Source organism: Topomyia yanbarensis, chromosome 1 (assembly GCF_030247195.1).
Source record: "Topomyia yanbarensis strain Yona2022 chromosome 1, ASM3024719v1, whole genome shotgun sequence".
Classification (NCBI taxonomy): Eukaryota; Metazoa; Arthropoda; class Insecta; order Diptera; family Culicidae; genus Topomyia; species Topomyia yanbarensis.
Genome location: NC_080670.1, coordinates 40,697,071 through 41,179,635, shown reverse-complemented (window position 1 = coordinate 41,179,635; position 482,565 = coordinate 40,697,071). Strand labels below are relative to the sequence as shown.

General features: G+C 37.7%; 5 protein-coding genes, 2 long non-coding RNA genes and 1 pseudogene across 11 annotated transcripts; 3 read left to right on the top strand and 5 right to left on the bottom strand.

Annotated features, from left to right (window-relative positions):
- Positions 1–9,398: 9,398 nt before the first annotated feature.
- On the top strand, positions 9,399–12,808 carry LOC131677445 (DNA polymerase iota). The gene is made up of 3 exons (XM_058957278.1): positions 9,399–9,494; positions 9,557–10,020; positions 10,387–12,808. Exon 3 carries the CDS (start codon positions 10,462–10,464, stop codon positions 12,433–12,435), a length of 1,974 nt encoding a protein of 657 aa, XP_058813261.1. The 5' UTR covers positions 9,399–9,494; positions 9,557–10,020; positions 10,387–10,461; the 3' UTR covers positions 12,436–12,808.
- Positions 12,809–13,950: 1,142 nt separating this feature from the next.
- On the top strand, positions 13,951–14,877 carry LOC131677446 (UPF0547 protein C16orf87 homolog). The gene is made up of 3 exons (XM_058957279.1): positions 13,951–14,347; positions 14,406–14,563; positions 14,652–14,877. Exons 1-3 carry the CDS (start codon positions 14,027–14,029, stop codon positions 14,737–14,739), a joined length of 567 nt encoding a protein of 188 aa, XP_058813262.1. The 5' UTR covers positions 13,951–14,026; the 3' UTR covers positions 14,740–14,877.
- A 956-nt stretch (positions 14,878–15,833) lies between these two features.
- LOC131677444 (uncharacterized) lies at positions 15,834–29,987 on the bottom strand. Of its 2 annotated transcripts, none has more exons than XR_009303351.1 (4): positions 29,663–29,987; positions 29,411–29,595; positions 16,618–17,472; positions 15,834–16,562 (listed from the first exon to the last, which is right to left on the bottom strand). It is a non-coding gene; the product is annotated as an uncharacterized LOC131677444 (long non-coding RNA). The 2 variants fall into 2 exon arrangements; XR_009303350.1 differs by having other exon boundaries at positions 29,411–29,580.
- A 97,656-nt stretch (positions 29,988–127,643) lies between these two features.
- On the bottom strand, positions 127,644–129,925 carry LOC131695041 (uncharacterized; annotated as a pseudogene).
- A 20,080-nt stretch (positions 129,926–150,005) lies between these two features.
- Positions 150,006–438,098, bottom strand: LOC131677443 (allatostatin-A receptor-like). Of its 2 annotated transcripts, XM_058957276.1 has the most exons (6): positions 436,831–438,098; positions 309,426–309,695; positions 277,275–277,433; positions 243,252–243,708; positions 211,573–211,895; positions 150,006–150,297 (listed from the first exon to the last, which is right to left on the bottom strand). In XM_058957276.1, exons 1-4 carry the CDS (start codon positions 437,401–437,403, stop codon positions 243,601–243,603), a joined length of 1,110 nt encoding a protein of 369 aa, XP_058813259.1. In that variant the 5' UTR covers positions 437,404–438,098; the 3' UTR covers positions 150,006–150,297; positions 211,573–211,895; positions 243,252–243,600. The 2 variants fall into 2 exon arrangements, with proteins under 2 accessions (XP_058813259.1, XP_058813258.1); XM_058957275.1 differs by lacking the exon at positions 150,006–150,297 and having other exon boundaries at positions 204,593–211,895.
- LOC131695024 (uncharacterized protein K02A2.6-like) lies at positions 219,979–221,052 on the top strand. The gene has a single exon (XM_058983561.1). It carries the CDS (start codon positions 219,979–219,981, stop codon positions 221,050–221,052), a length of 1,074 nt encoding a protein of 357 aa, XP_058839544.1.
- A 3,602-nt stretch (positions 438,099–441,700) lies between the features above and the next one.
- Positions 441,701–465,465, bottom strand: LOC131677441 (2,3-bisphosphoglycerate-dependent phosphoglycerate mutase-like). 3 transcript variants are annotated; one of them, XM_058957274.1, is made up of 4 exons: positions 464,999–465,465; positions 445,441–445,664; positions 442,592–443,089; positions 441,701–442,351 (listed from the first exon to the last, which is right to left on the bottom strand). In XM_058957274.1, exons 2-4 carry the CDS (start codon positions 445,541–445,543, stop codon positions 442,200–442,202), a joined length of 753 nt encoding a protein of 250 aa, XP_058813257.1. In that variant the 5' UTR covers positions 445,544–445,664; positions 464,999–465,465; the 3' UTR covers positions 441,701–442,199. The 3 variants fall into 3 exon arrangements, with proteins under 3 accessions (XP_058813257.1, XP_058813255.1, XP_058813256.1); XM_058957272.1 differs by having other exon boundaries at positions 441,701–442,360; positions 464,999–465,464; XM_058957273.1 differs by lacking the exon at positions 464,999–465,465 and adding an exon at positions 445,736–445,884 and having other exon boundaries at positions 441,701–442,360.
- A 1,301-nt stretch (positions 465,466–466,766) lies between these two features.
- Positions 466,767–467,525, bottom strand: LOC131676299 (uncharacterized). Its single transcript, XR_009303113.1, has 3 exons — positions 467,394–467,525; positions 467,192–467,327; positions 466,767–467,019 (listed from the first exon to the last, which is right to left on the bottom strand). It is a non-coding gene; the product is annotated as an uncharacterized LOC131676299 (long non-coding RNA).
- Positions 467,526–482,565: the final 15,040 nt, after the last annotated feature.

Below are 482,565 nucleotides of genomic sequence, written 5' to 3'. Positions count from 1 at the left end.
TTTCATGTTTTCGTTTTGATGCTTTTTAGTTGGACAATGGTCCAACTAGCGGAGGTTCAACTAAAAAGCTATATACCTTCGATGGTGTCTTTGTTTTGATATTGTTTGTTTGTTAAAAATTCGCGTCAAATAAATATAATCCTGCGATAAAACATGTATTCATTTTTTTTTCTGGCAGGGCATCATTTGTCGTGAAATTTGATATGTCAAATGCTTCTGATAGTGTCAAATCAAGACTGTAAACATATTTCTTTATTTTAAATTTAAATTTTATTTTCACGTTACTTGAGTTGTAAAAAAACATTGTTGTAATTACGAAAATCAGCTTAAAAAAGATGTTTTTCTCATTTAATGACCCAATTCAAAATGCTCGATATACTTCAAATGCTTCAACCTATATGGGATACAGTGTTATGGTGGCGCTAGTGTTTCAACGGTTTTTCATTCAAACGTTTACACAAGGTTTTTATACACGCAGAAGAATCAGACCTTTTTGAAACAACAAAACGTTTTGTTGAATTTCAAACTTGACGAGTGACTGTTTCAAACTGAAATGGGCGTTTCTCGAAAGCATGTATTTGGTTTAGTTCAACAAATACCTAGACAAATACTTTTGGTTGCATTTTAAGTTACTGAAACAAAATAAGCTTGAGGGGACGGGCATAGTGTACTCGGTAAATCCAACCCGAAAATAGGCGAATGACCGTAATGTTAAAACCTCTAGAATATAACGAAAAAAAAAATAAATTTGTTAGAGCGAACTGTTAAAAACCAACAGAATCTTTGTTTGATTTCAACTAAATTTGAGTTGTTCCTCTCCCAAATAAATAAATACCATTCCAGATGTCTTTGGAACCATTTCCAAACCTTTCATATAATACTCACAATAGGGATCGTTAGGGGTGTGCGGGTTTGCTGGCTGAATTTGTGGTTTTTTTTTAATTTAAAAATCAGAAAGAAACAATACAGGTTTAAAAATGATATGAGTGTACTCGTAAGAACACCCGCTATCAGTACATATGAAAAACTGGCACAATTTCTCCAAATTAAAGATCCCTATAATGGGAATACTACTGATATATTCCATCATTATAATTCAACTATTATCCCGCATAAATCTGTGCTATATGCCAACCATTGTATCAAACGTCGAAAACCCATTTCCAATATGGTTCGTTCAACAAAAGATTAACCATTGCCTGGTATAATATCGAACATAACCAGTGTCGTTTTTCCATGCTCGACCATACAAACGTTAAGAGCAGTCACCATACCAAAATATGCGATTTTCCATATACATTTTGACAACATATCATTCAAGAACTATACAGATTATGGTGGCATGCACATTTTAGATCTAGCGATGTATAAAATATTGGCGCAGAAAAAATGTCTTCCCATTCACATTTCAATTCTATCGATTGATGAAATTTCTTGAGCGTTTATTCAAAACTTCATATCTGCAATGAGTTACTCTCTTTCTTTACTTTCTCTTCTGTTAATAATTCGGTCACTTTTACATTTATCCCTCAACTCTTTGCATAATATCCCGAATAGAAATGTACAGTAACAAAACCATGATTTTCACTATGACAGTACAGTAATTTTACAATAATTTACAGCAGTGATGTCCTAGAACACGTTCTAGAACACGTTCCTGTTCTCGTCAAGCACGCGTGCTGTTCTTTATACAAGCACGCAAGTGTGCCTGTTCTTGCAAGACCAGTGTGCCGCGTGCTTCAAGAACGTGTTCTCGTTAATGTTAGAAGAACGGGAGCTCTCCGAGAACACGAACACGAAGTTAGAAGAACACATACCTGTTCGTGTTCTGGCTTCTTCGTGTGCCGTGTGCTTCGTAGAATCGGCACGTGAGTCGGCTCTGAGCTGCGTGCCGATAGCATCGCGGTGCTGTACAATTTTTCGTTTTTCTTATTGCATCTCGGGCGGATGAGAAACGAGCAGCAGCAAGCACATTGATGATTCAATGTATTGACGGTGTGAGGCTATGCGAGGGTGCCGTGAAAATATTGATTCGAGAGCGTAGAAATAGCGGGGTTGGCAAAGCAGTACACATTTAGAGCTAATTAAAATTATAAAGCTCTTTTAGGCAATTGGGAAGTAATGCGGGCTGTGGAAATAATCAACGTTACAAGTAGTATATTTTGATTAACCAACTTGATTTCGCCTACCGCCGATCGTCTGTTCGTGTTTACGAATTGTAGGAAATAGTGAAACATTGTGTCAACTACAGCAATATGTAGAATCATTGTCAAGTCGTGCTTGCAAATATTTGAATTTGTTTTCCGATGAAAGGGATATGGAGGTATTTTCGGTGGAAAAATCGGGTTTTAAAACATAAGGAAGGATAATAAGATAAAAAAATCAGGATGCTTTATTAATTAATCTTTATCATTTTGAAAGAAGTACAAATCAAATATTTTCTTTTTAAGTGTGTATATCTATATTATTCATTTTCATAATGAAGCTCAACAGAATTGAATAACATATCATTTAACTTGACGAATAACACATTTTCCAAGTTTTTGTCCAATAGATTAAGTCGGCGATCGTTTAAAATTATACCCAAAGCACTGAATGCACGCTCCACAGATACTTGGGTTGCTGGAACAGATAGAGCCACTTGTGAAAGCGCATACAGCTCTGGTTCTTTTAGCCGCAACCCGTACCAGTAATCGAGTACGTTCTCATCCGTCGATAGACGTATCGATAGTTGCAGTTTTGACAACTTTTGTTCCATTGGCTCTTCCTTGTCAGTCACGTGCAGATGCTTAGCTTGTAACATTGCTTCCAGCTTCGATGTTCCTGGGGATTCTAATACTTTAGGCACTGTATTATTGAGTTTAAGTTGTTCAGATAATCTTAAAAGATGTTGAATTGCTGTTTTCTTATTTATCTCACTCATGAAGTCTGATAGAGCAAAATTTACCCTGGGGTCCATATAAATAGCAGCCAAGAAGGCAGAATTCGTAACTAATGATTCTTGCCTTTTCTCAATTGCCTGAATGAGACTTACGGACATGTTAGATTTGATTTCTTTCAATTCCAAAATAGTTGAAAGCATAATGATGAAAAAGTCTCCCATTGTTAAACTTGCTGACTGCAATTTCACTGTTGCTATGTAAATGGGATGAAATGACTTCGAAAAATCCCGAATAAATGCCCAAATATTTTCGTGAATTGCCACTTCGTTATTATCCTTCACAAGCTGTCCAATGAAATCTTCATTTTCTGCGAAATAATTCGTCATCGTAAATGCGGAATTCCACCTTGTTTCAACGTCTAAGGTTGGAATTTTACGATTTGCCAGTGCAAACTCCGCTCTAAATGATTTGCGTCGCAGTATCTTAGCTGTATTTCTTACAATGGCAAGCTTTTTCGACATTTTAAGACTTTTCATCGTGTCATAAACCGCTAGCTGAAGGGTATGTGCAGCACAGCGAATGCCGGTTAAAAATCCCTCTGTGACCAATGCGGTAGCCTGTTCCTCGTCATCATCTTGACCGATTGGCTGGATTTCAATATCAGATTCACATTCAAATTCAAAACATGACTTCTCGTCGTTGGTTTCGAATCCTTCTGCAGTTTCGTCGTCTTCCATTTCTACGTGCTGATCTTTTTGCAGAAGCTCTGCAGCTTTGATAAAGTTAGCGCCGTTATCTGTTGTTATCGCATATACCTATATTCACCACAAATAAATCAAAACATGATATAAGAGTTATGTCCTTACGGATTTAGAAAAAAACGAAATTAAGAAAATGATTCAATACTAACTTGATCAATTTCCAAATTAAATCGGTTTAATATAGCAATAACTTCTTTCTTAATATTTTCAGCTGTTTGAGAAACTTTAATGTCTATAAGGCCCAAGGTGCGAATTATAATCACTTTTCCATTGAGATACTGCGCGTTGATCCCCAATATATTTCTTCCCTTTCGTGTTGCTGAGTCCAACTTTAAACAAAACAATTTATTACTTAACTCCAGCGCAATTGCTTCCTGGAACACTATCGCTGTGTACTCCACTTTTAAAGCGATGTTTTTTCTGTTAATGTTAATTTTTCCGAGACCAGATTCAATAATTTTTAATATATCCGATAAGCCTGGTTTCTCAAACACATTGAAAGGAAGGCCTCCAGATGTGACTGCTTTTACACATGACTTGACATACAAGTTTTGATCAATTTTGACAAGTATCCTAGATTTAGCACGGTCAGTAGTGTCCGCCGCACGTTCCGGAGTTTCACTCTGAGACTCGCAAGAGAACAAATTGCAATACAGATCGTTGTGCACATGCTGAAGATGACGCTTCAAATTACTAGTTTTTTTTACGATTTCCTTGTTGCAATGTTGGCAAATTGCAGTTTTATCTCCTGCTTGAAACTGATTCTGGATGATCTGCGAGGATTCAGAAATGTCCTGCTTCCGTTTTTTATGCTGGGATGACATCTTAATGACTTGGGTACTATTCACTTTTATCCACTTGATAAATACTGGAGCATACACTTTTGTTAACTAACTTGAATTTTTAAAAGTGAGGCAATTTATAACATCTCAAGCTCAAGCGAACGCTCTTCCCCCTCTTCGTTATTTCCCAAAATTCGCAAGAACGATCCATCTCGAACTATATCTTCGGCAGTAGTGCACTTCGGATCTTATTAGAATTTGCGAAAACGCTTAAATTTCTGTAGAAAAAAGGAGCGGACATATATGTATATGTGTTCTTGTAAGAGTTCTCATTCCTGCTCGTTATTCTACTAACGTTTTGAAATAAATCGTTGCTGAAAAATATGAGCTTCGAAAATTGTGCAGAAAACCCCATTTTTTGGTTCTATTAGAGTGAGCATTCTCGTTAATTACTAAGGGTGGGCGAAACGCGATTCTGGTCTATGCGGTACGAAACGGAACGAATAACTCGTGCGATACGAAATTTCAATAGTAGATGTTCGCAACACGAAATTCTATTTTGATGAAAACATTTGCGAACTATTGCGAAATTTTCCAAAAACTTTTTAATATAAGGAAATTTAATTCTTTTTAATACTTTTGAATAGTAGAATGTGTCCAACTATGCAAAATGTTTGTAACTCATGCTAAGCGATCGGAGATTAAAAACATTTTTCAAAAATGTGTGACTGCATATTTGTAAAAATAGTCAGGAAAAGCCATATACATTATTAGAGCAATTATCTCTTTTCTAGTGAGCCCAAGGCTTACTCGGCCAAAGAAGCAATCTAGAAAAAGAAAATTACAATACATTTAGTTCTAGCGAATTCTGAACTGTTACATCTAAGTCTTTTTTGCTACGATTATAGAGGTTTTAACCTTAATCATTTGCCTCTTTTACAGGTTAGAAAAAGTTCTAACCCTATGTGCGGGGTTGGGACACGAACACAGGTGAATTGTGTTCAAGACCAACTACGCTAAGCCTTTTTGAGAGTCAATATTTATTTTTTTTTAAACGTATGCTCGTCAATCTAAATTTTATGATGAAACAAGTATTTGTTTTCAGGTAATAACTGTTAGATTATAAAAAATAAACTCGAAAAATCTACCTTTTCCGCACATCATAACTACAAATGCGCAAAATGAAGTTTCTTAGGATAAAAAGATTAGGTTTGAAGTGCATTTCGTGGAAGATTTCCACTGGAACTTCTATAACAGTTATAAGACTTAAAAAAACAGGAATCCCAGAAATTATTTCATCATATGTTATTCAAAGCTTTTCCGAAGACAGCAAATATGTATCATTCATTATACTAGTCAAGCCCCCTTATTAGGTCACTGAGCACAAAAACAAAATTATTTCGGAATATCCAATTTCATTCTTCCTTTGGTTTTTTGGTTAATATCTCGTGTGAAAATTGCCCGATCAATACAATCAATAAACTGTTCAAAGCACGTTCTCCAGCCAATAATATAAAATTACATGTAGGGTTACAAGCGAGCACAGTCGATATAAAAAAATTAAGAATGGTCGAAAATTATACTTGTTGCAGCTTAGTCGCTTGAAACCTAGATAAATTTATATTTGGTCTACCCAACGCTACACATTTTCGGAAAGAGTAGAACCTCACCTTTCGAACTGTATGTTTCATCGGTATTTTTTCGAAATATTGGCGAATAAATGCAAAAACTACCCAAAGCTTTTCAGAAAAATCTCAAAAACGCTTTTTTAAAAAAGAAAACGGGTATTGTTTTTGTGTTAAGCGACGCAAACTCGATTTTTCTTAGCTTAGCTTACTCCAAAATTTGTAAACTAGTGTTATTAAATTTGTAAATAAGTCAACCTGGTGCAGATATCTCAATTACCTTTGAATATGCCGTTAACGCTCAAGATGGACGACTTTTCTCTGTGATTTAATTGTATAAAATGAGTAAGCTGTAGTTTGAATTAATTTATCATTAGTGCAACATGCACATAACATATCAGATAAATCGTTGCTCCGATCAGCTATCGAAATCTGTCCAGTCATCGCAAGTCGGCTTTAAGAGTTGAGAATAACTCCCGATGCATCGGTGTGCCTTTCAGTAGATAAATCGTTATAATTTTTATGGAAAATCGATTTAACCAAGAAACAACTCTAAAATTAATTGAATTTTGATAAATTTCGAAAAGTTTCGCAAACTTTGCGAAACAGGCAAAAAAATTCGCAAAATTTCATCGAAATCTGCGAATTTAAACGAAATTTTTCTTAACGTTTCGTCTCGCAAAGTTTGCGAAAAATTTCATTTCGTTTCGTTCCGCCTACCCTTATTAATTACTGGGCCTACAATCGCGGAAATGCGTACATATAGAATGTTAGCAATATTAATACCTCATTTCTAAGAATCAGTACAATAACTAAAATTGGGCGAAAATTGCGAAATAACGGTGTTGAACAAAGATGGAAAATGCTGCTCTAACCAACGACTTGAAATGAAACTTAATTAATTAAAGTAGGATGAAAGTTGGCTTCTTACGCTTTCTAGTACATTCGAGATTCAAAGCTTTTTCGGATTAGTGATAAAAAAATCAAAATATTACAGTAAAATAGTTAACTGCGTATACATGCGAAATCACGAAATAAATCACTTAAGTATTATAATAGTGTTATTAGAACCACCGAAACATTGTATAAATATTATTAATTTTAGAAAAAAAAACACTGATTTGAACTTCAATAACGCTGGTAAAACGCAATTTTTGAATTAACCTAATTTGGTTGGGACAGAAAATGTAAGCCTAAAAAACAAACGGAACCAAGAATGAATTTTTCTTTTGGTTAATTTAAATACACAACTTGTAACGTTGATTATTCTCACAGTCGGCATTACTTCTCAATTGCCTAAAAGAGCTTTACAATTTTAATTAGCTCTAAATGTGTACTATTTTGCCAACCCCGAACAGGAGAATCATTCAATATTAACGGGTTAGTTTATTTCGAGGGACGAGGGACTTCTGCTCGACCACATTTCACGCCAGATTTATTATTCTGTTTTTATATGCTATTTCTACGCTCTCGAATCAATATTTTCACGGCACCCTCGCATAGCCTCACACCGTCAATACATTGAATCATCAATGTGCTTGCTGCTGCTCGTTTCTCATCCGCCCGAGATGCAATAAGAAAAACGAAAAATTGTACAGCACCGCGATGCTATCGGCACGCAGCTCAGAGCCGACTCACGTGCCGATTCTACGAAGCACACGGCACACGAAGAAGCCAGAACACGAACAGGTATGTGTTCTTCTAACTTCGTGTTCGTGTTCTCGGAGAGCTCCCGTTCTTCTAACATTAACGAGAACACGTTCTTGGAGCACGCGGCACACTGGTCTTGCAAGAACAGGCACACTTGCGTGCTTTTACAAATAACAGCACGCGTGCTTGCTAGGAATTCAGAGCAGGTACGGTGCGGCTCGCGTGGTGTTCTAGGACATCACTGATTTACAGTATGTTTTAGTGTTATGCTACAATACAAAAACAATAAACTTTAACGTTTTTACAGTAAATTTCAATGTAAAATGGACTTTTACAGTGAAAAAGGCGGGTGGTTATGTATCTTAACATTAAAAAAATCAATTTTTCTCCATGCATTTTTTCTCGAAAACAGTAAAATTTAATGTGAATGCACTGTATCATTTTTTTTCTGAACAGTGAAATTTATTGTTATATGAAATTTTATTGTAAATCTACTGTGAGAACTTGGCATCGAACAATGTTGAAACAGTAATAACTATAATATTCATTGTTTTATGATTGATTGTAGGGCAAATGCTATTGTAAAATTCTATCCGGGATGCTAATTAAAACCACCGTCTTTCGATCTGTACTGTAAAATAAGTGAAAAGTGTTATAGTGACGCCGTAAAAATCGAAAGAGAAAGTAAACAAAGAGAGTAACTCATTGCAGATATGACGTTTTGAAAAAACGCTCAAGATTTCATTTTGTTACATGCAATCTTCTGATGAGAGCTTGGTTGAGATTAACTGGACTGTCGCTTTATCCAACTGAGCTATCGCCGTAATATTGGAAGATGAGGATTTTTGAGCATGTTAAGCTACAGGTATTTGGAGCAGCGTAAACAGATATGCGAATAACAAAAACCACCAGAGCAATAGTCACCACTTGCGCAAAAGTACAAGGTAGTATACAAATCTCCAATATAGGATACACGGAAGGTATTGGAAATGGTAACTAAAATGAGTATGGTAGTATAATAGTTGAATTATAATGGTGGAATGTAGCAGTAGTATTCCCAATATGGTGAGTATTATATGAATAGTTAGGAAATGGTTCCGAAGATTTCTGGAATGGTATTTATTTATACGGGATACTACCATACTCATTTTCCAATACCTTCCGTGTATCCTGTATTTGAGATTTGTATACTACATTGCACTTTTACGCCGCAGGTTAATATTGCTCTGGTGGTCTTTGTTATACGAATATCTGTTTACGCTGCTCCAAAACTCTGTAGCTTAACATGATCAAAAATCCTCATCTTACAATATTACGGCGATAGCTCAATTGGATAAAGCGACAATCCACTTTAGTGTCAACGAAACACTCTACAAAAGATGGCGTGTAACAAAATAAATCTTCATCAGTCGATGAAATTGAAATGTGATGAAAGGAATGAATCTTTTTTTCTCCACCTAATATTTTATGTATCGCTAGATCTAAAATTGCACAGACTAGCGAAGTGTCAAAAATTGCAGCCATCAGATAAAGCGGAACGCAAATATTTAAATCTATCCAACTGGTTACTAATAAAATCTTAGTGTGTAGTACTCTACTGTAATTGCGTGCGGGACTCTCACCGGTTCTCACAATACATGGGCACTCACCTATACTAATGTACCGTAGAGCGAAAGAGAGGGAGTGTCCGCTGCTTCGCCATCTCAGTTGCAAAGTGAAGTGTGGAACAAAAAACGCAAGAAGCAACACGACGAATAGATTATGAGTTTGGTAGAAGTGCTGTTTTGCATTACGGTATTTTGTTGAGTTAAATTTCCGCTCGAATTGCGTGTTTTAATTATTGTAATCTATTTCAGAATATTTTGTAAGTAGCAATGGATGGTATGCCGTAAAAATTCGTAGTTTAGTAAAGTGTGGATCACCAAATTATCGTATCTGGAATAAAATTAGGTCGACGATTGCGAAGTGCAAAATTTTGGCTAATTTTTTTTCCAACCAAAATTCCGTTAAATTCGACGCCACCGGATACGGTCCTTATCAGAAACGGGGTCTGTCAGCTGAAAACAGTTGGAAATCGAATACCGGGAAAATTCTAGCCGAAAGGAGGGAAAGTGTTGGCTTTGACAACGACGACGGTGAGGAGCGAAAAAAAAACTTTCCCCAGAGAAGTAAAAAAAAGGAACGGGAAAGCGTGTTGCGTGAGCGGGTGCGAACCAGAGCACGAGAAAGAGTGCGAAATCGTAGGGCGAAGCGAGCTCAGTGGACACCATCAGGCGTCGGCTCTTCTGTTGTTCGGCGTAGTGTCAATTGAGACGAAAAGGTAAACAAAACAATGCCGCTTTTTACAGGATTTTTCATGTAAAACGAATATAATATATTATCGGTTATCACTCGGTAGTAGGTAGTAGTCATCAGTGCTAGACCTTGATTTTGACGTAATATTTACATACATTATTTACGGTAATTCCATGCTACCTTTTCAAACAAGTCTTGTTTTGCTGATTTTCTCCCAGTTTGTCACAATTTCAACCACAAGCAACTTGTTTATACTTTTGCACTGTTCAAGTGAACAATTATGATCGATTTTATTGTATTAAGGGTTGACCGAGGCGAAGAACTAATCCGATTAGTTAGCCAAATTATAAGTTCACCTAACGTTCATTTTTGTTCTATTGTTTCTTTCCAGAGCAAGTTTTTCACCAGGCTCGATTCGATTGCGTTGGATGGCCGGTATAGGGCGGCACTCCAATCTGGACACAAAATGGACGATTTGGAAGCACAAGGAGATTCGGAGGATCATTCGCGGGTAATAATCCACATCGATATGGATTATTTCTATGCCCAGGTTGAGGAAATACTCGATCCCAGCCTTAAGAATAAACCTTTTGGGGTAAAACAGCGGTTCAACATGGTCACTGCCAACTACATTGCGCGGGAGTATGGCGTGAAGAAATTGATGCTGATCAGCGAGGCGAAGAAACTCTGTCCCGAGCTAGTGCTGGTCAACGGAGAAGATTTGACCAAATATCGCCAGATGTCGGTGAAGATCAATGAAATAATGCACAAATTTACTTCCAATGTAGAGAAATTGGGATTAGATGAGAACTATTTGGACGTAACGAAGGAGATCAATCAACGGTTGGAGCAGGGACCGAGCATTGAGCAACTTCAAACTGTGGAAGGGTTGATACATCCGCCCGTCGAAGAGCCGGGGCTGTCGCATCGGGAGGCATTTCAAAGGGCATGCTCCTGTGGCTGTGATCGAAGGCTGATTTTGGCATCTCATATGGCGAAAGAGATTCGTGAATGCGTTTTCCGGGAGCTCGGTTTAAGGTGCTGTGCTGGAATCTCCCATAATAAGCTGCTAGCAAAATTAGTAGGCAGTGTTAATAAGCAGAACAAGCAGACTGTGCTACTGCCGAACTATGGGGCCAAGTTTGTGGCATCGTTAGGGCCAGTTAAATGTCTGACTGGAATAGGAGAAAAGACAGCGCAGCTTCTTGAGGATTGTAACATTAAATCGACTCGGGAGCTGCAGGAGGTATCCCTGGAAACGCTCAGCAAACGTCTTGGCCATGAGCAAGCTAGCAAGCTGAAGGACATGGCGTTCGGGAAGGATGACACCCCAGTTAAAACCACCGGAAAGCCAAAATCTGTTGGGTTGGAGGACTCCTGTCCGGCGATTTCTATTCGAGCGGATGCCGAAGATAAGTTTCGGCACTTGCTAGTTCGGTTAGTGAAAAATATTGCAGATGATGGTCGTATTCCGATAGCTATTAAGGTTACCGTCCGAAAGCATGACTCAGTGAAAAAGTCTAGCCACCGTGAGTGTAAGCAAGAAAAACTATTGCCTTCTAACTTTCGACACAAAGACGGAAAATTGGTGCTGGCGGAGGGTGCTCAGGAGAAAATTCTGGCCACTGTCATGAAGGTGTTCGAGCGTATGGTTGATCTGCGGCAACCATTCAACATTACCCTACTAGGATTATCGTTTTTCAAATTCCAAGAGCGCAAGGCCGGACCGAAATCGATTGCAAACTTCCTTATCAAGAAATCCGATATCGAGGTACAGTCAATTACGAATCTTAGCAACGAATCACTCACATTAAGTGACAGTTTCGTGTCCAATAAATCCTTTCCCATTGCTATGGACTGTGATCAAATGTCAAACACTGGTTTCTCAGATTCTGCCTCACTAGCATCTCTGTCCGGCTCGGAATCGGATGCCGAACCTTCTCCCAAGAAATGTCGCCGATTGGTAACGTTCCTCGCACGGAAAAAGAGCAGCCTTCTTGCAGCCAGCGAAGATGATCTGTCATCTCCCAGTAAACTCAGGGTCGCCGATCTTCGATTGAACTCGAGAGAGTACGAACAGGAGCCTTCCAGTTCATCGGACATTGCAACCAGCTCTAAATTTGGTGGATTTTTCAAAAATCACCTTTCCTCATCTACACCTGCTAAGCCGTCACCTTTATCAACTGTAAGCGTAAGCAACAGTAACATCAGCACCAGCAGCACCACCCAGCCTGCAACTGCTGGTAGCGAAACTAGTTTGCCTTCTAACGTCGATCCGGAAGTTTTCAACGCACTGCCAGCGGATGTCCAACAGGAGCTACTCCAGAATTGGCGTTTAGCTAGCCCTGCTCAATCCACCAGCTCATCAACGGCGGCAACGTCACCGACAGCCAGCAGTTCGAAAAACACGCTCCATCGATACTTTGTTAAGAACACTTAACGGCGGTGCTCTCTGTCTGCTCTTAAACTAGTTGTAGGATCAGTTTTATTTATCAAAAAATCACAAAAAGTTTTTGTTTTTTTTGTTGCTTTGTCCACTACGTTCGGCTGTAAATACTATTACGAGTATCACGCTAGCAGGTTTTCTGTTCTTTATTTTTTTCTAGTATTCTCCAAGGTTTAGCGATTCATATGAAAGAAAAAAGAGAAGTTCTTCTTAGCAAGGAACTGCTGAAAGACATTATCTTGTAGAAACTCAACCTGAAAATGGTTTAGATGTTCCAAACATAAATTTTATTAAGATACAAGAAAATCAATAAAAACGAAATTGTGGTTCGACCTGGATGGTAACCATCTAGGTGTTACATTTATTACGCATGAAAATTTTGATTTTCAAGGAGAAATCATGTAAATCGATGTCTTTGAAATACTGGGCTCTTTTAGTGCCGTTCTACGCATAAATGTCCCATGTATATAGGGAATCCCATAGAACATGGGACAATTAAGCTTATAATGGCAGTTTAGCAGTTATGTGTAATGGGTTTTGGAAAAGTGAGATAAAATCAACCATGATATCGCTACAACCAAACTGGTCAACTCGGTATCCATAGGCCATCTTTGTTAATTTCGTTCCGATCTCGATAAAAGGTACCCTCAAATCAGCATCAGCAAGCGTGTTGCTCCATTGCCCACCTCATGCAGCACATCTCAAAGAAGCCATCTCGTCCCAGTTATGTTTCGTCTATATTGCAATGATGCCATTATCAATTTACAAGTATCCTGCCTGTCTTTTACAAAGGACTTAAAAGCGATCGCATGTCACCACTGTTCAATATTATTAGGCAATCCATGAGACGTTTCTGATCAGCTGATTATTTCTTGTTTACTTATTCTGACGTTACTCCGAGGGGTGCGACGTCCGACAATATCGTTGATTCGATCCAACATCAAACGAATCGGACTAACAAAGTTGTTTGTCGGACGAGTTTTTCTGTTCGCAGGAGTAGACTTGTTGACAGAACCCACCGCTAAATTGTCAAACAAACGTCTAATGGATTGCCTAATATGAACTTCATACCGTACTACATCGATTCGGGACAACTTCGGGACAAACAGCGTTCGGATTGCCTCGTTTTTTATCATACATCTTTCGTGGCTCTGCGATCAACGCCAATGTGTGCCTTCTCTGTGTGTGCCTTTTGCTTCTACAAATAATCGCTGGTAATAAAGTATTGGTAAGTTCTAAAATTACTCACTATAATATTCAAACTTGGTGTTAATTTTTATTAGGTAATGAAATTCGTTATTGCCTATCTTCATCAAAATTAACTCTTGTGTTTAAAATCACACGCTTAGATTATTGAAATACAGGTGGTTGTGATCTAGTACAGCCATTCTCTGTAGGGTGTCGCTGCTGGTATCTAAAAATTTTGGTGGTAAGATTTTTCGCTGAGATTATTGATTCAGTGTAAGAATTTGTTTTGTAAACAAAACACAAACTTCAAAATATCAAAGAACGATAATAACAACATTACGCTTAAAAGATCCTGTCCAGTGTTTCATTAACTTCTGTACGTACCCAAAAGAGTGCAATGGTAAGAACTCGCATGATATCGAAAAATTGTCCCAGCTGCGATCAACAGATAGCGATTGCCTCCAAACGGTGCTCTTGTGGGTACGCTTTCAACGGAGGTCGCCAGGCCAACGCAGCATATATTCCCCCGGCTTCCGTTGGCCGACCGAAATCGAGCAAAAAAGGAAAATCATCCGGTGGTGAGTCGCGCAAAGCAGCAGCTGCTGCTGCACAGGCAGCATCCGCCCAGGTTCAGCGACGTCGAACCGGGCGGGTTCGTCGGGAGAAACCGAACTATTACGATTCGCTACAGTACGAAAAGAAGAAAAAGAAATCCAAGGTAGGTTTTAAGCGATTCGAATGTACTACTAGATATTAATACCTATTTTTTAATATAGAAACCGACGAGATCTTCTTTATTCAAGGGCAAAGAGGGAAAACAGGCACAGCTGATAGGAATATCTTCCAAAGAAACGCAAGTTTCGCGAGCCAACAGACATGCTCAGCGAAGAGCGAAAAAGGAGGAAATTGATGGTGGTGGGGACCTTTGTGCCAAGTAAGTGCTTAATTATAGAATGCCCAGCTTGCTGTAATTATCCAGTGAATGTGATCTAAAACACTCATTTATTTATTTTCCACTACAGGCTTTCATTGGAAAAGCAAGAAATAGCTCTACTCATATTATCCGAGATAAACCGAAAGATTGGTTCGGTCGTGTGGAAACAGCCTTGAAACAACTTTGCATGATTGATGAAACCAAACTTCGTTGAACGTGGCTTGCTAATTATCAGTGTACGTTAAGATAAAGGTCCTGTATGAAAATACCAAATGGATAAAAACAATAAACTGGCACAGTATGTGAATAAAATTGCCCATTAGGTATTGTCACATCCTGTTAGGGCCAGTAATACTGCTAGAAACTAGAAAAACTCTAGAAAGAGAACTGCGGAGACTCCATTTTGACTCGATTGGATTCGCGTTTAGCTGTCAAAAAAGGGATCCAATCAGCCCCCTGGCAACCCTATACTATCATATGGAGTTTGACAGCGACCGACATATATGGGGCGTTATAGCTATAAAGCCCCAAACAAAGAATTATGTTCGGCACTATGCTCGATATTCAAGCATTCCACACGACGTTTTGCATCTTGTGGGATGATTTAATATCATATCATTCAGAAAATCGACATTTTGTAACTAAATACAGCTTCTAATCATTCGGTTCAAAATCAATGTTTTGCCTTTCATGGCAGTGATCCTGGCTGTACAGAGACGTCGTCCTTGACATGGAGCTGGATCCAATCGAACATTGCCTATCCTTATAACATTGGACGTGTTGCCATACAATGCCGGGACATACGTTGCCAAAAATGCTGTTTTTCTCTCCGCAGTTCTCTTACTAGAGTTTTTCTACTAGAAACAGTAGCATCCGTATAAACTAGAAAAACTAGTAAGAGAACTGCGGAGAGAAAAACAGCATTTTTGGCAACGTATGTCCCGGCATTGTATGGCAACACGTCCAATGTTATAACCCAGTAAATTTTGTAGAGCTCAATCGGCCCGATTATCAGGCCGATGATCGGGCCGACTAAGCCCGATAACGGGCCGATCAGAGCAGTATATCGGGTTTATATCCTGCAATTTTGCACCATTTGTATAAACCGCGTCAACCTTCGAATATGCCAACCGCATCGACGTAATCGGACCGACGTGAGCCCGATGTAGAACTATAGAAAATCGGGCGACCGTCGTGCTCATTAATTTCGTTTTCTTCTTCTTATTTTAACGTTTGGTTTTTCTTTTTTCAAATAAAAGCAAAAACAGCAATATTTTTTTGCTTTAAAATTTTTATTAGCGCCAGGACGTTATATTTCTTGTTAAACAACGTTAGCTTTAGTGGCGGATATTCCATCAGAGGCGGTTGAAACTCCGGAACAATTCTCGTAATCTGTGGCAAAGGAGCGGAATCAATTCTACTTAATTTTGCCGGTTTGCTCGATTCAATCATGCTAAATGGAACCGTCGCATTCAATGTTGCCGGTGTCGAGAAAGACATCCACATTTAATCGTGCCGGTCGGGGCGCTACGCGTTCCACTTTCGGAGTGTTCATCACCAGGCTCGAGGCTTTACTACATAATTTCTTCGTCTGCAGCTGCTGATTCGCCGACCCTCGACACGGGGGCGAAGCCGTGTATGTAATTTCCCGAGCTTGCTTTGTACCAGCTTCGCCTGAATCAACCTCCGATAGTTCCTTACATGGTTTCTTAATCCAATCGGCATCCAGTTCTGTCGAAGGCGCAATCACACTATTTTCCGCATCAATCTCATCCTCGTGTCTATGTGTTCGGATCATCTTCAGATGAGGTTCCGCCGGAATGAGCAACGCTCCCTCCCGTTCCACCTTGTGTCAGCCTGAAACACGGACTCCACCACATATGAAATTGACCCGGCTTCGAGTACAGGCTAGTCATCGATTGACTCTTATTTAACGGCGATTGCGTTTTGTCGTGGTACTTTACCAATCGGTTAACCAATCCTCCTCTCCGTGTAAATCCTGCAAAATTAAACGAATTAGAACCTATAAAGGACGTGCAGACTTGCGAACTCACTTAGGATCACTCAATCGATCCACACTGGACCCGGACGTCATTCAGCTGCTTCTAAAATTTGTCCTGCTATTTTGCAACGGAGAGGTAGGCTTCTTTTCCCAACTCCAACCTGTCCTACCGGACTACCGTAAAGATTCCCCCGGATACCGCTGCTGTCCAGCTGTGTCGACTCTGCCATCGGACTACTCAGCTTTCTGCTCAAATTTCCACTGCTCAGTTCCCCTCGGGCACCGCCGCTGCCAGCGATCCCTCCACTAGCAAAGGCGAACGACGTGTATCGGCTGCCGTTGTGGTTCATTTCCTGCAAAGAAAAAAAAAGTTTGGTAATTGGAGGTCCAAGAATCAGAAATGTAAATACACCACACAAACTAAACACGAAATAATTATGCAACCATAAGATTATTAGTGGTTCAATTGGACCTCAAGCTCCGGAGTAACACTTGCATTTTTCGACCACTACCAATCGTCCTATAGCTCGGTGCTGGTCGTATCCTTCCGAGTTTTGTACAATTTCCATAATGCAAGGATATAAAAAGACGACGGTTTGTGCTATTCAAGGAAGTCAGATTGCCAGGTGATACAGACTATTACTATACTGAAAGTTTTTCTATCCGACAAAGTTTATCGTTACCATTAATTTGAAATATTTAGACGATCGCAAAACTTTGAAACTCGGGAAGCATTTGGACTCGAACGAGTTTGCATGACACTTGTTTCTGGGCAGGTTAATGTGTCTGGATTAGTGTCCAGGGTGGACTATCATGGAGATCAGGTGTAAACAATACTATCAAAAAAGTCCTGAATAAGTGTCACGAAAACAAATAAATTACCGAATGCCATGATCAAGTTCAACACCTGAAAAAAAACGAATCTGTGAATAAATTTGAATAGATTATACGAATAATACGGTGCACTGTTTTGGCTGTTTATCTAAGGGATCAGATTGGATTGACCTAAATTATCGGGGTCTGATGGGGTGGTAGTCTGAGGGGACTGGTGGAGAGGGATCTGAGGGGGTTTAACGAGTTGGGGTTAGGACATGGCGGTGCGATATGTGGGGGAGTAACCCTTCACCACACACTCCAGTTAAAATCCAGAGTACATTTTTCTCGAGAGTACTGGAGCAGCAGAGCTATAGTCTCGACAGGACTCCCAACAATACAATTGAAAACAAGACGGGAAATGTTACCCCCTAAACTGCTTAAGGCCAATTACAGTGGGCCGTGATTCTGAATGTGATATTCATTTTATGGTTCAGATATGTGCGAGCGTAGGGAGTTCGCGATTACGTGTATCATAGTGAAGGGTTTAGGCGTTTGTACATTAACGTTTTCGATCGCGTGTGAGTTTCTATGTCGCGTGTGCTAACGTGTATGTAACTTCGCGTGTATAAATTATATTTTATGACCGTGTGCCTTTCGCATATTCGCATGTGTTCTTGGATGATCGCGGACCGTGAATCAGATACGTAATTTTTGGTGTACGGCTCAGATGCAAGAAGAAAGTGAGTTTCCATATCACCAGAGTTCACTAGTGTCGCCATGGAACGTGTTGTCTAGTGGATATGAACTACCAAAAATAAAAGTCGCAAGGACAGAACATGCTTCGTAAAACCCGCTTCAAATGTATTAGAATGTAAAATTCTGATATAAACTTCAAGCATAAAAATCGAACTGAGGTTCTCCCCTGTAAGAGTCGGATTAAATAACCTTTAGTATAAAAACCGGAAAACTATAACCGATTCTTACAACGTAGTTTTTTAGCCGACTTTTTATCTTGAACGTCGCGATATACGGATACTCCTGCATACGAATTATTTAATTTTAACCGGTTTTTAAACTGGAGGTTCATCCTTGTCGAGTTTTGCGGTTGACAACTTTTTTGGCGTTTCTTATGCTGAAGGATCTCAGTCCGATTCCTACGCTTGAAGTTTATTTCTGATCTTTACATTCTAATAGCGGGTTTAATGAAACATTTTCTGTCCTTGTGAGTTTTATTTTCCGTTGTTCATATGGGCGTTATTTTTTGCATGTAACTAAATGTGTGAAGTTAAGGGACCCACGTAGACCGAAATTTGAGATTTTTTGAACCTAGCATCCCCCTCCCCCTAGTAGACTCAGTAGACTTTTGCCAACCCCCTCCTCCTCTAAAGGCTATGTAGACTTTTCGATATTTTTATTTGTGGAAAATATGAAAATAGCAAGAAGCACATTATAACGTTCAAATAAAAATTTAAATTAGTAACAATTTAAGGAAATATAAAATCAAAATATTTTTCTCCAAAATACAAGACTTGTATGTCGAATTTTATAAATTTCTTACAGTTTTGAGAAAGGTTTCCGTTTTAGTTTCACTATACTATAAGTTGGACTTATAAGAACACCGTGTAGTATGTAATTTAATACAAGTGTGAATTTAAAAGTGCTTTCAAATATTTGTATAGCGAAATACTTCTTTTCTAAGTAAGTCACACAAGAATGTTTCAAAAGATATATTGCTATAACTAATTAAAGTTTAGCTGAAATGCTACTTTTACCAACAGTGCGTGATTGCTAAGCTAGCAAGTACTTTTTGAGCATTAGTGGAGCGCAAAATGTGATAAACTTTAGATAACAATTTGAAATTGTACTGTCGATGTTAAGTATTATCTAGACTGAAATATTTAACTAAACATGCACGCAAAATTTCAATTTTCGTAGCAAATTTCAATATTTCTAAGAATGGGATAATCTGAATTGTCTTATTCGATTAAGGGGACGAAACTGTCCTAATCTTTCCGAAAATATTTATTTTTCTTATGTAATCAATAGTCATATCACCTAAGTAAGTATTATCGCTAAGTATTAAATCTTAACTCCGAATATTTATATAGTAGAATCGGATTGCACGGATTTGCGCCGGGTCAAAACGTAAAATTTAACGGGTGTTTCAAGATTTTGAAATTAGTGTAAACGATTGCAAAAGAAATTTCAAGCTGATTAACTCGAGTGAACGCTTTGTTGAAATAGTTTAACTACACAGCTTGAGTCACCAAAATTATTAAATTAAAAATTTAAAAAATCAGACCACCTATTGTCAAAAATCGGGCGTTTCTTGTTATCATGGTGGTTTTAATGCTTAACTTTGACCATTTTTGAACTTTGCTGGTTCATACGTTTAATGGTCCATGCGTGTCTGCTAGTGGTGTCTGAGATGATAATTCACGACTGGAGTTTACAGTCAAAACCTTCTACGGAGAGGAATTTTGGGAGATCGTCTTTAGAACTGTAATTTTGTGTTATTCCTAGATTTTTTTCATGAGATTAAAACTATATCTAAATATACGCAAGAAAGGTTGTTGCTTTGTCCAATTACATGGGTTTTGGGTTGAGTGGTTGCCTAAAGAGAAGTTACCTCAATAGTGTACTAGCTTCGAAGTGTCTGCATAAATGCATCTAGCTGAATCGACTAGTATGTTGAACACAATTCGCTTTAAATCCCATTAGTAATACGAAAATCACAAAAAAAATAAAGATCTACGCAGATTTTTGCAAATAGACCCCCCGTCTCCCCTCTCGTAGACAAACGTAGATTTTTGTCCACCCTATGAGTTCACGTTTATGAACGGCCGCTAAGTTGCTAGGACGGAGGATAAAGATTTCCGGACGAGACCGATTCATGCTCGCGCGAACACGGCCGTTTGTGTGTTCGCGTTTGTAACATCATAAATACTAACACGTTCATCTTATTACCGGGATATTCTCAAGTTTGCACGATCGCGAACGTAGATGTGCGTATATTATCGTGAAGGGCGTAAGCGTTCGTATGTTAATGTGTTTGTCGCATGTGCTCGCATGCATAAATTCTTTTTTTTTTTCGAGAGTTGTCCTATTGGAGCTGTAGAGCTAGACTCTCGTAAGGGCTCCCCGTCAAAATTACATGCTACAATTTGCAGACGAGACAGGCAATGTTACAGTTACAGTTTGTGGCGTGCGATCACATAGCAAATTGTGATTCAAACCGATACTCCGATGAAAGCAAAAAAGGTAAAAATTTCGCTAAAATGTCTCTCAAACAACTTAAATTTGCTGTTCTAGGTCACCGACGGCCAATTAAACTTTCGTTGACTACATTGACCACCATAGACGGTTCCGGAAGTGCCCGGGAAAAGCGGCCATCTTTCAAAATTTACGAACTCACACCAGTTTCCCGGAAATGATTAAGCCGATTTTCACAAACTTAGTCCCAAATGATAGCTATAATATCCCCATAGATGTCTATAAAATTTCGTACGGATCGCTTATATGGTTCCGGAAATATAGACTAAATCGTCCGGTCACATATGAAATTCCCATATAAGCCGGAACTCAAATTTTTTTTCAAAGGAATTCGTATTTTTGATGCCAAACATCTTTAAAATGCATGAAATCGACTTTTTGGGACGTTGCCGATTTCGCACCTTTTTTCAGTTCAATATTACCGTGGCTGTTGATGGTAAGTCTAGTTTACACTTGTATAACGATGGAGCTATTCCAACAGGGTTGCTATGATTAGGCAAATATGTGCCAAATCAATCAAGTCCGAAAAATTCTGAAAGTCTAAATTCCAAAGTTCTAACATCCTAATATTCTAGAATTCTAATATTGTACTATTCTTATACAGTGAAACCCGTTTTTATCAGCCCCTTGGTGAAATTTAGACTGGCAAAACGAGGACATTGACATGTGTTTCCAATCTGTATGTTACACATCCTTGATCTCACTTGAGTACTATTGCTCTACATTTTCATTATTTTCTCTACTCAGTAATCTCTAGCTAATTGAATGTTGTTCAAAAGTGAAAAAGGGAAAGGGGGTAAATATTAAACTTATTAAAAAAAGGGAAAAAAAATTCTGAAACCACAAAATTCTAAAATTCTAAAGAAATTAAGAACTAAAAACTAAAGTTCTAAAGTTGTAAAGTTCTAATATTCTGAAATTCTGAAATTCTAAAATTTGAAGATCTAAAAATTTAAAAATTCAAAAATTCTAAAATTTGAAAATTCTAAAATTCCAAATTTCTAAGATTCTAAAATTCTAAAATTCCAAAATTCCAAAATTCTAAGATTCTAAAATTCTAAAATTCTAAAATTCTAAAATTCTAAAATTCTAAAATTCTGAAATTCTAAAATTCTAAGATTCTAAGATTCTAAAATTCTAAAATTCTAAAATTCTAAAATTCTAAAATTCTAAAATTCTAAAATTCTAAAATTCTAAAATTCTAAAATTCTAAAATTCTAATATTCTAAAATTCTAAAATTCTGAGATTCTAAAATTCAAAAATTCTAAAGCTCTAAAATTCTAAAACTCTAAAATTCTGAAATTCTGAAATTCTGAAATTCTAAAATTCTGCAATTCTACAATTCTACAATTCTACAATTCTACAATTCTAAAATTCTAAAATTCTAAAATTCTAAAATTCTAAAATTCTAAAATTCTAAAATTCTAAAATTCTAAAATTCTAAAATTCTAAAATTCTAAAATTCTAAAATTCTAAAATTCTAAAATTCTAAAATTCTAAAATTCTAAAATTCTAAAATTCTAAAATTCTAAAATTCTAAAATTCTAAAATTCTAAAATTCTAAAATTCTAAAATTCTAAAATTCTAAAATTCTAAAATTCTAAAATTCTAAAATTCTAAAATTCTAAAATTCTAAAATTCTAAAATTCTAAAATTCTAAAATTCTAAAATTCTAAAATTCTAAAATTCTAAAATTCTAAAATTCTAAAATTCTAAAATTCTAAAATTCTAAAATTCTAAAATTCTAAAATTCTAAAATTCTAAAATTCTAAAATTCTAAAATTCTAAAATTCCAAAATTCTAAAATTCTAAAATTCTAAAATTCTAAAATTCTAAAATTCTAAAATTCTAAAATTCTAAAATTCTAAAATTCTAAAATTCTAAAATTCTAAAATTCTAAAATTCTAAAATTCTAAAATTCTAAAATTCTAAAATTCTAAAATTCTAAAATTCTAAAATTCTAAAATTCTAAAATTCTAAAATTCTAAAATTCTAAAATTCTAAAATTCTAAAATTCTAAAATTCTAAAATTCTAAAATTCTAAAATTCTAAAATTCTAAAATTCTAAAATTCTAAAATTCTAAAATTCTAAAATTCTAAAATTCTAAAATTCTAAAATTCTAAAATTCTAAAATTCTAAAATTCTAAAATTCTAAAATTCTAAAATTCTAAAATTCTAAAATTCTAAAATTCTAAAATTCTAAAATTCTAAAATTCTAAAATTCTAAAATTCTAAAATTCTAAAATTCTAAAATTCTAAAATTCTAAAATTCTAAAATTCTAAAATTCTAAAATTCTAAAATTCTAAAATTCTAAAATTCTAAAATTCTAAAATTCTAAAATTCTAAAATTCTAAAATTCTAAAATTCTAAAATTCTAAAATTCTAAAATTCTAAAATTCTAAAATTCTAAAATTCTAAAATTCTAAAATTCTAAAATTCTAAAATTCTAAAATTCTAAAATTCTAAAATTCTAAAATTCTAAAATTCTAAAATTCTAAAATTCTAAACTTCTAAACTTCTAAAATTCTAAAATTCTAAAATTCTAAAATTCTAAAATTCTAAAATTCTAAAATTCTAAAATTCTAAAATTCTAAAATTCTAAAATTCTAAAATTCTAAAATTCTAAAATTCTAAAATTCTAAAATTCTAAAATTCTAAAATTCTAAAATTCTAAAATTCTAAAATTCTAAAATTCTAAAATTCTAAAATTCTAAAATTCTAAAATTCTAAAATTCTAAAATTCTAAAATTCTAAAATTCTAAAATTCTAAAATTCTAAAATTCTAAAATTCTAAAATTCTAAAATTCTAAAATTCTAAAATTCTAAAATTCTAAAATTCTAAAATTCTAAAATTCTAAAATTCTAAAATTCTAAAATTCTAAAATTCTAAAATTCTAAAATTCTAAAATTCTAAAATTCTAAAATTCTAAAATTCTAAAATTCTAAAATTCTAAAATTCTAAAATTCTAAAATTCTAAAATTCTAAAATTCTAAAATTCTAAAATTCTAAAATTCTAAAATTCTAAAATTCTAAAATTCTAAAATTCTAAAATTCTAAAATTCTAAAATTCTAAAATTCTAAAATTCTAAAATTCTAAAATTCTAAAATTCTAAAATTCTAAAATTCTAAAATTCTAAAATTCTAAAATTCTAAAATTCTAAAATTCTAAAATTCTAAAATTCTAAAATTCTAAAATTCTAAAATTCTAAAATTCTAAAATTCTAAAATTCTAAAATTCTAAAATTCTAAAATTCTAAAATTCTAAAATTCTAAAATTCTAAAATTCTAAAATTCTAAAATTCTAAAATTCTAAAATTCTAAAATTCTAAAATTCTAAAATTCTAAAATTCTAAAATTCTAAAATTCTAAAATTCTAAAATTCTAAAATTCTAAAATTCTAAAATTCTAAAATTCTAAAATTCTAAAATTCTAAAATTCTAAAATTCTAAAATTCTAAAATTCTAAAATTCTAAAATTCTAAAATTCTAAAATTCTAAAATTCTAAAATTCTAAAATTCTAAAATTCTAAAATTCTAAAATTCTAAAATTCTAAAATTCTAAAATTCTAAAATTCTAAAATTCTAAAATTCTAAAGTTCTAAAATTCTAAAATTCTAAAATTCTAAAATTCTAAAATTCTAAAATTCTAAAATTCTAAAATTCTAAAATTCTAAAATTCTAAAATTCTAAAATTCTAAAATTCTAAAATTCTAAAATTCTAAAATTCTAAAATTCTAAAATTCTAAAATTCTAAAATTCTAAAATTCTAAAATTCTAAAATTCTAAAATTCTAAAATTCTAAAATTCTAAAATTCTAAAATTCTAAAATTCTAAAATTCTAAAATTCTAAAATTCTAAAATTCTAAAATTCTAAAATTCTAAAATTCTAAAATTCTAAGATTCTAAAATTCTGAAATTCTAAAATTCTAAGATACTAAGATTCTAAGATTCTAAAATTCCAAGATTCTAAAATTCTAAAATTCTAAAATTCTAAAATTCTAAAATTCTAAAATTCTAAAATTCTAAAATTCTAAAATTCTAAAATTCTAAAATTCTAAAATTCTAAAATTCTAAAATTCTAAAATTCTAAAATTCTAAAATTCTAAAATTCTAAAATTCTAAAATTCTAAAATTCTAAAATTCTAAAATTCTAAAATTCTAAAATTCTAAAATTCTAAAATTCTAAAATTCTAAAATTCTAAAATTCTAAAATTCTAAAATTCTAAAATTCTAAAATTCTAAAATTCTAAAATTCTAAAATTCTAAAATTCTAAAATTCTAAAATTCTAAAATTCTAAAATTCTAAAATTCTAAAATTCTAAAATTCTAAAATTCTAAAATTCTAAAATTCTAAAATTCTAAAATTCTAAAATTCTAAAATTCTAAAATTCTAAAATTCTAAAATTCTAAAATTCTAAAATTCTAAAATTCTAAAATTCTAAAATTCTAAAATTCTAAAATTCTAAAATTCTAAAATTCTAAAATTCTAAAATTCTAAAATTCTAAAATTCTAAAATTCTAAAATTCTAAAATTCTAAAATTCTAAAATTCTAAAATTCTAAAATTCTAAAATTCTAAAATTCTAAAATTCTAAAATTCTAAAATTCTAAAATTCTAAAATTCTAAAATTCTAAAATTCTAAAATTCTAAAATTCTAAAATTCTAAAATTCTAAAATTCTAAAATTCTAAAATTCTAAAATTCTAAAATTCTAAAATTCTAAAATTCTAAAATTCTAAAATTCTAAAATTCTAAAATTCTAAAATTCTAAAATTCTAAAATTCTAAAATTCTAAAATTCTAAAATTCTAAAATTCTAAAATTCTAAAATTCTAAAATTCTAAAATTCTAAAATTCTAAAATTCTAAAATTCTAAAATTCTAAAATTCTAAAATTCTAAAATTCTAAAATTCTAAAATTCTAAAATTCTAAAATTCTAAAATTCTAAAATTCTAAAATTCTAAAATTCTAAAATTCTAAAATTCTAAAATTCTAAAATTCTAAAATTCTAAAATTCTAAAATTCTAAAATTCTAAAATTCTAAAATTCTAAAATTCTAAAATTCTAAAATTCTAAAATTCTAAAATTCTAAAATTCTAAAATTCTAAAATTCTAAAATTCTAAAATTCTAAAATTCTAAAATTCTAAAATTCTAAAATTCTAAAATTCTAAAATTCTAAAATTCTAAGATTCTAAGATTCTAAGATTCTAAAATTCTAAAATTCTAAGATTCTAAAATTCTAAAATTCTAAAATTCTAAAATTCTAAAATTCTAAAATTCTAAAATTCTAAAATTCTAAAATTCTAAAATTCTAAAATTCTAAAATTCTAAAATTCTAAAATTCTAAAATTCTAAAATTCTAAAATTCTAAAATTCTAAAATTCTAAAATTCTAAAATTCTAAAATTCTAAAATTCTAAAATTCTAAAATTCTAAAATTCTAAAATTCTAAAATTCTAAAATTCTAAAATTCTAAAATTCTAAAGTTCTAAAATTCTAAAATTCTAAAATTCTAAAATTCTAAAATTCTAAAATTCTAAAATTCTAAAATTCTAAAATTCTAAAATTCTAAAATTCTAAAATTCTAAAATTCTAAAATTCTAAAATTCTAAAATTCTAAAATTCTAAAATTCTAAAATTCTAAAATTCTAAAATTCTAAAATTCTAAAATTCTAAAATTCTAAAATTCTAAAATTCTAAAATTCTAAAATTCTAAAATTCTAAAATTCTAAAATTCTAAAATTCTAAAATTCTAAAATTCTAAAATTCTAAAATTCTAAAATTCTAAAATTCTAAAATTCTAAAATTCTAAAATTCTAAAATTCTAAAATTCTAAAATTCTAAAATTCTAAAATTCTAAAATTCTAAAATTCTAAAATTCTAAAATTCTAAAATTCTAAAATTCTAAAATTCTAAAATTCTAAAATTCTAAAATTCTAAAATTCTAAAATTCTAAAATTCTAAAATTCTAAAATTCTAAAATTCTAAAGTTCTAAAATTCAAAGATTCTAAAATTCTAAAATTCTAAAATTCTAAAATTCTAAAATTCTAAAATTCTAAAATTCTAAAATTCTAAAATTCTAAAATTCTAAAATTCTAAAATTCTAAAATTCTAAAATTCTAAAATTCTAAAATTCTAAAATTCTAAAATTCTAAAATTCTAAAATTCTAAAATTCTAAAATTCTAAAATTCTAAAATTCTAAAATTCTAAAATTCTAAAATTCTAAAATTCTAAAATTCTAAAATTCTAAAATTCTAAAATTCTAAAATTCTAAAATTCTAAAATTCTAAAATTCTAAAATTCTAAAATTCTAGAATTCTAAAATTCTAAAATTCTGAAATTCTGAAATTCTAAAATTCTAAAATTCTAAAATTCTAAAATTCTAAAATTCTAAAATTCTAAAGTTCTAAAATTCTAAAATTCTAAAATTCTAAAATTCTAAAATTCTAAAATTCTAAAATTCTAAAATTCTAAAATTCTAAAATTCTAAAATTCTAAAATTCTAAAATTCTAAAATTCTAAAATTCTAAAATTCTAAAATTCTAAAATTCTAAAATTCTAAAATTCTAAAATTCTAAAATTCTAAAATTCTAAAATTCTAAAATTCTAAAATTCTAAAATTCTAAAATTCTAAAATTCTAAAATTCTAAAATTCTAAAATTCTAAAATTCTAAAATTCTAAGATTCTAAGATTCTAAAATTCTAAAATTCTAAAATTCTAAAATTCTAAAATTCTAAAATTCTAAAATTCTAAAATTCTAAAATTCTAAAATTCTAAAATTCTAAAATTCTAAAATTCTAAAATTCTAAAATTCTAAAATTCTAAAATTCTAAAATTCTAAAATTCTAAAATTCTAAAATTCTAAAATTCTAAAATTCTAAGATTCTAAAATTCTAAAATTCTGAAATTCTAAAATTCTAAGATACTAAGATTCTAAAATTCCAAGATTCTAAAATTCTAAAGTTCTAAAATTCAAGAATTCTAAAATTCTAATTGGACTGACGATTCACGTACCTTTTATAAATCCGTACGACTATCAGATGAAGGTTTCAGTTCTCTGATGTGGCGACCTACTGCGTGTTGCGCAGTAGCTAAGCAATATCAGAGAACTAAAACGCCCAAGAAAACACAAAGACCCCTTCAGAAAAAAAATTGTATGGAGACATTTTTTTTTAAATATTTGTATCGGCCTTATGTCGAGGGTTTTTTACTGTTCAGGTATTTAATCCATCCTTGAAAACACCAGTAACCTAAACCAAACGGAACAAAAAAGCAGCTAAAATAAAAATAATAAAATAAAGAAATGAAGGCTCTAGGATAATAGGACCGAAATGTTCGATAACATTTCGTTGCAGTTCGGAAATTATCAAAAAGGATAATTTTCAAACTTTGAATCAAGGAATCCAGTCTTCCGACAGCATGAAGTAACAAGTTACTTTACGCTTGTCCGGACATGCCGTAGACTCAGGTGATTCGCATTTCTAATGCCAAAAGACACTGACTCCTACGGTAGCAGACAAAAAGTTAAGTCGCCGGTGAGCTCTAAGCTTGCATATATGATCCTCTTCCACGCTTTTCTAAACTTTCTCCCTTCAACTCCTTGCTCTCCCTTGAGTACTATGGTTCTAAATATTGAAAAATATATTTCACCTTCCAGTCCCTTGCTAATTGAATGCCGTAACAACTGTTGTTCCTACTAACCTTGCTCGTATGGTTATTGTACTCTCGAAAGTAAGGCTTTTGGCGAAGCTAGTTTAATGCGACTATGCCGCATAGCCGAGGTGGCCTTGTTACTTGTCATCGGAATCACAAGCAAACCTGTGATCTACTCGTTTGCCCGGTATACTCAAACATAGGGGCTATCCTAAGGACAGCACGCGAAGGAAACGATGTGGCATAGCCACATTAGGCAGCGACAATATTTTATTTTTTTCAATGAGTACTATTCTATTGTTACTAAATAAGACATTGTTAATACCTAATGTGGCTACGCCACATCGATTGTTTCTTCGTGTTAAACTAGGGATACTCCCTATGCTTGAGTATACCGGCCAAACGAGTGGATCACAGGTTTGCTTGCGATTCTGATGACAAGTAAAAAGGCCACGTCGTCCGTCGGATCCTTCGCGCTTCGGATCCTTGGACTATGCGACAGAGCCGCATTAAGCAAGCTTCGCCAAAACTCTTACTTTTGGGAGCACAATAATAGGTAGGTACAACTTATTTTTAAACTTTTTAATGAATTATTAAAATTTTCGCTTCCCCCTCTTTTTTATGAATCTTCAACTACACTAGCATATTCACGAAAGAAAAACATGCTTTCCACTTACAAGGGAAGAAGTACCTAAAGTAAACAATTACCTACTAAATCTTCTAAACTAGACAATTACCGAAAATAAACATGCAAATACGGCAAATACAGATGCACTCAAATGCATATGTAGATTCACTTGCAGAACATAGATGCAGGTACATATTGCGCACATACAGATATGCAAAACAAATTACACAATTCGTTCTCGTTTCTCAGTTGAACGTTCTGGCCATGTATAAAAATACATAATACGTAAATCTTAAAACATATACTAATATAGATTCGATCTTCGGTGGCACTTGAATGTGTATAATCAGCAAGTTCCGATGGCTGTACATAACCTCGTAAAACAAGCAAGCAAGGGCAATTGCAGATCACGGTTTTGTGCATAGACAAGCCTTAAGCAAGATGAATGACAAATAATTATAGCTACTTAACTTTTTTCCCGCATGGTGTCCTGTGGAATATCCTCCGATGATACGTTCGTTAGCTTCTCGAAAAATGTGAATTTATCCCGCTGATACTTTTGTTTTGCCATCCAGCGGTCTGTTTATGTACGCTTTAATGTAGTAAGGCTTAACAATAGCAAATGCAACTCCGCCCCGAATCTATAAAGTTGAAAACTGATAAGAGACTTAACTTGCTTTGCGATGATTGGAAAAACACTTATGAAATTACAAAGACAATTACCTTCGCAGTCTCCATCGAAACAAAAACGTATATTGTTGGTTTTGTGCAATATTTTACCAACTACAATGAATTTTCACACGCTGAAAAACTATTTTCTTTAGTCTTAGTGAAAAACGAGCGTACTTGGTGAAAAACGAGAAAAAAGACAAACACCCGAAGACCTGACCGAACTGAATCATGAATGCTACTTTGTATTTTTTGTTTATAATGAGGTTATGTAGAAATGAAGCGCATATTCGAAAGATGCATGAACGAGATGGCAAAGAAGCTCATCGTGCTATCTTTTTCGTTCTAATGGAGTAGATAGAACCATCAAAATTTTCGAGACCGATTCGCACGACAACAATTGCACTGGGAAGGATAGGCAATAGGCTTGTTCCAGTACATGGAAGTTACTCCCTGTTGCTCCGGAGCAAAAAATTCTTGCTCCTTTTCACTCCGGTTTGCCACCAGAAGAAGAAAAAAGAGAAGAAGATAGTACAGGAACAATTTTCTCCCTGTTTGCTCCGGAGCACTTCCAGTTTCTCCTGGTACTGGAACAAACCTAATGTTCGATTGGATCCCTTTTTTGACAGCTAAACGCGTATCCAATCGAGTCAAAATGGAGTCTCCGCAGTTCTCTTTCTAGAGTTTTTCTAGTACAAACTCCTTTGTTGGCATTTCTATTTCAGATACCTCATGTGACTCCCCCTGGTGCTTTTAGAGTCGAACCGTACCCTGAGATATTTAAAAGTCAAAACCTGAGCAATAGTTTGATTCATAGAAGAAGCTAAAGTTGCCCTGTATCTCTTCCTTGAAAATACGACTAGTTTAAACGTTTTCTTGAAGAATTTGATATCCAGTTGATGAGCCTAAGCATGAAAATTATCCAAAGTGCATTGCAATCGACATTTTTGGGTTCTATAACAGAGACCTACTCACCAGTTTATCTGTTCGGGTCTAAGTTATCAGATACGGCCTTATATAGCGTTGTCAAATCTCGTGATATCGCGACGATATTAAACGATTTGTTTTTAGTTTCGCAGTAAGCTACGAAAGAACTGGTCGAATTGCGTAAAATTCCCGGTACAGAATGGTATTTTTTGTTTGTCGGTATTAGTTTTACTCTCAGGTTGATCACGTGGGTTTGAATCTAATAAGTTGCTGTTCATAAGAGATTCCATTCTAAACCTGCCGACATTATCCTGTCGGAAAACGAGCTGGGATTCTGACTAACTCCAGAAAGAATCCGGTTTCAAGGGGCACATTAGAATTACTAATTAGAAATGATTGTATTCCTGGAGCCGGATACTCGCTTGAGACAGCAACAATAAAAATTTAATGACTTAATAGTTGTGCTAATGACGATTCCGATGCAAGCCAACGTGAAATATTTCAACGGGCGCGCAGAATTTTTCACATTGAAATATTGCTAATTTAAACCAATATTTAAATTCCCTATCATTTAGCTCTCTTGCTGCTTTTGTTGTGCGCCGTATTTCTATATGAGAAATCAATAGCACTGATATTTTTCCGTTTAAATATGAATTGATATCGTCCGATGCAACATATCCTATAGACCGCGTGTATTTCAATGAAAGTTTTCCTTAGTAGCCCAACTACTAGGTTATCCTTCCCAGTAAATTTATTTTCTCCTTTCCTCGGATTAAACGTGTTAGTGCACCAGTTATAATCCTGCTGCTGCGAGTTTGTCTCGTAAATACTTTTTAAGTTGTTGATAGTTTATTTTCTCCTTCCATCGCACTCACCAGGGTGTCACAGTTTAGATGAGAAATAAGAAGGGTGGATGCACCATAAATTGCTCGAAACTGATTGAAATATTTCATTTTCCTTAAAGCTTTCGTATCATTACAGTTACTACATAAATTAGGTAATTCCAATCAAATTTAGTTTGAGACTTAGTGTCTTCAGCAAAGTTTTCAAGAATGTTATTGCAAATAGCTTGGTTGAAGATATGAATGCACCCCGTGTTTGTGCATTATAGGCCAAATTGCACTACGAATTCCCTTACTAACGGTTATAGGCGGCAACAAAGAATTTGGGAGAACACCTTGTAGATGACATTTACTATCCTAGTATGCAAAAGTGACTTCTACGTCACTTTGGTCAAATTTAACTTTTTCGTATTTTTAAGTTCACTACGAAAATTCACATCTTGCAGTGCAAACGACTTCAAATAAAAAATAACCTGTTGAAATGCGAAAAGCAAAGTGGCGAAAGCATGCTTTTAACCGCACCATGCAAGATTTGAAAATTGATTTCCTGAAAAATATGCTCGATGGCATTTACGTCACCTTTGCATACAAGGGGAGTTCAGTTATGTGATTAATCGGTAATTAGTTGCAAAAATCCCGCTTAACACCATTTTTATAGATGGGACATACCCCAAGCAACCAAAAGTTCGGATAAAACTTAAAAAGCGCACTTTAAAATTCACATAAAGTTCTTAACGAACTTTCAAGCTGCTTGAGCTTTAATGGAACTTGAAAGCTGCTTTAGCCGCTATTAGAACACAAAACGTACTGAAAAATTACTTAAAACTAGAAGCTTATGCAGCTACCTTATACGAACTTTTGGTTGCTTGAGACTACTCCCTACATCCTATACTTCGGTAAAATCTCCTCCTTCCAGATCTTCAAAAGCACCCAGTGGAGTGCTCTAGCCAATTCCTCTACTCTGCGTTTGAGTAGCTCACATAACAGTTGATCATTGCCAGCGGTTCAACCATCCTAGTTTTTCATGAATCTTAGGTAGATCCGGAATCTGTCGCCGACTGCGTGCGTCTCCAAGCTGATTCTTGTAACACTCTTGTCGTCTACTGCTTCGCTATTTAGGTGTTCGTCATAATATACTTATCAATCGTGAGAATTTCTGCACATTATTTATAAGGTGTACAGACTATCCTGTGCGATAACCGGTTTATACAATGCCCCGGCCTAACAGGATGTTTATGTCACCGATGACGAGTTTAACATTCCGCCATAGGCAGCTATCATAGACATGCTCCCGCTGCGCATAAAATGCATCTTTCTCGGCAGTGCACATTGATAATGCTCTAGTCGAAGAAATGGTCTTTGATCCACACTACACACATCCTTTCGCTGATCGCCTGCCACTTGATCACGCGTTGGCGCATTTTTACCAGCTCTTGTGCCGTCGCTCGATCCCCGCATTTCCACACCTTCTGCCCCGTCTATCAAAGCTCTTCCAATTTTACGGTTTCGAAGTTGCGAGTTTTCAGTTCATCATTTTCTGCTTGATTGTTAGTAAAGTGGTGTTTTTGGGTCACTCTTTGAACTTGACCTAACCTGTCTCGTAGTCGGCCACCCAACATAACTGACACCTGCGACAGGTATTTAGCTCTGCCTACGGTAGGGTTATAGCGCCCATGCCCGCTCACAGCATCCCATTTCGCTATTACTGCAGAACACGGTAGTACCCAGTCGATCGCGGCCTACAGATTAAATGTCATCAATAGACCCGCCAACATTTTTGAAAAATCTAAGATTTTCGTCAAAACCCCCTCCAAACCAAATTTCTGGCTACGCCACTACTGAAAATCAGCAATTGAAAGTGCCAAATTGACAGTGCAATTGCCGAATGCTCAGTATTCCGTGTTGAATTACATCAAATCCGGTAATTGCGCTGTCAATTTGACAATTTGAATTGCTGAATTTTCAGCAAAGCGAATCTACAAAACTGGTTCAATTCAAATTACCGATTTTTCGGCATCTTGGATTGCTGCAACTTTCAGCTGATGAAAATTCAGCAAAATTTTGCTGAAATCGACAACTGTGAATGTGTGAATAGTGTACGTCTATAGGTTGGGGTTCATAACCGTCAAATTTAATAATATTTAAACAACCCATCAAAGCATAACGAATATAAGTTCACTTTTGGCCCTCATTTCGAGTATACACAACTTTCTGCGAGGTGGTTTTATACCGGTTCTTAAAGAAAAATTCAAAAATATGCTACAGTATCCCTCTTTTGCAGAAAAAAGTCTGTTGCCATCTTGAAGGAAATTAATTTTCTTCCACATTACATTCAGTTTTTTATACAAATATGGTCAGTTTTCTTAAAAATGCAAAAATTACATAAACTTTTTAAAAAAATTCTACCATTTTGACAATTCATACGCAAAACATCTACCTCAAACATGCCTCTATATATATTTTCTTCGTAAATATGCCAATACAGTCACAGCCAGCGGCGATCCTAGGCCGTTCAGTGTCTGAATGAGTTCTGTGTGTTACCGTGAGAGGTATGACACACGCAAGCAAATTTGAGTACAGTCACTTCGTTGCACTTATGTACAGAAGCCGAAGGTTCGGCTGTTTCTGAGTGGCGATGTACATTAATGTGCTCAGAGGGTAAAGTCAGGTTCTTCGGGAATGTTACGAGTTCGAAATGTTTTGACCGCCTCAGATCAGAACTGTTTTGCTGTCTATAACCGTCATAACATTTTTCTTCCGACAGCTGAGAGTGAATGTATTGGTTTTGCCATAGGCAGTACACGAAGAGGAAGTGTGCCAAAAAAGAGTGGGAGAATGGTCAGCTATTAAATATTTATTATTTGTTGGGCATGCACAGTTCGATTGTTTAAGGGGGGTTGAAAAAAAAATCGATTAGTTTCTCAAAATTCCATTGACATTGAATAATGATCTGAAATCCACTAGCTGGTTGATATTCTTTCCCCTACAGGTCTAGAATTCGCATAACATCCGGTGAAGAAATTATACAGTGCGTTTCATATTTATAACGCCATAAACCTATCTCATGGTATATCCATTAAAAAAGTGCGAAAGCTAATTTACTTAAAGTAGTTTATTAACACTCAAAGAGTCTAATTGTACAGCGGGTAAAAAATTAATATACGATCCCTTTTAGAAGAAATTTCGAGAAAACATATTTATTTAGTTGTTTCATAAACATAACGCCACTAACAAAGTGAAAAGATTATCACATCAAACAAAAATTTCATTTGTCCAGCTGCTTGCCTCCCTTTTGGATTACTTCAAAGATGCGATTTTTCATACTTTCTACCAACGTTTGCAACATTTTTTTGTCAATAGAGTTCCAAGTCTCTAGAATTGCTGATTTAAGCTCGTCAACAGTCTCGAAGTGCCGATTATCTTTGTAGACACGTCGGACCATGATTCCCCGGAGGTTTTCAATTGGATTGAGGTCGGGGGAGCATGCTGGCCAATCCATAACCTCAATTTTATTACTTGAAAACCAAGCCATCGTCTCACGACCAACATGGACTCTGGCGTTATCTTGCTGAAACACCATCTTTTTCTGCCGGTTTCGTCGCAAATATGGAACAAGACTTTGCTGAAGGACATTTATATACTCTTGACTATTCATTCGACTTGTTGTGAACTGTAGCTCAAGACACCTTTGTGCCGAAAATGCTCCCCACACCATTACACTTCCACCACCAAAGTTCCGCTTTGAAAAATATTGCGGCTCCTTTCGAAGATCCCTCCAATATCCACGAAATCCATCTGGACCATCAAGATTCCACTTCTTCTCATCTGAAAATATTACCTAGAAGAATTTTGAAATGAATACACGATTATTATGTGGTATTGGAAATTGGTATTACCATTTTCCAATTGCGGTCCATATTCACACGAGCGAACTCAACTCGTGCATCTATATGACGCTTAAGTAGTTTTGGTGCCATCTTCTTTTTTTCAAATTTGATATTATCACTACGATTTAGGACCCTCCAAATGGTTGATTTTGATGCTTTTACACCGGTAGTGCTCTTTATATCATTCAAGCTCTTTGTAGAATTACTCGCTTCTCGCAAAATTCTTGATTGATCACGTTTGCTGATGATTCGTTTTCTACCAGATCGTTGCTTTGTACCGTATTTCGATGGATCTTTCAAAAATTTTTGAATAACTCGATGACTTCTTCCGAGTCGGCGTGAAATCTCCCGAATTCCAACATTTTCCTGACGAAAAGCAAGAATTCGACCTTTTTCAATGTCTGTAAGCTTTTTTCCACGAGGCATAGCTTTGCCATGGTGTGAATTGAAATGACCGAACGTATAGTAAGCAGAAAAGCTGCTTGCGCAGTTGAATAGGATTGTTGAGTGTAGTGGTGTGAAAGTGGCGTTATAATTATGCAATGACATTTTTCTGAACATCATTGCTCACATATACTAGCAAACATACACTTTAATTGAAAACACGGTAAAAACCTTCGGATATCGAAGTAACGCAAAGGGTTACAGAATGTCTATTCTAATTATCAAGATAGGTGACTTTTCTTTGTTTACGCAGTGGCGTTATATTTTTGAAACGCACTGTATCTAGTCGTGTGAATTTTCAGGAATGATTTAATTTTTCATCTATTTCACCGCTGTGTTATAACTTTTTCCAATTATTTTGCATAAATTTTGCTTAATGGTTTTTATTTATTTTTTCTATTATATGATTGCTCTGTTATTTAGCTTGAGATGCGAGTTAAATCAGTTGTACACATGGGGTGGTGAGTCAATTTTCACTATATTCTTATCTATCTTAGTTTCACTCATTAGCTCAAATGGGGTGCTCGTTCGAGCTATCGTTTCGCTTAAACGCAAGTATTCAAGTAAACAAGCCACTTTTGTTATTAATCTCTTTCTTGTGAATGAAGTAAAAAGATCAACACCAATCAGTAAGAATTCCATTAATGGATCAATTGATCGTTGATTGTTACGAAATATTTTTTTCGAGTAAGTTGGCTCAATTGGCTGGAATCATGTTATATGATAAGTTTTTTCTATTCAATTTCCTCAAACACACACACAAATCCTTTCTAATGCACTCTTGGAAAAACCTACCGCAAATTATGTATAGAATTTATAAATCAGCAAACAACTCACCAAAACAACAGTAGATGGTCATATCAAAAGCAACAAATTGAGAAATTCTTATATTCTATGAACATATTTTTTTTAATGTTATTTCAAATTACCGTCGTACCGATATACGATGATGACCGTAAATAATTGCAAAGGAAAAATCGTTAGGGCCAAATTCTATCAAATAGTCTATGGCTCGTTTAAACAGCAATATAATTAAATACTTTAAAAAAAGTAAATGGAAACTTTCAAAACCCATTCCAACAAACTTGACTTTTTTATGAACGTGATTTTCTAAAGATGCACATAAAAAAATCTCATTCAGTTCGCTCTACTACATCACAAAAGGAGTCTGTCATATTTCAATGTACAAAGCGAATCAGAACTATCTGCGCCGAATCAGGTAATCAAAGGATGTGCTGTTGAAGTCCGATGAATCTCCCGACGCCCTGCCAAAGAACACATAAACGTTTATTGTTTAAACACTACAATGAACACTATTAACCCTTGGCATTTTAAATAGAAACATTGTTGAGACAAAATAACATTTGTTAGATCTAACCACAGAGAAAAGACATATAAGCTAGAATAAACTTTACCGAAAAACCTGTGTGAACATTTAAATTAAAATACGTTGAAAATCACCATCGCATACAGGTTTGCGTGCGTGAGTCACCATTGTATCCAAGTTTGCATACATGTCCCGTATAGCGATTGCTGGCCGATCGAAGCGCCGACCAGTGGCAAGTTGCTACTTGCTGTTGTCATTTCAAAGCGACAGTTTAATTTCTTACACAAGTTGAAAACTTTATTTGTATGTCAGTTCTCAGTGATCTAACTGATCCCTTTGTTAAAAAAAACCAACAGAATCTTTGTTTGACTTCAACTAAATTTGAGTTGTTCTCTTTTTTGGTTAATTTCTTCGGTTAAACTTATCGTGTTTTTGTTGATTCAAACGACATATTTGTTGAAATTATTGAAAAACCGACAAATGAATTTGTTGGTAATTTCAAGCAACAATATGGATTAAATCAAACCAGAATCTTGTTTATCACTATATCATACAGGAAAATTGTTAATTAAAACCAAAGTTTGTTTATTCTTACTGATTTTTGTTCTGCCCGTAGCACTGTAAAAACTGGTTGAAAAGCTTACTCCTTCTGGTTTGACTTTGCATCTGTGGTTGCAAATGAGCTGTCAGAAATCTTAATATACGTACTGCACAGTGCACGGAAGGCTTATGTAGGACAACAAAACTTCATCTTTGCCTCTAGCCGTGTATGGCCTTGAGGTTGTTTATTCATTTAGTAAGATTAATGGCTGCGAAAGCATGTCCTGCCTAGTTTATCACACCCAAATCCTGCGTAGATTGAACTGTTCCATGGATTTAGAAACCATGGTGGCATCTGTCGACCGTTACTCAACTGGATGATTAATTACTTATTCATCAAACGAGAGACTGTAATCACACACTATCACACAAGGAACTATTCCTATTTTTGCATAGGTGGCTTGAAACCTGAAATCCGCTAATTGCGTTGCTGAAAACATGCATAGAAGGCGCTGCGTGCTAGGTGTGGAAGTGAACGTAAACTTAAAATCGGAAACTTAAAAATTACATCCGCACGAAACTGCACTACTGATTATCAATATTTGCTTAAATTGTACACGTTTAGCAGTATTCAAGGCCTAGTAAGTGTTTCATAATTCAAGGTTACCCATAATGATAGGGTACACATACAATGCAATTGAAGTTTTAATGTTATATCCCTAAAATAACCATGTGTCCGTCTTACCCACAGTTCCCCTATGCGTGTGTACTGTCAAATAGGTTGAAATAATTTTATTGCAATTTTTTCATGACCATATGAAGAACTGAAAGTGAAGTAGAATAAAATTAATTTTCCTCAAGTAGGTAGGTACAGTCGTGATTCGCTGGTTGGACTCTTTTTAACTGGACCGCTTTTTAGTTGGACCTCCGCTAGTTGGACCATTGTCCAACTAAAAAGCATCTGAATGTCAAATTTACTTTGACAATCAATCTGACAACTATTAGAGATGTGAATAGATGCATTTACACTCCCAACATCTCCTTTGGAGAGTTTTTGACATTTGTCAGTCGGTCCAACTATCGAATCAAATTCGTTAGTTGGACAAGGCTGTGGCCGAACCAGCGAATCACGAATGTAGCTAATAAGTTTCTGCTGAAAAAAAAATCACGAGTATATTATTAAACTTCATTTTCAGAAACTGTATAAAAGCGCGTTATTGTAAAGAGTTGTGTATCCTGGAAACGAGATCTATTTTTTGCCAAAAGTAAATCATTTGAATTTGCAAATGAAAAGCACCTAGCAATTGTAAGATATAGCAGAGCTAATGAATTAACACTCTCAATAAATATCAATCATTAAGGGGCTAAGATTTAGATCACTTTTCGAATGTTGAATACATGTTCATTTCATAAATGCATTTTATTTCAATTTTTGGCATCAACTTTGCATAAGATGGAGAATCGTTTTGCTTCTGGAGTTTCTTCATAGCCGCACTCAAAAGAATCAGGGGCTAGGTATTTATACAACTTCTTTATCCAATTATCCGAATGTCACACATGTTCTCAACATGTCTAGCCTACAACTATAATCATCTTTTTGAATAGTTTCTTATATCGTTTGCAAAGACCTACGCATATATTTATTATCCTGTACAACTCGTGCACGAGAGTGCGAACCACCAAGGAAAGCAATCTAAAGTACTTCAGAGTATTCAGTGAAATGAAATTTTAGATTCGAACGTCTTGCCTGATGGCTATGTGCATGAGCATTATTCGAGAAAAATAATCAACCATCTGTTATCGAAGCAGCAATATCGAAGTATAGACATAACATACAAGAATAAAACCTTTCCTGGTTCACCTAGCGGGACAATAAACCTATTTTTATTTTCACTTTACAATGTATCTGCATGGAGAATAATTTGTTTAGAAAGAACGCCTTTGGATATTTGTATCAATAGAAGTAGAATGTGGAAAAATACCGATTTTATTTCAAATGCCGTGGGCGACTCCGGATCGTTCAGTATGTTTAGCTTTCTGTACAAATGAATGTAGTGGATAGTTATGTCGAGATCCGAATAAGGGATCATCCATAAATGACGTAGCATTATATGGGGGAGGGGGGAGTTTTGTATTTTGTGATGATGTGTGACGACAGGGGGGTAGGGGGTCATGTCATGCTACGTAGCTTTTTGAAAGGGGAATAGAATAGAATTTTTAAAAAAAATTACGGTGACAAGGGGGGGCAGGGCTACCGTCAAGCTACGTAATTTCCAGGGGAGGTATTTAGAGGTTTGTAACGAAATGCTACGATGGGGAAGGGGGGTGTTAAAAATCACTCAAAAAATGCTACGTCATTTATGGATGATCCCTAAGTATAACTAAAAAACAAACTTCAGCCACAGACCTACCAGACATGACACTGAGAACAGTTCATTGAATTAAACGTGATTTCAAATTTAGATTCGCTTTGCACACTATCGCCGTCTCGTGGCGATTCTTTTGATTACATCATCTGCTTGACACATTTGTCCATTTAACATGACGGTGCATTGGTGTGCGTAAGTAGTTATGGGCAAAGAACCTAACAACAAACATCAATTAAATGGAAGAGTCAGCCTAGACCTTTAAAATTGTGCTCCCACCTTAATTTCTTTCTGAATTTCCGATCCAGCTCGATTTCCACCAATCTCGTTGGAGGAACATCAAATATTACGAAGACTGACGTTTTCTAACCGGTACCAAGTATATTTTCACACGCCTTCTTTGGAGCCGTGTGAAGCCGAGAATTCGGCATTTACCGACCTAGGACCTTAACCATAATTCAATTTAGAGTTCCTAGTAAGAGTAGGAAAAGTTGGTATAGCCAGTTTGCTTACAGCCTTCGTGAAAGCAGGTGTCAAAGTTGGCGTGGGGTACATTTGTACCCCAGTGTACGGTTGCCGTTAGCGTTTCGTCCTGCAGTGGAAATGTGACTCGTGACAATACCAGTTTAAATACTGGTTGTTTTACTGCGTAAGTAACAGATAGTATTATATAATCGTTTTTAATCTATCAATTAATTTAATTTAGTTTTGAGGTAGAAAATAATTGTTCTCATTTTTGCTGATTTTTATTGTTTTATTGTTTATTTTTTATAGTTTTTCAAAGCAATAGCTCGCAAGTACAAATTGCGCACAGTAACTGCTGTAACTGTAACGTTGCGTGTTACCAAGGTAATACTGGTCAGAAATATTTTTTTCATTTCAATTTCCACCCCATTTCGTGGTATTTTCTAAAACTTGATTTTTAAACTTTCACTCTTCCAAATAAGTGCACTATTTCAAAACTATCGAAATTATATTTTATATCGTTTCTAGAGCATTATTTCAACTTTTAGAATCATTTGGTTTTTTTTCCAAATCGGTTGAAAATTCGTAAAGTTGTAGTGATTTTTGTGAAATAGTCAAAACCGCGATTTTTTCACTTTTTTTTTGTTCAAACCAATTTAACCAATATCATTGATTTAATAAATTCCGTACTTTCACTTACACAGCTGTTTTCGCAATTAAAAAATGAAGAAAATGATTTATTTTTTCCTTTTTTATTTCGACTATGTTAGTCACATTTTGCCGGTTGACACGGTAAAGATAGATACGTCTACCTTTATCCAGGACACATGTTAGTGAATTCGGGTGATTCGTAGTTATTCTGCCTAAGCTCGACCCTCATTAACAGATGGCAAAAATTAAGTCCGTACGATATTAAGCCTGTTCTAATGGCCCTGCCACTTCTAGTTTTCCGATCTGTTTACTTCACATCCTTGCTCTCACTTGAGTACTATGGCTCTAAGTTTCATAACTTTCCCTACCCAGTAATTTCTTGCTAATTGAATGTCGTTAAAACGTAAAAAAGAAAATTATTTATTATACATTTCTTTTGTTTGCATTTTTACCTGCGAAAATTGCGATCAAACGCGTGGGGTACGTTTGTACCCCAGTGCAACGTTCTAGGGTGCACAGTAAAAAATGGATACGTCAAATCCAAATGATTTTGCACTTGAATCAGATCATCTTCCACCACTAGCAATTAAAGTGATTTGGTATTGATTTTCTAATGATTCATAACTAGTACCAAAGTGATCTGATCTTTAAGAAATATTCAATGGAAACAACCTTTAAATTGGAATATATAGGGTGATGAGCCTATTTTCGCCATGTTTCTATTATCACCCTACCCATTTGAAGCCGTTGTTTAGAGCAGTGTCTGCCATCTTTGTTCAACGCGTTGAGTCAAATGGTAGCGCAATAATAGGAGCACTTGATTCGAGTTTTCGTTACGCTCAAACTCGCGAATTTCACCGTTTTCGGCGCGTTTGTGTTATTATCTTGGTTCTTAACAAGGAAGCAATGCTGTTGATGCCAATTTGTACGCATTTCATTGACTGTAGGCCGAGTAATTAATGAACTAGTGAGGCACCCTGCTTAGTATGGTGAAAATAGACACTTTACCCTATCTGTTGAATTCGCACTACTGTATAAATCTATTGAATTTGAATGGTTCCGCTTTTGTTTTAAATGTCAAAGCGAAAGTACGCCAACATCTCTTACAAACAAGCAAAAAGTAGATAACTTGTGGCATTCCCAGAGTATTCTAGAGCGTAAGTATCATACAGGATTTGTTGTAGTTAAATCTTTTATGCAATTATTTATTTTCAGGCAAAGGAATCGAACGAAGCATATAGACAGATCGTATGAAAAACGTATAGGCTTTTAGCACAGAGAACAGACGTCCATCTTCAGCATTCAACTTGTGTAAAATCTCTAACGGTTTCGAAGGTAGTTGGGATATCCAAACCAGGTGCGCTACTGTCGTCATGTTTTTTTTTGTGGCTGAGTTCGACAGAATTGACAGCGGTTATTCCTCTACCCAGTCAAACTAGTCCGGAACCGATTCAGGCTTCCAGCATGAATTCCAGCTCAAATGCATCAACCGATAGAGTCGGAATCGGTTGTTTTCTTTGAGCAAGATTCCATACTGCATCCATTCAGGATTTCGAACCGGTTCCGGAATGGATTTGACGGATAGTTGGGATAGGTTGGTTGGGCGACGCTAGTGTTTATCGTATATTAATTCAAATGTTTACACACGTTTTTTAAATATTTTTGTTCGATCATGGATGTCTGTTCTCTGTGCTTATGTCCTATAATTGTTGATGAAAAAGTAGAAATTGTAGCGACGATATTTCATATCTAAAATGAATGTACACGCAGAAAGATTAAGCATATTTAAACCAAAAATATGTGTTATTGAATCCTATCATTTATTGTTTATTACTTCAAACAACAAACTTATTGGTCTGAAAATATTTTTTATTGCAACAACAATAAATTTTTGCTTTCAATAAAATTATTTTTAATTTCAGTAATTTTGTTTTAATTTCAATAAGTTGTTTATTAAAAAATGGAACAGTATTTTTTTTATTGAAACAATAAATTAATTTTATTGAATTCAATAAATAAATTTATTGTCTCCCGACCAATAATTTTATTTAATCCATATTTTTATTGAACCTGCAAATCTTCGCGTGTAGTTTAAATGCATGTTTACGGGACTTTTAGTTTTGAACTAGGGTCCTAGGTTTTGAACAGTGCTTACGTTGACTACTGTCATCAAACACACTATGTATCGACATTGTATTGCCACTCGGCCGGTTTTAGCCAATCGCATTTATTAACAATACTTTTCCTCTGCAAACGAAAGATAGAAATGTCGTTATAAAATCTTGATCCATTGTACAAGGCATTTCCTAGTGGCAGAACAGTTAGAATGTGGCTACTTCCGCGAAATTGCGTCTAAAAGTTTTCCCTGCATGTGGTGCGGAACCATACTGCTTATTGCATTTAGAAACTATATGGCATCGGTGCCACAAGCGGGATACATATTTTTCTATCGAATCTAATGCTAATCAAATACCAACAATGCAATAGCTAGAAACTGTTGAATTGGAACTGAACGAATTGAACTGCTTACAGAACAAAACGATTGAGTAGTAAAATATGTAGTCGAGATTCTCAGAAATATATTCTCAAAATTACATCGCCCTTTATGTCCAGTTGTTAAAATTGTGCCATTAAAAGGTGAAAATCGTTTTCTTTTATTACAAGCAGCTCTAGCTTCTTTATGTAATAACATATATGTCCAAATCATTTTAATATCGGTCTTACTTGAGCCACATGGGTTAGCATCTTTGACAGTTTACCAATCAAAACAATAGCGTACAAAGTGGTTGAATACAAGGTACGGCCCTACTAATTCAATTTCATAAAATAACTTTCATTTATCATTTTACGTACACAAACTATAAGAGCTCGACTTTAATATCAGCTGCGTTGAATGACCAAAAAACAGCATATGATTTTATGCCCAACCCTTTCATGCCACCACCTTGACGCCTATCCTGCTGCTTGGCTAACTGTCAAAGATACTAACCCATGTGGCTAAAAGTAATGTCAAGACACAAAGGTCAGTGCTATTGGTTTATTAATTAAAGAATCAATTTAAAGAATAAATAAATATTTTATGACTCAATTTTAGTCCAATTCGAACAGTGGCGTAGTAAGAAAATTTTTCGGGGGGGGATATGAAATTTTTTTTGTATATATATGAAAAAATGTTCAAAAACATTCTGAGCAGGAAAAAATGTTCAAAAACCAACAACTCAGGGAACAGGTTTGGGTAGTCAAGGTAGGAAAACTAGCTGTTGGTAGAGAATAAATGCTCTTCCCCTACGAGGACAATCTGGGCGGCAAACTTCAGACTGTCTAATTTACTGAGCCCTTCAGTTCCCTTGTGCCATTCAGTACCACTTCCTCGTTGATCTTCCGACTGGTTAGCGAACTACTCGGTCTAGTCCCCGACGATAGATCTAGCCTACACCGACGAAAAGTTCCCCGGCGAGAGAAGTTCGAGCCAACCAACCAGGTGCTACGGTCAGTTCGGCGATTCCGGTAGAGTGGGGCATCCGGTTTGCTGGTGGTGTATCGTCGCGGTCTACGCGCTCTCGTTCCCGGCGGTGAATCTGACTGTAAGCTAAAGGAGAGGTCCCAGACGAAAGAAGTTCTCCCGATACCGATTCTTATTTGGTTTCAGTACTACAACTTCTTGAGCCCTTTGGCTCCGTAACCGGTGCTATTTAGCACCGCAACTCCTTTAAGCCATTTAGTTCTCTTCTTGGGCCATTTAGCACTACTTCCTTGATGGTCCATTCAGTCCTCGACTTGTTCGCAAACAACTCGGTCTAGTCCCCGACGATGGACCTGGCCTACTCCGAGAGAGAATTCCCCGGCGAGAGAAGTTCTCCCGAGATCGAGCCAATCAGCTAGGTGCCGAGTTCAGTTCGGCGATTCTGGTGAAGCTGGGTATCCGGTGCACTGGTGCGCCGATGATCCGCGACTAGTGGTGTCTCATTGATGTCTAATCCGTCTAGTCCCCAGCGGTGAATCTAGCTTACGCTAACGGAAAGTTCCCTGGCGAAAAAAGTTTTCCAAATATCGATTCTGGGGAGCCGTGGTCGGTCTGGCGAATTCGCATGGAGCGTGACGTCCGGTTCGCTGGCGTTTCGACGACTCATACTCGCTGCTCTGTTGCGGTCTACTCGACTAGTCCTCGGCGGTGGATCTAGCTTATACCTGCGGAGAGTTCCCTGGCGGTGATTGCTCTCCCGAAATCGTTGTTCGATGTCTATTCCGCTGTAAGACGGTCATGCCATCATCGGTTCTCAACCTTTTTCGTACCACGGACCCCTTAGATATCACACTGGGTTGCTGCGGACCCCCACAGATAAACATCAATTTTGTATGCTATCAATATGTTATTTTCAATTTGTTAGGAAACAAGATTTGAAATTTCAATATGCACTCGGAAAATATATTTTTCTTCGCGGACTCCCAGCAATGACTTCGCGACCGCGGTTGAGAATCACTGATCTACATCATATCTCTGTTTACTGCGTTCCACGTCCCTACGTCGCTTGTAATTCTGTAGGCTACATTATCCGGGTTGATGTCCGGTCCTCCCGTTTTAAGTAGCTCCCTGCACGTCCCTTCAAACCTCGGACATTCAAAGACTCTGCTCGGACATTCAAAGACTTCAAACCTCGGACATTCAAAGACGCTCCAGGCACAGTGTTGACGTTGCGTACCCACACCGATGAATATACTCCTTAAGCAGCCGTGGCTCGGTAGAAGCTGTTTCAGGTTGAAGGTCATCTCTCCGTGCATTCTATTGACCCACGTCGACAGGTTTGGATGAGCCAGTAGGTCCATTTTCCTTTCTCCGTATTATCCCATTCCTGCTGCTACGTCATCATCGAATCGATTCTCATCATCTTCCTCACGTTTCTGACATTTCATTGATTGTAGCACTTGATATCCTCCGTCAGGGTAATGCAGATGGGGATCATCTCGGCATCACGGCATACTGCCTCCGGTACGCAATCGCAACTCGTACGACCAATAGTCGAGGCGTCCTGTTCAGCTTTTCACGGTTTCACTTGGTTTTCAGCGCCGCACCCCAAGCAGTATCGATGACTAAATACTAGATAAAGACCCGACATTTCGCATGTGTAATCAACGTGGTTGTTTAAGCTCAATCAGTTGTCGATTATCACTCCCAATTGCTTCAGTGCACGCTTCGATGCAATCACATGCCCTTTGATGGTGATCTGTATCCGCTGAACCCCTTTGCAGTTGCTGTCCAACAACAACGTCTTGTGGTGAGCTATTTGCAGCTTGACCCGTTCATCCAGCTCTCGATCGCATCTATTGTCTCCGTCACCGATACCTCCATTTCTTCAAGTGTCTCACCATTATTGACACATCGTCCACAAAACCAACGATTTTCACTTTCCTGGGCAGCCGCAGTGTTAAGACCCCACACTGATAGAACATATTCGTAAATCTCTCGGAATTAATTTCGTATAAACAACTTTCATAAAATATACGAATTTTTCGTACATATGATGAATCGTTCGTAGTTCTATCGAAACACTTTTGTTTTTTATTACGAGTTTTTCGTGAAAACCACGAAATGACTTTCGTTAGTTTATTACGAAACAGCTTCATTCAGCAAACGAGTCGTTCGCTGTTATATACGAATATCTTTATAATATTTACGAGCACCATTCGTCAAACCGTCCACGTCAAAAGAGCAATATGGAGCCATTGTTGCTATTCGTCAGATAATTGTTGTTGTCTGACTATTTAGTAGTCGTAGTCGTGTCCGCCGGTTGCAGGAAGATTTCCAGAACCTCTTTCGCTTCCAGTCTATTCAGAATCTGGAGCAGTACAGAATCAGTTGAGCCGTCGCGAACTGCTCATTGATTTTGTATGAATAATTTTGAGTTTTTCTCTGCCAGAGCGATATCGGTGTTGTCAAACATCGATCCTAAAAGATAAAATGCGACCAACAAATTCGTTTGTAATATACATAAACGTTTATTAAAATAAACGAAAATTTCGTTCATCAAGCGGCCATTTCTTCGTACCACAATAAAATCGATTTGGCAACATCGATTTTTTTAAATATAAAAACGATTTTGTCAAACATCGATCCCAAAAGAACAATAAGAGGCTAATAAATACGAAAACTTCTAAGATAAACGAAAAAATTTCGTGCGACCAACGAAATCGTTCGTAATATACACAAACGTTCATTAAAATAAAAAAAAAAACATTTCATTTCATTCACGAAAAATAATATCGTTATCAACGATATCATTCGTGCAGTGTACATTAAATGTGTAAAATTTACGAAAGCTTTCGCTCACCATACGGCCATTCTTGTTCATGAAATGAACGAAACTTACTATTTACAATGCACGAAAATACTTCGTTGCAGAAAACGACGAATGAATTCGTGCATTGCATGATTTATTATATTCACGAATTTATGTTATCAGTGCATCTTACATCCCATTCCAAAGTGTTTGACAGAGAATGGAGCCCTGAGTAACGCCCGCTGCGACTCGCATTGCCTTCTGCCCTTTTGTTCGTCTGGTACAGCAGTGCTCTACTCTGGAAGTAGCTCTTCAGGATCTGGCTCATTCTTTTATGCCACGCGGCGGCATTGGTCTATTCGAGGCTGGATGGCCCGGTGACTTCCCTGACTTTGGCAGCAACATCAGTTTCTGCACCTTCCTCATTTCGGGGATTACTATCGTCTAAAGACTTCAGCATGTCTGAACATGTCCGGATATGCCAGGATCACAGCTTTCAGCGCCGCTGTTGGTATTCCATCCGGACCAGGGTTTTTTTTTTGATTTTAGTCACATCGACGCGTCTTTGAGCTCGTCGTTAGTCACTTGCCACTCGACTGTGTTACCTCCTTCTTCTTCGCCATACGGTGTCGGTGACCAGGTAGTTGAATCGTGATTCGGGAAGAGACCCTCAACGATTATCTTTAGCTTACCCGGGCATATTTCAGCTGGTGTCGACGGACCCTCATCTTCGTCATGACGACTCAGTACGCATCCCCCAGGGACTGGCGTTTATTTCTCAGCACAGCTACTTATGGCAATTGGCTTGCTAAGCTTGATCTCCTGTTTTAAAGAGTCCCTACCTTCTAGATACGTCGCTTGCGCTCCTCTCTCACTCTCCGATCTTGCGCTCTGAGCCCGCCTTCTGGATCTACGACAAGCAGCGTATAGCATACTGAGTTACTCATTTAACCAGTAAGCTGCACGCCGTCTACTACATGGCCCTAGTTTTCGTGACATTGAAACGTCACAAGCCGTCACAATCCTTCTTGTTAGCCGTCAGCCGTATCAACGTATTTGATTCCGTTGTTCGCCGAAGTAACTCAACAAAGAGGTTTTCGTTAAAGGCTTTCGTCTTCGACTTTAGCTTGCCGCCCGTCCTTCTTCGTGCTGCAGCAGGGTTCCATTGACCGATGCGGTAGCGAATCGCCTGGTGGCCTCTATGGGGATACTTCCCTCACACTCTCCAGTCCATGTTCGCCGTCAGTCAAGGACTACAGAATGTGGCGAAATTTCTCTCGGTACCGATATCCGTTTCGTGAACCATTAAGCTCCTAGCTCCTCGCTTCGCCGTGATCTACTCGTTATAGTCCTCGGCGGTTGAGCTAGCCTCCACAACGTGCCGACAGGTAGGTGTCGAGTCTGCAGCCAATTTGCACCACAAGGAAATTTTTTTACAAGATAACTTTTGCAAATGAAACTTTGAGAATTTCATTTAAAATATTAGGCATATTTTTGTTTAACATATTCAATTTTTTCAAATTTCTCCAAAATATTTCGGGGGGGGGTTTCGTCCCCAAAACCCCCCCCCGCTACTACGCCACTGAATTCGAACGTAATCAAATAAATTTAACAAGTATCAGAAGGCTTATGCTAAATGGCTCTCGCTGAAGTATGGCCTCTTATAAGAATCCTTTTGAAGACGTCAGATAAGTCATTCAGGTACGACAGTGCAAACAATTAAATTACTAATCCGTTTACCACAGACACTTGCGAAATTTTCTATGCTCGGCATATCTTCTGTTAGCGTACCTCAACTTATCAACGTGCAAATTGGATCATCCAATTAAAATGAAACTGCTGAAGTCGGTGAATAAATTTTGTCGAAGCAAACGATGCTACATGCATTAGGTTTCGGCTTATACCGTCGATTGGTTTGGAACGTAGAATTACGTTTTCGCAGAGATAGCTCTGCCATCCTTCAAAATAACCTTTTCTTATAAAAAAATATTATGGTGGACCTGAATCAGATGGCCTGTGCTGTGCTAAAGATACACACTTTGTTGCTGTTAAGCAACCGAGTTATGATCGAACTCACCCGTATTGTTGCAATAGCAAATTGAGTAGATTCATGCTTTTTTTTAACATGTCACTATCTACATATGACCAAACCATGTATAACCGAAGGCAGCCGATACATACTAATGCCAACATCGTATATGAGGCGTCAGCAACAGGAGGAAACCCTGGCCCACGAGAGAATGGTTTACAGTCGAAAGATGAAGTTTTCTCAACCGCACCAGTAGGGTAATGTGTCTTTTTTATATTAGGGGTAATTTCTCGGCAAAGAATTGGGTCAATAAATGGCAGCCCCTTAAACTTCTGAACGATTTTTAATAAATTTTTTACAAAACTGTTTACACGTCCCTATTTGATAGTGTTGGCTTCCCTTAACACTGGATTTAGCCACATAGGTTTTTAAGTATGAACCCAGGGTCTGTGTAAAGTTGGTTTAATAGCTGGTGTATCCCTATTAATTCAATATCATTAAATGATTTTTATTCATTATTTTGTGTACATAAAAGTGAAAAAATTCGACTAGTTATCTTTAACCTCAACCACAGAAAACAGACATATAAGCTAGAACAAACTTTCCCGAAAAACCTGTGTAAACATTTAATTGAAAATACGTTGAAAATCACCATCGCAAACAGGTTCGCATGCATGAATCACCATTGTATTCAAGTTTGCACGCAACGCCCGTATAGCGTTTGCTAGCTGATCGTAGCGCCGGCTAGTGGCAAGTTGTTACTTGCTGGTGGCATTTCAAAACGACAGTTTTATTTCTTGCGCACAATGAAAACGTTACTTGTATGTCAGTTCTCATAGCTTCAACTACATCGAAAAAGAATACTGTTTCTGTTTACATCGTGATTCGCTGATTGAACACTTTTTAACTGTACCGTCTATCCAACTAAAAAGCATCTGAACGTCAAAATCAAATTGACTTTGACAATCTCTCTAACAATCTCTTATACTACTAATGTCTTCTTTGGAGAGTTTTTGACATTTGTCAGTCCAACCAACGAATCACGACTGTACTGCCTATGATCGCAAATCAGTCGCATAAAAATAGGAAATCCTACAGGAAACGGTACAAATATGCGATCATGGCCAGTGTATGCCATAATGATCCAATTGTGGTGAATTGCGCATGATTTAGGTCATTTAGCTTTGAGCTGTTTTTGGTCTTTCGCGATGCAGCTGACGTAAAAGTCGTTACGCAGTCAACCTTCCACTTTGACCCCTTTTCATTCTGTCGAACAGAGAAAACCCTACACGCAACCGTAAAATAACCTACAGAATAAGTTCATTTAACTTAATTTTAGGTACTTTTGAGCTGTGCATCGCTTTCGCACTTATTAGTGTTGTCAAAAACAAAACGAGAGATTCGACTCAGTCGAGGTCTTCCGTGCAGTAATGTACTTTTGAGTTGTTTGGGGTATACTCAAAATTAGGTAAATTCAACTTAAATTTAAGTAAATTAAACTCAAGGTTGAGTTATTATTTTTGCCGCAGTTAAATGGACACTACCTTCAACACGGTTTACCTAATTTTACATTCCTGCACTATACCACGATATTGAGTCAAAAGTACTGAATTTTAGGTAGTTTTTCGGTGGCGTGTAGTTATTCTCACAAACGAGCTCAAATGGCGTAAGTAGACAATAGGCTAAACACCCTATTTCTAATGCTACCCACTATCATATTGACTGCTGGGTCGGTTGGCATGGAAAACGTGATGTTCATTCCAAACATAAACTCGAATATTATTCAATACGATACAGCTACCGGTAAGGGCTTTGTTTCGTACACCATTGTTCGTGACCATGAATGGATTCTGCATTTGGATTCCTTTGGTCATATGGATATCTATAGATTTGTGTGGCAGAAACCATCTAATCAACAGGAAAAGCCAAACATCAATCTTGTATACATTTATTGCATTGAGTGTGAAGCACGATTGAGAATTCCGGTCGATATACATTGGAGATCCTTAATTGGGTCATTAAGCCATATGCTGCTTCCAATTTTTTTTTTTTTGATGCAGCTGACGTTTAAGATACGTAATCGAACTTTTTTTCACTTTTTTGTACACAAAGTTATAAATATTTTTTTACAATGCTGAATTGTCACGACCACACCTTCCATTGGACTACATTGCTCCCTATCCTTTTACTAAGATACTGTCCAAAATGCTAGCCCAGGTGGCTAAATTAACTGTCAAAGAAGATCGTGGAATCGTTAAACGAGAACGTTTTTGCATTTTTTGGTACATAATTGTGTAAAGAAGCGTAGATTTTTTCAAGTTTTAGTGAAAGCTCCCAAAGAATACCTGATAATACTCAGCGCAGGAACCCGGCAGTTGAAAACATCTTCAGGTAAGTCTCTTTAAAATTTCAAATAAAAATCTCCACTTTATTATTTATGAAAATCACTTTAACAATCATTTTCCCATTGAGTGATTTTTACCCAATGCCAAGTTCGTGCACAGAAACTCAAAAAAATGAGGAATGCTACTAGCTTTACAATAATAAATTAACATATATTGCAGCATATAATTAACGAAATGGGATATGTCTGTCAGATATTCAATTCACATTAATTCATAATTGAAAAATGCCGAAATGCTGATCGTGAGATAGGGAAAAAGTATCAATGACTGACAATTATTGTTCAACACTGTCAGATGAAAATGCTGCATAATTATACGTTCGCGTTTGCGGTAACCAGAATGAGAAATTCTGCATAATATGCGAAGCAGATCAAATTTCTTCCTCCTGTCTTCAATATAATTAATTTTTGGATGATGTGACATATTAACAACTTATCAATTTGAATCATTATCGCGAATCTGAAGCGCGAATATGTTCCCAGAATTATACACAAAAGCTATCATAATTACTAGAGTGAACACAGCGCTACTGTCATTCATTGATTGAACCACGTGGTATCGTGCTGAAAATAACTACTAGCGGCCATATTGAATACTTTACGCTGACGTCACAAATGAACTGAGTGTTCATTTTTAACAGTTCGCTTGTACTGTTTACATGGACTTAGAAAAATTCTTTACGATTTTCTTCGAGCGAATCTATTCGACCACCAATTTTTCTAAGTCCATGTAAACAATACAAGCGAACTGTCCATAAAAATGAAGTTAACTGTGCCAGTAAAGAACCTAATACGAATACATTCATTTCGTTTCGTATGTTTTGTTTACAAGAAATTTTTTACACTAACTTGCGTTACATGTTTAGAACGAGTCATTTATTCCACAATAATCGCGTTTCGCCGAATGGTTATCCGAATTTTACTGGGACAACTAGTAATCGTCCAGTCTCTTCTGGAAAACACGTACCATAAGCTTTCTATACTCATAGTTAGGCGGAGACAAAATCCTAAAAAAATGGCAGCTCTTATGTCAGAAATAAAATTCTGACTTCACATGTAAATGTTCAAACTTTATGGGTAGTATCAATGTCATTAGCCAGTTCTTTACAGTCTTTTAACTGGGCCACTTTAAAGTGATACCCCCGCTAATTGAAGCGTCTAAAAAGCATCCCAAAATGATTTAAAAATCCAGTAACATGACATATCTCCCGTTCAAACCGTTTGCCCCTGTTTATCTCGAAATACTTTATACAAGAAGGCGACAAAGCCAAAGCAAATTGGATTAAAGCTCCACTAAACTAATCTAACTAATGTTGAGACAAGCGCTTTCTGAGTTTCTAGTAAGACCAGCTTACGGCAAAATTAGTTCAAATAAACTCAAGTGATTGGAAGTGTTCCAAAGCAAATCTACTCTAAATCCTCTTTGCCCATCGCCACTGCGGTACAAAGAGATAGTGAAACCGAGTTTCAGCTGCATTAGGGATCATCCATAATATACGTAGTGTTAACCCGCTTTAAATATATTAGACGGCGAAAGCGGATGTAAACTAAAATCGTAAAAGTTCCACTGTCCTTAAAAAAAAACCTTTAGTATAAACAGTATAAATCTTTAATCCTGAATGTAACGATATACAGGACCCTTCTGCGACCCGAATTAGCCCGATATTGAAGTTTATCTCCGATTTTTGCATTCTAAAATATTTGAATCCGGGTTTTACGAAACATGTTCTGATTTTGTTACGTTTTTACAGTCGTTCATTCATGAAGATGAAATTGTTCGAAAATATAATACATGGCAAGGAATCTGCAGCTGCCGTCAGAACATCAAGGCTCCAATCATGGCTAGTTAATTCCATCACCAGCTACAATTATTCTTCAAACCAAATCAGAAATATGAGCAAGTTGAAATGGTACTAAGCAATCAGTGATGAACCATGTCCTCTTTGACAAATTTATTGTTGAAATTCTGTTCGAACTATCCTGGAACATTTTCACTATTACGGTTGAACACTTCTTTGCCCGGGAAGGCTACAAAATTTATGAATGCTCCCTCTCACGAGCTTTAAACAGACGCCTTATTTCTATATCATTCACTTTTACCAGCCATAGCTCAATTCCACCCTTTCACCTCTCCGCAACAATTTCAATGTGTGCTTGTCGACAAACAAGGAGCTAGCTGAAAGAAACTTTCCTTCCGGATCGACGAAAAAGTACTTTGCTTGAACGACGATGGGTTAGTACCCTACATTCTTGAACCTGTCTCTTCTCTCGAACAGTTTGACTTTTATGTTTCGTGGCAAGATAACTTCCGTAAGCAACACAGTTAGACCGGTGTTACCTCTATAGGATTGAGTAAGGTGACATTTATCTCTGGAAAGTCGTAAAGAAGACTTAATAAACATAGAAATAGAACGATTGTTCAGATTTAAATTCTGTATGTACTGCTGTAATTTGTGTGAAGTGCTGTAGTGTGACAGTTAAGTTCTTCCTTGCAGAAGCAGTCAGGTTAGTGAAAATGGAAGGAAACTTGAAAGTGTAGCACAAACTTGCTTTTAGATTTTGACATGTTGATGTCAGGATTGAATGAAATGTTGTGAGGAGAGTACCGCCCGCAAAATAGTGCTTCTTTGTTGACACTCGACGCAGCTACTATAGCACACAAGTGGGATGGCTGGAAGTAGTATGCCTGATCTCTCCGGAGAAAAAGTTTATCCCAAGCGAAATGAGGGTAAATTTATGCAAACACTCAAACACAGAAACGCTATATGCCATGAATAACAACTTTCTTTTGCTGCATGGTGTTCTTAAACGTTGAATGGTTTTATACCTGCAGTCTCAAATATGTAGTCAAGGGCTCAAGGGTAAAACATGTTGAAACATATGCACATATTATTATTCAACATTCTGATATCGGCAAACAACATTGAAAAGGTTTCAGAATTGCATGTTATTTGCATATTGGAGATCAGAAAAAATGCATTAAAAAATAGACGAATGATCTGTGGCTGTTATTTTAAAACTGAAAATTCTGCTTCTTCTTCATTAATTCGTCGAAAATTAAAAATCAAATTTTGAACAGAATCCGTTAAAACATTAACGCCACCATACCAGCATATCTCAGCTAGAATTACAATTTAATGGTAATATCTCAATACCCTTGCATTGGCGGTCAATTTCTACACAACTTTCGCGCTCGAGATAAACATCTGTTCTCTGTGATACAATAGAAACAATGATGTTCTGTTTCTGTCAAAAGTATCAAATTGCAGCAATTACTAAGAATAGAAAAAATCCGATCTGAATTAAATCGGAAATTAACTGACTAGACACATTGGTGCGAGACGTGACATTAAGGAGATATTTTTTGTTGCACTTTTTTCCAAATCATAGAAAAATTCAATCGTCTAAATTGGATGCATATTTTTCGTACATTGAATGGAAACTCACTTCGATGATTGCGTATCCGTTGCATGGTTACACGCTGAGCAGAACTTTTTCCACTGCTTTGAACTCGATCGATCGTTCGTTAGCGTACACAGCTTTGGAATGTGAATGTAACCAAGCTTCACTAAGGTGCATGCCCGTAGAGAGAAAATACTGTCACGAAGGGGGGTGTCGCAATATACGGTTTATCCCGCAAATTTTTCTCCACGCCGTTCAAAAAGTCTTCATGAAAATCAACCACCAGTATTCTAACAAAGGCCCGACTCCTAGTTTTTTTTCTTTTTCAAAGATGGCCAATTTTTATGGCGTTCTCTTTTGAACCTTAAACATTGTACTAACATATGTTGACACTATAGAACCTCAAGGCCTAACATTTGAATAGCATTTCTCTTGACATTTCCGAGGCTCAAAAATAGATGCATCCCTCCTTCGAAGCAATGAAAGTGGTTTTTATGATGAGTTGATACACGTTTTGCTAATTATATGCAGGCTCGTAGCGTGCAGATAGCCGGGTTGGCCCCAGCCAAGGGCGCTAATCTTTGGGGGCGCCGCCGTATTATAAAATAATTCAGGATAAGCGCCATTTCAGCCTGCTTCCAATCGTCGAAGACACCTGCCACCCGTGAAGAAAACGAGTTAATTAAACAGTTATCCAGCCGCGTACGCTGTGCTATATAAATCCACAACAAGGCACCATTATTTATATTTCGACATAAGAAATTGTATCAATCGCATTTCGACCTTGAAACCATTGCTTTAGGTTACAACATGAAGCACGATCCGTTTCCGGGAACTCCAGATACTGCTATTAAAAATCATGTCGTAATATGAAGAAGTTATCTATGCCAAAGAAAAATTTGAGACATTTATTCCCAGATATTCTCAAAAATGTTCGAGCGGTGATAATGCGGTTGATCTGCCTATTCTCAGACTACGCTGTGTACTAATGACAATCAGTCTCTCACGTATCAGTATTGTAAACAATCAGCACACTTTAAAATTCCCTGCGCGGTTTACTTGTGTTAGAGGAGAATATTGCATACAGTAACACCCAGGACTGTGTCATCCCTGTAGTCAGCATACGATGGACCTAGCCGCTTCTAGGGCCATGTCGCCCATGCTCTTGCATTGGGTTGATGCAATTTCAACAAAGGAAGATGTTGGCTAGGAAAAAATGGCCGTCTAGTAGAGACCTGGTAACACCTGATAAACTATCAACAGACGCTAAATAAGCCACAACGTCCTCCAACGCATTAGAAGATGTTACCAACACCAACAGGAGATGACAGGAACCAAGGTAGTAGGGGAGACTGAGGAGACTTGATCCCCGGGGAGACTTGATCCGATCATTGTAACTCAAAGGCGGATCAGAATACATTAATCGAATATACTAGAAAGTTGCGCAGCTTTATCTAAACATAAGTTTCTTTAACAAAAAAAAAATAAATTGGACATGTGTTACCGAATTTTTACCGATTCAAAGAAAAAAATCTCAGAAGAACTGAAGAAGATTTATTTTCTAAATTTTCAAACTTTTATACAATTGATCAAGTCACCCACTACATTTTATACTTTTGCATACAGAATTACAGGATAATGTCAATTATATGAATACGTTATGATTGAGCTGATTTTTTTGTTCAACTATACTTGTACTAAAGTTTGCTGAAATAGATGCTATGGGTTCACTTGATCCCTTCAAATTCGTGGAGATTTGATCCCCTTCGCCATGCTTCATACACACCACTGAAAATAACCAAATTCACACCAGAACAATTGAAGTCATTGTTGCTATAAAATAACAAAAAATACTGTCAAAAATGAACGCTTCATCGTATAGAAACTTAACTGTAATTGTTTACTACAGTATACGTAGAAGCCATGCATTCCACATTTGATGTTCCTCAACCATAATAACGACAGCTTTCAAATGATTGCACAGAGATTTGGGGAATTCGTAAAAAAAACTTGTGAGAGATGCGTAATATGTAGTAACAAAAATAGTAATATGTAATCACAACAATTTAATCAATACCACATTACATTTATAACATTGAATGGGGTTAGGTACCTATTTTTGTCCTATTACCACATTATTTCATTATTAATTTTATTATTTCAGCTTCTTCGCTTTGTTATTAGGAGCCATTTTTTATTTCGATTATAGAGGTTTTGGCCTTAAGGTCATTCGGCTCTTATTAAGAGCCAATGTAATAACAAAATTGTCGTGAGAATGGTGAAAATCTTCTGTTTGAGCGCAGCAAAAACTCTAATCGAGTACCCCAATTATCGCAACAGCATTTGAGCCAATGCGTTGAGCAAAGATGGCAGACGCTGCTCTAACTCTACATGCTCTTTTAAACACGTTTTCAAAAAATAATCAAGTGTCCCCAAATTAGGGATCGAGTCTCCACTAATCAAAGAATTTTCCAGTTTTTTGTTGTTTTCCAAAAATGCTCATAGCTCATGTCCAGTATAATATTTCCATGTAATTTTTTTTTGATTATCAGTCAACCCTAGAAACAATATAAAACTACAAAAAATACATAGTTTTTGTATCATTCCACGGAGTAGGATTGAAAAATAAAAAAGGGGATCAAGTCTCCTCAGTCTCCCCTAAATGAGCAGACTTATCACTCATCGCGGGAGGCTTGTGATGTCAAACAGTCATTTGAGTTTGTCCAAACAAACGAACGTCAAACACCATGCTCTCCCTTGTTTTGTGCTCGTTTCAAGCACACATTTTATGTAGAATCTCGAACGCAACACGTGCACAAGTTCACCTGTATAGTCAAGCTCCATGTACGTACATGGTCAAGGTTCAAGAAACTTTTTTTGAGCATGTGTAAGAATTGACGCTTGATAGTACGCATAGGAGAAATTATGTTCAGCTTTGCCATCGGTTTATCCATATCAAACCTATTCAAAACTCTAAAAGAAGGATATCAGTCGATTAATTAGATTATCACGATTCAAATTATGCAAAATAATTGGTGGAAAAATAATTAACCAAGCGGAATGGTGCTTTTCAAAAAGTGACTACCAAGCGTTCAATTCTTACACACGCTCAAAGAAAGTTTCTTGAGCATGAACATAGAGTCGTGGCACTAGTTGCCTCTTTCGCTCCACCCATCACTGCTAGCGTTGCTTAGTGCGTATCTTCCATTCGTGTACGTCAACGATGTAACTCACACTACTGTTTGGTTCGAGCATTGTACAACTGTACACCGTTCGCTTGGGTTCAATGTTTGAGGCGAATGTGTAGACCAAGGCACACCTAATATATTTTGCGGTTGCATTGCATATTGCATGCGTGCATGTGTAAGGGTGCGAGGCCTATGATGCCCACTGATTCCCACCTCTTCGTCACTTTATTGGTTGGCCTTTTATGCAACCGCTCTCAACCGCTTGCGATTATAACGTTCCTCGAGAGCTTTCAACAATTACTGAGGTCGCCAGAAATACACCGTTGGACTTCGGAACTTTTATTCAAACACTTTCACTATCAGCTAAACAATCAATGAAAACTTCGCACAGGCAAAATGGAACCCTCGTTCCCGCCGGACGAAGCACTAATTATTACTGGCTAATTAAATTCGTACCGATCCCGGGTTGTCAAGGTACTAACTTATGGCTAACTGTCTCAACGGATTGACTCAATATATCGCCCCGGTCTCTGCCGGGCGATCATCAACTCCGGACTGACTACTAAACGTTTGAACCGATCCCGACCGGGCGAACTGCTATCTACGAACTGCCCAATTAATTTTCGATATCAATGCCTTTTGTCATTTAGTCGTGTGGAGTTTTTCCTGAGAGAGTCTCAGACCAAAACTAAACATTTTACTTCGCTCGCGAGAGTAAGAGCCCCCGGTGAGTGAATCAGTAGTTCACTTATTATTTTTGACGCCATTTTGAAATCCAAGATGGCGACTTCCGGTTTAGCGAAATTCACTGTAACCCATGCGAAATGAGTATTTTCTGAATGGTCTTGACGTTCTTAGGTTGACGTTGACGATTGGTCTTAGGTGTCAGATATTCTATTCATGCCTGACGCAATTTTGAAATCCAAGATGTCGACTTCCTGTTTGATGAAATTCGATATAACCCAATCAATATGGGTACTTCGGAATGGTCTCGACCAGTAGGTGCCAAAATTTGAATTTTGACGCCATTATAAAATCTAAGATGGCGACTTCCGGCTTAAAGAAATTCTCTATAACTCAATCAATTTGGGTATTGTCGGAATAGTCTCGACGAGTAAGAGACAAAGGTCGATGTTTGACTTCATTTTAAAATTCTAGATGGCGACTTCTAGTTTACCGAAAATGAAAAATGAAAAATCTGGGCGATTATTCAAAATTTCCGCGAATATAAGAACTAATCATAAACAAGCGAAATGCAAAATATTTTTATGTGTTCTTTCAGAAGAGTGCGGTAAGATTGGAAGTGAGAGGATAAAGAGAATTTCTTTAAACCGGTAGTCGCCATCATGGATTTCAAAATGACGTCAAAAATCAATTTCTGGCATCTAGCCCGTATAAATAAATACCATTCCAGCAATCTTCGGAACCATTTCCTAACTATTCATATAATACTCACCATATTGGGAATACTACTGATACATTCCACCATTATAATTCAACTATTATACTACCATACTCATTTTAGTTACCATTCCCGCATAAATCAATACCATATGCAAACCATTGTATCAAACGTTGAAAAACCATTTTCAATATGGTTCGTTCAACAATAGATTAACCGTTGCCTGGTATAATATCGAACATAACCAGTGTCGTTTTTCCATGCTCGACCATACACAAACAACGGGTCGTTAATAACAGTCACCACCATACCAAAATATGCGATTTTCCATATACATTTTGACAACATACCATTCGAGAACTATACAGATTATGGTGGCATGCATATTTTAGATCTAGCGATGAATAAAATATTGGCGCAGAAAAATGTCTTCCCTTTCATATTTCAATTCTATCGATTGATGAAATTTCATTTTGTTACACGCAATCTTTTAATGAGAGCTTGGTTTGACCACAGATAACAGACGTTTAGGCTCGATTTGAATCGTGTGTAAATACCCACTACTGAAATTCCGAATAAATCAGACGTCTGAAACATGTTTGGCAAACGTTTGCAGATGGCGCAGTGATCACTACAATGCAGTTAGAGTGCAGCTGTCAAACACGTGTAGCAAACAGTTGCGCAGATGGCAATAGTGAAACACGGATTTTCAACGTATATCAATTTGAAAGTTTACACAGGTTTTTGAAGAAATTTTGTTCTAGCCTAAACGTCTGTTATCTGTGGTTTGACTAACTGGATTATCGCTTTTTCCAACTGAACTATAGCCGTAATATTGCAATCGAGGATTTTCGATCATGTTAAGCTACAGGTTTTTGGAGCAGCGTGAACAGATATGCGAATAACAAAGACCAGAGCAATATTAACCTCTAGCACAAAAGTACAATGTAGTATTCAAATCTCCAATATAGGATACACGGAAGGTATTGGAAATGGTAAATAAAATGAGTATGGTAGTATAATAGTTGAATTATAAGGGTGGAATGTATCAGTAGTATTCCCAATATGGTGAGTATTTTATGAATAGTTAGGAAATGGTTCCGAAGATTTCTGAAATGGCCTGTCAGTTCATACATTTTGACAGCAATTGGGGTTAGAAACTGACTTAGTTTCGCTTCAAACAAAAACCACATAAGACAAGAAGAGACAATCGGCTTCTTATTTTTCATTCGACATTCTTCTTTTGCACATTTTCATCCTGCCGAAATCTTCCGAACAGTGTTGCTATTTTTATTAATGTAAATGGATTTAATTTTAATTTGTTTTATTCCTTCAATATTTTGTATCTTAAATTTACTATATTGATGAAGGGCACCGTTTTTCCATGTCATAGATGTTTAGTAAGGTTTGATGAAGCCGTTTTCTGATTTTTTACTTTTTTTATTGTTGTCTTATTTTTGTTGAAGTTGATCACCCACGTATACGACAAATGTGTGGTAGATACTTTTTCTACTTTTCCGCATCGTATCTGTTCAATTTAATCACTGTCACGTAAACTCTTAACGATAATAATTTTTTGTCGAAGGTAATGACAATATTTTCTGATAAATATAGCAACACTTCCAAACATCGTTTCGCTATCCCTGCAGTAACATTGTGTACGGTGCAAAAAGTCAGAATCAACCAATCAGGAGCTGGAACATTCTGACGTAAAATTGGAACAACAAGGACCCCCTCTATTGTCATGTCTTGTATTATGTCAAACCAACTCCGAAAATACCCATAATCCTTCTCTTCCATCTTTCCGAAAATCTTCTAAGTCTTTTGCATTCAAAAGGACTTATTTTTTGTCAAAAAACCGTTGTAATTGCGAAATCTGCGCAAAAATAAAATTCCCAGAATTCTTCTTATTTGCATTTAAAAGAACTTAGAATTTTTTTCAGGAACAAGTTTTTTGTATGTGAGACATCCTCAAAAAAACTTCCAAAAATATAAAAGTCTTTTGCTGAGGGTTTTACGCGGATTTTCGAATTAACGCGGTGTTTTTTGCGCGGTACGTATCCCCCAAGTAAAAAAAACCTGGATGTATACTTTTGAAAGTTGACATAAAAACTTGTTCTATACACGAAAAATTGCTTACAACATGAATGTTCAGTATCGGTCCGGGTATTTCACCACACACAATCGAAATGTCAGCACATTTTTTCCAGATTGAGATTTCCATATAGAGTTAAAACATACTGACCTGATATTAGTTTGATTTTTGGTAGCAGTTTTCTGTCTTCTTCCTCGAGATAAACAAATAACATATAAGTTAAATCGGGTTCGATCGTCTACTACAAATGAAATAAAATGTCCTGATAAGCAAGAAGGTTTTGTTTAATATGAAACATTCGATGTTCATTGGATATACTTAAACCGTACGAAAAAAAATTTAAGGCAATGTTAATGCAAATATACTAAAAATGATATATTTCACATTAACTAGTGTAGTCCTACGTCTACAGTTCTTGCATCCCCGTAGGGCTGCCCTTTGTAGTTTTTCATTTCAAAGACAAACTATTACGGACTGACTGGTTTATGGCTCGAAATCAAAAACCGATTTAGAATCCTGGTCGGTGAAGCCAATGAAGGCATTATGCTATATTTCTCCCTAGGGAGAAAAAATTGGGTAAAAAGAAACACCAAAAATTTCTCACCTGGGCGAAAATTTTTGGTGAAACCAGTCTGTACGTGAAGGGCACAAATCCTAACTAAACATTTAATGAAGACATATTTTTATGAAATGCGAAGATATTGCCAAAAAAAACCTGATGTCCCTGCCGCGAAGCGATAAGTCAAAGCAATCAGCGATATATACTAATGTATAATCTTTTGGTTCAGTTTTCATCAATTTCTAAGGGTTCATAAGTGAGATATTGAAAAGAACAATTTGATGCGTATTAAGTGCAAGTTCATTTTCACCGAAATAATGTTTCACTATACCGATGCTACCTTCGCATGCCGCCATTTGAAACCAAGACTTCGAATGCTCAGCATTCTGAGCATTGCTTAAATCGAATCCACAATACAAATAATATAAAATTCTGCACTGATATTTTATGCATTTCAATCAACCAACTGTGCACTTATAATTCTTCGCGTTCCTACTCGTACTCATCTGTATAGGTGGAATTTGCGCTGGAAAATCCTTCATTCAAGATTCCAGTTTAATTGCATTATTTGGTAGCATTCCAATCATATACATACATTCATTGAAAACCACCGCTAGCAACAGGTTCTGCAGAAAGCTCTGACACAAAGCACTCTGATCCAATTCTCGGTCTCGCTGAACTGGTAAGTACACATCAGTGATAGTGCCACTGATGTGCTTCTTGATGCATACGACGGTGGCGGTAAAAGCTATAACCATGCATGCTGTGGTTGCTATAATGTGAGCAGCAGTTGCTTCGAAGTTTAGGGTTACCAACCGACCGTATTTGAAAGGACATGTTCTTAATGTCGACGATTTTGGGAAGCGTTCTTTATTTCACTTCATATATCCTTAACTTTAGTCTCAAACCACATTTTTAAAAAAATTTCAACTGGAATTCGATATCTACTTTAATTATTGGATTACAGGGATATCTTAGAACGATCGAATTTTAAGTCGGTGGTTTTAGATTCTAAATACTCGAAATACGTAAACTTGGATTATGGAGATTTGATTTTTGGCGAGCTCTAACGATGTTGGTCATTTGTAGGTATTTTCTCCTATAGAAGTCGAAGGATTGGAATAATCATTGAAGGGAACCAGAAGTTCGGTATTCAAAAGAATATTTTTAATTAACAACCAATGCACATTGTGCGATTATTACGGCTTCAATTTTAATTTATTCAACATATTAGACAGCTCTTAGAAGCCTGTGTTTCGTAATGGTAACACAAGAATACTGGAATAATTGATCATATTAGAATCTTCCAGAAGTTATGCTGCATTCAGATCAACAGGCTGAAGTGTATTCTACTTCACACCGGTTATGTCTCCAACATTACCCACCAATACTGTTTGTCAATAAAGTTGCTCATTGCAACTAACAGTTTGAAGGATGAGCATAATTTGTAAGAGAACTCACTATGAGGCTCGGCCAAAGTGGGTTATCTTCATTCGGCATTAGTACAGTATTATTTCATTCGAGATTTGGTAACCCTATCGAAGCTGCAGCGATCCTTGGCGTGCGTGCACTGAATCTACAATGAGTCTGAACCCCTGCGGTGATGGTTCACAGCATTACAATATTATTATCAATAATTTTAATAACAACCGTCGAAGTGAAATCTATTGGAAAATATGTGCAACAATTGACCTATTTTGGCGTATGAATGCAGCGGTACAATCTCAGCCAGATGAGGCATGCATTCGATATAATTGATGATCAATGAGGCGGTAAATTCGATTACACTTGATACTGTCTGTTGGCTCTGCTTGGGCGATCAGCTGTGTTTGATTGATTGGGAAGGCTTTGCGTAGGTGGTTTTGTTTTCTTCCGCGAGCAAGATGGCGGAGAAAGGGAAGGTTTCCAAGGAATCGAACGTCTGAATATTTGCCAATAAATGCAGTTTTTCAAATGCTACATTTACGACGCCCAACCACAGACAATCAGACATAATACTATGAGAGAATCTCTTTAAAAAAATGTATCCCTCATGCTAAGCATATATTAAAAAGATCGATCAAACTGTCAAAGAATTCTTTCTGAGTGTTATGTGTATTAGCCTGTGACCTAAACTTAATTATTATCTGAAACTTTCAACCGTGAAAGTACAAACATTTTCACTAATTTTAGTGTGTATTGTTACACTTATCTTCCGCTACAAATTTTTCGAAAACTTTCGGCTTTCTTTTTGCGGTGAGGCTAGCATTTTCGAAGAAAAAATAATTTTCCCCAATGCAAGATAGCCAACCAACAACGAGCAATCTTTGGAAAGGAGAAAACTTCCTCAGTATCAGCACTTAATGACATCGTAAACACGCCTCGCTCATCGTAGGAGTAATTAAGGATGCTGCACTAAAGTGATGTGGTTGAAGAAAATATGCCAAACTCTTCTTCGGGACCCCGATTCGGTGATGTAAGAAAAGATGACGCTAATCTCATACTTCAGTCGTCCTATATTGGAGACCTAACGACAACAGGATCGTTACACCAGCCCGGTACGCTATAAATCGGTTGGAAGAAGACGGTCAAGTGTCGCAATACAAAGTAGTACCAAGCTTATTCAAGACGTATATGGAATAAAACTCTTGCATCCAGTCAATCCCTCTGGTTCGATCCGCAGCAAATATTTAATCTGCTGGGATGAATGAATGGTTCGTTGGTGTGAGCTTCTCGCACCACCCACTTGGGGTGGGCGTAATTATAATGATGATTCGTGACCACGTCAATCCATGCGTGAAACTGGCTCGGAATCGGTTCAACTCTAGCTAGCTAGTGCCGTAGCGATCGGGGTGAAGGACAAAAAGTTGATTTGTGGAAATTTATTGCTTAAATTAAGCGTAGTTCATTCTCGCCGGGGGAAAAGTGTCTCCGGGTTGATTGACTGATGGTGTTGCCTGGGAGAACGGTTACAGTCTGTGGTGGGTGTATCGTGAATTGAATGCGAAAAAACGAGTTTTCCTTTAGTTTGCTGGTGCGATGTACATATGTAGGGAGTACGCTTTTACATTGTATGCTCCAGCCAATAATCATTACCGTGGCATAATTCCTGCAGTTTAAGGTCGATTGTTCTTTCTTTTGTAAGAATTTGTAAGAATTATCCGGATATATATATATATATATATATATATATATATATATATATATATATATATATATATATATATATATATATATATATATATATATATATATATATATATATATATATATATATATATATATATATATATATATATATATATATATATATATATATATATATATATATATATATATATATATATATATATATATATATATATATATATATATATATATATATATATATATATATGCGGAGATGACAAGGCGAATCTAACCATGTTCAGTTCATATAAAAAGCAACAAGTTTTTATTAAATATAACCATGGTAGTTTTATTTGGGTTTGCCATTTATCTTATTTCAAACCAAAAATTGACGATTTGGCGCCAATATGTAATTTATTTAAATTTGTTTACCTGTTATTTCCATTTACGGAGCTTTAATCACATGCGTTTCAACTGTATTTGACTACTATTCCCGGTGTTCATAACGAAATCGTTCTCGATCAAATGGAATGATAAAACACCTAACTTTCCATTTTAAATTGCAGTACATTTTCCAACGCACCCCTTGGGACATAATTTAAGCCCCGAATGGGACCGTGGCAGCGGAAGAGTCAGATAAAGTTTTAATGTGTATAGAGTAATGAGCCTTTTTTCACCCTGTTTCTGTAATAGCCGTACCCATTTGATGCCGTTGGTTAGAGCAGCGTGCGCTTTCTTTATTTTACGCATTGGTTCAAATGGTAGGATGATAATCGGGGAGCTATATTTCGAGCCTTCGTTGCGCTCAAATGTAAGTGTGTTACCATTTTCCGACCATGTTTGATATTATACTAATTCGTAGCAACGAAGCAAAGATATTAAAGCCAATTTATAGACATTTCATCGTTGGTAGGTCGAGTGTGATGAAATAGTGTGGTCGTCTAATCGTGCCAAAACAGTTTCAGTACCCTACCGTCAGTTTGCTACGGATATAGCATCCGCTTTGCATGAAACAAGCGCTGAAACTGACATTCCAGTGAGTGTTGGTAATGACCCTAAAGGAAGAAATTTAATTAGCTTGACTCGCTCGTGCGCTTTTTTCTGCCTGCCCCACTCATACACCCACACCACACACACACACCCAACATCCGATTGCACCAGAAGCAGTAGCACAAGCTTTGCCCCATCCGGGACGAAATGCACGATTGGATCGTTGTGGGTAGGGTAAGCATGCCAGCGGGACTTAGATTGTTTAATTGTTACTTGTAGAATCGGTTTTAGGCTGAGGTCATTAAATAGTTACTTTTGTACAGGTCACAAAAACAGCGTACCGGCAACAGGGGTCACTGGCAACACTTTTCAACTTCAAAGCGGTATAACAAAAAATGATGCAACTTTAAAATAATATTCAACGTCCCCAAGCGCCAATGGAACTAACTATAAAGAATATTAAATGATGCTTATTAAATCAAAATATCGTTTCTTACTATTAGAAGAAATGGCGGTTATCCGAAGACCGGATATCAAGAAGACTGAGAACTCTGTCCAGAATCTGAAGACTGTAACAGCAACGCCACTTGCGGGTAAAGGTAGACACTTGCCACAGTGATGCACACATCCATGTACACTTTTACATTAAGCTTTCTACACGCCACCGAATAACTACCTTAATTTTGACTCAATCTCGTGGTATCGTACAGGAAGGTAAAATTAGGTAAACCGTGTTGAAGGTAGTTTCCATTTGGCTACGGCAAAAATCATAACTTAACCTTGAGTTTAATTCACTTAAATTTAAGTTGAATTTGCCTAATTTTGAGTATACCCCAAACAACTCAAAAGTGCCTTACAGCACGGAAGACCTCGACTGAGTCGAATCTCTCGTTTTGTTTTTGACAACACTAATAAGTGAGAAAGCGACACACGACTCAAAAGTACCTAAATTTAAGTTAAAAGAACTTATTCTGTAGGTTGTTTTATTTTGGCGTGTAACTTCCTTCAATAGTGAATAGAGGCGATATAACCCCTGTCACTTCTGGTTTGTATGTGGGAAGGAAAGAGATATCAGTCTTCTTAATATGTAGTCTTCAGGTTATCGCAATTAATCTGATTGGATTTCCTTGAAACAGTGCTGCCAGGGAGTTTCAGTAAACGCCATAAATTAAGTTAAAATTAAAACATTTATTGAAAACTGATAAAGCCTATCATTTTAAATTGTCAGCGACGACTTTTACCGTGCAATTAGTCCATTATAAATGCTAGAAGAATTGTGTTGAGTATCGGAATACATAAATTAAGTGGTTTCTAATATTGCGCGAGAAACAAGTTCTCGTAACGGCAAGTTCCTAGCACTGTTCTGTATTTACGGAGCATTTTTATTTTGCAGTTGAAGGTTAAACTTTTAAAATGTGGTTTACAATAGTGCAAAGACTATTATTTGGTCAGTGTTAAGTCAGACCGGACTAAGTCGCAAAACATCAAAAAATGAGATAATGATACTACTGGATAAGGAATTTCTTCGGCAACATTCGACTTTTGCCAGATTTGAAATATGTAACAATAAGCAACAATTATGGCAAAAATATATTTTCAATTATAATGTAAAAAATGCTGCGATGCAAACTTTAAACTTGTTTTTCTCGAAATCAATAAATTGTCACTTAGTTTGGTCTGACTTAACACCGACCATTTAAAATGCTCAATCAACTAGCTGGCTTCATAAAACAAAATATAGTTGCATATTACCTCACACAGTTAGTAGTTAATATCGTTAATATGTTGACTTATTCAGAGATGTCTGATTTTTGCAAATAATCGATTATTCGTTAATCGAGTAATTTTCGATAGCTTTTTTAATTGATTCGATTCATCGCCCTAGATAATCAATTAATATCATTAATCGATTAGGTAGGAAATCTCAGTTTGTCCACCCAAAAAAGGTCGCTGTGTTCATTTTCAAATTTGGAGGGCACTTGTCATTTTTTGTTCTGAGATTTTCATATGTAACCTATATCTCAGTCACAGACAAACAGACGTAACAGCCCGAAGAAAATTATGAAAAAATCATCGCCCACGTTATACTAGCGACATCTGTTGAACACATTGCACGAAATGTGATTCTGGCAACCAGGGAAAATAATTTTTTTTTCAACCGATGTCTTGGCAACAATGCCCACACCGCTTGTCAACTGCAAGATAGTAGATGAAAGGTAGGAGCACTGTTGCAGTTGTTAAATTTGAAGCACAGAGAACAGACATATAAGATAGAACAAACTTTCCCGAAAAACCTGTGTAAACATTTAAATGAAAATACGTCGAAAGTCACCATCGCATACAGTCCCGTATAGCGATTGCTGGCCGATCGAAGCGCCGATCAGTGGCAAGTTGCTACTTGCTGTTGTCATTTCATAGCGACAGTTTAATTTCTTACACAAGTTCAAAACTTTACTTGTATGTCAGTTCTCAGTGTTTGAAGAGCGAAATAGAAAAATCGCCACGGGGCCACGTACTTCAATTTCCATAGCTTCATAATTACAATTGACAAATTTAACTGTTATGTGTCCAACAAAAAAAAACCTTTAACAGGCCAACGTGGGTACCCACAAACTGAAATTCTCATAACTTTGGCTTCCTTTATCCGATTTGGACACTTTTAGATTTTTTGGATTCACTTTTTGATTTGTGAAATTGAACCGGATGAATGGATCTGGTGCTTGGTAATCCAGATTTTCCGGGGTAATGTTCCTATACTAGGGTATGATTTGTAAATTTTAATATTGTCCTAGCAATATGAGTATCAAAACTCTTCAAATTGTCTCGAAAGTCAGTTATTTATTGTTACGGGACCCTATGGCAATTTAAAAAATGGAATTGGAATGGAATGGCCATTCACGGCCCCACGGGAACCTGCTCCGGAATGTCCGTTCCGGGGCCAAATCACCAAATGGTTCCAAAACCACGAGATACAGCCTACTGATGCAATTCCAAGAATTTTGATACCCATATTGCTAGTATTCCATTGAAGTTTACAAATAGTATCCCAGTACTGGAACCTGCTTCCGGAAATCTGGATTTCCGGGAACCGAATGAAGTAACCCGATTCATTTTTACCAAGTCCAAAATCGGATGAGTTCCTGAATCCAAAACACCTAAAAGCATCAAAATCGGTTGGAAATTACATTAGTTATTGGCATTTCAGTTTTGTGGATATCCGGGTACCCAGGTTGGCCTGTTAGTAGTAAAAAAATCAGGAGCCCCTTCTACCTCCCCCCCCCCTACTATATCAACAATATTATTAACCCAAAAGCTTGACTTAGTGAAGTTCTAGGATATCACAAAGTTTCAATTTCCAGCTATGGATAAAACATAGGAATTTCATTAATTGAAACCTAAAAGGGTACCCGGGTACCGCGTCGGATACATAACGGTTAAAGAATGCAGAGCTACGTCTGCAGTTTTAAAATCCAACTCAACCATTTATTGTTACGGGAAATTAGGCAACGCCAAAATTGTTTTCTTTTCGTGTGAAGAAATCAATTCTTAACGTTAATTGGTCGTATGATTGATTTTTATCTCTATTTACTTTTCTTTGCCGTAGCTCTTTTGGAATCCCGGAGACATCAGGAACTCTTTATTTTATTTTTCAAACTAGCATTTACTTTTACTATAAAAAACAAGGCTATGTAGCCTATTTCTAAAAAGTGACGCCACCTAAATATGTAGTTATTATCATTCATAATAATCCCACGACTTGAAGTTTTATCACTTGCGACTGATCATTAAATATATCTAGATTGAATATGGTCTCAGCGTATCTTTAGTTTCTATAGCTCCTGCACCCCGCCAACGTTGAAATTCTCCGTAAGTTCCGGTGACCGACAAATTCGATTCTATTGCATACATCCAGGTAGTTTCGTTACACCGAACCAGTTAAATTGGCGAGATCTTAAAATGTATCTGCTCACCGACCGACATCGTGCAGAAAGCTACACCCAAAACGGTGAGCTCAGATTTTCTGTTTTTGGGCTCACAATCTCATTCCCAAAAGCAATCCTTTTTGAACATTGAGCTGTTCGCGCACAATTCGGGATGAGCGCAACGCTCACGCAAAAAAAACGAGACACACACTCACACACAAGGAAACTTTGTTAGTATATAGTTTCGTATCTTCCTTCTACACCTTACATTCCCACCACCCAACCACCACAAGCAATCTCATCACCATTGCTGCTGCATTGCATTTTGTTTTGTTTCATTCTTTTCTTCGCTGCTATAAATAGCTCGTGACCTGAAACTTCTAGTAAAAAAAAATCTTATATCAGATTCAAGATTAGAACCGACAAACTTCTAATCGGTAAAAACACCTCTTTATTGCCCGTACGATGACGACACACTAGTGAAGTAGTATAATGGCGTATATAAAGCTTCACACTTATGATGAGTGAGATAATATCGTTTGCATCCCGCCGCCGCGTCGGTATTTCAGCATCGTCATTGACGCATTTTGGTTTGTACCATTTCCCCGCTGTTATTAATATTTTGTTTGTATGTATGTGTTGGGAACTAAGCCTTACTAGAAAAAAAGATTAACGGGTAGCATCAAGACTGGAAACGACAAACATCCACTCGCTAAAACGCCTGCTTTACACCTTATGCCATAACGACACATAATGAGCAGTCGTTCGAATAGGCTATATAAACTTCGCATCATTGCAGCAGTGATCACAAATGGGACAGTATGGAGACGATGGTATGTGTTATTCAAGTTATCCCTGCACTACATGAGCCAACAGTGTGTAGCTATGGGGTACGATATTGTATTCCACAAGTATGAGGTTGGTTGAACACTAATGCATCGTTTGGGAGCTTTTCGCTCACAGTTCGAGAGCGAAAAAAACAGAATCAAATTCCGCTCTCAACGATTCGTTTTGGGTGTACGGGATGATTTTGAAAGATTCTTGCCTTGGACACTTCGACAGGAATACATTTCACATTTCTGGACCTTTGTTGTCATTTTTCTTCGATAAAACAAACGAATATGAAGAAGAAAAACATAAACAAACAACGTAGTGGGCTTTTCTGTGGCCAGAGGTTTTGATTCGGTTCAGTCATAATTATTATTATCGATAGTTTCGAGATAAGTGTTCGAATCGGAAGATCCGTGGTGAAGTTCAGCCTTTTCTCTCTTTTCATAGTACGCAAAAGAATCAGGATGCTTGTTCGGATCTTTATGTTTATTTATTCTATGGGTCGCGCACGCCATGTTCAATTTGACGTGTATAAAACTAATACATTCAAAAGTGACGAATGCCCCTACCTTTCTTTTCCTTCATCTTGGATTTCGGGTACTTGCGGTAAGGAGGTGACGCATTATGGCTATGTGTCAAAATCGCTTCACAAGCGCTACGCTCGGTGAGGTGGCGCATTTTTCATAATTCAAATCGACCGTTTTTTTCTGTGGGCGATGAAAATTCATCTCGTGTTACGTCTGTTTGTCTGTGTTTCAGTATCAGTAAAGTAAGTATACATTTTGTATCATACATCCTGGGTTGTTGGTAGCGAAATAAGGCGCAGTGTCTCATTAGTATGTTTCGATCCGGATTTGTTAGAGTCAGTAGACACGTATCACTAGTCCCGTTATTGTGCCGTGTCACAATAAGAATTGGCTGCAAACTACGCTGAAATAGAAGGCCCTGTCCGCACTAAGTAGTATGGGGTATACTTTTTCACCACTATTATATGCGCAATAAAATTTTAACTGTCAGACTGTTTTCATCTAAGATGATCCTTTGTCTAAACACCAACGCAAACAGGAAACACACACACACACCCTGTATTGTTTTATCTGGATTAAGAGTTATTATACGAGTGTCGTCAAGAGCAGCGTCCAGTTTTATGACTTTTATAACGACGTGGTCTGATTCTGATGAGCGCTTGGTGCTTGCGGATTGTCATTTATGACTACTAAAAGCACGGTCGATGTTCATTCTATGCTGCCGTAAGCGCATCGATCACACTAGTTTACAAAACAAAAAACTTTTTGTTACTTCTGATGTCTAACTCTGATTTCCTATGAATGATAGCCCGCTGAACACAAAAATCATTGTTGAAAAAATGATTTGAAAGCGTTTTTGGGTTACAGAACATCATTTTTTAATGATGTTCGATGTTGTTCAAAAATTTGAGAAAATCTCAAATTCTGATTGACCTATTTGTATAAGTATAGTACTCAAGTACTGACATTCCAAATTGAAGAGTGTGCTTCAACATTCTGATGGACATTAAAGATTCACCCCGTTATTGAGATAATACAAATTCTATCAAATTGAACCATAAAACAAGAGGCGATGATTGCGTAGTTGGTAAGTCGATTGCCTTGTACGTAGCTCACCTGGGTTCCATATAGAGCCCGGCGCAAAGGTAACACTTGAGGAATACGTAAAATGGGACAGAAATTACGAGTGATATAAGAATTTTCTAAGACGAGTCAGGAAATAGAAACGAAAACACCTACAGCTTTCAGGTCTTAAGGCAAAACATCTTCTCCTTCTGTTTGTCCGGTAGGGTTCGTCGCGCCCCATCTTTCTACCATAGAGCTGTAGATGACGATCACAATCACCCGATGTCAAGGATATATGGTTGCCGTAATAGCTAGTTATTCCATCATTTGACGACCTTGTTTGTGACGGATTCGAGATGCCACTTTCACTGACACATGCCGAACATTAGCGGCGTGTATTTCTTGCACACAGCCATTCAATAAATATACTCAGCAGCATCCACACAGCCCCCATCACGTGTGATGGCACTTACACAAATCTCAAGTCCTCTCCCTTTCTATGTTGGCTTTTACTTGCTGAAGCCTCATAAAATTATCACTAAGGCTAATAGCATGGGCTAAGGCCAGGCGGAGGCCACGAAATAGGACAACCAGAATAGCAAGCTGAGGATGTACGCTTAGCTGCGTAAGTATGTATGTTTTTCTGGAAGTACATGTGTAACTATAATGTTTTTTGTTCTAATGCACTAGTAAGCTGCTTACACAAAAATTCACGGCACCGTTCACGGTTTGTTTTTCCATTAACGTATCTTAAAGAAGGACACGTATTCACTTTAACGCTTGTTACATATTTTGTTGTTTATCTCGAAAAGCTTTACGAAAATGTTTATGATGCCAGTTGGCGGGATGAAATCATAAGCCCTTAAATCGTTTATTTGTGTCATATCTCTGTTTTAGTTGGGAATAGTTAGGTGTACACACAACCGTGGTATTATCTACATAATGTGAGTGTGCAAACCTAATTCATTAATGACTACACAAATAATTATTGCATGGGAGTGGGCGTAGCGTATTGGTAAATCGATTGCCTTGTACGCAGCGCCCCTGGGTTCGAGTCCCGACCCCACACATAGGGTTAGAAATTTTTCCTAAGAGATTTTTCTAACCCGAAGAGGCGAATGACCTTAAGGTTAAAACCTCTATAATTGAAATAAAAAAAAAAAAAAAAAAAAAAAAAAAATTATTGCATTTAATAACTCTTAAATACCAAGTGACTATTAAGAAACTGAGTTGACTCCTGAAATCTAACATTTTCTCCTTTTATGACTTATTCGAAAAATAGATCAGCAGGCTAGAATTACTTTCCGCAACAATCGGTGGTTAACCCCGAATTGCCACGATCACAACGCGGATGCACCCGACGAAAACCAATTTTTTGGCAAATCAACAGCTTCACCGGAAGTCAGCAATATGACCCTTTATAGACCCCCAAAATATCTTAAGCTCAGACCCAGATATAGATTATTTATATAAGCTGCAAAAAATCCTGCGTTGTTCGTGCCATCCCATTTCCGGTTGAAATCTTCTTCCACTATCTTAATTATAAAGCACTTCTGTTACGTAGGAGGAAAAACTAGTAAATACCGGGATACCAACCGTAAGAATTTGAAGACGCTTTCGGAAGTAGAACGAATTTATAGTTTGCTGTTTTATCTGAGCTGGATTGCCTTAGCATCTAGTGATTCGCCGTCTCCCGGTAGGGAATTATAAGAAAGATTTGTTTGCTTTTGCTTATAATTGCACCGACCCTCGTTAGAAAGATTTGCAAAGGAACCGAAAGGAACGGTTTTCGCCAAGAGCGTAACTAACAGTAGTAATTAGGTTAGCAGTGAAGTAAAACCCACCTGACTGCATTGAAGAAGAAATAATTCTCCGGGATAAGCTGCATCCGTGGTGGATTAAATTCTAGTCTCAAGGACACACTTTGGCAAATTAAACAACAGATTGAAAAACTGAGTGCTTCGCAACAAAGCCCTGAGCAACGGATAATGATAACATTTTGTATAAAAATAAACGCACATGACCACAGATAACAGACGTTTACGGTCGTAGTCAAAAATATGTAAACACCTGTTTCCCGAGTAAATAAATAACACTATAGAAAGCTCATAAACTATTTATACAATTTACTCACAATATGGGAATAATACTGATATATGTATTGATGTATTAAAACAAACCTTTAAAATGTAACTTTTACTTAAACATTCAACTAGACCCAACAACAGCGCCAATGAAGCTTAACGCATACAACTCAGAGAAGGTGATCGAACGCTCGGAGGGTTGTCAGTCCCAGAAGGCCTTTTGTGGGAATTACAAAACTTTCACAGCAAAATAGATTGCTATCAAGTTGAGGAAAATAAATGAAACCGAGCTACTGGTTGTTGGTGGTCATCAATTTTCGCTCCGGCCAGCTATCGACCAGCTGGTCGTGAAAGGTTGATTTTACACCACCTTCCAAACAACGCACAAGGATCCCGGCGTCTCTAACGTTCGGTCGGATGTTTTCCATTATAGTTAATTGCCAAAGGCATTATTAAATTATTACCCGTAAAGGGGAATTGAATAAGATATGAGATGCGCTTGCTAGCGGTCAGGTGATTTTTGCACGCCTAGGCGCCAAACGTATTTTGTATGAGATAGGGTGATGAGCCTATTTGCGCCATGTTTCTATTATCACCCTACCCATTTGAAGCCGTTGGTTAGAGCAGTGTCTGCCATCTTTGTTCAACGCATTGAGTCAAATGGTAGCGCAACAATAGGGGCACTCGATTCGAGTTTTCATTGTGCTCAAACACGAGAATTTTACTGTTTTCAACGCATTTGTATTATTATATTGGTTCTTTACAACGAAGCAAAGCGGTTGATGTCAATTTTTACGCATTCCATTGATTGTAAGGCAAGAAATTACCGAACTAGTGAGGCACCTTGCTCAGTATGGTGAAAATAGGCTCATCACCCTATATAGCGTCGATCCGGCGCTACACCCAAAACAGACCCTGTAAGAATCGCTTACATTAATGCAATAAATACGAGCGAAAATATGCAAGCATTCTGGTAATGTGTACAAAATTGCAAGAAGCTTCCTTGCAATGCAATGCAAGAAACAGAAAAAAAGAATTTTGCCTATGTATTAGCGATGTATGTGTATTGGTAACCAATATCCGTTAGATAAAAAAGACAGCTAGCGTTGAAAAACGAGTCCCATACGGGCAGATCACTAACCAATATCTAATCTAATCCACCCAACCATGCTAAGGATGATTTCACAATTAATGAAAAAAGTAAAAACTGCATTGAGATTTGATCTCAAGTCCTTGCGCATCATATCACCGACTATAGGCACTGCTCTATCTATGCACATGCGGACAGAGCGTTAAGGCTCGTACAATCAGCATATCCGCAATTTGATGCTATCTCGTGTCTAATGAATAAGCCACAAAACTGCGTTTGATGATGTTGGTAACGAATGAATAAAAAGTAGACGGAAAATAAAAACTCGCTGTGCGTTTCTATAACACCCAGCATACACCCAAAACAAACCCGGTAAGAATCGCTTGCATTAATGCAATAAACGCGAGCAAAAATTGCAAGCGTTCTGGTAATGTGCGAAAATTGCAAGAAGCTTCTTTGCATGTAATGCACAAGAAACAGAAAAAACTAATTTTCGATGTATGTGTGTTAGTGACCAATGTGCGTTAGATAAAAAGACAGCTGGCGGCATTGAAAAACGAGCCCTGCATGGGTAGATCACTTATGCAATGCTGAATCCATCCAACTATGCTATCCGATAATTATGAGTGAATAAAAGTCGTATATAAACACTTGGACGATTTCACGATTAATGAAAAAAGCGAAAGATGCTCCTCCGATTTGAACTCACGTCCTTGCGCACCGCAGCACTGACTATAGACACTGTCCTATCCTTGCACATGTAAACGGAACGTTAAAACGCGTACAATCAGCACATCCGCAATTTGATGCTGCCTCGTGTGTAATGAATAAGCCACAAAACTGCGTACATAACAGTTTTTGCAACCGACCGAGACGGTTGTGCCTCCAGGTGGAAGGTTTTGTTCTCGAGAGAGTGACGGAGTGCGAGACGCTGTATGCGTTACTGTGGGAGAGAGAGAGAGAGAGAGAGAGAGAGAGAGACGAGTTTGTTAAGTGTGAGTCGACAGTTGATACGTCGGAGGCGTGGTCAACGGCATCCTCAACAAGTGGTGTTTTGACAGCAAACCGCGGGTAGACGAATTTGCCTACCGCGGTGGCAGAAATCGACAGTGATCGTGCCTGTACACACAGAAAAAAAATATAGTGTATTGGTGTCGTCGGGCTATTCTAATCAACGAGAGGGAAGCGTCACAGGTAGACCCATTTGCTCTATTTGTCTACCGCAGAAGTGGTACGACGAATAAGGAAAACAAGTGGCACCGAAAAGTGCCGCATCGACAGTGGGATTTTCGCAGCAAGCCACAGGTAGCCACATTTGTCTACCGAGGTGGTGGAAACGGAGAGAGCGCGCTTGTGGTGGTGATACCGACGAGCAGCTTAATCGGAGAGAGTTTTGAAGTGTTGCAGGTAGGACTATTTCTCTACTGAAGAAGCAACGCGACGAAGAAGGACAGCAAGTGTCACATTGTCAATCAACGGGCACCGAGTTTACAACGTAACACATGAGGTGTGTTCTACCGGTGTCTTCGTCACCTAATAGATAGTAGATAACAGGTATATTTTTCATTCCTTTTTGTGATAGTTTTTCTTACTAGGTAAAATGGATGAAGAGATGGGAGAACGAGTAACAGACCCTCCCCCTAAGCCTTATGCTGAAAATGTAAATCCGACTAGAATTAAAATTTACCCAGAGTCGTCAACGGGACCATGGATTGTATTTATTAGGCGTAAAGCAAAGGCGCTAAATATCATTCAAATTTCTAAAGATTTGACTTCGCGATTCTCGGATGTAAAAGAGATCGTAAAAGTTAATAAAGATAAAATACGCATTGTCGTTGGTAGTCTCAAACAAGCCAATGCAATTGCTTCTTGCGAGCTTTTTACGCGTGAATATAGAGCGTATATTCCTTCAAAGGAAATTGAAATTGATGGGGTCATCACAGAATCGAGTTTGACTGTTGATGAGTTAGTTAAGCATGGGGTTGGTCGTTTCAAAGACACCATACTTAAAGACGTAAAAATACTTGAATGCAAGCAATTGCATTCAGTATCACACGAAGGAGATAAAAAAGTTTATCGACTGTCTGACTCATTTCGAGTGACTTTCGCTGGGTCTGCGCTGCCCAACTATGTCATTATCGATAAGATTCGTCTCCCTGTTCGCCTTTTTATCCCTCGTGTAATGAATTGCCTTAATTGCAAACAGCTTGGCCACACAGCCACTTACTGTTCCAATAAGGCACGGTGTGGCAAATGTGGGGGTTCTCATCAAGAGGATACATGCAATGAAAATTCAGAAAAATGTTTAATGTGCGGAGAAAACTCACATGAGCTCCCTGCATGCCCCATTTATAAATTGCGTGAGGATAAAATTAAACGATCCTTGAAGGAGAGGTCTAAGCGCTCCTATGCAGAAATGTTGAAAAATGCTACCCCTAAACCCATCTTCTTAGAAAACACTTACGCATCTCTATTTTCGGAACAGTCTGACTCTGACGGAGCGTGCGAAGGTACATCATTTGTTTTACCCGGAAATTCCAGAAAAAGAAAACAGTCTTCTTTTCCCAAGCTGCCAAGAAAAGGCCTTAAAATTTCTCCACCAATAGATAAACTGCGCCCAAAACCGAAAAATTCCGATTCAAAACCGAAATCAATTCCGCCCGGTTTTGGGAACGTACAATCCAAACAGAACACCATTACTGGAAATAATAAAATCTCGACTTCCTCTGAGCCTCAGCCGGGGGTAGGATTATTGAAATTTTCTGAAATTGTTGATTGGATTTTTAAAGCATTCAATATTTCTGAACCACTAAAGAGTATACTTTCAGCTTTCCTCCGAACAATTAGAACATTTTTAGAGCAGCTGATTGCTCAATGGCCCATCCTTGCAGCGATTGTATCTTTCAATGGGTAATTCACCTCCTCCAATGAAAGATTCCATCACAGTTTTACAGTGGAATTGCAGAAGTATCATACCTAAAATTGATTCCTTAAAAATTTTACTGCATAATTTAAAATGCGATGTTTTTGCTCTATGTGAAACATGGCTTACCTCAAACATTAATTTCAACTTAAATGATTTCAACATTATTCGCCTAGACCGAGACACCCCGTATGGAGGAGTGCTTCTAGGAATTAAAAAGTGCTATTCTTTCTATAGAATTAACATCCCCTTGTTTGCGGGCATTGAGGCTGTAGCTGTCCAAACGAACATTAAAGGCAAAGACATGTCTATCGCTTCTATATATATACCTCCCAAAGTTCAAATTGGACAACGTCAAATTTTTGAGGTAGTGGAATCCATGGCTGCTCCGCGTCTGATACTGGGAGACTTCAACTCGCACGGTGTATTGTGGGGTTCCCTCTACAATGATAATCGATCCTCTTTGATATACAATGTTTGTGACGAATTTAATATGACAGTTTTAAATACTGGCGAAACAACACGCATCCCCATACCTCCTGCACGTCCAAGTGCATTAGATCTATCTCTGTGCTCGACATCACTTCGGTTAGATTGCACGTGGAAGGTTGTACCTGATCCTCACGGTAGCGATCATTTGCCAATCGTTGTTTCAATTAACAGTGAATTAGGCCTTACGAATTCAATCAATGTTCCTTATGACTTAACACGAAATATTGATTGGAAAACATACGAAACATTAATTTCCACTTCTCTTGCTTCGACAGAAGAGCTACCCCCTACCGAAGAATATGAATTCTTAGCGGGTTTAATTATTGAAGCAGCAGAACAAGCCCAAACGAAATGCAATCCTGGAATGACAATAAATAGACGACCCCCTAATCCTTGGTGGGACAAAGAGTGCTCTGATGCATATGAAGCTAAACAAGTTGCCTACAAAGAAATTATGAAACAGAAAGGGGGTATACGTGAGAACTTTGAAAATTATTTCATTTTGCAAAACAAATTTGACAGTATACGTCGTGCCAAAAAATCTAGTTATTGGAGACACTTCGTTAATGGCTTGTCAAGAGAAACATCAATGAGTACTCTTTGGAACACAGCCAGAAGAATGAGGAATCGAAACGTGACTAATGAAAGCGAAGATTTTTCGAATCGTTGGATATTTAATTTTGCCAAGAAAATTTGTCCCGATTCTGCTCCTGCGCAGAAAATCACTCGCGATGCTCCCACAAGTAACGATTTCATAGATTCGCCTTTGACAATGATGGAATTCTCAATTGCACTCCTCTCATGCAACAATAATGCTCCGGGACTAGACAGAATTAAATTCAACTTGGTGAAGAATCTGCCTGACCTAGCAAAAAGACGCTTGTTGAATTTATTCAATAAGCTTCTTGAGCAGAACATTGTCCCGCACGACTGGAGACAAGTGAGAGTTATCGCAATTCCAAAACCGGGAAAACCAGCCTCCGATCATAACTCGTATCGACCGATTGCAATGCTATCCTGCATCAGGAAATTGTTGGAAAAAATTATCCTACGACGTCTCGACAATTGGGTTGAGGCGAACGGCTTGCTATCAGATACCCAGTTTGGTTTTCGGAGGGGAAAGGGAACGAATGATTGTCTGGCGCTACTTTCGTCAGAAATCCAACTCGCTTACGCAAAAAAAGAACAAATGGCGTCTGTGTTCTTAGACATAAAAGGAGCATTCGACTCAGTCTCCATTGATGTTCTCTCGGAGAAGCTACATCAATGTGGTCTTTCACCGATATTAAATAATTATTTATACAATTTATTGTCAGAAAAGCACATGCATTTTTCATATGGCGATTTGGCGACACTCAGAATAAGTTACATGGGCCTCCCACAAGGCTCTTGTCTAAGCCTCCTTCTCTATAATTTTTACGTGAATGACATGGATAATTGTATTGTCAGCCCATGCACTTTAAGACAACTTGCAGATGATGGCGTGGTTTCTGTTACAGGACCAAAAGCTATAAATTTACAACAACCATTGCAAGATAGCTTGGATAATTTATCAATTTGGGCTTTAAAGCTGGGCATCGATTTCTCTACGGAGAAAACAGAGTTGGTCGTTTTCTCAAGGAAGCGTGATCCAGCTCAGCTTCAGCTTCAGTTGGTTGGTAGAACGATAGCCCAAGTCATGACCTTTAAATATCTCGGAATTTGGTTCGATTCTAAAGGTACATGGGGAGGCCACATTAGGTATCTGATAAAGAAGTGCCAACAAAGGATAAATTTTCTGCGAACAATAACTGGATCATGGTGGGGTTCTCATCCAAGTGACATGATAAGATTGTATCAAACAACAATACTTTCAGTAATGGAATATGGGTGCATCTGTTTCCGTTCAGCTGCGAACACTCACATTATTAAACTGGAACGGATACAGTATCGTTGTTTACGAATCGCCTTAGGTTGCATGCAGTCGACCCATACGATGAGTCTTGAAGTACTAGCGGGAGTTCTTCCTTTAAAAGACCGATTCTGGGATCTCTCCTCTCGTTTACTTATTCGATGTGAGGTTATGAACCCACTGGTAATTGAAAATTTTGAAAGACTTGTCGAGCTTCAACCCCAAACCAGATTCATGACAGTGTATTTCAATCACATGTCACAAGAAATAACGCCTGCTAGGTATGTTCCCACATACGTCAATATACTAGATATTCCTGAATCCACTTTATTCTTCGACACGTCCATGCAAGCAGAGATTCGTGGAATTCCGGATCATCTACGCTCGCGGGAGATCCCTAAAATATTCACAAGTAAATATCAACACATAGACTGCCTTAAAATGTTTTACACTGATGGGTCACGAATCAGTGAGGCCAGTGGTTTCGGTATTTTCAACAATAATTTTTCAATTTCTCTCAAACTTGCAGAACCCGCCTCTGTTTATATAGCGGAACTAGCAGCAGTTCACTATAGTTTTCAAATAATTAATACTTTACCCCCGAACCATTACTTTATCCTCACTGATAGTCTCAGCACAATTGCAGCTCTACGCTCAAAGAGGATTGATAACCACGATCCATTCTTTTTGGGGAAGATACGAGAATCTCTGAGTAACCTGACAAGAAAATGTTATAAATTTACCCTAGTGTGGCTCCCCGCCCATTGCTCTATTGCGGGCAATGAGAAAGCTGATAATTTAGCCAAGATTGGTGCACTAGATGGTGAAATATATGAAAGACCCATCGCTTACAATGAATTTTATAGCGCTTCTCGACAGAGGACACTTGCTAGTTGGCAAACATCTTGGGACAATGGAGATATGGGACGATGGCTACACTCAATTATCCCTAAAGTATCAACGAAGGCATGGTTCAAAGGATTGGATGTAAGTCGGGACTTCATCCGTGTGATGTCTAGGCTCATGTCCAATCATTATACTTTAGATGCGCATCTCCGTCGTATTGGGCTCGCTGAGGGTAATCTTTGTGCTTGTGGAGAAGGTTACCATGACATTGAGCATGTTGTTTGGTCCTGCACTGAATATCGTGAAGCCAGATCACAATTAGTAGATTCTTTACAAGTCCGAGGAAGACCAATCCATGTTCCTGTTAGAGACATCCTGGCGTATCGCGATCCTCTATACATGAAACTTATCTATCATTTTCTAAAAACAGCATCTGTCAAAATTTAATTAAATTCATCTCCTCATACTCTCATCCAAGGCTAATCATTCACCAATTAAAGTGTCCTAGAATATTTAGTTTTTAAATTTAGACAATAACAGAAAAAAAGTAAATAAATACACCCGAAAATACTAGATCATTATGAAATACAACAATGTAAGGAAAAAAGCAAACAATAAAGTGATTTCAGTGTTAGTTTTAGACAAAGTACTAGTATAGTTAAAATTAGTCTTAAGGATTTTTGTAACGTGCTATGTAAAAAAAAGAAACTGGCGTAAAAAGCTTTTGCAAATGCCGTGTCAAATAAACGTATGGAAAAAAAAACAAAACTGCGTTTCACGATGTTGGTGAGGAATGAATATAAAATAGACGGAAAATTAAAAATTCACCGTGCGTTGCTATACCAACCTGCATAGGCACGTGAATGTGGTGGTAATCCTTTGACAGTGTGTTGAAGAAATATGTAGGTATAGCGAGAGATGAAGTGATTTTATATGCTTGTAGTGATTGCAAGCGGCTTTCACTGCAAAATTGCCAGCGATGCTAACATTATTTACAAGTGATTGTCGCTTGTAACTATTGCAAGAGATTTTTGTTTTGGGTGTAGGGGTTGTTTTGTCACGAAATAATTTTGATACTGATGGAGAGAAAGAAAGGTGGAAACAATTGTCACTTTTAGGTGTAGGAGTTTTATACTTATACTGTAACATCTGGATGAGCATCCTGATTCTTTGGCGAGCGAAGAAAAGAAATAAAAGACCGAGCTTCATCTCAACTCCTCCAATTCGAACACTTAGACACTTTTTATCTCGAAACTACGGATAAAAATATAATTATGACCAAACCGAAACAAAACCTATGGCAACAGAAACGCCCACTACATAATTTGTCTACGTTTTTCTTCTTCATATGCTATCGGTTTTAACAATGAAAAATGATAACCGCACTCATACGTAGAAAAAATATGCCCACCTATACCTTGATTCGGTACCATTTCATTTTTGATAGGAGTGGAAAGGCTTATACCAGTCAGACCCATCCCGGAACCAGTTCGAATCGAATATTGGGAAGTTATTGATGGCCGTATATATTTTTTGCGTCATTCGACGTTTGCTAGTCGAATGAGAAGCTTGTTGATGCGCGGTCTGATGGTGCGGCAAGAAGACTAAATTAATTTTTTTTTAATTCGTTTATTTGACACGGCTCATAGGGGTAGCTTAACGGAGCCGTGGATCTTTTATACGTTTACAATACATGTAAAAATAAAAATACAAACAAGAATTACTTAATTGGATCTCGCGCGCGCAACTTTTTATTGCGAGCGGAGACCTTTTTTCGCGATGTTTGTTGGCAAACAGCGTCAGGGGGGTCATTTAATTCTCTCTTGTTTTCCACGTCCCGGTCGAAGTTGGCTTGGTGTCCGGGATCAGATGTTCTCCCTTGCTTCTTGCACTTATTGTTGATCAGTGTAAATCCGTCGTCATTGTTACTGCATTCGTTGCCGATGTTGCTTACAGTTGCTTTTGCGGTGCTGGATGATTCTTTTGCGGTTGTCATTATGATCTGAACAGCTGCCACAAATTTTGCCACCGTTTGTGGTTCAGGCATTGGTATTGAAAACTCTGTTTTAGGTTGGTTTGTCGTAGATGAGTTGGCAATCGGTTGAGATGCATTTTCCTCTGCATCTTCCGCGCATGGTTGTCCATGATGAGCTGTCTGATTACAATACTTGCACGTAGGAGTTTGCTCCTCATGGGTGCATAGCGTAGTTTGCATAATTGTAGTTCCGTGAGTTTTGAGTTTTATTGTCAAGTAGGAGGGTATAGGCCTTTCAACCCGCATCCTCACTATAAAAACGCCGTTAGGAGTACCCGGGAAGAAGTTTCTCCAAGTATCAGGTGTAACGGATTCTACTTCTCCGTATTGCGACATGCAGTTTGCAATTGGCTCAGGAGGGGTACGAGGTGATAGGTCATATAACCTTACATCTATATAATCATTCTCAATGTATACGGGAATCTTAAATCCAACGTTGTCACTTTCAACCACGTGTTTTAAGTTGTTCTTCAAAACGAAACGCTCGGCTTGTGCTAACGTGTTGAATGATATTAACACTACATTGCGAAGATGATGATACTGAAGGTACAAGACTTCCGCAAGCCTAAGTTGCATTTTTACCTTCAGAAGATATTGCACTTCACTAAAACTCGGTCGTTTTAAACAAAATTTAAAGTCAACGACCGCAGCGTTGGGTCGGAGTAGAGCTTTTTCGTCAACTTTACTCATGATGACAAGAATAATCCGATATTTCCTTTGTTCTCGAGACAATGCACACTAGATCGAGAGGCCTGTTGTTCACTTGGCTCGATTGTACGTCTGACTGCGGCAGAAGTAGAAAGTAGACTAAATTAATTATAGAATTTTCGTTTCGACTTCATCTTATCAGAATAAGACAATGTTTTTCACAAAATTATCCATTTTGTGAAAAATCAATAATTTGGAAAAGATTCGTAACATGTTGCATTATTAACAAGTAAAATGATTATTTAATGCCTGATTTCTGGTCATCAGAACAGGACACCGTTTGACACTGTGATTTTTAAAGGGGTACTGCCCATCTCATCCACAAGTCTGCCATGTCAACATATTCCGTACAATGGTGTGTGCCTCCTTAATATATTTAGTTCATTTTTCTTATATTTTGATTTATTTTATTCTCATTTTTTATTTATTCTATTCCTTTTATTCATTCACTTTAATGGAGCATTTTTCAAATTCATGTGCTTCATAATATAAATAATTTCATGGTTGTTGTTCTTCTATTAATTTTTCATTTTATTCGTTTTTATTCTTGTTATTTATTCAACTTATTTAATTTGTGTCGTTAGTATTTTCCGCTATGTTGTATTTATATTATTGATTCTACTTCTTTTATGAATTTGATTATTTTAAAATTTATGCAATTTCTGTTAAATATCAACATGCACATGTTGTCGTTATATTTTTTTTTTCAATTTTATCTAGTTTAATAAATTTTATTGATTTTCTGTATTTTACTGATTTTTTGAATTGTAGTTTTTGATGTTCTATAATTTATTAATTTTATTCGAGTTCTATTCGTGCAGGATTCAAAACTGTGTTCATCCCATTTACAGTTAAGTGCTTTGCATGAGTTCTGCAAACTAATGGTTGGCCAAAAAAAGCGATATGCATAAGAAATGACTCATCATCTAGTTCCACGAACAACATTTTTGCAATTGAGAGTTCACCTAGGATAAGGTTGGAGCAGACGACTAAACAAATCACATGACATGCGACCGGAGCAAATTGTTAGTTTATCCGCTTGCGGTACCCCCGGATGTACAAAAGTTCTATTACTAAGCTGTAGAGTACTTTCATATTCCCATGTTCGGGTTCATGAGCTCGTTAGCCCATCTCCAATCTGAAATGCACCGTACAGCAGTGGACTGTGTGGCACAATTTATGACTTTCATCTTTCCCACACTCTTTACATGACTGGCACATGAACTGGGCGAAAAAATCTGTGTTAAATCACCTAAAGGTATTATAATGCTATTCTCATACAGGTAAACTATAAGTTTTGAATTCGTTTAGTCAGTAACCGACATTAACTTGGAACCATTGAGATACCAAATCCAAGCAGTCCAAACAACTTCTATGGACACCTAAAGTAACAGATTGTCCCCTAGAGTTATTGCGGGTTGCAAATTTTTGCAGATATTTTCCAATTACCTCACGTAGAATGCTGCATATGTGCTATGTTGTTAAAATCAACCAATCAGGAGCTAGTTGTTAAAATCAACCAATCAGGAGCAGGAACATTCTCACATAAATTTGGAACCAAAACGACCCTCCTTATTGCCATGTCTTATCTTAGGTCAAGGCAGTGATTGCATAGCCTTTCCTATCGGGGAGAAAGTCTAAACATCAAAAATGTCCTCGCTCTTATATTTCTACTGCTTCTTCCGGCACCTACAACCAATAGGGTGATATCATGCGATTCGTTGAAGCTTGCCAACTACCTAACCCTCTACGTCAGTGTGGTTTTCTATGCAACTGGAAAGTAACCGCAACGTCAACCGCTAATCACTGTAGATAGCTATAAATCCTTCTGGGGTACGTGCTTTCATTTTCGAAATTTATCCAACAATAGGACATGAAATCACAAAAATAGCCGGTTCTAGATTTTCTGAAATTTTAGTTTCACCTTTTGGCTGCCTTTCAAGCTAGAGTCGCACAGAACCGATGACTGTTATAGTAGTCAGGCATCACTCACCTCGTGATGGATCTGAACAGGAAGCTTGTGCTTGAGTCATAAGATCGTCCTAGATGTAATTATGAGTTTCACTGCATCGGGATGAAACATTCCTGCTGCCTTCGGTTTTCGGAACATTCCAACTAGTTTTACACAACACATCTCATATATGTAATTTGTAATAATTCGCTTTGAACTTCTGCGGAAACATATGAATTCGTTTCGAAATGTAAACTCATTTACCGTTGGCGAGAGGGAAAACATAACCGATGAATCCATTCCGTGTGTACTCGTCGGTATAGTATGTCTCGTAAAAGTGCTCCGCAGATGACATGAAACGATGTATGGAAATAAAAAACGCCAGTGATATATTCCAGAACGAAATCATTCCATTCCGAACATGGTTCAAGAGTCTCCATCGGAAAAACTGAAGCACACTCCACGGACATAAGGTAATCAAAACAAGTATGAGATACTAAGCAATAATTTGTAGCCAGTGAAAGCAACTGGAGGAGTCTGTATACAGAGTGTTTGGTTCTTCGTGAGGAACCTTTTGAGCTAAGAGAAGAGTCAAGTAAAATGATTTTTTGAAGGTCAATAATGCATGAAAAATTGTAAAATTTTATTACACCAGCACCCAAAACAAAAATCTCTTGCAATAATTGCAAGTGACAATCACTTGCAAATAATGTTGGCATCGCTTGCAATTTTGCAGTTAATGCCGCTTTCAATTGTTGCAAGTATATAAAATCACTTCATCTCTCGCTATATGTCCATACGTTTCTTCAACACACTGTCAAAGGATTACCACCACATTCACGTGGTATAGCAAGGCAAGGCAAGCTTTCATTTTCCGTCTGCTTTTTATTCATTCCTCACCAACATCATAAAACGCAGTTTTGTGTTATTCATTACACACGAGATAACATCAAATTGCGGATGTGGTTATTGTATGAGTTTTAACGCTCTCTCAACATGTGGAAAGATAGAACAGTGCATATAGTCAGTGCTACGATGCGCAAGGACGCGTGAGTTCAAATTTACGTGCGTCCTTTACTTTTTTCATTAATCGTGAAATCATCCATGTGTTTATATACGACTTTTATCCACTCATAATTATATGATAGCATGGTTCGATGGATTAAGTGTTGGTTAGTGACCTTCCCGTGCTTTGGCTCGTTTTTCAATGCCAGCTGACTTTTTCTAACACATGCGTCACCAATACACATACATCGCTAATACATAGGCAAAATTCGTTTTTTCTGTTTCTTGCATTACATGCAAGGAAGCTTCTTGCAATTTTCGCACATTACCAGAACGCTTGCAATTTTCGCTCGTATTTATTGCATTAATGTAAGCGATTCTTACAGGGTCTGTTTTGGGTGTAAAAACAATCCGGTCGAATACAATCGCATACGTCAGTCGTCATATACACTCAGGTTTTTTTTACGCGGGGGATACGAGCCGCGTAAATGAAAACCGCGTAAATTTCAAAATCCGCGTGAATGAAAACCGCGTAAATTTCAAAATCCGCGTAAATTTCAAAAACCGCGTAAATGAAAACCGCGTAAATTTCAAAATCCGCGTAAATGAAAACCGCGTAAATTTCAAAATCCGCGTAAAAAAACCGCGTAAAAAATACCGCGCAAAAAAACCGCGTAAAAAAACTTGAGTGTAATCGGTTTTCCATCCCGTATTTGGTACAAATAATTATTATGACAACTTTCCTTAAGGGGGTTTTCTTCTCTCATGGTTTCAAAAAATCGACTGTTTTTTTCTTTATTCAATCTATATGTATCTAAGAATACGCCACAGAAAGGATTTGGTGAAAATCATATTCATTGGCCTATTTCTAGGAACCGAAAGGTACTCATATCCAGCCGTTTCTGAGATACTAAGCGCGGCGCACCACGATGGCGCTTGTCTATGGAAAAATCATTGTTTAAAGAATTCACCGGTCCATTCCTGACGGTTTATGTATATGTGAGCGTCGGTGAATGGTTTCTTGTTTTTTGCAGAGGTGGGAAAATACCGGTTGAGTACCGGTACGGTAAACCAAATTTTCACAAGTGTTTATGTTTCATTTACAATGTGTGCGGTCTTATCGCTGGTTGTGTTTATACGAGACACGAAAACCAAACCGAGTTTCGTTTACACAGCACCGCGGTTTGGTTTTGATTTTCGTTTACCGGTGCACGAGTATGGGAAGGAAACACGAGAATAACGAAACCAAATCTCGATTGTGTTGCGATTGTGTATTCGGGTTGATGTTTATCGGCTGTGCTAGTGCTGCTAGTATTTTTATTAAGAATTCTAAACAAATTTCTTTATTAATATAAGGTATCTTTTTGGTAATTGAAAAAATGTCTTCAGACATATTTCTGTTCAAATAAATTATGTTCGTGGTCATGAATGGCGTTCCTTAACTCAATATTGCGACATTTTCACAATGATTTATCATCAGGAAGTTTGCAATATGGGTATGTTTGGTATGGGAATCTGCCCAAAAATCGAAAGTAAAAGGAAATTTAATAGCCTCCGCTATTTTTGTACATATGATAGCAGATCAAAATTTAAGATGACGGTATATTCAAAATATTCTGTCATCTAGAATCACGCGACATGGACATTTTAAATATAAGAAATATGTGAACAGATCGCAAATTGATGCCTGCCGTAATTTAAAATCTGAAATGGCGAGCTATATTCAATACTACTGGTATTCAATAACGTTTTAATGGTAAAAAATATCATGAAACATGGGTATTTTTGATATCGAAAAGTTGTGTAGAGATTAGAAATTGTTATTCGTCGTCATTTTGCATCCCAATATGGTGTTATTTTCACGACGATTTAGCATTTAAAAGCATGCATATTTAAATAGGCATATATTTCCAAGGAAACAAAACTTGAATTGCGTCGTAAATTAGAAATTCAAAATGGCGGCCTATTCATGATGATTTAACAACTAGCATGGTTATATTATGGACCAATATCCACATTAATCATTGAAGGTCGTTTTACATGTTTTGTTGTAATGAGACGGACAACTTCGTGATTGGACACAATGTGAACAAATTTTTTTTATTCAGATTATTGCGCAACATTTTCTAAAAATTTAATTGTTCTGCAGTAGATTTACATACACACTTAATTTTTTCTGTCGAATCTCAGTTTTTTCGCATCTATTGCCGAAATCTCAACAGCTGAGATCTCAGTAAACCATGTTTTGACTGAGATCTCAGCAAAAGTGACGTTTCATAGCTGATACTCGGAAAATATTTCACCGAAAATCAGCTAACAAATCTCACTTTACTGAGATATCAGTTTCTAATTTTGCTGATTACACAGCTGTTGGGAAATTGCCGAACCGAATTGAGTGTGTACACACATCGACTGGTATCGCCGGAAATATTTATTCCTTAAAGAAACTTAGTTTTTAATGGCGGTCTATAAAACGAAACTGTTTTTGCTATTCGTTAGTTGGTTGCTGTTCTCAATGAATTAAGTATTTTTGTAATTGAATAATTTAGTGGTAGTTTTCTCTAAACTCGAATGTTCGCGACCAAACCTTCTAGATGTTTCAAAACGATGTACAGTAACAGCAAAAATAACAGAAATACGTATTACCAGCACTCAGTAAATAAGAACCTAATCGTGAGTTTCCCCCCACTTGCGTCTGAGTTGCTTACTATATGTAAATAACACACACATACACGCAATTGCCTCTGTGCAAGGATAGATGTATCAATACGATGCGCCATAGCAGTAATAATAAGGATATACAAAATGCGAGTGTGTGCTCGAGATTATTCGAGAATCGCCTAACCAGCGAAACCAGACGTGGATTAGATCTCATTGATACGACTATTGTCGATATAAATACAGGCCACTTTGAATGCATTGAGTGTTAATGTGAACTTTCAAGTGATTCAAGTCATGTTTAATTGATTTAATTAATTTTATTGATTTCATTAATTTAATTGATTTTGTTTTTGTTATTTTATTGACATCGCTGATTTCATTGTTTCCTTTAACTTCAATTTAAACAATTGTGGAACTTTTAACAACTGCTCAGAACCAGCCATTTCGATATTACCCCATTGACTCTCAACAACTAATTTAACTCAACTTAGTTGTCTATTCGGCAGCACTGCAGACGAATTTACTGCTTCTTCTTTCAACCGAAGCACCGTGTACAGAAAAAACCAGGCTCGGTTTTCTAAAGCCAAACCGAAACCGCTGCTGAGAATACATCAACACAAGTTGAAATTCATACACACATGTAAACGGTGCTGAGTGGCTCGGTTTGGTTTTATAAACTGAGAGTCGGTGGAGGTTTTTCTTTCGTTTACCGTGTGAACGAAATCCAAACCGAATACGATGTGCATCACTCGTTTACACGTGTTGAGATTTTGAAAACAATACCAGTGTATATACGTACCGGTTGGTTTTCTTACCCACCTCTGGTTTTTTGAAGTAGAAAACATACTTCTAACGTTTCAATATGGGGGTGCCGTTACAAAATTTCTGCTGAGATATTTTCCCAGTTTTCAAATGCGAATAACTTCAAATCCGAATAACTTGATCGAAATCGCTATATTTTTGCACTATCTGATCGGAAATAGGTGCACGTATATTGTATTTGATTCCGTAAAATGTGTAATCATAAATATCGAAAATAATGTATTTTGTGATAGTGGTGATCTGCGCTGATTGGTCCGTACAATTCAACTAAGCAGCGTGCATTCCTAGGTCTGTCTCTTTGCCATTCAATGAACTGCGACACACGTATAAAAGCGGCACATAAGAAAAAACCGTCAATTATTTGCTGACCCCGTAGCAGTTGTTCTCAGCCCCCTGTCAAGAATGGCGTCTCTGTACAGCCAGCATCACTGCCATGAAAATCAAAACAATAATTTTGGATCGAATCTTTGAAAGCTGTATTTGGTTACTAAGTGCTGATTTTCTGAATGATATGGTATCTAATCATCCCGCAAGATGCAAAACGTCGTGTGGAATGCTACAATATTGTGCATAGCGCCGAGCAAAATTCTTTGGTTGGGGCTTTATAGCTATTCAGCTTTTTGCTGGTGGCTGCGTTTTCAAATGCGCACTCTATTTTGACAAGTCGTCTGTACAGTGTCAACTTTGACAACTCGTCAGCAATGTCAATTTTGACAAGCGGTCTCATCAGCCTTGAGTTTCACGGCTATCATGTATCCTGGTTATTTATTTTCTTAATAAACGTTAAACGTAAAATTTAAAATTTGTTAGTTTATTTTCAGACGCCTTTTTCGATGATTTTAATTTCTTCGCGAATTTACTTATAAGCATATTCTCAGCTGTTTTAAAGTGTCGAGAGAATGATGCGATTTGAACCTCTGCTCCTACTTAAATTCATCACACATGAAATGACTAATAATAGCACATGAAACATGCTTTTAAACTACCCGGAACGGTCTATGTTTGTTCACACCTGATTTTGGATACAAATTTGTAGCAAAATTTAGCTCTAAAAATTGACAATTTTCAGCTACAGCTGCAGCTGCGTTTACCGAAGAAATCGGTTGCAATCCACCTGACTTATTAGTTTCGACTAGATTGAGTATCGCTGATTGGTTTTCCTCAATATAACAATCGGCCAATTACATTATAAGACTGATTAACTGCCGTATTGGTAGACCGATTTTTGTATGCCGATAGCGAATAGCAAATAGTTTTGAATAGCAAATGTTCTGTGTCCACATTTCGAGTTGAGTGCCGCTGTTGAATGGGACTACAGTTGGTGCGGATCCGTACCGAAATCAGTTTAGTTTTTTAACTGAAAAACATTTTTTTGACGTTCAATTTTAGTTGAGAGTAGAAGTGAACGCCTACCACGATCAAAAAAATGAATCTGAAGGACGTTTTGTCAAATTTGACAAGACTGATGATTTGTCAAAATTGACATTGGACGAACGGCTTGTCAACGTGGGGTGCGCATTTGGGGACGCAGCCACCAACAAAAAGCTGAATAACGCCCCATATATGTAGGTCGCTGTCAAACTCCATATGTTGGTATAGGGTTGCCAGGAGGCTGGTTGTTCTTGTTAGATTATGTCAGCTCGAAGCAATATATTCCATGACTACCGCCAAGCATCATTTCATTACAGAATTTCGTGTTCGCTGGCGATAGGGTGGTTGGGTGTGAGAGACCCTGCTCTCTTTACACTTTCAATTATGTGTGGCGTTCTCAAATAATTTCACCACTGCGCCGCTCCACACGCATACGAAAAACTCCCTAAAATCAGGGTTGTCACTATTTTTCAAAGAACATCTGTCAGTTCAACTAAAAATGTCTGGCAAAATCTGGCACATGACAGCAACCTTAAAGTCATCGAAATTTGGCATATATTTTAGTTTTCATAAAATGTGCATTAATCGATTTTAGTACAATTGTGGATACATTACCCAAATTTCCAAAATGTGTATGTAGCAGCTTCTAAAACTTAAAAATCTAATAGAATGAGAGATTTGTCTTTTTGTCTGGAAGCTGCCAAAACCTCTGTAGTTTGTCCAAAATTGATCTCTTTACCTGTTGCGGGAACTGAGCCATTCTGAATCAGGGTTGTTAATGCGATACATTTTTCACGATAATTTATCGGCGTTACTCGTTAACGATAATTTATCGTCATCGGAAACTCCGTTAACGATAATGTATCGTCGCCTTCATCGTCATCGTCGATAATTGTATCGTCGCTTTCATCGTCATCGTCGGTTCATCGGTTATCGCGATACATTTTGCGTTACTTTCCCGTTTATTGCAGTTGAAGTTGATGCGGTTAACTTTCAATTGTTTAGAAATAAATACCTATTGAAGGACATGTTGTTGGCAGTTGAAAATCAATAGTTTTGGACATTTTCTATGCACAGCGGGGTCTGACGATGCGTCAAAATGAAATTATTTCAACTTTTCGGGAAAATGTATTATGTTGAAGGGAAAGTTGTTGGCAATTGAAAATCAATAATTTTGTACATTTCAATACGCAGAAGGGTCCGACGATGTGTCAAAATTGAATTTTTTCAACTTTTCGAGTAAGTTGGTGCACAGAAGAGTCCCAGGTGCATAGTGTTTCCAAGCGGCAAAAAGGTGACCAAAATTGTTTTGACCATGAAGAAAAGCTATTGTGCAATTAGTAATTTTTAGCACGCAAAAACATATATTGAAAAAACTACTAAACCACTATTATTAGGCCATTCACAAATTACACTACACATTTAAATCGTGTGGTGATTAACAGATTTTATTATAATTTTAATTTAAACCAGAAGATTTCGGATTTTAAAAAGGAGAATATACATACATATTTCCAACGTTTGATTTCCTTTTCTAGTTTGGAAGCTTTTAGCCCCCTCCTCCGTTTCTTCTCTCCACTATGTAACAAGATGCTTCATGCTTCCTTCTTTTACCCTTAAATATGTAGTGTAATTTATGTACGGCGTCATAATAGTTTTATTCGTTTTTTGAATACAGTGAAGACCCGTTTTTATCAGCCCCTTGGCGAATTATAGGATGATAAAACGATGACATTGACAAAATCGGCACATATTTTTTCTGGTTCTGAAGAGACGAAGTCGAAACGCAAACACCTGGACCAACATTTTTTTTCTTTCTTTTTAATAAACCGGAGCGGTTAAAATATTTTTCTTTAGTTCCTCGACAAAGCCTCATAACCCGTTCTGATCATTTAGCAAAAAAGTCCCTTAAGGAGGTCTTACAGTACAGTATTATTATTTTTGTATATTTTGCATCTCTAAGATAAGAAAAATATGCTAAAGGAGGAATTTACTCGAATTTGACTTGAACGTAAGCTAGAGCCCACCAAACGATTTTGATAGTGTTTGTTTTACAGATTCGTATTGGTATTCGTCTGCGAAAATTTGCGGCTTCCGTACCAAAATATTGCTTTTTGGGCACTAAAACATTCGATAACTTCTAAGTTGTAAGAGATAGGGTAGGGTGGGGCAAATCCGACCGTTGGGTAAACCCGACTCCCCTCTGTTATCGAAAATAGGAAGCACTACGCGAACTAATATCAATGTTATCTTGTAGAGCATCGAAAATTATCATAATGGTGGTATGATAGCATTTTATTAGTCTACATTGAGATACTCAAACGACAAAAAGTGTGTTTTTAAAACTTTTGATTTGATTTTTGTGCATCATTGACTACAGGATAGTTTTATGCTATCACTATAACAATTAGAAATTGTTATAGTGATAGCATAAAAATTGTAAGTGGATTTAAATTCTTTGATTACAGCCCTACAAAGTGCAGAGATGAATTTAGGACTTTTTTTTCTTTTTTTTAATTGCATCGTAATGAAAAATGACGCGGTGGGGCAAAACCTCTAAATAGTGGGGTAAATCCGACCGCTTTTTTTCTAAGCAAATGTTTAATTATCAAATTGAAATATATTTTTATTGTTATTATTTAATATTTTTTTGCACAATGGTTCATAATTACAAACGAAAGACACAAAAATGTGATGAATATAGTGTTCGTCGAGCAATTGCTCCGATGTAAATGGGAACATCTTTACGTGCTACTGCTCGTGATTTTGACATTCCAAGATTGACATTAAATTCCATTTTCTTCATTTTACAATTCAATAACGTAACAATCATTTATTTATCATTGAAAAACCATAAAATTTGGGTAATACCTGTACTAAATCAACCAAAAACATAGGCGGTCGGGTTTACCCCACCATTTTTGAAAACAGCAAAAATGAACGTTTTCGTACAACGCTTGAATCTCAAAATTTTCCCAAGATATGAATGAAACGCTTTACTTGGAAAGTTGCTCAGAAGTCTAACCTGTAATTTGGTATATAAAACGACTTGATCCGATGTAAAATGAGCATTTTGCAGCCAAAACCATTTACTAGGTCGGATTTGCCCCACCTTACCCTACAAATAAACTTACATTACAAAAAATCTGTATTTTCTTATGCTGAACAACATCTTGGCACATTTTGAAATTCTACAAAATTACCAGGAAAAGTATTTTGAAAAAAGCAATTTTCAGGGGTATATCAAAGTAATCTCCACAAATGTAAATTAAAATCAATAGATAGACACATAGTCTCTTCAGCGAAGTTAATACTTAAGATATTCTCAACAACTTTGCCAAAGAAAGTTTTTTTAAATTTTCATAATCATAAGCAAAAACTTTCTTCTCAGCTTTAGAGGGATTAATCTCCCAAGTAATACTTTCTAAATGCAAAAAAAATATAAATAAACTTTGCTGAAGACACTATAACTAAAAATGTTTTTCGTGGTTCAAATAATTTCTTTCACCTTTTTGCCAATTTGGATCCTCGTGTGAATTGAAAATGTCCAAAACTATCGATTTTCAACTGCCAACAACCTGCCCTTCAATATAAAAAGTTCGCAAAAAGTTGAAAAAAATTCAATTTTGATGCACCAACGGTACATTGAAAATGCCCAAAACTATTGATTTTCACTTACCAATAACTTCTTCAATATAACAAACTTTCCTCAAAAGTTGAAAAAATCCATTTTGACACATCGTCGAACCCCCTGTGTATTGAAAATGTCCAAAACTATTGATTGTCAACTGCCAATAACTTTCCCTTCAATATAAAACTCCCGAAAAGTTGACAAAAAATCCATTTTGACACATCGTTGGACCCCCCCCCCCCCTCCTGTGCATAGAAAATGTCCAAAACTATTGATTTTCAACTGCCAACAACATGTCCTTCAATAGCTATTTATTTCTAAACAATTGAAAGTTAACCGCATCAACTTCAACCCCAATAAACGGGAAAGTAACGCAAAATGTATCGCGATAACCGATGAACCGACGATGACGATGAAAACGACGATACAATTATCGACGATGACGATGAAGGCGACGATAAATTATCGTTAACGGAGTTTCCGATGACGTTGACGGGTGGTTAACGTTATCGACGATGACGATTAATTATCGATTAACAACCCTGATTCTGATATCAGAGCTATTGGCTGTCGGTGAAGTAATATCGGAGATATCAGAGCTTTTAGCGATATTTTATACATGCGTTATTGGTTGGTACACATTGGACATACTAATTGATGGTGAAAGCTTTTAGCCAAATGATGGTTGACAGAAATATATAGAGCGGGAGGCGAATGCGTGATGGTTGCAGACGTTTACTTGCTATTACTTTTCAAATGAACCCTGATATGGATATGTTCATATCATTCCCGAAACATCATAGAATGTTTGACAAATCGCCCAAATATTTGATTTCCGGGGAAATGTTGGCTATTTTTTACTGAAGCATAAGATGGCATATTTTTTACCTGTATTGGAACATAAACATGTACATTGTACATGTTACTTTGTACAATGTACATACAAAGCGTGTATTTCATAAATTTTTTTTCCGAATTGAAATAAAATGCACAAATCGTTGACAACCATTGTTGTTTGCTTATTTTGGTTTCATTTGGTCTACAATTTAATGTATTGAAATAAGCGATGTGGCCAGAAATTTCGTATCCCCAGGGAATACTACCGTTTTTTGTTAGGGGACGTTCTACTCAGCACACACCTAGATCAACACATCTAGGTCATAACAGCCACGATTCAACTGCGAAGTGACAAGAATAAAACATATTAAATTGAATATTACGTTTGCCAACAAAAGCATATTTATGTCATTGGAGCTTTTTGAGCTATAAACAAAGTTTTTTTTGCTAACTTTGATGTATGTTTTTCTGATTCCCGAGCCGAAGGTAAGGTAGGGTAATGAGCCTATTTTTACCCTGATTCTTTTATCATCTTACCCATTTGAAGCTGATGGTTAGAGCAGCGTTAGTCCTCGTTGTTCAACGCATTGGCTCAAATGGTAGTGCGATTATTGAGGCATTCGAGTTGAGTTTTCATCGCGCTCAAACAGAAGTATTTCACCGTTCTTAGACTATTTTTGTTATGATGATGCTCGTTTATAGACATTCCAACGATTGTAAGACGTGTAATTAATGAAGTAGTGCGGAACTCTTCCTAGTAGGGTCAAAATAGGTATGTTTCCCGATATAAATGTTTTTATCGACATAAAAATATGCTCGCCCGCAATGTCATAAAGTATTGGAAGTGTATTGGAGTGTATTGGAAAAAGTAATAAAAATAATGTTCGACCAAACATTTGGAAATGATTCGAAGTTTTTTTTAATTGTTGTACGAAACAGAATTCAGCAAAGAGATGTTGATGATGAAAGATTAAAATGAATTAGAGAACAGTACACTCGCTCCGGAATTATTTTTATAAAAGATTTATGGCACTAATCAAAGGCAGGAATTTGATCGCCTTTTAATTTAGTATCCAGAACGAACAAAACGACCCTCCGGGTCCGACTGGTCCGAGACGATCCTGCAAAATGACGAGGAAATTATCTCATTACTCCGCCGGTGCCGCTTTGTGAAATTTATTTCGCCAATTCAGCGCGGACTTGGTACAGATTTGCATCAAAAGGAAACGCTCCCCCGGCTATATTTTCCAGTGGTGGAGAGGTGCCGGAGCTTCATTCGCTGTTACGAATAAACTGAAATTATTGTGACCATTGATCAAATTAAGCTTACCTCCCTTTGGGTTGGAGGTTCCCGTTATTGTATCACTGATTCGTGGATAATCCTGTTGTATTTGACGAGACGGATGATATTCCGTTCCCTTGCTAGCCATCCGTTTCCAGTATGACATTAATGCTGTTTTCGTTTTTAAAATCGAGTCGCCCTAGGTTCGCTCTAATGTTTACAGTTTCCATACAAAAGTGACAGCTCCGAGCGAACCTAGAGCAACTCTGATTTAAAAACGAAATCAGCATAAGAGATAACAATCGCGAGCTAATTTGATTGGCTCGCAAACGTGTGAAACTTATCTACTCCCCGCGCCAACTAGATTTCATTATTGGTACCAGTCAAATGATGAAAGCATTTGCTTACGTTGATGTTATAGGATAGTTATTCTATTTCAATTATTTTAGGATAAAAATTACATAGTTTTACAAAAAAATTGAAATACAGGTGATATCAAAAGACTAGTTTTTTCATTTGATACCAAAACATTCAGTCGACATTGATAGTTTGCTGAGAATTATCGTGACCCGGAATTATTTTGTCTTTTTGAGGTTAGGTTGGTTGATTTAAATACGGAAAATGTTCACCTAGAATTTAGATTTATCAGTGAATAACAACGTCTATCAACACCTGTACTCATTAATCCAGTTATTTTCGCCCACAATTGTGTTTGAATTTCATTCTAGTATAAACTGAAATCAAAAGAACGAATGTGATGTAACAAGAAACTTCCCTCTATATATTTTCCAGAGGTAGAAAACATATTTTCGTCATCAATCAGAAATCCCAACCGAAGAAATTGTGTGGTAGGATTTCTAATTATAGTACCTTACTAGATAACCTAGCTTCGCGATAGTGAATCTTGATAAAATACAGTGACTGAAAAAGTGTTCATATAAGATATATTCGTCAATACACCGAAGACCAGATTTTATCAGCCCCTTTGGTGTATCTTTGGTTGACAAAATAAGGGCAATGACACATTTATAGACCGAAGCTGCTAAAATATTCAACACTGGTCCGTATACATTGCCTCATAACCCTGGCTGGTTGACGAAATCGAGTCGAAAACCTGACAAAAGTAAGGGCTGATAAAAACGGGTTTTCACTGTATTAGTTTTACATTATGAATCCCACATTCGAAAACTTTTTATCACTTTAGAATCGGTACGCGTTCAGTAGGAAACATCCTAATAATCTAAATGTAGAATGCTAAATTGTTGAAGGTATTGAAATTTTATGACGCGTACTGTATATATTCTTTACCTCATACTTATCCAGTATGATGATTCACAAGGTCGAAAAAATGTTTGTTTCTTTTTTAACAATAATAGATAATTATTTAAGCATATCCCACAAATATTTAGAGAGACAATTTAAAGCATTTTGAAAGATGCAAAGCGCCTCACGTGTATGCGAGTAGTAACTTGAACATGGTAGGAGGAATGCCTCGGGTTCGTTCCTTCATTTTTTTTTTCTCCAATTCGTTTTCTTCCATTTTATCGTTGTTTCGATTGCTCTAATTGGAGGGGAAGATAACAAAAAAGCTATTGGACGAAATAATTAAGGATTCTCATCTCCGCAATTAAATTAGCTTATAATTGATTTAAAGTTACTGCTTGGGATATAATTTTTGGCTTAGTAAAGTCAATATTTTATCAATACAAGGCACAATGCGTACCAGAAAATTTCTGCTTATATATTTTATTAAAATGGGAGAAGTGGTTAGTAAATATTGATTTTATTGTTGACAGTCATTTAGTACATTTTGTCACCTTTTTGAAGAAGCTATCGAAAATTACGGATCCGTGCAATAATACAGAGATAGTTCATTCAAAAATAAGATAAATCGTTTGCTTGATAAGTTCTAAAATGTTTTATGTCTAGCTGGAAGTCGTGTTGTGTTTCTGCTTGTAGTTTCCACGTAAGCGCTGAAAGCTTGATGAAAACATAATAACACCAATTCTTGTTTTGCTAATGAGCTGATTTCAACAGAAAAATAAAAAAAATGGGTATTAGTTTTTTCTTAATTTGGATTCTCATACAAGAATTTTTGAAAATTATTTATGATTTTGATTCAAACGTATCAAAAAACAGTCAACTAACCAAGATATATACCATACTGAAATACATAAAGGTAAAGCCATCAACTAAGTTCTAGTTGGTTGGGCGTGCGTTTATTCACTAGAGCCAGTAAACAAACAACAGAAATTCAACTGGTTTCATTATCGATTTTAAATAGTTTATTGTTAAAAATATTTCAAAAATGATTTTGATTGACATTTTGTTTTAATTTCGTATGCTACCAAAGTATTGACGAAAATTATCGGAATCAATGTATTCCAGATTAAGCTGATTATATTGAAAAATTTTAATTACTAACGAGTTTTCTTATAATGCAATATGCTAACTTTTGCTTATATATTGGAATACCATACTAGATGTGCAATACGAATGAAGCTTTTTTTTGTAGTGCTTACTGACCAAATAGAACGACAATCAGTTACAAACCATCCCATGCCCATGCTTAAGAAGGTTCTCAAAAGTATTTTCCAAAGTTCTCTTAAAACTTTTATAGATAGGTTTTACTGATACTAGATTGCTTCTTAGCTTAAACACTGATTTTTCATCTTTCTGATTTTTCTTGTGTGTAACACGAAATATTGAGGTCAGGTGTTGGAGTATGATTTCGCCAAGAATTTTCACATTAATTTTATTATCGAGAATCTTAAAAATTCTACTCATCAAATTGCTGACCTCACGTTCGCGGCATATAAAATATATAAACTTCTAGTCCTAACTAAAACGATAAAACCGCATCCTGCTCGAATTAAAGTCACACTCACTCCCCCGCAATAGACAACCAAAGTTTCAAATCGGTTTTCGATCAAGCAGGAAACAAACACGTGTCGCAAAAAATCCACTCGCCACGTTGACCGGTCTCTATTTTTCCCTTGCATTCGGGTTCATCAGATTCGAAACAACTTGAACCGGTATATTTTTCTTTTGTCATCTGCCGGATCTCGTAACACAATAAAAAAAGCATTTACGGGAAACTGAAAGTTGGACAGGACAACCGATGCTGTTCACGGTCTATCTTTTCTCATTTCCGTTTTGGATGGCACGTGGTACCACTAGTCGCTCGGAGTAGCACTTTGGAGACTAAGCTCTTCAAGGTGTCGTAAACTTCGTCGTTTATGGACCTCAGCACATAAACGGAGGCAAACATGGAGATCGGTCGTAATTTCGATTCAAGTTTGCGTGATAATGGTTGCAGCAGCTGACTGAATGGTTTTTTTCTTCCCCCGAACGATTTACCACGAAACGCTACAGTCCAGGGTGGGAAAAAGAAAAGCGGCATTCGAGAACAGCAATTTGCGTTGAGTCGTAAGCGTTTGTTCTTGGACTCTCTGTCGATAGCATTTGAAGGAAAACAAAAACATTATCTCGCTATGCGCTCATAGAAAAAACTCAAAAAGCAGCTATACTTTTATGATCGCATGCTGGACGATATAGTTATACGTCAATTGCTGAAGTCACATTGCACATCAAACTAAATTGAAGTTGTAAATAGATAAGCTTCTTTAGGTAAATGTATATTTGAATAAAAGAACCCCGGCGTTCTTTTTTTTTTTTTTTTTTTTTTTTATTTCGATTATAGAGGTTTTAACCGTAAGGTCATTCGCCTCTTCGGGTTAGAAAAATCTCTTATGAAAAATTTCTAACCCTATGTGTGGGGTCGGGACTCGAACCCAGGTGCGCTGCGTACAAGGCAATCAATTTACCAACTACGCTACGACCACCCCCCCCCGGCGTTCTTGTTTTTCACATGCCTTTCGAAAGAATGTTATTTCAGAAGTCTAAATATTTTACATAGAACTGTATCTGTTTATTCTAAGTTAACTATTCAGACAAGAGTAAATACATACAAAATGTCTACAACAAAAAATGATATTCTTAGTCTCATCGCTTGCTCGAAGCCGATCCTGACTAAATACCTACCCACTACCTATCCGTGGTATTTATGGGAATGTTACTGAGTCGGGGCCTTCCGTTAAGAAAGTACATAAAACATCAACACCTCCTTTCTAATGTCCAAAGTTACAATAAAGTTGTTCGTGGCCCGCAATGGTAGCTCTCAGGCCAAGTTTTCACTTGCACTGATGATGAGATTGCTTGTAGTAATAAGGTGGGGGGGGGGGGGGGGGAGTTTAACGTGTAGAAGAAAGATTCGAAACCAAATACTAACAAAGTTTCTTTGTTTGTGAGTGTGTGTCACCGACTTTTTTCGTTAGTGCAACGCTCATCTCGAACTGTGCGTGAACAGCTGAATGTTCAAAAAGGATTTTTTTTGGGAGTGGGATTGTGAGCCCAAAAACAAAAAATCTGAGCGCGCCGTTTTGGGTATAGACAGAAGTCGGCCACTTCAGTTACGCCGTTCTTTGCATACCTTTAAATACGGTGAGTGATCAAACATGGCGAAAATAGGCTCATTACTCGTATTTTTCTTTTAAATTAATAAAACCACCCAGTCCCAGATCTACATTCTTGACTTTTTCCTCACTGCGTTCTGTCTTTCGAATCCGTCATTTTGAATTGTTGCCCTTCATTTTAAATACGCTATTTTGAATCCGCCTCCACCATTTTGAATTTTGCAAATCTGAGAAAGGATTAGTAATTAGTGACCCCGGAAACCCCCAGATCAACATCCCGTATAAATAAAAACCATTCCAGAAAGCTTCGATCATTTCCAAACTGTTCGTATGATACTCACCATATTGCCAATACTATTGATATATTCCATCATTACAGTTCAACTACACCCAAAACAAAAATCTCTTGCAATAATGGCAAGCAAGAATCACTTGCAAATAATGTTAGCATCGCCTGCAATTGTTGCAAGCATATAAAATCACTTCATCTCTCGCTATACGTACATACGTTTCTTCAAAACATTGTCAAAGGATTACCACCACATTCACGTGCCTATGCTGGTTAGTATAGCAACGCATGGTGAGTTTTTATTTCCGTCTACTTTTTATTCATTCCTCACCAACATCATCAAACGCAGTTTTGTGGTTTATTCATTACACACGAGACGGCATCAAATTGCGGATGTTACGATTGTACGAGTTTTAACATTCTATTCTTATGTGTAAGGGTAGAACAGTGCTTATAGTTAGCGTTTTAATGCGTAAGGGCCTGAGTTCAAATCTGGGTACGTGTTTTACTTTTTTCATTAATCGTGAAATTATCCAAGTGTTTATAGATGACTTATCCATTTGTAACTATCTGGTAGTATGGTTGGATGGATAAATTGTTGCTTAGTGATCTGTTTGTGCGGGGTTCATTTTTCAATGCCAACAGTTTTTTCTGTTTCTTGCGATTCTGAAACAATTTTTTTGGGTGAGACTGCACTGCAAAAACTGTTTGAGGCTACACTCAACAAATAAAGCACGTTATTTCTACGTGCAAACATACATAGTTTCCATCTACCTCACTTTTCACATAAATTATACCGGATGGCCCCGTAACATGTTGGTGGGTAATATACATGTAAAAGTTACGTATTTTTAACCTACTTGCCAACATAAACTCACGTCAAAAATATATGAAGCAGAATGTGACAAATACGTGAACCCTAACGTGGCAATAACGTGATACCCCCTTAGATTGTATTTTTATTACAACTGTCTCAATTTAAGTAATTTCAACAATTTTACGTAAGTATTGGCAAAAAACAGGCTGTACTAATTTCGTCCAATTTATTGATATGGTGGTGGTTTGGAAACAAATTAACTTAAATAGATATTTTTGCATTTAAAATTTATAATATTTATGTTGCTCCTGATGTACAAAACTCCACCAAATTAACACTAGCAACAGCTCTGAAATGCATTAAAACAGTAATTTCGACTATCATGCAAATAAATAAAAAGCCAAACCTATGATGAAAATTTCACAACATTGGAATTCACTTCACTTAAACCATTTTCACTACTACTTTTTTCATACAGCAAATTCATTTAACCTTGTTGTACAGGGTGTTAGATGTGGTTTATAGGAATCACGAACTGTGCACCGAAAGGTAAAATTTTTTCATTTACGTGAATAATCGCGTAAAATCGAAGTAATTTATTTTTTGAGTGTTAAGATATTTCGTAATGGAAGTAAACCACTCCTTTGGTGTGACTTTGCATCTGGCCACTACTACGACGATGAAAGGAAAACTGAAACGATTTTTGTTCTTATTGTCTACTAGCACCATCTGGGTGCTAGTTAGACGATGTATCTAAACTAGTACCCAAATTAGCACTAGTTAGACACAAAAAATCCAAACAGTTCACACGACATATGTGAACGCCTAAAGCCACATGTACCGAGTGATGTCCCGGGAAGAAAATATAGATCTGGTTTGCTGACGAGAAAGCGAAAGCGAACTCTTGTCTTTTGGTTGAAGAAACCAAACGCCTGGTAATATGAAATAAATTCCCAAAAGGGAAAATTGGACTAAACCGTTTTGCGCGTTAAGAGCACAAGACCTAATTTTAATTAAGTTTTGTTTTTTTTTGTGTTTAGAATTCATCTCGTCAGTAACCAGCACCATCTGGGTGCTAGTTAGACTAGTACCCAAATATCATTTTGAAAATTCTAATTTCATCGTGTTCCTCAGACACTTTTACATTAAAACACTACTAACCTTAATATAATTTTAGCCAATCCCGAGATACACAGTTTTGAAGGAAAAACCTCGTATTTTGCCATATAAAATATCTTTTCTGTTGGTAAATTTTGAGAAAATCATGAAAACCGGTCCTAATCTGCTAGATGCAAAACAAAAACATTGCTTTTCATCATTTTTCGTGTACTTCACGATAAATTATGTGTGTACTCAGTATACTAAAGTTAGATTTTCGTCGCTATGCGCTTGCGATTTTTAATGAGAAATTGGGGGTTTTCGCTTCAAAGCGGTTTATCCTATAATAGGCTCAAATTATATTGCGATTATAATTTTTTTTATGTAAAAATGTCTGAATAACACGATGGAATTAGGATTCTCAAAATTAAAATATCCCTAGTAACAGGTGAGGTTTTATGGTACTCTTGAATCTTCTCTTAAAATTTAAATTGCACTTGTAGTGTGTTATAAAACCTGAATTGTTACTTGGGATCGGTTTGGCGAAGAAATAGAACTTAAAATTTTTAAACTGGAAAAATCGCATACTTGGCACCACTGCCACTAAAAATTAATATTTATTGAGACTCCCTTGAATAATTTCCTTCAAAAAACAATTTGCGGTTTAATTTTAGAATAAGGGAGACTGGGGCTAGCTGGTGGTGTTTTCAGTTTTCATTGTTTACCGCTTTGAGTTGGGAAGATTTTGTAAAAAAAAGAACATGTTACATAAAAGTGTTGGCAACATCCCTGAATTTTATCAAAATGTTTGTGTCTTTGTCTTTTGAAGTAGAATACTTCTAACGTTTCAATATGGGGTCCCGTTTCAAAAATTTCAGTTGAGAAATTTTCCCAGGTTTGAAATGCGAATATCTTCCGTTCTAGTGGACGAAATCGCAATATTTTTGCACTATCTGATCGGAAATTTGTGCACGTATTTCGTATTAAATTTCGGAATTAGTGCGACTACTATAAATAAACCAAAACAAGGATTTTTAGAAAATCCTTCGGAAACAGCGAGGAAAATCCGCAATTTGCCAGCATATCCCACGCAGAGCCGTCAAAAAGGAGCATGTAAGCGTTTCATTACATACGGGAATGTTATATATACAGGTCACGCGAGCTTGTTTTGTATCAGTGGGTGCTCGCTTACCACACGAGCAACATGCTCGTCCGGACGGTACAATGAGCGGTATCATGTTTGCGTTCCCTACCAAGCGTCATCGCAAGGTTCTTCGTGATAAAATCCAGGGAATCACCAAATCCGCCATTCGGCGTCTGGCTCGTCGTGGTGGTGTAAAATGCATTTCCGATTAAATCTACGAATGCTGATGGTGTGCACGAAAATGTCATCCGAGATGCCGTGACCTATACTGAACACGCCAAGTGCAAAATCTTAATGAATGTCGTCTATACTCTGAAGCGGCAGGGACGCACATTGTATGGATTTGGAAGTTGAAAAGGTAGAACTCACTTGTATCATAAAAAAGGCCCTTTCAGGGCCACCAAACTCATTTCAAAGAATAAGTTTGCATTTTCTGTTTCATGGACTATTTCTCCCTGGAGAGCAATTTGGGTTAAACCCTAAATTATGATTTATTTCAGTACGCAAATTGCAAGTATGGTCGGAAACAAACTGGAGTGAAGTGGAAAACATTTTTACTAGGCGCATTCAAAAAAGGTTTCAATTCTCAAACATTTTACCAAGGTGCCATATTACATTACTCTCTTTACCCTGAGTGTTCGATAATCTCCGTATTGGAAACACAATTGCAATTTTGTTCTTTATCAAAAATATGTGGTCGACCAACGAAGGGGTGGAGCTTCGAAGAACACATTATGAGGACAACACAAAAAAGGACGAGCTTACATTGTGCTGTAGTCAGGTATAAAAACTAAGCATGCTGTTGCTCACGCTCAGTTCGTTTCCAGCATCGGCATGCAGCAGTTCGTTTGCAGCATCTCCCGCAAAATTCAAACTGCCGTCCGTTTGCTGCTGTCAGAAGAGTTGGTCAAGTATGCCGTCTCAGATGGCACCAAAACTGTTACCATATACACCAGCTCCAAGTAAATTTCGAACACTGCCCAAACAAAAGGCCCTTTTCAGGGCCATCAATTTATCGACAAAGAATGAAATTGAAGTTTTGTTATTACAAGCATCAGAAAGTGGCTTGTCAAGAGCGTTGGATGGTAAGTGAGCCACTTGTGAACAATACCGTCGCTTTGACGTAGAATGGCACGAAATCAAAAATTTGTGATTTATAGACAGTTTAGTGTAATGATTCAATTTACAAAAATCGAACGTTTTCCAACGTTTCGATATAGGTGCCCCGTTTCAAAATTTTCGGCCAGAATGCTGCCTGATTTTTCAAACGTGAAAATCTGCTGTTATATTGAATGAAAACCTTCGATTTTTGCGCTGATTGGAAATAGTTGTGACTAATTCTGTAGAATGTACAATTACTGAAAATAACGGATTTTGTGAAAGCAGTGGTTGGTGCGTACAATTCGATTCCAAGCGAGCCAGACTAGTTTTCGTTGGAAGGTCCACCTCTGACAATAGAAGTAAACTATTTTATTTTGAATTCAACTACAACTTCTTGAAAACAGCACAGCTAAAAAACTTTTGGGAAAAACGCGCAAGCCTAAATTTTCCACTATAATGGAAACTGCCTGTGCCCCCGCCGCACAGCATCATCAAGATTGATAGTAATTCAAGTCGGGAGGAAAGAGGTTGTAAGGCAATGGAAAACGAAAATTTCATTTATATCTTACTGGAATATAATTGGCTGGTCCTGAAAACAACTTGTTTGTTTGTGGTTTATTTTGGGTCACAATTTAGGCCCGCTCGATTTCTGATAGCTGTAAATTTTTCGCAGGGCGACAGTTTCTGTTCGGTAGCGATGAGGCTTCTTAACGCCAACCGTGACTGGGGCACTTTTACACGGCCTTCGTTGTCAACTGCTTGCGGGGAGCCTTTCCTCCGGTGGACTTACGAGCGGTTTGTTTGGTACAGGCCATGTAGCGAAAAATGCTGATCTGCTACTTCTCCGATGCTGGTAGTAGGACGACGGTCAAACGCTCGTTCTCGTGCCTTCATTCATAAAAGTTCAACAACATTTTCAAAGAATGTTGCAAATTGTCAACTTGATAATTCCAAACATACTCCAAATAAACTATGAATGTGCTAAAGTCGACAAAATCGCATAGAAATTGCTTATTCCAGAGGAGAATTTACCGGTCTAAAGTGTATTCTACTTCACTCCGGTTATGTCTCTGACATTACCCACCCATCTTTTTTATAGACAAAAATATGGGACGCTGAAAACCCGCCAACTTACCCCGACCACGGAATAAGTTAGCGGTACATATATTTACGCCAGAAGATAAGCAATGAAATGGAAATTCAGTTTTTTCTAGGATTCTTATGGAACGTACTGAATGTGTTAATAAAACTGTATATTAACCTACATTTACCATTATATGTTTCAATACCCCCGGTATTTTGACTTCGACGCATATTTTTTATTTAAAAGCATATTTTTGAAATTCTTCAGGCGATTGGCCGATGTAAATATCCCCTACATTGACAAGATACACAAGAACAAAATTTTCTTACTTTGGAGTGAATTCCAAAAATAGAAATATTCGATGACTATTTTTGCCAACTTGGCCCACGTGCGTCACCGCTAACTTACCTCAACCGCATATTTTATAAAAATCTTTTTAAAAATAACTTTAATTCATGGATAGATGTAATATCTATACGGATACTGAAAGCTTACCCCAACCGCCAACTAGCCCCGGGCTCCCCTAAATAGAACTAGAGACATAATCAAAAGAAAATCAAGGGTTTTACTAAAGAGACTAGAATTGCAAAGAGATGCCACCTTAATTCAGTGAAAACAATTCAACTAGCAACCAAGCTACAGGTCACAAGCAACACTGCAAATGTGCAAGCCTCACAAAACTTGTTTGTTGTTATTCCGTTTGTTTCTTTTAGCCAAAATAAAAATCTACTACGACTTCTGGTCTGCTGAGTTTCTCGACAAATTTCGCAACAGCAAAACTACACTAGAATAAGAACAATTGCATTTTTTCGTTTGAAAGCCGATCTATAACAAAAAGAGGAATGGTTGATGTCTTGTACGTATATTCCAGTCTTGTCAGTTTGCTAAAAGCAAAGGAGCTTTGCTTTGTTTTTCTGATTCAGACCAATATCGGAACGGCTTTCATTTTAAATGTTTTCATCATTTGATATTCATAACCCTTATGCTGAATTTCGTCCTCCCATCAATCCATACAATTTTCTCGTTAGCGTATCTAAACACGATGGTATTGTAATAAATTTGGTTTGAGCTTTCATCTTTAAAGTATTTAGTAATTTTAATGGATTGGATAACAATACTTCCTTAAAAACAACGCCACATAATGCTAAACATTTGAGATTGACAACTCTGTTGTTTGTTTGACAGTTAAAGTGGAATTCCAAACGAAACATGGCGTCTCTTTGTTATTCTAGTCTCTTTGGGTTTTACTCTTTTTGTCAAAACGGGGGTGATCCCATGGCCCGAGGGGTGTTTCAATTGGCACAAAAATTTGGATTTTGAAATATTGGCCTTAGACGAATAATGTACTTTTAAAGTGATATAGTAAAGGTTGTAGGTCTGGTCAAATACCACACAAAACCACGTTTGATGAATTTAATATACTCTGAAAATCTTGATTTATTGTAAAAGAACGATTTTTCGGAACTTTTGGCACTAAAATTTTTTTACGCTATCATTTTTCACCCGATTTTAATTTTAATTTTTATTAAAGCAAGGACTTCGCATAAAAAATGTTGAGCAATTTACATATTTTAATGAAAAAATAGCAAAATAATGGTTACTTTCATATTGTTGTCTCAAAACCGTATAGTACTTTTAACAAAAGAACATAATATAGCATACCGTTGGAAAGGTAATTTCTTTCTTCTTTTCAAAACACTCAAAAAATTTAAAATCTATTGAAAAATGACCGCGTAAAAAAATGTTTAGTGCCGAAAGCTTCGAAAAATCGTTTTTTTACTATAAATCAAGATTTTGAGGGTATACAACATTTTTCATACATTGTTTTGTGTTGCATTTGATGAGACCTGTAACCTATACTAGATCTCTTAAAAAGTACAAAACCACTGTAGCACCGTGTAATAGATCAATTAACAGATTTTATTTCGTGAGCATCAATACGACAACACTTTGTAAATATGGACTAATTCGCCAATTTCATTTCCAAACATCAGCAGGTATCACAACACATTAAAAATACAATTTGTTTTACCTTGCTAGTTGTCACTTTGTGCCATTGGTAATTTATTAATTAGTTCCTGGTATGTTGTGGCAAAAGGTTGACCATTCATGCAACGATTTAATTGCAAGCTGTGGTTATTGGTTATTTTGGAATTGTAACCGGTAAAGCGAAATCTTGAATAATAACTAATTAAAATCGCTTCGGCCTAGGCATGTGGAAACTCCGGTTAGCCAACTTATTATACACATTCCCAACTAAACATCAAATATTGCACGCCGCAGAGTAGTGCGGTTCATGAATAGTGATAATTGCTTCATACACTTTATGACGCGTTGCGTACGTATAGGATAATAGTGCTACATTACATCCTAGGTATTCGACGAGCTGCTGCATAATTTCTTTGATCACTTAGTCTGTAATCAATTGTTTACGCTTACATCGGTATCAATATTTTGACACGATTATAAGGGAGGATTCTAGGAACTGAAAAAATGTCACAATAGCTACCATGAGTAGAAGGGTTATGATGAAGTGGGGCATTAAATCAACAACAGAATTATTATTTTAGTAGAGTAGAGTGGGGTCAAGTATGTCAGTTTTTTTTGCGAGCTCGTGTGATGATATTTTTGCACTGAATTTGACAAAGAAACACTCATTGGAATGGTTATACATCTGGCAATGATTTTAATGATTTTATGCCTGGCTAAATATTTTTCATGCTAAACTCAATAAGGCGAAGGCACTTTTTTCGATGTTTTTAAAATCTGGAGGTACGATAGGTCACTATACTCGAGGTTAAATTAAAGAATGTACTTACCTATAAAATCAGCGGTTCAACTTTTATTTGAAGAGTGTGAATTGTGTTATTAATTTTTTAATTATCTGCAAATTAAAAAAATAATAACACAAATAGTAAATGCAATGCATTGACGTCATCCAGGTAATAAACTGAGGAAGTAGCTAATGCTGTAAAAAATCACCAAATTACGGAAGGATATGTTGAAAAAAATATATTGATACAGTGTCTGCGTCTGGTTTTTTACTTGTAACTGATTTCTGCGGTGTCCTCGTCGTCGCTATAGTGTCGAATTGAAGTTGTGTATTTCGGCTGACGTGGTTACTTAGCTGCGCGACGATCACGTTTGCGCTTTGGAACCTTTTTCTATTCCTTTTCTTTCTCTTTTTCGATCGTGTTTGTTTTGATGATCTACTTCAACCACACTTTAAATTATTATACTGTAACATTATTTTACTGTAACAGTTTGCCCCACAAGATAGCACAAAAGCGACGATTTGTCTTGAAAAAACTAGTGGCACCACTGGCTGCAATATAATTTAATTATGATTCGAGCAATGAGCTCAGGTCTATGAAAGTCACCTGCACACGTAACAGTTTTTGTGTATTCTGTCCTTCACTCCTCAACATGTGAATTTCTTGTAAAACACCTATACGGTTTCCATCGAACGTTACCCGCTACCCCACTCCTATTCATGTATCAAACACTTCAGATTGCATAGGGTTACCAGCACGTCCATGTCGTTTATTTTGATGATTTTCGAAAGCGTGCTTTATTTTACCTCAATTTTAGTCTCAATCCTAGACATATTTCAAAGTTTTACAGATCAGGCTTATTCTGATAGAAAGAAACTTTTCAATCATCGTTTGCTTTCAGCGCTTTCTGTCAATAAAGTTATATGCATACTCTTCGCGACTCACAGCATCCAAAAAATTAGAATTTGCTATTTGTGCAGCGTCCTGAGTCGGCCAGCCCAGATTTCATTATCTTCCACTTGCCCAATACTTTTCGATTCCTTGCGGATGATTTATTGTCACGGTACCACTGCAGCACCTTTCGGCTAAATCTAGTCAGAACTTCATTGGACCTTCTCCAGGTACTCTTGCTTATACAGTTTCGAGTACTCTTACCGAACACTCAGGTACTCTTGCTTATACAGTTTCGAGTAGATCATTTTCATGGGGATGAATAGCTTGACTTTGAGTCCGCAGCTGCCAATTCCTTGCTAGATGGAAATTTATGGAAGAAAACCAGTCTGCATAAACGGGTTTTCGGCGTAGCTGTGCGCAGGATCAATTTTATGTTCCCGTCTCCCATCTAACACAACCTTTTTATTAATCGTATTAAGACGAAACTTACAGCACTGAACACGTGTATTTTCCAAACAAATCCTTATTAAAACTTTCCAAATCCGTTGTTAACACTTTCCAAAGATGAGTACGAATTCTAAGTACAACAGGCGTTAACATTTAATTTGATATGTCTTTTATTTGCTCTCAGCCAATTTGGTAACCCTAGGTTACACATCTGCCTCGTTGGTCCATGAATAGATCGAAATCTCTAAGGTGATTCCACGCCTGACTGAGTGGCGCTTTGCGAACAAAATAACAAGATCATTCAAATTAGAAAATAAGAAATTGAATGTTTGAAAGCGAATCGAAATCAATTTCCCTCCTCCTTTCGCTAGTCGGCTGAGTGGGTTTGGGATTCGGTATGTACATATAAGGTAATGTTTCGAATTGATTCAGGTCTTCCCATTATAGACCAACCCCCCAAGCATCGGTTCTCGGAAAATTTGACAAAGGGATGGCAGGCGTGTTTTCTTTTTTGCTGTGGCTCAATACTTTCGATTTCCTCCCGCTGCTGTCGTTTCCGAACAAAATGCATTCGATTGAAAGAGGCAATCGGATAATCACGGAATTGCTCACTGTGTCTTGTTAGCCTTTTTTGGGCCAATTTAGCATGAAACGGCTTCGGTTCGGGTTCTTTTGTTGATGGGTCTATTGATGATATATCAGACATTCTGTTTGTTAGACCTTTGCGGAGGTGTAGTTTGTCATTCGGTTGAAATGAAACCGGAAAATTTCCTTGTTTGTAAACATGAGGCCATCAGCGGACAGTCTTCCTGTCTTATGTGGTGGAAAATCATGATCGAGGTGTAATTGAATCTCAGGGGTGATTCGATTTCGGTAGGACGAGAATTTTGGTGAATGTAGTTTGATAAGAGAGCGGGGAAGAAAACATGACACCTAGTAACTTTGGTAACCAATAGATAATATTAGATATCCAAGCGTGATGATTTCTGGTAAATGATTGCAATACAATTGCTGCTTTGCTTTTTGTTTGAAGACACTAAAACTCAGGGGTGACATAGCGTATCGCAAAACTAAAGCTTTATTGTATACTAATTTGTATGAATTTGCGCTTCGACTTCGTCTCATCAGAATCCGCAACTACATTGCTGACAGGGCTAGGTTTGCGCCGGATTGACACTAGCTCCAAAGACAGAAACAAAGAACTATTAGTATTTGTGAGTTCAGCTTATCAGCTTGATCAGAACTCCTTTTCCGGTAGAACATTACGCAGGACTAGGTGTCCGTTTAGAAACACAAATAGCGTTTTCGTTTTTGGAGCTAGATTCAATTTGGCACAAAATTATGTCACCAAGTTAGTGTCGGATTCTGATTAGACGAAGTCGAAACGCAACCTTCAAAACTGATTTAGTTATAGGTTTTATGACTTTAATTGAAAAATGTGGCTCAAAACAATTTTTTTTCCTTAGTGGTGAATAAATAGCTTCACCAAAAATTTACTCTACTGAAGAGAAATATTAAATGTGTATTTCATCTTAAGGTGTCGGTCTTTACATTTTTTCCTCTATCTGAATAAATGAATACAAAGCATAATGATATCCCCATTGTGAGAGTTCAGATCAGACATGTCTAACGGATTTGGTCGCCTTGTGACATTTTAAGCTAAATTATGCAAAATCTCGCAATTACCATCCGGCGTTTGACGTTCCAAATAAGAGCACTACTTCACCCACACCGTCATTAATCTCGCCGTTAGCGCATTTCAGAAATTCATGAACTCTTTAATCGAGAGGGCTTTCCATTATTTTGATCGCACGTTTCTTCCTCCCTTGAGCAAAGCTGTGATGACACACACAGCAAAAGAAATGTCGCTTTCCCCTCCGAATAGCAACGGAAGTTCGTCAGGTTGAGAACATAAAAAGTATCACTGCTGAGAACGTATTTCGGAAAACAATGAAACACCAGCCAGCAGGATTATATTGGACCATAAAATTGAACCGCGCTTCCCACTGCGGTCCTACAGCTGAAACAGTTTTATGACACCCCAGGCTTTGTGGTTGAACGCAGTAATGGCGTTCTGTGGGTAAGGATTGTTGTTGAAGAAATATCCGCGCGTACGCTTTCGATGACAGTTTCATATTTCAGCAGACATTGTTCTGGCGAATGCGAATGGGGATGACGAACGAATGGGGGGTAGGAATGAGGGATCGTACAGCCTCCTCGTGCATTATTGCGTTGCTCGCTAATTAAAATTCCATAAACAATATACATATAGAATATATTGTAGGATTCATTGGAAACGTTCTTTTCAAACTTTTTAAGGTTCAAGTTACCTTTTTTGAGCATGTGTTAGATTTGAACGCTGGGTAGTATGGGTAGGAAAAATTGTGTTCAGCTTTGCCACCAGATTATCCATTTAAACCTTTTAAAAACTCTAAAAGAAGAATATCAGCCGATCTATTAGATCACAACGATTCAAATCATACAAAATAGCTGCTGGAAAAACCATCGGTTTCGCTAAATGGTGCTTTTGAAAAAGTGGCTGTGATTTTTTGTCACACTACCACACCGTGCTGGGGTACGCAACACAACAGCGCAATGAAAAAATCACAGCCACTTTTTCAAAAGCACCATTTATCTAAGCCGATGGTTTTTCCAGCAGGTATTTTGCATGAATTAAATCGTGATGATCTAATAAATCGACTGATATTCTTCTTTTAGAATTTTGAAAAGGTTTAAATGGATAATCTGGTGGCAAAGTTGAACACAATTTTTCTTACGCACACTACCAAGCCTTGAGGTAACTTGAGCCTTAATACGAAGAATTTAAACGGCACGTTCGTTATTAAATCCAAAGAAACGTCGAAAAAATGTGCATTATTCGGATTTAATTTGTGCTCATTGGTTACGTTAACTGTAATTGTTAGTTAGACTGAAAAAAAATGTGTTTCTGAGGATGTAGGTTTCGTATGGTTTGTTTACAACCATGTTTTGACGCAAAATGACAATACATTCAACCATAAAAAAGTTATAATAAGCTTTATACAAGCTGATGGTTATAATGCGGGAGACTGTCCCGAAATAAGGATGAAATTTTGGAACGTCTGTTCGTTGCCGTGGTCTGCCACTAGGAAGCGAAGTACGCGAGTGCGACGGTAAAAATACCCGTCGAGATTGCCGGCTTATGATTCGGACATACGTGAATAGTGTGGTGTCGGTTCGTCGTAAAGGCCCTAGCCAAGCCCGGCTAATTAACAAGGAGCCGACCAACGACCGTTTCCTCTATGGAGGATCAGTCGAACGTGCCAAACTCGCCTCCAGAGTTAATCGCCAAGGAGAACGAAGCAGGGCGGACAAAGATTCCCCTGGGAAGATGACTACGATGACTTCCGGGATCGTTTACGGCGAGTAGACAATCCGGCGATTTATCACCACCGCCACTGGGGAGGTTTCAACAAAGGAACCAAGCTCATCTTCATAGCTAAAAAAACAAGATCCGCTGCCGGAGCAGCCAATGGGTACGCGGCCATTGTTGTCCCGGCCTACCGGATAGGATCGCAAGCCCTCCCTTTAAAGCAGACACTACACTAGTAGAAATATTGTCAATAAATCAATTATTGATCAATATATTGATCGTGTGAAGCCAGTTTGAAAATATTGATTCTGTAGAATTCGAATGGAATTGACGTATTGATGCTGTCTTGTCAATATTTTTATTGGCAATATTATAGTCTCGTGTAGGGTCCGCTTAACAGCAGTATTGGGATCAGACATCCGCAGCAGTGGACAGTCGGAGTGAAAAATACACGGTAAAAATTAAAAGCTTTTCATATTTGTATGCGAGAATTCGAAATTCCAGTAGAAGCATCTATACTCACAACGCCCTGCCAAGTACGGTCCGCCGGGCAAATAGGAACCCAAGTTAAACGCCAAATGTAAGTAGGGGTTTTTTCCATTAATTTGGTTATGATTTGCTCCTGGGACGGGACCTGCGGATTCGTGTTTTCTTATTCTTTCTTTTTGTTTGTTATATCTTACTTCTTCGATTCACACACACTAATACTTGGTGTAGTTCAAGAAATGACATGACTTTTTTAAAGAACAAACAAGAATTGAACTTTCAATTTTTTTTGTGAATCCATTATCATGGAGTGCAAGGTCAAAAATTGCGGTCGAGGTAAAGCGAAAAATCCGGAGATGACTTTTCACCATTTTCCGGTGAATCCCGATTTGTGAGAACAGTGGGAGAAGTTCACAAGAATTACCGATCTCGAAATTAATGAAAGCACTATCATCTCCACTATCATTATTGATCTAATGATTAATTTATTGAAATATTTGAAAAAAAAAAGTTAGCGTTTACTTAATTTCAAATAGAATACTCCCCATATTAATCACTCTGAGGACAGCCGGTTCAATCTGACATTTGCGTGCTGGATCAATTTGACACGCGTTTTTTTTCTTTCCGCAGGTCCCGTCCCAGGTTATATCTTACTTCTTCGATTCACACACACTAATACTTGGTGTAGTTCAAGAAATGACATGACTTTTTGCCTTTCTCATATAGAAAGGTTATGCAATCACTCTGAAAAACGTCAACCTAATCCCGGCCCGGAGGGCCGAGTGTCATATCCCATTCGACTCAGTTCGTCGAGATCGGAAAAAGTCTGTATGTGTGTGTGTATGTATGTATGTGTGTGTGTATGTGTGTGTGTATGTATGTGCGTATGTGTCAAATAATGTCACTCATTTTTCTCAGAGATGGTTGGACCGATTTGCCCAAACTTAGTCTCAAATGAAAGGTGCAACCTTCCCATCGGCTGCTATTGAATTTTGGATCGATCGAAATTCTGGTTCCGGAATTACGGGTTTCAGAGTGCGGCCACACAGAAACTTCTCATATAAACTATAGGAAAAATTAAAAATAGAATTATTATTTTTGATGCTAAATGTGTTCAAGGTGCATGAAACGTCGAGATTTGATGCAAACTCGAAAAAAAATTTGACGACGATTCACTTTTTTGGATTTTGGCACATTTTTGCCTTTCTCATATAGAAAGGTTATGCAATCATTCTGAAAAACGTCAACCTAATCCCGTCAACCTAAAATTTTTTTTTCGACTCGCATAAGGTTTCTGGATTTTAACAGGGGCGTAGTTGATGGTTTACGGAGAGGAGTTACACCCCCCCCCCCCTCTACTGTTCTCTCCCCTCCTTTAAAAATCTCCTTAAATCATCCCTCAGACCACCACCCCATCCAGCCCTCATACTCCTCCCTTTCAACCCATCTTTAAACCACCACTATATCACAAAGCATACCAATTTAAGCTGGAGAGTCGTTCGTTCATGGGACTTTCGTCCTCCTCACATACCCACCCCTGCATGACAAAATGAGTTAGCAAGCAGATAACATTGATCTAATGCTGATTAGGATAATGGAGTATGATATTTTTTTTGTTTCAAGTGTTTCACCGTCGACACGTAGCTCATCAAGTTCGTGGCTGGCATGCCATTGTGTATAAGTGCAAAGTGTACTAAGAATGTAATGGACATTTCCACAAGTATGTTGAACATAAAAAGCCTCCGTGCCATAGTTTAGAGAAATGAGAAAGGCACAATTGCACCGCTAGGTGGATTAAAACAGGTTTTTAAAGAAGTATTGAACTTTCAATTTTTTTTTTTGTGAATCCATTATCATGAAGTGCAAGGTCAAAAATTGCGGTCGTAGTAAAGCGAAAAATCCGGAGATGACTTTTCACCATTTTCCGCTGAATTCCGATTTGTGAGAACAGTGGGAGAAGTTCACAAGAATTGACGATCTCGAAATTAATGAAAGCACTATCATCTCCACTATCATTATTGATCTAATGATTAATTTATTGAAATATTTGAAAAAAAAAAGTTAGCGTTTACTTAATTTCAAATAAAATACTCCCCATATTAATCACTCTGAGGACAGCCGGTTCAATCTGACATTTACGTGCTGGACACGCGTTTTTCTTCTTTCCGCAGGTCCCGTCCCAGATTTGCTCGACAGACCCTATGTAACATAGAGCACTCTAGTTAGAGTGCGGCCATGACGTATCCAAACGAACATGAAATTTGACGGATTCACAATAGAAATACGTCAGCTTTCTTCTCGTTTGGCCACACTCTAACTAGAGTGCTCCAATTTAACAGGGCGGCCAAGATGCGTCTACCTAAATTTTTGCCGCGAACAGACGCTCGATTTTTTTTTCATTTTCGATTGTTCAATTGAATAAAACGTAAATTTATGTTTAGTGTCAACGAAGCTTTCATTATCATTAATCGATAGAATTGAAATGTGATAAGGGAATGTTTTTTGCTCCACCTAATGTTTTATGCATTGCTAGAGCTATAATCAAATATTTTAAATTAACAATATGGTCCACTCCTCTGTTTCATAACAGACATCATATTTGCGCCGCGGTGACACAAAATAACATTATAGTACACTACAACTTTTGTGGTATTCAAATGACAGATCTTCAGCCCACGGTGCAATAGTACAAGGTGAAAACATTAGAAAAAACCCACATGACGTCCTTCTTAAGATTGTTTTGTAGAAATAAAGAAAATAATAATGCTGAAACTACACACATTTGCCCCATACACTTGTAGCACCGACAAACTTGTAGAGTTTTTGTAAAAGCCAAACAAACTGTCAATAAGTGCTGCCAAATCGGTCATTGTATTGTACAACGTGAGATATAACTCTTCTTCAAAATATTGAAACAAGCTCCTTCACGAGCTTACGCAAAGTATACACGCAAAAATAAAACAACTCACAGAATAAGTTCTTTTAACTTAAATTTAGGTACTTCTGAGTTGTGCGTCGCTTTCGCACTTATTAGTGTTGTCAAAAACAAAACGAGAGATTCGACTCAATCGAGGTCTTCCGTGCAGTAAGGTACTTTTTAGTTGTTTGGGGTATACTCAAAATTAGGTAAATAAAAATAAAAATTTAAGTAAATTAAACTCAAGGTTGAGTTATGATTTTTGCCGTAGTTAAATGGAAACTACACGGTTTACCTAATTTTACCTTCCTGCATGATACCACGAGATTGAGTCAAAAGTACTCAATTTTAGGTAGTTTTTCTGTGGCGTGTACACGATTTATAGTTAGGCCTGAATTTTAGTGTATTTCATATTGTGTTGACTGGTTGCTATGATTACTTGTGCTTCGTCCGCAATTTTTTGTATAACATGTTATTAATGCAAAATATTGAAAGTTGGTTGAATTCATTTTTTGCACAAAGTTTAAGGAAAGTGGTGGGTAGACCAAACTGTGCAGTATCTGGTTGTTCCAGCTTCAGAAATGCCCCGTCATCTTTATCATTCTTCCGGATAAATGCTGTAAATAGATAATTTAAAGTAGAAAACCATTTATTATATAGGAACAAACTGGATCAACATTTTTGAAATACAGAGAAGTAGATTCCTTGGTAAAATTTTGCTGCAATCCTTCTCTCTGCAAAAATAGCGTTATTTGTTCTCTGCGTTTCCGGAATTCAGATTTTCTTAATCCACAAAATCAACCACAAGGGTATTGATTTCACGAATTTGCATTAAAAATTTTTAATCTTAGGTTATGTTCTCCAGAGATGGGTGAACAATCTCTTTTCCCGATCAGAAACACTTCCTGCACCCGAATGTGCAACCAATGCTGTTCATCTTATGGAAGATGAGATTAGCATCTGTTTCGAAAACAAATTTAACGTTGCATATGAAACGGAAGTGAATGAAAGTCCAATGGATCATTCGGTTCCATGTATTTAGAAGAAATCTCCTACAACCGTCAAGCATGACCACGATTATTGCGAAGATATCCAGAAAATCACTCTTGTTTTACTCCCAATTTGCCATGTAAACGGTTTGTTTTCTTCCCAATTCAAACGTCAAAACGGCACTCAGCTGGATAAGTCTATGCGTTTTGAAACCTTGCAGTTTTCAGTATCAGTTTGATTTCTCGCACTTTGAAAGTGCGGAGTCCAGGTTGGTGGGAAGTGCGCTATAATAACTGGAATTCTGTGCAGTTTTAAAAATCTGTGCAGCACATTGAAAATCTGTGTAACACAGAATCTGTGCACCTGGCATCCCTGGGATGGATTTCATTTTGACAGTTAATTTCAAAATACACGCTAAACGAAGGTAAGCTGAAAATGATAGATTAGAATGCTTTTTCGTCGAGAGATGGCGTACGTTTTGTGTCTTCTATGATTCGTAAGAGATTTGCAATAGTGGACTATAGAGTACTTGACAACCTGTAATTGTATAAGTGTGTTCAACAGTTTTCCCCCTGCCTGTCAGGTGGAGGAAAACAAATCGAAAATAACTTTTCGGTCGGATTATTTTCATGATGGAATCTGACCAACCGGTATTGTACGTCTCCAGAATAAGTTTTGCAGTGACAAAGAGCATTTCAACACCATTATAAATACTTTAGGAGAGTTAATTCAAATGTTTAAATTGGCTGACAGTTTTGTATATGACAGCTGGAGGAAAACAAACTCTCAATTAGTGTGTGTGTGTGTGTGTTTTTTAGCAAGGTTAAAAAAGCTTCAAAAGACTGGCCTGTAGTGTATTGGCACTGTGTGGGACTCACGACTCACGTTCGTGCCTAACCACTAAAAACATTTCTTACTTTTTACGCCCTTCTCCCCCACGGAACTACGTCATCGTATTACTTAGGGGGGATTCGTTGTGCTTCCGTCGTACCTAATTCTTCTGCTCTATCTCAGAGCCTCGCTTGGTTCATGAAGTGGCTCGACCTATGAGCTTTGATTTAACTCTCGATTCTTCTCTTGCTTGTTGTCTCCATCTATCCACGTCGCCGTTTAGCTCTCGTCCCCGTGAGCGGTTTAGGTGCTGATTCATTGAGCCATTTAGCTCGTGTTTCCGTGAGTCGTTCAGCTCCGACCTTATCACGATCTACTTGGATAGTCCCCAACGATGAACTCACACTCCTCCGACCGATAGTTCACCGACGGAGGAATTTTCCCGACACCGATACCCGCTTCCTTGAGCCATTTAGCTCCCAGCTTTATCGCGATGAACTCGGATATTATCCTACTCCGACTGAGAGTTCCCCGGCAACGGAATTTCTCTCTGTACCGGTGTTTGTCTCGTGAGCCAATTAGCTCCCCTTTCCGTCACGATTCTGTCGGGTAGTCCACGGCGACGAATCTACCCTACCGTGAATTCCCCGGCGGTAGATTGCTCCCGACCCGATGTGCCTTTCTGTAAGCCATTTAGCTCCCCGCTTCGTCGAGTCGGTCTAGTCCCCGGCGGTGGAGCTAGCCTACTCAACGGGCCAGTCAATAGGTGCTACGGTCCATCAAGCGATTCCGGGTGGAGCGTAGCTTCCGGTTCACTGGTTTAGTGTGTACCTGTGTGTGTGTGAAATAATTTGCATAGAACTCTATATTGTTATTTATAATATGTGAAGAGAAGCGAGTGGCTCCTTGGCGGTTAGCTTCCCGTTTGGGTGACCCTGCACCAGAACCTTTTGCAAATGCCCGGACCACAAAGTGGTGTGGAGTAGGGAATTGAAAAGGTGTGGACTAGGGAATTGAGAAGGTTTTGTCTATTACTTCTCGGCCAGACGAACTTCGACAAAACCCCTAGTCCCTGGTCAAGACACGGGGACCCATCTGGGGAGGGCTCTCAACGGCCTCTTTTGCACAGGCGAGCTCGACCGTGAGAGACGGAACTCTCAAGGTCGACTATAGTGACACCGATCAGGAATACAAGAATGCGACTCGAGCAAATTTAATCTTAACTTTATTACCTATAATGTGTGTGTATTGGCGGCCGGCCGGCGTTGACTGGATCTGCTGCTGGTAAGGATTTCCCGACCGTCGGGTATTTGGTGAATGAATACCACGTCAGTACCGTCAGTGTTCGACTAGTTGGGTGGATGGTCGACAAGGTGAGCATATGGTGTGCTTCGGCGAATGAATATAGGCTCGATGCTGCTAGATGCTGGATCGGATGATCACCACTATTCGGCGGATGAATTCGGTGGTGTATAACAAATTTTGTTCTGTGCGTTAGTCGTAAAATCATAGTGGAGAATTTTATCTTTTTTATAATTTACAACATTTAATATAATCGTAACTTTACATATAACAATTTTTAAAATATATTTATTTTATTATTTTAGTTCCCAATATCGTATAAATTATGTGTAACTAATTATAATCTGATAATTCTTGAGCGTATTTTCAAAACGTCATATCTGCAATAAGTTACTCTCTTTGTTTACTTTCTCTTCTGTTAATAATTCGGTCACTTTAACATTTATCCCTCAGCTCTTTGCATAATATGCTAGTTAAAGCCACCGTCTTTCGATCTGTACTGTAAAATAAGTGAAAAGTGTTATAATGACGCCGTAAAAATCGAAAGAGAAAGTAAACAAAGAGAGTAACTCATTGCAGATATAACGTTTTGAAAAAACGCTCAAAAATTATGCTTTTATGGCACTCATCTATCTGCGCTTATTTGCAGTGAACAGCAGTATGATCTGCACTGCTCTCTCTCTCTCTCTCTCTCTCTCTCTCTCTCTCTCTCTCTGACCACACCCAAACGGTAACAGTCCTTCCTCTTTGACGATGGAAGTAAACTAATTTCATTCGATGACCAGCCCATTTGGCTCGGAACGCAGGCTGAACCAAGTGCAAAATCGGGGGTCGTATGTGAGCGTGGCATCATTCGTGTGTTACAGTAGTACTGGCAACTGGACGCGGCATCAGTGTTGGGAAAATCATTATCAATGAAAGTTCATTCGCGAATCAATCTTTCCCAGAATATTTCCAAACAAAACACCAAACATCGCATCCGAGTGTATCATTCTTGAGACAAATATTCAATGGTTTTTAGCATCGAAGTTCATACGCAAACTTTTGCCCCATTGAAACTCTTGAAAGAATGTTCGCCCAAAGCAACTCGACCATACAATCAACGGGTTGTTGAGAAACGGGCACCATACCAGAATTTGCTTTTTTCCATATATATTTTGACAACATACCATTCAAGCACCATACAATTTCTGGATATTTTGGATCTAGCGATGCATAAAATCATTAGGTGGAGAAAAAAGTCTCTTTCCTTTCCCATTTTAATCCTATCGATTGATAAAGTTTTACTTTTTTACACGCCGGCTTCTGAAGAAAGTTACGTTGACACTAGGTATAGACTAATGCTTTGCTTTGTTTTTTGTATCATATTAATCTACAGGTTTTAGGAACCGTTGGAAATGCCTTGTTCATAGATCCATGGAAGATGTTTTCATAAGGCGAACTTTTTTTTATAGTTTCGCCGATATAAAAGTTCACAAGCGATCTTTTCTTTATCCGATATTTGCTTGAACCGAATAATGTTCCCAAACATCGGCACTTTTGAAGTTCACTGACGATTTTTTTCCTAGTGATGTTTTATACTAAACTGTTTATTAGTAAATCGGCGATGAAAAGATTCTTTTGTGAACATTGATATTTTGATTTTTTCCCAACACTGCGTACTGTACAATACTACAGAATATTATTGTTACTATTCTTGACAGAATACCGCAAAAAAATAATTTAGGCTGCATATAACACCAAATTAAGAGAGTTATGAACGTTCAACATCTCGCGCTACCCTGTGTGCAAATTTTCAGTTATATCGTTATATCGCACTCCGTGGAGTCAAACGACCTGCACCGTACGTTATGTCGGTAGATTTTAATATTCAGACAGGGCTGCTAGAGACCCTGTTGAGGGTATATCAAACACCATATCTGAAAAATATTCGTATTCAACACGGTGAAAATAAGAAAGTCACTTCAAAGATTTAATGTGAAAACTTTTACAAGGACTGCGACGTTTGATTTACAAAAAAACTAATTGCACACTAATTCTATTTTATTTTTAAACAGTAGCTATTTACTGATTTTTCAATTCTTTCGTTGATATACATCAGTGCGTTTGGAATCTTTCTTACAAAATTGTGATTTCCATTAAAATTGTCAATTAACTTAAAAAGCCGATTTATTGAATGTTTTCCCCATCTTTTGCGATAGAACTTATTATTCAACTCGCTGTAACAACACAGTGTCCGAAACTTGCTCGCCGCCGTACCTAAACAAATATGTGAAGAAGACCCAGACGAAAATTAGGAGAAACCCCAATGCTCCAGCAACACACACCTCCCTTATCAAATTCCCGGACCACCGCACCGTCAAGGAGACTGTCAGTTGTAGCATGCCTGGGAGATCCTTATATATATTGCAAGTAAAACAGCAGGCTTGTTTGCGGTACTAATTGATATTTTCCGCTCGACAGGTAGGCGGTATGTTTCCGTAAATTGTATGCCTTCATAAACATGATAAATTACAAGCTAAATGAAGTTAATTTTCTTCTCCCAGAGGAAAATTTTATCGCTTCAGGGTGGCAACGTGGATGATTGAGAAGCGTAAGATGGTGTGTTTTCGTCCGTCTCGAGGTGATGTGGGAATCGCCTTGTTTCTCCTCAATGCAGCGACTTTGCTGAAGATGCCTCAGAAATGGTATAAATAGCTGGTCATAAAATAAAATGAGCCTAATTGGCGTATGGCAGAAGTCAATCGATATGCTATGTTCATGTTTTTTTACGGTGGTAGCTCAATACTTATTTTTTTTATATCTGAAGATTTCCTAGTATTTAAGTTGTATTTTAGCAGCTAGAGCTCTCAGGATATGAATAGGATTGTGAAGAATGAAAATGTAAATAAATAATATATATAATAATTCTCCTAGGTTATTTATAATAGTCCAATTGCGTGTAAAATGTAGTCGAAGACAGTTTAAATTCATAGGTTTTATCTGTTTTCAATCATATTGCAAAATAACGAAGATATATGAAAATTTCATTTTTCGTGAACATAATCTGTCTGTGGTAGCACTGCTCCATCGGTATCCAATCAGACTAATTGTTATAATTTCAGTTCTAGAGCTGATACTTGTAGCTATTTGTGGGCAAATGAAAAATAATAGGCATATTTATTAGCATTGTTCTTCTTATTAGGCTTGGCTTGATCAAGTGTGCTTTCGCTTGTATATTACTATAAGTTACACACCAGTACTGGATGCGATAAGAAGAGAACAGAAAAAATCAAGAAGAAGGCAAAACATTTCATTATTAGCATGACTAAAAAATAGACATTCCCACTAGAAAAACTCTAAAAAGAGAACTGCGGAGAGAAAAACAGAATTTTTGGCAACGTAAGCCCCGACATTGTATGGCAACACGTCCAATGTTATAAGGCTATACAATGCTCGATTGGATTCGGTTTTGACAGCTAAACGTGAATCCAATCGATCCAAAATGGAGTTTTCGCAGTTTTCTTTCTAGAGTTTTTCTAATCCCAGCTAATTTAGACGGCATAAATGAATCTAGCATAACTCTTAAAAAATAAAATAACCCAAAGATTAAGTTCTTTAAATTTCCGTGTTTTTGAGTTTTGTGTCGCTTTCGCACTTATTAATTTGTCAAAATAAAACGAGAGATTCGACTCAGTCGAGATCTTCCGTGGAATAAGGTACTTTTGAGTTGTTTGACAATTAGGTACAATTAACTTAAATTTAAGTATATTTTACTTAAGGCTAGGGTTACCACCTCTGGCGAGGCTTTTCCCCGGAGTAAACGCTGAAACCAGACCAGAAATTTGAATCAAAGCGATCGCTCGACATTTTAGAACATTTAAAAGGATTTGTATTACCTATTTAGATAAACAGAAACAGGTTAATTTCTTTGAATCCCTTTGTAACTCCTCACGTTATCAATTTACCGCTGGTTGGAAATTTACCAAATGGCTCATATCTCGACAAACATATGATTTGGGCCCAAAACGAGGGGCAAGCACTAGCAGGTTTGACTGCGTCGTATAGAAAATACCATCGGATTTTGAATATAATTAAAATAAATTATGAAAGTATTTTAAAATACTTCTGTTGTACTTGATGTACTTAATGTAATATGTAGCCAGAATTCCGGTTCATTTTCGGCTGAGCTTAACTGGGATTGCATTGAGAAAGACTGCTGAGCGAAAGCTCTGCGGGAGTATATGTTTAAGTTGCGAGAACTATTTCGAGCAATGGGAATAAAACACGCGTTTTTTTGAAAAGGGCCAATAAGCATACTGTCAAAATTCACTTTGAGAGTAAATTCTGGACAAACCATTATTCGCCGATTATAAATTACAACAGCAGACGAAATCACGAAAGAGAAAACTTTTCTTTTTCATAAAATGTTAACATCCATTCTCGGCTAGCTACGATTTGTCCGGAATTTTCTTTCAAAGTGAATTTTGACAGCATGCTTATTGGCCGTTTATAAAAAACACGCGAGACCTTTGCCTTCATGAGCAAGTGTGTCTGTGTGTGAATGTTTTTTGGCAGAAGAGTCAGTAGGCATGCGACTAACTGAGTCAGACTAACTGAGTCAGACTAACTGAGTGAGTGTTATGAGCTGCGATGTCAGATCTACGAAAATCTCCGTAGATCTACGGACTTGAAGGTTTTCGTACGAAAATGCATTTTTTTCTACGAAAATACGGATTTAGCCCGGTGTACTTTTGAAGGAGGTTGCCAACAATAATCCACAGATATTTTTTCCTTTTGGGAAAACACCTTAATTGAACATAAGTCTTAAAATGGAGCATCTGCAAAAGCACGAAGATGCAGATCAGGGTTGCCATATCAAAATCTGTGTTCAATGTTAAAAAATCTGTGAAAATCTGTGAAACAATTCGAATTATCTGTCAAACAATCTGTGCATGGAATTTGCTATAGAAGAAATCGAATATCAGATATACAGTTTTTAAAATTAATTTAGTGAATGAGATATGCGTCCACTCGACATTACTAGTGATATGTAACTACTATTTTATATTAAAGCAAGAACATAGAAGCTCAGAAACCAAAAAGTAATGCAACAGTTTTTATACATTTTTGTGTTCATATTTATTTCTACCTGTGCTACACCGATTTCTCCTAACACTTATTGATTCCTACCCTTATCCTGCAATACAACGATTACCTGTTCGAATAGAAGTGGTGTGTGTACTCAATAACGATTTAATACATGAGGACTGAAAAATCAAATGGAAGTCGGACTAGAACGAAGCACACACGTTCGAAAAACCAGTCCATCGTAATACAGCATTACGCTGCATTAGCAGTTTTGTTTGCATTTACAATGTCAGTACTATACATATTTTTGCTGAATTTACTTTTTAAAGATTTTGTCAGTCTTATTTTAGTGGAACCACCTAGAGATCGAATAAACCATTTTGATTTCAGAATGCTATCTACCGATTCCATATTTAGTTTGTTTCTGACTTTAGTCTTATTTGCATTATATTCTGAGAAACAACGTTCCACAACAGCCGATGAATGGGGTATAATCAAAAAATTGGAAATAAAATGTCGCATAAGCGGAAAGGCAAGTGTTCCATCACCTTTTTTTAAGTTTAGTATCTTTTTCCAACATTCTACTACTGAATCAGTGTCCTTGATAGTTATATGTTTACAAAGTATTTTTATTTTAATTTCGCGGTACTCATATTCAAGCTCTTGATCGTTAGTGTTATCAATATCACAAAAATTACGGGAATACTTTAATACTGGACTTAAGCTTGATAATGCTTTTAAGTTTTTAGGATTGATACTTGAAGCCATTCTAAGTGACGGGTCATTCAAATTGAATCTTCGTTTGATTTGTTTAATAAGTTCAACGTAAAAATTTGCGCATATTTCAAAAAATATTTGCTTTTTTTCTTCGTCCAGGACGCCTGAAAGTTCTTGTGCAGCTACACCTACATATATTTTGCTCTGATCTTTTAGATGGTTAAAGAAATCTGTGTCTTCTGTACTGGTGAGCATTTTCATGTATTTGTCCTCGCAAATATTGCTTAACATTAGTATATAAAATGCATACATCTCTTCATATATCATCGTATATTCTGGTGATTCTGACTGAAACATTCGATTTAATCGGTTGATAAGTGGCAAAATATAGTTTAAAAAATGAAGTATTGGTTTAGTCATCGGGTCATTCAGATGCATTAGAATTCTTTGTGCAGTAGCGTTTTTGTCATAATTGTATTGAAAAGAGAAAAACACTTTTATCTCATCGTATCTATCCAAGTTCCGTTTTACAACAGCTTCTAGTGACAACCACCTTGTTGCGGACGGATGTAGCATCTTCAATGGCTTAAGGTCCACGATTTCTTGGATCATAGCGAGCTGAGCAGACCGCTAGGGCTATGCGCGAGATAGTTGTAAATATCCTTGAGTAAATGTTCAACATAGGATGGGATTTTGGAACACGCATAACTAGCACATAACGCTAGGGAATGACAAGTACATTTGATCACAATGAGATCTGGGCAATCTTTTTTCAAAAGCATCATGACAGAGTTCTCTGATCCCATCATAACCGATGCACCATCAGAGGAAAAACCTTTCAGTTTTCTTTTATAATCAATACCATCATTGATGAATTCATCTATAATTGCTCGATAGATGGTTTTGTGATCACCTGCCTTGATCTCGACGGCCTTGTAGAATACATCATTTACCTAAAAAGTTTAAAGACCGATTAGCCTTAAATAATTATAAAGTGAAAAAAATACCAAAAAAAATTTTCTTCTCACTCTCCATTAATCGTATGACCATGGCTAATGTTTTATTTGTAGTAATATCTGTGGATTCATCGATGATTAGGCTAAAGTTTTGGTTTTTCATTTTGGTTGCCAATTGCTCGTGCTGCTCTTGCGCTAGAACACCTTTCACAATCGCCGAAGATTTAGTTCTACCCAACTTAAGATTTGGACAAATTTTAGAATCAGGATCGATGGATTTTAGAACATCCACTAGTTTTTCGACCGCTGCAAAAGAAATGTTGCTCTCTACTGCCCACGCACAAATTTTAAGCTCCGCTTCAGTAATTCGCTCAGCAATGGTAGGGTTTGTCAGTTTATCGATTGGTTGGTCTTTTCAAATAACTACTTCACTGGCTGCTTGTATGTGACGCTTAGTTTGAATATGAGTGGAAAGATTAGACTTTCCACCTCGCGCTATGCTGAGTTTATCAAGACAAACCATACACCATGCATGAAACGGATCTTTTTCATAAGGTTCAAAGCATACGAACTTATCGGAATTAATCCATGACGATTTGAATTTTTGCATAAACGCTTCGTTTTTGTTCGCATTCAGATTCTGATCACCACTTAATGAGGTTACAGGTAAATCAGTTGCTGTACCGCGATCCAACATGCTTGTAACTGGTATGGAACTGTTATTTTCTGCCAATAATTCATCACCTGGAATCCCAATATATCAATTAGCCGTAATATGCAGATCTAAGAAACAAACCGATATTAGATTTTTTTTATGGTGGAAATCACTAACTGATTAATCAATAGTTTTACTTTGTTGATTTTGGACTGATTTTATACTATAATTCTAATAACACGGTACTATTCAAGATACTTAATATAGGTTGTAGAGTTTATCAAATGCAACACAAAACAATGTATAAAAAATGTTGTATACCTTCAAAATCTTGGTTCATAGCAAAAAACCAAAGGTAATCTAGCCACTACGAAATCTTATGGAACGTTCTATAAAAAAGTCAAACAATCTTTCATAAAAACGAAATCCTATCTTCCCCCTCCCCACAAGTTAACTAAACATATTGCTAAAAGTCGATCGAAGAAAATCAAATGTTTTAATATACCTTTTGCACTTTCTGATCCTTTTAACGTGCATTCTGTAAACGCTCTGAGTTTCCGAAGGTCCTTTGCATTCCCTTTCGAAAACATCAAGATTCTAGCCTCAATTATTGGGGAGATGTAAATACTTAATTTCAAAAATAATTGTTTTCAAATCAAACCTTCGAGATTTAAAAAAACTCTTGCCACTTCCAATCATTGACGATAGTATTCACAAAAGCTCCACTCGAGATTGAGCTTGTATGACAAGACCTGGCTGCTACTCCGTTATCGATCTGGACTAGCTGAAGTTGCACAGGGAATAAGATAATTATGCTTGGGAGTAGCGAAACATATTTCAATGTGCAACTTCTGGTAAACCTAAAGTGTTTATTGATCAATACATGCGACGGCCAGACCCGAACGTAGATCGCGGCAGGAAAGGGAAGGAATGGTAGTCCGATACTTGCTTTTGCTAGAGGCCATATATACTACTGCGCATTCCACAAGTATCACGGGAGGAGGATATTTGTTAGTAAGTATAGAAGTTGGATTCTACTTCTTCTTTACCGACGCCAGAGAGGTGACTCCACTCTATCTAGACTAGATATCCATCAACTCATGGACCGGAGACCAATGGCTTTACTTCCCTTACGACCTCGGCTGGAATTGAACCCAGGCCAGCTGGGATGAGTGGCGGTCACGCTTACCACCAGCCACCGGCGCCGTCGATAGTATTCACAAAAGCTCCACTTTCGAAAAAATGTCCATATCTTTTCAATGTGAGCGGTCAGATACCTGATGGCCTCAAACAAATTACCCACTCAAATGCCATCCCAAAACTACCTTTGTGTAAAATCAAAACTACTAAAGCTACCCCCTTACACCCATAGACATAACAATGCTAAATCGTTCAACCCCAGTAGAAGTCAGATCTCACGCTATAATAATAACTATAATAATCTTGTTACTAGTACACGTTGGACGGCAAATACGAATGATCAAGTACATACCATCCTCAATCTCACTTGCGCTTCTGATTTCGTTTGGACTATGTCCAAATGTTTGGAGTCCATCAAAGGATTCGTAGACAGGCCATCTGAAGCAGTTAATCCGATTGGCTCAGAACATTTACTATTGACATTCAGGTCACGGACTACAGCACACTTGCTGACATCATCTGCTGCCAGACATTCACCTAAAACAAAAGAAATAATCTATATATGAAATGGAAACTCTAAAATTTAAAACGAAAATCTTGTTTTGTATACCTAACGTAACGATTCACCAAACGAGCAAGTGACACAATCTGTTCGTCTGGTCAATCTCTAATTAATTCGTAACTTAAAAGAAATCTTAACCCAGCTTACCTATATCCACACTTTTTTCAGTGGTATAATTCCCTTTAATTTTAGTTGCCTCCGCATGACTATTCGGCTTGTTGGTGGCGGCACCATCCGCTGCCAGAAGTTTTTCTATTGAAGAATCAAAGCAAAGCTAAAACGTGTTGTGAGACACCTGTCTGTCAGGCCTGCAATTACAAAAAGGATGATGGGTTAATTTTTGTAGAGGAAGTGAATTTCTAAACGATATTCTTACAGGTAAATACAAATTATTTTGATATGGAATATAAAAGTGATGGTAAGAAATAACTTTTACTTTATTGCGCAATTTGGTAAAGTTATAGTTCATGAAGTTTTGAAGTATTGCAAAACCTACTTTGAAATATAAAAGGTTATGTTATTTTTGTCATATTGCGACCATGAACGTCCTACATTACGTCGGAGAATCCATCCATCCAATAAAGGAGGGATATGCGGTTTTCGCAGCTTTTCTTACTTGCAATAATATCCGCCGAAGTTAAATGAGCTGAACATATAATTTCGGCGCTTATCGGAGAAGTGCAAGAGCTGCTTTCATTTATGAAACACTGGATAGGGAATTTTGAAAAATTTCCGGATGTACCAAAATAGCTCAGGCACGCGTGAACAACACATTTTTTCTTTTCTGAAAAAATAACCAATGTCAGCGGTTATTAAAACAAAACATTATTTAAGTAACGTCAGATTTTTGCAGTTATATCTTTGATAGATTTCTATAACTTACCTAACGTTTTTCTTGCCGTTTTGGATTCCGTGTTGAAGATATTAGAGGTTTCGTAAATATTAAAAAAATTCACCGTTGTTTGACGGATGTCAAATTTCCCATCATCATTTTTACATACTTGCCATCTGTGAGTCAATCACGCTTTGATTCGCCAATAAGAAATTAAAAATAATCGTTGTTCCTCTGTTTCGCATATTAATAATAACTCTTACCTTTTTTCGAAGACTTTCCGGTGCAAAAATAACTTGCAATTGTTCTTTTGGACATGCTTTTATTTAAATTTTTAAACGGCGCTGAATAAATTTAGTGGAAGCTTTCGTACAACTGCGTAGTTTTACTCTGCTAGGAATTAGTTAACCTGTCCTGGGGATAAAACGGTTGGATGTTGTTTGCTCGAATCAAAACTCGTAGAATGTAAACAAAGTTCATTCTGTAGCGTCAAACTGGCGCCTAGGTGGCGAAATCGTTAGAGTTCAACGGAGAGCTAAAGCGTTGCCAGAAACATTTTTTTTTTCCAGATTATGTTTTAGGAAACTTCCGATAACCACCCAATACCTTTCAGGAACCTATGTTTAAGGTGCACCAGTACGATACTGTTTAGCCGAATAACAAAGGCCTGCAACCGACGCGGCGCAAAGCCACAGAGTATCAACCGGGCGAGGTATCCGCCGACCCGCCGCCGGAAGTAAGCAAATCTGTGATTCACTCGTTTGCCCGGCTTAACACGCGTAAAAAGCGATGTGGCGTAACCACATTGGGTGGTGTAAACAAAATAAAAATGGCAACGATAGCAAAATGTAAACACAAACGAACACTCCGGATAAACCTATTGTCAGTTGACATTTCGACGAGTTTGGATTCGAGCCAATAATAGGGACCCCCTTTTCCAGTGAGTGGCTGAGTGATCCCAGCCCAGTCCGCCGCCCAACAAAAACTTTACAGCGGGACGTATGTCTGTGACATATAGGTTCAATGTAAAATGATTCGACCAAACAAAGAACGGTCGCTGGGTGAGTTTTCCTTAGAGGTTTCGACATCTGATAATGAGGTACGCTAATTTAACCGTAGTGACAAGTAAAGTTTTACTGAACCAAATATAAACATGGAGAACATTCTGCAATGTTAAACAATTCAATTGGAAATTTTCTAACAATTGCAAACTCGAAAATCTGTGAAAATCTGTGTTTTTTAACAAAAATCTGTCATCTGTGTACACAGATTCTGTGATGAAAATCATGGAAAAAATCTGTGATTTTGCAGAAAAATCTGTGAATGTGGCAACCCTGATGCAGATCACACAATAAAATATCTTCATCATCACAACATCCCAGTTAAACTCAAACCGGTTCGGATTTCTGAATGGAGTCAGTATGGTTTCCAACTCAAATGCAACAACCGATTCCGACTCAATCGGTTTCAGAATCGGTTGTTGCATTAGAGCTGGAATCCATACTGATTCCATTCAGGATTCCGAATTGTTTGACCGGGATGATCTGAAAACTTTGCAACCCGATATCTGCACGGAAAAATAAAACAACCCAAAGAATAAGTTCTTTTAACTTACTTTTCAGTTATGCGTCGCCTTTGCATTCCGACTCGGTTTTGTCGGTTGCGTTGGAATTCCGACTCAAATTGCAAACTTTTATGATTTTAATACTACGTTCACACTGCGAGTTAAAACGTGTTTTAACGCTATCTTGATGACATTTTTCTTGTTGCTAACTATTATAACATGTTTTAACTCTGTAGTGTGAACATTGTATAAGGTAAGGAAAATCAAGCTTCCCCTAATAAATACCGTATGATTTAAGAGCATAACGACGTGTTTAGGGTATCATCCAAACGATATGTGTAATGGTTTCACTATATGGGGTAAAGTTCGAGTATAATTTTTGACTATTAGGGTCTCCTTTGAATAAAACTGTTTTACATTGATAATATTTGCGTTGGCATCCATCTACACATAATTATGTTATTTTTTCTGGTTGACGAAGGAAAGTAAATACTCATCATTAATGGTTCTTTGAAACGAATCGCAATATTTGTGCCACGCTGTCGCAGACTTCACAAAGAATAACACAATCGCTAAATGGCATCCACGCACGACATTAGCCATAAGAGGATTACAGATTCAGTGTGCAGTGGGAAGCAATGAAATGTGGTGATCACCCTTTTGCTAACGCTCTAGCAATTAGACGTGGGTGCATCGTTTGAGAATGTGTTTATTTCGCTTATAAATGGCTAATGATTCTATTCAGCCAGAAAGTATCAAGCAACAAGAGTTTGTATTTTGCTCCTACAATGACTACATGAAATTTTGACATGTGTGAGATATGACCGGTGGGAAAATGAAATTTTATCACAGAGAATCTAGACGTCCTTGATCGAACGAGTATATTAAGGGGGGTGGCGTAAGGGTTTCAGCGTGAAATAAAAACACATTTTTGGGATTTTTTTAGAACTTGTGAAGCGAATTGATCAAAACTTTTGTAAATTATAGTGTATCATATCAATAACATGCTGTAATTTTTCTATGCAAAAATATCACGCGTGTTTTTTTGAAGAGGGCCAAAAAGCATACTGTCAAAATTCACTTTGAGAGGAAATTCTGGCCAAACCATCAATCGCCGATTATTAGTTACAGCAGTAAACGAAAGAGAAAACTGTTCTCTTTTAAAAAATGCCAACGTCCACTCTTGGCGAGTTATAGTTTGTCCGGAATTTTCTCTCAAAGTGAAATTTGACGGTATGCTTATTGGCTGTTTACAAAAAAGCGAGATATCGACAAATACCTCGGTGACGAAGCTTGTTGTAGAACGTCCTTGAGAACGTCTCTGGAAAAAACATGATTTGCGGTGTTACCTGCCATTCAAGAAACTTAACCGATTTTTTTCTATTTTTGCATACACATTCCATGTTAAAAATACCTACCCCTACGTTGAGTTTTTGAGATAATTTTACGATTAAGGGGGTGTTTACTCATGAAAAGGCAGAATTTTTCGTGAAAAATAGAAATTTTTATTTAAAATGAGTAAAAAAAACCCTTAATTGAAAATTTAACTCGAAAACTCAACATGGGGTTAGGTATTTTTTACATATAATGTGTATGCAAAGTTTGAAAGAAATCGGTTAAGTAGTTTTTGAATGACCCCGCAAATCATGTTTTTTTTTCCAGAGACGTTCTACAAAAAGCTTCGTCACCGAGTCGTTTGTCGATATTTTTGCATAGAACAATTACAGCATGTCAGTGAAATGATACACTATAATGTACAAAAGTTTTGATCAATTCGCTTTACGCAAAGTTCAAAAAAAGTCGCATAAAAGTGTTTTTTACGCTGAAAGCCTTAGATTCAGAAAAGCTTCATTGACTCCAATGATGTTTGAAAAAGTTTTCTGTACGATACAATTGAACTTTCCACGAATGAATCCTCTTGAATTCATTCTACATGGAAATTTGATAAATAAATATCCATATTGCTTCAGCTCGAGGGCATTCTCGCAAGGTTCCGATTTTATTATGTTGAACCAGAACTTCGCTCGAAGCCTCCAAAGTAGATAAATACGTGCACATCAACAAACACAATCGAAAGCACTCCAATCAATAACGTGGAAAGCCTTTGAAGGGCCAGTCAATTTCACATTTTCACATTCGACTTTTCAGCATCCGCCAGTGCCAGCCGGTCAACGGGAAGTGTAAATAATCGTCAGATATCGAATTAAGCGAAAGGTGCCCTGGGCGGCGTGGTAAGACTTCAATAAAGCTTACTCAAGTAGGTATAAAACATCAGGTGTGTTTCCAGTAGCTGATTCTTGCTCCCAGTTCGTCGTTGTTGTGCTATCTTATGACAAGCACCATTTAGCACATTTCGAGAAAAACGATTTTTAAAGTTTGAGATTGAACATCTTCAAACTTATAAATGGTATAAACAATTCAAAGAAAACAATTGATGCTTCTATCTATTCTGTATTAATCTCTCAAATATTGGGAAGATCGTTTGACTATGTTGAGAGTTTTTACTATAAATCTAAGAGAAGAGAAGACAATCGCGTAGCCAATTTGATCCAGTCCTAACCTCAATATTGAACTAGCTTCTGATTGGTCGTTTTGCAAATCATGAGCGTTTATTATATTGTGGTTATCACTGGAAATTAGCAAAAATAGCGAAAAAACAAGATAGCGACAAGATCGCGACAAGATTGCGAAACCGCCATTTTTAAGGTTAATTTCAATTCCGCAAGGTTACAAAAATATAATTTTAATCGATTTTTATATGAAGTGTTCGAGCGACTTTTGCTCTTGAACCAAGGAAAAACTTAGGAGGATACAAAAGAATGGAGTTAGGCATCAAAAAGGCACACTAAACAATAAATTCAATGGGTACCAAAAAATAGTAACAAATAATTTTCGATTTTCGCTCAACAGGTAGTGAAGGGGTGAATAAATCCATGAACTGTCAATTCATGACCGTCCGATACCTGACCAGCAGGGCCTATATATTGCTAGATGTTTGTTTTAAACTGGGCAGATGGAGCTAACAGGGTATATTTTCAATTCTTTCGCTATTTTGAATTGATTTCGTCGCCTGCTAATCTTCGGTGAAAAGCACAATATTTACCATCGGGATGGAAAACAGTGCTGCTGAATCAATTCTGGCTACTTTTTATATACATCAACATTTCAGGCAAATTGAATAAAAGTCCTGAATGACGATATAGTTATTAAGAGCGACCCAATTAAATTTTTAAATGCAGTTTTTGCATTGTAAATTGTTGGTTGAGGTGCGATTTTCGAGGTACAATTATTTTCAGCAATTGCGAAAAGAATACAAAAGGGATCTGGCAATGATGAACGCTTGTTGTCTTTAGATTTACTGCAGGGCCTAGTCGCGAAAATTAAGAAGAGCAAGAAGCCTGTTGTCGTCTCTTCTCTTAGCTATAAATGTAAACAAAAGTTGCGCTCACACGTGTCATAGGTGTGTTATTGATGACAAAATTTGTATGGCGTGTCATAATAATGCATGAAAATTTTTCCATTGAAAAAAAATCATCAATTATTAACTATAGTATTCATATCTTCGGCTTCATTTGGTCTATAAACAATCGGTGAGATGCTTTTTGAAGGAAATGAGTCAGATAATCTAGAAAAAATAGTTATTTTTGGTTACAGTGTTGCCAAAATGCTATATTTCCAGTTTAAAACTTAAACTGTATTTTTCTCACAATTCGTGTATCTTTTATTTGAATAAGATTATGTCATTGTATTTTTCAGATGGTTTTACACATAAAAACATGTTATACGTCAAGATAACTTGAGCCAATCCCCAGACACAGTCATTTGAAGCAAAATATTAAAAATTTCTTAGCACGTTTCTCGCTATATTTCAGTAACGAAGCAGAATGTCAAAATTCTGAAAACGCCACTTTGTAGAGATTTTTTAGTCAAAAAATGTGGCATATCTAACTCAGTTTACCCCAAAGTGGCGTTTGTCATAAGATAGCACAACAGTGACGAGTTGCTTCGGAGCAAACATGAGCAAAAAAATCCGCTCCTGGTTATTCCAAAGCGCTACTGGAAGAAGATCGTCGAGAAGTAGGGTAACCAACCTAATTTGGACCCCTACATATTTTGGACCCTGTTAATGTATTTGCCTCCTACACTGCCAAGTTTCTCTGCGTTTGTTTGGTGAATACAGGAGAATCACTAGGGTGAATACAGGAGCTGTTTTCTTCCTGTTTACTCCGGAGTATGTACACACCAAAAAAATCTGAATTTTATCGTTGACGTAATTGCAAACATGACACAATTCAACAAACCGTAATTTACGATATGACGGAACATTACCGTGTTCCGTTTAATTTTACATGAAACGTATACTTTACATGCGCAATAACATAAAATTACACTTCCTACCGTTCAGAACAAACGATGCATGTGGAGTAAAATTACACAATTTACGAAATTAAACGTCATGTAAAATTAAAATCAAACGTAAAACTAAGTCATTTTTGATGCTCGTATATGTCAGGCTCAGGAGACGTAAATTTACAGTATTTTTTCTAGGTGTGTACTTTTAATTTATCCTGATACTAAACCAGAACTAATCTTTCTTGTTCTGTTCACTATTATCTGACACAATACTTTCCCAGAATGAAGTAAAGTAATTTAATGCCATTTCCATTTGTGATAGCGTACTAAAGGGTGTTACGATCAAAAATTGGTGAACATTAACTTGTTGATTTTCTGCCTTAAAAAAAACCTGCACATTCTTCATTTTAAAAGTATGTGTATTGCGCACTGTTTAATTTTGAAAATGTCATCAAAGCATAGAGAAAACCGGACGCTTCGCAGCTCTATTTTTTAAGTATCGACTATTTTAGTTAAGAATGTCTCGTAATATTACAGCAAAGAAGGTTCGAAAATTTCAACCAAAACCAAATAAAAATCAAAGGATTATCTCGTCATTGGTAAGTGCTTGCACCCCCTTTGTATGGCAAGAAAAGGGTCGTTTCATTAACGTCGTGACAAACCATCACAATCGATTAATTATAAAACAACAGTTCCCACGCCTGCTTCGTTAGTTATGCTACCCTCGAAACAGATTGAGTAATAAAGGTTCGGTCCGATTTCCGCTCAATTCATCAACCCACACTCAATCAAATAAAGCAAAACAACTCGCAGTTCAAAATTTTCTTGCCCGAAAAAAATGTTGATAAATCTATAAAAATTGAAAAGCGCCAGAAATGCATGCTCTCAATCAATCACAGCCATTTGTGCACTTGCCGCGCCCGGTTCCACGCGAATGAAAATTTATTTTTGTTTTGGTTTTCGCCCACCACTTCCATTTGGTCGAATTGGTCCATCAACGTCGGCAAGCAGCGAACGAAATATGTTTGCTCTCATACCATACGGACAGCTTCGGATGCTGACGATAGATGTGATAGAAAACCACTCAGGGGCCATGCATAAATGACGTAGCATTTTGGGGGGTAGGGAGGGAATACCAAATTTGTGACGAAGTGTGACGAGGGGGAGGGTAGGGTCAGAAGTTGTACGACGTAGCATTAAGTACCCATTGTTTAGAGAAAACAATTTAATGATCCTCCATTCCCAAGAAAAATCAATTTAAATGCAAACAAGTTATTTTTGATGCGGTTTTTCATGAGGTAAATTTTACGATTCGCGAAATTACAAGTTCGCAAAAATACGAAAAGATTTTGTATGCTGATTTAACTTGCTACATTAGTTAGCTAATGTTGCTGACTAGTAGACTTAGTTTGGAAGCTGAATTAAATTTTCACTTCGGATTCAACCAAACAAAATTTAGTAATTTAGATGAACGTATGGTTCTTAGAATCATTGGCAGCTGCACGATTATAGACTGAGAGAACTTGTCTTCATGCTCCCCTTGACATATAAAATTCAAAACAAAACTATCAACACTATATTTGTCATGAAATGGGCTCATTTTGCACGCAATTTGCTGTTATAATGAAAATGTTGATAAAAGTCGTCAAACATTTTGAAAGGACATGTATTAAGCTTCCGGCAGTCGCGCTGGTGCACTGAGTGCATGCTGCTCTGAAAAGCTAGCTAATCGCCTTTGGGAACCGGAGGCTGCTCGTTGAGTGGGCCATATGCGCGACTTCCGGAGGGTTAAAAATAAATGAAAAACATATGCAATTTTTTTCATCCCCAGGGCGCTTTGCATGGGACGAGGGGGAGGGGGTAGGTAAATGCTACGTTATTTACGAGGGGGAGGTTAGAATTTTGTGACCAAATGCTACGAAGGGGGAGGGAGGGGTCAAAAATCGCAGAAAAAAAGCTACGTCATTTGTGTACGGCCCCTCATAGAACGAGTGTGTTTGTATTTTGTTTTTAATGCTCCACTGATAAACCTCCCCGGGGGGGGCAACTGTTCTCTGTCTGGGAAGTTGAGTTGCGATGACAGAGAGAGCAGTCCTGCTAAACAAGTTTCGTGCGTTCATTTAACATCCAATTACTGTCGCACTAGCGGTTTAGTTGACGAGTTTTTGCAGTATATGAGCCCTTTGACATTTGCTTTTTTGGATTAAAACGCGACAGAAGTTTTTTTTTGCAGTAGTCATCCGTTTTGAAGTTTTGTAATATCCTGAGTTTACCATCGTGACCAATTTTAGTATGTAAAAGGATTGCTGTCATGAAACCGCCGTTGTTTTTCGTAATGTGTTTTTTCAATATATTTTAGTATTATGTACAGTTACTTAAATTGAACAGAAAACATCCGGCGAATAAGTTTCTATTACTCTTTGGTCTGATTAGTAGACTGGCACTAAAATTGACTTTCTTCAAAATTTTAATATGAATAGCGGACAACTTATTTTTCCAGCCTTTTATCTTCTTCCGTATATCTATTTTAACTAACTCACGTAAACTATTTCGCATTTCCAGGAGATTCTCATGAACAAACAGAGGGTGGTACAATGGGTAATCCACTCCCCCGTTTCTCAGCGAACTATTCAGAACAAATTTAAATCGATTTTAATCGCACCGTCGACTTAATCCTAGTGTACTAAATTAGAAATAGTTTTCCGCTTTATATAGCAGTACAATGGCTCGGAACAAGGCACTAATATCTATTAGTTCACGTACCTATGTCTATTTGACTTTAACATTGATGTTAATCAGCGCAGTAAATCGTTCTTATCCTTATTGGCGAAACCAATATGCGAACTGAAACTTGGCTTTATCAACATATACCTAATGTTCTTCATAGAGTTTCTATTATTCTAAAGTAGAGGTAAAATTGGCATCTTTACGCAGAAAATATATGTAGGGGCGCTACATGCTTGGGGTGGATGTTTTGCGAATAAACTGTCAGATCAGTAGAAAATCTTTAGAAGTTAACGTAATTTTTGCATTTTTAAGAAAATTGGCCTTAGTTGTATAAAAAATGAAAGCGAAGTTGAGGAAAACTAATTTCCTTCAAGATCGTAATAGATTTATTATGCAAAACAGGGATAATATAGCATATTTTTAAATTTTTCTTTTTGAACCGATATAAAACAACTTCTTACAAAGTTGTGTATGTTCAAAATGAGTGGTAATTCTTGCCAAAAGTGAATTTATACTGGTTATGCTTTGATTGGTTGTTTAAATATTCTTAACTCGGGCGGTTGTGAACCCTAACCTAGAAGCATAATATACACATTTTCGAAGATTTTTTATGTTTAACTTGAGTGTATCTACTAAAAACTATTGTCATTAACTTCCAAATTGTTTTTCTTCCTCTCTGAGTCCGTTATTTACTAAATTTGATGCGTATTTACGGAAAAACATTAAAAAATTACACCAAATTTCTTATCGTAAATATGAAAAACGCGCAAACATCCACCTTATCTTGTTTGTGCTATTAATCTGTAGATGTCGCAGCAGGTAATTGAGCCTTGCAGCAAAATGCCAATAGCATAAGGAGTTTAAACTTCAACAACTTTCAATATTTAGAGATAAATTTACTAGTGGGTGCATAACGCTGCAACACTACTGGCTCTCTTTGCGTACCTTTATATTTACCATGAACGCCTTTGGGTATTATGACACCAGTGCTATGCGCCCTCTAGCATTGCCATTGCAAACAAACCACTCGACGTCATCCCGATTTCCATTCAAACAATGAAATGTACGTTTATGTATATTCCAGTGCAGAAACATGTTCGTTTAGCAATTCAACTGCATTATTTTATCTTAATAGTGTGGCAGGACGGTGCTGCTGTATCGATCGACTAGTCCCGTTCAATGTCACCACCTGAAGAAACTGCAACAATCCTTTCAAAGAGAATCAAACATATGCTCGATTGCTAATTGGATATCCGATTCATGGTGCCCACCATCCGTCAGAAGCGAACGACAGAAGTCGGAACTCATTCATTTTCAATGAAGCAAATTCCTCGGAAACTTCCCAAAGATGTCTCATCCTGTCTTGAATGATACTGTGTTTGAAAGCATATGAGATGAAGCCAGTGTAGTGATGAAGTGGACTGACTGGACGATCGAAAATAAAACCCGTTGTAAGGGGGGTTATGTTGAAGTGCGGAAATAATGGAAAAAATGTAAAGGTATGTAGCCATATGTATATTGCATACTTGGTAAACTTCTTGCATAATACAATGTTTATTCTTCTGTAGAATCAGCTTGGGAACACGAAAAAATACTAATAGTAACTATCAAATTAATAACAATTCCCGCAAAACGCCGACGATTATACCAACAGATCCGTAGCAACCTGGAGGGAAAAACGGGTTTTTGCCCCACCAGGTGTTTTTCGCCACACCGCCATTCGTTCGTGAACAGATTAAAAGAAATTCTAGATAAACACGAGAAAAGGGCGTAACGCAAATGGGAGTCTCTCTTTGTTTACTTTCTCTTCCGTCAATACTAGGCCGCATTTACGCATTTCTTCCTTAACTCCTAGCATAATATGCTAGACGACATCAGAGTCTTTCGATGTTTATTAAAACAATGTTGGAAAGTTTTATTATGACGCCATAATGATCGAAAGAGAAAGTAAACACAGAGAGACTCTCATTGGCGTTGTTTATCGAGAATTGGTTCTTCGAAGAGAATGAGCGTGCGAGAGTTCTTTTTCAAAGAACGGTAGTTCTCAATTCTCTACAAAGCAAATGGAATGAACATCACCTAATTCGCATGAATGTATACCTTATGTCAACCGTTGTATCTAACCTTTCAAAACCATTTTCAATATGGTTCCTTAAACAATAGATTAAAAATTGCCTGGTATAATATCGAACATAACCAGGATAGTTTTTCCATACACGACCATACAAACAACGGGTCGTTAAGACCGATCACCGTACCAAAATACGCTGATTGCCATATACATTTGAACATACCGTTCAAAAATCATATAGATTATTGTGATATGCATATTTTAGATCTAGCTGTGCATAAAACATTAGCTGGAGTAAAAAAGTTTCATTTCAACTCTATCGATTGATGAAGTTTTATTTAGTTATACGTCTTCTGAAAGCAGCGTCGGCTGTAAGACGAGGATTTTTCATCATGTCAATCTATAGATTTAAGGCGAATGACCCTTGGGGTTAAAGCCCAAATAAACAAACAAACAAACAATCTACAGATTTTTACTACATACGGGGAACGTGCCATTTCAGCCAATATATTCTGATTCCTGAAGTCCATGTAAACAAACCCTCAGAGTTGTCAGAAAAGTACGATTATACATTTTGATGCAATGTTCTATATTAACCTCTGGCACAATATATCTAGAAAAAAATTTCAATAGGACGTAAGTAACATTGAGAGCCTCTCTTTGTTTACTTTCTCTTTCGTTTATTACGACGTCATTACAACACTTTGTATTAATTTTCCAGTACATATCGAAAGCCGACGGTTTTTACTACAATATTATGTAAAGAGTAGAGTAGTAAATTATGAAATGGCCGAGTAATGAACAGAAGAGAAAGACCCCAAAGAGAATCTCTCATTGTTACTTACGTCCTATTGAAAATTTTCTCTAGATATCTTCAATATAACTGAATTATAAGGATGGAATATATCAATATAGTATTCCCAATATAGTGAGTATTATATGAATAGTTTGGAAATGGTTCCGAAGCTTTCTGAAATGGCATTTATTTAGACGGAAAAGCCGTTTGTCAAATTCCTCGGGCGAATAAAAACGAACCGACCTGCCGTCCCACAAATTGGTGCTTGGTGCTCTCCCATAGGACTTAGGAGGATCTTTTCGCTTCGATGTTTTTCAAAAAGATCTTTTTTTTTCAAAAAGATCTACGTAACAAAATCGATTTATTTTTCTCAAAATGCCCATCACTAACTCATTTGGTATGGAACTGGGCGAAAAACGACACATAAGCACCGACGAACTGACGTGCCATATGGAGCAAAAATTGCGTCAGATATTGTCCTAATTGTTTAAATTAAAATACGACATTACACTAGCGGCATCTGTATAATGGCTCGCGTGGTAGTCTCGTGGATAACACAACTTCGCAAAAACCAAGGTATATCGACGTTGTACCAGGTATGCTAAAACGAACAAATTTTCTTTTAGCATGTTGAAGATCGTTTTTCCAGCTTTTTATTATCTTATGTTTGTATTATTTAACAAAACTGTCCGTTACAAGCAAAAAAGGAACTGAACACATGCATTTTCAATGAGTTCTGAATACTATTTTGATGCATATTACCACTACATACACAGATGAGGGAATTGCACACCTTCTGTAATATCAATATACTTCTCGAGAAGCCTGCCCAGATTCAAACATGGCGGAGCGATCTGTCCTAGTTTGACAGTAGTGATCGGTTCATTTCAAAACAATCGTTATTTTGTATGGGACACTTTTCGAACGCCACTGTTATATCGGTTCATCGGTGACATAAGGTTCAAAAAACCAAAGAAAATAAACACTTAGTACCCGTATAAATAAATACCATTCCAGAAATCTTCGGAACCATTCCCTAACTATTCATATAATACTCACCATATTGGGAATACTACTAGTACATTTCACTATTATAGTTCAACTATTATACTACCATACTCATTTAGTAACCATTTCCAACACCTTCCGTGTATCCTATATTGAAGATTCGTATACTCATTGTACTTTTGCGCCAGAGGTTATACTGATTTGGTGGCCTTTGTTATGCGAACATCTGTTTACGCTGCTCCAAAAATCTGTAGATTAGTATGATCAAAAATCCTTGCTTTACAATATTACGGCGATAGCTCAATTGGATAAAGCGTTAGTCCACTTAGCGTCAACGAAGCTCTCTTCAGAAGATAGCGTGATAAAACTTCATCAATCGATAGAATTGAAATATTGAAGGGGAAGAGATTTTTTTCTCCAGCTAATATTTTATCCATCGCTAGACCTCAAATATGCATGCCACCGTAATCTGTATGGTTCTTGAATGGTATGTTGTCAAAATGTATATAGAAAACAGCACATTTTGGTATGGTGAATGTTCTTAAAGACCCGTTGTTTGTAAGGTCGTACATGGAAAAACGACACTGGTTATGTTCGATATTATACTAGGTAATGGTTAATCTATAGTTGAACGAACCATATTGAAAATGGTTTTTCAACGTTTGATTCAATGGTTGGCATATGGTACAGATTGATGCTGGTAGTATACGTAGAAAAAAATGTGTTCAGCTTCGCCACCGGTTTATCCATACAAAACCTTTTCAAAACTCTAAAAGAAGAATATCAGTCGATTTATTAGAGCATCACGATTTAAATTATGCCAAATAGTTGGTGGAAAAATAATTGACCGATCGGAATGGTGCACTTGAACAAGTGGCTGTAGTAAGAGATTTTTCCACAACTATATTGAACATAACAAAGCTAATGGATCATTGTTTGAATAAATGAGAAAGGCACAATCGCAGCACTAGGCGGATTCAAACAGGTTTTTCCCTTTTGTTGTCATTGTTCCACAACTGTTTGAGCGGCACAATTCTGGATACAAAATTTGATTTTATGTGTCTGATCTTATGGGCAAAGAAAAAAACACAACCTAGTAGCCACAATTAGCACCAACAACAAATTAGAAAATACTATATATGATATGCCGAATGGGTGATCTAACATCGATGACGTCCTACGTGTGCAGCTTGGGTCTTTTGTTTCGTCTTACTTTACGAGCAAATCTGGAGTCCCTCAAGGCGGTAACATAGTACCCCTACTGTTTGTATTATTCTTCGACGATACTGCTTCGCCTCTTGGTGTAGGATGCAAACTAGTTTACATCGATGATTTGTAATTGTACCTCGTGAAAAGATTGAAGTAGGCTTTGAGCAAAGTTAGATGCAAATTCCTAATGTGTTGCGTTTTTTCACCGATTGAAAAATAATTCTTGATACTGCAAGTTTAGACTTTTTGTACTGAAGAAATAAGTTGTTCAAAACTGTGAAGCTTTCTTGTGCGAGTGTGCAAAATAGTGAAAATCAGTCAGTTTAGTGAAAACGTCAGCATCGGTATCGGTTTGTTGCTGATTTGCAGTCAGAATCGTCACCCGGCTCCTCACCTCACGTTCTTCGTCAACTACATCTCAAGTTTTTGACATTGAAAATGTCTTACTGCACTATCTGGGGCAGGGTGTCATTCTAAAATCTAAAATCAAACGATGTCACGTTTTTGCGTCACTATTTTGAACGCTAATAACTTTCTTATTTATGAACGGATTTCCGTCTGGTTATCACCAAACAATTCGGAATTAACTGAAATTATGTTTTATTGCTATAGTGTTTTTGTATTTCAATAGCACGCTATTGAAAAACAAGCAAAAATGAACAGATTTCGAAAACGTGAAAATTCCCATACATCAGTCAAACTATCCCCGGCAGCGCCGTCGATAGGGAGCAGCTTAGTGATTCAAACGAGCACGAAAAGTGCGTGACGAATGAAAAAATACTTTTAAAGTCACGTAAATAAAAATAAAGTAAAAAAAGTAAAAAGCTCGAAAAGTTATAAATAAATGTGCCGCGTGACTGTTTGAATCAGTTGTTGCTGTTTTGCCAGACAAGTAACATCGTGCCTATAGCGACTCGTACGACATATTGGAGCACCCAGCACACTACGCTTCTGGCTTCTATGAATGACGTCATCCTCGACTATTTAAAGAATTTCATTCCTTGAGCGACTTCATTCTCCCTTCGAACGTCGGGCCGTAAAGAACAGCAGCAGAGTTAAAAATAATCGAAGCTCTTTTTTGACGGCTGAAAATGAACCTGATGCGACTCGCGGTGAATAGAAAAAATATTCACTCAAATATCCATCCTTATTCATTCAGTTGAATATCGTACAATATTTTCATTTCACTAATTATCTAGGAAAAGGATTTCAAATGCCGGTAAAGCATATGAAACAACAATCATCATCGCTTAGATTGTGCCTCGGCCTACTTTGATGCATTTGATTCGTTACTGCACGGTCGCTTCGTGTAATAATCGGAGACGAATGAAAATCTGCATGGATGAATGGCCGGTTTGTTCGTTTGACGTTTTCAGCTGCGTCACTGAATATTGAAAATGAATGCGGCTGAATATGATCAATTTTCATTCAATGAATTTGAATATTTTTAACTCTGAACAGCAGTAGCAGTCATGCATGTTGACAATGCGCTGCGATGAGTGCTGCATTTGATCACTGCTACCGCTGGGGGTGATCCGATGTAAATAGCGCGCGGCTGGAAGAGTTGGCAAACCTCAGTTAAAGCTGAATAATTGTTCCATTCTGCATGTTATTATTGTTAAATTGAAAGTCCTTTTAAAGGTTATAACAATAAAGAACAAATTAGAATATTTCCAATCATTGACAGCGATAATCCAATTGCGCAGTTTATATTCGTTATTTGTAGCTTGCGCGTATATCGACAATCTGAAATTTGCAACAATCTGTCATTTGTTCCAATTAAATTTAAGCTACTTAAAGTACATTTCCAGGCTGAAATTGGTGAAAACCTGTGATTTATTAAATATAATCTTTCGGAAACATAATCCAAAATTCTGCAATGTTTCAGAAAATTGGAGGATGTGGCAACACTGCTAACTAGCGAAAGCCGTACTAAAAAGAATCCGCAAATATTTTTTTCGTTATTCTGCATGAAGGCAGTCCTTCTATCAACAATGCGAAAGTGATAAAAGCCGATGTCACGTTTCAAACTATCAGTATTTCAAATTATCTGCTGAAGGGGAAGGTTGTTTGTTTCTTTCCAATTTTAATTATTTATCCGATGTAAGTAGCGCGCGGCTGGAACAGACGGCAAACCGTAGTTGCGGCTGACTGATTGTTCCATTTCGCATGTTATTTTTTTGTAACAAAGATGAACAAATTTGAAAAATTCCTGACAATGACTGCGATAACCTAATTTCGCCGTTTATATTCGTTACGTTTTGTTTGTGCGTACATTGACAACCTGAAATTTACAACAATCAGTGATTTGTTTAATATTATCCTTCCGAAACAATACAAAAATCTGCAATATTATAGAAATTGGAGGATGTGAAAAATCCGCAAATATTTTTTTCGTTATTCTGCATGAAGGAAGTCCTTCCATCATCAGTGCGAAAGTGATAAAAGCCAATGTCACGTTTCAAGCTATCAGTATTTCATATTAGATGCTGAAGAGAAATGTTTTCATTTCGAAATATTTATCTGATGTAAGTAGCGTGCGGTTAGAAAAGATGGCAAACCTTTTTTGCAGCTGACTAATTGTTCCATTCTGCATGTTATTTTTGTTAAACCAAATGCCCTTAGTTAGTTTAGTACTTTTCATTCCATAGCACGCGTGTTTGTGCATCCCACAAATAGTCCTTTTCAGGATTCCATCAATGGACCCCACATATAGAACATTTCAGAGTTAATGTTAATTAAACCACCGAATATATAAAGATGCATATGTTAAACTTTCTTCGTTTACGAATAATTTGATTTATGACCAGTTATTTTTCTATCGTGCTTGCAAACATTTATTTGATAGAAGGTATTTAAAGGTAGATGTCACGCGGGTTTTTTGAGAAGGGCCAATAAGCATGCTGTCAAAATTCACTTTGGGAGAAAATTCCGGACAAACCGTAACTCGTCGTGAATGGATGTTAACATTTTATGAAAGAGAAAAGTTTTCTTTTTCGTCTGTTGCTGTATTTCATAATCGGCGATTAATGGTTTGTCCAGAATTTCCTCTTAAAGTGAATTTTGACAGTATGCTTATTGGCCCTTTTCAAAAAACACACGAGATGTAAGGTTTTGTTTGTGAGCATCATTAATTTATGTTCACATTTCGGGGATTTGAATAAAACTTTTTTAAAACTTGAATTTGTCAAACTACAGACTATCAATTTTAATTTAAAAATTCAACAATTATCTCTAGTGAAGAAAAGCATGCCTGTGTGGAGTTCTGAAACAGTCGATGACATTAAGATTTTAATTTGGCCACGGATAATATTGCTTGCTCATAAAACTGGCTGCATTTTTAATGTCATCGTGGTCGTGTCTTGTACACAACCCTTAAATTTTTCATTGCTGTGGTGACCCAACTAAGAGGTATGTTTGGAGAAAGTAGTCTGTCGGTGGTGTCATCACTTAAATAAGTCTGGTGAGATCAATCCGATTTATAATAATTATAATTATCCATTTTGTTGAATATATAAAATCACTCTAAACCTACATCCCATTTTCCTTCTCTACTAACAAAATCGAACATCCGTAGGTATTATGGAGATTGCGTGGGTTCCTTCTTCTTAAGTAGGTATTCAACTAACATTTCCTTCCCTTTTGCGATCGTAAGGACATGGCCAGGTGTGCAGTAAACTATACTATCATATAAAAAGATTTCACTGTATCAGCCACCCATGATGAGTGCGGTCGTTTTTGCTATGCTTTGCTATGCTATGCTATGATTTGTAATTGTACCTCGTAGTCCGATCTGTATACGACTGAAACTGGTTAATTATTTGTATTGCAAAATGCCAAGTTATAACTTTTCACCGCATGTTTAGTCCGATACGTTACGACTACCAAATCGATAAGTAAAGGCTTTAATTTCGAACGCAACTCGACCACTCGGCTTCATTTCCAGAAAGACGTTATATTTATTGTTCGCTGGTTCGCGTACTACTTGAAAATGCTCCGTTGATTTGGAGTGCTCATCAGCTTACATGGAGCTTACGGATTGAACGGGTGCAGAAAAGATTTGTCCGACTTTCACTACTTGATCTTCTCTGGCGAAATCCTCTCGACCTTCCACCATATTCTGCTCGATGTCGCCTGATCGGTCTTGACACACTGGAACAACACAGGAAGCATCAGTAAGTAGTATTTGTATAGCAAAGCTGCTAAACGCTGAAGTTAACTCCCAAAAATCATATCCCTTCTTTATTTTTATGCCTCGCAACGTTCTCTACGCTCATCTAGCTTACTAGAACCCAGATTCCACCGTAAGTTTGGATTTAACGAGCCGATAACAGCATGTATGCGAACTTTCTGCACGGTCGAGGATTTGTTCGAGTTTGGTGAATCGTCGCATTGCTATTCATTAAGACTTTTTTGGCGGACGAATTATTTTAATAAATAAATTAATTAATAAATGAGAAATGAAACAAATTTTCCTGCATGTGCGAGTTTCGCTGAAGATTTCTTAAATGTCCACTAAGTTTTTGTAAGGATAGACCACCGTTTGGCGATCTTAACTACGCTCTGAGCAAATAGTACATCTGCATTACCGATATTAGTTCGCCGATCAGAATGATGCGGTTTTTATACAGCGAACGATGCCGTGTGGTTGGAGAGCTGTTCGGCTGTACCACCCAGTAAAGTTCAGCCGGAAATGAACTGGAATCCTGGCTGGTTTCAGTTCGTACACCGGCTCCAGTGACACAACCGATTCTAGTTAGAATCGGTTGTGTCACTGGAGCCGGAATACGAACTGGAACCAGCCAGAATTCCAGTTCATTTCCGGCTGAGCTTTACTGGGCAACTTTAACACAGTACGTCAAGATAATATAAATTACGGGAGCGCACATTGGATTGTGACAGTTCAGATGCTGATATTTTTTCCCTGCATAACAGTGTGTTTTAAAAATAAAGCGAGGATGAAGCTATCAGTCCTTATACTGATTGATAAAATAAGCGTCAATTTCTTCGCCCATGCTTGACTTTTGAGACAGGTTTAACGCACCGGTAAAGCTGGTTTAGAAGTTAAGCGTGATGATATCGGGCTTAACTGGCGTAACCAAGAGATTTCATCGAAGCATCTAAAAATCATGTTTAATACACTGATTTTATTGAAAACTCCGCGACGAAAAAACGGCTATATTATAATTAATATCTTGAAAGGTATTCTACTTCACCTGGATCCAGGCATGTCCAAACACGCCACGGCACCGCGTGCTGCATTTTAACACCACAACCGAGTGTATTGAAATGAGCACCCCAAGCCAGTGCTCGATACGAAGCACCGATGCACGATAAACGAAGCACCTGTGTCGGTGGCGGTGTTACATTTTCGATCCGGTGCTTGGATGCTTCGGAAAACACTCGGGCCGGGTGCTTTGAAATTTCTGAAGCACCGGAGCCGAGCGCTTTCAACTTCGGATAACACCTCGGAAACTCTTTGACTTTGCACCCGTATCAAAGCGAGAATGTTTAAGTCCGCTAGCATATGCACAAAAAGAAAGAAAAAAAGATTTTTCGGTGCGACGGAATAAAAGAGAACAGAAAATATACTTCTATAATCACGGCCAGAGTTAAAAATATTCAAACTCATTGAATGAAAATTGATCATATTCAGCCACATTCATTTTCAATATTCAGTGACGCAGCTGAAAACGTCAAACGAACAAAACACCCATTCATCCATGCATATTTTCATTCATCTCCGATTATTACACGAAACGACCATGTAGCAACGAATCAAACACATCAAAGTAGGCCTTGACATAATGTAAGCGATGATGATTGTTGTTTCATATGCTTTACCGGCATTTGAAAACATTTTCCTTGATAATTAGTGAAATGAATATATTGTTCGATGTTCGACTGAATGAATAACATGGATATTTGAATGAATATTTTTTCTATTCACCGCGAGTCGCATCAGGTTCATTTTCAGCCGTCAAAATAAAGCTTCGATTATTTGTAACTCTGATCACGGCAGTTTGATTTTTAGTTAGATATGTAATTATAAAATATCCAAAGTCGATGCAAGTATAGATCGCGGATAGCGGATTTTTTTTTAATTTTGCGTCTTGGAAATACTAGTCAATGAAAATTCTATTTCTTTATCTTCTTGCAAATGTATATCTAATTGAAAGCAAAAGATAGGAACTTTGCCATCGATAAACATGTTTTTTATTTTTTTTATGATCCCAATCTATACGGATAACGCACATATGGTGCTTAGCTCAATTTGAATCTATTCCTATTGGCGCCATTTAATTGGTATTTCTATACAACTCAATCTTATTATGGCGTTAGAATTGGGCACATGTTTCGAATTTTCGATCAATCAATCACAAGTATTTCACAGCATTTGGATAATTTTTATTATACGAAACTTTGGTACCAATTTTTATATATTCTATCTATTGCTGGTCGTAATAATAAAGTATTGAGTCATTTCGTGTCGCTAACTCTATTACAATATTTAGCTAAAATAGTGATGAACTGCCTCATAGTGCTTTTTAGGCTGACAAAATGGAGACACTGAAAAAATCAGTTTATCCGGTGATGCTATTACCTGTAAGTCGATTATTCTGGGAAAGTGAATGGGTTACCAGGTTGTTTTGAAAAAATAATTAATTTCAATTAGAATGTCAAATTACAGTACTAGTTTTATCATTGCGGTAATAAAACGTATTTTCAGAGGAGCTAACCTCATATAAAATTGTGGCCCTTCGCTAAAACAAGGTCATGTATGATCATGTTTCTCAAATATTTTATATTCATTCCAAGCACCTCGGCCTGGTAAGTTAAAAGGGAGAGAGGCTTTGCTTTACTCTAAGGGACCATTCATAAATTACGTAACGCATTTAGGGGGGGAGGGGTACGACAAGTTGGGACATAGGGGGGAGGGGGTGTTAACTACATCGTTACGTAACATGTTTTCATCGAAGAAAAAAATTTTTTCTTGGAATTTGTTACGTAACAGGGGAGGGGGGGATGGAGAAATTTGTGACAATTTGTTACATAGGGGGAGGGGGGAGTCAATTTTGGGCAATTTTTGCGTTACGTAATTTATTAATGGTCCCTTAATGGAACTGGAATTGTTCATATCATTTGTAGCAAGTTACCTACTGCAGAGAACTTCAATTTTCAAAATTACTTGAAACACGTTATTGTATGTAAAGGCGTTAGGGCACAATCAAGGCGCGCCCATACGATTTATTTCCGCTTTATACGTCATTACCAGTGCCATTACAAAACTTTTAACACAGCACAATGCATTGAAATGAATTTTGGCCGGACTTCATTACTTTTCTGGCACATCCAACGGCGTCCGTGTGTTGACGTGCCGTTTGGTTCGCTGTACTTATAGACTTATAGAGAATTAATTTAGAAAAATTTACGTTATCATAAATATCGCTAGCTAGTGTCCTAGTCCTTATCAGTTCTTCGATAGTTATACTATATAAGCTATATTCATCATTCCGCATGTAAACTCAATAAAACAAAGACAAATTTAGTTGACAAGATGGTAAGTGATCACCCAAACCACATTCTGAAGACTAGATTTTTGTCTTGCTATATTCTGCATTTTTAATAATTGATCCGATACCTTGTCCTTTTTATATCTATTCTGCTTTAAGGTATACAAAAGCCAGCTTCAAATGGGTTTTTACAATTTGCTCGGCAAAATTTAATTTCTGCATGCATTTTAGATGCATAATTTTTTTTTGACTCTCTAAGGAGATGTCAATTCTTGCATAGTATAGTGGGTAAGTAGACTTACCAATCATAGAGAGTATAACTGTACTGGAAACAGTGATCGATGTAAGGATATGCGATGATGTTTGCTGATATGGTCGGGCATCTATCATCGACATAACTTTTTATAGTCCGTCGGAGATGGCAAACATGAGTTGGAAAGTTTGTGTAAACTAAAAGCATATTGACCACCAGACCATCCAGTACAATATTGGTCAATGAAGCTATGCTTTGTGTAAGCACTACGCACAGGAGGAGACTCCTCTCACTTGAACGTTGAGAAGTTAGCTAAAGCATGTAACACCACAACAACAACGAACAGCTCTTTAATTTACTTTACTTTTTTAGTAGTTGAAAAATTAATTGACTTACACCAGAAAATCGAATAACAGACAAATGATTTCCCGGATAACGCGACCTGTAATGCATTAAATACACCTTAAGTTTGTTTGAGAATTCATGCACAAATAGCTATACAAAACTGAAATATATCATGAACCCGTTAACAATATATTAAATAAATGAAAAGCAACTGAAAAGACAAATCACACCTTTGAATTTTTTAATATGTTTTCTCAATCAGTGACATATTCACTTTCCAGACTGATGGCTGGAAACATAATTTCTTTTTGAAATTATGACTAAAGCTGAATACTTTACAGGATACTTAACGACCTTGACTTATACTACATTTTCAGAAATCATATTTTTATTAATTTTATAATGACGGGACATTATTTTGAGCATTTCGAGACAAATAAAAAAAATACAACCGTCAAACTGGGAACTTGCAACACTTCTGACTTCCTCTGCTAATGTAAATTTGGCGGTAATAATAATTCTAACAATTTGGAGTCAAAAGTCTTAAAATTATGCAAAACATATGAAAGGCGTTGACCGAATAAAAATATTTAAAATCAACATTTTTTTCTATCACGCTTTCCAATTTGCTTTTCAATTTAATTTAGGCGCATATGTATTTCCATACCTGAATAAAATTTTCAAACTGAGCTATCTAGTACTAAGATTCGGAAAACTTTGACACTTTAGTCTTTCAATGATACTTTTAGTAATACAAATGTGGAGTTTACAATCCAATCGCTATTAATCGTTAAATAGATAGTCTCAATATTAAATTTTTTAGTTTTTAGAAGAGAATTTTCTCTTATTTTTAAAGCATACAAATGACCGGACTATATTTAAATTTCGAAGTGCAGAAAAATCTTTTTAATTTTGATACTGAATAAAGGTCAGTTATGGTCTTCAGACGTAATACTCGGCCTGAGGTTGTTTGATGTAAGAGTTGGCTAAGACGTACAATTCGACTCCAGTACCAATGCCATTTTTGAATCCATTCATTTATCCTATTATAATTCCTACTTGCATACCTACTTAATCCTTCCTTACTGTATAATGCATTGCAGATTCTTCACAAAGTACCAAGCTCGTTCATGCATATGAACGCACCAAATTGCTTTGAGCCACTTACCAAGCGACAGCAATAGCGCGGCGATAATCGCTACCGAAATATAAGCTGCCGTGTTTTACGAACTTAAAAACACTCGGTACGGTGCCAGCCGATGCCAGAAACACCTCGGTTGCGGTGCCTGCCGATGTGAGATGCACCTCGGTTACGGTGCCTACCGAAGTCAGAAACACTCGGGTCGGTGCTTTGCCGAAGCAACGAGCACGGTGGTTAAATATCATGCGCTGGCACCGACACCGGTGCCTTGGTATCGGCGACCGGTGTCTGCTGTTGAGCGCCGGTACGGCGTGCCAACTTCAATGCTCTTAGTGGCGTGTTTATTGGTAGAAGTGCCCACCGTGCAGCACCGTTCGGTGCTTTTGCCATGCCTGCCTGGATCAAGTCTCTGACATAGCTCACCAATACTTTTGAACTGTTTTCAAGTTTACTACAGTTCAAAAATGCAAAACTCTTATACTTACTAGCATAACATGATTTTTAATTTAGAATTTTATAACAAGAAACCAAACCATTTCTCGAAAGAAAGTCACCCATTTTGGAACGCACTTCTATTGAAACGTGAACAAAATGATTTCCATTCTCGATTATACAAACGGGAATGTATGCCAAGCCCCAAGAGTGCTCAAATATGCCGACTGAGAACAAATCCACCGTCGTACTGGTGCCTAAGTTAAGCAGCCTTTTTATCACTCATTGAACAAAACTGTAGAGTAGAGAACGATTCAAGGATTGGCATCAAACTTCATAGCTCATTTCCTCTTTTCCACTGATGATATCCAAGCGCTGTTCTGAGAATAATATGGCATAAATGGGAACAATGTAACAATTTCGACGATGTACTACTCCTTCGATCCAGTCCGCGTTAAGTAGTATGTAAGTATGGTAAAAGTGAGAACATTGGCGCCGTTTAATTAAATATTATATGACTTCATTCATGTCGGTAATGCGAAACAATCCGTCTTTATTCTATCTCATGAAAGGACCAGATTATTGCGTCTGCATGACTCAATGTGCCTTACTTATGTTCGTAAGGCACATTGAATCATGCGGGATTCCTAGTATAACTTGCTTTGCTTTCTCCCAACAGCATTAAAAATGTACGTTAAAATCGGAGCTTAATGAATTAGATGAAATTCCTGGTGAATACCGATGGCACATGTTGCATTCATTTCCTACTAAAACTCATTTTCAATTCTACAATAACATTATTCCACTCTAATGAGAAATCCAATTCGTACATATTGCATCTAGCAAACATTTCCTCTGCCGTATGTCCTTGTCCCAGGGTTTAAATCTGTTCCGCAAATGGTCGCTTTGGATTCTATTGTTTCCCTGGTGACGCTACGTTTCCGTGAAATTCATCATGTCATATTGCAGATAGACAAACTCGGAGTAAGAGAAAAACAGTATTTTTGGCAACGTAAGCCCCAACATTTCTAATTGGATTCCGCAACTTTTGTTATATAAATTGTGATAGGAATCATGTGGCGACTAATTAAATGCCTTTGGGGGTCGCTTTTTGCCCACTGTGCATTGCATGACAACATGTCCATTGTTATCAGGATAGATGGTTGCTCGGTTGGATCCGTTTTTGATAGCTGAAAATGAATTCAAACGGTCCAAAATGGAGTCTGCATTGTACTCTTTCTTTGAGTTTTACTAAAGACGCCGAATCTCGGGAATACAGACCCGACATCCTCGTTCTCGAAGGATTCGAAGAAATTTTTCTCGAATTTGACAGGTTTCGTGTTCAATTGGAAGGACACTGACAGATAAATGGTAAACAAACGATTGAGATGACGAAACTTTGTTCGAAGATTCAACGTCGGTAGGTTTTTCTAGTTGTAAGTTGTATCCCTGGAACCCAGCCCTGCTGTATGTACATATTTGCGTCGAGCAGCTTTCCCAATTCGATAAATGTCATTTGCAACTCCACTCCATTACACGCTCGAGCAAGGGAAGAGTCCCGATGTGCACCTGCGAGCAGTGAGTGTGGCAGTAAGACGATTACAAAGTGCATCCGCGAGCTGAAAAATGGAACATTTAGTTCCCATTCTAGTGAATGAAGCTATCCTTTGTTGGCTGTTCTGATTTCATCCAAAACTGAACGAAATGTAGCTGCCAGTTTGGTTCGTTTTTTCAATGGCAAATATCAAAGTTTATCACTTTAAAAATAGTTTCTTTAATGAGAAAATCAGCTTCACCTGCTATTTGCCAGGGTGTAATTAAACAAGCATGATATCTCATGTAAATAAAAAAAACAGACGGCTTTTTCGGATTAGTGTATGTACTACGGCAGCCGCACCAGCGTAGCCAGAGAAAAGCTGTGCGTAAAAGTTGCAGGAATGCTTTTGCAAGTTGAACAGAATTATTGTGCTTGCACTATTGCAGTGAGTTCGTTTTAAGCATGCGGCATCGAATTGCGGGTAATGAGATGAGTTTGATTACAAACTCGCACAGCGAGCAAGGTTCATCTGATGGGATGTCTTACCTTCCTTTGTGAGGTATGAGCAGCTGGGGGTAAACCGGACACCGTTGACTTTTCTTAGCAAATTAAACTTGAATCATATAATAGTTGCGCGTCATTATTTGCAAATTTCAAACGTAATCGTAGATATCAGAGATAATTTTACACAGTGTCCTACTGAGCATAATGTGGCTGCATGTTAATGGCTCAACTAGAAACTCGTCGATTGCAAACAAAGTTCATTCTTCTGTATCAAGGTCGCTTGCAACCCGGGCAACTTGACAGATAGTGTTTGTTTCATATATGTACCATGATATATGATGGTGGCGCTAGTATGCTTTCTCCATACTAGTACCACGAACAACGAAACGAAATAGTTTCAAGAGAAAAGCGTGTTTCGTTACGTGTGTTATGAACGCCGTCAATGCAGCTAGAACAACAAAAAGAAGAAGCGTATTCCATTATTATTAAAAAATTAGCTGGAAGCCGTTGTTTTTAGTAACCGACTCTCTTCCTTCCTAAAATTTGTTTGGTTTTCTTGTTGTGTGAAATGTGTAATCGGTAAATTATTGGTGTTTTTTCCTCGAGAAATATACATGAAAATCATTTTGGGCAACGAATGCAAATCACCAAGCCTAACAATTCGTGAACCTATGACATCTTATTTCAAATTAATTAAGAACTTCAAGAATTCTAGTATTTTGGTTGGTAATATAAACAAAATATGTCGGATTTTCTACACAGTAAGCAAAATTGGTTTTAGATACAATTTGCGCGCTTTTGCCAGATTTCTGGCAGCAAAGCGGTAGTGCCCGGTTTTAGCAAGAATGCAACAAGGATTCAGGAATGTTTATATTATACTAGCTAATACCCATCGCGCGTTGCTGCGACACTCTGCGAAATAGGAGGAAAACATAATTTGTTCCAAAACGCCATCTGGCGGGCAGATAATCTCCAACTAATAGCACACAAACACGCCCCATACCAAATACCTACTGTGTGCAAATTTTTACGGAAATCGGTTAAGCCGTTTGGGAGTCTATAAATCATATACATACAAACTTTTATATATATAGATAGATGTTCGACTCTTGTCAGAGTTTTGTTCGACTTTGGCAATAATTATGTCCGAAAGATTTTGTTATAGTTTTGGTATGGATCCCTTCAAAATTCTTCTTGCATTTTACTAGGCTCCAGCCTGACAGAAACCTAATGGAAAGGCTTCTACCGGAAGATTTTATGTCTGAGGAGATGTTGGTTCGATTTTCGGAAATCCCAATATAAGTGGAAGTGGCTCGCTTTTGAAAGCCATTTTCTTGTATTTCATTTATTTAGTAACATAACTATCTTATTGGAACGAATTCGACATAGTTTTGATTTTAGTCCTCCTTTTGTTCCAATCCAGTCGGCTCGACTGTGCATTAGAGCGGCACGAAAATGACATTTTTCAGCACAGCACTTTTTGAGTTCCTTTTGTGGTCCCAACTGCCTGTGCAAAGTTTGGGAACTGTCGGTTGCTTCCCGGGTTTGCGCACTGCGTTTAAAGTTTGTATGGGATTTTATATGGGGAAATCAATTATTTTGCATTTACGTTAATAAAGATCGCTATTTCATTCAATATGAAAAACCAGCTTTATAAAACGATAATTCAAACCTTGGTTAACAACTTTGTCAAAGACGGTAACTAGCAACGAGTTTAAAAAAAAGTTATAACGATTTTAAAACTTATGGTTCAATCCAAATGCAGAAATTAATTATTTCTTCCAACACTGTCAGTACACCACGACACCGATACTTTAAACTAGAATAAATGAAAATATATTCATATATTCGTTCAAAATGAATTGCTGAATAACATAGACGTAGTCAGAAAATGAAAACAAGAGGGGGTGTGGCTTGTGTACTCCCCAGTTCCCTGTTTAGATAGTTTAGTATAACATAAGGAGCACATCTTCAACGCAGGTTTAAACAGCCGAATTAAAAATTAATCTTACGTGTTTTGAGTGCTACTATTTAAGGGCTCTACTGTTATCTCAATTAAAATGGTAGCGGTTTATAAGTTTTACATATTTTTTTTCCTTGAAGTCTCGGAATTATTTCTTTTGGCGTTTTAGTTTGAGAATCTAGGAACGAAACCAGGATAGTTATTTCAAACAAGCGTTTTTTATGAAATTGAGTTAGGTTCACGCAAAACAGAGGTGATGTTGGCGAACCAGAAATATACTTCAGGTTAGATCCCAACGCGATTTCCAGACCTGAGTTAGTTTTTGCCACAAGCAAAAACAACACATAAATTTGTAGGTGTAAATTCTAAATATTGTAAATGTTATTTCCCACAACAAAGATTGTAGTATGATTCATATTTGGGTCTATCAAAATATTAAGAAAGGCGACATTTACAAGGACGTAATGATTCTTTGTCTTATACAAAACAATCTAAACAGGGACTGGGGAGACCCCCTTCTTCTTTTCATTTTCTGACTACGTCTATGATATTCAGCAATTCATTCTGAACATTTCATTCAAAGGTACCAAGTCTCAGCGATGAATATATTCTCATTTATTCAAGTTTTTAATGTCGATGTCGGTGGTGCACCGGAGGTGTTGGAAAAAGTAATCAATTTCTGCATTTGTATTTTACCATAAGTTTTAAAATCGTTATAACTATTTTTTGAAAACTCGTAACTAGTTACGGTCTTCGACAAAGCTATTAACCAAGGTTTGAACTATAGTTTGATAAAGCTGTCTTTTCATAATCAGTGAAATAGCGATCTTTATTAACGTAAATGCAAAATAATTAATTGCCCCATATAAAATCCCATACAAACTTTGAACGCAATGCACAAACCGGGGAAGCAACCAATCCCTACCAAATTTTGTACAGGCATTTGGGACCACAAAAGGAACTCAAAAAGTGCTGTGCCCGCTAGTTTAAAGCATTTTGAAGTTTTCCCATACAACTGCGAGCCACTCTACTGTGCATTTCTATCGCTGCAACTCATGATTCATTCTATCAACCCTTAACTCTCGCTCTCGTACACCATGTCGTTACTGCATTGGGTTTCGCAGAGAGAATAGTGTGTGAGATAGAGACAACTAGTGAAAATTAGTCAAAACGGCAACACTCCCTTAAGGGGGTCTTCTACTCCCATGGTCTCAAAAAATCGATTGTTTTTTCTTTGTTTGATATCAATCAATGTGTATTTGAGAATACGTCACAGAAAGGATTTGGTGAAAATCATATTGTTTGCCTTGTTTATGGGAACCGAATTTTACCCATCTCCGGCCATTTCTGAAATACTAAGCGCGGCGCACCACGATGACGCTTGTCTACGGAAAAATCATTGTTTAATAAATTCACCGGGGGGACGAGATTATCGTACGAAAGAAAGAATGCGTTGGACATATTGAGAAGCGTATGAGAACGAGACTACGAAAACTAAATAAAGAAAAGGTATCGGTGGGAAAGGAAAGGGAAAGTTGACGGACAAATCAATCGGCCAGCTAACAACATTTTATGGGCTGGCGATTCGGAGAAACTCAAATTCTATAGAACATATGCGAAATGCAATCTGGGATTTTTCGAACACTGCTCGTCATCGAACGAAAATCCCCAACACTCATAGTGTTCACCCGGCGAGGACAGTTGGTGCAAGTGGCGTCAGGTTGAAGTGAAAAGAACTTTAGAAACATTCGAACTTGTCAGGTTCTACGAAAGTCTATCATCTAATGATTTATTAGAAAGATGCTTATGAGCTCACACCCAAAACATCAATTAATGCACAAATTCTGGCAGGCAGGTGGTAAATGTTGTGACTTATTTGGCAGTAAGTGCCTTCAACCAAGGATTTTAATCGATCTTACAAGCTATGGAGGTGATGAGAATTACCTTGGGGACTGAAGCTGAAAGATGTGCTATGCGATTTGACAGTGAGCGTATAACTCGTTCTGAACGCAAAGTGGGTGTCGCGGTAAAACAGGCCCGAATTCAACAGGGAGAGCAAAGTGTGCAAAGCCAAGAACATTTTCGTGATTATAGCAGATTAACTAGTAAGGTACTACTATCGAGTTATATACCGTACTTTATCTTTCAACCTGAAAATAGGGTTTTTTAAACGGTCAAGTAAGACTTTTCAAAGAAGTACAGTAATGTTTCGATTATATCACGGTCGTTCTGTATTTTAGCGTGATATATTTGAAACGTGATATATTCAAAACAAAACAAAATATTACATTTAAGCATTAACCCATGTATTTCTATCATTAAAAAGTCATAAAAGTTAAAGATAATCAAAAAGAATTAATCATAGTAGGGTAATCAGCCTATTTTTGCCATGTTTCTGTTAACACACTACCTATTTGTGTGAGTTGGTTAGAGCAGCGTCTGCCATTTTTGTTCAACGCATTGGGTCAAATGGTATGGCATCAGCGGATAATTTTTTCCCACACAACTTCACTTTACGTATCCCGTACTTTTTCTTAAAATTTTTGATCTACTCAAAACTAAACTTGAAGAAATCTGGCACGTTAAAGTTTTTGGCAAATATCTTGGCTATTAAAATCCATGTATTCGAAGAGACTACGATTCATTCCTCGTTGTATCAACATTCATAAAAATAGTCACATCTCCAATTCTTGATGTTGTCCTTCCAAAAGAAACAGTATTCACATCAATTCAAGAGAAAATGCATATCTCGGCATACCTACCATATCTTGTGTATTTTATTTTTCTCATTATTTTGTTAGATTTTCCTACAATTAAGCGAATAAAAAAGAAGTCATTTTTTTATCCGGTACATCAGGCACCCGCTTTAGGACACGGCAAATGAGTTACGAAGAATTTAAAACGAAAATTGGAATCAGTCGAAAGATATTTCGGCAATCCTAGTGTAGTGATTACAACAACGTTTTTGGTAAAACATGATTTCGAGATTTTTCACGTTTAAAGTTTTACGCCATGCCCTCCGCCCACGTTAAGGAATAGGATGAAAAGTGCTATAACCTTGCTTTTACTGCTTAGACCTCTATAAAAAATTAAGATACTTTCTTAAGAATTTATACTTTAAGATAAAAGAATAAATAGTTCGACTTTGTGACCGACCTCATCATATATAAACCCTTAACGAAATAGTCCGTAACCCACTAATAGGCTCATTACCCTACATGTAAATAAGCAAGTTAATTGTAAAAAATATTAAAAGTGCCAGGACACAACATGTGGCTTGACTGGATCAAAATGTAGTGTGCCTTTTCTGTTTTTCAAAAAGCGTGATATAATCGAGACAAAACCGTGATATAATCGAGGGTGATATAAACGAGTATTGATATAAACGCATAGTGATATAATCGAAACATTACTGTACTGGTACGATTTCAATAATTTTTTCTCCAATTGTTCAGAAAACATACCGCTATGTTTGATCGAGAGGGATTTGCAAAATGTCATTTCGTTTCATTTTTATGGCCCCTACACTGATAATATAAATTCTTAAATATAATGAAATCGATCATAAAATGCACGAATTCATTCGTCGTTTTCTGCAACGAAGTATTTTCGTGCATTCTAAATAGTAGGTTTCGTTCATTTCATGAAGAAGAATGGCCGCTTGGCTAACGAAATCTTTCGTAAATTTTACACGTTTAATGTATACTGCACGAATGTTATCGTTGATAATAACATTATTTTTCGTGAATGAAACGAAATATTTTGTTCATTTTAATAGACGTGTGTGTATATTACATACGATTTCGTTGGTCGCACGAATTCATTTCGTTTAACTTAGAAAAGTGTTCGTATTTATTATCCTCTTATTGTTTTCAGTCGATCTTTTGGAATCGATGTTTGACAACATAGATTTTTTTTATTTAAAAAAAATCGATGCGGCCAAATCGATTTTATTGTACGAAGACATGGCCGCTTGATGAACGAAAGTTTTCGTAAATTTTACTTATTTAGTTTACATTGCACGAATGTAATCGTTGATAACGACATTATTTTTCGTGAACGAAACGAAATGTTTCGTGTATTTCAATAAATGTTTATGTATATGATGAACGATTTCGTTGGTCGCACGATTTCATTTCGTTCATCTTACGAAAGTTTTCGTATTCATTAACATATTATTTTTTCAATCGATATTTTAGGATCGATGTTTGACAACAACGATTTTCCAACTAACTAGAAGGATCGATCTGGCAAAATCGATTTTAATTCAACTTGCTCCCTTCTATTGATGACTAAAAAGATTGTGGTGTGAAGTAATGGCCGCTTGATGAACGAAAGTTTTCGTAAATATTACATATTCAGTGTACATTACATGAATGCTCTTGTTGAAAACGGCATTATTATTCGGGAATGAAACGAAATGATTCGTTTATTTTAATAAACGGTTGTGTAAATTACAAACGATTTCGTTGGTCGCACGAATTCATTTTGTACATATTAGAAAAGTTTTCGTATTATTAGTCTCTTATTGTTTTCAGTCGAACATTTGGGATCGATGTTTGACTACATCGATTTTTTTTATTTAAAAAAATCAATGTGGCCAAATCGATTTTACTGTGGTACGAAGAAATGGCCGCTTGATGAACGAAAATTTTGGTGAATTTTACTTATTTAGTTTACATTGCACGAATGTAATCGTTGATAACAACATTATTTTTCGTGAACGAAACGAAATGTTTCGTGTATTTCAATAATCGTTTATGTATATTACAAACGGTTTCGCTTGTCGCATTCGATCTTTTAGGATCAATGTTTGACAGCACCGATTTTTTATTAATTAAAAAGATCGATCTGGCAATTTCGATTCTATTTTAACTTGCTCATCATTATTAAGGACTAGAAAGATTGTGGTGTGAAGAAATGGACACTTGATGAACAAAAATTTTCTTAACTGTTACTTATCCAGTGTACATGGCACGAATGTTATCGTTGATAACGACATTATTTTTCGTGAATGAAATGAAATCATTCGTTTATTTCAATAAATGTTTGTGTATATTACGAACGACTTCGTTGGTCGCACGAATTCATTTCGTTCATCTTAGAAAACTGTTCGTATTTATTATCCTCTTATTGTTTTCAGTCGATCTTTTGGGATCGATGTTTGACAACGTAGATTTTTTTTGATTTAAAAAAATCGATGTGGCCAAATCGATTTAATTGTGGTACGAAGACATGGCCGCTTGATGAACGAAAGTTTTCGTAAATTTTACTTATTTAGTTTACATTGCACTAATGTAATCGTTGATAACGACATTATTTTTCGTGAATGAAACGAAATGTTTTGTTTATTTTAATAAACGTGTGTGTATATTACGAACAATCTCGTTGGTCGCACGAATTTATTTCGTTCATCTAAGAGAAGTTTTCGTATTTAATAGCATATTCTTTTACATTGCTCCGGCAGAGAAAAACTCAAAATTATTCATGAAAAACCATCGAGCGATGGCTCAGCTGAATCCGTACTTCTTCGTATTCTGGATCAACTAGAAGTGGAAGAGGTTTAGAAAATCTTCCTGAAACCGGCGGACACGGATACGGCTACTAAATAGTCAGACCGAGACCGTCGTGAACATCAACAATTATCTGGCGTATAGCAACAATGACTCCATATTGAAGCTCTGTTGACGTTGACGGTTCGACGAATGGTGCTCGTAAATATTATAAAGATACTCGTATATAGCAGCGAACAATTCGTTTGCCGAACGAAGCTGCTTCGTAATAAGCCAACGAAAGTCGTTTCGTGGGTTTCACAAAAAACTCGTAATAAAAAATAAATGTGTTTCAATAGAACTACGAACGATTCATAATATGTACGAAAAATTCGTATATTTTATGAAAATTATCTGTACGAAACTAATGCATAGCGATTTACGAATATATTCTATCAGTGTAATATGCCAAAATAACATAAATATTGGAAATTTTTACAAATCGTTACATAATTTTTACAAATTATAAAATAAAAGAAATCCCTCTCGTCTAAACATAGCCAACGTGACTATGATTATAAAAAATATGAGTTTTCTGATTACAGATTTCCCAATTTGCCACAACTTTACTTAAGCGGGACTCATACAGTTTCAACATCAATGTCATCAATGAAGTTTCAAAGTCACGAGAGATTTTTCTTTTCGTCTTCAAAAGCAAAATTGAAAAGTCAAAACATGTATCTTCAAAATAAAAAAAATGTTCCTAAATCCATTGAATACATACTTTACAATTTCTTCCCAAAAAAGTGCTCAATTTTAGGCCTCGCGAGTAAAAGACCCCCTTAACGAAGGGTGAGACAGAACATATTTAGTGGGCAAAATTTACAATTTCACAATAATTTTTTTTTTTTCGGATGCTCCATAGTAGCATCTCTGTTTGAGATAGGCTAGGATTTTTTTTTTAAATTTCGCGTTGCTTTCGGAAGGATGTTTCAAAATCGACGAACGAGAATCCTCCGTTGATCTATGATGGAAACTCGTGTTACAAGATTTTGAGACATTTTTTGAAGTTTTCTGTCGGTACCTAAAGGCAAAACACCCCACTGTCTGTAATATAAACTAAACATGATTCAGCTTCGCGCTATACTCTGTGATACTTCGTTTATATTTCGCGCAGTCTTCCCGGTACATAAAAAAACGTTGCAGCCAGTTTATACTTGGAAAAGCTATTTTCTTTTAAATACTACAGCGAAATGTTTAACCTCAGTAGAAAGACGAAAAAAGAACTCACGCTGTTGAGTGCTTAGTTGCTGAAAAATGCATTTACCCATAGGAAGGACGGTTGCTGGCTGCCTGGAGGCGAAACTAAAGACAGTAAATCACCGAACCTGCGGAATTTGTTTACATACTTTTATGATTTATTGCCTTTTGAGGTTAGCTTCAGCTCATCCAGTGAATATGTAGGTAGTTTACAAAATTATTCCGGTGAGTCTGAGTCTCCTGAGATGCACAGACAATGTTGGTATATGACGTTACAAAGACAGAACCGAAGCATGAATGAATGATTTATTCGGAGAAGATTGAAAACATCAATGGAATTGAATTTGTAGTTTGAGCATTTGTCAGCGCGCATGCTTTGAATCAAGATGTTTTCACGGAAATGGGAAGTTGTTTATTTTGTGTAGGTAGACTGCATAGAAAACGATTTATTGTTGTTGTTGTATACTAATAATAAGCATCCAAATTATTTCGCTTCATCCAACGCAAACATTGCAAACGTTTCCATGAATTAATTATTTTTAAATCGATATGCAAATTGATCCTAACAACGTCGGTCGCTAAGTGAAACAGTACCACTTCATCAAATTGAAGCTTTGGTGTTACTGCCATCTTTAAATCCTGACCTTGACTGAATGTTCAACCCCTTTTCACTTGGCAGTCCATTCGCTAGAGCTTGAGCAAACAATAACTTATCATATTAAATTGCAAATTATGATGGAATCAATTCTATCCCATCATTAAAGCATATATTCCAATGTTGTTCCGGAAAAACAGCCCCACAGGATGGTGTACTGATTGAGGAATCACAATTCAATTAGCATAGCCAAACAAATACCACGAAAAACAGAGAAGAGCTCGTGCAATTTTCCCTCATATTTCGTATTTAAATATACCCAGTGTTCCATTTGCCATTATCAAAAGTATGTACTTCATTTAGTTGATCAAACATCCGATAGCGATTGTTGAATGTTGAATCTGTTAGTATTGGTATCACTTTCGCAACGAAATGGATACAATCGGTGTTGTGTGCATGCGATTTTGCTTTCAGATGTTCATTATAAATTAGTAATCAGCAAAGAGAATAGGGAAAGAGACGAATAGTGTGAAGCCAAAAATACCTTATTGAGCAGACCAATCGTGCAATGTAAATAAACATTACTCATGCCTGAGTTGGAGGAGATAAGTATTGTAAATCTATCAAAAAAGAAATTTGAATTTTCGTCAGAATTTAGTGCAATCGTGATTGTAAGGTGCATTCTAGAGTCTATGTATGAGTAAAAACAAGCTTTAGAATTATTTCATCTCTTTATTTCAAAATGCACATCGTTTGATAAACAAATCCAACGATCGACAAAAGGTTTGTTTTCAAAATATAATAGGAGTCATTTAAAGTGCTGCCTTTGGAAACGGTTGCCAAATTCTAGTGTTGAAATCATCGTAAAGGGAGTGTTGCCGTTTTGACTGATTTTCACTCTGCGTCTCTTTCACTATTCTCTTTGGTAATCAGAATAAATTGGCTTGATTGGCATTGTTGGTTGGCGGTTCGTGGGTTGAGCTTTCATACCGCAAATTTACCAAACTTGTAGAAGTGCTGTCAAAACACCGCCACTATAGAGCTGCCATTTAAACAGATTTATCGGAATTGTACAGATTTTTAAGCACAAATCTCGACAAACATATGATTACGTCTTAAAAGCCAACTGTCAAAATTCTCTTTGAAAGTAAATTCCGGACTAACTGTTACTGGCTAAACACAGTTCACAGCAGTTAATGAAAGAGAAAACTTTTCTCTTTTGTTTACTACCAACATCTACGACTGGTGAATAACGGTTTGTCCGGAATTTACTTTCGACGAGAATTTTGACAGTTGGCTTTTAAGCCGTAATCATATGTTTGTCGAGAAATGCAGATCTGATACAGAATACAGATTTTCATAAGATTATACAGATTTTATAAAATCTAATCGTAAACCACTTCTTCTGTGATCATTCCTTCAACAGTTTGTGCAGCTACCATTTTAAAGCAAATCATTATCATGCAGGTAGTTATAATGATCTCATTTCGAAATAGTTTTTGATATTCTCATTTATGGTTTTATGCCGGAATATTATTTTTACACTAAAGTTTGAAATTCTTACTTTTCAAATTATAAAACTTCCCATTTACATTGAATACAGACGAATACAGATTTTTCATTGAGACACAATACAGATTTTTTAACAAAATCATATGGCAGCTCTTTTCCATTGATTTGCACTGCAATTCCAGTGCAGTTTTGGGGCAGCGATTTGAAACCGCAAATTTCACTTACACTAACAAAGCGAAACGTCAAAACTACTCCAAATGGCTGCTCGGAACATATCTAGCCACTAACTTATTATCTAAAGCTTAATTCGCAATACTTTCAACGAACAAACATTGGATGATGGTGGGTAGAAGAAGGCGCTTCAACCCAACAGTCTACATTAAAATCGTTTTTTTTGTAAGTGAACCACTACACAACAATATGAGCATTATGCTTAAACCATACATTGACTAGTAATTTTATTCAAAAATTAAGGATTCGCAACGATTCACCATCCGTGCTCATGAAATAGTTCACAAAATCCTAAACTATTGTTCTTAGATTCGCAAACTGGCTCTTGATCCACAGTACATTTTCCACGGGTAACCCGTCAGGGTACAATTTAACACTGGGTGGAAATACACCTATTTTTGACTATACACTCCGTAGAGTGGATTTGTTTACGTAAAATTATGCTCATCGCTGTTTTGTACCGTTCACATTAATTTTTTTTTAATTTTTATATAGTTTCGCGTTTGTGAACAGTTTTGTTTTTGCAGATAGGTGTAGTAATTTTTGTTGAAGATTTGTGTGTAAATAACGTAGGGCTCGGATAGGCCACCGCTCTGCTCTTGCTGCAATAAGTGTGCTGACTATGCTGCGCATCGGAATTACAGTTATGAGACCAGGGGATTGGAAGATTTGTTTTGGTCGTGAGGAAGGCGGCCATCGAGTAATAGGACAGATAGCGACAGACCACGGTGAAGAAAAGACGTCCTCGATACGCAATTTCGGGACATTTGACCGCCACAACAATTTAGTGAAGTGCGCGTGTGTGACGGAAAGGTACCCATCAAAAGTGCCGGTCCGTGGTGTGGGTGCTCGTTATTTTGTGGTGCTGGATCGCCATCGGGGGAAGCTAATCATCAAGGAGTTTCGCTTCCCCGGCTAACCGCAAAGGATCCAGATGCACCAATCCGCTCTCGCTGGGAAGGATAAGTCGAACGAGCCTTGCTCTTCTTCCCAGCTAATAGCCAAGGAAGGCGAAGCAAGGTGGATAGCGGCTTCCCTGGAAAGAATACTGTGGTGTCGTCGGGATTCTTTGTGGGGAGCAAAGAAACCGGTGATTCGTCACCACCGTCGTTAGGGAGGTTCCAATAAAAGAGCCTTGTTCACCTCTCTGGCTAATTGACAAGGACCGCTGCCGGAGCAGCCATCAGACCGACTAGGCCGTTGTTGTCCCGGCCGCAGTGTTGGGAAAATCATTATCAATAAAAATTCCTTCCAGGTTCATTCGCGAATCAATCTTTCCCAGAACATTTCCAAACAAAAATCTGTGAAACCAAAGATCGCATCCGAATGTATCATTCTTGAGACAAATATTCAATGATTCTTAGCATCGAAGTTCGCACGCGAACTTCTGCCTCAGTGAAACTCTTGAAAGAATGTTCGCCAAAAGCAACATCGACAGAGACATTCGGAAGTGAAAAACACTTTTAGTGATACTTTGCACATCACATCGAAAATATGATTGTATATGAAACACCATAAAAGTTTTTGGATATTTTAGATCTAGCGATACATACAATATTAGGTGGAAAAAGATATCTTCCCATTTCTTCTTTCCCATTTTAATTCTGCCGATTGATATATTTTTTTATTTTTTTACACGCCGGCAGCTTCTGAAGAAAGCTTCTTTGAGACTGTAGACTGACACTTTATCCCATTGAGCCAGCGCCGTAATATCGTAGGACGTTGTTTTTTTTTATATCATGTTAATCTAAGGTTTTTGGAACCTTTGGAAATCCCTCGGAAATCTCTTGTTCGAAGATCGTGCAAGATGTTTTCATAAGGTGAACTTTTTTCTATATTTTCGCCGATATAGAAGTTCGCAAGCGATCTTTTCTTCTTCGGATATTTTCTTCAACCGAACAATGTTCCCAAACATCGGCACTCTTGAAGTTTACTGACGCAGTGTAGTGTGCAGTGAAGGAGAGTAGGTGAAAATAAAAGTCGGTAAATTTATTAATTTATTTTGTTTGTTTACCTTTTTTGTTTGTATGCGAAAATCCGAAATTCCGGTAGAAGCACCTAGGCCGCCCTGAAAAGAAGGGTCCGCCGGGCAAACAAGAACCCGAGTAGTGGGCAAACCGCTACTTACAAATGATCTATCCTGCGGTTCTTGGGATATTTAGAAGACTTTCACGATTATTTTCAACAGCATGATCGTGAAAATTTCACCTGTACTATTTCACATAATTTGGAATATTATTAATAGAAGTTTGAATAGATTTAGGAAAACTATTAGACCATCTAACATCGTTATTCATACAGAATCTAGGGTAAGCTTCGGCATTCAGCCACAAATGAATTGCGTTGATTGTTTGTTATTTCTGCCAACGTTTTGACGACCCCAGATTTGGGTCTTCTTCAGGGCCTATTTAGTTAAATGACATTGATAGAAACAGTATATAAACATAGAAACACGAAAATCCTACTCAGTCGACAAAAATCAACAGAGTCACAGAACATTCGGTGTACTGGGACCGTGCGAAATCGAATAGGAAGGCAAACTACCATTTCTAGATCGTCTAGTCATACGAGCAGACGACAATACGCAGAAAACCGATTGGTACACTTGTAAAACTAGAAAAAGGGCTAGCTGACCCAAACACAAAAACCGAAGTAAAATGCAAGAGAAAAGGAAAGGGATATATTTGTGCAAACTTACTGCCCAATAGACGTGGCTTCCTCGATCTCCATTCCCGGACACAGGGATTCTCCCGCTTGGCCAGAACACACATCTGTAGCTTTCTCATTCCGGGACTCTTTCGCCTTGCACAATTTTCAGTTTCGTGCTTCTGCGTTCTACCCTTCTACCTTATCAACACCATTTAACTATCGGCTTTTTTAGTTGTAATATCCCGTGTATCACCAAATTATTAACAAAAATCATAATAAAAAAATCATAATAAAAATTAAATATGTCCTGGAAACAAGCAGAGTAATTCAACCAAACATTCGAATTTCAAGCCACATATTTTGAGTGAACTAGAACACAAATAGTTTCTTATAGTATCTTGAAACCGAGGTTCATTATTTATGAATTCAGATAACTGTTCTCGATTTTCGCAATTCGATTTTCTCCAGAATTCAGTAGTAGGATTGTCGCAAATTGGTAACTGATTTTCGATCATTTTTGCAAATTGTCTATTCGAAATCTTCATACACACGGAGAACCAAAATTCGGCTCAGATGCGAAAACCTTAGTTGATTTACTGAATTGAATTAGTTATTATTTAGGACAACTAAGCAAATTCTCAATTTGCTGATTTTGATTAGTTGTTCTCGATCTTCCTGAAAAGTGCTAAAATGCTAGTTGGAATTTCTGTTTTCTCTGCTGATTTGGCGAGAAAATGATGCTGTCACTTTTAGCGGAGACACATTCTCCATCTTCTCAACTAAATTTTGTGCTGAATTTAGTGCTATTTTCTGTTATTTCAACTAATATATACTCTAAATTCAAAACTTTTTTGCATTAAAATTATCTAGTTATTTAGTTGAATTCCTGAAAAAATATGCTAATTTTAGGGAGGTTGTTTTGTTCAATCTAGTTTTTTCATCGGTTGATTTCAAAAAATGTCAGTTTTGAATTTAAGCCTTCTGTTTTTAAATTTAAAATTTTTCGTAGTTAAATTTAGAATGTCAATTTTTTAAATTTACGACAGCTTTGGTTAAATTTAGCGTTTTTTCTACTGATTTAAAAAAATAAAATTCCTGCTTTTTAGACTTATATTTCGACATTAATTTGATTCAGTTGAAGTCCTTTAGAATACGATCAATATGGGTATTTTCAAAATGATTCTGACGAGGGTGTCGGAGGACAATGTTTAGCACCATTTTTAACTCCAAAATAGCGACTTCCGGTTTCACGAAATTTTCTTTAAGGGGGAGTAAAGATTTCAGCGTAAAAAAACACTTTTTTGCGATTTTTTTAGAACTTTGTGTGTAGCGAATTGATCAAAACTTTTGTACATTATAGTGTATTTTTTCATTAACATGCTGTAATTTTTCTAGGCAAAACTATCGACAAGCAACTCGGTGACGAAGCTTTTTGTCTCTGGAAAAAGACATGATTTGCGGTGTTACCTGCCATTCAAAAACTACTCAACCGATTTATTTCAAATTCATTCTATGTAAAAAGTATCTAACTCCTACATTGAGTTTTTGAGATAATTTTTCGATTAAAGGGGTGTTTACTAATAAAAAGGCGGAATTTTTCGCGAAACGAAAAAAAAAAAATAAATCAGTAAAAAACCCTTAATTGAAAATTTATCTTAAAAACTTTACGTAGAGGTTAGGTATTTTTTGAATAGAATGTTTATGCAAAGTTTGAAAGAGTTGAGTAGTTTTTGAATGGCAGGTAACACCGCAAATTATGTTTTTCCAGAGGCGTTCACAAAAAGCTTCGTCACCGAATCGTTATAACATCTTAAAGAAAAATTATAACATCTTATTGAAATAATACACTATAAAAGTATCAATCAATTCGTTTCACGCTAAGTTTTAAAAAAATCTCAAAAAAGTGCTGAAACCTTTGCAACCACCCCCCACCCCTTCAAACGTTGCGACGCGGAGGGACGTACACGTCCCACTTACTTCTCCTAAGTTTTTATTTGATTTCTAGCTGGTGTTGATATCTAAATACGATTTCTTCCTTTAATCAACTCTTATAGATGTAAGGAGTATAACTAGCACAAAAAATATGTGAATTTGTTAATTACTTATTAGTTATAAACAATTAAAACTCGAAAATCTCGTTTTTACAATAAATTCTGTCTGAACTAAAAGTCCTAGAGGCTCAAACATTTTTTTGAAAGTATCTCAAACATTGAACCACAGAGAACAGACATCCATGATCGAACAAAAATATTTAAAAAATGTGTGTAAACATTTGAATTAATATACTAAAAACACTAGCGCCGCCACACCAACCTATCCCAACTATCCGTCAAATCGATTCCGGAACCGGTTCGAAATCCTGGATGGATTCTGCATGCAATCTAGCTCAAAGAAAACAACCGATTCCGACTCTATCGGTTGACGCATTTGAGCTGGAATTCATGCTGGAAGTCCGAATCGGTTCCGGACTAGTTTGACTGGGTAGAGGAATAACCGCTGTCAATTCTGTCGCACTCAGCCACAAAAAATCATGACGACAGTAGCGCACCTGGTTTAGATATCCAAACTACCTTCGAAACCGTTAGAGATTTTACACAAGTTGAACGCTGAAGATGGACGTCTGTTCTCTGTGATTGAACTAAATAATATATTTTGTGCAGAATATTTCATTTCGCATAAAACTCGATTTACGAGAGTTTTTTGGGGTCACTGATTGCGATTCTGATGCCAGAATTCGAAAATTCAAAATGGCGCCTACAAGATGGCAACCATTTTTACGAAATTGGCAAATTTTGTTACCGTCAGTATAAAACTCGATTCACGGTTTTTTTGGGTCGCATAGTCGTTATACTGGATCCGCATTTTGAATTTAAAATTTTTGAGTTCAGAATCAGAATCAGTGACCCCTAAAACCTATATAAAGCTAAAAATAACAGTATTAAAAATGAAAAAAAAAACTCGCGTCGCAAAGGGTTAACCCAATCAAGATGAAAAACTTGCGTCGCAAAGGGTTAATCCAATCAAGATGAATATAATTCTGTAACTCATTCAGTATAGTTGTTTTCGAATAGGCTTGATGAATATTTGCGAGAATTTTTCCTTGGTTCCTAACCTTGGCTTATTACAATTTCTTGTTAGGAATATATTCCCGTAAATGGGATCTTAAAACGTAAACCACAAACTTTGACAAATATTCCTTATTTGAATCTGTCATAATTTCTGGATTAATCACATAAAACCCCCAACAACATCGACCTATAATACCTATTCGTCACCTCCATTTCGAAAAAAACTGTGATTAGATTATAGAATTTCACTTAACTTACACGCCGAAAAAAAGATTTGTAGGTTCAATAAAAAATGGATTAAATTCAATAATAAAATTATTTGTCGGGAGACAATAAATTTATTTATTTTAAATTCAATAAAATTTATTTATTGCTTAAAAAAATATTATTCCATTTTTTAATAAAAGTTTTATTGAAATTAAAACAAAATTACTGAAATTAAAAATGATTTTATTGAAAACAAAATTTTATTGTTGTTGCGATAAAAAAATATTTTCAGACCAATAAGTTTGTTATTTGAAGTAATAAACAATAAATGATAGGATTCAATAACACATATTTTTGGTTTAAATATGCTTAATTTTCTGCGTGTAAAGTTGCCAACTTGGATTTTGGAATGGCGTAAAACATCTGTCTCTGGAAACAACTCATCCGAACCATTCCTAGAATAACCTTAATGATTATGTTTTCCCTTGCTTCGTTAAACCAAAAGTCGCCATTTTTAATTTTGAAATGGCGCTAGACATCAACCATCGACACTCACTCGTCAGTCATTTTTAGGAATACTGATTGCGTTGCAAAAAAAATTGATTAACCGGGAGTCTTGGATTTCAAAATGGCGCTTAACATCCACCTCTGACACATCATACACGTAGGGAACTAAACGGACGTAAACATGCTAAATAAATATGCGATGATACTATAATTGTTTCACTGACATTAAGTCTTTTTTCTTGACAATACATACATTACCACAATTTCACTCCACCAGGTCAGAATATAAGAGAAAAATAAAAACTTACCACCATTTTCAACCAAAATACTATACTTTTCGTGGACAATTTCATGCAACATTAACTTCTCATTTTATCTGTGCACTACTTATTGACAATAATCCTTTTGAACTAAAACTAAACAACGTTAATTCACAAAATATTTCGTGCACAAATCTGCCACAACACCAATTACTAACAATTTATTTTTTTCGCTCAAGTGAATTTGACATGAGCAAAAACTGTTCTGTTTTAACAATGTTTCTGGTTATAAAATTCAGTAAAGGTTTTTGTTATTCGCCGTGCTGAATTTTCACAGCATATATACACAGCCCCGAAATAACAAAATAGCATTCTTTATCTATTTGGTTGAGAATGCTGTTTTCATTCCTAAATTCAACCGCTAGCAAAGTTAAAAATGCAAATTTTATTTTTAAGTTTTTGGTTTCGCTGGATTGTGTCCTGGATTTTATTTAACTAAAACCTTCTCTTAAAAACAAAAACTTAATTAGAAAAATAAAAGCTGAATTTTAACTAAATCGCTTGTTATTTTTAGAAATTTGTTGTTAAATTCAACTAATTTGAAAACAGAAATAGGATTTAGCACTAGAGCTGATTTCTATCTTTCCGTGCATGTTTCAACAGCCATCATTCCACTCAGACAAGATCATGCGTATTCCCATCGCACATGGGATGCCCAATGAATTAGTGTTACTCAAATAATCACTAAACAAACAAAAAAAATGTTCGCTCAGTGCATATATAAGCTGATATGTTTGGCATCACCCGAGGCATACGTGTTCCTTACAGTCCCATCAAATCGATGAACATTAAAAATTATATGCAACAAAAAATATGCAATTTGGTTAATAATTAAATGTAAATTATTGCTCATTGGCAATAAAATTACATCGAAAAATAAATTATTGGCTTAGCCAGGGCTGTTTTTGTTTTCAAAGATACCGTGTTGACTAATCGCCATATAAAAATAGATCATATAGGGACGCGGACGAAGATAGCTGACCACCGCAACATCGGGCAACACCATTGCATTGTCGAAAAAACTTGCCGTTGGATACCATTTGTGCAGTATGTTGATTTCGGAATGGACACACCTTTTGCTTCAATCGGTGGGATTGCATCCCATTACTGAACTGCACAGGAAGGAGTGTCTTCCTTTAATCAACTTGATTCGATGGTGCGCTAAGATTCGCGATTTGTTTCGCTTGATTTGAAAATGTGCGCCAATTTACCATCCGAATAGACATCGGAAATGGTGGACCGTTGGACGTTGGTTGGTTTCTGACTGTTATCGGCAGCAGATGCATTAGAACGGTGCAAATTTAGAGTTTTGAGGCACAGCGCGTCGAATTGGTAATGAGCTCCATGAAGCTTTTCCCAAATATGAACTCGTTAAATTACTTATGGCTTATTATTGTGTCAAAATTTGAAATGGACCGCTCTATAAAGGTACACAATCAGTGTCCTAAAAGTACTTAAGAAAGCTCATATTAATCAGTAGGCTCGCGGAGCGAACTACCATTCGAATAAGCGATGTTCAAAAACAAAGCCAGTTGTACCGGTCTAATAAATAGGCATACCGAACCGGTACCACAGAACTTAACGAATCGAACTAAAAACCAATACATTGTAGCCACGTTTGCCCTAAAGAGATTGCAATTGCAAAGAGACGCCATGCTTCGCTTGAAATTCCCATTCAGCAGTAAACTTTTTCAGGTTGAGTTTCCAAATCCAAACAGAACATGGCGCGCCTCTTTGTTATTCTAGTCTTTCTAGTTTGCACACTCTTTGTAGTTCGAAACGGCATGACCAGCGAGGTGGAAAACCGATCGAACAACAACAACGGTGCGAAAAAGGTTGAACAATGCATTGCAAAAGAGGACAGCTCAATCAAAACTTTCTGCCTGATAGGGAGACTGCGGCCGCCAATTTACCAGATCAGACATAAAACGCAGTGCAATGGTAGATTGGTAGCCCGTAGAAATAAATACCATTCCAGAAATCTTCGGAACCATTTCCAAACAATTCGTATAATGTTCACCATATTGGGAATACTACTGATATATTTCACCATTATAACCCTTAAATGCGCAATGTTGTTTTAAAACAATATTGCGAAAACCATCTCAAAATTATCATAGTAACGTATTAAAACTGTTAGACAATTTTCAGAAAATTGCTTTGCGCCTTTAAGGGATAGTTGAACTTAGTTACCATTTCCAATACCTTCCGTGTATTCTATATTGGAGATTTGTATACTACATTGTCCTTTGGCGCCAGAGGTTATTATTGCTCTGGTGGGCTTCGTTATTCGTATATCTGTGTACCCTGCGCCAAAAATCTGTAATTTAAGATGGTTAAAAATCCTCGTCTAACAGTATTACGGAGATAGCTCAATTGGATAAAGTGTCAGTTCACTTAGTGCCAACGAAGCATTCTTCAGAAGATGGCGAGGGCTGGATGTTTGTTGGCTCGAATCAAAACTTGTCGAAAGTAAACAAAGTTCATTTCATATCGTCAACCTGGCGCCCAGGTGGTGAAATCAACGGGGTGCTGGAGCGTTGCCAAAAAAATTTTATTTCCAGATTAAATTTTACTAAACTTCCCAGTTTAACTCAGCCGGAATGCTGGCTGGATCTAATTCGTATTCCGGCTCCGGTGACACAACCGATTCAAGTTAGAATGTTTAAGGGGTACCATTTCGATGCGGCTTAGCCGCATAACAGAGGCCCGGGCGAGGTGGCCACCGACCCGCCGTCGGAAGCAAGCGAACCTGTGATCCACTCGTTTGCCCGGCTTACTCAAACATAGGGGCTATCCCTAGTTTAAGTCCGACTGAGCGGTAGCGAAGTCGGACAGCACGCGCAAAAGCGATGTGGCGTAGCCACATTGGGTGCTGGACACAAAATAAAATTGGCAACGCTAGCAAAAGGTAAACACAAATGAACACTCCGGATGAAGCTATCGTCAATTGACATTTCGACGAGTTTTGATTCGAGCCAATAATATGGGCCCATATTGTATCCGTCGCTAGACCTAAAATATGCATGCCACCATAACCTGTATGGTTCTTGAATGGTATGTTGGAAAACAGCACATTTTGGTATGGTGTGGTGACTGTTCTTAACAACCCGTTGTTCGTATGGTCGAGTATGGAAAAACCATACTGGTTATGTTCGATATTATACTAGGTTAGGTAATGGCTAATCTATAGTTGAACCGAAACCATATTAAAAATGGTTTTGAAACGATTGATGCAATGGTTGGCGGCGGCGGACATATGGCACACATTTATGCGGGAGCTCGCATAAATCTGTACCATATGCCAACCATTGTATCACAAACGTCGAAACACCATTTTCAATATGGTTTGTTCAACAATAGATTACCCATTGCCTGGTATAATATCGAACATAACCAGTGTCGTTTTTCCATGCTCGACCATACACAAACAACGGGTCGTTAAGAATAGTCACCATACCAAAATATGCGATTTTCCATATACATTTTGACAACATACCATTCAAGAACTATACAGATTATGGTGGCATGCATATTTTAGATCTAGCGATGTATAAAATATTGGCGCAGAAAAAAATGTCTTCCCTTTGATATTTCAATTCTATCGATTGATTAAATTTCATTTTTTTAAACACAATCTTCTGATGAGGAGCTTGGTAGAGATTAACTGGACTGTCGGTTTATCCAACTGAGCTATCGCCGTAATATTGTAAAATGAGGATTTTTGATCATGTTAAGCTACAGATTTTTGGAGCAGCGTGAACAGATATGCGATTAACAAAGCCCACCAGAGCAATATTAACCTCTAGCACAAAAGTACAATGTAGTATACAAATCTCCAATATAGGTATTGGAAATGGTAACTAAAATGGGTATGGTAGCATAACAGTTCAATTATAATGGTGAAATATATCAGTAGTATTCCCAATATGGTGAGTATTATATGAATAGTTAGGAAATGGTTCCGAAGATTTCTGGAATGGTATTTATTTATACGGGAGGTGCTGGATTTGATTTCCGCTCTTACATTTCTCGTTAAAGAAAGATTATGCAATCATCACGAAGTTTCAGTGGTTACGTTCCGGATGGTTTGGATGCAGCTGAAGGTATAACTATACTTAGTCGAACTTTTTTGTACGTCGAATGATCAATGAAAATTATTTTATAAAATTAGATGAATTGAGACACGCCTTCCACTCATCCACCATGATTTTTATCATTTTTCTGGGTAACCATCAAAGAAACTAACCCATGTGACTAAAACCATTGTCAAGTAAGAACGCCAGAACGTCAGTGACAAACAGGAACGTAGACAATGAATAATATAATTATTATAAATCGTTTTGAAAGTTTAAGGATTAGGCGTAGGGGAAGCCGGGGCTATTCGGACCTACTTAAGCAAATCGCCCTTTTAGGTGGATAGATGTGAAAAACGATACCGGTCAAATATCCTAATTGTTAGTTTGAAACCTCAGCTACATTTTGGTGTCATAAAAGGTTCATTTGCACCACTCAATGGCAGCGCTAGCCAACGATTTACAAACCTCTACATTTTTTCATCCTTTTACAATGTAGGGGTAATTCGGACCTCTGTACGGGGCAATTCAGACCGTCATTTTTCTTTAATTTTTACATTTCTTACAAAAGAAATGTACAGGGTTCGCTCAAACTTTGAAAACCTTTTCCGAGGCCCGGAGGGCCGAGTCTCATATACCAATCGACTCAACTTGACAAATTGAGACAATGTCTGTATGTGTGTGTGTATGTGTGTATGTATGTATGTACAAAATGTCATGTAATTATCTCAGCAATGGCTGAACCGATCTTCATGAAACTAGTTTCAAATAAAATGCCTAACGTTGCCATTTGACACTATTATTTTTGATTTTCGATATGTTGTTTACTTTCTGAGATATGGGCGATTTTGTCAAAACGCAGCAGGTTTTTTGCAAATAACTTTTGAACAGTACAATATTGTCCCACAAGCCGCACATAAATAGAAAGCTTGTAAAAATACCTTTCTAACAAGCTATAGATAGTCAAAATCCGTGTACGAGCGGCGGAGATATTAAACATTTTGTATTTTTAGTCCTCGCTTGCCAATTTCCACTAACTAAAAATGAGATTGTTTCACACAGAGTGGTGTTTTAGGGGCAAAACTAAACCGATTTTGAATATCGGGGTATGAAAACACATCTACGTGATTCAAGGAATTCGATGTTGAGAACTATTTGTGAATTACCTTTACAATAAATTAACTATTTCTCAAAAATCTATGTATAAGTTCACTTCAAAGACAAAATAATGTGTTGATAAAGAAACAGTGAGTTCTAGTATTTATTCCTTGGATTAGGCATTGCGTTCAATCATGAGGTAAATGTTGGATGGTATATCAATACACAGATCAACAAATAATTCACCTAGTAGTGAGATAAAAGATTTCTCATATAATTATACTCGTGGCGTTACCGAAAGCAACTGTATGTTTGAATCCCAAAAATCTAGCGAAAATTTAGCTCTTTTCCGAGATTTAGGTTATACTGGTTATGGCGCAAAAATTACTACTCACATTAATTATGACAAGAATGAAAGAAATCAATATATCATAATATACCTATAAAAATAATGTCACTGCATTAACCATCATTTGCCATTCCTCACGCGCCCCCCGCCCCCCCCATCTCTCTCTCTCTCTCTCTCTCTCTCTCTCTCTCTCTCTCTCTCTCTTCTCTCTCTCTCTCTTTCTCTCTCTCTCTGTCTCTCTTCTATCGCATCTATCTAGCTATTTCTGTATCCATTTCTAAGTTGCGTGATAAGATCTTCTGCCAATCTGAAATATTGATTAATTGTAATTGCGAAGGTTTTAGAAAACAAAACTATTTTTTGTCTGCTGCTACATCAACTCAACTTTAATTCAGTTGTATTCAAAGCCTGTATCTACACTATAATTAAGAAAATTCATGGCATTAAACTATTCGTATCTCTATTGAATTTTGAATGAAACATATGCTCAAAGACTGAAAGCTGAACCCAAGCAACACTTGCAACATCTAATGGCCGCCGATTGTTGCATAACCATTAACTTTTGCTGGTGCGCTTTTTTGGTTGCTAAACCAGTTGAATAATGGTTGGTGTACATTTCTTTCAACGAATTAGTTGCAGAAACTGCTAGTCAACAAACGGTGTTGCTCGGGAAGCCAGCAGGATTGGACTTGCCATCAACGTTTCTAAGACAAAATACATGAGAGGAAGAGGTTCTAGAGACGACAATGTGAACCTCCCACTCGAGTTCGGATTGACGGTGACGAAATCGAGATGGTCGACTAATTCATCTATTTGGGCTCACTCGTAACCGACGACAGTGATAACAGCAGAGAAATTCAGAGACGGATCTTGGCGGAAATCGTGCCTACTTTGGACTCCGGAGGACGCTCCTGTCGAACAAAATTCGCCGCCGCACGAAGTTGATTATCTACAAGACGCTGATTAGATCGGTGGTCCTCTACGGCCACGAGTCCTGGACTATGCTCATGGAGTTTTCGAACGAAAAGTGTTGCGTACCATCTATGGTGGCGTGCAGATGGAAGACGGAACGTGGCGCAGGCAAATGAACCATGAGTTGTATCAGCTGCACATTCGTTGTATTGGTACGAACTTTCATGAAAAATAACGGATCAAAGACCAAAAATATCCACAAATTAGATCCAGGAAAAGAAGTCTCCCAAAGTACCCACTCTCGATGGTGGATGCAACTAGAATGTGTCTTCTAACTTTCCGTCGTTCATATCTGGATACACTGAGTAGTTTGAACCATTTCTTTTTCACAGTATTGGTCTGTATAGGACTTATTTATCCATATTTCCTGCACAAGAATTCCGAACGAAACAATATGATAGCTATAAGGATGAATGGAAAGAGACTGCATTGCAATCAACTGAATGCATGGCTTTTATGCTATCGACATAGCCTAAACATTTCACACTATTAACTTCAATGCAAATAAAAACTTTGAAATATCTATTTGTCTCATTCATGAATCGCATTCTCCCTCTGTCGTTCTCTGCTCAAGGGGTTTGAAAGCACATGTGACCTTGTCTCACTTTACTATATTCAATTGCGCGTTAAAATACTGGACCAGTAAATTCTATTATGTGCATAAATCTTTTTTTTCGGGAATATGTGACCAAAAAGTAAACTTCGAATTCCAAAGCAAATTGAACGTTCCAGGTTCCTGATAACTAATTAAGGTCCAACAATAAAGTAGAAATACTAGATAATCTTAAAACGACGCCGTCAAGTAAAGAAGCATGAAAACAAAAAGAATAAAACCAAAAAAAAGATGGAAGCCCTAGAAAGTTCATTGCATATTTATTAGCCTTTTTTCAGAAGATGGGATTTTCAAAAACATTTCAAAACTTTCTGATGCAATGGTCCTCAAATTCGTACAATCCGGTTTATTCATTTTGTTTTCAAAAATGTTTTTAGCTTCAAATATATGACCATTTCATTTTAATTAATTATTTCATTCAGCATCTTTTTATTCGTTTTGTTCATCTGCGTTCATTTTACTTATTTTATTCGTTTCATTCTTTGGATTCACTCAGATCAGTTTATTCTTTTTGTGCATTTTACTCATATCATTCATTTAACTTATTTTATTCATTGTTTTCATTGTATGCATTTTATTCTGCTCATTTTCTTCTTTTTATTCATTTTATCATTTCAGCTCATTTTGCTTATTTGATTCGTTTGTTTTATTTATGCATTTCATTTATTTTTTACTTTATTTATTTTGTTCATCCATTCTTTTTATTCATTTGATCCATTTCATTAATTTGATTCATTGTATTCACTGGATGAATTAAATCAATTTGATTCATTTAATTCATTTGATTCATTTGATTCATTTGATTCATTTGATTCATTTGATTAATTTGATTAATTTGATTAATTTGATTAATTTGATTTATTTGATTCATTTGATTCATTTGATTCATTTGATTCATTTGATTCATTTGATTCATTTGATTCATTTGATTCATTTGATTCATTTGATTCATTTGATTCATTTGATTCATTTGATTCATTTGATTCATTTGATTCATTTGATTCATTTGATTCATTTGATTCATTTGATTCATTTGATTCATTTGATTCATTTGATTCATTTGATTCATTTGATTCATTTGATTCATTTGATTCATTTGATTCATTTGATTCATTTGATTCATTTGATTCATTTGAATCATTTGATTCATTTGATTCATTTGATTCATTTGATTCATTTGATTCATTTGATTCACTTGATTCACTTGATTCATTTGATTCATTTGATTCATTTGATTCGTATCTTTAATTTTATGCATTTCATGTTGCTTTACAAAAACTTAATCTGGTATGTCGCAGCTGACGATTGGCGGCCCATGTATTTTCTTTGCTGAGGCGTGTGCAATGGTGTGCGCAGCCGCAACCCGCTGAACGCTGGTTGACGGAATAGGGGGTCCGAATAGCCCCGTACGTTCATATCGCACAAAAGTGGTGAGCGTCTCGAAAATATCTGTGTTTTCACCCAAACAGAAATTATTCCATAAAATAGGAGCCTCAAGCTTTCCAAAACACTTATCTTTTATTTTTTCACATTTATTTGCTAAAGCAACAAATAAAAGTGAACATCAATCACGGTTTTTCCATTATAATGATTTTTGTTTTGAGAATGGCAAAACAACGAAACACGTTGTATCTCCATTCTGCAAAGAACAAAGAATCAACTTCAACTCTCAAAATTAATATTTGAGGAATAGCGGTTCCACGAATATATACGATAGTCAGATAGTCTTGCTATTTTCTACTGTATCGATTTTGTTGGCTATTTTCGGCAAATTTGAGACTAAGAGAAACAAAAGCAATGAAATTGAAAGACGGATATGTATTCTAGAGCGAATCCCGGACCCGACCCGAACCCGAGAAATTCAAATTTCAAAACCCGGAACCCGACCCGAACCCGAGAGGTTTAAATTTACAATACCCGAACCCGAACCGAAACCCGTCGGGTTCGGGTCGGGTCCGGGTTTCGGGTCCAAAAATCCGAACCCGACCATCCCTAGTTCCAAGGTGCGCTTGATGGTGACGTGTTTGAAGTGGTCGAAGAATTCGTACACTTGTGACTTGCGACGACGATGTTTCCCGTGAGGTAAAAAGTGCGTATTGCAGCTGCCAACATGGTCTTTTACGGTCTACGTAACCAGCTTAGGTCCCGCAACTTGCAAACGTCAACAAAATTCGCCTTATACAAGATACGGACGTTGAAGGAGGCAGATAAGAGAGCATTCGCAGTCTGCGAGCATAAAGACAATACTCGACGGGATATGCGAAAATGGAGTATGGCGCAGACGCATGAATCATGAGTTGTACCAAGTGAACAAAGATAGGAAATCCCATAGAAAATGGGACAAATATGCGATCATGGGCAGTATAGTTCGCGTAGTTTTACATAACTGTTTTTGTCTGTGAATGGTAAAATTCTCCTAAGAAACAGGTTGTCATCACTTGTGAATGAATTAAAAATGCAGTTTAAAATGAAGCCATATTTATTTCAATTAGGTTAGTTTACACATTGACAACCATTCTCTCGAAGAGCAGTTTCTCTATCACTTTTGACGTTGAATGCCGATATCTGGTTCGAAACCGTTTCAAGTACGAACTTCGTAAACATCTTTGACGTGCGTTACAAGTTTGTTTTTACTGTGTTTTATTAACGAATTAAAAAACAGTCGTTTTTTTTATTTTAAATTTTATGTACAAAGTAGATATACAAAAACAACCGATCCGCTTACCAAAGGCATTCAATACTCACGTTACCTATTTTTCTTTTTGATCTTCGTGTATTTAAAACCTTCTGAATAGTGCATATCAAATTAGCGCGTACAATCGTCAGCGCTCTTTTTAATTGGTTTGACCTTATTCAGCCACTTTTTCTACCGTTTTACAAATTTTGCACTATCCTGATATTAATGATATATTTATAATCGTTCACGTGCAGTTATTACGGCAATAATAAAAAAAAAAGAGTGCAAGAGCGCCATCGCTCGTGTGAAACGTTAATTTCGTCGAACTGTTCAGGAACAGCGATGGCTCATTTGTCACTCCTGCGGTTTTCATTTCACCGGTTATTTAGTTTCGTATATCACTTGCCGAATCACGCACACCCTATAGCGGTCACGGTAATCGTGCTGATGTTGTAGAAGTGGTTTACTCGTTTTGAATTATGGATCGATTGAAGCGAAAACTTCTGGTTTTAAACTGTGTCTCTTCTACTCTTATGCTAAATGTGGGATTGGTAATATAATTGATTTTATTTTCTACGGAAAGTGCAAACATGATTCATGAATTTTTCAAACTTTCGCTGTTTTCGTAATAAATAATAAAAAATCGTACCGGTAAATGTGCTTAGAAAAATATATAACTATATAGTAATTTTTAAAAGGGAGATAACATTGTATTTGAGCAGGGTTTAATTGTTAAAAGTCTGTTGTTTAACTGTAAAACGTATTCGTTATTTAATTATGAGGAAGTTTTGTAAAGCAATATTTGCAAATAACGCGTGATTCCAGCTTGAATTAGCACAACGAAAAACAAAGCGGAAACACAACAGTTTCGTATTTATAAAAGTTAGACATGTGCAAAAAGCCATATTTTTATTTCGTGAAATATTCAAAGCGAATTTATGAATTGCCTCTAAATAAATCATAAACCTTCATTGCCTCTCCAGTGAGCACATGCTCCTTTATTTCGCCCCATTTGGAATACATTCAATTTTGAGTCATAAATTTTGCACCTAACCATTGATAACGTTCCATCTGCCTCGGAAACAGTAAACACCAAAAACCTATTTCAACCAACCAAAATCGAAGTCACTAAACGTGAGTCTAAGTTTAAAGGTTCCAACGGATCCGAATGGCCACATTTACAGTCAAACTTATGCTGCTGCTGCTGCTACTACTGCAGTCTAAAGTCATGCGTATTCCATAACTTTTACCCAGTGGACATTTAAGTGGTTTGGAATCCCACTCAACTATTGTTATGATAGCACTTGCGTTAAATTATTTACGACACGTGCCCTTAAAAATAAGCACCACCATACCATAAGCTGTGGAAGCACAGTTTCCAAAACACACACCCACACACACTGCTCATCCAAAAACAAATTTTATTCGCCATTTGCCACGGTAGGATGAGTTTTATACCGTAGTTGCGAAAAAAGGTGGAACAGGGTACAACGGAACATCTTCCTGGAAACAGTATAGATTAACCATTAGTTGTTAGTATCCAGCAGGGCAGGAAAATTTCGAAAAATGAATTGATTGCTGTTCGAAGCTTCACGAAGCACCTTCTCAAGCATACCACATGCAATCGATGAGTTTGACACAATCGCTGCGAACATTTAGGGGTAAAACTTATCTCTGCTCGGACGAAGCGAGCTTCGCATCTAGTTCGCTCTTTACAATGTTCGAAAAAGTTCACATTAACCTTAGAAGCACACATCGTCGAACACGAGGTAAGCTCTTGGCTCGTGGTTTTTGCGTTTTTGGAACATTTCCACAGAGTTTCGAAGCGATATTCGGTGAACACATATAAAGCGAATGCCTCGTTTATTTGAGAATCGCGAACATCGAAGTTTTATATCGCTTCAAGCATCAGCATCATGAGGCCACCGCGAACATGTTCGCTACGTGACTATCTGTCTTAAAATCATAAACTGTAAATCTTATTTTTAGTATAAATAAAATGGATTATTTTAAGATTATAATTTAGGATTTAGGGATTAGGTGCGTCGCATACCTTACCAATTTATGAGCCACGAGTTTGAATGAGCGTAGTGGTAGTGAAATTCAAATTCTTTTTTTCGGAATACAATTATGTTTACTAGCTACTTTGATTGCAAACTCGTCTTTTCTTCTTCGATCGGAATATATTTTCCCTGCCAAGGAGTTTAGGTGAAGGTGTATAAAGTATGTTTAAGGGGGTAAGGGTTTCTGCGTGAAAAAATGTTTTTTGGTGAAATGACTCTTTTGGATGAAATGATACATTATAATGTACAAAAGTTTTGATCAATTCGCTTCGCCCAAATTTCTAAAAAAAATCGCAAATAGTGTTTTTTAACGCTAAAACCATTACCCCTCTCTTAATAATCTCCCTATCTAAAACAAATTCTTCCTAAAAAGAACAATTTTCGGATGGAATCTCACTGCTGACGTCTGAGTTCAGTTAGACGGCCAACTTCAGTTATTTGCATCCACTGAGGGGTAGTTAGGCGTACATGACTCCTGTACATGTGTTTTGTGATAAATAATGAGAAGGATATTCCAACTTGTTTGTATTGTATTTGTTAACTAATTACTGATGGAGAAACGCAAAGAACTTACAAACAATGTTCTAGTGATTTTTTTTGTTGGAAATCCAAAAACAATTCAGAAAAGGACAAAATTTGGTTTATCTTCTCCATGATGTAATCTTCCCTTATTTGACTTTTACTAATAAAAAATAAAAGAAAGAAATCTTTAGGGCTCCCTGCATTTTTTTTTGAATCAGTTATAGCCGAAATGCTTTATGTAAGGGAAATCTCGGAAAATGAGAAGCGAAATAAATAACTCCAAGTAGAATGAAAGTCGTTCTAAACTCGAACTTTTTCGAATACTGTCTTTCCATTATTATTCGCTTTTTGTCGCATTCCATATTTTGATATATTATTTTGAAGACCCATATTTAAGATCAATACAATAGTAATTCTTCAAAAGGGTTAATGAGACTTTTGTAAACAAACTTATTTCGCTCATTTTTCCGCTACAGAGTTGAATTTTATGAAAAATACACATGAATCAACATCTTTGCCCTTGGTAGAATCGATTTCAAATGTTTTTTGTGTTGAAATGATAACAAATTAAGAGAAATCAGCAAAACAAAAGTTTGTTCACAAATCTTATTAGCCCTATTCAAATGTTGATATGGAATAATAAAATCAATCAAGATCAATTTCGATTTTTTTTTAAATTTTGCGGTGGTGTAATCCCTTAAGTGGTTGATTTAACGGCTTCTTTCAAAATTTATCGAACCTACTCCCATTCGTTCATTCGTTAGAGTAGTTTATGTTAAAGAGAGTGCACTAAATTAATAGGAACATTTAAATTTAGGAAGTTATGACCCTCGCTCCACAATGCAGTTTGCGACAGAATTGCTCAACTGAAAATTATTAAATGAAATGAATGAAAACAAACATTAGACTATAGGATTTTGTACGCATGCACTTCAGAGGTCCAAGGGTTACAATTTCTGTTCTAGTTCTCGGATCGCCAACACATTTTTTTCGATTTTTTTGCCCAGTTCTCAAGGGAAATCCAGTTTTTAACTTTTTGCATACATATTGCATTGAATGAAGAACTTAGATAATGTATTCATAAAGTATTAGTAATAATTCGATTGTCCGTTCATTTTAAAAGGCTATTTTCTAATACTTTACAACTGATTTAATTTCACTTTCAAAATTTCTCGAAATATCATGTTCTAAAAGTTCTCAACCGATCTAATATTCGAAAACAGTTATAAAAATGTCTCATCACACTGGTAGATGGATTCAAAGCGTTTTTTTAAATAAGTGCACGAAAAAACATGCGCCCTTCTAAAACATACTTCTGAATCAAAATGGTTTTACTGTTAGTCGAAAACAAGATTTACAAAACGACCAGAGCTGCAAAATATGAATCGGGAATGGTCGAGTTTATTGACATTCCCTATTTATTTCTAGGATTCATCATACACATCATGACGTTATTTATTTAACTGATAATCGATTTTTTCCTTTGAATGGATATCGATATCTTTATCCTCAAGAAACTGACATAACTGGATCCTCAAGAAACTGACATAGGAACATGACTAAGATAAGCGAGCCACTCAATACGTTGTGTACATTGTGTTTAACTTCATTTTCTAGCCCTAATTTATTTCATTTGAAAATTTATCCCCGCCCTGTCACGAAATCTTGATTTTATCCCTACTGGTAATATATCAGTAGGGTATCTTAAATAAACTTATTACGTCACTTTTCAGTTAACCCCAGCATCCATAAGCTACACATTGTCACAATTATTTTTCACCTATTCCACCCTTAATACAAGGCCTCTGTCTAGAATATACTTTTTTTTGCATAACTAGTAGGTAGGTATTTGAATAAAGAAAACTAATATCGTCCGGCGAACATGTTAGCGATGGCCCTCGCGATGCTAAATTGATATAATCCTTCGGTGTTCGCGATTCTGAAATACTTCGAGGTAATCTTTTTTCTGTGTTCGCGAACATCGCTTCGAAGCTCCGTGTAACTGTTTCAAAAATATCGATCACACGAACCAAGAGCTTAGCTCGTGTTCGTCGAAAACTACGCAAAAGCTTTTACATATCTTTCCGAACATCAATGAAATGAACAAGAAGCTTCATTTGTCCTCGCCGAAGAGCACGCAAAAGTATCGCCCAAATGTCCGCAATTACGATGGTAAGCGATTGTGATGCGAAGCTTGTGAATACGAACCAGTAACGCAAAGCTTCGCGCTTTGAAAGTATTCGAACATAGGTTCGGTTCGAATATTTCCTGCCCTGGTATCCAGTTACGTGCTCGGAAAAAATGAGGTTTAACTTTTATTATATTTTTGGAATTTCAGGAATATCATTTTAACTAGTAAAATAGTTTGTTAAATTCGTTTCTTCCACACGGTTCGATACATTAACTTAATGGGGCGTCCATGTCGTCAATGGTAATGCTGTCATTGTGCTCGTGATGAGATGTTTTTCCCAAGAGGGTGAATATTTTGACGTTTCTTTGAAAAATGAGTGAAGCTAACATAAGCTGGCTTTCTGGATCGGCTAGTTGTAGTTGCAGCGAACGCGCTTTAGCAACATTCACATCGCTACGAGCCAATGTTGTTAACTCGACCTGAAACTTATCGAATGCAAACAAACTTCATTTTGATGTGCTTAACTAGTACTCAGGTGATAAAAGCGTTCGGATTTTGTGGAGAAGAAGCGATGCAAGAGAAAGCGTAATTTCTCATATATTCCCAGTCAAAAAGGGCAAGTTGCTGGCTAGCGGAGGGCTATTTGCCAACTCGGATGCGCTGATTGCCCTAAAATTTGCCAGCAATTTGCTGGCAATTAGGGGGTTATTTTATATGCAACATTTGGGCGATTTGCCGCCGTCATTTTTTTGCCGCTCTACCCACCCTCAAATCGCCCCTAAATCGCCCAGGGAACGCACCATTTAATCGCCCTTAATTGCCTGATATGAAAATTAAAAATAATAATTATTTTCGGATTCACTATCTACTCACATAAATTTATCGGTACACTAGGTAATCACCACCAGACTATAGGAAGAATCGATGGTGAAATTCGTATTGCACACCAAAACTTACCACAATCTGACTTTCATTTAGACTCAGAGATCTTGTTCCACTATACTTACACACGATTCCACAATTTTCCACATTCGTTGGCTAAATTAAGTGCACTAAACAAACAAAATACAAGCGGGAACACGCCAATTGTTTAAAAAAAAACAATTTTAAACTTAAGCCAAACATGAACCGCCATGTTTGAAAAACGCAAAAAACAACCAAGTCCATTTCAGCCGCCAGAAAATTTGTCTAAGTATTGAAATTGCCTTTAAATCGCCTTCGCAAATTGCATTTGTTCCTAGGGGCAATTAGCACAGGCGAGTTGAGTCAAATGTCAAACTTTTTAAATCGCCTGACCATGCTCGTCCGCATTTTTTTGACAGGGATTGTTATTAATTACTTGTATTGAATCCAACTTTTAAGCAGTGTTATACAGTTCATGTGAACAGACCTTCAACATTGGAAACGTAGCTAGCGCTACTGGCATTTGGTGGCAGCTTCAGGCAACAAACAGTTTTCACGGGGCTGGTTTTTCCTTACTTCTTCGGTCACGATGGTCAATGGTCTTTCACAGTCGGTTTTTGTTCTCAGATTGTGATGGCTGTTGATTTGAATATATTGGACGTAGATTTTGCAGCTGGACGGACAAGTAAGTAAAGGGCAAAGCTTCGTCGGGCCACGTGACATCCGGCGGGTTGAAATAACTCGACCAAAAATTGAGCCACTGGATTTCCGTTTCCATGTCGTAGAGTTTGGTCTTATTAGTGAATCTAGAAAATCCAAAAGCACCAAAGTCGGCCAAAAGCATCAAATCATGTCGACCAGTTAAAGGTATTTTTTATTACTAATTATAAATGAATATAAATATAGGATTGCAGCCAACTATTTTTTTCAGACTACCACACGCAATCGTTTATACCTCAAAACCCCGCTCAGAGTATGGTTCACAAAATTGCCTAACGCGATTTACTGACGACAATATACGACGGTACTAAAGTGCGGCAAATGCCAACCCTACTCGATAGTGGATATAAAAAAAAACATACGGGTACCCCTCACTCGGATGGCCAATGGGAAAATATGAAGCATCCGCATATAGGGAGAATTGATACCCGTTTCAACTGAATGGCCGGGCCAGACGGAAAAAAAATCCTCGACTGCAACCAGTCAGCGAAAGGGCTTTTCAAACCTGAGAAATGATAGTGCAATTTAATGAAAAAATAATAAATACATCGACAAAACTGGCCTGGCGCCTAGCCCGTATCCATAGCGCTGATGGTAGTTTTCGGAATTGTTAATCCTATCCGGGCCTGTCGGTTTGATGGATTGATCGTCCTGAACGCGCTGCGTAAGATTTCGATCGATACGATATGATTGATTAGAAGTATGGACTCGGAGCGATGCGGACGATGGATGGTGGTAGCTGACTGCGGTTAGATAATTTTATGATTCTTTTTTTTTCGATTGGAATGTTTGGAAAAGAAAAGTAGATGCCGATATTTAAGCTAGGATCTTCGGGGCTTCGGTAATGAGCGTGGAAAACGGCGATGAAAAATAGCTACAACTTGACTAGAAATTCGAAAACTTTTACCCAATTTATTATCCAGCAGCGGGGCTCCGGGCGACTGGAATACTAATTTGTTTTACTTATTAAATTTGCATGTCGATAGCATTACATGGAGCTTTCAGTTGGTCGAAGAGGGTGTTCTATTGATTGTTATCATATGAAAATAACGCCAGTTTGATAATTATGACAAGCCACATCTAGTTTTGATAAACCAAATTTGAATGAAAATCATTCTAGCACCTCAGTTCGCAATACCATATTAGCCATTTCCTAATACGACACTTTTGAAGTACACTTCTCAACAAACATATGAAGATTACGGCGTAGAAGCCAACTGTTAAAATTCACTTTGAATAAAAATTCCGGAGAAACGGTACGTTAGTTTAGTTGAATATCCACTGCACAAAATGCAACATGCATATCAGTTGTGAGAAATCCGCGATAACTCTGCTTCACGATGTTGTTTACAACATTGAGAAAGCCTTCTCGCTCAAGCAATCTAGCTTGGGTGTATTCCTAGATATTGAGGGTGCTTTTGACAATGTGTCCTTCCAGTCTATTCTGGAAGCGACGCGCGGTCATGGGATACCTGCATGTATCTCGGGTTGGATAAACGCAATGCTTAGTAACCGCATACTTTGCTCGTCACTGCGACAGGCTGAGATACGGAAGTTGAGTATTTGCGGTTGTCCTCAGGGCGGCGTTCTGTCACCTTTGTTATGGAACTTAGTAGCTGACGGCTTGTTGAAGAAACTTAATGAGCTTGGATTTCCAACCTACGGGTTTGCTGACGATTACCAAATACTAATTACTGGATTTTGCATCGGAACAATCTTTGATTTAATGCAACAGGCATTAAGAGCTGTCGAACAGTGGTGTCGACAAGTTAAACTATCAGTTAACCCAAACAAAACTTCAATGGTTCTTTTCACGAAGAAGCGAATAACAACCGGGGTTCGTCCCTTGCAGTTCTTTGATTCTGAGCTACTGTGTGCAGATCAAGTCAAATACGTTGGAGTCATATTGGATTCCAAACTGAATTGGTCTGCTCACATTGAGTTCAGAGTCAAGAAAGCGTGCATGGCCTTCGGGCAGTGCAGACGAACTTTTGGAAAGACCTGGGGTCTCAAACCTAAATACATCTATTGGATTTACACGACAATTGTACGTCCAATACTGTCATACGGATGCCTTGTGTGGTGGCAGAGGGGAGAGATGGTGACAGTCCAGTCAAAGCTAAACTATCTGCAAAGAATGGCGCTCATGGCGTTGACTGGTGCGTTCACCACGACTCCGACTGCTGCTCTTGAGGCACTTCTAAATATCAAACCATTACACATACACCTCAAACAAGAAGCACTATCATGTGCATACAGACTGCAGGTTACTGGGCTTTGAAACAGTAATCATGTTGATCTTGCTACCAGTCATACACGATTGTGGTCACAAATGGTTACATGGGGTGAAGATATTCTTGCTCCCAGCGATATTACACTCACTTGTAGTTTTCCTTACAGCACATTCCATGTGAAGATTCCCTCTCGAGAGGAGTGGTTGTCTGGCTTTATGGAAAGACAACAACAAACGCAAGTGGTCTGTTATACTGACGGTTCTCTGATGGAGGGACGTGCTGGTGCTAGTGTCTACTGTCGTGAAATGAGATTGGAACAATGTCACTCACTAGGTAGATACTGTACTGTATTCCAAGCAGAAATCTTTGCGATTATGTGCGGGGTGCAATCGGCCCTTCAACTGAGTTTGTCCGGCAGAGTTATAAACTTCTGCTCCGATAGTCAGGCTGCAATCAAGGCCCTTAGCTCAGACAAATCTCGGTCCAAGCTAGTGATCGCGTGCCGAACCCAAATCGAAGAACTAAGCATTGTCAACACTATCTACCTTGTCTGGGTGCCCGGATATTGCGGTATTACTGGAAATGAATGGGCTGACGAATTGGCCAGGGCAGGTTCAGCGATTGACTTCGTTGGTCCTGAGCCCGCGCTGCCAATTTCGACAAGTTGGATAAGGGAAAAAATTCGGTCCCGGGCTTCGCACCGAGCACCGCAATTATAGGAGAAATCTACTAACGTGTCGCCAAACACAGGCGTTTCTAGAACAACCATGCCCAGTGGTTTCGAAAAATCTCTTACATTTTTCGAAGCTCCTCTGCGGCATGCTGACAAGGGGTTTAACCGGCCACTGCAAACTCAATTATCACAGGGCAACTATTCAGCGCGCTGAGTCTTTTTCATGTGATCTTTGTGAATCCGACTACGGAACCTCATATCATCTGATATACAACTGTCCAGCGGTAGCACAATTGCAATTTCGAGTCTTCAGCCGTCCTTATATAGACGAAACCATGTTTGGACGACTGAAACTCAGAGACATACTAAAGTTTCTTATCCAATGTGGTAAAGAGCTTTAGGCTTATTCGCAGGCAAGTTGAACTACTTGTGAGTTTAACTTACCTGTTTTTTATTTTTGTTTTGTGCTGTTATTTTTCCCACCCTTCCAATTCTACTTCCCCACACCTCCTTGTCCTTTCCTTCCGCTCAGGAAATGATGAAAACACACGGCAAGGCACAAATCCCCGACTATGTACGGGGAACGTGCCATTTGAGCCAATATATTCTGATTCCTGAACTCGCCAATCACAAATGTTGGTAGTCAGTGCTGGGAAAATCACCGAAAATCAAAAATCATCAGTGATAATTATCACTGCTGATCATGCAGTGCTATGATCACAACCATAAAAAATCGCTAGTGATTTTCTCTGAAGCGATAATGTGGTAGCAAAAAATCATTGCAACAAAATCACCGCCTGTGATCACGGCCTGATTATGATTTTTTTTTGATCAGGATTATGAAGTTGAGAAAATCAGGTATGATAGAAAAGATGCAAAATCAGGGTTGATGGTATTGTACATGATTATTGTAAGAAACTCCTTATGATGATGATTTAGCCAAATGATTTTGGGAGTGAGAGCGATCCAGCACACATGTAGGGATGCAAAATAATCCAAATGCTAACGATTTCAGCTTTTCGGGAATGTGTTTTATATTGAAGGACAAGTTGTTGGTAGTTGAACATCAATAGTTTTGAACATTTTCAATGCACAGGTGGGGTCCGCCGATGCGCCAAAATGGAATTTTTTTCAACTTTTCGGGAAAGTGTTTCATATTGAAGGACAAGTCGTTGGTAGTTGAAAATCAATAGTTTTGGACATTTTCAATGCACAGGGGGTCCGCCGATGCGCTAAAATTGAATTTTTTAACTTTTCGGGAAAGTGTTTTATATTGAAGGACAAGTTGTTGGTAGTTGAAAATCAATAGTTTTGGACATTTTTAATGCACAGGGGGTCCGCCGATGCGCTAAAATTGAATTTTTTCAACTTTTCGGGAAAGTGTTTTATATTGAAGGACAAGTTGTTGGTAGTTGAAAACAATAGTTTTGGACATTTTCAATGCACAGGGGGGTCCGCCGATGTGCCAAAATGGAATTTTTTTCAACTTTTCGGGAAAGTGTTTTATATTGAAGGACAAGTCGTTGGTAGTTGAAAATCAATAGTTTTTGACATTTTCAATGCACAGGGGGTCCGCCGATGCGCTAAAATTGATTTTTTTAACTTTTCGGGAAAGTGTTTTATATTGAAGGACAAGTTGTTGGTAGTTGAAAATCAATAGTTTTGGACATTTTTAATGCACAGGGGGGTCCGCCGATGTGCCAAAATGGAATTTTTTTAAACTTTTCGGGAAAGTGTTTCATATTGAAGGACAAGTCGTTGGTAGTTGAAAATCAATAGTTTTGACATTTTCAATGCAGGGGGGGTCCGCCGATGCGCCAAAAATTGAATTTTTTAACTTTTCGGGAAAGTGTTTTATATTGAAGGACAAGTTGTTGGTAGTTGAAAATCAATAGTTTTGAACATTTTCAATGCACAGGGGGGTCCGCCGATGTGCCAAAATGGAATTTTTTTCAACTTTTCGGGAAAGTGTTTCATCTTGAAGGACAAGTTGTTGGTAGTTGAAAATCAATAGTTTTGGACATTTTCAATGCACAGGGGGGTCCGCCGATGCATCAAAATGGATTTTTTTTCAACTTTTCGGGAAAGTGTTTTATATTGATGGACAAGTTGTTGGTAGTTGAAAATCAATACCTTTGGACAGTTTCAATGCACAGGGGGGTCCGCCGATGCATCAAAATTGAATTTTTTGGAAAATTGTTTTGTTTATTTCTTTCTTTTTTATAAATATGACAAAATCGTCAAAAGCTGACAAAATTGGGGATAAACAAAATCGGGGGCTGATAAAGGTCTTTTCTTTGTCTACAATAATTTAAGGCTAAAGATTGCGTTATCCATTTTTTTATTTTTCGAGCAATTCAAAATTGTTCAAGTTACTTAGAAAAATTAATAAAGTTAACACCCCATTTTATCAGTTCCCGATTTTGTCTACCCAGATTTTATCAGCTTTTTAACCCGTTTTTGTCAGCCTCATATTAACATATGTTTGATAAGCTCTAGCAGACGAACCAAGTCCAATTCGTGCAAATCCTTTCTTGAGCATATTTTCCGTGCCTTAGAGTTTTTTTTTAATTTTGTGCTGGAAGACCTCCTCAAGTGAAATTTATACAGAATCAGAAAAAGTTATAAGCCTATGTTTAGGGACTATAGAAGAATACATTAACAGCTTCGGTTTATAATAGTAAATTAAGTGTTTATTATAGTAAATTAAGAGTAAAAACGAAATTAAAGTTTGTTTTGCTATTGTTAGGATTATATTGATTTGTAGACAGAGCTGCGCTAAATAAATTTAAGTGTTGGATATGTTGTACATAAAAACGTATTGACTCCAAAAATACGTCTGTTGAACTTTTTTTTTCATAAGTAGTTCGTCGGGATAATGACGGATATCAATATTTTTGTAATTATCTTTGTTTTTGGAACGAGTTTGACGAGTGGGTTTTCAAATACCGTCATCGGTGATTACTTTACGCCAAAAATAGAACGTTTTGTACACTACACTTAAGAACTACGATCACGCAACTTCAAATTTGAAACTGTTCGATGTTTTACATATGGCACAAGTACCTCCAAAGTCATTGAAAAGAACTTTTGGAAAATCAAGATTGAACGTGAAATCTAAAGAGCTAAAATTGGCGTAAAGTCACCCCCACAAGCGGGCTATTTTACGTCAAAATTTTTTTTCACAAAATCATGTTAACTCCTTGATTTATTGTTATGGATTTATTCATGTGTGAAAGCAAATGAATGTAGTGCTCGTAAAAATAAAAGGATGTGTTCAAAAACTGCGTATCACGCATCCAATAACCTTGTTTTGGAGAGTCGATAAGTCCTACAATGAAAAAAAGCAAGCCGAGAAAAAAAGCTTTACATGATATACTTGATATTGATGATATTGAGCCTTAAGAATTAGACCACCTTGTTTTAGTATTTTTCTAAAAGTAGGGTAAGGTGGGGTAAATCCGACCTAGTAAATGGTTTTGGCTGTAAAATGCTCATTTTACATCGGATCAAGTCGTTTTATATACCAAATTAAAGGTTAGACTTCTGGGCAACTTTCTATATAAAGCATTTCATTCTGATCTTGAGAATATTTTGAGATACAAGCGTTTTACGAATATGTTCATTTTTGCTGTTTTCAAAAATGGTGGGGTAAACCCGACCCCCTTATGTTTTTGGTTGATTTAGTGCAGATATTACCCAAATTTTATGGTTTTCAATGATAAATCAATGAATGTTGTGTTATTGAATTGAAACATGAAGAAAATGGAGTTCAATGTCAATTTTGGAATTCTAAAATCACGAGCAGTAGCACGTAATGATATTCCCATTTGCATCAGAGCAATTGCTTGACGAATACTATAATCATCACGTTTTTGTGTCTTTCGTTTGTAATTATGAACCATTTTTCATAAAAATAATATAAAATAACGACAAAAATATATTTCAATATGATGAATAAACATTTTCTTAGCAAAAAAGCGGTCGGATTTACCCCACTATTTAGAGGTCGGATTTGCCCCACCGCGTCATTTTTCATTACGATGCAATTAAAAAAAGTTATGAAATAGGTTGAACCAAATTCATCTATGCACTTTGTAGGATTTTAATCAAAGAATTTAAATCCACTTACATTTTTTTTGCAATCACTTTAACAATCAGAAATATCCTGTAGGCAATAAAGCACAAAAGTCAAATCAAAAGTTGTAAAAACACGCTTTTTGTCGTTTGAGCATCTCAATGTAGTTTAATAAAATGCTGTCATGCCACCATTATGATTATTTTCGATGCTCTACACGACACCATTGATATTAGTTCGCGTAGTACTTCTGATTTTCGGTAACAGAGAGGGGTCGGGTTTACCCAACGGTCGGTTTCGCCCCATCTTACCCTACTCCCAAAAAGTTGAAATCATTCCCAATTAGATACTTCGACAGAGTCTCCTGTTAATTGAAAATGTCCAAAACTATTGTTTTTAACAGCCCTCAACTTGCCCTTTAATATAAAACACTCCCAAAAAGTTGAAAAAAATCCATTTTGATGCATCGGCGGACCCCCTGTGCATTGATAATGTCCAGAACTATTGATTTTCAACAGCCCTCAACTTGCCTTTCAATATAAAACACTTTCCCAAAAAGTTGAAATAATTCCATTTTGACACATCGGCGGACCCCCCTCTGCATTGAAAATGTCCAAAACTATTGATTTTCAACAGCCCTCAACTTGCCTTTCAATATAAAACACTTTCCCAAAAAGTTGAAAAAATTCCATTTTGACACATCGGCGGACCCCCCCTCTGCATTGAAAATGTCCAAAACTATTGATTTTCAACAGCCCTCAACTTGCCTTTCAATATAAAACACTTTCCCAAAAAGTTGAAAAAGATCCATTTTGACACATCGGCGGACTCCTCTGTGCATTGGAAATGTCCAAAACTATTGATTTTCAACAGCCCTCAACTTGCCTTTCAATATAAAACACTTTCCCAAAAAGTTGAAAAAGATCCATTTTGACACATCGGCGGACCCCCCTCTGCATTGAAAATGTCCAAAACTATTGATTTTCAACAGCCCTCAACTTGCCTTTCAATATAAAACACTTTCCCAAAAAGTTCAAAAAAATTCCATTTTGATGCATCGGCGGACCCCCCTGTGCATTGAAAATGTTCAAAACTATTGATTTTCAACAACCCTCAACCTGCCTTTCAATATAAAACACTTTCCCGAAAAGTTGAAAAAAAAATCCATTTTGATGCATCGGCGGACCCCCTGTGCATTGAAAATGTCCAAAACTATTGATTTTCAACTACCAACAACTTGTCCTTCAATATAAAACACTTTCCCGCAAAGTTGAAAAAAATCAATTTTAGCGCATCGGCGGATCCCCTGTGCATTGAAAATGTCCAAAACTATTGATTTTCAACAGCCCTCAACTTGCCTTTCAATATAAAACACTTTCCCAAAAAGTTGAAAAAAAATCCATTTTGACACATCGGCGGACCCCCCTCTGCATTGAAAATGTCCAAAACTATTGATTTTCAACAGCCCTCAACTTGCCTTTCAATATAAAACACTTTCCCAAAAAGTTGAAAAAAAATCCATTTTGACACATCGGCGGACTCCCCTGTGCATTGGAAATGTCCAAAACTATTGATTTTCAACAGCCCTCAACTTGCCTTTCAATATAAAACACTTTCCCAAAAAGTTGAAAAAATTCCATGTCGACACATCGGGGGACCCCCCCTCTGCATTGAAAATGTCCAAAACACTTTCCCAAAAAGTTCAAAAAAATTCCATTTTGATGCATCGGCGGACCTCCCTGTGCATTGAAAATGTTCAAAACTATTGATTTTCAACAACCCTCAACCTGCCTTTCAATATAAAACACTTTCCCAAAAAGTTGAAAAAAATTCCATTTTGACACATCGGCGGACCCCCCTCTGCATTGAAAATGTCCAAAACTATTGATTTTCAACAGCCCTCAACTTGCCTTTCAATATAAAACACTTTCCCAAAAAGTTGAAAAAAATTCCATTTTGACACATCGGCGGACCCCCCTCTGCATTGAAAATGTCCAAAACTATTGATTTTCAACAGCCCTCAACTTGCCTTTCAATATAAAACACTTTCCCAAAAAGTTGAAAAAAATTCCATTTTGATGCATCGGCGGACCCCCCTGTGCATTGAAAATGTTCAAAACTATTGGTTTTCAACAACCCTCAACCTGCCTTTCAATATAAAACACTTTACCAAAAAGTTGAAAAAAAAATCCATTTTGACACATCGGCGGACCCCCCCTGTGCATTGAAAATGTCCAAAACTATTGATTTTCAACAGCCCTCAACTTGACTTTCAATATAAAACACTTTCCCAAAAAATTGAAAATAATTCCATTTTGACACATCGGCGGACCCCCCTGTGCATTGAAAATGTCCAAAACTATTGATTTTCAACAGCCCTCAACTTGCCTTTCAATATAAAACACTCCCAAAAAGTTGAAAAAAAATTCAGCTTGGCTCATTGACACCCCTAACATATCCATAATGTTCGAAAATAGATAATGGTTATTGATCCAAGAATTAAATCAAATCGCAATCATGGCTGATAATGCTCACTTGTGATTTTTCCGAATTGCTCGCTGCAGATAGAATCATGCCGTGATCACCCTCTCAATTATCAAATTCAACCACAGATCAAAATCACCACTGATAGAGGGCAAGAAAAAATCGGTAGTGATTTTTGTGAGATGATCTTTTGATAGTTAAGAGAGTGATCACGGCATGATTCTATCAGCAGTGAGAATTTTCGAAAAAATCATAAGCGATAATTATCAGCCATGATTGCGGTTTGATTTTTTTTTGATTATGATTTTCCCAGCACTGTTGGTAGTAAACAAATGAGAAAAGTTTTCTCTTCCATGAGCAGAGTGTTCATTTTTGACAGTTCGTAAAAATTGCAAGCGACTTTAACTGCAAATTTGCAAGCGATGCTAACATTATTTGCAAGTAATTGACGCTTGCAATTATTGCAAGAGATTTTTGTTTTGGGTGTACTATACGGAGGCTATACGAAGATTTACAATTCCGTTCATATTTAAACAGACTTCCCAAATGAACATCGTACACAATATTCGCTCTGGTTCTGTGCTCATATTAAACTTCGTGAACGAACACGCTATTTCGTACCAAAACACTTGCACATGTTCACCTGCACAACCAAACCCAATGTACGTACTCGGTGTGTGTACACACAGTTTCGTGGCACCAGTTTTCTCTTTCTCACTCTTATCACCACTAGCGTTGACTCTTTTCGCCTTGTGCGAACCGTTCTCGCGTAAGTACTCGGTTTACGTACACGGATGTTTGAACTAGAGTTTGTACATCGTACGCTTGGGTTCGATGTTCGCGGCGAACCTGTGTACATCGACACGAAGTATTGGTTGAGGTTGAACGCAGGCACGAAATTCTGTACACAGGAACAAACTTGTCGACGATCATGGGAAGTCTGTATTTAAATTAACAACATCTATTCGGACATGGTCTTTATTTTCATTTCTGCTGGGAACATTACCTAAACAAATTTGAATGAATAGTCTATGAAAACAGTCTATGCAAACATCTGATGCTATTGGCTATTTGTCGCAAATTTCAACTTTTCTTCAAAATATAATCGTGGTATTATGGTGCTTATAAAAATACTTTTCATAAATGAAATTTCAAAACAATATTAAACTCTCTGATACGTGTTGCAGCTGCTGTGTATGATGCGAAGTATATCGTTTGCATAGGTTACATCAGCAAAAATTATAACTTTGCTGCTCATACAAAGCAGGAACCGCCTGGTTCAAACATATTGTGGTTCATCTGAACCGGTAACTACACCCAAAACGTTCCCGGTAAAAATCTCTTACATTAATGCAATAAATTCGAACGAAAATTGCAAGCGTTCTGGTAATGTGCAAAAATTGCAAGAAGTTTCTTTGCATGTAATGCAAGAAACAGAAAAAAACGAATTTTGCCTGTATGTGTATTGGTGCCCAATATGCGTGAGATAAAAAAAAGATAGCTGGCATTGAAAAACGAATCTTGTACGGACAGATCACTAACCAATATTTCATCCATCCAACCATGCCATCAGACAGTAATGAGTGGATAAAAGTCATATATAAACACGGATGATTTCACGATTAATGAAAAAAGTAAAGGACGCACCCAGACTCGAACTCTTACGCGCCGTAGCGGTGACTATAAGCATTGTTTTATCTTTGCACATGAGGACAAAGCGTTAACACTCGTACAATCCGCACATCCCCAATTTTATGCTGTCTCGTATGTAATGAATATGCCAAAAAACTGCGTGTGATGATGTTGGTGAGAAATGAATAAAAAGCAGGCAGTAAATAAAAACTCGCCGTGTATTGCTATAACACCCAGCATAGGTACGTGAATGTGGTAGCAATTCTTAGACAGTTGTGTTGAAGAAACGTGTTTTGGTATAGCAAGAGATGAACTGATTTTATGTGCTTGCAACAATTGCAAGCGGCTTTCACTGCAAAATTGCAAGCGATGCTAACATTATTTGCAAGTGATTGCCGCTTGCAATTATTGCAAAAGATTTTTGGTTTTGGGTGTATGCCGTCATACTTTTGGATTGCACAAATTTTTTTCCTAGTCCCATATCTTCAGTGTTAAGTCAGACCGGACATTGCACTGATTTCGAGAAAAATGAGTTCAAAGTTTGAACCACAGCATCCTTTGCATTATAATTCGAAAACAATTTTTGCCGCAATAAGTGCTTATTATAACATACTAAAATGTGGAAAAAATGGAAGGTAGCTGAAAAAACCCTTTATACATTGATATTTTGCGACCTAGTCCGGTCTGACTTAATACCGATTATATTTTACGACTTCCCATGAACATGAACAGGTTTGTACCTGTGTACAACATTTCGAGCACGCATTCAATCTCAAACATGCTTCGTGTCCAGAGATGCCAGATACTTTTTCAAATGCCTGCAAATAATAATTTTTAAAGTCTGGAAAGTACCAAAAAAGCCTAAAATAGATTAAGCTGCAATTTGAAACTAGTGTAACTAAAAGCCTTTATTTCCAAAAATCTGTAAATATCCGCAACCAAAGTAAAAAAAACTGTAAATATCTGCAGCCAAATTAAAAAATCTGCAAATATCTGCGTCATCGAGAAAATCTGCAGCTGAAATTGAAAGTCTGCGAATTTGCAGACATATCTGCAAATCTGGCATCTCTGTTCGTGTCGATGTACAGGTTCGCCTCGAACATCGAACTCAAGCGAACGATGTACAAACTCTAGTTCAAACATCCGTGTACGTACACCGGGTGCGTACACGAGAACGATTCGCACAATGCAAAAAGAGTCAACGTTTACGATGATGGGAGTGAGAAAGAGAAAACTGGTGTCACGAACCTATTTGTACGCACATCGTATACGTACATGAGGTTCGGTTGTGTAGACGAACATGTCAGGGGCGGATCCAGAAAAATATTTCGGATGGGATCCGAAAATTTGATTTTGAAATGTTCATTGTACAATACATAATAACTACTGTATCGATTTTGTTGGCTATTTTCGGCAAATTTGAGACTAAGAGAAACGAAAGTAATGAAATTGAAAGACGAGTAAGTATTCTATAGCGAATCAGTTATAAACTTAGAACGGAAAACTAGAACTAGGCAGGCTCATATGGGCATGATCGAAAGGAAATGTGAAGAATTATTTGCCTTCTGCAGAGTAGGAGTTGGGCGTTGCACCCAAGTCTACCGCATGGTCTATGGTAGAACATAACTCATCATCATCATGATGAGTTATGTTCTACCATAGACCATGCGGTAGACTTGGGTGCACCGCCCAACTCCTACTCTGCAGAAGGCAAAGAATTTTTCACATTTCCTTTCGATCATGCCCATATGAGCCTGCCTAGTTCTAGTTTTCCGTTCTAAGTTTATAACTGATTCGCTCTAGAATACCTACCCGTCTTTCAATTTCATTGCTTTCGTTTCTCTTAGTCTCAAATTTGCCGAAAATAGCCAACAAAATCGATACAGTAGAACCTTGCGGCAATTAAAACATAGTAACTAATAACATTATTTAATAAAATCATTTTCCCTGGTCGAATTTGATTTGAGAACAAATTTGAGTTTAGAACAAATAAAAATAGAAACTATTTTAAAATTTCTCAACAAGTTACACAATTTCGGGAGGTGTCCGGACCCCCAGAACCCTCCCGCTGGATCCGCCACTGGAACATGTGCACGTATTTTGGTACAAAATAGCGTGTTTGAGTTCATACACAAAGTGTGGGTTCAATATGAGCAACAGAGCGAAATTGTGTACGATGTTCATTTGGGAAGACTGTATTTTACTTAGATCTTATCAAGCAGACTGCAGCATAAGTAATTCCAAAAGCAGCGAAGAGCACTCCATGGGGCGCAAAAAAGATACTGAACTTTACTGTTCAGAAACACCAACTTGTCTTCTTCCCACTTACACTGGGAATTCCCAACCAGCCCAACTTATTTTTTTTCTCACGTGAGTGTTCTTGAATTTACACCATCTCATAAAGGCTTTCCTCGTCTTAGTAGGAATAGGAAATGATGCTGCGGCGGTTGCAATACTCTTCAAACTACATTTCGGAACCTCTAACATGTAGCCGTACTGAACCACGTATTGAGGAACATATTTGTATTTTCAAAAAACTAATTCACGCAAAAATGTATTGCGTTACACTCGAAGTTTCAAAAGGGTTACTGCAAGTGAAGTTTTTATGATTCCATTTCATAACTTGGAGATAAACTGATTCGTATTAACCATATTGACTAAAAGACCCGAGAATTGAACGATGTTCATGGTTTTAGGGGGTAAGTCATGATTTTAGAAAATTCTCTTCGTGTTGGCGTGATACTTTGTTTATGAATTCGCTCTTGGATTTTTCACGTTGAGTAGTGTGATTCATGTTCATGATTTCAGCTGCTTAGTCATGATGTTTGTAATTTTTATAAACATTATCGTAATATTTTAGTCTTCGACTTGCTATCGAATTTTTCGTTTTATGAGGAGTAACGTGACGTTATGGACTGAATTATACAAGCGTAACGGATCAGCAGTATCTTATGGTTTTGTCGTCAACTGATAATGCTTTGACCGCAGCCTGCGAAAAGTTTGTTTGAGTAAACGGTCATTTTTGATTCAAAATTTGGTAACGTTCACGCAAATTGCAAAGAAAACTGGAGTCATTAATTAGAGATTCAGGATCGAACGTCAACTCAGTTGACAGAAAATCATTTGAAAAAAAAACCTTTAAAATACTGACCTCATATTGTTTTTGACATTAAAAATGTCTTACTCCACTATCTGGGGCTAGGTGTCATTGTAAAATCTAAACTATCTCCCATGTAACGAACCTATGTAAGGTGTGAACGCTTATAACTCCGATATTAGGGGAACATGGGGAGACTTGACCAAGCGCAAAATTCTATTTTCGGCTATGGCGTCTCCTATTCGATTCTTAATTTTTTTTCAAAACTATTTTTATACTTGTTTCGATCCCTTAAGGTAATTTGGAAAGTTTGGAGTAAAAAATCCTTTCCTTGCAGAAAATATTACGTGATTAATAAATTTGCATTAAATTATGTAATTTTTTATCAAACTTTGTATGGACATATCTACTCGACTACTAATTACTATTAAAGGACTAATATACCCTCTTAATCCTTGTGAAGCAGTGAAATGATTTTACATAAACTGGAACATTGGAATAGTTATTACTAGAATTCACATGAAATTGAACGCAATAACTAATGTTGGGGAGACTTGACCAAGATTTTATGGGGAGACTTGACCAAGTGGCGATCAGCTGAAGAAAAATACAAAATTCCTAATATTTATTATGCTTTGGTACCTACTGTTAATGTTAATCACGCCATAAAAAAAACCCACCCCAAACATAAGTCTTTATATTTTAAAATTTGTAAGCAAAGTTAGCAATAGTGGGACTGATTTCGTGACGTGTGAACATGCAATGCAAGCAGTACAGTTAATCCTTAAAAAGAAATGCATTTAAAAAAATCAAAATTTATCAAATGCAACTCTTTTATATTTTTTACTGCTACCTAAGGATCTCGACAATAGGGAAAAAATAAGTACAGTATGTTTTATGTCATTATTTTTTGTTATGATTTTTCAAAATTCTCTTGGTCAAGTCTCCCCACGCCTTGGTCAAGTCTCCCCGCAATAGGGAGACTTGACCAGAAAAAACGATAACAGAAAAACTTTTGTAACTTTTCAAAAATTAAATTAAAAATTCTGCAAAAAATCATGAAGACGCGCAATAACTTTGCGCATTATATCTGAATGATTTTTGGGGGATTGAAGGCTTTTTTAGAGATTTATGCAGTTTTAGCTGAAAACCTGGTCAAGTCTCCCCATGTTCCCCTACTAGATGGATTTTAATCATTCATACACGAACCGATTCAGAGACACCTAACTTAAATATTGGTAATAATTTAATATCTCCCCAATAAAAGTAGACTTTTGGAAATTGGTAAAATTAAAAAGTTCACGAAAAACGGGAAATTTACCATTCGTGAAGCAGATTTTTCAGGCACAGCCGTCAATAGAGAGCAGCTTAGTGGCTCAATGAAACACGAAAAGTCATAAATAGAAGCAACGCATGTCCGTTTAAATCAGTTGTTGCTCTTATCCCACACGAGCAACGTCGTCTCCGGGCGATGCAATAAGCGCTATAGATTTTCGGCAACATTGGCATTTGCACACACTCGCACCTAAGTGACTAAACCATATACGGTTAGTTTATAAATAGAGGTGACGCGTACCCGTTTGAATCAGTTTTTGTTCTTATGTCGAACGGGTAAGATCATGGTTGCAGCGTTTGGGCACTACAATAAGCGGTAGACGCTCACGCTATGCATTTTCGGCAGTGGTGGCCGTGTGCGGATTTTTCGGGTACCAGCACGGTGTCACAGAATGATTTGCAAAGTGGGTGGGTGGGGTGGTTTGGATTTAATTCAATACGGTGTGTGCTGCTTAATGTGGTTTTTGTTTGAGGCGAAACTGAGTCAGTTCCTAACCCCAACTGCTGTCAAAATGTATGAACTGACAGCGGTTGGGGTTAGAACCTGACTCAGGTTCAAGCGAAATCGCCATAAGAGTGTTGCGTTTGAAAAAAATATCTAGTGAAAATTTTCAATAGGACGTAAGTAACATTGAGAGCCTCTCTTTGTTTACTTTCTCTTTCGTTTATTACGACGTCATTACAACACTTTGTACTAATTTTCCAGTACATATCGAAAGCTGACGGTTTTTACTAGAATATTATGCAAAGAGTAGAGTAGTAAATGTTGAAATGGCTGAGTAATGAACAGAGGAGAAAGACCCCAAAGAGAATCTCTCATTGTTACTTACGTCCTATTCTAAATTTTCTCTAGAATATTTATTTTTATGCATGCGTGTGCGTTGTAACTTGTTAATCCATGTTTACGCCGCTTTGTAGCTGCGTAGGGTAAAGAGCCTATTGGTTTTCATATGTTTCATATTTCGGTTATATGTTTTTTATCAGTATGGCATCTGACAACGTGCTTCTGTAGTTATTGCACTGTTCATCAGCGTAGTATTTTATATAGGAGAGTACACTCAGGTTTTTTTACGCGGATTTTGAAATTTACGCGGTTTTCATTTACGCGTTTTTTTTGAAATTTACGGTTTTCATTTACACGGCCTGTATCCCCTGCGTGAAAAAACCTGAGTGTAATTGCATCGGAAACAATCACATTCCCAGCAGAACTTTTTGTTTTCTAATTTCAAACACTTTTGTTTCGTACTGCACACAACGGAAAATTTTAAAACAGAACTTACCGTCCCAGCAACAGTTTAAGTGGGTGTTCTTTTTCGATTCAAATTCAAGCCATGTCTTAAGCGTTACTGGACTTAAAATTGTTTTCCCAGTTTATCCAGTCAGAGTATCTGTCCTACCCTATGTATTTAAAACACAGTTCTAATTGCGTTTTAAAGTATACAACAAATAGAACGGTTGCGTATACTAATTTAAATTTTAAAATAAATCTGTTTTAAATTATGAAACAAACCGCTGTACTGAAGATATAATTATGTCAGTCCTATTACCACATAAAACACCTATATAACATTAAACGCTGCAGAATTGGTTTAATAATACAATATTTACACTACAGAGTTATAATACTTTTTAATAATTAGCAACAAGAAAAATGTCACCAAGATAGCATAAAAACCCGTTTTAACCGGTAGTGCGAACGTTGCATAACAATGTAATTTATCAAATAATTTCATTTTTTCCACCACTAATCGATCAAGAAATACTTAACCTTAAGATTGTTTACTTAAGTTCATTAGTACATTATTGAAAATTTAAATGGAAAATGAAATTTCATATTACATGGAGAATCTGTATATTTCCGTTGGCGGGCGTGGGCTTCCAGTTCTCAATATGGAACTTTGCTTTTAAATATATTTTCTGGACAGACCAGCCTATTTTTACTAGATGGATCAGCCAAATAATGCCAATCACCTAGTGAGATACTTGATTAATTAATAGATTACCGTTAAAAGACCTTCAATAAATTATGTTTTAATGGGGGAGGGTATATAGCAAATTGTAACATATGAAAACAGGCGAGTGAGCAAGAACGTGAGTCGATATGTGTGATAGATAAAATTCATTTGCGCGCTCTTGAAAAAAGCTACATTTTTAATGTCACCGTGGTCGTGTACTGTACACAACCATTTAATTTTTTTTATTTACTACTCTGTCCTTTAAATTATATTCGATAAAATGTCAGTACCTTCCAGAGCTACCAATACGTTAAAACAAGCTTTTTATAAAGACTCATCAAAACTGCTTGAAAGTTTGAAAAACTCTGGGGCTCATTTTATCATGTTTGCTTTCACTATTTACAGATGGACTCGTCAACGAAATAAAATCTTAGCAGATGTTTTGCAACAAAATTTCTCTAAACAGTAACTTTTACTAGACTCTATGATAAATTCTTTTCTATCAGTTAATTTCCTCTATTTGAATTATGCTAGCACAAACATATTTTTTGATCAGTATAAGTGCATGCTAAATCAGCAGTTTCGACTGCATTTGAAATATAGAAAAATACCACTACATTAACCTACACAAGTTTAGTTAAGTTCCACTACAAATTACAATAGTCTATCTATCTACAAGAAGGGCGAAGAATATTACCCCTTTTTAAATTTCCACCCGAAAGGGAAAACTCTACTCATTTAAAAAAATGATGCATCTACTTCGATGTCAATTTTTCTTTCGCTTGATAGGTCCTTATCGTTTTTACGTTTTTTTTTGCCTGCAGCAGGTTTTTTCTTCTTCTTGCACTCGTTTTACTTGTAATGTTTCTGTTTAAAAGCGTTATAAATCTTCGCATAATAGGCGTATCACGCGAAATGGATCCTGGCGGTAGGGGCTGGGTGGAGGCGGTAGATGAAAAATGTGACTCGAGTCTTTCCTGTATATTTCCCTCTGACAGGGTTTTTGCACCATTTCAGGATGATCCACTGCATATTAATCAAGATTTAAAACAAGTTTGAGCTTACGAATAAAAACAAATGCAATCGTGAAAGCCATTTGTTGAGCACTTTCGTTAACCTTTCCATTCATTGGTCTAAAACAGAGCAACCGTATTTTATTCGTATCAGTCGAAAGGTGCGGAAAGTGTCGAAGATAAAGAAAGATTAATCGCTTTCCCTCTTCGTCCTAACCTGGTGCCGGGCCGCCGGAAGTGGACAGGGCTGGGGCGGGTTTTTTTCTTGTTCGATGTGATGTATTTGGTAAATTCAAAGACCCAGCAAAGAACGTTCGTTTGCCTTCTGAAGCACTTAACTCCAAAGAGCTCTTACATCGAGGGATGTCGTTAAAACAGAAAAGTCATCGATAATTCATGGAAGGCATTAAGATGGCTATTTTGAAAGTGAGTTGTGCAATTTCACAATTTGTAAAGTTAACCAATGGAACACGGCAAAAAGTTATATGGATTTGCTCTTCCAACTTTTTTGAACGTTGAAATGAACGTCAATTTTCACTATCTTTTCATTGCCATTTTTGGCATTTCACTACACCGGTGTAGTCATTAGTGCACTCGTTCAAACTTGGGTGTAACCTGGGATTTTTACACTACGTTGCAGTGTGAAAGCGTAAACGAAAACGCTATAGTAGTGGACTAACAATAGGTCACCATTTATGCATAAACAATTTTGAATGGAACTAGAATTACCGATGAAGAAGCAACGGTTGAAAACCTATCGCTAACCTAATTTAAATCATATTTTACTAGTTCTGTCGGATGTCGTTGCAATACAAAGAAGATAATCTAACGACCTGTCAAAATGAGTTTCAATCGAAACATCTTTATACCACCAAATCATTGGCAGCGTAACCAAACTTACAGCATTTTCATTGTTGACCTTCTACTACACCGGTATCGTCGATACTGCGCTCATTCAAACTTAGATGAATTCAGACTGGTTCAGATTGCCAAAATGCTGTTCCCCAACCGATCCGCATCTTTCGCTCCGAGGTTTCCTTAAACTACAAAAATTTCTCGGTAAAAACGACAAACACACATTGGAACACCCCTCGATGCTTCCAGGCTCTGTTCTCATTGCTCCAGTTTTGCTACCTGTCCACAATAGGTTGACCACACCAACGAGATTTTGGTAAATAGCTGTTTGCTCGAATCAAATACCTATTTCTTAATCCGTACGAACCGAACCGATTCAACTCATAACCTTACCAGTGTGATACTAAAATATCGTACCTAAGTAGGCCATCCTAGTGTGCATCCGGGAGGAGCTGCTTCATACCAAATTAACTGGGTTGAGTGCGTTTGTGTGTGTGTGTGTGTGTGTGCTTACTTCTGAAATTCGTTGCTCGGTAGAACGGTAAAGCAGCATGTGTCTTCGGTTTGGTTTGAAAGTTACCGCATGTTTGCCATCTAACGACCACTCCCGATAAGAAGGGAAATCAGTTGCACAACTGCCACAGGATAATTAGAGGTAATCCAGTGAGTTCCGTCGGGCGGTATGTGTCCGTTGTTTGCAGTAGATCCGATCCGGTTGAGTAGGCGAATAAGAGTTTTGCCTGCAGGGAAGAAATAAGCGGAGAGAACGAATTAGGATGGATTACCTTTATTCTCGGATGAGCAAATACGCTGTGAAGGGAAAAAAACAAAAGATGGGTGGGTAATGTCAGAGACATAACCGGAGTGAAGTAGAATACACTTTAGACCGGTAAATTCTGCTCTGGAATAAGCAATTTCTATGCGATTTTGTCGACTTTAGCACATTCATAGTTTATTTGGAGTATTTTTGGAATTATCAATTATCGTAAGTCCACCGGAGGAAAGGCTCCCCGCAAGCAGTTGGCAACAACCCCCTGGCAACCCTATACCATCATATGGAGTTTGACAGCGACCGACATATATGGGGCGTTATAGCTATAAAGCCCCAAACAAAGAATTATGTTCGGCACTATGCTCGATATTCAAGCATTCCACACGACGTTTTGCATCTTGTGGGATGATTTAATAATTTAATTTAATCGACATTTTGTAACTAAATACAGCTTCTAATCATTCGGTTCAAAATCAATGTTTTGCCTTTCATGGCAGTGATGCTGGCTGTACAGAGACGTCGTCCTTGACAGGGGGCTGGTTGGCAACGAAGGCCGTGTAAAAGTGCCCCAGTCACCGTTGGCGTTAAGAGCCTCATCGCTACCGAACAGAAACAGTCGCCCTGCGAAAAATTCACAGCTATCAGAAATCGAGCGGGCCTAAATTGTGACCCAAAATAAACCACAAACCAACAAGTTGTTTTCAGAACCAGCCAATTATAAAGTATTATTATTATAAATGAAATTTTCCATTGCCTTACAACCTCCCTCTCCCTTTCCTCCCGGCTTGAATAACTATCAATCTTGATGATGCTGTGCGGCGGGGGCACTAGTTTTTATTATGGTGGAAAATTTAGGTTTGCTCGTTTTTCCCAAAAGTTTTTTAGCTGTGCTGTTTTCAAAGAAGTTGTAGTTGAATTCAAAATAAAATAGTTTATTTCTATTGTCAGAGATGGACCTTCCAACGAAAACTAGTCTGGCTCGCTTGGAATCGAATTGTATGGACCAACCACTGCTTTCACAAAATCTGTTATTTTCAGTAATTGAACATTCTACATTTTTGTAAATTGAATCATTACACTAACCTGTCTACAAATCACACAAATAACTTTTTTATTTTGTGCCATTCTACTTGAAAGCGACGATATTGTTCACAAGTGGCTCACTTACCATCCAACGCTCTTGGCAAGCCACTTTCTGATGCTTGTAATAAAATTTCAATTCGATTCTTTGTCGATAAATTGATGGCCCTGAAAAGGGCCTTTTCTTTGGGCAGTGTTCGAAATTTGCTTGGTGCTGGTGTATATGGTAACAGTTTTGGTGCCATCGAAGACGGCGTGCTTGGCCAACTCTTCTGACAGCAGCACGCGGACTGCGGTTTGAATTTTGCGGGAGATGCTGCAAACGAACTGCTGTATGCTGATGCTGGAAACGAACTGATCGTGAGCAACAGCATGCTGAGTTTTTATACCTGACTACAGCACAATGTAAGCTCGTCCTTTTTTGTGTTGTCCTCAATATGTGTTCGTCGTAGCTCCACCCCTTTGTTGGTCGACGACATATTTTTGATAAAGAACAAAATTGAAATTGTGTTTCCACTACGGAGATTATCGAACACTCAGGGTAAAGAGAGTAATGTAATACGGCACCTTGGTAAAATGTTTGAGAATTGGAACCTTTTTTGAATGCGCCTAGTAAAAATGTTTTCCACTTCACTCCAGTTTGTTTCTGACCATATTTGCAATTTACGTACTGAAATAAATCATAATTTAGGGTTTATCCCAAATTGCTCTCCAGGGAGAAACAGTCCATGAAACAGAAAATGCAAACTTATTCTTTGAAATGGTTTTGGTGGCCATGAAAAGGGCCTTTTTTATAATGATACAAGTGAGTTCTACCTTTTCAACTTCCAAATCCATACAAAGTGCGTCCCTGCCGCTTCAGAGTATAGACGACATTCATTGCGGTTTTGCGCTTGGCGTGTTCAGTGTAGGTCAAGGCACCTCGGATGACATTTTTCTGCACACCATCAGCATTCGTAGATTAAATTGGAGATGCATTTTACACCACCACGACGAGCCAGACGCCGAATTTGGTGATTCCCTGGATTTTATCACGAAGAACCTTGCGATGACGCTTGGTACGGGAACGCAAATATGATACCGCTCATTGTACCGTCCGGACGAGCATGTTGCTCGTGTGGTAAGCGAGCACCCACTGATACAAAACAAGCTCGCGTGTCCTGTATATATAACATTCCCGTATGTAATGAAACGCTTACATGCTCCTTTTTGACGGCTCTGCGTGGGATATGCTGGCAAATTGCGAATTTTCCTCGCTGTTTCCGAAGGATTTTCTGAAAATCCTTGTTTTGGTTTATTTATAGTAGTCGCAGTAATTCCGAAATTTAATACGAAATACGTGCACAAATTTCCGATCAGATAGTGCAAAAATATTGCGATTTCGTCCAGTAGAACGGAAGATATTCGCATTTCAAACCTGGGAAAATTTCTCAACTGAAATTTTTGAAACGGGACCCCATATTGAAACGTTAGAAGTATTCTACTTCAAAAAGAATTTTAGATTGTGTTCCAAGACACAGTGGAAAGTGGTACGATTATCTAGCTTCAATTAGGGAGGTAGTCCGAAAAGATTTGAACCTGAAGAGTATTTAATTATGTAGGTGATTAGATCGCTCTTAGTAGCTTCCTGTTCCGGTTCTGCGTCTCCATTAACCGGCAGGTGGAAGCCGTTGTATAGAATTCGAGACAAGGCTAAAGCCGAATCTGTACATTGAGCAGAAACGAAAAGTATTGTTGATATTAAGAATAACTTTATAACTATAATTAGAATCAGAATCTGAAAATGCCTATAGCCCTTTACCACACTGCCCACTGAGACTAGCAACAATGGACGAGCAAGCACTCCTGGTGGGATTTGGGTTTGGGACCATGGTGTGACATCTCACCCGAATAAACCTTTATTTAAATATTCAAGGAAATTTGATGATTTTTTTGTCATGATAAAAACCGTTCCAGTGAATTTTAGATACTTGTCGCAATTGATAAAATGATTTATTCATATATTGTTTGGTTTGCTTTGAAGCAGGGTTGATTTTTGGAAATGTGCGGCATCTTTCCAGAAATGACCCTAACTTTTTGAATCCAGCAATTTCGGCATTCCACCTAGAAAAACTCTTGAAAGAGAACTGCGGAGACTCCCTTTTGGATCGATTGGATTCGCGTTTAGCTGTCAAAAAATGAATCCAATCGAACATTGCCTATCCTTATAACATTGGACGTGTTGCCATACAATGCCGCGGCATACGTTGCCAAAAATGCTGTTTTTCTCTCCGCAGTTCTCTTACTAGTTTTTCTAATTCAACCAACTGGATCTTCTAGAAGCACACATAATTCGAAGCGAATTGGCTTCTTCCATGTTGCTACTATGAGTGAGTTTGTTTTATCCATGATCGCGGTACTTGGAACTCGAATCGTTGGAAATGCCCGTGAAACCTGGTCGCAAAGCCTTTCTAATAGGTCCATGTTCAAGGAAGACATTTAAATGATATTTGATGAGGTATGTATGACCAAAACACGACAATTCGAACTCTTCCGGAAGAGTCAGTTTACCAACCCAGGCGCATACATTGTTAGAGCGAAGAGTTACATCTAACACATTATTCCTGTCAAATCGTGCAAATTTTGGGCGGTTTCATCTATCGCGTAAGTATTCCATCAATTCAGTGCCTCTGGAATTGATATCTGAGCTACCGCAAATTATGTGATGGGCATTTGCGTTACTGTAAACTATAAATAAAAGCCCATTTTGACCACACTATGATACACCCAAAACAAAAATTGCAAATAATGTTAGCATCGCTTGCAATTTTGCAGTGAAAGCCGCTTGCAATTGTTGCAAGCATATAAAATCACTTCATCTCTCGCTATACGTATATACGTTTCTTCAACACACTGTCAAAGAACTACCACCACATTCATATGCCTATAGACTTTTCTACGGCTCATATACGTACACGTCACATGACACAAACACTGCATCACTAGCTGGTGGAAAATAATAAACAAAGACGGCAAAAGCAAATGGGATTGTTTTCAACCAGGAAGCTGCAGAAGTGTTCGTGAGACCGGGCAACAAGAACTCAATGCTGGGTGTTTTAGCAACGCACATGTTTTTGTTTTCCGTCTACTTTTTATTCATTCCTCACCAACATCATGAAACGCAGTTGTGTGGCTTATTCATTACACACGAGATAGCATCAAATTGCGTATGTGCTGATTGTACAAGTTTTAACAATCCGTCTACATGTGCAAAGATAGAACAGTGCCTAAAGTCAGTGCTACGATGCGCAATGACGTAGGTTCATGTCTGGAGCGACTTTTACTTTTTTCCTTAATCGTGGAATCATCCAAGTGTTTATATACGAATTTTATTCACTTAAAATTGTTTGAAAGAATGGTTGGATGGACTAGGTATCTGTTAGTGATAGGCTCGTGCGGGGCTCATTTTTCTATGCCAGCTGTCTTTTTAATCTAACGCATATTGGTCACCAATACACATGCATCGCTAATACATAGGCAAAATTCGATTCTTCTGTTTCTTGTATTGCGTGCAAGGAAGCTTCTTGCAATTTTTGCATATTACCAGAACGGCCACGGGGGCTACTTTACGCCAAAATTAAAGAATGATGCTTGAGCTTCTAGTTCAAATTTAACGTTATATTTTGACAAAAACAAAACATAGTATTTGTTATGGAGATGCCCTTAAATTGTTAGCCAACCTAATATCAACAAACTACTTTACGACAACCGAGATGATTCCTCGCACTATCGATGAATGGAGAAATAAAATAACAATCCGAGAGCAAACACGCGTTTTCTTACAAGTCGCTTTGCTGCTGCGTTCCTCCTCCTAGTGTACAGTTACAACAGTTAAATTGGCGACGAGTGGTTTTGAACATTTAAAGTGATGGCTGAAGTAAACCCGCCAGCGGATGTTCCGGCTGCAATTGTTCCAGCTGCCGTGCCAACTTCATTTACAATCGATCCATTCGACCGACACAAAATGAAGTGGTCGAGATGGGTAGAGCGGCTGGAAGGTGCATTTGTTTTGTTTGGTGTACAGAATGAGGTTAGGTTATACATGTTGCTTCACTACATGGGAGGAGAAACATACGATATTATTAGCGACAAACTTGCACCGGAGAGACCTCAACAACAGACGTATGACGCAATTGTGCGTTTGTTGGAAGCTCATTTCAACCCAGAGCCGTTGGAAATTTTAGAGAATTTCCGCTTCAAGTGCCGCAAGCAAGCAGATGATCGTCCGGAGGAAACGATTGACGAGTATTTGATAGCATTGCGGAAACTTGCTATCACCTGTAATTTTGGAGATTTTCTCAGAACAGCTCTGCGGAATCAATTCGTGTTTGGGTTGAAGGACCGCGCAATACAATCCCGGTTGTTGGAGGTACGGAACCTGACGCTGGAGCGGGCTCGAGAGATTGCAGTTTCGATGGAGCTCTCGAACAAAGGTGGAAGAGAAATCCAGTCCAAACAAGGAAGATCGGAAGTGAATCTAGTTCAACACTCTCGAGTGAATAACGCGAATGCCCAGGTCCAGGGGCCACGTACGATTGCTAATAAAAAGAAACGCAAGAAACCTGATTCGGAAAACAAAGAGGAATGTTTTCGGTGTGGTAGTTCCGGGCACTACGCCAACAAGTGCTATCATGTTCGCACGGTGTGCAATTTTTGTAAACTTGCTGGTCATCTGGAAAAGGTGTGCATTAAGAAAAAGAAGAATGCCAAGCAAGATAAACAGAAGGCAAAATCTGAGGCAAATTTGTTGGAAGAGTCCGAAGCCGACCAACGTGAAGTTATTTCATTGGATGAAGTGTGTAAATTGGAGATTGCGGCCAAACCGTCATCGAAGTTCTGGCTGGATCTTCAAGTGAACGGTACTAAAATCCGATTTGAAGTGGATACTGGTGCTCCTGTTGCAATAATAAGCACATACGATAAGAAGATGAACTTTGCTGCGGATACTCTGCTGCCGTCGGATATGCAATTAGTAAGTTTCTGCGATACGAGGATCCAAATTGAAGGAATGCTGGAAGTGAAAGTTGTTCACGATGGAAAATCTTTGTTACTTCCCCTGTACGTATCAAACGTGAAGAAGCACCCGTTGCTGGGCCGTCAGTGGATGAAGGCGATGCGAGTTGACCTGAACAAGATTGCATATACTGATGTAAACAAAATTGATACTGTTACTAATTCACTGCAAACAATGCCTGCCGCTGTTAAGACGCTAGTTGAGAAGTATGCTACACTCTATGACAATTCAATTGGGAAAATAAAAGGATTATCTGCCAAGCTGTGCCTGAAGCCGAATACAAATCCTGTTTACATAAAATCCAGACCTGTTCCGTTTTCGTTGCGAGCAGTTGTCGAGAACGAGCTTGACAAATTAGTCAACAATGGTATCCTTGTGAAAGTCAACCATAGTGCATGGGCTACACCCATAGTTCCAGTGCCGAAGGCCAACAACAAAGTGCGACTTTGTGGGGATTACAAGGTTACGGTAAACCCGAATTTGGTGGTAGACGGTCACCCATTACCGACGATTGAGGAACTTTTTACTAATGTTGCTGGCGGTGAAAAGTTTACGAAGATCGACTTGACTCAAGCGTACTTACAGCTAGAGGTTGAGGAGGGTGATAGGGAGGTATTAACTCTCAATACACACAAGGGTCTTTACCAACCTACACGTTTGATGTATGGCATTGCGTCTGCACCTGCTATTTGGCAGAGACTAATGGAGCAAGTGCTGAATGGGATTCCTGGTGTTACCGTATTCCTAGACGACATTCGGATTACCGGTCCGAATGATCAAATACATCTGCAAAGGCTCGAAGAGGTTCTGAAGTGTCTTAGTTCGTACAACATGCGTATAAACCTAGAAAAATGTCACTTTTTTGCGAACGAGATTGAGTACTGCGGGTACATGATCAATAAGACAGGTATTCATAAGGTTAAGAGGAAGATTACAGCGATCCAGAATATGCCAGTTCCAGAAAACAAAGATCAAATTCGTTCATTTGTGGGGTTAGTGAACTACTACGGAAGGTTCTTTCCGAACCTCAGTTCGACTTTATATCCCCTTAATAGTCTACTGAAGAACGATGTGCGTTTTGTATGGTCAAAACAATGTGAAGAGGCGTTCAACAAAGTCAAGCAAGAGATGCAGTCCAATTCATTTCTGGTACACTACGATCCCACGCTGCCATTGGTACTTGCTACTGATGCTTCGCCATACGGAGTCGGTGCGGTACTGAGTCACGTTTACCCGGATGGCTCAGAAAGACCGATCCAGTACGCATCCCAAACACTCAACGCTACGCAACAAGCCTACAAGCAGGTAGATCGGGAAGCATACGGAATTATATTTGGAGTTCGCCGGTTCTACCAGTATCTGTTTGGAAGAAGATTTACATTGCTGACGGATAACGAGCCGTTGAAGCAGATTTTTTCGGACACGAAAGGTCTACCGAAAATGTCTGCTCTGAGGATGCAACATTACGTAACATTTTTGGCATCATTCAACTACAAGATACAGTTCAGACCAACGAACCAACACGGCAATGCGGACGCTTTCTCGCGTTTGCCATTGAAGGAGAAAACACCAGCGAACGTCATTGAAGAGACGGATTACATGGAGGTCAACATGATCGAAACGCTGCCGCTAACCGTGAATGAGCTCCCTAGGGCTACCGCTGCGGACAAGACTGTGAAGGTGCTGATGCAAGGCCTACAGAATGGAAAAATTGTTGATCCTAAAGAACGTTTCGGTGTGGAACAACATGAGTTCACAATTCAGAAAGGCTGTATCATGCGTGGAATACGAGTTTACATTCCTCCGAATTTGCGTGTAAAAGTCTTAGCCGAATTACATTCTACACATTTCGGTACTAGTTTTTACACTGGCTCGCGGATATGTTTGGTGGGAAAGGATTGATTTGCATATCGAAGAGATGGTGCGCAACTGCAGTTACTGTCAATCGACAAGGGCCGAACCTGCCAAAGTTCCTACGCATTGCTGGGAGTCACCGTCGAGGCCGTTTGACCGCATACATGTGGATTTTGCAGGGCCGTTTAAGAACACGTACTTTATCGTGCTTGTGGACGCCTACACGAAATGGCCTGAGGTGCGCATTCTTAACAACATCACCACTACAACCACAATTCAGGTCTGCAGAGAATATTTCGCAACGTACGGAATCCCTTCGGTTATGGTGAGTGATCATGGAGTACAATTTACTTCTGAAGAGTTCCAGAAATTCTTGAAGATGAACGGAGTTTATCATAAAATGGGGGCGCCATATCACCCATCAACCAACGGGCAAGCCGAACGATTTGTTCAGACGTTCAAGGCGAAGTTAAAGAGTCTGCAGTGCGACAGAAGTACGATGCATACCGAATTGTGCAACATACTTCTTGTTTATCGAAAGACCATACACCCTGCCACTGGTAAATCACCGTCCATGATGTTGTATAACCGACAAATTCGATCACGTCTAGATCTGATGGTCCCGGATAATGTTGCTGAAACAAAGGAAGTTGTCGGCAAAGTGCGTGACCTACTCAACGGAGCAAGAGTTGCAGCGAGAGATTACCTCGATAAGGAAAAGTGGAAGTTTGGTGTGGTTTCAGAGAAACTGGGAAAACTGCATTACTACATTCGTCTCGACGACGGCAGGACATGGAAGAGGCACATTGATCAGCTCAGAGAAGTTGGTCCAACTCTGCCGAACCGAAGAGATATACCAGTTGTTATCAAGGATGTACCTGCTGAAACTGTGCAAACAGATGATCTTGATCCAGAATTGACAGCAACGACCAGTGCGACGCAAAAAGTAGGAGCGACTACTACGATGGGTCCGAAGGAATCGCCATCAGAATCCGCTGGTGTAACAGAGAAACAAATCGACAAAGTAACCTCCGGTTCAAGGACTGCCAACACAAGTCATCCCAACCAGACAGACTATCGACAATCGCCAAGAAAATCGGGTCGAGTAATCCGACCGCCCAGTAGATTGAACCTTTAATGAAACTATTTTATATGTAATTTACTATCACTATACATTGTATTTGAATTTCATTTGCTAGGGGAGAAGAGTTGTTATGGAGATGCCCTTAAATTGTTAGCCAACCTAATATCAACAAACTACCTTACGACAACCGAGATGATTCCTCGCACTATCGATGAATGGAGAAATAAAATAACAATCCGAGAGCAAACACGCGTTTTCTTACAAGTCGCTTTGCTGCTGCGTTCCTCCTCCTAGTGTACAGTTACAACAGTATTATTCGCTGGTTCAACACAAATATAAAAAATGGAAAAAGGGTTAAAAAATGCCTGCAAATAATCGTAGTAGGCGAAGAAAACTGAAATATAAAATATACGCAAAAAGCATTGTAACTTAAATTCTCTTGGGAAAGTGTGATATACTAGTCAAATTATTAGATAAGATGATACAGATTACGTGAAATTAACCTGGCAATGTAAAACAATTATTTGTGTTTGTACTTTTTATCCATATTTTTGATTTTTTGGTAATTGGTGACCATATGTTCATTTTATCTAAAATTGGGGCTACTTTACGCCAAGCTTCACCTAAGTATATATTGCACAATCTGTATATTTGATCTAAAATTTACTCTTATTTTGGGATTTGATTCTAATTCAAAGCAGATTTTTATTAGCGTACAGGGTTGTTAATCGATAATTAATCGTCATCGTCGATAACGTTAACCACCCGTCAACGTCATCGGAAACTCCGTTAACGATAATTTATCGTCGCCTTCATCGTCATCGTCGATAATTGTATCGTCGTTTTCATCGTCATCGTCGGTTCATCGGTTATCGCGATACATTTTGCGTTACTTTCTCGTTTATTGGGGTTGAAATTGATGCGGTTAACTTTCAATTCATACTATGTTGCGTTTCGGCTTCGCCTCATCAGAAACCGACACTAACACATTGTCGGAATAGATTAGCGCCGGCTTGACGCAAATCCCTTAAAACTAAAACACACTATGTGTTTCAATCAAACGACTGATCAAACGTGATGTCCCGTTCGTTTCACCCTAGTGAGAAATTTTGGTTTTTACCAATTTTTCCTCCTTAGGGTGAAATATAGCATAGTGCTTTCGCATAGGCCTGCTAAGCCAAGACAAGTTTCGGCTTCACTTGTGTCTCATCGGCATAAACAGAACTTCTGCTCGAACGGGACATCACGTTTGATCAGTCGTTTGATTGAAACACATAGTGTGTTTTAGTTTTAAGGGATTTGCGTCAAGCCGGCGCTAATCTATTCCGACAATGTGTTAGTGTCGGTTTCTGATGAGGCGAAGCCGAAACGCAACATAGTATGAAATAAGGATTTGTGCCCTCCTGTACAAAGACTGGTTTTTACCAACAAATTTTCACCCTAGTGAGAAATTTTGGTTTTTACCAATTTTTCCTCCTTAGGGTGAAATATAGCATAGTAACTTTCAATTGTTTAGAAATAAATAACTATTGAAGGACATGTTGTTGGCAGTAGAAAATCAATATTTTTGGTCATTTTCTATGCACAGGGGGGGGGGGGGTCCGACGATGTGTCAAAATGGAATTTTTTGTCAACTTTTCGGGAGAGTTTTATATTGAAGGGAAAGTTATTGGCAGTTGACAATCAATAGTTTTGGATATTTTCAATACACAAGGGGCTCGACGATGTGTCAAAATGGATTTTTTCAACTTTTGAGGAAAGTTTGTTATATTGAAGAAGTTATTGGTAAGTGGAAATCAATAGTTTTGGACATTTTCAATGTACCGTCGGTGCATCAAAATAGATTTTTTTTCAACTTTTCGCGAACTTTTTATATTGAAGGGCAGGTTGTTGGCAGTTGAAAATCGATAGTTTTGGACATTTTCAATTCACACGAGGATCCAAATTGGCAAAAAGGTGAAAGAAAGTCTTTGAACCACAAAAAACATTTTTAGTTATAGTGTCTTCAGCAAAGTTTATTTATATTTTTTTTGCATTTAAAAAGTATTAGTTGGGTGATTAATCCCTCTAAAGCTGAGAAGAAAGTTTTTGCTTATGTTTATGAAAATTGAAAAAACTTTCAAAGTTGTTGAGAATATCTTAAGTATTAACTTCGCTGAAGAGACTATGTGTCTATCGATTTTAATTTACATTTGTGGAGATTTCTTTGATATACCCCTGAAAATTTCTTTTTTCAAAATACTTTTCCTGGTAAGTTTGTAGAATTTCAAAATGTGCTAAGATGTTGTTCAGCATAAGAAAATACAGAATTTTTGTAATGTAAGTTTATTTGTATCTCTTACAACTTAGAAGTTATCGAATGTTTTAGTGCCCAAAAAGCAATATTTTGGTACGGAAGCCGCAAATTTCCGCAGACGAATACTAATACGAATCTGTAAAACAAACACTATAAAATCGTTTGGTGGGCTCTAGCTTACGTTCAAGTCAAATTCGAGTAAATTCCTTCTTTAGCATATTTTTCTTATCTTAGAGATGCAAAATATACAAAAATAATAATACTGTACTGTAAGACCTCCTTAAGGGAATTTTTGGTTAAATGATCAAAACGGGTTATGAGGCTTTGTCGAGGAACTAAAGAAAAATATTTTAACCGCTCCGGTTTATTAAAAAGAAAGAAAAAAAATGTTAGTTCAGGTGTTTGCGTTTCGACTTCGTCTCTTCAGAACCAGAAAAAATATGGGCCGATTTTGTCAATGTCATCGTTTTATCCGCCTATTCGCCAAGGGGCTGATAAAAACGGGTCTTCACTGTATTCAAAAAACGAATAAAACTCTATTATGAGGCCGTACATAAATTACACTACATATTTAAGGGTAAAAGAAGGAAGCATCTTGTTACATAGTGAAAGAAACGGAGGAGGGGGCTAAAAGCTTCCTAACTAGAAAAGGAAATCAAATGTTGGAAATATGTATGTATATTCTGCTTTTTAAAATCCGAAATCTTCTGGTTTAAATTAAAATTATAATAAAATCTGTTAATCACCACACGACTTAAATGTGTAGTGTAATTTGTGAATGGTCTAATAATAGTGGTTTAGTAGTTCTTTCAATATATGTTTTTGCGTGCTAAAAATTACTAATTGCACAATAGCTCAAAATTTGTTTTCTTCATGGTCAAAACAATTTTGGTCACCTTTTTGCCGCTTGGAAACACTGTGCACCTGGGACTCTTCTGTGCACCAACTTACTCGAAAAGTTGAAAAAATTCAATTTTGACACATCATCGATCCCCTTCTGCGTATTGAAATGTCCAAAATTATTGATTTTCAATTGCCAACAACTTTCCCTGCAACATAATACATTTTCCCGAAAAGTTGAAATAATTTCATTTTGACGCATCGTCAGACCCCGCTGTGCATAGAAAATGTCCAAAACTATTGATTTTCAATTGCCAATAACATGTCCTTCAATAGGTATTTATTTCTAAACAATTGAAAGTTAACCGCATCAACTTCAACTGCAATAAACGGGAAAGTAACGCAAAATGTATCGCGATAACCGATGAACCGACGATGACGATGAAAGCGACGATACAATTATCGACGATGACGATGAAGGCGACGATACATTATCGTTAACGGAGTTTCCGATGACGATACATTATCGTTAACGAGTAACGCCGATAAATTATCGTGAAAAATGTATCGCATTAACAACCCTGTTAGCGTACTAGTTTGACTTTTGAAAAATAACAGAAATCTAGAAGTATTTAAACTATGTGTATTGAAGCAATTTGTCGTGGAATGACAGAATAAGCAGCGGGGAATAGTTCTGCAGTTTAGGCGAATGAACTTATGGTTAAAACCTTACTAAACAAAAAGGTCCTCAATATATTGGAAATGGATATCTCATTAAAGATAGATGAATTGACCTGGCCTTTAAATATAACAGTATACCATTCGCATTTCTGTTGGAAAAGCCTTTGCACTCCGGAATACAATTAAAACTACTTTTTGAAAAATACTAAAACAAGGTTGTATAATTCATGAGGTTCAATGAAAAAATATATTATGAAGAGCGTTTTTTCTCGGTTAGTTGTTTTTCATTGTAGGACTTATTGACTCTCCAAAAGCAAGGTTATTAGATGCGTGGTACGCAGTTCTTGAACATATCCTTTTTATGTTTACGAGTACGACATTCATTTGAATTCACACATAAATAACGATCATAATCTATAACAATAAATCAAAAAGTGACTAAATAAATCACTGACTTTGGAGGTACTTCTGCCATATGTAAAACATCAAACAGTTTCAAATTTGAAGTTGCGTGCTCGTAGTTCTTGAGTGTAATGTACAAAACGTTCTATTTTTGGCGTAAAGTAACCCCCGATGACGGTACAGTATGTTTTATGATATTAGTTTTTTTGTTTTGATGCTTCAAAATTCTCTTGGTCAAGTCTTCCCGTGGTGGGGAGACTTGACCAGAAAAACGATCACAGAAAAACTTTTAAAACTTTTGAAAAAGTAAATTAACAAATCTGCAAAAAATCATGAATAGGGTAAGGTGGGGCAAATGCGACCTAGTAAATGGTTTTGGCTGTAGAATGCCCATTTTACATCGGATCAAGTCGTTTTATACACCAAATTAAAGGTTCTGGGCAACTTTCTAGGTATAGCATTTTATTCGTATCCTGAGAAAATTTTGAAACACAAGCGTTATACGAAAAAGTTTATTTTTGCTGTTTTTAAAAATGGTGGGGTAAACCCGACCGCCTATGTTTTTGGTTGATTTAGTACAGATATTACCCAAATTTTATGATTTTTCAATGATAAATCAATGAATGTTATGTTATTGAATTGTAACATGAACAAAATGGAATTCAATGTCAATCTTGGAATGTCAAAATCACGAGCAGTAGCACGTAAAGATATTCCCAAGACTTTTTTCCTAACACATCCATTACGGCGGCTCGTGATTTAGAATATAATTGGTTGACGTTTTTAGTCATTTTGCATCGGAGAAATTGCTCGACGAATACAATATTCATCAAGTTTTTGTGTCTTTCGTTTATAATTATGAACCATCGTGCAAAAAACAATAAATAGTAACAATAAAAATATATTTCAATTTGATAAATAAACATTTTCTTAGCAAAAAAGTGGTCGGATTTACCCCACTATTTAGAGGTCGGATTTGCCCCACCACGTCATTTTTCATTACGAAGCATTTAAAAAATATGGAAAAAGTTCGACTAAATTCATCTATGCACTTTGTAGGACTTTAATTGAAGAATTTAAATCCACTTACATTTTTTATGTTACCACTTTAACAATCAGAAATATCCTGTAGTCAATAATACACAAAAATCAAACATTCATATTAGTTCGCGGAGTGCTTCCGATTTTCGATAACAGGGGGATCGGGTTTACCCAACGGTCGGATTTACTCCACCTTACCCTATGCTCAATTCTTTTGCACATTACATTTAAATGAGTTTTAAAAGATTGAAATTGTTTTAGAGATTTACGAGGGTCAACCTACGTAAATTTCTACCTGGCCAAGTCTCCCTACATTCCCCTATATGACAATTTTTCTCAAAAAACATTTTTCATAAATCGTATTTGCGGATCCTGTAGATAATTTTTTCGAAAACATTATTTGTTCTACAATAGTGCTTCACATATGTATATCTGGCTGGTTTTGACTGCGGATAGTGATCAAATCGATGATTGATATTGTAATCTGTATGTTGAAATCTCGACAAACATATGATTATGGCTTAAAAGCCAACTGTCTAAATTCTCTTTGAAAGGAAATTGCGAACAAACCGTTACTGACCAAGCACAGTTCATAGCAGTTAATGAAAAAGAAAACTTTTCTCTTTTGTTTACTACCAACATCTGTGATTGGCGAGTAACGGTTTGTCCGGAATTTTCTTTCAAAGAGAATTTTGTCAGTTGGCTTTTAAGCCGTAATCATATGTTTGTCGAGAAATATAATATTATAGTTTGTGTGGTAAAGATTGTTAAAAGAACCAATGCAGCATACCACTTGCAGTATATTTAGAATAGCTACCATGCACAGCAGTATCTCTTTTGATTCTTTATGAGAGTTGATGAGTTTCTGAATAATTTATAGCATACACTATTTGAATAGACCGAGCGTTATCATAGGTACATCTCTTCATACAATCTCCAACCTTCCCGTGAAACTCTCGCCCCAGTCAGGGCCGGCGTTACACTTTTAGCACGAGTGGGTAGTAAGCATAGGGTGAGGGTAATAGAATAGGGATTTGTCTCATTTTCGCAATACACACGCTTGCATTACATCACTTGCAGTGTGTTTGTGTAAATGAAGTTGTTGTGCATCGACATTTTCAAATGTGTGCCCGACATACATACGTGGCAGATTTCAAATTAATGAAAATATCCAAAATTTCGAGTGGGTCATTACCCACTCGGTTATTTTCGAATGGGTAGTACTACCCATACTATCCATGCAATTCGCCGGCTCTGGCCCCAGTGTCGAAAAATCGATCGTTTCATGAAAAGAAATGTGATAAATGGCAAACCTTCCTGGAGGCTAATTTATCTTCCCAACATAATGACTGTTATTTAGGTTACCACTGGAGCTTTCGGTTCTGGATCAAATGTCGTCACACCTTTACCCGTACCAGGCAGCCCCTATTCATTTCAACGAATTTGTTGTGCTTTGAACCGTTCTCAAGTTCAGCTCCGAAACCCTCAGTAGAACGTTCATAGAGAAAGTTCGTAACAGGGACAGGACACTTGAATCCCGAATCCTAGTCCGCACCAAACGTCCTATAGTCAGACGTCTCCATCATCATTAACATCATCGTCAATCAATATGAGTAATACAAAAGTTTTAATCTTCTTTTGCCGCCCTCGCGTTTACTTTTCCGCTCGTTCGGCTTTGCGTTTGTGTCACGTCGAGTAATTGGAAACCATGCCGAACTCCTTGGGGCTCAGCACAGCGGCACTACACTGGGTCATGATTGATAATAATTACGAACCCCTTCAAATTTTGCCTCGCAGCAGCGGAAGGTGGGAAAAGGGTCCACCTCATGGTTGCCATTGTTGCTGGTGAGAAGTAAAAATGCCTTGGGGGGAACGGATTGTGCGGTTACAATGGAACAGAGGAAAAGTGCTTTGTGCTGAAAATGCTATAGTTTATTGGCAACCGTTTCGATGGGAGTGATTCGACAGGAGCGATTCAATGGAAATCTGGGCAAGACTTTTTTTCCTAACACATCCATTACGGCGATTATGATACGCGATTTAGAATATAATTGGTTGACGTTTTCAGTCAGTCGATTGAATTTTTTAACAGTTATGTGTCCAACAAAAACACTTTTAACGGGCCAACGAGGGTTCCCGGGTACCCACAAATTGAAATGCTCATAACTATGGCTTCCTTTAACCGATTTGGACACTTTTAGATGTTTTGGATTCAGGAACTCGTCCACTTTTTGATTCTGTACAATAGAACCGGAATAATGGATCTGGCTTTTGGTAATCCGGATTTTCCGGAATAATGTTCCAGTACTGGGATATGATTTGTAAATTTTAATAATGTCCTAGCAATATGAGTATCAAAACTCTTCAAATTGTCTCGAAAATCTGATTTTTATTATTACGGGACCCTATGGCAATTTGAAAAATGGAATTAGAATGGAATGGCCACTCACGGTTCCACGGGAACCTGCTCCGGAATGTCCGTTCCGGGGTCAAATCACCAAATGGTTCCAAAACCACGAGATACAGCCTACTGATGCAATTCCAAGAATTTTGATACCCATATTGCTAGTATTACATTGAAGTTCGCAAATAGTACCCCAGCACCGGAACCTGCTTCCGGAAACCCGGATTCCCGGGAACCGAATGAAGTAACCCGATTCATTTTTACCAAATCTAAAAGTGGATGAGTTCCTGAATCCAAAACGACTAAAAGTAATCGGTTGGATATTACCTTAGTTATGGACATTTTAGTTTTGGGGGTACCCGGGTACCTACGTCGGCCTGTTACGTAGTAAAAAAATTCAGGAGCCCCTCCTCACTCCCACCCTTACTATATCAACAATATTATTAACCCAAAAGCTTGACTTAGTGAAGTTCTAAGATGTCACAAAGTTTCAATTTCCAGCTATGTACAAAACATAGGAATTTAATTAATTGAAACTTAAAAAGGTACCCGGGTACAGCGTCGGACACACAACGGTTAATTTAACCCTAGAACGTTGCATTAGGGTAAAAATGTACCCACGCCTTCTTTGGAGCCATGTAAAGACGAGAATTCGGTATTTTCCGACCTGGGACCCTAACCAAAATTCAATTTAGAGTTCCTAGTAAGAGTAGGAAAAGGTGGTATAGCCAGTTTACTTATAGCCTTCGTAGAAGCAGGTGTCAAAGTTGGCGTGGGGTACATTTGTACCCCAGTGTACGGTTGCCGTTAGTGTTTCGTACTGTCAGTGGAAATGTGATTCGTAACCAATACTAGTTTAAATACTGATTGTTTTACTACATAAGTAACAATTAGTATTATATAATCGTTTTTAATCATTTATTCAATTAATTTAAATCGATTTTAAAGCGGAACAGAAAATCGTTCTCATTTTTTCTGATTTTTATTGCTGTATTGTTTATTTTTTATAGTTTTTCAAAGCAATGACTCGCGAGTATTATTTGCGCACAATTACTGCTGTAACAGTAACATTGCGTGTTACCAATGTATTACTGGCCAGAAATATTTTTTTTTCATTTCAATTTCCACCCCATTTCGTGGTATTTGCCAAAACCCGATTTTTAACTTCACTCTTCCAAATAATTGCACTTTTTTAAAAATATCGAAATTCCATTTTATTGCGTTTCTAGACCATTCTTTCAACTTTTAAGAATCATTTGATTTATTTTTTTTTTTCAAATTGGTTGAAAATTCGCAAAGTTGTAGTAATGTTTATGAAAAAAGTCAAAACCGCGATTTATTCAGTTTTTATTTTGTTCAAACCAATTTATGTATAATTGATTCAATAAATTTCGTATTTTCACTTACACTGCTATTTTCGCAATTGAAAACGAAGAAAATGATGTATTATACATCTCCTTTGTATGCCTTAGTATCGCATGCGAAAATTGCGATCAAACGCGTGGGGTATATTTTGACCCCAGTCATGCAACGTTCTAAGGTGGAAAATGCAAGTGCAACGTTCTAGGGTTAAATTTCTTATCTCAGATTGCCTAGAATTTGTGTCACTGTATGTGCACATGTTAACACGTGCAGATGAATAGATTCCCTAATAAACATCGTATGATATAAGAGTCTAACGACCTATTCAGGGTATCATCCAAATAATATGTGGAATCGTTGCATCATATGGGTTAAAGTTCGTGTATAATTATTTTTTATTAGGGTTCTCTTCACGGAATTTAAATTCGTTTGGAAAATTCGTACCTTTTTGTTTTTCAATACAAAAAAAATCAGTCAGCTGATTTCTGAACGATACGCTTGTGTGCGTGTGTGGGTTATGCTGCAACATAACCCGAACATAACCGAACCTTTGTTGGGATTTTCGCATCGCTTCACCTTAAAGGAAGTTTTTAGAAAGTTCCCTCTTTCCTAAAAAAAACTCTTGAAAGAGAACTGCGGAATGAAAAAAAACAGGTCCAATGTTATTTGAGGTTTGTTCCAGTACCAGGAGAAACTGAAAGTACTCCGAATCAAACGAAACAAACAAGGAGAAAATCATTCCTGTATTGCGCATTTTGCACCTAACAAGACTCCTGCGCAAGGATGCAAAATGCCTACCTTTTCTGCGGCTGTAATTTTTCTGCCTACATTCTCATTTCTCTTTCGACGCTGCTGTCTTTCGCTATTGCAAGACGCCCAGCGCTGTGCGGCAGTCTGTAAGCAAAGCAGTAACATGACAAAAAATACTGCCCCCAGTACCAGACGCGCGGTACAGCTTCTCTTTCCTTATTTTACACTTTTTAATATTCTTAATCTAATCAATATTTTCAATCAAAAACGACGTCAATGAATGCTGTTCGTTTACGCCACGACCGGCATCATCGCTTTCGTATGCGGGCCTCTCTCTTTGACTACGCAGAGAAAAATGTACAAAGCGAGAGAACAAACATTACTACGCCACACTCTCACCGAGCAGTCGGAGTACAGCAGCAAAACAAAACTGTATTCTACTGCTCTACGGGAAAATGTACTCGGTTTGGCTACCGTTCTGGCAAAAACTGTATTGATGTGTCGCTGTAGCGGCCTGTACGGCTTGTGCAAATGTAAATATACTGAAAAAAATGTAGTTTACTGGTACCTTTGGCATCCCTGCTCCTGCGTGGAAAACATTTACACACACGGTAAAAAAACTTTACCCATTTTATGTATTCAAATTGCCCATTTTCGGAAGTTATTCGAGCTGTCAAAAAATGGGTATTTTTTTGTTTCTAACAATGAGTACTTTTTATCCATTTCACAACTACTCGATGAGGCAATCCCGCATAAATGTGTACCATATGCCAACCATTGCATCAATCGTTTCAAAACCATTTTCAATATGGTTCGTTCAACAATAGATTAACCATTACCTAATATAATATCGAACATAACCAGTGTCGTTTTTCCATACTCCACCATACGAACAACGGGTTGTTAAGAACAGTCACCATACCAAAATGTGCTGTTTTCCATATACATTTTAACAATAGCAAACAAAAGATAGCTCAATTGGATAAAGTGTCAGTTCACTTAGTGCCAACGAAGCATTCTTCAGAAGATGGCGAGAGCAAAATAATATTTCATTAATCGATAGAATTAAAATGTGAAGGGGAAGAGGTTTTTTTCTCCAGCTAATATTTTATCCATCGCTAGACCTAAAATATGCATGCCACCATAAACTGTATGGTTCTTGAATGGTATGATTCAAGAACCATACAGTTTATGGTGGCATGCATATTTTAGTAACGGAGTAACTTACGTGTATTGGAATAAACCTAAGAATAAGCAGTGTTCGATTGGATTCGTTTTTTTGACAGCTAAGCCCAAATCTAATCGATCCAAAATGGAGTCTCCTCAGCTCTCTTTCTAGAGTTTTTCCACTCAATGATATAATCAATGCAGGGGGAGTTCGATCATAGCAATTACCGACGGCGCTCGTAAATAGTTCGAAAATTTTAATTTTCTCGTCATGTCATTGTGTTTTTTTTTATATAATTCAAACATTCTGTGATTGATTTGGAAAAGTGGCAGCACTGGCGAATCGCCCGGACTACAGACACTTTATAAGCGGACCCTACACGAGACAGAAATATTGTCAATAAATATATTGACAAGACTGCTTCAATCCGTCAATCCCATTTAAATTCTACAGAATCATTATTTTCAAGATGACCTTACACCATCAATATATTGATCAATATATGATTTATTGTCAATATTTCTGTTCGTGTAGGGTCCACTATACACAGACTAGCGAAGTGTCAAAAATTGCAGCCAAACGGACTGTCAAAAAGTGCAGCCAAACGAGCATGATGGTTTTGAGCTAGGATAGGATCCGCCAGCTCTGTCCCCTGTTTTTGAACCAATTCTGAACCAGCTCGTGATTGGACGAAAGTGACATAGGCAAACCTTCGGCTTGGAAACTAAAAGTACTAAAGGGCTGCTTGGAAGTGTTGTCATATTGTGATATCAAACATAAAACGACGATTGTTAACTATGATGATTTTTTTGTTTTCTCGAGATACCGCTTTCTTTCTATAACATCCGTCTGTAATTATGAAGTGCAGGCATTATTTGGCAGACGAAATCAAACATATTATCCAGAACTGAAGTTCCCGAGAGATCCGGTAGCGCGGTTATCGTGGATTCTGTTCTGTGTGCGGAATAATGCGGAAATGCCTCTTTTCGAAATCAACAGGCTGTGTAGCGTAAGCATGAAAATATTTTGAACTTCATGTAAAAATTGTCTGTTCCAGTGCCGAGTAAATTGGAAGTACTGAGCAAACAGGGAGAAAGTTATCCCGGAAGTCGCTTCTTGTTCTTCCTTTGGTACTATCGATACAGTTGAATTTTACAGTTTTCAACTGAATCGATCATCGGTGTAAATAGGAGCGTGTATTTTCTACTGCTGTTTTCTCCGAAACGATCACATGTAGTACTGGAACAAACCTATACATTGCTCCAAAACAAAAATTAAACCTTGCAGAAAAGTAGTTTTAGAATATTTAAAATAAATCCGAACAGAGAAGATTATTCTTGTGACAGAGGTTGCTTGACTCAGAAAGCAACTTACAAAAATGAAGAGGCATGAAGATATTTTTCGTAATGTCCAACAACGAATATATATTATTTTGTTTTGCTGTATTCCGATGGAAAAAACGTTATGATCGTTTAAATGCGAATATAAAGACTAAATCTTTTATTTTTCCAGAAGCATGAAATTGGTACATAATATAGAATATTTTAATCAGAAAAAATATACGACCGAAACAAAACCAATATTTTGGCAACATTGGTCGAGTGGGGGTATGTCGTTTTCAACAGGGATTAGTAAAATATAAGAAGAAGCCAGCTGGCGGATCCTATCCTAGGTTTTGAGAGGGGAAGTGCAAGAGGAAGCCCACGCAAAGCTTGTGGAAGCTTCCGTGATGCCAGTTTACATCCATGGTTGCTAGTTTTACTGTTTTTCTCTCCGCTAGTCTGTTGTATAAAGTGTCTGTAGCCCGGACGTGTTGGAACCCAAATTATTGGCTCGAATCGAAACTCGTCGCAATGTCAATTGGGTCATTAAATGAGAAAAAAAAACTTTTTTTATTACATACATCGATTTTCTTCAGGAAGTTACATCGATAAAGCTGATTTTAGTGATTGCAACAATGTTTTTTCCAACTCAGGAAACGTGAAAATAATATTAAAATTTAAAATAAAGAAATATGTTGACAGTCTGGATTTGACACTATCAGAAGTATTTGACACATCGAATTTCACGACAAATGATGCCCTGTCAGAAAAAATTAATGATGTTTTCCCGGTTTTCCCGCAGGGTTATTTTTATTTGACATAAGCACCATCCAATGCATATAGTTTTTTTCGTTTTGGGTGTTGTCTTGACAGGCCAGATGTAAACAACCGCAGTTTTCCTATTTATGGTTAAAAAAACAAAATAATCAAAATTTTAAAAAACAAAAAAATTATTTTTACGGATTACAACGAAAATGTTATATTATGTATATTGGACCTAAAATTTATCGAATGAAACGAAAAACTATATATATATATATATATATATATATATATATATATATATATATATATATATATATATATATATATATATATATATATATATATATATATATATATATATATATATATATATATATATATATATATATATATATATATATATATATATATATATATATATATATATATATATATATATATATATATAGATTAATGACCCAATTGACAATAGGTTCATCCGGAGAGTTCATTTGTGTTTACATTTTGCTAGCGTTGCCAATTCGATTTTGTTTCCACCACCCAATGTGGCTACGCCGCATTGTTTTTGCACGTGCTGCATGGGATAGACCCTATGTTTGAGTAAGCTGGGCAAACTAGTAGATCACAGGTTCGCTTGCTTCCGACGGCAGATCTTCGGCCCCTAGGCCTCGGTTATGCGGCTAAGCCGCATCGAAATGGTACCCCTTAAAAAGAGGTTCCTGAAGGGTATCGGTTGGTTACCGGAACCCAGTAAAGTTCAACTGGAAATGAACCGGAATTCTGGTTGGTTCTAATTAGTATTCTGGCTCTAGTGATACAACCGATTTTAACTAGAATAGGTTATGTCACTGGAGCCGGAATACGAATTAGAACCAGCCAGCATTCCGTCTGAGCTTAACTGGGAAGTTAACTAAAATTTAATCTGGTAAATAAAAATTTTCTGGCAACGCTCCAGCGCCCCGTTGAACTCTATCGATTTCGCCACCTGGGAGCAAGTTATTTGGAATGAACTTTGTTTACTTTGGACAAATTTTGATTCGATCCAACAACATCCAGCCGACGTGTTGTCGTTAAGGTTGGACAGAAAATGGGCGAAACTTGAAATCGAAAAAAGACAGTTTTTTTCACACCGTGTGTTAGATCTTCATAAAAATCACTCAGCGTATGTAGAATATTGTTACAGTACTGCTGATTGATTTTTATGAAGACACACGGTATGGAAAAAACTGCTTTTTTCGTTTTCAATTTTTGCCGATTCTCTGTTCAACCTTAACGTTCACTATATTTCAAAGTTTTCCAGTGATATACAGTATATTCAACAGGAAATTGAAGTCAATCGTTCAGTAGGTCATTTTCTTTTTGAGTTACGTGTTAGTAGGTAGAAATATCGCGAGAAAAGTGTGATTTTGCCTGTAAATTTATCGTCACAACTTTGCCATTGAAGTATGCGAAGCGAGCCGCCTAAAATACGCCCGTTCAATCTGTTTAGCGCCATCTGGACCTGAGTAGCTGATGCAATAATTTCACGGATGGAGGAGAGTTCTTCACAGAAATTTATTTATTCACAGCTGGTGAGATCGTTTCATGTCATTTTTCAATGATTGTATACTTTTCTAAGTATTTTCCTTTTTGTAGATGCGTGCCAGAATCGAAAATATTTGTATTCTGGAAGTGCGAATATATTGCGTGATACGTGGATTTATTCGCGCTAGGCTTATTGTATATGAAGGTGGCTTCAGAATGTACGTATAGGAGCAGACATTCTTGAAATGGGTCGTTGGATGTACAGTAGAGCCATCTATGGATAATACAAAATTTATCAATAAATAGATGCAGACAAGTTTCTTCCATAAAAGCACTGCCGGTCATTGGGAAATGGATTGTATACACGCACATACACACATTTCGAACATTCTTTGATTGATTTTCGATACAATTTGATTTTCAGTCAAATCTTGACGTTCTGAATCCGGTTTTATTGTAATATGAATTTCTCCACCGCACGAAATCAAGTGAAAAGTTCGCGCTCGACATGGGCAACGTCCTTTTCAATTGCACGATGAAAAAGGAAGTTTTCACGATGATTCCAGCTCAAGCTTGATAGAACAATATAATTGTACGCTCTCATCGACAAGGAAACATTGTTTAATTGTTTTTAAAGCTGCACTACGAAGAACATCAGTTTCAACCGCAAACAAAACCTGCATCAGTATGTTAAACTATCGGAAAGCATTACAGCAACGTAGGGTAATGGAACGCGCCGTTCTGGACACTGGTGAGATCGTTTTTGTATATATACAATTTTATTTTTGAACTACCCTTCTACCATCGGGCCTAGAATTCGTTTGTTTGCCTTCATATTCAATCGTTGAAGCGGTCCAATTTTCTCTATCATCATTGGAAATGAAATGCATTTTTTCTAATTTGTTGAAAATTTGATATTCATTTCTAGAGTTATCTGCCCCTAGCTATGGATTTTGTTCTACCATTAACTGAAACAGTTTTCCTCGTTTCGCTGAATCGAACCTTGTTATAAAACCTTATTCAACGGTGACAAATGACTTAAAAGAAATAGACTTCGAATTACTTTATCTTGTGTGTAGTATGGTTCAAATCAACAACACATTTTCTGTTGATGTTGAAAAAATGAGGCTGAAAGCTGATGTGACTATCGTTTCACTATCGGCAGAACTTGCCATGAATATAAAAACACAGCAAACTACTGCATGGATATAAACAATGCAAAAACTCAACTTCCATTCCACAATAGCTTCTATTTTGTTTCCTTATTCGACTCAGAAGGACAATGATTGAACGAATCATACACACTGCTGTATCGTATTTCGTATCTGGCTCAAATCGTCCCTAGGGCTTCACGTATGATGAAACACAATCTGACCATGGTCGGTGGCTAACATATGCTCTTTTGTTGGTGCTTTCTTGCCCACAAAATCCCACAACCGACCGGGTTGTTCCACGAATGACCGCTTGGACGCCCCCGTTCGCTCTCATCGCCGGTCCATCTTGTGCTAAATTGTTTCATTCCATCTCCTGATGAGATTCCAATCGTGATTTATTAACTTTATTACACATAGGCTAGGGCCATTGGATCTAGATTTCAGCACTCGGCGGACACTCATTGGATATCCATCCCCCCCCCGGCATCACTTTGTGGAGAGCTCGGGATGAAGTCATAAATCATCAAGGCTAAGGGTCTTCTCGTGGGGTGAACGGACGGTTGGATTAATTCGGGGAAACGGTTGTGTCCTCTGAAGTAGTGGCAATGTGGCACAGCGCATAAGAAATTGAACGAGCACTATTATAATGCTGCCTGTCGTTAACCAGCATCAGTAGCGGATGGCCGCTGGCAACTATTCCCTTTTCGTCGTTACGTTTATGCAAAAGAAAAACTGGAACAGTCTGGCTGATGACAGTGACTGGCATTGACTCGGTTATCTTGCAGTTCTCCCCAATAACAAGAGGAAACAGGGAAAATAAGAAATCCATTTAACCGTTATGGACGGGCAAATGGTGAATGAAAGGATTGGATAAACTATTTGTCATGTCCTGTCCGGACTGTGGAGTCTGCTGTTGAGAACTGTGCATTTCTGACTCAGTTTGGTTCATTCCCTATTCATAATCAGCGACAGGCGAGAAAATTAAAGCGGCGAGTTTGGCGATTATATTTATGTACTACACTGTCAGCATGTGATTTGTAGGACTAAAGTTTCGGTGTAATGACGGAGTTTAAACATAATTGCTTGTTAGTGGTTGCTCAGCCATTGCATCAAATGTTTGAAACCATTTTGAATGTAGTTCGTTCAAAAATTGATTAACCATTGCGTGGTATAATTTCGAACATAACCATTATCGTTTTTCCATTCTTGACCATACAAAGAACGGGTTGTTAAGAACGGTCACCATACCAAACATATTCTTTTCCATATACATTTTGACAACGTATGGTAAACATGTCTAATACGCCCCCCTTAAGCAAAAATAGCTATATTTCAACATTCGACACTATGATCTTCCCACCAACTACTCTAATTTATTGCTATATTAGTTAAAAAACGGGTACTACGTTTTTATTGAAAATATCCTGATACAAGTATTATTAAACATTTTTCAAAGTTGCCTAATGTCTAGTTTTACTACTGTGACAATAAAAACTCACATTTTCACACGAAAAGTTACTGGCACTCACACAACTTCTCCGGATAAATACAACGTATTATTTCTCCGGATAAATAAAACTATCGGAGAATGAGCGAATGAGTTTATCACGGTATCCTTTTTGCGCTCGCTGCCTTGCTGCCGCTATTCCAAAACACGAAAAAACAATTGTACTTCTTTGCCGCTTTGCTTTGAAATTAAGTATATATTTTGACGCTTTTATTGATTTTCAAGAAATTAAAATATTATCGCCTTCTCCGGTGAGAAGGAAAAAATCAAATAAATTTTATCCGGAAAATTATTCTCACGCTATTTGTGGAGACGGAGAATTTTGCGACTCATCTTATCTCGGAAAAGTTGGAGAACGGATAAGCTGCTTCTCGCGTGAGTGAGAGATAATTCCAATGCCTGCCCAGGGCAAAATGCCTGCCCAGGGCAAAATGCCCTCGGTTACAGTGTAACATGCCTCATAAGAGAATGGTATGCCCCACAGCGATCGGTGAGTATGCCTCACAATAACATAATACACGCAGAAATAACTTAGTACATTGAAGTCTTTTTATGCGGTTTTTTATGCGACTTTTTTATGCGGATTTTCAAAGTTATGCGGTTTTTTTATGCGGATTTTCAGTCATGCGGTTTTTTTATGCGGATTTTCAAAGTTATGCGGTTTTTTAATGCGGATTTAAAGTTATGCGGTTTTTTATGCGAATTTTCAAAGTTATGCGATTCTTTTTATGCAGCTTCCTTTTAATTTCTAGGGCATCACCTGAAGCGACTTTTATCGAAAGATAGATCTTCGTGAATGCACATGCTGAAACAAAAGACATAAAATGTTCATATTTTTATTTTAGGTTATAAATTACTAGTCTTTGGGTTAAGGATATGAGAAGCATTCTTGATGCTGTAAAAATAAAAGCAGAAAATGACTGAATACCTTTTTACCTTTCTCATAATAAAACTTATGCAATCGCTCGGAATTTTTACCAAGGCCCGCAGAGCCGAATATCTTATACCATTCTACTCAGTTCGGTGAGATCGGAAAAAAGTCTCTGAGCGTGTATTTTTTTTACTTTCTGATAAAGCTTTTACGCCGACCCGGCACACGTTCAGTAGTTAGACCATACTACCGATTTCGTCCATCGTGTGCCAGAGTGATGGACTCTGAACAGAGAAGATAACTCTGAACCCTATTCCTCTAAACTCCACCAAGAAGTCCGACATTTGCCTGATCTCCCGGATTCCATTTGAAATTACTACTTTGGGGGGAGGCGTGCTAATGCACTTCACTTGATTCCAGGTCTAGCTGGTCGTGCTAGATTTCGGCATGATTGCACGGCATGACATTCTACATACCTTCCTCTCTACGTTGACCAGTTGGATGCCGTGGTCGATCTGGCGATTCCAGTTGGAGAGTGGCTTCCGGTTCACTGGTGCCCCAACGACCAGGGTCTGTCGCGTTCGGTGCTACTCGGCGTAGTTCCCGACGGTGGAGCTAGCCTACCTCGGTCCGCCGAGTTCCCCGACGAAAGAATGTCTCCTGCAACCGTTGACGGACACGTTATTCTTCCTTAGATGCAGTCCGGCAGATTGCCGAGGTCAGTCCAGCGATTCCCAGTGGAGGATTGTGTCCGGTTCACTGGCGCCCCGATGATTCTAACCGGCGATTCGCTACGGACTACTCGGAATAGTCCCCGACGGTGGATCTTTCCTACTCCGACGAAGAGTTCCCCGGCAGTAAAAGATCTTCCGAAACCGATACTACCCGGGCAGATGCCGAGGTCTGTCCTGCGATTTTGGGTGGAGGGTGACTTCCAGTTAACAGGCGCCCCGATGAGCATCTGCCGGAGCTACTTCCCGATCTATTCGAACTAGTCCCCGGCAGTGGGCCTAGTCTACTCCGACGGAGGAATTTCCCGGCGTTGAAATTTCTCTCGAAATCGTTATCTCGAGGCTGGTCGGTTAGGTGCCGAGGTCAGTCTTGCGATTCCGGGGAGTCACGGTTCCGACAGCATAAGTCATTAAGTGACTTTACGCTTGTCTGGACATGCCGCAGACTCAGGTGATTCGCATTTAATGCCAAAAGATCCTGAATCCTGCGTCGCAGAAGAAAAAGAGTTAAGTAGCTGGGAAACTCTAAGCTTGCTTATATGACCCTACTCCACGCTTTTCTCTAAACTTTCTTACTTCAAATCCTTGCCCTTCCTTGAGTACTATGACTCTTAATATTCAAAAATATTTCACACCTTATGTGTTTTTTATGCGGATTTTCAAAATTTTGCAGTTTTTTTTATGCGGATTTTTAAAGTTATGCGGTTTTTTTTATGCGGATTTTCAAAGTTATGCGGTTTTTTTATGCGGATTTTCAAAGCCATGCGGTTAAAAAAAAACATTAGTGTACATTTTTTTCATGAAACGATACTGTTATCAGTCATTTTTACTTTTTAGATAATTCAGGAATCCTGCACTCAGAAAAAAGTAAACGTTATGCCTATTGATTTTACACATAGATTTTTGCAATTAACGGAGGCATATAGACACTATTTGCTGGCACATAAACCTAATGTGTGTATTTACAAGAAATATTAATCTTACATTCACATTCCATAACTATTAGGCACATAAAACCCCATTCTATAACAATATGCACATATAACTTATGTGTGTGCATACATAGTTTATACAGTTGACACATAGAAGGTATGTGTGCGCGTGATAACAATAGCATTTCTTCTTCATATGAATTTTAAGCGGTTTGAAGCAAATAGAATTAACGTTTGGATTTTTTTCAGTGTGGGAATTGAAGAGGGGCATTTTGCCCCGGTGGGGCGTATTATACCCTTATACCCTACCGTTCGCTCCGCTCCCATTGAATAGTGTAAACGCTATGACGTGGACCCGTTGTGCTTCAGGATTCTTTACATATTTTTGGTTGCCAACACCAGCAAACCGTATATTCTGCCACACCTATATATACCACATTGTACAACACAACACTGGCAAAAAATCGCAAAGTTGTATACAAATATAAATCACGGCTCACATATCAGGAATCCACATATACTAGGCTAGCTCGTTAGACTGTAAACATTTGACGAGCGGGTGTCTTAGAAAATCGTCGGTGAAAACAATTAGATGAAATTTATATATTGTTTGCTGTTAACAAACAATCGGCATTCCCAATTTTCGATAATAAACACATAGATGCACTGATTATCCATTGTGTCTAGTGTAATTATGGCGTAATTTACGTCAAGAATCCGTTACACATTTTTTTTTCACCGTAAGAGCTTAAATATTGTCAATTATCAACGTTCGATGAATCCTTTTGTTTATCTCAACGATTTCTCTGACTTCACCGAAAACTGTCAATTTGCGGAATAGCAAGCCTCGTTTCTGTGAGCCGTGTATCCAATTTTTCTTTTTTGTGAATTATTTCCTTGGGTCCTGAATTTCTGTAATGTGAAACTTATGAGTTATTCTTAAATTAACACGATTTCGAATGTTAATAACTAAAAGATAGGGAAAAGGTTTCGACTCTATTTACAAGAGTAAGAGCCACAGTATAAACTGTTAAATCGACACAGATCTTTCAATAGGATCTGTTGGAAATTAAACCTAGATATATAAGATGAAAGGACCAAATTGTTAGTTTAATTTAATTTATTTTCTCTGACCACGAGAGTATTGGATTAGTTCCTTCGAAAAATAATCTTTTTGTAATTTAATGTAAACATCAGTCAGCAGTATTTAACTTAACTTTAATTTAATTTATAATGTGGATCCCTTAACAGGAAATCTATTTCCACTGCGATTCCACCTTAGTTAATTATCTTATCTCAGTTTGTTTTATTTGTTTTGTTTGTTTTTGTTGCCATTGTTCATGGGCTGAGACAAGTTGCGTCCACTACCAGGGGGCTCTTGTATGAGTTGTTTGGTGTGGGGGAGTGTGGTGGGCAATTAAATAAAAAAAACAAAAAAAATTGATGACTATGACTCGAACCGAAGCGAAATGAACGACATCAATACATTAGAGGTGATTAGAGCTTACATCGTAATGATTTTCCCTGAACTCCAAATCTATCCTCCGCTAACTTTTCTACAAGCAAGTATATATGCGTAAGAATCACACCGAATCATAAAAAAACCATATAGAGTACTTGACAATCTGTAACTGTATTAGTGTGTTCAACGATTTGTTTTCCTCCACCTGTCATAATTTCTGATAGGTGGAGGAAAACAAATAGAAAATAACTTTTCGGTCTATTTGCATTGTAGATTCATACCAGCCGGTATTGTACGTCTCCGAAATAAGTTTCAACGTGATACAGAGCATTTAAACACTATCATAAATACTTTTGGCCAGCGATTTCAAACGTTTAAATTGACTGACAGTTTTACATATGACAGCTGGAGGAAAACAAACCCCTAAGTAGTGTGAGTGAAATCATTTGCATAGAACTCTATAACGACGGTAAATAATAAACAAAGACGGCAAAAGTAAATGGGATTGTTTTCAACCAACAAACTGCATTAGTGTTCGTGAGACCGCCCGACAAGGACTCAATTGCGGTAGATCGAGCGAAAAAAATATTCCGATGCGCAATAAATATTACTGCGTTTAATTCTTGAATGCGTGCAACATTTCGGAATGTCAATGTCAATGTTCATAGGAAATTTAATCGATTTACCCACTTCTATTTTCTTAATTGGAATTAAATGGTAGTTCTACAATTTATTGTCCCAATGTTACATATCTGTTCTACAACCTTATGATTAAAATAGATAAGCCTCCATTCTATAAATACATTCTTTATACTTCTGTGAAGAGGAAATATGATATCAAATCACTGTCGGGTGGATTAGCACATATTCGGATGTGTTGCAAATTTCAACTGTCCAGGAATACATTTCAAAACAGGATTAGGTGGTTTATTTCATAAACTTTTTCGTTCATCCTCAACAAATATGCACTAGCAACATCCAGGATGATTAAAACGAAACTTTTCAATAGACCAAATCCTTCCATAAAATGCCTAGGCTTACCTGTTTCACACCGGACACATCCACCACAGCTAACAGCAAGCGATAATCCTTCCGTTGGCGAGGACTGCAATATAGACGATGATAGCGATAACAATTTGCCGCCGGTCCGTTCCGCCCAGTAGGATATTTGAACCAACCGCCGTTAAAAGGTAGAAGCCAGATGAATTATGTGGCTTATCCTGATCGGCAGTTCCGGACAGCGGTCCGAACCGAGAGCGTTCCGAAACTTATAACTTTTTCCATTGTGACATGATGATGATGATGGTAGTGAGGAAGGTGAACAGAAGGATGACAGGTGTGATTTATAGATCCCCTAAAAGTATACGACGGATGTTTGCTCCATTTCCGGTTATAAAATGTCCTGACCCTGGCAGCTTCCCGTGCGTGTCGTTTTCGTTGGTAGCGGCATGTGCCGTGTGTTGTTCTGCCACCGGCTGCTCGGTCCACAGTAGACGATCTGGAATAGGATGGGTAAAAGCAAAAGCGGAGAAGATTTTTAGATCATCGGTATGGATTAAAAGAGGTACAGGGGCGTTTATTGAGATGTTGTTAGATAAACAAATCAATCCCAGATTAAGTCTAATTAAATTGGTTTTGGAATTTATGTATATTCAAAAACCATTGTTTGAATACAGATCACTGGAATGGATACCCATAATTTAAGCGATTGTTTTTTTCTAATCCAGTGGTCAAAACAAGCCCGATTTTAAACAAAAATACATAAGTCAATTATCCTCACTGTTCCCTTATACGTATGTCAGTTCAACAATTTCCGATGATAAAAAAATGGTCGCCTAATCTTATTAGCAAAGTTTTACACCCTAATCTACCTCCCTGAAGTGAACACGGTACCGAAACCGCAGAAAGTTTACTGGCAATCAGATTCAAATATGCTTCGTACAGATATTGAGACACCGCCGGGTCGGAGCCGGTTCTGCATTGGCATCCTGGGTGACGAGCCGTAACTTGTGTAAGGCTAATTGCTAATCTGCCAGTGAAAGCCCTACTCTGAGTTGAGCAAATCGATTTTGGTAATCTCTGAAAAACTTTTATCCTGATGGGAATTGTGTTTGCTGTGACGTTTAAAATATGTATGGCTATACGGGAACCGGTGGGATTGGTTGCTAACCGTTGTTGGAAACCAACCCCAGTTCGTGGCAGGGCCTTCAGGAATAGAGACTTTTGGGATATCACAGTTATTGTAGATATTAGGTCAAATTGATTGGTTGCACTAGCAGATGAGTGAAAGTGAAAATGAATTATACAAGTCGAAGTAGGTTGATCTTAACAAGTACTGCCCTTTATAGGTTTTCTTGCTGTAGAACCAAAATGTATTACTTGTAAATTAGAAAATAAATATAAAATACATTAGTTTGTAACTGGCGGAATCGTTTCTTCCCAGCACTTATGAGACACCTGTTCACACTTTTCAATAAAGGCTTGCGATCGTAAACTGGCCAAGAAAACACTTGTTGACTTTCAAGTAATATTTTGGATTCGATGTCACTAATCTTTTATTGAACATTCTCATCAATTTTCTCTAATAACTCCCTACTTTCGGTTCCGCTAACTACCCCGCATAAATGTGTACCATATGCCAACCACTGCATCAAACGTTTTAAAACCATTTTCAATATGGTTCGTTCGACAATAGATTAACCATTGCTTGGTATAATATCGAACATAACCATTATCGTTTTTCCACACTCGACCATACAAACAAAGGGTTGTTAAGAACGGTAACCATACCAAAATGTACTTTTTTCTGTATACGTTTTGACAACATACCATTTAAGAACAATATAATTTATGGTAACATGCATATTTTAGATCTAGCGATGTATGCATTATTAGGTGGAGAAAAGAAATCGCTTCCTCTTCCAACATTCCACAATTCTATCGATTGAAAAAAATTAATTTTGTTACACTTCATCTTCTGAAGCAATCTTCGTAGGTACTAAAGCGTACTGACGCCTTATCCAACTGAGCCTTAGCTGTAATATTGTAGGAAGAGGATTTTTGATCATGTTAATCTCCAGGTTTTTGGAGCAGGGTAAACAGATTTACGTATATCAAAGATCGCTAGAGCAATATTAACCTCTGGCACAGAAGTATAATGCAGTATACAAATCTTCAATATAGGATACACGGATTATATTAGAAATGGTAACTAAAATGGGTATGGTAGTTTAATAGTTGAATTATAATGTAGGAGTATATCAGTAGTATTCCTAATATGGTGAGTATTATATGAATAGTTTGGAAATGGTTCCGAAGCTTTCTGGAGTGGTATTTATTTGTAGGGACTGCACCTCCTGTTGATTCGGGGCCAGCTAGGGACGTTGCGATATTTTCGATACTAGTACGGAATCGATACTTCTGTTTCCGAAGCTCGATTTTGTGGTATCGATACTTCAATCACGATACTTTACTGATATCGATACAATCTTCACGATATCGAAAAGAATCGAAAGAACCAGTAGTTGGAAGTATTCGATTCGGAATTATGAACGAGTTTAGAATTATTTCCGAGTGAAATGTGATTACCTATTCAGGCTAAACCATTGCGGAATCGGTTGTTACATTTGAGTTGCTACAATAATTGGAGCACCAATCGCATTTGATGAAAAAATCGATTCCGAACATTGCCCATTATTTGACAGTCCATGAGACTTTCTGATCAGCCAAATTATTTATTGTTTATCTTTTCTGACATTCGACGTCTGACATAATCGTCGACTGGATCCAACATCAAACGAATCAGATCAATAAAATATATTTGTCGAACGGGTTTTTCTGTTCGCAGGAGCAGAGCAAAACGTTAACTGACAAAACCCACTACTGAATTTCCAAACAACGGTTTGCAGATTACCTAATTCAGGGAATTAAGCTACTGTAAAAGCACAGACTAACAGACATAACACTAGAAAACAATGCTTCGTCCGCTTTAACGGTCATTTTAAATATATTTGTAGTTGAGACTGTGCCCACATTTGAAATTATGGCGCCACTGACCTATGAACAAGCAGATGGGGGATAGACCACTAGTGAAAAATTGTTCCCAAACCTGAGGGGTAACCCATCAGCAAATGAGTGTTTGGCAAATGAGTGGAGCTAGTGTTCTGGGAAAATTACCGGATCGATGTTTTTGTTGGAATTCCCTCATAGTGTTATGTCTGTTAGTCTGTGGTAAAAGTGCGGAATCGAATGGCGATACTTTCAAGTATCGATACTACGACTACGATTATATCGAAAGTATCAGTACTTGCATTCGATACCAGTATCGATTCTAAGTATCGATGTATTTTAATATCGAAACGTCCCTAGGGCCAGCAGGCCCGAAAAAAGAGTCCGAATAGAAGAGTAGAACATTTCTTTCTCTCATTCATCGTCTTTAGCTCGTGCAGTTTGGACGTTCTTTTCATAGTCTCGCAGTTATATAGGCTGTCTAACGCAAAACTTTTTATAGCCCTGCGCCGCCTATGTTTCATTAAATGAACCAAGAAAATGATGTCTTTACAACATTTGTCCAAGGAGTATCATACAAATCGAGAATAAAATCCTTGTTTACGCAGTATAAAAGTGATTTTTTGTTATGCAGATTGTCGAAATGGGTAAGAAATATGGCAAATATTTATTAAAATCGGACATTTTTTTCTAATATTGTTTTCAGCAACGGAACTTGAGGTCGAAATATCCATTGTTGATATACTGGATTATGTCGGTGAGTCAGTAAGGCCAATAAGAGAAGGTCACGCTGTATTTGCCGCAAGCCATGTAGTTTGTATCGGTTACCGGAAATACGAAGAAGCTTACATTGACGTCATAGCTTATGTCAATCAAAGCTCTCATCCAGGACTCACGCCTCACACAGTGGAATTAAAAATCTGTTCTGATATCGAAAAGTGGATCTTGAAATGTTCCTGCAAAGCTGGTACTGCAAAGTGCAAGCATATAATAGCTTGTCTCCTCCACCTCGAAAGGTTTGTGATCAACATTTCCATTTCCAATACATTCAGTTGATTGAACTAAGTGTGACTAAGTTACATAGCTCACAATCCTCAACTTTAGGATCAATTGAAACACCCACGATCCACATTTTTAGGTATAGAAAACTTGACTATATGTCTTGCACTGACGTAACGCAAGCTTGGGTATCACCAAGAGTCAAAAAACAGCTCCCTGGACAGCAAAACGGATCAACGATTTATATTATCGGGTAATTAAATATCTAAATATAATGTTATATTTCTCTGAACTTTGTATTTTCCGCAGTATCTAAGGAATCGGCAATCTGTAAACACCGGAATGGACAATTTTTGAACAACTTGAAGGTATACCCGAATCGTGCCTTGCAGGCAGCAAGAACAACACAAATCGACCCATTCTGTTCGGCAGATGAGCTTAAAATGTGCCTAACTGACGAACGAAACAAAATTAACGTTGTATCTTGTGATTTTGATACTAAAGCGGAGTACGATTATTTTGATAATTACATAAAAACCGGAATCGAACAATCTGTAACAATTGCAATGGAAACTAAGAATCAGAATACGAACAATTGGAAGATTCATCGATCCGTACGTATTACCGCAAGTAGTTTTTATAAGCTTTACACTTACATCAAAAACAAGAACCCAGATTGGGACAACAAAATCACTCAGTACTGGGACTTGAGGACACTAAATGTAAAAGCAGTAAAACATGGCAAAGAGGCAGAACCGTTGGCACTTAATTGCTACAAAATTAAGCGAAATCCAATGATGAAACAATGTGGTTTAGTAATTCATCCATATGAGAGTTGGATCGGTGGTTCTCCTGATGGATTAGACCCACTTATGCATATCGTTCTGGAAATTTAATGTCCTGGCGATGCTAATTCGTCTCTGAACGAGATCTTATGTAGTCCAAGTGTCAAGAGATATGTAAAACGTTGCCCGATAGCTGGAGATTTGAAACTTCACAGTCACCATTCATATTACTGTCATGTTCAGATTAACATGTGGATTTTGAATTGTGACACGTGTGATTTCATAATATATTCAATGAAAGACGATGACTTCATAGTTATTGAAGTGCCTTTTGATACCCATTTCGTTCAGGCTGTGGTAAACGATTTGAAATATCTCTTCTTTGATAATATGCTTAGGAAATTATTGCTACTGAGAAAAGTGTCTAACGAATCATCTGTTTTAAACAACATCTGTAAACTTTGAAATCTATTTAATTCAAATAGTGAACTAAAGGCTTGAAATACAGTTTATTTCATTGAAGCGCTTCACTGAAAAATCGTTCCATTCTACCCAATTCATCTGCACTCATGTTTTCCCCATGCATGCCGTATTTTTGTCTAAAATTTATCATCATTTAAAACCGGTTGACTCAAGTTCACTAAACCGCAAATGCACGTCATAATATCATCGATATGACCAAGAATACACGAGTGAATAATTCCATTCAAAACTTCAAAAAATTTAATTCTTTGTATCACTCGTTCTACGTGTATACGGGATCGGGCGATAGACTCGTTTCGACTGGCTTCAGTTGGAGTAAGGCGTTCTCCGCGCATAAATGGTGGAATATGTAATTTGATACGTTTGGATAAACACTCGTTTTCAATTGTTACGCCTTTGTCGACCATTTTTTCATCAATATGAGCTTGTAAACGGTCTATCAAATGCTCGTTGTTGAATATGAACTTGTCAGAAACTTTGCCGGAATACGCATCACTGGTAAATGAAATTAGACCAGCTGGAGTTACTCCAATAAAAAAATTGACTGTGCGCCGACTTTTATAATTGGAGTAGCATGATATGCGGCTATTCAAACATTTCAGAGCGGCAACAGGAACCTCAGTGCAGTCCAGAATTATAGATACATTCGGAAAGTTTTCTCTGAAACACAATGGAATATTTTTCCTAATTTCCTCTTTGGATGGCAAATATATAAATCGGTTAAGTATTCGTGGTACTTTTTTGCATTTCAAAACTCGTATCCAAGTTCTAAAACGGCGATGGTCAGTTTTCGGTGGGAAACTATGCAGTGTGATTCCTCCTCCAGCTCGTGAATGGCAACCGGGAACGAAACAAATCCGGCTATTTTTAGGCAATGAAACGAATTTGGTGTAGGTATGGTCCCGAAGATGTGATGGACGATCTGCTGTTGGTAGACGGCGCCTTGGCACTCTAGCAAGTCGAGTCAATTTTTTAGACGGAATTGCACTTGGTTTAAGGTATTTCGATATCACCAAATCAAAATAATCAAGTGGTAAGTATTGCACATTACACACCAAATTGGACTTTCGCACAAGTCTCCAATCTTCGTAGTATGATAAAAGACGCGCGTCGAATTGCTTTGGAGTATGCGATAGTTATCATTCGTTTATCAAATTTAAGTGCACCGAAGGTTCTTGGACAATTTGACGTAAATTTTAACTCTTATCATACTTCTAAGGAGGGAGCAAACTTGTGTGGTGTGGTGTGAAATGCGCAATAATCAATTAAATATTAACCTTTACGAAAATCTGTTCTGTCGAAATGCCTATGACAAACTTTTAGATTTTTTGTTTTTGTATTTTCTCCAAGTTGCAACATATTTTTCCATTTCTGTCGCAAAGCTGGTTTTGAAGGAAATGATTCAAACCTATTCCTTTTTCTAGCTGAGCACCCATATACACAACAAAAGCTATATGTTCTGTTCATTTAATCGGAGGACTCATTTTGAAATTTATAACTTCAATTTAGATCCACTTAACAGGTTAGTATTATTCGGGATGGGCGTCATTCGATAGAACGCCTGTTTTCTAACCCTTTTTTTTTAAATATCGGTCGAAAATGCAACTTGCGAAACAAAAAAAACAATTTAATGAACGAAAAAAAATTTACCTGTATGTTGACAGCTCCATTAACAAACAAGATCATTTTGACTGCAGCGCAGCCCTATGTGTCGTTTTGTCGTTAGACATCGAATTAGGCAATCCATTAGACGTTTCTTTGACAATTCAGCGGTGGGTGCTGTCAACAGGTCTACTCCTGCGAACAGAAAAACTCGTCCGACAAACATATTTCGTTAGTCCGATTCGTTTGATGTTGGATCGAATCAACAATATTGTTGGACGTCGCATCCCTCGGAGTAACGTCAGAAGAAGTAAACAAGAAGTAATCAGCTGATCAGAAACGTCTCATGGATTGCTTAATTATCGCGTGCATTCGTTTTGGTCGCGCCGCGCGTCTTGGGAAAAGTGCCGTTATCTAGAGCACGAGAGGGTCTGCTGACATTCGCCTATGAAAAGAACACAGGAAGTGATTGTTCCAATGAAGAAGTTGGTGGAACGATGAATAAATGCCGCAAGCAGCCGGACGCATCTTTGAACGATGCGGGGAAGTGTCTCCTACATGTAACACGTCAGGGTAGCAATTTTGCACTGGGTGGAAATATACTTATTTGTGCGTACTCTCTCCGTGGAGTGTATTGTTTATGTAACATAATGATCACCACTGTTCCTTATAATCGTTCAATTTTTCTGGTAAATTTTGTTCGTTTTATCTTTTGTGAATGATTCGGTTGGCGTTGCTAGGTGTAGAAAATTTTGTTTCATATCTGTATAAATAACATACACTGATGGACACAAGTATTCGTCACACAGGCATTAATAGCATATAATGTATTAAAGAAATTATATGGATATAATATCTAATAATTTGAATTGGGTAGAGTAAGTGCAGTCATTTTTCTACTATGCAGCATGTTTTTTTTATAGAAATAACCAATGTCTGCAAGATGTTGGCCACAAATGATTTTATCTTACCATTTTAGGGTGGACATAAGTATTCGTCATAAAATGAAATCGTTAAAACAAGCAAATCTAAAAAATCTGGGTACACTGCTAATTTATGTATTTGACATTTCCTGTTCATTGTTGCATATTGGCGATCAAATCGGGTTATTTTGTGAGAATTTGTGCGTGATTGACAAAAAATGGGTAGAAAAGGAAAAAAAACCACTGTAGAAGAGAGAAAAATTATAATGAATTTGTATAAGTTAAATAACTCTGCAACAGAAATAGCCAAAAGCGTTGGAAGACCCAGAACTACGGTACAAGATATAATAAAAAGGTATAAAAGTAAAGAAATGTTTCACAATAAGGCGAGAAAAGGGCGTCCATGCAAATTGACAGATAAAGAAAAGCGAAAAATCATAAAAATTATTAAGAAAGAACCAAAAACCTCTTCATCAAAAGTCCGGGCGGAGTTATTAGAGTACACCGGAAAAGACGTTAACTCCAGAACAGTACGAAGAGTGTTAAATAAAGCCCAGTTTAATGCTCGTGTATGCCGTAAAAAGCCTTTAATAAGCAAAGTTAATAAGACCAAAAGGTTGACCTTTGCCAAAGAGTTCCTGAATCGCCCAACTAGCTTCTGGAACAAAGTGTTGATCTCGGACGAAAGCAAATTTAACGTATATAGATCAGATGGACGTGTTCTGGTATGGAGGAAATCGGGAACAGAACTGCAACAGAAAAACATTCAAACTACTGTAAAGCATGGGGGTTAGAGTGGGACATGGTTATATGAAAAAAATAAAATTTGGCTCCGAGTAACTTTTTGGGTCCCATTTAGCTCCCAGAACAACTCTGCAAATTTTTAACTCGATCGGTGAAACTATATTTTTGCGCCCACGGTTTAAAGTTTACATGGGATTTTGTATGGGAAAATTGTCTTTTGCAAATTAATTCTTCCAAGAGTCGCCCGTTATCTCCTAAAAATAAACAGATGCCTGATTTTTTTAAGAAATTTGTCAAGGAAACAAAGTCTAGAAGACTGCCAAACGATCTGATGCTTGTGGAAAAAGTTATTAAGCAATAACCGATTGATGCCCTGAAAATTGATGACAATTTCACTTTTCATAGCATCACTGCTTCTGACGGTTTTATTATATACAAAATTTTTAACTTTCTTTTATTATGTACAAAAGAAGCCTCAATTTATAACTCACAACCTTGCGAAGTGGCCAAATAGTATAGATAAACGATTTAGATACGTTAAGAGAGGATTAAAACTAGGGTGACGATATGAGGCGAGTAAAAAACCAGGACAGTGGAAAAACAAAGATCTTGGGTCGGGCAGGCAGAGCTTCGACAGTAAAAAAGTTCTGTGGGTCTGAGAGGAAGAACTCTACCAGAAATTTTTTCGTGAGAATTCGATCACCGTGCTTTTTAGGATTTACACACACACGCAAAGTTCTTGCTACACCACCATCAGCGAAAGTTTCATGCTGTTGTTGGAGAAATCGGAAATCCTGAATTGAGCAAATGAGACGAATTATTATGAGATCGTCTGTGCAGGAACAGGCGAGGAGTTTTAAGCACTAAATACACGTCATTGAAGCAAAGCAGAAACATCAACCGTCCCAAGTAGCTTCCCTGCGCTATATCTGGCAATCTCGAATGACAACCATTGCGTAAGCAGTATCACAATGATCGGACACGCTGTGTGTAGATTCTGTTGTTCCAGCATTCGTCGGTGGCTGAGTTGCAACTCCGGTTGTTGGTGATTTAGTTAATGTTGTTGGGTTTGCTCGCAGTTGATGTTGTTTCATTAGAGGCTTTCACACATGGTTTGGCACGTAGGAATCTGTCCTTCATATGTGCGCAGCGTGATTTGAGATTTGCTTCTCACGATACGAACACCATTGGATATACCTGGAAAAAAGTTTCTCCAGGTTTCAAACTTTCACCGTTACGTACTTCGACATCAATAGTGAATTTATTGGTTGTACGCGGGGATAGATCGTGCAGGCTCATACCAGGCTTATCTTCGTCAATCTAAACGGGTATCTTGATTCTAACATTGACATGCGCAACGACGTGTTGCATGTTATTTTCCATAGCCAAACTTTTCGCCATGGCCAAAGTTTTAAATGCTATCAGTACCGCATTACGAGTATGCACCTTTATTAATTGTTGCACTTCGCGAACACAAGGGTGGATTGGATAAACGACCACTGTCTTGGATCGAAGATTGTTCAAATTTGCTGCTGAGTTTCAATCATTTTTAAATAAACGATCGATACTGCATCAATGAAAGTAACGGTGCATTATTTTCCACACTGGCTTGAGACAACTGTTATTTTTCGATTGCTTTGCTGGCGCGGTACATATAGACGGCAGACTGTATGTAGAAGCGTTCGTTTGATTCACTGCACTGTTAACAAGCAGCGCGATTGTAGCTTCCGATCCGATTGAGATGGTAAAGTAGACTGATTAGGAACTGGTATTGATCCTAAAGGGTTCCATAATTACCAGCTCGAGAGAGCGCTCAATAAGGTTATTCCACGACAGTTATTGTTGTTTCGCCATTTTCCTTTTTATGAAATGGATTTCCAGTAAAACGAAAAACTGCCACTTGCAAGCGAACTCTAGAAGAAGTAGAATCGCCGAAACTTCGATGTGTCTTCTTAGAGGTGGGCACTAAAGGAAATTTTTCGGTCCCGGAATCATTGTTTCATCGACATTGATAGCGGCCAGAGTTTGGTCCACAACTGGAATCAGTTCGATCTGTTCGATTGCCAAATGCTCATTCATATGGTACATGTAAAAAAAGTAAGTTGGAAAAAGAAATAACGAGGTGCTATCGAGAGATTAAAAAATGCATCGGATAGTACTATTGAGAGATTCGAGTGTATTAAGTTTTGTTTGTCGTATTCTGGAGCAGAGTGAATAAAGCGAAAACTCAATAATTAGAAATATAACGGGTGTTCAATAAAAAATAAGAATGATTTCAATACCTTTCTGTAATTAAAAAAAAAAGAGCGTAAATTATTTTCTCTCCAAGAGAATTGCTCTCTGGACTCCTTATAAATGGGAGACATATTTCTTTTCGCTCGGGTGCTGTCAGTTCAATCGAAGATGGCGTCGAAACAGCAAGTACTCCGCGAGCGTGTTGTGCGGTTTTACGAAACACTTGGCCATCGTGGAAGAAAGTTTACGGAAGACCGCTTTCGAGACGAAAACATGCCCATGAGTACAGTTTACCAGATCCTGGCATCCCTGAGCGTGGAGCGGAAGGCCGGTAGCGGTCGCCGGCAAAGATAATGACGAAGAAGAAGAAGGGAGCGTTGAAAAAGCTGTTCGACAACAAGGACGAAATGAGTTTGCGTGATGCCGGCCTTGATTCACCGAGCTCTCAAGATGGAGGACATCATCTGTCGGAAGAAGACTCGGTCCCCCGACGACACGGACGAGCAGATAGCGATCGTGAAATCGTAGTGCCGGTGGATGACGAACAACTACCGCGAGACGTTGTTGCTCTCGAACACCCACATTTCAGGAAATGCCAGCTACTATTCCAGCGACAAGTCGGCCACACACCGCGAAGTAAAATACAAGTTTAAGCATAAATTTTAAAAAAATGTTATGCTGTACATCGCCATATCGGACAGAGGGATTTCAAAACCGTGAATCAAGCCGAGCGGTCTGGCCATAAATCAACAAGTGTACCAGGAGGAGTGTCTTGAGAAAATTCTTCTGCCGTTCTTAAAGGAGCATCATGCAGTTGGGAAGTACGTCTTCTAGCCGGACAAGACGTCCTCCCATTACGCCAAGAAGACGCTGGAGTATCTTGAGCAAAAAAAGATACCGTACATGCCGAAAGGAAAAAAAAACCACTAACTTGCCCCAATGCCGTCCCATTGGAGTTTTTTCGGCTCCCTCAGTGCTTTGGTGTATAAAAATAATTAGCGAGTCAAAGAAACGAAGCATTTGACCCCCAGGATCCGGAATTGTATCCAGAAGAAGGACGTCAGTGCCGTCCAGTGCTCTTGTTAGAGCATCGCGACTAAGTTGCGTCGTACGGTTGACCCGGGGCCCCTTCTCTAATATTCATTGACGTTTTTTTTGAAGAATAAACATTATGTTTTTAATAAAAAATTCTGTATCCGTTGAAGATTTTTTTTTGTTTTTCACATGACTGAAAAACTCTCATTTTTATTGAACACCTGTTATTAGGCTTACAGAAGAAAAACCAGGACAAATCAAGCTTTTTGCTCGACTTCCCAGGACACCAGGACAGCCAGTGAAAAACCAGGACATGTCCTGGGAAACCAGGACGTATGGTCACCCTATTAAAACAAAATTGCGTATAATTGGACAACCAACAGCAGTGGTGCTAGAAAAAATGAATATTTTTTCAATCGTCAGAGCATCAATTGGTTTTTGCTTAATAACTTTTTCCACAAGCATCAGATCGTTTCGTGGTTTTCGAGACTTTTTTTCTTTGTTAAATTTCCTATACAAGCCACATAACGATTTATTTTTAGGAAGTAATGGGCGACTCCTGGAGGAATTATTTTGTAAAAGTTAACTTTCCCATGCAAAATCCCATGTAAACTTTAAACAGTGGGCGCAAAAATATAGTTTCACCGATCGAGCTAAGAATTTGCACAGTTGTTCTAGGACCCAAATGGTACCTGAAAAGTTGCTCGGAGCTGGAATCTATTTTTTGTCCCACCCCATTGGGGGTGCTTCCGTGATGGTTTGAGGTTGTATGGCTGCATCCGGTGTTGGGGAGCTAGTGTTTATCGATGGGATAATGAAAAAAGAACAATATCTGAAGATTTTAAAAGAAAACATGAAGAAAAGTGCTGAAAATTTGGGCATAGAAAAGGACTTCTACTTCCAACAGGACAACGACCCTAAGCACACCGCGGAAATGGTACGACTTTGGCTTCTATACAACACTCCACATCAACTTAAAACTCCTCCCCAATCACCGGATCTGAATCCAATAGAGCACCTGTGGGATGTGCTAGACCGGCGCATTCGAGAACATAACATAACCTCACAAAAGCAGCTGAAGGAAGTACTTCGTGGAGAATGGCTGAAGATCGAGCCCTCAGTATGCGAAAAACTGGTCCACTCAATGCCAAACCGCTTGAAAGCAGTCATTGCACAAAGTGGATTGAACACAAACTATTAATTTTGTAACTCATTGCTCCAATGTATACTTTTAAAAAAGTTTTTAGCATTGACGAATACTTTTGTCCAGCTAAATTTAGAGTTATTTTTGTTTTTCTCTTGTTTTTTTCTGTTTACAAGCTTACTTTTGAATTTTTAATAAAGTGAGCTAAAAATATTGCTCTATTTTTTATTTGAACACAACTTTTACATATAAATAAACCTCATCTTTGAGTTTTTTAACACGATATCAGCATCCGTACTTATGACGAATATTTATGTCCACCAGTGTAGGGATTAGTTAGGTTTAGGTCACTGTTCTCCTTTTGCTCCTTTTGGTTGCTGGTGATGCTGCAAGGGCGATGACAGTTGTGCACTGAGGCGGTTTGTCGTTTTTGTTTTGGTCGGATGGAGGCGGCTATCGCAAGGATAAGTTAGTGACGAACCACGATTGTTGTCAGACACCCGAATTATCAAATACTTTTCGGGACAGCTTTCCGCCACTACTGCCGGTGAAGTAAAGTGAGTGCGTATGACGGTCAGTTAAATCCGTCGAAGAATACCGGTTAGGGAGTGCCGTGGTTAGGGTATACGTAAAAGTGGTGTCGATTCGCCATTAAAGGGTAACCTAAACGTCAAGAAGTATTTTCGCTACTCCAGCGAAACATTAAGGAATCGAATCACCGACCGTTCTCGCTGTAGAGAATAAGTCAAACGAGGGAAGCTCTACTCTTCAGTTAATCGTCGAAGAGAACGAAGCAGGGCGGACAAAGGATCCCCCTGGGAAGTGCACTGCGGTGACTTTCGGGATCATTTACGGCGAGTAGACGATCCGGTAATTCGTCGCCAACGTCTCTAAGGAGGTTCCAACAAAGGAGCAAAGCTGTTCGTGACGAGAGTTCGTACATAACGATACAGTCGAAGACGGTATGCGTAATTGCCGTGATGATCCCTATCTGCAATACACGAAATGCAAGGAGACTGGTCAGCAGACTCATCGGGTAACTCTCAATCGATGTAGTCGAAGTCCATCGCTGGAAATTAGATAAGTGGTATGCGATGAAATACTGATTTCGGATCGTCTGGGCACCAGCGTACAGAAGTCACGCTCCACTCCGAATCACCGAATCGTCCTCGGCATCCTACTAGTTTGTCCGCGGATGAGGAGATAGCTAGGAAATCATCGAAAATCGTGCTGCAAGAACGAATGCCCTGGAGCAGTAGCAGGGTCACTGCGAATAGAATTTCTGGCACCAAGTGGCGTATTGAGATGCCGTTGAATTGCCATCAGGTTACCGTCTTCATCGAAGCGAGTACAGCGAACGTGCTATTGTCGTATGGCAACACAGATCTTATGTATTTGCTATGCGATGAAAAACATGAAGTGAATTTTTTTCAGTGTATATATCTTATAACATTTAACTTTTTCCATTCTTCTATCTCTACTTTTTTTAAAAATGTAACCGCGTGTGTATGCTAAACGTTTGGAATATAATCAATATATAATTTCCGTGATAAACTTCTTGTCACATGAACAATCCGAAACCTGCCTACCCAATACGTGCGGAATCCGACTAGCACGAACAATGCGCACAGTACAATTACGAGCGGGAAGGAAATCAGTGAACAAGCAGCAACTGTTACCCGGTCAGCGTGGCAAGCAGAAAGTTAGCAAAAGTTGAGCAAAGCGAACTTGATGCTGGCAGAGTTTCTGCGAGAATTTTGCGCGATTTGTGTGAGAATTCTGGCAACGAATTCGCTCAAATGCAACAACCGTTTCTGACAGAAGCGGTTAAACCAACCGATGCTGCTCACTTTTATCCAGAATTCAGCCAGAAATGTACGACCAAGATCTCTGCACGCTTCCTGCCACATCTTTGTCAGATGTTTTGCTCGATTCGTGCTAAATTGTACCAGGTAGGAATTGCCAGCATCTTTGCACAGTTTATGTCCGAGTTATGCCAGGGTTTTGCTCGGTTCCTGTCAAAATTTGTCAGAAAATGCGAGCGAAACCGAGTTCGCCCTAGCTCAACTAACCCGACAGGATGCGCACAAAAATCTGACAGGGCTGCCAAACCATGACTTACAGAAATCTAGCAGAGCGGTCTCTGCCAGAAAATTTGCTGACTGACTCCTCCGAAGTAGCCCTGGTAGCCTAACCCCTTCAACAGGCGGGTGATATCTATTGTCAAATTTCATCAACAATAGACATCACCCGCTCAAATGCGTGTTTTGTGCATATACTTGCTTCACACGAGTATGAATTTCAAGAGAAAAAAGAAATAAAGAAAAAGAGTAAACATTAGACATTATTATCTGTAAATGAAACCATCTTCTGTGAGTTAATTATAAAACATTCCACAGGGATAAAACTGCATCCGGCAGTCTTTTACGGCACTTGCCCCCGTAAAGTCTATTTATACCTTTTAGCAGCACGTAAAATTGATTCATCATCACATCGACCGTCTTCGAGCTGGCGTCGGTTCTCTACGGCGAATCTTCTACCAATTGCGAAACAGCTCGTTTCCGAGCTTTAAATTGAAACAATATTTTTGTTCTTTCAAAGCAATCGCCTCTTTTGTTTTATTTACATTTTCCAAGCTGTTTAGAAGCCAAACAATCCAGTCATATGGACCACCTTTACCAGCCGCTAGATCGTGCGTTTCCGTGAACTCAGCGTACGTTCGCGTACGTACAGCTATCTACTTTTCGAGGCGTCGACTTTTTCTAAAGTGCCAGCTCCGAGCCAGAGTAATTGCGACCGCCATGGCGGCCACTCAGCAGGTAGTAGTAGCAGCAACCCAGACCGGACTGCAATGCGCGTCACTCTCAGGGCAGGGAAACTGTTTCTGTTTATGTATTCCGAAGAGCCATTTATCTCACCTCAGGTGTTGGGAGTTTTCAGCTTAAGATTGCCTCCGCCCCGGAATGCGTAGGCGCTGCGCGTTGCCTATGTGCAGATAAATCTGCCCGTTATTATTGTTTACACGGAGAAATGTATGAATTTCAAATAAACAATTGCCGCGCAACTCGAGTTGTAGCAGATGTTTCGCAACCTGGATTAAATGGCTCGTTGCAGGAGTACGGCGGTCGGTGATGTTTGATTCGTCATAAGGTAACGGTATTTGATCACTTTGTGTACGACGATCATCAGTGAATTGCTTGTTTATTCCGACCGTCGTGATTTTGAGATCGTTCGGGAACCCTTAAGCCGAATTTACACCTATCCGATCCGTTTCAGTGCCGGTTCAGTTCCGTTCACGGACGCCAATATTCTTTCATACAAAGCAAATGCAAGCATTCACACTTATCCGGCACGGCACCGTCCCGGACAAGTGTGAATGCTCGCATTTAAAGTGTATGAAAGAATATTGGTGTCCGTGTACGGAACTGAACCGGCACTGAAACGGATCGGATAAGTGTAAATTCGGCTTTAGCCTATATTGAACTATATAGAAATTGAATTGTTCTAGGTGATACTTTAGGAAATGAGACGTATTGCATGTTTTAGCTGATTTTGTGGCATGCTTTGTGGATAAGATCATGCAAAAAATTGTATATTGTTATTAATTATTTTAATTAGTGATTAGAAATGTTTAACATCAACCATATTTACACATCTGTATGGTATCCAAGAGAGAATTGCTTTGTAAAAGTCAATTTCCCCATTAAAAATTTCCAAAAACCTATAAGGCCGGGTACCACACTATTTCAATAATTGATTGACCCACGAATAATCAATTGTGGCTGTAACGGTACCAGTACATGTGCATCATTTTTAGAAAGCATCATACTAAACTGGTCTCAAATTCACAGATTGGTGTTTGGGTGAACACGAAGCGAAAATTCGAATCTTTTAATTTGAGTCCAGATATTTAACATAATATATAGCAGACATGTTGAAATGAGCAGAGGAATGAAAATGTGCTCTACAGCGTAAATGAATGCTAACAATTTTTTTCCAAGCTCGCCCTTTATAGATGACAAGACAAGCGACAAAGTAAAACTCTGACTGTCTTTTCCGGAGGCTATCAGCAGAAAATGTTATTGCATATATCAAGCACTGTCGCATGCAGTTACCCCTTTCATCCGACAGATGCGATTCGACAAACTCTGTAGTATTTTTTTTGTTGCTTCCGCTTCTCCTGACAGAAGCCAAGTGGATAATATTTATCCCCGGAAGCATTTGCACAGATGGGAGAAGTACATCTCTACAGTTCTTTGCGATGAAGATTGAGATGGACTTAGCACTCCTTCTGCTTTCACTGAGAATTTCATAGATATTTTTGACCTTTCAATTTAAATGTTCTGTTCAGTGTAGCAGTAAAGAAGGAGTCCTTTTTCTATCGATTTTTAAGCGATAATTATACCATTTGCCGTTAAAATCATAAATGTTTGCTCAATCGGTAACAAATTTGCTGTCAACTAAAGGGCGAACACGAAATTATTGCGACACCGAAAATGTCATGCCAATTTTCTTATAATGTTTAAAATCAAACCAAAATTTTAGGGTAGTTTTATACATATATTTACGTCAAAAATCAAAAGAAAAGTTAATCGATGGAGCCTTGAGTGTAAAATTGAACGCTTTTTCGCTTGATGCCCTCCATCAAAGTCTTTACAGTATCATCCGGTACCAGTTTCTCAGTTTTTTTTCCATTTTCTAAACATGTCCTTCTCGTCTTTGACTGTCTTCTTGCTCTTCCGAAGTTCCCGCTTCATCATTGCCCAGTGCTGCTCCACCGGGCGCAGCTCCGGACAGTTTGGCGGATTCATGTCCTTTGGAACAAAATGGACAGAATTGGCCTCATACCACTCCAGGACACTTTTAGACACTATTCTAAAAGTGTCCTGGAGTGGTATGAGGCCAATTCTGTCCATTTTGTTCCAAAGGACATGAATCCGCCAAACTGTCCGGAGCTGCGCCCGGTGGAGCCGTACTGAGCAATGATGAAGCGAGATGCCGAATCTGGCCAAAATAGCGGAGCTTCGTCGTGCTGCTGCAAGAACGGCAAAATGCGCTTCTCGAGGCACTCAGATTTGTAGATCTCGCCATTTACTGTGCCCTTTGTCACGAAAGGCTCACTCCTCAGTCCGCAAGAGCAGATGGCCTGCCAAATGAGATATTTGGAGGTGAACTTCGACATTTTCTTCTTTTTAAATTTGTCGTCCACATAGAATTTGCTCTTGTCGGTGAAAAACTCCAACCCCGGAATTTGCTTAAAATCGGCTTTTATATACGTTTCGTCGTCCATCTCACAGCAGCCATATTTTGTCAGCATCTTCTCGTAGAGCTTCCGTACCCGAGTTTTAGCCGTCGATTGTTGCCGCTCATCGCAGTTTGGGAAGTTCTGTACCTTGTATGTATGTAGTCCAGCTCTCTTCTTTGCATTCTGGACGTAGCTCTGCGACATGCCGATCTTTTTAACCAAATCACGGCTTGAGACGTTGAGATTTGCTTTAATCATCCGCTTCACCTTTCCCTCCGTCTTTTTGTTCCCCGGTCCCGGTTTTCTTCCAGCTCCTTTGCCGTGGTCCAACGTCAACCGCTTCTGGAACCGCTTCAACACGATTGAATGGTGAATGTTCAACATTTTTCCCAACTGCCGGTGCGACAGGTCAGGAAATTCCAGGTGTTTGGAAAGAATTGTTCTCTCGACTCGCGTTGGTTCACCTCCATTTTCGTTGAATCGAAAAAAACGACTTCGAGTTTGACAGCATGTAAACAATACACATCAATGAGAAAGTGTGCAAAATTTGGTTGATTTTTACCCAATGGTAAAAAATTTATGCCCTGTTGAATGTGTCGCAATAATTTCGGCTTTCCTTTAGAAACCGAAACCGTCTCAAGCCAGTGATGATTTTAAATTGAAAACATCAACGCTGACTCGAAGTCCAGAATTCATTTTTTTTTTAAGTAGAATACTTCCAACGTTTCCATATAGCGGTCCTGTTCGGCCAAAATTTCAACCCGATTTTTTTAGCGTGAATATCTGCCGTTGTATAGAATACATAACCAGATGTTAATTGGAAATATGCGCAAAGATTTTGTAACTAATTTTGTAGAATGTACACTTACTAAAAAATAACGGAAATAATGGATTTTATGAACGCAGTAATTATCTGCGCCATGATTGGTTCGTACAATTCGACTAAGCAGCGAGCGTTGCACATAAGAGTATGTTATGTAAAATTGTGGCCACAATTTTTTCGATAAATTTTCGGTCATCTTATTGGCGATTCTACGTTGAAACCGCCCACAGATAGTGCTGGAAGCAAAGTGTTGCTGATTTGATTCTGTTCTGTCATAGTGCATATATTGCTGTAAACATTGGTAAAAAATAACTTTTAAACTCCAAATCACCGATCAATTTGTTGATAATTGTTTATGAAAATGAAGGAAAATCATCATTTTATAAGATGATGAGTAAACATCTTACGGAAAGGGTGTAAAACATAGTGGTTTCTAATTTTATTCGCAGAGCTATATGTGTGTGCAGTTCCGAAATGTAATTTGTTGAGCACCGTAGCTGCCGCAACACCATTTCCCGTTCCTCCTAAGTTAAGCTAAACCTTCATGAGATGGTGTAAATTCATGAAACTCTCCAGATCACTCGAGGAAAAAATATTTCCGGCTAATAGGAAAGTGTCAGCTTTGTATCATACACAGCCGATCCTTCTCTCTGATAGTCTTCACTGAATCTCCTACGTAGTCCAGAATATGAGTTTGACATTGCCAGTTCATGAGCTGAATCGTAGGTGTCGCATGACTAATTTTGGTTTTGCCGCACATCGCCAATAGTCAAATAGTCTAAAGGAATGTTTATTTACAGTAAACTTCACCTAACAGTGACATAATAGCTTTCTAATATGCACTTCGTCTTTGTTGCAATCACATTAATTTTAATCACGTTAAACATTATGAATAACATTCTGGTTACAAATTTACTTTGTTTTCTTTGTTTCTGTTACAGAGGTTTTAACCTTAGGGTCATGCGCAGTGTTAGGAAAAAATAAAAAAAATCAATGTTCATAAAAGAATCTTTTCATCGCCGATTTTCTAATAAAAAGTTCACTGATATACAATATCGCTAGGGAAAAAATCGTCAGTAGACTTCAAGAGTGCCGATGTTTGGGAACATTGTTCGGTTGAAGCAAATATCGGAAGAAGAAAAGATCGCTTGCGAATTTTTATATCGGCGAAAATATAGAAAAAAAAGTTGAAAACATCTTGCACGATCTTCTAACATAAGATTTCCGAGGGATTTCCAAAGGTTCCAAAAAACCTGTGGATTAACATGATATAAAAAACTACGTCCTACGATATTACGGCGATAGCTTAATGGGATAAAGCGTCAGTCTACTTAGTCTCAACGAAGCTTTCTTCAGAAGCCGCCGGCGTGTAACAAAATAAAACTTTTTATCAATCGACAGAATTAAAATGGGAAAGAAGAAATGGGAAGATATCTTTTTCCACCTAATATTGTATGTATCGCTAGATCTAAAATATCTAAAAACTTTTATGGTGTTTCATATACAATCATATTTTCGATGTGATGTGCAATCACTAAAAGCGTTTTTCGCTTCCGAATGTCTCTGTCGATGTTGCTTTGGGCGAACATTCTTTCAAGAGTTTAACTGAGGCAGAAGTTCGCGTGCGAACTTCGATGCTAAGAATCATTGAATATTTGTCTCAAGAATGATACATTCGAATGCGATCTTTGGTTTCACAGATTTTTGTTTGGAAATGTTCTGGGAAAAATTGATTCGCCAATGAACCTGGAATGAACTTTCATTGATAATGATTTTCCCAACACTGGTCATGCGCCTCTTTTTTCTGATTTGAAAAATCTCTACCCTAAGCTTGGGAGTAGAATATTGCTGAAATGCGTACAAGGCAATCGATTTACCAAGTATGCTATACCCACCAAAAATTTTCAGATTTGATATATTTAATCAAACATAATATAATACATCACACCCCCACTTACTGAAAAGTTCAAAATTGTGCCATTCTTCATCAGAAAACCTGACGATAACTTCCTCCAGGTACTGACACAAGCGTGACACGGTGTCTTCTAAAAGAGCCTGCAATTTCACTTCAACATACGACGGCGATCCAGCACCAGAAACACTATGAGTGCCCAAAACACGGACCGGCATTTTCGACGGGAATCTCTTCCGTCACACACGCGCACTTCGCTCACAAGGTATTGTGGCGGTAAACTTTTCCGAAATAATCGAAGTCTGTCTTTAACCGTGGTTCGTCACTTTCTCTTTTATCACGATCGCCGCCTTTCGCACTCGACCAAAACAAACACCAACCGCCTCGTCGCATAGCTGTCATCGCCGATCCGTAGCATTATCAGCAGACATTTTTCAGCAAAAAGAGAGCGGTGATCTATCTAATCCCTATATTACTTATTCACAAACCTAACACAAAAATTATCTAACCTAGCTGCACGAACAAAACCGTTCACTTACGCGAAAATGTACAAAATTTACATGAAAAAGTGAACGGTACCGAACAGCGGTGAGCATAATTTTATATGTCAACAAATACACTCTACGGAGTGTATACCCACAAATCGGTATATTTCCACCCAGTGCTAAATTGATGCCCTGACGGGTTACACATCGGAGCAAGTGGTCTTCGACTATCTAAGATTTCAGAAAGTGCGAAGTGAAGTGAAGCCAGTTCTAGGAATTCTAGAAATGTACAAAGACAAAAGTACCTGTAGAGTATTCGCACAAATAGTGCAAAATCTGCGAATCAGTAACTAGAATGAACAATTTGAATCGGAGCACCCTTCCGGTTACTCCGTGGAGTAATCTAGATCCACCCCCGGGAGTAGATCGAGTAATTCACGTCACCTCAGGGCACCGGCGAACCGAAAGCGAAGCTCCTTCCGAAATCGCCCGACAGAGCCCGGCACCTGCTGCTTGGCCCGTTGAGTCGGCTATGTTCACCACCGGCAACTAGATCGAGTAACTGTCGCTACGCCGATAGCGGATCGTAGTCGCTCTAGGAAGTGCGGTATTGCGAGAAATTTCGTCAGAGATATCCCACGACCGGGAAACTTTGTCTGAGGAGACAGGCAGATTCACCGTCGAGGACTGCCCGAGCTGTTATGCGGAGCTTAGTGTCTCAAGTACGCAGAAGATCTAAACTAATGTGTGCCGAGAACGAAAGATTGCAAGAGGAAAAACGCTTTTAATCCACCTAACAGTGTGATGGGACATTTCTTATAACTCTTATCACTCTCTTCGGATATTATATCGTTTGAGAACATTTAGAACTTGATGCTTCGCGATGTTTTTGATAACACATACTACATGGGATAGTGGCAGGACTCAGAGAATCGCTCAAATCAGCATAGGACAACATCAGTGCTAGAAATCTCAAACCAAATCAATAGGAAAGCGAAAAAATGGCCCATAAAATAGACATACCATCGAATTATTGTTAATGCTCTGTTAATAAAATATCTAAATTGTGGTGGGAAAACTGAATTTTCCTAAAAAGGTTATTTATTAATCATTCGCATGTATGAAAAAAGCCTTATGTTTACATTTGTGAGTATCGCCCTTTTCACAAAAAAGCGTTGAAATGAAATCGCAGCTCCTGATATCACGCTATCTCTGAAGTGCATGCGTGCATAGTTCCAAATTTTACTTCGACATCGACTTTTTCTAAAGGTGACTTCCCAGTAGTATCATTGATTTGAATTATTATCGCTAATCCTAATGCCAAAGAACAAATAAAAACCTCTCGAAAACGAACCGTTTGGGAAAATCATCATCATTACTGAAATTTTCATTTTCACGAAACTTTTCGATAACCTTCCGTCACTTGCGTTAATGCACTGGGTGCACAGTGCTCTGAAAATCTAGCAAAATCGTCTTAGGGCACCAGTGGGTCTAATTCAGAGCTATCTGCGCGGCGAGTTAAATCTGTAAAGAACACTAAAAATTAATTTCTATTCCATAATTTTCAGTTCAGCAATTCGAGAGATCGTGCTCACCGCAAGCCATAAAAAATTGACTACGTTGTTAAGCGATGGTCACTATTTATTAAAAAATCACGGTTAAATAAAAAATTAAACTATTAAAATATTTCAAATAGTTTATAATTTTCACAAACATATTAGGAAAAATTGTTTAATAAGCTTTCGTAATATTGTGTAGGAAAAAAGCTGAAAACTTCAGTATTTTTCTATCTGCAACATATAAACCCTTAAGTATACCAATTAATTGGTATACGAATTGGAATAGGTTCGCCAAATTTTGGAAGAAGTCTATAAAATAACCCCTTGACAGCTACCTAAAAATTGTTGTAGTTCGATGCAATAAAAAAATCATATTTGGCAATTCATATTTGGCTGATAAAATTGGGGTGTCTTTGTATTATAATAGATATTCAGCATTCGAAGAAGTTTCTTTCGAGTGTAGAACGACTTTGTTTCTACTTACTTGAAGTCAGCGGCGTAGCCAGAAATTCGGTTTGGTGGGGGTTTGGTGAAAATCGATCTTACTGTCCAAACGGCATAATTCCGAAACCATAAATTTTAAAGTTTTAAAATTATGCAGAATTATTTTCCAGAAAATAGTAACAAGGTTCGTGTCTTTAGCGAATTTGTTGAGACTTTATTGTAGTCATGAATATTAACCTGAGAAAATTCACCATAAATACTTCTTGGACGATATACCGTCAAAATTATTTTATCAAATGATGCGCTGTTTAAAGTTTATAAAACTCATTGAAGATACTAAACCTCCGAAATTGGCGGTTTCAAAATGATGCTATCTTGACCTTAAATTACTGTTTTTAAACATTTGACCTATACATATAATTGGTCATACAACAAAAATCAAATGCTCATCAAAATTGATCAGAACCTGCTAGAGTCGAATGGATATCGTCATTTTTCATAAATTTCTCTCTACATTCGGAAAGTGTTATCCTCGTTATTAATCATATTACGTCTTCGTCTCAACTCGACGCATTCCCAAAATATAAACCTGTTTTAATCCACCTAGTGGTGCAATTGTGCTTTTCTCATTTGTCCAGACTACGATTCCATGGCTGGTTATCTTCATTACAATGGTGGAAATGAATATTACATGTTCAGTACGATTTGCACATACATACAATCGATCGACAGCCACGATCTTGAGATACTATGTGATATTGAAACATCGCTTGAAACCAGCGGCGGATCATGGAGAAAGATCCGGGAGGTCCAGGTCTTGCCGAAAATTTTCAACTTGTTAAGAAATTTGAAACTAGTTTTAATTTTAAAGTAGCAACCCCTCACTGCATACCCCCCCTCGGGCCGGTATAATTGAAGATTTTTAGAGTGATTGCATAACCTTTCTATATGAGAAAGGCAAAAATGTACCAAAGTCTAAAAAAGTCAATTTTTGTCAAACATCTCAATGTTTCATGCATTTTAAATTCATTTGGCATCAAAAATACATATTTGATTTTGAATTTTGTTGTACCTTTCATTTGAGACTAACTTTGTGCAAATCGGTCCAGCCATCTCTGAGAAACAGAGGTCACATTTTTTTCCACATACACACATAGACACACATACATACACACACACAGACATTTTCCGATCTCGACGAACTTTAGAGTGAATGAGAAAGGCAAAAACATTTTTAGCAAATGTTGAAAGTTATGCATTTTTTTTGGTGAGCAGTTCTATGTTTCATTAAATCAATTTTAACTTCGCTTCCTATTAAATAAAGACCCTTATTACATTACATCTCTACAAAAACGAGCTCAATTTGAAAATAAATCTGAGGATTATGATTGATTACAGAACTCTGGAATTTTCTATTGGAATGTTTTCAGGCAGGAATTTGATATTGATGCAATTGGACAACTGTGAAATCAAAACCAATAGATCAGTTACATATCAGGGCCCCATTCCGACAATTTATCAAACGTCCTCATGATGTCTACAACAACAGGTTATCAATCTACGGATCAGATAATTGTTATTGTAATATTGAATTACATCAGTCAGAATCAATAGATTTTCAACTTCAATCCAATTTTTTTTGTTGGGTGTGGTGGAGGGGGGGGGGGGGTGTTGTATGGTGGTAAACCCCAAAACCTTCTCGTGGCTACGCCGTTGCTTGGAGTTATTTATTTCGCTTTTCATTTTCCGATATTTTTCAGATCGATCCGAAAAATATCGGAAAATTGCAGTCAGAAGGTTCGTACAAATGAACATTTTTGCACTGATAAGTTATCAAGTTCCTTCCAGACAACTTGGAAGTGTTCGGTGATTATTTCTAGCGGTTGTAGATAGAAAAATGAAATACAAAATTCGTTTTATTGAAATAATGTTTGGCTTATTTCAATGGATTATTACAATATTGAACAATAAATAGGCGACAAAGAGTAATCCACAAACAACAAGCCATAACTTTTAAAGTATTCAAAATAGATATTTGAAGTATTCAGTAAAGTTATTCGTAAAAGTAAGAGCTACACATTTGCTGAAGGCATCATTTCGATATACTCACTCCCAAGAAAATTTGTGAAAATATCTCACTCATAGGGGGATTAATCAGCAAAAGCACAATACCAAAAGAAAGGGCATATTGCCTCCATTAAATTCTCCGAAGATACTATTGACCTAGAATAAGCCGTTTTGGCGTTAATAATAGATTACATGTTTTTGGTCATATTTCTGGCAATGGGAAATGATAAAAATCTTTCGTCCGCATTTAATGTTAAATATCTCTATTGATAATAGTCCGATTTCAACAATCTATAACTTGTTCGAAAGGTATTCGTTAAAGCTGTCTAAAAATATATAAATTGTTAATCTATATTGTCAATTTCGGCAGATAATTCAAAAAAACTGCAAAAAACGCCATTTTTACACATTCAAACATTCATATCTTGGAAACTAAACATCAGAATCAAAAACAAATTAATAGCGTTCATACTGTTTTTTAGTTCTTTCATTTAAAATTGGTTTGGATAAGATCGGTTCAGCCATTGCTGAGAAACACGAATGAGAATTTGTCCGTTACATACACACACACACAGACACACACACACACACAGACATTGTCCCAAATCGTCGAGCTGAGTCGATTGGTATATAAGACTCGGCCCTCCGGGCCTCGGAAAAAATCTTGAAAGTTTGAGCGAATTCTATACATTTCTTTTATAAGAAATGTAAAAACAGGAAACTAAATAACTCAAAGGATGAACAACTTAATGTATCAAGCAAGGTACTGAGTTAACTGTTGAAAATTGATTAGCAAAACAAAGAGATGTGTATAAAGCACAACCAACCCACAACTTATGCTTTGATGAAGTCCAATTGAAGAACGGCAGGAAAAAGTACAAGGAGTGCTTTTATGGGTTAGGCACGAAAGTTAATCTTTTAAAACCCTGCAATAAAAACAGATATTTTCCGATCTCAACTAACAGACTCGACTGGTATAAAATGTCGAATGTCAAAATGGTTGCAAAACCTTCTATATGAGCAAAACATAAAGAAAAAGCTCTCGTAGTTACCCGGAGAAATATGAGAAAAAGAATTGCATTTTTTTAAATAATTGCTCCAATAAATTTTGAGTTTGTCTGCCACAATACAACTTCTCTTCAAAGCCTCTTCAAACATTCCCTGACCTTCGCCTAATTTTTAATATTTTGCAATCTAAACATAGGAAAATATTGTTAAAAGGTTGCATTGATATATGAAAATTGATTGGATTGTTCTCTGTATAGCCAAAACATTAAAAACATTCCTTTTATTCACCCAATTAAATAAAAAAAAATCCTGCTGTGTCTTGTTCATGAAAGATGCTTGCATTTTCAATAGTCCTAATTATCTTTCCCTTATTTCTGGCATTAAAAACACAATAGATAGGAACTGTTGGTAATTACCCCTCGAACGAGCCTGTGGAAAAAGAACTCTCGCAAACATCGTTATCCACCAGTCAGATTCATGCGGCCAATTGGAATTCCGGTCATGTTCAACGATTCCGCGAACGACCTGTTTGAATTCTATCGATGAAGCCATGAGCTCATCCCTTTCCATCGCCTGGCTCCTGCTGGGACAGCATTTTCTTCCCGTCAGTTACTTTTTTATTTCGGCAAACAATCACCTTCTGAAGCAGTGCGAAACGGCCGTTTGCTAAAGACGCCCAGCCCCCCACCACAAGGAGGCCTCTGTCTGGTTGATATCTCGAGGGTATTTGTTTGCATTGGACTGTGCGCCGTAGGTATGCCTATAGGACCAAGAACGAAGACTGGGAGCGAGAATAAATACATTCCGGTCACGCCCTGCTCTGGTTACATTGGTGCGTGACGGCAGGCGGGGGAGTGTAAGAAAATGGAAATTTTCCGAAGCACGCCGCTTTGATATAAAGAAGTGCCGCGCGTGTGTGACGAAATCTGCAAAACAGTAGTTTATGGAAGTATGATGTAATGTTTGTCGGGAGCACACGGTATTATTTAGCGGTTATTATCCTGTCTGCACGACGTTGATTGCGTAATAAAATGCAAATTATTCGTGAAATAATGTTGAATTAATTGCGTTTCGTGTGGATCCTATACCTCGTGGGTGGGTAAATTTATTACATATTTAGCTTCCACTCCCTCCCGAATCAATATGGTACACCTGCATGCACGGAAACAGCGTAGTTCACGTGGCCAACACAGTATGCTTCTCGTATCGAAACTATAGAAACGAAATCTAGAAAATAGCCAAACAAACAAATCTTAGATTGCCAGTACATAGACACATTCAAACGGCACCTCTTCTCGTAAAGGTGTTTTTCTATTATTCAATCTCGTTTAAATTACATTGCCATAGGTTGAGAATGAAATCAAAACAAAGCAATATTCACTGCTAGGTCTTTGTTCTACCTTGATACTGAAGATAATATGCCATATGCTCCCCCTTGTTCGTTCACCAAAGGGACCAAGAGATAGCAAAAAAGCGAATTCCCATCTGCTTACACAGCTTGTTTTTTTTTTGCAGATCTATGGCGGTGTTGTGGAGTTATCGTTTTGTGGAATGCCTAGACTATTGAGAGATAATCTTCTTGGAAATATCACATTTTTATTATTGCATGAAAAAAGATAAGACTACTGATAGTGTGATTCCACAATAGATGGGTACGCAATGCCAGAGACATAACCGAAGTGAAGTAGAATACACTTAGGCTGTTAGTTCGAATGCTATAATTGTTCTATCTTCTGCATGGTTGCATTAAAATCAGCTATTTCGGTATTTCTGGTGAAAATTCGGATATAGTGGTACACGTACATTGGAATCAAAAATATTCAAATATAGCCTTTCTTTAAGATTATATAATGAATCAAGCATAAGCAGGGCCGTAGCGTGGTTTTCTGTCGTCCTTTGCGGAGTGTCAGCTTTGAGCCCCCGTAAAACCCCCGTATGCCGTCTAAATGATATTGAACTTTTGCGCGGGGTTGAGAAGAAACTTTCATTTTAAAGGCCCAAAGGTTTTTTTTTTATTTTGAAGACTTTGTAATAAACATGTTAAAAAAATTTCGTTAGAATCTATTGGTTCATTTGGGAGATATCAACGTTCAAAGTCGACATGATTTTATTAGTTGGCGGCCAGGATTGCAAGAGAACAGCCTGATCGATTTTGAAAATATTTATGGTAAATGAAATGAAATTTCAAGCTCTTCAATGAACATATACAAATAGAAAAGAATCAATTTTTCGCTAGAAAACAACGGACGTTCCATGAACATCGACAAGTTTGCACCTGTGTACAAAAATTTCGTGCACGCGTTCAACCTCAAACATGCTTCATCTCGATTTACAGTTTCGCCTCGAATATCGAACGATATACAAACTCTAGTTCAAACATCCGTGTACGTACACCGGGTGCGTACACGAGAACGATTCGCTCAAGGCGAAAAAAGTGAACGCTAGTGATGATGAGAGTGAGAAACAGAAAACTGATGCCACGAACCACAACGTGTACGCACATCCCGTATAAATAAATATACCCAAAATTTGCCGATGCAAAAAAAAGACATTACATCCTTTCCAACATATTTTGAATTCGAATCATGCCTTGTTCTCATCATAAAGCAGATTTACCCACCGCATTATACCAACACAACTCAATATGTGACGAAATAAATTGATTGAGAATACACGTTTCAATATACACTCTTAGAAAAACTGAAAATTACATTTGACGTAAACAACGCAGCGACGTATTCTTCTGTCCGATAATAGGATTTTACATGCTATGAAATGTACAATTGAATATTGTGACTCTTTAGATGTAAAACTCAGACTGAATGACCTAGAAAAAGCCGAGCAGCTCACATTTTTACATGTAATAATATGTAAATTTATGTGAATTGGGACGCTACTTTTATGTGCATCTGGTAAGACGTAAAGTTACATGATTTTTTTTGCTGTGTAGTCTATCTGCATATAAAAGTGTTAGTTGGTTTTGCTTGCTGAGGCTTTGCCCAAATAAGTGTTCTATTCTCTCTCTGAAAACTGTTTGTTTCCTGAAGCTGCCTCCAAATGCCAATAGCACTAGCTGCGCTTCAAATGTTCAATAAACTGTACAACACTGTTTAAAAGTTGGCTTCAAAAGTAATTACAGTCGTGATTCGCTGGTTAGGCCACAGCCTTGTCCAACTAACGAATTTGATTCGCTAGTTGGACCGACTGACAAATGTCAAAAACTCTCCAAAGGAGATGTTGGCAGTGTAAATGCATTTATTCACATCTCTAAATATTGTCAGATTGATTGTCAAAGTTAATTTGACATGAGATTTTGGCGTTCAGATGCTTTTTAGTTGGACAATGGTCCAACTAGCGGAGGTCCAACTAAAAAGTGGTTCAGTTAAAAAATGTCCAACCAGCGAATCACGACTGTATTAACAATATATGAGAAATCACGCTGTCTCGCTTCTTCTCCACAAAATTCAAACGCTTTTATCACCTGAGTACCAGTTAAGCACTTCAAAATGAAGTTGGTTTGCATTTGATAAGTTTTAGGTCGAGTTAACAACATTGGCTCGCAGCAATGTGAACGTCATTTTTGGCAGCTGGCATTTTTGGCAGCTAGCCGAGCCAGGAAACCAGCTTATGTTCAATGCAGTATATATAGGCGTGGCACAACACACGGTTTGCTAGTGTTGGCAACCAAAAATATGTAAACAATCCTGAAGCACAACGGGTCCACGTCATAGCGTTCACACGATTCAATGGGAGCGGAACGCACGGTATGACGAAAGCAAGTCGATTTATTCTGTGATCACTCACACCACTCATGTAATATTCAATACCAAAGTGCCATCTTCGCCATACCTGTGTTTACACATTGGCTTTTGTTGGCTTCACTCATTTTTCAAAGAAACGTCAGAACATTCACCCCCTTTTGTGGATTCTACACATGTACGTACACCTCTTTGGTCTTTGTACGACTTCTGTCTTCTTACACAGTGACGCTTTTTCGTCTGCGAACAGCTCATATGGAAGATCCGCTGTCATTTGACGGATTGAGAAAAAGCAAATAAAAACGCAACATTTTTGAGCAGCCTTTCATGAGCCAAAATTTTGTTCAAAATGTATGAAGTTTATCATTTTCAGCGTTACGTACTCTTTGTGTCTATAAATACAACCTCAATCGATGTTTGAATTGACAAGCAATATATTTGCGATTACGTAAACAAGCCTTGAAAGTAGTTATTCCACAGCGGTTGTTGATTGACAACACTTTTGACTGGAACTTTTCTAAATGAAAAGTATGTTCCTGTATGCTCCACTCATGATTTCAAGAAAGTTCATTGCGTAGTGTTCTGGAATCGTTAGAAAAAAATACACCCATTACGTTGAAATAATCGCTATAATTGGGGATTTAAAAACTGAAAAATCCAACATATTCCTCAAAATTGTGTTCGCTTGTTCTTCTACAGCTTTGTCTATAGACCTGTGTTCTGTATTAGATCAGTTTCTGCGCTTCAAAGTCTGTGCAATAAAGATAAATTTGAATAAATGGCAGCTCTGGACGTCTTCCAAATGCATGTAGTTGAAGAGGTTATGACTACAGACACTTTATACACAGACTTGCGGAAACAAAAACAGCATAACTAGCAACCATGAATGTAAACTGGCACCACGGAAAATCCCATAAGCTTTGCATGAGCTTCCTTTAATACTTCCCCTCTCAAAACAATCATGCTTGCAGGGATGCCATTATGTCAGATTTATCTGGCACAGCCAGAATTTTGTGCAGCTTCCAGACAAAAAGACAAACCTCTGATTTTGCCATATTTTTAAATTATAGAAGTGTTTGCACACACATTTTGAAAATTTGGGGCATATTTTCCCAAATTTAACAAAAATCGATTGATAACCCGCATAAATGTCTACCATATGTCAACCATTGAATCAAACGTTGAAAAACTATTTTCAATATGGTTCGTTCAACAATAGATTAACCATTGCCTAGTATATCATCGAACGTAACCAGTGTCGTTTTTCCCATGCTCGACCACCATACATACAACCAATGGGGGTTGTTTTCCATATACATTTGGACAACATACCATTCAAGGACTATAGATTATGGTGACATGCATATTTTAGATCTAGCGATGCATATAATATTAGGCGGAGAAAATTTGTTTCTCCCCCTCACATTTCAAATTCTATCGATTGATGAAATTTTATTTTGTTACACGCCATCTTCTGAAGAGAGCTTCGTTGAAACTAGACGGACTGTGGCTTTATCCGATTCATCTATCGCCGCAATCTTGTAAGACGAGGATTTTTGATCATGTTAATCTACAGGTTTTTGGAACTGCGTAAACAGATATACAATGTATTATACAAATCTCCAATATAGTATACGCGGAAGATATTGGAAATGGTAACTAAATAAGTATGGTAGTATAATTGAATTATAATGATGGAATGTATCAGTAGTATTCCCTATATGGTGAGAATTATATGAATAGTTAGCAAATGGTTCCGAAGTTTTCTGGAATGGCAAGGACGTGAGTTCAAATCTGTCCTTTATTTTTCATTAATCGTGAAATCATCCAAGTGTTTATATACGACTTTTATCCACTCATTGTTATCTGATAACATGGTTGGGTGGATTAAGTATCCGTTAGTTATCTGCCCGTATGGTGCTCATTTTTCAATGCCAGCAGTCTTTTTTATCTAACGTATATTGGTCACCAATATACTTACATCGCTAATACATAGGCATACATACGTTTTTTTCTGTTTCTTGCATTACATGCAAGCAGAGTTAAAAATAATCGAAGCTCTTTTTTGACGGCTGAAAATGAACCTGACGCGACTCGCGGTGAATAGAAAAAATATTCACTCAAATATCCATCCTTATTCATTCAGTTGAATATCGTACAATATATTCATTTTACTAATTATCTTGAAAAATGTTTTCAAATGCCGGTAAAGCATATGAAACAACAATCATCATCGCTTACATTGTGCCAGGGCCTACTTTGATGCATTTGATTCGTTGCTGCACGGTCGCTTCGTGTAATAATCGGAGACGAATGAAAATCTGCATGGATGAATGGGCGGTTTGTTCGTTTGACGTTTTCAGTAGCGTCACTGAATATTGAAAATGAATGCGGCTGAATATGATCAATTTTCATTCAATGAATTTGAATATTTTTAACTCTGCATGCAAGGAAGCTTCTTGCAATTTTCGCACATTACCAAAACGCTTGCAATTTTTGCTCGTATTTATTGCATTAATGTAAGTGAATCTTACCGGGTACGTTTTGGGTGTATGTTCGGGGTTGGGAATTGAAACCGATTAGGCTACGAAGTGGCAATAGATATACCAACTACGCTATTCCTGTCCCCAACTTTAATTATTATATCGGGGTTTTGAAGAACGATTTGCTTCCTTTCTTCAAGAAAAATACAGGAATGCACCATTCTTCTTCCAACAAGATTTTGCACCATCTCAACAAGCAAAATCGACACAAACTTAATGTGAGCTCAATTTTTCGAATTTTTTATCGCAATGGCCTGTCTCTTCGTCTAATAGGAATTATCTGCATGAAGCTTGCATATACTAGTCAGAACCAGATAAAAAAGGTAAATTAGTGGCAAATGCCGTAAAAATTACTTTTAACGTATTTGAAAACTCTTATAAGAAACGTATTTAAATGCTTTATTGTGCAACTTTCTAAATGTAACAAGTTACATTCCCAACCTCTTCGAAACTTCTACTTACTTAGCCCCAACATCTACGGAATGTGGTCCTAAAATGTACAATTCTAAAATCGACTCATACTCGATGACTTTATCTTCAAGAACAACACAAAACACTGCTTGGGAAATCTGTATTATTGTGCAACATGAGGCTACACCATGTCGCCATTCACCTCTGATACAGAACTCCTATTCCTTATCTCCCCGCGTGCCAACTGGGATACAACGGTTGGGGTTGGAGCTTGACTTAGTTTCGTTTCGACTGAAAGTTATAATGTTTTGAAGAACCATTCGCTTGCACTGTTGCCTTCAACAATATTCTCTACACTGCATATACGGGCTTCGTGCGAACTCGTTTTTTTTTTTCAGATTTTATATCTGCGGGAGATTTGCCTGCCGCTTTTCTTGTTATGAGTCCTCTAGACTATTCATGACCAAAATAAAATAAAATGCAATGTAACAATGTATATTTGTAGCTCTTTGAACTTCAAAACTCTTACTTATTCAGTTCCAACATGTACGGCAACTGGCGCTGGTACAATTCCAAAATCGACTCATATTCGATGACTTTATCTTTCAGAACAACACGAACCATTTTATTATGCATACCATTGTGAAACATTTAAAAGTCAGTTGCGTAATTGAATGACAATAATGCACCTACTGCTTAAAAGCCTAATAAAACTTGTTCCACACTGAGAAGTACAAAAAAGTAACCAAAAATAATCGCCCGCAGTTCCCAAACTGGCCGCCTGTTGAATGATTCTTTGGACGTTGTCCAATCTGGAAGCATCCCTCTTCATAAAGACTATATACACTTACCTTTCGAAAAGCCTTCCGAAAGTTTTCCGACAGAAACGCGTACAGCAGCGGGTTGATACAGGAACTTGTGTACGCTAGCACGTGAGAAATGATTTGCAGCGATATCTTGAAGTACGAATCCGACACAAACACACCCACACTCTTCAGCACCAGTATGACCTGAAAGTAGAGTATGAAAAGGAGGAAGAAAAAAAAAGCAATTCTAATAAACAGCACAACCAAGATTGCTTGTTCAACAAGTGTAAGTAATTACAATGTATACCCCGCAACCCTTCCGCCGTTTGTGTCGGCTTCTTGGCTGAGTTGCTTATCTGAAAAACCTTCACAAAGGATTCCAGCTAACGGTGCCCGACAAAGCACGCGTTAATATGCCAATGCCGCCGCACCGCCTGATATATTATCCTACCAACCAAGCAGCGATTTTCATCTCGATGGTGTGCAGGCTAATCCTTCTGGTTTTGTTGCTAACGGAAAATTTATCGCACACCCTTGGGTCATGTTTGCGTTCACGGTTCAACGGGCGCAACATATTAATAAACAGTAGGTGGCGTGTGGGCGGGGCGATAATTATCAACAAAATTGAACCTCGGGGCGGGTAACATTTGCAAGCGCAGAGCATACCAGCTAGTATCTTTTTTTTTTTTTCAAATGGGCGTTATGCTGACGTAGTACTGAAAAAATGACTACGGATTGAAATCATTTTCACCAGCGTTTCGAAAGTGATCATGTGAGACTGACTGAGACTTACAGTATGTAGAAAAAAGTTTATCCACCCCCGTAGTAAAATCAGTATTTGTTCAATAAATTTTACAAGCACAGAAATTTATTCAGATTGTCACAAAAAATTCTTAGACAGGACAAAAATACAAATAGTTCTTTAATGAATTTGATGAACTAGTGCATAAACAATAAAACATGCCAATAAAATCAAACTTTAAATAATTTTGTCAACAATGTTGAACCAATACTGATTTTACGACGGTGATGGACAAACTTTTTTTACACACTATAATTAAAAAGTTGCACGTTTTAGGGAAATCACTTCTTTTTTCGTCCTGATGGGGTCATTCGTCGACACCATCGAAAAGGGTATTAAGGAGCTTCGAGGTTTCGCTTAGCCAGTATATTATGAGAGGATTATGCAATTGATGGAGGCGTGTGGTACAATGTAACACCGAATGTGGACTGCTAGAGATTCCATCAACTCGTACGAATATGAACCAGCGAATAGTTACTAAAAAGGACACCCGTATTTTGAAACGTTGTACAAATATATTTGATTCGCATTTATGAAATTAAATTCGTGATAACTGTAAGCTAAACACATGGAGATTTTAATTTTGAAGAGTTTTTTCAATAATTGAATTTAGCAACACCCACTCATGCTTAACAAACTGGTACCCCCGATAAGAATATCTTGATTGCCTCTCCAATTCAAAGAATATTGGATAATTAACATAAAAAATTATTCGGGAAATGACGCGGCTATTTCACGAGCGCCTCAAAACCACACCTTCACTCGCTATCACTTGCCTCCCAGCTGAGCAAACTCTACATGCTGCTGCCAAATTGTCGAGCGGAAAGCGACATGCGAATGCAATTACAATAAGAAACAAATTTGCAATTCAATCTCTATTAAATTTCTCCCGCAACCGGGCTACCCCGACAAATAATTCACTCCGTCACCCATTCAATTTCGTTCGTAATTTTATCGCATTCAAATTTTCAACCAACTGCTGATTCTGTCAGGATAGTGGGTATTCCAATCAATGCCTGGTGTTATTCCTAAGCATAAAATATTCACAAAATGTTGGCTCTACATCAAGCTTCTTCCGTTTGAGGAGTTGGCGTGGGTAGGTGCTGAAGCAAGTACCGGAGTTTCTGGGGGTTCTCCAAATGTCTTACGAATTCGCCAGTCCCCAGATGTGGACAGAATAGTTGGTCTAACTGGTCAACGCTTTGATGTGGCTTTCATAAAATTTCAAAAATATCAAACAGAATTTTTGATGCAAGAAAACAAATCACTTCCATGTGACCCCTTGATTCGATGAGGAAAGCTGGAAGTACAGCGAGTTCGGCGAAATTTTCAACATACACGCCTACACACACCTGCTATCGGATTCCCTTTTTCTGATACCTAAATCTTATTTTATCGCAACCACACTTGGCTGGGTGTTTATTTTACTTTATTTTTAAGAAACCCGAACGGTTGGAATCGCTAACTTGGTAAACAATCATACTTCCGAGAAATAGCAACTGGTAAGAGGAAGGATGTTCGGGACTTTTCTGGCACATGGCAAAAATCATCTCCTCCTTTTGAGCGAACGTTTGACATTTTTATATTATTTCAAAACGTTTCATCATTACGCATAATGGTTCCACGCCATCCGAAAATTTAACCAACGATGACATAATGCGACAAAACTGCTTTATTAACACACTTTAGCCGAATGGTTCGTGAAAAATAATTTTTAATGTAGAAAGAACCAATTGAGATGGAATGAACAGTAAGACGGTGGAAATAGTACAGTAACTATTTATATTATTTCCACTGTTCTTAGGCACGTTTAAATATTTTATATGTTGATGGTAGAATCAGCGTACCGGAAGGAAAAGCGAGACCATCATGATAGTTTCTCATGGAATCTTACATCGATGCATATAAATACGCTATTCCAAGCTTTATCTGCAAGGCGGAATGTACGGTGGAGAAGAAAGGGGTTCTCTGTGAGCAGCAAATTGATACGAAACCAAATACTAACGAAGTTTCTTCGTTTGTGAGTGTGAGTCATCGATTTTTTGACGTAGGACTGTGCCTTTCTCAATCATGAACACGAGAATGTTTGCGTTGTTTATATTCATTAAAAGCTTTCAAATGCATAAATTACATTTTATTATTATACATATGCAATGAAAAATATACAAGAAAAGAAATCATTATTCGAGTTCTAAAATTTTGTAAAAGAAAAAAAACAGCCATGGTAATATTGAACTGAAAAACCTGTTTTAATCCACCTAGCGGTGCAATTGTGCCTTTCTCATTTCTCTAAACTATGGCACGGAGGCTTTTTATGTTCAACATAATTGTGGAAATGTCCATTACATTCTTAGTACACTTTGCACTTATACACAATGGCTTGCCAGCCACGAACTTGATGAGCTACGTGTCGACGGTGAAACACTTGAAAAAAAATATCGTACTTCATTAGCCTAATCAGCATTAGAGCAATGTTATCTGCTTGCTAACTTATTTTGTCAAGCGGGGGTGGGTATGTGAGGAGGGCGAAAGTCCCATGAACGAACGACTCCCCAGCTTAAATTGGTATGCTTTGTGGTATAGTGGTGGTTTAAAGATGATGGAGTTGAAGGGGAGGGGTATGAGGGGTGGTGGTCTGAGGTGATTTAAGGAGATTTTTAAGGGAGAGGAGTGAACAGTAGAGGGGGGGGGGGGGTGTAACCCCTCTCCTTAAACCATCAACTACGCCTCTGTTGAAATCCAGAAACCTTATGCGAGTCAAAAAAAAAATTGGCCGGGATTAGGTTGACGTTTTTCAGTGTGTGTGTGTGTGTGTGTGTGTGTGTGTGTTAACCTTCCTATCTCCCACTAGCTGGTAGTGTTTTACAGAAAAAAGATGTTTGCATGTATTTAAACATTCATGCAAATAACTTGGTTCACGGATTTAAGAAGGTGTTAGCTCAATTGACTTTCCGGTGACCCATTTCGGGTACAGTGCCAGACATGTTCCGAGGTCATCGTTCCATCAACTAGCCCCGCCTTACTGTAATGTTTGTATCAATTGGATTGTAACATTACAGTAAGACTTTCGATTCCATTTAAGCAGGAAATCGACGCGTATTTAGTATATTGGTTCAATTTGTATATATAACATAACACATGTGTACTAGAAAACTTACCAGTTTTTGCAGTTTTCTACCTTCATTTCTATCTCCCATTTATGTCCCCTTTGACTCTCATCCACATTTCTTGAATTCCTGCTTATTTAAGAAAGAAAAGGGGAAATAATAAAAAAGAACCGATGGACTCCGTGTTTTCCTCAGCGCTTCCGTTTCTCCTAGTCTGGTGTCACTGCCTGTTGGACTTGTGTAAGTTGTTCCATTGGAGATCTCCAAGGAGCTGTAATTGGAGGAAGATCTGACTTCTATCCAGAAGTATCAGTTTTTCACATTAATAGATTATATGTGTACACTACAAAACAATCCCGTGTATAATGCAACCATTTTTTGAACATTTATATAAACACATAAACACATACACATATATACACACATGTATACATAAAACCGATTTAATCCACCCATCAGTGGGATGAGACACCTCTCATACATATAACTGTTGTATTATTCATTAAATTGCCAAACGCACGCAAAGCTGGCAAGCAACTATATGTGAGACAAGCACAGCCTCGAGTCTTGCACGTATAACACGTATAATAAACAGAATAAATTAAAAAACAATAACAAAACAAACCAAAAATCAAAACAATTATGAAGCAAAAAAAAGTTATTCATAAAATGGATAGAATGATTCATATAAATCAAATTAATAAAACAAATCAAATTAGCTCAAATGAAAATCAGACAATATTAAAAAAGTTATGAAATTAAGAGAGTAAACTAAATTGTTTCAAGCTAACTGTCATCCAATAACTAAAAGAACTGACTAAACCGAATTAATAAAATGAAGAAACTGAACAATATATGAACTGGGAAAAACTTACAATTTAATAAAATGATTAAACAAATGAAACAAACAACATGATTAAAACAATAAAAAAAATTATTGAATTAATAAGATAAATAATATGAATAATGTGGATAACACTAACCGCCATGTTTGAAAAATGCAAAAACAACCAAGTCCATTGCAGCCGCCAGAAAATTTGTCGTCTAAGTATTGAAATTACCTTTAAATCGCATTCGCAAATAGCATTTGTTCCTAGGGGCAATTAGCACAGGCGAGTTGATTCAAACGTCAAACCATTCAAATGGCCTGACGATCTTCGTCCGCATTTTTTTGACCGGGTACTGACTCCATTCAGATATCCGAACCGGTTCCGGAATGAGTTTAACTGGGAATCAGTGAAATCGTTGCATCAACTAGTCAAGTTCAGATGGCGCTGTCGATGCTAAGTGGGAACATTTTTTTGGTAGCTCGCTCGAGTCGCGCACATACATAGTAAAATAATTGTGATGTGACGATAAAATCACTACGTCAAATTACACTATTCCAACGATATTTTTGCCTACCAACACATAACGCAACAGGAGAAACGACCTACCGAGCGATTAACTTCGATTTCCTATTAAATATACTATATTTCACTGCAAAATTTTGTAAACTATGGGAGGAACGCAAAATCACTTCCAAGAGATTCGGCAGTGCTGCCTAGGTTGACGTTTTTCAGAGTGATTGCATAACCCTTCTATATTAGAAAGGCAAAAATGTGCCAAAATCCAAAAAAGTGAATCGTCGTCAAAATTTTTTTCGAGTTTGCATCACATCTCGACGTTTTATGCACCTTGAAGACATTTAGCATCAAAAATAAAAATTCTATTCTTAATTTTTCCTATAGTTTATATGAGAAATTTCTGTGTGGCCGCACTCTTAAACCCGTAATTCCGGAACCAGATTTCCGATCGATCCAAAATTCAATAGCAGCCGATGGGAAGGTGGCACCTTTCATTTGAGACTAAGTTTGGGCAAATCGGTCCAGCCATCTCTGAGAAAAATGAGTGACATTATTTGACACATACGCACATACATACACACACATACATACTTTTTCCGATCTCGACGAACTGAGTCGAATGGGATATGACACTCGGCTCCCCGGGCCGGGATTAGGTTGACGTTTTTCAGAGTGATTGCATAACCTTTCTATATGAGAAAGGCAAAAATGTGCAAAATCCAAAAAAGTGAATCTTTTTTTCGTGTTTGCATCAAATCTCGACGTTTCATGCACCTTGAATACATTTAGCATCAAAAATAAAAATTCTTATTTTTATTTTTCCTATAGCTTTTATGAGAAATTTCTGTGTGGCCGCACTCTGAAACCCGTAATTCCGGAACCAGAATTCCGATCGATCCAAAATTCAATAGCAGCCGATGGGAAGGTTGCACCTTTCATTTGAGACTAAGTTTGGGCAAATCGGTCCAGCCATCTCTGAGAAAAATGAGTGACATTATTTGACACATACGCACATACATACACACACATACATACTTTTTCCGATCTCGACGAACTGAGTCGAATGGGATATGACACTCGGCTCCCCGGGCCGGGATTAGGTTGACGTTTTTCAGAGTGATTGCATAACCTTTCTATATAAGAAAGGCAAAAAGGTGCGAAATCGGCAAAGTCCCAAAAAGTCGATTTTTATAAAAAAAATTTCGTGATAACATAAAATCTTGACGTTTCATGCATTTTAAAGATGTTTGGCATTTTTTTTGAGTACCGGCTTACATGGGAATTTCATATGTGACCGGACGGTTCAGTGTATATTTCCGGAACCATATAAGCGATCCGTGCGAAATTTAACAGACATCTGTGGGGATAATATAGCTATCATTTGGGACTAAGTGTGTGAAAATCGGCCTAACCATTTCCGAGAAACTGATATGAGTTTGCTAGTTTTGAAAGATGGCCGCTTTTCCCGGGCACTTCCGGAACCGTCTATGGTGGTCAATGTAGACAACGAAAGTTTGTTTGGCCGTCGGTGACCTAGAACTGCAAATTTAAGTTATTTGAGAGACAATTTAGCGAAATTTTTACCTTTTTTGCTTTCATCGGAGTATCGGTTTGAATCACAATTTGCTATGTGATCGCACGCCACAACCCGTAACTCCGGAACCGGAAGCCGGTTCGGGATAAAATTTAATACCCATTTACGGGGACGCAACATCTTTCATTTTCATTTCATTTTTTTTAGACTAAGTTTGGTTGATTCGGTCTAGCCATCTCCGAGAAACCGATGTGACTGTTATTGTGAATTTGGATACCTCGAAGCAGTTGTGGTCACATTTTGGAAAAATTTTCACCATTATACATTAGGGTGTCCCAAAATGACATCATGTTAAAAAAGTCATCGGGCTCACTTCTTAAATGAAAGGTTAGGGTATTAGGACCACTTTCTTCTTCGGAGTGAGTTTGCTAAAACGCTTCCTACTGGTGGCGACTTTTGATTTTTTGAAAAATGGGCCGATTTTGGATAAAATTTTAAATTTATGCCTATTGAAGTGGACCTGAACTGTCTTAGATTTTTTTCAGCATTTTTTTATTTTTCTGGAGATCCAAACGGAGAAGTTTGGTTAGTTAGTTTGTACAAATTTGGAATTATAAGAGCGGCAGGGCCATTAAAACTTAGTAAAAAGTGAAAGTTTTGGTGTTTTTCAGTATTTTTTCTTTAAAACTGGGTATCTACAAAATTTTAAAAGTACAGAAAACACTTTATATAGTTGAGCCAAATTCAGGGGCGTAATTTTGCTGAAGAAAGTGTATAGCTATGGCTAATGGGGTATGAGTTATTTAAGTTTTTGGTAGATAACCTTTGACATTTTTAGCAATTTATCAAAAATAATTCTGTTCCAAAAAGTAAATCAGTTCAAATGTGCTTTGACCACACATTGTTTTTCGAAAAATAGAAGGAAAATTATGAATAATGACGTTTTCTGTACGTCTTTAGTATGTCAGGACGAGGTTTAATGAGCAACTGATGACTTTTTTGTAACTTAAATTATAAAAATAATAACTTTGCTAATGACGCCAAGTCTCTAATTATTTTTTGAAGAGTTAATTCTCCATAATTACTTCTAGGAGGCATCTTCAACAAAACGATTGTGTCAGAAGATGCGCTGTATTCTGTTGTAAAACTTTTTCGAGGATATTTGCCACAAATTTGACTATTTCGGAATTATGTGATCTAAACAGTAAATATCAGTTTTTCAGCACTCACCTCACTCTTCTGCATTTTTCTCCATTTCAAAGTTCCTAACATGAAAATAAGACTTTATATACAAAATGTAAGTACGTTAATGGTCGTCAAACGGTGGGATAACAAAATTCTCACAAGTTTGCTATCTCATGCCTCCACGCGAGTCTAAGTCTATTGATGACATTTGGTCCTTAGACCGGCGACGACTGGGTGCTATCAGCCTTCTGCCGATAGTAGCAGAATGAGAGGGTGCGAACAGATCTAGTCGAGAAAACATTGCCGTAAAAATGAATAGTTGATCGGAAATTAGCCCCAATACGAATAATCTGACTAGTATCTATGATCACGGGTCAATACGTATTGAAAATTCGCCGCGTCTGTTTTTATGAACCTAATTTCAAACTCCGTTATTGATAACAGGTTAACAATCCTCTATATTTCCCTTCAGTGTTCGTTATTATCGCTCGTATACTTGTATTCCACAAATCTGATATGGTAAATAAGAAATACTTTCCTTGATTTATAACATCTCGCGCTATTTTTGCCTGTATAATGTGTCACTCTAGCTTGTCACTCTAGCCTGTATAATGTGTCACTCGGTAGTTTTCAAGCCAATAAATATATCGTAGAGAAGAAGTAGCGAATTCTGTCCAAATACTGTTGCAATAAATAGTGATTCGGCCCATTACGCAGATAAGATTAGCTTTTCTAGGCAATACTCCCACGGTCGGCCGAGTGGAGTTCAAATTGCTTTTATTTAGGGAACATAGTATACTCTCGGTAGCCGGCTGCCCAGAGTTTAAAAAAACCAAAAACTAAACAAGATCTCTTTTTCGAGTGATCGTGCACTCGAAGACTAACTAAACAACTACGTAATAAAATATGCTTTACAGGTCGCATCACTTGCTTGGAGCGAATCCTAGACCTGATACCCTTCCAAACTACCAACTCCGCGACACCTATGGAAGAGTCTGATGAATCGTCGTCCTTCCGTTAAGTAGGTGGAGCATCAACACTTCCTGTCTACCTTATCCTTTATCCTTCCCCGTGAACGATGGGGGCGGCCGGCAATGATGGCTATCATGCTGTTGAGGATTTAATATGGGTCGAATTGGTATGAATTCCTACTTACCATTTCCTAAGCAACTCTTATTAGATAATCAGCAGTTATACATGATGAAGTCAGTGTGCAATCCGCCAAAATCATCGTCACAACGCAACGCAACGCAACGCAAAATGTAAGTACGTTAATCAATTCAGCCTTCAAATATACGCCATAACTTGCCATTAACTCGACATATTTGTTTAATTTTAGTGATTTTCAAACCCGCTAGGTGGCTATTAATATAGAAAATATTTAAAAAAAAATCGTCAAATGCTCATAAAAACCGATTCTGATGTACTAGAGACAAGCGAAAAACGCCATTTTTCATCATTTTCCTTCTATTTTCCGAAAAATAATATGCGGACTAAGCCCACTTAAGTTGTTTTATTTTGTAGAACAGTGTTATTTTTTATGAATATCATAAAATGTCAAAAGGTTATTTAACAAAAACGTAAATAACTTATACCCCATTGGCCGTAGCTATACACTTTCTTCAGCAAAATTACGCCCCTGAATTCGGCTCAACTATATTAAGTGTTTTCTGTACATTTAAAATTTTGTAGATACCCAGTTTTGAAGAAAAAATACTGAAAAACACCAAAAATTTCACTTTTTACTAAGTTTTAATGGCCATGCCGCTCTTATAATTCTAAATTTGTACAAACTAACTAATCAAACTTCTCCGTTTAGATCTCCAGAAAAATAAAAAAATGCTGAAAAAAATCTAAGACAGTTCAGGACCACTTCAACAGGCATAAATTTAAAATTTTATCCAAAATCGGCCCATTTTTCAAAAAATCAAAAGTCGCCACCAGTAGGAAGCGTTTTAGCAAACTCACTCCGAAGAAGAAAGTGGTCCTAATACCCTAACCTTTCATTTAAGAAGTGAGCCCGATGACTTTTTTAACATGATGTCATTTTGGGACACCCTATTATACATTCATTGCAGAATTTATTAAAATCGACATTTGCTACGTGATCGTACTCATCATCCTGTAATTCCAGAACCGGAAGTCGGATAAGTTAGAAATTCAATAGCAGCTTATGGGAACGTTGCACCTTTCATTTGGGACTAAGTTTGTGAAAATCGGTTCAGCCATCTCTGAGAAAAGTGAGTGAGATTGTGTTCGCGTACACACACAGACGCACATACACATTAGGATGTCCCAAAATGACATTAAGTTAAAAAAGTCACCGTGCTCACTTCTTAAATGAAAGGTTAGGGTATCATGACCAATTTCTTCTTCGGAGTGATTTTGTTAAAACGCTCCGTACTACTGGCGAATTTTGATTTTTTGTAAAATGAGCCGATTTTGGGTAAAATTTCAAATTCATGCTTCTTGAAGTGCTCATGAACTGTCTTAGATTTTTTTTTCAGAATTTTTTTTTCTGGAGATCCAAATGGGGAAGTTTGGTTAGTTAGTTTGTACAAATCGTGGATTATAAGAGAGGCAGAGCCTTTAAAACTTGGTAAAAAGTTTAATTTTTGGTGTTTTTCATTAGTTTTTCTTCAAAACTGGGTATCCACAAAATTTTAAAAGTATAGGAAACACTTCAAATAGTTGAGCCAAATATAGGGGCGTAGTTTTGCTAAAGAAAGTGTACAGCTACGGCTTATGGGGTATGAGTTATATAAGTTTTTGTTATATAACCTTCGACATTTTTAGCAATTCATCAAAAATAATAATGTTTAAAAAAATAAAACAATTCAAATATATTTAGACCACATATTATTTTTTGGAAAATAGAAGAAAAATGTTTTAAAACGGCGTTTTCTGTTTGTCTTTAGTGCGTCAGGATCGGGTTTAATGAGAATTTGATGAATTGTTGTACCATCAATTATAAAAATAATGATAACTTTACTAATGATGCCAAATCTTTAATTATTTTTTGAAAAGTTAATTCTCCTTAATTACTTCTTGGAGGCTTATTCAGCAAAATTATTGTACTAGAAGATGCGCTATATTCAGTTGTAAAACTTTTTCGAAAATATAAAGCCTTCAAAATTGACTATTTCGGAATTGCGTGATCTAAAACGTAAAGATCAGTTTTTTAACATTCACCCCACCCTTCTGCATTTTTTCACTCTAAGGTACCTAACATGGAAATGAGACCTTATTTACAAAATCTGAATACGTTAATCAATTCGGCATACAAATATACGCCATAACTTGCTACTAATGCGACAAATTTGTTTAATTTTCATGATTTTCAACCCCACTAGGTGATTATTAATATACTAAATAATTTAAAAAAAAATCGCTCATAAAAACCGATTCTGATGTAGTAGAGACAAGCAGAAAATGTCATTTTTCATCATTTTCCTCCTATTTTGCGAAAAACAAAATGCGGACTAACCACACTGTAATTGTTTTGTAGAACAGCGCTATTTTTTATGAATAGCATAAAATATCAAACGGATATCTAGCAAAAACTTATATAACTCATACCCCATTAGCCGTAGCTATACACTTTCTTCAGCAAAAATACGCCCCTATATTTGGCTCAACTATTTGAAGTGTTTTCTATATTTAAAAAAAAAAATTATTTTTATTTCAATTATAGAGGTTTTAACCTTAAGGTCATTCGCCTCTTCGGGTCAGAAAAATCTCTTAGGAAAAATTTCTAACCCTATGTGCGGGGTCGGGACTCGAACCCAGGTGCGCTGCGTACAAGGCAAATCGATTTACCAATACGCTACGCCCACTCCCCTTTTTAAAATTTTGTAAATACCCAGTTTTGAAGAAAAACCAATGAAAAACACCAAAAATTAAACTTTTTACCAAGTTTTAAAGGCTCTGCCGCTCTTATAATCCACAATTTGTACAAACTAACTAACCAATCTTCTCCATTTGGATCTCCAGAAAAATAAAAAAAAATACTGAAAAAAAATCTAAGACAGTTCAGGAGCACTTCAACAACCATGAATTTGAAATTTTATCCAATTTCGGCCCATTTTACTAAAAATCAAAATTCGCCACTAGTAGGGAGCGTTTTAACAAATTCACTCCCAAGAAGAAAGTGGTCCTGATACCATAACCTTTCATTTAAGAAGTGAGCCCGGTGACTTTTTAACATGATGTCATTTTGGGACACCCTACACATACATACATACACACACAGACATTTGCCGAACTCGACGAGCTGAATCGAATGGTATATGTCACTCGGCCCTCCGGGGCTCCGTTAAAAAGTCGGTTTTCAGAGCAATTGCAATACCTTACTATTGAGAAAGGCAAAAAGATATTATGTTGCCTCTCTTTCTTGCATTCTTAGAATGGGCGATCTTCAAAAAAATCGGTTGACCTTTAAAGTTGAATATCCAGTGACCTCCAATCAATAAGCAACATTCAACAAAAGTGATTGTTATAGAATAAGCTAAGTGACCTTGAAATTTTAGGTATACAGAGGTTACTGTAGGATTTTTAAAAGAATTTCGAGTTTTCATTTCGCGATTTTTCATATTACTATGAAAACTTGCTCTTGTGAGTGGACTAGAGTTGTTGGAATAAGCTGATATTTGGCATATAGTTTGTGGTGCTAATTACCATTTGATTTAGCGGTGTTTCGAAAAAGGTCAAATTGTTTTTTTTTGAAGTAGAATACTTCCAACGTTTCAATATGGGGGTCCCTTTCAAAAATTTCTGCTGAGATATTTTCCCAGTTTTCAAATGCGAATAACTTCCGTTGTACTGATCGAAATCGCTATATTTTTGCACTATCCGATCGGTAATATGTGCACGTATATTGTATTTGAACCCATAAAATGTACGTCTATTATAGATAACGAAAATAATGTAATTTGTTAAGGTGGTAATTATCTGCGCTGATTGGTCCGTACAATTCAACCAAGCAGCGAGCGTTGCTAGGACTGCCCCTTTTTTATGAAATGAACTTCGCCAGGTATAAAAACGGCACATAAGAGAAAATTTGTCAGTTTGCTTTCTGACCTCGTAGTAGCTGCTACGTTTTGCTACAGCTCAAACTCTTCGGTTGGAATATATTCAATGACTGCCTCCAGGCATCGTTCCATCCAATGCAATGATCATACAATGATCAGCGCACATCGCAGAAAAGGCAGAACGCTCTTTTTCGGAGTTCAATACGCGGATTGCAAGTGTGCGCGTGTGAAGCGGTGGTTGAGTGCGAAAGACTGCGCTCTCTTGCTCTTTAAATTATGCGTGGCGGGCTCAGATAAATTCATCATTTGTTTAATTTTCTTTTGGTAAGCGGTAGTATGATTGACGATGACGATTTTAATAGCATTGGTTGTTGTGTGAAGGAGATGATGTTGGCTTATTGGATACTGATACAATATGTTTCTGCCGTTCATTTGGGGCAAACTTTTTACATATCATCTATGTATATGCTGTTATAAACACAGTTTAATTGTATAACTGCTGCATTATGACGGGATTTGTACATCCACATTAAGATCGGTTTATTTTATGTTCAGCTAAATGATTTTACTTATTTCGCAGTTCAACTAGTGAAATGCTCCATTAAAAGTAATGTCCTGGCACCAGCGATACCAGATTTACAGACATTTCAGGAATAAGGAACAGGAATTCTACAGACTTTTGATAGCCTCCTACAGACGTAGTTGGAAATCTACAGACTTTTAAAAGAGTAATAGTATTTAGCAAAATTTAACTAGAATAACTGTATTCGTCTACGAGTGATTCCTTCACTAATAGTATTCTAATTTCAATCAATTTTTAAATTAATATTCTAGTGTAACTAGGATTTACTCAACCATCTAGAGACATTTCGCAAGTGATTTATGTGAATGTAATGCAAGCGTATGTAGAGGTAGATGGGATAAAATACACCCTGTGCAGGGGTAAAATGCACAACAACGGGACATAATACATCATAACAAATATCGAAATAGCTGATTTCAATGCAGAAGGTAGCAAAAATTGCAGCATTCGAATTAACAGCTTATGTGTATTCTACTTCACTTCGGTTATGTCTCTGACATTACCTACCCATCTTTTTTTGCTTATTTGACATGGCTTTATGCGTTAGCATAACTGAGCCTTGGGTCTTTTATGATTTTTACAACATGTAAAAATTAAAATTAACTTTCTTGTGTCCATCGGGTCTTGTTGACGCAGCTTGCTGCTGCGTGTTGAGATCCTCTTCTTTGGTGGTGAAACATAGGGTGCGCCACAGAGAACAGACGTCCATCTTCAGCATTCAACTTGTGTAAAATCTCTAACGGTTTCGAAGGTAGTTGGGATATCCAAGCCAGGTGCGCTACTGTCGTCATGTTTTTTTGTGGCTGAGTTCGACAGAATTTACAGCGGCTATTCCTCTACCCAGTCAAACTAGTCCTGAACCGGTTCGGACGTCCAGCATGAATTCCAACTCAAATGCATCAACCGATTGAGTCGGAATCGGTTGTTTTCTTTGAGCAAGATTCCATACTGAATCCATTCAGGATTTCGAACCGGTTCCGGAATGGATTTGACGGATAGTTGGGATAGGTGGGTGTGGCGGCGCTAGTGTTTAGCGTATATAAATTCAAATGTTTACACATGTTTTTTAAATATTTTTGTTCGATCATGGATGTCTGTTCTCTGTGGGTGCGCCGTCTGCCACACCCTGGGGGGGGGGGCGGTCATTCGCTCCGTCTTCTCTTGCATTTTCGTTCACGTCCATGTCGTCATCGGTACTGCATTCATGATGTTCACGGTCCGATGTTCTTGTTTGTTTCTGGTACTTACAGGTCGCTGTTGCAAATCCTTCGTCATCGGTATTTGATTCTTTATTGCTGGTGTTGGTTTAGAGGTATTTGGTGTAATCGTTGTTACTTCGCTGTTTGAAATGGCAGTTGGTTTGGTGTTGTTTACTGCCTGGTCCGCAGTCGTTGGTTTAACAACCGGTTGTGGTTTGCGCAAGGTTTTCCGTGGTGTATCAGCTGGTCACAATACTGGCATGTAGGAATTTGCCCTGGGTACGTGATTAGTGTTCGTTGAGAATATTGAACACCTCGAGGTGATGTGGATGTGAAAGTCAAGTAAGAGGGAATAGGTTTTGTCGGACGCATTCTCACCACACGAACGCCGTTCCGGAGTCCTGGGAAGAAGTTCCTCCAAGTATCTTCCGTAACACTATTAACCTTTCCGTATTTTGACGTATTTACGTATTGAAAAGTCACGAAACCGTTGTAGGGCTTAATACTTTTGATCTCAAAAAACTCAAAGATCCCTAATCCTAGAACTCAAGGATTCTTGATCGTTTATAAATTGAAGAATACGTCAAATTCATACATCGAGTGTATCTGAAACCGTTTTATTGCTCTAATGAAACTAATGACATCACACATATTTGATTGTACAAGATTTAAAGTGATGGATACCTTGCCATGTAGCTGGTTACAGTTACAAAATCGTTATCGTTGAAAAATAAATTGAAAAATCTTAAAGGGAAAATTTTAATCTCATAATCAAAACTCTCGAAATGGGCGGGAACTTAATTTCCAGATTGGACGCTCAAATTATAATACATTCGAATAGATTTCGTACTTTCAAAAGTCATTTTACTTTATTTCTACACCTGATAGGACTGTTATCTTTTCGCCAAAATCTGAAATAATTACAACTCATTTTTTCATCTACACTCGTGATAGGATCATTTTAACATTTAAATTGAAGATGAATTTTGAATGATTTTATCGCAGTCATCAACCCGTACCTTTTAAAATGGAGTTCAGACAAAAGAAAATAGCAGTTAATCAAAATCGGTTCAGTCGTCCCGCGGGGAAATTCAGTATTTTCTGAAGTTCCAAGGGACTAAACTTTAAGAGCTTCGGTTGAACTGTCGGATTCTGGAGTAATTGAAGGGTATAATGTTATTCACATTTTGATATTAATACTTTTTCTGATATTACTACTATTATAACAAATTTATGGAGTCATCATAATCCTAGATATGTAATCTATCTTTTGTTAATTCCTGTTCAAAACAACTACTGACCCAAATAGACACTTGCGTGCTTGAATGCACCGTTAACAATGCAGCATTACATAGAAAAATCCTCCCCAAGTCCTCGCCGAAGCAAAGTGATTCAGAACAGCCGGTTTCCCATCCCCTCCACCCGCATACCCTAGCACCATAACTGATAAATCTCTGCCAAGGCATATCTCGAATCATCCATCAGTGCACTAAACCCTTCGTACACTTTACTGGCATGTATCGATTCTGTCAGATACTCGATAGTGCGAACCGATGCTTGTTAGAAGACCACTAACGCCTCCACAGGGCGGTCTCCTTTCTCGCTCTCTCTCTCTCGAGCTAAAAGTGGCATAGGGATACGGAAGTGTAAGCAGAGCTGATCCTCGTTTTCCATTCTGTAATCCCATGAATGGCTGCACGCGTCAACAGTTTGTCCGCCCGAGTATCGTGACCAGACTGCGGTGCGGAATTTTCCCGTTCAATCCATCATCATGAGCCACATGGCCACAGCAACAGCAGCAGCAGTCTTCCCTGGAGCCCCTGCGAGTCTTTGGAGAGCAATGAATGTGTTACCGGTGCCGGAGTATTCTCTTTTACCACCAGCATCCCCTTTACCGCCTAGCACCTCCTCTCGGCGTAGCATGAAATTTACATGCTGGTTGCGGCGGAATGGGACCACAGCTTGAGCATTTGATTCCTCCAGGAAGCGTGCTAAATGGATCAATTGCGGCGATTTTGCCACTCACGATAGCGGAAGGCACGTTTCTAGGTTAAGAGTGTACCCTCAAACGTGTTGTGCTACATGTTTGCACGCATGTTACACAGCTAATGCGAACGGAAAAGTACTTTTTTATAGCGAGCCAAAAAAAAAAATGTTGCCGCAATTTATCTGCAGAATACATGCTAACGAAATTAATTCACGAGTGCTTAGGGAGATATTAACAATATTGTTTCCACGAATAAAAAGTTGAAGACAAAACACGACCCTTGTTTATGAAGTAATTTAACACCTACTGTATAATCCATAAAAACAACATGCATCCATATAAAGTAAAGCAATTTACGTAGTTACCAACCCGCTTAATATGTTCCTTTGTCGTTCTATTTAGTTAGGCTAGTGAGAACATATACAACATAGCTGAGAAGATTAAGTTAAACTTTTTCATGATTCACGGCCGATTTAGCGCAAAATGTCCATTTTTACCCCGGAAGGGGTTTATTGTCACACTTTTGAATTCCTCTATCCTTTGTATCTACGACAGACATACCCGTAGTGTGTCAGGTTAGCTCACGATAAGGGCGCCAACCCTAGGGGGGGGCGCTGAAACCTTGAACTATTTTATAAATTAACCGCTTAGATGGCACCAACACAAACTTTTAAAGAAAGAGATCCGATTTGGATCAAATTTGTAGCGGACACTCATGGTGGGATTGGAAATAGAGTCAGGGGTGGACCGATGTGAGTCATTTCTTTTCTTGTCGCTCTAGTGTATATTTGGTGATATATTTGTAGAACTTTTGCTTTTCTTGGGTTTCTTTTGTCTATGAAAACCTTTCAAAAGTTCGTCCATTCGCTTTCGAGCGCTCGATCAAGAAACAAGTGTTTTATGCTATATTTCACCCTATGGAGGAAAATTTGGCAAAAACCAAAATTTCTCGCTAGGGTGAAAATTTGTTGGTAAAAACCAGTCTTTGTACAGGAGGGCACAAATCCTTATTTCATACTGTGTTGCGTTTCGGCTTCGCCTCATCAGAAACCAACACTAACTTATTGTCGGAATAGATTAGCGCCGGCTTAATCTATTCCGACAATAAGTTAGTGTTGGTTTCTGATGAGGGGAAGCCGAAACGCAACATAGTATGAAATAAGGATTTGTGCCCTCCTGTACAAAGACTGGTTTTTACCAACAAATTTTCACCCTAGCGAGAAATTTTGGTTTTTACCAAATTTTCCTCCATAGGGTGAAATATAGCATAGTGCTTTCGCATAGGCCTGCTAAGCCAAGACAAGTTTCGGTTTCACTGTGTCTCATCGGCATAAACAGAACTTCTGCTCGAACGGGACATCACGTTTGATCAGTCGTTCGATTGAAACACAAAGTGTGTTTTAGTTTTAAGGGATTTGCGTCAAGCCGGCGCTAATCTATTCCGACAATAAGTTAGTGTTGGTTTCTGATGAGGCGAAGCCGAAACGCAACACAGTATACAAGTGTTTTGTTTCCAGTCCGTGCGACAAAGAACAGTGTTAATCCGCGTTCAAGGTTATCTTGCGCATGCTCTACCTCTTCGATGTTTTGGACGTTTATCTTCTCTTGTGCGTGTGTAAACCAGCATTCCTCAGCCTTTTGATCGCAAAGTGAGGATTGAACAAGAACCAGCTATATAAGCTGTACTGGTGCGTCGTGGGAAACAAATATACCTACAGATAAGTGAAATCTACCTTTTTTGAGACATTTGCGACTTTTTCCCGTCTGCGCGGGTGCTGACCCCGTGCGTTGGCTCCCTCCCAGGATGGCCAAATGGAGATCGAGTCGACCCCTAAGGCTCTCCCCCGACCCAAACAATATCCAGAACTATCAACCGGTCCCTTTGTGGTCTTCTTTCGGCCCAAAACAAAATCGCTGAATCTATTATTCGCTGTGACCGAAATAAAAAAGGTCCGCTCAGACAGGCTCAGGGTCGTGTTGGCTAACTCAAAGCAGGCAAACGATATTGCTTGCTGCGAGCACTTTACTAAGGACCTATGTATATTCCAGCTGTAAAAGTACAGTCTGAAGGAGTTATCACCGATGAGAGTTGGACATGCGAGGATCTGCTGCAGTACAGAGTTGGCCGTTTTAGAGACCGCTTACTTCAGCCAGTGAAAATACTTGAGTGCAAGCGTTTGCACTCAGTAGTAGTTGCGGGGCATAGTTCAGAAACATACCCCCAATTTAACTCTTACCGGGTGACCTTCACTGGTACCGCATTGCGAAACTACATCCCCTTGCACAAGGTCCGTCTGCCTGTCCGTCTATATGAACCGCGGGTTATGAATTGCACAAAGTGTAAGCAATAAGGCCCGCTGTAGAAAATACGGTGAAAATCATGTGGATGATTCGTGCAGTCAGAATGCTGAGAAGTGTCCTTACTGTGCAGAGAATCTGCATGATATCTCGGCATGTCCCGCATACAAACCACGCGGGGATAAACTAAAACGTTCCCTCGCAGAAATGCTAAAGAAAGCTACGCCACCATCCTCAACGAACATCTATGCTCACTTGCCTCTTGACGAGGGCGAGGCTGATGACCCACAAGAGGGAACATCTACTAGGGTGCCTAGAAGTTAGGAATATCAAAAATCCCAAGTGTTCCGTTGTTTCAGTTCGAGAATAATCACAGCACTGGAATTATCAAACTCTCAGACATAGTGGACTGGATAATAAAAACTTTAAATATAACTGATCATATTAAAGTCCTATGTTAGCTTTTCTCCCTACAGTAAGAGCATTTTTGAAGCAGTTGACTGCTAAATGGCCCCTCCTTTCAGCGAGGAGTGCTTTTAGGGATTAAAAAGTGCTATTCCTTCTACAGAATTAAACCATCCCCCGAAAACAGGTATTAAAGTTGTCGCTTGTCAAGTAACAACCAAAGGCAAAGATCTTTGCATAGTTTCCATATATATCCACCCCAACACATCACCGGCTACATGACATCATAGAATCCTGCACCGCGGCTGGTTTTGGGAGACTTTAACTCTCACGGTACGGAATGGGGTTGCCTTTATGATGACCGTTCTTCTTTAATTCACAATATTTGCGACAACTTCAATATGACAATTCTAAACACGGATGAAGTGACACCGATTCCTCCCCCACCAGCGCGCCCAAGCGCATTAGATTTATCCCTTTGCTCGACCTCGCTACGCAGTTAGATTGCGCGTGGAAGGTAATCCCTGATCACCCCGGTAGCGACCATCTGCTGATCGCAGTCTCAATCAATAACGGCTCAAGGCCATTGGAAGCAATCAATATTTCGTATGACCTCACACGAAATATCGATTGGAAGAGCTATGCTGCCGCGATATCCGACAACATCGAATCTACCCAAGAACTTCCTCCGGAGAAAGAGTACAGCTTTTTGGCTGGATTGATTCTCGACAGCGCGAATCAAGCTCAGACTAAGCCAGTACCCGGCGCGAACATACAAAAACGTTCTCCAAATCCTTGGTGGGACAAAGAGTGCTCAGACGTGTACGCAGAGAAGGCCGCCGCGTATAAGACCTTCCGGAACGACGGGTTACCCGCTAGTTTTCGACAGTACGCGACATTAGATAAGCGAATGAAGAGTTTGATTAAAGCCAAGAAACGCGGTTATTAGCGCCGGTTCGTCGACGGATTACCGAGGGAAATATCGATGAGCACTCTGTGGGGAACAGTCCGACGTATGCGAAACCTAAACAGTACTAATGAGAGCGTGGAATATTCAAACCGTTGGATATTCGATTTCGCCAAGAAGGTTTGTCCGGATTCTGCCCCGGCACAGCAGATCTACCGCCCCTCACGATAGCGCGAACGAAACACCTTTTTCGATGGTGGAGTTCTCACTTGCTCTCCTGTCGTCTAACAATAAAGCTGCAGAGCCAGACAGAATCAAATTCAACTGGTTGAACAATCTGCCAGAATCTGCCAAGAGAAGTTTCTTGAGGCTAACATTGTCCTACACGATTAGAGGCAAGTGAAAGTCATCGCCATCCAAAAACCAGCCTCCGACCACAATTCATATCGACCGATCGCAACGCTATTCTGTATCCGGAAGTTGTTCGCGAAAATGATTCTATCCCGCCTCGATGATTGGGTCGAAGCAAATGGCTTACTGTCCGATACACAATTTGGCTTTCGCAAAGGCAAAGAGACGAACGATTGTCTTGCGTTGCTCTCAACCGAAATTCAAATGGCCTATGCTAGCAAAGAGCAAATGGCATCAGTGTTCTTAGATATAAAGGGGGCTTTTGATTCAGTTTCTATCAACATTCTTTCAGAGAAGGTGCACCAGCATGGTCTTTCAGCGACTTTAAACAACTTTTTACTAAACTTGCTATCGGAAAAGCACATGCATTTTTCGCATGGTGACTTATCGACATCACGATTTAGTTACATGGGCCTTCCCCAGGGCTCATGTCTAAGCCCCCTGTTATACAATTTCTACGTCAACGACATTGATGAATGTCTTGACAATTCCTGCACGTTAAGGCAACTTGCAGACGATGGCGTGGTGTCTGTTACGGGACCCAAAGCTGTCGATCTACAAGGACCATTACAGAATACCTTGGACAATTTGTCTGCTTGGGCTATTAAGCTGGGTATCGAATTCTCCACGGAGAAAACTGAGCTAGTTGTATTTTCAAGGAAGCGTGAACCAGCACAACTACAGCTTCTATTAATGGGTCAAACTATCGCTCAGGTCTTCACAGTAAAATATCTAGGGGTCTGGTTCGACTCGAAAGGTACTTGGGGATGCCATATTCGGTATCTGAAACAGAAATGCCAGCAAAGGATCAACTTTCTTCGTACAATAACCGGAACATGGTGGGGTGCCCACCCAGGAGACCTAATTAGGTTGTATCAAACAACGATACTGTCGGTAATGGAATACGGATGCTTCTGCTTTCGCTCCGCCGCGAACATACATTTCATCAAACTCGAAAGAATTCAGTATCGTTGTTTGCGTATCGCCTTAGGGTGCATGCAATCGACCCATACGATGAGTCTCGAAGTGCTGTCGGGCGTTCTCCCGTTGAAAAATCGATTTTGGGAACTCTCATATTGATTGCTCATTCGATGCGATATCTTGAACCCGGTCGTGATTGAAAATTTCGAAAGGCTTGTTGAGCTCAATTCTCAGACCCGTTTCATGTCCCTGTACTTTGACTACATGGCGCAGAATATTAACCCTTCTTCTTACAATCCCAACCGTGTGCATTTCATAAATACTTCTGAATCTACTGTTTTCTTCGACACATCCATGAAAGACGAGATTAGTGGAATTCCGGACCACATACGCCCACAAGTGGTTCCAAACATTTTTTTTAATAAATTCCGAGAAGTCGACTGTTCTAAGATGTTTTATACTGACGGATCAAAACTCGAAGGATCCACTGGCTTCGGTATTTTCAATCAAAAGTTCACCGCCTCCTACAAACTCAGTGACCCTGCTTCAGTTTACGCCGCAGAACTAGCTGCCATTCAGTATACCCTTGGAGTCATTGAAACATTACCCGCAGGCCATTACTTCATCGTTTCGGATAGCCTCAGTTCCATTGACGCTATTCGCTCGATGAAACATGGAAAGCACTCCTCGTATTTTTTGGGGAAAATACGGGAGCTACTGAGTGCTTTATCTGACAACTCTTTCCAGATTACCTTGGTATGGGTCCCTTCTCATTGCTCCATTCCGGGCAATGAGAAGGCAGACTCCTTAGCTAAGGTGGGTGCCTTAGAAGGAGACGTTCACGAAAGACCAATTTGCTTCAGCGAATTTTTCAGTATTACTCATCAGAGAACCCTCGAAAGTTGGCAAACTTCGTGGAGCAGTGGAGAGCTGGGAAGGTGGCTACATTCGATAATCCCTAAGGTATCGACGAAACCTTGGTTCAAGAGGATGGATGTGGGTCGTGACTTCATTCGTGTGATGTCCCGACTCATGGCAAACCATTACACGCTGGATGCACATCTCCGGCGTATTGGGCTCGTGGATAGTGGTATCTGCGCTTGTGGCGACGGCTATCACGACATCGAGCACATTGTCTGGGCGTGCACCGAGTACAGTTCTGCTAGGTCTCGGCTAATGGATACCCTGCGGGCCCGAGGAAGACCAACCAACGTCCCGGTTCGAGATGTGCTGGCAACCCGCGATGTCCTCTATATGTCCCTTATATACACCTTTGTGAAAACCATCAATATACAAGTCTAACTGCCCCTTGTTATTTTCCTTATCATTCTCAGAACCCTCTTCCACCTGTATCAAAGCATCTGTATCGAATGAGCCAACAAACACGGGACCCACGGCACGAACATAACACGCTTAACTCGAAATGTAGCCGATCCACATCTGAGCCGTACTACGAAATCGTCTGGAAAAACCCCTGCCATCTTGAGGAGGACCACCCGGCGTCCCAGTACATGATTCCCCTGATGAAGGCCACCCGAGTTTGTGATCCATCCGTTGATCTCACGATGCCTGAAACTGAAATAATTTTCTCTCCCTGCCATCTTTGTCTACCCTCCCTACCCTGACTCTTATACCCAGAAGTAACACCCCTACCCCCCCCCCCCCCCCAATATCATCACGAAGCATTTAGCTCTTCTTGTCTCTTCTAATTTTAACTATTATATTATATAATCTCGTTGAAAATGCCCAACTCTACTACCCACAAAAATATCTATAATTACGAATCTTTACAAAATTCAATCATGCCCTCTAGTTATTCCTAGTTTTAAGTTAGTCGTAAAAAAATGTCCCCCTTAGTTAAACATTATTTGCTCCAATAATCTCACTGATAAAAATGTCAAACCATATTGCCACAAAAACTAAATGACCCCCCTAATCTTACGAAAATAATATTATCCCCTTGTGTAGATATATAAGATAGCTATAAAATCGCATTAGTTTCATTTTAAAAAAGATGGGTGGGTAATGTCAGAGACATAACCGGAGTGAAGTAGAATACACTTTAGACCGGTAAATTCTGCTCTGGAATAAGCAATTTCTATGCGACTTTGTCGACTTTAGCACATTCATAGTTTATTTGGAGTATTTTTGGAATTTTCAAGTTGACAATTTGCAACATTCTTTGAAAATATTGTTGAACTTTTATGAATGAAGGCACGCAAACGAGCGTTTGACCGTCGTCCTACTACCAGCATCAGAGAAGTAGCAGATCAGCATTTTTCGCTACATGGCCTGTACCAAACAAACCGCTCGTAAGTCCACCGGAGGAAAGGCTCCCCGCAAGCAGTTGGCAACAGCCCCCTGGCAACCCTATACCATCATATGGAGTTTGACAGCGACCGACATATATGGGGTGTTATAGCTATAAAGCCCCAAACAAAGAATTATGTTCGGCACTATGCTCGATATTCAAGCATTCCACACGACGTTTTGCATCTTGTGGGATGATTTAATAATTTAATTTAATTGACATTTTGTAACTAAATACAGCTTCTAATCATTCGGTTCAAAATCAATGTTTTGCCTTTCATGGTAGTGATGCTGGCTGTACAGAGACGTCGTCCTTGACAGGGGGCTGGTTGGCAACGAAGGCCGTGTAAAAGTGCCCCAGTCACGGTTGGCGTTAAGAAGCCTCATCGCTACCGAACAGAAACAGTCGCCCTGCGAAAATTTCACAGCTATCAGAAATCGAGCGGGACTAAATTGTGACCCAAAATAAACCACAAACCAACAAGTTCTTTTCAGGACCAGCCAATTATAAAGTATTATTATTATAAATGAAATTTTCCATTGCCTTACAACCTCCCTCCCCCTTTCCACCCGGCTTGAATAACTATCAATCTTGATGATGCTGTGCGGCGGGGGCACTAGTTTTTATTATAGTGGAAAATTTAGGTTTGCGCGTTTTTCCCAAAAGTTTTTTAGCTGTGCGTTTTCAAGGAAGTTGTAGTTGAATTCAAAATAAAATAGTTTATTTCTATTGTCAGAGATGGACCTTCCAACGAAAACTAGTCTGGCTCGCTCTGAATCGAATTGTATGGACCAACCACTGCTTTCACAAAATCTGTTATTTTCAGTAATTGAACATTCTACACAACTAGTCACAACTATTTCCAATCAGCGCAAAAATCGAAGATTTTCATTCAGTACAATAGCAGATTTTCACTTTTAGAAAAACAGGCAACATTCTGGCCGAAACTGAGCACCTATATCGAAACGTTAGAAAACGTTCGATTTTTGTAAATTGAATCATTACATTAACCTGTCTACAAATCACACAAATAACTTTTATTTTGTGCCATTCTACTTGAAAGCGACGGTATTGTTCACAAGTGGCTCACTTACCATCCAACGCCCTTGGCAAGCCACTTTCTGATGCTTGTAATAACAAAATTTCAATTTCATTCTTTGTCGATAAATTGATGGCCCTGAAAAGGGCCTTTTGTTTGGGCAGTGTTCGGAATTTACTTGGAGCTGGTGTATATGGTAATAGTTTTGGTGCCATCGAAGACGGCGTGATTGGCCAACTCTTCTAGCAGCAGCAAACGGACGACGGTTTGAATTTTGCGGGAGATGCTGCAAACGAACTGCTGCATGCTGATGCTGCAAACGAACTGATCGTGAACAACAGCATGCTGAGTTTTTATACCTGACTACAGCACAATGTAAGCTCGTCCTTTTTTGTGTTGTCCTCAATATGTGTTTTTCGTAGCTCCACCCCTTCGTTGGTCAACCACATATTTTTGATAAAGAACAAAATTGAAATTGTGTTTTCAATACGGAGGTTATCGAACACTCAGGGTAAAAAGAGTAATGTAATACGGCACCTTGGTAAAATGTTTGAGAATTGAAACCTTTTTTGAATGCGCCTAGTAAACACGAAACTGTAAACAAACAAACAAATGATAACTTTTTCTTTTGTGAAATACGTGAAATCGACGATATTGTTCACAAGTAGCTCACTTGCCATCGAACGCTCTTGGCAAGCTACTTTCGGATGCTTGTAATAACAAAACTTCAATTCGATTCTTTGTTGTTAAATGGCCCGTACCAAACAAACCGCTCGTAAGTCCACCAGAGGAAAGCCTCCCCGCAAGCAGTAAGCAACGAAGGTCGTGTAAAAGTACCCCAGTCACGGTTGGCGTTAGGAAGCCTCATCACTACTGAACAGAAACTGTCGCCCTGCGAGAAATTCACAGCTATCAGCAATCGAGCAGGCCTAAATTGTGACCCAAAATAAACCACAAACCAACAAGTTCTTTTCAGGACCAGCCAATTATATTCCAGTAAGATATAAATGAAATTTTCGTTTTCCATTGCCTTACAACCTCTTTCCTCCCGGCTTGAATTACTATCAATCTTGATGATGCTGTGCGGCGGGGCACAGGCAGTTTCCATTATAGTGGAAAATTTAGGTCTGCGCGTTTTTCCCAAAAGTTTTTTAGCTGTGCTGTTTTCAAGGAAGTTGTAGTTGAATTCAAAATAAAATAGTTTACTTCTATTGTCAGAGGTTTACCTTCCAACGAAAACTAGTCTGGCTCGCTTAGAATCAAATTGTATGGACCAACCACTGCTTTCACAAAATCCGTTATTTTCAGTAATTGTACATTCTACAGAATTAGTCACAACTATTTCCAATAAGCGCAAAAATCGAAGGTTTTCATTCAATACAACAGCAGATTTTCACGTTTGAAAAAACAGGCAGCATTCTGGCCGAAAATTTTGAAACGGAGCACCTATATCGAAACGTTAGAAAACGTTCGATTTGTGTAAATTGAATCATTACACTAAACTGTCTATAAATCACAAATAACTTTTGATTTTGTGCCATTCTCGTGAAAGCGACGGTATTGTTCACAAGTGGCTCACTTACCATCCAACGCTCTTGACAAGCTGATGCTTGTAATAACAAAACTTCAATTTCATTCTTTGTCGATAAATTGATGGCCTTGAAAAGGGCCTTTTGTTTGGGCAGTGTTCGAAATTTACTTGGTGCTGGTGTATATGGTAACAGTTTTGGTTTCGTCGAAGACGGCGTGCTTGGCCAACTCTTCTGAAGGCAGCAAACGGACGGCGGTTTGAATTTTGCGGGCGATGCTGCAAACGAACTGCTGTATGCTGATGCTGGAAACGAACTGAGCGTGAGCAACAGCATGCTGAGTTTTTATACCTGACTACAGCACAATGTAAGCTCGTCCTTTTTTGTGTTGTCCTCAATATGTGTTCTTCGTAGCTCCACACCTTTGTTGGCCGACCACATATTTTTGATAAAGAACAAAATTGAAATTGTGTTTCCACTACGGAGATTATCGAACACTCAGGGTAAAGAGAGTAATGTAATACGGCACCTTGGTAAAATGTTTGAGAATTGAAACCTTTTTTGAATGCGCCTAGTAAAAATGTTTTCCACTTCACTCCAGTTTGTTTCTGACCATAATTGCAATTTGCGTACTGAAATAAATCATAATTTAGGGTTTAACATAAATTGCTCTCCAGGGAGAAACAGTCCATGAAACAGAAAATGCAAACTTATTCTTTGAAATGATTTTGGTGGCCCTGAAAAGGGCCTTTTTTATGATACAAGTGAGTTCTACCTTTTCAACTTCCAAATCCATACAAAGTGCGTCCCTGCCGCTTCAGAGTATAGACGACATTAATTGCCGTTTTGCGCTTGGCGTGTTCAGTGTAGGTCACGGCATCTCGGATGACATTTTCTTGCACACCATCATCATTCGTAGATTAAATCGAAGATGCATTTTACACCACCATGACGAGCCAGACGCCGAATGGCGGATTTGGTGATTCCCTGCATTTTATCACGAAGAACCTTGCGATGACGCTTGGTACGGGAACGCAAACATGATACCGCTCATTGTACCGTCCGGACGAGCATGTTGCTCGTGTGGTAAGCGAGCACCCACTGATACAAAACAAGCTCGCGTGACCTGTATATATAACATTCCCGTATGTAATGAAACGCTTACATGCTCCTTTTTGACGGCTCTGCGTGGGATATGCTGGCAAATTGCGCATTTTCCTCGCTGTTTTCTGAAAATCCTTGTTTTGGTTTATTTATAGTAGTCGCAGTAATTCCGAAATTTAATACGAAATACGTGCACAAATTTCCGATCAGATAGTGCAAAAATATTGCGATTTCGTCCAGTAGAACGGAAGATATTCGCATTTCAAATCTGGGAAAATTTCTCAACTGAAATTTTTGAAACGGGACCCCATATTGAAACGTTAGAAGTATTCTACTTCAAAAAATCAATATGTAATCCCCTAGTTTTAAGCAATTTAAAATGTAAAACAAAACAAAATTGGCACCTTTAAGCTAACGCAACGTGCCTTATCAAATAAACGATTTGAATAATAATAATAAGCCAGTACCCGGCGCGAACATACAAAAACGTTCTCCAAATCCTTGGTGGGACAAAGAGTGCTCAGACGTGTACGCAGAGAAGGCCGCCGCGTATAAGACCTTCCGGAACGACGGGTTACCCGCTAGTTTTCGACAGTACGCGACATTAGATAAGCGAATGAAGAGTTTGATTAAAGCCAAGAAACGCGGTTATTAGCGCCGGTCCGTCGACGGATTACCGAGGGAAATATCGATGAGCACTCTGTGGGGAACAGTCCGACGTATGCGAAACCTAAACAGTACTAATGAGAGCGTGGAATATTCAAACCGTTGGATATTCGATTTCGCCAAGAAGGTTTGTCCGGATTCTGCCCCGGCACAGCAGATCTACCGCCCCTCACGATAGCGCGAACGAAACACCTTTTTCGATGGTGGAGTTCTCACTTGCTCTCTTGTCGTCTAACAATAAAGCTGCAGAGCCAGACAGAATCAAATTCAACTGGTTGAACAATCTGCCAGAATCTGCCAAGAGAAGTTTCTTGAGGCTAACATTGTCCTACACGATTAGAGGCAAGTGAAAGTTATCGCCATCCAAAAACCAGCCTCCGACCACAATTCATATCGACCGATCGCAACGCTATTCTGTATCCGGAAGTTGTTCGAGAAAATGATTCTATCCCGCCTCGATAATTGGGTCAGTAAGCAAATGGCTTACTGTCAGATACACAATTTGGCTTTCGCAAAGGCAAAAGGACGAACGATTTTCTTGCGTTGCTCTCAACCGAAATTAAAATGGCCTATGCTAGCAAAGAGCAGATGGCATCAGTGTTCTTAGATATAAAGGGGGCTTTTGATTCAGTTTCTATCAACATTCTTTCAGAGAAGGTGCACCAGCATGGTCTTTCAGCGACTTTAAACAACTTTTTACTAAACTTGTTGTCGGAAAAGCACATGCATTTTTCGCATGGTGACTTATCGACATCACGATTCAGTTACATGGGCCTTCCCCAGGGCTCATGTCCAAGCCCTCTGTTATACAATTTATATGTCAACGACATTGATGAATGTCTTGACAATTCCTGCACGTTAAGGCAACTTGCAGACGATGGCGTGGTTTCTGTAACGGGACTTAAAGCTGTCGATCTACAAGGACAATTACAGAATACCTTGGACAATTTGTCTGCTTGGGCTATTAAACTGGGTATCGAATTCTCCACGGAGAAAACTGGGCTAGTTTTTTTTTCTAGGAAGCATGAACCAGCACAATAACAGCTTCTATTAATGGGTCAAACTATAGCTCAGGTCTTCACAGTAAAATATATAGGGGTCTGGTTCGACTCGAAGGGTATCTGGGGATGCCAAATTAGGTATCTGAAACAGAAATGCCAACAAAGGATCAACTTTCTTCGTACAATAACCGGGTGGGAACATGGTAGGATAAATACAGGAGCTACTGAGTGCTTTATCAGACAAATCTTTCCAGATTACCTTGGTTTTGGTCCCTTCTCATTACTCCATTCCGGACAATGAGAAGGCGGACTCCTTAGCTAAGCTAGCCCTAGAAGGTGACGTTTATGAAAGACGTATTGGGCTCGTGGATTGAGGTATCTGCGCTTGTGGCGGCGGCTATTACGATATCGAGCACATTGTCTGGGCGTGCATCGAGTTCCGCCAGGTCTCGGCTTATGGACACCCTCCAGACCCGAGGAAGCTCACCCAACGTCCCGGTTCGAGATGTTCTGGCAAGCCGCGATCTCCTCTATATGTCCCTCGTATACACTTTCCTAAAAACCATCAATATACAAATTTAACTGTCCTTTTTTATCATTCTCAGAAGTGCCATCTTCCGCCAGTGCCATACATCCACGAAGGTTTGATGCGACTCCAAGGCGACCTACGCACAAATCACATGCGCTACTCGAAGTCTTTCCGATCCGCATCTGAGCCGTATTACGAAATCGTCTGGAGAAACCCCTGCAGATTCGAGGAGGAACACCCGGTGTCCCTGTATATAATTCTTCCTGATGAAGACCACCCGATAGTCCGTTGATCTCCCGATGCCTGAAAATGAAAGTTAATAACTTTCTCCCCTGCCATCTTTGTCCACCCTCCCTACCCTGACTCTTATACCCAAAAGTATTACCCCCTACCCCCCCCCCCCCTCCACCAAAAATCTTCCCGAAGCATTTAGCTCTTCCTGTCTCTTCTAGTTCTAACTATTATATTACATAATCTCGTTGAAAACCACATAAAATAATTCTAATTAATATCTCCGAATCTTTACAAAATTAAATCACGCCCTCTAGTTATTCATAGTTTTAGGATATTTAAAAAAAATTGTCCCCCTTAATTTCAAACCATTTGGCCATAAAAACAAAATGACCCACCTAATCATACGAAAATTTAAATAACCCCTTATGTATATATGTATAGGTAGCTATAAAATCTCCTTAGCTTCATTTAAAAAAAAATATCAACATGTAATCCCCTTCAGTGGCGGATCCAGGGGGAGGGTCCTGGGGGTCCGGACCCCCTCCGAAAATTTTCAACTTATTAAGAAATTTTAAATTAGTTTTATTTTTTTGTTAGTTTCCAACTTAAAATCATTTCAAACCAAATTTGACCACCAAAACTGATTTTCTTTAAATGAGGTTTTGACGTATAACATATTGTGCAATGCTCATTTCAAAATCAAGATTTCGGACCCCTCCCGAAATATTTTTCTGGATCCGCTCCTTCCTTGTTTTAAGTATTTTAAAATGCAAAAAAAAACAAAATTGGCACCTTTAAGCTAACGCAAACGTGCCTAATCAAATAAACGAATTGAATAAAAAAAGTTTGTCCAGTGAGTTATCGAGACTAATGCCCCCACCGAAACAAAATCCTGGCTACAGAGCTGATGCCACTCTTTCCTATTATTTTACGACAAATATAACAAGACAAAGACATGGCAGTAAAAGTATTTCTCATAAACCTCGCTCCATACATTCAGTGGTATTAAAAGATATAGATATCTTTAAAAAAAAACAAAGATAATACTGCACTGTCTGACAGATTAACTCCGCCCCTTTGTAATCTGATGTGTAATTCATAGCTTTTTAATACTTCTCAGTTCCATATATTCACAAATGCTATCACAAGAAAACATTCACTAAACCCAGCAACGGACAGGGATAAAGAGCTAAATAATCGTTCCACGCCCTACTAAACCGTGTTTGAGTCCCGTCGGCATAGCCAGGATGCTGGATGCATACATATTACACAAGGTCTCGTACGTGCGATGGGTGAAAAATTGCCCCATGCACGAATGACGGCACGTACCTGATCTGTAACATGTAAGAAGATCCACCGAGAATAACCGTGATGGCGAGAGCTCAACTTAGCTAAGATTAAAAGTCTTAGAAGGTGAGCGGTAAATTTTTGCACACACCTGATATGATTTAGGAATACTTCACTACAGGAGGTGAGACACGCGAATGAACTTAAAGATGATATCTTCTGCTTGGTGAAGCTTTTATGAGGAATTTTGTGTAGAATGAATATTTCACAAAATTTTGAAAAGTGAGATGGCTGGTGTTCCGTTTTGAAGTTATTGATAAGTTGTGCTCGCAAAGCGAGATTCAAATTTAATAACTGTACCCTGATAGTGCTAATGATCGGTCAATTTTAACTAGTCGTTTGCCTCATATCGCACATATAAAATCAAACGACTCTAGCACCCATTCCCAATGTTTCATGCTCGAATGGGTTCCAACAAATCTGCTCCTCGAAAATTCACCACGCCGCAAACTCGTAGTGTAAACACATTGTTAGCATCTATCTCAACATTATACCCAGCATCGTCTGCCAACTCTACTAACAGAAAACGGCAATATTCGACGCGAATGGGTCTGCAAATAGTTCAATCATTTTTGGTACCTGATGTTGAAGCGAGCTGCCAAGCTATCACGGGTCCAGCCTTACTGAGAGTGTTCAATGGAATGGTCCCTCCTATAGTGTTCGCTGTCCCATCACAGAGCTAATTGAAGCCAATTAGTGCCATCGGACGGATCGTACTCACCTGTATTGGGAACCACAGCGAAGCGAAGGCAGCAACCACGACCACTACCAACCGGGTGACACGTTTTTTGCTCTTCTTCGACTCGGCGGAACGTCCCCCGACGGAGGACCGCCACAGCCGGGACAGCATGCACATGTACAGCACGCTAATCAGCACCAGTGGCACCAGGTACGAGCTGGAGAAGAACGCGATGTGGAAGGCAACACGGGAGAACTGTTCGTTCTCGAGGAACGTGCAGGAGGCGAGATCCCGGTCCCGGTACTGGAATTTCTGTAGGAGTGAACAGTGAACAAAAAAAACGAATGATTGATTAGTTACGTGGTTCTATGTAGAGTTTTATAAATTAGAATGTCGTGAGCAAGGAACTTTTATGGTACTGTGGAAAAAATTTCGAAGCGGGGCACAAAACATATATACACTAGACTGGTTGTATAGAAAGAATAAAAAATGATTCTAAGGGTACTGTTCTTTTTAAGTTTTTTTTTTTGTGATCCGAAATGACTGTGCAAATGTTAGGAGAAATGTTGTTTGTTCAATTCAAAACACATCATCAATTGCTGAATGTATAGTCGAATTTATGACATGCCCAATTTGTAGTGGCAATCATCCGGTTGAAAGACTGTAAAGTGTAAATCGGTAGAAAATAATTGCGCAAACTGGCAAAAAGTTAGAAGTAAAAAGAAATTAAATGTTGATATAAACCTCATAGCATGGAGCAACCAATGCCCAGTGTATCCACAGACTAACAAACATAACACTTGAAACCAATGCTTCGCCCGCTTTAACGGTCATTTTAAATATATTTGTAGTTGGTACTGTGGACACATTTGCAATTATGGCGCCACTGACCTATGAACAAGCATATGGGGGATAGACCACTAGTGAAAAATTGTTCCCAAACCGGGGGGGGGGACACATTTGAAGTGTTTGGGACTGTGAATAAAAAGTTTGTGATGATTTGTGAGAGAATATCTGGGCCATCCATTTGGCCAGTCAATATTTTCCCAACAAGTACCGCTCTGAATGTATTTCGCCTTTTTGCCTGAGTTTCCACATCGAGCAGACGACAGCGATGGTGGTAGCTCTGTTGGGTTACGGCAAAGTTCTAAGAGCAAAGCGGAGGAATCTTGCTTGTACTGCTTCAATTCTGTTAGTCCAAATTCTCATATAAGGACACCAAATGGCTGCGAAAGCTTCCAGGACAGACCGAACAAGTGAAAATACAATGCCTGCAGACAATATGGAACAGTCGGGGAGACTGAGGAGACTTGATCCCCTTTTTTATTTTTCAATCCTACTCCGTGGAATGATAAAAAAAAACTATGTATTTTTTGTAGTTTTATATTGTTTCTAGGGTTGACTGATAATCATAAAAAAATTACATGGAAATATTATACTGGACATGAGATATGAGCATTTTTGGAAAACAACAAAAAATGGAAAATTCTTTGATTATCCCTAATTTGTGGAGACTTGATTATTTTTTGAAAACGTGTTTAAAAGAGCATGTATGGCAATAAGCCTATTTTTACCCTGTTTCTATTATCATCCTACCCATCTGAAGCCTTTGGTTAGAACAGCGTCTGCCATCTTTGCTCAACGCATTGGCTCAAATGGTGTTGCGATAATTGGGGTACTCGATTAGAGTTTTTGCTGTGCTCAAACAGAAGATTTTCACCATTCTCAAGACAATTTTGTTATTATATTGGCTCCTAATAAGAGGCGAATGACCTTAAGGCTAAAACCTCCATAAACGAAATAAAAAAAATGGCTCCTAATAACAAAGCAAAGAAGCTGAAATAATAAAATTAATAATGAAATTATGTGGTACCCTTCCTAATAGGGCAAAAATAGGTACCTAACTCCATTCAATGTTATAAATGTATTGTGGTATTGATTAAATTGTTGTGATTAGATATTACTATTTTTGTTACTACATATTACCCATCTCTCACCTAATTTTTATTACGAATTTCCCAAATCTCTGTGCAATTATTTGAAAGCTGTCGTTATTATGGTTGAGGAACGTCAAATGTGGGATGCATGGTTGCTATGTATGCTGTAGTAAACATTTACAGTTAAGTTTTTGTATTAGGTTTTACACCAACCGACATAACCCTACAAAATGAGCTGGATGAACTTCGTTTGGCAATTCTCGGTGGTTTGTTTACATGAAAGTTACGCGAGTTCGAATGTAACAGATGAGCACCCGTTGCACTCGCACTCACGCAACTGACAGGGTAAACAAACCACCGAGAATTGTCAAACATGAACTGCACTCATCATGAGTTCATTCGTGTCGTCATCTTGTAGAACTTAATGATGAAACGTTCATTTTTGACGGTTTTTTTGTTATTTTATGGCAACAATGACTTCAATTGTTCTGGTTTGAATTTGGTTATTTTCAGTAGTGTGTATGAAGCATGGCGAAGGGGATCAAATCTCCACGAGTTTGAAGGGATCAAGTGAACCCATAGCATCTATTTCAGCAAACTTTAGTACAAATATAGTTGAAAACAAAAATCAGCTTAATCATAGCGTATAATTGACATTCTCCTGTATTTCTGTATGCAAAAGTATAGTATGCAGTGGGTGACTTTATCAATTGTATAAAAGTTCAGTTCTTCTGAGATTTTTTTCTTTAAATCGGTAAAAATTCGGTAACACATGTCCAATTTATTTTTTTGTGTTAAAGAAACTTATGTTTAGATAAAACTACGCAACTTTCTAGTATATTCGATTAATGTATTCTGATTCGCCTTTGAGTTTCAATGATGGGATCAAGTCTCCCCGGGGATCAAGTCTCCTCAGTCTCCCCTAAACTCGTTGGCTATTCTTTTTTTTTTTTTATTTCAATTATAGAGGTTTTATAACCTTAAGGTTATTCGTCTCTTCGGGTTAGAAAAATCTCTTAGGAAAAATTTCTAACCCTATGTGCGGGGTCGGGACTCGAACCCAGGTGCGCTACGTACAAGGCAATCAATTTACCAATACGCTACGCCCACTCCCCCTTGGCTATTCTTATTATGAAGCCAAGGTTTCTATTTCCCTGTGCTATAACGTGAGAGTAATGGTTTCTGAATGTCAGTTGCGAGTCCAGAAGTACACCAAGGTCTATAATAACTGACACTCTCTCTAGCAATTGGCCGGCGATGTTGTAGCTCCAGAGAATTGGATTTTTTCTGCGCGGGAAAGATATTATAGAGCATTTGGACACACTGAGAGCCAACAAGTTGCGATTACACCAGTTACAGAAAGCATCTAGATGTCGCTGAAGTTCGATGTAGTCCTCTATTGACCGCACAATGAGAAAGAGTTTTAGATCATCAGCGTATAGAGTACTTGACAATCTGTAACTGTATTAGTGTGTTCAACGGTTTGTTTTCCTCCACCTGTCATAGATGGAGGAATACAAATCGAAAATAACTTTTCGGTCGGATTATTTTCATGATGGAGTATGGCCAACCGGAATTGTACGTCTCACGAATAAGTTGTACAGCGACATAGAGCATTCCAACACCATTATAAATAATTTACGAGAGCTAATTCAAATGTTTGAATTGGCTGACAGTTTTATATATGACAGCTGGAGGAAAACAAACCCCCAAGTAGTGTGAGTGAAATCATTTGCATAGAACTCTATATGAGTTTTTACACTGGGGGTGTAACATAGCAAACGTCGTTGAAGAATAAAGAAAAAAGCAACGGTCCGAGATTGCTCCCTTGAGGTACACCCGACAAGTTGATGAAGCTATATGGCATGTTACTTCCTAATTTCACAGACACAGAACGATCTACGAGGTATGATTTAAGCCATCCTGTAAAATTTGATGGAGCACCCAGCCGCTCGATCTTTGCCAGAAGAAGAGAGTGGTCTACACGATCAAAGGCAGCTTTAACATCACTGTATATAGTGTCGACTTGTGATCCATCTTCGATGTTTTACATACAATACGACGTAAATTGGGCTAGATTGGTGGTTGTTGACCTGCCTGCAAAAAAGTAATGTTGGTCCTTCCATATGTATGCTTTGGTCTCACGAAAGAGCATATTACCTACTATCGACAAAACAAATATTCTTCTTGCATAATCCATCACTACATTTCGGTATACACGGTAAAAAAACATTACCCATTTTGTGTATACAAATTGCCCATTTTCGGAAGTTATTCGAGCTGTCAAAAAATGGGTATTTTTTTGTTTCTAACAATGAGTACTTTTTAACCATTTCACAACTACTCGATGAGGTAATGTCAATAGGTATATTGATCTTAACAATGGGTGAAAAATTCTTAAGAATTATTTCAAGCGAGTTAACCTGCAAACTAAGGATCGTAGCGGAACCTGCAAATTATCGGCTTCCATCGGAGTCCGTGGCGGAAACGGAACATTTCGGCAATGCTCCGAACAACACGGTGGTTTAGACTATTGAGGATGCTGCAAATATGCACCAGTTCGGCATTTTTAGAGCAGCCAAAAGATCCAGCCATCAAAAATATATCCAGTTGGCGGTTTTATTTTGCTAAGTAATTTTGGAATAGGATCTCGATCTAGATTCCTATACTATTATAAGGAGACAATAACGTGAAATTAATGTTATTTCGCTTTTTTTTTAAATTCAGAAATAATTCTATTGACAGTATTTTTCATTCTGGCGCGATTTTCATTAATGGGTATTTTTTACGCATTTTATTGTAACAGTTCTGCGAAAAATAATTGGTAAACATACCCAGGTTGGCGTACAAGGTCTGTACTCATTTATGGGTACAAACTCTTTACCCATTTCATGGGTTATTCCACTTTTATTGTAAATGCGTAGTTTTCTACGCATTAATGGGTACTTTATTTTATCAGTGTATGGTAGGAAAAGCTTTGTTCCCGAGACAACCCTGTCAAAAAAATGCGGACGAACATGGTCAGGCGATTTAAAAAATTTGACGTTTGATTCAACTCGCCTGTGCTAATTGCCCCTAGGAACAAATGCAATTTGCGAATGCGATTTAAAGGCAATTTCAATACTTAGACAAATTTTCTGGCGGCTGAAATGGACTTGGTTGTTTTTTACGTTTTTCAAACATGGCGGTTCATGTTTGGCTTAAGCTTAAAATTGTTTTTTGAACAATTGGTGTGTTCTCACTTGTATTTTTTGTCTAGTGCACTTCATTTAGCCAACGAATGTAGAAAATTGTGGAATCGTGTGTAAGTAGAACAAGATCTCTGACCTAAAGTCTTAACGAACGTTAGATTGTGATAAGTTTTGGTGTGCAATACCAATTTCACCTTTGATTCTTCCTATAAATTGGTGGTGATTACCTAGTATACTGGTAAGTATATGTGAATAGATAATGAATCCGAAAATAAGTATAATTTTTAATTTTCATATTAGGCAATTAAGGGCGATTAAATGGCGCGTTCCGTGGGCGATTTGGGGGCGGTTTAAGGGCGGGCTGGGCGGCAAAAAAATGACGGCAGCAAATCGCCCAAATGTTGCATTTGAAGTAGCCCCCTAATTGCCAGCAATTTCCTGGCAAATTGAAAGGCAATTAGCGCATCCGAGTTGGCAAATAGCCCCCCGTTAGCCTGCAACTTGCCCTTTTTGACTGGGAAGAACCTAGCTAATGGTTATGCCCAGTCAAAAAGGGCAAGTTGCTGGCTAACGGGGGGCTATTTGCCAACACGGATGCGCTAATTGCCATTCAACTTGCCAGCAAATTGCTGGCAATTAGGGGGCTATTTTAAATGCAACATTTGGGCGATTTGCCGCCGTCATTTTTTGCCGCTCTACCCGCTCTTAAATCGCCCAGGGAACGCGCCCTAAATTGCCTAATAAAAGAATCGCAAATAATACTTAATTTCGGATTCACTACCTACTCGCATAAACTTATCAGTACACTAGATAATCACCATCAAACTATAGCAAGAATCAATGGTGAAATTAGTATTGCACACCAAAACTTACCACAATCTGACTTTCATTAAGATCTTGTTCCACTATACTTACACACGATTCCAGTTTTTTCAACTTCGTTGGTTAAATGAAGTGCACTAGACAAACAAAATACAAGCGAGAACACGCCAATTGTTTAAACAAAAACAATTTTAAGCTTAAATCAAACATGAACCGCCATGTTTGAAAAACACAAAAGACAACCATAAGTCCATTTCAGCTACCAGAAAATTTGTCTAAGTATTGAAATTGCATTTAAATCGCATTCGCAAATTGCATTTGTTCCTAGGGGCAATTAGCACAGGCGAGTTGAGTCAAACGTCAAACTGTTTAAATCGCCTGGCCATGCTCGTCCGTATTTTTTTTGACCGGGTGGTTGATCATCATAGGAATTACCTATGTCATCAGAGACATCTGTTGACTTGCTATAAGCTTTTTGATTTATAGCAAGCCAACAAATTAGGAATGTTGGCTTTTTTTTCTTTGTCATAAGATAGCAAAACTCGATCATTCGAGAAATTGGCGCTTGTCATAATCGTGTTTCACTATATCTCAGTAACCCAGCAGAATTTCAAAATTCTGAAAACGCGAATTTATAGAGATTTTAAAATTTAGTAACATGGCATATCTAACTCAGTTCACCCCAAAATGGCGTTTGTCCCAAGATAGCACAACAGCGACGTTATATGCTTGCAACAATTGCAAGCGGCTTTCATTGCAAAATTGCAAGCGATGCTAGCAGTATTTGCAAGTGATTGTCGCTTGCAATCATCGCAAGAGATTTTTGTTTTGGGTGTACGACTTTTATAAATTTAGAAACACTTCGCTGGAGTGTTTAAATTAACACTGAGTTTCGTAGAATGTTCGTGAAGTTCGCTGTAATTCCCTTGTAGGTAAAAAAAAATCTCGAATTCGTTGGAATTCGCTAAATATTTTTTTGAGTCATTTTTTCGTCTATGAAATCAATACAGTTGCAACGGATGTACGATATACATATAAGAAATAAAAGTGTGAACGTGAGTTTATTCCTCCAGATTTGATCTCACTTTCCATAAATTTCAACACCATCTCGCCCTAACAAAATAACACGTTTGACATGAACTTCGTAGAAATCGCCCTATACAGGGTACGTACCATCGAACGTGCGTTATTAGGTTCTTTACTAATACAGTTAACTTCACTTTTCTTGACAGTTCGGTTGTACTGTTTACATGGAAAAATTTGTGGACGAGTAGATTCGCTCGAAGCAAATCGTAAACAATTTTTCTAAGTCCATATAAACAGTACAAGCGAACTGTCAAAAATGAACACTCAGTTCATTTGTGACGTCACCGTAAAGTATTCAATAACCAAAACACATACTATCGATGCATACCTTCACTGTATTGTACACTCAATTCACCCAACCCTGACGCATTTTACTTCTTTTGTTGGCTTTCCTCTTATTCTATAATGATTTATTCTGCAATCGCAAGCCGCACTGAAGAGCAGAAACGATCCGTTTATCTTCAATCCGATAAAATCAAACCATCACTTTATTATATATTTACGACAGGCGATAGATGATGCATGGCAGAAAACTGCAGCTTGCATAAACGATGGTAATGAAATTGAATTTAATTAAAACGTCGTCGCTAGCGCAGAGTGAGGTTACTCACTCCCTCCACAACGGATGCTGAAATTACTGTAATGAATGGCGTAAAAAGTTGGCTATCGGAAAACCCGCATTAACCAGCTGCAGCAGGACTGTTCCAGGCTTCATATATTTTCCACTCCCGGTCGGTTTTCTGGGTGAGACACACCCTATCCATCAAACGCCCGATTGAAAAGGGTAAGGAGAACTGTCCTTCGAGTGCCACATGGGCATGCCGAGCCTAATTGAATTGATTAAGTGTTAATTGATTTTTCGATCATTGTTTTAGCTTTACTTTTTTCCGATCGGGTGTTTGCTTTTGCAAATGTAATTAAACGAGAAAGATTTAAGCTGACAGCTTCGTCGATGAGTGGTGAACTAAGTTGTGAACGTAAGATGACACACACAGCGACGAACCCCTATGAAGGGCTGGTTTCAAAATAGTCCTATGAAGAACGTCCAAATAACCGTTGAATTTTTGAACTTCTCAACCGTTAATAAGAGATGAAGAAAAGTTAATTAAGTACCGGTGCGGTTTGCCAGATTTTCACACGTGTTTTCTTTGGCTCTTTGCACCGCTATTCAGCTTACCTTTGCTTTCGACGTTTAATTAGTTCCCATACGAAAAATACCCAATATGCTTACTTTCTGTTCACTTACTGACAACCGCATAAACGACCATATCTTCAAGTTATTTTCCGAATTATCATATGTTAGTTTGGGAAGTAAGCAACTATAGTACCAGTAAACAATTGTCACTGATTTTCAATTGATACTGATACAGAATATAATACACGCAACTCTTCGGCATAACGATAAAGTTTCCTTTTATTCACAGACCACGTTGTCCCAAGGTCCATTCTTCTATTCCTAAGTAGAAGTGACATGATGAAAACTTTTTCGCCACTGGCTATGACACAGTTTACCAACTTCTATTGTGGTGACTGTTTTATCAAACACCATCTACACACTGACTGGCATATATCTGTGAGTTTTCCCAACTTGGGGTAAATCAACTTGTCGCTAGCGGCTTAGTCTTACATGTATTGACAATCTGCTGTGGACGCTTGGTGATTTGTTTCACTTACATTGTTTGCAGATCTCGAAAAAGAAAACTGTTTTCCTCCAACCACAATTATACTCAACGAAAGTTCTACTGAGGATAGAGAAGTAAATGTCAACTTACGAGGAAGAAATCGATTTCATTCCATCTAGATAAACCGATTAATTAAAATATCTTGCTGTCAGATACCAAAATCGATTCAAAAACATAACCCTCAATCATTATTGCACGAATTATAGCCAATTAGACTCATCGATCTTATATTGAATTTCCAAATAAATCAATTTCCGCTGGCGATTAGAACGCCAACATCAATTTAAGAGATGATACCGATCTTCGCCCCTCATCGGATCGAATCTTCAAACAGACCATATCGAGACCGAAGTGGCAGCAAACAGCACACTGCCCAATAATTGAATCAATCCAGTGATCAAATATTTATCTTTCCTCAATTTCTCTCCCAATAAAAACACTCTCCGTCTTTTAATGTGTAACGGTGGGCCCACTGGTTACACCCACTTCGGGACGAGTGGTTTTCAGAATCTTTTTGCTAACCACCAACACAAAAAAAACACTGAGTAATTTCATCGCGCATCGTTTCTTCACCGATAGCTTCGAAAAGAGTAAAACCTGTATGCTAGAAAAAAAAGTGCTTAATGAAGAGAACTTTCCATAGAATTACCCTTGGAATGAGTCAATAAATTACAGCCACATCGTAAATAAGCTCAATTCATACAATTTTCTGATTCTGTAGGCGTATGCCGATATGTACTAATGCTAATGGGAGCGCCTGGTAGCTCATCCTACGTACATAGTCCGTGGGCAACCTGGCGTCTCCACTAAACCGTTCCTCCAACAATTTCCCATATTTCGTCAACCTTTGCTCGTTCCGGGAAAAAAAATTCTTTCGCGCTCGATGAAACATGCGATAGATCTCCTAAGAGGAAGATAATAAATAATGCATGCTACGCAGCACTCGAAGATATTATATTTCCCGACTGGAGCGGACGGACGTGGGCGTCGTCGTCGCCTTCTGGCTGACGGTGAAACTTTACAAACTGTATTCGCTTTCCGCCGGTCGCGGGCGCGTTGGCTTTGAAGCTATAATACTAGCCCCCCTCCGCCGGCAACCCGGGGGCAAAAGCTGTCTTCAATGGGAGGAAGTCTTACAAAAGTTGCAAATCGAATTATAAGCTTGCCAGTAGGTAAGTGAGCAGTTTTGTTTCGCGCATCTTGAAGCTGAAATGCAATATGTACTATGTACCTTCAATTATGAAAGCGAGCTCTAATTAAAGACGTAATCGTTATTCGAAACAAGACAGGTTGTGGGAGCTGGTTAGTTCGTTTTGTTTTTAGCTGACATTTACATTCCTAATCTGAGAGCCATTGATTTATACTGAAGAATAGAAACAGTTTTACTTTCATGGGCATTTGAACGTGTCACATCAAATTAGTTAACAAGTGAGATTAGGATTTTTATACAAGAGCTCGTTCTTTTGTTCTGGATTGTTAAGGGGGGGTAGTTAAAGGTTTCAGCAAGAAAAATATCACTTTTTCCGCGATTTTTTTAGAACTTTGGGTAAAGCGAATTGACCGAATCTTTTGTGTGTTATAATGTATCATTTCAATAACATTCTGTAATTTTTTCATGCAACAATATCCACAAGCGACTCAGTGATGAAGCTTTTTGTAGAACGTCTCTGGAAAAAACACGATTAGCGGTGTTACCTGCCATTCAAAAACTACTTAACCGATTTATTTCAAATTTTGCAAAGTTACGTTGAGTTTTTGAGATAATTGTTCAATTAAGGGTGCTTTTTACACATTTGAAACAAAAATTGCTATCCTTCACGAAAAATTCCGCCATTTTATGAGTAAAATACTTCCTTAATCGAAAAATCATCTCAAAAACTCAACGTAGAGGTTAGGTATTTTTCACATAAAATGTTACTGAAATGATACATTATAATACACAAAAGTTTTGGTCAATTAGCTTTACCCGAATTCCCCCCGCCCCCTTAATGTGCGTCAAGCACTTAGCCAGAAAAGATGCGTCGGTAATGTCAGAGACATAACCGTTTCTTCTAAATTTTGCCGTCAACTGTGATCAGAATCTTCAAGTAACTCGTTTGGCACGATTCTTTTCTTGGGGAACAATTTTGAGTCCAGTAACGCTTTAGACATAGCGTGGCATGAATTCCCAACTAAAAAGAACACCCACTCAAGCTGCTGCCGGGGGAGTAAGTTCTAGATTTAAGATTTCCAGTTTTATGGTATAGAACTGCCAAAATTATGAATTTAAAACTGAACCAAACCAGAACGTGTCCATAGGTCGTTACCTGACTAGAAATTATCTTCCCCGATCTACCGAACTTAAGTGTATGTGCTGAATGCTCCCTTTCAAAACACAGTTCTAAACGTGTTTCGAATAATGAAGCAACAAAGAGAACGACAGTTTACACCAGTCTTGAAGCTCGAATCAAAACTGTTCGTAGTGTGATTGTTCCAATTCCACTTCTAAACTCCTATATTAATTAAAAACTACTCTGCTGAATACACCTTAAGGAACCACATTGATATATAAAAGACTAATAGGGTAACATGGGGAGACTTGACCAAGCGCAAAATTCTATTTTCGGCTATGGCGTCTTCTATTCGATTCTCAATTTTTTTTTAAAAATATTTTTATACTTGTTTCGATCCCTTAAGGTAATTATAAAAGTTTGGAGAGAAAAATCCTTTCCGTGCAGAAAATATTACGTGATTAATAAATTTGCATCAAATGATGTAATTTTTTATCAAACTTTGTATGGACATATCTACTCGACTCGACTACTAGTTACTATTAATGTACTAATCTACCATCTTAATCCTTGTGAAGCAGTGAAATGATTTTACATAAACTGGAACATTGGAATAGTTATTACTAGAATTTGCATGACATTGAACGCAATAACTAATGTTGGGGAGACTTGACCAAGATTTTATGGGGAGACTTGACCAAGATCAGCTGAAGAAAAATACAAAATTCCTAATATTTATTATGCTTTGGTATCTACTGTTAATGTTAATCACGCCATAAAAAATCTAACCCCAAACATAAGTCTTTATATTTTAATATTTGTAAACAAAGTTAGCAATAGTAGGACTGATTTCGTGACGTGTGAACATGCAATGCAAGCAGTACAGTTAATCCTTAAAAAGTAATGCATTAAAAAAATCAAAATTTATCAAATGCAACTCTTTTATATTTGTTACTGCTACCTAAAGATCTCGACAATAGGGAAAAAATAATTACAGTATGTTTTCTGTCATTATTTTTTGTTATGATTTTTCAAAATTCTCTTGGTCAAGTCTCCCCACGCCTTGGTCAAGTCTCCTCGCAACGGGGAGACTTGACCAGAAAAAACGATCACAGAAAAACTTATGTAACTTTTCAAAAATTAAATTAAAAATTCTGCAAAAAATCATAAAGACGCGCAATAACTTTGCGCATTATATCTAAATGACTTTTGAGGGATTGAAGGCTTTTTTAGAGATTTATGCAGTTTTAGCTGAAAACCTGGTCAAGTCTCCCCATGTTCCCCTACTGGCAAACCTGTGATAACAATAAAAACCAATCAGTCCTTTATCTTGATCGGATGGCATCACCCGTGGGTTGATCACCAAGAATAGCTACAGATTTGCTTCGCAACTTTTTGAAACTAACTGAAACTGCTCTAACATAGCTCAATATTTTCGGCCACCAATATCTCCAACCAACTTCTAGCCTTCAGGATGCGCAAATCTACTTCAGTCCGCTTGTGCTTCTGAAAAACCTTCAGAAGCATATTGTCAGATGTCTCAGTGGTAAAAAAGCATCACGCATATTCGAAACATTAAACGTGCGTGTGTCATTCACCCAAAACAGACCCTGTAAGAATCGCTTACATTAATGCAATAAATACGAGCGAAAATTGCAAGCGTTCTGATAATGTGCGAAAATTGCAAGAAGCTTCCTTGCATGTAATGCAAGAAACAGAAAAAACGAATTTTGCCTATGTATTAGTGACGTATGTGTATTGGTGACGCATGTGTTAGAAAAAAAAGTCAGCTGGCATTGAAAAATGAGCCCCGCACGGGCAGGTCACTAACCAACACTTAATCCATCCAACCATGCTATCATATAATTATGAGTGGATAAAAGTCGTATATAAACACTTGGATGATTTCACGATTAATGAAAAAAGTAAAGGACGCACTCAGATTTGAACTCACGTCCTTGCGCATCGTAGCACTGACTATATACACTGTTCTATCTTTCCACATTTTGACAGAGCGTTAAAACTCGTACAATCAGCACATCCGCAATTTGATGTTATCTCGTGTGTAATGAATAACACAAAACTGTGTTTTATGATGTTGGTGAGGAATGAGTAAAAAGCAGACGTAAAATGAAAGCTTGCCTTGCGTTGCTGTACCAACCAGCATAGGCACGTGAATGTGGTGGTAATCCTTTGACAGTGAGTTGAAGAAACGTATGGACGTATAGCGAGAGATGAAGTGATTTTATATGCTTGCAACAATTGAAAGTGGCATTAACTGCAAAATTGCAAGCGATGCTAACATTATTTGCAAGTGATTTTCACTTGCAATTATTGCAAGGGATTTTTGTTTTGGGTGTAGGATTATCACCCTAATGCAACTCACAAGCAACACACATGTCGCACCGTACAGTGTTAAGGTCAAACCAAACCCACTCAATCAGCACTCGTACAATCAGCACATCCGCAATTTGATGTTATCTCGTGTGTAATGAATAACACAAAACTGTGTTTTATGATGTTGGTGAGGAATGAGTAAAAAGCAGACGTAAAATGAAAGCTTGCCTTGCGTTGCTGTACCAACCAGCATAGGCACGTGAATGTGGTGGTAATCCTTTGACAGTGAGTTGAAGAAACGTATGGACGTATAGCGAGAGATGAAGTGATTTTATATGCTTGCAACAATTGAAAGTGGCATTAACTGCAAAATTGCAAGCGATGCTAACATTATTTGCAAGTGATTTTCACTTGCAATTATTGCAAGGGATTTTTGTTTTGGGTGTAGGATTATCACCCTAATGCAACTCACAAGCAACACACATGTCGCACCGTACACAGTGTTAAGGTCAAACCAAACCCACTCTACCCGCCCAGATTAAAAATTATGGAGTGTACATGACCAGAACCAATCGATTTCAATGCTCGCTTATGTACACAGGGCTGACACTATTTTTCAAAGGAAACCTGACAGTAAAATTAAAAAGGTCTGACAAAATCTATCACTTAACAGTGACCTCATTTAGACCAATTTAGTCTTCACAGAACGTGCATCGATCGATTTTTCTTAAATTTGCGAAAATATATCCAAAATTTGTAAAATGTATACTACCGTTTTAGTTACGTGATAATTCTCAAATCCTCAAATCCCACAGCAGAGAGAAGAGCGCATGACAAACAGTAAGGAATCGGCTACAAACCCCACATGGTCGAACTTTGTGAATATCAGTACTACCGACGCTATGGATTTTCAGCATAGGCGTCATCAACCCGCACACAGTTAAACCGTGTAAAACTCGCACCCGTTTCCCTGCTTTGCATAGAGCAGTTTATCGTACACGTACATGAAGGATTGTACCGTCCGGATGACAAGGTCATGATGTTGCTCGTTTCGCATTCGAGCGACGAATGATTGAAACGTACACGCGGCACTTCTATTTGTAAACTATCCGTATTTGATTGAGTCACTTAGGTGCTTTACCGAAAATCCATGATGTCTACCGCTTATCAGGGATGCCAAGTACACAGATTTTCAATGTTCCACAGTTTTTGTTTTAATGCAATTTTCAGTTATAATGCCTGTATAACTAGCATAGATTTTTCAATTTCTGACCTCGCGCTCAATTTTTGGCTCCAACAAAAGTAAAAAATAGTCGCCACTTCTTGACAAATGTGTACGTTTTCCTTAACCGTTTTGTGTCCAACAAAAACACCTTTAACAGGCCAACGAGGATACCCACAAATTGAAATCCTAATAACTATGGCTTTCTTTAACCGATTTGGAAACTTTTAGATGTTTTAGATTCAGGAACTCGTTGGTAATCCGGATTTTCCGGAGTAATGTTTCAGCACTAGGGTATGATTCGTAAATTTTAATAATACCCTAGCAATATGTGTATCAAAACTCTTCAAATTGTCCCGGAAGCCTGTTATTTATTGTTACGGGACCCTATGGTAATTCGAAAAAAGGAATGGGAATGGAATGACCACTAACGGCCCCACGGAAACTTGCTCCGGAATGTCAGTTCCGGGGTCATATCACCAAATGGGTCCAAAACCACGAGATACAGCCTACTAATGTAATTCCAAGAATTTTGATACCCATATTGCTAGGAATTGAAATTCACAAATAATATCCCAGTACTGGAACATGCTTCCGGAAATCTGGATTACCGGGAACCGAATCCAGTAACCCGATTCAGTTTTACCAAGTTTTAAAATGGATGAGTTTCTGAATCCAAAACATCCAAAAGTATCAAAATCGGTTGGAAATTGCCTTAGTTATTGGCATTTCAGTTTTGTGGGGACCCGGGCCTGTTATGTAGTAAAAAAAGATCACTCACTCCCCCCCTTACTATATCAACAATATTATTAACCCAAAAGCTTGACTTAGTGAAGTTCTAAGATGTCACAAAGTTTCAATTTCCAGCTATAGATAAAACGTGGGAAACTGTGCAGTGCAAATATAAGAAATCTACGATTATCAGATATCCAATAGTTTCCCGTATAAATAAATACCATTCCAGAAATCTTCGGAACCATTCCCTAACTATTCATATAATACTCACCATATTGGGAATACTACTGATACATTTCACCATTATAGTTCAACTATACTACCATACTCATTTAGTAACCATTTCCAATACCTTCCGTGTATCCTATATTGAAGATTCGTATACTACATTGTACTTTTGCGCCAGCGCACAGTGGGGCGAAACTGAAAAAAAGATTGAACAGTTTTTGCAACCGACCGAGACGGTTGTGCCTCCAGGTGGAAGGATTTGTTCTCGAGAGAGTGACGGAGTGCGAGACGCTGTATGCGTTATTGTGGGAGAGAGAGAGAGAGAGACCAGTTTGTTAAGTGTGAGTCGACAGTTGATACGTCGGAGGCGTGGTCAACGGCATCCTCGACAAGTGGTGTTTTGACAGCAAACCGCGGGTAGACGAATTTGCCTACCGCGGTGGCAGAGATCGACAGTGATCGTGCCTGTACACACAGAAAAAAATATAGTGTATTGGTGTCGTCGGGCAATTCTAATCGACGAGAGGGAAGCGTCACAGGTAGACCCATTTGCTCTATTTGTCTACCGCAGAAGTGGTACGACGAATAAGGAAAACAAGTGGCACTGAAAAGTGCCGCATCGACAGTGGGATTTTCGCAGCAAGCCACAGGTAGCCACATTTGTCTACCGAGGTGGTGGAAACGGAGAGAGCGCGCTTGTGGTGGTGATACCGACGAGCAGCTTAATCGGAGAGAGTTTTGAAGTGTTGCAGGTAGGACTATTTCTCTACTGAAGAAGCAACGCGACGAAGAAGAACAGCAGGTGTCACATTGTCAAACAACGGGCACCGAGTTTACAACGTAACACATGAGGTGTGTTCTACAGGTATAACAGGTATATTTTTCATTCCTTTTTGTGATAGTTTTTCTTGCTAGGTAAAATGGATGAAGAGATGGGAGAACGAGTAACAGACCCTCCCCCTAAGCCTTATGCTGAAAATGTAAATCCGACTAGAATTAAAATTTACCCAGAGTCGTCAACGGGACCATGGATTGTATTTATTAGGCGTAAAGTAAAGGCGCTAAATATTATTCAAATTTCTAAAGATTTGACTTCGCGATTCTCGGATGTAAAAGAGATCGTCAAAGTCAATAAAGATAAAATACGCATTGTCGTTGGTAGTTTCAAACAAGCCAATGCAATTGCTTCTTGCGAGCTTTTTACGCGTGAGTATAGAGCGTATATTCCTTCAAAGGAAATTGAAATTGATGGGGTCATCACAGAATCGAGTTTGACTGTTGATGACTTAGTTAAGCATGGGGTTGGTCGTTTCAAAGACACCATACTTAAAGACGTAAAAATACTTGAATGCAAGCAATTGCATTCAGTATCACACGAAGGAGATAAAAAAGTTTATCGACTGTCTGACTCATTTCGAGTGACTTTCGCTGGGTCTGCGCTGCCCAACTATGTCATTATCGATAAGATTCGTCTCCCTGTTCGCCTTTTTATCCCTCGTGTAATGAATTGCCTTAATTGCAAACAGCTTGGCCACACAGCCACTTACTGTTCCAATAAGGCACGGTGTGGCAAATGTGGGGGTTCTCATCAAGAGGATACATGTAATGAAAATTCAGAAAAATGTTTAATGTGCGGAGAAAACTCACATGAGGTCCCTGCATGCCCCATTTATAAATTGCGTGAGGATAAAATTAAACGATCCTTGAAGGAGAGGTCTAAGCGCTCCTATGCAGAAATGTTGAAAAATGCTACCCCTAAACCCATCTTCTTAGAAAACACTTACACATCTCTATTTTCGGAACAGTCTGACTCTGACGGAGCGTGCGAAGGTACATCATTTGTTTTACCCGGAAATTCCAGAAAAAGAAAACAGTCTTCTTTTCCCAAGCTGCCAAGCAAGGGCCTTAAAATTTCTCCACCAATAGATAAACTGCGCCCAAAACCGAAAAATTCCGATTCAAAACCGAAATCAATTCCGCCCGGTTTTGGGAACGTACAATCCAAACAGAACACCACTACTGGAAATAATAAAATTTCGACTTCCTCTGAGCCTCAGCCGGGGGTAGGATTATTGAAATTTTCTGAAATTGTTGATTGGATTTTTAAAGCATTCAATATTTCTGAACCACTAAAGAGTATACTTTCAGCTTTCCTCCCAACAATTAGAACATTTTTAGAGCAGCTGATTGCTCAATGGCCCATCCTTGCAGCGATTGTATCTTTCAATGGGTAATTCACCTCCTCCAATGAAAGATTCCATCACTGTTTTACAGTGGAATTGCAGAAGTATCATACCTAAAATTGATTCCTTAAAAATTTTACTGCATAATTTAAAATGCGATGCTTTTGCTCTATGTGAAACATGGCTTACCTCAAACATCAATTTCAACTTAAATGATTTCAACATTATTCGCCTAGACCGAGACACCCCGTATGGAGGAGTGCTTCTAGGAATTAAAAAGTGCTATTCTTTCTATAGAATTAACATCCCCTTGTTTGCGGGCATTGAGGCTGTAGCTGTCCAAACGAACATTAAAGGCAAAGACATGTCTATCGCTTCTATATATATACCTCCCAAAGTTCAAATTGGACAACGTCAAATTTTTGAGGTAGTGGAATCCATGGCTGCTCCGCGTCTGATACTGGGAGACTTCAACTCGCACGGAGTATTGTGGGGTTCCCTCTACAATGATAATCGATCCTCTTTGATTTACAATGTTTGTGACGAATTTAATATGACAGTTTTAAATACTGGCGAAACAACACGCATCCCCAGACCTCCTGCACGTCCAAGTGCATTAGATCTATCTCTGTGCTCGACATCACTTCGGTTAGATTGCACGTGGAAGGTTGTACCTGATCCTCACGGTAGCGATCATTTGCCAATCGTTGTTTCAATTAACAGTGAATTAGGCCTTACGAATTCAATCAATGTTCCTTATGACTTAACACGAAATATTGATTGGAAAACATACGAAACATTAATTTCCGCTTCTCTTGCTTCGACAGAAGAGCTACCCCCTACCGAAGAATATGAATTCCTGGCGGGTTTAATTATTGAAGCAGCAGAACAAGCCCAAACGAAATGCAATCCTGGAATGACAATAAATAGACGACCCCCTAATCCTTGGTGGGACAAAGAGTGCTCTGATGCATATGAAGCTAAACAAGTTGCCTACAAAGAAATTATGAAACAGAAAGGGGGTATACGTGAGAACTTTGAAAATTATTTCATTTTGCAAAACAAATTCGACAGTATACGTCGTGCCAAAAAATCTAGTTATTGGAGACACTTCGTTAATGGCTTGTCAAGAGAAACATCAATGAGTACTCTTTGGAACACAGCCAGAAGAATGAGGAATCGAAACGTGACTAATGAAAGCGAAGATTTTTCGAATCGTTGGATATTTAATTTTGCCAAGAAAATTTGTCCCGATTCTGCTCCTGCGCAGAAAATCACTCGCGATGCTCCCACAAGTAACGATTTCATAGATTCGCCTTTGACAATGATGGAATTCTCAATTGCACTCCTCTCATGCAACAATAATGCTCCGGGACTAGACAGAATTAAATTCAACTTGGTGAAGAATCTGCCTGACCTAGCAAAAAGACGCTTGTTGAATTTATTCAACAAGTTTCTTGAGCAGAATATTGTTCCGCGTGACTGGAGACAAGTGAGAGTTATCGCAATTCCAAAACCGGGAAAACCAGCCTCCGATCATAACTCGTATCGACCGATTGCAATGTTATCCTGCATCAGGAAATTGTTGGAAAAAATTATCCTACGACGTCTCGACAATTGGGTTGAGGCGAACGGCTTGCTATCAGATACCCAGTTTGGTTTTCGGAGGGGAAAGGGAACGAATGATTGTCTGGCGCTACTTTCGTCAGAAATCCAACTAGCTTATGCAAAAAAAGAACAAATGGCGTCTGTGTTCTTAGACATAAAAGGAGCATTCGACTCTGTTTCCATTGATGTTCTCTCAGAGAAACTACATCAATGTGGTCTTTCACCAATATTAAATAATTATTTATACAACTTATTGTCAGAAAAGCACATGCATTTTTCATATGGCGATTTGGCAACATTCAGAATAAGTTACATGGGCCTCCCACAAGGTTCTTGTTTAAGCCCCCTTCTCTACAATTTTTACGTGAATGATATTGATAATTGTATTGTCAGCCCATGCACTCTAAGACAACTTGCAGATGATGGCGTGGTTTCTGTTACAGGACCAAAAGCCTTAAATTTACAACAACCACTGCAAGATAGTTTGGATAATTTATCAAGTTGGGCTTTGAAGTTAGGCATCGATTTCTCTACGGAGAAAACAGAGTTGGTTGTTTTTTCAAGGAAGCGTGATCCAGCTCAGCTTCAGCTTCAGTTGGTTGGTAGAACGATAGCCCAAGTCCTGACTTTTAAATACCTTGGAATTTGGTTCGATTCTAAAGGCACATGGGGAGGCCACATTAGGTATCTAATAACGAAATGCCAACAAAGGATAAATTTTCTGCGAACAATAACTGGATCATGGTGGGGTTCTCATCCAAGTGACATGATAAGATTGTATCAAACAACAATACTTTCAGTAATGGAATATGGGTGCATCTGTTTCCGTTCAGCTGCGAACACTCACATTATTAAACTGGAACGGATACAGTATCGCTGTTTACGAATTGCCTTAGGTTGCATGCAGTCGACCCATACGATGAGTCTTGAAGTACTAGCGGGAGTTCTTCCTTTAAAAGACCGATTCTGGGATCTTTCTTCTCGTTTAGTTATTCGATGTGAGGTTATGAACCCACTGGTAATTGAAAATTTTGAAAGACTTGTCGAGCTTCAACCCCAAACCAGATTCATGACAGTGTATTTCAATCACATGTCACAAGAAATAACGCCTGCTAGGTATGTTCCCACATACGTCAATATACTAGATATTCCTGAATCCACTTTATTCTTCGACACGTCCATGCAAGCAGAGATTCGTGGAATTCCGGATCATCTACGCTCGCGGGAGATCCCTAAAATATTCACAAGTAAATATCAACACATAGACTGCCTTAAAATGTTTTACACTGATGGGTCACGAATCAGTGAGGCCACTGGTTTCGGTATTTTCAACAATAATTTTTCAATTTCTCTCAAACTTGCAGAACCCGCCTCTGTTTATATAGCGGAACTAGCAGCAGTTCACTATAGTTTTCAAATAATTAATACTTTACCCCCGAACCATTACTTTATCCTCACTGATAGTCTCAGCACAATTGCAGCTCTACGCTCAAAGAGGATTGATAATCACGATCCATTCTTTTTGGGGAAGATACGAGAATCTCTGAGTAACCTGACAAGAAAATGTTATAAATTTACCCTAGTGTGGCTCCCCGCCCATTGCTCTATTGCGGGCAATGAGAAAGCTGATAATTTAGCCAAGATTGGTGCACTAGATGGTGAAATATATGAAAGACCCATCGCTTACAATGAATTTTATAGCGCTTCTCGACAGAGGACACTTGCTAGTTGGCAAACATCTTGGGACAATGGAGATATGGGACGATGGCTACACTCAATTACCCCTAAAGTATCAACGAAGGCATGGTTCAAAGGATTGGATGTAAGTCGGGACTTCATCCGTGTGATGTCTAGGCTCATGTCCAATCATTATACTTTAGATGCGCATCTCCGTCGTATTGGGCTCGCTGAGGGTAATCATTGTGCTTGTGGAGAAGGTTACCATGACATTGAGCATGTTGTTTGGTCCTGTACTGAATATCGTGAAGCCAGATCACAATTAGTAGATTCTTTACAAGTCCGAGGAAGACCAATCCATGTTCCTGTTAGAGACATCCTGGCGTATCGCGATCCTCTATACATGGAACTTATCTATCATTTTCTAAAAACAGCGTCTGTCAAAATTTAATTAAATTCATCTCCTCATACTCTCATCCAAGGCTAATCATTCACCAATTAAAAGAACCTAGAATATTTAATTTTTAAATTTAGACAATAACAGAAAAAAAAGTAAATAAATACACCCGAAAATACTAGATCAGTATGAAATACAACAATGTAAGGAAAAAAGCAAACAATAAAGTGATTTCAGTGTTAGTTTTAGACAAAGTACTAGTATAGTTAAAATTAGTCTTAAGGATTTTTGTAACGTGCTATGTAAAAAAAGAAACTGGCGTAAAAAGCTATTGCAAATGCCGTGTCAAATAAACGTATGAAAAAAAAAAAAAAAAACTGAAAAAAGACGGTCAAAAGTGTTTCCTGAGTTTCACAGATGTTTTCATGATTTGATGTCTTCAGGAAAGTTTCCTAGGACTACATCCCACATCTTTTAGGATAAGCACCTTAATTTTTCTTAAGGTGCAAGTGTCACCTAAAAAAAATTTTTTTTTAGCTCGGCAACCAAAAATATTTTTTTGCGCGGAATCTTGTAGAGCAATTTATTTTGAACAACTTTGAAGAACATATTTGCCATCTATATATTTTTCCTTAAGTGATATGTACGTTGCACCTTAAAATCAATTTTTCAACATTCTCTTCTACAACTTAATTTTTTCTACATTTGTATATTCTAGAAAGTTTTAGATACCGTCGAAACACACAACTTTTCTGAAGACTCCAATGATGTGTGACATGTGTATCGGGGTATAAATCGATTTTTCTTTAAAAAATACTCTTTTTCATTATAAAATTTCTCAAAATTGTGAAACTTTGTGAACCAAAACTCAGCATGATTAAATTCGCCATGTTATGTAGTAAATGTAAGCGAAGTATAACAATCCGGACTTTTCGGGTTTTTTAGTTTTCCTACATTTTTATACTGTATAATGCATGGATATTTCACAGTATCTATAGAGCGGGCGTTAGTAAATCAGCACGTCATAATACAGAATACTAAACTCAATGAAAAATATTTCTTCTGTTATCAACAATCAACATGTAAAAACAATGAAAGTGTATGAAGCACTAATTATACATTAGAAGGACGACCAAATTGCTTTTTACGCGGGAACATTACACGCTTAACAGTAATCCAATTATTTATTGCATTAGTAATATGAATATTTTATTGTGAATTATTGAAAATAAAAGAAAACACACATCAAAGCAAATATCATTCTGAATCACTCTCAGAGCTTGCGTTATGTGGATGTTTGAGTAACTGGAACGAAGAATGAGAGGGATAATACCAAAATTATGTAATCTTTCCAAGATTAATCGTTTTAGGCATCTTCTTCTATATATATATATATATATATATATATATATATATATATATATATATATATATATATATATATATATATATATATATATATATATATATATATATATATATATATATATATATATATATATATATATATATATATATATATATATATATATATATATATATATATATATATATATATATATATATATATATATATATATATATATATATATATATATATATATATATATATATATATATATATATATATATATATATATATATATATATATATATATATATATATATATATATATATATATATATATATATATATATATATATATATATATATATATATATATATATATAAGTCAATGTTTGTATGTATGTGATTTATGGACTCCCAAAAGGCTTAACCGATTGCCCTAAAAATTTATACGTAGTAGATATTTGTTATGGAGCGTGTTTGTGTGCTATTGGTTGGGGATTATCTGCCATGGCGCTTCGGAACAAATTGTGTTTACTCCTATTTCGTTGAAAGTCACAGCAACACGCGGCGGGTATTGGCTAGTTCAATATAAAATACTTCTAATGTATAATAAGTGCTTCATACACTTTCATTGTTTTTACATGTTGATTGTTGATACTAGAAGATATATTTTGCCTTGAGTGTAGTATTCTGTATTATTACGTGTTGATTTACTAACGCCCGCTCTATAGACACTGCGAAATATCCATACATTATACAGTATAAAAATGTAAGAAAACTAAAAAACCCGAAAAGTACGGATTATTATACTTCGCCTACAAATACTACATAACATGACGAATCTAATCATGCTGAGTTTTGGTTCACAAAGTTTCACAATTTTGAGAAATTTTGTAATGAAAAAGAGTATTTTTTAAAGAAAAATCGATTTAAATCCCGATACACATGTTATACATCATTGGAGTCTTCAGAAAAGTTGTGTGTTTTGACGGTGTCTAAAACTTTCTAGAATATACAAATGTAGAAAAAATTAAGTTGTAGAAGAGAAAGTTGAAAAATTGATTTTAAGGTGCAACGTACATATCTCTTAAGGAAAAATATATAGATGGCAGACATGTTCTTCAAAGTTGTTCAAAATAAATTGCTCTACAAGATTCCGCGCAAAAAAAAATTTTTGGTTGCCGAGCTAAAAAAAAATTTTTTTTAGGTTACACTTGCACCTTAAGAAAAATTAAGGTGCTTATCCTAAAAGATGTGGGATGTAGTCCTAGGAAACTTTCCTGAAGACATAAAAGCATGAAAACATCTGTGAAACTCAGGAAAGACTTTTGACCGTCTTTTTTCAGTTTCGCCCCACTGTGCAGCGGTTGTACTGATTTGGTGGGCTTTGTTATGCGTACATCTGTTTACGCTGCTCCAAAAACCTGTAGATTAATATGATCAAAAATCATCGCTGTTCAATACCTATTACGGCGCTAGCTCAGTTGGATAAAGCGACAGTCCAGTTGCTCTCAACGAAGCTCTCTTCAGACGATTTAGTGTATAACAAGATAAAATTTCATCAATCGATAGAATTGAAATGTTGAAGAGGAAGAGATTTTTTTCTCCAGCTAATATTTTATCCATCGCTAGACCTAAAATATGCATGCCACCGTAATCTGTATGGTTCTTGTATGGAATGTTGCCAAAATGTATATGGAAAACAGCATATTTTGGTATGGTGACTATTCTTAACGACCTGTTGTTTGTATGGTCGAACATGGAAAAACGACACTGTTTATGTTCGATATTATACTAGGCAATGGTTAATCTATTGTTGAACGAACCATATTGAAAATGGTTTTTCAACGTTTGATTGGGTTGCAACTGTGTTAGACATTGGGACTAGCTGATATTGCACAGAGAATCAATAGATGATAAAGCCTGAAGGTAACAAATCAGCATTCGATATACAGCTCCTGGTAATATAAAGTTGTTTATTGATTAATACCGGCGCTGGCCATGCCCATACGTAGATCACAACTGGAAAAAGACGGAATGTTAGTCCGACATATGTTATCACTAGATGCCGTATATACTACTGTGCACTCCACAAGTGTCACTGAATATTGAGAATAGGGATAGGTATTCGATTAAAATCGTACTGGAACTCGAGCACTCAAAATTGTGCGTAGAACTCGCGCACTCCGCGATTCAAAATTTTAGGAGCGAGGCCTAACAATACGTTTTGGGAATATCATTACAACAAATGGCAAGAAAATGTCTAGCAATGTACTTCATTCAAATTTTAGTCATAGAAAAGACAAACAAGCAAAACGAAAATCACGAAATAATCTTGAAGAAAGTAATTAAAAAAAGTAAACAAACTGAAATTACAACCGGAAAGGTATCGATTGTGTTCGCGACGAAATAATTTTGAGAGGCCCAAAATAAGCATTAACTGTAAGTGAAAACCTTTCTTAACATGACGGACATACTAGCAATTTCATGTGCACCTCGTTTCGAGAGAGAGAATCAAACAGGTTTATTACGAATAGATAAGCAGAATGTTAGGACATAATTTATAATGTCAGTCTATTCTCAACCACCAAAGGCATCAGTCACAATACCAGTGTTCTCTCTGCTGCTACCCAACCCAGCGCAAGCAGTTGCTTTTGTCTTGTGTGCTTTGTCTGAAGAACAAAGGGAACCGTTACTATTATTCTACCAAGATGACTGAGTCTCGACAACAAAATATGATTCTTCGGGCTAACACGGTGGCTATTGACTTCCGGTCTTTCCGCATAAGACCAAGTATTTGTGATGTGGAACATTTGCTGAAGGAAAAAATGCAGCTTCGGTTTTTAGACTTCAGTTTCATTCAGTTGGAGCACGTCAGACACGCGGTGCTGATAACGTTCAACAAATTCGCCCAGGCAAAAAGATTCATTTCGCAAAACAACTTGAAACACGTTCTGAATTGTGACACCGCAAAAATCAAGATCCCTGTGTATATGGATAATGGAAACGTGGAAGTTAAATTACATGATTTGGCACCACGTACTTGCAAAGTGGCCATTAAAAGATTCATGTCGTATTTCGAAGAAGTGGAATCAATCACGGAGGATACGTGGAGGAACCACTTTCCAGGTATTTCAAATTGTGTTTTTGTGGTGAGAATGCGGGTAGACCAACCCATTCCCTCCTACCTTACCCTGCAATACACAACAGAAGGGGGTGATACCATTATACAGCGAACTCTATGTACATATCAAGGACAAACTAACACGTGCCAGTTCTGTGAACAAACGGCACATTACGGACAACCCTGCCCAGAAACCGCTAAGAAAAGCTCATCTACAGAAAGAAATACCAACACTCAGTCTCCAATATCATTCCCTGAGCCACAAACGGTTGCCAAATTTGTGGCTGCTGTTCAAGTAATAATGACATCTGCGAAAGCCGCGTCAAGTACCACAAACTCAACAGCTAATTATAGCAACGAGGGAGCTACTAGCAATGACGAAGCAAGGGAAAGAAGTTAGGAACAACACCTGATCGCGAACATCAAGGCAGCAACCCTGATGATTACCCGGACATGTGCGAAGACGACAAAGATACAAATGACCCTCTTGATATAGTTGACGTGAATGCAAGGATTTCTCCGACACATAAAGGATCTCCGCACGCAATGGCAAGTCGCGCGTACGGGATCGATCTTAGAATTAATTGTTATTTTTATTGTTTACATCATGTAAATGTATAAAAGACCCACGGCTCCGTGAAGCTAACGCCTTCAGCCGTGCCAAATAAACGAATTAAAAAAAATTTTAGAATGTCTAAAAGACAGACTGCAAAAAAGTCAATTTGGGAAAAAATGTGGGTTGCCCCCTTTCGAACGTCAGGCATTCAATTGTTGTGTAATTATGTTGGTATAGGCAAACGAATGTGAAACACGACGCTATAGTCGATATGCATCGAAATTTGTGCGGATCTTGAAGGGTTTCAAAGGTCCTTTTAGGTGTTTTTGCATCGAATAAAGGTCAAGTGAAAAGAAACTCAACCCAACCAACTAATTTGAACCGTGTAAAACATCAAACATAATTTAATTAAGTGTAACACCACTCCTTAATGTCGAAGTGCAACCCTACTTCTAAACCAACATTATCATACACCCAACGGGAGTTATGATAAAAAAAATCGTTTTCAATAGCAGTATATGCCTTCCCGGTACATTTAAATTCTGCTTTCCTACGCAGAAATCGTCCGCGTAGGACGAGTCGGCCAATTATCCTCAGTAAAAGCTTCTGGCCAAAGAGCTCGTGAATGTTTAAATTCCCGGGCTGCCTAATTACCCATCCTACCGGAATGTGGAATTAGTCTCGCGAACTTACTGAACTTACTGATCCATTTTCCGCTCCGAGTGGGTAGAATAAAAATGGGTCAACCAACTGAAAGCACCGACCGACCGCCAGCACTGTGCATGTTCTTGGATGGTAATTCGTTGTACCAGCTTCGTGATTTTTTTTTCCGATTCTGCAGAAGGAAATAAGATCCTGCAAAAAATGCTAACAGGTAACAGGTAAAATGAACTGACCTAAGCTAATAAATATCGTGCACAATGGCAATTACAACGTGGGGTTCAAAAGGTCTGCACGCTCTTCGGCGTTTTTACTTACTGCAATCATTCGTAGCCTAGTTGGTACAGGGGCAATGCACTGATCCCATAAGACTTTAATCACATGTTCGAATTCCATCCAGGCAGATTTTTAGTGGATCGTTGCACTAGACCTGCAATTGTCCTTTACCCTAAAAAAAGACTGTGAAGTCTGCCGAACCTGAAGGTCAAGGTCCACCGAGGAATGTAGTACCAAGGATTTGATTTGTTTCCCTCCTCATAGCGATAATATTATATTAGATATGCAATACAGGCCATTTAATAATTTCAGAACAAATCGCCTTTGTTGCACGACTGATTGCGCTTTATGTAAATTATTCGCACGCACTGATAAGAATAATCGACGCAACCAAACGATGCGATTAGCTAAGCGAAATGATGAATAAAGGGTTGTTCCAATATATTTCTGAGTGTATAGTGCTGCGGTTGTCAACTTTCGGAGTTATATCAAGCTGATATCAATTCCATGTCCTAAATAATTTGAAAGTTATAGCTAATTGGTTTTGGGTGACTTTTAAACGTTTATTCTTGAACATTATTATCTTTATATCGTGGTTAGTAGTGCACCATTTTTAAATCATCAAAAAACCCTAATTTTTATCAGAATTTTTCGGTATCCAGTATACATAAAAGAACCAGCAGTGCAACCAAACTGAAACATAAATTTGAAAACATATTGTAATGCAAATTCAGGTATAAGTAATCAACTATTTTAAGTTATTGAACTAATTGCTGAAGATTTTATTTTTTTCGGTGCACAAAATTCGGATCAGGACAACGTAATGTTTGATGTGAAACTAGTCATACCAGTTGTTAGCCTTCGCATGGTAATTTCTCTTAGTTACACATAGCCTTTATATGTCCAGCTAAACTAACGCATTGAGCTGTGTCCAGTGAACTAATTAAAAGAAAACCATTTAAATCTTTCCCGTGCATAACCTAATATTTCTCTAACTTGTGAAAATGATCAAAAGTCAGTTTTTCAGTCGATTGAAGTTAACACTCGCTCCGGTTACCATTTAGTACGAGCGAGCACCGGTGCCGTGCTCATTCCGATAGTTTCCATATGAACGCGCCACCGCGGATCAGTTTTGATTTGATATTACGGTTCGAAAGCTGCAAATATTACGTGCCGACAGATACCATGTGTTAATTCTAAGCCCGCAGTCACAACTTCGAATCATCATCATGTCGAACGTTGTCAGAGAAGCTAAGGCTGGAATTGTGGAAATGGGATTCCATATGGAACAATGCCCCTTCTGGAAACATCCCCCTAATACCGTGGGTTTTCCGTTATGTGTACGATATGTACTTTGATATCGTCGAGTTCAATGACAACAGCAAAACGCCGTAAAAGCAAAGGACCGCTTTGTTTGCCGAAATAAACGAGAATGATGGTTGTTGGTGGAATGCGGAGAACCACAGATTGATTGGTCATTTACGACACACCGCCAGCCAGTATGAACGATGAAGATTTGAGCCAACAATAAGAAGACGCTTATTGTTCGTATTTCGTAGCTTGCAGATTATATCTATCTGCCCTGGTATATTCAACTGTCAGTCATCATCCTTGTAGCCAATGTTTTGTTGCTGGTGCTGATTAATTCGTTGCTCTGGCGAGGATGCTAATTAGAGTTTTGATACGACGGTAAGAATTACCATGGGATGACCCAAAAATGCAGAATGGATGGTCCGTGATTGCGAAAGTTAATCCGCTCCCCACTGAACTTTTTTCATAATCTTCCCAACAGGATTCTAAATATTCATCAAGAAAAACAAAGATGGATGGGTTATGTCGAATGCCCCAATTATCGAACTATCATTTGAGCTAAGGCGTTGAACAAAGACGGCTGACAAACCAACGACTTCAAATGGGTAGAGCGATACTAGAAACAGAACAAAAATAAGCTCACTACCCTAAATACCATGCCTAGCTTCGGCTTGAAATTCAAAAACGATACAAAGGAAACAACAAAAAGCAGCAATTCAATTTCAGTGGGTAGACTCTAACAATGAACATTCCTCGGGCGGTAATTCAGACTTTTACATGCCATGGAGCACATTTGTATTCAAATTAGGTTTGAAATAAGCCGCCCTCTTGTCGAAACAGTGCCCTACAATTTGAAAGCCTGTGTTTACTGCCTAAGAATCAAAGTGGTCCGTACGTGGCCCGGCCGATATCCAATTCTTCAAACAAATGCTGCATCCGCTCTCTCTGTCTCTGTCATCATCGTATTACAAACAAGCAAAATTAGGTCAAATGTACACAGTCAATGCACGAATAATGATAAAAATCTGCACATTCGGACCCATCCATCCAGTTCCAGAGAGATCAAATCCAGCTAGCCAAGTTTCCAATTAACAGGAACCATGGGGAAACCGCCGAAAATTCCCGCCCGCAATCACCACAGCAGAGGGGAATGGGAGTGGAAATAATCCAATCATTTGCTAGTCATGTTTACAAGTGATCTGTATCTGTATCTGAGGTCTTTATGCGGTTCAGCAGTGGCGTCGGTTTACTGCGGTTTTAGTGGGGAATGGGTCTAAAGGTAGTCCTGTGGGCACGTTTTTATGATATGAAAATTTTATTTAACCTCTGTATTTTAGTTCTAGCTTCCATTACTGTCTGGACGAAAGTCGTGCTGGACAATTCAAGCATGAATCTAATTGCATCAATATGAGTGTTAAGGTGAAAGTGTCAAAACAAAGCCTATGTATTTATTTTCAATATTTCTCGTTTTGTTATATATGAGAAGTGTGCCGAACACGAACGTCTCGAGTAAGATCAGAAATGCCAGGTACTTTTTTCAAATGTCTGCAATAATAATAATAAGTCTGGGAAGAACAAAAAATGTCAGGAAAGCTAGTGTAACCAAAAGCCTTTATATTCAAAAATCTGTAAATATCTGCAACCAAACTAAAAAATCTGCAAATATCTGCAACCAAACTAATAAATCTGCAAATATCTGCGTCAGCGAAAAAATCTGCAGCTTAAATTAAAAGTCTGCCAATTTGCAGACTTGTCTGCAAATCTGGCATCTCTGAGTAAGATGGAATGGACAGAAGTGTTGTCAAATGATAAGCCGACCTTTCAAAAATCTGATAATTTCTCATACAATCTGCATCGAGAATTTTCGTTGCCTTACGTCAAAACTCGAATGGTACTGGTTTATTAAGTCAGTCGGAGTATGTTCGAGTCCCAATAAGGAAGAATTTTTAGTGTCTTAAGGATCGTAACAATAACCTTGTAATGTGCACGAAAAATCGGCAGCGAAATCTGTCGAAATGGAAGGTCAAGTTTCGCTAAGGAGATGATTTAAGATGAAATATCCTTATCAATTCCTCGAGCTTCGACCACATAAAACAATGCGGGAATTCCCTCAAAAATATCGATCCGGCAATTTTCCTAGAACACTAGCACCACCTTTTATTCACGGTCCCAAACACTCATTTGCTTGTGGGTTACCCCTTAGGCTTGGGAACAATTTTTCGCAGTCAAAAAGGGCAATTAGCTGGCTAACGGGGGCTATTTACCCGGATGCGCTACTTGCCCTTCAATTTCCCGGCAGATTGAGGGCAAATAGGTGGCAAACTCAATTGCAACATTTGGGTTATGTCCCAATCAAAAAGGGCAAGTTGCTGGCTAGCGGGGGCTATTTGCCAACTCGGATGCGCTAATTGGCCTTCAATTTGCCAGCAAGTTGCTGGCAATTAGGGGGCTAATTCAAACATTTGGGCGATTTGCCGCCGTCATTTATTGCCGCTCTACCGCCCTTAAATCGCCTCCGGTTTCCCTCATAAACCTGTACCATATGCCAACCATTGAATCAAACGTTGAAAAACCATTTTCAATATAGTTCGTTCAACAATAGATTAACCATTGCCTGGTATAATATAGAACATAACCAGTGTCGTTTTTCCATGCTTGACCATACAAACAACGGGTCGTTAAGAATAGTCACCATACCAAAATATGCGGTTTTTCATATACATTTGACCATACCATTCAAGAACTATACAGATTATGGTAACATGCACATTTTAGATCTAGCGATGCACAAAATATTGGTGGAGAAAAAAATATCTTCCCTTTCACATTTCAATAGTATCTATTGAAGAAATTTTATTTTGCTGCACGCTATTTTCTGAAGAGAGCTTGTTGACATTAAGTTGACGTCGCTTTATCCAACTGAGCTATCGTCGCAACATTGTAAGATGAGGATTTTTGATCATGTTAAGCTACAGGTTTTTGGAGTAGCGTAAACAGATATACAAATAACAAAGACCACCAGAATCTCTGACACAAAATAACAATGTAGTATACAAATCTCCAATATAGGATACACTGATAGCGATAAGCTTGAAGCTAGTTGGTACCGCCGCACGGTACTATCTTTGATTTTAGGCCTGAGTTTAGTCCGGTCTAAGACGTTAGTACCTGTCATCGCAGAAATGGCTGCATCCTGAAGCCAAATGAAAACATTGTAAAGGGGCGCCATATTCCTCTTGCATACATCTCAATAGTTTGAATCAACTTTTTGACATTTATGTGCAATATTATGGCCCATGTTTCACACAAACCATATGAGGGCAAGTAAGCAAGTTTTATCCCGTACGAAAAACAGGTATAATCGAGTTTTAAATGTCATTTTTTTTTATATTCTTTATCGTCCTATCCATAAGGTGCTGCACGCTCATTTGAAAATGCCATGTCGAAGAGTTATATTGCAGGTTAGCAGAAGTCGAATCATTTTGAAACTAACCGTAGAACGAAATTTTATAATTGGATGCAGAGCTGCATTAAATAAAAATTGTTTTCGTTTGTTAGTTTACTTATGGCTATCAAAACGAGTGAAGCTGTTTAATTTACCCACAATTTTTTAGTTAGTTTAACTAGAGGAACTGTAGAACAAATTGTCGTTTAATTCTTAGTGATAGAACAGAAATGCACAGGGTTTGAAAGAAGTTGTGAAAGTTGAGACTGGACAAATGACTTGGAAAAATGACACAAAAAGTTGAATGCGGAAGAATCGCCTAAATCGTGTCGGAACTTAAGGAGGTTGTGTAAAGTATTATCGGCAAAAAAATTGGATTCCTTAATTTTTTTCGATGCAAACATTGTCTATACAATCAGGTGCCACGTCGAAAACTGGTTTTGCAGTGTACACCATAACTCAAAATCAGCTGGACCAATCGTTGATACATTTGCATAGTTGTTTTTTACATCACTCCACAAGTAACTAATGGAGCTTTTATTTCTTGGTCGATTTTCGAACTTTTCGTAGCACATTGAAGCCAAAGTCCGCTGTTGCTAAAAAACGATGAAAATGCTATTGAAAAATAATAATATTAAGCATTTTGCAAAAAGCTTTTGTAGTTACCTGGGAAATGTTGTGAAGAAGAAAAACTTTGCAAAATTCAGTACGATTGGTCCAGGAAATTTTGAGTTACGATTTACACCGCATTTTGTCGAGGTGCCTCCTGAAGATTCACTGTCTGCATCAAGTGACAGGTTCAATTTGTTAAGTTATATCTGTCAATTGATTATCAGACAGATTGCAGACTATAGGAAGTAATTAATTGTAATTTATTATTTTGTAACCGTGATTTGAAGCTTTCTCAATTTTCGCACGACGTCGCAAAATTTTGTTGAATTGAACGTTTTAGCAATCCAAGATGTTGAAAGCTCAGCAATTTGGATTTAACCCATTTGACAGATTTACTTCTTTGAAAATCAGCTTTTGAAGTTGTCAAATTCTCAGCTCAATTACTGAACTTTTGGTATTACAGGATTGATTAGGCAATCGCGCTGATAATTTGAATTACTTCATTTTCAGCAAAGTAGGTCGGCCAAATTCTATATTCAGGGTTAGTGGAGTAGTTGGGTAGGATGGCATAATAAGCCCCACCAGTCTAAAATATCAGATTTCTTTTCCAATGACCACATAATTATCTGAAGCAAATAAATAATTGTTTTCGGCTTTTTCATGTGCTGCAGAACAGCAACTAATACAAACGTTTCCCAAAAAGGTAAGCTTCCATTATTGTTCTTAAGCATTTGATTTAATTTGAAATAGTCAGATTTGGCTGAACTGTCTGACTACTAAATATAATGTTAGAGAAGCTTTTTCAATCCTTGGAGTGGCTAGAGACTAACAATACAACTTTATAACGTTCGCGATAGTATGCACCATTATTAGCAAAATAGTGAAATAACGTTGTATACCATGTTCACACTACAGAGTTAACACATGTTATAATAATTAGCAACAAGAAAAATGTCATCGAGATAGCGTTAAAACACGTTTTTACTTGTTGTGTGAACGTAGTATTACCCACTTGAATCTTAAATAATTCTAATGTTACTTTGTTTAAGCTAAATCGAGGATTCCAAAATTATTTTAACAAAATATATATACGTCAGACTATTAAATGGCATAAACAGTGAATTTTCTATTAACCTCATTGTACGGTTTTTAACATTGCCGTGTACTGCCGATCAGAACGCAGTAATGCAAATGGCAGCATCATGTTACCGGAAAAAGACAAAAATATGACATGCTCCTCTTGCGCATACTTCGTTATTTTCAATCCTTTCTTCGGCTTTCTTCTGGATCAATATGGCTCTCTTTGCTCGCAATATAGAAGGCAATAAATAAGCCAGTTTTAACAGGTAGGAAAGACAAGCACCGTCGAACTATATTTACCTGTATTTTGATTTCTCTGTTCTTTCCTTCTCTCTACACGCTTGATTCCAATTGCTCATCGAAGAGTTACAGGAGAGCATTTGGATAAATCGAATCGATTATCTCATATTCAGATCAAAGTTGGTTTTGCGAATTCGAATCAAAACTGCAATAAGAATTGTTTTGATTCTTTTCTTTTACATATCGCTGTGAGGATAAGTGGGATCATTTTATTCATTAATATAAATCAATAACATGTTATCACGAATTATTGCCCATATATCTGTCGTAAGTCACATCAAAGAAAGTGAATAACGAAAAAAATAGTTTTTTTCATTGGATAGATCCAAATAAATAACAATCGGATGTAGATCGTAAAATGCACTATTTTATAAATTTTCTTATTTTCACTACCAGTTCACAAATTGAATCAGAATGTTAACTGCTTACAAAGTAACTCTATAAATACCCTAAGCACATATTAAATAAAAGATTTTAAATGTACGCATTTTTTCTATATGAATAAACATAAAAACATAAAACAATATAATAAACATAAAACATCCAAATAAAAATATTTTATAATTGATTGCGAACGCAACGGCGATCAATATATTTGTTCGTAAAAATATATACTAGGATGCTCAAAACTTTCAATTCTGTGTATTTATAAAATCGTACAAATTTTGTTAGCAAATAAAATCGTTCCAATCTGCATTGATGCATTACAAAAATATGCAATCAACAATATGAAATATAACACTTGTGATCATTCTGTCAAAGTTTAATTTTTTGTTTGACCTTTGTTTACTTTTTATTTAAGCTTCGCTGAAAAAACGTGTACAATTTTAATTCGCAGAGTGTGATCTAACCTTTATTTATAATTGATATTTATTCCAAACTTGTGTAAATTCGCTTGAAACGCATATAAATATTCTTCCCCGTGTCGACAGGTATCGTGTTCAATTGGAATGATATTCACAGTTCATTTTGAATTCAAATTGAAATATTTCAACCAATTTTTTAATCAAAGTTGAAAAAAACTATCATGGCACCAGTTACAAACGATGGTTCAACCAAAAGAGATTATAACTACTAGAAGTCGCATGTCGCTGATAACACTGAAAATTTATCATCTCGCTCTTACATATGCTAGGCCCATTAGTTTGACACATATTGCCCGGGTTTAAACCTGTCAAAGTAATGGGATACAATATGCTAGAGCGAGACCCCATGTTGCAGTCCGTGAATACATGGAGACAGTAGCGCTTTGCTCCCTCTAGTAGTTATAATCTCTTTTGTTCAACCACTTCAAACTTATTTTCTTTTGTGCATTAAATATTATGTCACTACAAAAAGCTGTACATCATCGGCCAACTATAAACTATCCACCAAGTTAAAGTTCTAAGTTCAGAAACATATCAGTTACATGGTGACAAAATTTTTCTCACACGCTATGGAACGAGACATATGACGAAGAAAAGCTATTTTACTGCAAGAAAATATCGGAATGAAAAACAATTCTCCATGTTGTCTAATTTACTCATTTTCTTTAACATGAATTTGTTGTTTTTCAACATTGTCGTGAATCGCAGATCAGAACGCAGCCATATAAATGACAGTATCGCTTACAAAATAGTTTAGGCCGGTTTAAAAGTTAGTCCGGTTTAAATATAGTTAGTACGCGTTTAAGCTTACGGCCATGAAGGTATTAGAAATGGTAACAAAAGTGAGTATGGTAGTATGATAGTTGAATTATAATGGTGGAATATTGTAGTAGTATTCCCACTATGGTGAGTATTATATGAATAGTTAAGAAATGGTTCCGAAGATTTCTTGAATGGTATTTATACGGGTTTTCAATGTTTGATTCAATGGTTGGCATATGGTACACATTTATGCGGGAACTTTTCTAATGAAACCAGCTCGACCCTAATCGGAATCTTAACTAAAAAGATATATTCATTTGAATAACTTAGGTTTGAAAACAGTTTTTCTCGGAATTCATCATCTATTTCACCTTTGAAGCTCTGTCAAAAATCGAACTTTCGTCTTCAGGACTTAATATTTTAAGAAGACTCTATTCAACCTGTTAAAAACAGAGAAAAATGTTTAATCGTAAAAAATCTGAAATTAAATTTTGAGGTTTTGTACGTCTAGGCGACACTGTGCGGTGTAGTGGAGTGCACTGGAACTGCACCATTTTTAGCGTGCAGAAAACTGGGTATGTTCCATTGACATTTCTGCTAGAAAATGCAAAACCAGTGCACTCCACTACACCGGTGCACATCAATCGAAAAACTCACTAGTGTTAACGAAGCTTTTTTCAGAAGAGGACGTGTAACAGCATAAAATTTCATTAAACGATAGTATTTTGAAAAGATGAAAGAGAAGCTTTTTTCCCCACCAAATATTTTATGCATCGCTAGATCTAAAATATACATGTCATCATAATCTGTATAGTTCTTGTATGGTATGTTGTCAAAATGTATATGGAAAACAGCACATTTTGATATGGTGACCGTTCTTAACAACCCGTTGTTTGTATGGTCCAGTATGGAAAAACGATACTGGTTATGTTCGATATTGTACCAGCAAATGGTTAATCTATTGTTGAACGAACCATATTGAAAACGGTTTTGAGACGTTCAATGGAATGGTTGGTATATGATACACATTTATGCGGGTTGCTATAACACCCAGCATAGGTATGTGAATGTGGTGGTAAATCCTTTGACAGTATAGCGAGAGATGAAGTGATTTTATATTGTACGTTTCATTGGAAACGAGCCATTCAATCATTTTGATGCCGCGAATTGCATTTGATAATAAATGCTCAAAAACGTCGAAAAATATGTATTACCCAAATTTAATGTGTGCTAATTATTTACTTTAGCTGCATTTGTCACTAAAACTGATTGAAAACTGTGCTTCTAAAGTTTCAGATTTTCGTATGTTTTATTTACAGTAAGGTTTTTACACAAAATTGCACCACCTTTTATCAAAGTGTCATTCATCCCATAAGAAATACATTGCGACGAATCGTGCGCCGAATAGCGCTACGAATCTTGCTGCGACGAAAAATAATCGTCGCGTCTCCTTTGGAAAGGTACGGACAATATGCTTGCAACAATTTCAAGCGGCTTTCACTGCAAAATTGCAAGCGATGCTAACATTATTTGCAAGTGATTATCGCTTGCAATTATTGCAAGAAATTTTTGTTTTGGGAGTAAGTATTGAAATTGCCTTTAAATCGCATCCACAAAATGCATGTGTTCCTAGGGCAATTAGCACAGGCGAGTTGAGTCTAACGTCAAAGTTTTTTAAATCGCCTGACCTAGTATCGTCCGGCTTTTTTGACTGGGTGGGTTAACTAGTGATCTATCCCCCATATGTTTGTTCATACACACAGAAAAAAAAATGTTGGTAAAAATAAGTTTTTTACTCTTAGCAAAAAACAACCAACGCATACTCTTAGTTTGAAAATAAAACTTTTATTTTGTTTACTATTCTTCATTAGCTTAAAGGGAAAACTGTTATTTTGATTATTATTCTTGATTATTTTAAAAGTTTCCCTTTCAACCTAATAGTAAGCGTTGGTTGTTTTTTGCTAAGAGCGGAACACTCTTACTTTCACCAACATTTTTTTTTGTGTGTATGTCAGTGGCGCCATAATTACAAATGCGGCCACAGTCCCAACTATAAATATATTTTAAATGATCGTTAAAACGGACGAAGCATTGTTTTCGAGTGTTATGTCTGTTATTCTGTGCTTCTATCAATAATTGATTTTGTCCAATTCTGAAAATCTACATATTTACAAATTGTTTTCAACTGCCCCTTCGATATTCATCAGTGAACGCCTCTGCAATACATGTGACATTCTTCTCTCTCTATATATGGTTTAATACAGCAAAACCTAAAACCACTCTCCGAGTCATTGAATTCTGATGACTGTGATGTGGTTTACCGCCTGCAGCAGCAGTCCAACCGGATCAGATTTCTGTGGGGGCTGCTCCGGTGGCTGATGGCCATACACTGTATACCAATTCATTCTAATCGTATACGCTTCGCATGATGCCCATGGTGTGTGGTATGATATTGTCGCCGAGTAATGACAAATGGTGTCTCCTGATGCCCCTTCCCTTCTTCCATTCGATCCAGAGTGCACATGGGGAACTACTACAGGGAATAACAATATGCTAATAGAATGGGATGCATTAAATAGATTAAATAATTCCAATATTTTACCATGCAATAACAGTTGCTTTAAACCTGTCAGGAAGAGGGGTTAGTTAAATTAAGCCTTTTGTTTTTGTGATGGTTTGCTCCAGCTGGAAATTATTACACAGGTGATTATACTGGATTATTGCACAGGTAAATGTAAGTTGAAATACTTTAAAGTAATCTAGGGCATGACCCGCACGCTCTGTATCCCTGCTCTGCTGTTGAACTTGTTTCGAACCAATTCGTGGTTGGATAAAATTGACATAAACAAGCGTTTGGCTCGGAAACTGATGTACTAAAGGGTTGCTTGAACGTGTTGTTAGAATAGTTAGATATCGTGGTTTGGTTTATAGCGATTGTTTACAGATCTGTTTAAGTATTTCGATCTCATTGCATAACGTTAAACTGTAATTGAAATAGGTAGGAAGTTTCCGTTTAGATATAAACGACTTCAATGTTATTCCGTGACTTTAATATTTTATATCCGAATCACATCACTCAGCCGATGGGAAAAAAGCTTTCGTTTCCAGAAACGCTTACAAAACAACATCGAACATGGTTTTGACTCAGTCCCATAAAGATAGGAAATCCCATAGATAACGGGACCCAAAACGCACCCGGTAAGAATCGCGGTGGCTTGTTTACATGGGAGTTACGTGTGTTCAAATGCAATAGATGAACATCCGTTGCACTCGAACTCAGGCTTCGTTTTACTCGTCTTTGCAACGCAGAGATATAGGGGAGACTGAGAAGACTTGATCCCCGGGGAGACTTGATCCCATCATTGTAACTCAAAGGCGGATCAGAATACATTAATCGAATACACTATAAAGTTGCGTAGTTTTATCTAAACATAAATTTCATTAACACAGAAAAAAGAAATTGGACTTTTGTGTAACCGAATTTTTACCGATTTAAAAAAAATCTCAGAAGAACTGAAGAAGATTTATTTTCAAAATTTTCAAACTTTTATAAAATTGATAAAATCACCCACTTCATACTCTACTTTTGCATACAGAATTACAGGAGAATGTCAATTATATGAATACGTTATGATTAAGCTGATTCTTTTGTTCAACTATATTTTAACTAAAGTTTGCTGAAATAGATGCTATGGGTTCACTTGATCCCTTCAATTTCGTGGAGATTTGATCCCCTTCGCCATACTTCATACACACCACTAAAAATAACCAAATTCACACCAGAACAATTGAAGTCATTGTTGTCATAAAAAAATGTCAAAAATGAACGCATCATCGTAAAGAAACATAACTGTAATTGTTTACTACAGTATACGTAGTAACCATTCATCCCACATTTGACGTTCCTCAACCATAATAAAGACAGCTTTCAAATAATTGCACGGAGATTTGGGGAATTCGTAAAAAAATCAGATGAGAGATATGTAATATAATATAATAATATGTAGTAATATGTAGTAACAAAAATAACAATATCTAATCATAACAATTTAATCAATACTACAATCCATTTATAAAATTGAATGGTTTTTGCCCTATTAAGAAGGGTACCACATTATTACTACAATAATTTTATTATTTCAGCTTCTTTGATTTGTTATTAAGGTCCATTTTTTTATTTCGATTATAGAGGTTTTAACGTTAAGGTCATTCGCCTCTTATTAAGAGCCAATACAATAACAAAATTGTCTTGAGAATGGTGAAAATCTTCTGTTTGAGCGCAGCAAAATCTCTAATCGAGTACGCCTATTATCGCAATACCATTTAAGTCAATGTGTTGAGCAAAGATAGCAGACGCTGCTCTAACCAAAGGCTTCAGATGGTTAGGATGATAGTAGAAACAGGGCAAAAATAGGCTTATTACCCTACATGCTCTTTTAAACACGTTTTAATAAAGGAAGCAAGTGTCCCCAAATTAGGGATCGAGTCTCCACTAATCTAAGAATTTTCCATTTTTTTGCTGTTTTCCAGAAATGCTCATAGCTCATGTCCAGTATAATATTTCCATGTAATTTTTTTATGATTATTAGTCATCCCTAGAAACAATATAAAACTACAAAAAAAATACATAGTTTTTTATCATTCCACGGAGTTAGACTGAAAAATAAAAAAGGGGATCAAGTCTCCTCAGTCTCCCCTACTGATAAAAAATCACACTATAAAACCAAAGGAAATTTAACATCATTTTCAAGTGCACTTGCCTGTTGAAAAGCAAATCAAATGATTTCCCTTCGAATTTCACATGAAAATCTATTAAAACGCAGTTCTTGTGCTATTTTAAATTACTACTTTCACATGAATACGATATGTTTTACCATTGAATTTTGGTTGCCATGCTGTTGAGTCGCATAGTATGAACTTTCCACATGATATTCATGTGAAAAAACCTGTTTTAATCCACCTAGCGGTGCAATTGTGCCTTTCTCATTTCTCTAAACTATGGCACGGAGGCTTTTTATGTTCAACATAATTGTGGAAATGTCCATTACATTCTTAGTACACTTTGCATTTATACACAATGGCATGCCAGCCACGAACTTGATGAGCTACGTGTCGACGGTGAAACACTTGAAACAAAAAAATATCATACTCCATTAGCCTAATCAGCATTAGATCAATGTTATCTGCTTGCTAACTCATTTTGTCATGCGGGGATGGATATGTGAGGAGGGCGAAAGTCCCATGAACGAATGACTCCCCAGCTTAAATTGGTATGCTTTGTAATATAGTGGTGGTTTAAAGATGATGGGGTTGAAAGGGAGGGGTATGAGGTGGTGGTCTGAGGGGTGATTTAAGGAGATTTTTAAAGGAGGGGAGTGAACAGTAGAGGGGGAGTGTAACCCCTCTCCGTAAACCATCAACTACGCCCCTGTTAAAATCCAGAAACCTTAAGCGAGTCGAAAAAAAAATTAGGCCGGGATTAGGTTGACGTTTTTCAGAGTGATTGCATAACCTTTCTATATGAGAAAGGCAAAAATGTGCAAAATCCAAAAAAGTGAATCTTCGTCAAATTTTTTTCGTGTTTGCATCAAATCTCGACGTTTTATGCACCTTGAATACATTTAGCATCAAAAATAAAAATTCTATTTTTAATTTTTCCTATAGTTTTTATGAGAAATTTCTGTGTGGCCGCACTCTGAAACCCGTAATTCCGGAACCAGAATTCCGATCGATCCAAAATTCAATAGCAGCCGATGGGAAGGTTGCACCTTTCATTTGAGACTAAGTTTGGGCAAATCGGTCCAGCCATCTCTGAGAAAAATGAGTGACATTATTTGACACATACGCACATACATACACACACACACACATACACACATACACACACATACATACACACATACACACACATACAGACTTTTTCCGATCTCGACGAACTGAGTCGAATGGGATATGACACTCGGCCCTCCGGGCCGGGATTAGGTTGACGTTTTTCAGAGTGATTGCATAACCTTTCTATATGAGAAAGGCAAAAATGTGCAAAATCCAAAAAAGTGAATCTTTTTTTCGTGTTTGCATCAAATCTCGACGTTTCATGCACCTTGAATACATTTAGCATCAAAAATAAAAATTCTTATTTTTATTTTTCCTATAGCTTTTATGAGAAATTTCTGTGTGGCCGCACTCTGAAACCCGTAATTCCGGAACCAGAATTCCGATCGATCCAAAATTCAATAGCAGCCGATGGGAAGGTTGCACCTTTCATTTGAGACTAAGTTTGGGCAAATCGGTCCAGCCATCTCTGAGAAAAATGAGTGACATTATTTGACACATACGCACATACATACACACACACACATACACACACACATACACACACATACACACACATACATACACACATACACACACACATACAGACTTTTTCCGATCTCGACGAACTGAGTCGAATGGGATATGACACTCGGCCCTCCGGGCCGGGATTAGGTTGACGTTTTTCAGAGTGATTGCATAACCTTTCTATATGAGAAAGGCAAAACATATAATGCATATCCATATGTAAAGCAATTGATTTCGCCGATTCTTCTATCCATTAAATCTATAGGTAAATCAGGGTAAAACTAATTGATATTCGCGTGTAATTCATTTGAAAATCTTAGTCAATGGTGTTTCTTGTGATATCAATGTGATTTTCACATACTGCTCGCAAGAATTCCACTTGAAAATCATATTGTCCACACTCTATTAGATATTCAAATGACAAACGAATCATTTTCATAAATTTGAATAAATTCAAGTGTTTTCCACATGATGTTAACGTGTCTAGTTTTTTCAGTGTAGAGAAATAATTTACCTCCTACACCGATAAAAAAACATATAGTGCATATCCATATGTAAAACAATTGATTTCGCCGATTCTTCTACCCATTAAATCTATAGGTAAAACTAATTGATATTCACGTGTAATTCATTTGGAAATCTTAGTCAATGGTATTTCTTATGATGTTAATGTGATTTTCACATAATGTTCGCAAGAATTTCACTTGAAAATCATATTGTCCACACTCTATTAGATATTCAATTGGCAAACGTATCCTTTTCATGTGTTTTACAATTGAATCAATTTAAGTGTTTTCCACATGATGTTAACGTGTCTAGTTTTGTCAGTGTATAACAAGAGCTATATTTTGGAGCACATTTCTTGCACAGTAATTAAGAGAGCAGAGAGAAACCACATTCTCTCACTGCTGGATCCTCTTGCTTGCGACAGAGCACAGCTTTATTGGATACTCTATTTTTACCTCATCAAAGTCTAGTGGAGCAACAGAGATGAATTACTCAGTTGGCAGATGAGAATAAAATGATTTCCCAATTAAATTTGACAAAAAAATTTATGAGATTAATTCTTCGATCCGACTTTTCTGCTTGTTTTAACTAGTCACAGAATATTATTTTAAATATTTAAATACTAATTCAAAAAAACTAATGTTTTGAAACTTTGGAATATTTAAATTCTAAATTTTTATTGATATAAAATCTCCAATTTGCAAATTTTGAACACATAAATTTTCAAATCTACATTTTTTTGAATTTTAAAATTTATGTGTTCTTCAATTTTTAATTTTAAGAAAAAAACGGGATTTTTTATTTAAAAGTTATTGAATTTTAGAATGATTAACTTTTTTAGCGGGCTGATAGGACTACAGCTTATAGCTTAGGGGATCTCGGTCCGTCCCGTGAGACAAAATTCGCCAAATCGGACGAAGTAGCGACTGTCTGCCAAGGATTTTAGTGCGCTTTTAGCACCTTGTGTCACATTTTTATATTTGTTATATACATACTAAGAATACCAAATCATGTGATGTTATTGCCGCGAGGATAATAGTTGAATTATGTTGATGGAATATATCAGTAGTATTCCCAATATGGTGAGCATTAAATGAATAGTTTGGAAATAGTTGAAAATGTTTCTGTACTGGTTATTTATATAAACGATATTGAGATGCCGCTTGTATAGCAACGTATTTCAATTTAAAAACCATTGAGAGAACATCTGACGCATTCTATGTTCCAACTGACGCGTTGGTTCGGCGGTGGTGGGCAATAATAAAACAATTTTTCGGGACAAAAGTTAATCGTTGTTTGTTATTACTTTTTCCGACTGCCGAGCACTACTTAGAAGTTTCTGAAAACTGTCGACACCAGCTAGCTTTAGAAATACCATTCACATTTGACAGAAACCACCTAATCCCGGGCCGGAAAAAGCAATGGGGATGGTGTGAAAACTTTAGGAAGCTCATTTCCAATTTGATAACCACTAAAAAGTTGGATGACCAACTGCCAAGCCCGGCTGAATCCAAATTGTTTTTTTTTTTCATTCTAAACCCACGCCTTGGGACGACCGGAATATGCTGCTACGAATGTTATTCCATTTACCGACTGTCGCATAACATGCCTCTAGGTTAGCTTTTGTATGGAATTTTCGACAATGTTTTCCCCCTGCCACCGGATGAAGATTGAATTGTTCTAGTCGTACCGTGCTGTTAAGACAGTGCTCGTGGTGCAATTCGTTTTAACTCCATTGGGATTGTCACGATATTTGAAAGATATCAATTTCCTTTCGGTTACAGTTTGTTTCGGCTGATACTATGCTGTCTAAAACGCCAGCATCTGTTATATTTTCAGTGCTCTGTGCGAAGAAGTGCCTCGTTGAGCACGAGATCACAGAGCAACGTTGGCATGTTTTGGGGTTTCGCTGATATTTGACTGGGGCTTGAGATACATGTACGGTTTCCTTCCGTGAAGAATATATAAAACGTGACAAACATCCTGGTTGAAATTCTGTTCGCGCAGATCCACCGCTGGGCCTTTTATCGAAGATAAGTACACGGCGAAATCTCAAAACGATGTCAAAAGAATACATAATCGGTGCTTTGTTCTTTTATTCCTTTCTGAGTTGTCATCACAAATTTTACACTTTGTACACAAAAAACCGGCAAGAATCAATAAATTATTTGCCTTAATACAAGAATAAAGGGTGTCCCACATCAAATTGCATCACGGAAAAAACGCTGTAGAAAATTACCTACGCCCCAAACGTATCCGGTAAGATTCGCTTACATTAATGTAATAAATACGAGCGAAAATTGCAAGTGTTCTGTTAATGTGCAAAAATTGCAAGAAGCATCCTTGCACGTAATGTAAGAAACAGAAAAACGAATTTTCCTATGTATTAGCGATGTATGTGGCCAGTATGCGTTAAAAAAGACTGCTGGCATTGAAAAATAAGTCCCGCACGAACAGGTCACTAACCAATACTTTATCCATCTAACAATGCTACTGGACAGTTATGAGTGGATAAAAGTCATATATAAACATTCGGATGATTTTACGATTAATGAAAAAAGTTAGAAAAAATGCAGCTAAATTTGAACCCATGCCCTCACTCATCGTAGCATTGACCGTAAGCACTTGCCTGTTCTTACATATAAGAACAGAGCGTTAAAACTCGTACAATCAGCACATCCGCAATTCGATGCTGTCTCGTGTGTAAAAAATAAGGCACAATACCGCGTTTGATTATGTTGGTGTGGAATGAATAAAATGCTGACAGTAATGAGATTTTCGATTGATTGACACCGGTATAGTGGAGTGCAATAGTGGAACTGCACAATTTTTGCACTTTCTAGCAGAAGTGCAGAAAACTGGGTATGTTCCATTGACACTTCTGCTAGAAAGTGCAAAACCAGTGCACTCCACTACACCGGTGCACATCAATCGAAAATCCCATAAATAAAAACTCGGCGTGCGTTGCTATAACTGCCAGCATATAGCCACGTGAATGTGGTGGCAATCCTTTGACAGTGTGTCGAAGAAACCTCGACAAACATATGATTACGGCTTAAAAGTCAACTGTCAACATTCTCTTTGAATGGAAATTCCGGATAAACCGTTACTCGCCAATCACAGATGTTGATAGTAAACAAAAGAGAAAAGTTTTCTCTTTCATTAGCTGCTGTGAACTGTGTTCGAACAGTAACGGTTCGTTCGAAATTTCCTTTCAAAGTGAATTTTGACAGTTGGCTTTTAAGCCGTAATCATATGTTTGTCGAAAAACGTATGTACGTATAGCAAGAGATGAAACGATTTTATATGCTTGCAAACATTGCAAGCGGCTTTACAGCAAATTTTCAAGTGATTGTAGCTTGCAATTATTGCAAGAGATTTTTGTTTTGGGTGTAGTGAACCGATCCTTTTCAAACTTTCAGACAATAGAATAGAACCCATTAGCAAACTTTGGGCATATTTATTTCATTCAACTTCAATTCCATAACCTACGTTCGCACCTTACGCTTAACTCCACTCATTATGTTCTGTACAATATTTTTCGATGCGCCTTAGTTCCGTTGCCCTTGGGTACGAAAGTGACCCTGTTAGCTTCGTACCACTCCAGCTTCAACAGAGGATGAAGACGCTTCTGTAGACACTCCATGATATGGATATCTCCGTTTACAGTCCCGGTAGTCACGAGCGACGCGCTCTGCTTGCCACATGAGCAGATCGCTTGCCAAATCATGTATTTATGGCAAACTTTGCTCCCTTACCTCCTCCGCAACATCAAACTTGTGCTGGGCGGTGAAGAACAGTAGCCCCGGAAGCTGTCGGAATTCTGCCCTGACGTGGGGTATTTCGCCGTTCGTCACGATTAGGAGCCTTCTACACTTTGTACGTACACCTAAAATCCGACGGGTACGTGTCTATTACTTTTGGGTAAGATTCTATTATCTTTTCGGTAACAGACCATGCAAATGGGCATTACGGTATTAAACTCATATTCCCGTAAAGGTAGTAAACAGTGGAATGACGAATTTCGGTTGCGGTTCATATATGTGTATCACACAACCAAACGCTTTTTCAGTATGTGTCAACCTCGACTTTGTTCGTATGTAGGAGAATTCTATCGATTTCTATGATAGTGTTAGCATCGGGTCAAACCAACCGGAATTCTGGCGGATTACTATATTGGCATAAACCAGCCAAAATAATGGATTTTTTTACTGGGTAGGTTGGACAGTGAAATAAAAAGTTTAGGCAGTTTCTGGATGCGGCATAGTTCCCGACCGGACCAGTTCTCGGATCCGGAACAGCACCCGGATTCGGGCCAGTTCCCGGATCTGGGTCAGTACTCGGATCCGGACCAGTCCCTGGATCTAGCCCATCCCCTTTGCAGGTCCGGACCTGAACCAGGCCCAGACTTGGTGCTTAGATCCAGACAAGTGTGTGGATCCGGACTCTCGGTTCGGATGCGTGGATCCAAATCGTAGGTCTTGCTTCCCGTATATGACGGGAAGGACTGTGTATGCTGTTGACGTCCGTGATATAGAAGAAACTTCAATTTAAAGTACGATTCACACGATACATCAGGCTTCCGTCACCGGTACGGAGCGTCAAGATTATAGTTACATGCAGTTAAATAATATGAAGAGATGGCTTTTTGGTCACGGGTTCCATACGACAATATCTATATTTCGTCTAATACCTACGTTGCGAAGACCTACGCCTTCATCTTCAAGGCAAAAAACGGTAACAGTATTATCTTAGTCAATTTTAGATAATATTGTTACTGTTTTATGCCCTGAGGATGAGACCTTCGAAACGTTGGTATTAGACGAAATATAGATATCTCTTCATATTAATATAAAAAAAAAGTGGTCGTCCTTCTTACCATCGAATGCAGTTAAATGGAAGCATTCACACACAACATCAACGGCACGGAGCGTTTTGACGTATGGCACGTGTGAACGGGCACAAGAGAAAAGTATTAAACTTATCCTGACGGAACCGTGACGTTCCATTGACGTTGGCGGAAGCTGATGTATCATCTGAGTATTTAGAATGTGTTGGTATTGCCGTTTGGGGAATTTATTCCCAAGCAACACTTGCAACATGTAATGGCCGCGGTTTGTTGCATGACCATAAACTTTTGCTGGTGCGCTTTTTCTGTTACTAAATCAGTTTTATAATGGTTTATGTACGCTTCTTTTCAACAAGTTTTGTTGTAGAAACTGCTAATCAACAAACGGTGCTGCTCGTGTTGTTGCGACTGCTTTAGTAATGTCTTGCCTGTAGAGCATTTTTTCTTATTATCGTAAAAGTATTACGGCCGAGTTTTGGGTGTATGCAGTCCCTCCCGGATCTTGGCTCTCTGAGCTAAAAACTTGGACAGATTCAACTTTTTAGCCACATCCCTGACCGATTCCGCTTAAACGCTGCTCATAGTTTGGTAGTAACGTTTAATCACTCGACTCACCGTTGACAGCGCGATTCCGAGTTGGTTTTCAATCAAGATTGAGAGAAAGGTGGGAACATTTGACACTTTGAATGTCAAATTAATATACTTAAACTAATATACTTGCAAAATTAACCATAGCGGCCCTTGAAGTAAACATAAACATCCGAACGAGCATCCTGATTCTTTGGCGTACAATGAAAAGTGAGAAAAATCTGAGCTTCACCTCGGATCTACCGATTAGAACACTTAGGGACACTTTTTACCTCGAAAAAACAGATTAAATTAACCATGACCGAACCGAAACAAAACTTATGGCAACAGAAAGCCCACTACGTCATTTGTTTGTGCTTTTCTTCTTCATATCCTCTTGTTTTTTTTTTGGTTTCATGAAAGAAAAATGTCAACCTCACTCACACACAGAAAAAAATGTGCACAACTGTATCCGTCTTGGTTTTCAATGTCCCCATGTGAGAGTTGAAGATTTTCCGGGTGCTTGCGTAAAATCAATTTGCGACTTTGCTTTCCGGGTGACGCCATACCCAACAAACATTTTGGCTGGATAATGGCTTAAACAGTTCTTGTCAAGCTTATTCTTGCTGCTTAAAGGCTTGTACAGCTTTAGTTGTTTGTTGGGTATTTTTCTATATTTATCGCTGTCAGTTTTTATTCAAAACTGACAGCGATAAATATAGAGTGTAAACAATACACTCTAAAATGCTTCTACCCACATTTTCAACAGAAAATACCCAATGGGTTTATTTTTCTACAGCGTTTTTCCGTGATGCAATTTTATGGTGGACACCCTTTAATTCGATCACTGAGTTCCAATTTTCTTGAATTTAACCAGATACTTTTTCAAATATGCCACGAAAGAATCATTCCAGTGGGACCGTAATCAGATTTCTCCAGTAAATGTGTTTGCTTCATCGACATAATCGCTTGCTTTATTGACATAATCGGAGTACTTGAGGGCGTGGGACAAAGTGGATTCTTGTTTTCGAAACAGATTTTCCACCCGAAGCAGAGAAGCTCAACGACTTGCTGTTAATTGCTGCGAATGGTTTTGCATATTAGCGGCCTGGAAGAATGAGGCAATCAGGAGGGCTGTTTCTTTGTTCTTATTCGAAAGACTTCTTCGGAAATTACTTGTTTATCTGGATTTATATCCAGCTTCATTCAGTTTGAAATATATAGGACTTCAGAATGCATGTATTTTTGAACTTTTTTTAGTCGAAAATTTTTGTTAGGACGAAACAAAGGTAATATATTTCTAATTATATTTCTTATTCATAAAAATAATTGAAACAAATCATTTTTCAGAAATCTCCATCTTCCGACACTCACTAAGAAAACACATTATTTAGAAATTTAAAGTATCGGTCATAAATAAACAGCATGTTATCGCATGAACAAATAAAGTGTTTACACACCGCATGAATAATTTCTCCGTATACGAACATAAATACACTCCCACCCATCACACAGTTGGGCTCCTCCGGATCCCATCTAATTCAATGTATCTCAGTGGTGGGAATTTGCTGTCGTTACCGTGACAAAACAAAAATAATCTCACATCCAAAGAATGGATATTTCCGCTTCTGTACCCAGAATGTCATCACCGCCCGCCGCCGGTCACAAATCGTAGTGGGTGGTAAATAAAAACCCCCAAGCCAATACCTATTGGCACTCTGCTGGAGACAGCTTCATCTGTATATGTATATAGGTACACAGAACAGCTCGCCTACCGCCTGCAGCCCCAACCCGGGACCGCATCGAGTCATCCAAGCCATGCGGTGTTGCTGTCTGGGCAACGGAGTGATGCGATGCTTCACATGTGGATCGATTCGATATGTTTACTTGTTTGTTCAATCGATTCGATTCGAACGCGCTTGTTTGTATTTTGGTGGGGAGGTGGAGAAAGCAGTGCAGTGGTAAACACCTTAGGCACTTTGTTTGTCCTGTCATCTTAGCTTACAAGTATGGGAAATGGAGTATTTTATGCACGATGGCGCAACATGTGCTAGATAAAAATAATGCATTTGCTGTGATTGTAGGTGTCAGCCAGTGCTGTTGGTTTTTTTCTGCAAGCGACAGTTTATTTCTCGGAAATAGTTTCTAGAGATATATGTTGAGCCGGAAAACGTGTTCATATCTTTTATGGCTGCTTCAGGGAACGAGTTATTCCTGGGTTAAACAGCTTGATACTTGGCTTGATATGTTTTTCGTTTTCACAATCGAACACATTCGATGACAACTTTCATTATTTTATGCGTCTTAAAAAGAATCTGCAATTCCTTATTATTATTCTTTTTTGTGGGTGGCAGAGTTCTACGCAAATCGTCGCAATTTGTGGTATGGATTCTTCAGTGTCCTGTGAGTCAAATGGAATGTTATAATTAGATCGCCTAAAGCATTTGTAATGGATAAAACGAAAAATACAGCTTGTTCAGGTCTCAACACAAAAACAATCCGGCTGATAAACTTTTTCTCGATTTGTTTTCCTCCGTCAATCAAATCATTATTGCAGGTGCAGGAAAACAAATAGTTAAACACACTAATATAGTTACAGATTGGAATGTACTCTATATGTAGATTTATTCGTTTCTGTCGCTTCGGTGATTCTGTTATCCTATGTCACCAAAACAATGGTTCATGTTTTCATAATGGTAATGATTCAATATCAATAACAAGCATTTCAATGAGCATTTTGCATAACCTCTACAAATCCTAAACTTTCCATTCCAATAGGATACAAATTTTAAAGGGGAGCGTCAAGTGTAGTGAGTAAAAAATCGATTCTTTTTACTCGCTTAATTGTTAGTATTGTACTTCTAGAATAGTCTCACGTAGTCTTACTGGTCACGCTGATCTTCTTTTGTTTTAAACAGCCATGCGTTCCCCGTGCGTATTTGCTGTCTCACCCGCAGATTTCCAAATATATCGGCAGCTTTAATAGCGTTTTTCCCTAAACTACATTTTTCAAATTGGTGAGCACGATAACTTAAAAACTATTCAACGGATTGGCTTGATTTTTTTATGAGGGTGCGTAATATGCTAAGCTAACCGATGAACCGCGGAAAACTGAATAAAAAATTTTTTCCTAACATTATTATGAAGAAAAGTTAATGGATTTTACTTAAAAATATGAAATTTTACGGTTTTTATAATGCCATTTTTCGAAATTAAAACTTTTTACTATTTTTTTTTTGTTCATAGAGTAACTACAAGTCGAAGTTTTAAAAATCTTGTTGAATTTTCTGTTTCAGTTATTTTATCAAGAGTTATTATGTCCGCCGTGGCACTCTTCGGCGCACAGTGGATCCACTCCATACAAAAGCTGGACAAAACCTCAAAATTAGTTTAAAATGTCTGAAAATATCATCTAAGGGTAATTTCGGAGCGCTGAACTCGATTTTGATTAAATTAGGACGCCAAAATGAAAATTAGACAGCCTAGGGTGGTTCTAAAAGTTTTTTTTAATTTCGCAAAAGTGAATTTTATTAACTTCTCAAAACAGTTGCTTCGTAAGTGAACAGAAACATTTTGATTTCTTAGGGTAGTCCTTAGTAACGAGTTAGCTAGGGTGTTTCCAATTTATCGAAATCTGGTGAATAAAAAATGAAGTAATTTTATACATTTGTTTGTAGATCTTCAGTCCAATCTGAATATCATCGTAGAAAAAATCATCCCTCAACATAGCTCTTTAAGAGATAATCCTTATGTACTAATTTATAAACGTATGCTTTTAGAATAGTTGTAAAAGATAGCATATCTAGAGGTGTTTGATAGAATGCCTTAAATTTTTGTTTTATTGGTTTATTTATTTATAGTTATCGCCAAAGCTACTAAAAGACAGGTTTATTTAATTATGATGAAGATCTCAAATCATGCCGTACTATGCTCTATTCACAGTTGCTCATACGATGCATACTGCAGCTAAGCCTCTCAATACTTTTCCATTGATTTTTAATTCCAATGATGATATGAATATCTCTCCTTGCGGGTACTGACTTAGTTTTTCGTACGAAAATATCCTGAGCATACATTGCACTGTATGTGAATCACGGTGTTCCTAAAACCGTTATTAACAAAAAATGACCATAAATTTGTCATACGGCATTCGAAAGATACAGTATCCAAGCATCTTCTCAGTGAATTTCAAAATGATCCATCGAGGGATTCGAGAGAAATTGCAATTTGAAGTTTTATGACACGTTTCAGAAGGCTACCAGCAAACACCCACGGGTTTGGTCCTATCTCTACAAACAAAAAATTTTTTGTCTACTTATTTAGTACATGGCATTCGAAAGATATAGTAATCAAGTATATCTCCTGCAAGTTTGAAAATATTTCATTGACGGAATCGAAATTTATGACGGTTTGGATGTGGTATGCGGTCATAGATGGGTTTTCTACCAGACCTCAAGCGTGAATCCATGTTTGTCCATTGACTATTTAGATCGTTTATACGTGCCGCGGTTTTTAAAGGAAAACCTGACCATCTATCTATCATATATATAAAAATCAATGTATGTTTGTATGTATGTCCGCTAACTACTTCTAAACTACAAGTCCGATCTTGTTGAAATTTGGCATACGTATTCTTTCCCCCATGAAGATGTTCATAGTATGGTTTTTTGGGGGGGGGGTACACTGAGCTTGAGGGGGGTTGTTTTTAGGCAAAGAATTATTTATATCTTCATATTTATTAGTATTTGATATATGTATTTCTCCCACTCAACCAATGGTTGATGGGAGTGGACCACGAAATGGGGGGGGGCGAAGAATGTAGTTATCCTTATCTATTCATTCAATGTGATTATTAGCGATGAATTCAATTTTGACATAAGTATTCCTTCCACTAAGGAGATGGTCATGGGGTGGTTTTTGTGCACGATGGGGAGGGTGAGAAGTACCTAAGCCGAGGAAAGGGAGAGGGGGAGGGGGTGTACTGAAGAACCCTTTTTAGCTATATATATTATATATGATTTGGCATAAGTATTTCCTTCTTCCACCAAGAAGGTGAACATGATTGTTGGTTTCGGAATCTGAAGGAGAGGGAGGGTTTCTGATGCAACATCTATCAATTACTTCAAAAATCTAAAATTTTGTTGCATGTATGTCTACCAGCACATAAATGAAATGGCAAGAATTTATTTGATTGAGATCTATTACGCGAATGACAATATAATACTGATGAATTGCATGAATTTGTCGAAAATTAAATTGAAAATTAAATTGAAAATTGCACTGCCGATCGCTTCATCTGAAGTTAAATCAACATTGCTGGATGATGGACGAACAGCTCTGCCCTAAAATGCGCTTGCGAAAAACGTTACTTACAATATCAATCAAAATTCGAGTGTAAGCAAAATGCTGAAAGAATGCAACACTTATATAGGACGAATTCAAATTTTACCCGTTAGTCGACACCTATTGATGAAATCAGTTCTTGCTTAAGGGGGTAAGATTATTGTTGAAAAAAATATCGTGCTTAAAAAAATTGGCGATACCGAGAGTGTTAGTCTATTCAGACAATAATGCAACATTTAAGCAATATTTTCCTTTATGTTCACCGCAAAATATTGAAAATCTTCAGGAGACACCTCGAATAAATGCGATGTACAGCATAACTCTAAATCTACTGAACCAAATTGTTCAAAATTTTGCACAGTTCTCCTTCATATCATAACACCATTAAACTTCATAATTTTGTTCACAAAAATAAGTTTCGGGATTTTTTTTTTTAGCGAAAATAGCATTTTTAGCTATGAAAAATTCAAATATCATGAAAAAAATACAAGCTTCGATCAATACCTGGGGATATGTAGAAGAACTGTGCAAACCTTGAAAACGATTGGTCCAATATATTTTGATTTATGATGTACACCACAAAGCAAGTATTCAACGAGATACCTCCAGAGATTCTCTATCACTGGCTCAATTTTCAGTATTCTGCAATGATATTTGAAGGAATATTGTTCAATTGTGCAGTGATTATATGGAAAGTGAATGAATATACTAACACTCTCTGTATCGCCAAAATATTTTTTTTAAATGTGCCATTTTTTATGAATTAACTTTACCCACGTCCACCAACACTCCTTTATGTCTTCGTATCATTGGAAATATGTTTCGAAAACAGAACTTTTCACTATATTAGCATTCTTTTATTGAATGATTCTTATAGTCCCTTCACAGGTCAATTCGCCAAAAAAAAAATTAGATATATGGATTGGGAAAATGTTAATCGATGCAACAATAAATTGCACCACATTTCCACATGATTTTGTAAAATAATACAATCCGTTGAAGAATTAATCGATTGCGTATATTGTCTTCAATTTCATACACTACTCTATCCAAAATAAAATGGATGGAAATTCTGTTACGCATATAAATCTATGGATTATCGTGTTGAATTATTTAATTCAGTCGATCCGCCATGCTTTCAGGAGTATTGGTTTTATACGTAACCTACCCAGCAGTCTCCGTCAGACGAAGGTTTTTATATTTAATCGAAAGAAAAAAGTTCTTTCTACGAATTTTTGCGATTAAGGAAGTTGCTTAAGGTGTGAATTGACCAGAAAATTATTTGGGGAAATAAGTTTTCGTCGTTTTGCAACACTGTGCACCGCATGTGTTGCAATTGAAACTTTGTGTGCCTATTATATTAGTTACTGCGCAACATCGACCCACCACAACTGTGCTTTGGTTGAAAAATTTCATTTAAGTGACCATTGTAACTAGAAAATATAAAGGAGCAGATGTACTGCTACCTCGAATTCAAATGATACCAAGGGATTTCAAACGATTGTGTGTAGGAAAACAGAGCAATTTATTTAATTGTGCTTCAGGTAGTCAAACTAAGAACATTGTCTATCTACGAGAATCACAATAAGTTTATTCTTTGTAACAAAAATAGTTGTTATTTTTATAATATTTAAAATATTTCGTTTAGTCCTGATAGGTGTAGCGAAGCGCACCGGGTTACAGCTAGTTTAATTACATAAATATAATGTACAAAAGGTGTTATTTATATGGTACACTGAAAAAATATGAAAATTGGGTTGTCTACCAAACGTTAAATATAATGTGTAAATTAAAAAAATGGATAAAAGTCGGAATGTTTACTTCAAAAGGCCATATTTCAATGGATTGTTGACCGATTCTAATTATTTTTTCATTATTGAACAAGTAGACGTTCATTAAGAAGAATATAAAATAGAGTTGCCTACTTCAAACAATAGACTACATAATTATCCTCAATTATATGTATTATCACTATTTAGTGAATATCTTTGTATTCAAAACGATGACCTATACATTAGTTGAATGCAACGAACGCAAACTACAAATGATGGAAAAATAAAACCCATAAATTTAAAAAATATGAAGGTGTTTGCTGATTCAGATCAATTCAGATCGGTTTTTGTTGGAAATTTTGTACAATCGCTGGTTGGGTTGACAGATGTTAAAACTGGTCAAAGGGGATGTTATTAGTACAAGTTCATCTGCTCATATCTCTAACTATTGTAAGTTTTATTGTCGAATTGAACTTATCATGAGAATTTGACATTCAGATGTTTATACAGCAATTGCAATGAACTAGTATGTAAAAATGGATAGGCAGCTATTTTTAAAACAAAAATATTTACTAAATAATGATAATACATAAAGTTGAGATCAACTATATCGCCTATTTATTGATGTAGATGACTCTGTTTTATATTCTTCTTAATGTAAATTAACAATGAAACGTTTACCTGTTCAATAATGAAATAATTGGAATCGGTCAACAAACCATTGAGATATGGCCTTTTGAAGCAAACATTCCAACTTTTATTCATTTTTTTTAGTTTTCACATTATATTTAACGTTTGGTAGACAACCCTATTTTCATATTTTTTCAGTGCACCACATAAATAACACCTTTTGTACATTATATTTATGTAATTAAATGGTCAGGTTTTCCTTTAAAAACCGCGGCACGTATAAACGATCTAAATAGTCAATGGACAAACATGGATTCACGCTTGAGGTCTGGTAGAAAACCCATCTATGACCGCATACCACATCCAAACCGTTATAAATTTCAATTCCGTCAATGAAATATTTTCAAACTTGCAGGGGATATACTTGATTACTATATCTTTCGAATGCCATGTACTAAATAAGTAGACAAAAAAATTGTTTGTAGAGATAGGACCAAACCCGTGGGTGTTTGCTGGTAGCCTTATGAAACGTGTCATAAAACTTCAAATTGTAATTTCTCTCGAATCCCTCGATGGATCATTTTGAAATTCACTGAGAAGATGCTTGGATACTGTATCTTTCGAATGCCGTATGACAAATTTATGGTCATTTTTTGTTAATAACGGTTTTAGGAACACCGTGGTATGCTTTGTAATAGAGGCGTGATCGTTTTTGCATGAAACTCGTCAATTTGGAAGTGAATTATTGAGGGAGATTTTGAATTTGATTGTTGATTGTGATAGATTCAATAGGGAGTTTGCACTTGAAAATAAATGTTGCATTACTGGCCAATAACTAAAATCGGGTAAAAAAGAACACACTCACGTGTTTACCTTTCATCGACCACCAGTAAATCTAACGACCAATGCCTACCAAAGAGATAGGATTCATGGAAAGATATAATAATAGTTGCAGTTAGTTTGCCTCGTTGGCTTCCATATATTTGTATTTTTCTATACTGCAGATAACTGTGAAAATGTAGAAACACGGGTCATAATTGCAAGACGGTTAAGACATACTTATATTTGTATCAAGGAAATCACCCCAAACCCTAAATTTACAAGCAGCGTTCAGAAAAAAGAAATCCACCGGCGAATAATAATGCAAAACTTCATGAAATCAAGAAATACCATGCGTCTCCATGAAAAAAATAATTTTACAAATGTCCAAATATCGGCCTTCGGCGCAAAACGGCACAATATGGCACTATGATCAGTTGTACTAGATGAGATCCTTTAACACACTTTTACCAATAAAGAGATGACACTCTGACTGTAAATAAGTCCGCGTTGAACAACATAGTTATATTGATTTTATTGTTAAGTTTTTAAATACTCGTTATTTCTCAAATCGAAATACACCATTGAATTCCTGAGATGATTTTCTATTAGAAATGCCAATATGTGTTGTTAAATTATCATTGTAGTACCTATTAAAGCGAGATGAATTAGAATGAACAAAACCTTTTGTTACTCAAATTCTTGCAGATTTTCAAGACCCTGTACGGTTCAAAAAAAATTAGCACTTATATTTTTCAATCGATTGACTCAAAAATTTGGCGAATACAGCTTTAGGTAATGTACATTTAGGAAAAAATATAAAAGGTATGAAAATCGACAATTAATTCTGGAGGCTTTGACCGGCCCGACCCCACTGTGCGGCGTGGAAATGGTTGGACGTTTACACATAGAACGTGCATGTGTGTAGCTCTGCGTGACTGATTTTATTATGCATAATGAATGTATAAATTAACATCACACAAGCAAGGCAAGATGACAATGGACCATCTTGCCTTCAAAATCGCAAAAAACATCTTTCAGCACTTTACACCAGACGCCCCCTTAAGAGTTCGGAATAGAAAATATAATAAGAAATAAATATAATAAATATTCAAATTATTCCTTTACAAATTTTCATATGAAAGCGTATAATTTTTGGTACATTCCATAATGGTAAATATTATTTTATATAGGACAGTTCACTGATAAAATAATAAACAGAACGAAAATCATTATCCAATGCATGAATTCGTTCGTCGTTTTCTTCAACGAAACATTTTCTTGCATTGTAAATAGTTGGTTTCGTTCATTTCACAAACTGAAGGAATGGCGACTTGAAGAACAAAATTTTTCGTAATTTTAAATATGCACGTTGCACGAAATTGATCATCGAAAGCTAAACTATTTTTCGTGATTGAAACGAAATGTTTCATCAGTATACTAATGTGGTTTTTGTTTGAGGCGAAACTGAGTCAGTTCCTAACCCCAACTGCTGTCAAAATGTATGAACTGACAGCGGTTGGGATTAGAACCTAACTCAGTTTCAGGTTCAAGCGAAATCGCCATAAATGTTTGTCACACGATTCCCGCATAAATGTGTACCACATGCCAGCCATTGCATCAAACGTTTAAAAACCATTTTCAATATGGTTCGTTCGACAATAGATTAACCATTGCTTGGTATAATATCGAACATAACCATTATCGTTTTTCCATACTCGACCATACAAACAAAGGGTTGTTAAGAGCGGTCACCATACCAAAATGTATTTTTTTCCATATACATTTGACAACATACCATTTAAGAACCATATAATTTATGGTAACATGCATATTTTAGATCTAGCGATGCATAAAATATTAGCTGGAGAAAAGAAATTCTTCGCTTCTCTTCTTCCGACATTTCAGTTCTATAAGTTTGAAGAAGTTTAATTTCGTTACACGTCATCTTCGTAGGCACTAAAAGTGTACTGACGCCTTATCCAACTGAGCTATCGCCGTAATATTGTAGAAAGAAGATTTTGATCATGTTAATCTACAGGTTTTTGGAGCAGGGTAAGAGGCCATTCATAAATGACGTAGCATTTTGGGGGGTAGGGGGGTATAGTAAATTTGTGACGAGGGAGAGGGGTAAGGTCAGAAGTTGCGCGACGCAGCATTAAGATTTTTTTACGGGAATTAAAATCCATTGATTAGAAAAATCAATTTGATGTTCCTCCATTCCCAAGAGAAATAAATTAAAATTCACACAAGTTAGCTAATCTTGCTAACTAGTAGACTTAGTTTGTTAGCTGAATTAAGTTTTCTCTTCGTGTTCAACCAAACAAAATTTAGTAATTTTGTTGAATGTATGCTTCTTAGAATCATGGGAAGCAGCAGCATCGTGAACTGAGAGATCTTTTGTTCATGTTCCATGACATATACTCAAAACAAAATTATTAATGCGATATTTGTCTTGAAATGGGCTTATTTTGTTCGCAATTTGCTATTAAAATGAAAATGTAGATAAAAACAGTCAAACATTTTGTAAATAATTGTAAAACATATTTAATTTTTTTTCATCCCCCTGGTCGCGTTGGGAAGGTGGGGAGGGATTGTCAGAAATGCTACGTTATTTACAAGGGGGAGGTTAGAGTTTTGTGACAATATGCTACGAGGGGGAGGGAGGGGTCGAAAACGTCGAAAAAAAAACTACGTCATTTGTGTACGGCCCCTAAACAGATTTACGCAGTGGCGTAGCCAGAAATTTGGTTTGGCGGGGGTTTTGATGAAAATCGTAAATTTTTCTAAAATTGCTGAAATTTAGTATGAGTTTGATAAATTATTTAAAATTCAGAAACATAAGTATCTAACAGATGTCATTGCAGTCTAAAAACAAGAAGAATCAGCATGAAACAGTTTGCAAATCTCTATAGATTATTTTCTTGTATAAAATGTCAATGAAGTCAAAGATCCTTTAAAGTGGGATAAATGTTCGAAAAATTTTCAGCGTTCAAGATCACCTAATTTAATAATACTTCTCGATAAACATATGATTACGGCTTAAAAACCAACTGTCAAAATTCTCTTTGAAAGGAAATTCCGGACAAACCGTTACAGGCCAAACACAGTTCACAGCAGGTTATGAAAAAGAAAACTTTTCTCTTTTGTTTACTACCGACATCTGTGATTGGTGAGTAACGGTTTGTCCGAAATTTCCTTTCAAAGAGAATTTTGACAGTTGGCTTTTAAGCCGTAATCATATGTTTGTCGAGACTTGTCTTTGACGGTTTGACAGCTTCTAGAAGTTTTCCAATATAAAACAGCGCATAGTCTGATATAATAATTTTAGTGATTAATCCTCATAGAGATAATTATGAAAAATTAACTCTTCAAAAATAGTAAGAGACTTGCTGCCTTCAGTAAAGTTGTTGATAATGTCATTTTAAACAATTAGGTCAAAATATGAAGGCTTCATGAATGCGGCATATCGAGATATAAATGAACATGCTGTATTATGTTCAAAACAATCATTGCGAGTTGAGAACACAAAACCTATAACTAAATTAGTTATGTAATTTGCGTTTCGACTTCATCTCATCAGAAACTGACAATTACTTAGTGACAGGACTAAGCTAGCGCCCAATTGATGGTTGCTCCAAAAAACGGAAACACTCTTTGTCTGTCTGGGGAAACCCCTTGTCCGTTTAATGTTTGGAAATTTTTTTAAAGCTAGTTTTTTAAATATATTTTTTTTGTAAGCTTCGGAGACTCATACCTTGAATGCAATGTTATTTATTGTTTATTAACCGCAGAAGAGATTTATCAAATACAGTAATATTAGAATAACTTGCTGTGAAGGTGTTCTACTACTATATTTCGATACTATGAATAGTCGACAAAGTTGTTTTAAATAGCATTCTCGACCCAATTTGCTTGAAGAGTAAATTCTCTATAATTACTTCTAGGAGGATTAACTACCAAAATTATTTTATGAGAAGATGAACAGTTTTACGTTTTGAAATACTCAATATAAACATCATTTATCATCAAATAGTTTCCGAAATATTATTTTTGTTATTAACCATATTGAATTTTTGTCAAAACTCCTAGCTTCCTATTCGAAAAATTTATTAATTCATATTTTGGAGCACCTTTAAAAAAGTAAGCTCATAATAATTCAGACAGTTATTTTAAAGTAAAAATTGAAGTAATTTGACAACTATGGGATTTCGGCTAAGAGATAAGTTACAAGATCCCCTTCCCACAATTTTCCAAAAGACCTCATGACGCTTTAAACACGGTTCTCAATGTAGTGATCGAAGAATATTTTTCCAAAAATATTTTGTGGAATATTTAATTAAATTCGTCAGAATCAATTAATATTTTCAATCCAATTAATTTTGGTTTGGGGGGGGGAGGTTAACCAGCAACCCCACCCCGCTTGCTACGCCAATGGATTTACGTATAACAAAGAGCAATATTAACCTCTGGCACAGAAGTATAATGCAGTATACAAATCTTCAATATAGGATACACGGATGATATTAGAAATAGTAACTAAAATGGGTATGGTAGTTTAATAGTTGAATTATAATGTAGGAGTATATCAGTAGTATTCCCAATATGGTGAGTATTATATGAATAGTTTGCAAATGGTTCCGAAGCTTTCTGGAATAATGGTATTTATTTATATGGGTTCCGCCTTCGTAGTAAACAAAATTTTCATATATTTTTTCATCTGATCTTTTAGGATCGATGTTTGACAAACATCGTTTTTATATGAAACAGATCGATCTGGCAAAATCGATTGCATTTCAAAGTGCTTGTCGCTTCGTGTTTTATTACGAAAAACTCATAACAAAAATAAAGCCGGTTCCATAGCACTACGAATGATTCGACATATATATGAAAAGTTCGTATATTTTACGAAAGTTTTCTGTACGAAACATATTCCTAGCAGATTTATGAATATATTTTCTCAGTGTGCCATTGCGTATAGCTGGTTATATACTCGCCTGCTACATAGCAACCCGGGTTCGATTTTTAAACGGGAAAATAGGATACAAGTTTTTAGGTAGCGAAAAAAGAGGAAAAGGGTCCAACCACAATACTTAGTTCCTCTGCTTGTCCAACCAATCAAGGACACTTGATGAGCTATTTAATAGCTGTTTCCTATACCGAACCGGCCTCATTTATCGACACAATTGTATGATCGCGGGTTTGAACTTCTCGCTAGAGCAACAGCGAGTCCGTAATTGTGTTCAAACATTATGAATAATTTCTACGCTAGACTTTACGCAGGTGATTTAACATTAAAATTGGCGCTACGAACAACATACACACATGCGTCACACTTCGGTCCAGCAAGTGAGCAACTGGTTGGAGCTAATTTCCCTTGTCGTTACTCACCCCTGAATGTTAAAGCAGAAAGCACTCACGAAACCCGAATGCTGTCATGACCCAAGCAAAACATCACTCGACCGTGTGCGACTTTTTGTTTGCAACATAGAAGAAAAGTAATTTTGATTTATTTGGGATTTTTTACGGTCATTATTATTGTCAAATACAGAGTGACGAATTTGTGCAAGTAATGTTTAAAAAATACACCGTATATTCGTATAGGGTTACTGTGCCCTAATTCATCTTAGCACCTCTATTCATCCCATCCATTTAAACACATTAGTTAGAGCAGTGTCTGCTATCTCTATTTAACGCATTAGCTCAAATGGTGGGATGAATAAGGGTGCGTTGTACTCGACTTTTCGCTTCGCTCTAGCGCGAGTATTTTACATTTTCCAATCCAGATTTTTTATTGATCTGCTTCTTAAGAACGTAGCAAAGTTATCAGCGAAATAGTGTGACATCGTGACTAATGTGATGAATAAGGGCACGTCTACTTTATTTGCAATATATGTGCTATGCTTTATTTTTTGTCGCAACATATGAGAATTGTAAATTGTAATTTATATCATTAAAAACAGCCTTCCTTTGTGATAACTATTACTATATACTGTTTACATTAACTTAGAAAATGGGTGAATGACCATCAGGTTAAAACCCATAATAAACAAATTACAATTACAACTTAGAAAATTTTTGTGGGCGACGAGATTGGCTCGAAGCAAATCGCAAATATTTTTTCTAAGTTCATGTAAACAGTACAATCAAACTGTCAAAAATGAACACTCAGTTAATTTGTGACGTCACCGTAAAGTATTCAATTGGATCAGCGCTTGCGTGATTTTATTACTAAACCTACTGATTCAAAACATCACACACACCAATTGAGGGTTCATTAGTCGTCAAGTAAACAATGGTTTATTAATGTCAATTTGTGGGGTGTTTCGTACCACAGAAAAGGCCCAACAGTGTCGATATTAGCAAAATGGTAATCCTTCCCGGCGAAGTATACCCAATCAATGTCAGCTCCACGTCAACAAGATGAACGTAGAAAATGTATCAAGCAGCAAAGCCAGAGTCATTCCTTCCCCGGAAATTCACGCTGAATAGAACACGGTTTGTGTGTGTGTGTTTGTGTGCATGTACGCCTCCAAACCACATTGAATATAAATTATTACGAAACCCCACGGAAACCGCCGCATTGTGTCTGTTTTTTTTAACTAGGTCACAGGAAGATTTCCCGCCGTCATCGGATGAGATTTTTGTATAGATGCTGACGCTGTACGTACGGAAGCATGTAGGGCTGGTATGGTGATTGCTTTGGGTCTAGCACAGTACCAGCATCCCGGACCTAATTGTTCCTGGAAGAGTGACGGTACAGAAAAAAATTGTTTTTCGGACCGAAACTGCCACGTAAACAATTCATCAGAAGGATGGCGTGCTAGCGTGAAGTTTAAATCTTGTTTGCGATATTGGCAGCCAATATTTCCTGTTTGCGTTTCCAATGGAGATGAAGAAAGGTTATCGATGGTTGTCGATGGTAAAATATGCTTCCTGGCATCTCCATCAGACCATCAGCCTTTATTAAATCCGATTAAATCACGAACATTCATTGGCTGAACTTTTTCCGGGAGAAATATGTCTTGGGATAAAATGTGCTGCCTATTAACTTTAATTGATTGGATAATAAAAATGAAGGTCGAGTTTAATATCAGTTCATTAAATATACAATCATAAAGTTTGAAATTGGCTAGAGAATTGGTTGATTGCGAAATTATATTCAATTACACTGGAGGAGGGTAGTTTACAGAATACAGTTATTGCCAATTTCACTCCAAATTGGACTACCGCACAAATGTGCACACTCATTAAAATTGTTATAAAAAAGTACATTAAAGTCCAATTAGCTTAGTGCCTTTGGAGCAATGGTTCCTTGGCTTATAATATAAGTGCACCAAACACTATTAGAAGATTTTACTTATAGGGTAGACGAGCCCTTATTCATTTCATTAGTCAGGATGTCACACTATTTCGTTGATAACTCGACTTAGAGTAAGCGAATTGCGCTTTAATAGGTTTCATCATCTTTGCTTCGTTTCTAAGAAGCAGTACAGTTAATTTTTGCCTGGAAAATGCAAAATGCTCGCGTTTGAGCGAAGCGAAAAGTGGACTACAACGTACCCTTATTCATCCTACCATTTGAGCTAATGCGTTGAATAGAGATAGCAGATACTGATCTAACTAATGTGTTCAAATGGGTGGGATGAATAGAAGTGCTAAGATGAATTAGGGAGCAGTAACCCTAGGTGCACTTTTTCAAACTTTTGTGGTAATCCGATTTGGTGTGGCACGTCCAATACTACGCTGTATCTCAATTTTGCACTTGAACAGCACACTTGATAAGTCATGGATTGCGTTATGACTTCGTCTCATCAGTATCTGACACTGACCTGGCACCAAATAGGGAGAAGCAAAGTGCATCTGATAGGTGTTTCGCTTCTTCTGCGTAGTTGATTGTACTTCCACAGAGTGTTGGGAGAACCAACTTTAGTTTTTTTTCCTATTGGAAAACAGCACAATGACCGTTTTGGCAGGGTTCACGTTGTGTCCCCCTTTGAAACACCTGTTATCAGTGTTGGGAAAAAATCAAAATATCAATGTTCACAAAAGAATCTTTTCATCGCCGATTTTCTAATAAAAAGTTCACTGATATAAAATATCGCTAGGGAAAAAATCGAATTTCAAGAGTGCCGATATTTGGGAACATTTTTCGGCTCAAGCAAATATCGGACGAAGACAAGATCGCTTGCAAACTTTTGTATCGGCAAAAATATAGAAAAATATTCGCCTTATGAAAACATCTTGCACAATATTTAAACAATTTATTGCTAAAGTTTCCAAAAACCTGTAGATTAACATGATACAAAAAACCTCATCCTACAATATTGCGGCGACAGCTCAATGGGATAAAGCGGCAGTCTACGTTTAGTCTCAGTGAAGCTTTCTTCAGAAGTCAACGAGTAAAAGAAATAAGTTTTTTACCAATCGACAGAATTAAAATGGGAAAGAGAAGAGATTTCTTTCTCCACCTAATATGCATCGCTAGATCTAAAATATCCACAAACTGTATGGTGCTTGAATGGTATGTTTGTCAAAATATCTATGGAAAAAAGCAAATTCTGGTAATGATGACTGTTAACGTTCTTAACAAGGCGTTGTTTGTATGGTCCAGTGTGGAAGTTTCATATACAATTATATTTTCGATATGATGTGCACATCACTAAAAACGTTTTTCGCTACCGAATGTCTCTTTTGCGATGTTGCTTTGCGTGAACATTCTTTCAAGAGTTTCACTGAGGCAGAAGTTCGCGTGCGAACTTCGATTCAAACAACCATTGAATATTTGTCTCAAGAATTGATACACTCGGATGCGATGTTTGGTTTCACAGATTTTTTGTTTGGAAATGTTCTGGGAAAGATTGATTCGCGAATGAACCTGGAATGAACTTTCATTGATAATGATTTCCCAACACTGCCTGTTATAGTTGCTTTCGTGTATTTATTTTATTTATTTATTTATTTACTGGTCTTCGAGTTACTCGTACAGACAGTTTCTTAATTAATATTAATTCTATGTTTAAAGGTAGTCTTAGTAATGCTAAAATCATATTTGTCAGCTACATTATTAAAATTACGACAGCATACATTGAACGGATTGTTTTGAGAAAAAAGAGTACGATACATTGGTAACCGAAAGAAATCAGTTCGTCTGGTGGGTCTAGGCGGTACGTTGAATCGGAGCTGGTTCAGCAACTCCGGGCTATCTATATTGTTTCCCAGAAGATCAAACACGAAGAGCCGTTGCAGCATTATCCTCCGACTTGCAAGAGTCGACAAACGTAGAAGATTGCATCGATGTTCATAGGGCGGTAGACGAATAGGATCAGTCCAAGGTAGTAACCGCAGAGCGTAACGAACAAAGTGACGCTGAATTCGTTCGACGCGGTTGATTTGTACAGCATGATAGGGTGCCCACACAAGTACACCGTACTCGAGAATGCTACGTACAAGGGCGCAGAAGAGCGATTTTAGACAGTATACATCGTTGAATTGTTGCGTGTTTCTTTTGATGAACCCCAATACGGCATATGCTTTGGCTGTAGACATTGCAATGTGCTGCGCGAAACTCAATTTGCTATCGAGAAGAATGCCTAGATCCTTAACTGTGTTTACACGGTTGATAATGCTTGTTGACATTCTATAATCAAACGTTGTTAAGTGCCTGTTACGACAGAACGAGATCACATTACACTTTTGTACGTTTACTTCCATCCCGTTTTGTGTGCACCAATTTAGCAGCGAATCGATATCGGCTTGGATGGCACAGCAATCGACTGCCGAAGCAATTACACGAAAGAATTTCAGATCATCCGCGAACATGTACTTAGGGGACTGTATAGTGGAGCACAAATCGTTTACGAATAAAATAAACAGTAGCGGGCCTAGATGCCTGGGGAACACCCGACTCTATCACAAACGGAGATGATCTCATTTCATCGATACGAACGTACGCACAGCGTTCGGTGAGGTACGACAATATCCACCGTGTCAACCATTCAGGAAGTCCCATTCGTTCGAGTTTGGCCACCATTAGCAAATGAGGCACTCTATCGAACGCTTTAGCAAAATCCACATAAACGGCATCAATTTGTTGACGTTCACCAAGCGCGCTATTTAGTGACGAAACGTATGCCATAAGATTTGTACTTGTCGATCGTTTTTTCACAAATCCATGCTGCCACTCGGAAATAATATGGTGCACCTTCGGATACAGCATATCATGAACGAGGCTTTCGAAAACTTTTGGTAAGCAACTCAAAATTGAGATGGCACGATAATTCTCAACATCATTCACGCTACCTGTCTTATGGATCGGTGTAATAGCTGCTGTCTTCCAGACACTCGGGAAAATTCCTTCGAACAATGATTTGTTGAAAATTATACTCGCAGGAACAGCAAGCGCTTCAGCACATTTTTTAATGAAAATAGGCGGCAGACAATCCGGACCAGCTCCTTTGGCACCATCTAGTGACTGTAGTTTCAGCTCCACATCGCGTACCGAAAAATTGAAGAGCGACATGTTCAGATCGAACATCGGTAGGCTATTCAAATACGCTTCAGACAAAGGTGGTCGGTTATTACTTTGCACACTTTGAAAAAAGGATGAGAATAGGTTTGCCGATTCAAACGGGGACTCAGCGGTAACATCCTTGTAACTGACACGTTGGGGGATTCCCTGCGACTGTTTCCGATTTTTCACAAACGACCAGAACGAATTAGGATCCTGCTTAAGGTTTTCCTCCGTGCGACGAATATAGCAACGAAAACAATGCGTAAGCATCGAGTTATATTCGCTCTCAATAGCATGCAACTCAGCTTTATGTCTATCATCTCTCCAGCGAAAAAAACGTTTTCTAACTTTACGAAGGCGGTTCCGCAGATGCTGTAACTCAGTATTCCACCATGGTTGCCTGCTACCGTGAGCACGACGGGGTCGTTTCACAGGTACATTGTCACGAAGTATAGCATCTGTTTTTTCATATAAACATGACACAGCTTCATTAACACTGCACCCATCCAAAATCTCATCCCATCGAATGTCGGCGAACAATCTATTAACCAGATCGAAATCACAACGGGTGAAATCAAAGCCAGACGGGTATTCAAAAACAATAGCATTTTGCTTCACATCGTTCGTCTCAAACAGCAATACAAAAGGTCGGTGGTGCTGGTCGATTTTAAGCAGTGGTAACGGTGGCTCCAACAATTCCACACAACTATTATCGCTAATAAACGCTAAGTCGAGCAGTCTTCCATTCACGTTCACTTTATCGTTAATTTGAAACACTCCGTTGGCTAAAACAGACTCGACCAGAGATATTTCCTGTTCCGACGAAGCATTCAATGGCAGCAAACAGTTTAAATTTTCATCCGACATCCAGCGTAATTGAGGAAGATTATAATCCCCAACAGTCAAAACCACGTCTCGATCACCCGCCAGATCCATTAATTTTTTTACACATATTGCATGTTGATCGTATAAAGAAGGCTCACTTTTGGGCGGGAGATATATAGTGCAAACTATCATATCAAACTTCGGCGATGAGATTCGAACAATAATCTGCTCCAATTGCTCGCAGCCAGAAATGTGAATAGCAGAGCTCTGAAGGTTGTTTTTTACTCCTATCAAAACCCCCCCACCTCGTCTGTGTTGGCTGGTTTGGGGGTTTCTATCACAACGGTAAATCGTATAGTTTAGAGCTAGCTCAGAGTTTGAAACGTCGTTGTTCAGCCAGGTTTCAGTAAAGGCAATAACATCATAATCGCACTGAGAAAGTGATAGTAGTAATTGATTTGTCTTACTCCGGACCCCACGCGTGTTCTGATAGTAAAGCGAGAAAGGACGGTAACTGTTTTCACGATTCGGACCTCGACAGTTGAAAGTAGAAGAGCGATGTGCAGACGGAGGTGCGCGGATGCAGGGTAACGCAGCCGATAGATCTTGAGCATCGGTAGAAGTTTGTGTATGGCAGTAGGCAAGTGCGAAGAGTGGCTCATTGTGATTTAGTGTCTGCTGCGGCTGGCAAAAAGCGAAAAGTATTTCGTCTGTTCGACGTGGGCTGGAAATCAAATGGTCGGAAAATAATTCCCTTCTGCCAAGTTGAATTTGATAGTGCTAAATCTTTCAACTGCAAATCAATGCCAGCTTTAAACGAAACAAACGAAAGTTCATCGAGTGTTTTGCCTTTAGGTACAAGTTTAACAACGTCCACAGCTGTGTCTGTTTTTAAATTGTTCCTGATTAGCTTTTCGATTTGATGCACTGTTGCCTGAGGATCGAAACCAGATAAGTACAGCCAAAACTGTTTATTCTTTCTAGCTGCGACCAATGGTATAGTGTCGTCCGGTTCAATATCTTTTGTACCTTCGAAAATGTTATCGGTGCGATGCGGTGGTTCATTCGGGATTAACAGCCGTGGTCTCTTGCGTGAATTCGGGTTACGTGGTGTAGTGGGAAAGGGTGTTCGCTGGAGTATTGTATCAATCTTCGTTGTGTTGAGTGCAATTTCATTCCTCAGCTCGTCCAGCACCTTGTTCTGCTCATCAACCATTGACTGCATTGCATTGTTCGTGGATGAAATTACTTGACGAAAACAAGCGTTTGCCATCATTTTCATACAAGCTTTGCACATCCAAAACAATTGTGAGCATCCAGATACAGCGTCACGAATTTCCGCTGACTGGTGAGCACATTTGAGGTGAAAAGATGATTTACAAAAGCCGTTGCAAACTATTTCGTCGGCCTTGTCAAGACTGCGAGTACAAGCACAACAAACAGGCTCCATTGCTTTTTTCCGTACGACCTCAACACAAAGCGAATGCGGTGCAGTTTTTTGGAGATTTTCCGATATAATTTGACAAACAGCGTTGAACTCCGAGTCACACCGATGCAGTGATGAAAAATACGTCAGATATGTAGTAATCCACAACGAATAAATCCGAAAAAAACGATAAAAACACAATATTAGCACAGAGAGATAAAAACAACTAACCGACTTGTCTAATCTTGTTGCCAGATTGTATCCCAACGTTGCTGTGATCTCTCGACTCTTGAGCATTGCAAGAATCCCCTATTGATTTTTCCACACCTCTTTTTGCCAGGGCCTTGTGAATTGATATGTAGGACGTATTATCAACAGCACCCTCGACGCCAAGAAAAGCGCAAATTGCTATTTCCTTGAAATCGAGGGTTTTCTCAATAAGTGTCACTAAGGTATTCCGTAGATTTGCCCTTTTGATATGCAAACTGGTACTTGTTTAGCGGAACTTTCGATAAGTGCTCCGTTCGAATATAGTGGTCCAGCAGTTTTTCCATCAGTTTTAGAAGTGTTGATGTTAAACTTATAGGTCTAAAGGCCTTGGGCAGTGTCAAGTCTTTTTTACCTGTTTTTTAAATAATTTTAGCCTAACTTTTCTCCAGCTTATAGGTGTGTGCCCAAGCATAAGAGTGGATCTCAGGATGTTTAGTAGATCCGGAAGAATTATGTCTGCCGATTTTTGTAGAAATATTGGAAGAATGTTATCAGGGCCGGGGGATTTGTAGGGTTCGAAGGTGTTGATAACCCATTTAATTAGAGATGGTGTTAAAAACCGACAGGCCAGTTTCTGTGATGCCTGTTAGGACGGAATCCATCACAATCCTGATCTGTCGAATTCTCCTCTTTCGCAACCGACCCAGGAAATTTGGTGTTCATGGTGTGAGAGAACCATCGCGTTTTTTCACTTGCCCTAGACCATTTGTGATCCTTTGATAAGGCTTTTTAAAGGTGAACTGCCTCTGGAAAGTTTCCGATGTGCTCACAAAACTCGCGCATTGATAGTTTCTTAGCCTTTCTCAACTCAGTGTTGTATTTGGTGAGAGCGGTCCTGTAGTTTGACCGGTTACCAGTAATCTTCGCTTTATTGAATAGGCGCCTAGCTTCCTTCCTAAGTGTTGCTAGATTTTCGTACACCGAGCAAAATTTACATTGAATTTCCATAAAAAACGTCTTATGACTTTCTGACATAAGGATTTTAAATGTATTTTATAAATCTGTCTTATGATTTGGAGGGGAAATTTTCCAAATCCATCTCTTATTATTTTCATAAGACAGTCTTATGAAATTTGAAAATGTCCGAATGAACGCTATAGGTGCCCATTTATGAAAATTGCGGACATTTATAAGTAGAAAACATAGTACAAATAACGATTTTCATAGAACAGTCTTATGAAATTCATCACAATGTTCGAATGAATATCATAATTTTTTTATTTATGGATATTATTGTGCATTTATATAAAAAAGAACATGGCTGACATTTCTCAAGCATTTTTAGTAGACAAAAAATCAACAGTAAAAATCAACCTTGAGAGGATATTAGGTTCTACACCAACGGACATAACCCCACAAAATGAGCCGGATGAACTTCGTTTAACAATTCTCGGTGGTCTGTTTACATTTGAGTTACGTGAGTTTGAATGTAACAGATGGGCACCCGTTGCACTCCAACTCAAACAACTGACAAAGTAAACAAATCACTGAGAATTGTCCAATATGAACGTCATTCCTCATGAGTTCATTCGTGTGGTCATCTTGTAGAACTCAATTCGGGACAAATTAACCGCCAAGTGTAGATCCCTTCAGAAGATTTAAGATAAAACTCTCACTAAATATTAAAATTTGTACATAATGAGCAACGCTTCGTCAATATTTCTTGGGAAACAGGGCTTAGACAACTGGGAAACTTTTCTTGACAACTGAATGATAATGATTGTTACTTCTCAAATGATTTTGATAATTATAAAATACGCGTCAGACACTAATTATATGCACAACTTATTTCATTTCAAATAATCGGATATCTTCTGTAAAAATCATAACCATGTAAACAGATTTAATGCTCACAGTAATTTATTCAATAACATAAAAACAATTTAAAATTTTGTTGCAGTTTGACTGAAAATCTCACTTCTTCTGTTTCAAACAGCGGTAATCAAAAAGTGCTGAAACTATTAACTCCTGGTTGGCCGTCCAGGCCAGTACTGAACTCATAAGAAACAATTATGAACTTTTCACAAAAGTGACGTTTATGAAAAACAAAATACAATTTTATAGAATCAATAACAGATCTCATATGGGTTTCATGAGAAAAACTTATGAAATTTTTAAAGGCATATATTGGAGCGAAGTCATAAGACTGTTTTATGAAATACATTATTTGTACGTCTATGGAGTGCATGAATAAAGATAAATGAATTCATAAACCTGCCTATGACATTCTAAAGCGTTCAATGACATCGTCAGAAGGTTGGTTCATATGCCGAGACTTATGAAATTCTCAGATGCTTTTTGCTCAGTGTACCACCAAGGAACATCACGACATACAGACCTCGTTACAATAGGGCAACTGGCGTTGTAGGCTGTTATGATCCTCTTTTGTAGGTCGTTTGCCGCATTTTCCAGATCTGCCGGAGATTGGATCTTACTCTCCTTTTTTTTCGACTGTTCCAGGTGTGAGCGGAATATTGAGACATTCACCGAAACGTACACGCCGCACCAACTGCTTATACACGCCGCTCTAAGGTAGCCAGTAAGTATTTGTGTAACTAGTAATTGTATTTGCTATTTGCAGTAGTAATAAGCCTCCCATTTTGGTTTAAACGCAAAGACAAATTTTAAAACAGAATTTGATTGATAAGTATAGCTCATTAAACCAATTTTATCGATTCTGTAATCTAAAAAGAATTTTTGAATTTTACTGAACGTGATGAATTTGGCACCTCTTGCATCTGTTATACTCGCAGTCTTCACAAAACGATGCATAACGCAGGGATGATTTTTGGAACAACTTGTTTACTCATTCAGCCCTTGGTTATGCAAATTTGCAACATTATGACAGATTGGCTAAGCGCGGTGTTTCATGAAGCGCTGCCGTTTCTTTCGATCAGGAAAGGCCGCGTGGAATTTTATGAAAATGCGCTAATACACACCAATTTGTTTTCCTTATTTCCGTGTTTTTGAATTGTGAGTTTATTGGCTTCTATGGCGAACATTATGTGTCCGTGATCCGACAGACTAGGTTCGTCAGAAACGTGTCAACTCTGTATCTTTTCCGTTATTTGAGCGCTGCGTTTGAGGTCCAGTAGGGGAGACTGAGGAGACTTGGTCCCCGGGGAGACTTGATTCCATCATTGTAACTCAAAAGCGGATCAGAATACATTAATCGAATATACTAGAAAGTTGCGTAGTTTTATATAAACATAAATTTCTTTTACACAAAAAAAGAAATTGCACATGAGTAACCGATTTTTTACCGATTCAAAAAAAATCTCAGAAGAACTGAAGAAGATTTATTTTATAAATTTCAAACTTTTATACAATTGATAAAATAAATCACCCACTACATACTATACTTTTGCATACAGAATTACAGGAGAATGTCAGTTATATGAATACGTTATGATTGAGCTGATTTTTTTGTTTAACTATATTTTTACTAAAGTTTGCTGAAATCGATGCTATGGGTTCACTTGATCCCTTCAAATTCGTGGAGATTTTATCCCCTTCGCCATGCTTCATACACATTACTGAAAATAACCAAATTCACATCAGAACAATTGAGGTCATTGTTGCCATAAAATAACAAAAAAATGGTTAAAAAGGAACGCTTCATCGTACAGAAACTTAACTGTAATTGTTTACTACAGTATACATAGCAACCATGTGGGATACATTTGACGTTCCTCAACCATAATAAAGACAGCTTTCAAATAATTGGACGGAGATTGGGGGAATTCGTAAAAAATCAGGTGAGAGATGCGTAATATGTAATAACAAAAATAACAATATCCAATCACAAAAATTTAACCAATACCGCCATCCACTTATAACATTGAATGGGGTAAGGTACCTATTGTTGCCCTGTTAGGGAGGGTACCACATTATTTCATTAATAATTTTATTATTTCAGCTTCTTTGCTTTGTTATTAGAAGCCATTTTTTTATTTCGATTATAGAGGTTTTAACCTTAAGGTCTTTCGCCTTTTATTAAGAGCCAATATAATAACAAAATTGTCTTGAGAATGGTGAGAATCTTCTGTTTGAGCGCAGCAAAAACTCTAATTGAGTACCCCAATTATCGCATTACCATTTGACAATTTTGCTCTAACCAAAGGCTTCAGATGGGTAAGGTGATAACCAGGGCCGGCGGAAAGCGTGGGTAGTATGGGTAGTACTACCCACTCAAAAATAACCGAGTGGGTAATTACCCACTCGAAATTTTGAACCATTTCAAAAAATTTAGATGTGCAACGCATGTAACTCGCACTACACACATTTGAAAACATCGATGTATCACAATTCCATTTGCATAAACGAACGTGATTTAATGTGAGTGTAATATAAGCGCGAGCATTGCGAAAAGAAAAAAAATCCTTACTAATGGACCCCTCACCCTATGCTTTCTACCCACTCGGGCGTAAAGTGTTTCGCCGCCCCTGGTGATAACAGAAACAGGGCAAAAATAGGTTTATTACCCTACATGCTCTTTTAAACACGTTTTTAAAAAAGAATCAAGTGTCCCCAAACTAGGGATCGAGTCTCCACCAATCTAAGAATTTTCTGTTTTTTTTATTGTCCTCCAGAAATGCTCATAGCTCATGTCCAGTATAATCTTTCCATGTAATTTTTTTGTGATTATCAGTCATCCCTAGAAACAATATAAAACTACAAAAAATACATAGTTCTTTTATCATTCCACAGAGTTGGATTGAAAAATAAAAAAGGGGATCAAGTCTCCTCAGTCTCCCCTACTTCGCTCCTAACTGCGGTCATAAACGTAGATACAACACCCTTGTTACATACATTGACATCATTTGACGACAGGTAGTCTAGTAGGTGCTCACCTCTGGTATTCTGCAGTACTTTATGAGGGCATCGATTTCAGAAGGTGGTGCTGCATCCGCATCGCATAGGCAGATGTGATCACAATCTCCTGATTTCCCATAGCCGTCGGGGCCTCCACTGTTATTGCAACGACGTCTCGTTGAATGAATCCAGTAGTGGGCGAGAATTTTACTGCTCTGTTTATCAAAACTGCAGCTCGTGGAGTTGGCTGGTCGTTACAATATACTATCTTGTGAGCTGAGGAATTTAAGCCAAAGATTTTGTGCTTATTTGCCCACGGCTCCTGTAGAAGAGCGATGTCTAGTCGCTCTTTGGTGAACCAGCGGGCAACGACGCTTGTGGCATCTTTTGCATGGTGGAGGTTCACTTGAATGCAGCGAATGCTGCTAATTTTTTCGGTGTTGCTTTACCGTCGATTTTGGGGCCAATGCTTCGTCCTCTTTATTGTACCGACGGCTAGTCACAGGATGTGTGCTGTTCGACGTTCCAGTGGCCTTGTTTGGTCCAGTATTTGTTTCGGCTCTTGCCGTTTGCGCACCTTCGCATGCGGGAGGTTTACGATCCTCTCCTTGCGTTTCAGCTCGTGAGCCGCATACGGTAGGGTGCTTTTGTGTATTGCTCGTGAGACGGACTGCCACCGAAGCACTCGTTACCGTTACTGCAGGCTCGCTATGATCAGAAGTCCGTCGTGAGGTGATCCGTGTTGGGTCACCCACAGGAGCGTTTACAGCCCATTCTATCCTAGAACTTCCACGACCGGCGACGACCGGTTCCTCCCTTCAACTGACGCATTGTAGCCTTTCCGATTACGTAGTTCAGCTGGTTGTGTTGGGAGTTTATCACTTTCGCTGAAGCCTAATCTACCGCCAACAGCAGCTCTGCCGTTTTGAGGACCATAGTTCTCTTCACGACCATCGAGCTTTTTGTGCAGAAATTATCGTTCTGATTCTGCACAAGGCGGAGGATGCTCCCATCGGAACTTTCGATGCTGTCGGGGAAATACCCGATGTAAAGCGCTTGTTTTGGAATCTGCGACGCTTCAACGGCTTCCAATGAAGCGACTTCCCAGGGCTTGATCGCAACTGTGGCATCCTGCAGCCACTTTGTTGTATCTTTGTCTACACAGGCGATTTCGAGATACCCTTGTTTGTAGGTGCACTTACTAAACTTGGGTCTCATATTGTTTGAGCTCTGCTCCATGAAGCTATTGATCAGCGCGCATCGAGTAGCATTAAGCTGTTCATGGCTGAGGGTATTCGCAGGATACCCAACCGGGATGATGGCCACCGAGTGCGACTTGGTCATTTCGTTGAAGGTTGAGCGCTGCTCAGTTTTTAGTGTCTGTCTGGGATCCTGACCCTTGATCTTTTTCGGTTACGGTTCCTTCCTGCACCCATTATTGTTCGGCGATTCCGTGTCCGTCGAGCGCTGCCGCTTGGATGGTGCCTTCCCTATTGGTATTTTTGCCAACTTAAGCGCCTCAGCGGGTTTGTGGCCGTTTCTCAGCAGCCACCCATAGCGTTTCTTCGCCGCTCCGCTTAAGTGATGAGTTCTTTCTGTACCTCTTGTTTTATTCTTGGTGCCCTCTGAGTCACCGTTTGCTCCCTCGGACTGATCTGTGTCCTCTCTCGTCACTGCCCGATCTTCGTCTCTATCTGAAGAGTTGAGAATGGAAGAAGTGCAGGACACATCATCCTCCAATGAACCACTATTCAGCAGATATCCAAGTTTGCTTTCTACGCAAACCACCTCCATCGCAGCAATCTCCTCCAAACTCATGTTTACAGTGTTGTTAGTGTTTTCCGTTTTGTTCTCACGAATAGCTAGGAAAAGAAAGTCAACCCTGCCAAAGCCCCGCTTGACCGGGTAAGGACAAAAATACTGTGGGGTGCGCCCTGGTGCCCCTCACGCTCCGTGCGCGGCTTCGGCTTCGGAGCCCTGTCCTAGTTTTACGGAGAGTTGGGGTCGAATTTTTGATGTAGACCACCCCACCATACACCCCCCGGCGCGGGTCGCGTCACACCTTGGATTGTGGCATAAATTTTACGATTCGGGTTTTGAGGCCCGCCCGGTGGCACCCTCTCATTCCGATGCTACAGAAGAAGGCTGTTATAACCCAGCCGATGCCGGTCTAACGATCAAATGTCATCGATGGACTCACGTGAAGGCATGAGATAGAAAGCTTGTGAGTACGATGTTATCTCATCATTTGACAGCACAACTGTTGTTAGTCGCCTCTTACGACATGGGGAACAGAAACCCAGTGGGTTAATTCTTTGCTGAAATACGATACGAGCGATTTCAGCCACCAACGGATACCACACGGCTGACGAACTAACATTGTTTGAAGACTAAATTCTCCACAACTACTTCTAGGAGAATTTAACACCAAAATTATTTTATCGAGAGATGTGCTGTTTTACTTTGTAAAATTTTTCGAAAATACTTAACCTCCAAAGTTGACGGTTTTGATATGGAGTGATCTGGACCTTAAATAACAGTTTTCAAACATTACTTTCACCTGTTCATATCACTGAAAATATAACAAAAATCAAATGCTCATGGAATCGATTTTCGCCTGCTAGAGATAAACGGGAAACGCCATTTGTTATAATTTTTCTTCTACTTTCCGAAAGTGTTATTTTCTTATTAATCATACTAATTTTTCGTCTCAACTAAGCTTCGTCTCAACTTCAGCAAATGTTGAAATGTATGCAATTTTTCGGTGAGCAGTTATAAATTTCATAGGTATCCAAATTATTAAAACCTCGCTTCCTATTCGAAACATTGTCTCTAATCCATATTCCGCACCAATCTCTTCAAAGTGAGCTCTTGGATGATTAGAAGGGGTTATAATTATTACTTTCCGAACTCCGTTTTCTGTTTCTATTGGTGTCTTTTCATGCAGGTATTTTAAATGATATTGATATGGGATTCTTCAATCAAATTAATTTCGTTTGGAGAGGGTTTTAACCCCCACCCCCCTTTGGCAACGCAACTGAATGCAACTAAAACCATATCCACAGCAGAACAATTATTCGACCAATTATTAAGAATTCGATGAGCTCATTTCGCATTTCCGATTACCTTTCCCATCGAATGTTACGTGTAAATTGCAAAATCTGAGTTGTTCGTTATCACGCATACGGCTAACCGGCAGCGTGTTCCGACCGGTGCGGTTTTGTGCTGATAGACGATACGCACGCATGTGGCTTCTGCTGCAAAACCACCGCACGGTAAAACCACACACACACACACCGGAAAAACTAGTAAATTTATTCCGGAACCAAGACAAACATTTGCTAACTCGTCTGGCTGAGCAAATTGACGATGCTTGCCGAGCCTGGGTGAAATTAAAATATTTGCAATAAATTCGTGCATTTTAGTGCAATCAAGTAGATTGCTACCAGCAGTGGAGACGGGGGCGGTGGTTGAATCCTAACGTTCTCCGCTCAACAGGAAGTGCCAGTAAAGTAAATAAAATACTTGGTTAGTGTGCCGTGTAGGGGGTTCAGTTTGGCTTTCATCAAGAAATACAGTAGAATACCATTAAATAAATATTACCACGAGTGGTTTCAATCACTATTTAAGCCAATTTTCGATGTCAGCTTCCCACGAATCATGCCTCGGTGCTATAAAGCCCACCTGCGTAGTGATTATCTTTGTGAACATTAGACGTTCCTTGCCGGTTGCAGCTTTGATGGATTCTACACACTTATATGCTTGATTCAGAGGTACTTCACATGGTACTTGAGTTAACAGTCCACTTTTCCTTTCGAACCATTCCGAAGTGCCCTGTATTTAACGAAGCAGGTACAGATTGATTAACTGTTCGAAATTAACAATTGCAATTTCGAAGAAATATATCAAGAACATTAAAAATAAGCCGAACTTCTGTGATTAGATTTCGTCTCATCAGTAACTGACGGACCGTCCTGGCCGAAAGCAAGATGCTGAATCCATAAAAACCATATTACTTTTGTGCACGCTTGAACGACTGGCCGGGACCAATGTTCCGAAAATACAACAGTTCTTTTTGGCCGATAAGATCATAGTGCAATCGATTTTTTTTGCCTAGTTAGTGTGACATTTTTTTTATTTAGTCTCTAGTTAGTAACCAAGACGGTCTGTCTATTACTGATGTAACGCAGTCGAAACACACTTGATCGAATTATTTAAGTTAGGTCTTTTGCCGTTACAGTTTTCACCATGTTCTACGTTTGCCTTAATGGATCCAACCACCCCCAGACGACTGAAAATTCGTTTGTTGAAGGTTTGTGGAAGACAATATTCAGATTGAAACATAAAACATAATGTTTAATAAAGTTATTTCAAGAATAGCTGTTCCAATTCGTCTAAATAGTATTAGGTAGAACCGACATGCCCACCAAATTGTAGCTTTATCCATGTTTGGACTTGTGTTAAAAAACACACAACTGGTCACGGTTTAGGTGCAGCAAGCATAAATATACTGATTGCCGATAATGTCATAGCCAACTCAAAACAAGCGTATACACCCAAAACAGACCCTGTAAGAATCGCTTACATTAATGCAATAAATACGAGCGAAAATTGCAAGCGCTCTGGTAATGTGCGAAAATTGCAAGAAGCTTCCTTGCATGTAATTCAAGAAACAGAAAAAACGAATTTTGCCTATGTATTACCGATGTATGTGTATTAATGACGTATGTGTTAGAAAAAACAGCCAGCTGGCATTGAAAAATGAGCCCTGCACAGGGAGGTCACTAACCAACACTTAATCCATTCAAACATGGTATCAGATAATTATGAGTGGATAAAAGTCGTATATAAACACTTGGATGATTTCACGATTAATGAAAAAAGTAAAGGACGCACCCAGATTTGAACTCACGTCCTTCGCATCGTAGCACTGACTATAAGCACTGTTCTATCTTTCCACATGTTGAGAAACCGTTAAATCTCGCAATTTGATGTTATCTCGTGTGTAATGAATAAGCCACAAAACTGCGTTTGATGATGTTGGTGAGGAATGAATAAAAAGCAGACGGAAAATAAAAGCTTGCCTTGCGTTGCTATACCAACCAGCATAGGCACGTGAATGGGATGGTCACGGCTTACATATACTAGGCTAGCTCGTTAGAGTGTAAACATTTGACGAGTGCGCGTCATAGAAATCGTCGATGAAAACAATTAGATGAAATTCATATATTGTTTGCTGCTAATGGCACCTGATAGATCACAAGGAAGCTATGCCGATGTCCAAAACCTTTGCTGGGAACAGGAAACTACGGTTGGATATGTTTTCTATGGCTTCCTAATTTTCACTAATAATCACATAGATGCACTGATTTTCCACTGTGTCTAGTATAATTATGGCGTAATTTACGTCATGAATCCGTTGCACATTATTTTTTCCACCGTAAGAGCTTAAATATTGTCAATTATCAACTTTCGAGAAATCCGTTTGATTATCTCAACGATTTCTCTGACGTCACCAAAAACTGTCAATTCGCGGAGTAGCAAGCCTCGTTTCTGTGAGCCGTGTGTGATGGTAATCCTTTGACAGTGGTTGAAGAAACGTATGGACGTATAGCGAGAGATGAAGTGGTTTTATATGCTTGCAACAATTGCAAGCGGCATTAACTGCAAAATTGCAAGCAATGCTAAGATTATTTGCAAGTGATTGTCACTTGCAATTATTACAAGAGATTTTTGTTTTGGGTGTAGCAGTGTTATTTCTTCGAAGGGAGCGATACTTCGAAAAACATCTTATGATGCCTCACAAGGTACGGATCCTTAACTACATTAATAATGTACTACCCGGTTGGGACGACACATGTGGACAAACAAACAACTCGCTTCCAACAACTACATTGGATTCGGGTAATTTGTAACATGTAGAGCAAACAGTGGCAGCCACAAAAGATAACCTGAATAGTGGTCGCAATGGCAAAGTTTCCCCAAACAAAAAAAAATGTTAGTTCGTGTTCGTCTTCACTAAAGTTATCGAGAATGCTAACGACTTTCTTGAAAACATTAATACTGCACGCGTTGAGGATTTCGAGGGTATATGCGGCTAATAAAAATAGAAAATAAAATAAATTTTTCTGATATTACTCTGTATGAAAAATCGCTTCGTTGTTGATAAACCAAAAAATTACGTTTTGTTCAAGGCATGAGTTTCTGAAGATTAAAATAAAGAGTTACTTTGAAGAAAACTGGATTTACGACAAATTCGTAGGGTAAGATGGGGCAAACCTGACCTAGCAAATGGTTTTGGCTGAACAATGATGAATTAACCTCAGATCAAGTCGTTCTACAGAGAAAAGAATAAAACGGTATACATCTAAAATATATGAAAAGTCTCTATTAAATTCCGTGGACGGCTAACGAAGTCAGCTTCCGCTGGCTGCTAAATTGTCATGATACGCTACATGTATGTATGCAGACGAGATATCCCTAGGATAACCTACTTTTATTACTTTTGTTATCATGCTTGTTTTATCATTTGTTGTTGTTCCATAAGCATGTTTAAATATTGTACAAAACACTGTGCAAAAGCTCTGCGCAAATTCTGGATACAGAACCCGCTTAACCAGTCCCCCCCCCCAACGAGAAAGTTGCGTTCTTCCGACAAGTGAAAGAGCGGCAGCATTGACAGTAGCTAGTGGAAAGTTTTCCGCCAAAGTTCAAACGTCAACCGAGGAGAGCGTTGCTAAATTAAAAATAAATTGAATGCTTTTTTTGCCACCACACTCGTATCTCTCGAAATGCCACGCCACTTGTGGGTGTTTGTGGTTATTTTTCGTCGACTCCTGCGATGTGCATGACCGGGTTTCTGCAAATTATGAAGTAAAACTTTTTTACTATTAGTGGCAGTATATTTCACTGCGCAGTTTCTCGTATAGTAATTGGATATTTAACCAAAGGGAGATTCTCGTATTTGGCGTGTTTTTGACATTTAATTTTTTTTCTAGGTTACTGTGCGATGAACTGTGATTTTTTCGTAATGGCCTGGGACGTAAACTGTGTGATGGGTTGGGAATTGTTCGTAATTGCATGAAATTAAAATTTCTGCTTGCTCTCATCGTATGCGGTTTTTAATGATTCTTCCCCAGTGCAATCAGTGTGTGCATAGTTCAGAGTTCCCTTCCGATTATTCAGTTGTTTCACGCTTCGCGCTCTGGTCGGCTACAATTCCAATAGCACTTTGAGGTTTTTTTTTATCCACTCCTTTATGCCCATTTAATAACAACCATAACACTTGGTTTATGCTAATTAAACATAGTGGATTGTGGTTTCGAAATGCTCTTTAACACATTTGCATTATTAAAAATGTGAAAGGGAACTTGAACTGAGCATCGGATGTAAAAATTTAACTTTCTCTGGCACGGCAATAGAAAATACCATTCCGATCAAAAGCAATTAGCAAAATTCTTTCGCCCCCAAACACATTAGGAATAGGAAATTTACTTGTGGTACGTAACTGCTTTGGGAACTGTTAATTCGCTTTTCCTGACAATCAATGTTTGAGGCTCTTTTACTAAACAAGCGAGGCAAACACAATTAGATCGATCAGTCGTTCTGCCTTTCACGAGACTGAACAGTTGTATTGATAGCACTCGTCTAGCACACGATAACTAAACCAATTTCTGCCAATAATTCTCCCTGATTCGACATGTCTGTTTTTTTTTTCATTTTCTTTCCTTATAAAAACATTTCCTTTTCCCGTACTCAATTCAACCCACCGTAGCGGAATGGGCTTTATCCAAATTGTGAATTCATTAGTTATCCTAGCACTGCCAGCGTTTTCCCCCATCCAAGCAATCGTTGGATCATTTATCAAAGTAGCCGAGAACCAGCGTTCGACCTGTCGTTATCAAACGTTGGCCCGATTTCCACAAAAAAAGGACAACCGGAGAAAGCACATAACATAACATTGTAACAATGTTTCAAGCCGGACGGACGGACGGACGAACGGTGCAAAGCGATAACGATTGCCACTCGGACCGTGGCAAGAAGAACTTACCGAGCCGGACCCGATTCGGGTGGACACCTTCTTACAGAGGAGAGCATCGGTTCAAATAAATTAATTAAAAGAGATAATAAATCGCTCGTTTTTATGGTGGCACTGGGTTCCACGGTCCCGGATTACAAATGAATGGAACAAATGGCATATCCCTCACTGCTGACACCATCGGTAAAGCACAATGTCTGCGCAGCCTAGGCGGAAATTGAGGGGTGGAAAATTGCGATGAAGCAACTGTGGTGACAAATAGAGTTTCTGCGACCCCACCGTGTAGGAGGCGGGGGAACAAAAAAACCATTCTGTATACCACACATAAACGAATAGTCATCATCATCATCAGCATAGCCCTCGTCGTCGTCGTCGTCGTGGTTGCCGTTGCCGTGTGTAAGACAGAACGTGCTACCCCGGAAGGAACTTCTAAAACACTATAGATTGTGAGTAACTACATGAAATATGGGAATCAAAGTGCTTTCCCGTGCTTCCGGGGGGTCCACGACTAACGATGTTATTATGCATCATCTCCGAGCAATTTTTTTTTGTTCCGCCTAGGTACCCGGTACGAGCCAGTGTTGTTTTATTCTGCGAAGCAAAAAAACGATACGTCAAGCCTTGTTGTTTAGTTACACGTTAGAAAACAATTCCAACCTGACTGGCAGCGATAATGTTGTGATGGAAGATCCGGTTGTTTGGTTTAAATTATGATACTACTTCACTCTGACTAAGACAGGCGTGTTAAAAGTACACGCTAGTCAGCCGACAAGGCTGATTAAGCTGATTCGTAGAATGGATGAACCATAATCAAGCTTTAAAAGAGAGATCTTTCTCTTTCTCGTGAAATTTTGTTAAAAGAGAATGCCTTCGTTTAGCTGAAAACGGGGCACCACCTTAAGTAATTAAATAACTCGTAATGGACAGACATGAAAGACCGTTAATTTAGTTACAGCATAAATAATTCGAATGGTTGTGTTTTGTTTATTGATGAGGGAGAGTGTGTTGGTTTGTATTATGTATTATGTATTATTTTTGGTTCAGTGTAGGGATACCAGGTTTGCAGATATGTCTGTAATGCTGATTTCGTTTTTAAATCAGAGTTGCTCTAGGTTCGCTCGGAGCTGTCACTTTTGCATGAAAACTGTAAACATTAGAGCGAACCTAGGGCGACTCGATTCTAAAACCAAAAACAGCATAAATCTGCATAGGGTAAACAGGTCTAATACGCCCCCCTTAAGCAAAAATAGCTATATTTCATCAGTCGAAACTATGATCTCCGCACCAACTACTCTAATTTGTTGTTATATTAGTTAGAAATTAGTACCCGTTTCGTTTTTCATTTAAAACATCCTGATACAAGAATTATTAAACATTTTTCAAAGATACCTACATTCCATTTCTCGACAAACATATGATTACGGCCTAAAAGCCAACTGTCAAAATCCACTTTGAATGGAAATTTCGGACAAACCGTTACATGCCAATCACAGATGTTGGTAGTAAACGAAAGAGAAAAGTTTTCTCTTTCATAAACTGTCGTGAAATGTGTTCAACTAGTAACGGTTTGCCCGGAATTTCCATTAAAAATGGATTTTGACAGTTGGCTTTTAGGCCGTAATCATATGTTTGTCGAGATTTTTTTCTTTCACCCAGGGCAAAATGTCCCCGGTGAAAATGCAATATGCCCCACAACAAGAGGACGGTATGCCCCACAGCAATCGGTGAGTATGCCCCACAACAATGGGTGGGGCGTTTTGGCCGGTGATGAGCTGTTGTGAATACATGAATAATTAATACACACACAAATAGTTTTAAGCCAAGCTATAAACTAAGATAGTAACTATAACATTCTAGTAAGCTACTTGAAATAGTTCTATCGAATCCGACTATTTCTAATTGGTTGTAATGCTTTTGGAAAAAGTGGAAGCTTACATAAAAGTAGCTCTTTTTAAACTTTTGTGTATATTGTTGTTTTGCAACATATTAAAAATCCCAAACTGATTTAGTACGTTGATTTCATGAAACGATACTGTTATCAGTCATTTTTACTTTTTAGATAATTCAGGAATCCTGGGAATCGAAGAGGAGCATTTAGCCCCGGTAGGGCGTATTATACCCTTTTACCCTATTTTTAAATTATAAAAGCTATTTTCAGACTGCAGTTATTTTGCAGATTTTTGTTGACATCATGACGTAGATGACGAATTCTGGGAAGTAATAAGTATAAATTGGAGTACTAGAACAGGTTTCGAAGACGCAGTAGAATTTTTGGGTGAGTTGCTATCTACTCGTTGTCTGGATGGTAGCTAGGCTTTTCGAACCTCCGAAAGTTAGTTCTGGCGAGGCTTTTTCGCCCACCCACACTATATACGAATATAAGGCAAGTTTTTAACCCGCCTAGTCGCCTCTTTGGCTGCAGTACAGTGAACATTTTCCGCATGCAAGTTGGCTAAAACAACAATACGCAATAGACTTCTTACAACCACTATGCACGGCATGGAACCAGCACCTCTCCGGATACGAACTCACCAACGCCCTCAGCCAGGGGCGAGTGAAAGCTATCGGGATCGACAACATCGGATACCCGCTGCTCAGGAACGTGCCTTGATGGCGGAAAAGAGCCATGCTCCAGTGCAGGGGTCAGGGTACTCGCACGGCCAAAGACTTTCCTGTCAACAGAAGGTTAACCAAACTCGATCAACGCCAGCTGGTGGACAGCCGGCAACACGCCTTCCGGAAAGGGAAGCAGTGGCGTAGTATGAAAGGTCCAGCCAGGTGCTGAGGTCATTTCGGTGGAGTAGAGCGTCCGGTTTGCTGGAGCCTCGGCGCGACTGGTGGTTTCTCGTCGCGGTCTACTCAGTTCCCGGCGATGAATCAGACTAGTTCCCGGCGATGAATCAGACTACGCTGACGGAGAGTTCCCTGACGAAATAAATTCTCCCAATGCCGATTCTTCTTTGGTTTTCACTATAATTCTATCGGAATAACCGGTGAGGTTCCGTAGTTGGTCTGACGATTCCGGATTGAGCGTGGCATCTGGTTCGCTGGCGTTTCGACGACCCATACTCGGTGCTCTGTTGTCGTCTATTCGACTAATCCTCGGCGGTGGATCTAGCTTATTTCTGCGGAGAGTTCTCAGGCGGTGATTGCTCTCCCGACACTATTGCTCGACGTTCATCACGCCGTTTCCGCTGTAAGACGGTCATGATCTACATCATAACTCAATTGACTGTGTTCCACGTCTTTACATTGCTTGTCATTCTGTAGGCTACGTTATCCGGGTTGATACCCGGTCCTCCCGTTTTAAGTCTTTGCACGTCACTAACCTTGGACATTCAAAAACCACATGCTCCGGTGTCTTCTCGACGTTCTCACACTCCGGCGTCAATGATGACGTTGCGTAACCGAACCGATGAAGATGGTTCCTGAAGCTACCGTGGGCCGACAAGAGCTGCGTCAGGTGGAAGACCATCTCTCCGTGCTTTCTATTGACCCACGTCGACAGGTTTGGGATGAGCCGGTAGGTTCTCTTTCCTTTCTCCGTATTGTCCCACTCCTGCTGCCACGTCACCATCGAATCGATTCTCATCATCTTCCTCGCATTTCTAGCGTTTCATTGATTGTAGCACTTGATATCCTTCGCTAGGGTGATGCAGATGGGGATCATCTCGGCGATAACGCAAACTGCCTCCAAAGATATTATTCAGTACGCAACCGTATGACAACCAGCCGGAACTTCCTGTTCAGTTTTTCGAGGTTCCGCTTGATTTTTAGTGCCGCACCCCAGGTTGGAGCCCCATATCGTAGTATCAACACACTAGATACCAGACCGACTTTTCGCATCAACGTTGATTACACGTGGTTGTTAAAGCTCAACCGGTCGTCGATCATCACTCCCAATTGCTTCAGTGTACGCTTCGATGCAATCAGGTGCCCTTCGACGGTGATCTGTATCCGCTGAACCGCTTTGCAGTTGCTGACCAACAACACAACCGTGTTGTGGTGAGTTATTTGCAGCTTGACCTCGTTTATCCAGCTCTCAATCGCGTATATTGTCTCCGTCACCGACACCTCCATTTCTCCAAGTGTCTCAGTCATCACCGTTAGTGACACGTCGTCTGCGAAACGCGCGATTTTCACTTTCCCGGGCAGCCGCAGTGTTGAGACCCCATCGTACATCCCATTCCAAAGAGTTGGACCGAGAATGGAGCCCTGAGGAACGCCCGCTGCGACTCGCATTGACTTCTGCCATTGGTTCGTCTCGTACAGTAGAAAATACTCTGGAAGTAGCTCTTCAGGATCTGGCTCATTCTTCTGCGACATTGGCCTATACGAAGCTGGATGGCACGGTGACTTCCCTGACTTTGGCAGTAACACCAGTTTCTGTACCTTTCACGAAAAATTTCCATCATCTAAACACTTCTGCAGTAGCATTCTAAACATGTTCGGATGGATACGCCAGCATCGCAGCTTTCAACGCCACGTTTGGTATTCCATCCGGACCGGGGACTTTTTTGATTTTAGTCGCATCGACGCTTCTTTGAGCTCGTCGTTAGTCGCTTGCCACTCGGTTGTGTTTGCTCCTTCTTCGTCGTACGGTGTCGTCGGTGACCAAGGCCCTCATCTTCGTCATAACGACTCAGTACGCGTCCCCCAGGGATTGGCGTCTACTTCCCAGCACAGCTATTAATGGCAAACTGGCTTGCTAAGCTTGATCTCCCGTTTTAAAGCTTCTCGAAACACTCCTCTCTCATTCTCTGATCTTGCTCTCTGAGCCAGCCTTCTTGCTCTAAGACAAGCAGCGTGTAGCGTATTGAGCTACTCATTTAACCAGTAAGCTGCACGCCGTCTACTGCATGGCTCCAGTTTTCGTGGCAATGTAACGTCACAATCCATCTTGTAAGATCAGCCGCATCAACGTACTTGATTCCGCCGTTCGCCTAAGTGACTCAACAAAGAGGTTTGTGTTAAAGACTTTCGTCTTCCACTTTAGCATGCCGGTCGTCCTTCAACGTGCTGCAGCAGGGTTCCATTGGCCGATGCGGTAGCAAATCGCCTGGTGGTCGCTATCGCGATGCTTCTCGCACACTCTCCAGTCCATGTTCGCCATCAGTTAAGGCTGCAGAATGTGACGGAATTTCTTTCGGTACCGATGTCCGTTTCGTGAACCAATAAGCTCCCATTTTCGTCATGATTCCAGGAGCCAGGTAGCTCCCAGCTACAACTAGCAATCTACTCGTTATATTCCTCGGCGGTAGGCCTAGCCTCCACAACGAGCCGACCGGTAGGTGTCTGTGTGTTGGGGCTACTACGCCACTGAAGGGAAGGGCACCGGATCGTACCTGGCATCCCTGGAGTAAGCCATTGACAAGGCCAAAATTGATGGCCTACACATCGACATTGCCGCCCTTGATATTGACAAGGTATACAACACTGTATGGCGAAATGGTATACTTCGGCAGCTTGACCGCTGGGGAATCCGAGCGAACCAGGGCCTCGGCATACAGCGCTTTCTACAAAACCGCCAATTCCGGGTCGATGTCGGCGGCAGTGAATCGCGATCTTACACTGAGAAAAACGGAGTACCTCAGGGATTCGTCCCGGTGGTCACCCTTTGCCTCAGCAGCATGAGCTCCATATTTGCTATCCTCCCCAATCTTTGTCTACGTCGACGACATAGTGGTGGTTGTGACGGGAAGGACCAAGGGTCGAACCCTCATCAAGCTACAAACCACAGTCAACGCCATCTTCAAGTGGGCAACCTAAGTCGGCTTCCGGCTTTCCATCTCTAAAATCTTCTACACCCATCTTTGCTCCACATTCCATCGAGCCACCTACCGCCCGATCCGAATAGCCGATTCTTGCGATCTTGCCCAGCTGCACCAGATGATGTCAAACCTACACACATTGATATATCCCTGTCCCAGACGTTCCGTGCCGGAGGAGCCTCCGAAATTGCACAATGCAGCAACGCTTCTCGAATCACACCCGCATTTATACGGATGGATAGAGGAAGGACGTTGAAGTAGGAGTCGGAGTCAGCAACGGCGGAACAGGCTCATCTATCTGTCTACTGCCGTGCTCGGTATTTTCCGCTGAAACCGCAGCCATCACTCTGGTCCTGTTTCAAAAGCCAGAAGATACTGCAACCTCGATTTTCACGGATTCCCTCTCGGTACATCGCGCGCTCGAGAGGGGCCAGTCCCACTGTGGCATACAGGGGCCCTGGCAGTGCGCGGTCCTAGGGCCAGAAGAACCCTCACTAAGGAAATGCCAACCGCGGATATTATCCGGCATTTCGCAGAGGCCCCCCGTGACCTACGAAGTTATTGTTGAGGGCCTAATAATGTCCGCGGCTGGCACTTCCTTGGTGAGGGTTCTTTTGACCCTCCGACCGCGCACTGCCAGGGAGTCTGCAGATTAGTAAGGGACTCCCCATCAACTGGGACGACCTACAGGACTGGAAGGAGCAGAAAGTCCACTCTGGACTGTGGACCTGATACACAAAAATTTCGCACGCGTGCAATATCCAACGTACCACCCCGACACTGCACCACAAGCGGGACCCAAAAAAACAGTGGAACATCTATTCTGCAACTGCTTGGAGCTCCAGGACCTCTGAATAAGGCAAGACATCCGCTCCTTCAATTTGCGACGTACTGTCCACCAATCCAGCATAGGACCGGCCTCTTCGACACCATCTAAACCGAGACCCAACACGTTCGCTCAGCAACGGGCTTGAACAACAACATACGGCAACAAGAGCCGGACAACCCGCACCCCCGCACCATCCCGGCCAGAATACCCGTACTCAGTCCTCCAACCGTAAGCCCCTTTACCACTCCCGGATCGGATGCTGGGAAGGGGTTCCTGCGACCCCAAACCATCTTCAACAGTTTAAACTTTTCCGTAATAAAGCTAAAAGTTGTGTGGTCTTCGTCAAAAGTTGCAGACAACAACGTTGTCTTCAGTGTTTGGATTAAATGCAACATATAGTGCCACCTAGTGGTGAAATGTGGACTAGTGGGCTTACTCCATGTAAATTATCGAAAAATTCTATATAAGCGCTAAACATGTCCGATTTGATTCAAATTTTGAGCAGACACTCTGGATTGGTCTAGTATTCGATTCAGAAATAAACCAACGGAGGTTATCTTTTCGTATCACTGCCTGGTGACATTTCACAATCATTTAGGTTCTAGTTGATTCTTATGATTCGGCTACAATAAGAACTAAAAGAAGTACATTAGTTACATTTTATTAGTAGGACCAAAAAAATTAAAAGCATGCTTACCTGAAAAAGAAAATGGGGAAAAAAATCAGTATCGAAGATATGTAATTAAATTGAGTATAATGGTAATGAATTGTGTATATAGCTCTGAAGCGCTACCGTTGTATTCTCAGTACTTTGCTTAACTCAAATCACTCACGCAAAGATTTCACCGAAACCAATTTACGTCTTCGGCTCGCACAATCAGAAAAGTTAAAATCAAATCAAACAAGGCTTTATTTCTGGATCTTCTTGGAAGCTAATTGTTATTTCAGATGACTTCCCCATGGTATTTCAGATGACTAATCCATGCTTAAAAATGCTGACTGAAATTTATACCAACGAGGGCGATTTCCTACAAACAAGAAAAACAATTATTTCCGAGGGTGTACAAACATTTCACCCTTAATCATCCTTTCCTCGACCGAAAGAACGCTGCCTCAAGGCATATTCACTCTGGGAGAAAACGAATCGGATGTTCGCTGATATCCGCAAGATTACAGTACATTCATAACTCCCAAAGGCCAAAGGGTTCGCTTCATTTAGGTCGTAGTCCAACACAACCGAGAAGCAGAATTCAATCGTGATGATGGTCGTCTGGCAAACATTCCGAGACACATAACTAAATCGCGTATTCCAGTAAGAGGGATATCAAAACGGAAGCAAATGGAAATCCAATCTTCCCAGCCAGCGTTAACGGAAGATGGGGGCCCCAGCTGCCAAACCGACAAACGACAGAGTTAAATTGACTGGAAATTGCTAATAAATACGGAAAGGAAATGAAAACAAGTCAACTATAAAGTGGTTGTTGTGCGATGAGAGGTTCATGAAATATTTACTCAGTGTAAACTCATTTGAAGTCAGTATCGGCTGACTCTGACGGTACATACCCACCTAAAGGTGATCCGTTTAGGTCCGTCTTTATCCTTCGTTTGCGATTCAATTGAGATTTCCGGGCGGGAAGAACATGTTATTACTTCTACCGTAGATTTTAGAAAAAAAAGTTCTACTGACGGTCGATACTTGAAGGGTCACCTCATGTCTAATATCACCACAACATAATAGTCGTGGAGCACTATAGTAGGGTAAAAGCACTTTAATTCGCCACTGCTCTAGTTTTCGCCAACGTGGTAAAACAATCAGCTTTTGTAAGAACAAAACCTCTTGTAAAACTTACAACATTACAGAAACTAATATGAAAACACAAATAACAAGCCAACATAAAACAATAATGACAGTATAAAAAATCAGTTAAAGATCGCGTAATTTTTACAGAATTTTGAGATTTTTACAATATTTATTAAGGAGGTGGGGGGGGGATGGTTAAAGGTTTCAGCAAGAAAAAAAATCTCTGCCTTTGAGATTTTTTTTAGTATTTTGGGTAAAGCGAATTAACCAAAACTTTTGTGTGTTATGATATCCTTTCAATAACATTCTATATTTTTTTCATGCAAAAATATTTAAAAGTCTCGGTGATGAAGCTTTTTGTAGAACGTCTCTGGAAAAAACACGATTGCGGTGTTACCTGCCATTCAAAAACTACTACATAAAATTCCGCCATTTTATGAGTAAAATACTCCCTTAGTCGGAAAATTATCTCAAAAACTCAACGTAGGGGTTAGGTATTTTTACATAGAATGTATATGCAAAATTTGAAATAAATCGGTTAAGTAGTTTTTGAATGGCAGGTAACACCGCAAATCGTGTTTTTTCAGAGACGGACTACAAAAAGCTTCATCGCTGAGTCGCTTGTGGATATTTTTGCATGAAAAATGTTATTGAAATGATAAATTATAACACTCAAAAGTTTTGGTGAATTCGCTTTACCCAAAGTTCTAAAAAAATTTGCAAAAAAAAGTAATTTTTTTTACTAGCTGAAACGCTTACCCGCCCTTAATTGATACAAAATTTAGATTTTTTTTTCCAAAATTATGTAATTTTCACAAACTTTCCTAATTATTACAAAATTTCGAAAATTTAAAAAAAAATCGGTTTATAACAAAATTATGGAGATTTTACAATATTTCGTATTTGTTACAATACAGTGAAGACCCGTTTTTATTAGCCCCTTGGTGAGTTTTAGGCTGAAAAAACAGGGACATTGACAAAATCAGGAAATGTATTTTTAAGTGACCGAAGCTCTTCAAATATTCTTTTTAGTCCCTAGATATAGCCTCATAACCCTTTATGATTATTCAGTTTAAAGTTCATTTAGGGGGATCTGACAGGGCAAAATTTAAAGGAACATTAAATTTTTATTTTTACATATTTCTGATCTCCAAGATAAGAAAAATATGCTCAAGAAAGGATTTACTCGAATTCAACATGGCTCGTCTACTAGAACCCATCAAACTACCAATTATCAATTTTTATATAAAGCTGACAAATCGGGTCAAAATAAATTGATAAAATCGGGGGTAGACAACATCGGGGTCTGATAAAATCGGGTCTTCACTGTATTGTAAAAATTGCTAAATTTGCAAAAATTGCTAAATTTTGTAAAAATAACGAAATTTTGTCAAAGTTACAAAATTTTGTGAAAATTACAAACTTGTAAAATTTATGAAAAACACGAAATTTTATGGACATAACGAAATTTTGCAGAAACTAAAAAAAATTAAAAATCTCGTGAATGATTTGGTAAACATTACAAAACTTTCGAAAAATTTGAAAATTTCATAAAAAAATACGAGATTTTATAAAAATAAAGAAATTGTGTTGAATTCTCGAAGTTTTTTAAGAGCTACACAGTTTTGCACAAATTGCCAAATTTTGTAAAAATTCGCAAATTTGCGAAAATTACAAAATTTGCCAAAAACTACAAATTTTGTAAAAAACTACGAGATTTTGTAAAAATACGGCATTTTATGAAAAATGCGAAATTTTGTGAAAATAACGAAATTTTGTAAAAGCTATAAATTTTTTAAACAATGATTTTTTGCAAAAAATTTAAAACAAAAATCAATTGCAAAATTTTGTACAAATTACTAAATTTAGTCAAAATTACAAAATTAAGTAAAAATAACGAAATTTAGTAAAAATTACAAACTTCTGCAAAAATTATGAAATTCTGTAAAATTACAATTTTTTGTGAAAATAGCAAAATTTTGTTAAAAATACGAAATTCCGAAATATTTGCGAAATTTTGTTGAAATTGGAATTTTTGCGAAATAACGTACATGGTAAAAACAACAAAAAAATACGACAAAATACGAAATTTCATGAAAATTACAAAACTTTGTAAACATTTACTTTACCTAAATTTTTTTAAATTACATTTTGTGAAAATTACAAAATTTAGTAACAATTACGATCTGTAATGAAAAAGAAATTTAGTAAAAATTACAAAATAGAGTGAAGACCCGATTTTATCAGCCCCCGATTTTGTCTACCCCTGATTTTATCTGATTTATGAGGGAAATTTATCCTAAATAATCAGAAAGGATTATGAGGCTATAACTAGGGACTAAAGAAGAATATTTTAAGAACTTCGGTTTATTAAAAAGAAAGGAAAATTTATGTCACGATTTTGTCAATGTCCCCGCCTAAAATTCACCAAGGGGCTGATAAAAACGGGTCTTTTGTGAAAAGTGCAAAATATTGCAAACAACACAAAAAGTTAAAAAATTTCGTAGACATTTTCTAAAAATTACAAAAGTTTAAAAAAGTTGCGAAATTTTGTAAAAATTGCAAAATTTTCTTAAAATTTTGAAACTTAGCAAACTTTTGAAAACTTACAAAAATTGTAAAAATTACAAAATTTTGGGAAAATTGCGAAATTTTATGAAAATTGCGAAATTTTATGAAAATTGCAAGATTTCGTAAAATGTACGAAACTTTGTAACAATTACGAAATTTTGTAAAAATTACAAAATTTTGTTCAAATTTCAAAATTTTGTAAAAATTACGAAATTTTGTAAACATTACGAAAATTTGTAAAAAGCGCAAAAATTTATTTGTTTGTTTGTTTGTTTATTAAGGTTTTAACCCCAAGGGTCATTCGCCTTTTTGATTTCGTATACAATTCAAAAATAATAGATTACAATTCATAAAATAATAGTAAAAAAAATAATCAAATATTATTGCTGCCTTTCTGGGCGCACTGCTTTCCGCTTCTCGTGTTTATCTTCTTTCTTGGTGGTGAGCAATGGTCAGGTTTACCTACTGTCGCTTGCTGCACAGTCCGTCTGCCCTCTCCCTCGCTTGTGTTTACGTCCATGTCTTCATCGTTGGAGCTTTGTTCGTCGCTGTTAGATTCTTGGTGCTCTTTGTGTTTTTGTGTGACTCTGGTATAGCTGTCTTCCTTCTTGTTTATTTCTTCCTTGCGTACGTTGACTATTGGCTTTGGGATACCGTGGAATATTGTTTGTCCGGCATGCATTTTTTGACCGGCTGTCTGTGGTGTATCAGTAGATGTCCAAGGCTGTTTGGTGGTGTGGGTTGTAGTAGATGAATTTTCTTTAGTTGTTTTGGCACATGGCTTTCCGTAGTGTGCTGTTTTGTTACAAAACTGGCACGTGGGCGTCTGTCCAGGGTATGTGCAAAGGGTTCCTTGTATGTAGTTAACACCTTGCGATGATCTGGCCTCGAAAGTTAAATAAGAAGGTATAGGTTTGTTCAGTCGCTTTCGCACAACCCGAACACCGTTGGGAATGCCAGGGAAAAAGTTTCTCCATGTGTCGTTAGAGACTGATTCCACTTCTCCATACTTCGACATGAATTTTTTAATATATTCTGTGCCAGTACGAGGTGCCAGATCATGGAGTTTTATTTCAGTTAGATCGAGATCCATATACACGGGGATCTTGGTTTTGACGTTTTCATATTCGACGTCATGTTGCATGTTGTTCTTTGCTACGAAGCTTTCTGCCTCGGTTAAGGAGTTGAACGTTATTAGTACTACATTCCTGGTGTGGTGAAGCTGGACGTGTGAGACCTCTGTAAGATCAAGTTCCATTTTCACCTTGACCAACTGTTCCACCTCGCGCACTGAAGGTCTAAGACGGGTTTGCGAAAAATCAATCGCGATTGTGTTCTCCCGTAATAGGCGAAATTTATTTTGTTGTTCACTCATTTCACTCGAAGTTAGGTGCAACGGAACTTTGCTGTGTCTATATGTTACACGTACACGTTGGAACGGTGCGGCGCGGATAGTATTTTTTGTTTGTGTGCTGTTCGCAAGCGGTGCGCTATTTGGCTTCTGATCTGTACGAGACGAGGAAGCAGACTACCGCAATAATTTATAGCAACTGCAAAGTTTTGAAAACATTGTGAAATCGTGCAAAAAGTACGAAATTTTGTCTAAACCACGCAATTTTGTGAAATTTACGAAATTTCGTTAACATTTTGTAAATTCACGAAATCGTAAAAATTGAAAAATTTCGTGAAAATTCAAATGTACCAAAATTTTGAAAAAAAGTCAGTTAAATTTTGTTAAGATGCAAAATTTTGTAAAAATCACGAAATTTTGAAAAAAATGCGAATTTTTTGCAAAAATTACTAAGTTTTTAAACATATTTCGTAAAAAAAAAATTCGTAGAAAACAATTTCAAATTTTTTTGAAAAGAACAAAATTTTGTAAAAAGCTTGAATTTTTGCAAAAATTCGAAATTCTGTAAAATTTACAAAATTTTCTAAAATATAAAGAAACTTTGTAAATTTGTTTTATAATAATCACGAATTATTGCAAAATTTACGAAATTTTGTAAAAATTTCGAATTTTTGTAAAAATCACGAAATTTTGTAAAAATCACTAAATTTTGCTGAAATTTCAAATTTTTTTTATGAAACGAAGCTACAAAATTTTGGAAAAATTACAACTTAAATTACAATTTGTAAAAATCACGAAATTTTGTGAAAAATTACAATAATTTGTAAAAATCACAATTTTTTTTAAAGCTACGAAATTTTATAAAAATAACGAATTTTTATGAAAATTACGAAAGTTTATAAAAATTTTGTAAAAATTTCGAATTTATGCAAAAGTTACTAAATTTTGTGAAAGTTACAAAATGACGTAAAAATAAAGAAATTTTATAAAAAATACGAAATTTTGTAAAAATTACGAAATATAAAAAATACGAAATTTTAGAAAAAATACGATATAATGTAAAAGTTTGTCAACAGTTGTTACGGCATTTAATTAGCAAGGGACTGGAAGGTGAAGTATATTTTTCAATATTTAGAGCCATAGTACTCAAGGGAGAGCAAGGAGTTGAAGGGAGAAAGTTTAGAAAAGCGTGGAAGGATCATATATGCAAGCTTAGAGCTCACCGGCGACTTAACCTTTTGTCTGCTACCGTAGGAGTCAGGGTCTTTTGGCCTTAGAAATGCGAATCACCACCGAGTCTACGGCATGTCCGGACAAGCGTAAAGTAACTTGTTACTTCATGCTGTCGGAACCGATCGAAATTGTTCGTGATTTTTACAAAACCTGTTGACAAATTGACTCAATAGGTCGTTAACAAAAAAATGGTAAAAATATATTGTAAAAGCTACAAAATTTCTTGAAAATTGCGAGATTTGAACCAATTTTGGAGCAATTATTTATCTAAGGCCAATACATAGACATCTAAATGTTTGTGCCAATTGAATTACCCCTCGGTCCATCGGAGCACCCCCCGTTTTGACAAATTGCTTTGAGTTTTGTTTACTCTAAAATCAAACCGCAAGATGTTTTGAAGAGGATCTTGAAGGAATTTTTCAAGAAGTTCAGGAAAGATATTAGTTTTTAGCGGCAGTGCTGCCAACTATGCTGTTTTCAGGAAAATATTAAAAGTTCATTTTTCTCACAATACATATGTTTTAATTTCAATTCCTTGAGATACACCGTTTGATGGAAAATACTCGCATTTTACCATATAAAATTCCATTTCATCGACAAATATTGAGAACTAGCTAATACCCGTCGCGCGTTGCTGCGACTTTCAACGAAATAGGAGGAAAACATAATTTGTTCCGAAGCACCATCTGGTGGATAGATAATGCCCAACCAATAGCACACAAACACGCTTCATAACGAATGCCTACTACGTATACATTTTTACGGCAATCGGTTAAGCCGTTTGGGAGTCCATAAATCATACATACAAACATTGGCTTTTATATGTATAGATATGTTCAAATGCTCATAAAAACCGACCCTGATCTGCTGGCGACAAAACTAAAACGTAGTTTTCGCCCCTTAAAGTTAGCCCAAAAAACCAAAAAAAAAACAGGCATACATCCAAAAAACGAAGAGATAGCGAGTTGGTCTATTCCGCAAAAAAGGTGTGTTTTCAAAGCATCTACAACTTTCTAGAACATCGAACAACTGTAAAAAATCAAATAAAAAAGCTACAATAAAAACACTTTTTAAGGGGGTAATCCGACATGTAGTTCAATTTACCCAATAACTTTTTTCGCTTAATAGATAGCCATTTTGCTACTTCAACAAAATTTCATAAAATCATTTCGTCTAAAAACTTTCCATACATGACCATCAATTTTGGCAACATTTTTTAACTGCGTATATACCTCCTTTAATCAAAATTTTCCAACATTTTATTAAACAGCTTAAAAAGTAAAGACACCGGAGTGCCATAACCAATAGTTTCGTCGCAAATATCAATGTCCGGCTTTATTTGATTCCGTCCCACTGTGTGCCGCTAAAAACTAATATTTTTTCTAGACTCCTTGAACAATTTCTTTCAAAAAGCAATTTGCGGTTTGATCTTAGATCAAAGGTTTCACCAATTTGTCAAAACGGGAGGTGTTCCCATGGCTTGAGGGGTGGTTCAATTGGCACAAAAATTTGGTTTTTGAAATATTAACCCTAGATGAACAATTCCTCCAAAATTGCTTCAAATCCGTGAAGGTCGATTACACGTGCTTTGATCATTTCGCACGGAATGACCCATATATTGAGTTCTACAAGATGACGACACGAATGAACTCATAATGAATGAAGTTCATGTTTGATAATTCTCGGTGGATTATTTACTTTGTCAGATGCGTAAGTGCGAGCGCAACGGGTGCTCATCTGTTACATTCGAACTCACGTAACTTCCATGTAAACAAACCACCGAGAATTGTCAAAAGAAGTTCATCCGGCTCGTTTTGTGGGGTTATGTAGGTTGATGTAAAACTTAATTGAATGAAAGCTCGATTGCTTTGTTTTCGGTAGCCTTACCGAATAATGAAAGCGAGTGTAGGTGAATTTGATGAAATTTCGTTAAATGAGCCTCAAATACTTAGAATTCTGCTCCGTAGATGTTGCAACGCCTTCAATTTCAGAGGTCCCTGGTATCGAATGGTCTAAACGCGTCACTACATTGGCAGCCATAGAGTAGGTCCTGAGCCATATAAACCACTGTTCAGATATTACAACCTTTTTTTACCATGCCCCGCATCCATCGAAACAAAAAGTTGGCGGAATCGTTCAATCGCGAAAGCGTTACAATGATGTAGCTGACGATGGGGTAGCACCCCTGCAGTGTGGATTGTTATTGTTACAATACCCAAAATGTATGCAGATAGGGCCCCTTTTGTTCCCCGGCACATGATCCACCTTAACTGCACGTATCTGGCCAAAATGTGATGATTGCAAACAAGCAAATCCTGCGAAATATGCGAGAAAATTGAACAAAACAATACCGAGGGCTTCTGCCGAACTGCCAAACCAGACATGGAAAATATAGTGGCTGGCGCAGACAAGTTTGCCCATAACCGGGCAAGGACTGGGTGAAGCGTAATTGAACATGTGTTACAAGCGCCAGCTTACACGAGTTGGAATGTTTCGAATTAATTTGCCAAGCTGACAAGGCAAGCTTCACACCCAACTATATAGTTGAACCATGTAGAGAGTAGCACATTAAGTTTGCTCCAGTAGAAATTTCATGACACCCCGGGGGGATTTAGAAAGTTTATGTTTCCACTTTGGAGCATTACTTATCCGAGAAAATTGACCTCCCCTGGCAGAGGTCGAGTAGAAGGGTGCGAAACGTATGAGTTTCACGGAAGATAGCTGTTGGCATTCTCATATTTACAAGGTTATTTTAACAATTTGCATGAGCTGTTTTAGTCTAAACAAGACTTTTCAAGCATTTTACCCCGTATTACCGAGTTTGGCCCCATAAATAAACTGTTTCCTGCCGAACCTGTTTTCACGATGTAAACCTAATAAAGCCTGTATAGAATAGAACTCAATATATGAAATGTATTTATAGAGGCAATATCAAAAAGCACTCTCATGAACAGAACAGACTCTATCTATATAAATATAAACACACCTGATGTTAAACAAGAGTTTTCGATCCTTTTCAAAGTAGGGGCGATTTTTCAAACATTTTTAGTTTCTTCGTTACTTTATTTTAAAGGTTTTTTAGCTTTAATTCAATTGCCTATTGAATTTTTCAATTGATTCTAGGTCCTACAAAATCCAACCACTCCGTCACTCTTCCCTTCAGTTTATTGCTATGATGTCAGAAATGTTTTTACAGCTCTTTCGGTTCGGCTGAATGACGGCTGACTTATCACATGCCTGCCACACACGCCCAATCAGCTCATAATTAGCGGCTGGTAGTGCACAACATGTGGCCAATAATGAGATTGATATGTTACTCCTTTCGCAGAACTCTCCTATATGTATGACGTTGGTTGTATTGGAGGTCGAATCGGGAACGGCGACTAACATAGTGCAGCCTAAATAGTCTATTTAGAGATGGGAACCCTAATCTAACGTTAAACAAAATATTTGTCACGTATTTCATCTAACCTGAAAGTGCTCAGAAATAAGAACAGATACCCTATAGAGTGATTGATCACTTTTGTCCTATTTCCGCTTGATTTTACCTTGTTATAGATATGAATTGTGCGTTTATTAATAAGATTGATGCAATATGTACCGTTTTATCGCTATATCAATAAACGTGTGTCAATGTAGCATCATATCAGGAAGGTGCACAGAGTGGAGTACAAAGGTCGAATATAACAATCACTTACGGCAATTGGAACAAAAGCTTCAATTTGCCAGGTCACTATTCAGTGCAAGAGAGTACATACTTCCTGCGAACAAGTCAAGTCCGATGATACCAACAAGGAGTTTCCTTTTGCCATCAGAACAAAATCCTTCCTTCAAGCGGCGGATGCATGTGAAGCATCCTCACGATCTGTGATAGTGAGATTCGAATGAATTCTTTTTCCAGCATCGAAAATAACCAGCCATCCTCGTAGCGTGACGCCAAAGTTTATAGCACCAACCCCATCTTCTGAAATGTTCCAACTTATCGTCGCAAATAGAAAAAAAAAGAGTAAAGACAATCCCATTGCCTAGAGTGGACATGAACATGAACAGCAACGGAAATTGTCGGGATAAGGAAAAAAAGATCTTCTAAGCGAAGGTCAGTTCATTTCCGGTGTGGGAGAAGGAGCGTTTTTGCAGAGAAGGATTGATCTATCAATCGTCTGCTTGAATTGACCTTTCGAAATCTTCTACATAGATTAATTTCTCACGTTCCAAACTGGGCCTAAAACAATCCGGTAAGAATTGTTTGGATTAGTGCAATCATCGGTAGCTAAAGTTGAATTCTTGCATAGGTTATGTGTGTGAATACAATCCACTACCCATTGACCAGGTGTGCTTTTATGAAAGAAACTTGCCTGCACTTATTTATGTATCATATCAATAGTTTCTTATCTAAAGATGCAAATATCTTTATTCTTGGAGATGAAAGATGATAGTTCTATTATACACACTTAGAAAAAATGAAAATTCCATTTGACGTAAACAACATTGCGATGCATTTTGCTGTGTAATAATGGCACTCAGAGCATCTACTTGGCCAACTGGAGTGCTGGTTCGCCAATTTAACTTCGACCAGCAGAGACAGGATAGATCTCGTCAATAGGTTCCATCGGCCTCCGGGATGCACCGCTGCTTGTACTATGGAAGCCCTCGATCCCCCCGCCACAGTCCAGCTACTGCAGCCAGCGTTCACCAGTCGTCCCGGTCCTGTGTGCGGGAGTGGAAAAAGGGTCTTCCAAACTTCATACTGCGGCAAGTATCCATCTATTTCGAAACCATCTAGCACCGAAATGTTCTTCGATTCCAGCTCACCGTCAATTGCGCAAAGCTCCTATCGGTATCAGACGCCGCCTTTCATGCCTGCGACCCACTGCCGTTCGCGAGTGGTACCTAGCCCTACTGCATTGAGTACAACCCACGGTTTCCCGTTTTGCCGGTCACCGGGACGCACACTTGCCACCAGTCCTGAGGAAACCCTTAGTCCCCTCATCACAGTCGAGCCCTTCCAGCCAGCGACCAGCAGCCGTCCCGGTCCTGTGGTGGAGTTGGGACGAGGGGTCTTCCGCAAACCTACAGCAGGCAAGTATGAAGCATCTGTGAGCTCTTTTTTGCCTCAAAACTCTTCGATTTCCAGCTATGGACAACGACGGGACAAGCTGCTACTATACTACCAAAACGTTGGTGGTATCAATTCAACCGTTGAGGAGTATCGCCTTGTAGTCTGCGATAACAGTTTCTATATCATCGTCTTCGTCGAAACGTGATTAAACGATGACACGCTTTCCAGTCAGGTGTTCGGTACTGGATATGAGGTTTTTCGTTGCGATCGTAACCTTAGAAATAGCCGTAAATCTACTGGAAGTGGTGTATTAGTAGCAGTTCATCGCAGCTTGAAGGCACGAGTTGTTGAGAAGACTTGCTGGGATTGCCTCGAGCAGGTCTGGACGATAATCGAGCTTGGTGACCGTAAGTTGTACTTGTGTGCGTTGTACGTCCCACCCGACCGAGTCCGTGACATCGAATATGTTGACGCACACTGCAGCTCAGTTTTTACCATCCTCGAAGAATCGGTTGATGAGATCATCATACTAGGAGATTTCAATCTCCCCAGCATTTCGTGGAAATCTTCCCGCAATGGATTTCTTTACCCGGACTCCGATCACTTCGTTCTTCACTCAGGGGCGGCGAGGCTTCTTGACAGCTACAGCTCAGCCACGTTACTACAAATTAATCCTATTGCCAACGAGAATAACCGCCACCTTGATCTTTGTTTTGTCAGTGATCAGGTTTTTGCTACATCAGTAGTGATGGCTCCCTCTCCTCTAGTGAAACCAGTAGCACATCACCCACCATTGATCGCCACGATCGATCGCACCCTGGCGCACGATTACATTGTTCCTCCGGTCCTCGTCTCATACGACTTCCACAAAGCTGATCATCGCAGTATCGCAGACCTCTTCTCCACTCACGATTGGCTAAATATTCTGGACCCCGAAGATGTTGATACCGCAGTTCAAACATTTTCCAACGTTTTGGGTTATGTTATTGACAGACACGTCCCGAAGAAAGTTCATCATCAACAAACCGGCCCTCCTTGGCAAACGAGCACGATGCGACGACTGAAGTCCATTAAGAGAGCTGCTCTGCGGAGGTTTACCAAGTATCGCACAATCTCACTTAGAAACTATTACGTTAGTCTCAACCATGCTTATAAACGAGCTAGTCAAGATTGTTTCTTTCGATATCAGCAAAACATTCAGCGTAATCTCAAGCCGCACCCAAAACGTTTCTGGAAATATGTGAATGACTTTCAACGGCATCCTACATAACAGAGAGTATGGAACGTCGCGCTCAAACCGATGTTATCTACACAGACCTATCTGCCGCTTTTGACAAAGTTAACCATGACATAATAATCGCTAAAATGGAGAGATTTGGAATTAACGGTAGTTTGTTGCAGTTATTTCGATCCTATATTTCAGGTCGAGAAATAGCGGTTGTCATTGGAGATTGTCAGGCACCCACATTTACTTCTACGTCAGGAGTACCCCAGGGAAGTCACTTGGGACCGCTGATGTTTTTGCTTTACTCCAACGACGTCCATCTAGTTCTGAAGACCCCACGCCTGTCCTTCGCAGACGATCTCAAGATGTTTCTTCTCATCTACTGAAGATTGTAGATTACTGCAACGACAGTTTGAAACCTTCGCTGACTGGTGTAACACGAACCGTATGTGTGTAAATCCAAAGAAGTGCTCGGTGATCTCACGAAAAAAAAGACCCGGTTTGTTTTAACTACCGTCTACTGGATACTGAAATCGAACGCGTTAGTCAGGTAAAGGATCTAGGAATGATACTAGATTCGCAACTCACGTTTAAACAACATGTCTCATATACAGTTAGCAAAGCATCTCGAATGCTGGGATGCATCTTCAGGATTGCGAAAAAATTTACGGACATTTATTGTCTCAAATCGCTGTACTGCTCTTTATCGCGGTCAATCCTGGAGTACTGTTGCGAAGTTTGGAGCCCAAACTATAACAACGGTGTTGACAGAATTGAGTCCGTGCAACGACGCTTTTTACGATTTGCGCTTCGTAGGTTTCCGTGGAGAGATCCCATCCGTCTGCCAAGTTATGAAAACCGGTGCCAGCTGATTAGTTTGGAACCCCTGCTTGTTCGAAGGAATACAGCAAGGGCTTTGTTCGTTGCTGATACTTTGCGAGGTCATCTGGATTGCCCAGCCATCTTGGAACAAATTAATATAAATGTCGCACCTCGAACAACGCGTAACAACCTTATGCTCAGATTGCCATTTCGACGCACTAATTATAGCATGCACGGAGCCATTACTGGTCTACAACGGATCTTCAACCGAGTCGCATCAGCTTTCGACTTTAATTTGTCTCGCCCAACTCTACGTCTACGATTTTCCAGAACCTTTAACGGACCTGTTAATTTCGGCTGATTCCTTTATTGCTGCTTTTTATATTTTTTTCACTGTATTGTTATTATTTTTACTATATTATTTTTTTATTAAGTTTGTAACGATTTGACTGTTAGCCATAATTTTAGCATTAAGACATCATTGGGGCTTTGAATTGCCTGTTGGTGTATATATGACAAATACAAATACAAATGGGATTTAGCATGTTTTGACATGTGAAATAAAAAATTATGTCTCTTTTGATGTAGGACTCGGTTTAATGGACATGGAAAATTGTGAACAAAGCATATTTTTTCATGTTCTTGAATGTAAATTCAAGTAAATTGTAACGCTCCTTTTATTTGCATCTTGCGAGATGTAAATATTTTTAAGTGTGTACCTCCACCGACATATTTCAAAAATGCCTAGTCTTACACATGCATTCTAAGACTGCCTACACGTAAGATATTGACACTTCCAGAATGAGAAATTACATTTTTGATTCTATGTATGTGTCGAAAAATGACAAAGATCTCACTAACATCCAACACTTAATTAATTAATTCAGCCAAGCAGAGCGATGAATCAGCCAGTCATACTCAGATGGCGCTCCAGACGCTAAGCGGAAAGTACATTTCTCGACAAACATATGATTACGGCCTAAAAGCCAACTGTCAAAATCCACTTTGAATGGAAATTCCAGACAAACCGTTACTGGTCGAACACAGTTCACAACAGTTTATGAAAGAGAAAACTTTTCTCTTTCGTTTACTACCAACATCTGTGATTGGTGTGTAACGGTTTGTCCGGAATTTCCATTTAAAGTGGATTGTGACAGTTGGCTTTTAGGCCGTAATCATATGTTTGTCGAGATTTGATCGAAAAAGTTAGTTTTTTGTCGATTTCGTATCATTTCATTTGGCAACCGTGGAAAAACTGTGATAGTGAAGTGCATCAAAAATCCAACTTTCAAAGCAATAAACAATACCTATCTATACACAATTGCACAAGTCTTGCGATGTGTTCATAAACCAGCAGTTCATCCAACAGAATAAAATGTCTGGTGCGAGATTAGTTTCTATTTTCAATTAACTACACACTATTTCACTAAAATATCAAAAATAAAACAACGAAACACAGCCGTATTCGGATGATTCGCCAGTGTTGCCACTTTCCAATGAGATGGGAAGCGGTTACGCTTACCAGCACCACAGACTAACAGACATAACACTATGAGGGAATTCCCTCAAAAAACATCGATCCGACAATGTTCCCAGAACACTAGCTCCACCTTTTATTCACAGTCCCAAACACCCATTTACTGGTGGGTTACCCCTCAGGTTTGGGAAATTTTTTTCACTAGTGGTCTATCCCCCATATGCTTGTTCATATGTCAGTGGCGCCATAATTTCAAATGTGGCCACAGTCCCAACTGCAAATATTTTTAAAATGACCGTTAAAGCGGGCGAAGCTTTGTTTTTGAGTGTTATGTCTGTTAGTCTGTGCCAGCACTGCGCCGTAATAGCTTTCAGTTGACATCATTGAACCAACAAATCAATAATCAATTGTTACGCTTCAAGTTTTTCACGGTCAAACTCTTCCCGAACACATCCCAAGTTCGATCCAATTTAAATTCGTTTGTTTCGAGCAGCTCTCAATGTGATTATCAAAGTTTCCAGTGTGTTTCGAGTTTTTATTCCACCGATGTCATGTGGACAGATCGGAACAATACAATTCCAGCATGTAGGTAAACACACTTCGATTGTGTCCGCCGTGCTTCGTCTCGATCCAGCCCGCCAACCGGCGGCCAGCCAGATACTGATAACGAGCAGGAAGATAAAGTTTCGTTACAACCGCAAATATGCTCGATATTGGATTGTTAACGCCTCTACACATAAACCCGTTCGCAGAAAAATCAGGTCAACTTATTGATATGTAGATGTGGCGTGTTTATACGTGGTACATACATACAGCATACAGTGATGTATAACAGCAATGCCTGGAATTGATTTCAATTCTGCCAGATAGCACACCAACCCCCATCATCCGAAGAAGAGGTAATTAGGGTAAGATCAAAACGCAGATACATAGGGTGATGAGCCTATTTTGGCACCATTATGGAGAGGGTCGCACTATTTTTTGAATAACTTAAAAAGAAGCCATATTACCTATAACCTTTTTCAGAATAAAGTATCAGTGTACTGTTTCTTAAACATCTGTATAATGCTTATTTGGCAGAATTGTCTCAATTTTCAGCATAAATGAAAATAAATGTTCTATTCTGTGCATCTATTCCCACCTGAACGTTCCAATTATCGCCTCATGGGTGTGCCGATTTCCACCTCATCGAAAAACAATCTAGTTGAAACGCAATGCCTCATATTTCATTTGCGTCGATTCTAACTAGGTATCCAGATCATGGACGCCAACGCGTGATTTGCAAAACGAATTATTCTGCTTTTTTCAGCCGATCAAAACAAACGTAAACATCACGCACACGAAAGAAACTCATCAGCTGTTAGTAGAAGAGCGCCCAGAACTGCGCATGCAGGAAATAACCATGCGAAAGTTAACAACTGGAATATAAAGTTCACATCACACATTACTTCCTCCCGATCCAAATTGTATGTGCAGATGAAAATAAAATATCTGCGATCAACAATTAGTTGAATAACTTGAAATAATTGATTACTTATACCTGAAATTGCATAACATTATGTTTTCAAGTTCATGTTTTGGTTTGGCCGCACTGGTGATTCTTTTCTGTATGATGGATGCAAAAAGTTGGTTTTGATTGTGGTAGTGTATCAGCAAAACATGCCAATAATAGGAACCCCCGTATTTAGTTTTATCCTATTATAACACTAGGCCTATTCTAGTGTTTGACGAGTGCTTTTAAAGCGAAATAATCGTAAAAAGGTTCTCCAGCTAAAATAAAGGTATGTATCAGTGCAATATTTAATATATTTGTGCCGGAATAACGAGATATGAGGCGGTAAATGCTGGCTCGAAAGTGTTTATTTTGCTAAGCGCCGTTGCGTCCTGTTTCGGTTCACTACGCGAGTGAGGCGGATCAGCAGATATTTCAATAAGGTGATTTTGTTTTAATTAAAAGTTGGATTTAGTGGATAGTTCTGAATACGTATGTGTACAACAAATAAAGAATATAACTTGAGCTTTTTTTGCACACCTGTTTTAGCCAAATCGATATTGTCATTATCTCATATGCTTGGTTCGAAACCAAGGGGTACGAAATAGGGTCACAATAGGCTCTACTGCCATAATAGGCACATCACCCTATGTCTTTTCGTCTGTATCAAAGTTATCCTGGGCTCTGTTACGACAATGTTTGGACGCAACTGTTTGATTGTGTTATTACCCAGTCGTTTATAAACATTTTTACAGAAAAATATTCGTAGAAAATATTAGCTAAAACTGATAATTTTGTTAGATGGAAAAGTATGAATATCTGTTCAATTTATAAAAATATAAAAACTCGATAATATATATTATGTTTCCATAAGTAGGATTCAAATAAAAATTGTTTTAAATCAAGCGGGCAAAATCTCAGAACATAACCCATGTTCAAGGAGCAAAGGATAAAATGTATCTTTTGCTCCCTGAACATGGGTTATGTTCATGGATATAATCATGTTTGATAACAGATCAGATTTGAAACGCCATTTATTTTGATTTGTCATCGCATTCATTTCAAACCTACATTTTAATAATTTTACTTCTAGGTGCTAACGTGTACACATATATTTACCTAAATCGACCCGTCCAACCCCGAAGTCGTCTTGATGCTTAAATGGGTTTGGTCTAATTCGGCGATTTCGTGACGGCGGTACCGTGCATGGTCAGAAACACCCACGTATTTGTGCATAATTATTATCGGAAACATGCTATTCTTATCTTGCTATCAGACATTTTTCCTCACAGAAACTACATGCAAATTTATCAGAAGGTTGTTTTTTTATTTCCGGATTTCCGGCATACATGAGTCAGTTTCTGATTTCTTGTAGGCTTAGGAACCAATGATTTGCGGACATATAAACTTTATAATACAATTGACAGGTATGTTCATGTTCAATGGAATGGTTTTTCTTGATTTCTAATCTGCAGGTGTTACAGTAGCAATAGCAGGAATAGATATATTTTTGTAGCGCTTGTGTGTTGCGAATTAAAACCATTTTGTATATGAAGGGTACGAAATCCATAGTTTTTGTAAGTCAAGAATTTGTATTTCATCTCATCAGTACCTTGCAGAACCGACATAACCGCCACCGATATCAGCGGATCGTTTGGCATAATGTTCATTTGGCCTAATGGTCATTTGGCATAATGGTCGTTTGGCATAATCGTCATTTGGAATAATGGTCGTTTGGCATAATTTGAAATATCACTGAAAGCCATTCGATGAAGAAAATAACAAAACAAATTTTTGTTTTCCTAATTAGTTGATTTCAACAGAAAAATGAATAACGTAACTAAATTTTCTCTTAATTTTGAGAGATTCTCAAATAATAGTTATTGAAAATTATTATTGATTTTGATTCAAGACGCACATCATACGAAATGACAGCAAGTAGCTAAGATGCACACCTTACTGAAATACATCAAGGTAGCGACAGCAATTATGTTCATACACGCTGGGCATAACGGTTAAGCACGTAGGTAGTTGTCTCAGCTTGGAAAGCTTGTTTTATCCTGGACGCAACTACCTGAACCAGTACACAAAAAAAAACAGAAATTCAACTGACCTCATTTTGGTTTTACCTAGTTTTTCTTTAAAAACATTTCAATAAAGGGATGATTTTTATTGACATTTTTTTCAATACATGTGCACTGAAAATTGAAAGTATTGTCGAAAATTGTCAAAATCATTTTATTTCGGATTTAGTCGATTATATAGTAACATTTCAATTATTAACCAATGTAATATGTAATATGATAATTATTTTTCATCGTTTGAGATTCCAAACTAGATGTGGAATAAGTACGAAGTTTTTTTTTGTAGTGCTGGATAGTGTTTGTGACTAAATAGAAAAAAATATACCTTTATTATAAAATTCAAATCAATCAATTTCCAACAATCCTTAAATACCTTTGGCTATTTCGTCTCATTTAAGATTGCAGTTTATAAAAAGATAACATTATGAGAAACATAACTCTGTATTATATTTACGTGTGAATTACTGACATACGGAATTTTTCAACAATTTAATTCCATACCTTTCATCCATCGGTCGGTGAAACAAAACGTTTGAAATATCCTGTTGTATTTTACGATGAAGCAGTTTAATTCAACAATGAGATTAGTTGAATTCTAGTCGTTTGTGTCTTGGCTGAAAAGGTAGTGTAACGGCATATGCAATTGTGTCTGGACTAAAACAAGCGTTAGAAGCTGAGACAAGCGTTTCAAGCTTTAGCTCATGTAGCTTTTCAAGTTTTGTGCTTTAGCTTTTTAAGTTTTGTGCTAGGATGAAACGTTCGTGTCCAGACTGAAACTGACAGCATCAAACCAACAACGTTGGATTATTGTTTTCAACAAAAATTTAGTTCGCCCAAATATTAACTAGACGAAACCAAAAACTCAACTAATTTTTTAGTTGAAATTGTGATGAATCGGTTTTCCGTGATACATTGAAATCTGTTATATTTAATGTTGATGCCTAATGTGGCTACGCCACATCGCTTTAAGTATGGTACTTAAACTAGTTGATAGCCCCTATGTTTGAGTAACCCGGGCAAACGAGTGGGTCGTAGGTTTGCTGGTGTGGAGTCGCCGCTTCTGATGGCGGGTCGATGACCACCTCGCCTCCTTGGTCTCGGTTATTCTATATTGCCAAGGGCAATTTGGTATATAGATTCAAAGAACTGCTCATGTCTTAAAGAAGGAATAAATCCTTGTTTCTGGCATATATATATATATATATATATATATATATATATATATATATATATATATATATATATATATATATATATATATATATATATATATATATATATATATATATATATATATATATATCAGTCATGAGCTGTTCTTTAAATTTGTATACCAAATGGCCCTCGCAAGCAAACTGGTGATATACTCGTGTGCCCGTTTTACCCAAAATTAGGGGTTGACTCCTTCTTTCAAACATGAGCAGCTCTTTTAATCTGCATGTTTAATAAGTTCGCTAGCAAAGTGTTGATTTACTATTTGCCTGGTTTACTTAAACATAAGGGTTGATTCTTCTTTAAAATATGAGCAGTTATTTGAACCTATATACCAATTAACCCTTGGTATAGTCGCATAACTGAGACCAAGGATCCGAAGCGGGATCCGCCGGGTTCCGATGGTGCGTCGGCGGGCCCTCGCAAGCAAGCCTATGATCCACTTGTTTGCCCGGATTACTCAAACATAGGGGCTATCAACTAGTTCAAGTCCGACGGAGCGGAGCGGTGTCGGACAGCACCGGTTTTAAAGCGATGTGGCGTAGCCACATTAGGCGTCAATGCCTAGTAACAGAAAATTCAATGTATTTTTTAAATTATGCCGAACGACCATTATGCAAAATGACCATTATGCCAAATGACCATTATGCCAAATGACTATTATGCCAAACGAACGTATGTGTCACCTACTGTTATGCCAAATGAACATTATGCCAAATGAACTTATGCCAAATGAACTTATGCCAAACGAACTTATGCCAAACGACGTGCTCCCTTATTTTTTATAGTTTTTCAAATCAATGGCTCGCAAATATAATTTGCGCACAGTAACGTTGCGTGTTACCAATGTATTACTGGTCAGAAACATTTTTTTCATTTCGATTTTCATCCCATTTCGTGGTATTCTCCAAAGCCCGATTTTGAAACTCTCTCACTCAAATAATTGCACTTTTTCAAAAATATCGAAATTCCATTTTATACCGTTTCTAGACCATTTCTGAAAATTCGATAAGTAATGGTAATTTTTGTGAAAAAAGTCAGAACCGCGATTTTTTCACTCTTTTTTTGTTAAACCAATTTTTGTATCATTGATTTAATAAATTCCGTACTTTAACCTACACAGCTGTTTTCGCAATTAGAAAACGAAAAAAATTATATATTATACATTTCTTTTGTTTACATTTTTACCTGCGAAAATAGCGATCAAACGCGTGAGTACATTTGTACCCCAGTGCAACGTTCTATGGTGGGAAACGCAAGTGCAACGTTCTAGGGCTAATACTGCTTTTAATCATATTTAACATCCCGTCTTCTCTGAGTGAGGAAATGCTAGCTTGTCCACATGCGTATTTTTCAACAATGCATACATTCTACGCAGGTAATTGATGAATATTTCTATCTTTCAAAAAGTGCCCCTTCCGATAACATATTGGCCACATACAAGCTAGGGTCTGGCATCAACCTCATATTTGTAGAATATATTTTCTTCGGTGCTTACTTTCCAAGTGTCCTTTCGCCTCAAAGAACGTAATATTGTCTGGATACGAAATAGATAAATCAAAATGTGGCCAATTTAGCAAAAATCTTTTTCTTTATGTTGCCCGAAACGTAATAACATTTATTGGACAATAAAACCCGTCCCAAAAGAGCTTCTTCCCATCATTATGAGGTTGTTCGGGGCAAAGGACATCGCCCACATAGCAGCGGGTTAATGCTTTGTGACAGAACCAACCAGCATCAGGGTTCGGAGATTATCGGGGTGGGCTGTGAAATGTGTGCTTATCTAAGCCGTTTGATAATTTAATGTTGAAGCGCCTACTTTTCGAATCATCCCTGCGAGCGCAAACATCGAATAAAGAGACGGCCCCACTCGCCCCGTAATTCTACGGGATACCGGGATCGTGCTGAGCTCGAAACCATTGGAAATCGAGGTTGGTGAATTTTCTGCACCCGAGTGGCAAAAACAAATATTTTCCTTTATTTAGGGAAGGCACAGGCAGCGACTCCATCAAGAGCAAAAGTTAAACAAAGGCAGCCGCTCGCCCTGGTCGTAATCGGTGGTGGTGGGTTGTTGTCCGACGCGCAGCTTCTCCCATTCTCGGGGAATTGATGGGCAAAAGTTTCACCACGCTGGAAGATTTAGTGTACATAATTGAAATAATTTTGCCGCGCACAAATAAGCCGGGGCCACTGACAGCCCCGCAGGGAAGAAATTCTTAACTGAAGTATATTGCAGAAACTTGGACGACCTATTGGGAAGGTTTGATAGCTCGGTGAAATCGCACAGCAACTATCTGGTTAGAATCCATCTGGGAGTGGCGCAGTAGATAGATTACATTCCAGAGCAAAGTTATGATTTCACAGATTAAACAAACTATAACTGCCTTTCTCGCCCAATGAAATAAACTCTGTACGTGGGTTTTGGGTCGGATTATTATATTTCGCGTGACGTAGACCGATGTCATCATCGGTTATATTTGAGTTCCATGTTGATATAATGAACAGAATCTACCGCTGGGAAAAAAAAACATATACCCACAATCGGTTAATCGGCGGGGTCGATTTCATTTAACCAGAGCTAAGTCCCACGCTGCTCTATAGTTCGATATTGAACGTTAATAACAGTTTATTGCGTATGTATATTCTTGAAAAGGAAATATTTTATTCAAAATTTTATGATAAATGAAAGAATTTTTAAAACAACCAGGCTAAAATAAATTTTAAACTCATATCATTGAGGACAATTTTCACCTGTGGTTCGACTTTCGAAGTCTGCTTTTAAATACCGAAGACAACGGTCACGAATGGCTTGCAAAGCAAATAAGAAAAAAATATCCAGCATCATAAAGAATATGTGCATAGTAATCCTAAACAAAGATCCGTTAATATTATTTTGAAACTATCTTTAATCGACTCCCCGGACTTTTTTTCATAATATTTACTACTTTTGATCAGCCGCATTCAGCCTCCTTAGCACGAGGTTTACCTTTATACTTGAGTCATGGGAAGGATTATGGAAAAACGGGTACACACGCTTCGGGCGGCCATTCCAACTATACACAAACGATACCTTGGACTTTTATATTCATATGAATTATCAATTTTGATCAATGATCTTTAATTTAAGTTGTGCGGATTATTGGGGCAGAATGAGTATAGGGGAAGATAAGGTAAAACGCACCCTCTAAGGAAATATGATCATAACTAAGCTATAGAACATCAATTGGGAGAATTTAATTAATGATATCGTGTAGCCAACATTTTCCTCTGTAATCAAAACCATAACGCTTTGCAAAATATTCAAAAACATGAAAATAATTCAATTTTTCAAAATCATTAAAAATCACCTTTGGAAAAATAAGCAGGGCAAAACGCACCTGTGCGGGGGCAAGATGCGCCACAACAATGGGGCGTAATGCACTATAACAACGAGGTAGAATGCACCGCAACAACGGGACATAATGCTCGGTGAACAAGCAAGTAATTTTGTTTTCTAACGAGATTTCACAAAAATGTGCCATTAAATAGCCTTAGGTTATGCAATTGGTAGGTTTTCAGAACGATTTTTCTGTTTTCGATTAAAAACCAGCAAAATCAGAGAAGAGGGCATTTTGCCCCCGATGGAGCAGACATATAAATTTAGCAAAAAGTGAATTATTTAGTAGATTTTTCATTTGTAGTGCGACAGAATAATGAACAACGGTATAAATGGAACTGGAATGCTCTAATATAATAGAAAAACAGTATTTCTAAGAGCGGAAAATCCTTGTTGCACGAGCAACAATAATTACATGAGAAGAGCACTTTTGTTTTTTTGTTTATTTCTCGAGCTGCTATTGATGTACGGTTATCAAACTTTGACAGTGTATGTTTACTATGGCAGACTTCCGACTGGTGTTACCGTTTTCTAGAAATTTTCAGCGGTTTTCGATATAATCAATGGGTCATTTTGCCCCGGGGGTGCGTTTTACCCCATCTTCCCCTACACGTTTCGGGAGATCATTCAAACTATCTTCAATAGGTTGAATTTTGACGTAGGACTACGTCTTTGTTTTCGATATGGGGGTGCACTCTGCAAATTCTACAAAAATGGTATGTAACGAAAAGTGGTCCAATTTTAAACGCGTATAATTCAGCCATCTCACGATAAATTTCCCAATTTTTTTGCTCAAATTGCCCCGAAATACTTCTAAGAATAGATTCCAATAGATAAACCTAAAGATTTTTGATATCATAGCATTAAAAAATTAAATAATATACAACCTTGTCAAAATATCGCGCATTTACACACAGAACATAGCGCTTCCCAAGCCCTGTACGACGGATTGGTGTTCCTAGTGCGCAGCGCTTCTATGAATGACGTCATCATCGACTATTTAAAGAACGGACTTGGCCAGACACGCTCAGTTCCCTGTTAAACGGCTGGCGAAGCAGATCACTGCGCTGTGTTTTTTTACAGCCAGTGTAGATGAGCTAGAAGTCCGTTACACTGGCTGTGGAGGGACGCTACCCTGTGTCGTCCAACAGGCGACCGCTCCAACTGCTTCCTAAATGCCGCTGTAATGTTGCCAGTAAATTTTTGGTTTAACTAGCACATGTATTTGCTATTTTCGCTTGAAATTAGGTAATGTAGTGGTAGTAATAAGCTTCCCATTTTTGTTTAAACGCAAGGACAGTTTTTAAAACAGGATTTGATTAATTAGTTTAGCTCATCTAAGCAATTTTATCAATTCGGTAATTTAAAAGGAATTTTACGGAACTTGGTGAATTTGGCCCCACTTGCAACTGGTATAATCAACCTGCACAAAGTGTTGCATAACGCAGGGCTGTTTTTTGGAACAAAATCATTCAGCCCTTCGCTATGCAAAATCACGATATTATGACAGATGGGCTAAGCGCTGCCGTTCCTTTCAATCGGGAAAGGCCGCGTGGAATTTTGGTGAAATGCACTAATAGTGTCGTGGTGGTACTAGTTGTCTCTTTCGCTCTACCCATCATCATCATCAGCGTTGACTCATTTTGCATTGTGCGCTTGGGTTCAATGTTTGGGGCGAATGTGTTGGTAGGTAGGGGAACTGGCGGTAAAATGAACACGTTAAGCAAAGTCATTATTTTCTAACTAATAAGTGAATGAGATATTACAATCACCTTATATGTTTCTTGTTAGACATGTTTTGTACATATCTGATAAAAATACTTCGTCTTAAACACATTTTTTCAAACATGATTCTTGATTTCTAAACATGTCCAAAAATAAGACATGTTTATAGCGAGTGGGTAAAATGAACATGTGGCGGTGGTAAAATGAACAGCTTCTGGTGACCGGCAAAATGTCCTGTATGTATGCAATGCGCAGCGTTTGAAAGCATTTTCCGATCAATGCAAATACCCCAACTAATTATGAGCTTTGCATACACACAGGGCATTTTGCAGGCGAAAAAAATTGTCACGGAAGAATTGAATTTTCATGACGTAATATTAACCATTTTTCAATCCTGTGGCATCGAAACACATCTACAAACTTGGGGTTATCCATGGGTGTTTGAACTTTTAGGATCTGTTTGAGAGCAACTAGAAAGCTTGGTCCATACATGATGATGATTATGATTATGATGATGTGATTATATTGTCTAAAATTTGATTTTTCTTCACCGGTCCGGGTGTTTTTTTCCCACACACTAAGTACTAAGAAAATACACTCAGGTTTTTTTTTACGCGGGGGATACGAGCCGCGTAAACGAAAACCGCGTAAATGAAAACCGCGTAAATTTCAAAATCCGCGTAAATGAAAACCGCGTAAATTTCAAAATCCGCGTAAATGAAAACCGCGTAAATTTCAAAATCCGCGTAAATGAAAACCGCGTAAATTTCAAAATCCGCGTAAATGAAGACCACTTAAATTTAAGAATCCGCGATAAAGGGAACCTCATTGATGGGTACCGCGTAAATTCCAAAATCCGCGTAAATGAAAACCGCGTAAATTTCAAAAACCGCGTAAATGAAAACCGCGTAAATTTCAAAATCCGCGTAAATGAAAACCGTGTAAATTTCAAAATCCGCGTAAAAAAACCGCGTAAAAAAATACCGCGCAAAAAAAAAACCGCGTAAAAAAAACTTGAGTGTAAATATTTTACATTAAGTAGTATAGTCCTACGTCTGCAGTTCGTGCAACCCCATAGGGTTGCCCCTTGTAGTTTTTTAAATAAGCCCGTATAGCTAAATACCATTCTAGAAATCTTTGGAACCATTTCCAAACCATTCATATAATAGCGATATATGCTTGGATATATGTGTATTGGTGACCAATATGCATTAGACAAAAAGACTGCTGGTATTGAAAAACGATCCTGCAAGGGCAGATCACTAACCAATACAGGCATTGTATTTATCGCTCATATGAGTAAATGAGTCCGGATAATTTGCTACTGCGACAATAAAAACTCACATTTTCACACGGAAAGTTATTGGCACTCACAAAACTTCTCAGGATGAATACAACGCGTTACTTCTCCGGATAAATAAAACCGCCGGAGAATGAACGAGTGAGTTTATCACGGTATCATTTTTGCGCTCGCTGCCTCGCTGTAGCTATTCCAAAACACGAAAAAACAAGTCTGTCATACTTCTTTGCCGATTTTCTTTGAAATTAAGTATACATTTTGACCCTTTTATTGTTTTCCACGCAATTAAAATATTATCACCTTCTCTGGTGAGAAGAAAAAAAAACCTATTTTATCCGGAAAATTATTCTTACGCTATTTGTAGAGACGGAGAATTTTGCGACTCATCTTATCGCGGAAAAGTTGAACATGGATAAGCTTCTTCTCGCGAGTGAGAGAGAATTACAATGCCTGTCTCAGTGGATAGAAGTGGATAAAAGTCATATATAAACTGGATTATTTTGTCCATATAACGTACGGTATCTAGGGATCCACAATAGAGTGGGGTTACGGAGAACACGAGGAGGCGCATACAAATTAACGCCCGAGAGAAGATCGGGACTGTCGATATTCCCTGACGGCAAGTCGAAAACAAAAACTCTTTGCAGGAGGATACGGCGAGTCGCCAGAGTCTGCAAACCGAGTAGCATACATCTATCGGCATAAGGAGGCAACACAACTGGATCAGTCTACTTTCTACTTCTGCCCAAGTCAGACGTACAATCGAACCAAGTGAACAACAACTAGCAACCTCTCGATCTAGTGTGCATTGTCTCGAGAACAAAGGAAACTTTTAATTTATTCTTGCCACCATGAGTAAAGTTGACGAAAAATCTCTGCTCCGACCCAACACAGCGGTCGTTGACTTTAAATTCTGTTCAATAAGATTGAGTTTTCGTGAAGTGGAATACCTGCTGAAGGTGAAGATGCAGCTAAAGCTCAAGGAGGTTATGTATCTCCAGTATCATCATCTTCGCAATGTAGTGCTCATATCATTCAACACGTTAGCACAAGCCGAACGTTTCGTTTTGCAGAACAACTTGAAGCACGTGGCTCAAAGTGATAAAGTTGGAATTAAGATTCCCGTGTATATAGAAAAAGACTATGTAGATGTAAAATTACATGACCTATCACCTCGTACCCCTCCTGATCTAATCGCAAAATACATGTCGCAATACGGAGAAGTAGAATCCGTTACACGTGATACGTGGAGAAATTTCTTTCCGGGTACACCTAACGGTGTTCTTGTGGTGAGGATGCGGATCGAAAGACCTATCCCCTCCCACTTGACTATAAAACTTAAAACCTACGAAGCTACTATTCATCAAATTACGTTATGCACCCATGAGAGGCAAACTCCTACGTGCAAGTATTGTAATCAGACAGCACACCACGGACAACCTTGCGCGGAAGATACAGAGGAGAATGTATCGCAACCGATTGCCAACGAATCTACGGAAAACCAACCCAAAAAAGAATTTTCAATACCAATACCTGAACCACAAACGGTTGCCAAATTTGTGGCAGCTGTTCAGTCCATATTGACAACTGCCAAAGCAGCATCCAGCACCCCTGAAACAACTGTAAGTAACATCGGTGATGAAGATAATAAGAATGACGACGGATTTACATTGGTCACCCGTAAGTGCAAGAAGCAGGAAAGAACATCTGGTCGCGAGCACCAAGGCACTTTTAACGATGATGACCTTGATACAGAGGACAGGAGAGAATTAAACGGTCCCCATGACGCAGTAGGCGAGCCGCGAAAGAAGGTCTCCGCTCGCAATAAAAAGTTGCGCGCACGAGATCCAACGGACAAACAATAATATTTGTTTTTATTTTTATTTTTTACATATTGTAAACACATAAAAGATCCACGGCTCCGTTAAGCTATCGCTATGAGCCGTGTCAAATAAACGAAATAATAAAAAAAAAACACAACTGGATCATTCCATGGAAGTTTCCTGAGGGCGAATCGCACAAAACATCTTTGTATACGCTCTAGTCGGTCAATTTGAACGGCGTGGTATGGTGCCCACACTTGCACAGCATACTCCAGAACACTTCTGATCAGGGCACAGTAAAGTGCTTTAGTGCGTAGTCGGTTAATTTGAACGGCGTGGTATGGTGCCCACACTTGCACAGCATACTCCAGAACACTTCTGATCAGGGCACAGTAAAGTGCTTTAGTGCGTAGAAATCATCGAAGTCCGCCGTGTTCCGCTTTAAGAAGCCCAGCATTCCGAAAGCCTTAGCAGTTGTTGCGGTGATATGGTCGGAGCTCAACTTCCTATCGAAGAGCACTCCCAAGTCTCGGATCGAGTCGACACTTTCAATTGTTCTTCCTTTTAGGCTGTATTCATAACGTCCTGGAGTAAGCAAGCGTCCGAAACTGATTACTTTGCATTTTTTAACGTTGACTTCCATTCCGTTAAGCGTGCACCATTCTTGAATAGTACAGATATCTTCTTGAAGCACTACGGCGTCAAGTGCAGAAGCGATAGTTCGGAAGATTTTGAGATCGTCCGCGTACAGCAATTTCCCAGACTTGATCCGACTACAGATACCGTTAATAAACAGAATAAAAATAAGCGGGCCCAGATGACTGCCTTGCCGGACACCTGTGGATGTTCTGAATGTGCTTGAGCGCGTGTTTTTTTATACTCACGAATGCCGAGCGATCGGAAAGATACGACTGCAACCAGTTAGTCAGCCAGGTGGGAAATCCCAAACGCTTTAATTTCAAGATTGCGATGTTGTGCGGTACTTTGTCGAAAGCTTTTGAGAAATCGACGTAAATTGCGTTCACCTGATGACGCTTCTCGACGGCGGGAAACAACTTAGAAGTGTAAGCTATCAGGTTAGAAGTTGTTGATCGTTTTGTGACAAACCCGTGTTGATACTCCGAGATAATGTGGGATGCAGCTGCATACGTGACGTTGTAGACCAGCTGTTCGAGAACTTTGGAGAGACAGTTTAATAATGAGATACCTCTGTAATTTTCGACGTTGTGAATATTTCCAGCCTTGTGAATGGGAACGATAGCAGCTTCTTTCCAGGCGATAGGAAAAATGCCTTCAGCGAGAGAGCGATTGAAAATGATGCACACCGGAAGAGACAGCACGTGGGCGCAGCTTTTTATAAATTGGGGCGAGAGATGATCGGGGCCAGGCCCTTTCGACAAATCAACAGCACTCAGAGCCTTCAAGACGTCAGCTCGGTATACAGTGGGACGGGGGAGATTTATGTTGTACGATGGTAATGTTTCCAAATACTCTTCCGAAGGGACGGTATAGTCGCTTCTAAACACTCCGCGAAAGAAATCAGCAAACAAATTTACGGTATCAGCTGGAGATTGCGCGCTTGCGTTTCCAAGGAAAACGTCAGTGGGAGTACTACCAGATAGTTTGCTGCTGCTAACGAATTTCCAAAATGTTGCGGGGTGATCGCGAAGGCTATTTTGCACATGATTCAAATACTCACGAAAAGCGGAATTCCGGGCCGTTTCGTATTGCAGTTCTATCCGTCGAAGAGTAACTTTGTTTTCGTCTGATTTATGGCAGAAATAAGGCTTGCGTTGTTTTCGCAGTGCATTACACAAACGGAGAATCTCAGCGTTCCACCATGGAAATTTGAAATCCACCCTCCTGTTGACTCGTTTCAGTGGAACCTTTAGGCGGAGTATGTCATATACTTTGCCATAAAACAGCGCGACTGCTTCGTCAAGCTCAGTCGGTCCAGTCGACAGTGGCAATCAGTGCGGAGATTTCGTCAAAGTTGCAACGGTTAAAGTCAAAATCAAGCTCGTCAATCGAATGCAATGAATCATCTCCAGTGTTGTTGTTTACGAATGCAAGATCGAGGATCTTCCGGTTCACATTCGTCAATGAGCAGATCTGGTACAGACCGCCTGCAACCATAGACTCCGTTACAGCTATTTCTTGTTCCGAAGAGGCATTAATAGGTAGGTAACATTTTAGATCATTATCGAGCGACCACTGAAGGCGTGGAAGATTGTAGTCTCCAAAGACGAGAACAGTGTCGGTGCTGCCAGCATTGTCTAGAATTGTTTGAACGGCATTAGCGTGCGCGTGCTACAAATCCGGATCACTATTTGGCCTGATATAAACACAGCTAATATATACAGATTGATTCGGGAGGGCGATACGCACGGCGATTTGCTCCAGGCGTTCAATTCCAGACAAGCTTAGCTGCGAGCCTACGAGGTTGTTCATTACCGCTATTAGGACGCCACCGCCTCGACGCAGATGACTGGTTGTTGAGTTGCGGTCGCAGCGATATATTACGTAGTTCGACGAGAGCTCAGCGTTTAATATGTCTTCGCGCAGCCAGGTTTCCGTAAGTACAATGACATCGTAGTCACTAGAAGAAAGCGCTAGATGTAATTCTTGTGTTTTCGTTCTCATTCCTCGCACGTTCTGGCAGTAAACGGAAAGAAACTGCTCGGAATGTGTGGTAACTTCGGGAACAGGCAATACAGGATGTAACTAGTTGGGAGGAGGGCGAAGAGCAGTGGAAGCAGTCATTGTTGCTGAGTCGGGTGCATTCGGTTTCCAAAAAACCTTTCTGGAATCCGACTTCTCTTTAAAAAAATTTTATTCGCATATTGCTGTAAACCCGAGCAAACGAAAAGCCCATAATACACCCATGCTCATGAGGTTTGACATGGGTATTTGAAATGGGTTCAATCCATGAAAATACCATCACCATGGTCCGGTAGATCTCATATAAAATACCATATGTTGGTGTTTTTATGGGTTCTCGAGACCATTTTATGGTGTCTTGATGGTTGTGAATTTTGGCACGGACCATGTTTAAGGTCTTTTCAAGGGGCTATGTGGTGTTTGAACCCATGAGTATTTGCTCGGGAAATGAATGACATGTAATATTACACGAAAAAAAGTACAAAATTGAATGCTTTTTGATGCTCCAATTGAGTGCATTGATTTTAACGTAATTTTCAAACAAATTTTTAATTCAATCTTTGTATGTTTACATTCGTATTGATTTACATGTCGTTTAAATTTCATTATTTTATTCATTTGAAAGAAGGTTCGTCCAAAGCAATACCGCAAAAGACATTCGGAAGCGAAAAACTCTTTTAGTGATGCTTTGCACATCACATCGAAAATATGATTCTATATAAAACTTCCATACTCGACCATACAAAAACGGGTTATTAAGAACGGTCACCATACCAGAATTTGCTTTTTTTCCATATACATTTTGACAACATACCATTCAAGCACCATACAGGTGATGGACATTTTAGATCTAGCGATACATTAAATATTAGGTGGGGAAAGAAATTTGTTGCCTTTCCCATTTTAATTCTGTCGATTGATGAATAATATTGTACGAAGCAGTTTTTTTTATCGTGTAAATCTACAGGTTTTTGGAACCTTTGGAAAACACTCGGAAATCCCATGTTCGAAGATCGTGCAAGATGTTTTCGTAAAGGACGATTCAGACGATACATCAGCTTCCGTCAACGTCAACGGAACGTCACCGTTCCGTCAGGATAAGTTTAATACTTTTCTCTTAAGCCCGTCCACACGTGCCGTATGTCAAAACGTTCCGTGCCGTTGATGTTGTGTGTGAATGTCTCCATTTAACTGCATGTAGCTTATCCTGATGGAACGGTGACGTTCCGTTGACGTCGACGGAAGCTGATGTATCGTCTGAGTTGTCCTTAAGGCTAACTTTTTTCTATATTTTCGCCGATATAAAAAGTTCGCAAGCGATCTTTCCTTCTTCCGATATTTGCATGACTCTGAAATAATGTTCCCAGACATCGAGACACACTCTGGAAGCTCACTGACGATTTTTTCCCTAGCGATATTTTATATCAAAGAACTTTTTATTTGAAAATCGGCAATGAAAAGATTCTTTTGTGTACATATTTGATATTATTCCCAAAATATGGTGAGAGTGAAGTTTTTTGATATATTCCCAAAATATGGTGTGAGTGAATATAGTGTTATAGTTAGGAAATGGTTCCGAAGATTTCTGGAATTTATTTATTTATGCGGGTTATTATTTTCTATTTTTGGGCTCACATCAAATCTCATTACTTTTTGAACATAGGAGATCTTGTTTTTGCACACAGTTTGAGATGAGCGCAACACACGCTCACGAAATAAATCGATGACGCGCGCTCACACACCTCTCAAATCTCACGCTAACGGGTAAGCATCAGAGGATTGGAACCGACAAACATCTACTCGCCGCTAGACGTCTATTTACATCCCAGCACGGAAACGCTCCCGATCGCATAGCAACTAATATATTAGTCGAATTTCTGAAATCGATTGGTTAAAATTTGGTACAGCTAAACGATTGTTGATTTTTCTAAACTTTCATTTTTGTTTTTGAATGAACAAAACAGTTGCTGAAACAACTAAATCATCTAGTTGAAAATGCGATGCTGTCAGTTAGCAAAGACACACACCATCCGAATCAGCTCATCAAATAGCTGTAACAACTAATATAATTGTCGATTTCAAGATTGGTGCGAGTTGAAACTGAAAACCGAGATGGTTGTTTCAGTCAATTGTAAAATTGGAATAATTCCCAACCAGTTGTAACAACTAATATAATTGTTGATTTCAAGATTGGTGCGTGTTGAAACTAAAAACCAAGATGGTTGTTTCAATCAATTGTATTATTGAAAAATATCCCAACCAGTTGTAACAGCTAACGATTTTGTTAATTATAAGGAGGATTTGTTACCCAGTAATAAAAAGCCAAATTATCTTCGAAGAAGTTTATTGCTATCATATCAATGGTTTGATTTATCCAAACGTGTTGCATCACTAGGAAATATAAATATTAACACTGTTCAGCGCCAATACGTTTACATTAATTCTATTTTATAAAAAAATATATAGCATTGACTTTCTATACGAATTATGGTTCCATGTTCCACTAGATTCTCTATTCGCATGGAACAATTATTTATGCAATGATAGAATATACAGATCAATTTACTGATGGAGACTAATGTCCTATTCTAATGTCTAACATTTGTTAACATGTGAGAAAATTGGATGGCTGATTTGTAAAAACACATGAAACATACACACCTGGTTCCAGAAGATTTGCTCACGTTCGAACATCAGTCGAATCATGCAATTTGTTGTCTACCTGATGTATTATATAAAAATACTTCCATAAATTCACATATATATCACTAAATTAGGTAGGCACTTCTAAGTATTATAACTGGTTTATTAATCTAAACTTCAAAATCACGCTCTTTTATGTTAGCCTCAAAAATTTTACAAAATGAACATAGCGAGAAAACTGACGTATCCTTTTCAACTAAAGAAATGGTTAAATAAAATTTGCAAATTTTTGTTTCCTTTTTGCTGTCTTTATTTTCTGAAAACTGACAGCTTTCAAAAACAACTAATTTATTCAGCCAATTGATGATGCGAAAATCAACAGTACAGTTAGTTGAATCAACAATTTTTAGTTGAAACAGTCAAGACAAAAATCAAAAATTGCAATATTAATTTTTTGTGATTGCGGGGTTTTCCGTGAGGCCATAACCATACATAATGACATAGGCTGAATGGATGGACATAGGCTGTGGCCCAACCAACGAATCACGACTGTACCAACCATCAACAAAAAAAAATTATCGATTCATCGCACTAAAATTATGCGACAATAAAACTAATTTGCTCAAATAACTATTGAAAAAAATTATTTTCTTTGAATTTTGAGCTCCCTTGCACCTATAGTTGATATAGTGTATACCTATAGTTGCAAGTTCCATAAGAAATCAATAAGATTTGCAACAATAGAAACCGAAATTAGCGATTGCACCACTATTGGTACATGTGTTCCCATAGTGGTGCAAGCGGTTTTGAATACATAAATTGCTTATTAAACCATCTATATATTTTCCCTATGAAGTAGGGATTGAAAGCTTTCGTTTAATGTATTAACATTGCCCATAGGTCTATTCATTAATTTTGTAGCAAAAGTTTTCCTTAAGTATGTGACTATTGGTACATCCACCCTAGTTCAAAACGTTTCTGGAATGGTATTTATTTATATGGGAGCAAATCAAAATAATGATGTCCGAATGTAGGCCGAGCAGATCTACGCGGATTGTCTGCTTTTATTCTGGCAGGTTCTTCACATCTCGCATCCTAATGTCAGCGACAGCTCAGCTTCTCTGGGTCATTTTGTCAGCGGCCTAACTGGGTTTGCAGCGTTTAGATATTTTACACTGCTGTCACGTAAAAAATCTGTACCAATCAGCACTTGTTTTACAAAAATCTGTAATCCGTACCGTACAGAATCTGCATTAAACATACTTGAAAAATCTGTACTTTTCAGATAAACCGTACTTGTGGCATCACTGATGGGTTGATGGTTTGATGCGAGAGAACCGTACTCTCTTGCTCTTTAAATTATTTGTGGCGTCAGACGTTTCAAATAAATTCATTACGGCGCGTCAGGTGTCTGTGTTTTGTGATAAATTTCCAAATGATCTGTGAAAAATCACAATTTTTTCAAAAATCTGACGAATTTTGATCAAAATGCCAAAAATCTGCAATCTGTGAAAAAGAATCTGCGATCAAAAATTGTGAAAAAACTGTGAATATGGTAACCCTGTTCCAGAGTGCACTGCGAGTGCACATTGAAGTGTGCACTAACGTGTGCTCTTTGGTTCGCTTTTCTCTGGTAAGCGGTAGTGCTGGTGCAACAGACGAATTGATAAGCATTGATTATTTCATTGTTTAAAGGATATGGTGTAGCCTTATTAGATGCTGATATTCTGATTTTCTGCTGATGATTTGATACGAGTTACTTCGTAAAGCTTACTCACGAGTTGATAGAGCATTTTTACATTACCCAGGAAAACTTAAAATACTCGGTCCTCGGAGCAAATTGAGAAAATGCTTTACATATCATCGTATATCATGCTATAAACACCGTTTTAAAATGATCCATATAACCAGATTAATTATATAACAGGTTGATGTATGACAGGATTTATACATCCACATTAAGACCGGCTTATTTGATGTGCGGCTAAATGATGCAATGCGCATTTTTCTCAGCATGTTTGCGAATTTCGCGGCTCAATACGTGAAAAGTTACATCAAAAGTAATATTTTCTGTCGGGGTTTCACAAAAGTGTAGCATTAAATCCCCTTAAGTTATGCAATTACAAGGTTTTCAGAATGATTTTTCTGTTTTAGATGAAATAACGGTACACGTATATCTGGTTTTCTGCTTTTACCAAACTAATTGTTTCACTCTATTAAAGGCTATTATGCGAATCCATATGTTTGTATATTTTAGATTGCGATGAACGTGTACCGATATTTCGGTATTCCATTAGAAATACCGAAATAACTGTGCAAATTTGAGCAAAGCGATGCTTTTGGCAACACGACATCGAACCGGCGGAAGGAAAATGAAATGTCAACGGTAGAAGCAGAGATAGAAGAATATGTATTCACTTAGGAGGTGTTTTCATAAACTAGCAGAAAAGTGAGGTTGATTGAAATTGTTTAAAGGAGTTAAATTTGGAGAAAAGTAAGAGAATAAAGATTTAGATGGACGAGAAAGTAAAAATAGTACGGTTAAAGGGATGTGAGTATATAAAATGAATCAGGCTTAGAAAAATATTATAACTAAAACATAACCTATTACCACAGTTCGGTATCACAGATCGTAAGTCGCGTGGAAATAGACGAACACGCTTTCCCTAAATTAGATAAAACAGCCAACAGTAAGTGAAATAAATATTAACATGACACTATTGATTATAACACGAAAATTATAACTAGGTACAGAACAGTCGGGAGTTGTGCGAATCTGCAGAAGGAAAAATTTATTGAACACTGTAAAATGTAAGAGTGGCTTAATCTAACCTTAAATGCTAATAAATCAATTCTAGCTTTGATCTGCACATAACAGCTGATCCAAAGAGTGTTCTTTAACTGTACCGAACAAACTGGATTCAATACAACCTATCAAAAGATAGTAAAAATTGCAGTATTCATATTAACAGCCTAAAGTGAGCGAACGAAAATAAAAGTCGCAAGGATAGAACATGCTTCGCAAAACCCGTTTCGAACATATTAGAATATAAACATCGGAAATAAACTTCAAGCATAAAAATCGGACAGAAATCCTTCAGCATAAGAATCGCTTAAAAAATTCTCACCCGTAAAGCTCGGCAAGGATGAACCTCCAGTATAAAAATATACTTTGTAAGAATCGGATATATTTTTTTTCGGTGAAGATTTTTTTATCCGACTCTTACAAAGTAATGTCCCATTCCGATTTTTATATTTGAAGTTTATATCCGGTTTTTATATTCTAATATATTTGAAACGGGTATTAAGAAGCATGTTCTGTCCTTGCGACTTTCATCTTCGGTCGCTCAAGTGTATTCTACTTCACTCCGGTTATGTTTCTGACCTATCCTTTTTGGGTGTATTAAGAATCCATCATTGAGGAAGTTTGACTTTCAATATGAATATTAATGATACATATCGATGGGTATTGATAAGAACTTAATATCCTTAATAAAAAAAAATTGTTCATGAGAACTCAAAAAGAACTTAAAAATGGCCATTTTTGGTACGACTATTGTACTGGATATTAGAAAGTAAGTTAGCATAAACAAATTTAAATGTATGAAACTCAATACAATAGACAACAAATACAACTTTTGTCGAAATATTTTACCGAAATAAAATATTGTTAATTCAAACTGTTAAAATTTCGTTATTTTCAAGTGACTTGTGTTTCCGGTTGAGGTGAAAAATCCTCGCATCAAAGAATCTTAATTGCTTATGTGTTTGAATTTGTCCATGTTCACGAAAAACTAATTATCAAATATTTCATAAGCCCTAAGCACCAAACAAGGCAACTTTCTACCTCAAAAGAAATTGCGAAAAAATGTTGACAATGTAGAATTAAGCGCGCTCGTTTATCATTTTTTTAATTAACGTGATAAATAAGCTCCTTGCAGCCATTTTGTGTCGTTACAACAGGTTTGCTTCACATTCGTGCATTAATTTCACTCCCCCCATATAAGCAAATGTGGGTATTTTGAATGGAAAACTTAGCAATTTCGAATGTTTTATTGCAGGCTCGGAAAATTCATCTCATTGGGAATGTCAGCAGTTCCAAAATGGCATGTTCCTGTATTTTTCCTCGCAGTAGGTGATAAATTGCCCATTTTTGTTAAGGGAAAGAAAAATTAAACCCTCGAATGGATTGGAATGAACATTGCTTACAATTTCTTTACAAGAAAAAAATAATAAATCTTAACACGAAAATCAGCAAAGAAATTAAAAACATAAATTTAATCAGACAAATAATTTAATTGTTCGAAGTAAACGAAAAGGATTTTATAATCATTTAATAGTTCAGTTAAAAAGTTCACGGGTTCAACAGGACTGGTTTCAGGACCGTTTACTGACACAACATAAAAGTCGTAACTGTTAATCAAATTACGCGAACCGTAATTATTATAAAGATGCGCAGCACTAAAAATACCTTGTATTAAACTACCCAGATGAGACTAGATGATAATACGTAGATATGTTATGTAAAGTATAAACATAATAACTGGATTAATTTACTCACATTAACTCCGTGTGCGAACGAAACCGGAAGCGCCGTCGTGCTGATCACCACCCACAGTATTGTAATGGCCCAAATTGTGTTCTTCTCAGTTCTTATCACCATGCTTGCAATCGGATGTACCACCGCCAGAAACCGATCCAGAGACATCAGAACCAGAGTGTATATGCTGGCGTGTGCCGTCACGACGATCAGATACTGGACGCTTTTACACCAAAGGTCTCCGAATGGCCACGACGATAGCACATAATCCGTAGCCGTAAACGGTATACAGAATATCACAAACAGCAGGTCCGCTACGGCCAGATTAATAATCAGTAAATTGGTTGTAGATCGCATCAACGGATTGGAGATGACAACCAGCACTACGAGGGCGTTTCCGAGCAGACCAGTTATCCCGATAAGTCCGAAAAAGATCGGCACGATACGGGACACTATCATTTCTATCTCTTCTTCCTCCTCCGGGGACATCCCGGATGTGAAAGAGGTCGTCGTCGGAACGATGGTAGTATTAAAACGGCCATCCGAAGCTGCTGATGTAGCCAGCACCAGTGAACTGTAACTATCATTCACCATTTTCGATATTTCACACGTACACCCGGGGTCATAAATCACCTAATCCTAAGGTTGTGTTAGCAATATTTGCGATGCCTCACAACTCATCGGAACAACAGCGCGAAGCATAAAGGAACACTTCAATTTGCTATAAATCACAGTTTTCGGTTTGGGTTTTTCATCTCGTATTCCCAATACCGAATATGGAACTGAAGGTTCTGCATACACCAGACAGAGGCTTACTAACAAAAAACTGCCATCACGTTCCTCACTTTTTCATTTGGCGCATTTCAATGTATTACATATATGCAACAGGCAAATAACACCTTCAACTGTTAATTTCGCCGATATTAACTATATCATCTCTACCATATGTATCTAAATCATAACATCCCAGGAGCATATTCTAAGCACGAAATTGCTTAAATAGCTATTAATCCAGCACAATCACATTTTTCCGGCTTGATTTTTTTCTAATACACTAAACACAAACATTTACCACTACCACAGAAAGGTACTTGAACAATTTTGATGTTCACACCACCACGGTCCAACAGCTACTGAACTGGATGGCAACCGTCATCCAGCTGTATATCCTTGGCCATAAATTTTCCTCCGCAAAGCACAGGGATACTTTTTCGTAACATCGAACCACCCAAAAACCCGACAGTGCGTGCGGGCGGCAAAAGAAATCAATTCAACCTTTTGACACCAACCATCCGGCACCTACTGAACGAGTCTGGTTGTTCCCGCTGAACCCACCTGGCCGATAAAAAGAAAATCGTGAAAATTAAGATGCTCTCACGATTTCGCCCCATTGGAAAGCGCGCCCTACGAGAGAATTAGAGAATAGCTCTCCCGCTTACTGGAAATCTGATCCTATACCGGCCGTGAAAGCAACTGGTTGCTTTCCACGCAGAGAGTACGCCGCGTCGTTCCGCTAGTGAGGTCGTATTTATGAATGAACGACACACCCCCATCGTCCTTCCCAGCTAGACGGCGGTCTCATTGGCAGCCTGTCAACCCGGTTGCTAACTACGGTTTTTAGATGAAACGTGCTCTTGGATATCCCGAAAAACATGTGCCTCGACTCTCGAGTGAGATCGCCTGCAGTTGCGGAGGATGGGAAAATTTCTAAGGGGGTTAAAGAGATAAAGTGAGAGAGAGTGTGTGTGGTACTGTGGTATGCCGATCAAAGAGGATACTGGATGCCTATGATAATGTAATATATTTGATGCTTGTGATTGATTGATTTCCTCGAAATAATTTTATTTGGCGACTAAGAAATTGTGAGAATCGCATTTTAAAATATGTTGGGTGTTGGTTTACGGTTGCGAATCTCTCAAGGGGGTGGTTGAAATTTTCATTTTCAAATGCCAACATTCAGTTGAATCTAGAAGATTTAAGTTCAAAATCTCCCTCCATCATTCACTTTCAAGTTTATGGGATTTTCATGACAAACCCGAACGCTTTCATTTCAAATTGATGCTCTTTCATTCACCAATCCATTCACATCATCTGCTCAGTAGTGGCCAACTTTTGTTTAGCGTTTAGCATTTTTACGCATACGCGAACGTAGTGAAGCCTGTCCAGGGTATTTTTGCTTGAAAACCGTAGTGTGTGCCCTAGAGATATCCACAGGCAGTGTTGGTAAAATCATTATCAATAAAAGTTCATTCTAGGTTCATTCGCGAATCAATTTTTCCCAGAACATTTCTAAACAAAAATCTGTGAAACCAAAGATCGCATCCGAATGTATCATTCTTGAGACAAATATTCAATGATTCTTAGCATCGAAGTTCGCACGCGAACTTCTGCCTCAGTGAAACTCTTGAAAGAATGTTCGCCCAAAGCAACATCGACAGAGACATTCGGAAGCGAAAAACGCTTTTAGTGATGCTTTGCACATCACATCGAAAATAGAATTGTATTTGAAGTACCATAAAAGTTTTTGGATATTTTAGATCTAGCGATACATACAATATCAGGTGGAAAAAGAAATCTTCCCATTACTTTCTTTCCCATTTCAATTCTGCCGATTGATGAAAAGTTTTATTTTTTTACACGCCGCCGGCTTCTGAAGAAAGCTTCGTTAAGACTAAGTAGACTGACGCTTTATTCCATTGAGCTATCGCCGTAATATCGTAGGACGTAGTTTTTTATATCATGTTAATCTACAGGTTTTTTGGAACCTTTGGAAATCCCTCGGAAAGCTCTTGTTCGAAGATCGTGCAAGATGTTTTCATACGGCGAAATTTTTTCTATATTTTCGCCGATATAAAAGTTCGCAAGCGATCTTTTCTTCTTCCGATATTTGCTTCTACCGAACAATGTTCCCAAACATCGGCACTCTTGAAGTTTACTGACGATTATTTCCCTAGCGAAATTTTATATCAGTGAACTTTTCATTAGAAAATCGGCTATGAAAAGATTCTTTTATGAACATTGATATTTTGATTTTAACCCAACACTGACAGCAGTACTCTACTCTGGAAGTAGATCTTCAGGATCTGGCTCACTCTTCTGTGCAGCGCTGCGGCATTGGCCTATACGAGGCTGTATGGACCGGTGATTTCCTTGACTTTAGCAGGAACATCAGCTTCTGTACCTTCCTCATTTCGGGGAAATTGCCATCATCTAAAGACTTCAGTGGTGGCACCCTGAACGAACATGTCCGGATATGCCAGGATCGCAGCTTTCAGCGCCACGGTTGGTATTTCATCCGGACCGGGATTTTCCTTGAATTTAGTACCATCGACGCTTCTTTGAGCTCGTCGTTAGTCGCTTTCCACTCGGCTGTGTTAGCTCCTTCTTCTTCGCCGTACGGTGTCGATGACCAGGTAGTTGAATCGTGCTTCGAGAAGAGACCCTCAACGATTATCTTTAGCTCACCCGGGTATATTTCAGCTGTTGTCGCCGGGCCCTCATCTTCATCATGACGACTCAGTACTCGTCTCCCACGGATTGGCGTCTATTTCTCAGCACAGCTACTTATGACAATTGGCTTGCTAAGCTTGATCTCCCGTTTCAAAGCATCCCTACCTTCTCGAAACGTCGCTTGCGCTCCTCTCACTCTCCGATCTTGCTCTCTGAGCCCGCCTTCTTGTTCTAAGACAAGCAGCCTACTGAGCTACTCGTTTAACCAGTAAGCTGCACGCCGTCTACTGCATAGCTCCAGTATTCGTGGCATTGTAACGGCACAAGCCGTCACAATCCATCTTGTTACATCAGCCTCATCAACGTACTTGATTCCGCTGTTTGCCGAAGTGACTCAACAAAGATGTTTTTGTTGGACAACATCGTCTTCCACTTTAGCTTGCCGGTCGTCCTTCTCTGTGCTGCAACAGGGTTCCACTGGCCGATGTGGTGGAGAATCGCCTGGTGGTCGCTATGGGGCTACTTCTGGCACACTTTCCAGTCCATGTTCGCCGTCTACAGAATGTGGTGGAATTTCTCTCGCTACCGATATCCATTTCGTGAACTCACAGTTTTGTCACGATACCAGGAGCCATTTAGCTCCTTGCTTCGCCGCGATCTACTCGTTGTAGTCCTCGGCGGTTGACCTAACCTCCATAACGAGCCGACAGTTGGGTGTCGAGGTCTGCCGACACTTTTCACTACAAGGGAATATTCTCATAAGATAACTTTTGCAAATGAAACTTTGAGAATTCCATTTAAAATAGTAGGCACTGAACTATGCTGAACATATTCATTTTTTCAAATTTCTTCAAAATATTTCGGGTGGTGGGGAGGGGGGTGGGTGATTAATCTTGACTTTTCGTACCGGTGACGGAAGCCTGATGTACCGTGTGAATCGTACTTTATACTGTGCATCTACTGCCGAGGCAAATTTGATCGGCGTTGAAATTCACCAAGAAACACAAGGTATTTACCTTGTTACTACCAATTTCGGTCCGAAACTTCAAGAGACTTTGAAGCGGATTCTATATTGTACCGTTCTGATTCGGGCCTGTTTCGAACATCTGAAGATTGGCATGTGAGACCAGCGTTCACCTAACACTTCGATTCAAAATGATACGATGTGACGTGCGTATATAACCACACGTGTTTAAGACTGATCCGCATCCAAAGCATTCATAGAACATTATGTCTTGTCCGTCTCTTTACCAATACACATTCTATAGTCCACTTGTACAGCGATTCATAATTATTTACTATTCTTCTAGCATACACTGTTCTCCGAAAAAAATATCTACAACAACCATTATCCTCTAGTCGTGATGTGAGTCACTATCAGATCATACTCAGACAACAATACGGCATTCTTTCTATTCCGTAAAAAAGAAAACAAAAACAGTTTAGTATAGACCTTCAATCCGTGCTTGCTCAGTCTACTGTCTAGTAATTAAATAAACAGCACTTAGAACGGATTTCATTTACAAACAGAGATAACTTATGCAGCTAACTGGGTTTGCTGTACTACTGAATGTTTCATGTTTATAGGTGTAATCAACCACCTGAGATAAAGATCCAACAAATCTAGTAAATATAAATAATAGTACACTGCTCTGAATAAAATAAACAACACTAGCATACGGATTAATCTTTCTTTTGCGGTATGTACTCACTGAATGGGTATGCTAGTACACGACAATTTCCAACCGCGTTAGTTCTACGTTCCAAACATATTACAACTCGTAGTACAAGTGCTTACAACTATAAGATATTAACGATACTAATGCTATGGCCATAATGTTGAATAAAATGTACAGTTCTGCGAACAGTCTAATCTGGAAAACCTTTCATTTCACGCTCAAAATGAGGTAGAGTTCCTACGGCAACAGCCAGCTCCGCGCTTACTTTCCTATCGAAGCCACTTTCTCCATTGCCTTCAGTACTGTATCTTCGTTGGCCAGGAATCGAATGCCCCCAACCATCTTCATGTTTTCATCGAAATCGAAGATGAATGGAATACTATTGGGCAGGTTAAACTTCATAATGTCCGCATCTGAAATATCTAGATTTAGTGTAATGTTCATAAACGTTGAGTGGAAATTATAGGAGCCCGCGAAGTTTTTTCGTAGATTCGTTTACCAACACACATGTATCCAAGTTAAAGAAAGGAAGAAGAAGAAAAACCGATTATTAATTACCATCACCATTTGTTTTGTGAAAATATTGGGTTAAATTGATGAACATTAACACCACATTAGAATTTAACATAATATGTGCTTAAAAAACGTCATACCTTGAATATGCTTGACCAATCCTCGCAAGCTTGTACCGTGGGCTACCACAAGCACTTTTTTCCCAGCGCGCACCTCTGGAATAATCGTATCGGACCACTCCGGAACTACCCGCTGCATAGTAGTTTCGAGTGTTTCCGTCAGCGGAAAATCCTTCTCGTTGATATGCCGAAAGTTGGGATTGTTCCGAATGGAACTAAAGTACGGATTGTTCGCTTCGATCGGAGGTGGCGGTACGTTGAAACTGCGCCGCCAAAGTTGCACCTGCGGTTCCCCGTATATGTCGGCCATCTGTCGTTTGTTGAAACCGGTCAAGGCGCCGTAGTGGCGCTCGTTCAATCGCCACAGCTTGTGCACCGGTATGTGGCTGAGATTCAATTCCTTCAGAATGACTTCCAGTGTTTGGTTGGCGCGGCGTAGACAGGAGGTGAACGCCACATCGAAGCTCATATTCTCACGTTTCAGTGCTGCGGCTGAAATCTCCAGCGCGTCCCATTCACCTGGAAATAGAAGAGAGAAATATTTTGTTAGGTTTACTGTACACTATGGGTTTTTATCGCTTTTATACAGCTGCGTTATGACGATGATTTTAGCGAATTACACACTAGCTTCATCAGGTTTCATTGCTGATTCCAATAAGAGTTGCTTAGGAAATGATAAATAGGAGTTAATACCAAGTCGACTCATATTAAAACCTCAACAGTATGATAGACAGCATTTGAGCCAGTGGCAGCTGATTCCTGATGATAGACACCTTGGCCGGCCGATCCTATCTCCATCACTCACGATAAAAGATAGGGTGGACGGAAGTATTGAATCTTCACCAACTTAAGAAAGGGGTTCTCATTAAAAATCGTTATTACTGTGTTAAACGGGTTTTTCGAGCCGCGCATCAAAAAAGATTCTACAGGTCATTGTTCGAAGCAGCATCCTGGCCACCATGAAACGCTCTCGGCTTGAGAGGTAGAAACGCCTCAGGTAGAAACCTTTTCATGGCATTTTGCACATTCCCAGAATGCTGTACATGTGCACAGATCTCGGGAACGTATTTCACAGCTTGGTCTGTAGAGGCATCACAGACTCATCGTGACGAGGACACATAACGGATTATTTATTAGGGTGGGGCGTTGTTATATGGAAAAACGTAATCATAGCCACATCAACCGAGCACAGCATTTTTTTGGTATCTTTTGGGGTCCCAAACAACTGTGCAAAATTTGGGGTCGATTGGTGTTGACCCGGCGTGGCGCATTGCGTTTGAATTTTGTATGGAGATTAGTATGGGAAAACCTACTTTTTTTGCATTTTCAATTTTACAGACTACAATTCTTCCTGCAGTATACCAACAATTAGATAGAAGTGTAGTCCAGGATATGCTAAACAACTTTTCCGAAGGATGCATGGTGCTAGAAAGTCTCTAAGCCAAGTTATAGCTGTTCAAAGTTCGATACATCGAATTAAATGCCAAAAATCAGTTTTATTGCCAACACTGCGGGTGTACCAATGGTATTTCATATAGCATTCCAAAATAACATTATATATTTTAGTTTTACCACATTGGTATGGTTGGATGAATTATTCAAAAGCCTTAGCTCAATTTCATGAGCGCATGTAGTTGAGCAATAGGGCGAAGTTAGGGGGGGGGGGGTACTTTAATATGTAGAAATTCGAACTGGAATGTTGTCGAGTTGGAATGTTCAGACGAATTATTTCAAAACATTTACACAATGTCCTACGCATAATAGTAGCGATGAAATAAAACATACTGCATCCTTTTACTTTGACTTTTATCAATAGAAGTTACGTTACAGACTGAATCAACTGATGTCCAGTTGATATGTCAGAGGATTGCATTGAATATATTTCAGTTTAATACGCACTATGATTTGATGGGATGCTCATTTCGATGCTGCTCGATCACCTGAAGCAAAAATTGATGTAGGGATTTGGTAGATTTCATGTTGAAATCCAGAAATTAGCTTCACGCCTCGTGATCGAACTGCATAGAAATGAGCATGCTATTAAATCATGCGTCATACCGAAATATAATCCTCTGACACATCAACTCAACATCAGTTGATTCAGTCTGTAACATAACTTCTATTGATAAAAGTCAAGGCAAAGGGATACAGTATGTTTTATTTCATCGTTACTATTATGCGTAGGACAATGTACAAATTTTGAAATAATTCATCTGAACATTCCAACTCGACAACATTTCAGTTCGAATTTCTACATATTAAAGTCCCCCCCACCCCTCACTACGCTCTATTGCTAAACTACCTACGCTCATGAAATTGAGCTAAGGCTTTTGAATAATTCATCCAAACATACCAATGTGGTAAATCTAAAATATATAATGTTATTTTGGAATTCTATATGAAATTCCATTGGTACACCCGCAGTGTTGGCAATAAAAATGATTTTTGGCATTTAATTCGATGTATTGAACTTTGAACAGCTATAACTTGGCTTAAAGACATTCTAATACCATAAATCCTTCGGCAAAGTTGTTCAGCATATCTTGGACTAAACTTCTATCTATTTGTTGTCTTACTACAGAAAGAATTGTAGTCTGTAGAATTAAAAATGCACAAATGTAGGTTTTCCCATACTAATCTCCATACAAATTTCAAACGCAATGCGCTACGCCGGGTCAACACCAATCGACCCCAAATTTTGCACAGTTGTTTGGGACCCCAAAAGGAATCAAAAAAGTGCTGTGCTGAAAAAACGATCATTTTGCCCCACCCTATTATTTATCCTGAGTTCTGTTAACAAAACGTATAAAATTGCAGTAAACCCGAAATTATCAAATCATTTAAAAAATCGTTACTGACTATAAACTCACCTTCTTCGCTAAGTCCAACGTCGTGCCATCCGCAGAAGAGATTCATCTTGTTCCATTCACTTTCGCCATGGCGCACGAACACGACACTATATTTTCTAGCCATTTTATTCTGTTCTAGCAAGATCTTGCAGTGGCGCGATTGGTTTAATTGAACAACGTTCTGAACAAAAATGAGTTCAACTCCACTATTTTTAATTATTGTCGCTCATTCCTCGTTCGGTAACCTGTAGATAGATTCACAAAATAATTTTAATAAAACTATACTTCTAACAACATCATTCATCAAAAACTGTACGTTTTACGGAAAATATAGCATCAAGAACTACTACTTGGGCTGTGACTGCGGTAGCCTTCCCCGGGCGACTGAAAATTTCTTGCCAGAGTCGGGTGCCTATAAAAACAAACCTTCGGTCGTCGTTTGCCCGATGCTCTTGTTTACCCACATTAAACTGATTAAAGTCGACTGCATAGAGATATTCTACACGGCGGCGGGCCTACGCAGAGAAGAGAGCGGTAATTTGCCGTATGGTGCAACAAATAGTGCGGGACCGTATCAGATCGGGGTGCTCTGCGCTGGAGACGACACGGTAAACAGTACCTACAGATGGGAATATTCGCTCCGATGAAGGCAAAGACACGTCACTATAAATTAAGCTTGGCTGAGTCACCGCGAACTATAGCTAAGCCGGAATAGACTGCATAATTTATCTATCTGCTATGCAAGCAAAATCAGAACACTGTCGGATGAGTAGTGTAGAATTTCAATATCGATTAGATATTTGAATTCGTGAAAATTTCTGTTTATACAATTCGAACCCGACATAATCCGACTCTAAATATAACTTTAATAAAACTCTTTAGCTGATAAAGCGCAACACGTGGAAATACTTATAGGATTGCGCTATTTGCTCAACATATACTTCAGTAATGTAGGTCAGGAATACGAAGTCAAAGCTCCGAATGAGTTGCTGTAAGATCCACGAAAAGAACAAATAATTACAGTTTCTTACTTAAATATTGATTAAACAATTGAATTTTGAGTTTCAGCACGTTTATTTAACATGTCTTGATTTAATCATTCTAAATGAGCTTGTCCAATCAGGTATTCAACAAGGGAGTTTCCAGCAAAAGAATTTTGCTCACCTCTCGAACAAATCGAAAAGCACAGCTGCGAGTTCAATCGACAGAATCATTCGGAAGAACTCGATCGTTGTTGTTCTGGCCGATCAGAAACTGGAGGGACCGTCTGCCTTTTTCGCCATGTTAGTAGCAGCAGATCAGCGTCACATTAGCATTCAGGCAATCTGATCGACCAGCATTTTAGATTTCTATCCGTTCCAAAACACCTTAAATCAGTCGAACTTGTTATAAAAGATTTCATTGGGCTTTACACAAATATTATTCACCTAGAAGGGGTATAACAACTTTTTCATGCACAATACAACATTTCTTTTTAGTGGGAGCAAAATTTTGGAAAAAAATATTTTTCTCCATCAAGGAGAAAATTGTTTGAAATCATCTTTGCGCGTGAAGATTTCAAAACCTATTACCTATTAGAAATTTATGTTGAAAAAGTCGAGTTTGATGCATTGTCGTAACTACGCAGTTCTCGCCACTTTTCAATGTATCTTCCTGGATTTCATAGAGGTAGCGTGTCCGGAGTCTGCCCCGAAGTCGACGACTTCGTCCAAGTTCTCTGCTGAACACAACTTTAACTGGTCTCTTTTCCGGCACTCGCGCTACATGTCCAACCCATTGCAGTCTTTTCTTATCATTCTGAGAAATGCCCTCTTCCGCCTACCGCACCCCAACGATGGTTTGATGCGATTCCAAGACGACACAAAACATCTCTGTCGAATGACCCAACAAGCACGGGTCGTATAGCACAACATCACACGCGCAAGAATATGACTTACGTAAACAGCGTCGTATTAAACAACAAAAAAAGAAAGATAAAGCTGCAAAGAGTAAAAAATCGAGAAGAAAACAGGGTACAAGATACAGCAATATCAACAGTAATAACAATAACAACTACAACAACAACAAAGATAGCAAGTGCAATAAGAACAGGAACCGCAATAAGTACAACAATAACAATAATCACAACTACAACCAAAATAGAAGCAACAACAATAACAACAAAACAACAGCTACAAGTCCAATAATACCAGCAACAACTTCAATAGAAACAGGCACAACATAAACAATAACGACCACAACGGAAACAGAAACAACAACATTAACAGCAGTAACAACAACAGCAACAACAACAACAATCACAGAATAAGCAACTTCAACAGAAACAGCAACTACAACAGCAACAACAACTACAACAGAAATAACAACAACCACAATGAAAACAGAAGCAGCAGTTACAGAAACAACAACAACAGAAACAGCAACTGCAATAGAAACAACAATGGTCTTAACAACAATCACCGTAACAATCAACATCATTGTTCATCTTGCTCCTGTGAACGTTCGTGTTTTTTTTCGCCAATTTTAACGCACTTCTCAGAGGTAGACGAGGACAAACATGACACAGTTGGTAACAGTACAATAGTTTTAGATAATATTTTTACGCATAACGAATCACAACCAACTTCTTCGAAAGCCACTGAAATTTTGGTTTACTGCCAAAATTTTAATAGAATGAGGAGAATATATTAGGCTCCTCATTTTCGATAATTCTAGGTACCGAAACAAGTTGGAATGAGAATGTAAAAAGTGAAGAGGTTTTTGGTAGTGACTATAATGTTTTTAGAGATGATCGTGATTTACGACTAACCCAAAGCCGTGTGGTGTCCGGCGGGCTGAAATCTTTTTGCACTATTTCAACCAAGAATAGAACCTCTGGGAACTGCTCCCATGTCGTAAGAGGCGACTAACAACATGCTAGGAGTTCCTAGGCCGAGGTTTTGTTCCGTACCGAAGACTTAATCTGGGCGGACCTTAAGGTTTTCCATATTACCCTCTTTCCAGTCTGTATTTAGTGAATCACTGACATATACCTTTTCTGATTCGCCTTTCTTGATTGTGTACCAACGTTTTAAGTTTCTTCTGGCGGTTGTATATTAGCCGTAAATGACGAAATCTAATTCTACACTAAGTAACAGAATATATTAATATACCGGCACTTCCACGCCAAGGTTTAACTTCCAAAGCTTTGGCTTAAAAACCGTTTTTAAAAAATGGAAACTTTCATGCAGGAAATTTATTGAATTGGCCTAAGATGGAGCTGTCGAATTTCACAAAAAGCTTTTTATGTTGCAAGTGATCTGTAGTTGTGTTAAATTAGGTATTTTTCTATTATATTTGGAACCGTCTACCGACAAATCTACATTTACGAATACCTCCAAAAGTGACTTCTTGAGGTCTCATGAAGGCCTGACACTAGCTTTATGATACTTTTGCTTTTCTAAACAGTAATAAAAATCTCAACATTCAAGAACTTCACTTTGTCAGAAAATGTAGGGCCATCGGAAGCTAAAACTTCGTAAAATCGCACTCCTGGTCCTTTTTTCAGTGCAGTACTCTACGTCACTCGTTCAAATTTGCACCGCTCTTATGGTAGTCGGTATTTGCTAGTATTACTGTTCTCCCATCCATTCTGGTAGTCAAACGGTGGGATAGCAAAATTCTTACAAGTTTCCTATCTCATGCCTCCACGCGATTCTAAGTCTATTGATGACATTTGGTCCTTAGACCGCAGAATGAGAGGGTGCGAACAGAATGAGAGGGTGCGAACAGATCTAGTCGAGAAAACATTGCCGTAAAAATGAATAGTTGATCGGAAATTAGCCCCAATACGACTAATCTGACTAGTATCTATGAACACGGCTCAATACGTATTGAAAATTCGCCGCGTCTGTTTTTATGAACCTAATTTAAAGCTCCGTTATTGCTAACAAGCCCGTGCATCAGATTAACAATCCTTTATATTTCCCTTCAGTGTTCGGTATTATCGCTCGTATACTTGTATTCCACAAACAATCCGATATGGAAAATAAGAAATACTTTCCTTGATTTATAACATCTCGCGCTATTTTTGCCAGTATAATATGCTGTCACTTGGTAGTTTTCAAGCCAATAAATATATCGTAGAGAAGAAGTAGCGAGTTCTGTCCAAATACTGTTGCAATAAATAGTGATCCGGCCCATTACGCAGATAAGATTAGCTTTTCCAGGCAATACTCCCACGATCGGCTGTGTGGAGTTCAAATTGTTTTTGTTTAGGGAACATAGTATACTCTCGGTAGCCGGCTGCCCAGAGTTTAAAAATAACCAAAAACTAAACAAGATCATCTCTTTTTCGAGTGATCGTGCACTCGAAGACTAACTAAACAACTACCTAATAAAATATGCTTTACAGGTCGCATCGTTTGCTTGGAGCGAATCCTAGACCTGATACCCTTCCAAACCACCAACTCCGCGACACCTATGGAAGAGTCTGATGAATCGTCGTCCTTCCGTTAAGTAGGTGGAGCATCAACACTTCCTGTCTACCTTATCCTTTATCCTTCCCCGTGAACGATGGAGATGGGGGCGACCGGCAATGATGGCTATCATGCTGTTGAGGTTTTAATATGGGTCGGATTGGTATGAATTCCTACTTACCACTTCCTAAGCAACTCTTATTAGATAATCAGCAGTCAAACATGATGAAGTCAGTGTGCAATCCGCCAAAATCATCGTCACAACGCAACGCAACGCAACGCAACGCAATGATCGTGATTTACGACTAACCCAAAGAATGTCAGGGGGAGGAGTTCTCATCGCAGTTTCATCTATATTTAACTTCGATCTTTTTGTTTCACCAAACTTCAAAGAATTTGATCATGTATGTGTTAAAACACATATCGCTGATGAAATCCACATTTTTGTCTCAGTGTACTTTCCACCGGATCTAGTTTGCAAATCAACATATGAGATTTTCTTTCAAGCAGCTGAAGAAATAATCTCTAATTTTCCTCCAGAATTTAAGGTTCATATTTATGGTGATTTTAATCAGCGCAACTTAGATTTTATTCCTGACTTTGAAAATGAGAGCATTCTACTTCCTGTCGTTAGTGAAAACGAAACATTACAATATATGTTTGAGAAAATTGCATTGCTAGGACTCAATCAAATTAACTATATAAAAAATCAACACAATCGTTATTTAGATCTGCTATTAACAAACATTAATGAAGATTTCTGTGTTGATGAATCTCATTCTCCCTTATGGAAAAATGAAGCGTTTGACACAGAGCAATAAAATTCTCTATTTTTGTGCACAAGAATCATAATTCCATTGATTGTGACTTCGAGGACGTCTTCGATTATAGAAAAGCAAATTATGAAAATATTAAATATAAATTAAGCAGTCCCTTTTCAAGAATCCAGAGAACATTGAATGTGCAGTGGAGATCTTTTATAATATTTTATGGCAAATAATACAGGAGGAAGTTCCACTCACGAAAAAACGACGAAATCATGCATCCAAAAATCCAGTTTGGTTCAACAAGGAAATTATTAATTTGAAAAATCGGAAGCAAAAAGCTCACAAAATGTTGTTGTTGGGATGTTGGTGTCTGTCACATTAATGTTCAAGATCAGAGCTTAAAAAAGTTGATATCGCTGCATGAAGTTGAAAGAAAACGAAATTCAATTCATGCCCGCTGCGATTCTCCCGACGCAGCGCTTTCAGGTACGGACACGTTCGGTTTCAGAAGCAAAGTGAATTTTATTTCTATGCCGGCTCTGAGAGGGATTATCGATCAAAAGTGCACCAGATATAGATTACACAGTTCACTTATGCTCGAAAATGTAGAAGATGCTAACTTCTGCCTTCAAACTAAAGGGCGAACACGATATTATTGCGACACATTCAACAGGGCATACCTTTTTACCATTGAGTAAAAATCAACCAAATTTTGCACACTTTCTCATTGATGTGTATTGTTTACATGCTGTCAAACTCGAAGTCGTGTTTTTCGATTCAACGAAAATGGAGGTGAACCAACGCGAGTCGAGAGAACAAATTCTTTCCAAACACCTGGAATTTCCTGACCTGTCGCACCGGCAGTTAAGAAAAAATGTTGAACATTCACCATTCAACCGTCTCCAGAGTGTTGAAGCGGTTCATGGAGCGGTTGACGTTGGACCACCGCAACGGAGCTGGAAGAAAACCGGGACCGGAGAACAAAAAGACGGAGGGAAAGGTGAAGCGGATGATTAAAGAAAATCCCAACATCTCAAGCCGTGATTTGGCTAAAAAGATCGGCATGTCGCAGAGCTACGTCCAGAATGCAAAGAAGAGAGCTGGACTACATACATACAAGGTGCAGAACTTCCCAAACCGCGATGAGCGGCAACAATCGACGGCTAAAACTCGGGCACGGAAGCTCTACGAGAAGATGCTGACAAAATATGGCTGCTGTGTGATGGACGACGAAACGTATATAAAAGCCAATTTTAAGCAAATTCCGGGGTTGGAGTTTTTCACCGGCAAGAGCAAGTTCTATGTAGACGACAAATTTAAGAAGAAGAAAATGCCGAAGTTCGCCTCCAAATATCTCATTTGGCAGGCTATCTGCTCTTGCGGACTGAGGAGTGAGCCTTTCGTGGCAAAAGGCACAGTAAATGGCGAGTACATCTACAAATCTGAGTGCCTCGAGAAGCGCCTTTTGCCGTTCTTGAAGCAGCACGACGAAGCTCCGCTATTTTGGCCAGATTTGGCATCATGCCACTATTCTAAAAGTGTCCTGGAGTGGTATGAGGCCAATTCTGTCCATTTTGTTCCAAAGGACATGAATCCGCAAAACCGTCCGGAGCTGCGCCCGGTAGAGCAGTACTGGGCAATGATGAAGCGGGAACTTCGGAAGAGCAAGAAGACAGTCAAAGACGAGAAGGACATGTTAAGAAAATGGGAAAAAAACTGAGAAACTGGTACCGAATGACACTGTAAAGACTTTGATGGAGGGCATCAAGCGAAAATGCGTTCAATTTTACACTCAAGGCTCCATCGATTAACTTTTCCTTTGATTTTTGAAGTAAATATATGTATAAAACTACCCTAAAATTTTGGTTTGATTTTAAACATTATAAGAAAATTGGCATGACATTTTCGGTGTCGCAATAATTTCGTGTTCGCCCTTTATCGACATAATAACAAATGAATGCTTTGGTTGGTGAATGAATTTATATTTCCTCTGCACTCAAGCATTCGATTCTGCATGGAATTTCAGTCAGTTGGAAAGTGAATGAATGAGAAAGGCGTTGAATCGTTTCGGTAAATACAAGCAGAAATAGGTAACTGATTTTGAAATTTCGTAACACTGTTCAAGATATCTTGTCTGGTCTCAATGATCTAGATGACACTAAAGGCTCAGGACCCAATGGAATTCCACCTGCTTTCATAAAGAATTTAGCAACTGAGCTCACGTCACCTTTATTCTGGCTGTTCAATAAGTCACTAGAATCTGGTATTTTCCCAAAAGATTGGAAAAAATATTTTTTAATGCCTATTTATAAATCGGGTAAAAAATCTGATATTCGCAATTATCGTGGAATTGCCATTCTGTCTTGCTTTCCCAAACTTTTCGAATTCATCATAAATAAAACCATTTTCAACCAAGTCAAACATAAAATAACAAATTCAAAGCATCGTCGCTGTTGTGCTATCTTATGACAAACGCCATTTTGGGGTAAACTGAGTTAGATATGCAACATTACTTGTTTGAAATGTCTCTACAAAGTGGCGTTTTTAGAATTTTGAAATTCTACTTGGTTACGTAGATATAGCGAGAAACATGATAAGAAATTGTCAGTTTTTTGCTTCAAATCACTGTATCTATGGATTTTCTCAAATTATATTAAAGCTTTAGATGTTTCTATGCGTAAAAATGTCTGAGGAACACAATGGCATAAAAATTTTCAAAAGAAAAATACACGAGTTGTGAGAAAAACACAGTTTAAGTTTTAAACTGGAAATATAGCATATTTGGCAACACTGTAACCAAAAATAACTATTTTTTCTAGATTCCCTGACTCATTTCCTTTAAAATGCATTTCACCGATTGTTTATAGACTAAATGGAGCCAAAGATATAAACAAAAATTAAAAATTGATGCCTTTTTTCTATGGAAAATTTTCCATGCACGATTATGACACGTCATACAAATTTTGTCACCAATACACGTCTATGATACGTGTGAGTGCGACTTTTGTTTACATTCATAGTAAAAACTCGCAACATAGTCAACCGATCATCGTCATATTAGAGAGATTAATACAGAATAGATAGAAGCATCAATTGTCTTCTTTGGATTGTTTATACTATTTAGTTTCAAGATATTCAATATCAAACTTTAAAAATCGTTTTTCTCGAAATGTGTTAAATGGCGCTTGTCATAAGATAGCACAACAGCGACGACATGGGTTTTTTTAAAGGCCGTTCAACTAGTACAAACCTTTTAGAATTTGTTGATTACTCGTTAAATGCCATGGATAAAGGAAATCATATAGAAGCGCTTTACACTGATTTCAGCAAAGCTTTCGATAAACTGGACATTCCCATGTTAATTTTCAAACTTGAAAAATTGGGAATCGAGATAAGACTCCTCAATTGGATTAAATCGTATTTAACAGAACGCCAGCAAATAATAAATTCTATGAGATGAAATTTGATATAATTAAAGTTACTTCGGGAGTTCCTCAAGGTTCACACGTAGGACCTCTTCTTTTCATTTTATATGTCAACGACATCTCTCTTATTTAAAAAAAAAACATTAAAATTCTCATATATGCGGATGATATGAAGCTATTTTTAGAAATTGGAAATAATAATGACTATAATGTTTTTCACAATAAAACACAAATCTTTTATACATGGTGTTGTAAATGTTTACTGGAATCAAATGTTAAAAATGTAATCTCATAACTTTTAGCAGAAAACAAATCACGGCCTCCGTGTCAATTACATTAGGTAGTCAAACCGTTCAGAAATGCGATAAAATAAGAGACTTAGGAGTTATCTTAGATAAAAAATTAAAATTTGTGGAACATTACAACACAATTGGTCTTAGAGCTAGTAATATGCTTAATTTTATAAAACGCTACGGATATCAGTTTCAAAATCCTTACACAATTAAAACTCTTTACGTAGCATATGTTCGGTCTATTTTAGAATATTGTAGTATTGTTTCATTCATTCATAAAAAACACGAAGTGAGAATTGAGTCAATCCAAAAGCAGTTTCTATTATATGCACTACGCAAGTTAAGATGGACAGCATTCCCTCTTCCATCTTATGAAGCACGTTGTATGTTGATAGATATTCGAACATTGAAAGAACTTCGGGACTATGCTATGATCTCGTTTCTAAACGATATCGTCATGCAGCGTATTGACTCATCATACATATTATCAAAATTAAATTTATATGCTCCTACTCGTCAATTACGCAATAGAAATTTGTTCGCGATAGGTCATCACAGATTATGCTAAATTCTGACCACTAAACCAGATGATGGCTGTGTATAACGAGCATCGTGAAAGTATTGACCTTACCATGCCCCCGAACAAGTTTAAAACAGTTTTTTAACTCTTTGTGGCATCATAGTACATACATAGGAATAGTATACAGTATAGTATATAAGCAATTAATATTTGTATAATGTAGTCTACAATTGATTTACGAATAAATAAATTAAAAAAAATAAATGTTGACAATCCGCATCTGAGTCGTACTACGAAATCGTCTGGAGGAACCCCTGCCGGCTCAAGGAAGACCGCCCGGCGTCCCAATACATGATACATCCGTCCGAATCTGTAATTCTTACCTTTTATTCCCGATGCCGGAAACTGAAAGTTAATATCTCAACCCCCCCTTTGCTTGCATATCTTCCCAAAATTTATGTGCCCCCCTGTCTTCTAGCTATACAGGTCGGACTCGATTATCCGGGGATTTGAAAAAAATCTCACCCCGGATAATCGAATCACCCAGATAATCGAATCAAACTTTTTTTGCGTTATTTCATGAATTTAAGCTTCATTCGTGGAGAAATTGGAAATAAAATGACCATGGCAAATTTTCCTATTATGGTAAATGTAAATGTACCTATTTTGGCCCTAGTCGATTTTTCAGACTTTCAGGGTGTGATTTGTATTTTCAGTTGGTTTTCATTTATTATTCATATTGGTGACGACTTAACGATATGTTTATAGCTATTTGTACTAGAATTCTAAGATAAACTTTTTAATAAGGTGTGTCTTTTGCAATACAAGTCAAACTCGGTTACCCAGGGCTTAGATTTTCCGAGGTAACTGATTCGATTACTCGAATACCAGAAAAAATAAAGTCAGTAAGTAAACTGGCGGTCGTCCGTTTCTTAGCTCCAGTTTAATTTACGTGGAGTGTCACATAGCACAGCTAACATGTCTAGTCATTCTAATTAGAAGAGTGCGTATTTCGCACCCACAGAGAGATCCTTGTCCTTGTCCTTGTAGCATCATTTAGTTGACCAATACTGGATTGTCAGGTAATAACTATACGCGTGTAGTCTTCGCAAACTGTCCCACTCATTCTTGTCACTAGCGAAGGACTACCAGGTTCCCGGGCGCCTCAGCGAGAAGTACTGCTGGCGCCCTCTTTACAAAGCCTATCATCCATCTTTGCTTGAGCTACCCTAGAATTGAAATCACCTCCAGTAACGGCCGGGTCTCTTTTCAGAATCTCGTTAACCGTTTCTTGACCAACTTTTTCTACCGCGTATAGGGTCCCAAAATTATTTTTCATTAAAACTGTTGGCGTCAAGAAACACGAAAAACCTGGTTTAAGAAAGATAGGTGCTTCTTTTGCAGCTGCTCAATATTTACCTTCCGATCTAGTGCAATTGCATGAAAAAGGTAATTGAGGGCAATCTAAATTAGAAAGTTTTAGCAGTTTTCAATAATATTCCCAGGCTAAGAAAATATTCCAAAATGTCATTTTAGCCATTAACAGAAACTATTCCTGGCAGCACTGCTTCAGCGGAACCCAATCAGATTAATTGTAATAACTTCTGTTCTAATGCTAATATTTATAACTTTTAGTGCTCAAATGAAAGATCTTAGTCGCAGTTATTAGCCTTACTTGACGTTGTGTAAACCAAAAGTTATAGTCATATAGAAACATGGTTGTTCATCAACCAGAAGGGCACGAACGGGTTAAAGATTCTATTGGAATTCTGAGCAGAAATCACTTATTGAAGGGGATAATGGGAGAAGAGCAATATTGTTTGTGTCAAAGTCCACTGGAACTCAAAGCAGGATATTCATCAGAACATTACACCGGATTCCAATGATAATAGGACCATGATTCTGTCAGTGTCTGGAATAAAGCATAATCTTCAGCGGAATTCTATCTTGAGAAAGATTCTCTCTAGATTTTCTCTAGAACTCTGCATAAAAATTTAGAGAAAAAACCGTAGAAATACGGATAAATATTGAATCGAAGTTCTGAAATAGATTCCATTGGGATGCTAAGAAAACTTCGATCAGAATCTTGAAAAGTATCCCAAACAGAATCCTGAGAAGCATGTCATCATTATCCCAAGAGATAGCCAGAAACCTACCGAGCAATGTAGGTATAATGACGTTTTATGTGGCCTACAGTAACCGATGTATTACGAGAAAAATGTACTTTTAGTGTAAAATTAAAAAGTTGCATATTTGGCAATATTGGCATTAAAAACTTTTCATTTTTTTGGAATCCCTAAACAAACCTTAAAAAAATATCTCGCTGATTGATTCTAGTGCAAACAGTACCAGTGATATAATCAGAAGAAAAACATTTTTTTAAACAATTTGTTGAAATTAACCGTTATGTGTCCAACAAAAAAAAACCTATAACAGGCCAACGAGGGTACCAGGGTACCCACAAATTAAAATGCTCATAACTATGGCTTCCTTTAACCGATTTTGACACTTTTAGATGTTTTAGATTCAGGAACTCGTCCACTTTTGGATTCTGTAGCATTGAACCCAATGAATGAATCTAGTTCTTGGTAATCCGGATTTTCCGGAGTAATGTTCCAGTACTAGGGTATGATTTGTAAATTTAAATAATGCCCTAGCAAAATGAGTATCAAAACTCTTCAAATTGTCTCGGAAGTCTGTTATTTATTGTTACGGGACCCTATGGTAGTTTGAAAAATGGAATTGGAATGGAATGGCCATCCACGGCCCTACGGAAGCCTGCTCCGGAATGTCTGTTTCGGGGTGGAATCACCAAATGGTTCCAATACCACGAGGTACAGCCTATTGATGCTATACCAAGAATTTTGATACCCACATTGCTAGTATTCCATTGAAATTCACAAATAGTATCCAACCACTGGAACATGCTTCCGGACATCCAGATTCCCGGGAACCGGTTGGAATAACCCGATTCATTTTTACGAAGTCTAAAAGTGGATGAGTTATTGAATCCAAAACACCCAAAAGTATCAAAATCGGTTGAAAATTACCTTAGTTATTGGCATTTCAGTTTTGGGGGTATCCGGGTATCCACGTCGGCCTGTGACATAGTAAAAAATTCAGGAACCTCTCCTCACTCCCTTCTTACTGTATCAAAAACATTATTATCCCCAAAAGCTTGACTTAGTGAAGTTCTAAGATGTCAAGTTTCAATTTCCAGCTACGGATAAAACATCGGAATATCATTATTTGTAACCTAAAAAGGTATCCGGGTACCGCGTCGGACACATAACGGTTAAGAGTGTCAGGCCCGTAGCCAGGATTTTGTTTCGGGAGGGGCTTGAAAAATATTGCATAAATGTATAAATTCTGATGACTTGAGATAGTCACAGTAAACTGAATGTAATTATGAAATGTTCTTAGTGAAAACAATTCCATAACTAAGACAATAGACACTAAAAACCCTAAAAATATGTTGTCTGTTACAAGAAAAGCTATAGTGCATCGACGAATTAAATTTGATTATTATTAGTTTATAAGTTAGAAATTTCTCTCAAGATTCATCAATAGATCAAAGTATTTAGGGCTGATTGAAAATGCTACGCATTCTAGACTACACGTTTTCAAGGTGTAGAAGACGCTAAATTGGAATGAGTACAAAAATATCCAAAAACCCGCCTAACGAAACTTTACACGCATTTGCTAAACAGTAGAACGAAACCAACGTCAAGGTTGTCTCCATGGATAGGAATATATCAGTGTGAAATCCAAGTTTATCGTTGCAAAGAATGTCCGAACAAAGTGAACTTCAACTCCTATTTTCATGATCAGGGTACTATTACTAGTTCTGTGACTTCATCCGAAGTATGCGTTAACTCAACTTTATGAAATTTCTGTTTAAATGATACTGATCATGTCGTAATTATAATCCTGAGAAAAACACATGTTTTTTTCATTTGACTCTCGTGGGGAATGGGTTAAACGCTACCTTCGACAATATTATCAGGCAACTGAGAATAACTATCTATTTATTTATTTAAGTAGATTCTTTTTAGATACTTTCATATCATTGGACTTACGAATTAAAAATATCGTAGACTGATTTCCTAGATCCCTGAAACTATAGTAAAAGTCAAAATGTAAAGTGAGTGCAAAAAACTACTGATTCCACTACAATGCAAGAATAAGATCATTAGCTCATTGACGTTCAGAATTTTGCAAAACCGTTGGAACTTGAGAAGATTACCTAGATTAAGTAAATATTATATTTGAACATTTGAAGGTATTATTTCGGATTTCATGGGTTTTTGGACAATGTAAAATATATATTTCAATCATTTAATCTACTAATGAAAACTACCCAGAATTTAATCTACTGAGCGAAACTGCTCAGAACTTGTTCACTGATCGAAAGAAAATTACTTAGCACTGATTCTGAATGCTTCTAATTTACGTAAAATTAGGCAAATATATCACCATCAAAATAACTAGAAACTATAAACACAGGAGAGCTTAATAATTTCAGCATCACTTGCTTCCGACACATGGAAGAGAACACATCGCACTTACATCTAATTTTCAAAAGAGGCTTTCTTTTAGAGTTGTCTGTTTTCAAATCACTGCAAATTATCCGTTTCCTGTGAAACTTTTGCAAAACTTTATGTCAATTCGTCAATTTTGCCTTTATGTTTGCGAATGTCTGATTTGTTCCTTGCTTCTCGCTCTCAATAATTATCCTTCCGAATGGATTCCATTTCTCCCAAATATGACATTAATCTGCGAGTAAGCGATATCCGATCTTGTAGCGGAACATTGATGTTCTCATCGTCCATATATAGGAGGATCTTAATTATAGCATTGTCACTTTCAACCATGTGTTTTAAGTTGTTCGAAATGAATGGTTTCATCTGGGCTAATTTGTTGAGCGCTAAATGCCTGACATGGTAGAACTCGCTTCCGAAAGTCCAACCTCCATTTACACCTTCAGGAAATGTTCCACATTATGAATACTCGGTCCTAAGCGAATCATCAATAATTTTATAATCACCGTATTTGGCTGGAGCACCACTTCTTGCTTCTCGACAGATTACTACAGCAACAATTATAGTAACAGTTTTATTCTTTAGGCAAGACACACAATATAAAAGTTACTATTTTTATCGTTCGCGTCGCACTGGCTCGAGCAAAAGCATAAAGTGACTGAATTTCATGACCATTGCCTTTGGTGGTTAGAAATAGCCTTCTTCAACTTTTTCTCAAAGATTTGTTCAAACCAAATGAGCAACAAATTTTGTTAAACATCGCCGGTTTTTGAAATTCATTTTTGAAAAATTTCGGGAGGGGCTTTAGCCCCCTAGCCCTAGGCTTTAGCCTGAGAGTGTTCCCATGGACTGAGGGGCTGTTTAAACGACACAACAATTTAGGTTATTATATATTATCTCTAAATGAACAATTTCTTCAAAACTGGTTCTAATCCATGATGGTCGATTCCAAGTTTTGTTTTTTTAGGTCACTTTGCACGGAATAACTCATATATAAGCTATTTTTGAGGTAGGTTAAAATTTGAGAGGAGGTTAACCCTAGACCCCCCAATTGCCCGAAAAAAACGTTCTATTGACTGCAATGATCGAATTAGCACTATAATAAGACATATTAGTTGAAATTTGATTTTTTTTCAAAACACCCGGATAATCGAATAATTTTCCCCGGATAATCGAATCACGGATAATCGAATCCCCGGATAATCGAATCCCCGGATAATCGAGTCCGACCTGTAACTCTTATCGCTTTCTTCTGGTATTATATCGATTAAGAACATTTAGAACTTGATGCTTCGTGATGTTTTTGATAACACATACTACATGGGATAGTGGCAGGTCTCAGAGAATCGCTCAAATTAGCATAGGACAATATCAGTGCAAGAAATCTCAAAGGTTAAACCAATTTAATGGAAAAGCGGAAATAGAAATACAAACGAATTATTGTTAATGCTCCGTTAATAACATATATAAATTTTTCAATGAATGCATTGTGTAGGGAAAACTGAATTTTCCTAAAGGGGTTATATATGTTGTGCTGAGTGAAAAAATTCGAAAAGCAAATTTTCGAATGGATTTGAAGCTCATACTATCAATAACGTTTACTCAAATTCCCAACGCGGGTGAGAACTAAGCACTGAAATTTCAGCTCTTGATGTCTCGCTACCTCTGAAATACATGCGTGCATAGTTCAAACTTTACTTCGATATCGCCTTTTTCTAAAAATGACTGGGAAAATCATTATCAATAACAGTTCATTCCAGGTTCATGCGCGAATCAATCTTTCCCAGAACAATTCCAAACAAAAATCTGTGAAATCAAACATCGCGTCCGAATGTATCATTCTTGATACAAATATTCAATGATTCTTAGCATCGAAGTTCGCACGCGAACTTCTGCCTCACAGTGAAACTCTTGAAAGAATGTTCGCCCAAAGCAATATCGCGAAAGAGACATTTTGAAGCGAAACACGCTTTTAGTGATGCTTTGCACATCACATCGAAAATATGATTGTATATAAAACTTCCATACTCGACCATACAAACAACGGGTTGTTAAGAACGGTTATCATATCAGAATTTGCTTTTTTTCATATATATTTTAACAACATACCATTCAAGCACTATACAGTTTATGGATATTTTAGATCTAGCGATGCATAAAATCATTAGGTAGAAAAAATCCTTTTCTTTCCCATTATGATTGTTGATTGATAGTTTTATTTTTTTACACGCTGGCTTCTGAAGAAAGCTTCGTTGACACTATAAAGTAGACTGACGCTTTATCCCATTGGGCTATCGCCGTAATATTATAGAACGTGGTCTGTTAATCTACAGATTTTTGGAACCTTTGAAAATCTCTCGGAAATCTCTTGTTCGAATATCGTGCAGGATGTTTTTATAAGGCGAACTTTCCAGCGATATAAAAGTTCGCAAACGATCTTTTCTTCTTCCGATATTTGCTTGTACCGAATAATGTTCCCAAACATCGGCAGTTTTGAAGTTCACTGACGATTTTTTCCCTAGCGATATTTTATATCAGTGAACTTTTTATTAAAAAATCGGCTATGAAAAGATTATTTTGTGAACATTGATATTTTGATTTTTTTTTTCTCAACACTGATTACATCGAACTACACCAATTTTTTGGTAGTTTTCAAGGGGTTATTTTATTGACTTTTTCCAAAATTTTGGTGAACCTATTGTCATTCGTGCGAGCTTCCTGAATTAATTGGTAGGTATACTTAAGGGCTTATATGTTGCGGATTGAGAAAATACAGCCTTTTTCCTACACAATATTACAAAAGCCTTTCCCTGATAAGGTTGTAAAAATTAAAAAGTATTTGAGAATTATTAATAGCTTTAGTAAACGGAGTAGTGACCGTCGCTCCACAACGCAGTTTATTTTTCATGGCTTGCGGTGAGCACGGTTTCTTGAATTGCTGAATTGAAAATTATGGAATAGAAGTTAGTTTTTAGAATTCTTTACAGATTTAACCCGCTTAAAATCGCGCAAATGGTTCGGAATGAGACCCGTTGGTGCCCTAAGACAATTTCGTTAGATTTTCAGAGCAGCGTGCACTAACTTTCTTTAACGGGTTTCGAGTTTTTTATTTGTTCTTTGGCATTAGGATGAGCGATAATAATTCAAATAAAGATACTACTGGGAAGTCACTTTTAGAAAAAGTCGATATCGAAGTAATGTTTGAACTACGCACGCATGCACTTCAGAGGTAGCGTGATATTAAGAGCTACAATTTCAGTTTTTAGTTCTCTGCGTGTGTTATCAAAAACATCGTGAAACATAATGTTCTAGATATTCTCAATCGATATAATATCAGAACAGAGTGATAAGAGTTATAAGAAATGTCTCATCACACTGTTAGGTGGACTAAAAACTTTTTTTTTTCATTTCGAAGATAATTTTTTTCGGATGTCTGACTGTCTTCGGGCAGAATTATACCTCAAAATCAATAACCGATTCAGAATCCTGGACGCTGAAGACAAATGAAGACATTTCGACATAGATCGTTCATTAGGGCTTAAATCGCAAATGTAAACAAACTGCGTTTTCGCTATTATGACATTATGCGACAAAAATACTACAAGATTGAGGTGGAAATTAGTTAAAATGGTTTTTAGTTCGATTTATAATTAAAGAAAACAAAACGGCGAAACATGCATTTTCTTCGAGATTTCGACTTAGGCTTCTTCTTCTCATATGGAATATAAAGACTAAACTTACATTTTCTATTATATAAATGAAAAGCAATACCTACTATGATCATGTCTACTCGATAGTTGTTGCACATAAACATTCGAATATTTCGATATTTTCATGAAATTCGAAGAAAAGATGCACGCGCCCTTTCATTTACATTGGGTTTCTATGCGCCCATTTGCTGAGGCCTATTATAAAAAGTATACTGTCAAGCTCGCACATTTACCCAGCCCTACCCAGCAAGACAGAGACAGTTTAGCCCATTTACCGCGCCCTTCTGATAATTATGTACGCAAATGGTGGTTGTTGAAGGGCGAAATTAGGACTGGGATGCAAATTGGGCGTAAGCATTTTTTTAGTTTCTACCCACTAAAAGCACATAGGAATTAAATTCTTTGTTATATTGTCATAAGGTTTAACCAAAGATGCTTCCGGAAAAACATAACATAAAGTAATTTATACCTACAATAAAAACTACATTTAGAAAAGCATCGCCGAATATTGAAACTGATTTTTCTCCATTTGAGAACATTGCGACTTAGGCCCTAATGAAAGATCTGTGTCGATTTATTTATTAATTTTTTTTTGAAATGGCAAGACATTTGCAAAATATACCTGGTATCCCTGACCATTACCAGACTAACCAGGATGTGAACCGGGGTCTGCGGTGGTGAACCTTATCGTTAAAACAATATCATGCGAGCGACAGTGTTGTCTATGTCGTCATGTGTAAGATGCACAACAGCACAAATTTGTAACATATTTCGGTGTAGGTATATTTGCGAACAAGATAAGATGAAGATCACGTACGGTTCATAATTGTATATCAGTTTTACAGTTCTCGGAAATTCGGCGTTACTCACAAAATTAGTAACTGGCAAAGAAAGGATGTATACGTATAAATAGCACACACAGCTAATTAAACTTCAGTCTTTTATCGGATCTTTCAGACAATGTTTTCTCCTAATAAGATTTGCGTGACTCATTCTCTTGGCTACAATAAACAATTACCCGGCTAGGCCAAAAAACAAATGCATACCATAGCCCAAGGAACACAGGCATAGAGTGACTGGGTTCAGATCCGGTTCAATATATTTAATTCAATAAGTCGAGTTTGGATCGGGTTCTGTATTCAGTCTCGGGTTGGGTTACGAGAATCAAAAATTGAGTAACTCTGTTCATTTTTAGCTCCAACGCCGAAAAATTGTGGCATTTTGATGTGCCGAGTGCCGACACGGCAGCTCTTTTCTTATAAGTTGTACAATATACCCATTAGTAGGTACATTATAGAAAGCAAATGTAAAAGAAATTAAATTTTACCGCATTACAAATTAACGACAGGGTGGTCGATTTTACCCAATTTATACCGAGAGTTAGGTAACCCAATATCTACAACCGAGTTTAACCACCTGTGCCAATGACCTGATGATCATTTTGAAGGTCAAATGGGTATATATCGTTAGTAAAAGATACAGTTGCTAAAAATACAAACACAATGTCCGATAGAAATATGTGAACAATCTGGCTCCAACTGGTTACTGGAATCAAATCACGAGAATCAATTATTGTTATTAATTCTGGCATAAACCAATCAACATTAACATACCGCACAAACAATAAAAACCACACTTGAACGGCAAGGTTATTTGCGGTTTCATAAAAAGTGCTTTCAGAACTATTCGCAACTGAATAAGAATGTGAATGAGTCAAACGATGGAAAATGGACCAATCCTTTTGAAAATCCTAAATACATTGCACAAATACCTCAAATGTTGCCGCCGATCCCCGTGGCACGCTTCCTATATACGTACAGATTCGATGAATGAATTAAGTGGTAGTATTATTTTTCGTCTACTCACGATTTTTTTCCTGTACGCTCTGGAATGTGTCTTGCCAGACAAAACAAGCTATCAGACCAATAAAACTACTGCGTAGCAACGCTCAGTTCTTACGCGGGATACCTTTCCACCATTCACGTAATTGAAATGCACAAGATATTCTCATCCACTACCTCACTGCACTGCAACTGTTAGCAATTCAACATCCAAGTGCTCCAATTTCCACACCCAACTCGATCTATTCGCAAATGTAAACTGACAGACAGTCGGTCGATTGGGAAAATCTGACTTTTCCTTTTTTACCCCGCCGCTCGATTCGTGTTGTCACATTGTGTATAGGTGCAGGAAAACCGAAAACACAAGCCACCGCACCACTATCAATACCTTCTTCCCACTCCTTCCTAAACTTTTTATCAAGCGATCGAACAGCGAACTACACCGCGACCCGAATGCCGATGATTGCTTGCCTGGCTGGAGTCTTGTGGCGATTGAATAAAGATATACCGCAAAAGCAGCGATTGACAAAAACAAACGAAAAACAAAAACACTATCGGTTCGACATGTGTATATAGTATATGATTGTATGTGTGAAAGAATCGCGCCGTTTGGGTGTAGAATCGTATCGTGCCCTATCCTTTATCTTTCTACATTTTTATTCGTTTATGGATTTTATTCATTCATAAATCGATTCATTCGCTGGATAAGTTCTCGCGTTAGTACACGGACAAAAATTATATATGAATTTGGTTAAACTCAAGTTGTAGTTTATGTAACTGAAAATTCCGATAAAGACCACTACGCGTTAAATATTTTTAACGAATTGATTGAATTCCCATCAATATACTTTTCGATTTGATTACACATATCATCAATCATTTTAATTTCTTTACGGAAGCACTTTTATACTAGTTATGGAATTTGCGTAACGATTTCGTGTGTCATCAGAATCCGACACTAACTTAGTGCCTGGACTAAGCTAGCGCCGGTTTGACGTTAGATCCAAAAATGGCGATACGATTTGTTTTCCTGAGCCGTCCTGGTACTAAGCTAGTGTCAAATTCAAATGACACAACATCGAAACACATATCTTGAGCGTTGAATCAGGGATAAATGTTAAAGTGACCGAATTATTAACAGAAGAGAAAGTAAGCAAAGAGAGTAACTCATTGCAGATATGTCTTTTTGAAAAAACGCTCAAGATATATTCTATAACTAATTTAGTTATAAGATTTGTGGCCTTCATGCGCGAAATTTGTGTACTTAATTTTCTCTTTAGCGGAGAAAATTTCGTTTCCACCCAAACTTTTCTCCTTTGTGAGCAATATAGCATAGTATAATATAGTACATACAACACCACACCGGTGAAAACAGAAAGAAAGTCGTATTCACCTCTTCTGGTAGTACCTAATACGTAATTTACAAATTTGGATATGTTTTGGAACCACCGGTGCACATTTCGTCACCACTCAATTACACTGAGAAACGATGCCCTTGAGCAGAACTCGAAACCATATTTTCCCAAATCACTAGTTAGTTGCAATAACCCTCCATCGCAGAATATACACTTGACTATAACATCTCTACAAATGACAACTTTTGACTAATGTAGTTAATAATGTATATTATTAACCGGATTGCAATGATAAAGCTAAACGCCATTTCCCTCTTGGGTAGCAAACTTATTTATCTGTGTGCACCACCATAGTCAACCCTATATAATTTTCGTGAACCCATTCATGCCAAAAATTGAATCATAAATGATTTCGGACACTAAATAAAAAGTACCAAATTGTTATTAGATTTGATCACTTCAATGAAACTTTAATTTTCACTTTTCTAGCTTAACGTAACGTTCGATACTCCTGAGACGCTTTAATCATCCAGCTACATATAACCTTCGAAGCAGGGAGCGTCCGGCCTATCGGCGAAACACACGATTGAATTTTCTACTTGATACCCCTGTACTCCCGGACATGCGTTACAACCCAGGCTGGATAGGCCAGAACGCCACACACGAAAGCAAAACCGTGTGCGAATTTCTCCTGAAAATAATAATGTAAGAATTACGTAATGATCTTGCCTGCCGATCGATGTAATGTAGAGACTACGAAAAATACATCAGATATTGTTTTTTAGAAAATTGACTTACGTGTAACTTTGCTATAAAACAGTAGTGAAATCAAATTAACATTTAAATTAGCAAAATTTACTTACACCCAAGGAAACACGAACTTGGGGCATTCCTTCGGCTACCGAGCCCACTCCGCGTTTCTGCATGAAAACAGTTCGGGCTGCGGTGGCGAGACGTGGAGCGTTCATTTCGCTGATGGGGTTTCGGCAACGGTACTTACTGGAAACAGAAACTCAATGAATATTTGAAAGGATTTAAATATAAATCAGCACTAAGAATACTTACAATCAAATCGATGAGTTCGTGCTGCAAATCGTGTGGTCTTCTGAACAGTGAAAAATATGGCGATAACAATTTTGACATCGAGCTCTTCAGAAACGTCATTCTCATGGCGGGCTAAGGAAACGAGGTAAAACGATGGCGGGATTTCAACCCTGGAGGCTCGGTCACACTACAGCGATATCTACATTTCAATGGCGTAAACAGGATGAGGGTTGGCATATTTACGTAAAAGAGATTATAACTACTAGAGGTCGCATGTCGCTGTTAACACTGAAAATTTATCATCTCGCTCTTACATATGCTAGGCCTATTAGTTTGACACATATTGCCCCGGGTATACATCTGTCAAAGTAATGGGATACAATATGCTAGAGCGAGACCCCATGTTTCAGGTCGTGAATGCATGGAGACAGTAGCGCTTTGCTCCCTCTAATAGTTATAATCTCTTTTATTTACGTAGAAAACAAGCATAGATGACGCTACATTCTATAGCATTCCAGTAACGTTTTGAACTCGTGTACGAAAATAAAATTTTATCATGCGATTGTGAAAGGGAAGAAGTTTTTCCAAATGACATTTATTTCCCCATCATAATATTTAAAGCATCGCTAGATCTAAAATATATCACCATAAATTGAATTCTTTATGAATAGTATGTTGTCAAAATGTATTTGGAAATAAAGCACACTTGGATGAGTTCACCGGCATAAACGTGTACCATATGCCAATCATTGCATCAAACGTTTATAAACCGTTTTCAATATGATTCGTCAACCATAGAATTAACCAATGCAGGGATGGGCATAGCGTAGTTGGTAAATCTATTGCCTTGATTTTCCCAAAAGAGATTTCTCTAACCCGAAAAGCGGCGAATGAGCCTAAGATTAAAACCTCTGTCTGTAATCATAATAAAAAAAAGATGGGTGGGTAATGTCTGTGACATAACCGGAGCGTCGTGACTTCACTTCGAGACGTTAATTTAAATCTAATGATATTCAACGGAATCACGTTTGAATGGGAAATTTTCAAATAATTCTCTATGGTAATAATGGTGGTTCTGAAAAGAACCTTTGGTTTCGGCGTTGGTGTTGATGGTGATGCGCTGGATCGTTGGATGCTGCTGACTTCTGTTCACTATGCTCAGGCTCATCTGTTGTTCATGAATGCGATTCTGATATGATTGGTGTAGGTGTAGGTCGTCAACCGGTTATAATTTTACTGTGTTGTATATTGCAGATTACATATTAAATCACTGGATCAATCAAACAAAGTATTGGTCTGTGATATGAAAAGTACGAAATATATCTTCGGCTTTCTATATTAACGTTTTTAACAAACACTAAATCAATGCATGTACCTCCAAGTGTAGTAGCTTGTGAGGGATCAGAGATAAGACGAAGCTTGAGGCATTCATTCATGAAATGAACAAATTTCATGTTTTCCTGCTTTGAAATGTCTATATTAAAATCTCCTGAAACAACAATCGGAATATTTTTCCGAGCATACGGAAATAAATTACGCGTTACGAAAAATTGCTTTTCTTTAAATGTTGTATCTGGCGAAATGTACACAGCAACCAGCAACGTTTTAATACCTTTTAGCATAACTTCCGTTGCACAAATGTCTCCGTTATTATCCGCCAAGGACAAATTCTCGTCATGCTCTTCACTGACTTGTTCAATTTCATGAACAATAGCCATAGTAGATGCAGTAGTACGTTGATAAATTGCAACACCACCAGCTCTAGAATGGGGACGCTTGGATTCGGCGATACAACTGTAACCGATTATATCCACAGCAGAACAATTGTTCAACCAAGTTTCACTGATGGATAAAATGTCAACTTTGGTAAGCAAATTATCAGTTGATATGTCTGAGGAATGAGCATTCAAGCTTTGTACATTGAAACTTATTAGGCTACAACTATGATCTGCCTGTTCAATGAAATCCAGTAATACGCCACTAATCGTCGGCAACTGATGATTTGATAGACGTTCTAGCTCTTTTCTCAGCTCAACAATACGGGGTGTATTACTACTCTTACAATGATTAAATTTAAAATTGTTTTTCGAGTTAGTTAAATAAAGACCATCCATTGATATGACTCGCGACAGCCCAACATAAACCAATTGTTGTTCTAGACTTTTGTCGTAGTCAAATACAACTTCAGAGAAGGTACCTCCCTGCGATTTGTGTACTGTAAGTGCACATGCACTAACAACCGGAAATTGAATACGTTTGCAAGTGATGCTACCAAGCTTAATGCTAGCTGATCGCTTCGTAAGAGGAACCCAACCAAACTGCAGTTGACCTGGTTTAGAATACACTAAAGGACGAGATTTAATTTTCAAAGTGGTACCAATAACATCACTTTCGAATTTCATCCAAAGTCGGCTAATATGTTCACCGGAATCATCTTCGCCATGTTCGATAAATTTGAGTTCCCCTATAGCACCGTTAACCATTCCATCTTCAACGTCAATGTTGGTGGTGATCATATAGGGCATTCCGATTGTCAATCGCAATAAATATGGTAAACCACCTGTTTCCACAACGCTCATTTTATGAAGCGTTCCTGTAACCTGTGAAAACATCGTTCACAATGAAATCATGCCCCTCCCGATCACGTAATGTTTCAGTATTATACTTTTCTACGTCTATATTACGATGAAAGAGACGTATTGCGTTCGGTACATTTTGTCTACACCAGTCGACTGTTCGAAATCGGCTCTCAATCCGCTCAGTTTCAGAGCTAGTAAGGGCCTCGCCATTACCAATTTTGGTTAGTATGGTGGAAAATTCAACATCGGTTTGACGCATAACTTGCACTAATGGAAAGAAATTTAAGGATTGCCATAGTACAGGCCCTTGAAAAGAATTTCGACATGGTTTGAAAACTGGTCGAGCATTAACAGGTGGCAATTGCCGAAGATCACCACAAAATATAATGTGAATTCCTCCAAACGGATCATCAAAGTTACCAGTGATGTCTTGCAATCGAGAATGAATGGTATTAAGTACATCTGCACCTATCATACTCACTTCATCAATAATGATTGCTTTTATTCCTGCGAAAGCATTACGATATAGTTGAAGAGTTTCAAATCCAAGTTTCGAATTATGTCTACGCGCCATTGTAATACGAAAAGCGGAATGAACTGTAGTGCCGCCAATAGCTACCGCTGCTTTTCCTGTGGAGGCACAAGCAACATATGCATTTTTTAGCGAATTATGGGATTGACTGAAACGATTATACGTCTCCATCAAAATACGAAGTGTGAAGGTTTTACCACATCCTGCAGGACCAGTGAAAAATATTTGCAAAGGTATGTTCATCCCGTCGAAACTATGCAAGATATCAATTAAATGTAGAATCAAATTACGTTGTTCTACATTTGTAGCTCTCACCATAGCGCAATACTCCAACTTGCTCATAACATTGCACAGTGGTCCAGATCGCTAATTTAGGAGGAATTTTTACTTTCTGACAAACCTGTATAATTTAGCCGTATCATGTCTTAGGATGAATTTGTGTACTTTAGAAGATGCTTCTTTTTATTGGAATAGTTATTAGGGTGGTTCTAATTTATCTAAAATACGATAATAAACTTTTTACTGATGAAAGATAGAGCTCCACAGTCTTCCACAAAGTTGTAAAGTAACTTATTTTGAATAAATTTGTTGAATATATTAAAGCTCTATCTCTTTTAGTTTTTGTTATACAAGAAATTTAAAAAAAAAGATTAGGGTGTTCCTGAAAAAAACGTTTTTTTAGTATAACTTTCGTATCTTTTACTTTTTGTTAACACAACCTTTGGACAGCTTATTGAAAACTTCAAGCCGAGTATTTTTCTCCAAGACACCGAAGGTCTAACTTTTTTCTTTAAAAAGTTATGGACACTTTTCGTTAAAAAAATAGCCTATTTCAAGGCTCAATATCGCTGATGCGGGCACCTAAAATTGAATTCTGTTTCCACCACATGAAAGACCATACTTATTAGTATATTTGAGCAAAAATTGGCGAATACGATATTTTTTTAAAATTTGCAATTTAGATTTAAAGTTTGTAGTTTTGCAGGTTCAACGCATTAAAGCATTTACACACATATCGTTGTATTATGAAAAAAGCCACTTTCAAATATCATTCTCTCATCGCAGCAAGCTTTGCATAAGTGAAACGACTGTCAAAAAAGGTTTCTGATTTTATTCGTTTTAAATAAAACTAGTAAATATGGATATTAGTCGAAGAGAGTTGGCGAATTTACTTATTTCTAGTAAAAAGACAGATGAACTGCTTAAGTTCATTACAAGTAGTAATCCAAATGTAAAATTGAGACTTGTTAGTGCTCGGAAGAAAATAAAAATCTTCATGTTGGAATTTAGAAGGTTGTGGATTCGGAGTAAGCGCACGCAAATTCGGTTTGAGCTGTTGCTAGAACGTATGTATGTGCTATTAACAATCATCAACAGCAAATTGGGAATTAACGCGGATGCTTACCGGAGTTACGCCGAAGATACACGATTGCTTTATGTACGCCTGTATGGTTGGTACGCTCTCTCACCAACCGTGCATAAACTCCTGGTCCATGGAGGAAGCATTATTCAACATAACATGCTGCCAGTAGGTATGTGCAGTGAAGAAGTTCAAGAAACCAGGAATAAAAGCATTCGCAGATTCCGAGAATTCCACGCACACAAATTCGATCGACTCGTCAATCTTGATGACGTTTTCAAGAGACTTCTTGTTTCATCAGATCCTATAATTTCTCTTAAATGTAAACGTCGAATTCAACGAGCACCGCTGGATATACCTGAAAATGCAATGCATCTACTTTTGAATTAATTGGCATTGAATAAATTCTCCTTATATAAATCATAAATTGTTGTCATAGCCAAATTATTTTTAATGAACACATTCTGTATTGTTGATATGTAAGCAAAACAGAAAAGGAAATACAAAGGCTTTAGGCAATTTCTTTTATGTCGCTATGCGATAAAATTTAAAACTTTGGTTAGTAAATTTAAAATTACATGCTTAAAAAAATAATATTTTCCAATTTTGGCTCAAATATACTTAAAAGTATGTTCTTTTCTAAGGTTCAATCCGAACTTACTTTTATTTGCCCCAATCAGAGATAATGACATTTGGAAAAGGGCTATTTATGAGCGAAAAGTTTCCATAACTTTTGAAAGTATAAAGTTAGGCTTTCAGAGTTATGAAAAAAACGTGGATTGAAGTTTTCTAAAAGCTGTTCAAAGGTTGTTTTAACAAAATATAAAATTTCTTTCGAACATTAACAAGTCTCAATTTTACATTTGGATTACTACTTGTAATGAACTTAAGCAGTTCATCTGTCTTTTTACCAGCAATAAGCAAATTCGCCAACTCTTTTCGACTAATATCCATATTTACTAGTTTTATTTAAAACGAATAAAATCAGAAACCTTTTTTGACAGTCGTTTCACTTATGCAAAGCTTGCTGCGATGAGAGAATGATATTTGAAAGTGGCTTTTTTCATAATACAACGATATGTGTGTAAATGCTTTAATGCGTTGAACCTGCAAAACTACAAACTTTAAATCTAAATTGCAAATTTTAAAAAAATATCGTATTCGCCAATTTTTGCTCAAATATACTAATAAGTATGGTCTTTCATGTGGTGGAAACAGAATTCAATTTTAGGTGCCCGCATCAGCGATATTGAGCCTTGAAATAGGCTATTTTTTTAACGAAAAGTGTCCATAACTTTTTAAAGAAAAAAGTTAGACCTTCGGTGTCTTGGAGAAAAATACTCGGCTTGAAGTTTTCAATAAGCTGTCCAAAGGTTGTGTTAACAAAAAGTAAAAGATACGAAAGTTATACTAAAAAAACGTTTTTTTCAGGAACACCCTAATCTTTTTTTTTAAATTTCTTGTATAACAAAAACTAAAAGAGATAGAGCTTTAATATATTCAACAAATTTATTCAAAATAAGTTACTTTACAACTTTGTGGAAGACTGTGGAGCTCTATCTTTCATCAGTAAAAAGTTTATTTTCGTATTTTAGATAAATTAGAACCACCCTAATAACTATTCCAATAAAAAGAAGCATCTTCTAAAGTACACAAATTCATCCTAAGACATGATACGGCTAAATTATACAGGTTTGTCAGAAAGTAAAAATTCCTCCTAAATTAGCGATCTGGACCACTGTGCATTGGTACGTTTCTTAACAACCGCTGATAGAGCACCAGTGGGCAACTGTTCGATATCATCATCGTTCGGCTCCATGACAGTAGCTCGAACGAATTCGTTGTGTTTATCGTTGGTTTCATTTTGTAGATCGTCAGATTCAATTTCTTCGTTTATACGAAGATATTCTTCGACGATATGCTCGAGATTTATATTGCAATCATATTCTTTCAGTTTATTCAATATGAATGCCTCATTTTGGTCATACAATTCAATAAAGTTGTTGCGATCGAGAATATCGCAAGTTTCATTCCGGAATGGTTGAAACAAAAGAACCATTTCACGCTTGAAATCGTTTAATTCGGTCATTTTATATTTTCTCCATCGCACTATTCGAGGGATACTTCGCCGTTTATAAGTGTTTATACTACTTCTATCCTTAGTATAACAAGATACAAAATCAGCCAAACAAATGTCGTCAAGACCCTCACGCTTTTCATACTTTTGTATTATGTTAAGTGTCCACACATCGGTCGAGTCATCATTAATACCTTCTTCGTCCATTCGTTTTGTGTGTTTTCTTGATTTTATTCGTTCATGTGGCCACATTGTTGGTATAAATTCAACTTTTCTGCTGGCTTCTGACATTGGCTGTCGCAGTAAATACCAAGCAGCTTCTTGGGCACACATTTCTACTGAATTCAGCATTTTAATACTGACTTTCTTCAGTAATGAACAATAATCTTGGTCAGGGTATTCTTCTTGCAGCTTGATTAATTCGAGATGCAAGTTACTAATGCCTCTGTTTGTTTTATTTACATATTCCACAACATACGCAGCACATGAATATTCGTCCATGATAAATTGAAGATCCATGTTTGAGAGTAGTTGGTTAGCAACCCATGGATTGTAAGGATTAGTCCATAGTTCTTCCATGGATCGCTTCAAGAGAACGGTGGGTCTTTGTAAAGAAGCACGAATAACATCCAGGTAGTTATCGTACGAACAATTACAATCAGAAAGATATTCATCCAGTGTTGTATACACCTTTATGTTCAATCTTTCGTGCATTTCCCTACCTTTCGCTTTTAGTTGGCTACGACGCGAATTAGTCGATTCCATTGGCAACAACATTCTAGTTCGATCCATTGGCCAATAAGGGATGTTGAATCGACATTCTTTGTCATTTCGCTTGTAACAAGTGAATGTATGTTTATGGATTTGATTTCCATTGGTACTAACGGAACAAAGTAAATTTATAAGTTCCACAGTAGCGGGCATGTCCTCTGAATGAATTTCTCGAGGATCATTTTTCAACCATAACAAAATGTGTGCATGGGGACTGCCACGGTGTTGAAACTCTATTCGTTTGAAATAATCAACAACATAGTATTTGCCAAATGGGCTAAATCTTGATGAGGAAAGTATATTTAATAAAGTTTCAACTAACCTATTGAAATAAATGCAACAGGTAACAGGATCATTATTTACGAGCATAGTTCGCTGAAGAGCAGTTAATTGCTCTATAGGATCGCTCAAGTCGATAGTATGTTCGTTAGCGAGTTTATATAAAATTCGCAACAAATTAGGCCATCGAGTTTCGTTGGCACTCAATGTTATGAACATTGTTGGCTTTCCGAGTTGGCGAATCATTGCAAAAACGTCATGTTTGCGTTGTTGCCAATATTGAACTGAATTTGGAATAGACTTGAGGAACGACAAGTTACGCTCAATGCAGGATTCCAAGAATTCTCGGTCCTTCAACATTCCACGAGTTATATTTGCAGTTCCTACACATTTAAATGTGTTTTGCAAACCTTCAGAAACGCGTAGCCGTAGTATTTTCATAGCCATGTAAAGCAAATGTTGTGGCTTTGCGCCTCGTCTGTCGCGGCGTCTAAGTTCACTAGTAGCCATCATAAATGGCGTAACATGAACGTCGGTATTGAATGAGCGTGGATGTCCAAAATAAATGTCAGGAAAAGAAAGTTCTTCTGCAAATTCATCAAAAATTAGGGACAAAGGTACTCTGTTCTGAGCGGGTGCAATCTCCAAACACTTGTCTTCGTTCCAAAGCAAAGTTTGTTGTTGCCCTATCAAAAGCTCATAGTCGTTTGTGGAATCGATCGTTTCCAACTCACTGTCAGCTTCAAGTAGCCTTGATGATGATTGATCAAGACCATTCAACTGACCTTGATCGATAACTATGCCGTATCTACGATATAACGGAGTGTCAACGAGATACTGAAGCCACTTATAAACTGTATCCTTCTTTATAAACCCATTCAAATAAGAAGATTTATGAATAGAATGCTTCTTGATGCTAACATTAAAGGCATAATCATCATCAATGTTCCTTGGGAGCACGCGAATCATTTCAGGTACATCCACTGGTACATTGATGACTTGTCCCATTATTGAATGACTACCTGCAGAATGGCGCAAACGTCGGATCTGCATAAATGGTAATCTAGGGGAAATCAATCTTTCACTTATGGGATCAAGCGAAGGTAAACCCGAAGGACGATTAGGATATATAAATCCATTCGTTGAAGCCAGTTTAGGTACTACCCCTCGATTCAAACTGCTACGGCAAGTCTGACAAACTCTGAAACCCTCCACTGACTCAAATAATCCCATTGTTAGAAGTACATTTTCTTCTGTTCTGTCGACATTTTTCAAATCACTTGTAAACCATAAACGGTCGCAAACACTACACGCTACACCAAAATCATTGCCAGTAAATCGCTTTTTAAACTCTCTACTAGCCCTTTCATAGTTACGCGTCATATCTATAACAAAAGTAGAGAAAGAAATAGTATTGAAATGAACACTGAAGTAGTCAAACTAGTATTTGAGTAATTAAGCTATAACACCTTCTATCTAATGTAGCATGACATTTGCGCTAGTTGTCAACTGATGGTAATCATCGTGCTGGCAACAACTACCATCATAATGTAAACGCATGCCATCTTCTGGTACCAGCTGCTGACAAGAGTTTACATTATGCTGACAGCATGTTGGTTGCGGCATGCTGGCACCAGTAGATGTACACTGTGCATAAAGCAATATAATGTATTAAAATGTTGAGATTTCATATGGTATAACAATAATGTACATGAATAAACACTTTTTATAACAAAATTTACTCATATAAGTATGCATTGACAAAGGCTGCGGCCTGATAGCGATGGAAGAAAAGCGAAGTGAATCATTGGAGACAAATGTAATGAGTCTATATATATATATATATATATATATATATATATATATATATATATATATATATATATATATATATATATATATATATATATATATATATATATATATATATATATATATATATATATATATATATATATATATATATATATATATATATATATATATATATATATATATATATATATATATATATATATATATATATATATATATATATATATATTCATTATATATATGAACGAAGTTGGCGTACATAAGACCGTGCATTACCTAAGAACGACTTGATGAATTTATGCTATTTGTTATTTGTTGTGTTGGTATCGTGAATGCTCGAAATAATTTCAATCATGAATACTCTTTTGCCAGGACGAAGTTTACCAGATTAGTTAGTAAAAGTGTACATAAAAGAATTCTATCATACAATTCAGTAGTGAAATGCGCTTCCAGTAGAGCTGTATTAAGGCTCAAGCAACTTTCTTTGAGCATGTCAAAGAATTGAACGCTTGGTGGTATGTGCAGGAAAGTCATTTTTTAAATTATGACAATTCAAATCATACAAAATAGTTGGTGGAAAAATAATTGACCGGGTGGAATGGTGCTTTTGAAAAAGTGGTGGTGATTTATAACAATATATGCGCAATTTATCTGTTATAGACCCAATAAACAGCACATTATCTATATTTTGGCTTTTTGTAGAACCGTTCGAGGCCTTGTTATATAATATTATCACAACTCCATATAAAAATTCAAATAAATCGAAAATTGACCAAAATATCCATTGAATTTTTGAAATTGATGAAATATTTAAGCGGATTCCTTATATTGAAAAACCGTACGCACTTCTACTTAAATACAAAATATATGAAATTTGTTTTACAAGTGGTTGAAAATCCTTGTAATTTAAAAAAAATCTAAAGTAAAATGAGTGCTTTGGTCAATTTACGATAGAACTACTAATAAATTAAATAAAACATACCAGTATTGCATCCCACCGAGCCCCGTTCGTCAATCGCACCTAGATCCGAGGGGCCGCTTGACACCTCTACAACTGCTGCTAAGTGACATCCTCCTCCTGTTTCTTCTGTCACTCTCTCTGCTGCTTCTTCCAACACTCGCCTCGAAAGGCCACTCGATTCGCCTGCATCACCATTTCGCCTCAAAAGACGACTCGGTTCTCCTTCACGCACTGAAGAAGTCTCCTGACGCTTCCGCTTGCGGTGGTTCGCGGTATACTTTGTCTGCAAATGCCGAGATCGTGCCATTTCTAACACTTTTGCCAGACAATTCCAAAAACGGATAGTTATAAGACTGGTGCTCGTTATTATATAGGAAAAGCTGTTACAACCAACCGAATAAAGGCGTGGTTTACGTTGCAAACTGAGTATTTTGGCGCGCTGCGAATAACCAATCAGATTATCGATTTCTAAAGCTTTAATGAAATGCAATTACTCCCATCATCTTTGCTAATTATGCATACTTTAAATGTAATTGCGATAATTAGTTAAAATTGTCTATCATATAGTGCAAAAACTTCATTATTCCGTTTAGTTTGGCGGTAGTTATTATCATTTAACACTGTCTTAATGTCAAAAGAATTTCAACATAGGATTGTGATTACTGAAGTTACGAAAAGATAAATGAAAAGTACAGAATTAACAAGTGCAAACTTAGTACTAGTTAATAAAAGAAACTTTCTAATTAAATTCTTTTTCCATTTTGCCTTCGCCCTGATAAGGACGGTTTGTGGATAACTATGTTGATACAAGACGGAATCTTTTAAAACAATTCAAACCTTGCCGACGATTGTTTTTACTGCGTACATCCATACCATCTTTCCCCTTTCGCAGCTCACATCGAATGAGCACGGTTTTCATCATGGTGTTCCTATTTATTGACTTTACAATGCAGATGGAAGGACGTCCTTTTGTTCGATAAATGAAAATATTTTCATCATTCGTTTTGGTGTAGCTTTCGCTTAGTGGCAGAGTTGCCACATTCACTGATTTTCTTGGAAGGATTTGCAAAAACCTTCGGGTTTGTAGATTAGAAAAACATTTTCTTATAATTCACTGGTAAAAGTACAGAATTACCAAGCGCAAACTTAATACTAGTTAATAAAAGAAACTTTCTAATTAATTTCATTTTCCATTTTGCATTCGTCCTGATAAGGACGGTTTGTCTATGTTGATGCAAGACGGGAATCTTTTAAAACAAACATACGATCTTTCCCCTTTCGCAGCTCACACCGAATGAGCACGGTTTTCATCATGGTGTTCCTATTTATTGACTTTACAATGCAGATGGAAGGACGTCCTTTTGTTCGATAAATGAAAATATTTTCATCATTCGTTTTGGTGTAGCTTTCGCTTAGTGGCAGAGTTGCCACATTCACTGATTTTCTTGGAAGGATTTGCAAAAACCTTCGGGTTTGTAGATTAGAAAAACATTTTCTTATAATTCACTGGTAAAAGTACAGAATTACCAAGCGCAAACTTAATACTAGTTAATAAAAGAAACTTTCTAATTAATTTCTTTTTCCATTTTGCATTCGTCCTGATAAGGACGGTTTGTCTATGTTGATGCAAGACGGGAATCTTTTAAAACAAACATACGATCTTTCCCCTTTCGCAGCTCACACCGAATGAGCACGGTTTTCATCATGGTGTTCCTATTTATTGACTTTACAATGCAGATGGAAGGACGTCCTTTTGTTCGATAAATGAAAATATTTTCATCATTCGTTTTGGTGTAGCTTTCGCTTAGTGGCAGAGTTGCCACATTCACTGATTTTCTTGGAAGGATTTGCAAAAACCTTCGGGTTTGTAGATTAGAAAAACATTTTCTTATGATTCACTGGTAAAAGTACAGAATTACCAAGCGCAAACTTAATACTAGTTAATAAAAGAAACTTTCTAATTAAATTCATTTTCCATTTTGCATTCGTCCTAATAAGGACGGTTTGTGGATAACTATGTTGATACAAGACGGAATCTTTCAAAACAATTCAAACCTTGCCGACGATTGTTTTTACTGCGTACATCCATACCATCTTTCCCCTTTCGCAGCTCACACCGAATGAACACGGTTTTCATCATGGTGTTCCTATTTATTGACTTTACAATGCAGATGGAAGGACGTCCTTTTGTTCGATAAATGAAAATATTTTCATCATTCGTTTTGGTGTAGCTTTCGCTTAGTGGCAGAGTTGCCACATTCACTGATTTTCTTGGAAGGATTTGCAAAAACCTTCGGGTTTGTAGATTAGAAAAACATTTTCTTATGATTCACTGGTAAAAGTACAGAATACCAAGCGCAAACTTAATACTAGTTAATAAAAGAAACTTTCTAATTAAATTCTTTTTCCTTTTTGCATTCGTCCTAATAAGGACGGTTTGTGGATAACTATGTTGATACAAGACGGGAATCTTTTAAAACAATTCAAACCTTGCCGACGATTGTTTTTACTGCGTACATCCATACGATCTTTCCCCTTTCGCAGCTCACACCGAATGAGTACGCTTTGCAGTCTTCGATGTTTTGGTGGCATTTTTAGTGGCAGTTACTACCGCTTTTTCAGTGACTGCGTTTCTTAGCCTTTGGCTTTTTGGCCTTCTCACCGCCACCACCTCCACCAACGTTTTTCTGCTTCTCTCCGATGGTAGCTGATTTGATTGGTCGTCCGATGCAGCTTCTCACGACCACGCACGTCTGTTATGCACTGCGTCTTACACACGTCTGGTTTTGAGAAAAACTGCGACACCCCTATTTATAGGTTTTATCATTAATGTTGATTCTCATTTAAAGTAGTTTTTGAACTATTTAAACAAATTTTATATAGCAAACAACGTATCGGTAGCAAGCGTTGAACGTTGTCCTTCCGATTTATGAAACAAGATTGGCAATCCGTTTAGTAGAAGAAAAGTTATTAAGGTTCAAAATGTACGTAACGCTTTCGCTAATATGCACTACTATCGCTTTCTCGCTCGTTCTCGTGGCGTGCATGAGCCTTTCCTTTCCGTCCGGCTTCTAATGGCATAACCAAAACGAATATGCCGGCTTTCCCCCACCAACTGCTCTCGTCAAGCAACCCAATACGAATAATCAAAGGAACAAACATGTAGTGAACCTATATATAAACTTTTCATTATTTTATTGTTCATTTGCTGCACCATTTTGACGGCTCTGTGCGGGATGGGCTGAAAATTTTCACTTTTCCGAGTCGTTTTCGAAAGATTTTTCAAAACACTATTTTTCCGTTGATAATGAATGTCCTACATATTCCAAAATTTAATACAACATTGGTACAAATATTTTCGACAAAATGCCGAAGAAATTGATTAAATCCATTCAGTACAACAAAAGATATAAGCGTTCAAAATCTTACATCATTTTTCTGCCGAAATTTTGAAAAGGGGCCCCTATATTGAAAGGTAAGTCGTTAGTCACGACAAAAAATCGACAATTGCCTGAAATGATAGCGAGCATAATAAGCATTATCGTTTTTCTATACTCGACCATACAAACAACGGGTTGTTAAGAACGGTCAGCATACCATAATATGTTTCTCTTATATACATTCCCGCATAAATGTTTACCATATGCCGCCAACCATTGAATCAAACGTTGAAAAACCATTTTCAATATGGTTCGTTCAACAATAGATTAACCATTGCCTAGTATATCGAACATAACCAGTGTCGTTTTTCCATACTCGACCATACAAACAACGGGTTGTTAAGAACAGTCACCATACCAAAATGTACTGTTTTCCATATACATTTTGACAACATACCATTCAAGAACCATACAGATTATAGTGGCATGCATATTTTAGGTCTAGCGATGGATAAAATATTAGCTGGAGAAAAAACCCTTCACATTTCAATTCTATCGATTGATGAATTATTTTGCTCTCGCCATCTTCTGAAGAATGCTTCGTTGACACTAAGTGGATCCAATTGAGCTATCGCCGTAATATTGTTAAACGAGGATTTTTGACCATCTCAAACTACAGATTTTTGGAGCAGGGTAACCAGATATACGAATAACAAAGCCCACCAGAGTAATATTAACCTCTGGCACCAAAGGACAATGTAGTATACAAATCTCCAATATAAGATACACGGAAGGTATTGGAAATGGTTACTAAAATGGGTATGGTAGTATAACAGTTCAATTATAATGGTGACGTGAAATATATTAGTAGTATTCCCAATATGGTGAGCATTATACGAATGGTTTTGAAATGGTTCCGAAGATTTCTGGAATGGTATTTATTTATACGGGAAGTTCACTATTTCGATTTTCAACTGCAACCAGAATACTTGTATGACAGGTGGGGGTATTTTGAAGTGGTGTTTTAGTGGAGGTGACAACATAAAATCATGTATTGGACATTTTACAATGATTCTCCTTAACCCCGCAAAACCACGGGGATGGCAGTAGATGGTTAAGTTGTTTGGAAGAGATGACAGTTATTATATGATAACTAAAAATATAAAATTGTTCTATAAATTGCAAAGTTATTGTCGTGTTAACCTGAAAATTTGTCATTTCATTCATATAGGAACAATCAGTGAAATTATGTCAATTTATGCTTTGCAAGATTTGAAATAACTTCGAAGTATGGTCACAGACTAACAGACATAACACTATGAGGGAATTCCCTCAAAAAACATCGATCCGACAATTTTCCCAGAACACTAGCTCCACCTTTTATTCACAGTCACAAACACTCATTTACTGGTGGGTTACCCCCCAGGTTTAAGAACAAT

Excerpts from the sequence above, each read along its gene's own strand:
- LOC131677443 (XM_058957276.1), bottom strand. The coding sequence starts at position 437,403 with ATGGTGAATGATAGTTACAGTTCACTGGTGCTGGCTACATCAGCAGCT. Across the intron at positions 277,434-309,425 it reads CGCTGTGGTTCCCAATACAG|GTCATACTGGTGCTGAAGAG; the intron begins GTGAGTACGATC and ends CTCTACTTTCAG. Across the intron at positions 243,709-277,274 it reads TTCGGAAGGCTTTTCGAAAG|ATCGTCTACTGTGGACCGAG; the intron begins GTAAGTGTATAT and ends ATCCTATTCCAG.
- LOC131677445 (XM_058957278.1), top strand. The coding sequence starts at position 10,462 with ATGGACGATTTGGAAGCACAAGGAGATTCGGAGGATCATTCGCGGGTA.
- LOC131695024 (XM_058983561.1), top strand. The coding sequence starts at position 219,979 with ATGGTGCGCAACTGCAGTTACTGTCAATCGACAAGGGCCGAACCTGCC.
- LOC131677441 (XM_058957272.1), bottom strand. The coding sequence starts at position 445,543 with ATGGCTAGAAAATATAGTGTCGTGTTCGTGCGCCATGGCGAAAGTGAA. Across the intron at positions 443,090-445,440 it reads CGTTGGACTTAGCGAAGAAG|GTGAATGGGACGCGCTGGAG; the intron begins GTGAGTTTATAG and ends TTCTATTTCCAG. Across the intron at positions 442,361-442,591 it reads ATTGGTCAAGCATATTCAAG|ATATTTCAGATGCGGACATT; the intron begins GTATGACGTTTT and ends CACTAAATCTAG.
- LOC131677446 (XM_058957279.1), top strand. The coding sequence starts at position 14,027 with ATGGTAAGAACTCGCATGATATCGAAAAATTGTCCCAGCTGCGATCAA. Across the intron at positions 14,348-14,405 it reads AGAAGAAAAAGAAATCCAAG|AAACCGACGAGATCTTCTTT; the intron begins GTAGGTTTTAAG and ends TTTTTAATATAG. Across the intron at positions 14,564-14,651 it reads GGTGGGGACCTTTGTGCCAA|GCTTTCATTGGAAAAGCAAG; the intron begins GTAAGTGCTTAA and ends TTTCCACTACAG.